Source organism: Schistocerca cancellata, chromosome 4 (genome assembly GCF_023864275.1).
Source record: "Schistocerca cancellata isolate TAMUIC-IGC-003103 chromosome 4, iqSchCanc2.1, whole genome shotgun sequence".
Lineage (NCBI taxonomy): Eukaryota > Metazoa > Arthropoda > Insecta > Orthoptera > Acrididae > Schistocerca > Schistocerca cancellata.
In genome coordinates this window covers 351,571,261-352,147,976 of record NC_064629.1, presented here as the reverse complement: position 1 = coordinate 352,147,976, position 576,716 = coordinate 351,571,261, and the positions used below count along the sequence as shown (strand labels likewise).

The following is a 576,716-nucleotide window of genomic DNA, read 5'->3' as shown; positions in this document are numbered from 1 at the left end:
TCTAGCAACAAAAAACCAGCGTCATATTATGGCCCCCGTTGTCCCATGCAACGTATGTCCCACAAACTTTTCAGCTTCTATCATATTTTCGGTGTCATTCTTGGTGGCAATAGTTAGTGACAATTAATGTGAGGACGGCCCATGTTCTCTTCAATGCGGATGTCTAACAGGCTGGGAGTAATGAGGATAATGGGCAAGGGGGACTATATAAGTAGTGTGGGGATAAATGTATAATTTGGGTCTGACGGGAGGCGTGCAAGGGTAGTCCGTGTAGTGGCGACGACCGCTGTGTGTGAATAGCATAGCGGTCAAATGGTTAAAATGGCTCTGAGCACTATGGGACTTAAATTCTGAGGTCATCAGTCCCCCAGGACTAAGCGGTCGCGCGGTTCCAGACTCTAGCGCCTAGAACCGCTCGGCCACTCCTGCCGGCCATAGTGGTCAGATCTTCTGCCTAACCACTAGTAGACCCGGTTTCGAATTCAGGTCCAGCACAAATTTTCAACTTTGCTCATTGAATTAAAGAAATGCCCTCTACAAGCCAATGCCTGTAATTCCTTTGTGTCTTAATTACCCACCACTCAGCTTAAAGTCAAAGATATGACCAATATATCCGTGAATGTCACATACCTCCTGCTTAATATTAAGGTGAAGTCAACGTTATGCACTATTTATCTGCATGTACACACCTCTGGCGCAACATTCCAATGATTCCAAGATTAAAGATATGCGTTATATATGTACACACGCACATATCTCTGTATTTAATAGATCAACAGTTGTGATCTCTGTGTTAATCATACGCTGTCTGTCTCTCTCGCTTCCTCTGTCTCCCACACATTGCTCTGCATTACATACGCGAAATATACTGCGAACTTTAAATGCACACCTTATCATAAATCCATTCCTGTCAATTTTCCCAGAAATTGCAACTAATTTCCCCCATGGAATGACGATTTGTTCAGTCTAGTTATATAACTCTGACATTAAATCTCATCTCACATAGGTGTTTGTGCACTTCAGTCGCATCATTAAATGCCATCTTATATTTTTCTGTGAAAAAGTATAAACACTACATTTTTCGTCAGTAATTCACCGCACAGTTTTGCTGTGGCCTTTTTTTCGCATGTGTCGACACCTTGCTGTCTGAAGCCTCGCCGATCTCGAGGGTGACGTCGCAGGACGCCACACTTTTCCACCACCACAGAGGAAGGTTGTAGGCATATTTGAGTTAAATTTCAAACTTATGCGTTGCAGTGGAAAACGATAACGGTGTATCAAAAAGTGATCCAGCTGGACTTTTTTTTAAATACATGTAGTTCAAAATGTTTCAAATGGCTCTGAGCACTATGGGACTCAACTGCTGTGGTCATAAGTCCCCTAGAACTTAGAACTACTTAAACCTAACCAACCTAAGGACATCACACACATCCATGCCCGAGGCAGGATTCGAACCTGCGACCGTAGCGGTCGTGCGTTTCCAGACTGTAGCGCCTTTAACCGCTCGGCCACTCCGGCCGGCACATGTAGTTGTTTCATGTTTTACGATAGGTCGCAATCTGTTCTCTGCTGCGTAATACATTTGAAACTGGTAACGGCGGTGTGCGGGTAGGATGTGAGCTATACTCCTAGAAACTTCACAGCTAGGATTTCTGTAAGTTGGTCGTTGCTAGTGCAAGCCTATACTAGGTCCGGCGGTCGCAGTTCCAAATTTCCTGCAGTTTAACTTAGCTTCTGAAGCAGTTTCATACTGCCGTATTACCCGCAATGTGGTCTCAACGTCATTGACACTCTTTACTAAGAAAGCAACATCATCAGCGAACGCTCGACGTAGAAGTTTTGTGTTCATTTATTTCCTAATCTTCCAACTACTTCGTTAGCATCAAGTATGCTACACTCACTGCGAGAATGCTGTCACCTTTCTCACCTTATGTTACTGTTTTTTAATGTTGTCACCTTTTGTCACCTCTTTAAATATTTGTCACCTTTTTCTACGACTACCTCTGATGATGTTGTACTATAAAATGAGATATGTTGGCACTCCTGCGAACTTTCATCACAGGAACATGATAGATCAGGTTAGAGACCTCTGCAAATGAAATAGAAGGACGTTGTAGGATTATGTCAAGTGTTGTCACATGGTTTAAAATTTTGGTCGTTCACATAAAATGTTTCCGAGAATTCTGTAGAATTTAAGGATTAAATGTATTCTGAAATGAAAGCATCTATTAAGATTTTAGAAATAGGCTGCAGAATATAAGTGCCGAACTTTCAGGTAAAAATGCAGTCAGATAAAGAAAGTAATGTGAAAATCATAAATCTGCACGAGGAAAAAAAAATCAATTAAGATATCCGTACCGTCAAGTATAAGGCAAAAGATAATAAACCAGAGGTCTTACGAGGTGTTTGAGACGAAGGTAAAATTCTGGTAGGGGTGTATTTTAAATACAAATAAGACACAATTCTAGTTTTACAGTAAAACTGATAGTTTTGAAGAAAATTGTAATGTAATAACGGATACTGTTCGCTCCAGTAGACGATATTCAGGTTAAAATTAGAGGATCATCTGTCAACGAAACATATCTACAGCTGAACGTCTTACGACATTAAAGGTACAGGTTCATTTGAAAAAAAAGTTAAATTAGTTCCTAGCGGGAAAAAGATGAATTCCTAAAGTACGAAAAGAACTTTTACCATAACAGCAATCTATTGGAAAAATGTAATGTTTGAAACACAGTTGTGCACGAATAATTGTTTAAGGATGTGGAGATTTCAAATTTAGCAACTAGCTGATGTTTGCCCCATCGGTTCTTTGTAAAATATTGGAGACTTTGCCCCAATATTTTACAATGAACTGCTGGGGCAAACTTCAGCTAGTTGCACGTATTACTATAACGTTTGCGACATAAATGAAGGACAAAGAGGATGTGTTCTAATACCTGATTTGGAGGAAACGGAAATACGGTGCAACAACCTACGCGACTCTTCGTCCATTTTTTGAAATCAGCAACAATGCAACAGATCATGTCATATTAACTTGTTTCCTGTGGAGAGTTAGTATATAGTATGAGTCTACAAGCAGATAACTTGTTTACGAATGGCTGTTAGTACTTAGTTCGTAGTATGCTAGAGAAGGAAGATTAGAAGTACCTGACTATTAGCCGACTTTCAGAGCAGTTGTGCCCTCAAGGTAAATGAAATTAAACACTGGTCTGAGGTCACTAAATAGTTGGTTTTGGTTTAGCTAACATTCGGCTATAAGTAAGTGAGCAGAGAACTCCTGGAAGTGTGGGACATTACTCATTAAACAGCGCACAATGGCCGTCCTGCCGTTAATCAATGTCGATCAGCTACAGTGGAAAGGCATTTAAGTGTAGAACGACTATTGTTAACATACTGTTCAATAATAGTTATGAAAAGTAAGAACAACGATACAGGCTTCTTTAAACAATCTATAAAATTATGTTCTAATGCCAGATGTGGAAAACTGACGTTTGAAAACCTTTTAATAGTCTCAGTATCATTACGTCGTGTTAATTCTTTCGTATATATTCCGATTTGTAATTCGTTTATAACGAGCTATTAAGTTACTTTTAGGATGTATCAGTGCAGACGGGAAAAAACGTTGGGCATCGTGTTTGTGGGAACTGGAAGGGAGCGAAGCACAGCTGGTTGAGGTCGTAGATACAAATACAATATCTTACGTCGACCCATCCTCTAATTATGGTTTAACTAGTTGCACTCAGCAGTGAGAAAAATGCCCAAAACGACCTTCGCTCTTCGTAATGTGCAATTACTGTCATTAAATACTTTTATTTATTTGGTTATATAATCACCTAATAAATCTGCTGCAGTGAAGTCACTTATTTAAGAACGAAATGCTTGTAATCTATCCGTGTTTTAACACAGTATCTAACATGTTAATCAATGAAACTGTTGCAGTGCGCCGTGACCTACGTTAACATTAAAAGGCAATCGATATCCGAAGACAGAGTGAGACATTGAACTATGGGCGTTACTCAACATCGCTTCCAACGTTCTTCTTTGCGTCTATCGTCTCGCACCTACATTTACTTACACCTATATGATTACCCAGCAGTTCATAATTTAGTGCCTCGTAGAGGGTTCATCGAACAAAAATTAAGCAACTTGTCTACCGTTCCACTCTCGAATAGCTCGCAGGAAAAACGAACAAATAAACCTTTCAGTGCGAGATCTGACTCCTCTTATTTTATTATGATGATCATTTATTCCTATGTAGGTTGGCGCCAACAAAATATTTTCACACTCTGACGAGAGAGTTAGTGATTAAAATGTCATAAAAAGGTTCTGCTGCAGCGGAAAACGTCTTTGCTTTAATGACTGCCACCTCAAGTCGAGTATCATACCAGTGGCACTCTCCCTTATTTCGCGATAATGCAAGACGAGCTGCTCTTTTTTTTAACTTTTTCGATGTCCTCTTTCAATCCTATCAATGTGGATCCCACACAGCACAGCAATACTCCAGAAGAGGGTGGTCAAGCGTAGATCTGCTACATTTTCTAAGTGTTCTGCCAATAAATAGCTGTCTTTGATTTGCTTTGCTCAAAACATTATCTATGTTATCGTTACAATTCACGTTAGTCTGATTGAAATTTAGTAGATTCGTTTTAGTGTTTATGTTGATGTCTTCATACTTTTCATGCCACTTTTTGCGCTATACAGATTTCTTGCCTGTATCATTTTGTAATTTGTCTTGATCATCTGATGACTTTAAATGACGTTAAATGACAGATTTATCTGCAGACCATCTGAGAGGGTTGCTCAGATGGTCTCCTAATTTATTTATGTAAATCAGGAGCAACAGAGGGCCCATACTCTACCTTGGAGAACGCCAATATTAATTTTGCATTACTCGATGACTTTCCGCCAGTTATTACGAATAGTGATTTTTCTGACAGGAAATCACAAATCCAGTCACACAACTCCACAGGCACATAAATTAATAAGAATTCGCCTGTGAGAAACGGTGTCAAAAGCCTTCTGGAAATCTAAAAGTATGGAATGTATTTGACTTCCCTTGTCGATACACTCTTTACTTGGTGAGAATCAGGAGCTAGTTGTGTTTCACAAGAACGATATTTGCTGAATTCATGTTGGCTATTTCTCATGTTCTTCGAGGTGATTCATAATGTTCGAGGACAATGCATGTTCCAAAATATCCTACTTCAAATAGACGTTAGTGATATGGGTCTGCCACTCAGTGGATTACTCATATTTCCTTTCTTGGTAATTGGTGTGACTTGTGCCACTTTACAGTCTTTGGGTATGGATATTTCTACGAGCGAGCTGTCATATATGATTGCTAAGTATGGAGCTGTTGCATCAGCATACTGTGAAACGAACCTTACGGGTGTATAATCTGGACCGGAAGTCTTGCCTTTCTTAAGTGTGTTAAGCTGCTTCGCAACAACGTCAGTACAGTTTGTGGCAGTGTAGTACAGATAGACTAAGATCGAAACTAGTACTTACCGTTAGACAAGCGGTCTGTAAGTTTACAATTTTAGCAATTATATATAAGCTTTATATTGAAAAGTTAGCTCTGTACAGAATCTTAGTGATGATCAAATAAATTAAGTTTGAAGCATCAGATTTATTCTATTCTCCAACAAGGCTTAAGACATTAACCAAACTGATGTTCTGGAGTCAAAACTTACACACTTCACTTACGTGTATTGCTTAAAATAGGTGTAACTGTGTAACTAAATGAACTTTGTGAGGAAACCTAAAACAGTTCAGTAAATAGCAATGGTAAGGATTGTGTGAACTTCAAAGTGACTATTTGCATTAACTTAGTAAGAAAGCCAAACAGTTTCACTCAATATCAACGTTAATGATCTATGCCCTTTTATATTGTATTTTTTCAGTAAACTTTGACACAGTGAAATTTAGTACACATGCTGCTGTCAGAATTGGTCGTAATTGCATTTGAAGAGATTCTTTCTATTTCAATAAGCTGAACCAAAATTATTAACATAATGATTACCTACAGGCTTCTAACATTTAAATCTGTCCCAAATGCACATTAGAAGGTACCTTCTTTAACTATTCACATTTGCGTTTGTAACTGTTAATCCACACAGGTAATCTATTATTTGTATTAACGAAACAATTACTCAAAGTGCGCCTACGCTACTTCCACATAAACACTTAAATGAAATTATTATTCCGACAGCTACACGTGGTACAAACCAACCATCCAATGTCGATAATTGCAGTTCAGAGCAAGCAGCATCCACATTTTACGTGCTCTAATATTCTTCTCGCCTTCGGCGCAGGATAACCACACGCTCACATGTGCACATGACACTTTTCTTTACCAACACAAACGACTGACTACTAAGCTTTTTCGAGGGATCGCTACGTTACACCATACCTTCACGTCATCGGTGGTTTCCGGTTCTAAAGATGTATAAATAATAATCATAATCAGGGTGATATTTTACATAATTTTGCAACAATAACCTCGCTGATATATTTCCACATAGTTAGACTACGAGATATTTATGTGAAATGAAACACAATAAGATATAACGCTACAAGAATTTAAGGGTGACAATTATTGAATTATCTGAAATAAAACCGTCATAAGTTCTGAACAGTTTGCATTAGGACGTTCCGGCCGGAGTGGCGGAGCGGTTCTAGGCGCTACAGTCTGGAACCGCGTGACCGATACGATCGCAGGTTCGAATCCTGCCTGGGGCATGTATGTGTGTGATGTCCTTAGGTTAGTTAGGTTTAAGTAGTTCTAAGTTCTAGGGGACTGATGACCTCAGATGTTAAGTCCCATGGTGCTCAGAGCCAGAGCCATTAGGACGTTCAAACAGCACGGTTGGTCGCGGGGCGTGGTGAGAATTTGTATGTGCTGTATGCTTTTGTTTAGCCGCGAAGCCCACTTTCATTTGAATGGGTTACTCAATAAGCAAAATTGGCCCATTGGGGGCTGAGAATCCGCATTTCACTATCACGAGGTCTCTTCGCTCTCAACGGGTGACTGTGTGGTGTGCGATGTCCAGTCACCGAATAATCGGTGCGATATTCCTTGATAGCAGGGTGACTACTGATCGGAACGTGAAGGTTTTGGAGGGTGATTTCATCCCCATTACCCAAGGTGACACTGATTTCGGTGAGATGTGGTTCTTACAAGACGGAGCTCGACTCTATCGAAGCAGGAGAGTATTTGATGTCCAGGAATAGCACTTTGGGGACCACATCCTGGCTCTGGGGTACCAAGAGGCCACTGGTATGGGCCTCGATTGGCCGCAAATATGATTCGGACCTGAACACATGCAACTCCTTTTCCTTTTTCAGGGTCTATATTAAAGACAAGTTGTACAGCAATAACCCCAAAACCATTGCTGAGCTAAATACAGCCATTCAGGGGGTTATCCACATCATCAATGTTCCGACACTTCAGCGGTTCATGCAGAATTTCGCTATTCGTCTGCGCCATATCATCGCCAATGATTGCAGGCATATCGATCATGTCATAACCTAAACCCGAATATCTGAAATGACGTTTACATGTTGAAAAAACTTTGTGCACGCCATAGTTTGTAACTAATTTACGTCTTTTTCATATAGTGCCCAACGGCCTTGCGGCCGTGGTAACACCGGTTCCCGTCAGATCACCGAAGTTAAGCGCTGTCGGGCTGGGCTAGCACTTGGATGGGTCACCATTCTGTGTGCCGAGCGCTGTTGGCAAGCGGGATGCATTCAGCCCTTGCGAGACAGACTGAGGAGCTAATTGATTAGAAGTATCGGCTCCGGTCTCGTAAACTGACATACGAACGAGAGAGCGGTATGCTCACCACATGCCTCTCCATATCCACGTCCCGTGACGCCTGTGGGTTGACGATGACACGGCGGCCGTTGGGCCTTCCAAGGCCTGTTAGGACCGAGTTTACTTTTCACATAGTTCAATAACTGTCACCCTGTACATTATTCAACGAATACCTTAAAAAGGTTTAGCACAATTTTATGAAACGACACATGACAAAACAAATACAGAAGCAATAACGGAAAAAGATCGCAACACCATGAAGAAGTTGTGCGACATAAATGAAAGTTGGTAGGAGTATTTCTACAACTGATAGCCGATGTCTACTGAGATTTCTCGTCAGTCGCGTCAGAGTAGAGCTAGTAGCGCCACTACCATGCAAACCCATTTTTCTTTAAATACACGCTGTAACGGTCGTGAGCGCTAGTTCTATTTGACATTGGACTTGGTAAGTTGATGTTGGTCAACAACGCCTTTAAGGCGATAAACGTGCCATTATCAAAACTCTTGAGCCCCTCCTCCTTGGCCGAGCTCGTTAGCCGGCACGGTAGCTCAGCTGTTCAGTCTGTGGGTTAGTTATTATCTGCGATGGAAACAACTCAGTGAACGGATGAAAGAAAAACATGAACAGGTGTAATCGGACGTCCAACCCGAACAAATTTAACTAACTACACTACTGGCCACTAATATTGCTACACCGCGAAGATGACGTGCTACAGACGGGAAATTTAACCTACAGGAATAAGATGCTGTTATATGCAAATGATTTGCTTTTCAGAGCATTCACACATGGTTGGAGCCGGTGGCGACACCTACAACGTACTGACATGAGGAAAGTTTCCAACCGATTTCTCATACACAAACAGCAGTTGACTGGCGTTGCCTGCTGAAACGTTGTTGTGATGCCTCGTGTAAGGAGGAGAAATGCGTAACATTACGTTTCCGACTTTGATAAAGGTCGGATTGTAGCCTATCGCGATTGCGGTTTATCGTATCGCGACATTGCTGCTCGCGTTGGTCGAGATCCAATAACTGTTAGCAGAATATCGAATCGGTGGGTTCAAGAGGGTAATACGGAACGCCGTGCTGGATCCCAACGGCCTCGTATCACTAGCAATCGAGATAACAGGCATCTTATCCGCATGGCTGTAACGGATCGTGCAGCCACGTCTCGATCCCTGAGTCAACAGATAGGGACGTTTGCAAGACAACAACCATCTGCACGAACAATTCGACGACGTTTGCAGCAGCATGGACTATCAGCTGGGAGACCATGGCTGCGGCTCCCCTTGCCGCTGCATCACAGACAGGAGCGCCTGCGATGGTGTACTCAACGACGAACCTGGGTGCACGAATGGCAAAACGTCATTTTTTTGGATGAATCCAGGTTCTGTTTACAGCATCATGATGGTCGCATCCGTGTTTGGCGACATCGCGGTGAACGCACATTGGAAGCGTGTATTCGTCATCGCCATACTGGCGTATCACCCGGCGTGATGGTATGGGGTGCCATTGGTTACACGTCTCGGTCACCTCTTGTTCGCATTGACGGCATTTTGAACAGTGGACGTTACATTTCAGATGTGTTACGACCCGTGGCTCTACCTTTCATTCGATCCCTGCAAAACCCTACATTTCAGCAGGATAATGCACGACCGCATGTTGCAGATCCTGTACGATCCTTTCTGGATACATAAAATGTTCGACTGATACCCTGGCCAGCACATTTTACAGATCTCTCACCAATTGAAAACGTCTGGTCAATGGTGGCCGAGCAACTGGCTCGTCACAATACGCCAGTCACTACTCTTGATGAACTGTAGTATCGTGTTGAAGCTGCATGGGCAGCTGCACCTGTACACGCCATCAAAGCTCTGTTTAACTCAATGCCCAGGCGTATCAAGGCCGTTATTAGGGCCATAGGTGGTTGTTACGGGTACTGATATCTCAGGATCCATGCACCCAAATTACGTGAAAATGTTATCACGTACCAGTTCTAGTATAATATATTTGTCCAATGAATACCCGTTTATCATCTGCATTTCTTCTTGGTGTAGCAATTTTAATGGCCAGTAGAGTATATAGAGCAAACTGAGATCAACAAACAAAATGTCGTTATCGCACGCCCGTGAGATGGCGCTCGACCAAGGTGTAAGTCGCTTCGAATCCTGCTGGGGACAAAAATTTTCAGTGCCTGTATTCGGTCGGCGAGGGGATGAGAGATAGTGGCGTAATGTTCCTGTTCACTATATTTTGGACCAATGGCCTGATTTAAATATCAAACCCCTCCGCAAGTGTTTCAGGAGGGGAGGGTATGAGACACTGTTGATGGTGTTCCGTCCGTCAGATGGGAATGTTAACCTCGGCGGCTGCCTTGGTGCCATTCGCGAAGAGTATTGTATGTGCCGGACCGGATTTCACCCTCTCCCTTCTGTCATCATTATCGTCATAAGGAACACCAAAACACACACACACAAACAAAGAAACAAAAAGCACTCCACTATGTTTGAACGAGGTAGTGTAATATGGTTACGAGAAGCTGCACGTTGCTTCTCGGATATTACAGAAAGGCTTGGAGGGAATGTAGCTACTATACATACCGATGGCAGTGGTGTTCACGGGAACTGCGGTCGAAAGCACACCAGCCTCCTGACGGCCACTTGGGATTACCGAGAGTGAAGGCGTATGACTCTGACTCCTCTGTCACCATGGCTTTCTCCGATTCACAAATGCGGTCGTCGGTAGTGAAATGTGTGGCTGCCGGCTCTGGTAGGCTGAATTTGTATTTTTAGGGAGCTGTGGACCTAGAAACGATGGAAAGGTTACGTCCTCGCTGTAGGACGCTGTGGTACCGAGCCCCACAACAGGCTACAGCAGTCCACTTACCCCACCGCTGCCCCATACCGAACGTAGGGCTGTTGTGTGGTTCGGCCTCCAACGGAACACCCCCTCCCGTCCCCCCTCCACCTGAGAACGTTTCACACCAGACGAATGTAGCTCCAATGTTTGCTTGGTAGAGTAATTATGATGTACGCGTACTTGCAGAAAGTGTTTGCGGAGCAGTCACCGACATAATGCAACTGAATAAGGGTAACCAGCCCGCATTCGCCGAGGCAGATGGAAAACCGCCTTAAAAACAATCCAGAGACTGGAGGGTACACTGAACCTCGACAATAATCCGCAGGGCGGATTCGTGCCGGGGACCAGCACGCGTTCCCGCCCGGAAAGCAGTGCGTTAACCTTGCGGGCTCGGGCAGGTTGGTGACAGCAACGAGGTTCGCGTCAGCGACCGTCCCGGCTCGAGAATGAGGAAGCATAGCTGTTTGGTGGAGCAGTGGCTGGCTCGCATCGCGGGGAAGATGTGCCGTCCTGCGCTTGCTACAGTTTGTCCGCAAATGCTAAGTCGATCGCAAAAAGAGCAGGTGGGGCCTGTCCACTGTACGATATGAATATCCGTATAGCACCAACGGACAGATTTGAAGGTTTATGATTCTTCAAGTCAATTCGAACACTCCTAACACCGCTGTGAACTTGGTAGATTAAAGGAGACGACCACTTTTCATTAGTGACGCTCAGGACGGCAGGCATGTAGCCATCGTGACATATCATCACTCGAAAATTCGAAAGGCAGATTGAATTTGTGTACATTACGGATCCCATAGAGGCATGTACAATTTCTACATCACTAATCGTGGAGAATACTCAGTATTATAGAACACTCAGTATAATGTCGTTTATTGAAACTGAACTACACATATGGTGCTGTATGTCCTGCGATGCGGGGTGACCGGCGTACTGGTTGCGATGGCGGCATGGGTGGGACCAGTGACATCGGTTCGTCTTCATCGGTGGCCATTGGCTGTTGGGAAGGCGCCGAAGAGGGGCCGGGCAGCTGGTCCTTCAGCTGTGGCTACTGTGTTGGTGGTGCTGGTGGAGACGACTGATGCCCTGAAACGTCACCCATGCAACCATGAGACGGCATTAATGAAGGGGTGTGTGTAGTTGGTCCGGAATGGGTTGTGGAGGTGGTGGTGGTCCGTGTCGTAGGGTGCGGTGCAGGTGGCGCAGAGTAGCGAGAACGCAATTGATTTCGATGGCGATGGACTATGTGGCCATCCAAGATGACATCAAAAAGTTGGCGACCACAGGAACGCTGGATGACAGCAGGCAGCCAACCTGCATTAGTGCCAAAACCTCAGACTAAGGAGCCAGGGAAGAACCGAGACTGTCCAGGAGGAATTTGAATTCTCGGAGAGGGCAAGAGAAGATGTAGGAGGGTGCTGGGTTGGTGGCTGTGGAGTGCTTCCGCTGGGCTTTTGTCCCTATCGGAGTGGCTTGATAAGAACTGAGGAATGGCGTCAGAGCATCTTCAAGTGAGTGGTCTTTGGTATATTTGAGCATTTGTGTCTTGAAAGTTCTGACCAGGTGTTCCACTTCGACATTGGATTGGGGATGGAAGAGCGGGGTAAGAAGATGCTGGATGCCATTGTCAGTGCAAAAGGAGAGGAACTACTGGCTTCGAAATTGTTGTCCATTGTCCTTGACTATGGCTTTCGGTAATCCTTCCAAGCAAAATATTTTTGCGAGGTCTGATACGATAACATGCGTGGTGATTGCTGAATACCGAACGACATACAGGAAATGGGAAAATGCATCCGTGACTAGGAGCCATTGGTGGCCCAGAAATTGTCCCGCAAAGTCAAGGTGGATGCGTTCCCAGGGACCGTTCGGCATAGGCCAAGGAAGGAATATTTGGGTGGGACGGGGCAATTGTTGGGCACAGACGGTACAGCGCCGCACCATCTCTGTGATGTCATATTTGAGGACGATCCAAAACACATGCCTCCTTGCGAGGGATTTGGTATGAACGATCCCCCAATGCCCTTGGTGAAGAATGTGGAGTATCGCCGGCTGCAGGGATCTCGGAGTGATTAGCCTCGGTTCTGCTGAATCTAAGCGAAGGAGGACTCCATCCATCACCGAATGCTGGTGTCGGATGGAATAGTACAACCAGAGGTGGCGTTGATCCTAAGGAGGCGGCGAGGATGGCCAACCATGCAGAGCGCGGAGTCGGACGACTCAGAGGAGGGAATCTGCTGCGGTGGCTGCAGCTACTTTGACAGCTGCAATGGGAAATGCCTTCAGGTCCTCTTGGACGTCATCATCAATATGAAAAATGAGGAGGTCCAACTGGTCAAAAGCAGGGTCCAGACCTTGTTGCAGAGGCGACAAGGCGTCCGCATTGGCGTGCTGAGAGGTGATATGGAAATGCATGGTGTAGCGAAATTTGGGTACGAACAACGCGCAACACTGGAGACACTGGGATGCTTTGGTCGGTAATCACGCAGAAGGCGCAAATAAAGAGAGAAGTGGTTTGTGGTCAGTAATAATGTGAAAGGACTTGCCATAGAGAAAGGGAAAGAACTTGGAACAGGCAAAAGCCATGACAAGTGCTTCTTTCTCGATTTGGGAGTATTTGATTTGTGCTCTGGAGAGAGCTTTTGAGATATATGCTATGGGGCGCTCTGTGCCATCCGGCAATTTGTGAGACAGGACAGCGTCCATACCATACTCAGAGGCGTCCGTAGCAAGTGTCAAAGGAAGATTGGGATCATAAGGCATGCAGCGGATTGGAGCTGCTGTTTGAGGGTATGGAAGGCGGTCTCGCAGACTGGGGCCCAACAGAATGGGACATTTTTGCGGTAGAGGTGGTATAGTGGTGCTGCCACTTGAGCTGCAGAAGGAACGAATTTCCTGTAATACGAAATTTTGCCGAAGAAGGATTTCAACTGATGAAGGTCCCAGGGACGGGGCAGGTTGTTAATGGCGTCTATATAAGAGAAAGATGGAGAAATGTCCTTCTGGGAAATGATGTGACCCAGACAGGAAATAGATTGTTGGAAAAAGGAACATTTAGAAATATTACATTACATACCTGCAGTTCAGAGGCGGAGGAAGAGGAGGAGGTGGTTGGCTATGTGCTCTTCGGAGGAGGACCCCGTGACGACTATGTCGTCTAAGCAACTTATACAGCCCGCGATATCAGTGAGAAGTCGTTGAAGGTACCTTTGAAAGGTTGCAGGAGCCCTGGCTAAACCGAACATGAGTCCGTTTAATAGGAAGAGGCCGAAAGGACTATTTATAACAGTGTATTGTTGGGAGGAAAGATAAAGAGGAATTTGGAGATATGCTTCTGCTAGGTCGATTTTGGTAAGGTAGGAGCCCCCTGCCAATTTGCGAAAAAGATCTTGCGGTCGCGGAAGGGGATAGTCGTCAACGAGAAGCGGTGGGTTGACTGTAGACTTAAAGTCACTGCAGAGGCGAAGGCGGAGGCCTGGCTTCTGGACGATGACTAAAAGCGTGGACCACAAGCTGAACCGCAGACTGGAGAACCCCTTCATGTGGAAGACGTTGGAGTTCTTCTTTGAGCGGCTGTTGTAGTGCCACTGGTACCTGGGGTGCCCGGATGTAGCGGGGCCAGGCATCGGGACGGAGTTGGAGCGAGGCCTCAAAGTCCTTGGCGCAGCCTATGCCTCGTGAAAACAGGTCCTGGAATTCATTAGAGAGTGCATCAACTTCAGGAAAAGGAACGTGCTGAGGTACTAGATGGACATCGTCCACAATGGAAAATCCGAGTAAGCGGGAGGCGTCCAGTCTGAATAAGTCTGCTGTGGAGGAACTGTTGACAACCAGAAACGTGACTGGACGGTGAACCGATTTGTATTGTCCTAGGACAGCTATCTCTTGCTTATTGTACGCCAGTAGGCGCTTAGGGGCTGAAGAAAGAGGGGTGGTGAACCAATGTTGGCATATGAAGTGTAATTAATCAAGGATACTGCTGCGCTTGTGTCCACTTGCAGACGCAGAGGCTTGTCATTGATAGTGACGCTTATAAAAAATTTTGATGTCGAGGAGTTGTCTATCTGGTTGACGTCCATTGGGGTGTTGTTCCAGCCGTCTGGATATGGCCTGGACTGGCGGTTGCTGGAGGTGGGTGTTTTTGCGCGACAAATGGACGCTAAATGCCCTTCCCTGCCGCAGTGTGTGCAATGCGCCCAGCGTTCTGGGCAATCTTCTCTATCATGTGTTGAATAGCAGGTGGGGCAGACGTCTTCGGTGTCCGTCGTGGCGTCGTCACGGATTGCTGCTACATCTGCCCAAGACTCCAGTCGACGATCGGCGGCTGTAGAAATCTCGAACTTACAGGCTAGTTCTATGACCTGCTCGAGGAACGGGTCTTCTAACTTGAGGGCGTCATGGTGGAAAGGGGCGTCTAGCACTGCCTGTATCAAGTGGTCACGCACCATGTCATCAGCGTAAGATTCCTTGGAAAGATGTGTGTGGAACTTACTTTTCCTGCTGAGACCTTGCAGCTCGGCGGCCCACCGACGATAGGTCTGCTCGGGTTTCTTCCGGCATTGGCAGAACTCGATGCGGGCTGTGAAGACATGCTATCGGCGTTTGTAGTAGGCATTTGACGTCGCACAGATGACAGTGAAGGTGAGGGAGTCGGAGTCCAGCGGCTGTAGTTTCGTGAGCAAGACATACATCTTCGATTGGCTCCATGACAAGAAAAAGGCGCGCTGCCTGTCTTCTTGGATGACTTAATGAATCGTGAACTGTTTCCGGATACGTCGTTCGTATGTTTCCCATTCTCCAACTTCATCGTTGAGTGCTTGGAACGGCCGTGACGTCGCGGGGCGGTGGAGGTTTCGGATTTCGGCGATCAGTTGCGTCGGAGTTTCCAAAAACTAGTGCAGATATCTTTGAAAGAATTGATGCCAATTCGTAGATGCTGCTGTCGTAACCATGATGGTCGTCGGTTCGTTCCACTATACTCGTCGCCACTGGAGAACACCCAGTACAAAGTCGTTTATTGAAACTGAACTACACTTCTCGAACAATCACTATGTACACCTAAAGAAAGCAAATAACATGTAGACGACTACTCATCAAGAGCATCGGTGAGGTCCGTTGGGAGCTGGTGCTAGCTCGGTGAGGAACTGGCTGTACTGCTGCTGCGCTGGCCTTATAAAACCGACGGAGGTCGGCGGAGTACTCCAACTTTACCTGTGTCTGTGAGGCGACCTCTGCAGAAAAAGGTTCGCATTAGTCTCTAGAAAGTTCTGTTTATTTTGAAGAATTGTTTTCCTCTTGGTTGCGCCTGCAAGTGCTTGTGTATGTTATATGGTACAGAGGGGTGTCTTGAGTGTAGTCTGCCTGGCAGGGGCCGTCTGTGGCAGACGTAACAAATCGAGTCATCAACATGTATAATTATCGATTGCGACCAGTGGATGTTACAACATTTTCACATAATTCAGAAGTTTTCAGTTTTTTAAGGAGGGTCCAAAATGAAATCCAATTGATTAAGTTCCTCGCGTCCCCATTCATGGATGTTTAAAACAGTAGGACGTGCCGAGTTCCGATCGAAGATACACTGGATACAATCTGTTCTATTTACGTTCGACATGTTACTTGCAGAACGTTGTTAGGGCACACACGAAATCACGAACCTCACGCTAGACGCAAACACACAGCGGACGCGCCATTCGTCTGCTAAGCGTCTGCGTCTGCGATAAGCGGGAAATCCGGATTCGAGTCCCAAACGGGCACAAATTTTCATCATTGTCACTCCATTATACAGCTGATGGTCGTCCATATTCACAATTTGCTAATATATTTTATGTACTTCATAAAGGCTGTAGTGGCCGCAGTACCTATTCTTTCAGACACATATGCATATCCGAAGTAACACTGCACTGTAATTCGAAACAACACAGGCACTGCTATATCCCCCTACTATATTTCCTTCATTATTTCCAGTGATGTTTCTGTACAGTAACGTCTATGTGTAACGTCCAGCAGCAGTCAGACAATATGGTGTCAACAATTTTCAATGATCTCGCTTTTTGGTTTGAGGAGCGTTCTGGATTTACCAATTGCCATGTTCGTCACTAAATGAATTCGGTATCCGGAGAAGGAATATCTGATTGTTCAAGACGCCTACATTAAGTACATGTTACATGGCATACATTAGTAGCAACTTCTCAGAAGATAAATGAGGGATATCGCACTCGGTCTCCGCCACATGGTGAGGAAACTATCTCTGCTGACATGTTGGTGTACCGACGTGCCCTTTTTTCAACATCATCAGCGAGTAAGGAAACTTTCACAGCTGTTTGATATGCAAATGTTCTTACCTTTATATCTGTTTCACTACTTATTTGGATTTTCTCTCGCTAGTACATCAATTCATGTGTCGTTTCTTCCATATCTTTCACTGAGTTTCTAGAGAGACCCAATTCAGCGTATAGGTAGACACACAAGAAGAGTATTTATCGTCTCAGTGGTATACTGAACATATCACGATTAGTAGTGCAAACGAAAAATTTTGGAAATTTGTGGTAAGTTCCTATGGGACCAAACTGTTGAGGTCATGAGTCCCTAGGCTTACACACTACTTATCTAACTTAAACTAGCTTACGCTAAGGTCAACAGACACTCCGATGCCCGAGATAGGACTCGAATCTCCAACGGGGGCAGCCGCGCGAATCGGGCAAGTCGCTGGAGACCGCGCGGCTAGCTTAAACGGATACAGTTGTATGTAGACGATACTGGAAGCAGAAAAGTTTGGTAAACATGGGCTCTAAAATGCATAACTGATGTACTACAGGCACCTTCTACAGTGAAACAAAGCTCTTCTGCGGCATGTTCTTTGTTTTCCATATTTTGGGAGTGGTAGTATGAACCAAACAAGTAAAAATAATGTAGTAAACATGAGCTCTAAATACATAACTTTAGACGTACACGCGCATATTCAGTTTTCAAGTAAACATAGTATGAAACTGCACTAGCCCTTTCCTCACATGTCATCCTAAAAGTCTTAGTTTGGTGAAGTCGATTCTTGGAGTTCAGTTTAATTCATACTTTCTAACGTCTCCTAATATAATCAGAAGAGCTATGAAATACTTTCTATCTGAAGTTAATTATATAGTTCAAACGAACGTATTGTCGAACAGATTTAGCACTTATCCCTACGTTTAACGGACGATGTAAAGGGAAGCTAACATTTGAAAAACTGCGCACAAAAGTTTAATCTAGTTACTACGTAAATACAGATTACGAATAATTTTTTTCCTTTTTAATATAACTAATGATGTCCTGAAAAATTATGTTTATCATTTAGAAGATTACTCAAATTCCGATGATCATACAATCAATTATAAGGCCGTTTCTAAAGCACATGAACACTGTAGTTTTACTGCTTACCTATGTAACATTACAGCTGAACGCGTTTCTCCTACAACCTGCAGCGCAAATAATTACAACTCACAATAGTACAACTCACCATGAGAAATTTCACCACTCTATCAGTTATAGTTAAATCGTTTGTTTTCAGTTCAAGCGACCGGTTATCGGAATTTTCTGCATTTCTTCTTTTCTATTTTACTGAATGCCAAGACAGTAAAATAAGCATCCGCTCCCAATCATTATATTTGTGCCAGTCATCTTTCCTGACTTGTAAACTTATTGGATGTTTTATAAGTCACTATAATGACTGAACCATTTTGAAATATTCACACAAATCGTTCTTGAGTATAAACGTGCTAGGGAACTGGTTTTTCTGAAGCATTCATAGGAAAACTACCGTAGCATGTGGCTTTCGTAGTGTAATGGCAACTACACATGACAAGGCAAGGCTTCTTTTAGTGGCCACACAAATTGACGTCAGTCAAAGTATCGTGTTAATACACTGCACGAGATATAGAAATTAGAGCTCGTAAATGAAAATCGTGTTAAATATAGCGCCCTCATTGTGGGAAGGGGAGGATTATATTAATGTTTTAGTTCCTAGTGAATACAAGCACACTTATAAGATTTCACTAAACAAACACGAGAAGCCAAAAGAAATAGAGCCAATCGTTCTTCACAAAACTAAGAGAAGCAGTGAAAAACCTTGCATTATTGCAGTGCAAAATGGTATTCATATCCCATTTGTAAAAATTGCAAAACCTTTGAATGAAGCAGAATACGCCATGCCTTATTCAACACGACTCATCAGTCGTTGACAATTCGTGAAATTCCGTCTGCACTATATATGGTCCGAAATTTTTCTTTCCAAAGTAATTTAACATTAGAGGTTCTGAAAAAGTAGTCGGGCTTACATTGCTTCATACCACAGCCACCATTTAAAGCTTCTACACTTGCATAGTGGCCACCATTTAAACTTCTTCACTGGCATGATGGCCACTAGGAATCTGTCTATCCTTTCTCGCTCATCAACAAGGCTCGACTCGTCTACGGCATTAGCACTTCATTTATCTCGAGGTGGACGATCGCGTTATAAGAAGTAAGGATATTTTTAACTCTGTGTAAGAATAGTTTGTGCAAAATCTTTGTATATATATATATATATATATATATATATATATATATATATATATATATGCAGCCCTAATATATATGCAGCCCTAATACACCCCCTCCATAAGAAAGGAGACCAAACAGATCCTAATAACTATAGAGGAATTTCGTTACTGCCGGTGGCATACAATATTCTATCAAAAGCTCTGTTAAATCGCCTAGAACCTCAGATAGATCCACAGATCGGAGAATACCAAGGAGGGTTCAGGAAGGGAAGATCATGCAGTGAGCAGATCTGGTGTCTGAGAACATTATTAACAACGAGAAAGTCCAGAAACACCACAGTAACATTTGTTGATTTCAAGAAGGCTTACGATTCCATAGATAGAGAAACACTTTTTAATACACTAGAAGAAATGAAGGTAGACAATAAGACTAGAAAACTAATTCAGGAAACATTAACAAATACAAAGTCAAAAGTGAAGTTCATGGGCGAGATCGCAGAATCTTTCGAAATCAAGACAGGAGTGAGACAGGGAGATGGCCTGTCACCCAATTTATTTAACGCTGTTTTAGAGAAAATAATCAGGACGTGAGACAAAGGAGTCAATGGGGTAAAGATGGGGAGAGAGAAAAATAGAACCGTCAACATAAAATGTCTGGCCTTTGCCGACGATATAGCCATCATTACAAATGATAGAAAAGAAGCCAGAGAAGACCTAGAGATATTGCATGAAATCGCAGGCAGAACAGGACTACAAATATCATATGAAAAAACCCAGTACGTGGACACAAAATCTACAGACAGAAGCCCATTGATAACAAAGTACGGAAAGATAACACAAGTAGAAAGTTTCAAATACCTGGGAGAGATTATACAGAAAACAGGACTGAATTCAACAGCCAATGAAGAGAGGGTTACAAAACTACAAAAAGCATACAGACTTACATGGAACCATTACAATAAAAGAAATATTTCTGTCAATGCCAAATTAAGGCATTACAAAACAGTAGTCTTGCCTGAGGCCTTGTATGCCTCAGAAACAACAGTAATCAGAGGAAGAACTAAAATAAAGGAAATGGAAAAGCAAGAGAGGAAAATTCTGAGAAAGATCTATGGGCCAGTTCAGAGACAGGAGATCTGGATAAAGAGACCAACAAAGGAATTGTACAAACAGGCAGAGACAATTACAGACAATATCAGAAAAAGAAGGGCAAAATTCTATGGGCACATTCATAGGATGAATGAAAATAGGCTGACCAAGAAGATTTTTAACATAGTGGTGATGAATAAGATGAAAACTAACTGGGTAAAGGAAACCATGGAAGACCTCAAAAATCTAAACATCTCCACAGAAGAAATATCAAACAGAGGAAAATACAGAGAAAAAATCAACAAACAGTAATTCGAAGAAACACCAAAAGAGAAGAAACCAGGAAAGAAGTGGACAGAAGAGAGGAAGAAGAAACACAGTGATTTTATGAAAGGTTTTTGGGAAGAGAAAAGAAAGAGACAGAAAAAAGTGCCATGAATTTGAAATGTACCAATTTATGTACCATAAATGTGAATGTTGATTGTGTTTTACCGCTCTCCTTAATGGGGAATTAACGATAATAATAATAATATGCAGTAATATGTATATATATTAATATTTCTTAGTAATTTTGAAAATACGTTCTTACAGTATATAAACAATAAATGCTAAAACAACTGATACGAACTGTAACAAAGAAATTCTGCGATGGGAAGTCAGTACGTTTTCATCATGACTTTGATAAATTAATATTATGTAATTAATTTTGTTTTTTTGTTTTGCATGTTCATATTTACAGAGCTGGTAAACATTTAAATCCTAGAACCACAAAAATGTAGCTATCAGGCAGAAGATCCAAAAAAGTAAAGTTTAGTAAGTTGAATGGCTACAGCAAACGTGGCACACAACTCAAGCGTCCGCCGCTGGTCAGTGCCACAATCGCCGAAAATCCTAGGTAAGGGGATAGCTACCATCGGCTGATTCGGCTCCTGCGTCAATACAGCAGAGTCGTCACAAAGCCACCCACACAATGTGCCGAAGGACAGTGTCACTTCGCTATGGGCCGCGGCTTCGATGCCTCTCTGCACCTTTGGAACACGAGTACCTTTGACCAACAGTAGCCCAACTACCTGACGAGAGTGGGAATCTTTAACAGGTGTAGTTTGTCTGAGTAGTAAAGAGTTTACACGCTTGTCACCTCTCTCGCTGCAGCTACGTCCACCTGACGTCGGCCTTCCATAGCCTTCGCCAATGCGTCAAAATCAAAACACCCACGGTGGAAGAGCCACCAAAACCCTGCCCGCTACAATAGTGGCTCCTTTGCTCCTCTGTAGCGTACAACTAATGTTTTAGTTCGAGAAATACAACTGCAACGTTTGTGGTTACCAGATAATTGCTATTATTATCCTCCTTATGCTGCTACTACACATGTGATTGAAGGAAAGGTATATGCTCTTTGATCTTTTTAGAACCATCTGCCCAAATATAGAAATTATGTAGTTCTTTCCGTGTATAGGGAATACTTTTCGATTTAATGTCTGAAGTCTCCAAATCTTCATTAATCACATTAAAATTAAATTAATTGCTGAAACCTTTATTTGAGAACAGAAATCGTGTTGCTTTCCTTTATTTATTTGCGCTTAGCAAGGATGCTTGTAAATGCGAAATCTGTAGGTAAAACACTATTCAAAATGCAGCGATGTTAATGTCTGCTGTTAAATGTCAAGTGTATGCTTTACAGATGACTTGGCCAGACTGTTGTGAATCATATGGGAGTTACATTGCTGCAGATTAATATGTCCCTCATTTTTGTGTGTCGTGTTTAATAAACTACCGAAAAGACCGTTGCAGTGTACAATATAGTAATAAAAACTGATTACAGCTTATCATGATAACGATACAAAAAAGTCTGTCTTCTTAAGGCAAAATACCCCAGATCATTCCGAATTAGCAAGAGAAAGTTAAAAAAAAATCGTTCAGTGCCACACTTAAGTCAATATTATTGACAGAAGCAGAAAAGAAAGGGATTAACATGTGTGCAATTCTGTAAATGTTGTGTCTTTACATCCACGGTCTAGAGAATAGAGGCAGCGATATAATGGCGGAGAGATTTTCATTCGATGTTTTTACTGAGTGTTGATCTGCCTTCGAGATTCTATTATACAGAGGAGGAAAAAGTATTGTCGCCATTAGTATCTGAACCAACAGCAAGCGCAGTTTGCAATTTTATGTTCAAACACTTGACCCCTACGCTAGCAGCCATCTGAAACATAGTTGAACTAAGAGGCACATGCATTAGCTAGGAGGGCTTCTATGGATAAATACATCAGAGGAATCGCAGGGCTTATGAAGCAAATTAAACTCGCGGGCTTTCAATAATGGAGTGAAAGGACGTGGCTCTCAACTATGTACCCTGAGACTCAAAATTAAAATATTAAAAGTTTTAGCTGGTTTCGTTGTCTAGGGGCTGAGATACGTAGTTGCCGCATTGCAGGCCAAATACTGCTGAGTCCACAGAATACGATAAGAATACACACATGACTCGAACCGTCGAAGGTTTGTATCACTCGGCAATTGCGAATTATGAAAGTAACATATAAATTTATAAATGAAAGATTGCGATTAAATAAAATCTGCAGGTACTATCTTAACCACTTTAAATGACGAGTACAATAGTAGAAGTACTTTTGAGAATGCGGTATATTTTTGGAAAACACTTATTGGTGTCGATGGTCCAGCAATTAAATAAATATACGTTGAATAACAGGGAAACAACAGATTACTGCAGCACGTAATTATTTATGAACAACAACACAGCTCATGATATAATCACTTCCAAATGACCACTACGTCTTCACTAATGAAGCCACGGAAATCTCACAAGTGCAAAAGTCGGCACTCCGAAATATTTCTATCACCCGCAACCACGCGTAAACCGCTCCACTTTCCAAGTCTTTCTGTGCGTCCGTCGCGCCGTCGCGGCCAGACCTTCCCGTGTCCTGTCCCGTACTCTCCAGAACTTCCCGTGTCCTGTGAGACTGTCCCTCGCGCCGCACTCTTCTGAACTGCCCCCGTGTCTTCTCTCGAAACAATCCTCCTCCCCCACTTCCATACAGTCTCACCATTAACGAGTGCTGTGATTGGCTAGAGCGCTCCCTCCGTGTCTCCTAGCCAACGCACACTCAAAAACATAATGAAACATATTCAAAATACTGGATTTACATTTAAATACTTGAAATTAAATAAATATTCCTACGGCTGGACCATAAACACTCTCTAACACACATTATTAATTATATAAACAATTAAATAAACATACATTAAAAGAAAAGAAGCCAAAAGTAGGCCAGGAGATTAATGTCTCTGTGATTTCTAAAACACAGTAAATAATTGACCAGTTTCTTCATGAGTAGCATATATCGGATATTAACAAAGACACAGATGAATATATATATATATATATATATATATATATATATATATATATATATATATATATATATAAGCATGCTGCTACCGTTTTTTCGTGGTAGGCGCGATCGATAGTAATCGGCCCTTTTGACCTCCAATAACTTATGTACTATTTAAGTTACATACCTGTAAGTCATACCAATTTAGGCTTACACTTATAGCTTTCTAAAGACAAGGTGATCGGCAAAAGCGGATAAAGCGTTTATGTTTTGGAAATTCGTTGTTTGGTGTTACTTGTGTATCTTACCGTCAAATACTAAACTTTAGACTAATAAAGATATTGAAAATCTGATTACACCATCATAATCGTCGTGGAAATAATAGTAACGTACATGTTTCTTTTTGAGGTATCATGATTCATCTGGCTACTATTAATTTCTATACGAACTGTGAAATGTCTGCCATTAAGGTTTCACAAAGTCCTCCATCTTTGGCACTCCCGGCATCGACACGAAGCACCGTCCACTTCACAGCGGAATTCCCAGCCACGTGGCGGGACCATGCACTCGACCGGATAGCGTTTGGTACCACGTGTTTGCTGCCGGGCCCCGGTTGGCCGAGCGGCCCGTGCGGCCACGCCAACTTAGAATATTTTCAGGGCGCTACAATTCGCCTGTTACCTCACACACTGGACAGCTCTCTTGGGGTGAGAGACAGAGTGGAAAGTTTAAGTTATAGATTTCGTGTTCTTACGTACATTTATCTGCCATTGTAGTGACTCTACCACGTATTACCTACATTTAGGAAGGAGTTGACGTTAATCTCTTCTTTTGATCATCAGTGTGTATGTGTTACAGGTATGTCTGTATTTGAATGCATTTAGGAATGCTGAGATTCAGATCAAAGAAGGTATTGCATTTATACAAGAGGTTTGTATAGTAACATAAACAATACATTTTGCTTTAGATAACTGTGTGATTAGGTAAATGTTAAAGGAACTTTTAGGTAAGATTTCTGTTACTAGAAATGTGTGATGTTGTGACATGTATAATGGACCTTTGCGTGTCTAATTAAGTATGGTGGGGAAGCACTGATGTTACGCATTGCAACATGTTGATCATTTTGCGGAGTGTGATGACTGGATTAGCATAAGTACAGGTTTTCAAGGTTAGGTATAAGACTCAAGGAGGATACCACCTCAGAAAGAATGGGTAAATAGCTTTGTAATGTTGAAAGATGACTTCCAGAATAACAAAACCCTACCTTTACTCTATGGCTTATCACTGCTGTTGAATGCAGAAGTGGATGTTTTCTACTGTCAGTGTTTATGGACCAGCTTTATCAAGAATCTTAGTGGAATAACGTAAAAAATGTCCCGCAACGCGGTGAGTGGACCATCAACACTGAACCGAAGTCTGACTGGCTTGGACAAGAATATATTAGTTATCCTACTATCTGTTCACAGGGTTTGTGCATAGTTTTTATCATCAGTCACTAGAACAACTCAAACTACAGACATTTAAGATTCCTGATAGTGTATGAGTGTGTGTTCGTCGAAGCAGCACGAAGCCAAATTTCCTAGACCCAATTTCTCCGAAGACGTAATGAGTATTTGGGCACTGCTGCACGTCAAAGATATTGTATAACTTAAATTTGGCACTTAAAACATGATTTCTGGCACCCAGATTAAGCAGAATGACATTGCCATGTCTAAGTTGTCTGCAATATCATCAGTATACTTGCAGGTAATGGCAATGAGCCGTGTGTTGCTCGTGTTCCCACCATCATCTATTTTACACCCTGCCGACTGCATCGTGTGGAGATACCCTGCCTGGTCCGCACCAACCGACCGACTCCTCTCAGAATGCCAACAACATCTAAAATAGTCGTCATTGGAAATAACGCCAACTACACACACAACCTTACAAACCCTTGCATGGAGACCTGAACAATACCCAACAGCAGCTAAGCACGCACGAAGACAAACCGGGAGTCGATGCACACACACAACCGAATCATTAACGATCGGCGAGCCAAAATGCGTCGTCCGATAGGACGACCGACCGACGATCCACCAAGACCGTGGCCTGGCTCAGATGATGCGTGGCAGCAATGGTTGGGCGATCCATGTCAATGCAGACCTTCTCAGCTGCTCCATCCCCCACTAGTGCCGCATTGCAACTCCCTGATTGGCAGGTCCGGACTGCGCTCCAGACGCGTTCCAACTCACTGGCAACCCGACTTCGCGACCCGAACTCCGTACAACAGACAACGACTGGGAAGTAATAGCAGTCGAGCAAAGATACTACGAGAGGGGACATATCGATACGCACTGCTAGCGCCAGTCACGGTCAGGCATAGCAGCAACTCAGTAACAGTAGTAACTTAAATTAACGTAGTGGGGTGGAAGTACGTTAAAAACAGGGTGAAAAATAGATGATGGTGGGAACACGAGCCACACACGGCTCATTGCCATTATCTTCAAGTATACTGATAACATTGCAGACAACTTAGACATGGCAATGTCATTCTGGTGCTTAATCTGGGTGTCAGAAATCATGTTTTAAGTGCAAAATTTAAGTTATACAATAACTGATTCTTCCAGTAGCTGACAGTTATCTAAGAGTAATTTAGATTGCTTGTTTCTTTTTTCATCTATCACCATTTCCCTGCTTAGCATAGCACTTTATCCAAGATGTGGATTGTGGAGCTAAAGCCTTGGTCATGTTCGTTATCGTGCTGTAGTTGGCTGGGGGCCAGTGGTCACTATATGGAGGAGTGAAAGAGAGATACTTCTAGTTGTCAGGATGGCGATGATTCACCCACCTGGTCATATTGGATTTGATGGTTTGGCAAGGGCTGTGGGACTCCTTCACATATGTGGGCGGGTGCAGCAAGACAGACAGCGTGGATGTAAATTCTATATTACTCCAAGAAGCTATAGCAGTTACAAGTGCACACTTTCATTAGGTGGCGCAACCCATCGTAGACCCATAGCATCCTTGTTCCAGGGGCATTGTCAGCTGTTGAATTCACTCGCAGTAATGGGGTCGAACTACGTGGGTTGTGATTGTGCTAAAGCTAGTTTTAAAATACAAGAGAAGCTGGTAGATTTATCACAATTTAAACGGAATGGTAGGGATGATAGGTTAGTGCTTGTTTGTTGTACACAAAGTAAACATTCTTGGGCGTTCTGCTCCTTGTGTTGCACCAGTGGCGGTAATATGTTTAATTTGTCATCGTTTTGGACATGCAGCCAGACAGTGCAGACAGTCCTTGCGGTCTATGGTTAGACAGAGGAAGTGGGTGAATTCTAGTTGTGCTAGTGCTGAATTCTTACTGCTTGTGTTGTTATAAATACTGTTATCAAATGAATATCAAGGAGGTAATGACAAAATCAGACACACAGTGTACTACCAGATATCAAGGTATAAAATTCTTAGTAAATCAAGTGGATCATTTGAGGATGGATGAGGTACATATACGTAATAGTCTGCCTGAGAAAAGTGAAGAAGTGTAGTTGTTGAAATCGCAGAGTTTAGGAGTAGATCCAGCTAACGCAACCCTTGTTTCCCCTTATCTGTTGGAATGTCTGACGATGTGTTACCCTTCTCGAAAGATCTCAAATCATCGTCTGATATGGGGGGTTAGTCAGATAGTCATTTTTTGCAGTTTCCTCGATTACATTTGGTGGGTAATGCGAAGTCATTTATGCATTGTACAAATGCACTGGAAAACACGAGTGCATTTGAGAAGCTTAAACAACGACTAGGGTAGAAGTAGGGGGGAAAAATAGGGCACAGTTTTCCCAAGAACAGTTAGGTTGTGATGTTTAGGAAATATAATGAGCTCGTTGAAGATTTCACAAATAGAATCAGAAAGCTGAATGTACAAATGTATAAATTAGCACAAACGAGGAGATGAATAATGTGATTTTGCAATAAGTGAGCACTAGATAAGTCTTTGATGGGTTTGGCACTGGAAACTATTACTTCATGCTGCAGTGAGACTAGCACTGGAATATGAAGAGATTGGTATGTCTATGGGATTAAGTGAAGAAGGATGTGTTCGTTCCAACGTAAAATGATTCATTTGTGGTTGTATGAGGCATGTTAAGAAGCAATGCCACTAACCATGGAGGAATAAGGGGAATAATGTGGACTGTGGGCGAATTAGTGGAGGTATTAGAGGGGTTGATTTAGATAGGTAGAGGATATAGGAATAATGGCAGAAGTGGTCGCAGTCGGGGGCGGAGGGGGGGGGGGTGGAGGTGTAAGTAAATTTAACAGAAACCGCCAGAGCAGCCAACACGGGTTCCCAGTAAATGTGAATTCAGTGGATGGAAATGCAGAGATGGAAGGTGTGACTGACAGTAGCCAGTATAACATTGTTTCAGTGGACTCAAGAGAGTCAGTGGGTTGGAGACGTTGGAACACTCCAAGTTACAAGTTTTATGGATTAGGGGGTAGTGATATACGGCCACTGGTGACAGTGATGGTGAATTTTTGGTTGAGGATACACAAGTTGAAGAGTATGTAGAAATGGTATCTCGTCTAACAGCAAGCAATACGCAAATTAGAATTTTATTGAAAACAATAAGAATATTGCAGACACTGCGATTCATACTGATCCCCTGGACGTTAAAAAAGGAGAGACATTGTTTTCAATAGGGTGTGTGATCACTAGGCACTGCAATGCATGCTGTGAAATGCCTCCTATGCACTCCACAAAGTTAGTAAAGAGGTCTTGGTAGGGCGTTCCATTTCTTCACCAGATACGTTGACTGCTGTTGAATAGTCGTTGGTGCATGTGAACGTGCTGCAATATATCTCCTCAACGCATTACACACGTCCTAGACGGGATTTACGTCAGGGGATCAAGCAGACCAGTCCATTCGCCAAATACCCTTTCGTTCCAGCAGCTCCTTCACCCGCAGTATTCGATGGAGTCACGCAATACAATCAATTAAATTAAGCCACGGTGGTATATACTCTTGAAAAGACGCACGTGGAGCAGGAGTACAGTGTCACAATAAAGCTGACTAGCCAGCATATAGTGTTCGAACATCTGGAGAACATTATGACCATCCAACATTATGCCACTCCGCGCCGCAGCCCCTGTACCATCAAAAATATAATATTCGAAAACACTGGAAGTAGCCTCTCGTGGCGAGAGGTGGGAACATAAAATGCACTAAGGAAACTCGATTTATTGAATCACTGTCTGTTGTTAACTAAATTACATGCCATGTGGCTACGCTTATAAAATCATGCACGTAAGTTAGACACTGTGATTACTTAATTGGTTGGTACAATTGATCAAACCCAAATTAATACAACTTTAAAAATTCGAGATACAAGGGAATTAAAGATATTAGCTGCCAATTGGCATCGATTTATATCAATGGAGCCAGCTGGAACTTTTTGTCCGACCGGGATACCCAACTCTCATGCAAACTAGACAGTGCGCTTACCACTACACCATCCAGACCCAGTGGTCACCACAGAAACTTGGACTATACTAGGATACCTCCCGTCAGACCCAAATTCTCAAATTATACCACACACTATTGATGCAGTGCCTCTGATCATCAGCTTTATTACTCGTGGCATCTCACTGATTCCCGCATGAGGCCGAAACCTGTGTGTATTTGTACTGAAGGGATGATTGGCCATCATCGCTGTAAATATACATGTGGTTTCTTATCTTTTGGACATGTCAGAAAGAACAGGAACCTTCGCCTACCAGATCCCTATGCTTAAATCAAATCGAGGAAGTGTGGGATGTGGTGAGTAGATGTAATTCTGCACGTTCACATGAGTCAACGACCGTCCAATAGTAACTGACCGTTTTGATGGAGAAATAGAACGACCTACAAGAACTCCTTAACAACCTCGGGTCCAGCATGGGAGCACATTGCACAGCATGCATTGCAGGGCGTGGTGATCACATACCCTATTAAAATCCATGTACCCAATTTTGTGGCTTCCAAGGGACTATCACAAATGGCGGTGACAATAGCGCAATTATTGTTTTGAATAAAAGTTTAATTTCTGTTCGTCTGTTCGCGTATTCCTTGCCTTTACCTTTTGAACTGTTCGCGTAATGTGGTAGTTCGGTCTACGTATAGTTCTAGTTTCATTTAGTTTCGTTTCTTGGCAGAGATACAGCATGCGAAATTTACTTTCGCCCTTAAGTTTTATACACCAATGTGTTACTGCCATGTTGGCTCTGTTTCATTGTATTTAAAAGTCAGTTTAACACATTCACAATGCCGTCAGTTTCAACTTTCTCCAGCAAGGTGATAGCAATATCCGCCACCAATAAATATTGTCGCAGTTCCATTAATTTTCAGAAGTTATTCTATTAACATTTACCGAGTTCTGTTCATATTTCTGAATGTTCTATGCTACGTAATTCAGTTTCTGTTTCTGTGCTATCTTCTTGTATTGAATGGTTTCTCCTTTCTGCGTTGTTTTTGACCTCATTCTGTTCATCGGCGTCCAATGTCAGCTCATTTTGCTCCCCTGTGTCCCATTCATATCCGGCTGACAGTTTCTGCTGGTGGTGCTTTTTGTCATAACGAGTTTCCTTTCCAGCTGTTCCAACTCTTCGTCTGTCTTTAACGCTATACAGAGAAACTATTATTTTTCTACCTCACTTAGTGCCTTCCATGCTATTAACGTCCTACTCCGAGCTATCCACTGAATTCCCATCTTGTATGTTTGATTTAATGTTACTGTCCTCAGCCTCTGCCCTCACTTCCGTTTCTAGCCTCCCTACCCTTCCTGTATCGACCGTGCCTGATTCCTTTCCCATTCATTATCTCTATTTCACTTTTATCAACATAATGATTGTGTCGCCGCAATCTGAGTTAACTTCATATTACCTTCATCGGCTTATGTCACGTTGCGTGGTAGAGAGCTTGTTGACTCAGTTTTCTGAGATTGTGGCTATTAACCGCACAGCATATTAAATTTAGGTAGTCAACATAACGCACACGTAATAGGTTGATCGCCGCAGATTGTTAACGGGTGGGAAGACTGGATGTCTACCCAGGGTAGCGTATCGACCGTATTCGGTAAAAACCTACACCACTCTCCGCCTACATCTCAAAGCACCTTACAAATATGGGATTATCGCAATATGAAATAGTGTATGTTCATAAAATACCATCACCGTTCGACATATTGAAAGCGATGGAAGGGAAGAATGGATGATTCTGTTAAGGAATTTGCTAGAGTGATTATGAAAATTTGGAACATAGTACGAAGGACAAATAGACGGGCACTGGAGAAACAGGAAGAAACAGTGGGCCATACGACTAGAATGCCGCAGTAGAAGGTTGGTCAGTGTGTGATATAATCAACTTCATATACGCCGAAGGAAAAGACAAAGAAGTTTTATTTGTAAAGCATCAGGGGCCATACCAAATGCATTTTGCAAGCATCACGGGCTATACCAAGTGGCAGAGACTACATCGCCAGTAAATTTCAAGATTCAGTTACCAACGAGAACGATAATGGTACATATAGGGTGGTTGAAAACTTTACAAGGTACTGCGGAAGTTATTCCAGGCATAGCAATTGTGGACCAGAAAGGGAGAGTGGAGAGAAATGTATCAGAAAATCCGCAAGAATTTGTGAATGAAACTGAAACTAGGAACCCGTATGGATTAAGGTCTAGGAGACAGTCACTTATTATTTAGGTTACATATGGATTTAGTGTAATTAGTATAAGCAGCTGCGGAGCAGCAATGATTTTGAGAAGGAGGAAAGTAACAGGTACTCCTGCCCGTAGGTGGCGTGCAGAAAGGGCGAGATAATGCAGTATGCGAGAGCTGCAGAAGAGGCTGTTAATCAGAATATCAGGAAACTACAAATAAAATTAGAAGTCTTAGACAGGGAAGTAGTAATGACAAAATGGTTGCAGTCCGTAGAGGACAGTGTTTGGGAAGCACGAGAGACATTAACTTAACTACACAAGGCTATGCAACAGGCTGTAAGAGGTCAGCTAGAAGTAAACTTGTTGTCGCCAGAGCATTCTTTAGAGGGTCTAAAGAAAGTACAGAAGGAACTACAGCCAGAGTTGAGGTTGGTTTTAGAGCCCGGGCACAAAATCTTACCCTTTCATTTTAAAGTACCCACAGTCTGGGTGAGAACTTATGGAAGTTTACATTTCCGGTTCTATACCAGTAGCGGGGAGACAAGAACGCTACAAGTAGTTCAACATTACAAGTAGTTCAAGTGTATCCTATTATGTGGGGGATGTTGAAGAATCTTTTAAGAGTAAAAATACAGTGATTGCTATTAATTGCAAAAAGCAAGGGAAGATATGTTGAAATGGAGGAAGCGACATTTCCGCCTTGTGTGGCATCACGACCAGTAAGGAAGTTAGCGCATCATTCCTCAAAGGTGAGTTTTGACAGACAAGTAGCCCCATACACATTCTTCGTTCATGGAAGGATATCTATCGGTATTCGTCCTTCAGCAGCCACGGAACGAATAACCGTACGATGGTCCTGTTTCGACGCATTTGGTAACAACGTCACCATAGTTCACGTTTCCACGTTTACCGCATGTATTTCGGGCAGATACAAATGTCACACTAAGCCCTTCCATGCATTTCACTGCTCATATACCACCATCACAGTCATGTTATGTTGCATAAACATTGCAGCAAGGCCCTCTAACCTAAACTCTTTGATTGCCCCCAGGAATAAAAAAATGCAACACCGAGGAGTTGCGACATAGATGAAATTTGGTAGGTGTGTTTCCGTCTGAAAGATGATGTCTCTTCAAATTTTGCAGCAGTCCCATATGACAAGTACCAGTAACGCCACTATGAGGATATAAATCAGGTTTGCTTTAAATACATCCTGTAACGGTCGTGAGCGTTAGGTATCTTTGAGATTGACGATAGAAATCCACCAAACAGCCGTATCCAGAATGATATTTTCACTCCGCAGCGGAGTGTGCGCTGACATGAAACTTCCTGGCATATTAAAACTGTGCGCCAGACCGAAATTCGAACTCGGGAACTTTGCCTTTCGCAGGTAAGTGTTCTTCCAACTGAGCTACCCAAGCACGACTCACGACCCCTCCTCACAGCTTTAAATGCGTCAGTACCTCGCCTCCTACCTTCCAAACTTCACAGCTGCATACCTTGCAGAACTAGCACTCCTGGAAGAAAGGATATTGAGGAGACATGGATTAGCCACAGCGGAGTGTGCGCTGATATGAAACTTCCTGGCAGATTAAAATTGTGTGCCGGACCGACACTCGAACTCAGGAACTTTGCCTTTCACGGGCAAGTGCTCTACCAACCCCTTTTTTTTAATTGGAAAGGAGGGACGGGAGCGCAGAGTGATCAGGGGTCGTAACCCGAGGCCTGGCCATAGTGTCCCCCTCTCCCGTCTGGGAATCAAGGAATCAGGGATAGTAAGAGGAAATCTTTTGTGGGAATTTTTATTTATTTATTTTTATTTACTGTTTTTAATATACTCTTAATTTGGTTTTGCTTTATACCACAACAAAAATATACATACCTAGCACCGCATCGTGCTCTGAGTAAACAAAACAATATCTCGGCACGTTCCTACACCGAGGTAATGTATGTGGGAAAAGAAAAAGTGCTTCGTACATGATGCAGAAGGGTGTGTCGCTACTGTCCTTACGCTTCATCATCCAGGTACGTCTCCACGTATGTCGTATGTTATTCCACCGAGAATCGAACTTAGTCTTGTCAGCTCACTCAATGGGTGTCTTCTCGTACCTGTTGATGATCCAGCTGCGTGGAGGGTCGCGTAGGGCACTCCCTAAGTAATTAGAAAAAATACTGTCCGTATTTTGGGTTTCGTACGATCTTGCAATGACATTCTTGTAGGTAATTCTAAAAGTCGAATACACTTTTAGGTCCATCGTGAAGTAAGTAGTCTACCGCATGCCCACGGATCCACATGACTGCATTGGTTTTGGTGCGCGGGAAATACTGTTGATCCGGAAATAGCAGAAACTGAAGTGTAATGTGTTCCGGAGTCCCTCGTAGAATATACGACAAAATTTGTTTCACCAAGCGCCATATGTCTTCTGCCGCGCCACTTGTGAGACGGTGTTGGTCCGTGTCTGGCATCACGCATTCTACACATAGAGCCGATTCCGCCATATTTATCTTGTAGAGCCGTGATCGGGTGATCTGTTTACCATTGACTGTGATGTACCATATGGATCGGTCGTCTGCATCCAGTGTAACCGCTTGTATCGTCCGCCACACCACCTTCCAATTAACCTGATCTTTGGTGGGCGCCCCTGCTCTAGGACATGATATATTCGAATGCCGGACATTTGCCACGCTGGACGTTTGCCACGCCGGACATTTGACACACTTGCCCCTTCGCCAGGTAGCTTGAGTAGCGATCCCACAGGTAAGGGACGCCCTTCCTCGTACTCCACTTTCAAACTACGGTCTCCTCATCTTACTCGATACACCCAGTACGTAAGGGACCTTCTTCTTCGACATCTTGGCGAAATACAGACCTTCTTTTCCGAAATCGAAATATCTATAACTTTTGCGAAACGAAAGCAATGCCGACGATTATGTCAGTATGTAATTAGTCCTGCCAAGTATAAATATAGATCCCTCTGTCTGTATGGTAGCTTCCTTTACGCTTACTGATTGCGATAGAAACAGTCCATCGGCAGGAGAGTAACAAGAAAGGAACGATGTAAAGAGAATGCGAATGTACGCTAATCATTTATTTTTCATCACTGCATTTGTGCCTACTTTAATTACTACAACTGCATGCCTCAAAGACAATAAGGAAAGAAGAAATGGAAATGTGAATGTCTGAAAAGAAGAACGACATACTCCATATTAATTTACCTTCAAAAATCCGATATCCCTTGTGGCGAAACATTAGTTAATAAAGTGTAATGGGACAATGTTCAAAACATGACTGAAAATAGGTTCACTAAACAGAGATAAGAACATCTATGACTGACATGTCATCTAAAGGCGACGTACAATTTTAAGATGTTAGAAATAAGGAAATGAAGTAATACAGAATGCTATGCTTGTAACGTACGTTGTTGTTCTACATTGTTTAGCTCTGGTATTTACAGGGTCGCAGAGAAAGCATCCTAGGATTTGGAGGGAAAAGCCGTAATTGTAATGATCTGCACTACAACAGAAACAAGAAGCACAACTTAAGGAAAAATATTGTAATGTGTGTTTCAGCTCACAAGCGACATTGGAGCAGATAGTTCCTGTGACTTAGTATGGGCAGAGGTTATATTCGACAACCGGAATGAATTAATAACTGGCTCCCTTTACCGACCCCCGGTCTCACATCAAACAATTGCTGAATAGTTCAAAGAAAACTTGAGTCTCATCACAAATAGGTACGCTACTCATACGATCATAGTTGGCAGTGACTTCAATCTACCTTCCGTATGTTGTCAAAAATACATTTTCTAACCCTATTGTAGATAGAAAACAACTTGTTCTAAATGCTTTTTTAAAAATTGTTTTGAACAATTAGTTCACGAGGCCATTCAAATTGTAAATGGTTACGAAAACACACTTGACCTCTTAGCCACAAATAATCCTGAGCATCACGACGGATACAGGGATTAGTGAACACACAGTTGAGCGAGGCTCTATTCCGTAACAAAGAAATTCACCAAAACTAAACGCGAAATATATCTACTTATAAAAGCAGCTAAAAATTCGGTTGACGTCTTTCTAAGGGACAGTCTCCAATCCTTCCAATCTATCTAAGTGATGACCATATTTGGCTTAAGTTCAAAGAAACAGTATCAACAACACTACAGAGATTCATACCAAATAAATTAGTAAGAGACGGAACTGATCCCCCATGGTACACAAAACACGACGGAAAGCAGTTTCAGCAGTACCGAAAAAGGCACGTATAATTTAGACGAACACAAAATCTCCAAGATTGGCGAAGTTTTACCGAGGCTCGAAATTTGGTGCGGATTTCAATGCGAGATGCATTTAATACTTCCCACAACGACAGTCTCTCTAGAAATGTGGCGGAAAATTAAAGAGATTCTGGTCCTATGTTAAGTAAACCAGCGGAAAGGCTCAGGAAGTACCTTTACTGCGCGACAGCGATGAGGAGGAGGAGGGGGAGACAAGGGACCCAACCCTTCGGAGCAGGTAAACTCGGGGCAAATGTCCGGCGTGGCAAATGTCCGCACACCGTTTCGACGGTGGTACTGCGGTACGGACATAGCTGTGTTCAACGTTAAAGTTCCCAAAGTAGAAGAAGGGTGGGGGTGTGTCTTGCGTCGTCAGTGGGGGCGTAAGGGAGGGCGGAGCTAAGGACTCCAGTAGCAAATCTGTCAAACTTCCCGGGTGTTGGCGCCACAGCTTGATGTGTGAGCTGACATACAGGGCCACAGCTCTGTCGTGGACTTGGACGAGACCAAGACCTCCCCTTTCTGGGGGAAGGGTCAGCGACTCATAACTGACTTTGAAGACCATGTCTGTTTTGACGTAGGCTCCTAATGCCGCTAAAAGACGTCGAGCCACCAGTAACGGTATTGGAAGGACACGCGCTAGTGTGGAAGGGGCGATGCGAGGTAAACATTGACTAAATGTGTCTTTTGAAGAGTGTCGAGGGTCCGCAGACGAAGGTTGAAAATCTGGACCCGAATTTGATGTAATAAGCGGTGGTAGTTAAGCGCCACAGTGAGCCGTATGTCGTCTGAAACTCTACTCCGAGACATCTGATAGTGCCACGAAGCTGTAGGAATTCGACACACGCTGGGGTCAACCCGTCTCCTATGGCCATGGCGACCGATTTGGTGACGTTGAGACAGCTGCCGGAAGCCACACCGTACGTGGTAATCCATTCTAGTGCGCTGATTACATCGTCACGATTGCGGAACACGAGGACCAGGTCGCCTGCATGTACTGAACAGCGAAATGTGACGTCACGTAAGGTGAGACCGGTGAGGCGTTGACGGAGGCAACAGAGGAACGGTTCCAGTGCCAGAGCATATAGTAATGTCAACGAGGGGCAGCCTTAACGCACAGATCGGAAAATCGGGAGGGACTGCTAGAGACGCTCGTTAACGAGCACTTTGGAAGTCGCCCCTCGGAGGAGTCCCATCACGACGTCTGTCAATTGCTGTGGGTACTGCATGCGCTGGAGAAAGGACGTTAGGTACGCGTGATCCACTAGATCAAAAGCTTGGCTAAAATCTAGTGATGCCAGCGCTCCTGGGATGCGGCGTGCCCTGTCTAGGGCTAGTATGTCACGGTATCGACACAGTGCTGTTTCGATGTTGTTGATACCCCCTCTGGAACTCTGATCTGGTGAGATGACTTAAGGTAGGTTCGGTCGTAGACGGTTTGCTAACAGTCTGGTTAATGTCTTCTTGTCGCAGTTGACGAGTGTTAGCGGTCGGTAATCTTGTATCCGAGCCCCACCTTTAGGTTTGTGAACCGGTATAATTATTCCTTCTACGAAGGTCGCGGGGAGCGGCACCGCAGGGGACATAAGCTCCCGACAGATGTCTGTCAACTTGGGAGCCAGTGAAGTTATATAAAATTCCACAGGGAGCCCTTCGGGGCCAGGAGACTTATTCGCCGCTCATTTACCTATGGCGTCGATAACTTCGTCTTCCGTAATGTCGTTCAATAATTCAGTTTGTAAATCCTATGGGACATTGCCTTAAACCAGTTGTGAGTCTCCTATCACCGTCGTCTGGTCGGAACATTGAGCAGAATAAAGTCATGCGTAATGGTCGAAGAAGGCTGGACCAATATCGCGTTGTGTGGTGTGATGACGGCCGTCGTCAGAGTTGATGGCATGTGTCAGCGCCCGCCTTCGCAGTGTACGTTCTCGAATGACGTGGTACATGGTGGGTCGTTCCGTTGCGAGTCTGTCTTGTGTTCACGATCGGACAATCGTTCCTTCGAGGTGTCGGCGCATATGGGCTACGATCTGCGCCTTCGCAAGCTGTACCGTCATCTGTCGTTCCGGTGTGGGAGGCAAGGAGGCGCATCGCGAAGGACGGTGAAATAGAAATCGAGGGTCTGACGCCTCCAAGCAGTAGTCTCACCACCATACGTAACAAAAGTTCTCCGTAGGGCCGGCTTGGCGCAGTTTAACCACCAACTAATCGATGTAGGGTACGTCGGGATGCGGCGGACGCACAAACTCCACGTGTCTTCGATGGCACGTCGACAATCCGGAGAAGCGAGATGAGCAAGGTTTAATATCCAAGGATGTCGGGTGCCCCACACCCGTTGGCGACGAAGGGTGACGGCACATGTATAGGCCTCGTGATCAGAAAAGGCTACTGGCCACACCTCCGCGTCACTCGCCGTTGCCCCGAGATAACGGGAGACGTAAATCCTATCGATGCGACTAGACGAGTGACTCGTGAAGAACGATCCGTCACGACGGTGATTCGTTCCGCAAGGGGCGTACACATTGATAAACTGGACGCCTAGGACCGTCACGGCCATTCCTCTAGCGTCGGGGAGGTATCGGACGTCTTCCGCCTCGAGGCCCTCTCTGAGGAGAACTGCGACTCCACTGTTAGTTGGCGAGGCGTGGGACACATGAGCATTATAACCATGCATACCCGGGAAATCGGCGACGTAGACTTCTTGGAGAAAGACGGTGTCAATGTCTGCTACATTTAGCATGTCTTGGAGCAGCGACAACTTCGTACGTGTCCGTATGGTGTTAATGTTGATGGTCGTTAAGCGATAGCCCTGTAGATAGTCTCCTGCGGTGGGGGCCGCCGTCAGTGTCGCTGTAAAAGGTGGGGCCTGTAGTCTGCAGACCGAGTGCGCGCCGTCATCTGTTGCTACTCGGAAGGGCCGAGGAGTGGGAGGAGAGGCCCCTCTCCTCACCCACCACAGCGGGCATAGAATCGTCTTCAATGTCATCCGCCCAAGGTCCGTAAGTTAACGGTGGCTGTGGTAGAACACTTGTGGGCTGAGTGACTAAGGGTGATTTCGCAGTGGTTTCTGGATGTGTACCAACGGCGGGCGCTGTGCTTGTGATCTGTTTGCCCTAGAGAGTGGAAGCGGGTTTGTCAAAATCAGACAAAGTGACAGGTGAGGGCGAACCTGTGTCATCAGTTTTCCTCGTCGGCTCGTCGGCCGTCCGGTCGTCAACTGGAGAAGACGTCCAGTGGAGGCAATCGTCTGAACGAGTGCGACGTCGCTTTTTATGTTTTCTTGGTGACCTTTGTTTGCGGACGTGGGTTTCTGTGTCGCAAAGAGTTTGTGATTCTCGCATCGCATTCCCCTCAGGGAGAAAAGCAGAGGTCGGTACAACCATAGCGTCGAATTCCATTCTCTCGTCCGAATCTTCATGTGGAGTCGATGGGCGGCGTTCTTCAATCTCTGCGGACACTGTAATGTTGTTGGTCAATCCAGGACTAGTGACAGGTGTGCATTCTAACGCTTCCTGTCTTCCTAGTGCTTTTTCGTCTGTCATGACGGTCGATCGTGTCACCTCTGCGTAATTGAGGGGGAAGACCATGAGCGTAGGAGTTGGTGCCGTGTCAGGTAATGGAATTTGTGTATCCCGACGTTGGGCACAGCGTAGATGACCCTCCTGGCCACAACTAGAACAAGTACGAGGTTGTCCATCGTACATTACGATTGCTCGACAGCCACCTATGACTAAGTAGGATGGCACATGTTTCTTTAATTCAATTTTGACTTGTCGGAAGCCGTTGAGGACCTGGTGTGTCTCAAAGGTATTCCATTTTTCGGCCACGTGGCTAATTACTGTCCCATAAGGGTGGAAAGCTGATGTAACTACGTCCAGTGACACTTCGAACGGGAGTTCGAAGAATCTTAATGTGCGTAATCCTAGTCCAGCATGGTCAACGGTAACCTCCCGGATGTGACAAATGGAGTGTTTGAACTTGAGAGTGTTCGCGCATCTGTTCAAAACTGCGTGACATAACTCGTCATCGACCATCTTGACGTAAACGACGCTACTTGTGAGGGATAGGTGGATACCGATGATGTGCTGTGTTGGTATTTGAATTTCGTCACGGATGAATCGTTCAATTTCAAAGGCTCGTGGTCGTGTATAGTCGGGCTGGAAGCTGATCTTGATGGTAGCTTTTCTGTACGAATGAGCCATGGCGAGTCAATATCAACGGACGCGAGTACTAGCTGCGGCGAGGAAGTAAGCAAACTACGCGCGCATCGCGACTCTGCGGACGTGACGTAAACAAGATGTCCTCGGCGCTCACCGTTCGAAGTCAGACTGATCAACTGAGCTACCCAAGCACGAATCACGATACGTCCTCACAGCTTTAATTCCGCCAATACCTCGCCTCCTACCTTCCACACTTCACAGAAGCTCTCCTGCATACCTTGCAGAAGTAGCACTCCTGAAAGAAAGGGTAATGAGGAGACGTTGCTTAGCCACAGCCTGGGGAAGTTTCCAGAATGAGATTTTCACTCTGCAGCGGAGTGTGCGCTGATATTACGCTTCCTGTGGCTAAGCCATGTCTCTGCAATATCCTTCTTTCAGGAGTGCTACTTCTGCAAGGTATGCAGGAGAGCTTCTGTGAACTTTCGAAGGTAGGAGGCGAGGTATTGGCGGAATTAAAGCTGTGAGGACGGGTCGTGAGTCGTGCTTGAGTAGCTCAGTTCGTAGAGCACTTGCCCGCGAAAAGCAAAGTTGTGGAGTTCGAGTTTCGGTCCGGCACACAGTTTTAATCTGCCAGGAAGTTTCAAACAGCCGTATGTTTTGAGAAGTGATTTTATTTAGACAACCAGTTTCGGCATCTCATTAATACTTTCTTCAGATCCCTGCATAAATTTAGTGTATATTAACGTGTACCACACCTGACTTTAAAGAAAATGAAGCATAATAATAAAAGTCCTTAAAACCTACAAAGCGCAATTTGTAACGTTATTTATACAGTTTGGCCACTCTTTTGTTGTGCTGATTTACAGCTTCCAGCTAATAGAAAATCCGTGGGCCAGTGGTGTAATAACTGTGCAGCCCAAGCTGCAAAATCCTCTTTTGTCTTGCTGTGGGCCCACGATAGCGGTTCTTGGCCTGACACATCCCGCAATGCATTAGAAGACTTGTTGCTTTAACTTGCATGCCGATACCTTGGTGTCGATCAGTTGTGTACGCTTTCTGCAATGGTGGCAGTACTATGGAAAAATGCTGTTGATAGTGTAAAGTGTGCACAGTCAATTACGTGTGGATCTAATTTTCTTTGGGAATGAAAATAGTAAAGGTAGCGTTCACATACCACGATGGATGCATCTTTATTCTAGTCTTAAGAAGTTTTTTATGCAACAGATATGACATGTGTGAATGACCAACATGCAACATTAGTAAATTTATGTGTTTCTCGTGGCGATGTTTTGTGATATGTAGTGATACAACTCTGAATTCGTTCTCATCTTCCTGCTCTTCCACTGCCATCCATTTATATCAAAATAGATGTTTACAGAGACGTTTCCATAATGCTTTGGGAAAATGTGAGCATGTTTCGGGGCTTCCGGAAACGGTATGTTTGCTACGTATGATTTATTTTATGTCAGAAATATTTAGACTTATGGTGTTTATGGCAAACAATCTATCTAAAATTTAACACTTAAAATATTCGTTCTTATTTCATCGGGTGTTTATTATTGTGTGATTTTATGGTATCACTTAAGGCCGTTCTGCGTATAGTCGTCATAGAAACCTAATTTTAATTGAAATTAACATGCAATTCATTGAGTTCTTTCGACGTTCAGTCAAAATCTCTCTCCTGAAAAGCTTCAGATTTCTTTCACAGGTTCTCAGTTACATTAATCGAATACCAAAAATCACTAATTTCGGATGCCATTAAACTCTTATTGTTTGTATTAAGATGTATTTGTTTTCCATGACGTGGCATGGGAAAGAGACACCTGCAGATTAACGAAGAATTGATTTTAAGAGACTGGTTAATTAGGCGTATTCTGTCCCCGAAAACTTGAAAATAGTCATCCAAGAAATGTCTAGGTTCTATAAATTCACCTTATTATCTATGACAACTATACAAATTAGACTTAATAATTCAGAGTCGACAGCATCACATTAGTGATTATCTAATTTAATGTTTCATGTTTCAGGTTTACCTATTTTTACTAATACGATAATGCGAGGGTTGCCCAGAAACTAATGCACCGCATTTTTTTCTCACCGAAAACAATGCTACGAATGCGAATCCTTACGTATGTATCATTTGAAGTCTCCTGAGTGGGCGCGCCAAGTTCCCATCACTTCAGACAGGTAGCGTAGCTGTAGGCCAGTTTCAAAATGGCGTCTATAGGTGGTGTACCTTACAAGAAGCGTGTCGTCATTGAATTTCTCACGGCAGAGAAAGAAACTGTTGGGAATATTCACAAACGCTTGTGCAAAGTCTATGGAGCATCTGCTGTCGACAGAAGTACAATTAGTCACTGGGCACTGAGGGTGAGGTCATTAGAAGGCGGTACGGCGGAGCTCCACGATTTGCAGCGGTCGGGGAGACCATCCACGACTGTCACACTTGACATGTTGCAACGATCTGATGTTGTCATTTGCGAGGACAGACGCATTACGATTCGCTAGTTGGCGGTGCATCTGTCAATCAGCAAAGGAAGTTCACACAGTGATGCACTGGCTACGCCATCAGGACAAGGTTTGGAACCGACAGGGCATACTTGCCCTTGTTTCGCGCAGGAGGAAGGCCACAGAACAGGATGGACATTACGTGGGAAAATAGGATGTGTAGATAAAATACAATTCCTTTGCGTGTGTAATTCGCAATATGTTCAGTAAAAAATTCTTGAAGAAAAAAGTGCGGTGCATTACTTTCTAGGCAACCCGCATATTATTAGGTTAGGTGGTAAAGTTAAGCCTACTGAGGAACTTGAGATCTGTGTCACACTTCACTGCGAACTCGTAAAGCACTACAGTGGCCAACTGAGAGAGCGCAAACAATAGGCTGACCATAAGGGCGTGACACATGGAGTAGGCTACTTCACCTCCAAAATCATAGACTGTATTTCTCACGGTAAACTGAGTAGAGGGTCCATCATAAATATCTCACTTTGAATTAAAACTTGAAATTCAGGATTCGCATGTGAACCCCGGTTTTGTGTTACAACATTACCCTATGCCTCCTGCAGAAGCCTTTGAACGCCAGTTTTGTGTTACAAGATTACCCTGTGCCTCCTGCAGAACGGAATAAAGGATACCAGCACGTGTAGGAATTCGACAGCGTTAAAATCACGGCATAACGATAAAATGGGTTATCACTTCACCATACTGCTGCTTTCGTTGAGTGGAATTCCACGACTGTCATGCTAAGATGGAACCGACTGGTTCAGGAGAGTCCTACGCAGCGCCATGCAGGAGCTCAGCAGCTTCACTTGACCAGCATACGATGGGACAGACATACTGTCCACTCACATGTGCAGCGTCGTACAGCCACATCACACAACACTGACTCTTAATTGGGTTGTTTGCAGCATGACGCTGACAGTGTGGCGACTTGTGGCGTACCATGAACTGTGAGAATGGCACCCTTTGTTGTGGCTTCCTTCAGGCGGCGAAGAAGAGTCGCGCAGAAAGTGACCACACTGTACACATGAATGGCACCACGCTGTCTTCCAGACGTGTCCCGTTATGCGTACAGCATCACGATGTACATATTAGTGTATGATGACTGAGCGAAGACCGACTGTTGCTAGTGTGAATTCGTCATCATCATAGAGGACCAGAGTGACGATATGTGTACGAAACTTTAATCGCCAACGATTAATAGAACCGGTAATGTCGACCCTAAGAGCTACATTTGTACCTTGTCACGGCCACTGGTTATGCCTCATCTTCGAGGTCCCCGTGACGTTCATTTTCAACACGGTAATGCGCACAACGCATGTTACCTGTGCTGCCTTGAGGTGTCTGGATTAAGAGGGTGTTCCACTTTACAGTGGATAGCTCGTTCTCCACTTGTCTTGTTCATGGAAATAAATGATCATGGGTTGCTAAGAGACAGGTACGGCACCACTCGTCAGCCTCAACTGTTTGCGAACTGTGGTGTAGAGCTGAAGCATCACGTACGAGAGGTGTTCAAAAAGTAATGCTACAATTTGTTCTCTGCCAGTGTCTCTTGAAAAAATGCGGAATTTGTTGCGGGACATCAATAAACATTCCCGCTTCAGCCCCTATAGTTTCATGAAGTCCCGATTTGTGGTGGCGCTACACGTACCATTCAAATTGGCGTCTGTAACAGGGGTGTGTTCCAAACAGAGAGCTTATTTAGTTTCTTTCGGCGGGTAACCAGAGCATCGCAGATATCCATAAGCGCTTGCAGAAAGTGTACTGAGACTTGGTAGTGAAGAAAAGCACGTGAGTCGTTAGACGAGGTTTCTATCATCTCCATAAGGTCGTGCAAACCTGTCCGACATCTTGCGTGCGAGGCGGCCGAACACAGCCTTAGGAGATTGAAGACATGACTTCAGCATGATCGTAGCCACAAAAATGCAAACGAGCTTCCCCTTCTGTATGACAAAACAAGGGCTCACACAAGTTTGCGCACACGAGAGGAGTTCACAAAACTTGATTCGACTGTTCTACATTATTCACCCTACAGCCCGGATCTGGCACCTTCCGACTTCCTTCTGTCTGACCCAATGAAGGATGCATTCCGCGGGAAGCCGCACGTAGATAAAGGTGAGGTAACTGATGCAACGAGACCTTGGCTCCAATGTCAACCAGTAGAGTTGCACCATGGAGGGATATATGGCCTCTCAGTAAGGCGGCGTTAGCCCGATGCAATTAACGGGAGTTATGTTGAAAACAGAGTTTTTAAGCCGAAAGAGTGGGCGATAATATGGTGTATTCGAAACCTGAATAAAACCAACCTGCTTTCAGAAAAAATGTGTTGTATTACCTGTTGAACGCCCATCGTATGCTGCATCCGTATCTGTCACCAAGTACAGATAAAACTGATTCCCATTTGGGTTAGAGCTGTTACTGCTGTCAGATGTGGGAAATCTGCGTGCCACATATAGCAGCTTGATGACCACAAAATCATCTACTACTTTAATCATTCATTCCTTCTTCTATACTGTACGTGCACAATAGGTAAAATTTCGTCATTTGCCATCCTTCCTTGTGTTGCAGTTTTAATTGACAATTGCGAAAGAGTAACCACAGAAATTGTTACTAATCCAGCACGAAAGCACGTGTACTTCGAAAACCACGCATTCTAGTAAGTAATTCCTCCCACAAGAATAAAATTTATGAAGCATTCAGTTCACCCGTATGCCGGTTCCTCGTTTGAAGAAGCGAGTGAGGTTGTGCAGGTGTTGCTTTACTTACCTCGTGTTCTGGAGCAGCGAAGGTAAGATCAGTGACTAGCAGTTTGGTTTTAGGTTATAATGGTTTTCCTTAATGATAACTGACGAGTGCGTTTCAGTGGGTTAAGGAGGGTTAATGTCGGGGTGATGTGCTTATGTACAGCTGCCTAAATTGTAGCCTAACTTTCACGTTCACTGTTATTCTATATATGTATAAATGTGTGGTAGAAATGATCTACGTTAGTGGAAATATATTTTACAGTTTTTCTAGGTTTTATATGAAGTGTTACACATCCAATTCACATTGTTGGAAGAGATCTCTTCCTTTGCGGATCGCCTTACTTGCGTAGTACTTCTCTGTTATCGTACTGAACTCCCTGTTATGCCCTTAATTAAATTTTCCGTCGATACTTGCCAGAACATGATAATATAGAATTAAAAAGAAAATACTTTCTGGTATTCCGCCAAATTATACTTATTTGGTCACAAACCATCTTTTGGTGCGTTAGTTGTTTTCTCAAATGACGTAGAAAGTGAAGATTTACGTTCTGTAAAGTTATCTAAAAAGATAATCCTACTGGAAATACTGGAAATCAACAAACATGTGACAAAGAATGCCAGCTTAGTGTTAAATTATCAGACCCAGTTTCCTTTTTCCATTCTTCCAAATTAAGTTTTAGTTACAAATAAGAATTTGAAGTTGTAAGTTCGAAACTTTTCCGTCAGTTGTTAAATGTACCTCTAAAAAAATTTTCCTTTTTTAGTGAAAGTAATTATTTCTGAGTGACGAAAAAATTATGCTTCCGTATGTAAACCCTGTAAATGTTATCATTTTTGTTTCTTCTGTGAAAATAATATCCATGTTAAGTCACACGTCATTGTATGTGTTCCTGCAACGTGGAGTTGTCACTTGAGAATGGCTTAAGAAGCTGAAATTGGGTTCGTGACCAAATAACTACAATTTTGCAGAAGTTAAGGCGATTTTTCGTATTTAACATTATCATTACGTTTTTCTTTGCATCTCGCTGAACTATGTTACGAATAGTTTAGTATACAGTAAGACACATATATCATCATAATCAGAGTTTCGAACACTGTTCTGCTTCTCATAGTGTATCTCAAATTCCCAGGTCGTTTAGCCCGCATAGGTCGCAACACATGGAGTACGTTGTGATGGACAGCTGTAAATGTCAAATGTTACACCAGTGACGGATAATTTTGCAATGTGTCATCTGAAGTCTTTTCTATACATCAATGTATTGATAGATCTAGTGCAGTGGTTTGCCTACAAATTAAGGTATGAATCGTTTTCGTGGAACACATTTTTATTCCTCAATACTCCTTCATTCTTTTGACGTGTTCAGGCTTTTGCAAATTTTACAATAGATTAATATATGACAACAGTGGAAATGAAGAGTGAATATCCTTACTAAGGTATGCTGCTGTTTCGGATATTGTCGAACGTGATCCCGATCCGAGAGTGATCGGGAGAACCAAAATCGTTATAGTATCTAGCCGTTGAATCTAACTGCTGAATATTGCTATATTTATCTAGTTTAAGCACTTGAGGTTGTCACGTAACTCTTGTGCAGATAATGTTAGCTGTATGAAAATTATTTATGTGCAGAGCAAATAGACTGAAAGGTAAACAAGGAGGCTTTGGTCGCTTAGACCATTTAAAACTCGTCAGGCCACCTATTCCCAGACTCTTCGTGTTATTTGTTCCAGTTGAAATTCCTTACAACGCTAGCAGCTTAGCCGTCAAAAACGTTGTGTTACTTCTTTATTCCTCAACGACGTCTGCGTTCGGAATATAAATGGCGTCTCCACCCCTTTCGCCGTAACGTTTCACCAAAGGACTTGATCCCTTCCTTCCCTGCTTCTGTCTCTTCTCTGTAGTTTCGGGATACGCTCTGCCTTTGTTTTCCGTATGTTGCTTTGTGCATACATTTACGTATGGTCGGATAACAGGCCTGTACTGCTGTCCACATAATCACTGTGTTTAGATCGAGCGTGTGTAGCGTCCACCCATCGTCTCTGATGGAGTCGAGGCGCACTGGCAGTAAGAGGTAAATGAAATACTACGTACGTTTCTGCACTATTCATAGCATACGATGTACTTAAAAATACAAACGCCGAACCTAGTTAGGGAAACTCGTCTGAGTAAAACTCTTACTGAGCACCACTCGTCGAGGCTCGAGGCGCACTGGCAATAACAGGTAAATGAAATACTAAGTACGTTTCTGCACTGTTTATAGCAGACGGCGTACTTAAAAATACAAACGTCGAACCTAGTTAGGAAAACTTGTCTGGGTAAAACTCTTATTGAGCACCTACTCTTCGAGGCATTATTCATTGTAATAGGTGTCTTTTAATTTATCCTACAAAATGAGAACTCAATCTTTGGGTATTTATTCGTCTTTAATGAAGTGATTTCGGATCACAATGCTGTCAACGAGCGTTATTCAATGCAGGTGATAGTACTTGGCACTTGAATTATTAATGTACTTATTTTCTTCATTGATTTATTTCTGTATCTGTTTGACCTGGGAAGAATTGGTCGCAATTTCTTCATCTACAAGATATGACGTATAAAATGAAAAGTGGTTGTACAATGTAATAATAGCAACAGATAAGGCAAACAATAACAATAATAGCCATAATAATTTAAATAATAATAGTAATAGTGGAATAAAAATCTCCGACTGCGTTTGTCACTTGTAATAACAATGGACGTGAGGGCATACGAAGACGACAGGAGAGACAAATTATTATATAGATGATGAGAAAAGAAATAATATATTAATATCGGAAACACGAATTTAAAAGATACAAGTGCGTCCAATTAAGTAAAAAATTAAGAACGAAAGTAACCAGAGGGACTAGGTGGATACAATCAAAGTGCAGATACTTACACAGGTCCAGCGTGTGCGATTATTCTCGTATTGGGGTGAAACTTGGGAAATATTCTAATGTACTAATGCGGAACCGACTTAGGATGAAAAAAATTTAAATCAGATTTTGGTCACCAGGAGCAAATCTGGAGCAGTGAATGCAAGATAGACGTATAGAAACTTTTCCGTATCTAACGGATTAGGAACGAAACCGCGGTAAAAAATGTCAAACAAGTGAGAAAGACAAAATTTTGTCTTCCCAGCGCCAGATTTGCGCCTGGTGACCTTAATTAAAACTTTTTTTCAGCGGTAATCCGATCCACATTAGCGCATTACATATATACCAAGTATCGCTGCCATACGATAATTACAGCTCATACTTGACCTCCATGAGTAGCTGCGCTTTAATTTTAACCGTCCGGTACACATGGGACCTAATTTTACTATTTGACCAGAGGCGAACCACATTTTTATCATAACCACGGAAAAATTGAACAAAAAAGATTTTCCGTATTTTTAATATACAGGTATCAACGCTGGTACTGTGAAAATACAAGAACAAAAGTAACACAAAATGTACATTGTATTAAAACATAGATAATAGGAAAACTAATTCCACTGATGAAATTAGAAGTAAATATTAATTAACATCAAAATATAAAATCAGGTGCAGTAGGCTTTTATGGTGGATGATGAAACCGTGTTTGCAGGGGTCCGTTCAATGCCTTGGGCGTAGTGGCTATGAAGAGGTGAGTGGGTGCATAGTAGTCGTAAAATGTATAGTCATGAAAACATCATTGCTAAAACATCTGATGATCATTGATCAGCTACAATAACCAAGACGATACACAGAGTGGCCAACATCTCCTCGATATAAGCAGTAAGCAGCGTGCAAACACTTGCAGCCAGCGTGTAGTGTCGAACAACCGGTGGAGTGATGATGCCAGCAACTGAGCAAGACCTGTGACAACAGGAACGGGCAACCGCCCCAAGCGCAAACTAGACAATCCCCCGCTGCAAAGGATAGGGCGTACTGAGGTGCGCAGTGGACCTAGTGTGGATAAGATGGCTTACAGCAGCTGTAATGCCTGCCCATAGGAGCACACGAAGGCAGCAAGAAGTTAGACCTCACAAGCAAGCCGAGTGATTGCACCGCCCCGAACTAAAGCTGTGGCCGGCCGGTTGCAGGTCCCTAATTCCACAATACTGGTCAAAGTGCGAGCAGCCGTGACGCAGCTAGCAGTGGGAGAGTCAGAGGTTGGGACTTGTTAATCCATGTAGACCTGTAGACTGCTGTAGGCCCGCCCTTGGGGCTGGTGCCTGGGTGACTGCAATCCCTCTGACAAGAAACTTTCAGTATTTATATGGACTTGGCTCGTTCTACTTATGCTTAAGTAATCCACAACAAAACCATGGCTCCGACATGAAGCTGCCAGGTGACCCATGCAGTAGCAGCTCTTTCTTTTCCCTTTCTTTCTGCTGTGTCAGTATTCCACTACAAGGGAAAAGAAAGAAAGAAAGAAAAGCACCAAGGAGAAATTATCGGAATGGGACGGAAATCGGTAGATGTGATCTACACGTACAGGCAAAATATGAATAATATTTTTAAAGAAATTGAAGATTCAATCATAGAAAAAGCTTCACAAATTGAGCAGCTCATAACACGTTAGTGCACCTCTGGCTCTTATGCAAGCAGTTATTCGACTTGACATTGACTTACAAAATTTTTGGATGTTCTCCTGAGGGATATCGTGTTAAATTATGTCCAATTACCGCGTTACATCGTCAAACTCTAGAGATGGTTGGAAGGCCCTGCCCATGATGTTGCAAACGTTCTCAATTGGGGAGGGATCCGGCGACCTTGCTGACCAAGGTAGGGATCTGGCAAGCGCTAAGACAAGAGCCGTGTGTGGGTGTTCATTACCTTGCTGAAATGTGAGCACAGGATAGGTTGCAATGCAGGACAGTCAAATGGTGCGTAAAGTATCTTCGACGTACCGCTGTGAAGTAATGTTGTCGCGGTAGACAACCACAGTGGTCCTCCTATGATATGAAATGGCACCCAATAGTGTAACTCCTGATTATAACGCCATCACGTGGGTGACAGTGATGTTTGTTTCCCAGTCCTGTCCAGGGCGTCTCCAGACCCTTCTTCGCTGATTATCGGCGTTCACTTCAAAGCGGAACTCATCGCTGAATTCGGTTCCGTTCCAGTTAACGAGATTCCAGGCAGAAGACGTGGCTGGAAACGCCTTGGAGAGAGGTGGGATGCCAGCCAGATTGCCGCCGAGTGCACGGTCTGACAGTGAGGAGCGATGCTCTGTGGAGCCATTTCATAGCAGGACCCCTTTCGTTTACATCTGCGACACACTTACAGTAAAGCAAATGATTGACGATATTCTCTGAACCGTTTCTTCGCACTTTTTTGTGAGCGAATCTGGGCTTACATTTCAACAAGATAATGTTCACCGACAAATGATTGGAGTTTCTAATGCTTGTCTTCGTGCTTGCCAAACCCTGCCTTGGCCAGAAAAGTCGCCACATCTATCCTCAACTGAGAACATTTGGAGCATTATAAGCAGAGTCCTGCAACCAGCTAGGAATTTTGGCCATCTAATGCTGGAATTGGACAGAATTGGGAACGATTTCTATTAGGAGGACATACAACGACTCTTTAAATCAATACTAAGCCGAATAATGCTTGGATAAGGGCCAGATGTTGACCAACATGTAACTGACTTACTAAATTTCTGAATCCCTTTCTCTTGAATATATTGTGTATATGGGTTGGGTTGTTTGGGGGAAGGAGACCAGACAGCGAGGTCATCGCTCTCATTGGATTAGGGAAGGACGGGGATGGAAATAGGCCGTGCCCTTTCAAAGGAACCATCCTGGCATTTGTCCGGAGCGATTTAGGGAAATCACGGAAAACCTAAATCAGGATGGCCGGACGCGGGATTGAACCGTCGTCCTCCAGAATGCGAGTCCAGTGTCTAACCACTGCGCCACCTTCTAACATTCTGCGTGGTGTCTGTTGTTCTATGTCGTGTCTCCCTTCCACTTTCGCGCAACTCAAAAATGCGGCATCGCGTGCGTTCATTACCTTGTCGGTGTTCGTCAGGGGGCGGCGGTCGGCCCAGCTCCATACAGCTCGCCGTCTCCGAAGCAACTCTCTCCCAACTTCTCCTTACTACAATTTACCGAAGTTGGTTTAAAAAAAACTATCTGGCTGTGTTTTCATCTGACCAATCAGGGTCTCAATGTTAACCTTAAGCTCCACCTACAAAAATTCTGTCTATCCAATGAGAAACGTTATACTTTTCGTGGTGGGGCAATGTTTTTAAAATTTGCAACGTAACAGAGACTCGAATAAGTCCCACGCTAAAACTTGCAGCTGGTGTGGCCCTTTTACTGTTATCGTAAGATCTATACTGTTCTTCTGGAGGGCTCTATCTTTTAACATGGGCTGGGGGGTGGCCCTGGCGGTTACTGATCGTGGTTGGGCAATGTTTTAACGTTTGCAACGTAACAGAGACGCGAAAAAGTCTCACGCTAAAACTTGCGGCTGGTGTGGCCCTTTTAGTGCTATCGTAAGATCTATACTGTTATTATGGAGGGCTCTAGCTTTTAACATGGGCTGGGGGTGGTCCTGTCGGTTAGTTGGCGACGTGGGTGTCCGTCCCTTATCGTAGGGCCTTCTAGTTTAACACGGTTCTGCTCTCGGCTTCTGTTCTCGTTTCTCCCCTCGGAACTGCGTCTGTCTCACGGTGGGAAGGTATGACATGCATTTAGGTATTCTTGTGTTAGTCTGTGGTATTCCATTTGCTCACTCGTTACTCGTATTACTTTGGTTAATTTAATGTCACGATTTATTCGGAGCTATGTGACATACTACTGGATTTGCTTATCATGTCAGGGTTTTCATGGAAGGTGTTGGATTTGCCTGACACCTTACAACCTCGCTCGGTATATTGTGTATGACTTCGTACGTAATGGTAAGGAGAGATGGCAACAAAGTGGTGCAGTAACTGTCATCGTAGGAAAGGTGAACAAGAGCAGAAATGATTATCTAGCAAGTTAGCAAACAGAAGACGTACTTAACTAGTATATCTCCAAGCCCACAAAGACTGATTACAAATAATGCAGCAAGAGATAGTGTATGGTTCCCAGTGTCAACAAGGATGAAGCTTTATGAAATAAAGCACGAACGATGGTGTTGCAACTGCGACTAGGCAGCGTGTGTATGGCGTCGCACAGCGAGAAGGCTCCAAGTGCCACTGGGCTGTGTCGTTGCCGCCAGCCATCCTATATTGTAGCGGCAGAGGTAGCTTGTGGTATAGAGCCACCGAATGCGTGGCTCTGCAGGTGGACACTATTGGGTCCAACAAGATCCCACGCAACTGCTATAGGCATCTGACGGAAACTTATAATTCTAATGCCATCTCTGACGTCACTGAGTTGCTATCAATACATGACACCACAGAATTAAACTCCCAATTTTTCTGGAGATGCCTTTGTCTGTACATGTACTGTCACTCTCAAAAGTATGCGAACTACCTGAACTACGTTTCACCTGATTTGCGTGCAGCCCACATAACGTTACTGCCTTTTATGTCCTCTAATACAGTTTTGGTAAAGTCGCTTTACTGTACAAAATGACTACCACACGTGACCACTTCAAAACATTGCTCCGTATGGCTGTTAATTCCAGGTGTAAATTAATACCAGGGTACTACAAATATCCGCGAACACCTCACACAGTCCTTAACACTTATAAACACAAGCATATTACAAGAAGTGACATTTGTAAGATGCTACCACTCTCATTAGTACCTGACGCAAATGATGACCATAAATCTAATACATTAGGCATTCTTGGATTTTCCTTCTCTAATAGGCTTTCCAACCATCTATTAAACATTTTTGACCTGGCCAGTACTTTTTCATAGACTAACGAATGAACTTATCACTTAGAAAAACTATGATTAACAGCGTCAAGCGCTCTATCGAAACCTCACCGTCAACAACGTGTCGCTAGTAATTTCACTATCTTCATGACAGCATGTTGATCTACATACAGTCTGAAAACCACTTATCTCAATTGTCATCTGACACAAAGTGGCATTAAAAATTCTCATGCTATGAGAGTCGACCATAACGCTAATCAATTTCATTTACACGACGAAAATTTCTGTACTTTATCGGGACGATTAACCAGGAACTGTTGTCCCAGTTAACAAACCACAACAGATGTTAAAAATGGTTTCATTCTAAAGTAACAAACTTCAAGTGAGGAAATGTATGTATTGGTTGGTGATTCGAGCCCCACACCTAATCCAATAGTTATGTAAGCACAGACAGAGGCCAGATGTCTGATTTTCTCAACACTAGTGAGATGTTTGGAACTGCAGTGACGACAAAATTAATAATTTCTGTCTTCCCAGGATTCGAGTAGGGAACCGATCTCTGTTGCTTTCTAACCATGAATAGACATTACGTATAGATTTCTTTCACCAGCTGAGAGATGTGTTAATGTTTGAACTTGAAGTGACGTGACGAAAAGATCTGCGTCTCTCTGGAAGTCGGAACATCACATATCGTTGTTCACAACGAATGAAAAGATGTTAAAAATCGAAAGCAACTTCCATGAATAGCTACGTCTGTTCCTGCTAAAGTCTGAAAGGACATTTCAAAAGTTTTTGTGCCGAGCTGGGATTTGAACCCTGACGCGATCGTTACGTGGAGAACTTTAGGAGTTTTGAACTTGGAGGAAACAACGAATTGATGGCAATATGACGTCATGAAGGGGTCAAATCCCTCGAAACCAGATACAATATCTTCAATAACTGAAGCTAAAGTTAAAGATAATATAAGTGCTCTGTGACCTTACATGGCGTTTGGTTCTTTAACTAAAATAAAATCATTATTGTAAGATAGATTACTGGTGATAGAGTTTCTACATGTTGCCACTTACACCTCTGTCATGACCCAACCTAATATTTAGTCGGTACTGGAGTAAGATCACATTTAATGTGCATCTCGAAGCACAGTCGAATCCTATGGTATTCATTTGGTGTATTCAGGGTTCAATAGGATCTACCACTGCTTATTAACGACTTCCTCCTGAAGTGCGAATAAATCCTTGACCCTACGGATACCAAACTAGCATCAAGCCCCAAGACCACTTAACTCCTCATACGGCAGTGTCATGATTTTGTCGTAGCACTTGTGCCCGAGACCTCTGTGAATTCTATGTTCCTGACTCTCTGGATTTGATTGCAGTCTGTTAAGTGCAGTCATTTCATCCTCGGTAGAATCGCCATTAAGCAGCTGCGTCACCTACCCAGGGTGTACATTCAACTTGATTTTGCAATCAATGAAATAAAATCACATGATGGATATCCACACACTGTAGGATGCAAAAGTTTCCAAAGGAAATGTTGCTTTCACTTAAGCTACTCTCCCTGGTAACGTGGCGCAGTACAGAAAGAAAGATGAGTTATTGATCTCGATTCTTCCGTAACTTAGTAAACTACAATTCCTCGGTCTGGTGACGGTATCAGTCTCTTGGGAGCTCAGAAATAATTTACTTCGTTTTATAACCCGGCAGTAACAGCAAAAGCTCTGGAAAACGTTTCCATGAAAAGCTCGCGGCTGCCTGTTCTGAAAAGAACAACATCTGCCCCGCGGTCCTACGGCCGCTGGACGCTACCCGGCGTCAGCCCGGGAAATCGCAACAGATGAACCTATGATCTACAGCGGACGTTTGTACACTCACATTGGCAAAAATAAGGTTATTTAATATGGTACTTTCGTCTTCAGCGTGAAGTATTTTCTACAAACAGCTTGTACACAGTGCAGTAGCAACAACGTAGGAACCAGTATTCTCACAGCACATAACGCGAGGTATACTAAGCATCTATTAAGCATCTAAGGAATACTAAGTACCTGCGTGCAAAAATTACGACGAAAAAAGAGATTGGCGCATAGGTTTGTGGCGATTTTAGATTTAATAGAAGAGGGAAGGCAGGAAGCTCGAAGATCTGTGCCCTGTACGTGCTGAGTGTTATCGAAGAAATGAAGTCGAATAATAGCTCTCTCGTTTCATTTGAGATAATTTTAACGTGAATTATAAATCAGCAGGCTCAGCTGCTGTATTTCTGCCACATAATACTTAAAATGTTAATCCTCTTCGAGATTAGAACATAGAACTAATGTAACTTTCTTTTCGGTGGGCGCCGTCGTTTCCACTGGCCTAGCGGACTACTGTAATGCTTATTGCCCCTTCATAGTGCTAGTGACAGCTATGAAACTTAATTCTCAGTCGACACGAAATTAGTTGTATTTTCTGGGTGGAATGACACTCCTGGACCAAAAACATACGTTAGATCGTTAAATGCCATCGTAAATGAAAACAGTTCAGTATACTTAATTGAAATACGTACATAATAACAAGTGAATTTGGGAGGATAATTCTGTGTCACTTTAGGAAGTATCTCGACTATTACAGCGTTGCCAGACTTAATCTACAATGTTGCCAAGTTCTCATCATCCTCGTAATAGGAAGAAATACGTTTGCACAGCCGATGACTATCTTGATCAGGCTAGCTATACAGAAGTAAATCTTTCGCCTCAATGACGCAGTGGAGGCATCTCGCTAACTGACAAATACCTGAAATACGATATGTGTAAGCGAGTGTGTGTAACTCATTAGAAACAACATATTTTAAGAGCAAGGGAAATGAAATGGATGTCCTCCCTCCTCACAGGTGTTATTAATTTCTTTCTGTTTTACTCTGTAGGTTATCAAAACATTCGTGAGAATTATTGAGGAGTAATTGTTTGAATCGACTTCATTGTCACATTTAGACAGGAAAAAACTAGTGTTATTTCTAATGAAATACTCAATGACAGGAAGCCCTTAAATGAAATGAAATTAAAAATTTGGAGTCTGAAGTGGCGTTTACAGTCAGCGTCCCTTATCAATTTCTGTGAATACAATGCGACGGTACAGAGGTCAGACGGTGTCAGACTGTGTACAGATTATAGAGATTCAGTAGTTGTATTATGTTAAGATACTATCTTTAACAGTGTTCATTGTCAACCAGACTGTTATTCAGACATCCTCAACACTGTGTGAACGCCATTGACTCACCATATTCTCATTTTAGAGTCTGTTTTCACTGCTTTATTAGGTAGGTAATAACAACGGTTTACTTATTGTTAAAAATCTTTTTGTATTCGTGTTTCCGGCGTAACCCGTCATCACATCATTTAAAAGAACTTCATACATAACTTTTGTTCTGATGACGGCAGTAGCCGAAAAGAGGTGATGAATGACAATACATAGGAGGGAGATTCAATAATTAAAGATAAAAACTAATGTAGAAGTGAAAAATTTGCCCGCGCTTTTTACTTTCATACTTTCGATTTTCATCACTAGGATTATCTGAGAATATCTGACGGATAAAAACGGTGTTGTTCATAACTCAGCAACTTAATATTGCATTTAACGATCGTGTGCGTGCTTAAACTCTTTCCGCATTAGTTGAACAACGTTCAGTGATCGACATTGTCCATATCGTTATTACTAACAAGGTCAAGTTCAGCAACACAAGTGCAAGGCGGCCCCCAAAGAGTTAATATAATAACAAAAGGAATCAAGACTCAAAGCGTGGAAGGGTATGTGACCCTTTTCTAAACAAGATTTTAGCGTGTGATGAAACTTCGACTCACCATTTTGAACCAGAGTCCAAAAGACAAAGCATGGAACAATGACTTGTGGGAGAGTGGCACAAACAACAATAAAAATACCTCTTTGCGTCAGGTACACAAAGAACTAGTTCACTGTTGGGAGATGTGTATTAATGTTGGTGAAGATCACGTTGAGAACGGCAAAGTCTAGTTTTGTAAAAATGCACAGTTTCTTCACATCAATATGTATCTTTAATTATTGAATGTCCGTCGTATTAAATAATCTAGACGTTGTAATCGCAATAGGTACGTGTCACGTCATTTTAATCGTAACTAAGCACCAATACGAAGACTGCAATCAAGTGGCCGGGCACTGTGTAATGAGTCCATTTATGTTACGTTCTGATTGTGGACTGGGCCCAATAAGCGTAAACAAATAAATTTTTGACAAGTTGTCAAGTTGTTAGCGACTGAATAAAATAGAGAGCAGGTAATTTTCAGTATTTACATACCAGCTGCTGGGTTCCTGCCCGACTTTATGTCACACCTGATACTCACGCTTGTTGATCACAGCAGTATGCCGTACGCTTACATCTTTCTGCAGGAGATTTATTATCTTCCACAGCAGATTGCCACTTCGTTGTGGAGGTGATAAGAGTAACAAGTTATCACATTACTGTGCACCCCCACTACTCCCTACTGCACTTCGACTGTTGATTTCTCGTAAATTATAATTCTGAACGCAAAATCATGTTCTGTTACGTGAATGTATTCACGCGTTTTAGTTTTTGGTGAAGAGATGTTGTAAAGAAGGCTTGACACTGGTAGATAAAGAAATCTACTTGATCTCAACCCATGAAGTGCTAGATGTGTCTAAAACCAGTAAAAAAGTCGGCAAATGTTATTATTGAACAGAGCTTTTTTAACTGAAAAAATTGGGGTCGCACAAATACAGAAAAACCATAACAGTAAACATATTTGACAACTAATGTCAACAGAGCCCCTTGGTCTCATTTGGAGACTTATTTTGGAAGCTTAAAGTCGCTGTCGCGAGCATTCATGAAGTTGTGGTGTATATGTGGTCCCACTGGGGCACGTCAGATCAAAGTGCTGCCCGATATTGTTGTCACACTTCCAAAACATTTTGAAAGTAGTTGCTGTTCAGTTTGAATTAAGCACGTTCTGTGCAACATAGCCTGCGTAGGAACAACTTTTACCTCACGAGTATTATCTTCCAAATAAATAATGATTTGTTTACGTACTCTATGTCATAAATAATAAATTTGCAAAATGAATTACAAAATTAAATAATGCTCACACTGGATATAAGTCTTTTAACGCTGTTTTCAAAGTACCACAAAAGGTGAATTTCAAAGGACACCTCTTGAAGGTAGCATAAAACTGAATAATCTAACATACCGATCGTAAATCTCAATTCTTATACTGTAATTGCGATTAAAATTACAACAGAATTCATTTTTGTCTAAGTATGTGAAATTTAGTGTTGTTATCTTCTTTGCTGGCCGTGGTGGTCGCGCGGTTCTAGGCGCTCCAGTCCGGAGCCGCGCTGCTGCTACGGTCGCAGGTTCGAATCCTGCCTCGGGCATGGATGTGTGTGATGTCCTTAGGTTAGTTAGGTTTAATTAGTTCTAAGTTCTAGGGGACTGATGACCACAGCAGTTGAGTCCCATAGTGCTCAGAGCCATTTGAACCATTTTTGTTATCTTCTTTAAGACAAAATTTTATTAGTGAAGATCACAAGGAAGGCTACATAGATTTCTAATTTCAATCAATAAAATGGGCATTTCCAGTCACATAATACAGTATGACAGTTATTGAACCATATGAAATAAACGTAAATTAGTTATGGAGTGCACACACTTTTTCAACATGTGAACGTCACTTCAAATATTCTTATTTAGGTTATGGCATGTTCGATATGCATACCATCATTGGCATTGACGTTGCAGACGGTAGCGAAATTTTACATGACCCGCTGAAGTGTCGGAACATCGATGTTGTCGGTGACCTGCTGAACGGCTGTTTTCACCTATGCAATGGTTTTGGGGTTATTGCCCCGCAAAAAGGTGTCGCATGTGTTCAGATGCGGAGAATGTAGCGACCAGTCGAGGCATAAGCCAGTGGCCCCTGAGCACCCCATAGCCAGAATGCGATTCCTAAAGTGCTCCTCCACGACATCAAACGCTCTCCTGTTTAAATTGGAGTCGAGCTCCGTCTTGCATGAACCACATCTAGTCGAAATCAGGGTCACTTTGGACAATGGGGATGAAATCATCTTTCAGAAACTTCACATACCGATCGGTAGTCACCGTACCATCAAGGAATATCTCCCCGATTGAGGTGAGGAGTCGTAGGTTAAGGGTTCGATTCACACTTCAAGTGAATCTTCAGGTGAATGTTTTTAACTGTTACTACACCAAATAAAGAACATACGGTTCGACCGTAGCTCCAGATCCACATTAAATGTGAAATTACTTTGCTACCGACTTCACATCATGTTGGCCATAATAGAGGCGTAAGTGGCAGCATTTAGAAACTCTGTCACCAGTAATCTACCTTAGAATAATGTTTTTTTCTTAGTTAAAGAAACAAACGCCACTTAAGGTCACAGAGCACTTATTCTATGTTTTATTTCAATTTGAGATGTTGAAGATATTGGATTTGGTTTCACGGCATTTGACCCCTTCATGACGTCATAGTGCCATTAGTTTGTTGTTAGCTCAAGGCTCCAAACTCCTCTCCACGTACGGATCCTGGCTCGCCACAAAACCTTTTATAATGTTCTTTCAAGCTTTAACATGAATACACGTAACTGTTAATGGAAGTTGATTTCAGTTTTTAACACCTCTTCATTCATCGTCAGTAACGATACGTGATGGCTTTGCGGTGTTAGATTCTCAGTCATCACTATACTCTTCGCCATGTCACTTTAAGTCCAAACGTACGCACATCTCGCTTCTGGTGAAAGAAACCTATATTTCGCATCCATTCGTGGCTAGAAAGCTACAGCGACAGTTGCCCTGTTCGAATCCCGGGAACACCGAAATTATTAATTTTCTCGTTACTGCAGTTCCACACTTCCCGCTACTGCTGAGAAAATTGGATATCACATTATATGCGGCGTCAGAATCGCAATTAAATACATACATTTCCTCATTTCAAGTTTGTTACTCTGGAATGAAGCCATACGCAACATCTTTCATGGTTCGTCAAATGGGACGGCAGTTTTTGGATAGTTGTCCCGACACAGTACAGAAATTTTCGTCATGTAAATTAAAGTTGAGATTTGCTAACTACTACTGGCTATGAATGTATTATATCACATCCCTTTGTGGTTAGTCAGCATGACGATTACTGTTGTGATCGAGTCTCATAACGTATGAGTATCTTAAATTTTTGATGTCACTTTGTGTTAGATAACAATTACGATTAGCGGTTTTCAAACTGCACATAGTTAAGGTGACATCATGAAGGTAGTGAAATTACTAGTGATACATTGTCGACAGTGAGGGTTCAATAGAGCGCTTGACGCTGTTAATGATGGTTTCTCTAAGTGGTAATTTCATTAATCAGACTCGACAAGTGAACGTCGGTTAATAGATCGTCGGAAAATCTTTTAGAGGAGAAGAATTCAAGAATGACTGTTGTGTTAGATTTACGGGCGTTATTTGTGTCAGGTCCTAATGAGAGTGGTAACACTTTACAAATGCCACTTCTTGTGATAAATTTGTGTTTATAAGCGTTAAGGACGTCTGAGGTATTCCATGATATTTTTGAAACCGTTGTATTAATTTACACCTGGAAATAACTGCCATACAGAGCGGTGTTTTGTACTTGTCACATGTGGCAACCGTTTTGTGTAGTCAAGCGCCTGTACCAAAACGATATTAAAGTAGAGAACCTGCAAGACAGTAGCGTTATGTGGGCTACCTGTACATGCAAATCAGGCGAAATGCAATTCATATATACTTATATGGACATGAACTGACACCATTGATGACCTGCAACCGTCTAGAACGAAATTAGAATTATATATTAATACCCTGAGCTGCTGACGGGCGTTGATAAATATCAACGGGGACAGGTGAAAATGTGTGCGCCGACCGTGACTCGAACCCGGCACCTCCTGCTTGCATGGCAGATGGTCTATTGCCCTGAGCCACCGAGGGCACAGAGGATAGTACCACTGCAGGGACTATCTCGCGCACGCCTCCCGCGAGACCCACATTCTCACATTATATGTCCACACACTACGAATATAGTGTGTGGACATATAAGGTGAGAATGTGAGTCTCGCAGGAGGCGTGCGCGAGATAGTCCCTGCAGTCGTACTATTCTCTGTGCCCTCGGTGGCTCAGATTGTAAGTAGGCTGTTTATGCTTTCTTATTGGCGGCGTTACGTAGCGCTCTGTATGAAAATCACTGGCTGTGCTGTGTGCAGTCTGTGGCTAGTTGGCATTGTTGTCTGCCATTGCAGTGTTGGGCAGCGGCAGCTGGATGTGAACAGCGCGTAGCGTTGCGCAGTTGGAGGTGAGCCGCCAGCAGTGGTGGATGTGGGGAGAGAAATGGCGGAGACTTGAAATTTCTAAGACTGGATGGCATATATATTATGATTATTAAGGTAAATACATTGTTTGTTCTCTATTAAAATCTTTCATTTGTTAACTATGCCTATCAGTAGTTAGTGCCTTCAGTAGTTCGAATCTTTTATTTAGCTGGCCGTAGTGGCGCTCGCTGTATTGCAGTAGTTCGAGTAACGAAGATTTTTGGTGAGGTAAGTGATTTGTGAAAGGTACAGGTTAATGTTAGTCAGGGCCATTCCTTTGTAGGGATTTCTGAAAGTCAGATTGCGTTGCGCTAAAGAATATTGTGTGTCAGTTTAAGCACAGTCTTGTATAAATATTTCTAAGGGGACGTTTCAAGATCAGTCGGCTTTCTGCAGCGCTGCGGCGAGGACGTCTTGTTTACGTCCCGTCTGCGCGGTCGCGTGTGCCCGTAGTTGTTTACTACTTCGTCGTCGCTAGTTTAGAGTCCATCACTACCGACGGATTATGGCACGTTCATACAAGATCAGTTTTCAACCCGATCATGCACGACAGTGAGCTTTTGAAGTGAAACGATTCCTACGTGATGACGTTAAAATGGAACCGCGGAACATAATTGGTATCCATCTCTCTGTCACTAGTAGTTTTGTCCACGTCAAGTTAGTAAGTGAGGAGGTGTGAAACAGAATCGTGCGCGCATATGCGAACGATCTTAAATTCAAACATTCTGATGGCCATATTGGGGCGGTCTCTATTGATCACGCGGGGCTTGGCCTCCGTACGATACGCGTCTTCGAACTCCCTTTCGAAGTACCACCGGACGTAGTCACCTTGGTTTTCGAGCCTTACGGCAGAGCGGTCAGCCACATGGCCGAAAAATGGACCACCTTCACAACGTACCCGGTTCTTAACGGGGTACGACAGATCAAAATTGAACTGACCAAACATGTAGCATCCTATCTTGTCATCGGCGGATGTAGGGCGATCATTATGTATGATGGTCAGCCACGCACTTTCTCAGGTTGTGGACAAGAAGGGCACGTCCGGTCGGATTGTCTCCGACGATGGCTTACTCAAATCCCGACAGGTGAATCTATGCCTCCTTCTACGGTGACGACCCTTCCTCTCAATTATGTCGAGGTTGCACGGGCAGCACCCCTTTCCGATACTGACAACATTCGTCCGATAGCCGCCCCCTATAGTGACACCATGATGGACTGTGCAAAACCGGATCCGGCCTCTATAACGGCGCCCCCACCTGAAGATAATCACCGACCGACCTGGCAAGAAAGTATGGATGCCAGGATGGACATTGACCCACGGGTTATGCCGACAGCAGCTTTTCTTCCAGACACCGGAGCAGCTGAAGAAATCCACCCACATTCGGATACTGAAACACACGTCCGTAATCAGCGTTCCCCACGGAAACACAATAGAAGGCGGCGTGCTCCATCGGACGAGTGTTTGCAGCGATGTCTGACATGGGCTGTGGACACTCCGACGACGGTACTGGCGGTACAGAGGCCGCAGTAACATCGCACCCAGCTGATCGCCGTGGTGACGGCTTCTGTCCGTCGGCCCCACAGAACAGCAGGCTCACAAGCAGACAGCCACTGCCGATTCTTACAAGGGAACCTCCCCATCGCACCCCCATCAGGTTTAGTTATAAGTTGGCACAGTGGATAGGCCTTGAAAAACTGAACACAGATCAATCGAGAAAACATGAAGAAGTTGTGTGGAACTATGAAAAAATAAGTAAAATATACAAACTGAGTAGTCCATGCACTAGATAGGCAACATCAAGGACATTGTGAGCTCAGGAGCGCCGTTTTCCCGTGATTAGCGTGAGCAGCTGCGGAACGAGAGGTCCTTGGTTCAAGTTTTCCCTCGAGTGAAAAGTTTAATTTTTTATTTTCAGAGAATTATGTGACACACATGCCGTCACCAGTGTCGTATAGAATATATCAGACGTGTTTTCCTGTGGAGGAATTGGTTGACCTATGACGTTGCGATCAAATGTTATCGGTCCCCATTGGAGAGGCACGTCCTTTCGTCTACTAATCGCACTGTTTTGCGGTGCGGTCGCAAAACACAGACACTAAACCTATTACAGTGAACAGAGACGTCAATGAGCGAACGGACAGATCATAACTGCGAAAATAAAGAAAGTAAACTTTTCCCTCGAGGGAAGACTTGAACCAAGGACCTCTCGTTCCGCAGCTGCTCACGCTAACCACGGGACCACGGGACCACGGTGCTCCTGCGCTCACCCTCTCCTTGATGTTGCCTATCTTGCACATAGACAACTCTGTTTCAACAAATGGCTCTCAGCACTATGGGACTCAACATCTTAGGTCATAAGTCCCCTATAACTTAGAACTACTTAAACCTAACTAACCTAAGGACATCACACACACCCATGCCCGAGGCAGGATTCGAACCTGCGACCGTAGCAGTCCCGCGGTTCCGGACTGCAGCGCCAGAACCGCTAGACCACCGCGGCCGGCAACTCTGTTTATTTTACTTATTTTTCTCATAGTTCCACACAACTTCTTCCTGTTTTCTCAATTGATCTGTGTTCAGTTTTTCAAGGCCTATCCACTGTGCCAACTTATAACTAAATATGAGAGGGGTACGATGGGGATGTACCCTTGTTAGCCAATAGAGCCGATGGAGCCAGCGCCTAGTGCCGCAGCAGCCACAAACAACCACCAACAGCTGATGGTATTTCATGGCGACTGGGCGGACGACAGTGAGGAAAACTCTGAGAGAATTACCGTCAAACCTCCTGCCTAGGGACGCCAGATGAAAGTTGATGTCGTCAAGCCCTGAATGAAAATTGCGCAACGGATATCTGGGGAGGGGAGCTTGAGAGCGCTACCTAGAGAGCGCGCCCTTTCTGTACGATACTAGGCAAGGGGCTGGAGAGCTCACACGCTGATGTGTGAGTCACTGCATTCTGTATCTTTTATTTTAATGAATACCTTTAACTTGACTTCTTTGTGATTTTTAAGGTATGTTAAAGATTGGTGGCAATTGATTACCTATTTATTTTAACCATTATCACTCAGTTTTACAGCGATTGCAGCAATTGTTCCAGTTTACAGATATTACAATTTTACAACTTATAGCTCGGGTATATCATATACTAATCTGCACGCACATTTCTACGGGCACGACGGAATTGCGTTGGCCAAATGTATACCACCAAAGCCTCCCAATACTTTACATAGGACATCCACTTCGTGAGGAGGATAACAGGCAAACTGTGGACCAGATACATTAACACAAGGGGTCAAATTTCCTAAATTAACGAGATCATTCATTTCCTTACACAATCCGAAGCTGGAAATAAAAGAATTAGTACAAATATTCAAATACCTCTCTTCCATGCGTGAACATTGAGACAGACGCATTGAGGGCACGTCTGCTCACTTACCCGTCTTCTGTAACACTCTAGAATATGGCGGGCACCCGGAGGTATTCATAGGCCCCGGTGGAGGGGGTGGTCGAATCACTTGGCCGTGACCAACCTCTCCACCCCAAATCTTGTGACACTGGAAAGTCTTTGACTTTTACCTGCCTGTGCTGTCTCTCTGATCCCCTACCCAGGAGTACGGTTGGCACTATTATACCACAGAACTACTTCCCAAGAAAGATTTGGCCACGCTTTACGGAAAGGTGTGAGAAGGATTAGGAATGTTCATGTGCAGATTCACATTCACGTACAAGAAATGTATGATACACGTCACATATAAATACGTATTATGAAGCCTGACACATTTCTTTCCACCCGTCCACATGGGTTCTGTTGCAGCCGCGGCCGGCCGCGTCGTGCAATAAAATTGGCGGCAGAGCCGCCTCTGTTTGTATTTCTCGGTGCGAGCGAGCAGCGAAACCTGCTGCTTATAGAGCGGAAACTACTGTACCGTTTCAACTCCTTGCCCATCGTGTCGGACGACACGCGGGGGAATTTACCCCACCAGTGTTGATCCTTTCCCGCCATCAGACAGCCTTACAAGGGTATTGATGGCCAACACGGGTACTATGGATAGACCTCAAACTTAAGGCGTTGCGACTGTAAACATCATCACTATAAGGACCCGCGCTAAGTTATCCTTGCTTCAGGATATGTTGAATTTTGCTTCCATTGACATAGCCGTTCTCCAGGAAGTGTACGTAGACGACTTCCCAGGCATGTACGGTTACGATGCTTGGGTCTCTCCAGTCTCCCCCACAGGCAGCGGTGTCGCTGTACTTCTTCTGGAAGGGACAGTGGCGGACGATATTCTCTTTCTGCCTGGGGCAAGAGGAATGGCACTCACAGTACTGGGTGTCCGCCTTATCAATATCTACGCACCTTCCGGGACAGACAAACGTCGCGAATGTTCACGATTCTTTGCGGAAGACGTCGCCCCGCTCTTCCAAGGCCGCCACGACCATCTGGTGTTTGGAAGTGACTACAATTGCGTACTGGCACCCAGAGACATACTCCCACGACATAATCCGTGCCCGGAACTCGAGACGCTAATTCGTGACCTGCAGATGGTGGATACTGGGGAACATCTTCACGGCCACCGACGGGGATTCACACACTGCACGAGTCACTCTTCCAGTCGCATCGACCGGATTTATGTCTCACGCTCTCTCGCCGCTGGGGCACAGTATGCGGAACTGTGGAGTGCAGCTTTCTCGGTCCACTCAGCTTACATTTGTGCCGTCACCCTGCGGCTGCAACAAGTGTGGAGAAGCCGCAGCCCGTGGAAATTAAATATTGCTCACCTTTCGTACCCGGATTGCCGCCAAGCCGTTGAGGATACGTGGCATACGTGTGAAAATCACCTCCTTGCATATCCCACGACATTCCGCTGGTGGTTGGACTGCGCCAAAACGGCACTGAAGCGAACGTTGATAACCTACGGTCGCGACCACGCTGCTTGGCGTAGACATACACTCGATTTTTACTTCAGGGTACTGCGCGACTGCGATGCTATGGCGCCGTTTCCGGAACGACAAACGGCGTTCCACCGTGCTAAGGCTCAGATCATCGCTAATATGCCGCGTCACCTAGAGGGAGTGGTCATCCTCTCGAGGACGCAGGATCGGATACCGTGAGAACGCCCGTCGATGTTCCTCGTACTTCGTGAACGTAAACGACGCCAACTAGCGCTAATACGCTTCATCGACACAGAGGACGGTTGTCGCCTCACCATGCAACAAGACATAAACACAGCGTTCTACGATCATTATTCCCAGCTCTATTCCACTCAGACCCCTGATCCGACAGCACTGGAGGACGTCTCTCAGACGATTTACGGCACCGTCACCCCGGCAATGGAAGCGGCCTTGATGGAAGAAATTACGGAAGAAGAAGTGATCGACGCCATTAGTAAAGGAGTTAGAACAAGTCTCCGGGTCCTTATGGCCTCCCCATGGAATTTTAGCGGACTTTTCAATATTAGCCACCCGATGGACAGACATATGTTGCGAACTACTATCACCGGAAGTGCCGCTCCCTGCGGCCATTGTGGAAGGGATGACTATTCCTATTCACAAACCGTCCGGTGGCTCACGTCTGCAGGACTACCACCCGTTGACGCTATTGAACTGCGACTTTAAGATCTTTTCTCGAGTGTTGGCAGCGCGGATACATCAGACCTTACGAAACGTCATCTCACCCGATCTAACGTCATTAGGAGGCGACAATAATATTCAAACTTCACTCAGTGAATATCGTGTCTTGATCTCACTGGTGAGGGCATGTCGTCTGAAGGGTGCACTGGCGGCAATCGATTTCAGTCAAGCTTTCGACCGCGTGGACCACGACTATTTGGAAGCGGTCCTTCAACATATGCGGTACCCACAGCCATTCGTCACTGTCGTCCTGCGACTACTTCGTGGCGCGACATCCAAGGTGATCGTCAACGGCCGACTTACGCAGCCCATGACCATTTCTCGATCGATACGCCAAGGCTGCCCTGTGTCCACTTTACTTTACGCTGTGGCCATGGAACCACTCCTATGCGGCCTGCGCCGACGACTAACGGCTATGACGTTCGTTACGAAGCCACACTTCCCGATGTAAAGCGTTCGCTGACGACCGGGTGATTGTCATCCGCAACGGTGACGACACCGCTAGCGCACTGAATTGGATAGCGACACATAGCATGACCACTGGTAGTTGTATCAACGTCGTAAAATCGATGGCTATGAACATCGGGGTCGGATTTTCTGAGTACAGCGTCACCCCCTTACACCTCAGAGATACTTTGAAATGACTTGGCATTGATTTTACAGACGATATACAACAAACCGCTGCTCACAACTTTCGACAAAATGGTTCAAATGGCTCTGAGCACTATGGGACTTAACTACTTAGGTCATCAGTCCCCTAGAACTTAGAACTACTTAAACCTAACTAACCTAAGGACATCACACACATCCATGCCCGAGGCAGGATTCGAACCTGCGATCGTAGCGGTCACGCGGTTCCAAACTGACGCGCTTAGAACCGCACGGCCACACCGGCCGGCTCAACTTTCGACAGCTTTTACGAAATGTTCTGACTGGGATAGCCCACAACCACCTACGAGCCCTGGACATCGTCCAACGGACCCAGTATATCAACACACAATTAGCGTCACGCATTCCGCGCATCGCCCATATATTACCTATACCGGTGATGTTAGCTCGCCGTATACTGACAGCTTTTGGGTCTTTCGTGAGTTCACGAATGCTTTTCAAGATCAAATATGAGACCCTCACCCTTCCCACGGATCGGGGAGGGCTTGGCCTTTTTCACGTTCATGACAGATCGGTTGCCCTGTTTGTGAGTACGTTAGTCAAACTATGGCACCGCCATCCGGACAACTTGGCGAGTTTGTTAATAGAAGAACTAGCACCGCCCTTCATGGTGCCACCTGTGCCGATACACCACATCCGCTCCTCGGTCTTCTACATCGGTGCCTTTTACCTCGAACTCAGTTACGTTCGACTTGCCTTACCTGCGACACAACTGGAGACGGCAAAGACGGGTTATCGGGGCTTGCAACGTGGGCGAACCGATAACGTCGTGGAGAGGAAGCACCCGAACGTCAACTGGCGAGTAGTGTGGACGACAATTCACCACGTAACACTAGACACTGACGCCACGGCGATGTGGTATATCACTGTCAACGGTAAGCAGGTGATCAGATCAAGGCTACATGCGATCCATATGGTATACTCACACACGTGCACGAGCTGTGACGTTGAAGACAACGATGAACACCGTCTTAGGTGTGGCGAGTCCACGGCAATATGGCACTTAGTGAAGCAAATTTCAGCATGCTTCCTTCGAGTGACGCCGAATCATATCGACCCCATGACTATATTATTCACGGATGAGACGTATTCCCCACGCACGACTTCTCTGGCCTGAATGATTCCACTGATTTATGTCGGGATGGCGACAGCAAGCCGCTATATTTTTTCCTTAGACAAGCTGTGTGAATCCTCTTGTAACTTCCTTTATATTCAGGATACAGACACTGAGACGACGTTGATGCCCGAGCTGATTCCACACATGCCCTATGGAAGAAAGTTCTGGCAACATACACTGGGGTTCAAATGGCTCCAAGCACTATGGGACTTAACATCTGAGGTCATCAGGCCCCTAGATTTAGAGCTACTTAAACCTAACTAACCTAAGAACATGACGCACATCGCCGGCCGCAATGGCCGAGCGGTTCTGGGGGCTACAGTCTGGAACCGCGCGACCGCTACGGTTGCAGGTTCGAATTCTGCCTAGGGCATGGATGTGTGTGCTGTCCTTAGTTTAGTTAGGTTTAAGTATTTCTAAATTCTAGGGGACTGATGACCACAGCAGTTAAGTCCCATAGTGCTCAGAGCCATTTGAACCATACCTGGATGATGCAGCAGATGGAGAGTTTCGTCGTGACGCCTCGCACTCTATACCAGTATTTGCCCCATTTCCTCTTTTTGTCCCCGGTGCGAAAAGGTCTTCACTGTTTTTGTTTCCCATTCGGTGCAAGATGTAGCACCGGTTAATGGTGTTATGGATTCCACCCTTAGGTTTTGTTTCATGGCTTCCTTAGCCCTACACTTTGCTCTCTTTCTTTGTGCCCTTTGCTGCAACTGTGAGCATTTTTTTTTATGTGCGTCCGCAAGTCGACGCAACGAGTGTAGTTACTAGTTTGTTACTTATTATTAAAAAAATAAAAATTAAGAAAATTAAAAAAAATTGAAAATAAGTAAATAAATAAAATAAAAAAAGAAACATTCACAATAATACACCCATTGCACCCTTTATACCACATCGTGGACAGGCCTCGGGTTCGACCCCTGCCCACCTTGCCTCAACTACCCCACTACCTGATCAATTTCCCACAAGAAAAAGAAAAAATTCTAAAAAAAAGGATGGGCAGACCGTCTGCCACGTAAGCAGGAGATGCCGGGTTCGAGTCCCGGTCGGGACTCACATTTTCACTTGTCCCCGTTGATATATATCTATGCCCGTCAGCAGCTGAAGAAATTAATATACAATTATAAATGCAATTCAGGTCGCTCGGATACTTCTGTGCATGATAGTACATCACATCTACCAATTTTCGTCCTATTAAGATAATTCCTTCATGACGCGACAGGTTTTTTTTCCTTGAAATGTATTATGTCCCTATTTCCCCTGCTTAGAAGTAGCCAGTGTTAACTGTCTCGACCCTCTGGAGACAGTACCAATCATATCATCCGGTATCCCCTGATGAAACTTCACCTGGTTGACCCCAACTGGGCTGCTGCCACGTCCTATTGCATTAGTCCTGGGTCTCAATTTTCATGTTCCGTATCCAATAAGTGATTTGCAGTGCAACAAAGACAAGTAGTAGAATGCAAAGTCAAAAAATGAGTTTCGCAGTAAGTGCAAAATTGGTAAACAGCAATGACTAGAGAACAAATGAACGCTGTAGTATCAAGTTCAAGTAGAGGAAAGATCGATTCCTCCTACAGGATGATTAAAAAGAGACTATCAGAGACAAGAGAAGAAACCATATGAATGTTATTAGCTCACATACCAACGAAACACTGGTCAAAGAAGGTAAAGCTGAAACGTTGAACTCTCAAATAAAGGGGCTGTACAAGGTAAATGAACTTGTGAGCTTTGTTATAGAAAGGGAAGAGGAAGTAGATGAAGACGGGATGAGAGAGATGATACTACGATGGAAACTGGAAGATCATTGAAAGAGGTAAGTCGAAACAAGGTCGCTGCAGCAGATGACATTCTCTCAGAATTACGGAAACCTTGGGAGAGTCTGCCATCATAAAACAGTTCCACCTGGTGTGCAAGATGTATGAGACAAGTGAAGTAACCTCATATTTGAAGAAGAAACTGGTAATTCCACTTCAAAAGAAAACTTCTGTGGAAGTTACAGAACTATTTCTTTAATTATTCTATGTTGCAAATTAACAACATAGATTAATTTTAAATGGGAGACCCAATGTTATTCAGTCAGTGCATTAGGCAAGCGTTGAGGGAAACCTATCCATAATTTGGAGAAGGAGTTGATGTAGGGGGAAGCGACGTCAGAATTTTTAGGTTTGCCGACATTATAGTTCTGTCAGAGACAACAAAGGATTTGGAAGAGCATTTGCAAGAAGAATATCTATAAAATAAAACAAGGGAGACTGAAGTAGTGGGATTAAATCAGGTACTGCTAAGTGAATTAGATTAGGAAACGAGACTCCAAAACTAGTAGATCAGTTCTTCTATCTTGGCAGAAAAGTAACTCATGAAGATCGAAGTGGTTATAGGGCATACATTCAGACCAGTGACACGAAGAAAAGCATTTCTAAAGAAAGATAAATTTGTCAACATCTAACACAAATTTAGGTCTTAGGAGGTCTTTTCGGAAGATCTGGTCTAAAGCGTTCGTCGTGTACAGAAATGGGAAGTGGACAACAAAAAGTTCACAAAAGAAGAAAACAGGAGCTTTTGAAATATGGTGCACAGAAGACTGTAGAAGATTATGTAATTAGATCTCATAACTAGTCAGGAGGTGCTGAACCAGATTTGAGAGAAGAGAAATTTGTGGCACACATTGATTAAAAGAAGGAATAGGTTTACAAGACACAGTCTGCGGGATGAAGAAATGGTCTGTTTGGAATTAGTGGTAAGTTTGACGTGGATGTATGGGGAGGGAAGATTTTGCAGGGAGACTTAGGGATGAGTACAGTAAGCAGGTTGAAATGGACGTAACTTGCAGCAGTTAATCAGAGGTGAAGATGCAAAGAATAGGTCAGCGTGGAGAGCCGCAGGAAACCAGTCTTTGGATTGAAGACAACAACAACAATGGTTTTGTATGTGATACACATTTAATTAGTGGGTCAATGGACAGTTGTTTCGTCATGCCTATTATATGTTCGTGGAATGAGTACTTCGATTCTGTTATTGTGATCTATTCCACGTGTTGTGTAAATACTTCTGTTCGCTATAGCCCGATCCAATAGATGTCATTTTTAACCTTGTAAACACACGTAAGAGTGTGGAGATATTGATAACACAAGAATCACGGAACACCGACGAGGCGGTAAGCTCACGAAACCAGCGCAGCAAAAAAGCTGAGAGTGGACTGCGAAACACAAAATTTGAGTTAAATTCAGTAACTCACATTATGGAGAAAAATAAGCTGGAGCAAGAATACCTCGACTATGTCGAAACTTCGTTATTACGTACATAAAAGACAACCTATCGTGTGTTTATTTATTTATCAGGATATCAATCGGATGATATGCTTCATCTCAGTACCGATCATTCGTTTGTTAAAGACCAGTGAAAGAACATTGGCGGCAAGGAGAATAACATATTCCTGGCTAACGACACTCTGTGACAGAGAGTGACCTGCAGCATATTGAAGCCAGACGAGAAGCGTTCGCTCTCAGAGACTTGAGAGAGCTCGACACAGGTAAAGTTACCCGGTCCACCTGACGTAGTTTCGTACTATACCGCCTCCGGGAACTCCGAGGCTATTGGTGAACAACAAAAGGATGACGTTCGTTACCTGCAAAATGTTGCGTCCTCTTTGAAACTCTGCGGTATCCCAACGACGGCTTTATCGGCAAATTCACATAGGAGGACCTTCCACCGCTGCGAGATAGAAGGGTGTCGTGTGACCATTGGGAGCACTGCTTTAAGGAAGTTTGCGGGAAAACTAACTATAACGACAAGATGTCTAAAAATGTATCACGCTTCGGGGACAGGTCAGAAGAATGGGCTGTCGGTGTAGGGCTGGGGTGAGTGACCAGCTTGTAGAAGACGAAGAGAGCGGTAATACACTCCTGGAAATGGAAAAAAGAACACATTGACACCGGTGTGTCAGACCCACCATACTTGCTCCGGACACTGCGAGAGGGCTGTACAAGCAATGATCACACGCACGGCACAGCGGACACACCAGGCACCGCGGTGTTGGCCGTCGAATGGCGCTAGCTGCGCAGCATTTGTGCACCGCCGCCGTCAGTGTCAGCCAGTTTGCCGTGGCATACGGAGCTCCATCGCAGTCTTTAACACTAGTAGCATGCCGCGACAGCGTGGACGTGAACCGTATGTGCAGTTGACGGACTTTGAGCGAGGGCGTATAGTGGGCATGCGGGAGGCCGGGTGGACGTACCGCCGAATTGCTCAACACGTGGGGCGTGAGGTCTCCACAGTACATCGATGTTGTCGCCAGTGGTCGGCGGAAGGTGCACGTGCCCGTCGACCTGGGACCGGACCGCAGCGACGCACGGATGCACGCCAAGACCGTAGGATCCTACGCAGTGCCGTAGGGGACCGCACCGCCACTTCCCAGCAAATTAGGGACACTGTTGCTCCTGGGGTATCGGCGAGGACCATTCGCAACCGTCTCCATGAAGCTGGGCTACGGTCCCGCACACCGTTAGGCCGTCTTCCGCTCACGCCCCAACATCGTGCAGCCCGCCTCCAGTGGTGTCGCGACAGGCGTGAATGGAGGGACGAATGGAGACGTGTCGTCTTCAGCGATGAGAGTCGCTTCTGCCTTGGTGCCAATGATGGTCGTATGCGTGTTTGGCGCCGTGCAGGTGAGCGCCACAATCAGGACTGCATACGACCGAGGCACACAGGGCCAACACCCGGCATCATGGTGTGGGGAGCGATCTCCTACACTGGCCGTACACCACTGGTGATCGTCGAGGGGACACTGAATAATGCACGGTACATCCAAACCGTCATCGAACCCATCGTTCTACCATTCCTAGACCGGCAAGGGAACTTGCTGTTCCAACAGGACAATGCACGTCCGCATGTATCCCGTGCCACCCAACGTGGTCTAGAAGGTGTAAGTCAACTACCCTGGCCAGTAAGATCTCCGGATCTGTCCCCCATTGAGCATGTTTGGGACTGGATGAAGCGTCGTCTCACGCGGTCTGCACGTCCAGCACGAACGCTGGTCCAACTGAGGCGCCAGGTGGAAATGGCATGGCAAGCCGTTCCACAGGACTACATCCAGCATCTCTATGATCGTCTCCATGGGAGAATAGCAGCCTGCATTGCTGCGAAAGGTGGATATACACTGTACTAGTGCCGACATTGTGCATGCTCTGTTGCCTGTGTCTATGTGCCTGTGGTTCTGTCAGTGTGATCATGTGATGTATCTGACCCCAGGAATGTGTCAATAAAGTTTCCCCTTCCTGGGACAATGAATTCACGGTGTTCTTATTTCAATTTCCAGGAGTGTAGATTTAGTGCATATGCAGGAAGAAGGAAGAGGTCGACAGCTACACAGCGACTGAATAGAGGAGAGACGCCATGATTGCAGTGCGATGTAGAGTACCGAAAAGAACTGTCCGTATTTAATTTACGGGTGGGAGGGAAGATTACCTTTCGGCAGAAGGTTGGAGCATCCGCAGTTTTCTTTTACGGTGACTTGTTTCAAGTACAGGCTGTGATACTTCAAGGAAGCGGAGGAGGGGAGAATAGGGATGCTCAAACTCACATACTTATTATTAAAGAAATGTAGACACAAGTTAAAAGAGATGAAAAAAAGAATTTCTAATTTAATTTATACAAGTGAGTCCTTCTTAGTACTCAATCTTTTCCTTTTTAAGTGTTTTCAGGTGGTTTGTGTTGTGACTGCATTCATGTGCCGCCATTACATTTTTGTGTGTGGTAGATAAAAGTGAATGGAAGCTACCTGTATAATGCCGGAAAAAACACAGTTTTCTCCCTATCCTATACCAACGGAGGATGGTATACAGCGAAGGAAGACAATGGTTGTCCATTAATCAAAGTTTGATTTTTTTCTAGTGTTGCAGTTAAAAACACAGCATGGGTTGTATGTGCAAAGAAATAAATTTGTTAACTCGTCTTGCAGAATCCACTGGTAGAATTAGGAGAGTGAATTTTTCAAGGACACCTGAGATAATCTGTGTGGGGTCAGTTGGGGCAGTCCTCGCTGTTGTTCAGAAACGAAACTGCAATTACAAGAGTCGAACGGAAAAAGTGATTGAAAAGGTGTGAGACATGGCTGTAGAATAGCCCAGAACCTGTACACAGAACAAGCAGTTACAGAAGACAAATAAATATTTGGACAAGGAATTAAAGCTGACAAAGAAGAGATAAAAAATGAGGTTTTCCGATGACATTGTAATTCTATCAGAGACAGCAAAGGGCTTGGAAGAGCAGTTGAACGGAATGGACAGTGTCTTCACAGGATTATATAAGATGATCATCAACAACAACAGCTGAATGTAGTCGAATTAACGCAGGCGGCCGCGCGGGTTAGCCGAGCGGTCTTGGGCACCTTGCCACGGTCCGTGCGGCTCCTCTCGTTGGAGGTTCGAGTCCTCCCTCGGACATGGATATGTGTTGTCCATGGTGTAAGTTAGTTTAAGTTAGATTAAGTAGTGTGTAGGCTTAGGGACCGATGACTACTGTAGTTCGGTCCCATAAGACCTTACCACAAATTTCCTAATTTTTGAGGCAGACGATGCTGTGGGAATTATATTAGGAAATGTGTTACTTTACGCGGTTGATGAAGTTCTCTATTTGAGGAGCCAGATATCTGATGCTGGCCGAACTAGAGAGAATACAAAATGTAGATTAATAATGGGAAGATAACAGCTTCTGAAGAAGATAATTCTGTTAACTTCGCATATAAATTTAAATATTAGGAGGTCTGTTATGAAGGTATTTTTCTCCAGTATAGCTATCTATGTAAGTGAAACTCGGACCATAAGAAGTTGAGACAGGAAGGAAACAAAATCTTTGCTTCAGAAGATTGCTGAAGATTAGTTGGTTAAATCACGCATCTATCGACGAGGTATTGGACAGAACTGAGGAGCAAAGAAAGTCGTGGAAAAACTTGACTGAGAAAAGGATCTGTTGATAGTTAACATTCCGAGGCATCGAAAAATCATCAGTTTAGTACTAGAAGGAAGTGTATGTGTATGTGTGTGTGGGGGGGCAGGGAGGGGGGGAGGTGGTGGAAGGACAAAAATTTTAGAGGCAGATCAAGAGATGAATACATAAAGCAGGTTCAAACTGAAGAAGGTTGCGGTAGTCACTCTGGGATGAAGAGACTTGTGCAGGATAGAGTAGCTTGGAGAGCTACATTAAAACCATCTTCCAACTAAAGACCACAACATGATAGTTTGCCTTTCCTATAGGTAAACCTCCTATGTTGCTCCACCTAGGATGGCACACAAATCACCACACAGTGTGACGTTCCATGATTCGAGTGGAGGGATGGGACGCTGGAGAATAAAAAAATGTGGGTTGGTGGACTCATGAGTTCTTTGTATACCGAAGGTACGTGTTTGATTCTCCCCTCAGACGATAATGTTTCACACGCACAAAAAGTACATTTTTGTCAATAGCAAGTGAAAAACGCCTAGCTGCCCTACAGTTCGGAATCCACGAAAAACGTGTCTCCTGGCTAAGGATTCGTGCAGATCTGATTTAGGATAGGCCGTGACAGAGGTGGAAGTCACCGCATGTAGCTATTATATCATCAGTAAGGGTTGCTGCACTAGGAATTACGTTTTACTTTTTGGACAAACCATCATATAGTGCTTATTTGAAGTAGAGATTATGAAACTGTTTGCCGTTTTGGGATGTGAATTCAGACTTCCCCATTTACGGTATTTGTCCCTCCTGTGACGATACAGTTCCACGATATAATTGTTTTCCCGTATATTCCAGGCACCTGAAGGTCTCCAGAAGGCGTGTGTCTGGGTTCGACATCTGATCCGGTATGGTAATGGTCATCATGTCTGGTGTCAATTTATATGAAGTGAACTACGAAGATATGTGCCTGATTTGGGTTCTAGTAAGACACAGATATTTTCATCTGTTAATTGCAGCTTTTAAAACGTACACCTTTCGCTATGGCAAAACAAGTTATATCAGGACCATATGGGGTTAGACATCTAGGGAGATAGGTGCCGTCCTCGAAACCTGCTCAGACAAGAAAAAGTCGTATCATCTCTTCATGTTTAGATATCACCTCTTGGTAAAAACAAGTAATAATCTATGACTAATGTGTGATTCTGCTAATTTAAAAATATGATGAGGTGCAGGGCTCAAATCCCTGTTCGGAATAAAATTTTATGTCATGCCATTTCAAGATAAAACTGCATGCATTCCGTTACTTTTGAATAAAACTGTACTTTACATCCCTTAGTGTTTAGTTGACCGGCACAATCGTACTGGATATGTATCGCGGCGGATCACAAAAAACATTGTTACTTAATTTATACTTCAGAGTAGCCAACATTTCTATATAGATGAAAAGTTCGGTACTCCATGTCTGTTTATGTGTAACCATTAATGACAATACTTGCTGTGTTTAAGTCTTGATCGCACACGAAAGCTCCCATCACGTGATATTTTCAACTTTAAACATCTTCAAACATCACTAATGATGAAAACGTTGTGCATTAAACGTCTCTTTGAGAAGGAACATTCATCAGTAAATAGAAAATTGGAGAAGAAGTTCGGGTTGGCGAGGATTTGCTGCTGTGCCCACTGACAGAACTGTACACGATTCTGGAAATCATTCTCATGCAATTCTTGATGTAGGTGTACATGATAAGGATGGAGCCGGTGACGTGTAAGAATACGATGTACACTGCCAATCTCGTGTTCAAGCTGTCGCGTGCTCACATGTGGTTTTTTTTTTTTTTGTGGTTTTAGGGCGCACAACTTCAATGGTCATTAGCGCCCTGACTACTCTAAAAATGCACCGCGAGCCACAAGTTGACAACAACAACTAAAAGGAAAAACACAATAAAAGACAGACTGACAGGCATAGGATTAAAAAACTTCATCAAATGTCCTTAGCGAGGTGTGTCAAATTGATAAAACAAAGAACACGAGCAGCTGCTCGTGGGTCATCCGCTAAAATGTCATCGAAAGTATTAGGCAGGTTAAGATCGAGGCGCAGTTGGTTAAGATCGGGACAGGACATTAAAATGTGTCTAACCGTCAGCAAGTGCCCACATGGGCAGAACGGCGCCGGCGCAGCCGTCAGCAGATGGCGATGGCTGAACCGGCAGTGTCCAATCCTTAACCTTGCTAAAACGACCTCCTCCCGCCGAGAAGGGCGTGAGGAGGACGTCCAAGCCACGGGAAGAGGTTTTAAGGCCCGAAGCTTGTTGTCGGTAAGTGCAGCCCAATCGGCATGCCACAGCGACACAACGCGCCGACAAATGACCCTGCTAAAATCGGACGAAGGGACACAACAAGAAGCTGTCCGAGGCTGGAGGACCGCAGCCTTGGCCGCGGCATCTGCAGCTTCGTTCCCAGGGATACCGACATGGCCAGGAACCCACATAAAGCTAACCGGCGGACCGACGTCCACCAGCCGCTGAAGAGAGCGTTGGATCCGGTGTATGAAAGGGTGAACCGGGTACGGATCACTGAGGCTCTGGATGGCGCTCAGGGAATCTGAGCAGATGACATAAGCAGAATGTCGGTGGCGGCAGATGTAAAGAACAGCCTGGTAGAGGGCAAAGAGCTCAGCTGTGAAGACCGAACAATGGTCATGGAGCCGGTATTGGAAACTTTGTGCCCCGACTATAAAGGAACACCCGACCCCGTCATTGGTCTTAGAGCCATCTGTATAAATGAAAGTCATGGTGATGAACTTCGAACGAAGTTCCAAAAAACGGGAGTGGTAGACCGAACTGGGGGTGACCTCTTTTGGGAGCGAGCTGAGGTCAAGGTGAACGCGGACCTGAGCCTGGAGCCAAGGTGGCGTGTGGCTCTCGCCCACTCGAAAGGTTGCAGGGAGTGAAAAATTAAGGTGTTGAAGGAGGCGACGAAAGCGAACTCCAGGGGGTAGCAGGGCAGAGACATACAACCTATATTGACGGTCAAGAGAGTCGTCAAAAAAGGAACGATAAGACGGATGGTCGGGCATTGACAGTAGCCGACAGGCATACCGACAAAGCAGTATATCGCGCTGGTAAGTGAGTGGCAATTCGCCAGCGTCAGCATGAAGACTCTCTACGGGACTGGTATAAAATGCTCCGATCGCAAGTCGTAAACCCCGATGTTGTATGGAGTTGAGGCGGCGTAAGATGGATGGCCGTGCAGAGGAGTATACGAAGCTCCCATAATCCAGCTTGGAGCGGACGATCGACCGATATAGACGAAGTAGGACGGTTCGATCCGCTCCCCACGACATACCACTGAGAACACGGAGGACATTTAAAGAACGGGTACAACGGGCGGCCAAATATGACACATGTGGAGACCAGCTAAGTTTCCTGTCAAAGGTAAGGCCTAAAAATTTGGTGGTCTCCACGATTGGGAGAGCAACGGGACCAAGTCGTAAGGACGGTGGGAGAAACTCTTTGTAGCGCCAGAAGTTAATACAGACCGTCTTCTCGGCAGAAAAACGGAAGCCATTGGCGACACTCCAGGAGTAAAGACGGTCAAGAGAACGCTGAAGACAGCGCTCCAGGACAAGTGTACGCTGCGCGCTGCAATAGATGGTAAAATCGTCCACAAAGAGGGAGCCTGATACATCAGCTGGGAGGCAATCCATTATTGGATTGATCGCGATGGCGAAGAGAGCGACGCTCAAAACTGAGCCCTGTGGCACCCCATTCTCCTGGCGAAAGGTGTCGGACAGGACAGAACCCACACGTACCCTGAACTGTCGATCCAATAAAAAGGAACAAATAAAAAGAGGGAGGCGACCGCGAAAGCCCCATGTATGCATGGTGCGGAGAATGCCCGCCCTCCAACAGGTGTCGTAAGCCTTCTCCAAATCAAAGAACACAGCCGCGGTCGGGCGCTTCCGCAAGAAGTTATTCATAATGAAGGTCGACAAGGTAACCAGATGGTCAACAGCAGAGCGGCGCCTACGAAATCCACATTGGACATTGGTAAGTAGGCTTCGAGACTCGAGCAGCCAAACCAATCGAGAGTTAACCATTCGCTCCATCACTTTACAGACACAGCTGGTAAGTGAGATAGGTCGATAACTGGAAGGCAAGTGCTTGTCCTTCCCCGGCTTAGGAATCGGGACAACAATAGACTCGCGCCAGCATGCGGGAACATGTCCCTCAATCCAGATGCGATTGTATGTACGAAGAAGAAAACCTTTACCCGCAGGAGAAAGGTTCTTCAGCATCTGAATATGAATAGAATCAGGCCCTGGAGCGGAGGACCGTGATCGGCCAAGTGCGGTTTCGAGTTCCCGCATGGTGAATGGGGCATTATAACTTTCACAATTCGAGGAGCCAAAGTCAGGTGGCCTAGCCTCCTCTGCCTGTTTGCGGGGGAGGAAGGCAGGGTGGTAATGAGCGGAGCTCGAAACCTCGGCGAAAAAGCGGCCGAAGGCATTGGAGACAGCCTCAGGGGCCCCAAGGACTTCATTCGCGACCTTCAAGCCAGAAACTGGGGAGTGGACCTTAGTGCCAGATAGCCGGCGCAGGCTACCCCAGACAACAGAAGAAGGAGTAAAACTGTTGAAGGTGCTTGTGAAAGCAGCCCAGCTGGCTTTCTTGCTTTCGTTAATAATACGACGACACTGAGCACGTAATCGTTTATAATTAATACAATTCGCCACTGTAGGGTGGCGTTTAAAGGTGCGTAAAGCACGTCGACGAGCACGTAAAGCGTCTCTACATGCTGCGGTCCACCAGGGGACCGGTACGCGACGTGGAGAAGAAGTAGGGTGAGGGATGGAATATTCAGCAGCAGCGAGAATGACTTCCGTGAGGTGTGCGACCTGACGATCGCAGCTTGTGAAGGTTTGATCCTGAAAGGTCGCCCTGGAAGAAAAGAGCCCCCAGTCTGCCTTGGAGATGGTCCAACTAGAGGAGCACGGAGAGGGAGTATGCTGCAGGAGATGGATAACACACGGGAAGTGGTCGCTCGAATAAGTATCAGCAAGTGCATACCACTCAAACCGGCGTGCAAGTTGGGGAGTACATATAGAGAGGTCTAAATGGGAATAGGTATGAGATGTGTCCGAAAGAAAAGTAGGGGCGCCAGTATTAAGGCAGACAAGATTGAGCTGGTTGAAAAGGTCTGCTAACAAGGAGCCCCTCGGGCAGGAGGCTGGAGAACCCCAAAGGGGATGGTGGGCATTGAAGTCTCCAGTTAACAAAAACGGTGCAGGTAGCTGAGCAATAAGGTGCATCATGTCTGCCCTGGTAACGGCAGATGACGAGGGAGTGTAAACGGTACAAAAGGAAAACGTAAAAGTGGGGAGAGTAATGCGGATGGCGACTGCCTGCAGGCCGGTGTGCAACGTGATGGGATCGTAGTAAATATCATCCCGGACCAGCAACATAACCCCTCCATGAGCTGGGATTCCTACCATAGGGGGTAGGTCAAAACGCACAGAGGTGTAGTGTGCCAAGGCAATGTGATCGCATGGGCGTAGCTTCGTTTCCTGGAGGGCTACGACGAGCGGACGATGCAAGCGGAGCAGCAACTTCAAGTCCTCTCGGTTGGAGCGAATGCTGCGAATATTCCAGTGAATAAGTGCCATCGTAAGAAAAGGAAGATGAGAGAAGGGGTCACCTCGAAGGCCGCTTAGGGCCTGGCTTCGAGCGAGCACTGCCGCCGCTATCAGTAGGCGGACAGTCATCGTCCATTGGGTCTATAGGGTCATCGGCCATCTCGGGAGGATGGCCGGGAGGGGGAGCTTCCTCCGCCGGTGAACGGCCAGATGTACGGCTACCGGCGATGCGGCCAGGCGAAACGGATGACGGCCTGGGGCGGCAACCGCTGGGTGGCGCAGGAGAAGAGATGCGCCGTGGCGGAGAAGGAGAACTGTGCTTCCTATGCGCCTTTTTGGAAGGACGTTTGGTGGAAGTACCGGTCGAAGGCTGGGAGGTCGAGGGACGTAGGAAGTCTGCACGGGATGGTTCCTTCTTGAAGGACCGTGCATCTGACTTCGGGGTCTTCGACTTAGCAGAAGCTGAGGAAGTGGCTGGTGTCTGTGGTGTGATGGGAGGAAGAGGAGACGTCGACCGCGCGATCTTAGCACTGGCCGAACGGACGACCGTGGTGCTGAAGGTCAGATCGCATGTCTGGGTTGCTACCTCCCTGGTAGTCCGAGGAGAGGCGAGGACAGTACTATATTTCCCCGCTGGGAGCAGCGTGGGCTTCCTACTAGCCGTCCGCCGCTCGTGGTCTCGCGGTAGCGTTCTCGCTTCCCGAGCACGGGGTCCCGGGTTCGATTCCCGGCGGGGTCAGGGATTTTCACCTGCCTCGAGATGACTGGGTGTTTGTGTTGTCCTCATCATTTCATCATCATCCAGGAAAGTGGCGCAATTGGACTGAGCAAAGATTGGGTAATTGTACGGGCGCTGATAACCACGCTGTTGAGCGCCCCACAAACCAAACATCATCATCCCCCCCTACTAGCCAATAGCTTGCGAGCAGCCGAGGTGGACACTTTCTCTTTGACACGAATTTCTTGGATGCAACGTTCGTCCTTATAGACAGGACAGTCGCGGGAGGATGCGGCATGGTCACCCTGACAGTTCACACAATGAGGAGACGGAGGTGGACAGTCACCCTCATGGGCATCCCTGCCACAAGTGACACATTTAGCCGCATTGGAACAAGACTGTCGAGTGTGATTGAAACGCTGACACTGGTAGCAGCGCGTAGGTGTCGGGACATAGGGGCGAACAGAAATAACCTCGTAGCCCGCCTTGATGCGCGATGGCAGCTTAACACTATCGAAGGTCAAGAAGAGTGTCCGGGTCGGTACAAGGTCGTTGTTGACCTTTTTCATGACCCGATGGACAGCCGTCACGCCCTGCTCAGAAAGGAAAGATTGAAGCTCCTCGTCAGTCAATCCGTCGAGGGAGCTAGTATACACTACACCACGAGACGAATTCAAAGTTCGGTGGGCCTCCACCCGGACAGGGAACGTGTACAGGAGGGTGGCCCGAAGCAGTTTTTGTGCCTGAAAGGCACTCTCAGTTTCGAGTAATAAGGTGCCGTTACGCAACCTGGTACAAGATTTGACAGATCCGGCTATGGCATCAACGCCCTTCTGAATAACAAAAGGGTTGACAGAGGAAAAATCCTTTCCGTCCTCAGTGCGAGAAACTACGAGGAACTGTGGGGCAGGCGGTAGTACTTTTGTCACTGTTGGCTGGTCACGTTTCCGTTTTTGGGTCGAAGTCGAAAGCGATGGAGTAGAATCCATTGCGGAGGAATCCCCCATGATTGCCAGCGTCTCCGATGGCGCGCTCCTTCCTTGTGGGGACCCTCTCAGAGGGCACTCCCGCCTTAGGTGAATGTTTACACCTCAGGTCACACCTCCCGAGAAACAGACGGAGGGACCAATCGGCATGGTCAGAATGTATCAGCTCAGGCAATCACCCCTCCCCGGGCCTGGCCTTTACCAGGGGGTACGCGCGTGCCTTACATGTCTACCCAGGGCGGGGACTTACGCGTTACCCCGTCACCGGCTACGCGTGCGAACGCGTGGGTCGGCCTTCAGACACGCACAGGGAGGAAGGAAGAAGAGGAAAAAGAAGAGAGAGAGGGAGAAAGAGGACAGACTGTCTCAAACGCCGAGGCGGAGACCAGAGAAGGCAAGGAGAAGAAGGCAATGAGAAGGCAAGGAGAAAAAGGCAATGAGAAGGCAAGGAGAAAAAGGCAATGAGAAGGCAAGGAGAAAAAGGCAATGAGAAGGCAAGGAGAAAAAGGCAATGAGAAGGCAAGGAGAAAAAGGCAATGAGAAGGCAAGGAGAAGTCAAGGGAAAGAGTAAGGAAGACAGTGAGGTGGAGAAGAGCAAAGAAAGGAACCAACAAATGGAAGGAAGAGACGAGAAGTGAAAACTTCAAAGACCACGATTATAGGTCGTGGAACCGTCCGTCTCCGGACGCAGGCGCTAACTACCCCCGTGAGGGGGATGGACTCCTTTTAGTCGCCTCTTACGACAGGCAGGAATACCTCGGGCCTATTCTAATCCCCGGACCCGCAGGGGGATCTCACATGTGGATTCATAGCAACGGATGCGAGAACAGTAACTTCGGCAACTTCGCCTGTGCAAGTGCTACGATGATTGCGTTGTCGTGGGTTTAAACTTCCCGTTTCCTTAAGCGTGGCGAGACGAGGAAACTTCCGTCGGGAAGGTGGGTTCTTGTCAGTATATTACTCTCTGTACAGTTCCGCTGCCTGTGTAGCATTTCGCCTACCATCATCAACAACAACAGCAACAACAATAAGAGAAACGTTATGTCGATGCAGTTTGTAGAAAGGACAAAAAATGGTTCTCAGCACTATGGGACTTAACTTCTGAGGTCATCAGTCACCTAGAACTTAGAACTACTTAAACCTAACTAACCTAAGAACATCACACACATTTATGCCCGAGGCAGGATTCGAACCTGCGACCGTAGCGGTCGCGAGGTTCCAGACTGTAGCGCCTAGAACCACTCGGCCACCCCGGCCGGCTAGGAAAGACAGCCTTCACTGTATGCCTACTCCACACAACAGTATTTAAAATGACTTAACTGCTCTACTAAATCCACCTGTACACAAGGAAACAGTATTGCATTTACTGTTCTGCTAACTTACATTCCCCACAGATGAGTAGCATGTCTACCTTCTCTTCGTTGGTGTACATTCTATTCACACAACTCTTCAACTGACGATGGTTGGTGGAATGACGGATGTGCGTTCTACTTATGTTTACATTTGTCCTCTATCAACGTCAGTACGTGGATGTGTTCCATTACCCAGAGTACCTGCAGTAAGCGCTGGGAGAGTCAACGTCAACGTTGTGTTGTGTAATTAATAAGGTTGTGTATAAGTGAATGGTACATTGTGATAAATTTTTGAATAGGGTTTTAGGAGAGGAAATTGAATTACCGAATAAAAAAATACAGGATGCCATTTAAAAAATATCATACCACTGTTCATATCTTTGTAAAAAAAAAAAAGCTACAACGAAGGCAGTCATGCTGACTGATGTCCCCCTGACGTTAAATAACATTTGCTTGAAACATTCTCTAATTTGCATCTGGACAAACAGTTACTTGGGTGGTCAGGATAAATGGGACACCCTGTATAGCTACATCAATTTAGCAAATGTTCACTCATAGCTCACGAATAGATTAACGTTCACGCTGCTGTTTTAACTGCTATGCCGGTCAACACTGTCTCTCGAACATATCCCACATCAGCTCATCCTTCCAAAATTTGTAATGCTGAATCAAAGACAATTAGAACAAGAAGTGGACCAGACACACATAAACACCGACCAAATGTAAAAAGAGGATGAAAAGGGTTAGCACCAGATTATACAAAAGTGCACTAGAAACTTAATTCACTTACCGCACTTCACGAACTAAATCAAAATCGTTATCAAAGGTCTCAACTTTCTTCTGAACAATTCATAATTTACCACCCCACGAATCATTTGAGAAAATAAAATTTCACATTTTTCCGCATGTGTGAAGTTCTAACGTCGTCATGACCAAAGTTGTAACTGAAGAACTCATCAGATTCTGAACAAGAAGAATTGTACTTATTTTATTCATTCTTTTAGACCTGATCTGCATTTATATAATACATTGTGATTCAACATTTTTGAAGTATTTACATGTTCTGATTAATTATAAATTTATTGTTGTGGCGTAGCAAGACAGCCACACCACTCGGAGGTAGCCGAAAGGCACGCTAACTAATGCAGACGGGCGTGAAGTCTGAAACAGGATAACTATTGAATGGTAGCAAGAAAAGTACGTAGTTGCTTTATACTTAACTTTTATTCTCTGATGAATACAGCGTTCTTCTTGAGACATTTATACTATAACTCTCAAAGTAGGTAAGGCTAATGGCGCCTTGCTAGGTCGTAGTCATGTGCTTAGCTGAAGGCTATTCTAACTGTCTCTCGGCAAATGAGAGGAAGGCCTCGTACGTCTAGTCGCTAGCAATGTCGTCCGTACAACTGGGGCGAGTGCTAGTCCGTCTTTCTAGACCTGCCATGTGGTGGCGCTAGGTCTGCAAGTACTGATGGCGGCGACACGCGGGTCCGACATGTACTAATGGACCGCGGCCGATTTAAGCTACCACCTAGCAAGTGTGGTGTCTGGCGGTGACACCACATTTATGTCTGAGCACAGTCACAGAGAAAATACTACTACTAATAATAATTATAGTTATAATAATGACTATACCCTGAAGCGCCAAAGAAACTGGTATATGCATGAGTTTTCAAATACAGAGATACGTAAACAGGCTGAATACGGTGCTGCTTTCGGCAACGACTGTATAAGACATCAAGTTTCTGGCGCAGTTGTCTGATCGGTTACTGCTGCTAATATGGTAAGGTTATCAAGATTTAAGTGAGTTTGAACGTAGTGTTATAGTTGGAGCACGAGGGATGGGACACAGCAACTCCGAGGTAGTGATGAAGTGGGGATTTTCCCGTTCGACCAATTCACGAGTATACTGTGAATATCAGGAATCCGGTAAATCATCAAATATCGGACATCGCAGTTGCCAGAAACGGTCCTGCAATAACTGGACCAACGACAACTGAAGTGCACAACGCAAGTGCACCCCTTTCGCAGATTACTGCAGATTTCAATGATGGGCCATCAGCGAGTGTCAGCGTGCGAACCATTGAACGAAACATCAACGATATGGGCTTTCGGCTTTCTGAGGCGAAGGTCGCAGGCCGCTGTGACAAAGCGGTTCTAGGCGCTTCAGTCCGGAACCGCGGTGCTGCTACGGTCGCAAGTTCGAATCCTGCCGCAGGCATGGATGTGTGTGATATCCTTAGGTGAGTTAGGTTTAAGTAGTTCTAAGTCTAAGGGACTGATGACCTCATATGTTAAGTCCCATAGTGCTTAGAGCCATTGGAACCATTTTTGAGCCGAAGGTCCACTCTTCTACCCTTGATGACTGCTCGATACAAAGCTTTACCCCTCGCCTGGGCCCGTCAACACCGACATTGGATTGTTGATGATTGGAAACATGTTGCCATGTCGGACGAGTCTCGTTTCAAATTGTATCGAGCGGATCGACGTGGACGGGTATGGAGACAAACTCATGAATCCATGGACCCTGCATATCAAGCTGGTGGATATACTGTAATGGTGCAGGGTGTTTGCAGTTGGAGTGATATGAAACGCATGATACGTCAAGATAGGACTCTGACATGTGACACGTACCTAAACATCTTCTCTGATAACCTGCATCCATTCATGTCCACTGTGCATTCCGACGGACTTGGGCAATTCCAGCAGGACAATGCGATACCACACGCGTCAAGAACTGCTACAGAGTGGTTCCAGGAACACTCTTCTCAGTTTAAACACTTTCGCCGGCCTTCAAACAAGACATGAAGATTATTGAGCATATCTCGGATGCCTTGCAACATGCTGTTCAGAAGAGATTTCCACCCCTCGTACTCTTACAGATTTGTTGACAGCCTTGCTGGATTCATGGTGTCAATTCGCTCCAGCACTACTTCAGACATTAGTCGAGTCCATAGGACGTTGTGTTGCGGTACTTCCGCGTGCTCGGTGGAACCCTGCATGATATTAGGCAGTTGTAGCAGTTTCTTTCGCTCTTCAGTTTATATACTCATGTTCAGAAAAAACAGAACACCTTGAACGAATGCAGATAGGACGTCCACAGGACAAGTACATTAGTATGTTCTGCAGAAATGATTAGCATCTTAACCATGTCGGCCCGAGAGTTCAAGGTCAACATCAATGTCGCGGCGCAACACCACCTAGCGGTAAATCGTGCCTGCGGCTCTCGTGTCGCAATATATCTACATATACATCTACATTTATACTCCGCAAACCACCCAACGGTGTGTGGCGGAGGGCACTTTACGTGCCACTGTCATTACCTCCCTTTCCTGTTCCACTCGCGTATGGTTCGCGGGAAGAACGACTGTCTGAAAGCCTCTGTGCGCGCTCTAATCTCTCTAATTTTACATTCGTGATCTCCTCGGGAGGTATAAGTAGGGGGAAGCAATATATTCGATACCTCATCCAGAAACGCACCCTCTCAAAACCTGGCGAGCAAGCTACACCGCGATGCAGAGCGCCTCTCTTGCAGAGTCTGCCACTTGAGTTTGTTAAACATCTCCGTAACGCTATCACGGTTACCAAACAACCCTGTGACGAAACGCGCCGCTCTTCTTTGGATCTTCTCTATCTCCTCCGTCAACCCGATCTGGTGCGGATCCCACACTGATGAGCAATACTCAAGTATAGGTGGAACGAGTGTTTTGTAAGCCACCTCCTTTGTTGATGGACTACATTTTCTAAGGACTCTCCCAATGAATCTCAACCTGGTACCCGCCTTACCAACAATTAATTTTATATGATCATTCCACTTCAAATCGTTCCGCACGCATACTCCCAGATATTTTACAGAAGTAACTGCTACCAGTGTTTGTTCCGCTATCATATAATCATACAATAAAGGATCCTTCTTTCTATGTATTCTCAATACATTACATTTGTCTACGTTAAGGGTCAGTTGCCACTCCCTGCACCAAGTGCCTATCCGCTGCAGATCTTCCTGCATTTCGCTACAATTTTCTAATGCTACAACTTCTCTGTATACTACAGCATCATCCGCGAAAAGCCGCATGGAACTTCCGACACTATCTACTAGGTCATTTATATATATTGTGAAAAGCAATGGTCCTATAACACTCCCCTGTGGCACGCCAGAGGCTACTTTAACGTCTGTAGACGTCTCTCCGTTGATAACAACATGCTGTGTTCTGTTTGCTAAAAACTCTTCAATCCAGCCACACAGCTGGTCTGATATTCCGTAGGCTCTTACTTTGTTTATCAGGCGACAGTGTGGAACTGTATCGAACGCCTTCCGGAAGTCAAGGAAAATAGCATCTACCTGGGAGCCTGTATCTAATATTTTCTGGGTCTCATGAACAAATAAAGCGAGTTGGGTCTCACACGATCGCTGTTTCCGGAATCCATGTTGATTCCTACATAGTAGATTCTGAGTTTCCAAAAACGACATGATACTCGAGCAAAAAACATGTTCTAAAATTCTACAACAGATCGACGTCAGAGATATAGGTCTATAGTTTTGCGCATCTGCTCGACGACCCTTCTTGAAGACTGGGACTACCTGTGCTCTTTTCCAATCATTTGGAACCTTCCGTTCCTCTAGAGACTTGCGGTACACGGCTGTTAGAAGGGGGGCAAGTTCCGGAGGTAATGGACCAGTGTGACTTGAGATGACGTGCAGGATGCCTCGCAGGCGTATGATCGAACTGTACCGTCAAAACAGTGAGCTTGAGTGAGGGTGCGTTATTGGCATGAAAGAATGTGATACTGTCATCGTGGTAATTGTTGCTCGTGTGGGACGAAGTATTTCGGCAGTGCATAATGGTTCACGGTAGGCCACAGAACACAACGAGATACGTCAGGTCGCACCTCACAAAATAACCCCCGAGAATGGAATTCCTGGACAGATATCCGTCCTCTTCAGCTCTGGGGCAACAGTGGAACAGTGTAACACATCGTACACTATCAGGGGTGCATTGAAGTGGGCGACTATGACAATGTGATATGTAAAAAATGTGTGAAATCTTATGGGACTTAACTGCTAAAGTCATCAGGCCCTAAGCTTACACACTACTTAACCTAAATTATCCTAAGGACAAACACACACACCCATGCCAGAGGGAGGACTCGAACCTCCGCCGGGACCAGCTTCTCAGTCCATGACTACAGCGCGTCAGACCGCTCGGCTAATCCCGCGTGGCGACTATGACAATGGGTAGATTATTGTTACGCAGGCCATGTGAACAAGTATCTCAATAAATGCGAAGCTGGTCCCATATTCGCGTGCTACTGTCTACCGAAAGAGGTACGACAGTGAAACTAACGACAGGCGCTAAATAGTTGGACGTCCACGACTCTTCACACAGAGGCTTGTCTGCTCTGTAAAACAGGACAGATGTTGATCTATGGCATCTCTTCCAAAAGAGCACAACGCTGGTGTAAGCACAACTGTTTCGGAGAGCACCGTTCATCGTACATTGTTGAACATGAAGCTCCGCTGCAGACCACCCCCACGTGTTCACATGTTGACCCAACAACATCGTCAATTAAAATTGCAATGGGCACGGGACCACCAGGATTCGACCGTCGATCGATGGAAACTTGTTCACTGCTCGGCTGAATGACATTTTTGCTACAATAGATCGATGCTCGTCTCGACGGGCACGACGACTAGAAAAGTGCAGCTCGTCAAGGACACAGGTTGGTGGCTGCAGTATTATACTATGGGGGACATTCTCCTGCGCTTTCATGAGGCCTGTGGTAGCACTCAAAGACACACTGGCAATGGCGAACCACCTGCATCCCTTCATGCTTGATGTCTTCCCCGACGGCGATGTCACCGTTAAGCAGTTGGATTGTCCGTGTCTGGGAGCCAGAGCCATCCTACAGTGGTTTGAGGCGCATTATAGTGAACTCACGTTGATGTCTCTGCGAGCAAATTCACCTGATGTAAATCCTATGGAGCCCATCTGGGTCGCTATAGGCCCCCATCATCGCGTACACAAATCAGCGGCCAGTTTTTTGTGCGAATTACATGATCTGTGCGTAAACATTTTATCCCACATACCTCCACAAACCTACTAAGAATCTGGAGAATCTTTGATTCGCAGAATAAATGACGCATATCACTCCAAAAACGGACAAACAAATTATTAAGCAGGTGGTCATTATTTTTTGTCTCATTAGCGTATGTTCTAGTTCGTGTTTAACACAGGGTGTTTGAAAATTCCTGTTACCAACTTCTAGGACTTGTAGTAGGGAACGATATTTTGACTAGGAATCCTCGTTTGGAAACGTATTATTTCCGTACTACGACGGTTTCAATTGGAGCATGTAACGCGTCTATGTCTGCTGAGGGAAGCAGAAAAAGTTTGGAGTTGCTTGTCTTGGTGTGCAATATGGTAGACAGAATGATCTCCTGCCACGAGTTCTGGTCGCTGCACTAGAAATTGAAGAGACACAAGGTGGGATGCAGAGTGTGTACCAAAATATCCTTCGTATGTACAATGTATGCAACAACGTTAGCGGTCGCCACATCGAGTAGCTGTTGTAACTCATCAGTACTATTCTGTACGGACAGTATTCTGGGCTCTTTTTTGTTTTGCAATAATGTAAACACGTAATGTGTAAGTGCTAATACAAACAGATGTGCGTAAGTGATAAATTGATGTTTCGTTATGTTTCCTTTCGAACTGTTAGCAGGTAACTGTACTCTGTCACACCTAACTCAATGCCTTAAGCAGAAGTGGATGAGTCAGACAACTGAACTGAAGCCAACGTAGAACGGAAACTGTACGTACAAGTCCTAGAAGTTTATAACTTTAATTTCCAAATACCCAGTACACCTTTCAAAATCACTTACACTTTTCTCATTAACGATGTTGTTAATGCCGTCCAAACCACTAACACTGTGATGTAGCCAGGGTGAAACTACATCAAAAGCGATAATTTATGACGCGCGGAACATATATCGTCACAGCATTTTCAGTCAGTCGATGATCATACAAAGCAGTCGCTAGTTAGAATTAGATCAGTATTACTTTTTCCTGTACTGTTCTCGTATGTAAAAAGACGATTCCATTCGTCCATGATCATAAGGTTGCTAGCACTCATATGCTGCTGTGTCTTTCCCCCCTGTCAATAGTTACATTATCGTGCTACATTGTTGCTCAAGCATTATCGTCTACAGCAATTAGCACTCCAGTTCCACTCTTAAACCGTGCTCTAGTTTATTTGTATCTAGTGTTACCTCCATTTATATGCTGGGTGCACGAAATTTGTAAGACCTGTTGCTGAGCTCCAGGACCACGTCTTCATCTGAAAGTTGGTGCTGCATTATTGCATCCTTGCGCGTCTCTGACCAGTTCGACGGAATTGGTGCTCGCGCTAGCGAGTGTGTGTATTTATGTGTGTGTGTGTCACTACAGTGCAGTAAAAGTAACACACCATATCATACCCAAATGTCCACATCCGTTGCTGAGTTGGCGGCGTAGGTGGCTGCCAAGCGGAGGACCTGCGTGCGAGTCCCGGTACAGCTTAGGATTTTTCCTCCGTGGGATGAATGATACGAGACTCGTGGTGTCAATTTAAGAGATATTTGACCAATTAGTAGTGAATCCATGGCCTGTAATGTCTGAAAAATGACCGGGAGAGCTGTAAGTCGACCACATGCCCCTCCATACCCCATCCGCAAAAAACCGCAAGGAAGAGGATGACAGGGCAGCTGGTAGACATCTCTTGGCCTTCACGACCTGGTTAGGAGCTCGTTTTCATATTCACAAGTGCCGCAGATCACTTTCTTGATTTCGTCGATGTGAATACAGTCAACCTGAACAACTTTACGACGTAAAGTGAAGCGTGTGCACGGCAGTCGGGAACGACAAACCAGGGAAAGCTGTGAGAAGAAGTCAGCCAATCGCACGCTGACCGACCTCCCTTCCAGGAGGACAACGTGACGGAAGCGGCCCATAGTTGAAGAGGACATAAGCGTCGCGGCCGATTGGTGGTGGCCCAGTTCAACAGCTACAAGATTAGGCACTTGGATAGCAGCGTTCATCGGTGTAGTGGCCAAAGTTAAGTATTATATATAGAACTCATTAATACTAGCTGTTTGATTGTTTGTCTAGCGAACCGAGTAAGCAAGATCCCTAGAAACAGCAAATAGTCGTCGAAATGGTGGGTTATTCCAATCCATGACCCTGTTCCATACTTAACCTAGGAGTTGTGGTCTTACTTAAAGTGTTGGAAAATCATAATCACCTGTCCATAATCTCTTCGACAATTCTTGCACCGCAACGAAGTTTCACAGGCAGAAGCCGGTTATACTTAATTCTGCATTACGGAATTGTTTGATTGATGTGTGTAGTAATACAGTTATTTTCATCTTCACACGAATGCTGAAATGACACATGTAGATAAATGTAATAACAGAAATAAAAATTCATATAAGTCACTTAACAGATAAAAAGCAAATGGTTCTGACGATATACCTGGTCAATGCTGTATAGGCTACATGAAAGAGAGCACTTTTTGCTAGCAATTGTTCGTCGTATGTTATTGGAGTGACTAATAGTGTTAAGGAAGTGGACTCTTTTTCAAGTGGCACCACCCAGATTGCATACCTATACAACTATGTTGCTGATCTCAACCTGTTGAATAAGAGCGAAATATATTTTGCGGTTGCGGTTGCGTAATATGACCATCTGACGTAGTGAACTACATGGATTCCCAAAGCTGCGAACATGCGAAACTCAAAACATCCGTAATTTTCAAACGTACCAGTTAGTGAAACTCAGGATGATAACGTGTCACTTGCTTTCTCAAAGGCATTCAGGACCAATCCGCACTTTTTAGTATAAAACTAAATATGATCTTACCAAATATCTGGTTGTACTGAAAACTTCTCAACTCAAAGAACTTATTTTATCCATTTTGGCTAGAGAACAGCGCAGCTATTTACGTTCATTGTACTGTAGGAAATAATACAACCAACCATTTGTGGCTGGTTGCATTATTTCCTACATTGTAACAAAGAACTTATTTCATCGTCCTAACTAGGGAGAAATTGTAATAAAGAAACCTACTAGGGTGGTGGACTAAAATACGGCAACACAAAACTCACAACACATTACCATGCGTAATACGGTGTAGGGAGCCTGCTGGCCGATATATCTGGCACGTTTGCAATAAACACTGTGTCGGGGTGGGGCGGGGGATGGGGGGGTGGTTAAAGTAACAGCCAGGTAAGCAGGAGATCCCGGTTTTGAGTCCAACTCCGGCACGCATTTTCAGTAGTCGACACTGATTCCCCAAGAAGTTCCGATACAGCTGATATCATTATTTCCTTCCTTTTCCTTTCCTTTCTCCCCTCCACTTTCATTTTATATAATACTGTGTTTAACTTAGCTCATAGCACGTTTGTCATGTCAAGGAAGCATTCATCGCACCGGCACGTTAACCTCTGCCGCACGCCCGGGTTCCCGGGTTCGATTCCCAGCGGGGTCAGGGATTTTCTCTGTCTCGTGATGACTGGGTTTTGTGTGCTGTCGTTAGGTTAGTTAGGTTTAAGTAGTTCTAAGTTCTAGGGGACTGTGTGTGTGTTGTTCCTAGCATAAGTTACTTTAAGTAGTGTGTAAGTCTAAGGACCGATGACCTCAGCAGTTTGGTCCCTTAGGAATTCGCACCCTCCTTTGTACATTTAATGCATGTCTAACAACTCTTGTGACGAGTAACGTTCCGTCTTCAATTACGCATCATGCACTGTACACACTCGCCATGGACACATGACAATCTGTTTGATGCAATAGACAACTGACACTAGAAATAGTGGTGTGGGTGCGGCGCAAGTTCAAAAATGGCTCTGAGCATGTACAGTGCGACCGGATGTAGCGCCCGTAAAGCAGCATGAATTTACAGACAACGCTTTTCCAACAGCCGTCATGTTAATTGAAAGAAGTTTATATCCGTGGATACCAACTTACGAGAGACGGGGTCGTTCAAGCCACAAAGAGCCGGCCAAGGTTCACGCCAAAGACATGTCTGAACTTTGAGGTGATCGTGTTGGATAGTGCGGCGACCACACAGCAATAAGCACCTCTCAACTGGACCATGAAATGCACAGTTCGAAGGACATAGTGTGGAGAGTATTGGTGGAACAAGTATTACACCTCTATCATGAAGAACATGGGCAAACACTGGGACCGACGGATTCTAAGCTCCGCGTTAACTTCTCTCAATTGGTTATCCACCAAAGTGGTGCAGTGTCTAATTTCGTACAGTTTGTATTGTTCACGGATGAGTCTTCATTCATCCGTGATAGTTTTTTCAACAGCCGCAACAGCCAAATCTGGAGTTAGGACAATCCCTACGGTTCCCACATCGATGGCCACCAGCAACTATTCCCTGTCGACATGTTTCCGAGCATTGTCCAAGATCACATTACAGGACCTTATCTGTTATCCTCCAGTTCGATTGGTGCACGTTACATGGTGAGCCTGCGAGATGTGCTGCCACAGTCCTTTTTGTCAGTGAAACGATGCGGTTTCAAAACGACTGCACACCAGCCCACTTCGACGTTAATGTCTGAATAAAACGTATCCTTATAGTTGGATTTGAAGGGGACGACCTGTTGCATTGCGAGCGCGATCACAGGGTCTCACACCTCTGGGCTTCTCCCTCTGGGGCTATGTCAAGATGTTGGTGTATAAAACCCCGTAGAAACGGATGAAGACCTACTAGCTAGGGTCAAAGCTGCCTGTCTCCTTGTACAAAAGACCCCAGGGGTCATTGAGAGAGTGCGACAGAACTCTATGCGCCGTTGCCATGCACGCACTTAGGCTGCTGGTCGTCACATAAAAAAAATTACTATGAGTTGCGTCGTTACGCGGAGTGCTGAATGTATGTCCGTTACACAATAAGTATGCATTTCCAACCACCGGTTCCAAATGGTTCAAATGGCTCTGAGCACCATGGGACTTAACTGCTACGGTTATCAGTCACCTAGAACTTAGAACTATTTAAACCTAACTAACCTAAGGACAGCACACAACACCCAGCCATCACGAGGCAGAGAAAATCCCTGACCCCGCCGGGAATCGAACCCGGGAAGCCGGGCGTGGGAAGCGAGAACGCCCACCGGTTCCCTATGCCAATATAATCGATCGTAGACTCACTATCACCTATTAAAATTTGACCCAAAAATTATGATACACCCTGTATAGAGAATAGTAATACAAGGGAAAGGAAACTGTAGATAAAACTATAGAGGATAAAGAGGAATATTAAGAAGAAAAGATGAACGGTATGAGGAAAACTGACGGGCACTGACGCAGCGAGGTCGAAACAAGGTTCCAACAGCATACGGCATTCTGTCGGAATTACCGAGATCTGCAAACCTATTCTACTTCGAATGTACGATATACGGCATGGTCATAAACAGTCGGATAAGCCAGTCTAGCGCTAACATTCAAGCAGCCTGTCAGAGGTGGTGTTACTAAACGTGTGCTTCTTTTGATGTGCTGAAACCCAACAAAAAACCACTGTGAATAATTGGACGTTAGCTAGGATCGAACCCGCAGCCAGTCACCCTGCTGGGTCTCGTTTGTGAGTAATATACGAAAAAAAGTTTCAGATACTCTCGTGCTTTATAATAAGAATACTCTACAGAGTGCTGGCGTAGCGTGGTGGTTAAGGCTCGATGTACACGAGCGAGTAACAGCAGCGCGGGCTCGCAGCGAGATTGCAGCGTCAGAAATCGTTTCAGTGCACACAGGCGCCATCACAGTGATAGTCGCACAGCAGTGCTAGATTCGAAGCAAACAAGCACGCACGTAGGCAGAAGAAAGCAGACAGTGCTTGCTTATTTCATTCATGAATACATTAAGATACACAACAGGAGGTTTCGGACTCACCCAGTGGTTAGTTCACGGCTGCCGAAAGGAGCGCATGACACTGTTCATAGGTTCAAGAGAAGATGAAAGTAATTTACTTATTTTCGAATGAATGTACAATCGTTTATTGAATTAACAGTGAAGCAACAGCGATAACCTAAACTGCTCACCTTCTTCAAATGTTTGGTTAGCTGCAGCCCAACTGATAATGCATTATCAATACAGAATAGGCCACACAACACTGTGTAAATTACAAACGAAACCACAATTATTAAAATGTTTCGAGCTGTTCCCCCTGAAAATAGCCTCCGCAAATGGGGACGAAACGTTGGGTTTAAATGTGAAATCCATTTGACCATGGCATAATAGGACGGAAAATTTTATTAATTGTGACATTAAGGCCGTGACCGTGTACATTTTACGCATGGTAACGAAAGATCATAAAGCTGTGTGGGAAGTCTTGCATAAAGAGTGTATACCGTAAATCACACAAGAAGGGTGCCTGAAATATTAAATTAATTTTTAATCAATGGTTTTCGAGACATGCCTATGCAGGCGTCTCAATAGCGGAACATCGATTGAGACGATACGTACGTGCGGGCAACACAACACCCAGTCGACGAGTGAAATCTCCAACCTGGCTGGGAATCTAACCTAGGCTCCTACGGTTAGCAATCCGCCACGCTTACCGCACAGCTAGGCCAGTGGGATTCAAAAGCGACGTATGTGATCTGTACAAGAACTCCCGTCAACCCATGGAGGTACTTCACTTAACATTAGAAGAAATGTTTTCACTGATTAGTTTATAGACAGTACCGGCAAGTACCATGGCAGGACAAATGGATCTAAATCTGGTCGGTAACAACTGTAGTGAACACTGAATCGATTTATTCCCGCAAGTGAGAGACTTCAATTTGTATCACTTATAAAACGTGTTCAGTTATGTATTTTGTGGCTGCAGTACAATTAAGCATCGGTTGCAGTGAACCGGATGAGGTAACAGAATTTGTTTAAACTGTTATTGTTTACTCATTCGGAGCCAGGGAGCCTCTTCACGGCGATCGGCGAGGCGGCTGCGATACAGCATTGGTTGGTGACCAGAGTGCCCTCGCCTGTTCTCGCGGCGAGTACGCAGCTCACTGCCGTAGCTTGCGCGGCTCCCTTGGTTCACATGTACTGCTGAAACGCGAGAGAAAATAATGCGGAGAGCTCGAGATAATAAATCGCTCGTGTGCACGTGTAGATGATTGGGGTTTGAATCTCGTCGGTAATTGGAAACTTTTATTTGTGATTCGTTATCGAAATGACATTGCGCATTATTTTTATGCAATTAATTGCTTTATACGCCCTGTTTTTGTTAGTGCTTCTTTATAAGGTCACGTTAATCGTCATAGTAACGTTTCATTTGTCTTCGTTTTTTCTTCCTATCAGAGTTTTTACTGTTCGAATCTACGTGCAGATAATAAGGAATATTTTTATTCGTCTACCATAGCACTGAAACATTTGCAATTGTCAATCTATCGCTTAAAAACCAAAACGCAAGATAACCAATTTATACTTATTGTACAATGGTTGGTTGACTTGGGGGAGGGGACCAAACACCGAGGTCATCGGGCTCATCGGATTAGGAAAGGATGGGGAGGGAAGTCGGCCGTGCCCTTTCAAAGGAGCTATCCCGGTATTTGCCTCATGCAATTTAGAGAAATCACGGAAAACCTAAGTCTGGACGGACGGACGTGGATCCGAAGCGTCGTCCTCCGACTGCGAGTCCAGTATGCTAATTACTGCGCTACCTCGCTCAGTCTGTACAGTGATGTCAAAAATGTACATTTCGTGACAAGATATGGATGTTGTGAATGATAATCGTCATACAAACTTTTAAAACATAAATGCCTGTTACACCATGGAAAAAATAACGAAGATAAACGTGTAAAGGAAACAAGGGATAATAAGTAAAACTGAATTTCAGGCACAACGAGGAATGGAAATACTGAATGCAGAAACATGGATGAAATCATAAGGATGTCAAAATAGACGAAATGAAATCGACGTTAACCCATAAAAATAATCAAAATCACAAGAACAAAGATTGCAAATGAAAAATGAATGATAGAATGTAACGAATGTAATAACGAGAGCATATGAGAGAGTGCTTACGATGATTACAATGATGTGACAAAGGAATAGAAGTAAAAAATTACATTTAAGCTACATAACGGAACTAACGTGATAAACAAAGTAATTTCGATAATGATATAAAAGTAAATAATCGCAAAATACCAAGCGAGGCTCAATCCCACAACATTTACCACATAAACAATATCGCTTCACCACTACACTGCTCCACTAATATTTGCAGCGCTATTATGTTTAACGCACTTGGTTATTAGGCGGTTTAAAAAAAAAAATCACGCGGCTGGAGACCCTTCTTTATAGTCAAATGGTTCAAATGGCTCTGAGCACTATGGGACTCAACTGCTGAGGTCATTAGTCCCCTAGAACTTAGAACTAGTTAAACCTAACTAACCTAAGGACATCACAAACATCCATGCCCGAGGCAGGATTCGAACCTGCGACCGTAGCGGTCTTGCGGTTCCAGGCTGCAGCGCCTTTAACCGCACGGCCACTTCGGCCGGCTCTTTATAGTCAGCAGGCAGAAATGTAACAAAAACAGGGAAAAAATTAATAATAATGAAGCAATAAATACGTTTTCTCAAGTCGTCCGTTTGAACGAGGAGGAAATAGGAAGGCACCCAACAAACTTTGCCTACAATACCTGCTCAAACGTTCGCACCAAACTGATATGACTTCACAAAGTTCCACGGGTACTTTCGTCGTTCCGGATGTGGCTTTTTTATTTAGATTTAGATAGCGGAAAAAATGTCTTACCTGTACACAACATCCTCCTTTCGAAATTTCGAGTTTAGATGCACTGATTCAAGTATCCCAGGGAATACCATTCCGATAACAATAGTCCCCTTCCATCAAATCTTGCACTTCCTGTAGGAGGCACGGAAATACGTTTTCGTCGTGTAGGATATTTAATAGTATGAAAACTATAGGGACAAGCAAACGGATACATTTTACCATGTTAAGTTTTCAAACTAAGTTGAAGAACGTCGGGTAAACTTTTCTTACGCCTGATGAATTGCCATTGGCCCTCGAAATGGTTGTAGGATTTTCAACGACCATATGAAGAATGTTTTCTTCAAATTGAACGGTCGACACTTAGCGTTGTCGTCCCGTATCAACTTTGTTCACCTCAAAACTTTTGGTCTTCATTCAACGCGTATCAGCCGCTACAATCGTGTTCGCGCGGGGAATAACGCGGCTCAGAAATCTGGCGTTGTAAATTGTGCGGGCGTCCAGTGCATTTAAATCCGCAGTGCCGTATGCTAAATGCATATAGGCGCATTCGTCGATGTGATACCGATAACGCGCCATGGTACCATTACGTTCACGGCTGTGAAAGTGTGTCCACGCCTAACCTGCCTCCCTCGTTGACCCATCGCACTTCTTTACTGGTACTTCCGCAGGTAAGCGAACACTTCCGACAACCATAGACTGCGTCAATACGATTTCCAAAGATGATCGAATAAGTAGCAGATAAAAGTCTGCTACACAAACTGTTCCCCGCAATATCACTTGTTCTCATAGCGTAGATGGTAGCGCACGAGACGTCTGATTCATAGGCTTGGGTTCGATACCATGCTACCGGAATGTGTTTAAGTTTTATATATCTCTCTTGTCCAGTTTGAGGAAACCAAACGAAGAACACGAGAGGCAACTTCAGCTCTGGTAGGCTCTTTGAATCTGCACGTGCGACGACCTGATGGGCTACCTCGGAAACGGCGCAACGTATCGAACTTTTTAAAGAATTATTTCTCAGCACAACCTCCCATGCAACACCTTTAGAAACTTTTCTGTCTGTGTCTGACTAACCTTTATGAGACCTAAATGTATAAGATTAGTGGATTTAGGGACAGCTCCTGACAATGTTTGCTGGAATAGACTGTTTGAAATTCTGACGCTAAGGATATTAAATACACGGAGGGTCAAGATATCGACAGCTTGTGTGGAAACAAGACTGAAGTTATGAGAGCCCTAGGATACGAATGGAAAGCAATAGTTTGAAAGGGTCTGAGGTAGATTTCTAGAAATTCCTGATGCTATTCACTTACTCCGCTGAACAAGTTGTAAAGGGCAACAATTAGAAATTTGGAGCATGTACTAAATGTCAGGATGAAGAAGTTAAAATCTCGAAGTTTACCAACGACATCATAATTATGTCAGATTCGTCATAGGCCTTGGAACATCAGTTGAAGGAACGGATACTATCTCTAAAGTAGGTTAGAAAATAACACCAACAAAAATAAAATTCGGTTGTGGGACGTAGTCGAATTAAAACCAGCCGACGCTGCGGCAATTACAATAGGAAACGGCACACTAAACGTAGTAGATCCGTTCTGCCAAAGAAGAGAGAATGTATCATGCCTAATGACAATTTCGAGCAAAGAAATTCTGGAAATTGTAAGTTTTCTAAGATCTAATATATATTAAAGCGTTAGGAAGACTTTTATTAAGGTACTTGTCTGTCGCGTAGCCATGCATGTAGGTAAAACGTTGACGTTGATCAATTCACACAATAAGAGAAGAGAAGGTTTAGAAATGTGGTGTTACAGAAGAATGCTGAAGATAAGCTTTACAGATCTGATAACTAGTGAGAAGGTACTGAATAGAAAGGGGAAAAGAGTACATGTGTCAGAACTTGATAACAGAAGGGGCCAGATGATGGGGGAAATCCAGAGGCATGAAGGAAATAGTGGGAATTTGAGGGATGGGAGGATACAATGTAGAGGGAGGCAAAGACTAGACTACTGTAAGCAGTTGGTTCAAATGGCTCTGAGCACTATGGGACTTAACATCTATGGTCATCAGTCCCCTAGAACTTAGAACTACTTAAACCTAACTAACCTAAGGAGAACACACAACACCCAGTAAGCAGTTAAAATGTATGTAGATAGCAGGAGCTAAGCAGAGATAGAAAGACTATTTATATATAGCTCTCCAAGCTATTAAAGTTACTGGACTAATGAGCGCAACAATAGAAAAGGCATACACGTTATTAAGGTATACTGGAAGATTTCTGACAATAAGTAATTCATCAGCGAAACCTCAGCTCACCCAATCTTAGTTACACATAGTCTTGGGTATTATTCGTCATTTTCGTTCCACCACTGGACAGGTCAATAGAGGACACGAAGAATAATTGAGAAAGAGCTGGGTGTTTAGTCCGTTACACATCTAGTGAGAATGGCAGCGTTTCGGTGATATTTTTTTGGTGACGTCGGACGAGCGCTCGTTCTAACAAGAAGGCAGCAACTTATTACTCCTTCCCATAATGTTCCCTCCAAGTGACCATTATTTCTAATTTAAGATATTGTAGTTAATACAATATTTTGACGTTCGCATTTAGAGTACTGAACTAGTCGAGGATAGTGGTAGTGGTGCACTATGTACCATTCGTGACAGGTTTCGGTGAGTTTCAGAGTGCAAATTTAGATAAACCCTCCCGCGAGTACAAAGCGATTCAAATTCATTGTGGGTGGATTACGGAGGAGGGTATATTTACCGTGACGAAGCGGCTAAGTACTGTATTTAAGCAGGTGGGTGGCGTGTGCGGCAGCAGCCACGGGCGCAGGTGGCGCTACTGACGGCGTCGCGGCCCGCGGCGTTCTCTTCGGCTGGGCTCGGCAACTCGCCGGCTCTCCGGCTCGGGGAACCGGCGACAGAGGGGCAGCGGCGCCGGCGCGTTGCCCACCGAGGGGGTGAGCGCGCTGCGGGGGCGGCGCGGGGGGTGGGAGAGCGTCTGCGGGGGCGGGGAGGGGCGGGGGCCTGCTGGGAGAGCCGCAGTCGGCGTGGGCGGGAGTGGCGGAGAAGGCCCGGGCCCAACCGGCATGGCACTGCGCGAGCGGCGGCTGAGCGCGCATTCACCACGTGCTGCTCCGGAGATGTCGTCAGTCGCTCAGTGACGCTCCGACAGGACAGTTGGGAACCGACCAGCAATGGAGAAGGGACCAGGTGCTGTGCTCTCTGCCTCACTGGTGCTGATGCTGGTGGGCTCCGGCGATGCCTCCCTGCTCCTGCCGAGTGCAGGCGTGGGCCCGCGTCTTCGCTTGGCGCAGCCTCCGGAAGCGCAGCCGCCGGCGGCGACCGGCGACTCGGCGGCCGCAGCGGTGCCCATCGGCGTCGGCACCGCGGCCGAGCGCTGGCTGCCGCTGCCGTGGTCCAAGCGGCAGGCCGCCGAGCCGCACCGGCACCCCGACATCCCCACCGCGCTCACCGAGCACCTCTTCATGCGGTCGCAGCGCGGGAACCGCCAGTACGACGTCCCGCAGATCGGTGAGTGTCGGCGCGCCACATGGCGCTCAGTCCCGACGACGCCGTTTCCTCGCAACGCACACCTCATCCCCTTCCCGCTGCCGACTGTGGCGTCCTCCCCGCTAGTAGATATTTCTCTCTATTCTCTATCGCTGTTTTATAAATATTTTATATCTTTCCCTTCAATTTTCGAAAGCTTCATTGTATGTGACAGCGTTAGTCACGTCACTCTTACGTAAATAATATTTCATTTGTCGTCACTGAATTTGTGTCGTTATTCTGGTGTCAGTTACCTATGATCCTACAAAAAAAAGGGCTGAAAACAGAAAAGATTTGCCACTGGCTTTCTTATTAACCTTAGTCGCACGCTTAACTGTTAACATTTCTGATGATTTTGTGTTTCAGTGAGTGCAATAAACGCTCTTAGGACTTTTATAACTCACTGTGTCTTTTATACTGGCGACTTGTCGAGCCTCGGTTAATGTTCGTCTTTGCGGTGATTAGGCCCCTATTGCTACATATAAGCTCTCCATTGGCTCGCCGTGTCAAATTTCAATGAACAACACGTGACATATTGCCTCATACGATGAAGCGACCATCTCCAGTTATCTTACTTTCACTAAAACTTATGTATCACTTGCTTTACTGTTTCTCTTAAAACTTATCTACTGCACGTGCATAGTTAGCCTCACCTTTGGAGCACTCTCTTCTTCTGTACAAAATAATTTCTCTCAGTTTTTCTACATCCCGCACTTCCTATATTCATTTCTTCAGCATAAGATTCGTACTTTTAAGTAGCTTAATTTATATATATATATATATATATATATATATATATATATATATATATATATATATACACACAAATTGATACTGTCTTTATTATTAAGCTATGACATACTGATATGTTGTAAGTTTTCATAACGTCCGGACACTTGTTAACAGTGTTCAGATATCAGCACATTCAAATTAAGTAATTGGTAAGAAACGGAGACAGCGTAAAGCACGACATATAAGATAGCATGGGCCGTTGCTAACGTTGTTTCCTGTTTCTGTGTGCACTATTTGTCTACCCTTTGTCGTCAACTACATGATAGTTTCACCAAATAAAATTTGTCTGTGTAATTATGTACATTAATTGCCAGAAAGTGGGCTATACACATCCATAAGTATCCTGCGGCAGCAACAGGCTGTACCAGCCTTTGCCAGGAATATCTCCCTACCATTTTACATCCTTTTCTTGATAAATTTCAGAAAATAAGTCGTTGAGCGTATATTCCGCACAAGAAATGAAGATTGTGGAGTACATAAAAGGTAACTATGACCAGTGTCATAATATATGGAAGTGTTGAGACACCTGTTTTTCACATATATTCACTCCATAATGACAAACTTTACAAATAGTTCTAAGTCATTTTGAAGAAATTCTGAATGATAATCACGTAGAACTAAATTCAGCTCTAATAAACATTGTCGAGAAACAAATGTGAAAAAGAACAAACGAATACAAGTGGAATAGAGGAAAAAACAATATCCACGTCTGAGGAGACACTGCCTTTGGCGCACAGTACCTCAAAAAATGCCACGTATATCGGTCTCCTTACAGATTAAGAAGCAATATTTAAAGTTTAACCTCTTAGAATTCCCAAAATAATATTATGTCTGTGATCAAATTGACGAGTGAACTTGAGTGACTGTTGAAATTCAGCTTTGTTTCATTCCCTCTTTAACTCCCTTGCTGGCATCATTAGAAACTCATTAGATTATCATTAGATTATACTAAAGGTATAGATTGATAAATAACCTTGAACACAAAGTAATTTTTTGGAGGAAGCTGACTTGCAAGATTAGATACCTTGAACACTACACTGTTTTCTTCGAAACATCGAAGCGTAGGTTCCAGGATGTACGCATTAATGGCGAGAATACTATGTCCTGCATCCCTTGAGTTTGTTAGATTCACATATCACAAAATCTCTTCTTTGAGTACTGATGATATCAGCTCTTCTTTCTACACGAAGTGGATTAGGGATACAGCCTGAAAGATGTTCCCAAGTATCGCATAGTAACTGACTTTGCGTGGACCTGAGTACAAGCCTGCACTATTGGTTCGGCTCCAGTCCGCTCACTTATTAACAACCGACGATGTCTGTACAACCTTAGGGCCTATTTTCAGTGTTAAGTCCTTTACATTGTTACAGTTACAAGCAAAAATTATTTGCGGTATTTAAAAGTGGATGAGGAGGTTGTACAAGTCCAATTACACGAGATCCTTTTATAACAGTAAATCTACCGACCCCAAGCACGCAAATAGTTCCGGGACGATACTGAGAAGGATACTTCGGAATTTATAAGCAAATATAATATTAAAAATGGCTCTAAGCACTATGGGACTTAACATCTGAGGTCATCAGTTCCCTAGAATTAGAATTACTTAAACCTAACTAACGCCCGAGGCAGGATTCGAACCTGCGACCGTAGCAGCAGCGCGCTTCCGGACTGAAGCGCCTAGAACCGCTCGGCCGCAACAGTCAGCAAAGATAATGTTACAACCAGAAATACTCTATGCAGTTCAGATTTTCGTGTGACAGTTATTTCTTGGTGACGAGGATTTCCTAGTTCCTCGTAGTCTATAAAATTCTCCGTTGTTATATGGAAGACGTGTAAAGCACGTTGACGGACTGTGTTTCACGTGATCCACGACGAATAGAGAAGATCTTTCATTGTTTAAAGAACTTAAACAGGCTGCTTTCGGGTATCGTTAAAATCGGTTATCGCCGCTGTGAGATAATTCGCGAAACTGTACGATTGGTGTAGTGCTTTATTATAAGTTAAACTTTCGCGATTCAGTAAATAATAAAGACGAGAAAATTTACAGACCTTCAAGTTCAGTTCGCCTATATGTTCGTGGCGTGGCAGCCGATTCGATTTAATTTTTAACTCACGAAGTTCTCCTTGTCCGTTTAGCCGGTTTTACTACAACCACGTAGATTCAAAATAATTTTGTAAAGAAGATCATAGCCGTAGAATTTCAGAGAAATAACTTTAGAAACCCTACATATTTTGTGAAACTATTTTAATATTCATTGGTTAGCGGTTTACTTACGTTCGACAACATTTAATATGTACGTTGACTCTTTGATTCAGAATTCAGATGAAGATGTAAATTGTTTAAATGGGTGGTAAAAATATATGAAATAAAAACATCTCATGTTCATAGTATCAAACTGTGCACAGACTACCCAACAATATGGCCTTCCTATCATTCCCATACCACCTGCGGAAGATCATGGGACTAAGGCATGCTGTAGTAATAGCAGTAAACGATAAATATACCATGTCTTACAGATCGTCGAAACCTTTCTAACTAATTTGTGTAATATTTACCGAGAAAAAGATAGATTGTGTAGGTATGGGGTTAATAGTAGAAGACGTAGAAGCTGGAGAATGAGTTAAAGAAATAAAAAACTGGATGTTCACAGGTAGATAATGAAAGCATGAGATTATCTGACGCAGCGGACTAACGTATGCTGCCATTAATGACTAATAGTTCCAAAACACTTTTGTCACAGTAGTACTACTATGTAAAATGCCCTACATCACAGTTTTAACTTTCACAGACTGAAGGTTTAAAATGGATTCCAAGTTGCTTGTTCCAACGTGTAATAAAAATCGCTAACTCCTACACCAATTAGTTCCCCCATAAAATTGATCAATATTATCCTGTGGGTCCGTAAAAAAGTACAAACCATACGTGCCACGGAAAGAGAATGACGAAAATGTCTTATTGCACAGCATAAGCGTCGTATATACGGATGTGAAGATCTTAAGGACAAAAGTAAATGTGACATGTTGCGTAACTGTCAATGAAATGTGAACCATACATAGAAAGAGCTGATATAGTGTAGTACAGAAGATAACTCAAGCATAGACGCAATGAGACGAACAGAAATTACGCTTTTATTCGAACACAATAATTCATATGATTCGTAATTTTCCCCTGGATAACATACGGCGGGAAAAACCTGCTCTGCAATATGCTCCCTTGATGGTCACAAGGTTGGTAAAGAGTTCTTGTGGTAGGGCCTTCTTTTCCTTCAACTGAGAGGTTGTCAGTTCCTGAATAGTCGTTGGTGCATGTGGACGTACTGCATTACGTCTGCCAAACAGGTCCCACATGTCCTCAAACGGATTAAATCGGCCAACGGGCAAGACACTACATTCGTCTAATACCATTTCGTTCCCAGAGCTCTTCGACCTGCACTGTTCGATGTGGTGCGTGTTGTCATCCCTAAAAATTAGGTCAGGGCCGACTGATCACCTGCGTAGACGCAGGTGGAGAAGAAGTGCAGTGTCGTATCAACGTTGACCGGAGACTGAATCGTGTTCAAACATTAGGGGTCAGTAAGCAATTTGCAACATTTTGCCTTCGTACTCCGTGCCAAATGGACCACAAAATGATCATGTTCGACACTTTTCCTGGGTATATTACGTATTCCCATGTCTCACCATATGAGAGTACATCCTACATTTTCGAACATGATCGTTTTGGTTGTCCAAGGGCTATGGTGTAAAGAGGCGTAATGCTGCATAGGCGTACTGACCTCCAAATATTTGAAGACGGTACAATCACCGATCACCGTTACTGTGGCGCTGTATTATTTTCCAGTGGGCGTCTTTCAGGGGTGCTTTCGGCCCTGACTTATCTTTTATGGAAGACAATGCGCGCCTGCATCAAACAGCGTAGTTGGAGGATCCCTTGGAAAGAGAGAATATTCGGCGCCCGTCTCTCCCCTCCTTCCCCCTGCCAGCATGGGCCCTATTTGCAGAGAATGATGGCCGTCCGTGGTGATCAGATAGCCTGTTAAGAACTATGTCCCCACTTTTGTAACGTCCAGAGGGCATCATCGATCGCGATGACTTCAGTGTGATTATTAGTTTTGACTAAAACTGTCGTTTCATTGGTCTCATTTCGTATTTCTTTCAAATACGTTCTGTACTACACTGTAGCAGTCCTTCCTACGTATAATCCAAGTTTCGTCGAGCTATGGTACTTGGCAGGAACACATCATGCCACAGGTACTCTCATCCTTAAGTTCTATCCTCCAGTGTATTAGCAGAATGTATGTATGAGTGAGATTGTTCTGAGTTATTACAACGCTTCATGTTCATTATAAAAAGAGACAAGGATCTCAGAACGTTTAAAACATGGAAAGACATTTTCTTACGAAGATCGTATGCCATATTCTGCTTCCATTTGTCGGTTGTACGTTGTCGATATTAGTTGGAAAAAGGTTTATAGAGCATGAGATTCTAGAGTTTGACAACAGCAACATATTATATATATATCGAATGGGCTTATATGTGTTCCTACGGGATATGCTATGATTTATCAACTTACTTTACTAGTTTCATATTCGTAGAATTGGTCTTCCGGTTAATTATGCACCAACAAGCCACCGTGTACTAAATGTGACACAAAACCAAATAACAATTGCATCTTAGTGACTGTTTTATTTATCGATAAGGTTTAACGCTCCAAGGATGAAAAATCAGAAATTTTTCTCTCATAATCCACTAGATTAAATAGAATTATGACTGCTCCCTGAGGGTAATTTGATCTTTCTTCTAATCCTGGAAGCAGTGTCCAGCCACCTGAATAGAAAAAAAGTTTGGAAAAAGTTATTAACGACTAATGTCAGTGGACCACCAGGTACAAAGGGACAAGGACTAACTAAGAGCATGTTTAGTATTCTAAGTTTACACCACGTTAAGTGGTCCATTATTATAGGTAGGGTGAAGGCAAAGCCATTGATGAGCTCTGTACGCATTAACATTAATTTATAATAAAATGTTCACGTAGAAGGAAGAGTCCTGTTACTACTGTTAATAATATTTAGAAATAATATGAACTATGTTAACAATTTCGCAAATTAAGATTTCTAAAATATTGACCTAATCGCTCCCAAATAGCGTTCTTCGTTTTTTTTTCTATGTAAAAATTGATATTAAACCATAACTCACGGCTGACGTAATATCATATTGATTTTGATATTCTAGCACTGGACTCTTTATGGAAATAGTGTGAATAAGAGTGAGATTATTTTCTGGTCCGTCTATGTCACATTCACAACATGTTAGGTGAACAAACATTCGTTCAGTAGGAGTCCAACTAATGTCTTCCAATCGTATTTCAAGAAATTAGTTACATCTGCATTTAATTGAGCCCTTTCAGTTATTTACCCTGGAAAATAAGACTTCATTTGTGACGGTGACTGACAAATTTGAAAATTCGGACACTGTCTTCAGAACAATTGAGAAAGAGTGATATGCCTATAAGGGAACAATTGGTTGTCGTTCTTGTGTTAAACTGACTCCCAAAGAGCTAAATCGTTTTGTTCAGAAAAAGCGCATATAGGAAACGTACCAGAGAGCAGCCCTGTGTTATAGTTGATGTGGCTCATTTATTCGTTATTCGTAGAGCACTATTACAAACAAGAAGATGAAATTTACAGCTCACACAACTGCAGATTTCTGCAGTTTGTGATGATTAATAGCTTTAACTAACTGGGGATACCCCGTGTTAAATTAGCCCCTGTGGAGACAGATTTAATATTGTCTCAAAATGTATTTCCTTCATGAAATGAAGTCATGTCTTAAATGAAATGCAGTTCACAAATGATAACTACACAACCATCCTAAAGAGAACATAGCTCACTCTTTTCAGAAAATGGTTCTTTGCTGTCGAGTTTTGTACTCTCTTAAACGGCACACTTGGGGGCCACTCGGTTCCATTAGCGTGTATGTGAGCAGAGTTTAACACTGCATGACCGAAACAACACCAGAAATGAGATTCTCAGTATATTAATGTTAATTATATTTTTCTCCACAAGTTTAAAACTGGTTCAGTAATGAAGGCATTCAATAAAAACTGATAATTAGAAACGAAAACAATTTTCTTGGGACATGGTAGATTCTGAGGTTGGCGGTTCACTATAATCATGACGCCCGTAAGCCTCGTTACGTGGCCGATGAGTTATGAATAATTTGCAAAATATGTTACAGAATGTAAGCCGAATTTACTACGGCAATGGCAATTACTATTTGCGTAGAAGTCGCTGCTGCTATTGAGAAAAGGGAGACACATACGTCAGAAGTCTGTTTACACATATTGTGAAATGACAAAAGAATGGGCTTGGTTTAATTTTTATACTAACAAACAGAAGCCTCTACTAAGTAATTAGAGCAGAAATAATATTCTGAAATTGAACTTACATAGAACTCAATCATAATTTTAGCGATCTGCTGTCAAGTGAATATACAAGCGACACAATCCCTCTCATGATGCTGTGGCTCACCAAGGAAAAGAAAGCCATCACATCTACTGTTAACGGTACATAATGGTCTTTTGAATATTTTAGGAAATTCAACAGTCAACAAATGAATGATTGCATAATTTTGTTAAGGATCATTAAAACTGAAGTATAAACCATTCACTAGAAGGTTTATCCAGTTGGCTTCGAAGAGCGGGAGACAGTATTTATTGCAGTGCTCAAGTAAAATGAACTCTCGAAATATATCAGCTGGTAGCCCACAGGTACTACTCGCTAAACAACCGCTAGAAAACATCGTATTAGCATAAATGTGGGGACTTCATTATATGCCGCCTTCTGGTGTTGCGCCGCATGCTTTTACGTTGCTCCTACATATTTTATACCCACCTTCCATGAGGTCGTCGTCTGAGTCTTTTTCTTCATTATGAATCCAGCAATTACGAGAGAGATTATATTTTCAACCTCCCACTGGTCGCAAAATTAAAATCACAGTGAAAATCCGACGATGTTTTGCGCAAATGTGTTGCGCAGGGTCTCAAGTATGCCTGTCGATTGCGTAAGAAGGCAATTCTCAGTTCTGAACACACCTTGAGCAAAGAAAGATGCCTAGAGAAATCATACGCTGTCTTTCGCTGAGGGTTTCCGTCTTTCATGGCGTTCACATAAAGTAACTGTTATGCGTAACAGCAAAGTGCGGCAGTACTGCATAAACTCACTGCAGTTGCAACAATGACGCTCTTGCAGCATTTTCGATGGGAAGTGTTTGAACACCCCTTAATTTTCATCTCTTTGCTCATATGAACCTCTGGCTATAAGGAAAGCACTTTGACACAGACAGGGAGCGGCAGACCACTGTAAGGAAATGGCGGAAAACACACGCGGCTGCCTTCTATGACGAGTGTATTGGAAAGTTGTCGCAATGCTACGACAGATGTCTGTATCGGAGCGGCGATTATGTAGACAAATAGTTGGAAGGTGTAGCTAAATGTTGCAAATATAACATTTTTAATTTTTACTGTGGCTTTACTCTCGTGACACATGGAAAATTGAAAAGATTATCACCCTCGTAACTGGAATTCAAAATAAAGGAAAAGACAGAACCTCATGTATGGCGGCTAAATACATGTACGAGGAACGTAAATACATGCTTCGAATCATCAGGAGGTGGCATGTAATAAAGGATCCATATTTATGCTAATATGATTTTTTTCTAGCAGTTGCTCAATTATTGTTACCTGCGGGCTACCAGCTAAGAAGTGCAATAAATACTGTTTTCTGCTCGTTGAAGCGAACTGCATAAATTTTTAGTGAATATATTCTACTTCAGTTTTTTGTGGTAGGCTCTTATGGGACCAAACTGCTGAGGTTATCGGCCCCTAGGCTTACACACTACTTAATCTAACTTAAACTAACTTACGTTAAGGACAACAGACACACCCCTGCCCGAGGGAGAACTCGAACCTGGGACGGGGGCAGCTGCACGAACCGTGGCTAGGCGCTCAAGACCCCGCGGCTACTCCACGCGTCTACTTCAGTTTTAATTATCCCTAACGCAGTAATGCATTCATTCATTTGTTGAATGTTAAGTTGTCTAACATACTCAAAAGACTACTAAGTTCTGTTAACGCAGATTTGATTGCTGTATTTTGATTGGTAAGCCAAAGCATCATGAGAGAGATTGTTTCACTTGTAACCTGTATCACTTGGCAGCAAATCTCTAAAATTATGGTTGATTTCTATGTAAGTTCCATTTTGAGAATATTATTTCTGCTCTAATTACTAAGTAGAGAATATTATATGTTAATAGAATAACTAAATCAAGCCCTTTCCCTTGTCATTTGACGATCATTGACCGCCATGGGTATAGCGTAACGTCAATCTCAGGTAGTGCCATTATTCTCAGAAAAACGTTTTTGCTTTCAGCATTAGTTTTATTCAGAGCATTATTCCATTACTGGTTCAGTCCTAAATTGGTAAAGAAGAATGTAAGTAACATTAACACACTGAGAATAACATTTCAGGTGCAGTTTCGGTAATGTTATGTTAAAATCTGCCCACACATACGCCAATGAAGCCGAGTAGGATCCAAATGTGTTGCTTAAGAGAGCACGGAACCCAGCAGCAAGGAAATCGATTCTAAAAACAGTGAGTTATTTCCTAACAATTAAGTCTATATTTGAGAAATTTTAATAATGTGAAGATATTTTTATGTTATTTCTAAACAGTATTAACATCAGTAACAGGAAACTTGCTTGTACGTGAACATTATAAGTTAATGTTAATGCGTACACAGTAGTTCATCAGTGAATTTGGTGTCACGTGAACTATAAAAATGGTCCATTTAACGTGGAGCCAACTTTTCTTACTATATATGCTCTTCGGTAGACCCTTTGGACATCAGGAAAGCCTCGTAGCCCACTGACTTTAGTTGATTAGAATAGTTTACTTTAAGGTGAATAACTTATACTCAACTTTTTTTACTCAGGTAGCTAAACACTGCTTCCAGGGTTAGACGCAAGAACAAATGACCCTCATGAAGCAGTAGCACGACTTTATTTAGTCACAATTCAATTTGATATACTGGGCCGGCCGGAGTGGTCGAGCGGTTCTAGGCGCTACAGTCTAGAACCGCGCTACCGCTGCGGTCGCAGGTTCGAATCCTGCCTCGGGCATGGATATGTGTAATGTCCTTCGGTTAGTTAGGTTTAAGTAGTTCTAAGTTCTAGGGGCCTGATGACCTTAGAAGTTAAGTCCCATAGTGCTCAGAGCCATTTGATCTACTGGAATATGAGAGAATTGTTTTTGATCTCTCATCATCGAGCCTTATTAGTAAATAAAACGGTCACTAAGATACAACTATTATTTGGCTTTGTGTCACATTAACATTACAGAGTGGTTCGTAGGCGAATAATTAACCGAGAGAGCAATTTTACCGAAATGAAACGAATAACGTAAGTTGCTAGATAATGAAATTTTCCGTAAGAACACTTATAGGACCATTCGATATTATATAGTATGACGCTGTTGTCAAACTCCCGAATCTCACGCTCTGTAGACCTTTTCTTAACAAATATCGACAACGTACAACCGACGAAGGAAAGCAAAATATGGCATATCACCTTTGAAAGGTTACGTCTTTTCATTTTTTAAACGTTCTGAGATCCTTGTATCATTTTACAATGTACACGTACGCATTGTAATAACTCTGAACAATCTCACTCAGACAAAAAATTTGCTAATACCTCTGAGTACAAAACTTAAGGAGGAGAGTAACTGTGGCATGATGTGTCCCAGCCAACTAACATAGCTCGACGAAGCTTGGACCATAAGTAGAATGGACTGCTACAGTATAGTACGTTCGGACGCAGAAAAAAAAGAAGAAAGATACGGCCCTCGTAATTTCGATATTGCAGCTGCTATCTATCCGCTTGGTTGGATATTCCACTCTCCGGTATTACATATTCAACCAGTCTGTTCGTTTATCCACATACAAGGTGTCCCACGAGGAATGGTCAGTAACAAGGAATGTAACAGCAATGACCATTCGAAGGTAAATGTTACCTAACGCGCGTAAATAGTTGAAATGATCGTATCACTATGTGGTTGCCCGCCCCCGGTAGCTGAGTGGTCAGCGCGACGAGATGTCATACGTAACGGCCAGCGTTCGATTCCCGGGTGGGTCGGAGATTTTTCTCCGCTCAGGGACCGGGTGTTGTGTTTCCCTTATCATCATCATTTCATCCTTATCGACACGCAAGTTGCCAAAGTGGCATCAACTCGAAAGACTTGCACCAGGCGGACCGTCTACCCGGCAGGAGGCCCTAGACACAAGGCATTTCCATTTTTACTATGTGATTGATGGTCTCTTTCTGGAATCGATCGAAACTATCACATATCTAGGAATATCTGTATGGATCAATTTCCCTTTCCCAGGTACCGAGAAACGTACTTACCACCAACTGTATTTCTTAATAGCGCTCGTAGAAATACGTTGTAGCACCTCTTTACGCTCCTAGCACCTATTGGTACTTTACTACACCATCTGCGGTTCGTGTTTGCTGTGGAATATAGCTTTCAGTTGCCTTCAAATGTGTCTTGTGCCGTACAGTTACGCTCGAAGTACATAGATCACGAAACAATGTTGTATATGGGCCAATGGTTTCTATGCACACCAACAAAGTATTTTTTCGAGGAGGAATTTGAAGTATATTTGCCACAAAATTAATATTGCTTTTTTGGATAGCAGGGAGCCTACTTTCTTCCAAATTAATTATTTTTCTATGCTCATCAAATAATATCGTGCCACCTTTGTATGTGGTAGTACGATGAACTGGGTGTATAAGAACTGCTTGCCTGACACCTTTTAGTAGTACGCTGTATTATGTGTATAAAAACTGCTAAACTTTCAGTTCCTGTTTGCCGAAAGATGGTTACTTTAGCCACTTGTGAAGACTACATCCATATCTACACATACACTCCACAAGCTACCGTATTGTATACGGCGGAGGGTGCCATGTACTTTTACTAGCCATTTTGTTTCCTATTCCTTTCGCAAACGGAGCTAGCTGAAAACGACTATCTGTATGTCTCTGTACGAGCTCTAGTATCTCTTACCTTGTTTTCACGGTATTTACGTGAAATGTTCTTTGGCAGCAGTAGAATCGTTCTGCAGATATCGGCAATGCTTGTTATGTGAACTTCCTCAACTCTCTTTCGCGGAGAGAACGTTTCTTCCACCCGCATTCGGGAGGACGGCGGTTCAATCCCGCGTCCGGCCATCCTGATTTAGGTTTTCCGTGATTTCCCTAAATCGCTCCAGGCAAATGCCGGGATGGTTCCTTTCAAAGGGCACGGCCGACTTCCTTCCCCGTCCTTCCCTAATCCGATAAGACCGATGACCTCGCTGTCTGGTCTCCTTCCCCAACAACCAACCAAACCAACGTTTCTTTCTCACAGGGATTCCCATTTGATTGAATGAAGCATGTCTTAAACACTCGCGTATTACCCGATCCTGCCGGTAACAAATCTAGCAGCACGCCCCTGAATGGCTTCGCTACCTTTTCTTAATCCGACGTGGTAGGGGTGGCAAACACTTGAGTAATACTGAAGAATGGATCACAAGAGTGTTCTATATGTGGGATACTTTACATGGGAATTTAATTTTCCTAAAATTCTCTCAGCAAACCGAAGTAAAAAATTCGCCGCCGGTACTATCGTCGTTACATCTTCATTCCATTTCATACCGCTTTGTAACGTTATGCCTAGATATTTAATCGATATGACTGTGTCCAGCAGTGCACAACTTATACTGCATTTGAACGTTACAGTGTTGTTTTCCCCACTCGCCTGCATTAACTTCCATTTTTATACATTGAGATCAAGTTTCCATTCATCAAATTAACAGAATTTCTGTGTAAATTTTCAGATGGGTTCAAATGGCTCTGAGCGCTATGGGACTTAATTTCTGAGGTCATCAGTCGCCTAGAACTTAGACGTACTTAAACTTAACTAACCTAAGGACATCACACACATCCATGCCCGAGGCAGGATTCGAACTTGTGACCGTAGCGGTCGTGCAGTTCCAGACTGAAGAGCCTAGAACCACTCCGCCACTCCAGCCGGATTTATTTTCTGCACATTTTAATAAAAATAACAAAAATTGGGTTGCACTTCTACCAAAAGGCGTATACGCGTATGGTGTAAGAACTCAACATACTGTTCATTATTTCTGTCTATCTTGTTCTGTGCAGAGACAGCACTATAATACCAGTGAATCTTGGAGGGATACCGCAATGATCAACCATATTAATTGTGCCTCCGATTTCTGTTGGTTTTGAATGTACTGCTTCTAGCCAAGTTTCAGAGAATTTCTAAGAGATTAAAAATGCTACATAGACTGTATTATAAAATAACTTGCATCATGAACCAATATTCTCAGTGACAGAAGTGAAATGTGAAGCAAAATACTGGTAATAACAAAACGTTGTTGAAACTGAGATTGGGTTCAGTCTGACTTTGTGGAGGACAAGTAATATGGGAGACGATATAATCGTTCTTTATCAGTGAAGGATGCCAATAAAGAAATAACAGCTTTCTAACGTGTGTCAGCAGGTGTGTACGTCGTATCTGAAGTTGAGAATGTAGAAACTGCATTGTTTTTATATTTATTATAACGGTGTTCCTTGTCTTCGCCTGACAATAATTATACGTTTGTGTGGTGGCAAATAATTCATAAACATCAAGAAAATTGTACAATGTGACCGACTATAAAAATTTAATGTGATTCGTAAGCCATTACATACAAAATTCCATGTATTCTGACATCATTACTTTTAGACTTTTAAAGGGATGTTCGCTGCAAACGCTCCATTGCCCTTCATACTGAACTCCAAGACTCATGTCATATTTATTACATGATCGGATGTCATTCACATACATAATACAGAATTAACATGATCCTATACTGAGTATTCACATGCGATTCCCGAAGGCCACAAGCTGATAAGTTGACTAACAATCTTAAATTGGCATGCGTTCTATTACCGAACCATTTATGCTGTTACGTAATTAAGTTTCCGTGATGCACTACTGAAGAGAACTTACGAAGTATATTGGTTTTCTTCGAACATCTCAACGTTCGCCGTTTCATCTAGCTGTAAACAGATGCAGCTGCGGTTCATTAAGCGTTCAAACGATAATGTGATAGAAATGGTGCCCATCTCGGTAGACGGATGAATAAATGAAAAATTCATACAGGAAAGTGAAATACGTAGAACGAAAGTATTGAGTTCATTAATCTATTCGCAAAAGTCGTGACTGAGAATCTTGCCTCTGGATTGGATTGGATTGTTTGGGGGAAGAGACCAAACAGCAAGGTCATCGGTCTCATCGGATTAGGGAAGGAAGTCGGCCGTGCCCTTTCAAAGGAACCATCCCAGCACTTGCCTGGAGCGATTTAGGGAAATCACGGAAAACCTAAATCAGGATGGCCGGACGCGGAATTGAACCGTCGTCCTCCCGAAAGCGAGTCCAGTGTGCTACCACTGTGCCACCTCGCTCGGTGCCTCTATGTATAATGATATCACTCGGGGATGCTCCAGGAAACAACTCCCAACCGGTGGCATGAAATAGGACTCAGTGGCACAGGTCTCTGAACTAACTGACTGCTAACTACACAATTATGTAGAATGAGGATAAATTCACAAGGATTGTCACTGTGATGCAAATAGCTTTACCCTAAATCTATACAGATGGCGGATTCTACGGTTTCATTTTCTATTAAATAAATCGCTGCCATTGTGCTTTTTACACATAATTTTTAAGAAGTATTATATTTCATGATTTATGTGGTACCCTCGTCGTCATTTGCTTTCTCTTTCTGGTTTCGTCTCAGTTCCATAAGGACAGCCAGTTATTTCCTTCATATGTCCTTTAAGGGGGTTGGCATTCGCACATCTGTTGAGGGTCCCAAATGTCTTTCTCGGTATACCATGAAACGAAACCTCTACATGAATCGTGCCATTTTGAAGTTCATCACATTGAGACCTCATTCTACCTCGTAAGAGTTGAGACCATTGTCGACCTGTGCATAGCAGTTTTCCTCACACACCATAGTAATTAGAGCTTGACATCATCGGTTCTCGTACGTGTTGGCTTCTAAAATGTCTTTCCAATGATAAACTACCCTTCGTAATGAAACGCAAGGCAAGGCGTTGCTTGATTGCTTAACCTAACATCGAAAAGTTCTTTAATTATCCTCAGACTCATGCAAATTTTAGCGTTTGAATAATTCCATTAAATGTGTGGATCACTACATCACAATTTAAACAGATTTTACACAAAAACTGTGTAATATGATTTTGTGTTTATATTTGCGGTTACTTCATAGTATCTAATTTAAAATAAAACAAATTATCGCCTGCGGGATTAACTGGTTCATTTCTTGGGTTAGTAATTTCTGCTGTTAATAAATAATATCACGGAGAACATAAAATTTAAGGTCATATATCGTTACGTAATATGTAGGTTAATTCTGCAATTTTTACAGAGGTACTCTTATTTCGACGGTATCATCATTAGGGAGAACTTAGTCATTTAAAAAAACCATTTCAGCCTTCAAATCATTCGTATAAGATTCGACTGTGTTCATCGCTAATAATATTCAGTTTTGGAAACACTCATAATATGATGCACGCAGTTACACTATATCAAGTCGTACCTGCGATGTTGGCTAACGGTTACGTTTCAGTAATGCTATGTTCATATCTCATACGGATATTCATCGATCTACTTCACCAGTCACGTGAATTTTTTCCTAATTTCTGGTTATGAGATTTCTCGTTATATCTCTTCTACACAAACCCAGCTCAGTTTCGAATTCGAGGTATTATATAAACATACTGTGGTTGACATTGTATCAGACTATGGAAAGGAGGGTCACATAGAGAAATCATAAACTAAAAAAACGTGAAAGTTATACGCATTATGGATCTCGAAAATATTGTTTCACTCGCAACTGGGTAAAGCAGTTGATGCCTACAGTAATTACGTAGACAGCTCCTACTGCAGTTAAATGAAGAGTCGCGTATCGTAGTTGCACCTAACAAAGATTGTTTGTTCTAGTGAGAATAATGTTTAGCACAAGGCCACATATTTTAGTAAAGAATTTAATCCAATAGTTTTGTACCACATAACTCTATCTTGAACTTAATAAGACTAGGTTTGCACACAAAGTAATTTGTAGCCAAGTGATAAGCGTCATCACACTCCCACCGTAATATTTAAATGTCAAACTGGACAGTCAGGAAAATACTAAGATGATGAAACGAGTGAACTGAACGAATGTAGAAATGTAACAGCTTTTTCTCTTGGCACTACTTTCACGTGTGTGAAGAATATGTGAGATAAGAGAAGTAGAAGATATATTCATCTACGTGCATGTATCGTGTCTACAACTCTAAAATTAAAGGATTCAATAACATCACAAAGTCTTCAAGCACGATATGTTTATACAACTTTTCTGGTATCCAACTCTCTGGAAATAAAGTTCAGTTCTCAGTTACTCCATAGCCTTGCATGTGCTGCAGGGTACCGAATTCTTCCAGTCGCTGAATGTTTGACACCTGCGTTTCTGAAATGTCTTCTCATTTGTTCCCAAATTTTATGACAGTCGATATTTTCGGGGTATGAACGTGATTACAATATTAATGCATTTTTATTTCAGCTCTGGGTAGCTATGAGCTGTCAAGTAGTGACTGGGTAACATGTGAATAATGTTAACCGTGTATATTAAAATAGCAGTGCTTCATCGCACCACTGAAGTTATAAGTTATTATTGAGAAGAACGTTCGACTGGAAGAAGTTTCAGGGCGGTTGACTTTCCGTTGTGTCGCTGGCTGCTCTACTCGACTGGCTACCGATCCACCGCGGCAGGCCTCTAATGAGCAATATGTTCTTTAATTCTTTACACGGTAGCGTTCGGCGTCGTTGCGCTGCGTGCGACTCGCTCGGCACACGTTGGTGTAATCGTAACTACCATGTACATCACACTCCATAGGTTGTTTGTAGCAGTGATTGGATTAATCTGCTTAAGAGGCCAATTAGGATTCTACAGCCGAGTAATTTTCTCTGGCACTACACGTGTGACGAGTTCTGCACTAACGTAAACTACAAGAACAATTTAAAAGCAACATAAATCTGATTATTCAATAACAATGAACTGTTTTGGTTCAAAGCGTTACAGTACAATATAAAACACACAGATACACCTTTTTCTTTTGGCTTAATAACCGGTCTCTGTGAAAGCTTTTCCATTCGTTCAATAAATTTTTTCGACTGTTTCTTAAAAGATTACCTCTCTTCTCGTATTTCTGTGAGGCCATTGATTACAACTATTTAGTTCTTTGTTCAACAGCAGGTACCTCATTTTGTATCATCCGCAATATCTACAAATGGAATAATTTAACTCCGGAGCGTGCGATTTAGTATCGCTACAGCGACTTTCTAGCCAAATACTCGCCTTATGATTACCATGTTTTGTTTATAAACAATGAGAGCCTGCGTGCAGAAAAGCCTTTCGAAAAACAAAAACGTTCAGAGCATTACCCTCCAGCTGATCTCACAGTTGGTAAATTACTTTTCAATCGACATTTCCTTTACACAGCCTAGTACAAATGAAATCCCAAGGATGACAAAGACTGTAAAAACTAAATCATATAATTAGCAGCTACTGCTAAACAAACAGAAAATCGTTCGTATAAAAGTGAAAAGATACAAAACTACGGGATTGCAATGGTATTTATCGACGTCAGATTTTGTTGTACTATGGCACTATCACATAAAATTGAATGATTAATAGGGGAATGGAGGGTAGATGACAAATCATTAATTGAATGGGACTACTTTGACAGAATGACTTGCCTTACTAATGGGTAGCACTCTACGTCTGCTACAATATGAACTACGTCTAACCGCCAGGATTTAGCCCTGAGGCAGCACAATTTGTGTTTACAGGCACGTTCCTTGTAAGTTTTCAGTGCGTCTAAATAGAATTTGGATCATGTGTGGTAAGTTTTAGCAACCTGGTTTCACGCTTTTCGCAAACTACAAGCTATACCGTTTGTTTAGCGCGTGTAGTAATCTCAAAAGAGAATTTAATGAAGTGTCGTTCCTACATTTACATTGCAAATGGCCGCTTCGGCTAAGTTGACTAATTTACTAAGCGGACAAGATGATGAACTCGTCATCTTACCATAACAACTCGTAAATCAATCTTTTCACTTAAATCTGCTGTATTCAACATGGGTAACAAGTATAAAATAAAGACCAACAGGCAGAAATGGCCAAGGGAATCGATGACTGTAGCTGTGTAGGAGGTAAAGTATGGTCCGGCCGTGTATGCAACTTCAAAAAGTACAGTCTTCCAGAAGCTACGTTACGGCGTTGCGCCAAGAAGTACACAGAATAAGTAAGTATGCTTAAATACATCTCAAGCTGTAAGCATCGTATGAACAAAACATCATGACTTATAATTAATGTGTTATGTTTAAACTAATCAAAATTTTATTATTTTTCAGACTTTGTCGGCAAACACTGGACGGTTTCGATGTACATTCACTAACGAGCAGCTGCAAAACCTCAAGAAATGTTTCCAGAACTTGGACATAAGAGCTATCCGTTTAAAAAGGGAACTGTTCCCAAAAATCGCCTTTGACTATGTCGAAGTCCTGTGTATACAACACCGCGTCAACAAAGAAAGAAAGAAAGTTGGTAAAAACACCATACAGAGTCTTATGGACCCACTCAACTTTTCTCTCAGAAAACAAGGAGTGACATCTGCTGACGATGAAGCATTCTTTAATCTGTACTCGCAGATTTTCGCTGAAGAAAAGTATGAGCATCATCAGATTTACAGTGTAGGTGAGATTGGCTGCTCAACTGGACACACTAAAAATTAGGATGTCTTAAGTCCTAAAAGATTTCACAGGTTTATTAAATTATCTTCTTCTGAAAGGGTGTAAATGTCAATGTACCATGCAGCTTCAATGTTGTTGGCCATTACGTTCAACCTTTCTTCAGTTTCCTAGGTTGGAGATTCAGCAGCACTTTATGAACAATGCAACACCCTGTTCCCTACATTTGTGAAATGAAGGTAGCTAGATGAACGCTGAAGCCTTTACCCAGTGGTTAGAACATTTCATAAAAAGTATAAGGCCTAGCAAGGGAAACCCAATTGTTTTGTTGACAGATAACCACACATCATATGTTTCACTCAAATCTGTCTATATATGTCAAGAAATAAACATTAATTTTCTACGTTTTACTTCGCATACCAGCCATCGTATGCAACCGCTGGATGTGACTTTTTTGTGGCCCATTTAAAACTGCCTAGAGATGAGCTTGTGATGATAACTTAATGGAACACACAGGACAACTGATATCTGGGTTATTTAACGTAGCATACAGCAAGACAGCTACAATAAACAACGCCTTAGAAGGCTTTAGAGTAACTCGGTAAGTTCCACTTTATTCAGTGGTTCTGACTTTGAGCCATCGATCACAACAGAGAGACAACATAATGCCTCAGTGGTTATTCTGGATGAAACAAAAATAGCTGGATCATGTGAAGCCTCAGGAGGTAACGCAGATGACACCGAAGTAGGCCTACCTGGATCATCCTGTGCTCCTGACGTTAACGCTGATCAAACTGCAGTACCTTGGCATCTTGTGCTGAATTACCCTACTCTGCCCTACCTCCTTTACCTAATGCTGCTTCAGAGGAAAGGAAACAGAGGAAAAAGTTGCCGTCATTGCAGTTCACAATCACCCCTGTCAAATGAGCTTGAGAAAATAAACATACTGAGATGAAATACAAAGAGAGGAAGGAAGAAGAACACCAAAAGAAAAGAGCTGAAAAGCAGAATGCCAAAGAGCGGGCTAAGAGGAAAAAGAACTTGATAAGGAACACTCTTTAGAAGATTCTTCAGATTCCTCGGATCAGTCAACTACACTGAAGACGCTGAGGATCATGATATCCCTGGACAAGAATTTAGTGAAATCTAGAATGACTGTGATAAATCAGAGACTTGGTATGCTTATTCCCGCTATCATAAATGGGCCCATGCTCCTTGTACCGAGATCAGTGGGGCAGAAGCGCAGTGCAACGCACATTATGCGACTTCTGTGCTTAAAGTAACATGATTTTTTATGTTTATTGAATTTTGTTTTCCTTCACCAACTTCTCCTTCTAATTACGTCATCCTACCTGCAAACTAGCGTAAGATAACGAATTTGACATCATTTGAAAAAAAGTTAAAGAAATCGCCGCAAATGGTACATTTAGAAAAACTACGAAATCAGTAGATGGATGGCAGCTGTTCTAAGGCATCTGTGTGGGCATTAGGTCAAAAACATGAGGATAAAAAAGGTCGAAAGCCTACTGTCGCCATCTTACTCTTCCTTCCTCTAAGTATGGAGGCGAAACAGACGATAGAAACTTAAATGAAGTGGAACTCTAATATAAACAAAGTGAAGAACTCATTGGATTGGAAGGGTTCTGCAAAGTCTTTTTAAGAGTTTAAAAAATTTCACAGTACACATCTTATCTAGCGATTTTTAAAATTTCAGTAGCCACTCGAATATCGGTAGAGTCTAATGCGAATATAATCATTTAGTTTGGTTTGCTTGTTCGGATTACTTATGTCAAGTAGTGTGCGAATGTCTCGGTTGAATGGAATTATGAGCTGATGAAGACGTTTTTGAAGTCTGTGGCTCACTGAATGCCACTTTATTCACGGTTATTCCTGTATCTTTGGACACAATAAGAAATACATTTTATGATGCGTCCATGGATGATGGTACCTCGTGGATTGTGAATTATTAAAGTAGTTAACTAAAGTAAAACGTTTGCAGCACGGTATTATTTGATCTTAAGGAGCTTCCCACATTAAGCTAAAGCTGTTTGTTCACACATGAGTCAATGACAGCTGTTATCGCATGTCATAACCCTGATAATAAATTCGTATTAAAAATATTTACCTGCGGCCAACACAAGGAAGACATGGTGAATAGCTACTATAACGATACTTCTGCGTATCTTTGAAATAACAATAAATTACCTTATTGTACTACTATGACGCGTGGCTTCTTTCCTGCTGAATCTTAAGTAAGGCTGGGACAATCACATGAGTCAAGATGGTATTCCCTCTTCTGGCAGTTCTAAAGCAGCAGTCCTGGAAAGATTATAACCATGAACTAAAGGGAACACAATGACATACATTGTGAAATTATTTATGTGTACATAGTTGCAGCGATGAGTGACTAGATGAAACTAGAGTATTCAACATTCATTGGCCTCTAATGCAAACGATTATTACGGTGTTCAGTGTACAACATATACGATAAACATGTTCTCAGGAATCACGGAATTTGTGAACTGCAGATAAACAATGTTCTTTTTTTAGAAGGCGTCTGAGAGGATGTGTAAACTTCTCGCACGTTTGGAAGAGATCTTCTAACACAAGTAAAAATCAGCAATACAGTTTCAATCAGTTACATAAGAAATCGCAGTAACACCTGCCTTGATTTGCTTCCCTCGCACCCTTCGTACCCTCCCGTGTTTCCCAGCGTCTTAACGGATTAAGACAAATCGTTTAAAACTCTTTGGAGGAGATAATACCATGGACGTAAATACTCGTATATCATAGTAATATCCTGTTTGGTTTTGTTCACTTGAAATAGTCAGTAAGTGAAGTGATTCCTTCTTCCGCAGGTCTGATGAGCATGTCCAGAGGGTTGGCGAAGTACGTGTGGGTTCTCTAGTATACAACAGTAATTACACGACTATGAGCCTGCCACAAGCGTAAACAGACCTACATTGTAAACCAGGTACTTTTTCGTCAACTCCATTGTTATGTAATATGATATCAACGCCTGTGGGTGAGGTCGTGTTACTCTGAATGGAATTGGGATAAATCAGGTTATAGTTGCCCCACTATACACTGCTGATTTGTAATGTCTAGAAAGTAAACTAGTATCTTTACGAAGTGGTGCATATTGAGTGTGTTTCCGAAAAGTATGTAGGTAATCATTTAAAACACATGAAATACTGTAAAAGTATGGATAGATAGAAAATAACAAAGGAGAAGGCACGGATTGCCATGCTAAAGTTGGCAGTCTAAATAAAATATCACCCAGGCCACAGTAAATACTGAAAAAACATGAACTTTGACATCTTTAAAAATCGTATACCCCGCAGGCAGTTGCAGTTCCACTGATTTAACAGATGCGAAGGCTACGCCAGCATTCTGTGTGTGTCCCTTTTAATTCATTACTTCTCCGTTTATTTAACTAAAAATTTCTTTCTATATTTAATAGTATAAAATGAAATCCTGACATCCATTTTCGTACCAAGTACATATCATGACAGATATAATTAAAACGTACCTATACCGGAGAAAATGTTGTGATACATAACGAATTGAAGCAAAGTATTTTTGTTTGCTACAAAATCGCAGTAGGTGAGAAATGAATTGTTAATACGTCACTTCACTGAAGAAAAGTTTGAGAAACATTATCAGATTCTTCTTATATTCTGATTATAATATAGAGCAATGTGTTCCATGAAATGCAATTACGGATGAAAAATCTCCATATTGCTAAGAGAAGAAGACTGTTTCGCGATCAGTGCATCAAGTCTTTATTAATAAACAGTCTTCATCGTCCTGTGATCTGGAAAACTGGGAAGTAATACAAACATAAACTTATCATGGACGATTACAATTTAGTTACAGTTTCTTACCGCAGGCAATAAAGTTAAATTCAAAACAGACACAAAAAGCTTGGCAAAAGTCTTTGTAAATACAGATAAAAAATTACTATATACGAGTAACACAGTAACACGCTACTGGAACGTTAACTCGTCTAATGTTTCGCTGGCAGTGACATAACTGTGAACAAACACTACTTACGATCAACACATTTAAATGAAGAAACCTAAAAATTAGTGAAAGAGGAAGTAATGCATTACCGGAATTATTTAAATTGGTTTTGAAACTTTTCTGACGGCCTAAGATAGGAGCGCAAGTAAGCTACAGAACGCAATCAAGTGATAAACGATTACCTTATTACTTCGTTTCAAGTAAAAAGGATAGATATCAGTTCAATTTCGTCTAGTATATTCGATGTTTTCGGAAAGCCTGCAATTGTGTCATTCACGATTTAAATAGTGAGGAATAGCGGCAGTTACTTATTTTTTAATGCTTAGCACTGCGTGTTTCGAAAAATTTATTCTCATTTTGAATTGAATTTACTTACATTAATTCTTTTGGTGATGTTTGTGTATGTTATTTTCTGCCTCTCTTGCACTGCAGGTATCTTTTTGCGGTTACGAGGCATTTTCGCTCCTCCATTGCACAAAATGACACCAACATGAAAATCATCTCTTACACTCTTTGTGTTAGTAATCAGATCATTCTACAAAGATCTTTGTAGCACGTTTTGATAACTAAAACAAATAGTCTAAGTGATGATTTGCATATGTGACACATTTTGTGTAGTGGAGGAGGCACAATCTCTTATAAATTCAGAAAGACATCAACAATGCAAGTAAGGTAGAAAATGAAACAGGTAAACATCACAGAAGTTATTAATGTGAACAAATGTACTTGAAAATGAGAATACGCGTTGTGCTAAGCATAATAAAATAAGTGAATGGTACAATTTTTTTTAGTTATTTAAATCAGGATACATGTAGTTCAGATACAAAGTTTACAAATTAGTAACCTTTGAGCTTGGTGGATTCCTAGATTTTAGCCATTAGTCGGTAATGTTTATACTCCAACGCCTCGTCAGCAGTGACCGACACCCTTATTCATTAATGCATATAAAGTGGTTTAAATGAGTACAGTAACATCGCGACTGGACTGAGGGACAGTGGAAACGAGAAACATCACCAGTTCAGGCACACTGGCATTACATAACGTTTGCTGTTGTAGAGTTGGTCATTGTATTATAGGGGAACGTCTGACCGGTACATAACACCTTAAGAAAAGAAGAGGGTAGTGATGGGGAAGCAGTAAATATCGAAGGGATTATTAAAGACACATCAGAACCTGTTGTTGTTGTTGTTGTGGTCTTCTGTCCAGAGACTGGTTTGATGCAGCTCTCCATGCTGCTATCCTGTGCAAGCTTCTCCACCTCCCAATACCAACTGCAACCTACATACTTTTGAATCTGCTAAGTGTATTCATCTCTTGGTCTCCATCTACGATTTTTACCCTCCACGCTGCCCTCCAATACTAAATTGGTGATCCCTTGATGCCTCAGTACATGTCCTACCAACCGATCCCTTCTTCTAGTCAAGTTGTGCCACAAATTTGTCTTCTCCCCAATTATATTCAGTACCTCCTCATCAGTTATGTGATCTACCCATCTAATCTGCAGCATTCTTCTGTAGCACCACATTTCGAAAGCTTCTATTCTCTTCTTGTCTAAACTATTTATCGTCCATGTTTCACTTCCTTGGAAAAAACGGTGTTTTCCATCACTGGCTGGCCTTACATCAAAAAGCTTTAACTGTACTAGCTACAAATCCAAACGGTGATTATCTTCTAAAGCAAATATATCATTGTACTTCACTTTTGCCGCACTTCGCAAAATACTTCCAGACTAGGGACGGTGCTGTTGTGTAGTAAAACTGACGTCGAGTAGAGCTGAGTGTGGGAATGAAACACTGTGGATAGTTTCCCATCCATGGCGGAAATTGCAGACCCTTACGGTTCCTCGACAGGTTTGCCCTTTATGATGACACTGAACTATATTTTATCCTTGTCTCAGGAATGAGGAATCACGGTGATAAGACACTGGATTGGCATTCGTATGGACGCTGCTTCGATTCACCTTCCCCCAACCCAGACCCTCCAGGTTACAGGTTTAGGTTTCTCCTAAATCGCTTGAGGCAAGTTCCGGTATTGTTTCTCTGAAAAGGACACATTCATTCCATCTTCATAGTTGATGGCTCCATTTTTAATGACTTTGTCGTCAGTGAAACCTTAAACTCTGATCGGCCTTTCTTTCATACTTATCTGTAACATTCTTCCTATCTTATTCTGCCATAGAGTGCTAAATAGGTGTTGGGAACGGACATTTTTTGCATAGGTATAATAATTCACTTCACCTCTAACGATAGGAAACCGTTAGGTGTGGGACGTCTCTGAGCTTCAGCGGAATCCACTGAACGCAACGTAATTTGCTGCTGGTGCGAATCGCCGTGTCCGACCTGGCTGTGCACTACCGGTCCTAAACTAATCAGCGCTAGTGCTGCCATTGCCCCTCTTCATTAGCCTTTTAACTGATTACTTGCAGCAATATACACAGATTAGGAGAGAACGTAAAATCAGGGAGATCCAAATGGTTTTAATTTTATGCTATTAATTTTTTTGTGAGTCCAAATAATACTTATAAGAACAACTTTACTGAATATTGCATACACTAAACTTTTAACATTTACGACGTATGGTAGACTTGATGAAAACTGGAACACCTAGGGAAAAAGACTAGGATGCGTTCAGACTGAGAATATTTGTATAACAATAACACCAAAAGAACGTCGTGCAAAAGTAATTCCAGCAGTGTACAAAACCGAAAACGTTAACACAGCATAAAAGCGCAGGGCCACTACAGACAGTACAATTTTCTTCACATTGTGTAGACCTGCCTACATCGACTGTTCGACGAGTCTATGGGCTGGAATTGTTGGTCGCTGCGATAACGTTGACTATTATTCTCCTAAGCTACCACAAAGAGCATTGGTGACGTGACCGCTGTGGCTGGTCGTGGTCTGTTCTACAGTGGTGACTGCATGTTCACTAGAAGGTAACTTGAAGAATACTATCTGGCCGCCTGCATTGTGGACCGACATGATGTGAAGACACCATCACTAATAATGTGGTGCAACATCAAATTTTGCTACTTGCTACATTTTTGGTAACGTTTATAAATCTATAGTAGTGCGGTAATTTCCTTTGAAACCAGTCGGGTCATTTACGTCACCTGTCTGTGGTCGTCATTCGAAATGTGATGCAGAAGGGCGTGTCATGCGTCACGGCTGCCTACCCTGCTCGGAACTGCACTGGTGAGTGAGTCAGTTAATTTCATGGTCCACTGATAATGGAACAAGACGTTTTACATCCACATCGCAAGTTAATTTGTAAATATGGCTACATACTGAACATTTATAAGATTTTTAAAATACATATATGCGAGTTACGAATTCCTTCCCACCATCTTATATGCACTACAAAAATAGAAAATATTCTACGAAATAGAAGGAGCTGTCAAAGGGAAATTTTTCAATTTGGTTTCATATTTTTCTTTTTGCATTGTGCACACCTTTTTGTTCTAAATAAAACCTTAATATGAAGTAATGAATGTCATTTTCAGTGCCATTAGGTAGCACTATCGCAAAGCTGAGTTCCTTCCATGTGATTTACGCTATAATAACAGAAACGACGAATATCTGTTATGAAGTTTCAGTTTGCAGCAAAGATAAATCTTAATCACTAGCAAATACGATCAGTACGGCCTATTCAGATACCCCTTAATCTTCTTTATATAACATTAAGAAATTCTGCGTTTAACCCCATCAGAGGTTCGAGTCCTCCCTTGGGCATGGGTGTGTGTGTTGTCCTTGGCGTAAGATGGTTTAAGTCAGATTAAGTAGTGTGTAAGCCTAGGGACCGATGACCTCAGCAATTTGGTCCCATAGAACCTACCACAAATTAGCAGTTTCCATTGGTGCATTTAAGAAACAATTTCGGACGAGTTTCTCTTTTCTTCTTACTTTTTTTCCCTCCTTACTACACGATTTCAAGGAAATTTAAAATTTTCTGTGGACCCACTATATGCAAGATGAGGACCATACTTGTTGGCTACGTTTATTAGACATCCTGTAGTGCAAGTGATTGGCTCTAAGGGTTTAGTTGTCCTTATGGAAGATTTCATTAGCATTGTTCCACTTACAAGGAAATCTATTGCTGTGTGGTAGACCGCTGAGCATAAAATATTTACTGGAGTACTATATATAGATCGCTGCTACATCTACAGCGAAATGTCACAGGCGTTATAGATTACTGAAGGGATCGTTTCCACATGATGTAATCCAGGGCACATACAGAATATGCCCGTTCGTATTAGCCTGTGAACCTGAATAAAGTTTAAATGAACTTGCGCTGATACTACAGTCATAATTGCGACGAGATGTTTCGTGCAACAACTATAGCCAGTTTTATTATGGAGAAATATGAGGGAAAATTATAACACCAAGGACAAAAATGATTGGAATAATCTTTGTATTACAATTTAGGTACTTGATAATACGTACGTTATTAAGAAAACAGGATTGTAAACGATTGTCGCTGACTTAGTGCATTCAGTTTGTTAGAATCACCCTATGAAGGGGAAGTTACTATTCTTAATGACTGGAAGATTGCTGTGTAGTGAATACTAGCTGTCTGCCTAACTGATCAAACACCATTTCCAATGTTTGAGAACTGAAATACATACATTAAGAACTACGAGCACTCTTTCGTCTTCACCAATGTGAAACTCAAGCCGTGCACTTTTCATAAATAAGGTACTACTCACAGACGAGGCCAATTTCACGCGAGATGGGATTGTTTGTTTTCATTACCAACGCGTGTGGGCTGATTCAAATCCACACGCAGCAGAAGAAGGAAGTCATCAGCGTCGATTTTCAGTTAATGTATTGGCAGGAATTATTGACGAAAGAATAAGAGAACCTCACATTCTGGCAAGCATGTTGGCTGGTGCACGGTATTTTCAGGTCCTGTCAAACGAATTGCCTGTCCTTCTAAAGGAGGTAACATTCCAACAACGGCTGAAGACGTTCTCGCTTGATGGAGCACCAGTCCGTTAACTGAAAAATGTCCGGGAACACTTCTCACAGACATTTAGTGACCCACTGGATTGATCAAGGAGGACCAGCAGGCCCTAAATTGGCCAGCTCGTTTCCATTAACTTAATACCTTGGATTTTCGATTGTGGGGACACTTGGATTGTTTGATATGTGCAGGCCCCATTAACGATGTAAGAGCACAATAGGAACGCGTCGCCAATGCCATTTAGCCCATTCGCGGTCAACCTGGAGACTTTCAGAGAGAGTTTGATTCCCTAAGACGTAAATTGAAGCACACCTCACTACGAATAATCGTCATATTGAGCATCTTCTTTAGTGATGGCTCGCTAATACAGATAGTATCTAATCGCAAGCAGATTTTTTTTAAATTTTCTAATTTGTTTACTGCATTCCGTAGGTCGTTCGTAATAGCAAAGAGCCTGAAGTAGAAAAGATGTGTTACACAGTAGTGAAGATGAATAAATACTCGTAGCTCTTAAGATATGCATTTAAGAGTCCAAGTTTACTGTACATTTTTTTTGTTTTTCTCCACTCTACCACTTCCCAATATATGGAATACTTTTATTACACCCTGAATAGACACATGCTAATTCGTCCTGTGTAGAATGCCTTATATTGTACGCCGAATGAAGAATCGTAGGTGCTGATCAACGAAAGAGAAAAACGTGCTCCTCGCTGCATACAGATTTCGCGTACCAGACGTCACTAAAATATTCTTTCACTTTCTTTTCATTTCGCACAAGTAGGCTTGAAAAATTTAGTGATTCATTCTTAATAAAAAAAAAAAAAAACGGGTGTGATGGACTCATGAATACACGTCGTGACAATGAAGAACCAAAGATTCAACAAAACATTGCAACTAAATAAGTTATTAAATAGGTGCTGAAGGCACACGTAGAATATATTTACTCGAAAAGTAACCGTTTGTATCTTATTCAGTACCACGTGGAAATATGATGAACATGGAAAATGTTTTTAACGTGGTACAGTTCGAACCAAATTAGATGGAGGTGAGAGAACCAAATATTCTGAACAATTTTGCACCTTCATGTACATGAATACTCTGCAATTCACACTTAAGTGCCTAGCAGAGGTTTCATCGAATCACTTTCACAATATTTCTCTACCTTTCCACGCTCTAACAGCACGCGAGAAAAACGAACCCAAATGTTTCCGTGGAAGCTCTGATTTCTCTTATTTTTAATTACAATTATCATTTCTCCATATGTAGGTGAGCGTCGAAAAGATATTTCCGCATTCTGGGACCACTTTGGAGATTGAAACTTCGTGAAATAATCCCGTCGCAAAGGAAAACGCCATTGTCTTAATGATTGACAGACAAACTCGTGTATCCTATCCGTGACATTCTCTCCCATAATTCGCTATAATATTAAACGAGCTTCCCTTCTTTTAATTTTTTCGATGCAATCCGTCATTTCTATCTGGCATGGATCCCATACTGTACAGCCGTATACTAGCAGAGGACGGACAAACGTAGTATAGGCAGTCCCTCTATCAGACCTGTTGCATCTTCTAAGTGTTCTGCCAACAAAATGCAGTCATTGGTTCTCCATCCCCACAACATTATCTATGTGATCGTTCCAATTCAAGTTGTTCGTAATTGAAATTCCTAGGTATTTAGTTCTGCCAGCTTTTAGATTTTTGTGATTCATTAAGTAACCGAAATTTGGTGGGTTTCTTTTGGTACTCACACGGACCAACTCACACTTTTCATTAGTCATTTGCGACTTTTCGCACCATACAGATATCTTGCCAAGGTTTTGATTTTATGATTATTTTACTGGAAGGTAAATAACAGCAACAACTGAAAACGATATAAGATGGCAACTCAGATTGAAACAAATATTAATATAATCACTAGCATGGAATTTTAATACACAGATCCAACGCAAATATATAGGCCACGTGCGAGATAGAAATACAGAGCCAGCCACACCTACGAGAGGCGTTCAATAAGTAATGCAACACTTTTTTCTCGGAAGATTTCGGTTGAAAAAATGCGAAATTGGTTGAAGGGCATCTTTAAACATTCCCGCTTCATCCGCTGTAGTTTCATGAAGTTCCGATAGGTGGCGGCGCTATACGTAGCCTTCAAAATGGCGTCTATAATGGAGGTGCGTTCCAAGCAGAGAGCTGGCACTGAGTTTCTTACACCGGAATATCAGGACATATCAGATATTCTTAGGCACATGTAGAATGTCTGCTAAGACCTGTCAGTGAACAAAAAGCACGGTGGATCGTTGGGCGACGCGTCTGTCCTCATGGCAACAAGGTCGCACATACCTGTCCGATTCCCGCGTGCCGTTCCCACGTGCTTCCTGTATGTACAGTATCCTGTTTTTTATGTTGGAATAATGTAAACACGTAATGTTTAAATGGTAGTACAAATAAATGTGCTTCAATGATAAATGGAAGTTTCGTTATGTTTCCTTTCAAATTGTTACCTAATAACTGTGCGGCGTGACAGCTAACGAAATTCCTCAAGCAGAAGTGTATGAGTTAAGCATCAGAATCGAAACAGTAGTAGAACGGAAACGGTACGTTTGTGGACATGGGCTCTTGTTCAAAATATTATGTACTCATTCCTCTCTACGAATCCTAGAAGTTTGTAATGGCGATTTCCGAACACAGTATATATTTTGGACCTGGCTCGTGAAACGTATTCTTATCGGGTATGGAAAGACTACGTATACCGTGATTCTTGAAATTTTCCCGGCGTAAAGTGTATTCGATGACGTTTCGGGATTGCAGCCCGATGACGTCAACTTCTTGCCACGATTTTCCGGCTGACAACTATTCAGCATCCAGCATCCTCAGATGAGTGTTTTGCATTGGATATTGCTACTTCACATCACTAACTTTATACTAAAAGTTGTCGCGAAGACGCATGCGCAAAGGCAGCCGCTACTTGAGCGACTTCTATCGAGTTTCGCGCCCTCACTGAATATTGCTCCATCTATGGCGCGCAGGCGCATGCGTAGTGATGATACTACGTGCGCGCTCTGTGTCGGAATGCGGGCCTGCGGATTTAAAATACGCATGTCAGATTAATAAAGTTATTGTCGCTACACGTGCCGCTAGTCATAAAGCATTTTCTGTCCGTAGATGTTAAAGAAGTCGCCGGGTTCCACGCCTTATCCAGCCCAGCACTAGTAAAGTAAATGCAAAGAAAATAACTGACGCTTATTTTTTATGTGCCAGTAAACATGGCAACAAAAGAGCGTCAGTGGCGTGCTTGAGTATTGACACGGGGTAGGGGCTAATGCAGTCCCATTTGTAGCGTGCCGTGTTTGGCGGCGAGGTAGCTATTTCCAACCACAGTGCCCAGGTTCCCCATTGATCCCTGCGGCGACTCCCTGCTACAAACATTTAATACCCATTCTTCTTGTTGGAGAGCAACAGGCGTTCTGGGAAAAGCAGGCCTGTGCGCCGGCCGCGCGCGCGCGACCGCACCTCTCGACCTCCAGCCACGACACGTTAACGCGTGCCGACACGGACGCTGGAATGAGCAGTGGGAAATGAGCTCTTCGACTTTCTTATCGTCGATGCCGTATCTGTCAACATTTTCCTTCCTGCCATGACGTGTTTGCGCTTTATTTTGCAGACGTTAATTTGCATTATATTACTGAATGTAGATAAGTCCGCATTCCGGCTTTAAAATTTCTTCAGTTTGCCTCTATACGTGATAATAGCATCTAAGAAATCCGGAAAAGCTTCTTGAAAATGTATCACGAAGACAGATTCACGTGACAGAAATGAACTCACATTTATGATGATACAAAAAGGGTCTCCAGCACTGAAAATTCGGTGTCTTGAGAACCCCGCCATTCGTTGAAATTATAGCCTCTTACGGGCGCGACACGATAGAACTTGTTATTTCCACAGAGTATCTCCCTTATCCACTTTGTTTGCGAGTCTACAAAGCGTCATCCGTCGTTTTTAGAGGACTGTGACGAGCTCAAACACGGTCAACCACATTCCAGATGTTTTCAACAGGTAATATTCCAAGAGAACACGTAGCCAGGGAGATGTTAGAAAATAGCGAGTCTGGTCTTGAGTTTTCCACGAATAGCATATCATTAAAAAAATCTTTTAGGTACTGTGATGCCTGAGGCTGTCACGGCGTGATTGATTAGTGGTGCTCTTGCGGACGCTCAGCAGAATTGTTGTTTCCATTTTATGCAGAGTATTTTGACGACCGACTGGATAGGCCTTGGAAGTATTTTGCTTAGAACGGGAACAAAAACTTAGCAGAACACTCGGAAGCACACAACTGAGTTACGTATTGATAAATTTTGGTTTATTGAGGACGCTCTTATACGAAACTAAATACTGATTATGTTAGTTAGCTGCGGGTCTCTTTTTCTTCAACGTTGTTTAATGAGCGTAAGTGGTATACCGTAAGTACTTAAAGGTGTTTTATTCTTTAACTTGCTGACAGGATTTTTAACAGACCTATAATTACAGGATAAAGAAACACGCTATTTCCATAGTGGAGAATTTTCACATCAATTTGATTACAGAGGTTTTTAATCACACATGGTTCTACATTTACATAATGTTCAATAAATATTTTAGAAATCCGCATGAGATTTTCTGTAGCTTTCTTTTCACATTTTTTGCTGGATATATTGTTACTTCCTTTTTTCCTGCTCACAATATTTTAAATTGAGTTCCATATTGTTACTTCTTTGTTTAATAGTTGAAACATTTGATAACATTTCGGATGATGCTAAAGTATTCCTGTGTACCTTTTGCATGTTATTTCATATGAATTCAAAGTTGCACTTACCTTTGCTTCTATAGCAAACTCTATGTGAGTTTCAAACTAATTTCTTATGCTCTGTATTATTTGTCTATCTGACTTTCTCTTAACTTCAAACTTCATTACAAGAAATGCTACACGAAAGCAAAACGCGCTTTCCACATTACCGTGGGACAACGTTTTTTGACTATCATTTTCTGGTATATAAATTCAAAAGCAGGTCTTTGTCTACATATATGACACACCTTCTAGCTTATTTCTCGTTTACCTTACAGTTAATACTTTGAGGTTTTTATGCCCAAATTAAATTCCTTAATCACCTGAAAAACTACTGTATTTGACCACAACTTCATATTTATTTATTTGGTTACATGTAAGTAACTACTCAACAGATGACTCAGTCTCATGTTATTATTTGGTCGTTTCTTCTGGTTCTGGGGTCGGATTAGCAGGTTAATCAGGTGATCCTTCTCATTAACTGCAATTCTCATGTTTCAATTGAAGTTTAAATTGAAGTCCTGTGCGCAACTGTATATTTTGACTAAAGATATATTTCATTTAAAAGGATTTCCACTTTCTTTACATCAATGAATAATTAATTCTTTGTGATATCTACACACACACAAATGGTCCTCCTCAGTTTGTGCCCTCAGACGTATTACTCAAAGTCGCTTCCAATGCATGTGCCACATTTTCGTTCTGTGCCTTTTAATCTACAGACATTTCCAGCAAAATCACATACTCCATCACATCTATACGTTTGCTGGCAGAAGTACCAAATCATTTCCGAATCAGTAATTATTTTAATGCATATCTGTGTTTCCATATTCAGTGCTAATTGATGCGCAGCTCTGACACGTGGTTAATATAATCATCAAAGAACCATTCCATTTGTCCTGCTTTGCTACTTGGATCTTCTAAATTCTGGCACAGCAGTCTTAAAGAATATATGTAGTACATATTTCTTCCATTGTTTAACTCAGTAATTATCTACCCTATTTTGCACCAGAACGTCTTTCGAATTTACGGCAGTGCTGTTTGCTGGTTTGACGGTTGCTTCGGTGCAACCGTTTCTGCTGGTGGTTATCTTTATTCCGTCTGTTATGATGCGGATGTAATGCGGATGTTGTTTATTCAGCTATTGTTAATCTCTATTTTTATCCGTAAAACCTCTGACTCTTATTACATCAATGTCTTTGTGCTGGCTATTGAACATGGACGCAGCGCAACTGAAGCGTGAAAATAAGGAAAGTTTAACTTAAATAAATACGCCTTGAAATTTAGTATGTTGTGGGCTATTAATAGAAAGAGCACAAGCGAAATGTCATTTAAAAGGGTGTACAAATGCTATGCACGAAATCTTAAATTTTATATGACGAATATACAATCTGAGTTAGGATTACATAAACTTTGTAAATTAGGAGTTACTGATGTGGGTAAACTAAAAGTAACGACGAATTATGCAGTATGGAATAGAGAGTAAGCGTAAGCACCATTTGATACTGGGATCATGTTAAAAGTCAAACTTAGTTAAGTAGAAATTAATCATTAATTTAATTAGAATAACAATCAATGATAAAAACCTCAAATTAGAATTTACTTTAGTATACTAAAATTATGCAATTGTTTCATGTAGGTACGTTTTCATTCATGCAAAATTCTGGCGATTTGTAACGAAATAGTAGTCGGTGATTAAAATATTGTATATCCTGTTCTTGTCCACACTGTAGGCCACGACAACACTGCTTTAGTTTCCTGTGTGGAATTCTTACATATAGCACCTAGGTCATTAGTCACATTGCTGAGTCCTGCACTGAACTTGGAGATACAGGGGACGTGAAACACTAGCATGGTACTTAAAATTTCCTGTAAATAAAGCCTACAACTTGCCCTCGGCTTCTAGATAACAATCGTAGCATCATATTGTTAACAGTTCTATATTTTTTTACACCATTCATTGATATTCGCTACCCATAAAGCACATTTTTCACTGTGTCACAAGATACATTCGGGTAACATACATAGTAACCACAATTTAATATCTTCTCAGTTTTCCCCTCTTCTTTCGGTGGATATTGGACAGCACCAAACACAAATACTGTCCAGATGCTGTGACGCGATTGATTAGAAGTCTGTGTTATCAACAGATTTGCTGAAACAGTTCTTGCGTTCGATATGCCTCAGGCCGATATAATAGGTTTTATGTTTCAACGCGAAACCAATATAAAAAGCTGTGTTAAGCTGTTTTTATCATCAGACCTGGCAAAGATTGTGATGCACGTTTGAAAAGGGATTCAAAGCTCTTAACTAAGCCTGGGACGCGGTCATGTTTTCGGTTCGGTCCTCTGGAGTAGAAAGTTGAAGCCCCCCCCCCTTCCCCCCCAACGCTTAGAGCAGCGCGTGGTGATCTCCACCTCAGAGTTTTCCTTATTACACTTCAAATCTGCCTGACACCGAATACAGGCGTAAATATTTAGGCTGATATTGATATCTCTCCAAACGGGCGTTGCAGTATCGAGAGCTATTGCTTCCAAGTAAGCAGTCAAATGTCGTCCGTGTGGCAACGGAACTCACACGAAAAGACACGATATCATAGATTTGATTATCAGTTAGCAAGTAGCAAAGTGAAACACGTTGTACACGAATACCAGTGAAACAATATCAGCCAGCTATGTGACAAGATATAAAAAGACGCTTTCGTTACAGTAACGTACTTGAAATTGCTACTTCCGAAGTCAAGCAAGAATCAAAGCATTCAAAGTCCTATTACGAAATGCTGAACCGCATACATATGGACCTGAAATATCGTCGCTGGATGAAGCATATGGTTCTGCCGTGCGACGACCAAACGTAGACAAATGCATCAAATTTGGTTTTGTTACGAATTCTAATTCGAGCGTTTTTACCGTTTCCTAATGTAAAATAAAATATGTAATTTTGCGCTTTACTTCCCATTTATGAGAATGGGCGTTCTTCTACCACACCACAAAAATATAGATTAACGTGAGCAAAATACCATCTACATGCGCCCCTTGTTATTCTTTAACGTTTAAAAGAAGGGAGACTTACGCATTGCTCAGCCATCGACGATAGTCATTAGGGATGAAGCATAAGTTCGTATTTCATAATGATAAAAAATATCCGTGACCTCTTCAAAGGAACCGTTCTAGCATTAGCCTAAACTATTTACAGAAAAAAACAGAATACCCAAACCAAAATTGTTACTCACTGATCTGAACACTGCTCACCATGAATGAGTGTAGTGATTTACTGCAGCGCCACGACCCTTGAATATAAGGAAATGTTGACTTTATAAATGTAGGTCCTGTAATGTCAGTATTAATGCATCGATTTGGGCATCTCGGGTACCACTATTTTATATTTTCCATGAAACAGAATTACATAGTCCTCGTTCCCGAGCTGTTGTGTATGCACACATGTGTTCCAATAAATAATTTTATCCAGCTGTTGCCACTTGTCACTAAAATTCCTAGTGAAGTATATTATTCCTTAACGATACTCTTATAAGTATGTGTGGTAGGTCATACATCAGAAATGACACGTAACTTAACCTGTGCAAGCCATTGGCGTATGGAATGGCTGAGACTTACTTGAAATCGGTAACTGACTCCTCAGTCTACTGATCTATTCAGGTTAGCGAACGGGCATATGATCAACAGCTTTTACAAATTACCCTCAGAAACTAAGTACTTTGTCTTGCAGCCTAATCACCAGTAACATACTTTCATTCAGTAGTCTCTTCGAACATTCCATCTGTTTTACATTGAGGCCGCGATTGTCACCGGAAACTTCGAATGAATTGTAATTCACTCGCAGTCATCATTGTGTCTAATGAGGAATTAACAGCTCATGTTAAATATTTTGCAGCAGAAAAAAAGGAACTGTGTTACGGTATGCTCGAAAAAATTAATTGTTGGAAATGATCTCCTCACTGATAATCTCCTTTAGCACCTGCAGCAGTATTTGTATATTAATGTGACGTGGTATAAACGGTTGTAAACATTTTCACGGTGAAATAAAAATTGGTGAAGGACATTAAGAAGCTCTGTATCCTAATTATAATCAGAATCGTGTTTTAGCTAAATCGACAAACAATTCAGTTAGTGAACTATAAGCAGCATTAATCACAACAGCATTTGTAAGAAAAAAATTTAATTGCTCGTCTTTCCTTCATATGTTACTCACCTTATGGCTGTAACCCTGTAACCCTTTTTTTGTACACAAAAATACCATTTTATAAGTTATATGCTACAAATTGTGTTAGCAAGGCATAATGTCCCTGATACTTGTTTACATGGTAGTGACAAAAGCGTTAAGCATTTTTTGACTGTTTTGACAAGGTAAAAGCCAAAGTTTTCATACTGTCGACGATGAGGTTATTACAGACGTAGTGAGCAGTCTATATTGTAAATAAATTTATCGTGTGGTTTAACGGTGGTATTGTCTGATTTTAGATGAAAATTCCATGTAACATAAAACAACCTTTAAACCAATTTCGTAAATATTTATTTACAGTAGCGAAAGAAAGAGTAAAGAAGAACAGTTGACTATCCATTCACAACGATAAATGCCAAAGATGGCGGAAAAAGAAACACGGGACGAAATAGTGAAGGTAAACGAGTGAGGCAGGCTTTGCAGTAACACGAGTACACAAGAGACAGTACAGCGTGTCAAGTGTCGAAACAAAACGAAGTAAGCAAAGTGAAATACGACCTGTGCTCGCCTGGAGGCTTCATGGGGCTTTTTCACGCCATGGAGCCGTCGATGTTTCTCCATTAAGTCTCCACTCAGCAGGAGTAATCCGGATTGACTCACTCAAAACGCTACGAAGACATACCGGAATGAAAGCCAAAGCCAGGTTCTGCAGCGACCTTTTGTTACGCCTGGCGGCAGAGGCTTAGCAGGGATAACAGTGAAATCGCAGCTGTCCACAATTCCGACGGATAATAGCGGTAATGCATTAAGAGAACGTAACCAGAATTCTCTCTCGGTGCTAGCACTATTTCCCTTTTCATGTGGCAATATCCTATCTAATTAAACGACTGAATTATCATCCAGCGTTTGACTTACGAATATGACATTCGTAAGATGTTAAAACAACACATGTATGCAAGTGTGACAGAAAACTTCTTACTATTTCTCAATAAGGAAAAGGCATGTTCAATCTTTGTCAAAGCCACCCAAACAAGATGACGAGTACCAGGCACATTAATGTTTTCCCCTACGAAATTAACATTGACTGTAGATTACTTTAGAGGCACCTACATTTTTAAAAACTGATAGTTAAATCTCAGGTGACCACGCAGGATAGGAAATTTTGATAATTTTATAAACTGATTCAGATAAATGTTGGCAACATTAACATGCTGAAATATTTTCGATGTAGATTCATTCTTAATTTTATATTCCATTACTTTAGTCTTAATTACTGCGGTAAATTTCACAATAACTTTTTTAACTGCGAAGGAGCCAGCATTCTTCAGTTTAACGGAGACAGTGTCGTTGAGAAAAGTAATATCGTTCATTATCACATTGCATCTACGTACTGTTGTGTTACTCTACATCTACATCTACATCTACATTTATACTCCGCAAGCCACCCAACGGTGTGTGGCGGAGGGCACTTTACGTACCACTGTCATTACCTCCCTTTCCTGTTCCAGTCGCGTATGGTTCGCGGGAAGAACGACTGTCTGATAGCCTCCGTGCGCGCTCTAATCTCTCTAATTTTACATTCATGATCTCCTCGGGAGGTATAAGTAGGGGGAAGCAATATATTCGATAGCTCATCCAGAAACGCACCCTCTCGAAACCTGGCGAGCAAGCTACACCGCCATGCAGAGCGCCTCTCTTGCAGAGTCTGCCACTTGAGTTTGTTAAACATCTCCGTAACGCTATCACGGTTACCAAATAACCCTGTGACGAAACGCGCCGCTCTTCTTTGGATCTTCTCTATCTCCTCCGTCAATCCGATCTGGTACGGATCCCACACTATGCGCAATACTCAAGTACAGGTCGAACGAGTGTTTTGTAAGCCACCTCCTTTGTTGATGGACTACATTTTCTGAGAACTCTCCCAATGAATCTCAACCTCGTACCCGCCTTACCAACAATTAATTTTATATGATCATTCCACTTCAAATCGTTCCGTATGCATACTCCCAGATATTTTACAGAAGTAACTGCTACCAGTATTTGTTCTGCTATCATATAATCATACAATAAAGGATCCTTCTTTCTATGTATTCGCAATACATAACATTTGTCTATGTTAAGGGTCAGTTGCCACTCCCTGCACCAAGTGCCTATCCGCTGCAAATCTTCCTGCATTTCGCTACAATTTTCTAATGCTGCAACTTCTCTGTATACTACAGCATCATCCGCGAAAAGCCACATGGAACTTCCAACACTATCTACTAGGTCATTTATATATATTGTGAAAAGCAATGGTCCCATAACACTCCCCTGTGGCACGCCAGAGGTTACTTTAACGTCTGTAGACGTCTCTCCATTAATAACAACATGCTGTGTTCTGTTTGCTAAAAACTCTTCAATCCAGCCACACAGCTGGTCTGATATTCCGTAGGCTCTTACTTTGTTTATCAGGCGACAGTGCGGAACTGTATCGAACGCCTTCCGGAAGTCAAGGAAAATAGCATCTACCTGGGAGCCTGTATCTAATATTTTCTGGGTCTCATGAACAAATAAAGCGAGTTGGGTCTCATACGATCGCTGTTTCCGGAATCCATGTTGATTCCTACATAGTAGATTCTGGGTTTCCAAAAACGACATGATACTCGAGCAAAAAACATGTTCTAAAATTCTACAACAGATCGACGTCAGAGATATAGGTCTATAGTTTTGCGCATCTGCTCGACGACCCTTCTTGAAGACTGGGACTACCTGTGCTCTTTTCCAATCATTTGGAATCTTCCGTTCCTCTAGACACTTGCGGTACACGGCTGTTAGAAGGGGGGCAAGTTCTTTCGCGTACTCGTATTTAACCTTCAAAGTACCTTCAGACTTTTCTCGTACGCTCACAGAATGTGCCTCACGGGAATTACAGGAATCTGTGAGAAGGACTACTAGAAATTTAGCTGGGCTGAAATTCACGACGAATGACAAGTTTTAGATATTCTTAAAGATATCTACAAAACGATAATCCAAGACGTGAGTGGTCCCCTGAGATACTGATATTTTGGTATCTTATTCTGCGATCTCTTCCATGCGGCTACAGATTTCATATTATGACGCACCGTCTCTTTATTTTTGTGACTTCGATAGCTTGACAAATTGAGTAACGCTTCCCGCGTGCGTGAAATTCGATAAGCAACACGTGCCTCCCCAGTCTTTGCAGACAACGAGCACATTAGAAAATCAATTATTTTCTGAGAACGGGTTTGAAGAACACAATGCTCTGAGCAGTGAACAGTTCAGCGACGCCAATCCTCTGTAACCGTAGGTTTCATCGTGTATGTTTCAGTAACCAATGGCGTGGCTGTTTGAGGTTGTGTGTCGCAAGGAGTGCGAACCTGCTTTAGCCACCCGGATCATGAATCATCCGGAAGGTACACCTCCCCCCCCCGCCCCCCTCCTCCATCCCGCCACACTATTTTTCTATCTCTCTCCCTCTGTCAATATTTTGTATCGGAAATCTGCCGCATCTCCCTTGTATGCGGGTTGCCTAAGTAAGTGGAGCTATGCTTCTCTCGACGTGAATATCCCTAGCTCCTCGTACAATACTTCCACCAGCGTCGGTGGACCACCAGAAATTATACGCTGAAGAAAGCTCAACAGAGAAACTACGTGATCATACTTCAAAAGTAATAGATGCAGATAGTAGTTAGAAGTCACCCTTGTGTTATAATTCGTATGTAGTCATGAAGAGAGGAGACGGTAAATTTAAATAGATTTCTCCATTCAGTACTCAAAACTGCTTAGAGAGCCGTTAAGTACTCAGAAACTTGTGGAAAGAATGTGTGCTGATGGCCTTCTGATAAACACTTCCACAGCATAGCACACAGCAAAATTAGTGACAGTATTAGGGTTTTAGAACATATGTTGTGTTCGAACATTATGATTTACCTCGAAGGAAACGATCTATTGACACACAGTCAACATGGGTTTAGAAAACATCGTTCCTGTAAAACACAACTAGCTCTTTAGTCACATGAAGTGTTGAGTGCCATTGACAAGGGATTTCAGATCGATTCCGTATTTATGGATTTCCGAAAGGCTTTTGACTCTGTACTGCACAAGCGGCTCGTAGTGAAATTGTATGCTTATGGAATGTCGTCTCAGTTATGTGACTGGATCTGTGATTTACTGTCAGAGAGGTCACAGTTCGTAGTAATTGACGGAAAGTCATCGAGTAAAACAGAAGTGATTTCTGGCGTTCCCCAAGGTAGTGTTATATGCCATTTGCTGTTCCTTATTTATATAAATGATTTGGGAGGTAATCTGAGCAGCCGTCTTCGGTTGTTTGCAAATGACGCTGTCGTGTATTGACCAATAAAGTTATCAGAAGATCAAAACAAGCTGCAAAATGATTTAGAAGAGATATCGGAATGGTGCGAAATGTGGCAGTTGACCCAAAATAACGAAAAGTGTGAGGTCTTCCACATGAGTGCTAAAAGGAACTCGTTAAACTTAGATAAGACGATAAATCTGTCTATTCTAAAAGCCGTAAATTCAACTATTGAATTGGAAGAAACACATAGAAAATGTTGTGGGGAATGCTAACCAAAGACTGCGTTTTATTGGCAAGACATTAGAAACTGAAACAGACGTACTAAGGAGACTGCCTACACTACGCTTGTTCGTTCTCTTTTAGAATACTGCTTCGTGATGTGGGATCCTTACCAGATAGGACTGACGGAGTACATCGAAAGAGTTCAAAGAAATGCAACACGTTTTGTATTATCGCGAAGTATGGGAGAGAGTGTCACAGAAATGATAGAGGATTTGATCTAGAAATCATTAAAAGAAAGGTGTTTTTCGTTGCGACGGAATCTTCTTACTAAATTCCTATCACCAACTTTCTCCTCCAAATACGAAAATACTTTGTTGACACCGACCTACATAGGGAGGAACGATCACCACGATAAAATAAGGAAAATCAGAGCTCGCACCGAAATATATAGGTGTTCATTCTTTCGGCGCCCTTCACGAGATAGGAATAATAGAGAATTATGAATGTGGTTCGATGAACCTTGTGCCAGGCACTTAAATGTGATTTGAAGAGTATCCATGTAGATGTGGATGTAGAAAGAAACTAGATAATAGCTCCATCGCTTGTAAAATACAAAAAACATAAAATTTTTGGAAAGATGTTTCTGCTTGACACAACAACAAGGACATCGAGGCGAAAGAGTAACAGGAAGAGTTTTCATAGTTGAGAGTAACTGAAGAATCAGATAAAATGAAGAAAGTAGGCGACGTGCCTGAAAGAACTTCAACTTCCAATTTTTATTTTATATAGAGGTGTATACATTTTAAAATAAGATCAGTTTTGCCAAATCCAGTCTGGAGTTTCAAATGGCAGACGTTTGGGTGAACCATACCTCATTTAATGGCAAACCTACTTATGGTTCATACGGACAAGCTGCACTGGAGCCAGTATCGTTGTGTACATCATGGTCGATGTGCGCTAATATAGTGAGTGGCCATCTAGTGACTACGACAGAAAGCAATGTCTTCGGCGAAGACTGGTAAGAGAAAGAGCTTAAAGTACTCCGTAAAACCTTATATGGTGATGCATAAAAAGTGTTCAAATCATGAAACCTCAAAGCATTACGACCTCATTTTCACAAGCAGCGGCAACAGCTCAAGGAACTGTAGAGAAATCAGCAGGAAATGTGAAGAAGAAGTAATGGTAGTCTCCGTAAAGCCGTCAGATCGCAGAGCACTCTTGCTCTTAGAAAGCGAAAACAGCTTTCTAGATGTCGATACTTATATAAGCAAACGAAAACCCCTCTACCACTTGCCCTCACGTCAGATGCACTTCAGCATAGTAGAATGAGCGGGAAAAGAAAATCCGCACCGTAAAATGGCCTCATACTTTAGTGGAGTATGAAGCGTCTCATAACTAACCTAAAGAAGCTGAAGATGTTACCACAGGACAGACCAATACAAATATGCCTACAAGACATGCATTTTAAAGCTCCTGTCGCTCCATTGATATGAAGCTATACCTTCTACAGGAAGAACAACCTTTTTGGTGAGAGAGGCTTTGATCGTCAGTGAGACTCACCACTCCAGCCCTATCTCCCTCCCCAACTAGTTATAGTAAGTCTCTGCGGTTATTCATGTGTCCCGTTATATCACCGAAATATCACCAATTCTCGGTGTAGCTACCATCATAAAGCTCACTTGACAAGGACGCTCTTAAACAGTTGCCTAATGTACTTCCCTTTCTTCATCCTCAGCTATTTTAATGTCCAGTAGATACCCGGCTTCCACAAGCACCTGCCGCAGAGGCCTAGAACTCATCTTATCAGAAGAAATATACCCTTTGAATAATTATTGGTTGAAAACAGTCTTGGTTGCAACCAAGACTGTTTTTAACCAATACTGTTAAGCACTGGTTTGCTGTATGCCATATATGGATTGGAAGAATTCGTTTGACTTAAGATAAAACCATCTACCTCACTCACCTCGGCAACAGAATCACTCTCTCCTATTTACGCGTGCATCGAGCGATTACTTTCCAGTCTGGTTACACGTCCCAGAAATAGGAAGACACCAGCGTGGGTGCTCAGTAGGGTAAACTAAGCTCTGTATAGTAAACTTGCGGTATTTGAACACCAAGACACCATTCAGGACTGGATTGAACACATTACAAGCGTGACACGTTGTGCAGCAGATGCATCTATCCCACAGTCCTCAGAAGAATAAAAAATGCAGTCTGTCTCCTGATGAAATGAAAAATGTCGCTCTACGGCAAGGAACAGGTAGGCAGCACTGTTAACGTTCAAGTCGAGACTACTAGGAGAGCTCACAGTAACCTACGGAAAGCATGAACGAAGCCTAAATAGATCATTATACTCTTCAGGAGTATTGCTGCACAGCGGCGCGGGATTAGCCGAGCGGTCTAGGGCGCTGCAGTCATGGACTGTGCGGCTGGTCCCGGTGGAGGTTCGAGTCCTCTCTCGGGCAAGGGTGTCTGTGTTTGTCCTTAGGATAATTTACAATAAGTAGTGTGTAAGCTTAGGGACTGATGACCTTAGCAGTTAAGTCCCATAAGATTTCACACACCTTTGAACGTTTATGGCTGCACAGTATGGGATCCGCATCAGATAGGATTGACGGAGGACATCGAATAGTTTAAAGAAGGACATTTCGTTTTGTATTATCGTGAAATAGGGGAGGGAATGCCACGAAGACGATACGCGAATTGGGGTAGCAATCATTAAAACAAAGACGTTTATAGTTGCGATAGGTTCTTCTAACGAAGTTTTAATGATCAACTTTCTTCTCGGAATGCGAAAATATTTCGTTGGCGACCACCTACATCGGGAAAAATGATCGTCATAATAAAATAAGGAAAAACAGAGATATCACGTAAAGATTTAAGTTTCGTCAAACCCAATGTCGGGAACTTAATTGTGAAATACAAAGTAATCATGTCGATGTAGATTTAGAGTATAAGTCATTATTATCTATTGAGAGACTGAACTTATAAATCCTCTAACTGTAGTCCAAACTGAAATTGAAACATTAGTTAGTCATCATCTACCGTGTTACGTTAAATCAGATTAATACGTTTTACATCAGTGCCACTCCTCTGCCAGAAAACTCTGGGCATTTTATTTATATACTTTGTTTTAATACATAATGTTCTTGTTTCTATGTGTTACCGTAGCCATTCTATTTTGGATGTTTTGTTCTGATACTTATTAGTGGTAAGGGTGCAAGTAAGTCACTTTCCTATTGCCAACGAAGTCTTGAAATGGACCTTCGCTTTCAGTTATCTTTATGTTGGTACTTAAGTTAATGGTGAATACATTCCGAATGATCTGTAGATTACAGTATTTTATAAACATTGCCCAATTACGATTTTAGGTGTGCGTATTGTGTGTGTGTGTGTGTGTGTGTGTGTGTGTGTGTGTGTGTGTAAGGAGGGGGGGGGGGGGGGGGGGCTGAGCGCGCGCCCTTGTTTGCTCGCGCTATCAGACACATACAAATATTGGAATGTATGTTAGTGTTTGGTCCCTTCTGTTTCTTTTTGTAAGTATTAGTCAGTACCCGCCACACATATCTGATGTATAGTTCTATAGTTCTGGGTATTTTATTTTTTTAGTGTTCACTTTTTGAAGTAAATTACGTCAGGACTTCGACTGTCATTACATTGCAATGAAAACCGAAATCTCAAAAGTATTGGGCATTTTAGACTCATTCGCATTCAAAGCGCATTGACGCAGCTAGCCTCGAAGTTAGCGTCGTGATTTCAATCGGCAACACGTGTGAACATGTTTCACACATACAGAAATGGACGTATAAGAATGAGTTAGATCTGTTTTCACTAGCAGTACCTACAACACCAGAAACTCCTACTGCTATTATGAAAATTTGTTTCCGAAATTGACGTTTCTGTGAATGCTTTTCTTTTTGGAAGTGTGTTGCTTAGCAATAAGCAACAGTGTTCCTAAGTCAACTAAACAAGAAGAATTTTTGTGAATTTTGTCATGTAGGTAGGCCGAATAGTAACTATACAACTCATTTCACGACTGAATTGAAATATAAGAACTCTGGGAAAATGATTACTCATAGATTTCTATTTAATCATTTCCATCAAAAATGGTTCAAATGGCTCTGAGCACTATGGGACTTAACATCTGAGGTCATCAGTCCCCTAGAACTTAGAACTACTTAAACCTAACTAACCTAAGGACATCACACACATCCATGCCCGAGGCAGGATTCGAACCTGCGACCGTAGCGGTCACGCAGTTCCAGACTGAAGCGCCTAGAACCGCTCGGCCACTTCGGCCGGCTCATTTCCATCAATGAAAGTCTTTCTTTCATTGATGGGTATCGCTGACTAGATATTCCTTCGTCCCTGTGGAGATACACTACCACTTCAGACACACTGCGTCTAGGATATCTACCACCTACAGAAATTCTTTATATCGCAGTTGTTCTTTTGTACATTTGTAATTTCTACAGGTAATTAGTAATAAGAGTATACGGAGATCACTTTGGCGTCCTTCTTGCCTTATTGGCAGAAATTTTCTGAAATAAAACGTCCTTACACCAAAACAGTGTTCCTAAGAACGAGACTACAGGACTTTAATTTCGAAATTATATGAAACACATGGTATTACGAAGCACAGAAGTAACATTTTTAATTGTCCCTTCCAAGAAGTGGAGCTACATTTCAATCCATGTACACGCAGTCTGTGGCTTTATCTGGTCATTACCAGTGATCGTACTGTGTTCATAATTTACACGACAGAAGTATAAAAAACATTTTTATATCTTAGTGAAAAAATTGTCACTTACCCGTTCTTGTTGAAGCAGCAGATTAAATGACATAATACCCCAAAGAGATAACATTCGTAATGAATTTTATGTGAGGTAAGGTACTGGACATTCTTTATGTAATGTCACAATAACATAATATTGTGGTATTAAAAAGACAGTGGACAAATCTAGTAATCTCCAGTCTGCAGTATCTGGCAATATGTGTGTTGAGTTCACCAGATACTCTTGGTGTCCAGTATAAGTGTGGCAGGAAGGGAATCCTCTACCGCAGACAGCACAGATAAGGCTATCATGAGGAGTGCCCCAGAGAATGGTGATAGCACCACTGTATTTCTCTATATTCATAAATGAGTTGGTGGACAGGTTGGGCACCAGTCCACCAATCTTTAGATGTTTGCTGATATTGCCGTGGTGTACTGTAAGGTGTTGAAGTTGTGCAACTGTAGAAAGATACAAGACGACTTAGACAAAATTTCCAGTTGGTGTTTCGAATCGCAGCTAGCTCTAAATGTGAAAAAGAGTAAGTTAATACGGATGAGTAGGAAGGACAAACCAGTAATGTTCGGATACAGTATTACTAGTGCCCTGCTTGACACAGTCAGTTCGTATAAATACCAGGCATAACATTACAAAGAGGTATCAGATGGAACGAGCATGTGAGAACTGTGGTAGGGAAGGCGAATGGTCGACTTCTATTTATTGGGAGAGTTTTAGCAAAGAGTGGTGTATCTGTGAAGGAGCCCGCATATAGGGCGCTGGTGCGACCTGTTCTTGAGTACTGCTCGAGTGTTATGGATACGTACCAGGTGGGATTGAAGGAAGAAATCGAACCAATTCAGAGGCGCTCCTGTAGATTTCTTACCGGTAGGTTCGAACAACACATAAGTGTTACGCAGATGCTTTAAGAACTCAAATGTGAATCCCTGAAGGGAAGGCGACGTTCTTTTCGAGAAACTATATTGAGAAAATTTAGAGAATTGGCATTTGAAACTGAATGCCGACCGATTCTACCGCCGCCAACATACACTGCGCGTAGGGACCACAAAGATAAGATGCGAGAAATTAGGGCTCATGCTGAGGCACACAGACCTTTGTTTTTCTCTCGCTCTGTTTGTGAGTGAAAAAAGGAAGGAAATGCCTAGTAGTGGCACAGGGCACCCGTCGCTACGCACCATACGATTGCTTTCGAAGTATCTATGTAGATGTAGATTCTGTTATTGGCTCAAATGGCTCTGAGCACTATGGGACTTAACAGTTATGGTCATCAGTCCCCTAGAACTTAGAACTACTTAAACCTAACTAACCTAAGGACAGCACACAACACCCAGCCATCACGAGGCAGAGAAAATCCCTGACCCCGCCGGGAATCGAACCCGGGAACCCGGGCGTGGGAAGCGAGAACGCTACCGCACGACCACGAGATGCGGGCTAATCTGTTATTGAGGTAGCTTGGTTGCGTACAGTAGTTATACAGCCTAGTGACAAGGATAAATACAAATTAGCCACGATACACAATAATGTATTAAGACAAAGTGTAAGTTATGTATTTGGAGTGTGAAGATGATGCGTGGCAGTCTTGTTCATAGTTCACATGCACCGATCCGACTTTGAACAATGGCCTAGTCCTTATATAACTAGAAGAATATCCAGCTGTGCTCTCATGAGCAGAGACTGTGGTATTCCTGATGCCATCTTGCAACACGTCACAGTCACATTAATGTAGTTACCTTTCAAGAGACTGAATAATCATTTTTTGACCACTGGGAGAAGTGCAGAAAGAGGGTCACTGAGGTTCTGGCAGGTACCGACAGGGATATAGAGCAATGTCTACTGCAGTACTATGGCCAGCTGCGCTAGGTTTCTCGATTGTGGATCCATGGAGCGAACAGCCCGCTCGACCTGGTCACATAGATTCTCGATTGGGCTAAAATCTGGGGAGTTTGGTGGTCATAGGAGTACAGCAAACTCATTTTGGTGCTCTTCAAAAAACGCACGTACACAGCGAACTGCGTGACGCGTTGTGCTGCTCGTAAATGCACTATTGCTGAGGAACAACAAACTGCATGTATGGATGGACACGTTCCCAAGGATACACGCATGCTTGTGTTGAGTCATTGTGCCATCCTGAATGACGAGACAACACAGATGCCACGAAAACATTCTCCAGACCATAACGCTCTCTGCTCCGGCCTTGACCTTTTGCTTTCAGACTTTCCACGCCGTACACGCCAACGTCCATGTGTCCGATGAAGGGTAAAATATGATTCATCTAAAAATGCCAGCTGTTATCAGTCAGTGGACGTCCGGTTGTGGTACTGGCGTGAAAATTATAGCCATCGTCGCCGACGGACGGCAGTCAGCATGGATGCATGAACCAGGTGCCTGTTGCGGATGCCCATATTCAGCAACGTTCTCTGAACGAACGTTGAGGAGACACTGTTGGTAGTCCCTTGGTTCAGCTGGGCGGTCAGTTGGCCAGCAGTTCCAGATCTGATCGCCCGTACACACCTCCGCAACCATCATTCACCCCTGTCATCTATGACCCATGGTGTACTACAGTTGCCTTGGCTCCACTTCCAGATAGCGCCTTTCTGCCATACACGGTGTACTTTAACCACGGCGGCAGGCGAAAAGTTTACGAACTTAGCCGTTTCGACAATGCTTCTACTCTTGGCCCGAAAGCCAATCATCAATCCCTTTAGGACGTCAAACAAATCGCTTCGTTTCCGCAGTACGACAACTACTGCATAAATATCCGCGTCACTCCGACACGCTTTATGTGCTCTCCACTGGTAGTGCTGCTACCTCCCGTCTGTGGTTGGTTACTACACGTTGACGTCGAAGGTAAGCTGTGGTGACAGTAATGTTTCTGGACCGTGTCCGCCCCGATAACTTAGTGGTCAGCGTGACGGATTGCCGTCCTACGGGCCCGGATTCGATTCCCGGCTGGGTCAGGGATCTTCTCCACTCAGGTACTAGGCGGCGTGCTTTCTTCATCATCATTTCATCCTCATCTGGCGCGCAGGTCGCCCAATGTGGCGTCGAATGCCATAAGACCTGCACCAAGGCGGCCGGACCTGCCCCGCCAGGGACCTGCCAGCCAATGACGCCAAACGCTTATTTCCGTTTTTTTCTGGACCGTGTATAGTGCTTGCTAAATAATTAACTAGTGCAAGAAGACTTAATCATAAGCGTACTGAAATGGTATCCTGAAGTCTGTTTGAAAGAAGGAAATACGACACTGCTCCTTGTTGGTTCTTCTACAACTCTATGAAGTGAAGTTAATCAGCGTATTAGCAAGAAGTAATTCATTTCAAACAAAGTCTTTCGTTATCCCTGTGTCTAGCAGTACCGTCCCATTTATTTCACTCCTGCCAGTCTCTCTCATTTTCAACCTGCCACCCTTTTTGTCCTATTTGTACTACTCTCTTTGTGACATTATGTACATAGAGAATGTTTTGCTTTTATTTCATCCTGTTCTTATTCTGAATGCGATACTAATGTTGACAACAGAATGTTAATGACCTTTTAGGTCACCTATCGCACAATAAAACCATGAGAACGATCAAATTTAGTACCCATTCGAGAAACTGAATGACTGAAGTATCTTGCGTCGAAGAAACTGGTAAACGAAATGTACTGTCAAGTTTTATACACTGGATGTTTCTCTTACAATAACGTTTCTGTTTCTATCGTCAGTACCTAAGGAAGCTGCTGCTAGGACTTTCCGTTTACTGTATGAAAATGACTTACTGTATGAACGTGCCAAGGGCCTTTTCTTAATACTCGCTCCCACGTATATCCATTTATAAATGTGATTGCTGCCATTTACTAGATTCGGTTATATTTTAAGAAATTAGGACTTCGACTTATGCGACAGTTGAGGTACGAAGATCACTCTATAAATCTCCTCCTATGGATTGGGGATTTAACTGACAGATAAATTTGTTCAAATCTTCAGATATGTCCAGCCGATGTTAAGGCGAATCAGCTTTTCTGATTACTTCCTGTGACCAGTGCAGGTTCGTTTAGTTTCATAAATGAAAACCAGTTCCTTTTCATTGATTACAGCATTAATTAACTCATAGTTAGTCCTAATACATCCGTCGACCAGTGATGCAAGACCTTAAAGGAAACGAATTTCTTTGGAAAAGAAAATGTGATAGAGATTTTTGTGGAGTAAAATCTAGGAAGGTGGCAAGAAAGAGATCTGCACACTTATTTGACGGATCGATGCTCGGCTGGCTGCAGATACGTCCCTGAAAATTGCGCTGACGTCACAGAAACAAGAGTTAAGTCCCTCCCCTGTGTGAATGAGCTTATCTCGTAGCCGAAATAAGAAAGGTAAGTCGGCGAGGTCAGGAGTCTGACACACTGCAGAGGAGGCTGCAGGCTAGCCAAGCAAACGCAACGAGTGCTACATAGAAAAGTGTATAGGAAGTATCATGTTCATCAAAAGTATTAACCTCCATTATCAGTCTAGCACAAACGAAGTACATTGCGAAAAATTGCATATTTTCATATACTGAAAGTGTTTATAATGGCATACCCCTTCTACTTGTTGGGTCTCCTACAACAACGTAGGGTTATTAAAGTACTTGCTACGCGTTTACTTTCCTTCGTGAGACTATGGTACTACCTACCTCAATTTCTAGGATGTAACAAGCTTCTCACGTGTTATTAATGTCAGTGCGATGAAGGTCTAGGGAGCCTGTTCAGTTTCCATTACAAACCGTATTATTCTACTGCACTGCTCCCTCATTCATTTGTTAGTTGTCCTTCATGTCCTAATAATGCTCAAGAAGCAGCTCTCCACAGCTCGCTAAGCAACTTTCAGATTCCAAGGGTTTTCGTCTCGAAGCCAGCGTCTCATTGCCGTGTGGCAGTCCTGTTCTGCACACTGACAGAACACTATATTTAACTTACCAAAAGCGTTCCAGGTAGTATTAATCATTGTAAAAAAATTTTATAGCGTCCATCCATTCGCTGTCTTTAATTGTACTACGAATGAAATGCAAAGACGTTCTCCTCTCCCTTCCAGATCAGCCCTCTGTTTCCTACGCCTGAACAGAAATATTATACACATGTTCAATGACTCCATTGGAAATCTGTACCATTTTCTGTTCCACTTGTTGTATACTTGAGTACTCCCCGAGTGTTTAGGATCCCTACCAGGTAGGATTGCAGGAAGAGATCGAAGCAATTCAGAGATGGTCTGCTAGATTTGTCACCAGTAGTTTCGATCAACACGCGTGTAATGGAGACGTTTCCTGAACTTAAGTGGGAATCCCTGGAGGGATGCCGACATTCTTTTTGCGGAACACTATTGAGAAAATGTAGACAACAGAAATTTTCGGCTGACTGTAGAACGATTCTCCTGCCACCAACCTAATTTCCGTGTAAGGACCACGAAGATAAGATAAGAGAAATTACAGCTCGTACGGAGGCGGATAGGCAGTCATTTTTCCTTCTCTGTTTGTGGGGAGGATAAGAGAGGAAGTGGCTAGTAGCGGTACAATGTTTCCTCCGCCACACACCATACAGTCTCTTGCGGAGAATGTATGTGGCTGTACAAGTAGATAAGTTATTTTAGTCTGACTGTAATTTCTCTCAAGGCCTAACTTCAGACTTGCAATTAGGCGAACAGAAAACATCATAAAAGGAATGTGTGATACTAAGCAGCAGTATTATAACGGGCAGTCAAATGAAAACGGGACAGATGGACAAAAAGTAAGTAAACTGTTTATTATTTCAAAACAAATCGCCATAACTAATAATGCATTTACCCCACTGTGAGATAAGACGGCCAGTGCCTTCATGGAAAAATTTTCGAGGATGCCTACAGAACCATAATTGTATCGAAGTGTGCACCCCTTCGTCCGAAGCCACGGCCACGAATGTCTTTCTTCAGGACCGAGCGAGGTGGCGCAGTGGTTAGCACACTGGACTCGCATTCGGGAGGAAGACGGTTCAATCCCGTCTCCGGCCATCCTGATTTAGGTTTTCCGTGATTTCCCTAAATCGTTTCAGGCAAATGCCGGGATGGTTCCTTTGAAAGGGGACGGCCGATTTCCTTCCCAATCCTTCCCTAACCCGAGTTTGCGCTCCGTCTCTAATGACCTCGTTGTCGACGGGACGTTAAACACTAACCACCACCACCACCACCTCTTTCTTCAGGACTTGAAACATTTTTATATCACATGGGGAGAGATCGGGACTGTATGTAAGATATGTGAGGGCTTCGCAGCGTCGTTGCAACAACCTTGACAACATTTGAGCGGTCATTATCAGGCAACTGAATGAAACCGCCCGTCAATATTCCTAGACGTTTGGAATTGGCGGCACGCTTCAGTTTTGCAGAGTGTCCCCGTGGAAGCGTTACACATCCTTCATACAGTCTCGATCTGTCACCATGCCGTAGCCATACTTTGGATGCTTGAAGTAGGACATCGGTGGACGTCGACTTTCTACGGACGAAGAATTGCACTTCTGGATACAACCATGGTTTCGTGGGCAACAGCAGGCATTTTCCAATGAATATATCGACCGTCTTGTCTCACAGTGGAATAAATGTGTTCAGAAAGATGGGGATTGATTTTCACACAATAAACAGTTTACTTACTTTTTCCCCTCTATCTGGTTTTTATTTGGCTGTCTCGCAGAGTTCCCCATAAACTGGTCTGTAACGATCGTCTGTGGGTAGAAGAGTAGAAAGGAAGGAAAAGATGAACTTTCAAAACTAGAGCAATATCTTTACCGGTAAAAGAAAACAAAACAATAATCGTAATAACGACTGTATGCCCCGAACTGAACATCTTTGCTCTTCAGTGAAACTAAAATATGCTGATGGGTAACAGTCACTAACGTGTTCCTCCAATTTACTGTTACAAGATCGTTTCCACCTTATCTGACCTTCCCACAGTGATTTCGAGAAACGGCTGCTCAGCTGTCATTGTTTGACGGCACCCTCTTCAGTTCACTCACAGTGTGGAAAGGTTCCTACGAAGGCATACAACTTGCAACAGGTCCCACCCATCCTCTGTAGAACGAAATTGTTAAGGATTTCGTGACCACTTGTTGATGTACTGCATTTCGGCTACTGTCTTGGGTTCTACGACCGACGTTTGTTTAACGATATTCCAGACGTTGCGCTATCATCAGTAACTGGCATCATTAAATGGTCAAAATTTCACCCTCCGTTACTGGTGGCGGGCTGGAATCGATCCCGCAGTCGAAGATTATATGCACCTGTCGCCCCGCATCTAAGGCCTTTTTCCTATTCATTACCGTAGAAGTTCTTCTCTCGCTACCTGAAGCAGTCGTCCGCCACTCCGCGAGAATCCAGATTTCGTTTACTTTGATCCTTTTTCATTCTTGTTGCCGTGTCATCCGCTGCCAACGGCGTCACTGGGTACGGCATGGAATGGTGTGGGGTGAGCTCAACGCTCTCCCAGCCATTTTCTTGAGCTGGGACCCGTTAGTCTTTCTCAGGAGCTCCTCAATGAACATCACGAGGCTTACTGTAGCCCGTTCCATTCGACCCACCAGGGAAAAATCCCTGGCAGTGCTGCGAATGAAACCCAAGTCCTCCACTTAGAAGCCATAGTTGTACTACGAGAAATCCGGTGCATCCTTAGTTTCGGTAGTTTCCAAGCCCATTTTCTATTCGATTTCTTCTGAAAGAATTTGTTGAAGACAAATATGTTCTACTCGTCTAATTCTATTAATTCATTACCTCTATCATTTCAAGTGTCCCACTAAACAATAAGTTTCTAATAAGGAAACTTTCTCTTGCTTTTATCCTATTGTTTCATTAAATATCTCACCTCTCCATTACTCTTATGTATCAGTTTCCGTAACTCTTTTAAGGGTCTGCTACTTTTTCACCACCAAATAAGCATGTTGTCACGTTGTCCTGAATGATTTCTGTGGAATAGGTGTCTCTCTCATCATCACTTATATGCTTTTTAATGTTATCTTCATTCGGTTTCTCAGCAGTAAAACACGTAAACGGATTTTCTGTTCATTACGTACTTTCAGCACATTTCTCACTTGGTTTCGAAGCAATCTTTACAGTCAGTGGAATCTTAAAGCTATACTCAGCTCTTTGTTTATGTGTGAAACGTACTAGCTTCCGACAAACATTATCTGTGTATATTTTTTTCACGAACTGGCACTCATGCATTTTTTTATATCTGGCCTTAGAGCAAATTTGATAATGTTACTTTATGGCAATATAATTCCCACTGCGTATGAATGCTGTTAAGATATGGATCGACCATGCTTCCTCTCAGATATTTTCATATTAAACTGTTACTGATAATGTCTATGCTGATTTTTGCTATTTTTAAAATTGATTTAATTTACCTTAGTCTCAATCTTAACACCAAAACTTAATATCATCGCGGTATGACTTAATGACGAAGGAGCATGACGTATCAGAAATTTAAATCCTTAGGTCAAGTCAGTGATTCCAAATGGTATATTTTGTGTTCACATGTACAAAGGCTCATCACACTCAAAACATGAATACGTGTCCCGCTGGTCCGCAAAACTTAATATGGAATGTATACATGGTGTTCGGAAATTCCCGTTACAAACTGCAAGAACTTGAAGAAGGGAGTGAACACGTAATATTCTGGATAGGAGCCCACGCGCTAAAAGGTACAGTTTCCGTTCTACGACGGTTTCAGTTCAAATATTTAACTCATCCATTTCCACTTGAGGAGCTGATTTAGACGTGACGCAGTACAATTATTAGGTAACGGTTGGAAAGGAAGCATAACGAAACATCTATTTATCATTTAAGCACATTTGTTTTTATTACCACTTAAACATTACGTTCTGTACATTCTGCATGCTGGGTTCGCCGGCCGCGGTGGTCTAGCGGTTCTGGCGCTGCAGTCCGGAACCGCGGGACTGCTACGGTCGCAGGTTCGAATCCTGCCTCGGGCATGGGTGTGTGTGACGTCCTTAGGTTAGTTAGGTTTAAGTAGTTCTAAGTTCTAGGGGACTTATGACCTAAGATGTTGAGTCCCATAGTACTCAGAGCCATTTTGAACCATGCTGGGTTCTTTTGTGTTCTGCAATAACGTAAATACGTAATGTTCAAGTGTTAATACAAACATATGTGCTTAAGTGATAAATGGAGGTTTAGTTATGTTTCCTTTCTAATTGTTACTTAACAAATGTATTGCGTCATTTCTAATTCAGTTCTTCAAACAGAAGTGAATCACTTAAACATTTGAATTGAAACCGTCGTAGAACGGAAACAGTACGTTCTCGGATATGGGTTCCTGTTCAAAATGTTATGTACTCGCTCCCCGTTACAAGTCCTAGAAGCTTTCTAATGAGAATTTCCGAACAACCTGTACTCCAATGTATCCGAACTTCCACAATTCATTACGGCGAACTTTTTTTTGTGTCATCTGTTTCTGTTTCGTAAGCTCCCTCATCAGCTCTGAAACTACTGCAGCTCTAAATTGTAATGGGAAAACTTAGAGTTTGTACTAATTGAAGTGCGGAACATTTGTGTAATCATTACAGTTGCGGAGGAGCGCAGTCTTCTGCCGCAGGTGCAGCACCCGGCAGCTCCACAAGTTCCGTCTACTGAGCTAAACTTCTCGAGTCTTTAAGTTGTACAGCCACTAACCAGAACTTAAAATAGGTACCACGATGACTGCTTCGTCTGTTGCACACACACGTCAGTGGTCTATCAACCGCTAGGTGAGTTAAACACGTGTTTCTCATCACTTCAAAGGCGCGGGTTTTCAGCTGGGATCTGTTCCATAGAAATAAATTATAAAGCAGTGGTCGGCCCGTAAGCTTGTTTCAGCACCTCAGTGAGTCACTGGATATGATTCGATTGAAGTTTGCACTTCTTAATTTCACTTTTCCTAAAAATCAGATAATTTACAGTTTAATATGGAAACTCAACTACGTTGGAAACTGACATTTTTCTCATAACTACACATTGTACTACTAGAATTTGATCGTTGTTAAGTACTCGAATAAACACTAGGGATATTTGAGCTCAGTCACATTTTCGAAGTCCTCGCACCCGTTCCCTTTTCCCCTTTTCGTAGCTCGAGATGTTCAGTTGCGTAGCTTGTTAAAATAATAGATATCGGTGGTTCGGAAATTTCAATGAATTATGGCTGAACACAGATGTGAAATTAAAATATAGATAATTTCATCACTGGACAGGAACAGCACTTATTTAGTTACTTTTTTAGGTTCCGAGGCATCTTGTGAGAAAGAGCTTCTAGCCCATCGAACGACTAAATACGTAATTCAAAGATAGTCACTAAAATTGTTAACAACTAAAAAACTAAAAAAGTAAACCGACAAAAATATCTCTCAAGTATTATTTACAAATTAGTTATACATTACTGCGATGAATTCTTATATAGAACAAAACGAGTCTGTCCTCAGGGAGCCTTTCAAAATGTGTCTGAGAACTGGGAGTGGTCTCTCCTTTTTGTCAGTTCTGCTGGGAAAATTAAACTTGCAATATAGGTTCAACTTTGGAAATAACTGTTATAGCAGTGTTAAGCAAGTACAAATCGTGTTACTGTTGAGCGTTCATTGAATGAATGATGCCGCTCATTTACAATGTGTCTTTATTATTAATCACAAACTCCGTAAGAGACTACACGCAGAGAGACGGCAAGGATACAAAACAACGGCTTGCTCCATGAAACGTTCTGATGGTCCTTTACTGGGCTAAGAACTTTCCTTGCAAATTTCTAGACTTATTGCAAAAAATGTTCCCAGAGGAAATGATAGTGTGCGTGTAAACAAATCAAACAAGCTGCCTCATTATTGAGAGCTAGGATAGCACCATTCAGGTTTTGCCTACGTTTCCGACTGTAATGAATATCACATCTCTCTTCAATAATCAGAATTTAAATTCTTAAATTAAGGAAGTTTTAGATTACTATGAGACAGCAATATGTCGCTTCTTAATATTTGGTGTCAATATTACTAATTTTGTATTGTGCACCAGTTAAGCTTTACAAGCTCTGTCTTTCATTTTCCTCGTGCATACGAGATGATGAAAACCTATTCCTCTTAATTGATGTCAACGTCTATATTATATTAAATCCTAAACACAGTATCTGTGTCCAGTTTCATAACTCTTTTAATCACCATGAAATTAATTTATTAAATAAAATAGTAAAGATTTTCTGTTAATACTTTTGAAGGCAAACTGTCTGAGTTAAATTCAAGTAGCATGGTGTAGCGACTTTCCTCGACTATCGTACACCTAATTAATATGTCCGACTTATAAGAGTCTACTGAATCTTAAATTTTAATACTGTGTAAACATTAATCTCTGTTACAGCGTTGTGCAGATGCAGCTGTTCCGTGTCACACACCTGTTGACGTATTAGGGCAAATTTCGTACCATACCATTTATAAAAGTTAACATCCTATATGGTTCAGGTTTATTCTTCATTTTCGTGTTGATGTCTTTCAGTGATGTAGTTATTATTCGTTTAATTTGGGGAATGTAACTGTTATTCTATTCTCAGATATAATCTTGTTACTTAATCTGGACGCAAATTTTACGCACTCATTGTCATCCTCATGAAAACTCTTCCGGATATATAGACGAGTCTTCACATTGTTTCATAGATTAACATACCGGGCACTGTGTCCAGGGACCCCTTAAAAACTGATCGAATTAATAGTTGATAAGAAAGACAGACCTAAGGATTCAAGAAACTTATATCGAGAAATTAAGGGATCTCATATGGCTACTTAACTCACTATGACAAAAACATCAGTAGTTACGTTAGTTACCTTGACTAGTATAGCAAGGACTTTCAGACAGAATAAAGTCTTTCTCCGAGAGCTTTGGCTGCCCATGCACTGTTGGAATTCGTATACCATATGAATTAAGAACAGATTCTGCTGCAAACACTACATGATTATTAACCACATTTCTATTGGTATCAGTAATATTTAAAATACAAAAATAGCAGCTATCAACGAAGTTCTCTGAATTCCTTCACTTCATGGACACATTAAATTTCATCAACAACATATTTATATCGTATTTCATACATGGTGATTTCATTCCTGCAATTGGTGTACAATAGTTTCCATTGTTATATTTTGTGTGCCCATGTTGTACGGCATAGCCCTCATTCTGATGCTTCCAAAGCACTTATGTCAATAGCGCAGTGCTTCTCTCTATGTTTCTTCATTTCAATCGATTTATGTGACAGCTTCTGTACACTCCAAAAATCATCCTCTGAGCATTTAAATGCTTAAAGTATCCAGATACAGCCGAGAGGAGTAATGGGTTACCTTATTATACAGAAGTTTTTATTTTAAACAGAATCTGCTAATATCTAACGACGATTAGACGAACTGAGTACCACGTAAATCGTAGCGCAATCCATGTTCCTTAGTAGGTTGTTATTTTTTCTTCTTAATATTTTTTCCATTATTTCATTTCGATATTCATTTTGCTCGTAAGTGTAGATTCGCGTTTCTCTTTTTTTCTTTCTTGTCTTTTAAAACTTTGAATGTTTAGTTATAGTCCTTATTTCAAGGTGATTTGGATGTCTACACCAGATATTTCAAGAATTTTCGGTTTCCATTTATCCGTTTTCATGCGATTTTATTTGTTGTTTACCAGATGGAAGCTGAATGTATTTCAGCTTGCACAATTCTAAAAACAGCCTTGGTTTCTCTGACTTATGTGTTTCCTATAGTTCAACAGAGCAGAGTGATTGTGGCATTATTACTAAAATTTTGAGTGATGTTTTTATCGATATATTTTTACTCTATCAGTCGACCCACTTAGTTATGGTTTTGTGTCAGGTAGATCCTGAACACCTCTTCGCTGATCGAGTTTCGCCATATGCTCTCTCACACATTTTAATTCACTGACCTCCTTGTTTATACAGCTCTGATTTGTGTTTTGGCCGATGCTATGGTTAATTTCGACTCCCTTATCTGAAGAAGATACCTTTGAGTCTATTACTAACATTATTTAAGAAAAGTAAGTAATTGGTACTACAGAGTAAAAATTATATGTAGCATTAAGTATGTTATTTAGCAACATAGAAACTCAGGAACCAAATCATATATAAAGGTAACAAAGTGGATTCAGTGCTTATAGATTACCTAAAGATTTCAATTGAATATCATTCTGACTATTCTTATATAACTAATTTGTATTGGCTTAATTGTGTTACTCTGATGTTTGTATGGTAAGCATAACTACAAAATTTTTTGTGGGAGAATAATTACTCACATACACAAACGTGTTCCCATTATTTGTTTCAGGGACACAACTTCTTGCGTTATACTTTACACACTAAGAGGAAATGACTGTTAGTAATTTCATTCATTTCAAAAGCTGCCAAAAAAGAATGATGCAAACAACCTGACAGGTCATCACCAAATATAAACTTAGTGCAAATAATATAGAGAAATGTAATGTTTTACTTATCATAAAACGTAAGACTGGCTGTTTTTGACATCTAATACAAAAACCTGAATGAATTAATGCATGAGGGTTTCATTACATACTCTCAGTTTTAGATCATGGAAATAGAAGAATTCGGTTCCTTCACATCATATTTAGGAAAATGCTGTACTTCTCCGACCCAGGTAACATATAAAACACTCATGAGCCCACGACAGAAAAACTGACGCACATAATTAAAGACTAACGGATAATATCGAGAGGATATAAACCTGCCAAGTAGGGCGCTTGGATGTCAGGAGAGTGTTAACATGTTAAAACATGTATATTTAACTTGAAAGAAAGCAGTTGCTTGAGCAAAAACTGTGAAAACTCTTTACCCCTTTTATATAGCTCCTTTTGTGACTGTGATGAAAAATGTAAGACTAGCAACAGACCAAATGGTGACACCCATTCCTCCCAGTTTACATATATAATTATAAAACTAAGGAACCTTAATGTAAGGTACAAGAACAGTGTACCTTATAACTAATTTCATATTGTTTTGCAAGGTATGTCGTAGACGTGGGTATCTATGTATAAACTTAGTAAAAAGCGTAAAGCTTTCAAACTTCTGTTGACCACTGTTTTTTGGATCATTGTAGAACATTTTTTAGATATTTCTGTTTCCCAAAAGACAGTTAACATAACTGTTATCATTTGTGTTGCAAAAATCGCTGTTGGTTGGGAAGTATAGGGATTACTGGCAAGCCACAGCTTTAAGATACCTTTCTCCTGTTCATAAATATTACTTGTAATGGTTTCAAAAATCAGAAAACAACTTACGTGCTGTGTCTAGTGAAGATATTGCTGTTTCTAGGATCAAATAATAGGATCCTGCAAGTTAAGTAATTGTGTCTACAGAAGGGACTATTCCTTGTAGGATTACGTAATAGAATCGTACAAGTTTCAGGATCTAAACTACAGTTAAAAGCTTTTCTAAGTGAACTGCGTCAAGTAAAGTTGAGCTGCACCGCCAAATTGGGAATCAGATCATTGGTGAACGGTGCGGTTCCCATACGTAACGCTATTTACGCGCATATAGTTTCACTTCGGATGCGAGCCACTGCAATAGCGTTAGTCGCAGATATGCCGGTCCCACAAGAGAGGGAGCGATGGAGGGCAATGACGTGTATCAGAGTATTTATAATGATGAATGGTGCTACAACGTTCACAAATAAACGGAGATCGCACTTCGAACCTTGAGGAAGGTAATAGCAGTATTGTTCAACGAAAGTGTCATATCGGTATTAAGGCTGGTACTGAATGAAAGCCCACTCACTGTACGAGTGTTTCAAACGACCTGCAGGAATGGTATCTTGTTTGAAAGCGAGCTGATCAATCGATAAAGGGACACAAATATAACGGGAAGTAACACGGTGATCACAGGCGAAGCTAAAGGCCACGCTCCTATATCTGTGAACAGAAAGGCAGTCGAATGAGCTGCTTGAAACCGCTAAGCACAGGAGGGCTATGTTAATTCTGACTACCGACATTTGCCGGTAACAGGAATATATGACTATTCAAAGCGATCAGGACACATCTCACGGAAGGTCAGCATGACTAAACTGTTTTAGTAGGAGGCTGGTCATGCGTTCATTCATTGCCACTACATTATATTATGATTTAATATACCACTAATTCTGAAGTGCACTGCATTTTGAGCACTAGATCGGTCAATAAGAAAAAGTAAGCGAATTGCAATACCTGTCATGAATTAATTATACAGGCATTGGCACCAAGATATTTAGTGACCATTGTAGATGCGTGAGCGGCATCGGATTGATATGTCCTTCATAATCTCCAGGTTGTATGAATCAGCTGTCATTATCACTCGTCATCAGATTTGGTTGTAATATCATCGGCTATTGTCGATCAGCAGAATGGAAACTAAAGACGAGAACCAAAGGTTGAAGGCTATATTCTGCTTCCAGGATTGTGAAAACATACATGTACAATTTAAGCAAATTACGGTGATGGAGTGAGCGACTTACCCTAAAGAAATGCGTTACAAAAGTAACAGCTAAATTCTCGCTAATTGTTGCTACTTCTATTAAAACTTCCGGCATTATCGTGCTATCTGTACTGCAGATCGTGTCTTCTACCCAACAATTAGGTCAATAACCACTTTATTTTATTAACGCGAACGCCAAAAACGGATGCTTCACAATCGAACTAACACCCCATTCTACACTCATTTCTGTCGCGGAAAGCTCTCCACTGAACTCATATCCGAATATGGTTTAACACATAAAAATGCGTTAAATACATATAAATTTTACAATTCAGTCTTCTATAATAATAGCTTTATCACTGAGGATAACTTTCACTCCGTAAGATAATAAAACAAGAACAGATAATTTTCTAATGATTCCTTGCTTTTAACCTACAGAGTGGAATTGAAGTTTTCATCTCGTTGACATCGGGTCAAAAGAGATAGGAATTATCACAATTCGCCACAGATCCGGGGAAAGGTCAGTAATGTCATACTGAATGAAATCAGTCAAGTTCTCGTTTCCTTTTTTTAGAGAAAGCAAAATCACACAAACATCTAGATGCGATCGTTCACAGTGCAAACAATTATAATAACCCCTTTACCACCTTACTCGGTTTTCAAAAGGGGATTCTTAAAATTACTGAATTAAACCTATATTTTCACCACTTTGCTCGTACAGTAAACCAAAACATTTTGTTTTCGTATTGACTTGTAATGGCAATAAAAACGATAGAGCACTATGAAGCTGAATATGGCGATAATCAGTTCCTCTGTGTTGCCATGGATGTCATCTAACTGTTCCCAGTTGTAATGCGAATGCAGTACATGTGTCGAACCTGTTAGCACCCTGTCGTATCGGAGCGGCAGAATGAGTTTCTATAGCCATCTACCACTATGATGTCTTAGAAAGAAGTCATTGAACCTGTGCAGAAGTAGAACTCAGGTTTCGAATCCATTGTTCTTCATGTGAGGCTGTAAAATTTGCTAGTAACGTAAATGACGGGACGGTTCTTTTGGAAATGGCACGGACGATGCCTGTCCCCATCCTTCATCTACATCTACATCTTCGTGATTATTCTGCCATTCACAATAAAGTGCCAGGCAGGAGAGTTCAATGAACCACCTTCAAGCTGTGTCTCTACCGTTCCCCTCTCGGACGGCGCGCAGGAAAAAAGGAGCATTTACATTTTTTTGTGCGAGACCTGATTTCTCTTATTTTATCGTGATGATCACTTCTCCCTATGTAGGTGGGTGCCAACATAATGTCTTCGCAATCAGAGGAGAAAACTGATGATTGAAATTTCGTGAGAAGATCCCGTCGCAACGAAAAAGGCTTAGTGATCGCCACTCCAATTTACGTATCATGGCTGTGGCACTATCTCCACTTTTTCGCGATAATACAAAAATAGCTGCCCTTCTTTTAGCTTTTTCGATGTCATCCGTTAGCCCCACTTCATGAGTATCCAACACCGCACAGCAATACCCCAGGACAGGGCGCACGAGCGTGGTGTAAGAAGTCTATTGCACCCTCTGAGTGTTCTGCCAATGAATCGCAATCTTTGGTTTTCTGTACCCACAACATTATGTATGTGATTGTTCCAATGTAGGTTATTTGTAATTGTAATCCCTAAGTCTTCAGTTGAATTTATAGCCTTCAGATTTGTGTGACTTATCGTGTAATCGAAATTTAGCTGAATTGTTTTAGTAATCAAGTGAATAAATTCACACTTTTCTTTATTCAGAGTCAGTTCCCACTTTTCGCACCATACAGATATCTTATCTAAATCATTTTGCAATTCGTTTTTGTCATCTGATGACTGTACAAGACGGTAAATGACAGCATCATCTGCAAATAGCATAAGACGGATACTTAGTCTCCTATGTCGTTTTAATAGGTCAGGAACAATAAAGGGCCTATAACACTTCCTTGGGCAACGCCGGATATTACTTCTGTCTTACTCGATGACTTTCCGTCTATTACTACGAACTGTGACCTTTCTGACGGGAGATCATGAATCCAGTGGCGCAACTGAGGCGATATTGCATACGTACGTAGTTTGGTTAGAGGGCGCTTGTGAGGGACGGTGTCGAAAGCCTTCTGGAAATCTAAAAATATGGGATCAATTTGACATCCCCTGTAGATAGCACTCATTAATTCATGAGTATAAAAACATAGTTGTGTTTCACAAGAATGATATTTTCTGAATCCGTGCTATGTCTCAATAAATCGTTTTATTTCAGGTAATTCATAATGTTCGAACATAGTATATGTTCCAAAACCTTACTGCAATTGGACGTTAGTGATATTGGCCAGCCGGCCGGTGTGGCCGTGCGGTCCTAGGCGCTTCAGTCTGGAACCGCGTGACCGCTACGGTCGCAGGTTCGAAACCTGCCTCGGGCATAGATGTGTGTGATGTCCTTAGATTAGTTAGGTTTAAGTAGTTCTAAGTTCTAAGGGACTGATGACCACAGATGTTAAGTCCCATAGTGCTCAGAGCCATTCGAACCATTTGAACCATTCGAACCATTCGATATTGGCCTGTAATTTAGCGGATTGGGTATTGGTGTGACTTCAGAAATTTTCCAGTCTTTATGTACGGACCTTTTTATGAGGGAGCGGTTGTATATTATTGCTAAATATGAGCTATTTTATCAGCATACTGTGATCCTTTCGCAAGCAAAACTTGTGTTCAGTCTTTAATGACCGCACTGCCGACGAGAAGTTAAAATCTAAATCTTCCTTCCTCCCTGCCTTCCTTGATATTTACGCCAGACGAAGACGCGAGCTCGGATTATTTATTGCGTTGTATGTTCTGCACGGGCCCAGATGAAGAATACTGAAGTAGACGGCTAATTCTTAAGTAAACTTCAGCTAAGGTACTTCACGGTGTCGAGTCCAGACGTTTGCGTCGCGCAGAAGTGCCACGGGACAATTATCATGTTTTGCTGTTTGGAGATCAAATATGAATGAACTGCTTGTTAATCAGAACCGCAAACAACGACATCAGTTGCCGGTCACTGTGACCGAGTGGTTCTAGGCGCTTCAGTCCGGAACTGCGAGACTACTACGGTCGCAGGTTCGAATCCTGCCTCGGGCATGGATGTGAGTGATGTCCTTAGGTTAGTTACGTTTAAGTAGTACTAAGATCTAGAGGACTGGTGACCTCGGATGTTAAGTCCCATAGTGCTCAGAGCCATTTGAACCACTTGAACAAAATCTGTCAATGTGTACTACCTACTCTATTAGGGTGACTTAGAGATTTAATGACTGGTGGTTCAGAAGCACTCTAGAATGTGCTGAGACTGCTGTGAACATAATGCCTCCACTTGTCTCATCAAACGATTCGGAACACATCTGGCTAGTGTATATTAGGTACTACCACATGCCAGCTGCAGCGATGTCGGTCTTTCAGCCGGAATTAAGAAATATTGGGAGCAGTTTACTGAAGGAATTCGGGCAATGGGCTTAGGCTTAAACACCACTTTCTGCTTTTGTCTTTTGTCCCGGTGCTTCACACGCGAATTTTTGCTAAATAGTATCTTGTACTTTAGACACTTATGTTCTTCAATTAATTTTTACTTGTGGACAGTAATTTAAGGACATCTGGACCATAAAAAATATAATTGGATGTGATAGGGAAGCTAAGTGAGATCAAGGGGAACATTTTTGGGTTATCATACTGTCGTGAACCAATATACAAATACAATATAAATCGGGTCATTTGGGTTAATACCGATAAGGTGAGCAGGAAGGAAATTCTGGCATAGTATGTGATACAACAAGAACATTAAAATACTGTAACACAATTTGAAGGAATGAAGACACAATATTAAGATTTGTTTTACAGTTAAAGCGATATTTTATGGAAATCATTAGATTCGATGCATTAATTAACTCACATTCTAACTATGGGGTCCGATACACATGAAGAGCTAAGGAAGTTGATAAATGAATGCAAATCCCACTACAGGAAAGTAATTTGATATTTTAATACACAAATAACACCAATATTTATGAACTATTCTTCATTCAGATGCTTCAGATAAGGAAAATATGTTTTTCCTTCACCCAGTGTTGTGAATGTCAGCTGCAATGAACATATATTAATTGTCGCGTCTTTGGCGTTTTCAGTCAGTCCTGAAGCTATGAATGCACGTAGAATTTTGGAACACGTATTGTGTTCGAGTATAATGACTTTTCTGGAGACTAGAAATCTACTCTGTAGGAATCAGCATGGGTTTCGAAAAAGACGGTCATGTGAAACCCAGCTCGCGCTATTCGTCCACGAGACTCAGAGGGCCATAGACACGGGTTCACAGGTAGATGCCGTGTTTCTTGACTTCCGCAAGGCGTTCGATACAGTTCCCCACAGTCGTTTATTGAACAAAGTAAGAGCATATGGACTATCAGACCAATTGTGTGATTGGATTGAGGAGTTCCTAAATAACAGGACGCAGCATGTTATTCTCAATGGAGAGAAGTCTTCCGAAGTAAGAGTAATTTCAGGTGTGCCGCAGGGGAGTGTCATAGGACCGTTGCTGTTCACAATATACATAAATGACCTGGTGGATGACATCGGAAGTTCACTGAGGCTTTTTGCAGATGATGCTGTGGTGTATCGAGAGGTTGTAACAATGGAAAATTGTACTGAAATGCAGGAGGATCTGCAGCGAATTGACGCATGGTGCAGGGAATGGCAACTGAATCTCAATGTAGACAAGTGTAATGTGCTGCGGATACACAGAAAGATAGATCCTTTATCATTTAGCTACAAAATAGCAGGTCAGCAACTGGAAGCAGTTAATACCATAAATTATCTGGGAGTACGCATTAGGAGTGATCTAAAATGGAATGATCATATAATGTTGATTGTCGGTAAAGCAGATGCCAGACTGAGATTCATTGGAAGAATCCTAAGGAAATGCAATCCGAAAACAAAGGAAGTAGGTTACAGTACGCTTGTTCGCCCACTGCTTGAATACTGCTCAGCAGTGTGGGATCCGTACCAGATAGGGTTGATACAAGACATAGAGAAGATCCAACGGAGAGCAGCGCGCTTCGTTACAGGATCATTTAGTAATCGCGAAAGCGTTACGGAGATGATAGATAAACTCCAGTGGAAGACTCTGCAGGAGAGACGCTCAGTAGCTCGGTACGGGCTTTTGTCAAAGTTTCGAGAACATACCTTCACCGAAGAGTCAAGCAGTATATTGCTCCCTCCTACGTATATCTCGCGAAGAGACCATGAGGATAAAACCAGAGAGATTAGAGCCCACACAGAGGCATACCGACAATCCTTCTTTCCACGAACAATACGAGACTGGAATAGAAGGGAGAACCGATAGAGGTACTGAAGGTACCCTCCGCCACACACCGTCAGGTGGCTTGCGGAGTATGGATGTAGATGTAGATGTAGAACATTGGCGTGTGTCCACTGAAGTGGGCTACGTGCATGTGCAGCATCAGGACTGATTGAAAACCTCAAGGAAGCGACATTAACGGCTGTGCACTGCAGTGGAAAAGTCCACCACAAGGCTAATAGTTTTTCATACAGCAAAACTACTTCAAAATGTAGTTAACAAGCATTAACTGATACAAAAGCTGAAACTGACTACCTTTTATAAAATGAAAATAAAGTTTACAAAATTATGGTAGTAAATAATTTTTGGATTCCAAGAGCTATAGATCCTGTAAGATGCAGAGCGCAAAATATAAATACATCTTGAAAGACACACACACTCATCAGACTGGAATTGAGGTATGTATAATGTCAGACTTCATGTAAGAGCAGAGAGGTGCTGCAGATTGAAGTAACAATTTCCGAATATTCTGATGAGATGGTTATGCAGAATAAAGCTAAGGCGCAAGAGATAGTGATTTAAAAAAGGCAGTTAAGCAACCTGCAAAATATATGTAGATGGCGCTATTAAACAAATAGAGAGAGTTTCAACTCAACGATAACTGAGGTGGGACAGAATTTACTAAAATAAAGAAATCTATTCTGGAAAGTCTTAGGGAGAATATAAAGAGGAAGAATGAAAATATCCCAAGTTAAATTACTGAAAACAATGAAACTGTGATGGAAAGACAAGTACATCTTGAACTGGGTATACACAATATTTCATTACTAAAGATGGCGAACAGATACAGAATAGTGGCAAGAGGCTTGCAACATTGCTTTGAAAATACACAGAAGAAGTGAATATCTGAGATGCTTGAGTTCATGCTGCACAACGGCCAGGTGTGAAAACCCGCCACCAGAGGGACGGGCCATTTAAAAACAGCAGCGTTTGACACGCGGCCGCGGCCTGCTGACGTCATCGCTCCTGGCAGCCACTTAATCGTTGTTTTCTTCGAACGCTGGCGAGGAAGCATACAGCCCCTGCCGCCGACGCCTCATATTCGGCTGAAAATGTTGTTCCAACACGAGTAAAAAGTGCTCATGCTTGAATAAGAATTACTACGCTGTTTACATATGGACTAATATGCCAGCGTGCACACAAAATCGGAATATTCAACCGGAATATAGGCAGTATAGTAAGTTTACCACTGACTGTATTAGCGAGTTTCAATACTGGCACAGTTTTATTTAACTTAATGATGATCGGTTGATATAAACTTGTAGTAAATGAAGGTTTATTCCATCAGCAGCTCCTGTTAGTTATCAAATATGACTTATTTCAAATATTTATGAGCTGTGAGACACCACCTGTCCAAAAGAAGCATTTGCGTTAGTCTTTCATAAAACGTGCCGCACCTTAAAAGCACCTCAGTGCTTCCCAACCTTTCTTAGACAATGACCCCTGAGTGCAATCAGATATTTTCTAATAACTGCCCCATCCCCTACACCACTCCCACTTCTCAACCGCTTTCCCCCGCCGTCATCACATCATCACTTTAACGCCTAACTAAAATAAAGAATGAGGGAGAATTTTCACTGAAAACTTTTATTTTTAAAATGATGGAAGGTGAATGATATTTAGTTTGTGTGTGTATGCGTGCTATAATGAATGATGAAGCAAATCCTGGTGTATAGCTAGTGCTACCTATAACACAGTCACGAGACCTAACTACCCACACTCGCTACAAAACGTTCTTTCTCGGCGCTAGTCATCTACCTAACGGTATTTGCTTCACCCACACCCTGCATCCCCACTTGAAATCAACCTAGTTAAAATGTGTGCACTATAGTTACTGTCTGTAAATCACTTGACTGCTGGGCTCCTTACTTCTTAGTGGCAGACATAGCAAGACTTCAGGCTCATAACGCTTTGTGACTGATCGCTCTAATAACACCCATAATGATGATAATTCTGTGTACAGAAATATAATGTTGTCCCGGCAGTTAGTTCATATATCTGTTTCAACGTAAGTAATGAAACAATTTCTAGTGTATTGCAGGAACTATCTACAACTTGCAGAAGGCATTTTCATGAGACATTTAGAGTTTTTACGTAGGTCTTTCTTTTAATTTCACAGATGTACTGTTCTAAGTACAAAGTACGTGTGGAATGGGTGTCTGCGTGAGGTGCCTGTGACCACCACTTCATGGTGTCATGCTGTAATGCTAGTAACTGAGGAAAAAGTAACTATTGACAACTTGCGTGATCAGTATTAAAGACTTACAAAATGGTGAAAACACTAATGATGTTTTAAAAATAATTTAATTTCGTGACTGAAACACAGTAAACCCTATTGGTTATGTACACCTTAGAAAAACTCATATTACTCGTCAGGGGGTAATTACCCCCAGGTTGTGAACCACAGTATAGCTCAAAAAAGAGGAATTCAGTGAAAAAGCATATATCAGTTGAGTCCCATAGTGCTCAGAGCCATTTGAACCATTTGATAAAGCATATATCAACATCAGTAGAGAAATTACACGCGTAAAATCCTAAAAACACGCCGAAGGTCAACTGGAAGCCTGCCGGCACGAGGTAGTTCAAGCTCAAATGCCCTGCATATACACATTGGTGGAATCAAAGCAGTAATGTGCCAACAAACTTCTGCTTTGAATTTAGCACATTTTTTTATATTTACGAATCGTTTCGTTACGACATTAATATGTGACTTAACTTCTCTTAGGAACTGCTGACAGCCAGTAAATACACTGTAGTTACATCCGAGTAGTGCATTAACAGAAGTACTGGTGGTAATGATACTCAGTGCGTTTGATAGTGTAAGGTAACGTCCTACCATCTTACTTACTTAAAATCCCCCATACTCTCTGCTCTCTCCACCCGCCAACACCACCCTGGCAGAAAATAAAATTTTAGTATTTAAAAGACTAATTGTTGCTATCTCAACTCACTCAAATTAAAATGGCAGCTTGTACGCTCACGCGGGGATATCCATCTACAAGGTCATGGTATTAAGATCTAGCAGCGGCGTTTTTGATTTTTCTTACAATTTTCCAGAATTTACACTCTTGCACGGAGGCTTTATTACTTCTACATATCGTGACTGATTCACCAGTCACTCCAATGGTGACAAGGTTTTTCTGTAGTCTCTATTTCCGTAGTTCGCTTTAATTTTACAAGCCTGCCATTGGTTATACCTTGCGCCATAAGGTTCAAGGTCTTGCGTTTTTCTACGCAAGAGAAGAAGAGTTTCAGTCCACAAACTGTTTGTCACATAGTGTAGCATCTTACAGAAGTTCGTCTTAAAGGTGTCACCCTACCGTTCCCTGACACTGTCAGTCGTTCCAATTTTCGTACTTGCCATTCGCGTCGGATTTCATGCTCCCAGAAGTCCAGTTTGATATTTGCGTGATTTAAACAATCAAATAAACGACTGTTCTAGTTTCGTGACGTGCCCTAGGAAAATTGCAGCAATGGAGAGACAGTTCTTGACACTTTATATTTGTCAGTCACTCTCTCTTAAGGTGTGGTAGTATTTCTCTATTCTTTATTACGCATGTCAACTATGAGATGTGTCAGACAACCCTTATTGGGTTTATATCTCAGTAATTTAAGTTCATTGAGAGGACAGTGGATACGTATGAATTCTATCCGGACACCTCATCAAGCAAGTTTTACTCCCTTTTTTTCCATCCTTTTCACGTATTTTCTTATCAGCAACAACTTTCCTAACATCAGTTCGACTCCTAGAAGTCAGGAATATTATACAAGTTCATCACTGCTTTGAGACCGCAAACTCATTAGTTATCTAACATGTATGTCCCTTTTTTCATATCATGTGTGAGTATAACATTAGTCCTGTAGTATCATCTGTGGAAGTTACAACTTAAGGAAATGGAGACCATTTTGTTGATGATTCTTTATAGACGTGAAAGAATGTCTTCTCCAGCGGTGTTTTCGCTCGTGTTGTCATGCTTCTGAGGGACTGTAATGGAGTCTAAAGATGCATGTAACGAACTAGACTTCGACACATAATGGTATCTTATTAACTGTACACGTCTTCATGTCCCTATATTCGTTCTAATGACTGTAAGTGTAGTCACTCTTTACACATTTTTCTAGTCGGATTCTCATGACTTTCTTTCTCTGGGACCCATCGTCTCCTTTAAATCAGAGTTTTAGTTTACAGTGAGATTCGTTTATCCTATTCTTATCTTCCTGATGTCTTTGCCGGCCGCGGTGGCCAAGCGGTTCTAGGCGCTTCAGTCCGGAACCGCGCGAGTGCTGCGGTCTTAGGTTCTAATCCTGCCTCGGGCATGGAAGTGTGTGATAATCTTAGGTTAGTTAGGTTTAAGTAGTTCTAAGTTCTAGGGGACTCATGACCCCAGATGTTAAGTCCCATAGCGCTCAGAGCCATTTGAACCATTTGAACCTGATGTCTTTATCGTAACCCTATCAGTGTCGTAGAATTTCAACACTATTACTTCTTGGCCTTCCGGAATCATATCCTGATTTTCTAGTTCTGTTGTCTTGCTGCTCACATTCTCATGCTGGTCCGCTAGACTCTGCTGATCCACTGAGTATTGGCCACTGCTACTCGCATTGTTCACAGTCTGCTGGCTCTCCAGGATTTTGGGCGCTGCTACTAATAGGGAGGTCTTCTTCTTGCGGTGAGACTTTGTGATACAGCTGCTTTCTTCCTACTCTCCTACCATCAACATCCCCATTACGCACCTCACAACAATTTCCTAACACTCCAACGCTTGGAACCAAATTGCTATGTCTTGCTCCGGAACAGATTTTTTACATCAAAATGGACTCAGTGTGACCTGCGTTACGCAGTCAGGACGTAAACGACAGTGTGGGTTTAGCTTTATTTTTGTCAACCTTTATAGTAGAGAAAAGAGGGAGCTTATCTCCTTGGTTGTAGAAATTAGCTTACAGAACGTTGGCAACTCTCATGGCGTTGGCAGGAATGGTTTCCTGAAATAGCTGGTTGTTACTCTTTCTCTAACAAATTTATTCGTTTAACAAACTTACTTTTTTAGTGAGGTGTAGGACGTGAACCCCTTAACATAATGTGAGATGCTCTCAATAATAACGACAAAGGATGTGTATCAGAGACGAGTGCTTGCACTGTCTCTCGAACTGCTAACTACTGGCCACTCGCCTTTGAAGTAATTCACTTGGCCTACCATCCAAGAGACAAGTACAGAGCTGTAACTTATTCCTACTATTCACTAAAATTCCACTGTTCTAACTCTCTGAGACAGAAACAGGCAGTTTCTGTTCAGCACTATTAGAATGAACAATCTCTAACGCTACTTGGCTTGCAGTTGCTGTGTTTCCATGTCTATCACCGTCTTATCATTGTTGAAGTGCCTGTTACTCCATTAGGTGCTGCTACGGGGAGTCACTGCCTTTTGGATGCTTAGTGCTGAAACTGACTACAGACTACCGGCCAACCTTTTATTTCGTTCTTATTTGACTGTGCGTGCAAAAGATGATCTGAACTATATACGAGAGTTGTCCAGAAAGTAAGTTCCGATCGGTCCCGAAATGGAAACCACAGTGAAAACCAGAAACGTTTCATTTGCATCAGTAAGGTACACCTTCCACCTAGTTCTCTACATAGTCGCCGCTTGAACTTCGTTTTTTGTCATAGTGTTGTATCAAGTTTCCAATATCCCATCACAGAAAGCAGCCACCTGGGCTTTCGGCCAGTTATCTGCACTGGTCTGCAACTCGTTGTCTGGGGAAAATTTTTTTCTCCATAGCCAGCGGTTCTTGTGAGCAGAAATGAGACTCGGGGGGAGCGAATTAGGGACTGCATTGTGGGTGATCAAACACTTCTCAAAGGAAACGCAGCAGGAGCGTTTTCATTGCCCCTGCATTGTGCGGCCGAGAATGTGCATGAAGAAGGAACTGTTCGATAGTTGTGTTATGCAGGCTGCATGACACAGGCGAAATCTCTAATCACGACCTCCTACTTGGCGATACGATCGACGGGCATACTAGAGACACTGCCCAACACATCTGTGCAAAGCTTCAAGTGATTTTCCCAGTGGTTTCCATTTCGTGACCAATTGGAACTTACTATCTAAACAATCCTCTTATCTGGAACGTCCGTTGGACCCTTCTCTGGATATGTGACAGCCTTAATGTTTAATTATCGTTCCATATTCCACTTATTATTCTTCCATTACGCGTGTTCTATTGTTTCCTCTTATTCCATTGACCTCAACCTTTGATGTCTCTGACGATGTCTCAAGTGTAAAGTTTAGTGGTGCATTTGTAGAAAGAAACAGTGTCCAACCACTTCGTTTAGCGTTGTCTTCTCTCGATATCGTGGTTGCGATCCATTTGTCTCGTATATAGGTCGGTTTGTCTGTGGAACCCTGTGCATTACTCTCTTTATGATTTGATATGTAATTACAATTATTGAAATTTTCTGATATGATACCGCCTCTCCCCAAAAGTACATTAATGTGCACTATTCAAAGTGCTGTTGATAGATTCAGAATACACTTACAAAGTTTTTACATAAATTTCCTTTATACTACACCCGAAAGAAAACTTCTTAGCGTCTATTTGTTATTACCACTCTGTTATCCGCGTTTCTCGGATGTATTTTATATACGATCATTTCCTTGTTTCTGTCTGGTGATACTATGTGTGTTCTGTTTGTTTCGGGTGTATGTAGTAATGTAATAGTGTCATTTTTACACTAACAGATCAACAGCAGTTCCCATATCCAGGCTCATCAAACAAACTTTTCTAGAAATACTTACAACGGAGTTTTGTGCAGCATAGAAATACAGTAACAAAAACAACTAATGTATTCGTTACCCTGCTACTTTGAAGTCACCTAAGGTGGAGGTGATACTCTTCAGAGGTAATTCAAATTGTATTTTGGATGTATTGATTTTTGTAATCATTTCATCACAGCAATATAAGTTCATATCTGCATTTGTTATTATGTCTCTCGCTTTGTCTGATTGAGTATCTATGTTTGCTCACATCCCTTGTAGTTTTTCTGCAATTTAATTGTTCATATTCCATTCCTTTTAATATCCGTAAATGGATACTCGTTACATAAAACGATCATGTCTTTCTCCTTAGGTATTACTACTCATTAGTGCTTAAACTCACCAATACACTTCTTTCTAACGAAGCATTTTCTTGACACAGTTACTAGGTATGTGACAGTCTTATAAAAATTTCACTTCATAGTCCTTTTCGCTGTACATTGTAATTCACCCAAATATTTGTTTACATATACTTCGTTGTTTGGCCATTCCTTTATAATGTAACTGATAAGGTGATAGCATAGCACATAGTTTCTTGTAGCTTTCTCTCAACAAATATTCTTTCTCTGATATTGTGTAAGCATTAAAATTCTTATTCTCCACTAGTGCAATACTAATTACAGAACTTAAAACATTGCTAGTTACAAATACATCAAGGTCCATAAAATTTAAAACTGTATTCATGTATTCATCCGTATGAATTAATGGAAACTTTACTTCTCATAATTAATTTTGAATCAGCGTCAACTATGCGTCATTTTGAATGGGATTTTCATTGTGATGGGTAGGACAGTCTTACATGTTAATCGTTACATTTACTGAGTGTTCATATTCCACACTTAATTTACTAAGTAAAATTTGTTTTGGAAGACTTGCTCTTTGGTTGTCATGAATGTGGCAGTCCTCCTTAGTTCATGATTTGTAGTCCTAAGAGAGTATGCATAGGACTGTTCCAGTTTATTCATTCAATTTTTGTGCCATTACTCACTTGTGGTGATGGAATCTACGGTTCTTTTCAAATCTGACAGCGTGGTTCAGGCTACAGCCTCTTGACCTTTGGGTAATTTCAGCAATTATTCTGATCTAGACACCTTACATTTTAGACATCATCTTAGTAATAAGGCTTCAGTCTACGGATATTCACTTAGAGTTACTGCCTCCTAGTCATCTATATTACTACATCAAGCAGTTCAATTCTTACTACCTCTTATGGGTCCCTGAACTGGGAATCCAACCTGTTTGCTCTCCTGTGTCCTACTGTCTCATTGTGCAGTAACACATTGTGCCTTACCTTAAATGTTCTGTAATGCTTTGTTTAGTCGTAATGTACCTTGCTAGCTTTTTTGGCCTTTTTGTTATGTCTCTTCCTGCTTGATGCGCTTCTTGCATCCTAGCTTTGAAATGATAATCGTGATAATTTTGTTCTATTCTGGGTGCCTCCTTTTGTGACACTAATAGTAATGTTACTGTTCTTCGGAACAGTAATTCAGTAGGTGAATATCCTATGCTGCTGTGTGGTGTGGTACCGAATCAAAAATGCTGTAGGGAACCCACTTATCCCAGCTGCAGTTATCCACATTTATTAAATTCTTGAAAAAATTCACTGGGATCCGATGTATCCCTCCTAATGCTCCATTTAACTGAGGGTGAACAGCAGTTGTCTGTATCTTCTTTCTTCTTGATAACTTGCATACTCTCTTAAACACTCGAATTAAAAACTTTGAACATTCGTCTGCAAGTAATATCGAATGAACACTATACCTTAATATAACTTCTTCAATGAACCTTCCCGCTACAGTGGCCAAATCTTGTCTGTCTAATATGACTGCTGCTGTACACTTGTCCAAATCGTCCTCAAACCCTGATATATATCTGTTGCTAATGGAGCGACTTCTGTCCATATAACATTGATAAAAAATGGTCTGAGCCGTGTTCATAATAGCTAATGGCATTTTGGTCTTATGCTCAGTTAATTTACATTATTGACATTTTTCACACATTTTGAAACTATTCCTCAGTATCTCTTTTCATTCCTTTCAATAGGCATTATCTCTGTAAGCGATTAAGAGTTCAACGAATCGTTTGGTGTTCACCCAACGGATTGCCATGCACTTCCTTCATAATTTTGTTCTTCTGCTCACCACTTAGCTATTCTGTGTCTTCACATAACGCATTAGCTTCTGTTATCCGGCTTATGGGCTCTTTACTGTCCCTCATTTGTGCCTCCTAATCATTTTGTCGTATTCTACTTAATGCAACTGCAATGGCGTTGAGTTCTCTTGTGGATGTTTTCTAGTTTGAGTCTCCAATTCAAGAACCGTGAAAGTGGGTCTTTTACACTAAACATCCATGATACTAGCTTCTATTTGGTTATTATTGGGAAACTCTGTGCACTTACGGTAGAAATAGTTTCTTTGCCAGTACTAACGCTGGAGTGTTTAAACTCCAGCTTGGTGGCTGAATGGTTCATTATGTCTGCTTTATTCAGTGACCTAGACAGGTATGCTATTCATTCGTTGCTCTCGATCTTTGCTTGTGATAAGACTGAAGCGAGTGCCTCACTATATTAATCTATCGCACTGATGAAAGAACTTCCAAAGTCAGGGTACTGTGGTGTTGGCGAACTGATTAACTTCTTTTCTAATTCTTCGAATACCTGTTGCTCTAGGCTTCCCTATTCGTAACTGTTGTTGGCCTTGTGCAACTTATGCAAAGGGGCTCCAGTTTTACTGAAATCTTTTAGAAATTTTCTATAGTACCCTCTTAAACATAAGCATCCTTTTAAATGTGTCTTTGCCTTTGAAGTTGGGGATATCTTCAACTTCTGAACATTCCGCTCATCAGACCATTCTTATTTATCATTTTGTGTCCCAAAAATATTACTTCCTTCCGTAAAAATTTACTCTTGTCTAGCTGCAACTTCAGCCGGTATGCCCTACGTCAGTGGAAAATCTCTCATAGTTTATTATTATTTTCTCTTAAAGAAAATTTGCTAGCAGATAATTTCATCAGTATATACTAAGCACTTTGTTCCTCGTAATCCTGACTGTGCATCGTTCAGTAGTCTTTGAAACTTATTAGACTCACCTTTCAATCGCATTGGTATCCTCTTGTACTCACACTCCTGTTAATTGGCACTAAATTCTGTTTTCTTCCTGTCTTGGGGGTCCAATTAATATTTGGTGGCACCCACTGGCCAAATGCAATGTTCAAAAATACTTACCTTCTTCCAACTGGTCCAGAATTTCTGATATGTTCAGGATTGCAAAGGTCTCCCCTACCGAAATCTAATTTACTTTACGATATTCAGTCACCATTCTATATTTTAGTTGCACACTGGCATCTATTTCCTTCGGAATTAGTAATACTGGCTCATTCCCTACAATAATTTTGTCATCCATCACTTTTTCTATGTGTTCGCGTAGTACATCCCCCTGGGATTCCGACATCTGATATGGGCTGACATTTATAATCTCGCCTGAATGTTCAAGCAATAGCAGAATTTTTGTTTTACTGTCTCTTTAAATGAAAATCTGTCCTATTCTAGATGAAACACCTCATAATAATATCTACCGATATTTGTACTTGAAGTTTGTCTTGCTTCCTTTCTCGTGACCCTGTCTGTACCAGAGAGTGTCAACAACTGAATGTCATAGTAGGTCACAGTTATTCGTGTTTATAGACAACGATGGATCTCTAATTTTGTAGGGAATCCCTACTGTACTGCAGATTATACGGTACATCTGCTCCCTTTCTTAAAACATGGATTATATGTTTGCCTAGCATGTTCCTGTCTATTCTGAAGTTCAGTGCCACTGTGCCCAGTGTGTTCATAATAACATGCGTTACCCCTTTTAACCTCTATACCTCTAGCTTACTTTCTGGTGATCTGTGGTTATCGCATCTTCCTTGAGTAAAGTGATATGGGTTCCTATATCTATGAAAATATTTGATTCCTTACCGAAATCTCTGCAATAAGTCGTCGTTACATAATTTTTAGCCTCACAACCTACTGCCCTCACCTTGGGCCATTTAACACTGGCTACACGAGAATTCCACCAATACCACCTGTTTCGTATCCATCCTTTCCCCCAGAATTTTTCGAGCTTTTCTCTGCATAGGATCCCAGTGTGCCCATATTTAGTATCTCTATAACACTTCGGAGCTCGAAAGGCTCTGTCAACACACTTCTGGCATTGATCACATATAATAACCTTGTCACATTTCACATCTGTATGTCATGGGTCACCACAATGGTACTACTAATAATGAAACTTCCTTACTTTCTCTGGCCTGTGGGCTATCTGTTCCCATCTTATTTTGGCACTGTTGTGGCAGTGTTTGGCTACATATCCCATTTTGTGAAAGGTGTAACATTTCACATGATTGTATTGCTCCGTACTATTATTCTGCCAAATTATTCCTCTTCAAGCTTGATTATCCTCTCTCACTGAGATGATTACACTCTCTTCTAGTTGGGTTATTATCGCGGCCTAGCTTAAGTTAATGCTTTTGCCTCTGTGCAATAATCTGTATTCGCTCAGTGACTAAATCTTCAATAAAATATGTATGGCTAGGGCATAATTTATTCTACTGCACCGTTTAACCGTTCCGTTTCTGTTACTCACGTCTCAGAGATCAAGAATAATCTAGATATCTCATCTACCATATTTCTACAGGAGGTAGTTGTTTTCCCCGGATATTTTCTTCTTGACATAACTACACATGGAAATCTATGGTTCTTTAGTCGGAATGGTGCTCCTCTACAATATTTCTCATTTCTGGCCAATTATTTGTATTATCTCTTACAAATTATTTTTCCCTAGCATTCCTATTAATTTTAGATTTCACACACTTCAATAATAATTTTTCATCCCCTTGGTTCATTATTTCAAAAGTAGCATTTAAGTTCTAAATCAATTTTTGCAGTTTCCTTTTGTTAACAACAAATGCCCTCGGAACTGCAGGTAATGCATCCATTGCATTTATACCAAATCTATAATTGCTGTAGGACGTCACTGTGTTACAGTCGAACAGAAATGCTTCTTAATTTGTCGCCCTGATTTCCCTATTCTGTTCTCTTGCTGCTCACATTTATCCCCAAGCCTGCTGATCCACTGAGTCTTGGCTCATATAAATGGAAATGTTCTCGGCCTGCTGGGCCCTCAGCAATCTTAGGCGCTGCCACTCGTAAGGAAGTCTTCTTTGTGCGGCAAGATTCAGTAATATAAATACTAACATTTGTTCTCCTCTTTCCTATGCTTCTATAATTATTATCTTCATTACCCACTTTGCAATAATTTGCTAACACCGCACACAGTGGCACCAGATTATTATGTCGTGCTCTGGACCAGATTCATCTCATCAAATTGGAGTCAGTGTGACCTTCGTTACGCAATCAGGGCGTTAACGACAATGAGTGTTTAATTTTAGTTTTTGTCAGCCTTATAGTAGAGACGAGAGGGAGTAGATCTCCTTGGTTTCAGGGGACCAGGTTACAAGAGATTGGTAACTCTCATGTAGCAAGCAGGAATCGTCTTCTGAAGTAGCAAGTTATTACTCTTTCTTTAATAAATTCGTTTTTCTATCAAACACACTTGTTTAGTGAGGTGTCGAACCAGAGCCGCCTATCAGAATGTTATATGTACTCGATAATAATGAGAAAGGTCTCTGTCAGCGACAGTTGCTTTTATTTTCACTCGTTCGGTTAAATGCTAGCCATTCATCCTTACTAATCAATCATCAACACTTTGAAATAACTCATTAGTACCCATGGGCCACTTGGCCTACCGTATAAGAGACAAGGGACTTGTTTCAGCTATTCACCAAAATTCCTCTCCTTTGACTCTCTGAGAAGGAGATAGGTAGTCTCTGTTCAGGATTATTCCAGTGATCACTGTCGATTAGTAGTTTGCTTGCTGTTGTTGTGTGTCCACCAGAGTCTATGACCATATTGCTGTAGTTGAAGTGTCAATTGCTCCATTAATTACTGATGCGGAGTGTCAGTGCCTTCTGGATGCTAAGTGCTGAAACTGTCTACTGACTACCGGCTAACCTTTATTTCGTTCTTAATTGATTGTGGATGAACACGGTAATCTGCACTATCTGTCTGGATCATGCCCTTGAATATTCCCTCGACATGTGATCGTCTTGATGTTTGATTATCATTCTAAATTCCACGCGCAATTCTTCCATCTGGCGTTTTGTAACATTTCCCCCTTTTTCACTGACCTCAACCCTTGGAGCTTTTGGGCGATATGTCACTTGTAGTGCTTACTAAAGAAGATTACCAGTCTCTTAGAAAGAAATAGTGTCCAGTTGCTTTGGGTTTCTTTATCTGCCCCAGATACAGTTTCTTTCTTCCATTTGTCATGTATGTGGTTTGGGTTGATTATGAAAGGGCTGTACTCTCTTCTCTTTATGGTCTGACATGGAATTTAAATTATTAAAACTTTCTGAGGTTGCAGCAAAAAATGGTGCAAATGGCTCTGAGCACTATGAGACTCAACTGCTGTGGTCATAAGTCCCCTAGAACTTAGAACTACTTAGACCTAACTAACCTAAGGACATCACACACATCCATGCCCGAGGCAGGATTCGAACCTGCGACCGTAGCGGTCGTGCGGTTCCAGAATGTAGCGAATTTAACCGGTCGGCCACTCCGGCCGGCTAAGGTTGCAGCACCTCTCCCCAAAGTTACATTAATGTGTACTATTCAAACAGTAGTTAGTACGTTTAAAATATACTGACAGAATTTTTCTTGTCAGCACCTGAAAGAAAAATCTTGACGTGTATTTGCTATTACCAATCTTCCATCCGTCTTCCTTTGATATATTTCGGATAAAACCATTTCCTTGCCTCTGTATACTGAGCGTAAGTGTATGTTATTTATTACAGGTGTTTGCAGTACTGTCATCTGTATTCAAATATACCGACAGCAGTTCCCATCTCCACAGTCATCAAACAACTATTGTACAAATACTTACAACAATTACATTTTATGCAGCATGGTAATAAAATAAAAATTTAACTTCTGCTTACATATGTAGCAACTCAACAGGATGGGACTTCTTTTCTCGTTGTAATTAACACTGTTCTTACTGTGTGAATTTATCAGTGTCTTCCAATCGTTTACCCATTACTCTTAACTAATCTAAATTGGAAGTGATATGCTTTAGAGAAAATTCAATTTGTGTATCTGAGGTAATGACTGTTGTTTCCATTTCGTCACAACAATGTTGTGACATTTCGTAGTACGTCTTTCTGGTATGCTTCGACTGGATCACTTTGTCTGATTGAATATATAAGTGAGATCCTTGTCATTTATAACTTTTCTGAAATTTGATTATTCATATTCTATTCTATTTAATATCCTTAGATGTATACACATAACGGCCACATCTTCTTCCATAGATGTTATATATTCCCACTCATTAGTACTTGAACTCATCAATAATCTCCTTTCTAGGAGGAGCATTTTCTTGACCCAGTTATTAGGTATGTAATTGTCTTCTGTAATTTCACTCCACATTCCTCTCTGTTGTACACTGAAACCCACCCAAATGTTTGTTTACACATACTTCGTTGTTTGTCCGTTTCTGTTTAAACTAACCTGTTAGATGATAGCTTAGCATACTGTTTCTTAGAGGTATCTGTCAACAAGTATTCTCTCTCTGGTTGTAAGTAAGTAAATTGATCTGTACCAGAAGGCAATTTAACTGGTAACGGTAACATTTTATACAAATTAAAATCCTTATTCTTCATTAGTGGAATACGAATTATACAACCTAATACATAATGTTTTACCAATACATCAAGATCCTTAACTTTGGACCATGTCTAAACATATTCTTCTTTGTGAGGCATTGGAAACTTTTCTTATCTTAGTTGTCGTTGAATAAGTCTTAGATATTTGACAATCTGAACTGGATTTAAAATGTGAGAGCAAGAATGTAAATTTGACTGTGGATTATTGTATTTACTACTTGTTTATATTCCATACTTAATTCATTATTTGAAATCTCTAATCCCAAGGGCTGTTCATCGACTGTCATGAATGAGATAATTTTTTTAGACCATGATCTGTAGTCCTCAAAAAGTATGTAATGGACTGTTCTATTTTAGGCCATTCCGTTTTTGAGCAAATGCTCATTTGTAGCGATTGAATTTACGGTTCTGTTCAAACCAGGCAATAAGACTATGACTACAGCCACTTGTCCATTGGATTATGTCAACAACTGTTCTGATCTCGACTGCCTCAAATTATTAGGTTCATCTTAGTAATAAGACTTCAATTTGTGGGCATGCTCGTCCTATTTCTGCCCCCTTATCGTCTTTATTACTTCATTAGGCCACTCTATTTTTATTACCTCATATGGGCCTCTGAACTGAGAATACTGATATTTTGATCTACCACATCTTACTACCACATCAAGCGGTTACGCTATGTCCCCTACCTGAAATGTTCTGTATTGTCCCGTTTAGTCATAATGGACTTTGCTCTTTCCTTTGTCCACTTTAATTTTATCTCTCCCTATTCGGTGCTCTTCTTGCATCCTAGTTTTGAACTAATAGATATAATCATCATAATTATTTCGTATTCTGGCTGCCTCCTTTCGTAACACACTTGTTAATTTAACTGTTCTTCCAAACATTATTTGAAAAAGGTTTTACCTTGTGCTGCTATGTGGCACGGTATTGAAAACCGAAGTACTCTCGGAAATCTACTTATCCCATTTGCTGTGATTTAGATTTATAAAATGACTCAAATAATCCACTAGCAACCTGCGTCCTTTCTAATGTTCCATTCAGCTGGTGATGAAAAGCAACTGCCTGTATCTTGCTTATTCTAAATAATCTGAATACTCCCTTAAAAACTTGTCATAAGAAATTTGAACCTTTGTCTGATAACAATATCGAAACAATACCACACCTCAAGACAACATCTTCTATGAACTCTACTGCCACTGTGTCTACGTCTTGACTCTCTAACGGCACTGCTACGGTAAACTTACTCATATCGTATTGAAAACTTAAAAATTATGTGTTGTTTTTTGCTGCTATATCTACTGGACCGAGTGTATCCATACAAGATTGGGTAAATACGGTGTCTGCCGTTATTTCGTTGGAATTCATCACACATTCTGGATGTATATCTCGACATGTCTTTTCAATCCCTTACATCAACCATACCTCTTTATACGATCCAGTGCTCAGTGAATCTTTTGATGTCCACCTAATGGATTGTAGAGCACTTCTGTCATAATTTGGGCCTTCTGTTTCTCACTTAGCTCTACCACGTCTTCACATAACTCATTGTGGGCTCTTTGGTTTCCCCTACATGTGCCTCTTCATAACTTTGTCACATTCTACTTAATGCATCTAAATTGGCATTCAAACCGATCGGCTTCTATAGAATCTCAAAAGAATACTCTACCAGTTTCAGTCTCCATTTTCGTAAAAGCTATAATGGGTCTTTTACACTAAAGATCCATGTTAATGTCTTCTGATCGATTATTATTATGTATCTCCTTACACTTATAGTAAACATTGTTTCGGTACCCTTACTAATTCTAAACACTCCAACTTAGTGGCTAAGTAGTTTCCGCCTGCTGTATTCAGTGACGTAGACACGTTGACTATTCGTAGGTCGCTTTCAACATCGTCTTGATATCACAATTAACCAACGGCCTCACCAGCTGCATCTGTCGTAATAATAAAAGTCTTCTCAGAGTCAGGATACAGCAGTATGGCGCGATAGATTAACTTCTCTTTCAATTTTTCGAACGCTTCTAGCTGTTGACTTATCCACTTATTTTTTTGTTGACCTTTAGCAACTTATGACAGGGGGCTGCCACTTTTCTGAGTTTTTTTAGGAATTTTCTATAGTTTCCTACTAAAAGTAAGTATATTTTTAATTGTTTTTCTGTGTTTGGTAATGGGAATATCTTCATCATCTCTAAATTCCGCTTGTCTGATCGTACTCGGGTAGCGGTTATTTTATGTCCCAAAAACCTTGTCACAGTCCACATCTGTATATCCTGGCTCTTCACAATGGTACGAATAATTCCTTAACTTCCTTGCTTCCTCTGCCCCTATGGGAGTCTACAATCATCTTACTTCAGTACTGTTGCGACAGTGTTTGGCCACATGACCAGTATCACAACAGTTACGACATTTCACATGTCTGGGTTTTTGCTTACTACTAATGAGGCAAATTATTCCCCTTGAAACTTGATTCTTCTCTTTCATTGATATGATCAGGCTATTTCCACGGATTAGCTCCAGCTGATGATTTTTCCTTAACTGTCTACCATCGTCTGTACTCCCTCAATGAATAAAACGTGTACAGCCTAGAGCATAACCTGTTTTCACTTTTTACTATTTCCTATACGTTACTCGTATCACAGCAAACCCGAACGATTTGGATAGCTCAGCTGTCTTATTTCCCCAGGAGGCAATTGATTATCTCAAACGTTTGCTGTCTCGAAATATCCTACATGCATAAGTATCAATGGCTTTTCCTCAGAATAGTTTATCCTCCAACATGTTTCTTACTTCCGGCCAAGTATTCCTATTCTACCACAGAAGAGATTTTAATCTAGCATTCTGGTTATTTTACAGTTTACATGCTGAATTAATAGTTTTGCAGTTTCAGTGTTCACTAACTCTAAATTAGCATTCTCGTTTTCAATAAATGCTAGGAATACCGTATTCTTCTGTAAGCAACAAATGTCCTCGGAACTACAGCTAACGCATCCATAGCACTTCTACTACAGCTATAGCTGCTGTACGACGTCACTGTGTTTCAGTCACAGAGATCTTCTTCTTAATTCGTCGCCCTGATTTGGCTATTCTGTTATCTTGCTGCTCACATTCTTTCGCTGGTCCGTTGGGCCACTGAGTCTTGGACACTGCGAATCACACCGTTCGCAGTCTGTTAGGCTCTCCGGAATAATTGGTGCTACCACTCGTAAGGAAGTCTTCTTCGTGCGCCGAGATCCAGTAATACAAATATTAACATTTGTTCTCCTCTTTCCTATTCTTCTATCACTATTATCCTCATTACCCACCTTACCAAAAAATGGCTCTGAACACTATGGGATTTAACTTCTGAGGTCATCAGTCCCCTAAAACTTAGAACTACTTAAACCTAACTAACCTAAGGACATCACACACATCCATGCCCGAGGCAGGATTCGATCGTAGTGGTCGCGTGGTTCCAGACTGTAGCGCCTAGAACCGCTCGGACACTTACCCACCTTACAACAATTTGCTAACGCCGCACACACACTAGCATTAAATTATTATGTCACACTACGGAACAGGTCAAGCACATGAAACTGGACTCATTTTAACAGTTTCCTATACGTTACTCGTGTCACAGCAAACCCGAACGATTTGATTAACTCAGTTGTCTTATGTCCTCAGCAGGCAATTGATTGTCCCAGACATTTTCTGTCCCGAAATATCCTACATGCATAAGTATCAATGGCCTTTCCTCAGAACAGTTTATCCTCCAATATGTCTCTCACTTCCGGCCAATTATTCGTATTCTACCATACAAGAGATTTTGGTCTACCATTCTGGTTATTTTAGAGTTCACATGCTGAATTAATAGTTTTGCAGTTTCGGCGTTCACTAACTCAAAATTGGCATTCACGTTTTCAATAAATGCTAGCAATATTCTTCTGTTAGCAATAAATGTCCTCGGAACTACAGCTAACGCAGCTAACAACAATTTGCTAACACCGCACACACACTAGCACTAAATTATTATGTCACGCTACGGAACAGGTTCAACAAATCAAACTGGACTCAGTTTGATGTGCGTTACGCATTCGAACGTTAACGACAATGCATGTTTAGTTTTACTTTTGTCAGCCTTTATAGTAGAGATGAGAGGGTATAAATCTCCTTGCTTTTAGAAAAAAATGCTTCAAATGGCTCTGAGCACTATGGGACTTAACATATGAGGTCATCATCCCCCTAGAACTTAGAACTACCCAAACATAACTAACATAAGGACAACACACACAACCATACCCGAGGCAGGATTCGAACCTGCGACCGTAGCGGTCGCGCGGTTCCAGACTGAAGCTCCTAGAACCGCTCTGCCACATCGGCCGGCTTGCTTTTAGAAGACCAGGTTACACAACATTGGTATTTCTTACGTAGTAGACAGGAATAGTTTGCTGAAGTAGCAAGTTATTACTCTATCTTTAATAAATTCATTGTTCTAACAAACACACTTGTTTTGCGAGGTGTCGGACCTGAGCCCCTTATCAGAAAGGATCTCGATCAGAGGCAGTTGCTTGTACTGCTAAATACTAGCCGTTCATCCTAACTGATCAATCATCAGCAGTTTGAAATAAGTCATTAGTACTCAAGGGCCACTTGGCCTACCGTATAACAGACAAGGGTCTTGTTCCCGCTACTTACCAAAATTCCTCTCCTCTAACTCTCTGAGAAGGAGGCAGACAGACACTTTTCAGTACCATTCCAGTAAGTACTATCAAATTCTACGTAACTTGCAGTTGTTGTGTGTCCACCAGAGTCTACCACCGTTTTGTTGTAGGTGAAGCGTCAGTGGCTAGTTGGTGCTGCCGAGCGTCACTGCCTTCTGGAATCTTGGTTCTGAAACTGACTGGTGGCTATTGACTAAGGGCCAACCTTTTATTCAGTTCTTAATTGGTTCTGGGTACATACGGCCTTCTGCACTGTCTGTCTGTAATATCCCCTGGATCTTTCGCTCGATATGTGACCGTCTTAATGTTTGATTATCGTTTTAATGCTACTGACGATTCTTCCATGAAGCGCTTTGGGATGTTTCATCTTATTCCATTGATCTCCGACCTCGGCTCCTTTAGCGAGGAGTCTGGTATAATGCTTACTGGCGTATTTGACCAGCACCTTAGGAAAAAAAAAAATAGCGTCCAGCTGCTTCGTTAGACGTTATCTTCTCCCGATAACCAGTTTCTCCCCACCTGTAACGTACATCGATCATCTTGATCATGGAACCTTTTGTGCTCTTTTCGATATAATCAGACAGGTAACTAAAATTATTAAAATTTTCCAAGGTCCAAACACTTTCAAAAATTCGAGCAAATATTTAATTTATACTGAGGTGACAAAAGTCATGGGATAGCGATATGCACATATGCAGATGGCGGCAGTATCGCTTACATAAGGTATAAAAGGGCTCTGCTTTCGGAGAGCTGATATTTGCACTCAGGAGATTCGTGTGGAAAGGCTTCCGACGTCATTATGGCCGCACTCGTGGAACTGATAATTTGAATACGGAATGGTAGTTGGAGCTATACACATGGGACATCACATTTCTTAAATCGTTAAGGAATTCAACATTCCGAGATCCACAATGTAAAGAATTTTCCGAGAGTACCAAATTTCGTGCCTTATCTCTAACGACGGAGAACGCGTCGGCCGACGGCTTTCACATAACGACCGAGAGCAGCGGCGTTTGCGTAGAATTATCTGTGCTCACAAGCAAGCATCACTGCACGATATAACCCCAGAAATCAATGTGGGACGTAGCGACGAACGTAGCTGTTAGGACAGTGCGACGAAGTTTTGTGATAGTGGGCTATGGCAGCAGACGATCGACTTGAGTGCCTTTGCTAACATCACGCCAGCCGCTGCAGCACCCGTCTTGTGCTCGTGACCATATCCGTTGGATCCTAGTCGACTGGAAAATGATGGCCTGGTCAGATGAGATCCGATTTGGTAAGAGATGATGGTGGGTAGGGCTTGAGTGTGATGCAGACCCCAGGAATCCATAGAATCAGGATGTTGACAAGGCTCTACAATGTTGTAGGCTGTATTTACACATTCCTCGTACATGGAATGGACTGGGAATACTGGTCGAACTTAACCTATTAGTGACAGGAAATGGTTATGTTCAGCTACTTGGAGGCAAGTTGCAGCCGTCCATGGACTTCATTTTCCCAAACAAAAAAAAATGGCTCTGAGCACTATGGGACTCAACTGCTGTGGTCATAAGTCCCCTAGAACTTAGAACTACTTAAACCTAACTAACCTAAGGACAGCACACAACACCCAGCCATCACGAGGCAGAGAAAATCCCTGACCCCGCCGGGAATCGAACCCGGGAACCCGGGCGTGGGAAGCGAGAACGCTACCGCACGACCACGAGATGCGGGCTTTCCCAAACAACAATGGAATATTGTGGATAACAAAGTGGCATGTCACTAGGCCACAACTGGCTCTGAGCACTATGGGACTCAACATCTTAGGTCATAAGTCCCCTAGAACTTAGAACTACTTAAACCTAACTAACCTAAGGACATCACACACACCCATGCCCGAGGCAGGATTCGAACCTGCGACCGTAGCAGGCCACAACTGTTCGCAATTGGTTTGAAGAATACTCTGGGTAATTTGAGCGAAGCACTTGGTCACCCAGATCGTCCGACGTGAATCTCATCAGTCACTTATGGGACATAACCGATCGGCCAATTCATACAAAAAATCATGCACTGACTTTCGCAGTTATGGATGGTTATAGAGGCAGCATGGCTCAATATTTCAGCTGAGGACTTCCAGCGACTTCTTTATATGGGCTCGCTGGTATGGCCGAGCGGTTCTACGCGCTACAGTCTGGAACCGCGCGACCGCTATGGTCGCAGGTTCGAATCCTGCCTCGGGCATGGATGTGTGTGATGTCCTTAGGTTAGTTAAGTTTAAGTAGTTCTAAGTTTTATGGGACTGATGACCTCAGATGTTAAGTCCCATAGTGCTCAGAGCCATTTTAACCATTTGTTGTTTGAACGCCGGTATATGTATGTGGGTTTACTGCTGTAAAGAACACAATAATATATTATGAGATTTTTACAAAATAAGAATTTGAAACAATTTGAGTAAAAATATGTGATATAGCTGGATGCAATATGGTAATCGGGTGCTTTTGTAGAGCCCGTGCCTGAGGACCGGTCCTGGCGGAACATTTCAGGGATAATATGGAGAAGGTCACGCGTGAGTTTCCTGGTCACGTTACAGTAAACAGTAGGGAGAGGTTTCATTTTACCATTCACGTTCTGGATGTCTCCAGTTATTGGGGGCGTGCAGTGAGGACATGGAGTCATGTTAAAATGTTTAAAATACCTTATCCAAAAATTGTTTTGAACAATGAATTAGAGAACCGACTCGTGAAGGTAGGAGCTTAAGTCTCCTGGTTACAGACAGGCCTGAACTTGTTTACTCAGTCACCGTAGAACAGGGAATGAGTATTCATAAGGGTGTTGGATCTCAATGATTATGGTCGTATAGAAGGGAATGGTAGGAAGCTACTTCAGCTGAGCATGTGCGACAAGAAACAGTTTTCAGATTACTTGAGTCAACAAGCCAAAGCCTCATAGGCAAATCAAAGCTGAACGACGTCAAATTTAGCGTAAGGACAATCATTCGTAAGGAGTTTAAAGAATTCGATGGTAAACTTCTAGCTAACGATATGACAGAAAATCCTAACAAGGGAACCTCCCCATCGCACCCCCCTCAGATTTAGTTATAAGCTGGCACAGTGGATAGGCCCTGAAAAACTGAACACAGATCAATCGAGAAAACAGGAAGAAGTTGTGTGGAACTATGAAAAAAATAAGTAAAATATGCAAACTGAGTAGTCCATGCCAAATATATGCAACATCTAGGGTAATGTGAGATCACGAGCGCCGTGGTCTCGTGGTTAGCGTGAGCAGTTGTGGAATGAGAGGTCCTTGGTTCAAGTCTTACCTCGAGTGAAAAGTTTACTTTCATTATTTTCGCAAAGTTATGATCTGTCCGTTCGTTCATTGACGTCTCTGTTCACTGTAATAAGTTTAGTGTCTATGTTTTGCGACCGCACCGCAAAACCGTGCGATTAGTAGACGAAAGGACGTGCCTCTCCAATGGGAACCGAAAACATTTGATCGCAAGGTCATAGGTCAACCGATTCCTCCACAGGAAAACACGTCTGATATATTCTATACGACACATGACAGGAATATGTTGTCGACCCACCTAACTTGTAAACTTGGCGAATGGGTAAAGAGATTCTTCTACCTTGCCCGATTTAGGTTTTCTTGTGGATGTGATTATCACTCCCAAAAATGTGATGAAATCACAAGAGTTTGTCTCATAAACTGCAACAAATGAATGCAACAGTTTCACAGTCGCACATTTTTCCCTGTGCTCTGGCAAAACATAAGTTTTTAACTTTTCAAATTTTTCCGTGTGTACACCGTCAAATCCTTCATATGTCCAAGCAAATCTGAACATGTCCTGGAACTTTGGAGAGCGAAGTTGTTTGTGTGTGTGTGCCTGAACTTTGATAATTGTCTGAAAAAAAAATTAAAATTTTCAGTCGTGGAAGACTTCAACCAAGGACCTCTTGTTAAACAGCCGCTCACGCTAACCACAGGACCACAGCGCTACTGAACTAGCGGTCTCCTTAATGTTGCTTATCTTGAGCATGGACTACACAGTTTGTATATTTTGCTTATTTTTTCATAGTTCCACACAACTTCTTCCTGTTTTCTCGATTGATCTGTGTTCAGTTTCTCAAGGCCTATCCACTGTGCCAACTTATAACTAAATCTGAGAGGGGTGCGATGGGGAGGTTCCCTTGTAAGGAGTTTTAGTTTCATGTTAAATCAGTAAAAAGATCAAAGCCATCTATGACAAAAATAGCGTCTAAATTGAGGATGATCGGGGACATGCTGATGAACGAGATTTCTTTTTCCTAAATGGTTTCACTGGGAAAGATTGTACCGCGACTCCTCTATCGTCGCACGAACTTTAAAATGACAGATATGGGAATCAGTGGCCGCGGAATATAAAAGCAACTGTAATCGCTGAGAAGACTAAAGATGACTGGAGCTAGTGGGTTCCTAAGCGATTCTAGATAGAATATACGAAAGAACTTGGTCCTCTTCCTATTGCTGTGTGTCGCAGGCCGCTGGAGAAGCAAAGCGTTTCCAGGTGATAGCCTGATTGCCTTGAGGAAATGAATACAGCGTCTATACACCGTCGTATAATCGTGGACAAGTTATTGCTTCCTCATTATACGAGGATTTATGCAGATGTTTGGAATTTATCCCGTTGTAGTGAAGTACAGTCTAGCGACGAATATATTATCTAACATCACCGGCCACTCGTTGGTCAAGTGCTGCCGCCTTATCGCGATGTAGCGACCTCGCCGTCAGAAGCGGGCATAGCCTGAATGAGCGACATACGAAAGGGCTCAAATCGATTCTAAAAATCCTCACTCCGGTTCTGTTAGGCATGCAGTAACTAATGTAAACATACGAAATAATATGTATCACTTGCATTGTATGAAGTGAGTGGAATAAAGAGCATAAAGTTATTGCATCACAATACATAAATGTAACTCAAAACGTAGATGTACATGAGAGTCTTCAGAGCTCCATTAGAATCATTAACTATTATTAAAATTGAGTAAATGCTTGTAACTAGCTAGATTCAAATGGCTCTGAGCACTATGGGACTCAACTGCTGTGGTCATTAGTCCCCTAGAGCTTAGAACTACTTAAACCTAACTAACCTAAGGACATCACACACACCCATGCCCGAGGCAGGATTCGAACCTGCGACCGTAGCAGCAGCGCGGCTCCGGACTGGAGCGCCTAGAACCGCACGGCCATCGCGGCTGGCAGACTAGCTAGATAATAGGATAATGTATACTTTCACATGACGATAGACGTCATAATAGTTTCCAGTAAATGTTGTGTTTACCTGTCCTCCTGCTTTCTGCAGCTGATTTTGATTTGCTGGCTAGGAATCAGTTAGTTCCTAGTATACTACTGAAGTGGAAGCCCATTTCTGTGGTGACTTGCGTAAGATATGAGTGCCATTTCAGGAACCTTAATGTAGTATACGGAACAGTAACACGATCTCATTAATACGTCCCATACCAGCATACACAAAAGAACTTCAATGTTAATCTCAGCATAAAATTTTCTCACTAACAGGCAACTTTATTTTATAATCACCTCATTTTTCCTCCATTTGCACTAATCAGCTACTTATTTTATCATCAGCACCTATTTAAGTCACTGAATTTCAACTCAAGTGGTAGTGTTATCTACCCTTCTAAGATACATCTATACACATTATAAAAGTTTATGTACTTATGTGTCTATACAGAGTGTCTCAAACCTTTTGGGACAAACTGAAACAGATGATAATAGGTTCACAACTGATAATATTAAGACATAGAACCAATGGTCAGACACGCTTATTTATTGCGTTATGGAAATACACAGCGTCCACCGCATAACAGCAACGTAGCTCGTAGTAACTCTTCAAAGTGACTGTCAGTCTCAATGCATGGAGTCCTGAATATGTATGTATTTACGTTCCACATCTTCACCTAAAGCACTGACCCATATCAACCAATAGCAATACACACTTCACTTAGTGTTTATAAACTATCGCTGTGGGAAAAATAACCCCCTACTTATCAATGGCCTGGCGGTGGAGGAAAAAACTCAGTCCCACCCACGACGTGCTAATATCCATACTTTATTCATCCATTGTTTGAGAATCGGAGCATTCAGTGACTTGGAACAAACATTTTATATAATTTCAAACTCTTACGAAACATTTTCTCACTGACAACCGCCACAAAGCGGTGACAGGAAAAAAGTATATCTCTTACTATATTTTCACTGTTCATGCAGTGAAACTGCCGCTGAAGTGTGACGTTTTAATCTGTTACTTTTTTACTACCTACTCTATTCGCAACACATTACGCATATAGTATCCACATATGCCGCTGGATGTGCATATAAAATTATAGTACGATGCATAGTTCAGGAAACACAACATTAAAATTTTCATCTGTGTGATAATGAAACTGCAGGGAGAAATTCGCTAGTGATACAGGTGAAATATGTATGCTAATACGTGTGAAATATATTAAATATATCTGAAATATATTTGACATGCGCGTATGTGAGCAAAGCCACAAGTAAAACGATCATCATGAACCCCCAGAACGATTTAAATCAAATCAATTTTATACACATATTAGTCACGATCTGAAAAGAAATACTGTTGAGTACCACCAGTGACAATTTGGATAGAGAAGGGCGAAGGAGGACATGGACGTGATGAGAGCGGGAAGGAGGAGATAGACAAGTAGAAAAATGTAAATGTCGTGTGAGTAGGGCCTCCCGTCCGATAGACCGTCCGCCAGGTGCAAGTCTTTCTATTTGAAGCCACTTCGGCGACTTGCGCATCGATGGGAATGAAACGATGATGATGATGTTCAGGACAACAACACACCCAGTTCCTGAGAGGAGAAAATCTCCAGCCGGAAATCGAACCCGGGCCCTTAGGATTGATATCATGTCGTGCTGACCACTCAACTACCGGGGACGGACGACAAGTAGATGGTTAGAATAAATACATACCTGAACAACGCCAGGTACTCAGGTGGTTGTCTCAGTATAGTGACGTTGAGGTGACTTCCGTGATTTACAGCACTGCTTAAGGTTTCAAGTTATTTCACTATTTTCATCACACGCCCTACGGATGATCATGCACGGGGATCTATCTCAAAAACTCTCTTTGGTAGTCTCTCTATGAAATAAATGGAAGTATGATTCCATGCTTCCTACTCAGAGGCTCATAACACAGCTTCCATTATTGAGAATTGCCTCTTTCTTTCACGATCGCAAAAAAGTAGGAAGTAGTTAAGTATTGAGATAAGGTTGAGATATTTCTCTGCAAGGAAGTGCCAGAGTAGATATCACGATAGTGAGATGTGGTGTTGTTATCGTAACTTCATCTAAGAAACCTGAAGCAAACTGGAACTGGATACTTGAAGATCACGATAAATTAGCGAAGATAGTCCATTCCACTCGTTAGCATTATCACAACGACTCCGTGAGAACTCACATCAGTTTGGTCCAAGTTTGCTGCCTGTAACCAATTCAAATTCTCTAATTTGTAAGCTGAAATATTTCACCTGCTGTGGTTGTCTTTCCTGAAAGACTGTAAGCTACACTTGAGGGAAAATAGTGCTGAACAACAAGAACCCTGAGAAAACATCATCTACATCTACATCTACATCCATACTTCGCAAGCCACCTGACGGTGTGTGGCGGACGGTACCTTTAGTACCTCTATCGGTTCTCCCTTCTATTCCAGTCTCGTATTGTTCGTGGAAAGAAGGATTGTCGGTATGCCTTTGTGTGGGCTCTAATCTCTCTGATTTTATCCTCATGGTCTCTTCGCGAGATATACTTAGGAGGGAGCAATATACTGCTTGACTCTTCGGTGAAGGTATGTTCTCGAAACTTTGACAAAAGCCCGTACCGAGCTACTGAGCGTCTCTCCTGCAGAGTCTTCCACTGGAGTTTATCTATCATCTCCGTAACACTTTCGCGATTACTAAATGATCCTGTAACGAAGCGCGCTGCTCTCCGTTGGATCTTCTCTATGTCTTGTATCAACCCTATCTGGTACGGATCCCACACTGCTGAGCAGTATTCAAGCAGTTGGCGAACAAGCGTACTGTACCCTACTTCCTTTGTTTCCGGATTGCATTTCCTTAGGATTCTTCCAATGAATCTCAGTGTGGCAGCTGCTTTACCGACGATCAACTTTATATGATCATTCCATTTTAAATCACTCCTAATGCGTACTCCCAGATAATTTATGGGATTAACTGCTTCCAGTTGCTGACCTGCTATTTTGTAGCTAAATGATAAAGGATCTATCTTTCTGTGTATTCGCAGCACATTACACTTGTCCACTGCCGTACTGACATTTATTGTTAATTTCAAGATTTTGAAATTCGCGTTTACTCTTGCCTGTTTCAGAAAATGGAAAATAACCTGAAGGCATTCCAACCCGAAATAATGAAGAAATATTTCTCTACAGGCATGATCATTCGTTACGTTTACGTACAAAGCTGAAAAATCTGAATTATTCGTGTCTCTTATTTGTGTCCTCCAAGTATATTGTTCGAATTATAGATACAGTCACATATAATTACTTGAATGGATGTTTCTTCATAAGTAGCTTCTCCACAGATTTGTTGCAGATACGTTAACACACCCATCCGACTGTCGATGGAAATATGAATACCATAATAAAACAATTTTTTATGTTCCCAAAATGCATACAAAATTGAAGCATGTATATGGTACAGAATATAACAACAACTAATATCGTTCGAACCAGATCTTAGAAGGTGCAATGAGTGGACATGTTGCCCAAAGCCATCTACAGACGCATAGATCAGCAAATGCCCTTCTTCTCCCATAATAGCACTGTCAGTGCTTATGCCTTTCAACTGTTTCAGAATAACGTACTGCGAGAGTATCTCTATAGATATCTTACACATTTTCATGCCGAAGAACAGGAACTGCTACCAAAACTAAGGAATCATTGAAGAGCGTATAGCTAATGACGGAAATGGAAATGCCGTGTGGCTACGGCTTCCGGCGGGTCGGCCGTTCACCTGGTGCAAGACTTTCGAGTTGACGCCACTTCGGCGACTTGCATGTCGATGGGGATTAAATGATGATGATAAGGACAACACAACACCCTGAGCGGAGAAAAATGTCAGTCCCAGCCGGGAAGCAACCTCGGGCCGTTAGGTATGATTTTCCGTCACGCTGACCACTCAGCTATCAGTGGCGGACATGGCTAATGATACTGTACTTAAGTTACCAATGCTAATCCTATACAGATATGTCCAGTAACCAACTACGACCATTTCAATGCCATCTTCAGCTGAATGGGGTTTTATTGAAAGTCAGATATCGGTTTAGAGATGTGTGCTTTGTAGTTCTGAGTTAGAGATTGTAAATTTTCTTGACAGTAAAATCAGATTTCATTGGTGCTTACTACCGATGGACCAAGTAGGCCAACAACTGGAATTCACTCGTTGAAATTCAGTGCCAGTAATGTACTAAAGAAAAGAAATACATCTAATTGCGTTGTACAAGGAGTGTACTACAATTACTTTTTTATTTTTTTATTTTTTTATATCTAGATTCGCATTGAACGAATTTTTACACTTGGTGACGCTATCAATACTTTCTGCTTCGAATAGGCACCTCATTCTACTATATTGTAAATTCAGTGCATTATATTAGTAATAACTGATATAGGCTACTCAATCATTTTGGGTCTCACGTTTTGTTTTTGTGCTTGCAGAAAATAGTTAATAACAGTTCTGAAGTTCCTGCAACAACATACTTTATGTTTATAAATGATGACGAAATAAAACTATTAGTGAAGAACACGAACTAATTTATGTTTGTTTAACAAAAAATAATTTTAGTTGCGCTATCATCAGTGAGCATTTGTTACCAATACCGAAAAAGGAAGTGTATAAAATTAGTTGAGAGCTGTTTGCTAAAAAGTATCAGTAGTTTTTTTAACACACTTTTGTTTACCCTTCTGTTAGATTATGCATTGTGTGTAGTACGACAGCCTATTCATTACTGCCGGGGCTGTTGTCAAAATGAAGTACTCATTCTGAAATGTACGAGTAGGGATGCCCAGGCGACAGATGCGCCAGAGAAATGAGGCCGGAACTGTGTCATTAAAATATATATATTTCGGGTTTTGTTGAGGCGTTCTATGAGAGAACATATTTCCTTCTTCCTGACACCTACACACACACACACACACACACACAAAAACACACACACACACACACACACACAAACACACACACACACAAATATATACATACATATATATAAATGCACACACATACAGCCATACATACTACATTACTGGAAGGCTTGTATGTCTGCATGGTACCACGCAACAGGTCGACCGCGGAGCCAACGTCTTACTGCCTCAATAACCTCCACATCATCCAAGTACTGCTCCCCGCGGTGTACATCCTTCATTGAGCCAAACTTATGGAAGGCAGAAAAGCGCGATCCAAGCTGTCGGGTGGATGAAGAACAGTTTAATGTAATTTTGTGGGCTCCTCTCGGGTGCGCAGACTTTTTTGAGGCCTTACGTTGTCATGGAGAAGGACAAGTTCCTTTTCATTTTTGTGGCGACGACCACGCTGAAGTGGTTCCCTCAGTTTCCTGAGGGTATCACAATACATTTCAGAATTGAGGACATAAAACAGAATAACCCGTTCAGAGTCCCAAAAACGCAGTCACCATGAGTTTACCGGCTGAGGGTGCGGCTTTGAAATTTTTCTTCGGAGAAATGTTGGTGTAGTGCCATCCATGGACTGTCGATTTTTTCCGGTTCGAAGTTATGAACCCAATTTTCATCGCCTGTCAGAATTTTCGACAAGAAATCGCCACGGTGAGCCTCGTAACGCGCAAGCAGTTCCAGACACATGGTCTATTATTGCTCTTTACGGTCTTCTGTTAGGTGGCGAGGAAGCCAGGTGGCTCGTACGGGTGGACGAGAGTGTTAGCACTATCAACAGGGACGTCCAGTTAAGCAGCGAGGAGTGACCCATCGATCACCTAGAATGAGAGTGTCCGCACAGCCGTGTGCTGCCGGTTGGCACGCTAGAGATATGACAGGGTCGCAAAATCTTGTCGCAACGAGACAGACCCAACGCCCAACGACTCAACGTGCTTCTGTTTACTTTCAGGTCTCCTCATATATTCTGCAAGAGTCTATGAATATGTTCCATGCTCTTGTTTTCCGCCAGAAGGAACTGCTTCGAACGAAGCTCCATTACAGACGCCATTTTGAAGACCACGTAGGGCGCAGCCACCTATCGGAACTTATTGAAACTTTAAGGGTTGAAGTGGGAATATCCTACGATGTCTCACACGAAATTTCGCATTCTTCCAACCGAAAAGAAAAAAAGTCTTGCGTTACTTATTGAATACCCCTCGTATAATATTATGTGTTGTATAATAGCAGCACTCTCTGTCCAGGAGTTCAGTTCTGTTCTGGCTGTACGTTGGTGTTAGAAATAAACGAGCTTTCCGTTCTAGCTGTTGTACTTCACTGTCGGCCCATCCTTCGGTTTCGACTTGATTTCAGATTCGACGTGACATTGTTTAGTGGATACGCCGGACATTTCAAAACATCTAAATGACCGTGGCTCCAATTAGGCTACATAAAAAACTTCTCCTACACGGACAGCCATCCTAAGGAACGTATATTCAGCATACAAGTAGCTCGTAAAACAGCAGTACTTCAGCTGCACATCAGGCATCAATCACTGTTTCTCGGAGACGCAGGGAAGAACACGACGAAATGGTTAAGAAGATTCACGTAGTAACCTCATGCAACAAGTGGGATGACACAATGTGTTTGGCAAAGCTGTACTTTTACTTGGACGGCAAACCCAGCAATGGCTCGGAAACAATAAACAGAAACTGAATAGCTGGGATTAATTCCAGGTCGACCTGAAGAAAACGTCCTGTGAAAATCAGCAGGAAGTCCACTTACCGGAAGAACAATCGAAGAACAGGTCTCCACGTCATGACCAAACGACACAGTTGTAGATACAGATTATTTGGGCTCTATGCACATCGTAAATCCGAATAAGACAGAATCTGACAAAATTTGACACTTTCAGAGACTTGGAGAAATGATATACCACTCTCTTATGGTGAAGTATGTCACAGCAAGAGAGCAGTTCATTGAGTGGTGCCAGCGAACGGAGGAAATGGCTTCGAAAAGAGTCGGACGAAAGAGGTATGACAGACTTCTGAATGTGGTCTCTATGTGAATTGTGGAAGACCACCATGAGGTCTCTTTTCTCATACGCCAGATAGTATTGGAAGAACTACAGCAGAGTATGGCAGACTGAAATGTCTGACCGAGCACACAAGAGATAGCAGCCATGATTGTCGACTCAATACGTCAGGAGGTAATGGAGAATGTAGAAGGAAGGGTGTATCGATTTCTGGCACCAATCTCCACTATTAATTAAGCCCTTAATTGAGCCCTCCATGAAGAAAGGTTTCTGGCAGCTAGGGTTTATACTGCATATGCCAAACCATGACCCAGAATCGGACCAGCGCAGTTTGAACCATCTGCTCCGCCAGGTATAACGCACTGTAGGAGAGTGGATTTTTGGAGAACGGAGAACAACACGCTGCTATGGTTTCAGTGTGAGCGCTCTCGTTACGTACGCTACTGCTGACAGGGAAAACGACTCTTCGACGCCTATTACGCCGCAGAACAACAATCTTATTCACACTAGTCTACTACAGATGTTTAGATTGGACCTTTGGGATGTGGCCCATCGCCGTACACTGGCCGAGGTAGCTCCCAAACACTCCGCAGCCGTTCCCCGTCGCCGTATTGTCACCATCCGCTCGTCTAGCCGCCGAATGCAGGAAAGCGAGGTGATCATCTATGGAGGTGACGCCGTCACAGATGAAAATCGTCCACGGACGACAGTCACCAAATTGACTAGAACGTCACTGACTTCTTCATTGAGAACCAAACGTTCCGGGTCATAGTCGATTCGGTGGTTCCTTTTTCTGTAATACCGTGTGCTTATCGTCGTCAGCTAAAAAGGAATATGTTCCATGATACAAAAGCGACTGCGCTGAAGGTGGCATATGGAAAAAAATTCCTTCGGACAGGATCACGTATTGCAAGAATATCTATCAACGACAGAACGCATATTTTCGAATTTGTCGTTTAATAATAATGCAGACATAATTCTATTCTCGGATGGGACTTATTGCAGTAATCACAAGTACTCATAGACTGTGGGACATTAGAGCTTCAGATTGACGAAGCAATTCCAAAAAGCACACGTTACAAAGAATGTTTGGGGTCGTTCTTTGCCGTTGGAGAATTTGTCATCTCACTGTCTTCCTGTTGTCAATAAAGATACTCCGTAAAACTGTGAAGCTTTGTCGACTGAAGGAAGCTGCTCTGCTTAACAGAAGAAATCTAAGTACCAGCGACGGACGACAAAAAGCATTGTAGATGGTCTAGGAGAACTCTGATCAGTAACTCAGCCACAACACATTCCTAAAGGTACGAGTATGTTTGTACTGAGAGCCGAACAAGTTCAGGAAGTACAGGTTAGTGTCGTGGACGAATAATTGTGCTACGATACCACAACACACAACGCTAGGAAAGAAGCTACTGTCGAACTGCTAATGGGATGTGGCCTGATCGAAGAACAACTACGGCGAGTGATAGCCGTTCTGTTTCAGTTTTTGGATACTGTCAAATCATGAGTGGAGAAAAGAAAGGCCTATTGGCCTGCTTTAAAAACACTACAGTAACACTGGGGATCATCCACCATTTAGCTCCTGCTGGTGTTGGATTCGCTGTCTGAAAGACGCATAATCCGGGAGAGAATGGAGAAGATGCTGCAAGATGATATCTTCGGATCTTCAAAAAGTCCTTGGTCCTCTTCAGTGGTTCTTGTGAAGAAGAAGTACGGCAAACGGTGTCTCTGCGTTGGTTACTGACGAATGAACCAAATCACCAAGAAAGATATCTATCTATTGCCGTGCATTTATTACACTCTAGGCAACTTGCAAGGAGCAAAATGTTTCTCAGCTATGGACATTCAGAGGAGCTACTGGCAACTCGAGTTGACGAAGCTGACTGGCAAGAGATTACCTTCATAACTCCTGACGGCCTCTACGAGTTTAAAATTATGCCATTAGGTCTATGTAACGCTCCAGGCACCTTCGAACGTATGATGGACAACCTGCTTCGACACCTTCAGTGTCGGACGTGTCTTTGCTCACCGAATGATAATGTCGTTTTTTCTAAGGCATTTGAAGAACATTTAAGCCGACTGACAACCATATGGAAGTTTATTCGGACTGTAGGTCTCTGATTGAATCAGAAAAAGTGCCTCCTCATCACCTAAGAAATAAAAATGTTAGGGCACATAGTCAATCGTGATGGCGTCTGTTGCAATCCAGAGAAAATAAGAGCAGTTTCTTGCCGGTCAGCCTTGTTAACCTCGAGTTACCAGTAGCCTCTATTCATCTCCATAGCTAAGAAGTAGTTTACTCCTTGCAAGCAGTCTAGAGTGTAATAAATGCATAGCAAGGGATGGATTTATTTCTCGGTAATTTTGTTCAGTTGTTGTAAGGCAACGCAATAACACCATTTGCCGTACTTCTTCGACTTCTTGGCACATTCGTGATGTGAAACGTTTTCTAGGATTGTAATCGTACTACTGGAGATTTATAAAAGACTGCCGTATCAAGGCATGTCACTTACAAGAACTAGGGAGGAAGACGCAAAATTTTCTTGGAACAATGTGAACAAAAGATCTTTTCTTTGGAAAACCATTAATAATTGTGATGGATTACCATTTTTTCCTGGCTAACTAGACTTAAAGATCCGTCTGGTCGACCTGTGAGGATCATGTTGTGACAGTGGTATACAGAAGCAGATGCAAACAAAATGGTGTGGACTGTCTTCAGAGGAACCGTGCAGCACAGTAACGAGGATGGAATCACAGTTGCCGATTCATGAAATAACATTTCTGCTGAAAAGAGGGAAGATACAGCACTGTTTAAAACCACACAAGCCTCGATGAAAGAGGAACCGACCAAAGCCGAAATGCAGTTAATTGACGGAACACTGTATAAGGGAAACCATGTTACAATTGGTCAGAAATTGTTGCTAGTCATCACAGCTCACCTACGGTCAACTGTCCTGAAATTTTTCCACGATGCTCCAACATCTGAGGTCACTACCAATTCGTCAAGACTCTAGGCAGAATCAGACGCAGTTATCACTGGGCAGGTTTCTACAGATCCATTAGACACTAAGTGAGCCACTCCAAGGAAAGCCAACAACGGAAGCATGTGTAGCGTTTACCTCTGGTGCCTCTGGTACCAATCCTACCTGCAGGAGTATCATCCCACCGAAATGAAATTGACCTCTTTATAAGATTTCCAAAGGCTAAAAACTGGAATCAATTGATAATAGTGTGCACAGAATACCTCATCTGCTACGCTGTCATTGAATGTGTGCCAACTCCCGCAGATTCGTGTACTGCGAGGTTCCTTGCAGAAGATATCATTTCGAAACACTGTGTGATGATCTCTCTTTATGGAAAAGTTTTCCAATCGCCACTAGTATCAAAGGTAATTTCACATTGTGGCCACATCTACAGGATGTCAACTGTCTACCATCCATACACTAATGGCTATACAGAACGCTTTAATAATACATTGACAGATATTCTCTCGATGTACGTCGATGTCCAACAGAGAAACTGCTATTTAATACTGCCCATCCTGACATTCACGTACGATACAGAGAAGCGAGATATTTCAGGTTTCACACCTTTCTTTCTGCTACACGGTCGCGAGGCTGAAACAACAATGGGTACACTCTTCCCGTTTCAGCATGACCATACTCAAGATGACTACGTGAAGCATCTCATCACCAGGACCGAAGAAATAAGACAGCTGGCTCGTATTTAGATACTGGGCGCCCAAGAGGTGACCAGAGGGTGTTACAGTGCCAGATACCGACCAGTGAGATACAGCCCCCAGGACTTGGGTTGAATATTTATGCCTGTGTCGAAAGTAGTACTATCGGAAAAATTACTAAAGTGTTAGTTTGCGACCTATCTGATCATTCATCGCTACACTCCAAGAGGCGCCGACCGACGATGGATGTTCAAGGAAACTGAAGACCCGCTCGACGATCGAGAAGCTACCTCTGATGGTTTTCATAGTCAAGAGGAATTAACCACACGATCAGAATGCGATGATCAGCCATGCAGAAAACCATTGAAAATATCTAGGTCAAGGGCCCCAGTAAGAATTCCTGAAACAGCGGGTCGCTGTTCCTCCTGTAGAGCAAGCAGTGCTGCGGGTCCCGGTTCACACAATTTGCCGTAGCGGTTAGCATGGCCGCCTGGCGTGCTGCTGGCCGGTAGTTTAAACCTGACCACCAGTAGTTACTTGTTACTTACTACTTATCGTTGCTGGAATGTTCTTGAATTATCTTTTTGTTTTAATGATGGTGTATTTTCGAATTTCCGATGTTCCACAATGCTGGTATTTATACAAACTGCTGTACTCTCCGTCGAAGAGTTCAGTTCTGTTCTAGCTGTACGTTGGTGTCAGTAATAAACGTACTATCAGTTCGAAGAGCTATACTTCAATGAAGACTCTGCCACCGTATTTCGACTTGGTCGTGGTTTCGACGTGACAGTATAATTGATAATGTTACATTATTTTCAGTATGTTGGCTGTAAGATATTATACTGTACTGACACTTTCAAAGATTTGAGGTCAGTACACTGTCATTAGAAAAACGAAGAAAGTTAAGATGTATGCGACTAATACTTTTTCCGTCTTGTTTCCCACTTCATCGATATGAAAGCTTACCCTAGGAAAGCAGCATATAGGTTTAGAGATTGCCAGTTTTGAATTTCTTGCTATCCTGATGTAGCCAGTTGCGTATTGTAGGATTTAGTTAATTACTGATTCAAATGGCTCTGAGCACTACGCGAATTGACTTCTGAGGTCATCAGTCGCTTAGAACTTAGGACTACTTAAACCTAACTAACCTAAGGACATCACACACATCCATGCCCGAGGCAGGATTCGAACCTGCGACCGTAGCGGTCTCGCTGTTCCAGACTGTAGCGCCTAGAACCGCACGGCCACTCCGGCCGACGGTAAATACTATTTAGTACGCTTGATTATGTTAACTAATGCCCTGCTCCTCGATGGCTGTTATAAACTGTGGTAAAATCGAGTCAAGAATTCGGCAAAATGTATGAATCTGTGACAGGATAACAATTCATACTAAAACTCCATTCTGTGAATTTATATACCGTAATATATGCTTCTAAATTCAGCTTATGTCTAGGCCTGGGTAAATATATAATTTTACTGACGGTAATTTTAGCAAATTTTGGTTAATAGCTGGCACGACACCGACCGATAGGAGGCTCATTGTTCTACAGTTTCTTCATGTCTTATCATTCTCCTTTCTTGTGTAGTAGAATGGTCGCAGCATTGGTAAAGTTATGGTAAAATGTCTTCTTTCACGTACATTATGTAAGGTATGATACAAGTTCCTTAGTATAGCTTACCCTCCGGCTCGAATCATTTCTATTAAAACACCGCCTTCTGCTGCCTTCCGTATCTTCATATGTACGTCAGATGGTTTGATGCACTTTAGGTGGCATTACTTTCAGAATATCTAATTTCTTTATTTTCATTATTAACTAACTATGTTTCTGTTTAATCTTTGGAACCAATTTGAAATTTAAGGAAGTTTGGAATGTTTGTACAATTTTCTCACCCAGTCTGAAGCGTCTTGTCATGGTATGCGCCCCCCCCCCCCCCCCCCTTCACTTCCCGGCGGTGGTTCGAGTCCTCCCTCGGGCATGGGTGTATGTGTTGTCCTTCGCGTAAGTTAGCTTCATTGTTGTGTATGCCAAGGGACAGATGACCTCAGCAGTTTGGTCCCTTAGTCCTTACCACAAATTTCCAAAATATTTCCCTCACTTCTAGTATCTACGGTGTCGTCGTCTTTGAGGTTCTATACCTGGCTCCGATCAGTTACTATGTCAGTGGATGTGTTGCTTCATAATATGACATTTCATCACGTTTCTGCACAATTAATTGTTGTTTGCATTGTGTTCATCACTTAACGGCATAGGGCTCGTAAGGGACTCATTATCCATAGGTCGGACAAGTGCCAGGCTACTCTTGACGCACAACAGACGCTCGATAGGTTGAATGTTTACATATGATGATATTCTCTTCGTAGCTCAATTTTAACTACACGTGCCCCTTTTATTAACACTGATAAAGTGGTTATTCCGTCATTTGACATTAGTGATTTGGAGAACTTTAACGAGTCGTGACAGGGGCTCTGTAAATGCAACAGTATGTATTGGGAAAGGTAGATTTGTTCGCAATCGAGGCTCTGCTTGCGAGAACGAAACTCTGGTAATTTACCGGTGCAGCTAATGAATTTTGTGAATCCGTTGCATCCGTAAAATTCTTGCCTGACATATACCGCATTCGCGAGGAAGTAACCTTGTATGCGAAACAGTTCATTTTGTTTTAATCGTACGACATGTACTAACCAGCTGTCAGTTTCCGCTGTTTTCAATTTCTTATACCCTGTGGAGAAAGCGAATTTCAGGGTGTTTCCGCGAACGACTGTAAATGCTGCGTTGCGCTGTACTGACAGTTTATGTAGACCCTCCTGCATCCCTCGCGGCTGCTCGCAGCCTGCAGGTAAACAAACAGAGCGCTGCTCCAGCCGTCCGTGCTAGAAAAGCGACGGGAATGGAGTAGCTATCGAGGAACAGCTTACGACTTACCTTAAGCTTTACTTCTACCAATCTCTCTTCCATGTTCTCCATACTTGTTATGCTCTACCTCGAAGCTTCACATCAGAACACGCTTCTCTGCTACGTCGCAATAAATTCTAGGTCTTCCCTTCTGATAACTTTTCCTTCGTAACTTGGTTATCTATAGCTTCTGAAAACTTCGTACGTCGAAGATGCCACTAGTTAGTACTGATAAACAGCATTTGGGTCCACATAACACTGTACCGTTGGAGAGGAAAACTGCACAATGAATTGTGTCTGACAAATACATTTTACGAGTCGTGCAGTAACTAAGAACATTGTAATACACGGAGTAAGCATGATCTGAACAGGAATACGGGCACTTACAGCTGTGAACAAGTGATCACATCCATGCCCGAAGCAGGATTCGAGCCTGCGACCGAAGCGGTCGCGCGATTCCAGACTGTAGCGCCTAGAACCGCTCGGCCACTTCGGCGGGCGATAACAGGATTATATTGCCTATTTAGATTTCTGCTGTTACTCTTCAGTTCTGCAATGGTGCCTACTGATGGTCATAGAGGTTTGGATGTCATCTTGAGGGATGATATTTCATACTATTTCTGCTTTTTGACAAAATTATTCGAGGAATTTACCAGGAATGCAGACTGGAGCAGAAGTTGTAAGATCAACTGATATACATCGCATTAGGAGAGAAGGGTGCATAACTGATCATCGTCATGTGTAGTTGCACCATCGAACAATATGGACATATCGTTGCACAAAAGTTGGAGAAGTATATGCAGTGGCACTGTCTTTCTACAGAACACATACTTCTGATATTGTAGGAAAGATAAGAAAATAGGCTAGATTAACTTCTTTGTTAAGCTGCCTGCCAACGGGACCAGCGGTATGCACGGGCGCTATGGTGCACCGTCTTACGAGTTGCAGTGAGAGTCCTCAGCGGGGAACAAGTTACTATTTCAGACAAATTTAATGCTTCGTAGCCGCACTATTAAACAGACGTACGCCCTCGATAACATATCAGAAAGTTGAGGACGGTAGTGGGCACCTTTCCAATGACGTACTGATTTCCCGCCTTAGCACCTTACGTAGCCGAGCGCTCGCGATGTATGTCAAACAAGGCATTTGGTATGACATCGCAAGTTCGTAGCAGGGCCCGTAATTTCCATAGGCCCCAATTTTCCTACAATGACATCATTATGTTACAGTATCCCTGATTGCTGATGTTCTCCTGCTTCATCCCGTAGTTACGAACAACCGTCAGTGACAACCAAGAAAGAGTCTAGACAGATTTTAGCACCCTTTACTTCTGCTGTTAGTTCTTTCACTATTTACACAGAGGCGGCATACGCGCTGAGGAAGTGAGAGAGGACGCCTAGCAGGTGCCACCCTGTCTTCTATCTCAGATCCTACTAGCTCCCATATAATAAATCATGCTTATATATTTTCGAATACAGTTGTTATGGACTAAGGGTTTTCATGCAGAGAGCGATATTTCTAGTTTGTTCATTACTGAAGCACTGAACGATGCCCTTTATTGTCTTCCAACAGTATCCCATGCAAATGTAACCCTTTCGCATCGCGTCTTAAGAGGTTCCCACATTCAATATTTAGTGATGTATTTTTCAGTGTCAGATCTACAAGCCGATATTTTTTAGTTGTTTGAAAATCTTGTGAGAAGATACTCAGCTAGTACTAGAAGAAAATGTAATATCGTCCACACAGATGAAACATCCCGATACACTATTAAAAAAGCTACGTCATCCTCGGAAACGCCAGAAGTAGCTATAATCATAGTCATAATGATTTTACTGCGTTTTGAAGCTCACAGAAATACAACTGCGGTCTTAGGAAACCATTTGATGTTTTCAAATTAGAATAACAGACAATTTTACATTTTAGAAAACCACTTCGCCTGCCAGCAGCCTATCGCCTATAAAGAAACATACTGATATGCTATTTATTTGACAAGTTAAAACTGTTTGTGACACTTGGACTGACCGAAAGAGATTCGAGTTCCTGTTCAACCAGATAGTATTAAATATTTGTAAAGTGTGGCCAACTTTCTAAACGTGCTTATGACGAAAACGTCGAGTAAAATTGTCAGTACACAGTACAATCGTGCGTTTGTAGTGTTGATAAATGAGATGCTACTTGTTCATGACATTCTTCTCCTTGTAGGGACTTGAAGCGTGGCGTTCGAAGTACACGTAATTCCCTGAAGAACCGAAGAAACTGTTACAACTGCCTAATATCGTGTATGGACCCCGCGAGCAGGCAGAAATGCAGTAACACGACGTGTCATGGACTCGACTGATGTCTGAAGTAGTGCTGGAGGGAATTCAAACCATCAATCCTGCAGGGCTGTCCATAAATCCGTAAGAATACAAGGGGGTGAAGATCTCTTCTCAACAGCACTTTGCAAAGCATCCCAGATACACTCAATAATGTTCATGTCTGCGGAGTTTGGTGGCCAGCGGAAGTGTGTAAACTACGAAGAGTGCTCCTGGAGCCACTCTGTAGCAATTCTGGACGTCTGGGGTGACGCATTGTCCTGCTGGAATTGCCCACGTCAGTTTGAATGCACAATGGACATGAATGGTTGCAGGTGGTCAGACAGGATGCTTACGTACTTGTCACTTGTCAGAGTCGTATCTAGACGTATCAGGAGCCTCATATCACTCCAACTGCACACGCCCCAAACCATTACAGAGCCTTTAAATGGCTCTGAGCACTATGACACTTACCATCTGAAGTCGTCAGTAGTCTTGAACTTAGAACTACTTAAACCTAACTAACCTAAGGACATCACACACATCCATACCCGAGGCAGGATTTGAACCTGCGCCTAGAAGCGCTCGGCCACAGCGGCCGGCTACAGAGCCTTCACCAGCTTTAACAGTACCCATATGATATGCAGGGTCCATGGCTTCATGAGGCTGTCTCCATACACGTACATGTCCATCCGCTCGACACAATTTGAAACGGGACACGTCCGACCAGACAACATGTTTCCAGTCATCGACAGTCCGATGTCGGCTCTGACGGGCCCAGGCAAGACGTAAAGGTTTATGTCGTACAGTCATCAAGGGTACACGAGTGGGGCTTCAGCTCCGAAAGCCCATATCGATGATGTTTCTTTGAATGGTTCGCACGCTGTTACTTGTTGGTGGTCCACAACTGAGGTCTGCAGTAATTTGTGAGATGGCTGCACTTCTGTCACGTTAAAGGATTCTCTTCAGTCGCCGCTGGCCCCATTCTTGCAGGATCTTTTTCCGGCAGCTGCGATGTCGGGGATTTCTTGTTTTACCGTATTCCTCATATTCACGGTACAGTCGTGAACTGGTCGTACGGGAAAATTCCCACTTCATCGCTGTCTCGGAAATGCTGTGTCGCATTGCTTGTGCGCCGATTATAATACTATGTTCAAACTCCCTTGTATCTTGATAACCTGCAATTGAAGCAACGGTAACCGATCTAACAACTGCGCCAGACACCTGTTGTCTTATACAGGCGTTGTCGACCGCAGCGTCATATTCTGCTTGTTTTCTGTCTTCAGTATTTGAATACGCATGCCTATACCAGTTTCTTTGGCGCTTTAGTGTATATAAAGTTGGCAGTGGAGGGCAAGCGTTTAGCTCCGAAGAACTCCAGGCAGACGGCTGTAAAGCGAAGGGACGAAATAACAATATTTTCTATTGGTCCTTTGTTTACTTTGACTTTTCAAATCATTTGCTGAGAAAATGTTTTTCACATAATTTACCATTCTATGATTATTAATCAATGATTGTACAGATCGAGGTCGTTGCATTAGAACAATATTCTAGATTTGTTGAATGAGAGTGACCTCTGTCGTCGGTGTCACACTTCCTTACGTATCTTCCAACGAATTCCAGTGTACGATCTTACTTGCCTTGGTTAAATTCATGAATGCAGTTCTGCACTTTGGCATGGTTTTAAAATAACAAAATCTTCCTCACACAACTGATTTACTAAAATCAGCTTCAGAGTATCACAGCCTATGACTATCAGACGATGAAACTTGAACAGCAAAGATCCTATGACGCATTGTTGACTCACGCAGAATGCAAGAGTCTGTTCTGTCGGTATACTATTTAACATGACTTGGCTAGAGAGTCTCCAGTGCAGTCGAGCATCCAGATATTTTGTAAGTACATATTTCGCATACTAGCCGACGGTGCGTAACTATATCGAAAACATTTTGGAACTTAAGAACCACATAAATGTAGAAATCTTTAACGAGAGTGTTCTGAATGTTGTGAACGAACAGAGCCCGAACTGCGGTTAAGGTATCCGTTTACATTGATTTGTGTTGAGAATACACACAAACCGACTGAGTTAGTCTACAGGTTGAGATTCTGGGCTGAAATTTATAAAAAGTAGGATCTTGGTTGACACTAGGCTTACGTCATATAAGTCCGAAAATACGATGTGCACAGATAACCTCATTACGTTTACTAACCTTCAGATACGTCCTACTTTGGCGACAAAAATTGTATTGTTGATAACAGTCAACAAAAAAATGTGATACCGACCTCAAAAATTCCTTCTTCTACCGCAAACAAATGACGCCATTTCTTACGCCAGATAATATACTTTTCTTCTAATTCCACCCCAATATTTCAGCAATCTACTGCAACGTACATTAATTTTTGCTTCATGTTTCAGGACCTGGAAGTCCTGTGGCTTACGACTAGTTTAAAATACGTATTTATATTCTCGCGAGTTCTAACGTAATTTTGGCTTCCTGTCTCGTCCCTTCTTCACGTGATGTCTTTGTACTGCAGTTGTATGTTAAGATACTCATGGATTCGTGTATTCTCTTACTTTAACTGTTATGAAATGAAATTTATGCACAAAAAAACATTTCACATGCTTTCCTCTTCGATGTCTACGACGTCAGTTGCATGCAAGTTTCGGAAGGAGATGCAGTTAAATCGTCCTGTTACCACCATACGAAGACTTCAGTTAAATTTTCCACACAATACACGACTGTAAAAAGAGAACTCACTCACATCTGTTAAATGAGAAAACGTCATTTATTTTTTGAGTTCATGAATACGAAAAATTACACATGTATTGTCCACATTGTTGGTATGCGGATCACACCCAAAATTTCCCCCCGGTTCGCCTACCAGTGTTTATCTTGTGTGCAAGAGAAAGTATTCCGTTGTGTATCCCGTGAATCGTGTGCGGTGTAGGCTACACGCACGAAGGCACGCAAGATACCGACAAGCCGGGCATACACGCGAGACCAGCTCCGGCACGCGAGAAACGGATATACGTATAGCCGGCCGGCCGCAGTTCTCAGCAGTACATAAATAGAAGCCGAGACGCAATGAGAACAGCCGCTGATACACATTTACAAGTACGACACATGGACTAAAGAGATATCTATGTGGAGATTATAATAAAGTGCGGCAGAAATACGGAGAATCGCTGAATTAGAATTGAGTGCCTAATTCAGCAACGCTCTCGCGCCGTTTACTCTGTCCCATATTTAATAAACTCTTACGTTAAATTTTACAGCAGCTTTGGCTTGAAGTATGTGTTAATAGAACTACGTACGAAAGCGAAAACAAACTATGGAAACTGTGTGTAGAGCAATCACCGCTCTACGGACATTTAAGTAAGTTGACATAATTATCAGAACGCAGAACGGACACAGTTGCACAAGCGGCCACTGAGCAATAGTGTGAATTTCGTCCATCGAAATCCAAGTTATTTTATTTTCATATCGATTAATACAAAAAAGCCAGTTGGACTGTGCCAAGTGTAATGGCGATATTTAACTTTTGGTGCACATCGCAAAGGATCCATTACAAAGTCAGTGTCTACACCTCTAGATCATGCATGAAAAGACGTTGATGTTTAGGTCAACAGTACAGTTACTTTCTGACATAATCGCTTTTCGCTCAACGTGTTTAAGCCAACTCATTTTTTAGCTGATACGTACCACACTTAAAGTGCGGACTGCGACAGCCTACCATCCTCTGCAATGCTCGATGGTCCCTTTCTCCCAATACATTAGGTGTGCTGTTCTTGGTTTTGGTGTGGTTTTTCCTTCACGTTTACTAAAATCAAATGATAGAGAAACACATAAATTAGCCTTGGAAAGGTGGCGTAATACTGTAGCAATAAATGAAAGTTATATCAAAATTGTTTTTATCACAGTTAGCTGTTACTAACCAAATGTGTCACAAGTCACGGGCGAAGACAGTCTTTTGATTGATACAATTAAAAAAAATTAGAGAATGAAAGATAACAGCACAAGAGTAATGTATTATATAAGCAACAACATCAAAGGATCTCAAGCTTTTGTTCTTACGTATTATCAAACTCATGACAGCCAGTCTCATTGGACCATCTGCTGATAAATACTGACATTATCCGCTATGAATCTAAGTTGTTTATTTATTAGAACGAGCAAAGGCTTACGATTCTAGTAAAGGTCATAGAAAGGTTCTGCTCTGTTGATGCTTATGCAATTTACTGCGATTGTAAAATTTCTTTCAGTTTCAAATTTTTAGTTACTGTATAACTTCTGAAGAAGAACTTCGCTCAACACTTGAAACCTGTTTGCCACTGTGAAGCAACTGTGACTAAAAAAGTAAATATTACATATATAATCCTCTAAAATGGAGTCCACACAACCCTGTACTAATTACGTTACCTCCATAGCATAGGACTTAACAAATCAGCCTCTAAATAAATAACTCTGAAACTAGGAATTATGCAAAGTGCATTAAATGCTCACATAGTGTGGCTCTCAACGTTGAGCTCTATATGTTAATAATTTGCCTATATCGTTTCGCTTCGAAACGTAAGTCACGAATTATGAAAGTTCAGTTTGAATCTAAGGGCGGCCGTATCAGGGTATCCAGCAGTATATCTGCCCTTATTAGACACTTGCAAAATGTCGAATTTAGATTCCTGAGACGATATAAACTCACATCTTCCCATATAATTACAACATATATTAATTTCCACAAAGTTAAAGAATGAAATTTACGAAAGCGTTGGATCGTTGAACGACACAAAATGGGAAAAGCATTACAAGGCGCCGGCCGATGTGGCCGAGCGGTTCTAGCCGCTTTACTCCGGAACCGCGCTGCTGCTACGGTCGCAGGTTCGAATCCTGCCTTGGGCTTGGATGTGTGTGACGTCCTTATGTAGATTAGGTTTAAGTATTTCTGAGTTCAGGGGACTGATGACCTCAGATTTTAAGTCCCATAGTGCTTAGAGCCATTTGAACCATTTGAACCATTATAAGGCACGTAACCACCGCTCAGATAGAATGAAACAAATACAAAGGATAGACTCATAATAACAGTGTTCGTCTTAGTATTACTATTAACAAGAAACATATTTGTACGTACAGGTGGAATTCGACACAAAATATAAAGCCCTGCACAGACCGAGCTGACAATAGAACGAACGAAGAAGGGCAGGGTGTTGGTGTGTCTGGTGGAACATTAAATAACTGATGTAAACAAAATTTTCAATAGATAACGCATCAAATTGAAATGTTGAATTTTTTTAGAAGAGATATTGAGAAATGACGCAAATGTCAGATAAATATCGATAATACACATATAACTGAAGTCAACAAATAGATACAGAACACAAATATACACATGCAGCTGGAGGTCACTGACAGGGTTATTGTTGTATCTCTTTTTGGCGCTAGGATAATGTAGGTTTGTGCGAATAGTAACAGCATTGTATCAGAAAGGAAATACGAGATAGTTAGTAGAGGTAATAACATCTTGAATGATATTTCCAGAGCGAGTATAACAATTAAAAGAAACTTACTAGTGCAGGTATATGTGCTGCGAAGAGCAGGGATTTACGAAAGTGATCCATCGAGATCACGGGAAGGAAAATGCGAGGAGGAATTGTAATAGTGATGAATTATTGGAAATATTGATTCCAAATTGGCAAAGGACCTTGTTTAATAGAGGTAAATGAAGCATCAGAAGAAAATAATATAGATGAACCTAGTTTGTAACAGAGCGTTGTGGAGAGGCACTGGCAACCTTTGGTAATATCAAGTGATAACTATTGGTCATTGAATGCACATAACTCAGGACTGAGGTATTTGGAAGATAAACCTCGGTAAGAGGAAGGGGTAATCCAACGTCAAAAATCTTTGTAAAGTGAGAACATTCACAGTAAATTAATTTCAATAATGCCAGGAAAACATAATCACTTCAGCTGTACTACTGAAAAGGGACACTTTCTCAAATTCCTTTTGTCAGATATTTGAATTTATGCCTGTGATGAGACCACATTTGGCTTGTGAAGGCTGATGCAAGAATTCCGCAGGATTTTGTTTTACTTCAGTAGATGAGATGTGGCAAATAAGTCACTTCAAGGTAGCCACTGTTAAAAAACAGTTGAATGTGGTATACATTAAAGTAATTACCTACATTATATTACGGCTGCTGTCACACCTCATCTCTTAGTATTTATTAATTAAAAATTTCTCACTCAGCTATATTACCTAATATAGCACGATTTCATGGAAATTGCTTTACTAATCAGCATTATTTACAAAAAATGCAATCACAGGAAAAATATATATAAAAGTAACAGTTATGGAATGAGTTGATACCCGAACAGCGAACAAATACGAGCTTTCCAAACAGTGCAGTACACAGTTTACGTGTAGCAACACAGCCATAACCTCCTGAAATCAAGGATATAAAGCCAAAATTAAATTTTTACACCCTTCAGCGAAGTGTGCGTTGATATGAATCTTCTTGGTACATTAAAACTCTGTGCCGGCCTTGGATTCGAGCTCGAGACCTTCGTGTTTCATGGACATGTGCTCTAATAAGAATTCTTTTCTTTTTTTGTGATGGGCCTCCTTCGTCCTATACAGCCCCGCCTTTCACTCAATGATTTCATCTTCTTTGACGTCGGATTACCCTACCATGACACTGCATTGCTTCTTCTTACTAACTAAGATCCTTCTCATTCTTAAAGTCGTCTGTTTCTCTCTTCACGTAACCTTACAGTTTAAAAATTTAGTTATATGTAAATACAGGGTTATTACAAATGATTGAAGCGATTTCACAGCTCTGCAATAACTTTATTATTTGAGATATTTTCACAATGCTTTGCACACACATACAAAAACTCAAAAAGTTTTTTTAGGCATTCACAAATGTTCGATATGTGCCCCTTTAGTGATTGGGCAGACATCAAGCCGATAATCAAGTTCCTCCCACACTCGGCGCAGCATGTCCCCATCAATGAGTTCGAAAGCATTGTTGATGCGAGCTCGCAGTTCTGGCACGTTTCTTGGTAGAGGAGGTTTAAACACTGAATCTTTCACATCACTATGCGTGAAACTTGCCCGCACGCGTTCAACCGTTTCTTCGCTCACTGCAGGCCGACCCGTTGATTTCCCCTTACAGAGGCATCCAGAAGCTTTAAACTGCGCATACCATCGCCGAATGGAGTTAGCAGTTGGTGGATCTTTGTTGAACTTCATCCTGAAGTGTCGTTGCACTGTTATGACTGACTTACGTGAGTGCATTTCAAGCACGACATACGCTTTCTCGGCTCCTGTCGCCATTTTGTCTCACTGTGCCCTCGAGCGCTCTGGCGGCAGAAACCTGAAGTGCGGCTTCAGCCGAACAAAACTTTATGAGTTTTTCTACGTATCTGTAGTGTGTCGTGACCATATGTCAATGAATAGAGCTACAGTGAATTTATGAAATCGCTTCAATCATTTGTAATAGCCCTGTACTTCTTCTTGATTAAAGGATAAAAATTAATATTTGGATAAATAAAGGAATATGTACGTAGAAAAAGGAAAGATCTCTTCAACCTTCAAATGGTTAATATTCTGTAAGGAAGTTTCTGAAAAATAACTTCCAAATACCTAATTCTTAAATCCTCTCATTCTCTGGTTCCATATTGTTAGATAATGAAGGAAACGCTTCAATTCTTTGTCACTATCACTTTCACTTATGATGTAGTGAACAAAGTTTCGTATCAGCCATAGTACAGCATTTTTATTTTGTTTTGTTGTTGGCAGACAATGTCTCTTCTCAGGTTCAAAAACTTCAGTTACCTGTATATTATCTTTGATCTGTTCTACTGATTAAGGCAAGTTTAATTTTTGTCCAAAGGCTTATCTGCTTATATCTGACGCTCAGAAATCTGTGGTTTAGAATGTCTTTTTCATCACAATACGAACATCTGGCATTTTCACAAAGTTTAACTGCGTTAAGCTTTTCATTTGTGGCTGTGTTTCACTCACCACACGATACCACTTTGACTGAATTGAGCAGTGAAATAGTTTGTTCGATATGTTTTCCAACACTACAGTCCAGTTTCTACAGCTTATTTTCCTTCTATCCAATTCACGTCGAGTTTATGGAGTGTGTCTTTATACGCGTCTACAGATTTTATGGAAGTCTTGTGTCTTGTCTGGTACAGAATTTTATTTTATTTTACAGCTCTAGTTCCGTAGAACTAAATTGAGGAGCAAATCTCCGTGTCATGGAACGTGTCAGTACATCATATTACATTAGGAAAGTAATAATAGATCAAATAAAACGTATATGAATCCTAAAAAGAGGATAAGCAATAACTTTATATAAACGTAATTAACAGTGCAACATAGGAATGAGCTTAATTTTTCAAGGAACTCCTCTACTGAATAGAAGGAGTGACCCATGATGAAACTCTTCTGGTTGGTTTTGAAACAGCGTGGATTACAGCTAACATTTTTTAATTCTCCTTGTAGCTTATTGAAAATGGATGCTGCAGAATACTGCTGAGTGTAAGCTGTGGCAAATGCCAGATTACTGAGACTAATTAACAGGGGATGACAAGAGTATCTCGAACTTACAGCATTCACTGCCCGAACCGCTCGTTTCTGAACAAAAAATCTTTTGAGAACGGGAATAGTTACCCCAAAATAAAATACCATTCGTCATAAGCGAATGAACATAAGCAACGTAGACTACTTTTCGTGACGAACTATTACTTATTTCAGATTTTGTTCCAATAGCAAAAATGGCAGCATTAAGTGTTTGAACAGTATCCTGAAGATGGGCTTTCTACGACAGTTTACCATCTATCTAGACACCTAAAAATCTGAAATATTTCGTCTCACTAATAATATGCCCAATATGAGTAATTACAATGTCAGGTTTCGTTGAATTGTGTGTTAGAAACCGCAGAAACTGAGTTTTACTGTGATTTAGAATTAGTTTATTTTCTACCATCCATGATATTATAGCTTGAACCGCACTATTTGAAACAGTGCCAAATTTGCATAGAACGTCCTTTACTACCAAGCTAGTGCCACCAGCAAAGAGAAATATTTTAGAATCACCTGTAATATTAGACGGTATATAATTTCTATAAATAAGGAACAGGAGCGGCCCCAGTACTGATCCGTGGACAGCCCCCATTTACCCGTGCCCAACTCGGACACCCATATAATAGCCGTTGTCACTACTGTGGAGAATGACATTTTGTTGTCTGCTCACAAAGTGAGAGGAGAACCAATTGTGAGTTACTCCCAGTATTCCACAATTATCCAACTTCTGGAGATATATTTTGTGATCGACACAATCAAACGCATATGCCTACCGCTCGAAACCACACTGTATTCTATGTAGTATGCCCTAATTCAGTCCAAGTTGTGACCGACATGAGATATACTCACCCGTAGCGTTCAGGCTTTGTGGTCTTTGTGGTCGCATAGCCTTTTAAGATCCCACAGTCCCAACCCTCCTTCACTCTACGGTTTAGCTAAAGTTGGCGTTTTAACCTTGAAGATATTATACCGCCAAATAAACGAAGTGGACATCCTTGTTTTACGGATCGATTTATGTGTATTAAATCTATCAGATATCCATTTATCAAAATTCTCGAGCAGGACGAACTGAATGGTCTTTTAATGACGTTTACAACTTCTTGAATTCATACTGTAACGGTTCTTGTGGCTTATTCTATCAAATATTATCAAGAAGGCAACTGAGAGTATGACTGCACTCACTTTTGTTGTTGGCGTTGAAACATCTGGTTTTTATAATCAGTTACTGCATTCATTATAGATTTGCCTGGAACTGCCTTTGTCTGATTGTCTGACATGGTTTTTTTCATCACCTGTGTCAACCTAATCTTCAATGCTCTATTTAATATCTTATAATCATAGTTAAAAGGGTAGATGGTCTAGAAGGTAGATAAACGTTTCACCTGCATCTTTTTTGGAATGAGCACTAGTCCTTCTTTAAAATCTCGTGGAATACAGTAGTGTGTCCAATTACAAAGATTGGCTCTGAGCACTATGGGACTTCACGTCTGAGCTCATCAGTCCCCAAGAACTTAGAACTACTTAAACCTAACTAACCTAAGGACATCACACATACCAATTCACGAGGCAGGATTCGAACCTGCGACCGTAGCGGTCGCGCAGTTCCAGACTATAGCGCCTAGAACCTCTCGGGCACCCCAGCCGGCTCCAATTACAGTTCATGACGTCAGTGATATGCTGTTTGAGCATCTCCCACAATTTCGTATTAAACTCAACTGGTGTTCCATCCGTGCCTGCTGGTTTTCCTGCTGCTACTTGTCTTATTGATTCAAAAGTTTCTTCCTCCGTGATGACACTTCATAGTGACCGACTGTCTTCTACATCTAGCTCGTCTGTTACTTATTTCAAAATATCACGAGCTGCTTCATAATCTGTAACATCCTCTCCATGGAGGTTTCGAAAATATTTATTTATTTAATGTATAATTCCTTTCTTATCTCTCACCACACTGCCTTCTTTTGTTTGTACGAGTGTTCCGTTTACAATCTGTTGATTCTTCCTTTTGTTGCGTCTTAGAAGACGGTACCAGAACTTTGCTCTTCCTCGAGTTTATTGATGACTTCGACTCTTACTTCCATATCATGAAGGTGATGCAATTTTATCCGTAACATTTTTGGTTAATTTTTAATACTTTTTATCTCACACACTAGGTCCGCAGATCTGCTACATAAGTGTATGAGTGGTAGAAGTTTAAGAGTTCTCCTTGTTCGCTCCTTTTGCAGGTTAAAAAGTGTTTTGAAATGTTCCTAATCCCTGGCTTTTTCGGATTTGCCCACTAGTCCCGTGCATTGGGATATTTCTGCACTTGCTTTGTAGAGGTTTGGCATACGTCTTAACTTTCATGTTCTAATTCGCCGTCGAAGAAGATACTGACATCAGCCTTCGATATCCTTGTTGTACTTGTACATTTGATTTGCCGCGGTTCTGTCTTGATATATGTCATATGACGGCAATGGCCAGAGAATGCAAGAGGTGTTGTTTCAGAATTAAGTACATTTGTTTTTATTAGCCCTGTTACACATATTCTATCCCTTCTGCTCGCCGATATATTCGTTACGTAGGTGTATGTCGGCACTGCTGTATAGTTGGTTTCCACGGATAGTCTTTATTTCTGCCGAAGTATTGAAGTTTGGATGTTGATCAGTAACATTTAATACTCAACTGAAATCACAGCCTAAGATAATATACTATGGATTCGTAAGCAACTGGTAGTGTACTTGGATTTGAAAAAGTTTTGCTCTCTTTGTTTGGATATCTGATCCAGAAGGAGCATATATATTCGCCATTAGTGTGTCTAAAAGAAGTCCAGATATTCCACATCCTGATTCCAATTGTTCTGTTTCTGAAAAATGATTTCTTTCTCTCACTAGTATACCTGTCACGCCACAACCAGTTCTGGCTGGATTTCATCTGTACAGACTTTATGTAACAATGCTAGGTCCACAGCATAGCAATAACGAAAATTAGCAAATAATGGAACTTTTAAGTTACCCGTTAGCTTATTTACATTTATTGTGGCAATATATAGTTCTGCTCAATTAATTCCTAGCGTGTTTGGGATGCATAGAAAAGAAGAATTAAAAATCTCTCGGTGAGTCGGGAGGTTCATCCGCCCAGGATCCATACCTCTGAAAGCCACTTACTAGTCCCACGTCCTCATGCTCTTGTGTGTACACAGCTTTGGCTGATACGCCTATTCGATCGATGTTTTCAACTTTATGTTTCTTTTTACTAACTCCTGGAGTGTCAGTGCCGTTTCTCATAGTCTTTTCTCGTCTCTTCATGGCTTGTTCGCCTGTTAATCATTTGTTACGCAGTAATAGTTTCTATAATTTCCTTCCCCTTTCCGGTATTCATTGATGATGCACTAATTTCTTGTTCAAGGGTACCTGTCACGTAAACTTCCAGGATTCGTTGCTGAGATTCTTCAGTTTGCTCCACGCTACTCGCTTTTGGTTTTGTTCAAGTTCATTCTAATTTCCTGGACTGTGTTGACCATATTAAATTCGCCAGTTTGTTCAATATCCGGCTCTAGTATGGTCGCTATTTCGATTTCATTTGTGTTCGTAGCATTATTCGCTTCTTCAACGCGCTCCACTTGACTCTCTTGAGTGATTGCAAAGAAATGATTTCATTTCACCTACGTATGTACCAGGAGCCCGCGTCACTAGGAAAGTGTACAGGCCTTCTGTGGTCACAAGAATCTCTGAAAGGCTTAGTTTGTATTGTATTGTATGTTAACCGGGGGCCTAGAAACGACGGAGAGGCTCCGTCCCCGCCGCAGCTGCAGTGGTCCACAACCCCACGACGACTACCGCAGTCCACTTCACTCCTCCGCCGCCCCACACCGAACCACTCTTTCAGGAACGCTCAGTTTAGTTGCACGCTGAACAAGTACGCCAGGTCACTGTCTGCCAATCTCTTCACACTTTTCAAAAATGGTTTAAATGGCTCTGAACACTATGGGACTTAAGATCTGAGGTCATCAGTCCCCTAGACTTAGAACTACTTGAACCTAACTAACCTAAGGACATCACACACACCCATACCCGAGGCAGGATTCGAACCTGTGACCGGAGCAGCAGCGCAGTTCCCGACTGAAGCGCCTAGAACCGCTCGGCCACAGCTCTTCACACTTTGATCATACATGTATGTTTTCTAATGTACACTTTGACAATAGGTGACATCAGCATTTCTGGAATTAATGTTGTTCATAAAACATGTTCGTAAAACATCCAAAAACATGCCAGAACGAAAATTTTCACTCTGCATCGCAGTGTGCGCTGATATGAAACTTCCTGTTACATTAAAACTGTGTGCCAGAACGGAACTCGAACCAGGGACCTTTGCTTTGGCAGAAGTGCTCTACCGAGTGAACTGCCCAAGCTTGGAAGGAAGGAGATGAGGTACTCGCGGGAGGAAAGCTGTGAGGACGGGTCGTCAGTCGTGCTTGTGGGCTCAGTTATTCGCGGTCCGCTGTCGGCGGTGGTGGTATGCGGCTGCATTGCCAAAGGTAGCTTCGCACGTTGATGCTGGTGATAGCTGACAGGTGCAATTTGTGAGTACTGACTTTACAGTCACTCTATGGATACGAAGTACAGGATGTTTTACTAAAAGTATTCCTTTCCTTGTGGGAAGCGTTGCAAATTGTCAATTGCTCTTACAATAACGATGGTTTCAAAGATTAATTCAGTGTGTGCAAAGCTAATAAATGGCAAGCATACAAACACTTTAATGTTGACATTGGAGTCGGTAATGTTAAGATCAATGTAATGGAACTTGCGCCTTTCTCTCTCACGATTCGAGGCTTCATGGCTCCCGTGGTGTACAATGGGCAACCGCGGACTTGCGTCACTTGCGGCTCCATAGGACATCTAAAAGGCGGACACTCATTAACGGATACTCGCGTATCAAACCGCAACATAACTGCCAATTCAGTAGAGCTGGAAGAATAAGGCAAATGCTTGTAGATCCACCGTTGCCAGGAACAGTGATACCAGGTTCGAGTACAATGGGGCCATCCGCACTCGGCGAGCTGGTAAACAGCACAGCACAAACGTTCGAGCTGGCTGTCTCTAGGGAAAATCCTAGTAGACATACGGAGCACTCCGACAAACAGCAACTTCACAATGAAGACCCAGGAGACAGGCTTGCAATAGATTGGAGGAGGAACGTTTATCGTAGTCTGATCAATAGTGCCTTTGAGACATTGAGTATTCATGCGAAAACGGAGGCAGCAATCTCATCAGGTGTAGTCGTCGGCTCCTAAGAAGATGGCAAAGCGACTGAAAACGATTATATGTCAATAGGACTGCCGACAAATGATAAAAACCGTCATAGCAAGCAGCCTGCGAATGCCAAACGGAACCGGAAACAGAGAATCGATAAAACAGGAATTAGAGAAGAAACTGGAGCGCACTAAGAAAATACTTAAGAAAGACAGCACAGAAATTTTCGACGTGTAAAATGTCGGGAAAAGACAACACCACATCAGTATCGACAATGTAAGTATAACCGTGAAAGATAAGACAGAGGAACCCATTGACAGAAGACACCAAAGGTCCCCAGCCGTGCGGGGTAGCCGCGTGGTCTGGGGCGTCTCGTCACGGATCGCGCGGGTCCCCCCGTCGGAGGTTCGAGTCCTCCCTCGGGCATGGGTGTGTGTATTGTCGTTAGCGTAAGTTAATTTAGTTAGATTAAGTAGTGCATAAGCCTATGGACCGACGACCTCAGCAGTTTGGTCCCATAGTCCTTACCACAAATTTCCAAAAGAAGTTCCAGAAAGCATGACTGCGTGGACCGACCACACCGGTCAAGAATAAACGCCGCACATTCGAGCAAGCATATAAGACAGCTACTATTAATATTAACGAAACTGAATCCGACAAAAGGGTGAAATGCCCTCGTGATCATTTATATGCAGCTGACGCAGACGCAGCTATGCTTCAAGAGGTGGTCACAAATAGAATCGCCAACGTCTCTGGATACGATGTTGTCATGAATATGGGACAGGAATAATGTATAAGGTGGGTGTTCCAAGCCAACCCCAATCTATACTTGATACTGGCAGAGAGATTACGGTAAATATACACGGCTTGTTCTTAGTACATATTTATGCCCCGACAGCTCCGCAGGCAAAAGTGTCAGAAGCTCTTTGATTCGTGACGAAATAGTGAATCTAGTAAAGCAAATTTCAATTAATGTAATTTTATGAGGGGATGTGTTTGCGTCTGGACGATCAATGCTCTAATTTTAATATCTGTGAAGAGTTCAGTGTCTTAACGACAGGATTATACTTAAAGACACGTGCATCGACCTCCACCCGCGGCTCTATAGGTTATACGTATGTCAATAGCACCTCCACAAGTATACTAGACAAGATCTACGACACTAAAGATTTTCTACAGACTATATTTGACCGCGAGATACATCCAATACAATTTTTCGGGCCATTGTGTTTACCAAATCACGGTTCACTACACCAAACCGCAATGCGATATTGCGGTGGTGGTAAGTTCTTATGGTACCAAACTGCTGAGGTCAGCGGCCCCTAGGCTTGCACACTACTTAATATAACTTAAACTAACTTATGCTAAGGACAACACACACACCCATGCCCGGGGGAGGACTCGAACCTCCAACGGAGGAAGCCGCGCGACCCGTGACAGGGCGCCCTAGACTGCGCGGCTATCCAGCGCGCCGATGTGATATTGCACTGCCTTCCGTATTAAGAAGAACGAGGCATTGTTCTTCTTAACATCACAGGCACTGCAATTTTGTATTTATCCGTCGGTAACAGGCACCAACTTTCCATTACAATGTCTGTACGCAAATTACGGGAATTAGATAATGGATGTTGGAGTACAGGTTGCAACGCAAGAACGAAGGCATGAGGAACTTTTGGTCGCGCTGTGGGTCGTGCACGGTTAGCCATACCGTTTATGGTGAGCGCTCGCGTAAAGCGGGAGATCCGGCTCTGAGTCCCGGTCCAGCAGAAAATTTCATTGCCGTTTCTTCTACAAACAGTAAAGCTTCCTGGGGCGAGGAGTCTGACAACTAAACCTTTCGCTCCTTGATGACTAGGAATTGCACCAACCAACCACAGAGACATGGACACGACCACCCCGGAGCCAGTCAAGATATTCTAGGATTATTACCTGTATGATTCAGACTGTAAAGCCACAAATAAGAAAATGTATTATCCGGTTTGCCCGAATAGAAGCCTACTACCTACGAGACGTCTACATTGAACTAACGAATATGGCAGCAAACCATCTTCGGATAAAATGCACAACAGCGAAAATTACTGCTTTGGTACGGCAGTCTTTGGAGGACAGAAAAGTCCGAGCGCATCTTACACCTGATATAAGCCAAGAAAATATTTCGGTATGCCGTATGACAAGGGAAGCCAAAAGAGCAACCAGAAAATCCTTCAACACCTTCACAGTGAACAAGGAAATAGCTACGATGAACGAAGGGCAACTAAGCAGCATATTGTAAGTTACTACAGGGATATTAATTTTGAATCAGTGTTCCCCGCCTATGAAGGAAGGCAAATGTCAGATTATAGCGATGATTTTAACAAAGCTTTATGGAGAATTAACCACAAACTCTTATTAAGTGTGATACGTAGAGTGGTTTTGAGTTTCAGTACTCACAGTTGGTACGAAAGTGCCTAGTGAGAACACAGTTCAAAATAAAGATAAATCGTCAGTTAACAAACATCATGCCGGTCAGTTAGTCTGTTCAACAAGGCTGCCCTTTATCTACTAATCTGAACGGCATAGCCCGTACCACGACATTTATATCTGCTCTTAAATCTAATGGAATAAGAAGTTTTCAACATCAATGCGGACTGCCATTCACGCGCAGCTGACATCAACGTTCTTGTCAACACAAACAAAGTTTAGAAACAATTCTAGGGATAAATAAAGTTTATGCCAACGCCTGTGACATAAACTAGGGAGAGGCAACATATACAGAGTCCCACTACTTTCAATGAGTTCCGCTCGCACTGACGGTGGTTTAGGTCGAGTATATCCGTTCACAGTGTGCTGCGATGTTTGTAAAACAAACTTCTAAAACGTTCCGGAGAAACCAGAAAGGCTTGACCAAATACGTGTTCACTAGCTTATCATCGAAGGAATACATGGCGCCAGTAAACGTGGGACACATTAATGGACAACTGGCGATTGTTCGTAAATATTATACGAAATTGAGTGAACTTAAGAAGCCCGTTATCGGTATGTCACTTCCAAGTCATACATCTCACTGACTACGGTACGCATACAAAACCCTACAGTGATGAAATATCCAACAAATAAATGTAAAAAATCTCTGGAAGAACATAAACAACAATATCCTCATGTCGGATGTGAAGTCTTTATGATATGATATTGTCAATGAGAAAATTGTAACTGGCGAAAAACTGTACAAGATTAATCTAAAGCCTGACCCATATTCTGATCGCTGCCATCTGGTAGACACGCTAGCCCATACCTTTGTTTGCAGAGATCACTCTGAGATCTGGAACAGCACACGAAAGAAACTGGCAGTTATAAAGAGGACGGTCCGCAGGTAGCGTTCTCACTCCCTGAGCACGAGGTCCCTGGTTCGATTTCCGGCGGGGTCAGGTATTCTCACCTGCATTGTGATGACTGCGTGTTGTTGTGTCGTCTTCATCATCATCATCATCATCATCATCATCATCATCATCATTCATCCCCAGTATGGTCGGAGGAAGGCAATGGCAAACCACCTCCACCAGAACCTTGCCTAGAACGGCATCGTTCCCCTACGCTCTGTCAAGGAGTATGGGACTTCATCATCATCATAAACAGGACAGCGGGATCCGGAATTTTACACAGGAGGTGCTCTATCCGGACTGGAGTTTATACCTCAGCACGAAACACTACAGTTACTCTCAGCTGCTTGGAAATTTTGCGAACTACTGAAGGAGGAGGAGATTAGTGTTTAAAGTCCCGTCGACAACGAGATCACTAGAGAAGGAGCTCAAGCTCGGATTAGGGAAGGATGGGGAAGGAAATCGGCTGTGCCCTTCTAGAGGAACCATCCCGGCATTTGCGAACTATGTCATTAGAAACAAAATTGCAGCGTTAGAAGATTTTGTGATCTTTGTGGCAGAGGACCACTTTCCTATCTTCGTCTGAACAAACCTCGGAAGGCTCATTGGTACTTATCCAGCCTCGTGCCGTCCTCAGCCGATGGCTACGGGTAAGGAGCGGCATATGGTCAGCACATCGCTCTCCCAGCCGTTCTCAGCTTTCGTGACAGGAGCCGCTAGTTCTCAGTCGTGTAGTTCCTCGGCAGACCCGGACGGTCACCCATTCAAACTGCTAGCCAAACAGGACAGCGATCAGACGGGTAAATACAAACAGTGTTTTCAAAATTTCCTTCTTTATACTTTGACATAAGGATGTGAATAAGTTGCAATGACTTGGGACAGCAGAAACGTGTTAAGCTTGTATTCAGAAGTTTTATTTTAGTAATGCCGTCACTTGGTCTCTCCAGGAACATAGGAAGAAACTTCCGACGAAAATGCACAATATTTCACTTCATTAATTTTCTGAATATGAAATTAATTACGTGCAAATCGATTATTTCAGTGCATCCCAAGCAGTTTACCACTTCTTTCCACGTGTGTATCACGCAACAGCATAAGCTCTTCAGGTCACTCAAAATTTTAAAAAAGTAATAAAAAATAGAAACAGAAAATAAAAAAAAATCACAGAGATGAGTTCACTCATAAATTACACTTCAGAAGGGATATAAGTTTTAGTTCATAGTTCATTTCCACAAAAAGAAATTTAGTAAATTCGATAAATTAAGTATGCTTGTGAAGGAAGCTAGCCGAAGGAGGCCTAATAAGGCGAGCGTGAGGACGGACTGTAGAGGTAGGCAGAGGCCCAGTTAAAAGATGAGAAAAGAAAAAGAATCCTGTTAGGGCACTTTGCCGCGAAACCCAATGTTCCACTCCAGGTCCAGCGGCACACAGTTTTAATCTGCCAGGAAGTTTCAAGAATAACAGGGATTTCTGACAGCGTTCTCACTTTTGTGACAGAATCAGTTTCATTGAGGAAGTGCTAATTATTATATAGTACAAGCAAATTCATAACGTATACCAATTCTATGCGGATGCACAAATGAGACGACGTATGAGATGGTAATAACAACGTGTTTATATTTAACGAACACACACACGTATGTGTGTGTGTTTGTTTGTGTGTGTGTGTTTTTGTGTGTATGTGTGTGTGTGTGTGTGTGTGTGTATATATACCATGCCATCATGCTTTATTCTATTGACTTTTCCGAGAAGTTAATCTCATAAACCTACGGACATCTTAGTGAATCAAAAAATGGCTCTGAGCACTATGGGACTTAACTTCTGAGGTCATCAGTCCCCTAGAACTTAGACCTAACTAACCTAAGGACATCACACACGTCCATGCCCGAGGCAGGATTCGAACCTGCGACCGTAGCGGTCGCGCGGTTCCAGACTGTAGCGCCTAGAACCGCTCGGCCACTCTGGCCGCCTCTTAGTGAATCATATTTTTATAGTTGATTTTACTGAGTTATCTGAAAATACAGAACATAACACCAGTTTACATGGTTATGTGTGAACAGCGTACTACTCTTTCACGTGCTATTATTTTTATAATTTATCAAAAGGGACGGATGTGTCATTAATTTATGATCCATTTTACTGAATTATGGGTCAAGTATAGCACGATATTGGTATTAAGACTTTTATCACTGTACAAGTGATTAATTTCAAGAGATTTCCACCAGCAACATACCTAGTTAAAAACCGAAATGGACTCCAACATAAATTTATTTGTTAATATTCACATTAATGCTAAGTTATTAGTTTTCCCCTATTCGGAGGGTGCTGATTTCGCAGGTCTATGTTCACTTAATGAAACGGCACTCCCGATGCTAATAAGAACTTCATTAAGTCCACGTCCAGGTTCGGCCTTTACATAAGGCTCATTTCACGTTGATTCTCTACAGCACAGTTTTCAGAACCGCTTGGAAATGGCCTAATGTAATGGCCGATACCAGTTGTGAACTTAATAAACGTCTTAATAGGAACTGGACCGGCTTTTGACTAATTAATGCGAAGTTCCAAAATATCTTTTAACACTCACAGGAATCTCTTTTTGTCCCTATTTTTGTCACGTCTGCCTGTACCGTTATTTACATATCATTCGCTGATGTTGTCAGACAAAGAACTATTAGCATCTCTTAAATCCAAATATATTTCCGTAATTTTACGAGACGTGGCAATAATATTCTACACACAAGTGAAATAGCTGATACAACTCACATAATGAGTTTTCGAAGACATGCATCGCATAATGGCTTTAGCTTGTTAAACTCTAGATTATTAACTATTTAATCCACGCATATTCGACTCGTAAATGGAAAATCGACACAAACGCATTAAAGGCTACTTCTCCTATCTGCGTAATGAATTAATTTAATGGAGTTCCATTACAGTTCAGCCATTACTAACAGATGAATCTTAAAACCGAATGCTGAATTTTATTAAAGTATGTTAACAGAGCAATAAATCACTGGCAGACTGTAACACTACTCTGATAACATATTTTCACTCTAAACTGACGATGTTCATACCACTAATCTGGTCACAATAACTTACGTTGGCTTTTGACTTGCATAAGGATTTATACCTCTCGTTCATACTGAGCACTGAAACGTATTGATAGCATTTCATTCGAGTACCAGACTGAGTTAATAACGTGCAGTATTCAGATGACAACTTTGAGATTTTGGAAGTTGGAACGTGTTATTCTTCAGATTAACCGTCAGCATCATACTGTAATAATTGATTTTCAGCTTTTATATGAATTACACAATACAAAACATCTGTTCTCTTAGTATTATACTCGTAAGTAATCTTATACTTTTTGGGAAGTAATAGCACTAGCAGTAGTAGTTGTTGTAGTAACAGTAATACCTTAACAAGCATCGTAAGTACAAGAATGTCAGTAATATTTACGCACTTGTTATCTTGGATTCGAATAACTAAGTAGTCAGGAATATCCTGCATTTATAGTGGATACTATTTTAGCTTATCAGTTCTCACTACTCGTGAGTTCCGAGACGCAATTCCTGTACTGGTCAGAACCTGTTACAGGCGAGTGTCTGCTAACAGGTTCGTTGACACATGTGCATTTTGCTGAATCAGAGCACAGATAAAAGAGTGGTGTGTAGAGTCCTTACTAAGTTCTATCCAGAGCTGAGTCTGTAATAGGTTGTTATTTTCTGTCACACAACAACAGAGGTTCCCAAACTCTTTTTTCTCGTAGACCACATGCCATTTTATTCTCTTTTGGGTAGACCACCTGCCTCTCACACTTTGAACTTTTACAAATTCTTCAACTTAAAATGTGTTTTTGGTAGCTGATACAGAGCTGATAACTTTGATCGGTATAACTATAGAGCGTAAGCGAAAAACTGAAAAAAAAACATGTTAAGTTTTAAATATTTATTTTTTGAAACAATAAAAATGCTAATCTAATATAATTAATACATAGACGCTTTTAATGAGAGGGATAATCCTGATGCCTTATCAGCCAATTTTCAATATTTAGCTTCAATTTAGTTCGGTTTAACCTTAACTTCTAGGACGATGGATCAGCACCACACCACGGAGCAACGGTTGTTCGCCGAAATATCGTGGACCTTCGACAGCTGGAAAAGACAGTTCGCCAGAGAACCTTGTAAGCTGCATATGCGCCAGGAATGTCTCAGATCACATCTTCAAAACTATTTTCAAAGTTTGTGCGAAGGACATTCAAATGTTGAACATAGAACGAGACGATATCATACTTGCAGTTTATCTTTGACAAATTGGGAAACTGTTAAAATTCGCCCCGTCTATTGTTTTGCTTCAGTGATCCAATTTTCACAAGAACGGATCATAAAATTTAATAAATAAATCTGTTAAATAAGGAAAATATGGTTTCCTCTCGATTAAATTTTGTTTAAAAATCGCATTTTTAGCGTACAAAAGCTCTGCAACAGTCTCTAAAAGTAAGAAGGACCTCATCAAACATACCAATTTTAACAGCAGCGTATTTCCGTGTGAAGGAATAACCGATCATGTTTCTCGTCATTTTCTTCACATAGCCATGCAAATAACATTGAATTTAGCGCCCTGCTTCTAGTTTTGTTTACTGCGTTAATGACATATTGCATAGATTGAAGCAATCTACCACTCAGAATAGTATCAGCAAAATCTTGTGGATAGACGAGGCTGTGTACTGCAAACACCTCGGCTACATTTTGTTTGAAATGGCTTACATATCCACTATAGCACCCAAACATGGTAGGTGCACCATCTGCTGCCACTGGTTTTATATTTGATAAAGATATTGCATTTTCCATGAAAAAATCTTTTAGTAGCTCTGTAATATACTGTTTTACGTTCAGCGTTTGTTGTCAAAGTTCTAGCGAGGAGAAGTTGTTCATACACTCCTGGAAATGGAAAAAAGAACACATTGACACCGGTGTGTCAGACCCACCATACTTGCTCCGGACACTGCGAGAGGGCTGTACAAGCAATGATCACACGCACGGCACAGCGGACACACCAGGAACCGCGGTGTTGGCCGTCGAATGGCGCTAGCTGCGCAGCATTTGTGCACCGCCGCCGTCAGTGTCAGCCAGTTTGCCGTGGCATACGGAGCTCCATCGCAGTCTTTAACACTGGTAGCATGCCGCGACAGCGTGGACGTGAACCGTATGTGCAGTTGACGGACTTTGAGCGAGGGCGTATAGTGGGCATGCGGGAGGCCGGGTGGACGTACCGCCGAATTGCTCAACACGTGGGGCGTGAGGTCTCCACAGTACATCGATGTTGTCGCCAGTGGTCGGCGGAAGGTGCACGTGCCCGTCGACCTGGGACCGGACCGCAGCGACGCACGGATGCACGCCAAGACCGTAGGATCCTACGCAGTGCCGTAGGGGACCGCACCGCCACTTCCCAGCAAATTAGGGACACTGTTGCTCCTGGGGTATCGGCGAGGACCATTCGCAACCGTCTCCATGAAGCTGGGCTACGGTCCCGCACACCGTTAGGCCGTCTTCCGCTCACGCCCCAACATCGTGCAGCCCGCCTCCAGTGGTGTCGCGACAGGCGTGAATGGAGGGACGAATGGAGACGTGTCGTCTTCAGCGATGAGAGTCGCTTCTGCCTTGGTGCCAATGATGGTCGTATGCGTGTTTGGCGCCGTGCAGGTGAGCGCCACAATCAGGACTGCATACGACCGAGGCACACAGGGCCAACACCCGGCATCATGGTGTGGGGAGCGATCTCCTACACTGGCCGTACACCACTGGTGATCGTCGAGGGGACACTGAATAGTGCACGGTACATCCAAACCGTCATCGAACCCATCGTTCTACCATTCCTAGACCGGCAAGGGAACTTGCTGTTCCAACAGGACAATGCACGTCCGCATGTATCCCGTGCCACCCAACGTGCTCTAGAAGGTGTAAGTCAACTACCCTGGCCAGCAAGATCTCCGGATCTGTCGCCCATTGAGCATGTTTGGGACTGGATGAAGCGTCGTCTCACGCGGTCTGCACGTCCAGCACGAACGCTGGTCCAACTGAGGCGCCAGGTGGAAATGGCATGGCAAGCCGTTCCACAGGACTACATCCAGCATCTCTACGATCGACTCCATGGGAGAATAGCAGCCTGCATTGCTGCGAATGGTGGATATACACTGTACTAGTGCCGACATTGTGCATGCTCTGTTGCCTGTGTCTATGTGCCTGTGGTTCTGTCAGTGTGATCATGTGATGTATCTGACCCCAGGAATGTGTCAACAAAGTTTCACCTTCCTGGGACAATGAATTCACGGTGTTCTTATTTCAATTTCCAGGAGTGTAGATTTCTTCGTCCAAAACAAAACTCTTATGTGATAGTGATAGTTAGTCAAGTAAAGTTGACTCATTTGGTTTTATGGGGGAAGTCGTCGTTTGCAGATGATAATAGAAGATGGTTTCATTGTCATAACTCAATTCATAATCACGTCTTTCAACTGTGTTGTTGGTCAGAGGGATTCTTTCGAGTGTATCATAAGCAGGTTTCTGCATAACAGTTTTCAAAACCTATTCAATTGCAGACAAAATAAGTATTCCCTGATAGTATATGTTTTTCCAGAATTTGTTACAAGTAGTCACGTATTGGAAGTCGCCCGCGAACCATTATCATCTCTTTGTGACGTCAAAGTGAACATAGTGGTCCGTCACACAGGTATTTCTACCCGCGCGATTTGGGGCAAGCCACACAGATCTGTGCGCAAGAATATTCGTTTTAACGCAGTGTCGTTGATGAGGCAGATGTGCAGTTAGGCTGCCGGTCAGATGCGTCCGTACCTGTCCGCCAGCGAATTTAGACTTACCGGTACAGGAGTCAGCCACTTCCTACGTGGAAAGTATTCCGAAATTAATTGTGTTTTGATATGTTTTTGTGGGTACAAAATAAGTAAATAATTACGTTCAATGGGGCATACCACAATGAATTATTACAAAGCAGAGCAGTCGTCAAATATCAGTTAGGAACGGTGAAAATTTAACAAATGACAAATACTAAGAACAAATACAGTACTAACCTCGTTTGGTCAGACTCCAGTCCCAAACAAATGGTAATCTGTGTAGGCGCTCTTCGCTCCCTACCCATGTCCGTACTAGCAAGTATGTCCTGAAGGAGTGGTACATGGCGGCATCACTTGTGGGTGGCAGTTGAAATATCAGTTTTACGACAACGTTGGATGAGAATACTCGGTATCGTGGCTCCTCCAAACTATTTGCATCGATGGTTCCACTCTACAGCTTCACCAGAAAGTTCTCTCCTGCCTCAGGAATTTCACATGTTGTTGCTTCAAGGTCTTTGAAAACACAAACTATTTCTGAGAGGCAAGTGTTTTTCTCATAAACTTGTCCTACTGTCTTCTTCCCAATTGCGAAAAGTGTTGAAGTGGGGCCACTCGCACAGATTGCGTGACGGAAGAGCACACCTTGAATGTTGCTACATACGATACTCCCTCTGTTGGGTGAAGCAGAGGTGATTATGTTTTCTTTATACTTCTCTTCCCGATTCCTTTTCTCTGTTTCAAAACGTGGAGGAGAATTATCAGGTACCTCATCAATCAACTGTCCAAGGGAAAACGGCTACTTGTAACTGTTTCCTGTTCATCTACGTTGAGAGTAGTTTGCCCCGGCTTTTTTGTGAACACGTGCAGATACTTTTTACAAATTATGAACATACTTTTAATGATATTCCGCGTTAATCGCGGTTAAATCTATGTTCATATCAGCCATCGTACTCATACAGTCTTCAGTTTTTTTGTTCCTATTCATCACATCGCAGTCTTGCATGTCACAAAATCGTGCTTACTAGCTCAGGGAACAATATATTGATCACGGGATTGCGCTTTCCCTTAGGTAAATTGGTCTGTATTCGTCTGTACTCTTCAGTAACCTCTTTCCCACATAAGAGGTACTCTTTCTTCAAACCAAACGATAATGACGTCTTACCTCAGCAGGTTGGGTTGGGGGCCGTTGTAGCCATGTCATTTTCCCGACGTAATGAGGCCAAAATCAGTTTCTCGTTGTCGCAATTTTTTTTTTACAAACCATGTAAACTGTAATTTCTTCCACTGTTGCCAGGAACTGTTGATCTTCAGGCTTTTTGCGTTTGACACTAGAAGTTAGACGCATAGCAACTCTTCCTTTTTTATCTACAGCAACTTCACGAACTTCCAGACGTTCATCTCATATGAAACACCATTCTAACATTACTGAAGATATCATATTAGCTTAGCACCACAACTAAAATAATTAGATTTGGAGCAAGATCAAGAAAATCGCGTTGTAATGTCAAGAAATGGGAGTTGTAATGACACTCAACAAAGTAGTCACCAACAACCATTTACATCAAGCAGGTACAACGAAACTTACCTGAATTGAAAAGAATCTCTGCTTTGAGAACGTACTTTGCGCCTAACACAGTTGACATTGAAATGCTGACAAATCAAAGTTATAAGGCAAAGAACATGGGTTTTGTTGCTATTTTTGTAAATCTGAGAAATTTATTTTATTTTTGAACCACTGTATCTCTGTAACTATTGGCTCAAAAAATACTTTTAGACAGTGTGATATACAGGAAATTTAATGCCCTTCAACTTGCGCATTTTCCGCGCTAAGATATATGATTTAGGACTTATAATGCGAAATAATGAAAAAGGCTGAAAATTCCGAGGTCTTTTGCCCCTCCCCTACCCCGCCACCACTAAATTAGCGTAATTTAAAACTGAAGCTTATGATAAACCGTTTGGTTTTAGCGTACCAGTTTTCCTCGATGTTGAATCATGATAATGTTTCAAAAATATACAGAGCTTATGGGGCTCATTTAAAAAGGAACTGAAGATATTTTGACAGTAACCACAGCGGCAGATCTCTCGTTTACAGTTATGTTCCAACTTAGTATTACTACGACTTGCCTTTATTTATTGTTGAGCAATAGTTGCCAACGTTTGCTGTAAGCTCTAGCTACAGACACTGATTTGTCAGGCACTAATAAAGTGGTGTTACCAACACCAAGCCATTGTTCAACACCTTTTTCTTCTTCGTCTCATTTTACATCTGCAGGCTGCCACACTATTGTTCCAGATCAAGTCACTACTTCCCTTAACGCATTTTACGACCGCCAAGGTAATTATACGAACACAGAGTACTAACAGTGGCAAGTCGTCTCGTACGAAAGCAGTGATGACGCAAAAAAATGTACTTGGGTGTCTGTTTGAACTTTCTTCCATGTAATTTTCAACAATTTCGTAGACAAAAGATATTAACACAATAACTACTATAAGGGGCAGTGAAATGAAAACGATACATACGTAAAAAAGTAAGTAAACTGTATATTATTTCAAAAGTAATATCCTAACTGTCCACATGGACACTACGCAGAAATCGATGGTCGCCAACAAGGCCAAACGCACATGAATGTTGAAGGACGGCATCAGCTAGTTGCAGGATAATGACAGCCCACATGTTTCCAAGGTTTTTTTTCCGACAACGCTGCAGAAGTTACGCTGGGAAGGCTTTACCCACCCTCCACAGTCTCGATCTCTCCCAATGCGATTTACCAAATTTTTTGAACCCTGAAGAAGACAGTCGTGGCAATCGATTTATTTCTGACAAACAGGCGCATCCCTGGGTACAATCATTTTTCCGTAGTAAACCGCTAGAATTTTTTCATGGAAGCATAGACTGTCTTGTCTCACAGTGGGATAAACGTTTTAACAGTTATGGCAATTACTTTTGAAATAATAAACAGCCGACTCACTTTTCTTACATCTGTCGCGTTTCCATCGACCGCCCCGTGTACTTCTAATTGTTAGCCTTCATGACCTCTGGCCGTACTGCATCATAAAGCGCTTAGCTCGTCTTTCGAATTATGTTAGGTAGCGAGAAGTGGATATTCCTGTGGCAAATTTGGAATCTTCAAGGCAGTGACCGGTTGCTGGAAATCTAATCGTAGCTGTATGTCATACTTCTGCAGAAATACTCTTCTTCATTATTGAGACATTCCACCCAATTTTTTCCCTGAAAATGTATCAATTGTTTCACAAACAGGCGCATGCCTGGGTACAATCATTTTTCCGTAGTAAACCGCTAGAATTTTTTCATGAAAGCATTGACTGTCTTGTCTCACAGTGGGATAAAAGTTTTAACAGTTATGGCAATTACTTTTGAAATAATACACAGCCGACTCACTTCTCGCGTTTCCATTCGACCGCCCCGTGTACTTCTAATTGTTAGCTTTCATAACCTCTGGCCGTACTGCATCATAAAGCGCTTAGCTCGTCTTTCGAATTATGTTAGGTAGCGAGAAGTAGATATTCCTGTGGCAAATTTGAAATCTTCAAGGGAGTGACCTGTTGCTGGAAATCTAATCGTAGCTGTATGTCATACTTCTGCAGAAATACTCTTCTTCATTATTGAGACATTCCACCCAATTTTTTCCCTGAAAATGTATCAATTGTTTCACAAACAGGCGCATGCCTGGGTACAATCATTTTTCCGTAGTAAACCACTAGAATTTTTTCATGAAAGCGTTGACTGTCTTGTCTCACAGTGGGATAAAAGTTTTAACAGTTATGGCAATTACTTTTGAAATAATACACAGCCGACTCACTTCTCGCGCTTCTATTCGACCGCCCCGTGTACTTCTACTTGTTAGCCTTCATAACCTCTGGCCATACTGCATCATAAAGCGCTTAGCTCGTCTTTCGAATTATGTTTGGTATCTGGAATTTTTTCATGAAAGCATTGACTGTCTTGTCTCACAGTGGGATAAACGTTTTAACAGTTATGGCAATTACTTTTGAAATAATAAACAGCCGACTCACTTTTCTTACATCTGTCGCGTTTCCATTCGACCGCCCTGTGTACTTCTAATTGTTAGCCTTCATGACCTCTGGCCGTACTGCTTCATAAAGCGCTTAGCTCGTCTTTCGAATTATGTTAGGTAGCGAGAAGTGGATATTCCTGTGGCAAATTTGAAATCTTCAAGGGAGTGACCTGTTGCTGGAAATCTAATCGTAGCTGTATGTCATACTTCTGCAGAAATACTCTTCTTCATTATTGAGACATTACTCCCAATTTTATCCCTGATAATGTGTCAATTGTTTCACAAACAGGCGCATGCCTGGGTACAATCATTTTTCCGTAGTAAACCGCTAGAATTTTTTCATGAAAGCATTGACTGTCTTGTCTCACAGTGGGATAAAAGTTTTAACAGTTATGGCAATTACTTTTGAAATAATACACAGTCGACTCACTTCTCGCGTTTCCATTCGACCGCCCCGTGTACTTCTAATTGTTAGCCTTCATGACCTCAGGCCGTACTGCATCATAAAGCGCTTAGCTCGTCTTTCGAATTATGTTAGGTAGCTAGAATTTTTTCATCGAAGCATTGACTGTCCTGTCTCACAGTGGGATAAACGTTTTAACAGTTATGGCAATTACTTTTGAAATAATAAACAGCCGACTCACTTTTCTTACATCTGTCGCGTTTCCATTCGACCGCCCCGTGTACTTCTAATTGTTAGCTTTCATGACCTCTGGCCGTACTGCATCATAAAGCGCTTAGCTCGTCTTTCGAATTACGTTAGGTGGCGAGAAGTGGATATTCCTGTGGCAAATTTGAAATCTTCAAGGCAGTGACCTGTTGCTGGAAATCTAATCGTAGCTGTATGTCATACTTCTGCAGAAATACTCTTCTTCATTATTGAGACATTCCACCCATATTTTTCCCTGAAAATGTATCAATTGTTTCACAAACTGGCGCATGCCTGGGTACAATCATTTTTCCGTAGTAAACCGCTAGAATTTTTTCATGAAAGCAGTGACTGTCTTGTCTCACAGTGGGATAAAAGTTTTAACAGTTATGGCAATTACTTTTGAAATAATACACAGCCGACTCACTTCTCGCGTTTCCATTCGACCGCCCCGTGTACTTCTAATTGTTAGCCTTCATGACCTCTGGCCGTACTGCATCATAAAGCGCTTAGCTCGTCTTTCGAATTACGTTAGGTGGCGAGAAGTGGATATTCCTGTGGCAAATTTGAAATCTTCAAGGCAGTGACCTGTTGCTGGAAATCTAATCGTAGCTGTATGTCATACTTCTGCAGAAATACTATTCTTCATTATTGAGACATTCCACCCAATTTTTTCCCTGAAAATTTATCAATTGTTTCCCTGTCTATTCTTAAATAGTTCCGATAGACATCTGGGTAATTGTCTCGCATTGTTTTTGATCAGGGAATTAAGGCTGTTACGTAATTGGTCTCCTCTACACAAGTACCGCGTTTGTTTTATTTACGTCCATGTTTGGGTTCGTAGTTGCAACACCTAATGCTATAGTAGCGAAAATAGCGCATTTTCGGTCCTTTTTCACACGGGACATGGCTGCAAATAACGTACTCGCCCCGTACGCGCTACGAAGGGCTTAGAACTGACGAAACTTCACACGATACGGTTTCTTGCGCACCTGCGCGCGGGCTTCACCAATTAAACGCAAACGCTTGCGCGTGGCACTCCTAAACGCCGACTTGCACGCGGATAGGAACGTGCCCCTAAAATTTACTCCACGCACCTGCACGCCACCGTTCTGAGAGCGTTCAGGCGTGCCCACAGATGCGCCCCCCTCAGATGCGCGGTTAAAATCGTACGTGTGAGGGCCCCTATAATGTCCAATGTTCGTCTATTTTGAAGTTTTTCTTCGGGTATTTGAAAATATTTCAAGGCAGACTGTGGCTTGAAGGCCATCCAACGATTTACAGAGTGTCAAGCCTATACTATCTAGTCTTTGCGGAAACTATTAGTGCTATATCAGATATTCACTACTGAATGATCGGCCAACGTGAATGATCAACCATGATAATGACAACGTTAACGGCATATTCTTTCGTCAGATTTATAAGGATGCAATCTGTTGCAATGATAAAGTTCAAACAATTCTCTTGTGTTGAATGACGTATACTGTCAAGGAAACAACCGTGTATGTTTGTAGCAACAGAAATGTACATGGGGATATAATATGCTCTCACACGTAGGTGTGGCTGACATATAAGTAGGTATCGTCATTTCTATGTCCGTCGGAATTGTTCTTTTCCTCAATGATGCTACTTGAGGATTTTGAGGGCAAATGTCACGGCTTGTATTTCATTCATTATTATGATGATGAATGATTCAGAAACCTGTAACTCAGTGAATGTTGAAACACTGTCTGTTATCTCTTGTAGGTAAACATACGCCAAACAGTCCTTTCTAGCAGTATAATATCTGACTTTCTGTAGGTGTTTGACCTATGTGCGTGACTTATCGCGCATGTTATACTATATTGATGATCGTAGACACATTATAACTGAGTACAAAGTCAAGAAAGGAATTTTAATCACACATGATAGCAAAAAGATATTGTTAATGTGAGTCTAAGGATTAAACTCCGCTCTTGCGTGGAGCGACGATATGTTAATCTTAAATTACTTAGTTCTCGTTCCCTGGTGTCCATTATAGCCTAATAATCAGCTGAGTATTTACGCTGAACGATACCTCTGAGATTCATAAATGTAAAGTGTTTCAATCTATCTTTGACGGCTGACATTATATATGACTCTCGTTTGTAACATTTTTTTAGATTAGCTCATTTTACTGGAGCGCTTTTCTATTATTGTGAATCATGGATTGGCCGGCTGCTGTGGCCGAGCGGTTCTAGGTTCTTCACTCTGAAACTGCGCGACCGCTACGGTCGCAAGTTAGAGTCCTGCCTCGGGCTTGGATGTGTGTGATGTCCTTAGGTTAGTAAGGTTTAAGTAGTTCTAGGGGTCTGATGACCTCAGATGTTAAGTCCCATAGTGCTCAGAGCCATTTCAACCATTTGAATCATGGATTATACGATACCACACAAACTACTCAGAGTATATTTACCATATAATGACTTCTAGCTCCGCTTTGGCAGGACACTAAAACTTACACAGTCTGAAAAAAATGAAGTTCCCACAATATTTGGTCGGATGTAACTGTAACTTTGTACATGTACATATAATCGGCGAGTATGAAAGTAATTAGATTTGCAATTCTCTGTTCCTGGTAGAACGGCCAAAAGAGTTCATGAGTGTAGTTCGTGTTTAGCATTTTTACCAGGCCTGGTAGAGTACAATAGGCGTATGAACAGCGTCAGATGTTGAGTGATCACTGTGTAGAACATGGAGATACCGCATACTTGTATAAAAGAACGTTATCAGTACCCTACAGATTTTGAAAAAGGTCTCATTGTACGTCTGCATTTGGATGGTTGGTCAATTCGCGCAATCTTCAGCTGTGTGGGTTATTTTGATGTGACAGTGGCACGACGTAGGGCAGCATGGGAACTTGAAGCCAGGTGCTTTCGTCTTCAAGGTTCCAGTCAATCACGTGTGACCAACACAAGCGAGGATCGCAGCATTTCCCCCACATGTACGCACATCCTGCTGCGTTATGTGCCAGCCTGCAGGGCTAGTCGGAGACTAGCAGTAACCGGACTAAGGAACTGGCTGCCATTAACATAACGACTCAAACGACTGCGTTTTGAGTGGTGCTGCGAACAAAAGGTTTGGACTGCTGATGAGTGATGTCGCATTATGCTCAGCAATGAGCCTGTTCTGTACTACACTCGATGATCATCAACGGCACCTAAGGGAGACGTCACTATCTTCCAATAATAATTTGAATAGGCACAGAGCTGTCCAGGATTTATGGTGTGGGGAGACATAAGGAATGACTGCATGTCACGGCGGGTAGTGAACGTGGAAACTCTGAGCCACAACAGTATCTCACGGACATCCGTCGTCGTCATGTGTTACCTATTATGTATCCTGAATCCATTTCTCAACCGGAAAATGCTTGCTCACACACGGCACGTGTATCTGTGTATTCGTAATGTTGATGTAGTCCCTTACCGAGGTACACTATGTGATCGAAAGTATCCAGAAACCTGGCTGAAAATGACATAAAAGTTCGTGGCACCCTTCATAGGTAATGTTGGAATTCAGTATGGTGTTGGCCCACCCTTAGCCTTGATGACAGCTTCCACTCGCAGGTATACGTTCAGTCAGGGGCTGGAAGGATTCATGGGGAATGGCAGCCCATTATTCACGGATTGCTGTACTGAGAAGAGGTATCAATATCGGTCGGTGAGGCCTGGCACGAAGTCGGTGTTCAAAAACATCCCAAAGGTGATCTATAGGATTCAGGTCAGGACTCTGTGCAGGACAGTCTATTACAGGGATGTTATTGACGTGGAACCACTCCATCACAGGCCGTGCTTCATGAACAGATGCTGGAACGTGCTGAATTTTGCAATAGCCATCCCCAAATTGCTCTTCAGTAGTGGGAAGCAAGAAGGTGCTTAAAACATCAGTGTAGGCCTCTGCTGTGATAGTGCGTCGCAAAACAACAAGGAGTGCAAGCCCCTTCCATGAAAAACACGACCACACAATAACACCACCGCTTCCGAATGTTACTGTAGTCACTACACACGCTGGCAGATGACATTCACTAAGCATTCGCCATACCCACACCCTGCTATCGGATTGCCACATTGTGTACCGTGATTCGTCACTCCACATAACGTTTTTCACTGTTCAATCGTCCAATGCTTACACTCCTTACACCAAGCGAGACGTCGTTTGGCATTTACTGGCCTGACGTGTGGCTTATGAGCAGCTGCTCGACCATCAAATCCAAGTTTTCTCACCTCACGCTTCACTGTCATAGTGCTTGCAGTGGATCCTGATGCAGTTTGGAATTCCTGTGTGATGGTCTGGATAGATGTCTCGTTATTACAAAATACGACCCTCTTCAACTGTCGGCGGTCTCTGTCAGTCAACAAACGAGGTCGGCCTGTACACTTTTGTGCTGTACGTTTCCACTTCACTATCACATCGGAAACAGTGGACCTAGGGATATTTGGGAGTGTGGAAATCTCGCGTAAAGACGTATGACACAAGCGACACATAATCACCTGACCCCGTTCGAAGTCCGTGGCTTCCGCGGAGCGCCCCATCCTGCTCTCTCACGATGTATAATGACTGTTGAGGTCGCTGAGTACCTGGCAGTAGGTGGCAGCACAATGCACCTAATATGAAAAACGTATGTTTTGGGGTGTGCCCGGATAATTTTGATCACAGTGTATATTGGTGGCCTCTGTGGCCGAGTGGTTCTAGTCGCTTCAGCCCGGAACCGCGCTGCTGCTACGGGCGCAGGATCGAATATTGCCTCGGGCATGGATGTGTGTCAAATAGTTCAAATGGCTCTGAGCACTATGGGACTTAACTTCTGAGGTCATCTGTCCCCTAGAACTTAGAACTACTTAAACCTAACTAACCTGAGGAAAGCACACACATCCATGCCCGAGGCAGGATTCGACCCTGCGACCGTAGCGGTCGCGCAGTTCCAGACGGTAGCCCCTAGAACCGCTCGGTCACTCCGGCCGGCGATGTGTGTCATGTTCTTAGGTTAGTTAGGTTTAAGTAGTTCTAAATCTAGGGGCCTGATGACCTCAGATGTTAATTCCATAGTGCTTGGAGCCATTTGAACCACAGTGTATATTGCGAGAACTTTCTTCTATAGGGCATGTGTGGGATCAGCTCGGGCATCAACGCCGTCTCAGTGCCAGTATCCTGAATATAAAGGAAATTACAAGAGGATTCGCACAGCTTGTCTAAGGAAAGAATATAGCGGAATGCTGTCACCATCCCGACATAAATCAGTGGAATCATTCAGGGCAGAGAAGTTGTAGCGTCATACTGATTAGTGGGCGAATATTGTCTAGTTCTATGTAAACTTGAATCGAATTCTGATCAGTACAATAACATTATATATACTCCCAACCCATGAAATTCCATTACGGTTCCTCATTCCCATATGGATTATTCACTTTTATTATCAAGCCCTGCATTTTGGAAAGCACTCGTCCTTTTTAGACACCATAAAATCGTCAAAGGTGTCAATTTTTGATATGATATCGTTCTCAGTACATGACACAAGGTTTACCATATAAATTGCGCATCCACAGAATTAGATGAACATTTAAACAGTTGCCTTCATTTCTACGTAAACAGAGTATAAATGGGCCGAATGTGCTCATTTCCAGTAGGCTTCAACCACGTATCTGACACGTTATCGGATATGTGCTATGCCTGGATACGTTTAATAGCAGTCAGTAACAAACATTGTAACACCGTACACCTTCTTTAAAGAACTTCCGAATTTCCTTACCAAACGTACACACAGGTAATTTCGATGTGTAGGATATGTTGCAACAATATGCGCATTGCAAAATTACAGTCCCTCGATTTACTATGACATGCCAATAACTTTTTTCTGAAGTTCTCTGTGTTTTATGAAATCATAGGAGTTGCCATCTTATGTGAGATGCTCAGTGTAATCGTGTAAATAGTGTGAGATAGAATTATTGAACGAGCAGATTGAATTATAATTAGGTGTAACCAGGAACCTTGAAGTTAAATGGTAACAGCCGCTGCTGATAATATGCAGCGGCTGAAACATTCTTGCATGAACGGTTTGTGCGTAGGCTGTAGAATATATCGACGTTTACCCTTGGGATTTTCGGAGTAGGTAATATTACGTATATCTCATTTTGCAAAAGCCGCTTATGAGTCGCGACGCGAAAGCAGTGCACGCTTCTGCGATAGAAGGTGAGGGTTGGTGGGAAGGGGCAGGGGTTGGGGGGAGTGGAGGGGAGACCGCGTTGAGGTGATGCTGTCACACTGTATTGTTAATGGGTGTGGCCTCATGGCGCAGGCCACACGCTCCCTTTACACACCACCCTCCCTCAAGCACCAATTTTGGATGCGCTGTTCACCGATACATTAACAAAACAGTGCTTTTCTTGTATTAGTTCTCTCTTCGGAATTACCTACAATCATATAAGATCATAGCTCTTATATTAATTTTTGTACTGTAACAGCTTAAGTTGCCATATTTCGTCCTATGTGTGGAAGACGAACGATGATACCAAACAGCTAGCCCAAAGTAGGATGATGGACTTAGTCGTACAGCGATAGGTCATTTAATGTTTTTCCTAAGAGATGTCAGCTTAAATGAAACACGTATTAGCAGCATATACAAATTGGTAACGATATGAAAACTGTGTGAAACGAAGAAGCCAGAAAATATTACAGGGTGACAGTTATTGAACTATATGAAATAAAATTGTCATAATCCTTGAAGCGGAATGATGGGAATTAGTATGCGCATTGTTGTCTAGTTTAGCGACGAAGCTCACTTTCATTTTAGTGAATCGTCAATAAGCAAAATTGGGGCATTTGGGGGACTCAGAACCCGCATTTCGCGATCGAGAAGGCTCTTCACAATAAACGGGTGACTTTGTGGTATGCAATGTCCAGTCAGGGAATAATCGGTGCGATATTCCTTAATGGCACGGTGACTACCGAACCTTACGTGGAGGTTTTGGAAGGTGGTTTCACCCCCATTATCCGTAGGGCTGCTGCTTTCGAGAAGATGTGGTTCAAGCAAGACGAAGCTCGACCCCGTTGAAGCAGGAGAATGTTTGATGTCCTGGACGAGCACTTTGGGGACCGCATTCTGGGTCTGGGGCACTCAGAGGCCGCTGGCATGGGCCTCGATTGGCCGCAATATTCTCCGGATCCGAACTCATACGACTCCTTTTTGTGGGGCTGTATTAAAAACAAGGTGTACAGCAATAATCCTAAAACCATCGCTGAGCTGAAGAGAGTCATTCAGGAAGTCATCGACAGCATCGATGTTCCAACACTTTTGCGGGTCATGCAGAATTTCGCTATTCGCCTGCGCCACATTATCGCCAATGATGGCAGGCATATCGAACATGTCATAACCTAAATCCGAACATCTGTAATCATATTTACATGCTCAATAAAGTGTGTACACTCCGTAGTTTGTAGCTAATTTACGGTTTTTTTTTCGTACAGTTCAATAATTGTCACCCTCTATGAACTTGCGACATTCTGTATGATATTTGTTACAGTAAACCACTAGAATTTTTCAAGCAACAAAATCTCGTGAAGTACTGAAGTAAACAAAGATCATTTTTAATCATTCCCATTATCTAAAACAGCAAGAAGAAAAAACACTAAACTGTAGAATATTAATTCCCAAAACAATGTAGTTCTTCATTAACAGCGATCATGGAACCCATTGTTCTGGCATCCATACAATAATATCACTATTCGTATTACCCATTACATAGAAAAATTATGATATCAATGCCTACTCCTTGCTTAGTGGTTTTCTAGCTACAAAAGAGAAACGGTGCAGTTGACACTAAATAATAACCTTTAAATGTTGTTACACGTCTATTTCTCATTACAAAATATTTTCTAAAGTAATGATTTGACCGACATTTTGTAACTGTCGTACCTAGATATTGGATTACTCATCGGATCTGACCATATATTTCATTAAAAAGCAGCTGTACATTTCGTACGTGGGAAAGCAAATTCCGCCCCATCTCTTTGCCTCTAGTTAACTGGATTACTAGTTACAGATGACTCCAGTAACGAAAAGCAAAAAGTATACTGTTTTCAAGAATCTAGTCGAGACTTCGGGATTGTAAATATTCAGCACACTGTCCGTTTCAAAATCCCGCAACAGGAATAAGTGTTAGAGTAAAGATATAGTGCTTTCTCTACAGAATGACGCATAATATCAAATGTTACTTTCTTGCACGAGGTCAACAAATACGCTTTGAGTTGCCGTAGTACACGAGTTCCAGGCAATATGAGATCACGCAAATACACCGCCGATATACTCGTACTTCACATTAACTGGTAGTTCTGCAGCATTTCTCCACTTATGGCTTTGGTGTAAGATAAATGTCTCTCTGAACCATGAGACTAAGTAAAGTAGGTACAACTCCTAATCTGCTGCCATGAGCGGTATGACGACCTGACTGCTTTTCAGAAAACCCCACAGATCCGGCCACTGGAAGGGAAACCCTTCCACAAAAAGACCGTGGAACTTTTGGCAAGTATGGTCAGCAGCGTCGTATATCAGATAATCACAGTGTAAGCAGTTAGTAATTTTAATCCCCAGTACTTAGTCAAATCTACAGTCTTTATATTGGTTTGGTTCACCATGTAACTGAAATTTTACGAGATCTTTTCAGTGGTCATGTGAACAATCTACCAGTTTTCATTATTTACAGAGATTTGCTAATTTCCGCACAATGCAAATATCTTGCAAAAAGAAGACGGCGTACAGCAGTACGATAATCTTTAATGCGATATAACCCGGTTTTGTGGACGATACCCACATCTTCAGGTATACACCTAAACAGAAAAACAGTGAATTAATATCCATGTGGTCCAGTGGATTGATTGGGTTATCCATCGGCGCTCAAACCACCCTCTTGCATGTTACGTGGAGGCTTTCTGTTCAGTGCTGCGTAGCTGCGTAGACTCCACAATGTTCCCCCGCCCAAGGAAGCCCTTGATAGAAAGTATCAAGTTATCTTCCATGTCCTAGATGTCCTCAAAGTAGTGAAGCAACTTAAATCACTTAAAAAAAACAAGTCTTCCGGTCCATACTTCATGCCAATTGGGTTATTTTCAGAGTATGATGACGCAAATAGCTCCATACATAACAATCATATACCACCGCCAGCTCGATGAAAGGTCTGTACCAAAATACTAGAAAGTGGCACGGGTCACACAAATGTTCCATAAAGGCTGTAGGAATAATTAACAAAGGACGGACTAGCGTAGTGTAGACAGTCTCATTACTAGACCTGTTGCATCTTCTAAGTGTTTTGTCAATAAAATGCAGCCTTTGGTTTGCCTGCCTCACAACTTTCTCTGTGTGGTCGTTCGAACTCAAGTTGTTCGTAACTGTAATCCCTAGGTATTTAGTTGAATTGACAGCTATTAGATTTGTCTGATTTATCGGATAACTGTAATTTAGGGGATTCCTTTTGTTACTCATGTGCATTACCACACATTTCTCATTATTTAGGGTCATTTGCCGCTTTTTGCAACCGTGGCTATATAATTTTTAGTATTTTACCTTCTGATGGCTTTTATACATGGTAAATGACAGCATCATCTGCAAACAGTTTAACAGGGCTTCCCAGATTATCTCCTAAAACGTTTATACAGATTAGGACCCGCAAAGGACCAATAACACTTCCTTGATGAACGCCATCTATCACTTTTATTTTACTCGATCACTTACCGACAACAGCTGCGAACTGTGACCTTTCTGACAGGAAATTACGAATCCAGTCTTGGAACTGAAGTGAAACGCCATAGTCACGCAACTCTATTAAAAACCGCTTGTGAGGAACTGTATCAAAGTATGTCTCGAAATCTGTATCTATGGAATCAATTTGAGATCCCCTGCCCGTAGCACTCATTACTTCTTGAGAGTAAAGAGCTAGATGTGTTTCACAAGAACGATATATCCTGAATTAGTGCTGCCTCTTTGTCAACATATCGTTTTCCTCGAGGTAATTCATAACATTCGAACACAGTATATACCCGAAAATCATACTGTAAATCGATTTCTGTGTTACAGATCTATAATTAGTCGGCCTACTCCTACGTCCTTTTTTCAGTAATGGTGTGACCTGTGCAAATTCTCAGTCTTGAGGTAAGGATCTTTCGTCGAGAGAGAGGCAGTATATGATTTTTAAGTATGGAGCTGTTATATGAGCATACGCTGAATCCAATCGGTATACGGTCTGGAATGGAGGACTTGTTATATTAAGTGATTGAAGCTACGTTGCTGCACCGAGGATATCTACTTCTGAATTACCCATGTTGCCGAAGGTCTTGATTCGAATTCTGGAATATATACTTCGTGTTCCTTGGAGAAGGAATTTCGGAAAACCGTATTTAGTAACTCCGATTTAGTGATAACATTACCGCCTCTATAGCGCAGTAACGGTATTGTATCTTGCCGCTAGTGTACTTCTCACACGACCAGAATGTCTATAGATTTTCTACCAGATTTAGAGACATTTTCGATATGGAAACCATTAAAAGTATCTCATATTGAAGTTCGCACTAAATTTCAAGTTTGTTAAATTTTCACCAATCCTGAGGAGTTTGCATTTTTTAAATTTGGCATACTTTTTTCATTGCTTCTGCAACAATGTCCTGACCTGTTTTGTATAACATGGATAAGATCAGTCTATTATTAATTTTTCTGGTATAAACCTCTCCTCTGCTGCCGATATTAATTCTTTGAACTTAAGCCCCATGTCATGTACACTTTCAAAGTTATTTCGGAAGGAATGAAGGCTGTGTCCTAGGAAAGAGTCAAAAGAATATTCATCTGCTTTATTAACTAGATATAATTTGCGTTTATTTTTGGTGTGTTTTTATGTCACGGTTTTCAGCTTCGGCACAGCGACCTTGCGGTCACTAATCCGTGTATCCATCATGATGCTCCCAATCTGCTCACGATTATTTGTTGCCTAAGGGTCTAGTACATTTTCGCAGCCATATATATTTCGAGTGACCACCTAGAGTAATAGCTCAAAATTATTTTCAGAGAAAACATTTAGTACGATTTCGGACGACGTTTTGTGCCTACCACCGACCTGACACACGTATTTTCGCTAACATATAAAGGGGAGAGTGAAGTAACATCCAACTATAGTTCTGTGAGTTGGGTACCTATTTAAAAATGACTCAAGTCTTCAGCAACTGTTCAATTTCGGTCGGGAGGTCGCTAAAAGTAAACAAATATTACTTTATTCTGGTTGTCAAGTACAAACTGTACCCACACTAACTAACAGGAACTATCTAACCAGTTTGATTACAAGGTAAACTACTGCTAACAGAAACAAACACGCTACCACCAACTATATTTAATATCCCTTTGGAAACACCCTTCGGTCCTTTGTAAAACTTTCGCCTGAAATGATCTCCATCTTCAGCCAGGTCTGTAGCGATTTGCGTTGCAATGCATTCTACTAGCGCCTGGAGCTCCGGTTCTTACCGGCACAGCTACGACAGTTTACTACGATAATACCTGTGATTTATAGGTCGTCGATTGTCTTGTTTATCAGCTGCACATTTAGAGGTTAAAACCTTTCCTGTTCTTGCTCAAGAGTCTCTGAACCAAAAAATCGGCCATTCTACTCCACATAACCACCGCTACTCGTGTAGCCGTCACCAGCGAGGGGTGGACACATGTCCCTAAGGGGCCCCATTACGAGCCTAACGTTGGAGCTCCCGGCCACCAGTAATCCCACCCTTGGGACAAATTCCCACTCGACAAAATGTGAGGGGTCAGCCTCAGAGCGGACAGTAACTGGGGCATCAACAGCAGTGGCCCGATTGGGAGCATGTGAGATGTGCTGGACCTCCCTTGGATCCACACGTCCCGTTCCCACAACGATACCCATTGGCAACAGCACCAGCCAGGGTGTGTGACTGAATCTAGAAACTGTCTAAGAGGGCTGCTCTGGTTGTCTACTAAATCGTTTAGAAGCAACAGATGGCCTACATAATTTCTTTGGGGAACCCCAGATGTCGCTTTTGCTTCATTCGACAACTATCTGTCGGTTACTATGAACTGTGATACTTCTGGCAGGAAATCACGAATTCACTCTCACAAGTGAGACGATACTCTGTTCACACGCAATCTGATTAGACGACTTCTGCGACTGGAGTGTTCGCAAAATGTTTGAAATGAGATATCGTATTATAATCTTCTGCAGTGATGCAACTCAGAATTCAGTTTTTCGGCATCCTTTCTGTCGTCTCCCGTTCTTGTGCCAGTATGGTGACTGAGCAAATGAATATATGATTCCGATCCGCTTATTAACTTAACGTAAGACCAAAAATACTTTAGGTGAGATCGCTTAGCCAAATTTTGCCTCCTAATTCCTTGAACGATTCTTGTATTATTCTCCTCAGACTCATCAGGACTTCTTTCAACTTTTAACGTCTCAAGATGACGTTGGTATCTGTTACTATTTCGCAGAAAATTCTTTACACGGCTATTGAACCACTTTGGGTCTTTCACACCCCTATCTTTCTTGTCGCGCACATAATGACGCAAGGCAGTTGTGCAACTCTGTCGAATTTAGGTAAGCATGCTCGACGTCTACGTCCCCAGAGCTGACTGATGTTGACTGCCCTAGTAATTTACAATTTGTCATGTCTCTCTTGTCAAGCAAAATTATGTCCCTACATTCCTTTGTGACACTTGTAGTTATTTTTGTCATAACAGCTTTTGGTCGCTAATTCCTCCTCTGGTTTGGAGAACGTTCACTGCTGTGTGATAGTAGGACATATATGACATTTCCCTGACTTGTCGGTTTTGTAACAAACTAGACTTTTCAGAAGAAAACGTTCAAAATAGTCTCACATGAAACCAGTCTCAGCCATCAGTATTCGTCATCACTCTTCGAGTCTGCTGCTGGCAAATTGAAGTCTTCTCCTATTACAATAGCATGATAAGGAAACGAACCCGCAATATTTTCCAACCTTCCTCTGAAACGTTCTGCCACTACAAATCGTGAGAAAGGTGGTCTCTAAAATCAGACTGTTACCATGTTTCACAGACATTTTCACATTTATAATCCGTAATAATCTCACTATAGATGAATATTTCGTCCATAAAGGACGGCATCATGAGGACTGCTACTGTTGATAAAAATAGATAAAATAGTTTTCTGTGTCAGTCATTTACTTATTTTACCACTACGCTTTTCGATAGTTCCATAAAATTGAAAAACAAAAACATTTATATATACAAGCATTTAGTATAAATACTGAATTGTGGTATACAGTAATGAAAGAGAAGTTCGACGAGTTACACATTTCAATTATCTTCATACTGAATGTAAGCAAGAATATCTCTTACATTTTTGATGTTAAATTGTAAACAAATGAACAATTGAGAGCACATGACACAATTAGGAGTATGCAGCCTTTTCTCGACTTAAATTAGCTTGTAAGTCTAATATACTCTCACAAATTCTACATATTTTAAAACATAAACGGTGTCTTTTCTCAAAAGACAATTTTATCACCAGCAAAAGACGCAACGAAACATGTGTTACACTGCGACTGCTGCTGCGGGAAGGCGTCTGTGCTGTACACTAACAGCAGCTGTGGTACTGAACAGTTCTCCCCCTGAAGATGATTGTGTGAACAATTAAAATGCGTAGTAGGAAAATAAATGACTGAAGTAGAATTCCGTTTTGCTGGTGCTCGCTAGAGTTCCTTACGGCCATAAATACGTCTCGACAATTGGCTCCTAGTCAGTTCGACCAATACAGATTCCAATCTGCAATTATGTTTCGCTGCTACTCCCAGTTACAGATATATTTTGGTTCCAAATAGTACGTGGGCATTATTCCATTTAGTAAGCAAAACAACTTCTGAAAACTTACCGTGTATAAGCCTGCAGTTTGGTAATACCACATTTTTTTCAGATTTATGATAGGCTGAATATCCTCTTCCGACTCCCCTCTGAAAGTTTACGAGGCTGGTCTTTCGTAGATTTCCGCACGTAACTCATCAGTAATCCAACGGAAGATTCCCTCTATCCTCATATGGACACCGCATGTACACTGCCACCCGAGTGTCCAGTTTCTATGTGTAGTGCATACCTAACCTATTTAGGATGCAAAGGGATACAGTTCTCCATCCTGTAGGGAAAAGTCGAAAAGTTCGCATCTGATATCATCTGAGTCTCTGATTTAAAGCCTTCCATTCGACCCCCCCCCCCTTGATCGCGTAATAGAGCTCACTGAATAGGACTCATACGGTACACAAGATATGTATAAACATATGTCAGAATCTTCAGGGATTTATTCTTGACATCAAAGGAACACAAAAGTTTCATATGAACATGACTTCGAAAATTTTTCATAAGGAAGGTGTGGAAAAAATTTATTATTCATGGCACAGAAAAGATACATTTACCAAAACCATTTACATGTATGAAACGATTTATTATTCTAGGCACAAAAATGGTACATTAAACAAACACATTTACATTTACAAAAGGTGTTTTAAGTGAATACTTCCAACATCCGAGCATCCTCTGAGCTTTTTCCACACATTGCGATGATCTGTGGAAAACTTATGGTGTTTGTGGTTTCAAATGTCTTGTGGCTAGGGCCTCTCGTCGAGTCGACCGGTCACCAGGTGCAAGTCTTTTTAATTGACGCCACTTCGGTGACTTGCGTGTCGATGAGAATGAGATAATGATGATGAAGACAACACAACACCCAGTCCTCTAGCGGAGAAAATCTACCACCCAGTGGGGAATCGGACCCGGACTTCTTGCATGGTTTTCTGCCCTACTGACCCATCAGCTATGGAGGCGGACTTCAGAGTAATAGTGTTCAACGACGCTCACGTAATAGAAATCAATTCAAAATATTATCATTAATTAAAATTTAGTGACACATTTGCATCACAAGTGCCTCCGAAAACATTAGGAACTGAAACGGACTGTTTTCAGTTTAATTTGCTCAAGTTCGTCAAGTCGTGTGAAGCAAAGTATCCGAGCACAGTAATTAACAACTTCGGATGAGTGGTTCTGCTTATTAATTCTCGTTGGTAAGAGATTGCTTACCAAAAAAAAATATTTTTACAACGTTCTGGTATGTTGGTGCGTATCAATTGAGGCAACTGCGAAATAGGTACTTTTTCCCAAAGCCTTTTCTGCTACGTAAGGCCTACATGTTTTGCGCATTAGTGAGAAAGAAACCAAGTGAAGACAATTACTCACAAGTCACATAAAGTCACCAAGTTTACATGACAGACTCCATGATTCGACTAGCGAAAATTTGATTATGCAAAGGCTTTCCTTTGTGTAGCATTTTATGGTGCTTTCCGCAAAATTTTTTAGTTCCGAAAATGTAGCATTCGTAACACACGAGATATAAACGCTTGTTTTCGTCTGTTACGGGAGTGTTTTCGTAGTAAATATGAATTAGTCAGTTTCCATGAATTTCATGTTTACAGAGGTAGAACAAACAAGAGGGTGGTAGCACAGACACGTATACACGTGCTATTTTCTTTTCTCATTCAAAATTCACGCGTCAAATTAATTAATTTTGCTCATCCTTGTCCAGTTAAGAGAATCTATCAAATGCTTCACAGTTCTTATGTCCAGTGTTCCAAACAGAATGAATATTCAATACACATAACGTAAAACGTCGCCAGTCAGTCGGCGTAAACGTGAACATCGAGCATGTTTACGACTGATGACCTCAGATGTTAAGTCCCATAGTGCTTACAGCCATTTGAACCATTTTTATTGAGTGTCCTATTCCGATTTTCTAGACGTCAGCGTATTAGCGGATCTGGGAGTGGTGTTATGCAGGACAGTGCTAGTGCTTCAACTGTAATGAACGTACTAGAGAGTATATGTTAAACAGTAACCATCGTTTAATCCTCTTTATTGATTCGAACTTATTTATCTGCGTCGTAGGATTCAAAACAGTAGATCAGTCCAGTTGTGGTGCACGAGTAGTTCACTACAGAGGTGTACAAGAACTGATACAAAAGTAAACGAGCCTGGCGTCGCCGATTTGAGTAAATGCCATTTATGTTAAATCAACTCTATTGTATTTCAAAGTAGAACCCGTTTGAGACCTTTTCATAGTTCTGTTAGTTCTTTCCACTGTTCAGAATATTTCAGCATATAGTTTTCCGCCAAGTTGTGCCAGAACACCGCCGCTTTTTTCTACCGATTGAGTCTAATAAGAAGCTTATTGTAAACTGCCAGTCCATAGCACAGATTAAAGCACTTTTAGTCAAATTTCTGACAGTGTAGGGCCACAGTTCATGACGAAAAATCAGTTTCCTAATCATGGAAGCAATCTCTTTTCTGTTTGAAGATTGTATTTTTAGACATATACGATCCACTGTACTTGTAGTGTAATCAAGACCCTCACAACACGCCTACAACATTGTATTAAATTATAGAAATGATCGATGTTTCCTAACGTAAGCTTTGATCATATTAGATTATTCTGAACCGCTTCTTGGTTAATTTACACTGATTTGCAGCGTTTCTACGTAGCGTGGATTCGACTTGTACTTCGTAGGTTTCAGAAAGTGCGTGGCACCGGATGTCTACGTACATTCACACAGTTCCCGAAAATTACTGGCTGGTCGTTTACGGACGCAGAGTTGACGACCAGTGGCGTCCCACATGTATTGCATCGCGTTCAGATAAGGCAATTTTGGACGCCAAGAAACGAACTTAATGATCCTCGAACCATTGTAGCACAGTTCTGTCCTTGTATTAAGAACAGTTATCTTCTAGGACGATGCAATCGTCGTCAGGGAAGTCATCAAACATGAAGGGATGCAGATTGTCCACTGTTACGTTCAAGTAGTCGACAGCTGTCACGGTGCCTTCGATTGCTACCAGAGGTGCCATGGAATCCTATGTGAACATCCCCCATTGCGTAACACCGCACCATGACGACCAGTCCAATCATGACAGTCCCCCTGGTGTGACATGAAATGTGTGTCACCCATCAGATGTCACATTTCCACTGATCCATCATCCAACCCTGATGATTCCATATCCACAGCACCCGTAATTTACGATGTTGTCTGGTCAACGTGGTAACAGTTCACAGCAGATGTTCGGATAACCCACATGGAGAGAGATCGGAACTGTATGGAGGATGTGTAAGGCGTTCGTAGCATTACATCTGCAGCGTACTCGAAAAAATGTTGGCAAAATGTGAGCGGGTCTGCGAAGGTGAAATAATTAAGGCACTTAACACAAGATTAATGTGACAAACTCGTATCATTGCTGTGAATGTCTTACGTCTTAGAGGAAGAGAGAATGGAAATCGTGATGTCCGATTAACTGTAGTACCACTACGATTAGGTTAAGTACTGCTGAACCCAAAAACAAATGTATAATTGGCAGTCAAATGAAAACGAGACAGATTAAGTAAAAATAAGTAACCAGTTCATTATTTCTAAAGTAAACACATAACTCGTACCACATTTATCCCATTGTGACTCAAGGCGTTCAATACCTTCACAGACAAATGTTTGCGGTTGCCCACGGAACCATGATGGCACCCAGGCGTACACCTCTATGTCCGATGCAAATCGGACACCACGAATGTCATTCTTCAGGTTTTTAAAATAAAGAAATGAGATGGAGAGAGATCGGGACTATATGGAGGATGTGTAAGGGCTTCCCAGTGTAACTTCTGCAATGTACTCGAAAGAACGTTGACAACATGTGGGCGGCCCAGTGAAGGTGCAATAATGAAGACACTTAAGACAAGGTTAATGTGACAGAAACGTATCATTTTCGTGAATGTCGTACGAGTTAGAGAAAGAGAGAACTGAAATAAAATACTATAACATATTTCGATAACAGTCCAAGAAAGGTATTCGTTTAAAATTCGGCTCAGGAAAAGTTGCTATCTTTTGGTATTCTCACTTACTTTGGGTTAAATAAATGAATGTGCTTACAAGAAGTATCATTGTCTGAAAAATGCATGAACTTTTGCAGTTGGAGCGGTGGTGGCGTCTCAACAACAGATTGCGGGTCATTGAACACCATCTTCTTTTTTGGTTCGTCTATCTTTAGCAACGTAACAAGTGGCTGCTTCATCGATTGCGGGAACTCCTGGCTGCCGCAGGTTAAGAATGTGTTCATTGTGAAAGCGGCCGGTAGAGGCAGCAGCGTGCCACAGCTCGCACGCTCCGTGTCGCAATTTTGAGTCACCGACAACGATCTGCATATGTTGCCTGGCAACATTACGTAGCGGCGATATTTATAGAGGCTAAACGAGTGGAATACACCTCTGGTTGTCATTACAGTGTCGACTACACGAGCCTGTTGACGACTAAGGCCAGCTCCATGGGGCTGTCCAGCACAACAGAGAGAACATAAATAAATTTTCGAGTGTCTACTTCAGAGGAAAGTGTCCACACCTTTCGCACTGAAGATAGTATTGACACATGCTGACACTTCTTCATGAGACACCATATGACTAATTAACCACCTCTCATACCTCATGGTGTTTGATTGATACTGTCCCCAAAGCATGCACATCTCACCATATTGCATCATGACTGACAATCAAGAGCGCTTCTCAAACAAAGATGACAGTTCAGGAACCATGAGGTGGTTCACTATCTTGCTTAAGATATAGATCGATTAAGGATAACTAGAGGCGAAAGTGGATTTATATGTCTTCCGCTGGGCAGTGGCGATGGCAGATGTGTCAGATGTCCGGTTTCGGTCCATGTAAACAAAACCAACAAGATTGTATCTCCACTAACTGCCTCGATGGTGTCATGTGGATAAACAGGATGAATCGCCTCACGTGTTCAGCAATATTCCCATATCATTCCATCGGTATATGCCAACGTGTATAGTGTCTCATCGGTCAGGGCTTCGAGCTTCCCTGGTAACCTCAGTGTCCTGTGACGTACAGTGACCAGTGGTATAATTGTACGACGCTGGTTTCTGTATCCCATGGCGAGGAAGGTGTTGCTCATTTGTCTACTCTTAAAATCTGTGATAGTCGTCAGGGATCCTTATCACGAATACTCCCTTGAATCAATGTTTTGTAAAAGGCTCAATTTTGGCATCACTGAAGGTTATCGAGCATCAATGAGCTGTCCGAGATAACCTGAGCTAATGTCTAGCATCTTAGTCATCCTGCACTCCACTGTCGGTGGCCTGCACTGAGTTGCAAACACCTTCGCCGAACAGTTCCATTGAGCCTAATGATTGGAACGTTCCGTCTCCATATCAGCAACTCAGTCTAATTCAACTGCTCTTTACTGTACATGATATCTTTGGTTATCATCCGCTCAATGAAACACATTATCGTGTACAACACTATGTGCATAGATGTGAGACACAAATTCGTTATTAAACGTCCGATACAACTTCTTCAGTCCTGCACGCTGAGGTTTTGTAGTGTTAGTGATTAATTTGTCCCGGTCGCCGACGATCCGATGGCGCTCGAAAGGCCTGTCTCTGCACCATCCTTTTCGACTGTGCTGGCAGTAACTGCGCTGAATGTAGAAGTGACCTGTGTTTGTAACAGTCATTCTAGGGTACGACCATGCGCCATCGACGAATACTTACTCCTCTTGAACAGCCTCATCGTTTGAACGGGGTCGTCGCATTGTGAGCCTGTGGGAAGCTGGGATGGGCGTGTCGAAGGATTGCTGCATAAATCCGGAACAATGTATCGGTGATATGTCGCTGCTTTCAACGGTGGTCTGTTGAATATTCCCACACCTGTAGACACCTCTTTGTAGTGTACATGCGCAAGTAAGAAGGACGCATTGTGGGAGGAGCGGCGGACGACCGAACAAAATCCAGGGAAGAACTCAGAGAACATGTTGCACCTACTGTGTCACCAGGGGCCATTCGGAACCATTCTCTTGAAGCAAAATTAAGATCAGCTGTGCGTCTGACCAGGCTACCACTGGCAACCAGACACTGCCAAGCATGGCTACTCTGGTGTCGTGAAAGAGTTGATTGGAGAGTGTAATGGTGCTGCATCGTCTTCCGTCTTCCGTCTTCCGTAATGAGACTACGTTTTGTACGTATGGAGGTAATGGACGTACAAGTGTATGACATATACCTGGTGATCTGCCTGTTCCAGAGTGAATTCGCTCACGAAATGTAGCACCCATCTCAGGTTTCATGTTGTGGGGTGGCATCAGGTAGAAATAGCAGTGACATCTGTTGTTTTTGCAGAGTAAAGTAATCAGTGGACGGTACATTGCACAGGCTGATTTCCTCATGCTGGAGCCCTTTTTTCCGTCAGGAAGCTGTGTCTTTTCAGCAGGACAGTGAATGTCCACATACGGCTGCTGCGATGCAACGACTTCTTCTTTGTGTATAAAAACTGCCCTGGGCAGCAGAATCACCAGATTTATTGCCTACTGAACGTGTATGGGACATGATGAAGCAGGAATTTAGTCGTTCTCCAGGGCCTGTAAGAACAATGGCAAAACTGCAACAAAAGGCGCCAGATACTTGGGAAAATTATCGTAGGATACCATTCATTACCATATTGAAAGTTTGCATGCGAGAATACAAGCCAGTGTGGCCGACATAGAGAGGCAAACAGTGTATGGATGCAACTGTTTGACCACCCTTCACTGCGACAAGTGTGTTTCATTTGATCTGGATTTATCATGTACTCCTGCAATGATGAAGTACGTGCCACCTCACCTGCAGTAAAATGACGAGGTCCTGGGTGTTGAATTTTGTATCCCAGCAGTGAGTAAGCCTACGGTGTCAGTTCCACTTCTTGATTCCTGTGAGCGTTCTTTGATAATAGTAAGTGGAACGCAACGATGAGAAACTCATCTGTCAGACAAGTTTTAATTAATGTCAACGATACTGGTGTCAGAACTCTTCAGAACCCATACCTTCACTTGAACGTCCCATCCTTGCTGGACGTCACTGATTATGGCAGACTCAGCATTAAATGAAGCACACGGCAGTTTCCTAATTTTCCCTCCGGCCATAAGGTTATCACAGACATCTTTAATATCGAAGCCTTTGCACAACACCACCCAATATAGTCCGGGTTATCGACATCTTTGGCAACAATCAGTATGCACATTTCTTCTTAGGAGTAACGCAGCCTACATTCTGTATAACCACAAAGATTACAAAGCGGGTTTCTCATTTATGTATCGCATTTGAATGTTAGTTTTTGTCACAAGATGGAGTTATAGCTCCTGTTGGACGAAGAGGTGTCAATCAACTCATTTCGGTAATTGACAGCACCATTATGGTGTTACATCGCACCGGTGGTTCTTCGTTCCACAGATACTGCTGCCGGCTGTATCGTAAATATGGAATCGATCAGTTCAGGAGTACCATACCCAAAGTCATGCAGGATCTTAGTGGCCTCAAGTGACTCACACCTGAGGGGGCAGACACATCGTTCGCTCCTCCATGTAGGATACCACAGGCTCGTGATGTAGCTTCAGTCAGGAAGTTGGCTTGTTTGCAGCAATACAAGCACGTACACGAACACACGTTTAGTGCACCATGGCCTGTCAGCATGAAGACCATTGTTGCAGCATTTCCTGACACGCTTTGAAGTTCTGAAGTTCTCCGAGTAACTTTAGTTCCTTAAAGTAACGCTGATTTCTCGATCGGCAGTGAGGCATGGTGGAATGTTTGTCTGCAATGTTGGTGAACTGTGTTCGATTCCCCTCCGACACAAAGTTTTGAACAATGTTTCATGTTCAACGAGCATTTCTGTGATGCGTAAAATGCATAAATATGAATAAAATCGGTCGATCACGAAACTCTTCAAGACTCGTTTTGATTATTATTTATTTGGTCTTTTCCCGTTCAGTTCAGTTTAAATATCTCAACACCAACAAAAAATATTGTTCAAATGGCTCTGAGCGCTATGGGACTTAACACCTGAGGTCATCAGTCAACTATAACTTAGAACTACTTAAACCCAACTAACCTAAGGACATCACACACATCCATGCCCGAGGCAGGATTCGAACCTGCGACCGTAGCGGTCGCGCGGTTCCAGACTGAAGCGCCTAGAACCGCTCTGCCACACCCGCCGGCTTAATTATCTCATTCATGAAATATACTTTAATTAACACATTTCTTATTGTCATTTTTATAAAAATTGCGTGTCTTCTTTTTTGTAATTACATATGACACACAAAATATAGTTTTCATTACCAATATAAATTCTTAAATACTGATCATTTATCAAAGCTAGTTAATAACGTTTCTCTCCGTTAAAATTATTACAAATTAAATTTTTTACTTTTATTTATTTTATCCTTTGCGATAAATTAATCGGTGCTGGAGCGTGCTGCCAATGATCTCTCAATCGTGCTCAGTGAGCTGGACGTGAGGTCACCGCGACTATAGCGCTGAATGGGGCTGGTCCCGCAATAAGAGGCAGTTCAAGGAACTAGAAAAGACAGTATTTCAATCAGCGAGCGGTTAAGGTGCGCTGTGGTGGTTTTATTAATTGTAAAATGGTCCGGAGACAACATTTGGATTACTTGAGACGGGGAAGAATCATCGGAAAATTGGAAGAAGGATGAAGCCCTCCGACTGTAGTGCAGGAGTTGGTATTGCTCATAGCCTTCCGAACCACAGGTACTGCTGCCTGAAGGAGAGAAGGTTGTCAAACTAAAGCAGCAGACAACCACTACATTGTGCAACAGCCAATGAGAGACCCACGTCTAACAGCTGGTGCAGCTGCAGTCACATTTGACGGGTCTGCAAGGCACGAAGTCTCACGCTCTGTAGACGCACGACGACTATACTGGGACATCTCTCTGCCCGACGACCAGTAAGTAGTGTTCCATTGACACTCACACATCGGGGCGGCACCATTTCCAATGGTGCCAAGAACGTAGGAACTGGACCGACGAAGAGCGTGGTCGCGTACTGTTCTCAGATGATAGGAGAAAGTCTGAGCAGTGATTCTGGGTGTACCCTGACGTGAGTTGGGAACACGTAGTATACCTCGGAACGATGTTGAAAACGATCGTTTTGTTGGTTTACGTAGAGTGTGGAGGCATAATGTGGCCATGACCTCTGAGTTTCTGAACACTATATTCTCACCAGTCAACGTTATTCTCACGATTGTACTCCTTCCCCATATTCGTCTTTTCAGGGGTGCATTCGGGTCTGACTTCATTTTTAAGGATGATAATGCGCCGTCGCTTCGAACAGCGCTGGTAGAGGAGCACTTGGAACTAGAGGATATTTGGCAAATGGACTGGCCTGCCCGTTTTGCCGACTTGAATCCCATCGAGGAGGTGTGGGATGCGTTGAGGAGACGTACTGCAGCCATCCAGCCAATGGAAACCGAACTGGTGGAAGAATATAATGCCCTATTGCAAGAACTCCTTACAAACCTTGTAGCTAGTAGGGTTGGTGGGGGGGGGGGGTTAAGGGTGAGGAGCTCCTTGCAGAGTATACATTGGCCGACTGTGGTGACCACACACCATATTAAGAATCATGTCCCGCCTTTTTTAATGTCCAAGTGGACCATTATAAATCGTGGTGACTTCGGTGTAATTCCTGTCTTTGAACAAGAGTGTCATTTGTTTTCGTGCCATTGAGTATATCTTTCAGTTACACTCTGTACTATACTATACTATGGCCTGCCCCGGTGGATTTGTGTCGAGGTCCGGTGAACCGGCCAGTCTGTGGTTGGTTTTTAGGTGGTTTTCCATCTGCCTCGGCGAATGCGGACTGGTTCCCCTTATTCCGCCTCAGTTACACTATGTCGTCGATTGCTGCGCAAAAAATTTTTCTACGTACGCGTACACCACCATTACTCTGTCACGCAAACATAGAGGTTACACTCGTCTGGTGTGAGACGTTCCCTGGGGTGTCCATCGGGGGCCGAACCGCACAATAACCCTGGGTTCGGTGTGGGGCGACGGAGGGGTGAAGTGGACTGCGGTAGTCGTCGTGGGGTTGTGGACCACTGCGGCTGCGGCGTGGACGGAGCCTCTCCGTCATTTCTAGGTCCCCGGTTAACATACAATACAATAAAAACTATACTATGGCAGGTTTTTCTACGTGTGGTCCCAGTATCATCAAGTTACTTGCCACTGACACATCACGCTAAAGTTTCTTTCGATCTTAAGTTTTGCACACAACACTCAGTGTTCAGCCATGTGACAGCTACTGTTGCTGCCAGATGTGGAAGTTCTGCGTAATAAATTTCACATCCTATACATTTAATCACGGATACAGGTAAAGTAACAGTTTTCAGCCTCAGACGTTTATTTTTTATTTATATTTTATTTATTATCACAACCTGTTTCGGCAGCATGCTGAACTCCTCAGGTGCCTAACTGCTACTTGTTCATCAATTATTGTTTGCGAATTCCTGTAAAGAGCGAGAAGACTTTTGGCTGTCCTCTCCCCACTCCCCCCATCAACCCTCCGGCTCCAGCCGGTGCCACCGAGGGCGGAGCTGGTGAGGTGGTGGGGGAAGCACTGCATCGGGCGCCGCGGCCGGCGATGGACGAGGATCTCTGCTGGCGTGTCGAGAATGCTTCATCGTCCTCTTCAGTTGTCGTGAAGGGAGCGTACATCCACGTAGACTGACGATGTGCCCTGGTCATGGTCATGGCTGGGTCCCCGGCCTTGCTTAATTCACATCAGCTGTCCTTATTTATTAGTCTGTTATGCAGTCGGATCTCTACAGCTTGTTTGAGAATATAGCCCCAGAAGGTGACGGACGTTGCAACGTTGGTGTCGTCGTATTCATGTTACGTCTATAGGTGCTCTGCCAAAGCGGACTTTGTCCGCTGAACGTTGTCTGTGTGGCGTTTATGCTCAGCGCATCTCTCCTACGATGTCCGGATGTCAGACCTACCTACATTTTCTCACAGTGGCAATGGGTGCATAAGACTCTCGGTTTCAATGGTCCTAAGTCATCGATGACTGATCCTAATAAGGTTTTCGTCTTGGTTGATAGGTGGAACACGCAATTGACGTTGTGTTTCGGGATTATTCTTCTGATCTTTGCTGATGTGTTCCCGGTATATGGAATAATCGCCGTCGCTATCGCCTTATCTTCGTCTTCAGCAGGCTGTGGTCTCGGCTTCGGTTTTCAGGTACGTTGTATCTGGCGGTTGCTGTAATCGCTCGTAAGGAACACGACCTGAAAGTGCTGCAATTCATCTGCCAAATTGTCACGTTAACACACTGTCTGTGGTCACAGAGGGCTGCCTATCGCTACTCCGTCTGTTTGTAAGTAATAATTCCAGTCAGACAGAAAGTTGGTTGACGTAAGCAAGAATTCAAACAGCTTTTATGTAAACTGAAGGTTGAGCGAGGGGAAAGGAAATGAAAGGGAGGGAACTACTGACGTCAGCTGCATCGGAACGTTATGCGGAATCAGGAGTGACGAGCGAAAACGTGTGCCGGTTCCGGATTCGAACCCAGAATCTTCTGCTTATTACGCATTTTCTTTAACTTTTGAGCCACCCATACACAGTGTTTACTGCAATTGCACGGAATGCCTCGGTACGCCCCTGGCCGACCCACATTTCCACCTTGCGCCACCTATCTGCAGTTCCCGTCCATGTACTCCATGCTCGCTCTTTATAGATTCCCTCAAGACGTCTAACGTGATTGTGCATCAACACTGAATGTGGTGTATTCATTACCCATCGAGTCGAATCAGTTATATGAATGCTTGGTGTCTGTCCTTTTGGACATGTCCGAAAGAACGGACACCACGCATTCGTATAATCAAACAGCTTTGTTAGCGCTGGCAGAAACATTTCTCTTATGAGGGTTAGGGATTCTCTTAGAGGCAATCCTGTGAAGAGAGATACCATATCGAAACTCAGCACACGAGGCCTTCTTGGCTCATTCGAAAGTTGTGGAGTTGCTGAATTAAATGCGCCGAATTTGGTGTGTGGTGCTGGCATTTGCTCACAAAGAGCTTTGGAACGCTGTCGGGTATTTCACTAATTCATACTTTGATGCGCCAATGGTTCTAACAATTGGATAAAATGACACTTCTTGCTTGTGGACATCAGACAGTCCGTGAAGTCTAGACGGAGCAGCTGCTTGTGGATTAAGTTTTTTCACTGTCTCCTTGTTTGGGAATATGTGTTGGTGAAGCATGATGGTCTTCGTCTTCACTCGGTCGGTAGACTAGTCTTCAGTTCTGCTGTATGTGTCGTCTTCTAATAAGTCAGCAGCGCGGAGTGGCCGCGCTGTTTGAGGCGCCACATCACGGACTGCGCAGCTGCTCCCACCGGAGGTTCGAGTCCTCTCTTGGGCCTGGGTGTGTATGTTGTTCTTAGCCTAAGTTAGTTGAAGTTAGTTTAAGTAGTGTGTAAGTGTAGGGACCGATGACAGCAGTTTGATCCCTTAGGGATTCACACACACACATCTAATAATTCATATAGTTTTTGTTTCTGAACATCGCTTGGTAGCAGGACCTTTGTCTGCTGAGGGGATGACTGTTGCAGAAGATTCTCGCAGCCGCCTAACTGATTTTCTCTATTCCTTCGAGATGTTCGGCTTCGGTGTAGCCGCCCTGGTAGGTGTACGGCATGTTTGAGGTCGAACTTCCTCTGCAACGTCCCGTGGAAGCGCAGTCGCAATCTGTTCTATTCTCTGATAAATTGTGGTGTTTGTAGAGCCGTTGTTGTTGGTGGGAAATTTAGCCAGTTTCCTAGTAATGAAAAGATCGTCAGTTACTTTCTCGGTACAGTTAACGATTATTTTCTGCGGTTTTTCCTGCGATGGTTTAGCCGCAAGTCGTTCGTATTTAGCAGTTTGTTCGCAGATGGTTGAGTGCCATACTTTGTTGGCTGGAGACCAGCTAACATCGTTTGTCCACTTCCACGAGTCAGGGTAGAGCATCAACAACAATTGCAGGTGGATCGATAAGAGTTCTCTTGAGGTCTCGTCGAGTCTGCGTTGAGTGTCCCGCATCCTCTCCCTGACTAGCGCCAGGTTGGCTCTTCTGATGATCCAGTTGGCAGCGGGAATTCTGATGTCATGAAACACCTTCGCAAAAGATTCTATGACCGGTATTTTCCGCATCTCAGGAGAAACACAAGGGCGGCCGAAAGGCGCTCAATCCTGTTGTTGTAGTGCTGACAAAGTTAGCGAATGCGGCATTCAGTTCTGATGTGTCTTTTGCAGCTGTTGCCATCTTAGTTTTTGCCCCAGTCCTTCTTAAGTGAGCACCTATGACGCTTACTGGACACTATCTTTCGTCTGCGTTATTACTTAGCACATGATGTTCTGCAACTTTGTCTGTATCCGGCACAATTCTTGGAGACGGTGCCTCTTGAAGCACCAAACACTGCGGCTCCTTTGGTTATGGAGGTTCCCACTATACGAACATCAGCAACTTGCTCAAATCCGAATTCGCTTAGCCCCGACATAATATACAGTCAACAACACAGAACACTGTTCCAGCCACCGCTAATCCCTTAAACGTATTGAGGACATTTCATAGGTGCCGTTGGTGGTCAAATACAACAGCGCAACCTGCAGATTTGACTACCACCAGCATATTTGTTCTCACGGTGATTCCATTGTTTTGTCCGACCACTGTAAGTAGCCCAACTAAGAAGGCAGGTTATAAACTGCATGCCTAAAGACAGCTTCCAAACGCGCCGATTGCACGCAATGGCCTGTGCTTCCCAAAATATCCGCTATCCGGAACTGAATGATCGGCGCGTAAACACGAGTCAGCGCTGGCGCAACAGCCCATTATCACCGGCGCGGGCTGCCGCCGTCGCCGCCAATCGATTTCTTGCGGCGCCTCGCGCCACGCGGAATTTAGTTTCTGCCTTCTTGTTAAAGGCTCCGGTTCAGATTATACGCTTGATGGGGAGCATGCATTCCCCTCCCAAATCCCTCCGGTAATCTCTATGAAGGTTATTCTCGCTCAGGAGTCATCACAGGAAGAGTGAAGCTCGAACTGGGGCTCTGAAATGCACAATGGCTATTTCCTAAATTTGCGTTAAGTATACACTGCCACGGCCTCACAGAAATGTGAGAGAAAGCTGTATAACTCGAAGTTCAGTTTAAATCATTGAGTGACAAAGCAAACAGGTATAGTCGCTGGGCTGATGCACCGAGTGAGTGCCAAAATGGCAGACGTAGCGTACATACAGGGTGTTTCAAAAATGACCGGTATATTTGAAACGGCAATAAAAACTAAACGAGCAGCGATAGAAATACACCGTTTGTTGCAATATGCTTGGGGCAACAGTACATTTTCAGGCAGACAAACTTTCGAAATTACAGTAGTTACAATTTTCAACAACAGATGGCGCTGCGGCCTGGGAAACTCCTTAGTACGATATTTTCCACATATCCACCATGCGCAGCAATAATATGGCGTAGTCTCTGAATGAAATTACCCGAATCCTTTGACAACGTGTCTGGCGGAATGGCTTCACATGCAGATGAGATGTACTGCTTCAGCTGTTCAATTGTTTCTGGATTCTGGCGGTACACCTGGTCTTTCAAGTGTCCCCACAGAAAGAAGTCACAGGGGTTCAAGTCTGGCGAATAGGGAGGCCAATCCACGCCGCCTCCTGTATGTTTCGGATGCCCAAAGCAATCACACGATCATCGAAATATTCATTCAGGAAATTAAAGACGTCGGCCGTGCGATGTGGCCGGGCACCATCCTGCATAAACCACGAGGTGTTCGCAGTGTCGTCTAAGGTAGTTTGTACCGCCACAAATTCACGAAGAATGTCCAGATAGCGTGATGCAGTAATCGTTTCGGATCTTAAAAATGGGCCAATGATTCCTTTGGAAGAAATGGCGGCCCAGACCAGTACTTTTTGAGGATGCAGGGACGATGGGACTGCAACATGGGGCTTTTCGGTTCCCCATATGCGCCAGTTCTGTTTATTGACGAAGCCGTCCAGGTAAAAATAAGCTTCGTTAGTAAACCAAATGCTGCCCACATGCATATCGCCGTCATCAATCCTGTGCACTATATCGGTAGCGAATGTCTCTCGTGCAGCAATGGTAGCGGCGCTGAGGGGTTGCTGCGTTTGAATTTTGTATGGATAGAGGTGTAAACTCTGGCGCATGAGACGATACGTGGATGTTGGTGTCATTTGGACCGCAGCTGCAACACGGCGAACGGAAACCCGAGGCCGCTGTTGGATCACCTGCTGCACTAGCTGCACGTTGCCCTCTGTGGTTGCCGTACGCGGTCGCCCTACCTTTCCAGCACGTTCATCCGTCACGTTCCCAGTCCGTTGAAATTTTTCAAACAGATCCTTTATTGTATCGCTTTTCGGTCGTTTGGTTACATTGAACCTCCGTTGAAAACTTCGTCTTGTTGCAACAACACTGTGTTCTAGGCGGTGGAATTCCAACACCAGAAAAATCCTCTGTTCTAAGGAATAAACCATGTTGTCTACAGCACACTTGCACGTTGTAAACAGCACACGCTTACAACAGAAAGACGACGTACAGAATGGCGCACCCACAGACTGCGTTGTCTTCTATATCTTTCACATCACTTGCAGCGCCATCTGTTGTTGAAAATTGTAACTACTGTAATTTCGAAAGTTTGTCCGCCTGAAAATGTACTGTTGTCCCAAGCATATTGCAACAAACGGTGTATTTCTATCGCTGCTCGTTTAGTTTTTATTGCCGTTTCAAATATACCGGTCATTTTTGAAACACCCTGTAGCTTGACCGTTCATCTTCCATCAGGAAAGTTGTTAGAGGAACAGTGATGTTAACTGATCCATATGGCGCTATGTTCGTGTAAGGGTATTTACGCATTTGTATTTAACAGCAGTTGAGTTGAGTCCCTTGCCTAGAGATCCAATTTAACGGTTCTCATTATTGCTCTACGCCACTTAAGGTCAATAACATTATGATTCCGTCACGAACAGCAGGGTCTGTTTCTTCGTCTGTTCTACTTCAACTGAAGTAAAGCTTCACTTCAAATGACAGTAGTGCTCTCAACAGGACTCAAGCTTAGTAATCCAACAAAAAAGAGATTCGAGTCTGCTACGCTTATCAAGCCGACATCCGTAAGAGTGGCAGCAGTGGTGGCATTTCAGTGGGTTCAACCTAAAATGACAAATGTTATGTTAAAACAACCCTTTGAATTTTTTATGGGACGTGTACAATGGTCCAAGTTTTACTATCATACCCACACATAAACTAGTAAATTAATTGTACACATGATTTCCTAATGCATGTAAAAGCAGAGCAAAAACAAGAGTCTCGTTTATTGTGTCCTGTCTGTTCCTATCCATTTTTCCTGCGAAACCGTGCTCATTCATGCCGGATTAGATCGGAATTACTAACAGAACGCGTGACTGCAGTGGGGTTTTGGTTGATCTCTGGTTGTATTTTTTTTTAATGGCTCTGAACACTATGCGACTTAACTTCTGAGGTCATCAGTCGCCTAGAACTTAGAACTAATTAAACCTGACTAACCTAAGGACATCACACACATCCATGCCCGAGGCAGGATTCAAACCTGCAACCGTAGCGGTCGCCCGGTTCCAGACTGCAGCGCCTAGAACCGCACGGCCACGCCGGTCGGCTCGGTTGTATTCCATTCCCATTTTTGGGGGAAGGAATGACAGAAGAAATCGTACGTTGACGAACAGATATTTCTTGAACATTCGTTCACTCCATTTGGTACTGTGTTATGATTTTACAGTTCAAACAAAGTAACGATCATATCACTTTCAATTATAGAGGTTCTTAAGTTGTAGATCTGAACAGCCGTTTAGCAACAGTAGTAGTAATCGTAGTGGCAGTAGTAATTCATCCTGGTATTAGTTTTAAACCGGTAATGGTTGTGTCATGGTATTACAGTTTAACAATAAATATATAATTCATACATGCAGTCATTTATATAAAATGAAGAGCCAAAGTAACTGGTAAACCTGCCTAAAATCGTCTAGGACCCCCGCGAGCAAGCAAAAGTGCCGCAACACGACGTGACATGGACTCGGAAAATGTCTGAAGTAGTGCTGGAGGGAACTGACACCATAAATCCTGCAGTGCGTAATAGTACGAGGGGAGGGACATCTCTTTTAAACAGCTCGTTGCAAGGCATCGCAGATAGGCCCAATAATTTCCGCAATTTGCGGAATAGTTGCACTTCATTTCATTATGCAAGCAATTCCGAAGCCAAATCTAGGAGAATCTTTATTTGGCTTCTCTGTAAGAAATAAAAAATACACATTACACAGTTCTTAGAAACTCAACCCCTAACGGGATGAAAGAGGATGTGAGATGTTTTATGAAATGTTTTTTATTCTGACTACATTTTTAAAGTTAATTTTTTTTTTGAAACTGGTATTTGGTTTCGCGGTTAGATATTTTAAAAAATCCCCTTTTCACTGTTTGTGCCAATTCAGCCTCCAAGGGGGTGAAATAGGGGATGAAAAGTTTTATGAAATTACTCATTATGAAAGCCTTTTCAAAGCTAAAACTATGAAAAGTTTGTATTTCTTAATTGTGTTAGAAATAAAAAGAAAATGCATTTTTAACTGTTTCTGGAAATGCAACAACCAAGTGGGTGAAATAGGGCATAGAAATTTTTAAGAAAATATTTCTTTCTATTAAAAAAAGTAAAATCCATGAAAACTGTTCCACTTCTCGATTACATATAAAGAAACATGTGTTAGACTCAGGGGATGAAAGTTTCTACAGAAATCTCAAAAGGCTGCAAAATGAATGATTAAAAAGAACTTTGGACTCCAGCTACCAGACTCGCGTTTTTGTCTGAAGTACATTCGGAAAAGACCATGCTTTAGAAGCCTTAATTTGCGTGAAAAGTTTAGAAGGTGTTACAGTTTGTGAATTACGTCAAAGAAAGCTATTTAACTGACATCACGACAAACTAACTGTTAGAAGCGCATAAACTGCTCAATAATACATTAATTTTTCAGTAGGCGAAATGTATGGTTAATTTTTAATGTAATTAATACGCAAATGCGAGCGAATTAGCGGTCGTTAAGCTAGTAATTAATAGATTCAGGGGATTTAGAGGTTGTATCAGTACGTAATATTGGATACTTTCCCTTATTTTACACCACAGCAAAGGAGTATAAATACTGCACCGATTCTTTCTGTTGGCTAATATGGCTACGGAAGGCGATCGTTAGTCGTATTATCACAGAATACAAATAGACTCGTGGAAACAAACGTCGAGACAATAATTTCAAGAAAGTACAACATTTTCACAAAGAAGCTACGTATCGTTACAGAATGATAGGCACTCCCAGCAATTGTCACTGCGCGCGGGCGGCGAGTAATTAAATAAATGTGCAGTGACGTAGTTGGCAGCTGGCGTGGTTATCATCATATTAGCGGTGTATCAGAATAAGTGTGATCGATGCTGGGCGTGAGAGGATAGGCCGGCGTTAATTGCGGCACTGCCTAATGAAGCGGCAGCGGCCAGCGGCCACTTCCTGGCGCGCCGCTCCATTCAATTAACACTGCTACTCGCTACTCGCTACTCGCTATTCGCCGCTGTCAGTTCCCCATTCGCCCTCAGCTCCCTTTCTGAGACCGGGCAGTCAATTGACGTTGGTCGTGCTTTACACTCTGTACGGGAGCTGTTGATATTCCAGGACAGCTGCATGTTCTCCGTTATCGCGAATGTACAATGTAGACAAATACAGCGAGCACTCTCGCATGAATTCTTCATTTTAGGAAACTTTTCTGTGACACTTCTGTCGCGAACGGAAGTATTTATTTTTCTCTTTGCACAACGACATCTGACGAAATCTTTAGAAACGTCAGTAGTTCTGTGAACGTTGTGATGTGATGCTACGTCATTCTCGAACTCACAGACGGCCAAGGAAGACAACATATCAGCACCTGCTAATGGTGCACTACTGGCCACAGTAAATACTTTTTAGGGTAGTCTACAACCACTATATCGGCTTCAATGTCAAGTGAGTATAATCGAGAAAATGTAAGGCGCGAAAACAAAGACAATGAATCCCTGTATTCTACCATCAAGAATTTCCAATAATTAATATTCACAGCAGCAAATATTTTTATAATTTAAAGATAAAATAAAGCATTCGTCGATCCAACGCAGACGCGTACCGACCCTAGTTCGATTACGCGCAGCGCATTAATAATACGGGCCGGTGTGCCGACCAGGCGGCATGTGGTTGTCCGCCTTCGTACCTTAGAAGTCAGTGTCTTTGGCTACTATGGGATGCACCCTATTTCGATTCCTGATCTTGCTTAGGTATTTTCCTTCTTTGGAGGACTGCAGCTAAGTGCACTCAGCCTCGTGTGGCCTAATGAAGGGCTACCTCATTAAGAGTTAGTGCCTCAAGGTCAAGAAAGCACACAACGACTGGTAGGGCGGGTGGCTGACCCCATGTCCCTTCATGCCTCATCCAAATGACGCCATTGGCAGATGACAACATGACAGTCGATCAGTCCAGACTGATCCTCCTAGGACAGAAAGCGGAACGTTGTATGCTTGCTCGATAAATTTAGAGTGTCTCTGCCTTCAGATACATTTCCGAAAGTATCGGAAACGCTAAACTGACGTTAACACACTGACGACGACTATGGTTAATCCAAAGTAGTAATCATATGTATTAGCGAAAGTTTTTCGTGGCTGCCAGTTGCTACAATCTAGTCCCACACTAGGTTTAATTTGTTTTATCTCGAACTGCGCAATACCATCAACCGCCAAGTTGTAGCTATGTCTTTACACCAGAAATTTTTCTTGAAATGAAAACAAAAGTTTTGAATTTTTGTTTGTTGTCACTTTGTCTGACATTTCAGTCTTTTTATGTCAGAGTAATTTTCGGAAGAAAACATTACTTACCTTTCATGTTTCATTTTTAGTGTGTTTTAAGGGATGGGAACTGTTTTCACCCCTTTCATAGTCACTTGCGATTTGGATAACTCTCGAGGTGTATTTCGTCTCTTATGTTCGTCAACTACGAATGGTTATGTCAGTTTTAGAACAGGTATTTGAGTTTATTCACGATTACCAACACACTGGCCATAATATATTTAGTGAACAGCCATATTTACTCATAAACAATTACATTGTTTACGTTCGTTGTTCTTCTGATATTGAGAACAATATCTTTCAGACTATGGAGAAATACTTTTCGACATTACTAGTCAGAAACATACTCTCATTATTCGTTATCCACAGCATTAATAAGCGTTGTAACTCCCATTTCTCACTTCGCGGAAAATCAAGTTACATTCCATTTCTTGAGGTATATATGATCAGTGTCCTGAAACATAAAAGTAGTGACGGTTGATACGGCCTTGCACGCAACAAAAGAACACTTAAATTACTTGCCCTAAGGATACGTTACTAATAATGTGTAGTAACTGCTTTTAGTTTAATACTATCATGGAGACATATACAGGGTTATTACAAATGATTGAAGCGATTTCACAGCTCTACAATAACTTTATTATTTGAGATATTTTCACAATGCTTTGCACACACATACAAAAACTCAAAAAGTTTTTTTAGCCATTCACAAATGTTCGATATGTGCCCCTTTAGCGATTCGGCAGACATCAAGCCGATTGTCAAGTTCCTCCCACACTCGGCGCAGCGTGTCCCCATCAATGAGTTCGAAAGCATCGTTGATGCGAGCTCGCAGTTCTGGCACGTTTCTTGGTAGAGGAGGTTTAAACACTGAATCTTTTACATAACCCCACAGAAAGAAATCGCATGGGGTTAAGTCGGGAGAGCGTGGAGGCCATGACATGAATTGCTGATCATGATCTCCACCACGACCGATCAATCGGTTTTCCAATCTCCTGTTTAAGAAATGCCGAACATCATGATGGAAGTGCGGTGTAGCACCATCCTGTTGAAAGATGAAGTCGGCGCTGTCGGTCTCCAGTTGTGGCATGAGCCAATTTTCCAGCATGTCCAGATACACGTGTCCTGTAACGTTTTTTCGCAGAAGAAAAAGGGGCCGTAAACTTTAAACCGTGAGATTGCACAAAACACGTTAACTTTTGGTGAATTGCGAATTTGCTGCACGAATGCGTGAGGATTCTCTACCGCCCAGATTCGCACATTGTGTCTGTTCACTTCACCATTAAGAAAAAATGTTGCTTCACCATTGAAAACAAGTTTCGCAGTGAACGCATCCTCTTCCATGAGCTGTTGCAACCGCGCCGAAAATTCAAAGCGTTTGACTTTGTCATCGGGTGTCAGGGCTTGTAGCAATTGTAAACGGTAAGGCTTCTGCTTTAGCCTTTTCCGTAAGATTTTCCAAACCGTCGGCTGTGGTACGTTTAGCTCCCTGCTTGCTTTATTCGTCGACTTCCGAGGGGTTCGCGTGAAACTTGCCCGCACGCGTTCAACCGTTTCTTCGCTCACTGCAGGCCGACCCGTTGATTTCCCCTTACAGAGGCACCCAGAAGCTTTAAACTGCGCATACCATCGCCGAATGGAGTTATCAGTTGATGGATCTTTGTTGAACTTCGTCCTGAAGTGTCGCTGCACTGTTGTGACTGACTGATGTGAGTGCATTTCAAGCACGACATACGCTTCCTCGGATCCTGTCGCCATTTTGTCTCACTACGCCCTCGAGCGCTCTGGCGATAGAAACCTGAAGTGCGGCTTCAGCCGAACAAAACTTTATGAGTTTTTCTATGTATCTGTAGTGTGTCGTGACCATATGTCAATGAATGGAGCTACATTGAATTTATGAAATCGCTTCAATCATTTGTAATAGCCCTGTACAAGTACAACGTATTCATTATCATTATTACCATTCGACTTTCACTGCTGGTTTCATGCTTCCATGTTGCTTCTGTACGTCTTACAATGTCATCTAATAACCTTTTATCACGTCCGCAGCTCGTGGTCGTGCGGTAGCGTTCCCGCACCCGAGTTCCCGGGTTCGATTCCCGACGGGGTCAGGGATTTTCTCTGCCTCGTGATGACTGGGTGTTGTGTGATGTCCTTAGGTTAGTTAGGTTTAAGTAGTTCTAAGTTCTAGGGGACTGATGACCACAGATGTGAAGTCCCATAGTTCTCAGAGCCATTTGAACCATTTTTATCATCTCGTTATCTTGGTCTTTCCGTATGTCTGTGAATCCAGCTTGAGCCTTGCTCCATTCGCCTGGCCCCATGTCCCCTCACCGCTATTTAGTGTTCCAGTTGTTTATACTCTTCCCTGATGCATTTCTTTGTTTTCCTGCCTTTCCTAGTTCTTCTCAACATGTATCCCTCCATTGCTCTCTAAGACGACCACCCTATTTAAATGATGGTCTCTTTGAAAGTATGCATCACGATGCTGTATGTTGATGGTAGTTATACGTAATAATTGTAAGCTTTCCGATTCACTCACATCGGCAAATTAATTGCGAAAATTCTGTTATGTTCAGAAAAGGTCTTCCAAGCCACACCCACTGACTTACAAAAATTAATCAACTGGATTTATGACTTATTTTTAATTTATGCTAATATCTTTTTGATATTTGGGCTATACATTACTTTAATCTTTCTAGAACTGATTTTGAGGCTGCTTACGAAAGTGTTCTGTTAAGGTCTTATGTGTTAGCGCTTACAATTCTAAGCAAATACCGCTGCTCTCGGTCGTTAAGTGAAGGTTGTCGGCCACTGCGTTTTCGGTGGTTGAGAGGTAATCCCTGAAATTTGGTATTCTCGGCACACTTTTGACATTGTGGATTTAGGAATACTGAATTCTCAAACGTTTTCCGAAATGGAATGTTCCATGCGTCTAGCACCACTAACAGTCAGCGTTCAGTGTCTGCCAATTCCCGTCGTGCGGACATAATCACGTTGGAAACCTTTTTACATGAATCACCAGAGAATTAGTGACAGCTGTGTTAGAAAACTTTGCTATATATGATTTTGGTGCGTAATCGAATAGTTACAGAAATCTAAATTGACTATGGCGCCCTCATTTGTTGCTTGTACAGTGATCCACAGCAATTATGGGTATATCGAGTAGCCCCTTAATTTAGAACGAAAATTAAATATTGACGATCCAATCACTTCAACGCGGCACTATGATCGTGAAAAACAAGCTACTCCCGTATTACATGTACTTCATTATTGGATATTTTGTAAATCCTAATTACGCAGCTATGAAAGAGAGATGAATGTCATTTCAATACAGATACTGTAGTAAAGAAATTAGTCAAACTGAAAAAGTTTTACTAAGTTTTAAGCTGAAATTTTGACTTGTCCCTATGCATAATCAGGATGGAATTGGTATGAAGTAGTTTCACTTACTCCCATGATCCAGAAATACTCTGCATCGTATAAGAGACAACTAGTAATATTTCAAAGAAATATAAAGTAAATGCTTCAGTAAAATGTTTCTCTTACTCTGACATTCTGTTGACAGAAATTTAGTATATTTACCGCGATTTATTTCGTTGGGGGAAATAAACAGGTGTAGTATTTTCTAATGTAAATCATAACAAATTTTCATTTGAACTTCGGTGGAAGTTTGAAATGGAGCAAGCGAAGCAGGAATTAAGACTTTTTATACGTTAATTGTCGTCACGGGTCTAGGAAATGTACTAAAACCATAACGGAATAACGTCAAAGCACTACTCTCTCTCACAAAACTGGTTACTAAATTATTGGTATTGTAGATATAGCTAGCTCATTGCTCTAACATGTCCTGTCGTTCCACATAATTTCGTAACAGCCACTTCAAAACCAAAGGTGCCTTATTGAAAATTTGAGACCATGGAAACTTCTTCTACCCTATTTGCTAAAAACTGTGAGTGAAACCTCCTGTAGCCTTGAGAGATAGAAATGATATACAGGTATAAGACTACTATTTATTAACAGAGTCTAACTAAATGGTTTGTTCACGTTTAACTGTTTGGTTGTACAGCGTAGGAAGGTTATACTACCTCAGTTTAACGCTTGTCGAAGGTCGATCCACACGATTATTATATTGAAATATTAGGCCATATATTAAAGTTTTAAGAATTTAATTGTAGTTACTTATTCAGCAACAGTGATCTGATAATCGTCGCTAGCCAGCCATCCTGCCTTATAGTTAATGGTTTCCTAAAACCCTTTCACTTCGTTACAGGCATTATTTACACTGATCCAAAAAGAGCATTCACTGAACAGTCGGATAGTGACACTGATGCAGTTTAATAAGCCGTATATGTACATTGGGAACACTAGAGTTTATATTACACTTAATTGGCACAATCCTATAACACTTTCGTTTCTGACTACAATTAGTCACCCTGTATAGTGTACTGTGTTCAGCTAGTCAGGTATTACCCGACTTAATCTCACATTTGCGAAGGTAGTTGGTGCTATTGTGACCGAACAAGGTGGTGCAGTGGTTAGCACACGGGCTCAAATCCGGATCCGATCATCCTGCTCTTCGCTTTCCACGATATCCCTAAAACGCTCCAGGCACGTGTCGGGATGGTTCCTCTGAAAGGTCACTACTGATTTCCTTTCCCATCTTTGAAACAGTGCGAGCTTTTGCTCCGTCTGATAGCCTCGCTATCGATGGGACGTTAAACGTTAAACGTTAACCTTCCCTCCTTCCTTACTTCCTTCCACATTATCTTATCTTAAACAATAGTAGACCATATGGTACAGCGTCAGATACCTTTCGGAAATCTAGCAAGACGGAATCTACGTGCTTAGTTGATCTTTTATAGCGACATTTTAGTAGTATCTATTTTCGTAATATTCTCCGAACGATACCACCTATGCCAAGTGGGACGTCGCTGCCTCTTACTACTTTGACTAATATGTTTTTGTCTACAGCGCTGTTTATGAAGTGTGTTAACTTTTATCCACAATTATTCTTCATCTGCTGGATTCGAATGAAGTCCTCAGTTCGTCTCTTAAGGGTGTTCTTATTTACTGTCTTTCGGTTCTACCAAGTACAATAACTATTGTCGTTTTTTCGGTCACCGTTTTACGTATGATAACCACCTTCACTGTACCTGCTTAGTGGTCGGTAATTGCCCCCCTCACTGGCTACCCTCTGGACTAAATCGGATCTGTATGTATCTAAGGGGTCTAAATATATCATCGACATGCGCGTTGCTCGATTACTTGCTCGAGTTTACAGACAATTTAGTCAGTATTATTTTGTAAGCGTTTCGTCCTTGTTGCCGATGGCATAAGGTAATTTTCTCAGTCAATACCTGCCAGGTTAATGTCACTACCAACTGCTATCGGATGCTCGGTGTATTTCCGTGCTATTGAGTTTAAGCTATCCTTGAATGGCTCTAAGATCGATGTCTCTGAATTTGATGGTCGGTAGAAACATGTGATTACTAATCTAAGTCTACTTATCCGGCTAGCTCTTGCCCATATTATTTAGGACGTTATTTATTTAGGACGTTACCACAACTAATGTTCTGCTTATTCCTGAAAACCGTCTTTCCCGTGGGTACTCCAATCTGTCTTCTGATATACGTATACCGTGTTGCTGAAAATTTCCTTATTGCCGCATTACTAGCTGCGGTTACCCTGTGAGTTAGAAACTGTTATAAGAATTTCACTTTCAGCATTTAGTAGCAAGTCTGTTATAATACTTACTTTCTCTAATGCTGATTTTTCTGTTGGAATCTAATGGCCACAGCCTAAAAAAGAGGTGCTCTTTCCCACGTACTGTGCCACCAGTGTGGCCGTTTGGACTGAATAGTGAATTCCTGACCATTCTAAGGCGCTTTTTCACTTTTTCACTGAGTAACGTACGTCGAAGAATCTGCAGCCTACATCATTACAAAACGAACGAACCATCTGATTTAGAAACTGCAATTGGCTCCGAGCCAGACAGCCATTACCAGTCCTAGGAAAGATGCTGCAAATCGACAGCTGTTGACAGACCTCACGAGTGAAGTCATTTGCCTTTACCAATTCCGCTAGTCTCTGGAAAGCTTAATAGCTGCCATCAAGTGACTAATATTGGAATAGCCTATAACTAACAGTTCCTTCTTCCCCTCCGTGGTTGACTGGATGGTTCAAATGGCTGTAAGCACTATGGGACTTAACATCTGAGGTCGGCAGTCCCCTAGAACTTAGAACTAATTAAACACAACTAACCTAAGGACATCACACACATCCATGCCCGAGGCAGGATTGGAACCTGCGACCGTAGCGGTCGCGCGGTTCCATACTGAAGCGCCTAGAACCGCTCGGCTACACCGGCCGGCTGGGTGACTGGATCTTGACAGAGGAGTTACTACAGCTAGAGCAATAGAGGCTACACCGATTGCTTCTGTGTAAATATTAGTGGGAGACATACTCTTATATCTGGTCGTTAGAAGAGGAGACACTACAGCTAGAGCTATCGAGGCTACAATCGTTGCTACAGAGTAAATATTATCGGGATGCATACTCCGGTATCTACTCGTTTGAACAGTCACATACTAATATACGCGGCGAAACAACTCTAGATCAGAACATGATACCCTCGTCACAATTGGGGAAATGTTTGTGCCTGAAATGGGTTCTCTGAAGATGACGTCGACACCAGTAGTACCTGGGAAGCTCTATGGTGATTTCGCAAGAAGATACGTGGTCACCAGAGCAAGTCACAGCCGCAATGTGAACCTGGCGCGTAATTGCAAATATAGCTTCCAGCCGTTCGCGAACAACAACTAAACACCCCGATCCCACAACGGCTACAATCCCTAGCCCTACGTACACTGGAACCGCGCTCTTTAATAACAGAAATAGTTAGAAAATTTAAGTCAAAACTAAACTAAACATAATGCACGAACTGTAACTCCGGTTTGCAGCAAGGCCCGCTGTATTTTGTGCTGAATCATTGTTGAGAATTATGCAAGCAAAGAATTTCGTGGTAAGTCAGTGCAATAATATTAACATTTCTCGTTGAATCAGTTCCCAGTGTATCCGCGACAGATCAAGCGGCATATTCTCTCCTTTCGTCTTCTGTAGGAGTGACAGTGTCTCAGACTTCATTTCCTTACTGTGGATGAACCTGAACTCAAGTGACAAAATTTTTATCTTGTTACCGAACATTTTCAAAGCACTGTGGAATAAGGACTCTTAGTATTAGGTCGCCCGGTACAGAGTAATTGTATTTCGTTTGATTTTTTACCCCCACCTCCCATCTGCGGTTTTATCTGTACTGCAATAATAATACCTGCACGCTAATGCAAATGTCCACAGTATGCTATGTGTGTCTTGTTTGGAAAAAAAAATCTTGTTCCATACCCACACGCTAGTCGCTGTCGACAACAGTAATTCCCACTTTATTCTTCGCCCACAAGCTTGCACTTCGTGTGTTGATTCACTGAATGCAATCAGAGCGTGACACAACGACGCTATGCTGAGTTATTCCCGCGGCCGCGGCAACCACATCACAGCACGTTTTTCATACGACGGTTATTGCATTTCTGCTTTTTTTGTATTTTAGTTTTTTCTGATTACATGTTACAGGCTATCGCTATACACAGTGCAACGCCACTCTTCACTAGCCCATACTTCACGATTAGGCTACCACTCCAAAAGCAGCAGTTTGTGATCATGGTGGCCTAAGTGCGGTTCACGCTCTGTAAGATGCTGATATCGCTCTCTCATAAGTGTAGTCTGTATCTCTCTCTCTCCTTCACAGCGATCACTCAACAACTGACGCTGTTCACGCCTCTTCTATAGCCTTCCAGATTTGGTAACAAAATTAACACGAGCGACACAGGAGCACACAGGTCGCCGTTCTACCTGTCTCGAAGAACTGCAACTCTGTTCTTTTACAGCCACTCCGATAGTGTGTTTGATCAGGAAGTTACCTCGACATCCAACCATGTAGTGTGGGTGTTTATATTTTTCAGAACGTGTTTTTTTGGCTTATACTGGCAGAGTACTACCAAAAGATTTTGTCTTTTCTGAAGAAACTGCTTGAACAGTTCTATAGGTGATGGTAAAATTACAGGTTGTTGGTTAAATTAAATATTTTTAAATAACTTACAGCAATTTTATATAAATTACGAGTGCAATATGCAGTTTTACATCTTGGTAAAATTGTGTAAAACTTTCATTGTCATCCAACTATTGTTGGAGGTCTACTAAATGTTCCCCTAAACAATTATTTTGCGTACTCCTATCCCTGAGGTAAGAGTATGTAGTGCGTATTTTTACCCCAAGAACAACTGTAAATTCGAGTAACTTTGACGTAGGTGCAGCTTAATTCACTTAATAAAGGCTAGGCCTCCAGTCACGACTGTATAACAGAAAAGTTCCTTTCAGAGTGTTCTGATATAATAGGTCCATATCTAGCAATCATACACAACCGCTCGGTCACCGAAAGATCTGTGCCGAAAGAATGGAAAGTTGCACTGGTCACAGCGATACTCTAGAAAGGAAATCCGAGTAATCCGCTTAATTACACACCCATATCACTAACGTCGATTTTCAGCAGGATTCTGAAACAGATACTGTGCTGCCTCATCCTCCGTACTCTCCAGACCTGGCTCTTGCGGACTTTTTATTATTTCTAAAGTTGAAAACCATGTTGAACGGACGAAAATTTGCGTTCATAGACGAAATAAAAGAAAATTTGAAGACGGCGCTTCGCGCGATCCAGCAAGAGACGTATCAAGTCTGCTTCCGGTAGTGGAAACGTTGTGTATCAGTCGTGGAGGAGCGTATTTCGAGACCATGCAGAATAAATAGAAGATAGGCGTAGAAAATTTCTGTGGACACAGCCTGGTGCTGTGTCGAACATAATGAATGACCTCGAAAGAAACGATTTACAGAAACACACTCATTACAGATGCAGAAAATGACGTTCTTGTGAAACATAATTAGCTCTTTATTCTCACGAAGTAATGAGTTCTATCGACAGAGGACCTCAAACTGATTCGATATTTTTAGACTCCCAGAAGGCTTTTGATACTGTTCCGCACAAAAGACTTCTAATCAAATTGCGTGGCTACGGGGTATCGTCTAATGTGCGACTATATTCATGATATCCGGTCAGGAAGGCCACAAGTCGTAGGAACTGAAGGAAAGTCATCGAATAAAACAGAAATTATATCTGCCGTTCTCCACGGAAGTGTTACAGGCCCTCTGATTTCACTGATCCATATAAGAGATTTAGGAGACAATCTAATAAGCCCCTATAGTTTGCTTGCAGATGATGCTGTCGATTACAGTCTCGTAAAATCATTAGACGATAAAAAACCAGCTGCAAAATAATTTAGACGAGAAATCTATATGGTGCGAAAACTGGCAATTGACTCTCAATAATAAAACATTTAGTGACAACTATGTGAATTCTACAAGGAGCCCAGTTACAGAGTAAATCGCACAAATGCAAATGTTGTGAATTCAGCTAAGTAATTACGGATTACAATTACGAATATCTTAATCTATACGAACAAACAGAAAAAAGTTAGGGGAAACGAACCATATGTTTATTGAGTGTTTATTGCGAAAACACGCAGAGAATGCAACAGGTCTACTAAAAAGACTGTCTGCACTACGCTTGTCCGTCGTCTTCTGGAGTACTGCTCATCGATGTGGGATCCGCAGCAGATAGGATTGACGGAGGACATCGAAAAAGTTTAAAGAACTTTAGACTACTCTTCAAGCTAGAAACCTATGCACTCATAAACTATACCCGCTTAATACCATCCTTTCTCCACAAGAGTCCTACAAATCTTACAGTCAACTACACCTGCGCTAGCATCTTTCGCGCGACTACCAATGTGCCCCAGGGTTCTGCCCTGTCGACACTCCTTTACAGTTTGTATACTGCGGACTTACCCTTCCAGGCTTAGTCAACAAAGCTTTACCTCAACCCATTATTCAATTTCCTCCGTCCTCCGTTCTCGTCTTCAAAAATTGCTGGCTGCTTTCTGCAGCCTCATGGGGCCTTATTGTAGGGATTACGTATCCACTTCCACTATAAAGTATTCATACACTACCAGTACAATCAACATCTGTGATTCTATTTCAACTTTGATGTAAATTCCTCGTTTTTAAAAAAATAATAAAACTTTCCACCCATATGTGTACATTTTTAGAAAATGAATTAATCTCATATATTTTAAATAATTAAACTTTTAGCTTGAACATATGAAGCCTTTGACTGACTGGCCGTTATATCCTCTGACAGCCCACCCATTGCGAGGAACACAAAGTTAAGAAAAGTGGATTCGAATTTTGCAACAAGATGAAGGAAACGCCATGGACATATTGATAATTTACACAGCAGGAAACCTGAGAAAATATCAGTCATATTAAGTGTTATTTAACAGTCACTGGTTCATACTGTATCAGGCAACAGTGACGTATGTGGTGACGTACAAATACAAAGTCATACACACGTGAGCCTAGCTCTATTAAACACAGTAACAAGTATTGAAATTAAAAGACACTATTAAGACAAAAACTATTCACTGCTTTCTTTCTAGTAGAAAAACTTAGGAAAACAAAACAAAGCGAACAATGCGCAAGGCACAAACATTATCTGCGACAGTTGCAAGGATCGCTGTATCTTGTGCCTATTTTTACGAAATTTAAATACTGAGCAGTGGGATATATTACCTTTAATAACCATCTCCTTAATTAAAAATTTACATGATCGATACATAATCGGACCTATGTGTCTTTCGATAGAAAGTTAAACCTTCATCGATATACCATTGTTGTCGATAATATCATTAGTGGCTCAGAATTATTCAGTATTTAGTATAGCGCGTTTTCTAATAATGTCTTACTATAATAACTCGTATCACAACTTATATTATATAGATTTTCATACAGTACGTAAGACAGAGTACTCAATGAATACTGTTCATCATTTTCAGAAAAATTTAAACTCGACAGTAGAGCTCGTTATGCATAAGCTTACAATTTTATTATCGCAACGTTAGTAGTCCTCTCATATAAAGGAAATCTAGGCTTGTATAAATTTCCACCCTCAAAACCAACAAAAAGAAAGCATTAGCTGTTAATTGGAGAAGTTCGTTGGTAACTATTACGTAGAGGGCGTCTTTATTCTGATTTTACTATTTCCTCACAAAAATTGAAATGAATGTATAAGAACTTTGAAATTCAACTCGTTCACTCTGCGTCATCGTTGGGGAAATTGATGGTAGAAGATATGGAGTAGACTGCTCATATAAAATTGCTGGAGAGTTCACAGTTAAGGAACGTTCGTCATTTTCCCAACACATGGTTCAATTCGGGCTTCCAGTTCCTCTTCCTTCGCAACTTCTCTTATTAATTAAGAGGAAAGGGCATCTCAATTAATAAAATTTTGGGGGTCTGTTATGCCGTAGTCTACTGTATTTCACTTTAAAACACAACGATTCGTCCTCATCTGCGGAGGACATTTTTCAGGGAGATCGTAGCTTGTTTGAATGTTCGATTCACTTCCTGGCGCGCTGCTGACTACAGCGAATTCCGCTTCCGCGTGATTACGCGAAGTGGCGTGACGTCAAGTGTTTTGAATGCGCGGGCGCAGTTGGTTCAAAATGGTTCAAATGGCTCTGGCCACTATAGGACTTAACATCTGAGGTCATCAGTCCCCTAGAACGTAGAACTACGTAAACCTAACTAACCTAATGACATCACACACATCCATGCCCGAGGCAGGATTCGAACCTGCGACCGTAGCAGTCGCGCGGTTCCGGACTGAAGCGCCTAGAACCGCTCGGCCACCGCGGCCGGTGGCGCAGTTGGCGGTAGTCACCTGCCATCGTCCGCTGCTGCTATTACGCCGTGGAGGAAGACTGGTACATATCTTTTTCACAACCGGAATCCAGATGTCATTCAGTTTCACGCGCTCCTCTTTCTTATTGAAATTCCTGGGGTGTTTCACAATCTCTATGGCCTCTCTGTGTAACTATTCATGGTATACGATTATGACAGCGAGTACCTGAGTCCTCTCAAAATGAATCTGATGGTCTCCTGCTTGCCAATCAACAGCTGATATGTCAATCTCCCGTCTTCTGCAATTGCCTTTGTGCTCTTATAGACGTTTTTTAACCGTTATTTTTCTAGTACCCACGTACACCTCCCAACAACTACATGGAATCCTATAAGTTACTGCTTTTTCAGTGGTTGGCAAGCATCCTTGTTCGATTTTAAGTGATCTTGTATCTTTCGGGTGGGCTTGTAGATTATCGCGATCTTCCGCTTTTGTAAGATTTTTTTTTCTATGCAGTCAGTAACGTCTTTAATGAAGGTCAGGAAAATGTTCGATTTCACCGGTACTTGAGCATCACTATGCTCTCTACGAGTAAATGTTAACACTCTCTTCACCTCAGCGAACGAATAACCATTCTCGAGCAGTGCGCTGGTGAGAAGTTTTAATTCTGCGTCAAGCAGCTCCGGTTCGCTGATTTTCGTTGCTTTATCCGCCAACGTTTTTATGATGCCTCGCTTTTGTTGTGGGTGTTGGTTCTAATTCCGGCTTAGGTAACGGCCTTTGGTAATGGGTTTTCAGTAAACTGTGTGGCCCAACTTACCATCTTCTTTCTCGAAAACTAGCACATCGGGGGAATTCAATCTTCTGCCTCCCTCCTCCTCCATGGTAAACTGAATCTTCGGACTCATTCCGTTGAGATGCTAGAAATGCAGAGAATGGTGTGCTGCAGTCCATATCAAACGTAAGATATGATGAGAGGTCGATGGACATATAATATCCCCATGTGAAGATGTGTCGCTGTGAGTAATAACGCCAAGGGGAAATAGAGGGCGAGTGCTATGTACCTCACTATAAGTGTTGAGCTTAAACTTCTGATACATTTAATATGGCTGCCAAACAATCAGTAAATGTTTGAGAAAGTTTGAGCTAAATATTTCCTTAATAACAGCATTAATGGTAATGAATTATTCGTTGAAAAGGCGTTCCATAAACAAATATCAATATATCTGGAGGTGAAAAAATGGACATATAAGACTGAAGACATATTTTGCGTGGACTTCGAGATAAATGCTGCAAGATATTTGGTATGATTACGAAACTTTCTTTTTTGTTTCTTCTGTTCTATAGTAGATATTGTAATTTACTTTGTATGTTACAAATTTATCAGAGCTCCTAATACATTTACAATAGTTCACTGATTCCCGTAGACAACAATTAATTTTCAACAATTCACATCTTTTGAGCTGCCCACAGGAAAGCCTCAGAAAGATCGTCTTAAGATTTGATCTGTCGTACTGCAAGAAGAATAGACTGCATTCATTGCTCAGCGTATCCTAAAATTGCTGTATGTGGGCAGCAACTTCCACCGAGGGACCTCGCAAGTCACCTTCCTTGTGTATTCATTAACCCCATAACTGAAATTTTATAATTGTGCAGGGAAACGTACAGTTTTTTTTGCCCCAGCTTGCGCAGTGAAGCAATGAGATAGTACAACGTGGTACATTCGACACCGATCGAATCCATACTATAGCAAAAAACAATATAAAACTCCAATTTCAGCTGCACGACTCACACAGCAGCAAGGATATTCAGCGTACAAACTTTGAGGTCGAAGATGGTAGGCAGCGGAGATGGAAAGAGCGCCAGTATAGAAAACAGTAACTAACATGAAATGTGTTCCCTCTCAGAAACCATTTAGATTTGTTTCATATAAGTAACAAGTTTGTTTCAAATGCCCATTTCTCTCAAGCCCAGAAAAACTGTCTACTCATCCTCTGTATATTCGCCATTCACAGTAGAAACCTGCAGCCTTCTGATATGAACTTCCTACAGGAAATTCGTTCTCATATCTTAGCGTATGTATGCGTAAAATTTCACTTTCATGCACAACATGAGTCTGACCCACTATAGCATTCTTTACCTTGCGCGAATAGCAGTGCAATTTATTTCAAGTGAATACAAAAGTACTAAGGTAAAGAGGAATAGCGATGCATACCTGCATTTACTGTAAACCAACACATAAGCGTAAAACATCATTCATCATGCTAAGTACTAGGGTCCAGACATGAGCACATCATCATTCGTGTTAGCGTAATAGAGAGTTTTTCCTTCATCTATATGTTATGTTCAGCATTTTATAAAGTCATACATTTTATCAGCTGATACACAATACACTGTTTTCGTCCTAGATTCTAGGGCAAAATGAAACACGGCCATAAAAGGATGTTTGAGATCGCGCTGAAAAGGTATTTCATTTAGATTTAATTAGCATTTCGGAATGACCCCTTTCTTATTTAGTTCATACGATATCAACTGGGAGATCCTGTTATGTGGAAAACTTTATCAAATCAAAATAGAAATAAAATTTCTCATAAATTTCGCTCATATTAATCATGATTTTACCTTGTTTCTGCAGCATTAAAACTTTTTGCTGAATGTTTCAAACTTTGACAACCGTCCTTTTCATATGTTATATATTTGTGTAACTGTCATATTTCATTTAGGAACACATTCAATGTTCACTGAAACTTACTGACTGTGTGATTATAAATATATTGCAGAAACTGGAAGAAGAATGGCTGTATCCACTCTGCAATAAATACCGAGAATATGAATGTAAACTTAGTCAATCGCTAAATGCACGTACATATCACGTTTGCATACGCATATGAAGAAACCTGAAGGAGACTCATACTAAAGCTAAGACTACGTCAACTACCTAATAGACTTGACATTCAGTGTAAATCACACTCAACCTATTTAATATGTTAATGTCAAGATTCGTTTGTAAACATCTCAGCTAATACAATTTTATACAAATCCTGTAACGCATCCATGGTGTTTTAGACAGAACAGTGAGGTACAGGGAAGCAGAACATGTCATTCATTTGGAAGTTGGCAGAAGCCGAACTGTCGAGTAAGAAAGATACGGGATGAGTCTACAGTAATGATTACAAATAATACTCGTATGCTTTTAAGATAGTAAACTGGACGATAAACTTGAACGTTTACGAGACAGATTTTCATTTACAATATAAAACAGAACCCAGTAGCACAAATCTCTTACAGGATACTCCGTTCAAATGATAGCGAAATCTGTAAATTTTATCTTCGTAGCTTAGAAAATTCTTGTTTTACCTGCTCACAAAGCCAACCGCTTTCGTATTACATGATCAGTGGCACTCGAGGTTAATTAGTCAGGAAGCTCAGGTTCTACGGTGCTTTAGTAATTTCAGTAGGCAAAAGTCTAGCACGTAAATCTTTAACACAGTTATATGTCTTGCAGTCTCATTTTACAACGTGGTATTAACATTCTACAGTGCCGCTTTCCTTTAAAACTTTGCGTAATATTTCAGAAACGAGATTCTGTCATTAGGCCGATCTGGATAGACTGAGTAGTATTATTAGATATGAGTGTAATCTTAAAACACTTTCTTTCCTTGGGTCAGCCAAATACCAGGAACCAACAAGGCGCAGCTTCGTTTTTAAGGATTTTTAGAATAATTTTCTTCTCATAAGCTTATTATACTATTCTGGATTTGTTAAATATACGCCGCGTTACAGTCGTTAAAATATCAAAAGATACAACACTGTTGTTCACTTCTTCCCTAAAATTGCGCTTTAAGAAAGTATCTCTCTGTAAAAATTTGACTGAAAGTGTAAAGATTGAAGTTCCACAAATGTAGGCTAAATACCAACTTTGTTTCCGTTTCTGGCCACTAAATTTTATGCGGAATTTAATACTGCACAATAAGCATTGTGAAAGGTCTGTAGATAGCTCCTTGCGTTTCACGTAGTCTAACTTGAAATAGGTACCATCCATTACCAGTAGCCCCGCCTACTTTCTAATTCGGTGTTTCTCGTTCCAAAGCAATTTCCGGCCAACCGAGGAGATTTTGTAGCACTGGCTGTACGTTACATTCGTTATCAAGTTACATACCACGATTTTAACGTAGTATGTTAATGTGAACGTACAATATTTTTACGTGATACTCTTCATAGGTGGAAAGCTGGTTCAAATACCCGTTACACATTCCCGATTTAATCTGACTCTGATTTTCCTCAATCATGGATGTCTAATGCTGGATATTTCCTTCTACACTAAACTTTATTGTTCAAGAATGTGTGAGAATAAGAGTGCACTATGTTCTGTGATTAATGACATCGATCACTATAAAAATTAAAAATAAAAAGAAAAAATAACCTTTTTGCGTATTCCGTCGATTTTCAAGTCGAATATTTTATTATGGTTTGAACTAGTATGAAGTAAATGGTCAATGAGTAAAGATTTTCTGATGCGATAAATATCCCTCAACATAAATAACACACCTTTCATCTTGCTATCGAATATCAAATAGGAAAATTTCGCATTAATTTAAGGATAGTTCTGGTTTCCTTTTACTGATATCACCACGGAAAAGCCATTAGAATAAGAATCCGAGACACAGCAAATTTAGTCCATTATCACTTGCATATTCGTCGTTTCCATCAGAATGTACTGCATAATGACACTTTAGCCATAGTGTTAAATATTCACATTTGATTTAATTAAATTATTTCAGTCCGTAGATCAAAACATGCATAAAAAATTTGAAAGAGTTTGGCCACAAATACGCTTAACGCCGGGTTGCAAATAGACAGAGTGAAGGAACGCAGGGCGAATGGTAATAAGAGACCACTGCAGTATCGCCTACAGGCCATTCATTTCGCATAAAATCTAGATTTATCACTATTAGGCTATAACCTGGAAGAAGGAGATTTGTTACAAGCGAGAAACAGTCAAGAACATGGTCCGCATAATAAAGAGGCAATGGACGCCAGGCGCGCTTCTCGGTGTAAGACTTCTGTACCCACTGCCTAAGAGAGGTAACAATAAAGTTCTCCTAAAAACAGTCTTGTGAACTGCCGAATAGAGCATATTAATAGCATAAATGAGGATACTTCAGGTACAAATTCGATTAAGGACAACAGAAAGTATTTGATCTTTTCTATGGTCCAAAGATTACGTCAGTTAACTGTATGGCTATCAGGAAGCGTTGCTAAAATTGTCAGGAAACTGATGTATATGTTTACCTTTTTATAACACTACCAATATTCTGAATATCCACCAACATTTACGTACAATGAATTCGCCTCCCTGTTTTGCCCTCTGCTTCTACATGGAATGTATATTTCTTCTGATGACATCTGGCTGTATACGTTGTACACGATAAATTTTCTCTGCAATAACTTGAGAGAATGGCTGACACTTGTTTGTCGAGTACACGTTAACAATTAATCACATACACATAGCACAGCTATAATTGTATTCACTGCTCTGAGGCTTCTATTTCTTTCTTCTTTCGTTTCACCCTCTTTGGGGTACGCTGGATCAATCATTTCTTTGTGCGTTGTTCTTTTCTTAGGGCCCAGTATTTCTTCATTCTTTCTGATCTTCTTCTCCTCTCCTCTTCCGAGATGAAGGATTTGGACTTTTGTGTGGATTTGTCTTGGAACCGTATGTTTTCATCTTTAGTAATTAATTTAGCAGTTCGATCAGTAAGTGAATTTTCTGAAATATTTAATTCCACTAGGTCTTTCTCAATTTCTTTAAACCAGTTGGGCTTCGTTTTTAGGTTACGGAAGAAGTCAAGGATTTGTTAAGTTAATCTGTTGGAATTCATTCTGAGAAGATGACCATAAAAATTTATTCTCCTTTTTCGCATTGAATCTGAAAGTTTTTCAATTTTCTTGTAGAGAGTTTCATTTTTGATGTACATAATCTTATTGTCTTGAAATTTTGGCCCAATGATTTTTCTTAAAATTTTTCTTTCCTTTACCTCAAGTTTCTACATTTGGCCTTTGAAATTCATGTTAAGTGTTTCTGCTGCATACAGTGCTTCTGGCTTAACCACTGTCTTGTAATGTGTAATTTTGGACCCCCATGAAAGGGATTTTTTGTTATATGTATTTTTTGTTAGTTGGAAGGCCAATTCAAGTTTATTTTTTCTGGATTCCATTGCTTTGCTTTCCCCAGCGTTCCAACTAATCCATTCTCCGAGATATTTGAATTCTTTTACTATTTCAATCTTCTGTTATTGAACTATAAGGTATGTACATGACTGCTTGATGTTTGTCAATATCTTAGTTTTTTCAGAGGAGATGTGAAGACCAATTTTAGCTGCTTGTTTCTTTAGTTCAAGGATTTGCTCCCGTGCTTCTTCCATTGTTTCAGCAAACAGGGCCATATCATCTGCAAAAGCAATGCAATTTACTTTAAGGATCTTCTATTTCATTATAACTTCATTAACAATTAACTTGAAAAGATGTAAGGTTTTGAAGCATCTCTAAGAACAAGACAAAACCTGTGGGCACACGTAATTACAACCCTTTATATTTCACTTTTCTATTAATCTCCTCTGTTACAGCATTTATGAAAGAATATTTAAAACGTATCTCTGTACATACAATAATACAGTCTTACGTCAGCAGCCAAAATCACGAAGAGCGCGTTAAGTAGGCTGTCAGTGGATTAACGGCCATGCGATGTATGTACTGCCTCTTACCTTACAAAATAACAGTCTATCTTCCGTTGTGAATTTACTGTTGTAATTGTAAATTTGTCTAACAGAACGGCATCTAACAACATCCTTCACTTGTTTTACATTTCTCGTCTGCACTACTTCGGAATTAATAGCTACTTTCATACGGTATGACGGAATCGACGGCAAACATTTACTCTGATGTAAATTTCAACTGACTGTATTTAATTTTACACCCAGTCTACTTCGAGGTCAGTAGAAAAAGTCTTTTAGTCAGGATGGACAACCATAGGCTAACCATTGGTCTATGATCTCATTGAAGAAATCTTCCCTATATTCATCAAACAGAGAAATATCGAAAATCCAGGACTCTATAGCTTAACAAGAAGCTAAACCGTCGTCTGCGTGGACAAGTGTCCGGCGCCTTTTCCATTTTGCCACCGCAGCTGTAGGCAAAAGGAATGACTTTACCGAAGCGTCCGTGTCTATACTAACTTCCACTGACTTTCAGAAACCGCGATAATCTGAAATCTGATTACTGAACAGACTCTCCTCACAGATTCTTGTTTTAGAAAGTAAAGAACTATGGTTAGCATTTTAGGACTGTACACCTTCGGCTGCGGAGTTGATTACTGTAAAGCGTATGCAGTCTTCATTGTAAGACAGAGTCCGGAATCGAGGTCTCTAACCCACCGACTTGGGGCTGTCGCTTGTCCTGGAGGCTGCTGGATCTGGTAGGAAGGTTCTAAAGTGCATTTAGTCTTCACTTGGTTTATTTTCTAAATCTCACCATATCTAATACGGTGAAAGGAAGTGCCACTGGCGGTTTATATCCGTATGTCGGATGAGTATATTATATCTCGGCTGTCCATCAGGTGCAATTCAAAATGTGCCATCAGTGGGTATTCAGCCTTTCGTTTCCCTCGGTGGAAAAGATTATGTCGTGGTGACATTTTATCGATGGGTGTTCAATTTTCATTCAAATTTATCATCTTAAATCACATTCAACCATATTTCATCGTTTTATGACTGTGCAGCTCAAGATTTCCGTCCATTCAGAATGCTTGTTTATACATGGATAGAAATATCAACATGGCGGAAAAAGTATGAGCAATTCGCAGTAACATCCTGCATTCTAAATACCATAAATTCTCTTTTCTTCAAGCCAACTGAGTATCTGTAGCACTATCTCACTCTTCGCTGTCGTTCAGTGAATTCGTCATCAAACCCTTTTCAAGACCGGTGGCAAGCGCTGCTGACAGCGTGGCTCAAAATGCCAGTAAAGATCTATCAGTGCCTGAGTCACAGGTGGACCTTACTTGTGTGTGTGACATACTAAAAATTCTCCTTCGTGATGACCGGTGGTTGTAATTTTGTTGCCCGATATCTTAAATGTCTTACACGAAACTATACCATTAAATACACTGATGTATACAGTGTGATGAGCAGTTTACAGCAACACAATCACAGTCTGTCTTATCAAATACACTCTGGTTTACTGTCAGCTACATCAGAAGTTACAAAACTCCGTATGATCTGTAAGGTTACATTTATACGTTTCTAATCAGTTACAGAGTGAACCCCACTCTTAAGGGTCACAGGTTCCAGTCAACCGGCGACTTACTCCAGAGCTTCAGTCCCAACGATCGCAAACTTGTACCACAATGTAACTGGCATGTAGAGAAGTTGGACAAACATGTGGAAACACCGCGACAAATTTATGCCTGAAAATAAGTGCAGTCTCTAACCAAGCCTGCAGGTTGCGTTGTTGTAACTGACCACGAATTTCACCTGTGCAGTGTCCTCGATACGTTACAAGCGTCAGCCGTTCTGTGGAGTGATGAGTGTATTATGCCGGAGCTAAGTGAATACGAATGTGTGAAAACTGTTGGTGGTCGTATGGTGGGTGCTTCTGTAGCCAAAGGATCGGAATTATTTGTTGTTCCAAGAGGCACCGTCTCCACGAATTGTGCCACATGGAGAGAAAGCGGCAAAACATCATGTAACAGCGCGGGCGAGAGCGAGTGTGAGTGATAGTGACAGACTGTCGCTGAAGAGGATTGCAACGAAAAGTAAGAGGGCTGCAGAGCTGAATTTCACACTCGCGAACCAAGTCAGCACGAAAACAAAACAAAACGAGCTCAATGGATAGAGAACTGCAAGGTGAGCTGGAATTTCAAACTCACGCATCAGAGATGGAATGCGTAATGCCGAAGCCATAAATCATGGACTATATACCAACAGAAGAAAGCCATTTGGTCGGTCAAGTCGTTTCTCACACTGTTTCCAACTTCGACCGAGTTCACGTCCCAACAGTGAAACATGGCGGGTCGTTGGTTATGTTATGAGCAGCCACGTGTTACAATTCCGTGGGTCCCAGAGATACTCCGCAAGTTCGTGTTACTGGCAAGGTTTATGTAACCAGTTTTGGCAGATTAGGTCCAGCCTATGGTATAATGTTTGTTGCTAGGCCACAGAGATCATGGTCACACAGACCCCAACATCCAGAACTGGTTTAGTGAGCACGGCGATGAACTGTCGCAGCTCCGCTGGCCACCACACCCACCAGATCTCTATGTTACTCAGCATTTTTGGCTTACTTTGGAGAGAATGGCGCAAGAAGAATGATATAATATGTCCTTCAAAACTATACAGCACCTGCATGTACCCAGTCTGAGACGACTGGAAGCTGTTATGAATGGCAACACGTTTCCTACATAGTATTAAGCTTCTTAATGTGTTGTGTTTTTGGTGTTTCCATATTTTTATCGGACTTTGTCTTTAGTTACGAAATTTACTCTTACAAAAGTACTTTAATAGTGTGTGTTTCGTTTTTTTTATATTTTAATTTTGTGTATTTTCGTTGAATAGGATACTTTAATACCGTGTGTTTTCGTTAATAAGTATACTTCAGTTTTGTGTTTGCGTTATTTACTGTTTTTGACATCATCTATTTCGTAAATTTGAATTAACACTGTAATTGAACATGCATGTGCATACTACGAGAGATGAGTGCTCGGCTTGACATTTCTCATGCAGTATAAGGCTCAAGATTCTGAGTGGTTTGATGGTACCTTTGTTTACCATTTCAGGTTTCGAAACCACAAGCGTCTCTTGTGGACGGTATTCAGTTGCTTCTTGACAATGGCTAAATAAGCCAACAACCGGTTCGAAAGAAAGAAATATTCGTGAAACAAAAACTCGCTTTGATTTATAATCTTACTTATGAAATTATTCTGCCTTATTGTGACAGAGAAACCTGTAGATATGAATACAATAGATTGCAGTAGAGTACTTTCGCTGTTCCCTAAGGAGCACTGTAATTGGTTGATTCTGACATAAATATTTTCATAGTTGCACGTAGGGGAGTGGATTACAGCGTTTCTTCTAGAATTACGCAAGTATAACACTTAGTGTCAAAACCATTCTAACACGTTTTAAGAATTTCAATAAGAGTATCCATTGATATTATATAGGTTGTTTCACAATTCCCATTACCGTCTTTTTGGGAACTTAGAGGGGACACGGTAGATAAAGTTCAAAGTACATATAGTTTTAATAAGGAGCCCATGCCCGGAAATGTACCGTTTGTACATAAAATAAATTTACTGTCTAAGCCTCTAAAATATCCGGCTTCACGGCAGCCATACAAACCAAGAAGATGCTACCGTCGGCAGTTCCTGTAGGGCTTTTGCCATCACGTAGCGTTTTCGTCCAGTAACGGCTGCGATTAAATGGTACGTTCGCAACTAGGAGGGTGACCATTGTGCTTCATGGACGCGCCGTGCTCTCGACTTTTAATAGGACGTTCTTCGTCCCATAGAAGAAAACCAGAGCAGAAATACTTGAAATATGACCCATGCAATGGGCACCAATTGAGCACACAGGTCACGGATCATTGTCTTAGCTCTATGCGTAACTTGAAACGGGAAATTCGAAAGTGTTTCGGCCTTCAGTATTATTTTGCATTCAAACGGTAGATTAATGGACATGGTTTCCTTACCGAAGATATATCTACTACGTCCCCTCTACAACCCCTAGAAGCCTGTAACAGAACTTGCGAAACACCATGTATGTTAAATATTACTTACCCAAGTGTTTATAGAATTATTCACAAACAGTTCAAGTGGCTCTGAGCACTATGAGACTTAAGTGCTGAGATCATCAGTCCCCTAGAATTTAGATTTACTTAAACCTACCTAATCTAAAGACGTCACACACATCCATGCTCGAGGTAGGAGTCGAACCTGCGACCGTAGCGGTCGCGCGGTTCCAGACTGTAGCGCCTAGAACCGCTCGGCCACCCCGGCCGGCAGAATTATTCACATTTTTATGTTATTAATACAGTGTTAACCAGTGTTAAAAAAGAGAAACATGGAATTAAGTGTTAATATCACTAGCGATAGGCTGTGATCTAAGTTTTTGGTGAGAGTAATGAGTTAGTATTATATTCTTAATAGCTAGGAAAAAATTATTTCGAAACATCATCGTATTTGAGTCGCTTTCTGATATGTTAGTGTAAATACAACACCCTTTCTCAATTACTTAAAGGAGATATCCAAATACCTAACATGGGTGAATAATACTATGCCAACGTTTCTTTCGCTTTCATTTCTTCTCGGCGATTTATACTATTCTGGAGTTGTGGAACAAGCAACAGCCAGCTGCACCACGTAAATTCAAAAATGACACAGCACAGCACCACTCTCAGAAACTATTAAGATATTAATAGTAATATTCCATGACTCTTTCTCATATACCTATACTCTTCTTGAAGAGCCGTTTACGCGAAATATACGAAGCTGTATTCCCTACGGGTCCCTATCCTGAAAAGCACTGGCTGATTTCTTTTCAGATATCAGAATTTGTGTGCAATGGGTCGTTTTGCTGGCCGCAACCATTTGCTACGCTGTACTAAGCGTATACACTTCTTTAATGTAGTCTGGAAATAAAAATAATGCCATATTGCGTCGGTTATCAGAACATCTGGCATAATTAAGTCTAACACAATGAGTCTCATGTGTGAGAAATTACCCTCGGCCATCTTTGTGATGATACAACATTTGTGCGTTTTGTGTGTCAAATCGATATTCGGGGGTGTTGCCACAAACAGTATAAGGCCACGCCCGCGAGGCGCGTCGCCGGGCAAAAAAACACCAGGCTCATCTACGCTCAGTCTGGCCGGTACTACGTAGTTATCTGACTGTTTCTGCAGTACCTTGTTTTTTTTGTGCGTGAAATACAGTTCGTTCCGGAATTTACGGAACTGATCAAAGTTACATTCCGGAAAGAAATCTACAAGTCGCGTTAAATGTATTTTACTCTACGCAAGGTCAAGCGCGTTGGTTTGTAACTGTGTGCTGCACCGAGGCTCTATCGTGTAACCTTATCAAATGTGCAAGTACCGGGTTAGATTCCAGTTCGGTACACAGTTTCAGTCTGCCAGCAAGGTTGTAAGAAGCGCACAGCAGACAGCTATTTTCGGAATGAGAGATGGATTCTGCGTACGTAGGTAAAGTTTTCTTTATAAGCTAAAGCGGAATACCTCAATAATTTTTAAATATAACCATGTCTCAGTGCAAGCGAAGAAAAGTGTAGCAAAACATAGAACCATAAGAAATACGTAAAACGATAAATGTCTTGTGACGAAGGAGGTGGCTGATTCTGCAACGAGTATCCTGAACAATTCTCGAAACCCAGGCCACCAAAACGATGTACAAAATGACCTCGTGAATTCTGTGCAAATTTCAGCAGCTATCATATTAGCAAAAAGTGCGTTGCTGATAGTGATATTCTAAATAATTTACCAGAAGAAGGATTTCTAATAAACTGTGTTTACATTTTAAGCACAAAACAGATTTTTCTACGGTATTAATAACAAATTACATCTTGGAAACAGGAACATAGAATAACTCAAAAGTATTACCATTGTGATCAGTGTTTTTCAAGATACACTTTGTATAGCAGTTGAACCCAGCTAGAGTAACAGTTCTCCCCACCGTTGGGTAAATTGTTACACTTTGCAAACAGATATGATTTATAGTAACTGTTATTCTTGGTAGCGGAAAATAATCAGTATAACACACAGTATTTGTGCTAAGTTATACCACCGAGTCACGTGCAGATTCTCTATAAATTCCTTTTTAAAAAGAATTGTAACAACCAGCTCTTCTCTACTATACATCATCCCGACCACATCTGCATATGACATCAGTATCACAGGTACGCTGCTGTACCCTTTTGATTTACAAGTGGCTTAAGATGGAATTAGAGAATTGCGAATTTCGCGGTAACTACCTGTTAAAGTTGTATTAACGCAGCTAAAAACAAAATATTTTCCTACGTAAATGGGCCGTCCACATTACATATGACACTGAATATATTGGGTACACTTGATTTGATGACTTTAATAAATCCATGGAGAATTTATTTGCAATGTGCTATGATCATTACCAACTGGGCTGGGGGGATGATTTCCAGTAATTCATGAAGTTGACCGCAAATAACTTCAGGATATTTATGTAATGTCCAATAAAATTTTTTACTGTACCAGAGTTTCGACTTACTTATTCCTGAATCTTAATTGTTCTACACGAAGTTTACTTTTCATCTGATACTACTGTCCCTAGAACAGAATGTCTGATAAAACTTTGCCGCAAACTGGCAGACAATTTATTGTTAGCCCTCGTTGTCAGTGAAATAGCGTTTGTTTGGTATTATGACGAACTCCCTTCGTCTCTTGTTCACTACTGTGCACTTAAATTTCTAATATGCGTTCAGCATGGAATTAAACTAATACAGTTATCCGTCTTTATTGTGCATCAGCAACTCACCAGAAACGTTATTTAGGAATTTTAAATTTGTTATTGGGCTTCAATGAACTAGTGAGTGTAATTTTCTTCAGGATTTCAATATTTGGTTAGCTGCGATGTGATCGGAGAGGAAGTGCTGAATCGATTTTACAGGTACCATATTATCAATCAGTAGCGAAACTGTTCAAGAAACCTTTCAGACGTGACGCTCATATTTTGAGTAATCGCGAAAGATATCAATAGTCTCCTACCGTCTTTGTTTGAAAACATTAAAATATTTTTCAACATGGCCGTCTCTAATCAGAGAATATCGGCTCAAAGGTCGGTTATGTTAGTATTCTAACATTTTAAGTATTTCTTTGATGACATGGCAGTATAAGTAGAAGAAATTTAATATCACCGTCATCTGACACTGGAAGCCTAAATATTTCTATAGCAACACCGTTCTCAATATAGACAGTTGCCATATGGATACTTGCCGCCATTTCTGGAAGATCTGTTAATTCATAAATAAGGTTTTGAATAAATGAGGGCCGCGCGAAGTGGCCGCACGGTCTCGGGGGGCCGTGTCACGGATTGCGCGGCCCTCCCACCGGAGGTTCGAGTCCCCCCTCGGGCATGGGTGTGTGTGTTGTTATTAGCATAAGTTAGATTAAGTACTGTGTAAGTCTAGGGACCGATGACCTCAGCAGTTTGGTCCTTTAGGACTTCACACACATTTGAACATTTGAATAAATGACATATCAAAGTGAGTCGGCATCCTAGTTTTAGTGGGACCTGTGTCACCGTGGTACTTATCGGAACACGCTGAAAATTTTCATTTACTCGCTAAATCTCTTTTATCATAGAACTAGATGATTCAATTGCTAAGCTGTTCAAGAGAGATCGGATCCTAACTTATTGACGGAATATAGATTCCTTTTGTAAATTTCTCGAACTGCATCCCGGAAAGTTTCTCATTTTAAGGTCCCGAATTGTGCGTTCCCTCATTTAAAGTCTAACTTTCGTTCCTTGCCTTGAGCCCCAAGTAACCTGTTACAAATTTTCCTTTCCACAATCGCAAGTCAACGAATTAAAAAAAAAAAAGATCAGTCAGGATCTATGTTCAGATTTTAAGGCAACAGTTTCCAGTTTTCGAATTTCTGTTGGTAATGCTGTCTTACAACAATGTACGGAAACTGTGATAGCAGCCTGCAGCTTTGAGTTGGTTTGCCGGTAATACTTGGGTAGCTTATCGGTAGTTCATTGCCCGGTAAGGACAAAGATGTGATTCGTGTCCCAGTCAACTGTACAGTTTTAATTTGCGGCGACGTTTTAATCAACACGGTTGATAAACTCGCCTCAGCTGTGACGCGAAACTGGCGAGCATTCTCAGGCGGCAGTATTGTGGGATGCCGGCGCTGTGGCTCTATTAGCTGGCACTAAATTGGCCGGCGCTGTCGCTTTCCGCGCTGCCGCACAATGAACTCTGCCGCCTCCAGTGTCGTCTTTCATCGCCAGGCGCCGCTACATCGCTCTTTAAACTAACATCGTTGGAACTCGCGACTCCCTTATTACAGAATTCCACTATCTGCCCTATACGAGTAACCGATTGCCATAGTGTTCAATTTATTTTTAAATATTAGAAATGGTTAACGCAAAACTGACCTTAGTCTTTTTCTTTCGTTGTCTCAGCAGTTGTGTACTTTTTTTAGTGGAGAGTTGTCCTATAATAGTATCTGTTTTGATTATAGGCTTCCACAGATTAAAAATAACACATAACTTAAATATCTGCTATGAATTGCACTTCCTTTGCATTGTTACTCAGTTTCACCGAAGAGAAGCATTTGGAAGCATAAGTTTCATTGTCTTGTATTTATTAGCATTGGCATTAACGAATCACAATTTGAATTTCCTGGTACTCGCGTTAAAGTAATTTTAGTATGCTAATATATTTATGATGATAAGTTTAAGCCATCGAAAAATATTCGGATTGCATGGAAATGGGTAACACATACAGCTTTTGTAAATGGTAGTGAATATTAAAATGTATATTAGTCAAAAAAAGAGCTACTTGATATCTGGAAGAACTTCATTGATGAAATCCTCCGGAGTTACAAGCTCATAACATAACGTCGCTATCCGACTGATAAATCTGTAACATTATATCAATAATACACTTGGCTTCTGAAAACATATACATTTAGTTGCACATGAGACAAATGGCACCTACTTACGTGTCGCTTTGATACTGAACATCGAAATAGCACCAATAAATTAAATATCAAAAACAAAATTATTTAAAAATGCAATGTCATGTAATAGTGTTTATCTTAAACATTGTAATTAGGGAACGAATCATCAGTATTTTGCTGTGCCAAATTCAATCAAATTTTGTTTATGAAAGCAGTAAATTGAGACACCAACAAACAATAAATTCTCTAATTACAGACGTGTGATGAGCGATTAGAATTCTTTGTGCCGCCTTGATGAAATATTGTCTCTCTGAGTAAACAAATATTTCATCTACAAACACAAGAAAGTGATTAGTATGGTACTTTATGTTTACATGAACATATTATATTAAGAAAACGTTTATCTCATATCTGGACAAGACTCCTTCAGCATTCATCACTGATACATCAGTTTATGATAAATTTAAAGCATGATATTAAAACGTGGTATATACAGCATGGACGTTGAAGACTTGATAAAGAAATCGGATTACCTCTCTAAATTCACAATATATGGATCTATTTCGAAAATGACATAAATTGTTTTGGCTGATTTTTGTAACCACACCAAACAGAGTAAACACTTTCAAACAGATAGAATGAATGGAAGAACGCATTGTTCCTGTGCGTGGCAAGCTGATGCAGAAACCACTTCTAGCACAGATAGCATCGGATCGCATTATCCAAACATGTTATCGTATTGGTGATTTATACGGTCATGCTCACATCGTAAACTTCAAGAACCATCTCTTCGGCTCATTAAAAAGATACTACTTCTAATCTGTGCTTTAAAACATCGTCCTTTGTGTGCGATCATAGTCCAGGGACGTAGGTGGCCTATAAAAGCACTCTCTCAAATTCTCACTCTTCACAACAATTGGATACAGTCTAGGTCAGACAAAATTTTATAATTCTTGCAGCATCTGCTTCAGTGACCACTTTGCTATAATCTAAACCATCAGAGATTGTTCATGAAAATGTAGTTAAATGTAAGAGAAGAGCGTGCTTATCACTCCAGAAAGCCTTTATAGGGTGTTGTGCAAATATGAATGACACATAGAAATCCTGGTCTCCGCTGCTACATGTCATTTGTGGTACATGTTGATGTTGCAGAAATATATGAAAAAAGTTAACCTCAAACTGTGTACGTACGGGTATAATCATCCTAATCGCAGGGTTCAGATAAATAGAACACAATGTATACAGTGTGGAATTCCATTAAAAGACGTATGAAGTTTACTGCCACATAATAAAGGAAACGGTACAGCTCGTGCTCTTGGTACCATCTATTGCAGCATAAACTACTTTTGGGTTGCACGCACTTCCTGGTTTGAAAATAAAGTTCAGGATTTAGTCAACATCCTACAGAAGATATTTCGTTTCACTGTTTAGCGGGTTTGAGGTAGGAAAAATATTTAAATATTCACGTGTACAACGACTACTCTGCATATGAAATGTCAAAATCTCAAGCAATCCATGACTTTTAAACCCGACCTATACCATTCACCCCCTACGACAAGCTGAATGCCTTAGTGGCTCGAATCGAAACTCAGGAATACATTTTGCCAGTTACTTTTATTCATTATCTTATGGAGATTCCGGCAGTCTTGTAAAATTTTCTAAGATATACATTCATATAACTCCTATTGGAACAACCATTATTCGTAGTTAATAATGGTTTGCGAAAGAGATCATTCAGAAAACCAGTGGGATTAGAGCTGAGGATCGTGAAATGAATTCCTTGACGTTCAGTCACCCAAACATCAAGACACGATCCAGTAACTCTGAAAGCTAAAATAAATAATCTAAATAATAACGTTCTAGAGGAACGTAGGTGGTTACGAATCTACTGAAGTTTATGCGCTTGTTAGCATACTCCACAGTATTACGCTTATCAGTGAATGTGTACTGAACTTTCCTTCTGCTTCATAGTTTTTATGTAGCTACTCCGTAAAACGTTTAAACGTGAACCAAGTAACCCTATTTCCGTGAACAGCAACACACGAGAATACGGACGGCATATGACGCACTTTGTTTATGAAACGCAACGTGATACATCCACTGAGTGAGTACGAGCCCTGTTACAGAGAAAGTTACGCTAATACTTGTAAGTCGTAAGGTTTTCCATGAAGTGATGAGCCGAGAAAGTTGATCTGAGGCATATGCTGAACCTGCCGCCGCAATCTGCTCACACGGGTGTAGCTGGAGCCCTTCCAAACTCACAATGCCGTTGTTTCTGTATACTGTAATACATATAGCCCTACATCTTGTTAATTCCAGCACTTATCGGCCGCTGACACTGCCTTCTCAGAAGGCTGGAGGTAGGCTGCTCGCTCTAAATGAGAAATGTCCTTCCGCCGGAACTTCACCTCACGCAACATAAAATTAAGGATTCCAGAAGGACTATGAAACCATTTAAGTTAAACACCAGGTGTACGACCGCTGAAAAAGTAAGACAGCAATTGCTTCTCGGGTAGGGCGATAGAACCTGAAGCGGAAACTGTGCGTCATTAACTTTTTGCGTTTGATATTTCTTTATAAATAAATTTATTCACGGGAAATTGCATTATACCGTTAAACACTGTGTAATTGTGTAGTACACCTATAAGTGTTTATTCATGAAATAATTTCTGCTGCCACATTACTGAAATGCACAGTACACTGATTATTTAACTTGCTGCATTACGTATACAGATCCCTTGGCTATTTTTTCTATATTTATTCCAATTCCATTGATATTTCCTGTTATGAAGATCCAGTAAACATCGAGATGCCTTCATTTAGCTCGAATTAAGACGGTTCTGGATCGTTCGCCGGTTGTCATGGATATGGACCAGCTTTTTATCTCGAAATCTGTTGGTAGGTTCTCCGGTAAAAATGGCAGAACATCGGACTCTCAGAGCAGATAATTCTTTCCTGCTCGGATTTTTTGAATATTTCTTTAATTTCATTAAATCATCAAAACTGTCCTACTTGCACTGACAAGTGGATAAGGAAAGAAACTGAATTATATTTATACGTAGTTAACTGATGCAATCTAATCGGCTTAATATACAGGGTGGTTAAAATTAAACCGTCGCTACTTGAGTCTGCGAACGCGGAAAACTCTTTACCGCATGTCTGCATCTACATCTACATCATAATCCGCAGCCCCAAACGGTGTGTGATGGGGGTACTTCTAATACCACTAACTGATCTCCTCTACCCTGTTACACACGCGAATGGTGCCTGGGAAGAATGATTATCTGTTGGCCTCTGTATTAGATATAATTTCTCGAATTTTCTCGTCGTGGTCATGTCACAAGATGTCCGATTCTTCCTGGAAAGTGCTGTCTCGAAGTTTCAGTAGTGAACCTCACCGTGGTGTGCAACGCCTCCATTGCAGCGTCTGCTGTTAGAGTTTGTTGAGCATCCCTGTAACACTCTCGCACCGACTAAACGATCCCATGACAAAACACGCCACTCTTCGTTTGATCTTATCTTTTAATTCTATTAATCCTACCTGATAATGATCCAATATTTACGGATAATACTCAATAACCAGTCGAACAAGCGCCTTGTAAGTCAGTTCCTACGTGGATGAGTTACGTTTCCTTAATATTCTTCCAATGAATCTCAGTCTAGGGTCTGCTTTTTCTACTGTTTGTTTTATGTGGTCATTCCACTTAAGGTCGCTCTGGATATTATACGGCAGATACTGGTTCCAGCAATTTTTCATCAATAGTGTAGTTGTAAAGCAGTGGCTTCCTTTTCCTTTGTTCACGAATTTGTTGCGTTCAGAGTCTAGTGCGAGAGCCTGCACCTTTGAGCAGTCCTTTGCAGGTCGTTCTGCAAACCGATACAGTCTCCTGGTGTTGATACTTTGTTACAGACAACTGTACCACATGTGAAAAGTCTTAAAGAGCTTCCGACGCTTTCAACTACACCATTTAAATGCATTGTAAATACTAACGGCATTGGAGTACTCCGGAAATTACCTTTACACCTGCCCAATCTGTTCCATTAACGGCAACGTGTTGAGTTCTATCTGCAAGAACATCTTGAATCCAGTCACAAATCTGGTCCGATACTCGATAAGCTCGTGTTTTGTTCATTAAGTGGCAGTGCAGGACGGTGTCAAATTCCGTCCTTAAGTCAAGGAACACGGCATCAATCTGAGCGCCATTGTTTATAGCACTATGGGTCTCATGGAGCAACAGAGCGAGCAAAGTTTCTAAAGATATCTGTTTGCAGAAACCACGTTGAGTTTCTTTGAGGAGACTTTCGTTCTCCGTAAACGTAATTCCAGCTTTACAGGACTGATGTTCAGACTATGGGCTGCGTCATTTGCATACTGTAATGACTTGCTGTTAGGCGTCCGTTCTGGTACGGCGATGTAGGGTTGAAACACAAGCATCAGTGTGCATTACAGTCTCAGATAGTGAACATGGGTCCAGAAAAGTCGAGCAGGGCTTTACTCGCAAAGTTGTTTTGTCAAAACAACAGCAACAGTGCTGCAGCTCTTCGTGAAAAACTGACGCATCAAAGGAATACAGAAAGTTGATTTTTCCGCGCCGGGGGTGAAGAACGTGATTCAGAAGTTGGAATAAGCTGGCGATTTTGGAACTGCTTCTGGGAGAGACAGATTGTTGAAGAATTCAAGGCTGAGAATGCTGGAGGCAATGTGAGATCTTCAAGAAGTGCACTAGCTGTGTCTCGGCAGCTGAAAATTCCATTATCCACCGTTCAAAATATGATGCGAGCAATTGTGAAATGATATCCCTAGTGCGTTTCCACGCTGCCTTGGGTGCAGATCGTCGTCTCATTAAGCAACGTTTGTAACCTGGATCGTAAACATGGTACGCAATTAACAAATGGTTCCCTCTTATGGCGAAATTAAAATGTGTTTCTTTCTATGGTTTCTTCGTTATTTCTGTTTCAGGTGCAGTTACAAATGTTTCCACATAGTTTAATTATTCTATTATCACTCGTTTTTCATGGCTGCCCTGTTAAGAAGCGAAAGTGGATTACAACCACCCTGTACTAAGAAACCTTCCGGGCCGAAAAACACGAGATATGCGACAAGGAGACTATGATTTAATAGTACTTCTTTTTTACCATGTTCTCTGCTGACATTCTCAAGTTATCTTCTTTTCTTCAAGTTTCCAGATTTAGTTCTTACGTATTGTAAAATCTATTTTCTTCTTTCGGTCATTCGCCATAGGTTGGTTTCATTAAGTTCTCCATTCGTCTCTTTCCAAGTATCCATCTATATCGGCCTACCTGATGCATCCTACGTAATCGATGATATGCTTTGTAATGCCTATATTTAGGCCTTTCCCTGCAACTCTTCCTTCCGTTCATCTCCTCATCAACCGTTTCCAGGAATGAGTCACATCGTAATGTGTACGCAGACATTCTGTTTCTTCTTATCACGATGTTTTCTATCAGATACTTCTTTCCCGTTGTCTCGATGTAGGATTTTTTCATTGTTTCCTTGACCAGTCCATATGGCGTTCAACATACTTTTGTTACATCAAGTTCTAAATTCTTGCGATCGTTCTAGTTCTGTCTTCCTAATTGATGAAGTTTCACATCTTGTATTCCAAATTTACCTTTTGTAAACCTTTTTCTCCAATGAAGGCTAATATTTTTATTTAACTATTGTTTCTCTTCACAAGCTGCTCGTTTGCCTCGTGAAATCCCTGCTACTATGTCTGCATTTAATCTTCCTTCTTTACTTATTATGCTTCCTAGACATAAAATTTGTCTTTATCTTCCATGACCTCCTGTACATGTTTAAAACTGAACCATCCAGCACACCCGCGTGGAATGTGTTCCCTGGCCTCTGTCTTCGATTTCTTTATACGCCTGTTATGGCTATCACCTAACACTCGTTCAATTTCATAAGGCACCCTACCTAGGTCCACTTAACTTTCAGCGATTAATGATATGTCATTACCCTATCACGTTACTCTTCTACGTAAGACCTGAATGGCCAAGACCAAACCTACACTCGTTAGTGAAAAGAACCCGACATCACGTATCCACATTGTAAGTCAGGTGATCACTTGCACACCTTCACCGCACACCAACTTACTTTGTTGCTTAGAATTCACAATAAAGACCTAAATGAATGTGTGGAGTAGGTTGTGTAGTGTGTGGGTCGACAAAAACCCTTCCATTTGGCTGCCAGGCTCATTCCCGTTGCAGTTTTCTCGGTTTCCTTAAGAGCCAATCAGCTTGTGATGTTAGCCCCTATGAGACAGTTCTGAAATGTTTTGTGACTCAGGATCGCAGTTAAATGTACGGCTGACTTCACTGAGGTTTTCGCTGATTCAGCTGTTAGCTTTTCGTTCTCACTATCGTTTTTGCAGTAGAGAGACAATGCGCGCAGTGCCTAAGGTAGAAACGAACCTTCGACGCATTTTGAGAGACTGGACAATGTAAGGAAGCCGCGTTAAGGTTTGAGGGCAATTTTTCTAGGGTCAATAAAGTATCGATAAATAGCCTTGAGATAGTTAGATACACCATATACAAATCATAGGATGTTGCAAAACATTTTTGAGTAGTTCGTAAATTTCAGAGACAATAGTGTATACGTTCTTCTTCATATTTGGATATTATCAATGATGTGCTAAGTACGAAGAAAAACAGAATAGACTCACAAACTTCAGTTCTAAGGGATAAATTTGAGTGGCAAATTTACAAAAAACTTTTTGCCCATACTCAGTAAGAAATAGGAGCATTTAATTTAACTCCACAGAATGGTTCGATTTTTTTCATTTAGATCGTAGTTTGCTCTTTTCGGAGCATGTAAAATTTTAGCCACGTGAAAGGATTGAAGTAATTCCTCTACAGGTGCTGCTACTGCATTCGACGTTTTTCCTATTATTTTATGTCTTTTTTTCATGAGATTGGCTGGGTATAGATTGCATCACAGCTACGTTGCTGTCTGTAGGTGAACGCTTTGCGTGCCAGCTGCATGCGCGCGTTTTCGGAGGCATCAACGATGGTGAGCTAAAAGTGGATTAGAACGCCGAATTTAGCCGCACAAGAGCCCGAAATGGTGGCGACTCGGCAAAATTACAGTTGCTCATGGTAGCTGACAATCATAGGGTATTATCCGAGGTAACATTATGACAATCCAACTGTTCAGCGAGTGCATTACGTCTCCCTGTGAGGACTGGGATTTAACATGTCTGCAGGGTGAAATAGAACTCCACCGACAAACCTCGAGAGGTGGTAGTATGGATTAAACCGAGAAAAAATGTTTACTAAATGCGGACTCTAAAACGCATTCCTTAAGAGCTATGAGCACTTGTTCAGTAGAAGAGATGTTTTTTACTGTAACGAATACGAACAAGCACTCATAGCTGTTAAGGTACGCACTTTAAAGGACGTGTTTACGGGAAATTTTTTTTTGTTTTGTTTCGGTCCATACTACCACCTCGAAAAATATGGAAAGCAAAGAGCTTCCAGTAGAAGTAATGTGTTTCTCAGTAGCGAAGACGAGTAAGTGCTCCTAGTCTTTGAAGTATGCACTTTAGAGCCCGTATTTACTAGACATGTTTATTAGTTTTAGTCCATACTAACACCTCTCAAAATATAGAAAGCAAAGAGCTTACACCAGAATAGATGTGTCTGACAGTAGTGAGGATGAAAAGTACTCATAGCTCACAAGACATGCATCTTGAAGCCTATGTTTACTAGTAATTTTTTTTCTTTTTTCTTGCATACTACAACATCTGAAAGTTTGTCAGTGGAGTTCAGGTTCATCCTGTACAGACGACATGTAAGCAGTATTATTTAAAATTAATTACCAGTAATGAGGAACGAAAGATACATAGCCAAAAATGCAAGCTGTTTTAGGACATTGTGGCCCGAAAATCAATCGTGTCTGACCGTCATATTGTTAAACACATTACACCGAACCACATCAGCTGTACACGTCAACTGACTTATGTATACCAACAGTTTAAGTTAGAAACTCTAGTATAGGAAGTGTTAGATAATGTGTTAGATAATTTGGCTAGATAACTGTAGTACGCTAGTTGAGAATGAGAAGAGGACTCACTGACCCATTGTCCTATATTTGTTATGACCTGAGGCTTATAGGCACAAGGGCAGATTGGTTTGATCACTATTTCACTAGCTCGTATCACTGCCGTATCTATAACGCAATCTTCTAATCATGCGCAGTGATACTCATAGAAGCCAGCTGCATAGCGAAGAAGCACTGAACGTAGTCTTGGGCGCTCCAACTATCTGTTAGTCCGTACTTACCAAACAATTCGTGACGAACGAAGCTGACAGTCCATACATAACGATCAGCCTATTTTGTTCTGCAGTCGCCAGTCGATCTTCTGTGGTTGTCTTCTGATGAGTCCTCAGTCATGAAATTATTTGCCACTGCTATCCGATACTTGGATGACGAGCATGTTTTCCTTTTTCAACCATGGACACTGTAAGTTATAAGCATGTAGCGTCTAGCAGGTCGTTTATATGTTCTGCAAGTACAGAGCTCGTCGACGCCGGGCTGGCTTGTCTACAACGCCTAATAATCCACTAATTTGCATGAATAAACACTTTCAGTAAGATTAAGTTTGTGGTTATACGTTCAGCATTTCCACTTCGGAAACAATACTACACATTTTGCTACCATCTATCAACATAATTACAATGAAACGAATACCGCTGGTTGCATACAGGCGTTGATGTAAGTCAACGGGGACAGTTGGAAATGTGTGCCCCGACCGGGACTCAAACCCGGGATCTCCGGCTTACATGGCAGACGCTCTATCTATCTGAGCCACCGAGGACACAGAGGATAGTTCAACTGCAGGGACTTATCTCTGGCACGCCTCCCGTGAGACCCAAATTCGCAACTTATTGTCCCGCACTATATTCATAGTGCCCCTGCCCATTATACTCATTACTCGCGGCATTACTGCCGATTCACGTGCGAGTTCGGGCACTGTTTGTGCATCTGCACAGAAGAAGATGGTCAAATGGCCGGTGAGCCTTAACTATGTACAGGGTGGTCCATTGATAGTGACCGGGCCAAATATATCACGAAATAGGCGTCAAACGAAAAAACTACAAAGAACGAAATTCGTCTAGCTTGAAGGGGGAAACCAGATGGCGCTATGGTTGGCCCGCTAGATGGCGCTGCCATAGGCTAAATGGATATCAACTGCGTTATTTTAAATAGGAACCCCCATTTTATTACATATTCGTGTAGTACATACGGATATATGAATGTTTTCGTTGAACCACTTTTTTCGCTTTGTGATAGATGGCTCCGTAATAGTCACAAACACTTAAGTGCGTGGTACCACGTCACATTCCGCCAGTGCGGACGGTATTTGCTTCGTGATACATTACCCGTGTTAAAATGGACCGTTTACCAATTGCGGAAAAGGTCGATATCGTGTTGGTGTATGGCTGTTGTGATCAAAATGTCCAACGGGCGTGTGCTATGCATGCTGCTCAGTATCCTGGACGACATAATCCAAGTGTCCGGACCGTTCGCCGGATAGTTACGTAATTTAAGGAAACAGGAAGTGTTCAGATACATGTGAAACGTTAACCACGACTTGCAACAAATGATGATGCTGCTGTTACGGCTAATCCGCACGTCAGTAGCAGACAAACTGCGCGAGAATCGGGAATCTCAAAAACGTCGATGTTGAGATTGCTACATCAATTTCGATAGCACCCGTACCATATTTCTATGCACCAGGAACTGCATGGTGACGACTTTGAACGTCGTGCACAGTTCTGCCACTGGGCACAAGAGAAATTACCGGACGATGACAGATTTTTTGCACTCGTTCTATTTATCGACGAAGCGTCATTCACCAACATCGCTAACGTAAACTGGCGTAATATGCACTATTGGGCAACGGATAATCCACGATGGCTGCGACAAGTGGAACATCAGCGACCTTGGCGGGTTAATGTATGGTGCGGTATTATGGGATGAAGGATAATGGGCCCCCGTTTTATCGATGGCAATCTAAATGGTGCAATGTATGCTGATTTCCTACGTAATGTTCTACCGACGTTACTACAAGATGTTTCACTGCATGACAGAATGACAATGTACTTCCAACATGATGGATGTCTGGCACATAGATCACTTGCGGTTGAAGCGGTATTGAATAGCATAATTCATGACAGTCGGATTGGTCGTCGAAGCACTACGCCATGGCCCGCACGTTCACCGGATCTGACGTCCCCGGATTTCTTTCTTGGGGAAAGTTGAAGGATATTTGCTATCGTGATCCACCGACAACGCCTGACACATGCGTCACGGCATTGTCAATGCATGTGCGAACTGCTCGCTGTTGAGAGGAATGTCGTTACACGTATTGATAAATGCACTGAGGTTGACGGACATCAATTTGAGCATTTATTGCATTAATGTGGTATTTACCGATAATCACGCTGTAACAGCATGCGTTCTCAGAAATGATAAGTTCACAAAGGTACATGTATCTCATTGGAACAACCGAAATAAAATGTTCAAACGTACCTACGTTCTGTATTTTAATTTAAAAAACCTACCTGTTACCAACTGTTCGTCTAAAATTGTGAGTCATATGTTTGTGGCTATTACAGCGCAATCTATCACAAAGCGAAAAAAGTGGTCCATCTAAAACATTCATATTTCTTTACGCACTACAGGAATATGTAATAAAAATGGGAGTTACTATTTAAAAAAAGCGCAGTTGATATCCGTTTGACCTATGGCAGCGCCATCTAGTGGGCCAACCAAAGCGCCATCTGGTTCCCCCCTTCAAGCTAGACAAGTTTCGTTCTTTGTAATTTTTTCGTTTGACGCTTATTTCGTGAGATATTTGGCCCGGTTACGATCAATGGACCACCCTGTATATATGAAGATTGTATCTGTTCTTTCGGACCTTTCCTAAAGAACAGATACTATTTTCATATATATCTATCAATGTGCCATGGAAAAATGGTGTTTCTGAATACACTACTTAATTTGTTCCTGACCAAATGGTATAGTTCAAGTGGCTCCCGATGCCACATAATGGTTGGTGTAAATGAGGTACTGTTCACATTATATATACAGGCAAACGAACTCGAAACCCGACAATTAAATCTAGTTCTACATAAAAAAAAATCTAACATTTGGGCCTGCCACTGCAATTCATACTCGAAAATATATGTACGGAAATTAGTTCACATTGTTACAGTTAATTCTCTTTTCATAAGTTTCTCGGGTCGACATCTTCCTAGCAACTATAAATTTATCCAGCGTAACATTATTTGAGGTAACATGTCTGTGCAGTTAATAGAACTCGTCCGCAGCGATAGGACCTGAACGTTTGGTCGTAACGGAATCAAAAACGATCCCTAGGATTTCAGTTATATGTGAAAACTTAGATGACAACTTAGACATGATTTCTCTAGCTCTTTGTTATTTCATTATCTGTGCCAATAGGAATTTTTCCATTTTAAAAGCTTCAAACATTTGGTATTAGAAGGACGATAGTGGTGGAAACTGATCATCTGTCGACGACGAGGTCACTGAAATTGCAGTAAATGCTTTGTTTCGATTAAAGTGAGACAAGAAATCAGTCGTTGTATGTTCGAAGGTACCTTCCAAACATTAGCTTGAGAGATAAAGAAAGGGCGGGGGGAGGTGGTAAGGGGGAAGAGAGCAAAAAAGCTAAGGTGCAGAACACGAATCCATAGCTGTAATCACTTTTTCTCCTCATTCGATGAGGCCTTCGATTTATTATCTCTCGTAATGGTGCAAAATCAGTACACAACCATCGATTTATTTCCTGAATTGCGGTAGCACAAATTCAGTTGCATTTCTGAAAGTTATTGTTTATTCTATAGCAGGCAAAATCATTGGTACCTTGTTAGCCACCCGGTCGTTGCACTACCACCAGTGCGTTCATTTCAAGCACACCTATGATGTTCAGCGGATACACAGTTGCGTAAACCACACTTTGTGTTAAACACATGCTATGCCTGCGCATAAATAAGGATGAAAACTAACCTTATAATTTATACATATCAAGCTGAAGCACATTTCTGCTATCCTTTATTGACCGTAGTGAAAGTGCAGTCTCACATCACGGCATAATACAAAAAGCCCTGAAGATAGGTTTTTGTTACATACGGCAAAAGATCTGGAGAAACGAATAGAATAAAAACTGAGAATAAAGCGTCACTGCGCCAGATTCAGAGGTTCTCGGAACAAAAATGTGGGTCATGGTAATATGTCTATAGATGTGGGCTCTCTACGGGCACTACAAGGAAATAAACCCGATGCTGTAAGAATTCAGTCATTGCAATGAATTCGACAGGATACAGAATTGTTTGAAAGAGTCGCCACCAGAAAATTATATTCATTATTGTTGATCTCACTTATAGACAGCAACTGCATGACCCAACGTGAGTTTGCACGTGAATACAGTTGTCATTCCTGATGAGACCAATTTGGCCAGACTACTGGAAAACGGAATGGGTTTCAGTGAAACCGTGTCACATACCACGCCTCCTAATTCCACCACCCGCACATTGAGATTCTTTTACCTCCTCATTTAAGCGTAAAACAATTATTCTCTAATATCCGTCACACTGTTTGGTTCTTGTACCTGCAAAGATCCTTTTGATTCATCACCTCAAGCGACTCTTGGAAGACATACATTCTGCAGACATACCAGATATTCGAAGGGAAGTGACATCTTCCCTTCGATCAGTTGCAAAAGTGGTATTCGCTTATAGTTTCCCGCAGGTTCAATAATTTTTACAGAAATAGATGACGACCAATGGAGAATGCGTTTTTTATTTTGTCTCACAATCGGATAAACATTTTTTTAACTCCACTTTGAATTTACAAATGTATATCGACAGTTCTTTAAGAGAAATCTAGTTCCACAGAATGGCACAGAGTGTGAGAGAAAATAATATTACTGATCATATTTAATTATTGTAAGAACTGTGTCTTGTAAATCTCTCCACTTGATTTTGCTAAATTACTTTCTGAAAACTTTTTTGTAATTCTAAGGACAGAGTTATACCGAAACACTTAACTCAGAATGTGGCTATTACGTATGAAGCTTCATTAGTGATTCTTTGTTGTTCCATAAAAATAATGATTGACTGGGTAGATTTTTGCCGCACTACCTATTTCAAATAACGACTATGAATACTGCGCAAAAACGACAAAACCCTAATTCCTAATTTGGCAATCCCTACAGCAATTAAGTAAGCAAACTAATCAGCGAAATTAAGAACAACTTGGTAGACAGACATAATATGTGTTGAACGACGGTGTGTTGCGTCAGCGCTTTCGATTAGAGCTGAGTAAGTACATTAATCGATTCCAGCTCGCCCTTACAAAAACCTTATTACACACCTATGCATTAGCGTCAGTGGAAGATCTTATCAATTATCAGTGTATATACTGATCGAAATCATTACTCTTCACTGATCAACGAGGAAGATTTACTAAGCCTACAGTGGTCACACTGTAAAGCGTCAAATGAAAGAAAAAACTTTAGACATTAACAGAAAGTTGCGACCCTGTTACCCGTTAAGGTGAACTCATTTGAAATGAGTGCTGGGCTATATTCCTACACAATTTCCAGCAGTATGGTTACTCAGTTAATCCCGGAAAATATAGAATTAACTCTAATTTTTGACAATGTTCTATACCTTTAAACGCTGCAAAAATGAAGTGCTATTAGCGGTTAATACCCTTTCTAAGACGAGATTATTTGAGACAGAGCAATCTCCTTTGAATAGGCAAGAAAGGGGAAGAACATCACCCGAGTCTGTTTTTAAAGGAACTATCCACGCATTAGCTTTAAGAAATTTTGGGAAGCATTGCATGCTTATGTCTGGATTTCCGGAGGACTAGACTCCTCCAAATGCGAAACGTGTGTGTTAAAACTATCGTCGGCTCTGCCAGTCCCAAATATTATAATTTTATGTGTGGTATTGTCCAGAGATCGCGATGCCACTTCAAAGCCGGCAACGTATATCGATACCACAGGCGTTAACGTTGTCTCGCAGCAATCCGCAACAACGAATGGGAGAGGCAGAAGAAATCACGTCCCCTCTCTCAGCCTAGAAGCGCCTTTGCACAGAGGCCAATATAAAACTGAGGTTGGAAGCACCCTGCCCATGCGTAACCTAAGCTGAAGCAGTTTCTTTCACTGAGTACGGTTAAAGAATTATTCAAGTCTCAGGTGGAAATGTACTTTTGTAAATGTTAAAAACTGAACGTCAGGAGAAGTGTTTGTTAATTAGTCCATCAAGTGATGCTTTAATAGTCAATGACTGTTGTAAATTATCCAGCGCTCTTGTAACAAAAGACTGTATGAAGTTAAGTAAATCTTTTATATTATACATGTAATAATGTGAACTAATATTACATATGTTGTAGTTCAGATGAGTCTTCTCCCAGAACAATCAAACAACGCACAATTACAGCTTGGCGATTGTAGTTACGCTTGCCATAATATTGACAGTTGTTAACCTGTGACGTGATAAACGTCTTTTTAAGTTCCAACTTCAATACTGTGTCCTGAAAGGTAATTCTTATTAATTTCGGTCACCACTTTCGTTTGTTAAACTTGAACTTTTGTCCTGAGGTGTAGAATATTCAGCCAACAGAAGGGAATAGTCGGTGAACGTGTTGATACCTGCCGATATTTCGACAGGTGAACACACCGTAATTTTCAGGACGCAAATGAAACGAGAAATCGCTGTGCATGGCAACTTAAACCCTCAGCTGACAGCGCTACACCAACCGGGAACCAAAATATGGCGTATATGGCAAGACATCAGACACCATAAATAATAGCCCCACCTCACAAGCAAATGAAAACCAACGTCAGACGTTGTAGAAAGTAAAATTTTAGTTAAGATTGGATGGATAAGTAGTTCTAATTGTTCCCTCTGTGCCATGACCAAGGTGAGAACAGAGTACCAGGAACAACTGTGTTGGTTGATAAGGACACACCTCACACCATGTTTCCTCTGAATAGTACCAGTCCTGTTGGAAATACTTTCTGCATTAGGGATCGAGGATTTAAGCTGTAATGCACAGCAATCTCTCGTTTCATTTTCGGATTGAAAGTGACTGGATGTTCACTTCTCCAAATACTGGTGCTTGTCGAGGACATTAGCTGGCTCCATTCCCCGTAAGTTGTTTAATCTTTTATTTGTTACCTTTCCGGATATTATATCATTAGGGTACTACACTAAACATAAACTGCGACAGACTGTCTCTTATACGGTCGCCTATTTTCGTATCTCCACAATCTACTCAAAATATTTTAGCCCGTCGCACCGGAAAAATCTCATCGCTTTCTGTAGTCTGTTACGCTTGCTTCATGTTCTGAATCGAAGACTGCCTTACGTGGTGCTTGTTATTCTTCACAAAAATATGTACTGTCGTACTATTTATAACGCTAGATTCTCACATATATGTTGACAACATCCAGCTACTTTTAATACTAGCCCTAGTAATATCGCATCGGCCACATGATTAATAAACAATGACTTTTGTATAGTTCAGGGTCTCTTTGGACTCAAGACAATGTTTTTAAATTAATCTCAAAAACGTCATAGGTGATACATTGCGCTGGAAGTGCATAAGTGAACATTCTGGAATGGCTTTCCTTTCAGTACTCCCGGATGGTACCAAACTACCATATAAAAATATTAAAAGTTGGTGTCATAGTCCTGGATGAGCACATAAATTAGGCACACTAAACTATTGCTGCATGGGTATTCCTTAGTATTGTTATGGATAGTCTCTTCAAATATCCAATACCCGTCACCATTCATTAACATAAGTAAAATATTTAGTAAGTCCATCCATTGGCTATGTGTATGTATTACTATAAGTGTTTCCCCAATCTCTTTCTCCCATTCATCCATACATATGTGGAAAAAATACAAAATAAGGTGCATCCGATCCAAAAATCTCCCTACGTTTTAGATAAGACTAGAGGTATTTCTGTTGGAATAGATGAAGCTTCCCCATCGGAAAATCCCAGATGAAGTGTTCTCCAATTAGAAAAGAGTATCTCATTCACATTAACAAAACTTCGGCAAATTTTCTCATTCTTGTTTATTTCTGTTTCTTACATTCTTCTCCCGAATGGTTTCTCTTTCATTAGCCCAACTTCTAACTTTTACTATACTTTGTTGGATTCTCGTGCACTGTTTCTATGCCGTTTCATTTGTACATCATTACTCTCACCGCGCAGGAACGTCATATTATTAGAAATTTACTACAGACAATGCTGGAAGGGTTGTCGTTAGCGTTACTATTATGTTCATTACAATATTATTATTATTATTATTAGTGCTATATGGAATGCTTCAACTATGCGCAGTGCAAAGTTAGTTATCAGGAAATGCAAATGAGCGTATGGCGTCAGTGGCCGGGAGTTCCCAGGCGGGAAGTTCTGCCGCCAAGGGCAGGTCTTACTGAGTGTGACGCCACATAGGGGATGAAAAGATGATGAGTGGAGGAAATCTCCTTCCCCAGCCGGGAATCAAACCTTGGCCCCCGTGCGTGGCGATCCAGCGCATTGACCGTTCGTCTAATGGGGCGGACAAGTATCAGGAGAATGTCCCAGAATGTACAGTTAGGCATGAGAGGGTGCCTGAGGACTCTAATGTGGTCACTTAAAATAAACGCACAAATAGAGTAAAGAAGTAGATAATGTTGCACCTAAATTTTAAATTAATTGCTTCAGTTATGCTATGTTATTAAATTATAATGTTTCCTGTTACTTCTAGTGCTAACACAGGCTAACGGTTTTGCAATATTCTGTGCAGCGAACGCACATTTCACCTTGTTAAGTTCTAGAGCAATGGTGGGCAAATAGCGAACCACTGAAGATTTTTGTGCGCCCTCAGAAGACAGAAATAACCTTCTTGAATAGAATTTCCTCCCCCCGCGCGACCGAAGATTCCTATTAGGACCGCTGCCTCGTATACATGCGCATTGTAAATTCCATTCGCCCAAACTAAGTTGACATTCGGTGCGGTGGCAGACGGAAACGACCGTAACAGCATTTCCCTTTTGCAGTTGCTCCCATCAGCCATCACGTCGAGTGTCACCTTCGTTTTCGCGAATAGTGCGATGCACAGTGCTTTTCTGATTGATCTGGTTTACTTCTATTTGGTCTATGCAACAGTAAATCTGTAAATTCCCAACTTTAGTGAAACCTTGAACCTACCGAAAAAGTGTAAAATCATTGACGAATGTCATGTGTGTAATGAACAGTGGAGAAACACTTATTTCTTTATTAATACAGGAAATGACTCTCTGCATTCATTTTGTGATGAAACGAAAACCATATTCAGGATGTACCATCTAAAAAGACATTACGAAATAAAACACTGCTAATACGGCTGTAAACTTGCCAAGGAAGAACGCAAAATAAAAGCTGCTGAGTTTGTGAAAAAAGCTGTGAAGAAGTAACAAGCAGTATTTACAAAGCAATCAACATTTCAAAATAGCGCTGCTGAAGCAGGTTGCATGGTAACCTATGACCTTGTTAAACACATCAAACCTTTTTCGGGTGACGAATTTATTAATCATTGTATGCTAGAGTGTAATGGCACATTGTTTCATGATTTTAGAAGCAAATTTGAAAGCATTCCAGTGTTAAGAACGACTAAAGTGCTGCGCATTGCCTCAGTGACGAAGTGACGAACTCATACAACAGCTGAAGACTGCATGAAAGATTTTCTTTTGTATCCTTTGGCAACAGTCGTCAACACAGATCACGAATAAACTGCACAATTACACATCTTTATCCGTCGAATTAATGAAAAATTCGTCACCACAGAGGAAGTACTTGGCCTAGAATCAATGAAAGAGAGAACCGCTGGTCAGGATATGATTAGTGTGCTGCGATTTATGTGGATAAAAGTAGCCTGTCCTGAAACAAAATGACAGGCATTACAACAGATTGGACAAGAGATGTTAGTGGGATAAATGTAACCTTTAAACAACAAGTTACAAACACAAAACACAGACAGTTAAATACTCTCTTTTCGTTGCATTTTATGTCAGAGGAGCCTTTGTAAAGATACACTGGTCTTAAAGCATGTGGTAGACCCTGCTGTTGCTATGGTGAACACAAGAAGAGCAACGGCACTCCGCCATAGACTGTCCAAATCGTTTCTTGTCGAAGCAGAGTGTAAAGACGCCACAACAGCGAGATGCGGTAGAGCTCTCGCAAGGTTTTCGAATGCTTTTCGGCACTGTAGAATGAAAGCCTCTTATTTATGGACACGAGGGAGATATCTCATGATTTCATTACAAAAATAGTGTGTGAGGAGTGGAGATACGAGATCATGTTTGCAGCTAATATATTTAGGAAACTAATTTAACTGAATTTGTCATTGCAGGTAAAGGACTTGTTTATACATGAAATTGTGAAGCATGTAAAACTACTCAAAGCAAAACTAAATCTGTTTCCAAGGATATTAAGTGAAGATAATTTCTGTCATTTCCATATGTTAGGAAAATAGAACGTGCCTCAAAGTGCTTCTGTTAAGCGTATGGATCGTCTGCAGTGTCTGGAGGACGAGGTCACAGGAAACCAGGACTTTAAGAAAACTGAGTCTCAGCTCAATATGCTCTCTCATCCTGTCATTGATTGTGTTGACTCAGCACCTAAGGATCTGGAGCTTGAACTTATGGAAATGCAGTGAGACTACACTGTAAAAGAAGTGTTTGTCTTTTACAAATCTTTGTATGCTGAAAAATTTCCGTGTATGAAACAATTTTCTGGAAGAATGATCTCTATATTTGGGTTTACATACATTTGTAAGCTATGTTTTTCTTGCTTGTACCTCAATACTTTTGGATATAGATGCTCTATGACATAAATTAAGTTGCAGGTTACGATTAAGTTCTAAACAAGCAGTATGATCCTAGACTTTTTAAAAAAAAGTATCATTGGTAAGGGAGATAGGAAACGATTGTCTCATTAAACTGATTGAAAATTAAATGTTCTTGCAGCTATAGACGATTAGAAGTTAGCTCAATAAATGAACTAAGTAAAGGTGTTATAATTTTATTTTATTTATGTTCGTCAATTTTTATGACACAATTTATATCTTTTCAGAAATGCAGAGTTACCAAATGAATGTAATCATTTTAAAAGGTGTGGCCCTCCACTAAACTCAGTGTCCACAAAGTGGCTTCTGAGCCAAGAAATTGCCCACTCCTGTTCTAGATAATATTCGTTTCAGTTCAATAGAATACATTTGTGCTCTTTGGTGCTTCTTCACTCTGAAACTAATTTCTTCTTTGTATAGTTTCCAATACGTGTATGGCCTCAGCCCACTGGGGATTATAGAGAGCTGGTGATTAAAATTGCAACACCATGAAGATGGCATTCAACCAACGTCAGAACGGCAGGAAATTTACTAGATTCTTGTTTATACAGATGGTTAGCATTTCAGTACAATCGTAATATGTAGACAGGATTGATTCTACCTGTATTCGGGTAAATGTTGGTTGTTAGTGAAAAGATCGTTCTACACCTAGTTTAAGAAGGAGAAACATTTAACATCTCCTGTCGGAGTTCAACAGCCGCCAAATCTTAGCTTATTGAGATTACGGTATAGCATTTCGCCATGTTGCTTCTCGCTTTCGCAAGACTGTTAATTAAATATGAAATCGATGGGTTCAGGGGAAAGATAATCAATGTCGTGTACGAGACTAGCACCCAAGAGTATGCAGAAACTGTTTCCTCAGCCATACAGTATAACACAGCCTCGCCGCGTTACTTGAATCAGGAAGTGGGTTTGTTTGCAGCAAGACAGTACAACGAAGCCTGGAGCACTGCTGACTCGTGACTGCTACGGTCACAGGTTCGAATTCTGCCTCGGGCATGGATGTGTGTGATGTCCTTAGGTTGGTTAGGTTTAAGTAGTTCTAAGTTCTAGGGGACTGATGACATCAGATGTTAAGTCCCATAGTGCTCAGAGCCATTTGAAGCACTGCTGACTGTCAGCACGATAACCGTTGTTGTAGATCCTCTTGACACGGCCGCTAAGAGAGACGCGTCGACGGTCGTGCACCCAACCACAACACTGGACGCTGAACACGTCGGCTTTTCAGATGGGTCTCTATCACGTGAATAAGATCACTACAGACATATCCGTGTAGTTAGTTCAATACAGACATGGATCAAATCAGTACTAATCTGCAATGTTTTAATGTGATACGTATGATTCATCTGTTTCAACCTGATGGCAGTAGTATAAATGATAACTGGTAGGCCATATACATTGCAGAAGTTGTAGATGGGTCGTGATGGGTGACTGATAATATTGCTCAGAAAACCTATGCACATTTTCGTAACACATACATTGGTCAAGTTGTGTTTAAAATCATCTACTTAGTTCGTAACCTAGTCCGCTGGATGATTAAGGTAGCAAAATTCATCATTGCATGGGTGAAAGAAATAGATACACTATTGCAGGGAAAAAGTGTTCTCCTCACATTATTTAATTTCTGTTACTCATTTACAATGAGTAACGAGAGACATCGTGAAGTCCTACTAATTCTGTGATTGCAGTAGTGAGGTAAGGTGTCTGCCATTCAAAATTCAGAAGCTGTAAATGTAACTACTTTAGTATGTTATCTGACACACACATGCTTGGGATTCCCTGCCACAGTTGAGGAACTGTTATAAATGGTATCGTCACAGATGCCGCAAAATCGGCTTTGAGCTTAGGTAGTGATTGTAAACGTCGTTCCGTATACTACCGTATACTACCGCTTTTCTTTTTTCTTCTTTTTGTTGTCTTCTTAGTGGACTGATGACCTCAGATATTAAGTCCCATACTGCTCAGAGCCATTTGAACCATTTGTTGTCTTCTTGTGCCTTTCTCCCGCATCGGCACAGGATCGGCATGGTTATTAAAGAATTTGGCATCGTTAACTTGAACGGTGGTCTGATGCTCTTCCCCTGTCGCAATTCCCCCTCCCCCCGCCCACCATGCCCCCCTCCACCCCTCCCCCTCCACCCACCTACCGCCGCCGGGGACGAATATGTGTACATTAACTATATGTGAGTAGTGATATTCACGTGGAAGTGAGCGAAAATTTTATATATGTTATCGAATCGGAATCTGAGACTGAGAGGGTACCAGCATGGTAATTCCCTAATGGGGTGTTGGAAACCGCCTGAAAACCACATCCGGGCTGGCTGGCACACCGACCCTCGTTGTTAATCCGCCAAAAGGTACATCGTTCTAAGAGTCGCAGGGAATTACTGACTGTTGTTGTCCATTTTTGAACCAGTGGTTACTATAAGAACGACGATTTCATAACGTGAACATACAGCTTGAGGCAGCTAAGACAGGCAGCCCCAAATATAGCCAGAATGAATAATTAAATGGAGATGCATTTTCGCCAAGGTACACTAGGCAATATGGCAAATTTTCGTAGGTTGACAAGTAATTTTTATCATCTATAGTTGTCAAATTATCGTACGGAGCATTTTTACTTGTGAAAATATATAACTTTTTCCATTGAATTAGAAAGAAGCTTCTAAGAGAACTTCAGTGACGTAACATGTGTGGGACTTGATCAAAAAGTATCAAGATAACAGCTCCACAAATCAGTGTTCCGTCGTCAGAAGAGGAGATTTCTTAAACGTCGGCCCTATTACACCAAATGTAAGCAAACAAGAAACTCAGGTACGGTTGGTGCGTTTATTACCACGGCTGTCACACCAAATGCTCAAAATTTTGATCTTGAACATATCTACACGCTACGAAGTGATTGTGAAGAAATAATACTGCACGTCGAATTTCATCTAGTGCTAACGGCAGCACAGGCCCGTATTATAAACCATTTTATGCCTTTGGGAGTTTTCGGTATTTCCTACTAGTTTTAATTTTCGCCGCAGATTTTGGTAGGTGTGCAGACGATTTGCGTTACCAGAACGACCGTTCCAATGCTCTACAAATGCGCTCTTAATGTGATCTGCCATTCGTTAAGCGGGATGGGAGGGCCATCCGTCATGTTGGCAGTAAGTCGAGATATTTGCGAGCATTTAGATTTCCATCTATAAAACAAGACCAGCGATTGAGATCTTCAAAACGCACATCAAACGTTGATAGACGAACGTTGTTTTTATTCACTTCTATAAGTCAGTATGGATTTTTAACTGACAATAGTGAATACTCCGAAGACTGACTTGCCAATGATCCTTCCTCAAACAAAATTTTACATGTGTGTGCCATATCACTTCCTATTTTTCACAGATAACATTCGAAGAACTGAAACAAACTTCGGAAGTCATTGCTATGATGCTGTAGTTGCAGCTAAATGTAATGGAATGTAGTGTTCGCCAATCGCACGTTTGGTTGATTTCTCTGATGCTTCCGAAATCCTTCTTAGGGACATTTCATTGTGTGTCACTGCCGCTAAAATGTTAGTTTTATTTCTTTCAACAACTGCTCTTGGTTTTCTTTGGCATATTTTATTATCTCCACTTCTAGTTCCTAGAACCTTTTGTAATGTTTGTAAAGAGAGATCGTGAGTGCTTGGCACAAACTATATATTCTTCAGCATAAAACTGTACCGCTGCTCTAATAGTTTGGCGACATTCGCTATAACTGATATTCACTTTTTCGACTGTAGTATACATTGTGAATATCTGAACAGCTTTCCGAGCAAGTTGACTGACTGCTAAAAGAGCAGGACACAGACAGACGGTTCTTAAGAGCACGGTAAACTCGGGAACCATACCTGAGTTCATGTTTTCCTTGAATTTGGTATGATATGGAATACGTATGTGTAACCTCTTCTCCTGACGGCGGGACAGTTGTTTGTCACACTCTTATCTTGACACTATTTGATCGAGTCCCATACATTTAATGTTGTTGAAGTTCTCGTAGAAGCTGCTTTCAAATTACGTAAAATAGAGGTAGAGGGGGTAGAAAGGAAAGAAACTATTGATGTGAGCTGCATCGAGACTTTAGGTGGAATCAGCGGTGTCGAGTGAAAATGAATGTCGAATCAGGATTCGAACCTGGGATCTCCTGCTCATTATATAGTTCCGTTAACCACTGCGCCACAGTTACGGCTGGGCTACTGTAATTCCGGCTGGTCGCAATGTCCTTAAATATGGCATTTAAGAGTGATATATCTTGCTAGAATGGATGTGCCGAAGAAATGAAGATGCTTTTGGTGTGGTCAAACACTCCAGTTCGTTAAGGATGAGATCCTGAACTAAAGACTACAGATAAATCAGCTCCCGAGGTACGTTGTGCCGGAAAGGCAATCAGAGCGGCTGCCTGCCAGCAACGATACCAACAGGTGGCCCTGGCTGCAACCTGTGAAGCCTCTGGCGGTTGACGTGTGCGAGAAACGGCGGACGGCTGTCGTGTCACACCTCAGTTGTGGAGGAGTCACAGGAAGCAGCACTCGACCTCAGCAGAGCACAGGCTGCGTCAGTGGGGGCCAACGAAGGAGCTCTCTCTTCAGCTGAGACAGGTGATACCTCAGTTACCACACAATTGCAGTCGACAAAAGGGAAGCATCTACATCTACATCTACATCTATACTCCGCGAGCCACCTTACGGTGTGTGGCGGAGGGTACTTATTGTACCACTGTCTGATCCCCCCTTCCCTGTTCCATTCACGAATTGTGCGTGGGAAGAACGACTGCTTGTAAGTCTCCGTATTTGCTCTAATTTCTCGGATCTTTTCGTTGTGATCATTACGCGAGATATATGTGGGCGGTAGTAATATGTTGCCCATCTCTTCCCGGAATGTGCTCTCTCGTAATTTCGATAATAAACCTCTCCGTATTGCGTAACGCCTTTCTTGAAGTGTCCGCCACTGGAGCTTGTTCAGCATCTCCGTAACGCTCTCGCGCTGACTAAATGTCCCCATGACGAATCGCGCTGCTTTTCGCTGGATCATGTCTATCTCTTCTATTAATCCAACCTGGTAAGGGTCCCATACTGATGAGCAATACTCAAGAATCGGACGAACAAGCGTTTTTTAAGCTACTTCTTTCGTCGATGAGTCACATTTTCTTAGAATTCTTCCTATTAATCTCAACCTGGCGCCTGCTTTTCCCACTATTTGTTTTATGTGATCATTCCACTTCAGATCGCTCCGGATAGTAACTCCTAAGTATTTTACGGTCGTTACCGCTTCCAATGATTTACCACCTATGGCATAATCGTACTGGAATGGATTTCTGCCCCTATGTATGCGCATTATATTACATTTATCTACGTTTAGGGAAAGCTGCCAGCTGTCGCACCATGCATTAATCCTCTGCAGGTCTTCCTGGAGTACGTACGAGTCTTCTGATGTTGCTACTTTCTTGTAGACAACCGTGTCATCTGCAAATAGCCTCACGGAGCTACCGATGTTGTCAACTAAGTCATTTATGTATATTGTAAACAATAAAGGTCCTATCACGCTTCCTTGCGGTACTCCCGAAATTACCTCCACATCTGCAGATTTTGAACCGTTAAGAATGACATGTTGTGTTCTTTCTTCTAGGAAATCCTGAATCCAATCACAAACCTGGTCCGATATTCCGTAAGCTCGTATTTTTTTCACTAAACGTAAGTGCGGAACCGTATCAAATGCCTTCCTGAAGTACAGGAATACGGCATCAATCTGCTCGCCAGTGTCTACGGCACTGTGAATTTCTTGGGCAAATAGGGCGAGCTGAGTTTCACATGATCTCTGTTTGCGGAATCCATGTTGGTTATGATGAAGGAGATTTGTATTATCTAAGAACACTAGCATCATTGAAGACCGTGAGATCTTCGAGAAGAGAGAAGCTCCTAAAGGGAATTCAGATTAATTTCTAGAACAGTGCATAAAAAATTACAGTCAAATGGAATTGAAAATTTTGTTCGTTATCGCAACTCAGTTTCACCAACTATACTTATACACCACTGTTTGACTCAGAAGCAGCTACCAGTCAGTACCCATAGATATGTCGGACGCTATGTAAGCACCTATAAGGAATGACAGTGACGAAAACCTAGGCCTCAATTTCACCTTCTCCTCCCCCCCCCCTCCCCCTGCCTTCCCACCAGGAGAAGTTGTACCGATTACACCAGCAGTTGCCTAATTTCACCGGATTGTTATCTACCTCTTGGTGTGGTTATCCACATCGCAAAGTGGAACTAAATGGTTCGTAATGTGACCTAGTGCGGCTCGGTGGCACAGTGGTCAGCTGCCGGACTTCAAAACCAAAGGTCTCCCTTGCCTGTTCTTTATCTGTCAATTATCAATTATTTCACCTCTGGCAATATTTGTTGACGTGAAAAACGCCGAGCTGCACCGTTGTTCGGAATTCACGTTGAACTGTAGTGTCACGCCGGCTACGCTGTCACTGTGGCTGTACGGACTGTAAGAGCTCTGTATATTGCCAGGTTGCTTGTAGATGAAGTACTTTTGAAGCAATAAGTATCACATGAATCGAACTCTGATCTTATAAAATGATTTCAGATAAAATTGTCTAGGAAGTAATTTCTCGATGCTACATATCCATAGGATGACAACTGCGAATCACCTGCAGACGACGGACCACGCAGAAAATTTTGGTGAGACATTGGAAGATATGCTGTAGATATAGGTTGACATGCAGTATAGTGATTTGGATACTATACTGTCTGTCATGACATTTTGCACAACACAGAATTTCGAACATTACCTGTTTAAAGCTCTTTCATTGATCTATAATAGCGAGAACGAAATAACAATCGATATATTGTTCGCTTTTCATGTTGGCGATGCCAAGGAAGATTACAAGAAACGAATCTTCGCGTCCATTGAAGAAACCAGACTAATCCTACGCATACAGACGCTCAAGATAAAGATCCTGAGGGTTATGACTCAAAACATCGATCTCTAATCTACAACCAAGGTGGCCTAGCATGGATTTTTACACCTGTTCTGATAGTCGGGCTATCAGAAAAAAGGATTAGCTACTTTGGTCCGCATCGCTCGCTGGTCATTGTCTACGAAATTGACGATGATGACCTACATCGAGGTGACGAAAGCGTAGACACGTCGTCAATATTTTTAGAATAAACCCCCAACAGAATCCTGAGGCGCTGACTGCCGATAGTAGCTTTCGATATAAGGAACATGAAGACCTGAACGATAACTGCGATAACTACCCGGAAGTAACATTTGGATGCCAAAGTGACCATGAGGACATGAACCCGTGGATCCTCAAGGACTATCGATTCGATCGAGATCCAAGAATCTTTAATCCACATTGAAACAGCAGGTCACTGCTCTGCGAAGGAGGAGAACAGTGCGAAGTGGTGTGATTCGTCTGTCGTGGTGTAGCTTCGACAGAGGTTGGCTGGGTTCCCCTGTTTGATTCCCGCTTCCTGCAGTTATTTATTATAAAACATTCGTGAGATGTTTCTGGGAGATACATATTAGTGAAATATTCAAATTTTCTGGAAATTCTATGTATTTTTATGTGTAAACACTCTCTGCTGGGCTGGCAGATCACTTCCGTTTATACTTTAGAATTCACTCAATAAACGTACTTTCTGTGGGAGCTATGAGTTCATTTTCAAAATCCGGCGATCGTAGGTTGCTCGATTTTGGAATCTACGTTAAAATACTTACTTTAAACAATGAATTAATAAAACGTCTACGACACAGAGATATTATGGACTATACTTTTGCGTGGTTTATAGGAAGGAGGAGAATGGTACATTCACTGGTTTCATTAGTACGTTTCAGGGTTCATATTGACACTCCTGTGGTACATACATCCATAACTGAAACCAGTATTCATCTAATTTTATTTTATTAAAAGCTGATAAAACTGGAATACTGCTGACAACACAGGAAACATATCACAGGCATAATTTTGTGATGAAATGTAATCACAAATAGCAGAATTTCAGGCTACAAATTTGTATGTAAAAATGTGTGTATTAGTTAAGAAGTCTAAATTTAGATTAAGTGTAATGTAAATATAAATTCGTTTATTCCTTCATGATCACAGGTAGTAATGAACTTTGAATGAGAATGAATTATCTCTGTAAAACGAATGTAATTTTCACTTGATTGTAGTTTTTGATCCATAAACATAAAATTGAAATTTTCCCATAAATATGAACAACGCATCCGCTGCAGACGTCTTCACACGTTCGTGAGTTAGTATAAACATATGAATTTTTTCGTTATAGTTAGGAACCTGTTAAGATAGATAACGGTCACTGTCATTGAATATACCTCACGTAACCTTGGCAAATATCATAAATCACGTTTGAAATTTTCTACGATCTACGACACATTTTTGTGATTTTATTGAAGACTCTACAACTAACAGAACTACGAACATCATCAGTTAACTCAGTATTTATAAGTAAGATCAACCTGGTTCTGTAGGCGATAGTTACATTTAAATATGTAAGAACAATAGGAACAAATCGTTAATTATGACTGCATTAGCTAATTCGCCTGGGTTACTGACAATAGTGGTAACATGTATACCTGGCTCATATGCCATAGGAGCTACGATTAATTTCTCTGCAAATTGGAAAAATTGTTCTGCGATGAAGAGTTTAGTATCATATACATTGCTGTAAAATTTCGTACAGAAGTGTTAACTTTACGACCGAATTGAAAATATATCTTCTTGAAAAAACCATCTGCTCCAAGAATCAGTTTCATTTAGAAAATCGCAGAAAACATACTGGAAAATGTTACATACATCTTTGTGTTACTAGCTATGTTTGAAAGATGTAATTTGTTTGTAATCCTGTAACATATTTACAGTAATAAGATAAGATACTAAAACCGGTTTCAAGCTGAATCATGTACTTAAACGTGAATGAGCAATGTATATTTTTACATACACGATTATATTACTAATGTATAAAAGTGGCTATTTAACATTAATATATATCCGAGGAACCTGGATATCATCTAACTGTAGATTTGCAACATGGAACCAAGATTACAAACAGATCTCTGCTTCTCATCAAAAAGTTCTCAAAACCAACCTATCCAATGTCCGGAATAGTTATAGTTGACTTTCGAAACAGGCAACACTGACGATTTATTTACAAAATGGGTAGACAGATTCCGGTTACTCGATCTATTGCTAGACGAGGATGGAACTTTCAATGGGAAAACTGGCAAACATTCCCGAAAGAACTTGATAAAGCTATCATAAGGATTCCTGCTTCACTTGAAAATTATGACAGATTTATTGGTGCCGTAATCTCTACTGCAAAAAAATGTATGCCAAAGGGTTAAGTAAGGAATATATTACAGGGTGGAGCCATGAATGCGAAGAGCTTTGTGAGTCATATATGGTGAATGGTTATCCTGATCTAGCTCATGAACTGATTCAAAAACTGAACGCATCAAAAAGAGAGAAGTGGATCGAAATTGTAACCAAGTTGGATTTTGAGTAATCAAGTCGCCAATCCTGGAGCTTGCTGAAGACGTTCGGTGGAAGAAACCTGCCAATTCTGGTACATCACTCAGTGACGCCAGACCAAATAGCAAACAGAATTATTTGATTTTCGAAAGCCTCACGAAACCAAACCATAATAAAAAAAAAATGGAGCTTGGAAACATTCGTCAAATAACACCTGTTGGTACACAATTCCCTCAGGACTGCACATTGAAGGAACTAAAAACTGTTCTCCAGGCTGTAAGGACAAGCAAGTAATCTGCTTTTGACGGGATACCGCCTGGATTTCTAACTTTCTGTGGGAAGAGACTAGGCGTCGGCTGACAAGACTCTTTGTACCAGTTCCAAAATCAGGATGTCTGCCTAACTGTTTCAAAAGTATCACTGCCCGGAAACCGAATAAACATTTAGTAGAAAGTTATCGCCCAATAGTACTTCTCGGTTGTTATTACAAACATTTGGAGAGACTTCTATTAAGGCGTAAAAATAGCGGGAAACATGCCTGTAGAACAAGCAGGTTTCAGACCAATCACGAGGTTCACAGATCGCCTTCTAAACTTAACAACACACATCGAAACGGGATTTCAGAAGCAAATGAAGACATCTACAGTTTTCGTCGACTTAACTTCCGCTGACGATACAGTGTGGAAAGAAGGGCTCTGATATAAGCTGATCAGAGTATTTCTCTGCCAAACCGTATTGACAAAAATCAATAAAATGCTTCAGACAGGCCCTTACGTGTAGTTCAGGGTAATCTCATACGCAAAAAAAGACAATTAAATAATGGACAACCACATGGGTTAGTAATATCCCATATATTTTCAACCTTTATATTCGTGACTTCCCTGAAACCAGCGCAAAGGAGTTTGGATATGCTGACGATCTAGCACTTGCGGTTCAGCACAACGAGACCAAAAGTGCCGAAATTACTCTTTGACTGATGATCTCAACAAAATAAGTAAATATTTCCTCATGTGGAGACTCAAATTCAGTCATCCTAAAACCGAAGCAGTTTCAACATAAACAACAAAGCGGCAGATTATGAAATGCAAGTCCGTATGAACTACACACACCAAAACAATTTTGCATCACCTCGGTTCCGAGAGTTCCGGAACCTGTACAGAAAATTGGAATAGATCAACATAAACATCATTTTCGCCCCTTTTTTGGCTCATGAAAACCACGCATTGCATGTTGTACCACCATACGGCGAGACCTTCAGAGGTGGTGGTCCACAGTGCTGTACACACCGGTACCTCTAATACCCAGTAGCACGTTTTCTTGCATTTATGCATGCCTGTATTCGTCGTAGCATACTGTCCACAAGTTCAAGACACTGTTGCCCAGATTGTCCCACTCCTCAGCGGCGATTAGGCGTAGATCCCTCAGAGTGGTTGGTGGGTCACGTCGTCCATAAGCAGCCCTTTTCAATCCATCCCAGTAATGTGTGGAGAACATACTGGCCACCCTAGTCGAGCGATGTCGTTATCCTGAAGGAAGTCATTCACAAGATGTGCGCGATGGAGGCGCGAATTGTCGTCCATGAAGACGAATGCCTCGCCAATATGCTGCCGATATGGCTGCACTATCGGTGTATGGCATTCACGTATCGTATAGCCGTTACGGCGCCCTCCATGACCACCAGCGGCTTACGTCGGCCCCACGTAATGCCAGCCCAAAACAACAGGAAACACCCACCTTGCTGCACTCGCTGGGCAGTGTGTCTAAGGCGTTCAGACTCCAAACACGTCTCCGACGATTGTCTGGTTTGAAGGCATATGCGACACTCATCACGAAGAGAACGTGATGCCAATCCTGAGCAGTCCATTCGGCATCTTATTGGACCAATCTGTATTGCGCTGAGTGGTGTCGAGGTTTCAAAGGTGCATGGTTATTTACATCTGTAAGCGGGTTTAGTGACATCATGGAACAGTCAAAGGTACTGTGTCTGTGATACAATATCCACAGCCAACGTCTATCTTCAAGAGTTCTGGGAACTGGGGTGATGCAAAACTTTTTTGATATGTGTACACAGTGCTTCCCTACCAGAGTCACCTATATTTTCTTGGAATTATTCGTTATAGGACGCTGTCTTCCATGAAGCATCTAGAGCAAACTTCTTGGAAATTAAGAAACGAAACAACCTTAACTGGAAACGCTGCAGTATTAGCTGGGGAGCATGAACAGATACACTTCGAAATTGGGCGTTCAATTTAGTGTTTTCTACAGTTGAATATTGTGCTAGAGTGTGGATGAACAGTCCTCACGTAAATAAGATAGACACTCAACTCAATACAACCATGACAATTATAAAAACTACTATCTTATGCTGGTTTCCAACACTCAGTCACACAGCTCATCAACTGTTAAGAACACAAGATAACCCGTAGAAAGAATATTCCAAAAGAATAAATAATCTTCAACTTCTCGTCAATAAATGTATTCCCAGCTTGAGAACAAACCCATTTCGTTTCAGAAATCGACCCTGCGAGCGGTCAAGCAGCTTGTTTATAGAAACCTTACCACTGAAAACAAATGGCATGAAATCTGGATTAGAAATGATCCACCTGAAATGCGATATCGTATTGATCCTGTACAGAGACCCAAAGCTTCGAACTCCCACGGCATGAGTGGAAGAGAACAGGACACGGATTGCATGCATACAACCTGCAAAAACTCTGCAAGCTGCCCAGCCCAAACTGTGACTGTGGAGCACCGAAAACCGACCATCTGACACATTGTCGACGAGTGTAAACTGGGAGCTTAACTAGGTGACCCAAACGACTTGGCCACAGCATCAAGCCTTGAATTAATTATGTGACTGCACATTAGAATATAATACCAGTTTTTAATGTATTACATGTATTTTTTTCTCTTTAATGTTATGTATTCTCGAGTGTATTTCATGTGTACGATAAGTAAATAAATAACAACCAAGTAACTTATGATCTGTTATAGGGTCTGTATTACACATAAATCGCTGCGAATTATCACGTTGCTCTCTATAGTTTGTTCTCATTCTAGACAAGACACTGGTTTAATCAGATAGCTGAACGCATTTAGTAGTCACTGTTGCAGTAATAGTTTCTGAAAACATAAGAGTCCTCTGTAGCGTAACGAAGGCTACCTCTACACTCTTTTATCCCAGAACGGAGCATCAGAAATTATTTTGTATTTCGTGATCATACAGATGAGATTCCTGAACGGTTACCATTGGTGCACATCATATGTTGAGTTAGACAAATCAATTGTTACGTCAGCTGTCTACAAGGTTCTAGGTTAAAAACGGTAACAGTGGCGAAAAATAACTTTTCGGGGAAACATCGCAAAGAGAAGACGGTAGTCACCGTCATTTTCCGGTGAGTAAGAAGACCTTACAGTACGCTTCGTCATCATACAGCAGTCGACCAGTTACATTTGACCCCCTTTGAAATGAAAAGAGGATAGTTTTAGCTCAACGTTCCAAGCAGTTGGGTGCATTAGAGATAGTTAACATACTCAGATGGATCGATGGTAAAAATTTTCTGCTGCTTTGTCCTAGAAATTATTCCGGGATTTTCATTACGAGATTTATGGAAACCTAAGTGATACGAGTCGTTAAGGATAGTTTTCAATAATTAGATGCATTTATTGATAAAACTACGTTCACTTCGCAGTTATACTTAGCTATTTGCTCTAAGTCATGCAATATTGTGACTATCACATGGTTTATTTCATTATAGAATCGTTCATGAGCACAATATTTCATAAAGTACGACCGATTATAGAGAGAATATAGCAACAGGCCCACATGGTGTACATACTAAATTTCGGTGAAAGTTGTGAGACGATAGGTGATTTTTTTTTTATTTCCAGTTTTCATTGATGACCAAATAAACGCTGGTATTAACTTAACAACTCACGTTAGTGTTTCAGAAACAGTTGAAACTCAGTTGAAATGCATTATTCAACATTCATCTTAAAATGCTCTTTCCGAAAACGTTACCGTTTCAGCATAGTGGTTAGTGAAAACTTTATTGGCTTTACTAGGCTTCCCTGCTCACATAATCCCAGTCATTTATCCACCAAACTGGAGCATTGTTTTCAAGACTCACAAATTCGGCAAAAAATCTGGCTGAATGACGAAGAGAGAAATCGCCCTATCTGAATCAGTAAGTAGTCCAAATACTTTACAGCATGTAAAGTCCTGTAGTAACTGCAAAAGTCAGCCCCAAATATTACTTTCCAGATTGACGACATCTTTATGACGAGGAGCATAGAGTGCTCGCAGGCTTTTGGCCAAACAGAGTATCGATGCAACTGAAACCATCACTCTACCGGAGTGGCCAGCAGTTGTCATTCTTTTAGAATTCTTTTAAGAACTGCTCGATCTCAACAGGGATTAACTTCAGATACATTAAGAGAATAAAAAGAAGAAACAAAAATTCTGATGTGATAAAATTACCATGGCAGTACTGTAGCAAATGGCTGCATTATTCAAGTGCACATATCGTCAAAAGTAACCTGAGGGTACTTGTTTACGGTGAGTAGATTCCACGGAGAGTTAACTTAGGAAGAGGGAGCCTTACCTGCGATAATCAAGTTCTTGGTCAAACCAATAAACATTGACATAAATTAATGTGAATAGTAGAAGGGCATTTTTATACGGAAAATAAAGTGCAGCTGCAATTAACAGGAGGTTTGAAATTCAGTATAACTTGCAAACACAAATTGGCAGATACCCTCTAACTCAATTAGAGTGGACAGATCATCTGAACTTCTAAGTGCAAACATGAAGCAGTCAGTTGCAGCATCAGTCACTCATCATGAGGCTCAAGTTGTATGACGAAATGCATTTTAGTGAATGTTAGCATTAAACTAATCACAAGAAATTTTTGAAATTACCTTTATTTTGCTGTGCAGTAATCCACGTGTTATGTATTTTCAACAAAACCCACTAATGGTGGTGATTTATCTTTGACACTAGTTTAGAGATCACAAACAATGCGCGTCATGTCAGACCCACATATTCCATACTGTCAACTATGTAATTTAACTACGTCCTATATCAGGTCTTTGTTAACACATCTGTAAGCAGATGGGACTGTTGCTATTTTGACGACACCGAACAGTTGCCTCTGATACTAAATATTATAGCCTGATGTGACACAAGCCCACTCGGCTTAGTTCTGATGTCGCATACACTTGAACATGCAAGAATATTGCCTCATCAGTAACACGGTAAGGATGAAGCGTAGTTATAATTTATATCTCTTAATGAGTACTGTATTTACTGCCAGTGCGTATCCATTGTACATCAGAACTAATACTGTAATTTTTCTTGTCTTCGTAGATTTATCTCTACTGAATTTTAACGCTGTAACGTTGTTTGTGCATGTGAAGCTAGGCTTTTGCCACAAATCTCTTATTACGATCAAAGCTTTGATTCTAAATTGCTTTCAACAATGAAAAACTCACTCATATATACGTTTCCAACTAGTAAGTCCACTCTGTCGTCTTCTTCCTTATAGGTAGAGGCCCTTTACGGAATATCCTTCGGCACACGTGATCGAGTCCTACAATTCTGCACAGACTCCTCAACATTACAGAACCACTTCTTTCCTCATGTAGAATATTTACGTAGCTCAAATTAATGAAAATTTTTACCATAATGTTGTCTTAGTAGAAATGCATAATATACTATGTAGATTCAAATTATGCATTTTAAGCTTTAGTGAGAAATTTATTTATTTTTTCTCTAAGATTAGATTAGAGCTTCTGTACGAAACGCATAATGCTAATGTGATAGTAGCTAACCACATACTATTAGTGCCTCTAAGTTTGTGATAAAACATACACCGTAGACAAAGAACGTTTCAGATTTTGATCCTGCTGTAACTTTTACTGCATTCAAAATTATAAATGCTACAGCTATGACAATGTAAGAAAGGCATTTTATTACTCCACGTTAACAGCGAAATTGTATTCTCTCTCTAAATTTTCATTTGTCTGGAGTGATGTATGTGATAGAGAAACACTTCCCACATAAGTAGTTAACTATTCGTATTGTTATTAATATTATTAATAATATAAATCTGAGCCCACACTTATCTAGACTGTAATAATAATAATAATAATAATAATAATAATAGCTATGATAAAGGTGCACCTCACATTCTAGTTTAAAAAGCATAATATCTTAAGAAAATGTAGATAGTTGTAGATTGTATTCTTTTCCAGACATTAATGGTTCAGGTTTGTATAGTTTCTTAATCATTAAGTAGTTTTTACATATTTTTGGAATGAAGAAATATGTATTATAGTTATATCTATCAAAATTTTGTAGAAATAGTTTTAGAAATATTTTACTAAATGTAGCGATAATGTTTTGAGCTTGATTTTTTCACTTTTTCGTTTGGTTTTTTCTTTGGTTGCGCCCTGCTCCTGTAGGCGCACGTGAGCTAATGAGCCGGCGACAGACTCGAATTCAGCTTACCCCGTCCGAGCCCGCAAAGTCGTCCCGGAGGGGACGGCTTCCCGCTCGACTACAAATACGTTAGTATTCCGCATGCATCCTCTCTGAGCACTCTATTTAGATTTACTGTATTGTGTAGTAGCTGAATGTTCAGAATGTCCTGTGGAATATGTTAGTTTTCATTTACTCTGAACGAGAAATTAATAACAATAACGCCGGCCGGAGTGGCCGTGCGGTTCTACGCGCTACAGTCTGGAGCCGAGCGACCGCTACGGTCGCAGGTTCGAATCCTGCCTCGGGCATGGATGTGTGTGATGTCCTTAGGTTAGTTAGGTTTAATTAGTTCTAAGTTCTAGGCGACTGATGACCTCAGAAGTTAAGTCGCATAGTGCTCAGAGCCATTTTTGAATCACAATAACGGACCAGTTTTCGCTTTCCCTTTAACGGGAATAAATTACATTAAAATAAACTTGAGAAAGCATATGTTTGTTACCAGCTGTGGCTGTACTGATTTTTTTAAATACTTCTTTATAAACAGCTTCAGTGTAACTACAGTCAACAATATTCCCAGTTTTGAAAGCAAGTTAGAGTTCTCTGTGATGAAGGGATATTACGTAATAGAATTGGTACTCCACTAATATTCGAAACCAACACGAGGACGTCTGCCGTAATATCATATTTCCTGCACAGTCTTAGAGAATACGTGCTCCAGTCTATGTATACAATGCCGGCCGCTGTGACCGAGCGGTTCTAGGCGCTTCAGCCTGGAACGACGCTGCTGTTACTGTCGCAGGTTCAAATCCTGCCTCGGGCATGGCTGTGTGTGATGTCCTTAGGTTAGTTAGGTTTAAGAAGTTTTAAGTCTGTGGGACTAATGACCTCAGATGTTAAGTCCCATAGTGCTTAGAGCCATTTAAACCATTTTATGTATACAATGTATCGTGGCAACATAATGGACAAGGAACTTATTGAACGGTCAGAGAAATAAGAGCAAACTAAAAACAATTTAAGATGAGGGTTAGAGTTCAATGTCTCGTTTCCTTCGAGTCACCAGAGATAGAGAACAAGGTTGTCTGGGAGAGGGAGACGGCCGTTTCCTAGCATTTACTGAAACGGTTTACCTAAGATTGCCTACACTGTGTTCTAATCATTATTTTCCATATTACTACTCCAGGACCTAAAATTTTACACGTTTAATCCAGTTTTAGCTGCGATTTCGTGATACGTTTGATCTCGAAACTTCCTCTTCCTTGTTCTAGATGTATTCTTTCGAATTTTATCTCTCTAGCTCCTTATCCCACTTTCTCATGATCTTGTCTAAAACCAGTTTGAAGAGACTCGGCGAGAGACGATCGCCTTGCCTAACTTCAGTGTTAATTTTGAAGGGTTCGGAAACTTATAGTAGGAATTCAACTTTTGAAGTTGTGAGTAATTGCCTGATGGTTTTGTCGATACCTGCTTCTTCCAATGTTAGGAATACTGTCTGTCTGCTTACCGAATCGTAGCCTTTTTTGAGATCAACGAATGTAACAACTGCTTTAAGGTTCCGCATTGTTCTTATCCTGAGGATTATTTTCTATTTAAATATTTGCTGTGGGCACGATAAACTTTTTCTGAACTCTGCTTGGCAGTCGTCAGTTGTGTGTTCTGCTTGGTCCTCTGTATTATTCGGTAGAGCTTTGGATACAGTTTTGTCGGTGAGTGGAAGAAGAGATATACCTCGGTAATGTTTGTCCTGTCGCCTCTTATGTCGCGGATAGATAACGGTTTGTTCCCAGTCTTCCTTTCTCCCAAAAATCTTAATAACATCATAAAAGATGGTTTCAGGTGCCCGCTCCGCTCCCAGTTTATACGTTTCAGCTATTATCCCATCTCCACTTCGAAACTTTGAAAACTTTGTAGCAGTCCCTGGCATTGTTATGTTGAAATTTGTAACTATTGTCTTTATTCGTTTTTGTTATATTCCCGTTTGTTTATTCGAATTATTTTTGTGGCAGTTTTCTGATCTCCTTGAATGTCTTCCAGTCTCCTTCCTTTTTTCAGATCAGTTTTTTCCAAAGCTGTTTGTCGACGATCTATCCCTTGGTCAAGTATCCTACTCCACCATCTATGTTTCTTTTTGTTGGTGATAGTTCTGATTCATTCACCGTTTCTATCAATGCTTCTCTGACCTCGTCCCAGTTTCCCATCTTCTTTGTGTGAAGGTTTTTAACGAATTTGCTGCTGTTATCTGACAGCAATTTTGTTTTAATTCTATCGACTTTCTGAAGTTTCGGATTTAGTATTTTGGGTTGAAATTTGGCTTTGATTTCTGTTAAAAAATAGTCAGAATCTATGACTAGTCTCCTTCATGATTTATCTACGGTTTTGTTTTGTTAGTTATTGTCACATGATATAGCTGATATGGTGCTGTGGGTGTATTGAGGGAAGCTCCGGTCTTCTTCCTCTTTGGTAATTTTCTGAAAAAGGTTGATATTAGGTTTAGCTCGAATTGTCTGCAGAAGTTGATGAGGCTTCCTCCATTCGTACTGGTGCGTCTGTGTCCAAAAAATTTCCTAATTTTGCCTTGTATTTTTCTTATATGCCGATCTGTACGTTGAAGTCTCCTATAAGTAACTTTATATTGTGAATTCGTAGTTTTGAAGTTTCATTTTCAATTTTTTCCCAAAACTGTTCGAATTTTTCTGCCGGTGCTGTCGCTCCTGGAATTCTGGTTATTCTTCGTGTTTTACTGTCGATAAAAAAATCGCACTAGGCTAACCTTGAACCACTATATCAAACGGGCATGTAAAATTCCGCTTTATAAACAATTTTTTTCTTAACGGGAGACAAACCGACAATTTCCATCGACACTCAAGAGTCCGCATGAGAGATATGATGAGCAATATTTGTTTGGGATGACTCCAGATATACATAGCAAAAACGAAGTTGCAAATATCTATAGAAACACCAGAGAAAAAACACCTGATGGCTCTTAGGAGAGACCCTAAGTGTAAGATTTTTTGATTCTTCGATAATCTGATTGTTCAAATATTCAGTTAGTAATCAACAGGTAGATATTAATAACAGTAAAATATGAGAACTGGGATTCGGTTATTAAGGAGGCTGTTGAAATCAGAATGAGCCAAAAGAACTTTAACCGCGATAGCGGATACCATCTGAGCTGTGCGTGGAAACGAGCGCTTGATGCAGAGAAGCAGCAGAGACGTTCCTTCCAAGGTTTACGTTTAAACGGAAGCGGTGGCGCCACCGGCGCACACAGTGACACCGTCTGAGACAGCAGCACGTAATCGCCAACCAATCAGAAGCCGACCAATCAGAAGCCGTCTTCGGGCTATATAGCGGCTACCATAGCAGCAGTGGAGACAGTCAGCTCCTGACGATGACGATGGAGGTAATCGTCGAAAGCTCGAGATTTTATCTAGAATTGACGCGGCAAGAATACCGAGAATATTTTATACAACAGTAAAATATGTTTGGGTACGCATCTGGAGCTCTTTATAGCGAAGGGACTGCAGAAGCTAGTAGCCTGAAAGCTATATGTACGGTAAGATTCAATGGAAGAATTTGAAGGAACAGTAATTCAGTGGTGAAAGAGACATCCCACAAAATGCTAGGCTACTATCACGAATGATTTAAAAATAATGATCACCATTTTGGTTCAAAAAATTGCTCTGAGCACTATGGGACTCAACATCTTAGGTCATAAGTCCCCTAGAACTTAGAACTACTTAAACCTAACTAACCTAAGGACATCACACACACCCATGCCCGAGGCAGGATTCGAACCTGCGACCGTAGCAGTCCCGCGGTTCCGGACTGCAGCGCCAGAACCGCTAGACCACCGCGGCCGGCTCACCATTTTGGAAACCTTCCCGGGTCCTACTAACATAGGGGATGTAAAGAAGAGTGATTCCTTTCTCACAGAGACTCATTTAGCAAGCCCTCAGATGCTCATCCATTGCCAGTGGCAGAAGATGCGAGAACCTCTATCTGCGTTGTGGAGCAAATTAGCACTAAAATTCCGAGAATGTACGTTCCAAGAAACAATATTTTACTTCCTCCCATCACTTCACGCGGGATGACTTTAAAAGTAAATTCAGTGGAATTAAAACTCTTCCGGAAAATTTTCGACAATCTTTCTTCCCGTAGCCCGTTCTTGAACGCAGCTTCAGATGGGAGAAATGATACCAGCAACCGACTTTCAAATGTTGAAATGTGTGTGAGTTCCTAAGAGACCAAACTGCTGAGGTCATCGGTCCCTAGACTTGCACACTACTTAAACTAACTTGTACTAAGAACAACACACACCCATGCCCGAGGGAGGGCTCGAACTTCCAGCGGGAGGGGCCGTGCAATCCGTGACATGGCACCTCAAAGCGCGCGGCCACTCCGCGCGGCCCGACTTATCACCCCACTCTCCTTTGCCTCCCCCGCGTATTCCGGGGCAGTATATATGAAGACATATAGATCATACATGTTTGAGACCTATTTCATTAGAGGTAAAATTATATTTACTCAAGGCATACATAGGCAGAAGAAATAAATTTACAGAAGCCAACCAAAAAGCAGATTTTGTTAGAAAGTGAATTTTAACTGACTGTGCCACTAGATAGTGTCTAGTTAACAGTGCTTGAACATGCTAGTAACTGTGAGTTTTTATTCTCGTGCGCACATCGTGATGCTCTGATTATTTAGGCTATAACTCGTATCGCTGGGACCTAAATCAGGCGACCTACCGATATTTTTGTCTTCATGAACCTGATATTGGGCCTCAACCACAGTATCCTATATTTCGAATGATTGATTTTTATCAATATTTGTTGATGTTCCCGTGTTCTGATAGTATATTCCGTTAAAACATGTTTTACGAAAAATATTTCTGTATGATAGAGACCGCCCGTGGCCTTCACCTGCCAAATATGCAGCTCCCTTGCATTCAGTAACTGTTTTCAAAATATTGGTGCTTTCTGCCAGAGCGTACCTCCAATACTTCCTTTATCGTAAAAATAGATTTTTCACAACCATGCTGTATCATTAACATGTAGGACTGGTTTTCGCTATATCATCCATACTATATAGCAGGTCTCCGTGTCCTGGGTAACATATGTCATTTTTATTTTAAGTGTTACGTGGGCTAATTTAATGCAGTTTTACAAGACACGTGTGGTATTTGGTAGTTATAAGAAAAAGGACGTTAAATTGGAACGATACCGTTGCACATACAATTTCAAATCTCAAACATCTATGACGTATATAGACCGTGTAGTCATTTAATGTCACTGTGTCAGTGTGGCTTAGTGGATAGCTTGTCTACATAGTGAACAGAAGGCCTGGGTTCGAATCCCGGGCTTGGTACAAAGTTTCATTCATAGTTTCAGTCTGCATACGTACAAAAAGAAGTTGATTAGGCATTTACATCCTGCTGATGACAGAGTTATTTCAGACAAACTACCAGCTCAGCTTGGCTATAGATAGACCGGGAAACTGGCGATGCTATCAATTCAGTAACGCTCCTATCAGATTTAGGAATATCTGATTCTGTAAGGTCATACTTAGACCATGCGTTTTCAGAAATGTTCCTATTAAGTTTGAGAAAACAAAGATGCTGCTCGGATGTGAAAATTAGAGAGTAATAAGTTTCAAGAAATATTCCTTGTTCCGTTCATCGGGTTAAGCTAGTTTATTACGGATTAATTCCACAACATTCAAAAAATTGTATCTTTCAACTTAAAAGTCAGGAAAATAACTACAAATTTTACACTATTCAACTTGAAAAACACTGTACAACATGTAAGGCTATGAGCAATCATTATAAAAATTTCTTTAATACACTCATATCTACCTGACTCTCAAATTAAGCTATTATTAAGAAAAAATTGTACAATAAATATCTCTAGAAATGAACTGACATAAATATAAACGTGTAAATAAGTACAGTGCATAAACCGGGAATGGCAACGCTCCAACGTGCTATTCGTATATGTATTGCTATGAACCACTACGAGAGACAGGAAATTAAATACTTCAAGGAACAGACTCACGTGAAAGACGTGATTCTCGTTGTAGTGAGATAAAGCTATAAGGGGTGTCTGATTTGGTGACATTTCTACGGTTTACATTCAACTACCAAGCAACATTTCTTCATAAATCTCATAATACAACATACAGGGCAGCCCGAAATTCAACGTAGGGAGTTTATTGCTTGCATCTAATAAAATATTTTTGACATATTATTAAGTTATTAGACAACTCCTTAATCTTTTAAGGCTTTGTCCTTCTTTCTAGCACTGTTTCCATCCGAGATGTATGTTGCATCTACTGACACCGATAAACTATTAATTCTTAGCCTGTCACTTACAACGTGTCTGTAGAAATATCTCTGAGAATGGAAGTTTTTATTTTGTATAGTAACAAGAGATAATGTTGAATTCAAGAGGCTACTATCGTAATTTACGTGTGTGACTGGAAATAATGTCGACCGAAGTTATTTAATATTGACTCGGTGTTGCGATAATATTTAATGCATATTGCTTACTAAATATAACCTGCTGTATTAAAACTTTTCGACAAGTTACATTTAACACCAGAAAATAACTATTAACAGCCGCAGTGGTGATACTTGTAACGAGCAAGTACGTTGTACCCGCTGAGAGAGTAGCTGGAGGTGATAAGTAATTCTTGTTCTATTGATTGTATTAACACCCCACTTACGTAACACAGACAACCAAAGCTTTCTTGGTATTTGACACGCACCGATGAAAGTCGGTAACAAATTTGTGCCTGAATACTCATTCATACGAATTCAGTAAATTCGTTTCGAATATTTGATATTTGCTGTTGTAGAAACTTGCTTGTAAACATTACTGAACTTGGTATTTCGACGTCTCCTTTACGACAAGGAAACCAGATTAAACTCGGAACATAATTTGGGGGCTTGCGCAACTGGTCCAATGGTTCACAAAGTAGGAGAAAGGTTTAAAACTTCAAACAGAAACCTAACCTGAGAAGTTCCATAGCTTTTTTTTTTCAGGTGCCGCGTTTTTTTCATAGGTATAAAAAGAAGTTAAACATACCACTTTAATGACTAGGCATACATTTCGTGGGACTCGTATAGTAAATAACTTGGATATTAATGCTTTTACTCGATTCTTTTTAGTACACATTGAATTTAGAACATAGCCAAGTATAGCGTTTAAAATGGTCTCATAAACAAGAAGCAGAGAGTGAAACGCATTATTTTGTACTACTAGGTTCCTCCTAATATGCAATTTGTACTGATATACACGTATGTCGGTTTTCTCATATACAGAATACATAAATATTTCATACATAAGATTAATATATAGTACCTTAGGCACTTTTTCCTTTTTTATCGAGGAACATTATATTTGCAGTGTGTATATTAGTACATCTGCGTGTTACAGAATGAATGTTAGCGTTGATCAGCTTTGAATGTCATTTTGAGAAAATCAGTATGTCACTTTTGGAGTATTATACATGACTGCTCTGGGTAGTACAATGTTATAGGTCAAGTCAATTTTATTCTGATTGAAGAACATCATGTGACTAACAAAACTGTTATTTATCGTTACTCTTGACACTTAATTACCTACGTCACTCAGGCGCTTACCGACGTAAGAGATTTCATTTATAATAAAAGTTGACAAAACAATATGGCATAGGAATGTTATTTTTCATTAACACTTATCTATTTTAAGACTCTGACAATTACTGTTGTCTAAAGTAACTAACTGTAAATCCGACAACTGTTCGAAAAAAAGAGAGAAATAATATGAAACGCTCGGTTTTTCTCGAGTGCTCACTTACATTAGTCAAAAAACGCTAGAATTTATCCCAATATTTCAGAAGAGCTGCAGTACACTATAAAATATACGACATTTGATCGTTTACATGACCGAATTCGCGTGCCGGATTAACGACCATTTGGCGCCATCTCCATAACAAGTGACGGTCCTCGCTGATATTGCAGAAATCCCATGCTTGGGTGGAATGCGATTAGGAGAGAGGCAGCGTACACTATTGCTGTTCATGTGGTGTGAGCTGATATGTCCTCCTGCTACAGCAATAGGCAAAGAAAAATTCAGAGTCTATCCAAGATTTTAATCTGGGCTGACTACATCTGAGGCTACCAACTATTCGCCTTCCACCTGAAAAATTAACTCTTCTTTAACTATTAGGATTTGCATTTACAACAAGAGACCTTTTTGTAGCTCTCTGCATGTTGCACATTAGTGTAAACTTGCACGTAGTATAAATTTGCTGCATGTCGAAGGTAACGACGGTCTATGCAAGTTCTGGGCATGAACTGCTATTTCATGCATGCACTGGTATAGAATAAATTAATTTGTGTCTAGTGGTAAAGTGTCTTGTGGACATTTGCCTTTATACCAATTTTTATATCATGGCAGCCAGCTATTTCCTGTTTATTGCAGAATAACATATTTCAGGTCAGCGCTTTAAGGGGTGCCCAGCTCGCCCCCAAATCACCATATACCGAAACTAGTAAATATGCATTCCTGTCTATTTGTTATTACTGTGTATTAGGATACAATAATGCTTCAGCTATTATAGCTGCAGATATGGTTTCTCGTTGTGGCAAGAAGTTTAAGAAGCGTTTTGTCTCCTGATCGTCTGAATACGCCCATGTTGGCTACTCATTACGTGGTATCTCAAACATTCTAGCCAGCGCAACATCTCGCAAATCTCCAGCATGTTCTTTTCCGGCTTCCTTGACATATATAATTTCGAGGCAAAGATGCCACCTACCCACACGGGATTTTCGATGAAGTGCTTTCATGTTACGAGGCCGATACTTTTGAATATTATCATTTTTCTCTTCTTAATAAATAACTGAATTCGCTGTGAAATTTACTTGTACTTCTGCCTTTTGAAGTGATACACGTTTCTTAGTAAGTGGCGACTTGTTTTAACATTTCGCTTTCGAGAAACTCCTCCTCTTCTTTCCATTTCTCATTTCTGTGCGTGTCACGATATTTGTTTCTTCTCAGTTATCCGCATATCACATCTTAAGTACATACTTTTGACAGTTCAGTGAATAGCATTTTCAGTTGTCCCTCATCTTTACTAAACAGGTCAATGAGTTGAATTACGCAGCTGTAATGTTCGTCACCTGTAGCTCAACTTCCTATCGCTCGTACCTTACATGTATGTTGAAAGTAGTGGTGATATTTCAGAACCCTGTCTGATATTTCACAAAGTCTGCTCTGAAGAATGTGTATGATCCACGTGTTAGTAAACTGTTCTTATTCAAAACAAACAATTTCCTGCCCATTGACTTTGGTCGCATTGCCATAAAAAATAATACACAGCAATCTGAAATATGGCCACCCTGAAGTTTATCACTGTTGACTGGTTGGCGCAGATGTAGTATTACTCGTTACAGGAACTTGTAAACACGCATTTAATGTGTGATACAACGTGATACAATGGCCCAAAAGCTGTGGATAGAAGTATGTTAAACTTCGTCTTTCAAGCAACATAGAGCTGGTCAAGAATCTTGTCAAACAACTGCACAAAAATAGCAGAATATGAGGAAATTATTTAGGATAATTTGGGAGAAAATCTGTCAGATTTCCGATGAAATGCACACCTCCGAGGATACAGTAAGAAGAGCAGTGATGGAGCAACAATAATGCTCCTGTTACTTAGTATGCAATCAATGAGGTGAAACGGTTTTCAACCTAGAATTCGATTCTGTCAGTAAATTATCAAGTTAATTTCTACAGGGACAAACATTCTACGCTTTTTATTGTGTAGAGGTGAAGTAGCTGTCAACCATGATAGTATTTGTAATTGTCGTAGTGCCATGCCTGGAGGAACGGAAATTCATACCACACCCTCCAGTCATGCCACCGGCAAAGATACTCTGTAAACTTGAGATCTGGAACAGTACAAGATCGACTAATATGTTTTGATTTCACGTCACCCATTTGAATGATGTACTTCATCGAGTGTTCATTCGAGATATTATTCTTTTTGTCGGAAAGAGGACATAGATTCACCATCACGACGCTCCCTTCCACTTCGATGTTAGTGATCCTGAGCAGCTGTACGAAGGGTAGTTTTGAATAGCTGAAGAGCTGATGTCCCTTGGCCAGGGGAATTGGCGGAAAGCACTCTTACAGATTTAATTCCTGTGAGGATAAATGAAGCCTGAAACCTCAGCACAATCTGAAAAGACTCTGGTTGGTGAGGTCCTAGTTGTCTGACGTACAGCATTATGTGCTACAGCGATATTTTGAGTGAATTTTATGCGTCGTGATACTGCATGCAGAGAGACTGGCGGTTGGGACTGCGAGTATCTTCTGTCGAACTGAATCTGTTGCTATAAAATGGAAATTGTCAACAAACAACTAAGCATTCACGTCTGACCACTAGTCTTGTATCAGTTTAGAGCCGCCTGCAACTTTTTTTATTTGACCTTATAGGTTAAAGTCACCATATGTATACTGAGACATGGAAGTTCTATATCATAAAGGAACCACATACACTGATCAGCCAGGACGTTATGATGACCACATACCTAATAGCCGGAATGACCACCCCTGCCACGAATAACAGCGGCGAAGCGTCGTCGTATGAGTCCTTGGTAGGTCGCCGCAGTGACTTGGCACTTTATCTGCGCACACAAGCCACCTAATTCCCTTAATGTCCGGGTAGGGGCGATGAGCTCTGACGCCACGTTCAGTCACATCCCAGATATCTTCGATCGGGTACAGATGTGGCGATTTGGGGGCCCAGCATATCAACTGGAGCTCGCCACTGTGTTCCTTCAACCACTCTATTACACTTCTGGCCTTGTGATGTGGCTCATTATCTTGCTGAAAAGTGCCACTGCCGTCGGGAAGCATGGTCGTCGTGATGGAGTGTACGTGGTCTACCACCAGTGTACGATTCTCTTTGACCGTCATGGTGCTTCGCACGAGTTTCACTGGACCCGTGGATGTCCACGTCAGTGTTCCCCGGAGCATAACGGCAGCCGCTGTTTTTTTTCCATTCCGGCGTATAGGTGTCAAGAAGCTGTTCCCCTGGAAGACGACGGATTCACTTCCTCCTATCGGCATGATGAAGAAGGTATCGGGATTCATCGGACCATGCAACGCTGTGTCACTACGCCAGCGTTCTGTACAGATGGTCACGTGCCGATTTCAGTCATATGTGCCGATGTCGCAGTGTGAACATTGCCACGTACATAGGTCTTCGACTGCGGAGGCCCATCATTAAGTTTGTTCAGTGCACTGTTTGTTCAGTCACAATTGTATTCTTCCCTGAATTGAATTCTGATGTTAGTTCTACCACAGTTCGCCGCCTGTCCTCTTTTACTAGACTGCCCGCCCTTCGACGTCGGACATTTGTAATGAGAAGTGGTAGCCCAAGACCATGATGTCTGGTCGTGGTTTCACGTTGGTTTCTGCATGTGTTGATAAACTCACTACAGCACTACTCTAACACCTGACAAGTCATGCAGTTTTCGACATGGTTGTACCAAGGAGAGGTGGGAAGTAACAACAGGTTACAGAAGAAATGGGAATATGACGTTCTCAGACAGTGTGGTTGGGAATGTGGAAAACAGATTTGACCTGGTGTCACAGTTGGAAACTGATGGGCCACAGGTAGATGAAGGCGTTTACAGGATACAAAAACCTTTCAAAAAGAGTTTGAAAGGTAAGAAGTCAGAAAAAGTTGTGAAGAAGATGAAAGTTCGTTGTTAGGTAGTTCACATGACAGAAGTGTTGGCCAACTGTTGCAGGATGAACTAAGGTCACAAGGTCACAAGATTTTTTTAAACCTAGTGCTAGTTTGGGTCAGGTGACAGAGGATGTAGGTTCGCTTTGCAGTGACTTCACAAAGGAAGACACCGTGCTAATAGTGGGTGGGGTGGGCAACAGCAAAGACAGAAACTGAGAGTGACCTAGTAAAGATAGCTTTAGCAACGAGACTTACTGGTCATGGGCTTGTGTCTGTTCTGAGGCACCATGATCGGCCTCATTTAAACTCTTCTGTTAGGAGAGTTAATTTAGAGGTGAATTGCCTGCTTGGATCAGTTACGGGGTCTCATATCAGTGTGGTTCCTGTTGAGTCCATCAGCAGGTGGGACTATACTAGACATGCCCTTCACCTCAACAGAAAAGGGAATGGAAAACTGTCTTGTCAAATAGCAAATAACTTAAGGGGGAGGGGGGCACTGTCACAAGTGGTAAAGTACCAGTGATTATATGCGAGAGATCAGCAGTTTTTTTAAGGTAGGGAGGGCAGAAGCAAAAGATGTCCAGAGACAGGCTGAAAATGACATTCACATTGATAAAACAGGCAGCCAGAAATCAAATTATAATGTACACATTTCATGCAGACCGCCTGTGATTGAAACTGGAGATACTCAAAAATTGACAGAAAAATTAGTTTCATCCAGTTGTAACTCAGCCAGTGCACAAAATCAGTTATCCTTATTGCATCAGAATATCCGAGGACTAAGGGGTAAGCTTAATGAGTTGCTAACCTATGTTCAAGAATTAGAGCTGAGCAAACACGTTGATATAATCTACCTCTCTGAACGTCTTGTGAGCACTGGTATAGATATGTTAAACATTACAGGATTCAAGTTAGCTTCTTACTTCTGTAGAGAAAATATGGAGAAAGGAAGAGTTGCCACATTTGTAAGAACTGTTTTCATTTTAAGTATACTGATATTAATAAATTTTGCTGAGAACAGCACTTAGAAGCCTGTGCAACAGAAGAAGATTTTCATAATAAGTCCTTTATAATCTGGAGGCTCTTTTGTCCTGTCTCATGGTAAAAAACAAGGAATTAGTGGATGCTGGTGATTTTAATGTGGATTTATTGAATAGCTCTGTCAGTGAACAATTACTGCAGTCAATAACACTATCTTTCAATTTAGTTCCTACTGTGAACTTTGCAACTAGGATACGTAAATGCTCTGAGACTGCTATTGGTAATATCTGTGTAGACAAATCTAGGGAATCAGTACTTTTGACTCAAACGGAAATACAAGGCATCCATTAATAAAGTTGCTTCCACTTTTGAAAACTGTTTTCCCCTATAGGTAACTCAAATCACACAGAAGTAAAAAAAATAAACCATGGATAACATAAGGAATAAAGATATCATATGGGACAAAAAGGAGACTATATCTAGTATCTAGGAACAGCTATGATGTTAGATTTGTAATGCACTACAAAGAATACTGTAAAATATCGTAGCAAGTAATCCAAAAATCGAAGCAGCTTAATTATGTCAAAAAGTTAATTACATCAGGCAACAAAATAAAAACTGAAGGGGATATAGTGAAGACAGAGAAAGGTGGGGCCAAAATGGAAGAGGAACAGATAGCTCTAAAATAAATTGAGACTTTGGTAACAAATGCATGTAGTGTTGAAACCTCTTAACCAAGTACTTCGTTTCTAATACTGACAGCTTGGGGTTATCAGGTTCAGTGATCAGTGCAATGGAGTATCTGAGACCAGTCTTTAAAAATAGCTTCAGTAAGACGGAAATGACATTTACGTCTCTCAAAGAAGCAGCATCCATCATGAAATCCTTAAAATCTAAGTATTCCAGTGGGTATTATAACATATCAACAAAGTTAATCAAAGAATGCCTATGTGAGTTGAGTTTTGTCTTAAGTTATTCATGCAATTAATCTCTTATCAGCGGAATATTTCCAGACTGGCTAAAATATGCTGAAGTTAAGCCTATTTACAAGAAGGTGGATACAGAGATACCATCAAACTATAGACCAATTTCACTTTTGCCGTCTTTCTCAAAACTATTTGGAAAGGTGGTGTTGAAGTGTCTCTTTAAGCATCTGACTGCAAATAATATATTGTCCAAGTCACAGTCTGGTCTTTTTAAGGCTGCTGATATAGAGAAACCTATTTACACTTACAGTGAGAATGTTTTTAATTCATTAGATCATAAATTAGAAGCTACTAACCTTTACTGTGACCTGTCAAAAGCCTTTACCATGGAACCACAGCATTCTCTTAAGTAAATTAGGATATTATGGTGTCACCGGCAATGTTGCGAAATGGTTTGAGTCTTATCTATATAACAGGAAACAAAGGGTGTCGTTGCAAAATACCTGTGCAGTAAGCAGTCTGTCCTCATCTGATTGGGAATTAATTACTTGTAGTGTTCCTCAAGGTCCCATCTTGGGTCATTGGTTTTTTGTTGTGTACATTAATGCCCTCTCGTCTGTTACATTGCCAGATGCTAAGTTTGTTTTCTTTGCAGGTGATACAAATATTGCGTTAAGCAGCAAGTCAAGTGACATTAATAAATGGTTTAAAGCTAGTTCACTGTCATTAAACTTTGAGAAGACCCCCTATATGCAGTTCAGATCCTGTAAGCGATTTCCTTCCAGCGTTTGTATAACATATGAAGACATGCAGATCGAAGAGGTTGAAAGTGTTAAATTTCTAGGATTACAACTCGATAATAAATTCGGTTGGGAAGGACATACCACAGAATTGCTTCAGTGCCTAAACAAGTCTGTATTTTCAGTAAGAATGATACCAGATGTAAGAGATATAAATATAAAAACTTTCATACTTCGCTTGCTTTCATTATATTATGTCATACGGGATCACATTCTGGGGTAACTCATCAAATCGAGCAAAAGTTTCTAGGGTGCATAAGCGTGTGATAAGAATCATTTGTGGTGTAAATTCAAGAACATAATGTAGAAACCTGACAAGGAACGGTGTATTCTAACTGCTGCTTTTCAGTATATTTATTCCTTAATGAAATTTGTTGCAAGTAATATACCTCTATTTGTAACCAACAGCTCAATACATACAATCAATACTAGGAATATGAACAATTTACATAAAGACCTAAAATCACTTACCTTGGTCCCAAAAGGGGTCCAATAATCAGCAACACACATTTTCAATAAATTGCCAGCAACTGCTAAAAATTTGGTTTCAGATAAAGCACGATTTAAACAGAGTTTGAAAGACTTTTTGACAGGCAACTCCTTCTACTCCATAGATGAATATCTTAACAGAGACTTAAGCAAGCTTAAGTAAAAATGTTTGTTGGCTTTCAGTTTTGACAGCACTTAGTCGCAAAAGTCAAGATTAGGTATTTTTATATGATAAATTTAGTAATAGTCCATAACCATGTTTCATTCTAATAGTGTGTTAATTCTGTAAATATTAGCTGTTTCAGTTCACCGCTTTGTATTCACCTGTTTCGACAATGTCCTGAAAAATGATCAAGGTAGTATGTATTACATTCAAATGTTTTATGGCTTTATGTTATTCTTCCTGACATGTTCCACACCCTCGGGAATCATCACATTTTCGGGTCTATGGAACGGAAACTGAATCTAATCTAATTTAATCTAGCCTCTCGCACAGGTTCCATAAATGTGAATGGGATTCATGTCGGGCAATCTGGGTGACCAAATCATGTACTCTAGTTGTCCAGAAATTTCTTCAAACCAATTGCGAACAATTGTGGCTCGGTGACGTAGTGCATTGTCATTAAAAAAAATGTCATCGTTGTTAGGGAACATGAAGTCCATGAATGGCTGCAATTGATCTTCAAGTAGCCGAACATAACCATTCCCAGTCAATGACCGGCTCTCTTGGACCAGAGGACCCAGTCCGTTTCCTGTATACACAGCCCACACTATTATGGAGCCACCACCAACTTGTACAGTGCCTTGTTTACAAACTGTGTCCTTGGGATCGTGAGTTCAGCACCACACTCGAACCCTACCATCAGCTCTTATGAACTGAAATCTGGACTCAACAAACCAGGCTACGGTTTTCCAGGCGTCTAGCGTCCAGCCGATGTGGTCACGAGGCAACAGAGGTGCTACAGGCGACGTCGTGCTGTTAGCAAACACTCGCCCGTTGTTCGTCTGCTGCCATAGCCCATTTACGCCAAATTTCGCCGCACTGCCCTAACGGATATGTTCGTCGTACGTTCCACACTGATTTCTGCCGTTCCTTCACACAGTTTTGCTTCTCTGTTAGGAGTGACGTCTCTACGCTAACACCACTACTCTCGGTCGTTAAGTGAAGGTCGTCGGTAACTGCATTGTCCTTTATGAGAGGTAAACCTGATATTTGGTACTGCTGGCACGATCTTTACTCTGTAGATCTCGGAATATTGAATTAATTAACGACATCCGAAGTGGAATGTCGCTTGCTTCTAGCTCCAACTGTCAATCCTCGTCGGAAACCTTTTCACATGAATCACCTGAGTGATTCCTGTCTGACAATTTACTGCCCTTTTATAGCTTCTGTACGCGATATTACCGCTATCCGTGTCCGCCATCTTCACGCGAGGGCCTCAAGATAGCCGTGACTTGGGCGCCTGAAATATTCTGTGAGCCGGTTCAGACACGAAAAAAATAAAATAAATTAATACGCCAGAACATTTTACATAGTCACATAAAGTGTCATTCTCCTTGCATTAAGGATTCCTACTGATTGGGATCATTCCCAGTTCTATCCTCTGCAACCCTAATCTTATTTCCGAAATTACTCTAACTTTTTAATGGATAGAGTGAAATTTTTCTGAGTTGTATATTTCATATTTGTCATAAATATCTATTGCTGCTATTATCCTTGGACACCATAGGTTTATTACTGTAGTACGTAGATGGTATTTTATAGCTAAAACAACCGTATTAACTATGAAGAAATGAGTTCATAGTAGTGTACGGTAAATTAGGTTGCTGGATAGTACAACTGGTCTTTGGTGGCCAGTTCTCAACATTGTTACACAGCTCATGCCTTATGACATGTCCTTCCTAAAACGGAAGTCCACTGAATCTCTTTATAGAATTCTACTCAGGACAAACCAACCATGCGTAAAATCCCAAATTCAGAAAATCTTCTGCACCGCCGATAAATAATCAAATGCAATTGCTTTAACACCATAACAATATCATGATTTCTACAACTCAATAAAAGTATCTGTTGACGGAAGACTGAAGCCAAATTTGGTTCTCGCTACACAGTCTCCTTTCAGGAATTCCCCAACTACGGTTCGGTCAAGCTTAATTGTGTGGTATTTACCTTAATGTAAAAGGGAGCCGGACGGTAAAAAATAAATTTAGAACAGTGCTCCCACAGAACCAGGTGTTCAGTATGCAGTGTATTAAAATGGAGCTATTCAAACTTGTAGTCGTGCAACTGTAAGTATTACGAATTACCTAGGTGATAGAAATACCCGATAGTTCAAAGGCTGTTGCTTTCATTCGAACTGAACGCGGGGACGTTTACATTGTTTCAGATAAAATAAAACAACTAAAACAAAAGGAGCTGAAAGTGGCTGGGAGTAGAAACACATTTTACACTTTACCTAGAATTAATGTTCCTCATATGTGAAACGTGAATGAAATCTCTCTGATGAGTCATGCTGCTTTAGATTTTTCTAAACAAAAATACAGCTGTTAACCCAAGAAATCGAAGATCGAGTTTCAGACGAGTGTTTTACTTTGAACTGCTATAAAAGAAAAAATTCAAGAACGTAATAAGGCCCTCGTGCAAGTGCGTCTGCTAGAACCCGTTTCGTCGATCCGTGGATCATTAGACTGAATGTGGATCCAAGTAAGTGGAATACAGATAAAAACGATAATGGTGGAAAATAGCTACTGCTGGCTAAAATAAATTCCATATTGGCCTTGGAATTGGTGAATTGTTTCTCAGAGACGTTTGTAAAGGGAAATTGCAGAATACTGTTCCACAAAAATTGTTCGGAAATCAAAAACAATTAACCTTACAATTGACAACTAAGAAGTTTGAACATCTCTTAAATTATGCCAACTTCTGATCCTTTTTTGATCGGAAAACGTAGGACGACTTCAAGGTGGACATAAGATATTCATGTACACCAGATGTATTAGTAGGGAGGAACACGCGAACATTCTACGCAGAGCAGCATATCAAACGCCACAGTCCTGAATTTGTTCCCAGTCTTTGTTGTTCTGAGTAGGGCTGTCTTCCTCTCCGAGATCAATAATTTATTGGAGCAGCTACCAATACATCGCATTAAAACTGGTGCTTGACGGTAAAATATCTGGTAAAAGGTGTAACTTCCACACCTATAAAAAATGATTAAGGAGACAGGAAGTGAACCATGTTACATCTTACGTTCACTGACAATAAACGAACATAATCCAGCTATTAGCAAGAGTGTTGCCTTATAACTCTACCATTTAATATGCGGTTTAAAAATTCTGTAATCATCAAATGGACAGTGGTGCTCATAATGTATCGGTTTGAGTCCCAACTCTTCACACATATTTCGTCATGAAACGCCAACACAAAAAAATGACTGTAATGTCACTAATCATTTTAACAATCTGCTTTACTCTCACTATTAACAAAGCTGGTTTTCAAAGTATTCTAGCTTTTTCATTACTTGACCATACACGATATCATTGTCTTCTAAGCGGCACTGTGTACCCAAACGAGCATTATTGTGGTTGGAATTTTCTACAACTCAGATTTATGCGCGTGTTGAATTAATGCCTTTCGTCCATTTAAATGAATACAGGTCTTATTTTAAAAATCAGTAGCAAACTCAATTCACTGGAGAATAACTACAGGAGAGAAAGTAGCCAGCCATTCTAGGACACCACATTGTCACTAGTAGTTCGCTTTTCTGAGAAATCGGATAGAGTTCCACTGAATTAAGAGACTTATAGATTTTTTGGTGAGGAATATGGTAATTATTGATCTCCCTCCTAGTATTGAGAAACAGTAGATTAATGTAGTTAGAGAAGGTAAGAAAAGCATGTGAAACTTAATTTATTTTGTCAAAGTCATCACCAATCCCAGAAAATTTTCTGGTAGTACCAGAACTCAATATGCAGAAAATATTTGCAACCGACCCATGAGGTCCAACTCACATAGCGACTATTCACTTTCCAATTTTTCTATTTTACTAAATTTTGAAGGGCTTGAATTATTTAGTTTTTAACGCTAAAAATCTTACAATACACAATTCAATAATTGACTTGCAAACTGCTGGAAGGCAATTTGTTTAATTGCCATAATTGTAGGAGGATACAAGATTAGTTGGCTACATTTATAGCTGGAATGATGAATGGCTGCTAGCTGTAAATGTAGAAAAAAGTAAGTTAATGTAGATGAGTAGGAAAAGTAAAACCGTAATTTCGAATAAAGCATTAGTAGTGTAGTGAAGGCAGTGAAGTAGAAGTAGAAGTAGTGAAGTAGAAGTAGTGAAGGCAGCAGAGGATCAAGTAGGTAAAAAGACGAGGGCTAGTAGAAATCCTTGGGTAACAGAAGAAATATTGAATTTAATTGATGAAAGGAGAAAATATAAAAATGCTGTAAATGAAGCAGGCAAAAAGGAATACAAACGTCTCAAAACTGAGATCGACAGGAAGTGCAAAATGGCTAAGCAGGGATGGCTAGAGGACAAATGTAAGGATGTAGAGGCTTATCTCACTAGGGGTAAGATAGATACTGCCTACAGGAAAATTAAAGAGACCTTTGGAGATAAGAGAACCACTTGTATGAATATCAAGAGCTCAGACGGAAAGCCAGTTCTAAGCAAAGAAGGGAAAGCAGAAAGGTGGAAGGAGTATATAGAGGGTCTATACAAGGGCAATGTACTTGAGCACAATATTATGGAAATGGAAGAGGATGTAGATGAAGATGAAATGGGAGATACGATACTGCGTGAAGAGTTTGACAGGGCACTGAAAGACCTGAGCCGAAACAAGGCCCCCGGAGTAGACAACATTCCATTGGAACTACTGACGGCCTTGGGAGAGACAGTCCTGACAAAACTCTACCATCTGGTGAGCAAGATGTATGAAACAGGCGAAATACCCTCCGACTTCAAGAAGAATATAATAATTCCAATCCCAAAGAAAGCAGGAGTTGACAGATGTGAAAATTACCGAACCATCAGTTTAATAAGCCACAGCTGCAAAATACTAACATATATTCCTTACAGACGAATGGAAAAACTAGTAGAAGCCAACCTCTTGGAAGATCAGTTTGGATTCCGTAGAAATACTGGAACACGTGAGGCAATACTGACCTTACGACTTATCTTAGAAGAAAGATTAAGGAAAGGCAAAACTACGTTTCTAGCATTTGTAGACTTAGAGAAAGCTTTTGACAATGTTGACTGCAATACTCTCTTTCAAATTCTAAAGGTGGCAGGGGTAAAATACAGGGAGCGAAAGGCTATTTACAATTTGTACAGAAACCAGATGGTAGTTATAAGAGTCGAGGGACATGAAAGGCAAGCAGTTGTTGGGAAGGGAGTAAGACAGGGTTGTAGCCTCTCCCCGATGTTATTCAATCTGTATATTGAGCAAGCAGTGAAGGAAAGAAAAGAAAAATTCGGAGTAGTTATTAAAATCCATGGAGAAGAAATAAAAACTTCGAGGTTCGCCGATGACATTGTAATTTTGTCAGAGACAGCAAAGGACTTGGAAGAGCAGTTGAACGGAATGGATAGTGTCTTGGAAGTAGGATATAAGATGAACATCAACAAAAGCAAAACGAGGATAATGGAATGTAGTCGAATTAAGTCGGGTGATGCTGAGGGAATTAGATTAGGAAATGAGACACTTAAAGTAGTAAAGGAGTTTTGCTATTTGGGGAGCAAAATAACTGATGATGGTCGAAGTAGAGAGGATATAAAATGTAGACTGGCAATGGCAAGGAAAGCGTTTCTGAAGAAGAGAAATTTGTTAACGTCGAGTATAGATTTAAGTGTCAGGAAGTCATTTCCGAAAGTATTTGTATGGAGTGTAGCCATGTATGGAAGTGAAACATGGACGGTAAACAGTTTGGACCAGAAGAGAATAGAAGCTTTCGAAATGTGGCGCTACAGAAGAATGCTGAAGATTAGATGGGTAGATCACATAACTAATGAGGAAGTATTGAATAGGATTGGGGAGAAGAGAAGTTTGTGGCACAACTTGACCAGAAGAAGGGATCGGCTGGTAGGACATGTTCTGAGGCATCAAGGGATCACCAATTTAGTATTGGAGGGCAGTGTGGAGCGTAAAAATCGTAGGGGGAGACCAAGAGATGAATACACTAAGCAGATTCAGAAGGATGTAGGTTGCAGTAGGTACTAGGAGATGAAGAAGCTTGCACAGGATAGAGTAGCATGGAGAGCTGCATCAAACCAGTCTCAGTACTGAAGACCACAACAACAACAACAACAACAGTGTGCTGCTTCACAGTCAGGACGATTCAGAATCTAGACGTAACGTTGCAAAGCGATATGAAACGGAAGGAGTATCTAAGCATTGTAGATAAACGCTAGTGCGACCCATTCTTGAGTACTGCAGTACTGCTCTAGTGTTTTGGACCCACACCAGATCGGTTCCAAGGAAAACATCACAGCAATTCAGGGTCAGGCTGCCAGATTTGTTACTGATAGGCTCGATCAGCACGCAGATATTACGGGGGCACTTCCAGAACTCAAATGGGAATCCCTGGAAGGAAGGCGATACTATTTTCAAGGAACACTATTATGAAAAATTGAAAGTAACTGCATAACAATCCTACTGCCGCCAACGTAGATTTGGCATAAGAACCACAAAGATAAGGGACATTAGGGGTAGTACACAAGCATGTAGACAGTCATTTTTCCCTTGCTCTATTTGTGAATTGAATAGGAAACGAAATGATTGGTAGCGGTGCAAGTTATCTTCCGCCATGCATCATACTGTCAGATTTCTTTCGGAATAATAGCTAGAAACTTGTAAATGACGCTTGATCACATACTTGTAGAACCACTGATATAAAGTTATTAACAGACGTATCTGAAAGGAAAAAACAAATCTTTCATTGTAAAATGACGAAACGTTGAGTTTCGTAAGGTATCCTTACCGATGACAGCTAAATTCGAATTACTGATTTTACCTTCAGCAGTATATGCTCTTCTGATGCTCACTGTCTGAAATACAGTACAGTCGCTATCAAGTTGTAAGAGAAAGATGGGAACAGCTTCGTGTTAAGTAAGGTACAAGACGCCATAAATGGAGGAGGAATTAACAGAAGCGACGAGCTATGCAGAGCAATGACAGCACTTCAGTTTAACGGGAAATATCTTTTAAAAGGCATTAGCGGCAGTGATTTATTACGTTATGTTTGATTTTGCTGGTGTTTTCGTGTAGTCGGCTTTAACCTCAGAAGCTTTTTGGAGAAACCTAACTTCAGCAAGAGAGAACTGAATGGTCAATTATCCATCAGCAGGCACCATACTGTAAGACTATCTATCAGTACATCACTGACAATATATGTTATTAAGCTATGTTGCTAAGACTACGGTTTACGTCTCTCGAGTGAACGAGGTTATCTTGAAGACTAAGCAGTCGCGGTCAAATAACGGACCTCTTGTCTTCATCGGACATCTGACCCCAAGAAGATAAGAAAATAACATTCCTGAAACGGTAATCGTCCTTACTTAGAAAAGCACTCCGTCTTCAGGCCACAAGTGGCCCATAAGGACTATCTGACCGCCGTGTCATCCTCAGCTGAGGATGCTGATAGGAGGGGTGTGTGGTCAGCACACCGTTCTCCCGGTCGTTGTGATGGTTTTCTCTCACCGGCGCCGCTACTATTCAGTCGAGTATCTCCTCAATAGGCATCACGATTCTGAGTGCACCCCGAAAAATGGCAACAATGCATGGTGGACCGGATGGTCACCCATCCAAGGGCCGGCCACGCACTACAGCGCTTAACATTAGTGATCCGACGGGAACCGGTGTATCCAATGCAGCAAGGCCGTTGCCTCCTTGCTTAGAAGGTGTACCTTATTTGTTTATGGAACGGTGTCGGAAAATCATTTAAACAGAATATCGAAAAATAGTATGTCTATCAAGATCGATAACTAGCCCCCACTCGCTGCAGTTTACGTTTGGAAACATGTATGGACGCTGCCAACGGGAACTTCATCTGTAATCATCAGAATTATTGATGTTACAAATCTTCAGATGTCTGTAAATATGCGATGCATATTAATGTGCAGCATGCCATACTCCGGATCTAAGTTGCAGCAGCAGGCCTCAGTATTCAAAAACTCGTCTGCAGAAAATAGGTATGTCAGACAAACTTATAAAACGTTTCTGCTTATGTTTATCTACATTTAGGCTTTCGTTCAAATGGTTCAAATGGCTCTGAGCACTATGTGACTTAACTGCTGTGGTCATCAGTCCCCTAGAACTTAGAACTACTTAAACCTAACTAACCTAAGGACAGCATACACATCCATGCCCGAGGCAGGATTCGAACCTGCGACCGTAGTGGTCACACGGTTCCAGACTGTAGCGCCTAGAACCGCGCGGCCACTCCGGCCGACTTGGGCTTTCGTACGTGAGGCAGTTTATGCAGCACAGGTCGGGAACAAGTCTTCCACTGAGCCAAATTTTCACAAGCCGTGGCATTAACGTAGTCATACGTGATGTTTATACAACATATAACACACAATAAAGCAAAAATACCATCGCTTTGTTGTGTATTCTATTCTAAACAAGTACAACGTTTGAGTTCAAGACCACTATCTCGAGTCAGTAGACAGATAATAATAACATTGAAATCCGTTAGCACGGCGTTTTCTTATCCTAAATCCCTAGCACTTGCTGTAAGTGGTCTATCATTACGTTTGATTACAGTCGTTAGTAACGTGGTGCGTCTCATGTAGCTATTTTTCTGTCGTAAATATATCATCTACTCACATGTTTCGTTAGGTACACTTGAACCAACATCACAAGCACCGCAATGGCTTATTCTCTCAGAATTTGTAATAACACAAGACGTTCGCTCCGTTGCTCCCACTCACGTCATTCACTGTCTCCTGCTCTCAGATTTGCCTCAGCTTAGTGCACACGCTTGAAGTAATTGTTACACTGGCATTATTCTGTGTGTGTTTGTAACAAAAGACACAGAAATCTGAAGTCGGGCTAGTATGCATCTGTAGCGTCCTGCTTAATCTCGAAACGAATGATCAACACAAGTTTCCCGCGACAGTATCCGAATACAGTGTAGATATTAATCAATAAGAAAGCTCTTGTTGCTTGAGATGGCGGAATTACCCGTGTAAGCAAAGAAACATTATCGTCAAAAGAAACGTGGAACCGCGAATAAGAGCAGCAGTTCCAGGGAAGATCTAATTGCTCTTCTCAGCTGAGGATGAGATGTGACGTTATATAATGTTGCTGCCGTCCATGTCTGTTGTGTGTATTAAATTCAAGTGGTTTACTTGGAAATAAATACTCTGCGCGCATCTTTCACCTATAAAAATTTTACTGCTGATTGCCTATTATTAACAACTTTACCTGGCTGGCAAATAATATTTTACGGCGTTGTCTACCGGAAATTACCAAGCACGCTTACTTCACGGATTAGTTCTTCATGTTTACTTTCATTTCTTATCAATACTGTAAATAATACTAGTGCATAAAATATACGCTTTTCATGTGGCCGTCTACAGATCAGATCTCGTACGAAGAGTTTTAGGTTATAATACACTCCTGGAAATGGAAAAAAGAACACATTGACACCGGTGTGTCAGACCCACCATACTTGCTCCGGACACTGCGAGAGGGCTGTACAAGCAATGATCACACGCACGGTACAGCGGACACACCAGGAACCGCGGTGTTGGCCGTCGAATGGCGCTAGCTGCGCAGCATTTGTGCACCGCCGCCGTCAGTGTCAGCCAGTTTGCCGTGGCATACGGAGCTCCATCGCAGTCTTTAACACTGGTAGCATGCCGCGACAGCGTGGACGTGAACCGTATGTGCAGTTGACGGACTTTGAGCGAGGGCGTATAGTGGGCATGCGGGAGGCCGGGTGGACGTACCGCCGAATTGCTCAACACGTGGGGCGTGAGGTCTCCACAGTACATCGATGTTGTCGCCAGTGGTCGGCGGAAGGTGCACGTGCCCGTCGACCTGGGACCGGACCGCAGCGACGCACGGATGCACGCCAAGACCGTAGGATCCTACACAGTGCCGTAGGGGACCGCACCGCCACTTCCCAGCAAATTAGGGACACTGTTGCTCCTGGGGTATCGGCGAGGACCATTCGCAACCGTCTCCATGAAGCTGGGCTACGGTCCCGCACACCGTTAGGCCGTCTTCCGCTCACGCCCCAACATCGTGCAGCCCGCCTCCAGTGGTGTCGCGACAGGCGTGAATGGAGGGACGAATGGAGACGTGTCGTCTTCAGCGATGAGAGTCGCTTCTGCCTTGGTGCCAATGATGGTCGTATGCGTGTTTGGCGCCGTGCAGGTGAGCGCCACAATCAGGACTGCATACGACCGAGACACACAGGGCCAACACCCGGCATCATGGTGTGGGGAGCGATCTCCTACACTGGCCGTACACCACTGGTGATCGTCGAGGGGACACTGAATAGTGCACGGTACATCCAAACCGTCATCGAACCCATCGTTCTACCATTCCTAGACCGGCAAGGAAACTTGCTGTTCCAACAGGACAATGCACGTCCGCATGTATCCCGTGCCACCCAACGTGCTCTAGAAGGTGTAAGTCAACTACCCTGGCCAGCAAGATCTCCGGATCTGTCCCCCATTGAGCATGTTTGGGACTGGATGAAGCGTCGTCTCACGCGGTCTGCACGTCCAGCACGAACGCTGGTCCAACTGAGGCGCCAGGTGGAAATGGCATGGCAAGCCGTTCCACAGGACTACATCCAGCATGTCTACGATCGTCTCCATGGGAGAATAGCAGCCTGCATTGCTGCGAAAGGTGAATATACACTGTACTAGTGCCGACATTGTGCATGCTCTGTTGTCTGTGTCTATGTGCCTGTGGTTCTGTCAGTGTGATCATGTGATGTATCTGACCCCAGGAATGTGTCAATAAAGTTTCCCCTTCCTGGGACAATGAATTCAGGGTGTTCTTATTTCAATTTCCAGGAGTGTAGATTAAATGTACACTCTAAGACAAAAAAAAAAAAAAAAAAACATGCGCTACTGTGGATTTATCCGAATGGTTTTGAAATCAGTACATGTGAAGTACATATAATAAATTATTACAATTTCAGAAAAATTGGATTATTTATTCAAGAGGAAGTGCTTCACAAACTAAGCAAGTCAGTAGCGCGCTCGTTCGTCATCCCCCCTTGTGCAAGCAAGTCACTGATGGTGAGAGTTGTTAGATGTTCTCCTGAGGGACATCGTGCCAAAATCTGTCCAACTGGCGCGTTATATCGCCAAAATACTGAGATATTTGGAAGGCCCTGCCCATAGTTTTCCAAACGTTCTCAATAGGGAGATATCTGGTTACCCTGCTGGCCTAGGTAGCTAAACTCTCGCCGTATGCGGGCGGACATTATCTTGCTGAAATGTAAGCCCAGGATGGCTTGTCATGAAGTGGCGTAAAACGGGTTGTAGGATAAAGTTGAAGTGTCGCTGTGACATAAGTGTGCCGCGGATGACAACCAAAGGTGATGATGATGTTTGGTTTCTGGGGCGCTCAACTGCGTGATTACAAGCGCCCGTACAAATACCCAATCTTTACTCAGTCCCGTCTCACCACTTTCATGAATGGTGATGGAATGATGAGAAAAACACAAACACCCAGTCCCCGGGTGGAGAAAAATCCCAAACCCGGCCGGGAATTGAACCCAGGACCCCGAGATCCAGAGGCAGCAAGGGTAGCCACTGGATCACGAGCTGCTGACGATAACCAAAGAGGTGTCTTTATGAAATGAAATGGTACTCCAGATCATTACTCCTGGTTCTGCGGCCTTATGGTGGATAACACTCAAGTTGGTATCCCACCGCTGCCTGGGGTGTCTCCAGACAAGTCTTTACTGGTCATCGGTGCCTGGAGGTTCACTGACTGGAGTACATTTCTCTCCAGCGAAGAGTCACGCTTCGAATTGTGCCCCGACGACCAGCCAAGATATGTCCGAAGATGTCATTCTTTCGATTGAATGTATGTGACTTTCTTACAACCACTCTCGTCCATACTCGACTACCCTGGCCGCCAGTACATGAGGTCTGCCTGGATTTAGTTTAGCTGTGGTTGGTCCTTCACGTATTCAGTTCAGAATAGCATCACAAACTGTCGACTTGGGCAGCTTTAGAAGTGTTGAAATATCCTGGTTGATCTGTAACTTAGGTGACAACAGGTGGTTAGTCCACGTATGAAGTCACTGAGTTCCTCTGACAGAGCTATTCTGCTGTTGCTGCTTTTCTTACTACACAGTACAGCCCAGCTACTTTCACAGAAGCGGGTTCGCCTCCCTTGACATCTGGATTTCAGTTCCGCATTACATAAGGGTGTCCGAATACTTTTGATCGTATAGTGTATCTACAGCCTTCTGGGACTTGTTCATGAAGATAGCAATCTATTTTCCACACTATTAGTGCTTGTAAAATCAGTTAGTACTCTTACAGAAGAGCCGGCAGCTGTGGCCGAGTGGTTCTAGGCGCTTCTGTCCGGAACCACGCTGCTGCTACGATCGCAGGTTCAAATGCTGCCTCGGGCATGGATGTGTGTTATGTCCTTAGGTTAGTTAGGTTTAAGTAGTTGTAAGTGTATTGGACTGATGACCTCAGATGTTAAGTCCCATAGTGCTTAGAGCCATTTGAACCATCTTACAGAAGGGGAGCTGGATGTCCTAAAAGGACATACGTGCACACGAACTATGTTATAGAATTTCACGAAGTCGTATCTGTGACATTATTCGAGAAATATCCTCATAAATTTTAAGAATTTTGGAAATGCACTCCTATGTCAATATCTTTAACAACATATAGCATTAATACAGGGTGACCTCCACGGGAAATAGTACGTGTTCCATTGGACATCCTGCTAAGATGTAGTGCTCTCGCAATCTACCGCGTCCCATCTGATCCATATAGTATGTCATTCAGTTCAGTATGGAACGCTGGCCACTGCAGATGCGTACTGGGGCAGTGGAGAAGTTCTGTCTTGTGCAGAGCATTGTAGGTCCAACGAAAATCGCACAATTGAAGACACTGTCATTTCCATGTTCCAGACAGAAGGGCAATATTCAGGAGGTTAGAACAATGGCGTGCGAAGGTGTCTGTAACCAATGTGAAGCTTAATGGACTGGAAATGTATGTTCGAACTCCGGAAAATATCCGATCAGTTCGTGCGGCTCAGCAGCGAAGCTGGCGGCGATCAGTTCGACGTCATTCCGTAACGTTACAGATCCCTCGCACGTCTTTGCAGATGATCGTGAAACAGGACTTAAGGTTTCATCATTGTTACGGCCAGGAGATAAAGCGAGGAGGCTCAGCATTACTGGAAAGACTTGACCGGGATTATGCATCTTGTGATGCATGATAAGGCAAATTTCGTCTGAATGAGTTCATAAATAAACAAAAGTTCTGATATTACTCGGACACAAACCCTCGTCTCACATCTCACTCATGGAAGGGCCAACCGTAGACCAAAGATCATCGTATGGTGTGCTGTTGGATGGTACATCGGACTCATTAGGTTTCTTTTTTTTTCTTTTTTTTTTTTTAGGCAACAACGGCAGCCCATTGAGTGTCGATTCTTGAGCGATGTGCAGCCATAACACCTTCTTCATTCCACAGTTTTAGGAACAGTGTCATCTAGACGCAATACTGTTTTAGCATGATTCGGCTAGAGCCCATGCGGCCTGCAGTTCAGTGTCGACATTGGGTAGATATTTACCACACCGGTTACTCTCACTATTCGATGATGTCCCACGTCCGCTGAGACGACCTAATCTTTCTGCCTCTGATTTAATTCTGTGGAGTCATCTAAAGAATACAGTTTTTTTCACTGTGACTCCGCAATACTGACGAGCCGAAAGCCGTAAACAAGGATGACATTGATGCCTTCTCTCGAGAAATTATCGAGAAAGTAGTGAAGACCTTCCACGAAGGATTTCAGCAATACGAAAAGTTGTCTATAAGTTATATTGGTATAATTATAAGCTGAAAATATTGATATACAAATGAAAACCTACTACTTCCCGTGGGCCACCATGTTTTTAAATAACACGTTACCACATAAAATGAATAAACTGCGCAACACAATTAAAGGGTCACTTCCTCGAAATCCCGTACATCTCTGTCACTGAGACACAAAAGTTTTAAATTTGACTCAAAGATGCCTACAATCTTCCTCTGTAATGGAGCAAACTTGTAGGCCCTACGGCGTCGCCCTCGGGTGCTGAAAGGTTTCAAACAGCGAGGTGTTGACACACGCAAAGAAAAGGCCAGAGCTCATAAGTCCATGTTCGATGTAAGGTGGGTTAATGATATCACACTGGCACCAAATCTCACCACAATCCTGCCCAACGCCACCACGGACGTGTCAAGCGACTGAAAGCCCGTCACCCCCCCCCCCCCCCGCCCCCCTTATCCACATATAAACTAGCCGTGTGTTTGCTATCGTGAGAGCCTTAAGTGCAAGATAGGGAGTAGAATCACGATGACATGCAAATGACGCAAAGTGAGTTTATTTTGAATTTGCACAAATTCAATCTTATAATGACCCAGATATAAATCCTACGTAGTGGGGATAGCCACTTACATAATTTGTTCGTTAAACAAATTGATCGAAGTTCCCCTCCAGAAAAGGCGAAGGGAAAGGATTGTGGTGAGAGTGGCTCTTTAACAGATAAATGCCATCCTAAAAATTTACAGTTACATTTATTCTCTTTAAATGGAACACGAAATTTACCAAGAATTTGTGCAAAGAACAATCATGGAAATTTTTGGAAATTTATGATAAGTTCCTATGGGACCAAACTGCTCAGGTCATCGGTCGCTAGGCTTACACACTACTGAATGTAGCTCCAACTAACTTACACTAAAGTGAACACACACACCCATGCCCGAGAGAGAATTCGAACCTCCGACGGAGGGAGCCACGCGAACCGTGGCAAGCTGGTGGTTATTCGAATCATAATATTAAGTTTTCCAGCGTGAGTGGCTGACACTGTCAAGAAATTATACCTGCTAATCATGGTCCACCTGTTCATATTCATGACACCAAAGTAGTTACCGCTTAATTCGCGAATGCAGTTTTCTTTATTGGTTGTCATACACTGAGGTAAAAAAAAAAGGTCATTCGATAGCGGTATTTACATATACATATGGCGGTAGCATCGCGAACACAAGGAATAAAAAAGGCAACACATTAGCGTAGCTGTCACTTGTATTCAGGTGTTCCATGTGAAGGTGTTTACGACGTGATTATGGCCACACAACGTGAACTGACAGACTTTAAACGCAAAATAGTAGATGGAGGTAACGCACGAAACATTCCAGCTCGGAAATCGATACGAAATTCAATATTTCTAGATCCACAGTGTAAAGATCGTGCTAAGAATACCAAATTTCGGGCATTATCTCCCACCACGGACAACGCAGTGGTCAACGGCCGTTACTTAACGACCGAGAGATGCGGCGTTTGCGTAGAGTTATCAGTGCTAACAGAAAAGTAACGCTGTGTGAAATAACCGCAGGCATCAACGTGTGACTTACGACGAATGTATCCGTTAGGACAGTGCGGCGAAGTTTGGTGTTAACGGGCTATGGCAGCAGACGACAGACATTAGTGCCTTTGCTAACAGCACGACATCGCCGGCAGTGCCTCTCCTGGGCTCGTGACGATTTCAGTTGGAGGCTAAACGACTGGAAAATCGTAGCCTGGTTAGATGAGTCCCGATTTCAGTTTGTAAGAGCTGAAGGTAGGGGCGCAGACCCCACGAAGCCATGGATCCGAGTTATCAACAACGTAATGTGTAAGCTGGTGGTGGATTCATTATGGTCTGGGCTGTGCTCACATGGAATGCACTTGGTCCACTCGTCCAGCTGAACCAATCATCGACTGGAATTGGTTGTGTTCGGATACTTGGAGACCATTTGCAGCCATTCATGGACTTCATGTTCACAAACAACGATGGAATTTTTATGGATGAAAATGCGACTTGTCAGCGGGCCATTGTTGTTCGCAAATGGTTTGAAGAACGTCCTGGACAATTTGAACGAAAGATTTGGCAACACAAATCACCTGACATGAATTTTATCGTATATTTATGGGACATAATCGAGAAGTCAGTTCGTGCACGAACTCCTCCACTGGCAACTGTTTGTTGGGTCCACGCCAAGTCGAGCTGTTGCACTACGCCGGAGAAAAGAAGGTGCGATACAATATTAGGAGGTATCCCATGACCTTTGTCACCCCAGTATATACGGGCTTCAACATGAGCCAAAAGTGCTCGCCCTCAGTATTGTCTTATTAGCCAAGTAAATAAATGCTGAAATATGAGTGAGTGGTAAGTATGTATTTCGTCCTTAAACTGAACAATCACTGTTTGTTACAAATCGGTCTCGGATGAAATATTCGACACATACAGAGTACCTCTCTTTTCCTCTGTAACTTTATTCTAGTTACTGATAGTTCATTTACGTTTTCTGGTAATATATATCAATGTTTATATATTTCAACGTGTCTCCCTAGTCTTCCTAGTCAGTGTTACGAGAAGTGTGGAAGTTGTTGATAGGAACTGTTTATATGGGAACGTTGCACTAGAACAGGAGAGGTTTGTTTAGAGCAGAAGGGCAAGCCAAATACTGCTGGAATAGGTACGCCTCCTGACCCGTTGACCCTCGCTAGTGATCTTGAGGAGCGACCCACGTGGAAGTCACCTGTGCGTGTCGTCTCCAGTAGGTCAGCGACCTCTGGTGGCGCGCGCATCCTCCCCACCAGCGCAGCGCGGCGATCAGCTGGAGGCTCGCGCCCTTCGATCGGCCGCAGTGGGAACTGCGCCCAGCGCCCAGAGCTAACCGCCGCTCCGCCGCGACCTCCCCTGCTCCCTGCCGGGCTTTGTAGCCCTTCTCCCCTCCGTGAAAGGTAGCGTCCTCTGATGGGGCCTACGTGTCTCGCATCGCTACTTCATAACCGCGGCGAGCGTCAGCTAGCATGGAAACTCGTCCCATTCACCTTCGCAAACCCTCAGCTTACATGAAGGCTTCGATATTACGTGTGACACCAGACATGGAACAACTCTGCAGTGAAAGATGTTCAGTCTGACAGCGAAGGGCAACATAAGTAAATTTAGCAAGTGGAGGTGGTTGCAAAAGTCAAAGGAGAAGTAATGTTGCACTAGAAATTTTGTACACCAGCGAATTGTTTAAGAATTCACAGATCCGTCCAAGATATATGTTTACTTCCTGTGATGGTAGTTTACTTACTTATACTGGGAAGAGTAAGATCATCATATCCTCTCTTACTTCTGACAAAGCATTCTACAAATTTTACATTACAATCGTTTTGACAGACATGGTAGTACAAGTCTTACACCTAGTAAAAATCTCAACATTTATAAATAATTATGACATTGGGGAAGGGAACAGTAGCAGCTGCTGTTAAATAAGGAAAACTTTTTGGAAGGGGATGGTCAGATGTTTTGCGAAAGGGTTTGTCGAAAAGTAAGAAATGAAAGAGATTAGGGAAACATTTGACGAGTCTTTGAATGTAGCTCGCCATCACGTACAGCAGTTGTAGCGCTCATGCATTTTGATATTTATGACGTGAGGAAACCATATCCTCTAGTACTTCTTAATATTCTAAGATTCTAAGTTCAACATCGAACTTTAAATTATCAGTCGGTGCCTGATATGCTGTATATCATTCCGAGCATCGTTCAAAGCGTGCCACATTACATTTAGAGAAATCAGTTCACAAAACATTTGACATTTTTTTTAACTTTTCTATTTCAAAGTCTAAATGCAACATATTCAAATGTTGGGCAGTATACTGTTATTATCAAGAGTTTATAGACCGAGAGAAAGCAGAGAAGTTTCCAATTATACTGTGAGTTCATATTTTTGACATTTCATTTACATAGCTAACAGGAGCTGTTCGAGTAATATTTTAAATTTCTCTCATTGGCATCTACATGGCAACACTACAGATCAGACTTTAGTGTCTGGGAGTGACTCAAATTTCTGCCTCAGTTTTTCTTAATCATCCCTATTACTTCAAGCAATTACATCGTTTTTTACAAAACTGGACCCCACGCTGGGAAAACTGATACCCTGTTTCTCCGTTTCTCACTCTTCGTTTGGCTATGAAATTACGGACAAAAATCCATTGTGTAATATCTAGGGAGTTTCTTTTTCGCTCCAGTCAAACATTTCACAAAATGGAAAGTAATAGGTGGAAGACGGAAAAAAAGGAACGTGGCAGACAGTAAGTTATGAAGAGAATTGGGGGGAAAATGGCATGTCTGACAACTAAACGAAAAGAGAAATAATTCCAACTAGGATAAAAAGGGCATATGTTCTATACTGTTTGGTTTAGAGAACTGAGTACATATGTTAATATTTTTAGAGGAAAGTTATTAGGTTGACAAAACGAACTGCTTCATGTTTTCTTGAAATGCAACAGGGTTATGTTGCTCCAGAGCCACCTAGGAGCAATAGAGAACAAAATTATGAATGTTTTTGTATCATATATGGGCACTGCTAGGATCCCATTTCAATGAGATATATTTCTGTGGATGTAATGAGATGACAGGTACTGGATCTCATTTACAACTAGTGGTAACTTCTGGCTATTCTGTAGGGTAAGGTAATCAGTGCGGGCTACATTGACAGGCTGCTGTCCCCGTGCTACTGCCATTTCATCGACAGTAAAGTGATGTGCTTTTTCAGCAGGACAGTACAGGTGCGCATTCGACGTCACGCGCACTTTGTGGTGTAAAATAACTGACTGGCCAGCTAGGTCACTAGATCTCTCGCCAATGGAATACGTATGATGAAATGGGAGCTTACTGATTCACCAGAACAACAAACATTTCCGAATTGCTACAAACGGTGCAAAATGCTTGGCACAATCTATAACAAGATGCCATTTGGCGCATGTGCGAATAAATTCCTGCGCTCCGGCCAGAAAGGAGGATAGGGGGAGAGGGGGGGAGGGGACGATACTATGTATTGATGGACGATTTGGACACCCTTCACTGTCACACGTGTGTGTAATTTGGTCTGAATTTGTTAGCATGTACTCCTACGGTGATGACGTATGTGTCACATCATGTCAATAAAATAACCTTGGCCTTGAAGGTGCTGCATTTCCTTCAGTCCGGAACCACGCGGCTGCTACGGTCGCAAGTTCGAATCCTGCCTCGGGATTGGATGAGTGTGATGTGGTTAGGTTAGTTAGGTTTAAGTAGTTGCAAGTTCAGGGGAGTGATGACCTCAGCTGTTAAGTCCCATAGTGCTAAGAGCCATTTGAAACATTTTTGGTGTTGCATTTCCCTTTCTGCCAGTGTACATACTGTATGAACCAGAACTCCACTGACCAAATTTCAGAGTTGGTAGTATGAACCAGAAAAGAAAAAAACTCGTATCGACATGAACTCTGAAATGCATAACTTAAGAGCTATGAGCATTTGTTCATCTTTGCTACAGTGAGACGGAGCGCTTCTTCTTAAATTTCTTCTTATCCATGTTCTGAGAGGTAGTATAATTATGGACCAAACAAAGTAAAAAACGTGCAGTTTACATGGCTTCCTAAGTGCATACTGTAACATCAACTAGTTAAAGTTCACTACTCAAATGGTTCAAATGGCTCTAAGCACTATGGGACTTAACATCTGAGGTCATTAGTCTATGCTTAGAACTACTTAAACCAGTCTAACCTAAGGACATCACACACAGCCATGCCCGAGGCAGGATTCGAACCTGCAACCATAGCAGCAGCGCGGTTCTGGACTGAAGCGCCTAGAACCGCTCGGCCACAGCGGCCTGCAAAGTTTGCTACTGTGAAACACATCTCTGCTCCGAAAAACTGCTTTCATTTCTTGAGGTATATATTTTATATCCCATGTTTACTGGAGATTTTTTCCTGGTTGGTTGGTTTTTTGGAGTTAAAGGGGCGAAACTGCGAGGTCATCAGTCAATTCTGCCTACACGTATTGAACCGGTAATAATTCTCAGAGGAAGCATAAAAAAGGCAAATCACGGGAAGTCCAATTTCAAACACGAAACAATAATACACAGAGAAAAGCAAGGGGAAATAGGAGAGCAGTGAGAGGGCGTAAGGTGGATGAGCCGCTCTCTCTAGACTGCAGCTGGAGGTCCCTAGGGCATGGCATACTGTGGGAAATGCACCCTCTGCATACGACCAATACTACTTCACCCTTTGTTACTCGAAAGAAATGTGCAGCAAAGAGAAGATGATAAAATTTTTGAAAGACACAACATTAAAAGTGACAAATATAAAATCATAAAGAGAATAACAAGGTGGTAAGCGTAGGAGCCAGGCTGTATCACCGAATAAGGGCCGTCGAGGTCCCCAGGGCCAGAGCAGCCAGAGGGTGCCCTTCCAACGCCTCAGGCGGTCAATGAGGCTAAAGTTTCACTCTTCATAGAGAAGAGTAGGAACCACCTTTGCTGGTGAAACGTAAAACCAGGTCAGCCACTTTAGCGTCGTCTGCTAGCACCAGACATAGCGAGTTAAGCCGCAAACCATACATATTTGGACAGTATATGTGGGCCACTATCAGGCATGCACCACATTGGCAGTAATGTGAGTGCTCACGAATGAGGATGTGGCCCTGGGTTAGCCAAGTGTAGCTAATTTCGTAGTCAACAAAGGACAGTGGATTCCCTGTGAGAAGTGCGAAAGGAGGTCTACCACATTTTCATGGTCTCCTTTATTGCCCCAAGTTTGTTTGGGGAGGGGTATCGTGTGGTTCATTCTGAATTCCAAATATCCACCAATTGATGGGGCAGATTCGACAGAAGGTCTAGTTCTGGGACCCCCATTTCTCAAATCGGCATCGTAGTAACCAGCTTTGCCAAAAGGTTGGCATGTTCATTCTCTAAGATCCCAACATATCCAGCAGTCCAGAATAAGACGACCAGCGATCCATCTTCATGGAGGTCAGAAAAATGATCCTGGATAGTCGTGACTAATGGGTGACTATAGGTTCTATAGCCTGAAGGATGCTCAGGGAGTAGCTACAAATTATAAGATCTTACCGACGCAAGAATTAGCACGGCAAAGGCCTCGTTCGGTGGCCACCAATTCAGCAGTGGAGACACTGCAACCACATGGCAGGGAGTGTAATTCACTGCAGTTTGCATGTATATATGCAAAACCAGTTCGCCCATCGACCAGTGAGCTCTCAGTATATACCACTTGCGATCCCGAAAATGCATTGAGGACAGCTAGGAACGGGCTGTGTAAAGCCATTGGGTCAACTGAAAAAGATAAACACAGAGAGATTCGAGTTCAGGGTACACGCCCTGGGGACACACACGATTGTTCCCTATCAAATGGCGAGAGTCGAACTATAATTGTGACCCTCCCTGTTCTGGGAGGTGTATCTCACTTCTAGGAAAAAGGATATGGTAGTTGAGATGCTTAGGGGAGATGCGAACATGTATAGCATAATTGAATAGCAGTTGTTGGTACCTGATATGTAGCAGAGGGACCTCGGCCTCCATGAGTAGGCAGTTCACAGAGGTAGATCAAAAGGCTCCTGTTGCAACTTGGCACCACAGTGGTGTAAGGGGTCCAGTGATCGCAATGCTGAGGTTGATGCCGAAGCATATGCCAGCCTCCCGTAATCAAGACAGGACAGGATTACAACCTTGTAAAGCAGCAGAATAATTTAGCAGAGTGCTACTGAGCTGGTACTACAGAGGTAATGATGCGTTTTAAGGTGTAGCCAGCACTTTTGCTTAAGTTAGCAAAGATGGGGAAACCATTTCAATTCGGCATCGAAGATCAGTCCCAAAAAGCGATACGTATCCACCATATTCAACAATTGTTTTTCTAGCTCAACTTCTGGTTTTGCAGAAGTGCATGATTTCAGTCTTGGCGGCTGAAAACAGAAAATCATGAATGAGGACCCATGACTGCATTTTTCAAATGGCGCCCTGCAGTTGACATTCAGCAGTATCCACACTAGACGAGCAATAGCAAAATCAAAAACTGTTGGCATGCAATTAGGGTGATAGTGAATACCGCACAGCTGCTGCTAGACCATTGATGGCCACTCGAAAGAGAGAGACATGCAGTACAGAGCCCTGCAGGACCCCATTATCTTGGATATGGGAGCTATTGTGGGAAGCACCAACTTCAACACAGAAAGTGCTGAGCCACAATAAGTTTTTTCCCGGACATTGCCGTGATATCTACAATTTCTTCAGAACCACTCTATTCACATAATATAGAGGGATAATAATCTTTGCAGTTTTTATTTTCTCTTTTGTTTGGTTGCGGACTAAAATATAAATATGTTTAAGGAACAAAAGTAACATTAGTGTTAATTAAGTATAAAATTTAATTTCACTGTTGGTTTTATCAAGTTCAGATTCAGTCAGACATTCACCTACACGAATCGATCGTAAATTCTTTGTAGCCTGCTCTTCTATCACAGTAACTAGGGTGCCATTATGCTAAGTGCGTTAAAGGTGCTTACTGTTTCTTCTAAACCTTCTTTTCTACCTGCAACACATATAACACCCATCGACAACTGTTTACAAAAAGTTAATGAATTTGTTTTTCTGCGACAGTTAGCTAACTTCTAAGGAGACTTAAAACCTAAAATTTAGCACCTAGTCAAATTAGATTCGAGGGCGAAAGAAACGCAAACCGAGTTTAGTGTGTCAAGAAACTTAGAAAAGTTTCCAGAATGAAAACTGTGTTGGACCGAGACTCGAACTTGGGACCTTTGCCTTTTGCGGGCAAGTGCTCTGCCAACTGAGCTACCCAAGCACGACTCACGAGCCGTCCTCACAATTATACTTCCGCCAGTACCGCCGCCAAGTTTCGCAGGAGAACTTCTGTGAAGTTTGGAAGGTAGGAGACGAGGTAATAGCGGAAGTAAAATTGTGAGGACGGGTTGTGAGTTGTGCTTGGGTAACTGAGTTGATAGTGCACTCGCCCGCGAAAGGCAAAGGTTCCGAGTTCGAGTCTCGGTCCAGTACACAGCTTTAATCTGCGATGAAGTCTTAGAAAAGTTTGTTTTCGAGCAGCGAGTTCTTCCCGTAGTAACACATGGCAGCGAAACTTGGATTTTCAGCGAGTTTTTTAAAGAAAACAAGAAAAAGTTTTCCCCATGGGATTCAACTCTTTTCTGAGTGTATGCTTGGCTGCCACGTGGCCTTAGCCTTTGCAGGCTACTGTCCTCTCTGTGGTGCAAGATTATACTTCCACTATCCCCTTATATCGGACGGTCTTCCTGATGCAGATCCCACTTGGACCTGGTACATGATTTAAGATCCTAGTTTTTCATTTCATTATCGGCGCTCTCTACACATTTCCATTAATAAATACATGTTCAATATTTCTGGGTTCCACATGCCACTACTTTTCCAGTTTTTTCAGAAATGTGGAACATGCCTTTCCACTTTAGCGCCCTTCCTTTCAGATAAGGTAATATGCCCAAAACCCAGTGCAGTAGCGATCCAATTGTAGGGTTGTTGTAAGTACCGACATGGTGGCAGACCCCTGGCCAAGCAAGCATCGACCTGTAGGTGCCTTTGCTGGAAATTTACATGTATGCCAAGGAGTATGTGTCTGTCATGACTGGGCCAGGTAGCCACTGATGAGGCAGGGCGGCGCCCGTTGGAAGCGCTCCCATTCGGAGTAGGTGGAACCATGAGAGATGATATGCATGTGAAGCGGATAAAGCTTTCTCCTGCTGGTGGTCACACGGCCCCATGACTCTCTTCAGAAGGAAATAACACGTTCAACACAGAGAGACATAACTCCAAAATGTTTCCATCCCTGGGCATGCTATGGTGGAACGTAGTGGGGCTAAGCAACAAGCACAGCAATTGTCTCCCATGTACCTGGTTTGTACAAGAACAGATAAGGATTTATTTTGTTAACAAGGCCTTTATTCTTTGTAGGGAATATACAGCACAATTTTGGAGAAGCTGCAGCCATCTCAGAGAGTGAAGAATGGACACCAATGGTCTACGAAGGGTGATGGCAGCCACTGGCATGAAGATATGTGTTGGTTTCTGATGTGCGGCATGTCCTAATGTGCCATCAACTTTACAGAGAACGCCAACATCCAAAATGGGGAGGCAGCCGTCTTTTCTATTTCCACAGTTAATTTGATGCTAGCATGGATGGAATTCAAATGCTCAAGAAATCGATGTAATTCATCGACGCCGTACGGCCATACCAGAAATGTGTCGTCCACGTTGAAAGGGCTTCCCATAGCAACGCCATCAATCTGCTCATAAAATCCAATATTAAACTGAAAATAAGACGATAAAATCACATGTTCAAATAAGGCCGTAATATTCTTATCAAAGTGTTGGCCGATAGAAGATAAAGAGTCCTTACAGGTACCTTGGTGTATAATGATACCACGTCAAAACTAACAAGCACATCCATACTATTTAGCCTGAGAGTGCTAAGTTTCTGAATAAAATCCATAGAATTACGAATGTGGTGACTACATTTTCCTACCAATTATTTTAATAAGGAAGCTAAATACACTACTGACCATTAAAATTGCTACACCAAGAGGAAATGCAGATGATAAACTGGTATTCATTGGACAAATATATTATACTAGAACTGACATGTGATTACATTTTCACGCAATTTGGGTACATAGATCCTGAGAAATCAGTACCCAGAACAACCACCTCTGGCCGTAATAACGGCCTTGATACGCCAGGGCATTGAGTCAAACAGAGCTTGGATGGCGTGTACAGGTACAGCTCCCCACGCAGCTTCAACACGATACCACAGTTCATCAAGAGTAGTGACTGGCGTATTGTGACGAGCCAGTTGCTCCGCCACCATTGACCAGACGTTTTCAATTGGTGAGAGATCTGGAGAATGTGCTGGCCAGGGCAGCAGTCGAACATTTTCTGTATCCAGAGAGGCCCGTACAGGACCTGCAGCATGCGGTCGTGTATTATCCTGCTGAAGTGTACGGTTTCGCAGGGATCGAATGAAGGGTAGAGCCACGGGTCGAAACACATCTGAAATGTAGCGTCCACTGTTCAAAGTGCCATCAATACGAACAAGAGGTGACTCCATTCCATCATGCCGAGTGATATGCCAGTATGGCGATGACGAATACGCGCTTCCAATGTGCGGTCACCACGGTGTCGCCAAACACGGATGCGACCTTCATGATGCTGTAAGCAGAACCTGAATTCATCCGAAAAAATGACGTTTTGCCATTCGTGCGCCCAGGTTCGTTGTTGAGTACACCGTTGCAGGCGCTCCTGTCTGTGATGCAGCGTCAAGGGTAACCGCAGCCATGGTCTCCCAGCTGATAGTCCATGCTGCTGCAAACGTCGTCGAACTGTTCGTGCAGATGGTTGTTGTCTTGCAAAAGTCCCCATCTGTTGACTCAGGGATCGAGACGTGGCTGCACGATCCTTTACAGCCAAGCAGATACGATGCCTGTCATCTTGACTGCTCGTGATACGAGGCCGTTGGGATCCAGCACGGCGTTCCGTATTACCCTCCTGAACCCACCGATTCCAAATTCTACTAACAGTCATTGGGTCTCGACCAACGCGAGCAGAAATGTCGCTATACGGTAAAACACAATCGCGATAGGCTACAATCCGACCTTTATCAAAGTCGGAAACTTGATGGTACGCATTTCTCTTCCTTACACGAGGCATCACAACAGCGTTTACCAGGCAACGGTGGTCAACTGCTGTTTGTGTATGAGAAACTTTCCTCATGTCAGCACGTTGGAGGTGTCGCCACCGGCGCCATCCTTGTGTGAATGCTCTGAAAAGCTAATTATTTGCATATCACAACATCGTCCTGTCGGTTGAGTTTCGCGTCTGTAGCACGTCATCTTCGTGGTGTAGCAATTTTAATGGGCAGTAGTGATTTAGTAGAAAAATAGGTTGGTGAATAATAGTGCTCGTTATAGGTCTCATAGGCAAGTCCTCTAGACGCTCATCCTTATCCATCTTGTGAACTTCAGGAAGACCATATAATCTCGGTGATACTGCGCCTCGTACTTTTAAACTGCTTATGACCTCCTTCGGCAGTGATAAAGCGTTCAGCAGTGCAGGAGTCCTTATTGTCACCTTGTTAGTAGGATCTTTGTTAATCTTCTGGTATGCACCAGAACTAAGTAGACCACATATCTTTTCCTTCTAGACTTGCTGAGGTAAAAGGACGGTAGCATTGCATTTATCATAACGCAGGACGACCTCACGCAGCTTTCGTATCGCATATCTTCCTTCCTTGGAAACCTTGCTTCTTTGTGGACGACGCTACGTAATTTCTCGACAGGTTTCTCATCTCATTTCTTCAGCATAATTCTCTGATAGTGGTCGGACAGCTTCTTCAATGGCACTGATGAAAGATGATATCGGCAAAGTCTTTGGAGTAGGGGCAAAATTTAGCCCTTTATTTAAGACAGACAACGTTGCTTCGTCCAGATCCTTACCCGTCAAATTCATGACAGGACGTCTAATAGCAGAGTCCACCTGAGAAGGCTGGTCCAGTTGGTTGTACTTGGTAATCTGTCTTTTTGTGGTCACTTCGCGAATCCAGTCAGACTTAGCCCATGTCGTGCCACCAATCCAGTCAGGAGATAAAACAGCTGCTACCTTCAAATGCAGATGATACAGGTGTTCAGAAACAATGTCCAACTTCCGACGAGAAAAACTAATTCATTCTCCGAAAACAACAGAACCAGCCCTACGTAAAATTATATTTTCTGCAGCGTTCTTAACTAAGTGAACCAACCTTGCAAATTCTGGGACAACTCCATGGTCCCGGCACTTCAGTAAGATACTCAAGGAGCTCAGTAGTTTTTCTTTCTGGTGTCATAGTTTGTCCAAACTGCCGACCCATGAAACCGTCTCCTCCCCTAAGAGGTACCTGATGTGCATTATCAACTTATCGCGGCGTAATGAATAGCCCATTAAATTTCGGACGTACAGCCGCGCAAATAACATTTCCTTCACTGATATTTCGGCCGCGTATCGTCCGGCCATCCTCAGAGTGAGTCACAATACTGACGACAACATGCCAAGCGCGGCCTTACGTGCTCCACCGCGGCGGTACTGCGCATGCGCGTCACAGATGCTGGTCGGCTGCAAATTATGTTGATTTTATTCAGAGACTTATCAATGTCAGGCTAAATAGTACGGATGTGCTTGTTAGTTTTGAAGTGGTATCATTATACACCAAGGTACCTTTAAAGGACTCTTTATCTCATATCAGCCAAAATTTTTATAGAAACATTACGACCTTATTTGAACATGTGCTTTTATCGTCTTATTTTCAGTTTAATGGCGTATTTTACGAGCAGATTGATGGCGTTGCTATGGGAAGCCGCCTCTTCCCTCTAGTAGCTTATTTATTCATGGAAGACTTCGAGAACAAAGCACTGGGCTCAGCAAGTTGTAAACCAACGGTCTTCTGGAGGTACGTGGAGGACACATTCGTCGCATGGCCGCACGGGATGGAAGAATTGCACTGATTTCTTGAGCATTTGTATTCTATCCATGCCAGCATCATAATTACTATGGAAGTAGAATAGACGGCTGCCTCCCCATTTTGGATGTTGTCGTTCGCCGCAAAGTTGATGGCACATTAGGACATGCTGTATATCGGAAACTAACAGACGCAACTCTATATCTTCGTGCCAGTAGCTGTCATCACCCTTCACAGACCTTAGGTGTCCTTAAGACCTGAGTGCATAGCGCGCATTGTATATCCGATAAAACCAATTTGAAAGAAGAGCTCGCATACCTCGAGAGCATTTTTAAATGGAATGGATTTTCTGCACAACAAATTCTTACAGCATTCAATGCAAAACCTAGAATGCACGTATGTGATGGGAATGAAGATAGTAATTCTTTCAGATGTAGTGTCTTTTTGCCCTATGTGGGTGCTCTTTCCTCGAAGATAGGCCGCATTCTTGAGAAACACTGAGTTAAGGTGATCTTCCGGCTCCTCACCAAGACTGCAGCTGTACTCGGCTCTGTGAAGGACGATTTACAGCTTCGTAAAGCGGGTGTGTATTAGATTTCTTGCGGAAATTGTGAGATGTCGTACATAGGTCAAACAACATGGATCGTGCATGAGAGAGGTGTGGGGCATCGAAGATACACACGCTTCTGACAGCCAGACAAGTCAGTTGCGGCCGAACATTGTATTGATACAGAGAATTCTATGAATTACAGTGATGTGAAGATTTTAACATCCACATCTTCCTTTTATGAATCCGTCCTCAAGGAAGCTATAGAGATTGGATTAGCTAATAATTTAATAAATAGAGATAATGGTTTCAATTCGGCCAAGGCATGAAATCCGGCTCTTGCGGTAATTAAACTGCAGAGAAGTCGTCATGGTGCAACCGCCGCCGATCATACATCGATAAGCGAATCGAATGTCTGTACGCCTTCGCTAGAGACGGCACATGTGAAAGCGTATTTCTTTGCCGCCGACCAGCATCTGTGACCGCCACAGTGGAGCATATAATGCAGCGCTTGGCATCTTGTCGTCGGCTCCCCCTCACCCAATGTGGCTTCCGACCCTTCTTTAATGCTGATGATCTTCTCCTTCATCTCACTCACCTCCTCTCCGGCTAACTCAATTGCCGTCGCTCCGCCATCTTCCTCTCTTTAGACATCGAACGTGCTTACGACTGTGTATGGCATTCCGGTCTCCTCTTCAAGCTCCAAACCTTCACCCTTCCTGTCAATTACGTCCGTCTGATCGCCTCCTTCCTCTCTCATCGGGACGAATCTGATCAGTCCATGGTTTTCCACTCCGCTGGGTTTTAACTGATATGGTCAAGAGCCCAGGAGCGTCACTGCAGGCGATTTCATGCTGTTAGAAAAGGCACTCACGTCGCACGTCTGCTGTCACAGCCAATTCAGGCCAAATTTCGTCACACTGTCCTAACGGATAGGTTTGCCGTTCTTATTCCATTAATTTCTGCGTTTTTCTCAGTCATTTCTGCTTGTTTGTTACCTCTGACGAGTCTATGCAAACGCCACTACTCTCGGTCATCAAATGAAGGTCATCGCCACTGTGTTGTCCGCAGTGAGAGGCGAGAACTGGAGTTTGGTATTCTCGGCACACTCTTGCGAATGAGTACGTCGGAAGATCGAATTTCCTAATATTTTCTGAAATGGAATATCCCATGCCTCTAGCTGCAACTAGTATTATGCGTTCAAAGTCTGCCAGTTCACGTTGTGTGGCCATATTATTTTTGTTGTTGTTGTTGTTGAGATCTTCTGTCCTGAGACTGGTTTGATGCAGCTCTCCATGCTACTCTATCTTGTGCAAGCTTCTTCATCTCTCAGTACCTACTGCGGCCATAATCACCTTGGAAATCTTTTCACATGAATCACCTGAGTACAAACGGCAGCTGCGCCAATGCACTGCCCTTTTACACCTTTTTTACGTGATTCTACAGTCATCTGTATATATACATATCGCTATCCCGTGACTTTTGTCACACTGTGTGTAAGGGGCAGTCAAATGAAATCGAGACAGATGAAAAAAAAGTCAATCGTTTACTATTTGAAATATAGTAGTCATATATGTCAATAAATTTATACCTGTGTGAGACAAACCAGTCAATGCCTTCACGGAAAAATGTTGATAGTTGTCTACGAAATCATGATTGTACCCAAGGGTGCATATCTTCGCTGAAGAAAATGACGGCCACGAATGTCTTTCTTCAGGGCTCCAAAAGCGTGGAAATCGCACAGGGAGAGAATGGGACTGTATGGAGGATGCGTAAATGAAACTTCTGCAGCGCAGTCGAAACAATTCGCTGAAAAATGCCGGCCGACTTGTTGTCCATGCAGTTTCCACTTCGATGCGGAAGTGTCGCTGGGAAGTTCTTATGCATCCTCCATACAGTCCCGTTCTCTTCTGATACGATTTCCATATTTTTCTAGATCTGAAGAAAGACATTAGCGGCGTTCGATTAACTCCGGACAAAGAGTTTAATGAAAGAGTGCTAACACAAACATTTTCCCATGAAAGTTTGACCGTCTTTCTCACGTTGAGATAAATTTATGAACAACTGTGCGAATCACTTTTGAAATAAATAACTAACTTACTGTTTTCCATATCTCTCGTTTCATTTGACTGCCCCTTATAGAATACAGGAAAAATCTCGACATGGTGAACAAAGCTGTTTCATACACTGACTTCTTGTGGATCTCTTCACGACTTGCATACTGAGTTCAAGTCGTCATCGATGTTTACAAGTGAATTGGGTTAAGGAAGATAGTTATTAAATATAACACGATTTTAATAACTATTAACAGTACAAAGCTTTTGGTAAGAAGCCCCATTCCTTGCCGCTTATTTGCAGGCAAATTTTCAGTGCGCTGGCCAGTTTTCAGCTGTCCTCTCGATCACAAAATACGGGCTCTCACAATTAAGAGGATTTAAAAATAGTAAGAAACTATAGTTTTTTAATTATCTATGAACAAATTTGTACATGTTTCTTTATTAGATCAGACCGTGAGTTTGCCCTTCCGGAAATTAGGTAGAAGGAACAACACTACAGAATTTAAAATACCTTCGATATAGATACCACACCTGTCGTAATTGGAAGCACACTCTCGCAAAGCACTCGACAGGTTTTTTCCTCAGGGATTGTTAATAAACGCACTCAATAATTTACTTTTTCTGTGCCGAAGCTGACATGTGTACTATGCACTGCGTCAGCAGTTGGAAGAGTAGTTGTATGAACAAACAAATTTGGAGGAAGTTTACGTTTTCCAGTTATTCTTCACAGAGCGAAAAGTACGAACTGAGACCAAGAAACAACGTTGTCTGTGGAAAAGTACTTGATTGTGTGAGACCTGAGATTCTCCCGATATACACCATGTTCAGTTGACTGACAGGGCCGGCCAGAGTGGCCGAGCGGTTCTAGGGGCTACAGTCTGGAACCGCGCGACCACTATTGACGCAGGTTCGAATCCTGTCTCGGGCATGGGTGTGTGTGATGTCCTTAGGTTAATTAGGTTTAAGTAGTTGTAAGTTCTAGGGGACTGATGACGACAGCAGCTAAGTTCCATAGTGCTCAGATCCATTTGAACCTTTTTTTTTTTTTTTTTGACCGACGGGAATGCAACTGGGTAACGTGGAGACAACTACCGATATTTTGATTATGTTACCACTGTGTCACTATCAAGACAAAACCGCAACAAATAAGCACTGTGCAAGTGAATTTAAAACCTGAGTTTTCAGAGCAATTCCGGAAAGATAACACATGCACACACGCACATACACACACTCACACACACACACACACACACACACACACACACACACACACACACACACAAACACACTGTAGTCACAAGCACCTCCACACAACCACATATGACTGACGCCTGAAGTTACCGATAGTGAGAATTACTAAACAATGGGTGAGGTAGCATTATCTCTGTCCGTCTGTTTTTTTTAAGAGGGAGAAGGCAGGAAGAATCTGACCAATGTATGACATGTAAAAACTGCAAGGAATATGAAACAGCAGTCTTACGCAAAACAAGATCATCCTTAACGCAACCTAAAAGGACCGGAACCCTAGATGGAGGTCGGAAAACCCATTTCGCATTATATTTCTGCCAACTACGACAAAGGAGAAAGGCCAAGAGTCTGGAATAAAATGTTAGTTCATTGCAAAAATGTGTATTAAAAGATCTTGTGAAAGATTCACCATATATGGTTCATAATGGGGGTAGAGTTATTACGACTTTCCGCCAGCAAATTCTTGAAGAACGATATGCTATTGCTGGAGAAGTATCTAACTCAGTAACCTATTATCTATCGAATATTTGCTAAACGTCAATATAGAAGTACAAAAAGAGAGAAAGCAAATCTACGTTCAAGTCAATTTCCTCTGAATTGTCATTAATATTATCGCCTTTTTATTTGCCATTTATATTGTCAAAGAAAATATAAAACCAATACTAGCCACTTTTCTGACAGTTCGGACACTGTAAACCGTTGAATGTGCAAGGAGAAAATTAAATATTTCGGAATTTATTCCATTTCCATTTTCCTTAAATCACGGTGTACAAGGGGCAATTTTCAGTGAAAGCCGAATATTTCATCCATAACGGAAAATACCGCCTGCGAATAGCCCGAAGTGTTACGAACAAAAAAGGAAACTTATAATGGTTTCAATATCGCCGGAATTATTGCCATCTCAATGTTTGACATACGGCAGTAGGCATCTCGAACCACAATTGGTCCCCCCTCTCTCTTTATTTACAAATGTTGAGCGGAAAAGTCGATATCCCGCTCTCTCTAAACACACATTAATTCCTGTAATTTCAACATAGTAGTCGTTGGACCACATTCCTGCAGGCATAGACTAATTTGTTCTCTTCCCTTTAAAGTACTTGTAATCATTACTTCCAGTACGTATGTTTGTTAGACTGTATTCGTCTGAATGTACATTCGTACACATATAGTCGACAGTATATTGCACCGACAATGACGGTATGTAGGAAATATGTAACTTATTGTTATGTTTTTTATAAAACTTCCTGGCAGATTAAAACTGTGTGCCGGACCGAGACCTCGGGACCTTTGCCTTTCGCGGGCAAGTGCTCTACCAACTGAGCTATCCAGGCACGACTCACGCCCCGTCCTCACAGCTTCACTTCTGCCAGTAACTCGTCTCCTACCTTCCAAACTTTACAGAAGCTCTCCTGCGAACCTTGCAGAACTAGCACTCCTGAAAGAAAGGATATTGCGGAGTCATGGATTAGCAGCCTTGGCTGTGCCTAAGCCATGTCTCCCCATATCCGCTGAAGTGTACTCAAATGTTAAAGTCTCATACCGACCGTTCGTCTCCCAGAAACTATCACCCACGATCAAATATAAGCCGATACGACAGGGTGGATACCCTGATGACTAGAATTGCAACATTGAACTCTTCATACAAAAAGTCCATGAATCCACTTACTCCAACAGTATTCCAATACAGTCCACTTTTCCACTGCCCGAAACCCACCCCACCAATAATATATCGTTCTTAAGTTCTACAGACATGATCTGACTTAACTTGACCACATTCCACCCTAAACTAATATTTTATAAAAATGTTGGAATAGAGAAATATTATAAGCATTCAGTCACACTCAGATCAATTATAATTATTAAAAATAAAGATTTATTCATAAATAAATAAGGTAGTGCTCTTGTGGAAGTGCACTCACATTAGAAGGCAACGAATTGTCGTTAAAATTTATTTAAACAATTCTTTATGCCTCGTTGGCGTGAGTGTTTTTCGGTCCTCTTTTCAATGGTGTTGTCCAATATCATAAGTGAATGGACACTTTTAAATTGGCACAGTTTCTTAAGGCCACTTGCAATCAACATTTAAATAAATTTACTCACAAAATAATAAACTATCCATTAAATAACTACATAGGCATGTTAGGATATGAGGTATTCATGCTGCATTCATATAATGTGTAATTGTGAAGAATATGATGTTCTGACAAACATTTGCATACTGAAAAGTTATAAAAGGCACCATAAGTCAATAAATAAAATAGATACAGATGAATAGCTCTCTGGTATGATAGCTATCATGTAATGCTATCATATGAGATATCGTTTGTTGAAATCACATAACATGGTTAAAAGTTGTTAATTCTGAGATTCGTTGTGAAAATGCTTCGTCACTGTGAAATATCAACTTCTGTAGTTTTAAAGATATTGAAAATATTGTTATGTCATTGGATATGCCTCATTTCTTTGATATTGCAAATATATTCAGATATCCTTTAATGCTTCAAAAAAATGGTTCAAATGGCTCTGAGCACTATGGGACTTAACTTCTGTGGCCATCAGCCCCCTAGAACTTAGAACTACTTAAACCTAACTAACATAAGGACATCACACACATCCATGCCCGAGGCAGGATTCGAACCTGCGACCGTAGCGGTCGCGCGGTTCCAGAGTGTAGCGCCTAGAGCCGCTCGGCCACACTGGCCGGCCTTTAATGCTTCACTATAAATTATTACAGATTCTTAAACAACCGTAAGAATCTAGCTTTCCGTTTCTCTGACACTCCGCCATTTTGGGTACATCTACTGCACACAGACCAAGCGACCAACAGCCGTCCAGATTCCAATCTCTGAGATTTACCATATCCGGCGACGCTGCTCGTCTTTGTATCTTGACTCACTCGTACCCGTCACCTAGTCGGACCTGCCGCGTTGCGCTCTGAGCCTTCGGCCCGCTAGTGCTCAGCCGTACAACAATTTCACCTCCACTCATACCACCTCCACACGGTCAAATCGCTCGCCTACATACACGTAACTTTACATCTCCAGAACAGCCAAGTGATCTGCTGAGGTTACGAGTTATATTTCACACCAGACTGTGGAATCACCATTAACATTGTTGCACTCTGCTGCATACTACAGCGATACTACCTAGCAGAATCTGTTCATCTCCTTGCCGCGAAATTATGGCGATGGCCTCCAGAATGCATAAACCATGTTTTGTTTTAGAGGTGGCTTGTTTATTTCTCTGCTTCATATACTTATATTTGCAAGTCTACAATGATATTATATTACATTTAGTTAGAACATTTTATGATGGAAAACCGAGAAGTGCAAACTCTATGCTTCAAAATATTCTGTCTATTCTCAAACATTTCTGACACCAAAATCAATCCTGTTTAGGGCGATTGGTGAGTTTAAATGTTAAACGTTGTTTTGATCATACTACAGATGAAAAATTATCCCAAAAGGAAAAGGAATTCGGTAAATCCAAGATAAACATGTGGATCATGTACAAATCTGTATCAGACTATTTTATTTAAGGAAAATAGGATCAGCAGATTCAATGGACAGGCTACAATATCGAGAAAGAGGAAATTCTCTTTTGAAAATGCTTCGGTGTTAACTTCTGGATTTGTTCGAATCCTCTGCCTTAATATAACATGGCTTACCTGAAAAAGAGTCGGGTAAGACGCTTGCCTTTTCACTGTGTCTTTGGGCTTAGCATTGCAGTTCCAGGTGTTTTAGGAGCACGTCTTTCTCTGCTTTAAAGAGTGGACGTTTAACTGTGGTGCTGAAGGTAATTATTAATAGCACGAATGATAAGTTACGCATGACATATGGTAAGGGGTTGCAACAAAATATATCAATATTGAAATATTGTTCTCATTTGTTCTGAATTATGGCACTAAGCAACTTTTATAGCCAAAAGATATTGAATCAGTAGCTTTAAGTAGACAAATATTCACGCTTAGCAATGTTCGAGCATAAATTTATGTTTCCTTCATGTAGTGGTTAACCAGCTTTATACACTATACTCTGTAAATGACGGGGAATATACAGTTCTGTGGTTATTACATACATACTTATCTCTAAAAGAATGTTAACGAATAATTAACAAAATCACAATTTATTCCTATCACGGCGCTGTTAACTGAATAAATGTACAGGATATTGTAAAACTCTAGCGTAACTGCATTATTTGTGCTTGATCTCACACAAGTGAATGTACAGAACCACAAAACGTTTGTGACTTGTACGAGTTTATAGTAGTACGTAAAGGGCTATTTGGATCATGAAACACAGATCTTTGGTGTTGGCCGACAAATGCCATGTTTGGTAACGTTACAAGTGTTCACAATAATTGCTCCCGTGAAATTAACTAGCTAATTACATTGGTAACTGTTGCGTTGGCTATGATCCTTGAAAATTTTATGAGGTTTGTGATGTGACAGCCTTTTTGTAATACTGAGTTACAACGAACTGTCAAATGAAAGTTATTTCACTTAGCTTGCATGAAGCTGTAATTAAGAACTGAAAATCACAGTAAGAGAGCTCTCTCTGTCAGCCCCTAGTTATCACTCATTTAGTGTCTCAACATGGGGACTTCTAAAGGAAAGATGTTGGATTAGTGGCGGCTCTGTTTTGGTGGTCATTTGCACAAAACCTAACAGCTTCCAGTTAGGAATAAGTTCCTTGTTCGCGGATGATATCCGTTCTTGATTAGCAAACTTCTGCGAGTATCTTTTTGCCTTGAGTTTCATTGCACCGAGATAAAGAAAATATTGTGGTTTAGTATCATTGGTGATCTCATTTGAAGTAATACCTGATCTGTTCCTCAAGAGAAACCCGAAGTTCAGTTTTTCCAACATTAATTCTCCTACGCACTACATCAGATGTTACCTCAGATGTTTCCACTAGTACATATATGGCGTCCAAAGCATTTAGGATCCAAACTAAACAAAAGGGACATTACACTCAGAGGTTGAAGTAAGAAACCAAAGATAGGAAATGAGATATCTGGGTATACGAAATCTCTGTTTAACAGTGAATGAATGTGAGTCACTCATTGTAAGTTTTTATGCTTCATAAGAAACAACTACAGAGTGGAGCTGTCAAACATTTTTAAGTGTCTAAACTCACATTTGTTACAAGAGTCACTAAACAAACTAGCTCATTTTATACATAACATATTTGTGTCCAAAAGTATTGAGAACGTATTCTGATAGCACAGAATTATGCTGTTCACCTCATCACTGCCAATAATAATGAGACAAATTGTAAAGTAAATAATTATAAAGCATGTTTTATGTACCATACCAAGGAGCCAACTGGTTCGATGTACCAATAAGAAAGTTTTTGTTTCAAGTGCCGTTAGTGCTGTGACACTACGTTTTATCTGTGATAATGCAAGTACAGAAAGATTGTAGTAATGTTTTAAATGGTAGAACTGTAGTCAACAAACGCCATTACTCTTATCTTCGCAATTTTTATTCCGGAAGAACAAAATTAAATTGAAGGAAAAAATCTCTCAATACTGACTTCTGTTTCTTACACCACTGCATCCTTGCGAACAGGTTCTGCACAGTCTGCGGTAGAAGTCACTGTGCTCTTGAGGAAGAAATGGCAACATCGTCAATAGGATTTTCTGTTTTGCAACTGACAGACATGACTGGTGTTTCAGACACGAAGTATGGCATGACATACATCAGCCATGGTCTTTCCTGTTCAGATTGCATTGACTATTGTCCATTATTCTGTTTCAGACTAAGAATTACTAGTGGTTATTCGAGATGCATGCCTATGAGACGCTGACCATATTGCATTCCTACATTTTACAAGCCAACATTGAGAACAAGGTTACAGTAGCATCTTTAAAATCAAAGAAATCTGTCTGTATGCATTCTAATTACATGGTACGGGTAAAACAGTGTCGAACTACCATCCGGTTGCATCTTTCACGGAAGGAGAATACCACAGTCGTGATACAAGTGTCGCAGTAGCGATGCCTAGAGTGGTGAAAATCCTCACATCACTCTGTTTTGTGATCACCAGCAGAGATTCTCTGTTAACTTGGTGGCTGGAACTGTGTAAGTAAATTACATTGAAGACCCAAAGAAACTAGTACACCTATCTAATATCGTGTAAGGCTCCAGAAAGCACGTAGAAGTGCCGCAACACGACGTGGCTTGGACTCGACTAATGTCTGAAGTAGTGCTGGAGGCAACTGACGCCATGAACCCTGCAGGGCTGTCATAAATCTGGAAGAGAACGGAGGGGGTGGAGATCTCTTCTGAACACCACGTTGCAAGGCATCCCAGATATGCCCAAGAAAGTTAATGTCCGGGGAATTTGGTTGCCAGTGGAAGTGTTTCAAGTCAGAAGAGTCTGCCTGGAGCCACTCTGTAGCAATCGTGAAGGTTTGGGGTGTCGCACTATATTGCTGGAATTGCCCACGTCCGTCGGAATGCGCGAGAGACATGAATGGATGCATATGGCTATACAGCCTCCACCAGCTTTAACAGTTCCCTGCTGACATGCAGGTTCCAAAGATTCATGATGTTGTCTCCATACCCGTACATGCCCATCCTCTCGATACAATCTGAAACGAGAATCGTCCGACCAGGCAACATGCTTCCAGTCATCAACAGTCCAATGTCGGTGTTGACGAGCCCAGTAGAGGGGTAAGGCTTCGTGTCGTGCACTCATGAAGGGTACACGAGTCGGTCTTCGGCTCCGAAAGCCCATATTGATGATATTTCGTTGAATGGTTTGCACGCTGACACATGTTGATGGCCCAGCACTGAAATCTGCCGCAATTTGCGGAATAGTTGCTCTTCTGTCACGGTGATAGATCCTCTTCAGTCTACGTTGGTCCCGTTCTTGCAGGACCTTTCTCCGGCCACAGCGATGTCAGAGATTTGATGTCTTCCCTGATTTCTGATATCCACGGTTCACTCGTGAAATGGTCGAACGAGAAAATCCCCACTTCATCGCTGTGCCGGAGATGCAGTGTTCCATCGCTTGTGCGCCGATTATAACACCACGTTTAAAGACACTTAAATCTTGATAACCTTTCACTGTAGCAGCATTAACCGATCCAACAACTGCGCCACACACTTGTTGTCTTCTATAGGCGTTGCCGGCCGCAGCGCAGTATTCTGTCAGTTTACATATCTCTGTATTTGAATATTATACCAGTTTCTTCGGCGCTTCAGTGCAATAAGGCTTTACTTGCTGCCACCACATGTGAGTCAAAGATGTTAGCGGTCACATTTGTTTCCTGCCTAAGAATATATCTCCAGCATGACGGAGCGTCTTGCCAATTCGATATTACTGCCCGGGAGAGCATTAAAAACCAATGTCTTCATCGTTGGATTTGCAAAGTGGGAAGTGGGAGGTGCCCCACGACCTGCGTGATAGCAGTATGTATTTGGGATGGATTTATGTCAACAAAGAAGCTAATTTTAGATAGTGAGTATCATATTTAAAAATAAACTAATTTTTAGTTTTCGACAGTGACCACCCTTATTTCAAATAACTAATTTTATGAATATCTATGATCTGTTACAGTTATTCAGCTGAAGGCTTTCGGACTAGTTGATCAGTAGTGTCATACAGGAGTCAACTTCAATTCAGAATTTCAGTATTAGTTGTGATATCACAACATGTGATAGCAAGTTTACTAACACTAGTATTTTGTTCGTAGGTTGTTCATATTACATGCTATGACCATCACTACGAAATTCACCTAGTCCTTAAACAGTGCTATTCTACATCGGACATAATAAGCATGTTTAATACCAAGGAGATGAGGAATACATAAACATCAGATTCCAAAAGAAATTTACCAGCACCTAAGTTACAAATGAAATGAGAAAATAATGTATTAGTTTTCTAAATCAGCATTTCTTTCAGTATTCATAAACGTTACATGGCGATGTAAATGCATAAGGATCCTAAACAACAAGCCAAATATTACATTATAAAGAAATACGAGAACAGCATAGTAGCCAAAAATCCGAAAAAAGGATCGGTTTTTCCTCGATGAAAGTAAGCATCTGACACTTCATCCATTCAACGTTCCTTAAAGGTCCTTATCATATGTTAGTTAACAGGAATTAAAATTTCCATTGAGTGACTGTCGATGAAACAGTCATAGAAATATTTTAAAATATCTTTCTTATATTTCACCTTCGGGTTGTTCCAGATTGCTTCCAGCACAGTTTATATATATTACACTGTTCCCTGAACAGCAACATTTCATGCCCCGTAGTAGCGTACACGTCTATGAGCCTCTCCCACCTCAGTAGTCAACATCAGGTCCTTCTTCTTTGGCTCACAGCAGAAAGCCGTTCTCGGCTACGTCTGTGGGTAGCGACAATGGCATGCCCCCATACCGTTCTTGGCGCTACATCATAGTCTAAAGCCACGCATCGTAGGTCGCCGTAGATGCTCCCTGCACTTCTGTAATGCGCTGAGAATCGTCGTACAGAGCTGCGGCATGAATCTATGCGTTGCGTATTCCAACTATCATTTGTGCTCTGGCTTGCTTCTGCTGGAGCCTGCTTATCACGCCTAGTGCAATGCAGCTTGGATCGGATTCACAGCACCCACGGTGGCGTGAAACAGCTGCGCACCAAGCCCCTCCGCAGTTCTCAGCCGTCCGTTCGTCAGCTCACATTGCTGATCGCATACAGCCTCTGGCTGCCAGCGTTATGTCTTCTTATCTTGCTCCAACGCCAGCCGCGCCCCTACCTGTTCTATTGTATTCCCCTCAGCCTGCCATTGGCGCTTCTCTCCGCGGTCCGGTCGACGGTTTTGTTGTGCGATGGTGCACTGCTGAATACAAGATGACGGACAACTGGCCTTCGGCTACAGTGGCTTCAGTGTACCCGTTAAGCCGCCGGCGCTACCACATGCTCCGTCGTCCGTTTTCCATTCCCGTTCTGGTGACTTGCAGTTATTCACAACCTATAAAATTCTACTCTAAACTCTCTACTGATCAGTGTGTAACCTGTGTTATTAAGAAGGACGATGCAATGTTCCCTCGAACATGCGTGCATATCCGAAGTAACCGGCACTGCGGCGACTACAGCCGCTATGAAATATATGCAATATATTCGCCATTGCGAATACGTACAACCAGCAATTATATAAGGGAATGACGACAACTAAGAATTTGTGTCGTATAAGGAATCGAACCCATATTTCCTGCTCTACGCAAGCGATCGCCTTAACGGCTTCGGCTATCCGTGCACAACTCACGTCCAGATCCAAACTTCCATATGTCGTTCTTCATACGTCACAACGTGCATTCGTACACTTACTGTAATCCCAGCATAGTGGAGGACATTTTAATTGACAGTCGCTGCCTCGTATTGACATATAGATACGATATTGCAGTGGATGTGTTATTAAGGCATTTCCGAAGGATCGTTGCATCGCTCTTCTTAATAATACAGACACTGCAATATCGTACTCATCCGTCGGTACCAGGCAGCGACTTTCTGATATATATTGTCCTTCCTGGAAGTGTATTAAAAGAAGTGTTCGGGTGCAGATTGTGACGCAGAAACGACGACACATGGAAGTCTGGATCTGGCCGTGAGTCTTGGACGGATAGCCGAAGTGGGTAATGTGACCACTCGCGCAATGAGGATAATTCAATGCACATATAGGCAAAGACAAGAAGTACAAACAAATCAAAGGCCCATACACGACACACAAACGCACGAACATTGCGTACATCACTGACAAAATTGTTAACTTAAAAATTATGTCAACGCAATTTCATATCCCAAGAGGAAAATTAAAATCGTGGAAAACGCTCAAACATATCGAGAGAATGCGAAATAGATCACGTAACCATAACAGACAAAATTCTCAACGTGATAACACGTAAAGAATTCTTCGAGTCCGGCCATCACTTGTTACAGCTAGAGATTAAGCCAACCCCAAGAAACAGAAAGACAACACATACAAAAGTATAAGACCGTATCCAGATTATCTGAAAATAAAGAAAAACAAAATTATTCAAGAACTTAATCTAAATCAACAGAAAACTGGGCAAACTTTGCGCAGACAGTTCAGAAGGGAATGCATCGGTGACAGTCTCCTAGGAAACGGAAACACAGATGGTGGAACGCAGCTCGAAATTATGCGGACACGGAAGAACTGTATCAGAAACCCAACAACAGAAACGTGGCAGGATTTCCACAAAGACCAGAAACAATCCCTGACAGATATTGGAAGAGTGAAAAGGACATACGAAAAATGTAGGTTAAATGACATAGAGATAGATTTCAAGAGAAATAACATGAGAAATTTCTATAGAATATTCAAGGAAAATATAATTGGTTATCAGCTTCCAAATATTTGCATCAGAAGAAAAGACGGATCTGTGCCAACAAATTCCAAAGAAAACTGCCAAATTTTAAAAATAAAACCACTTTGGTAATTTCCTCGACTGCGAAATGCTTAAGGAAAAAATCACACTACACGAAAATAATACTACATCCAGAATCGAAACCGCCTAAAGTCCCAGAGATAGAGAACATAATTAAAAAAACTGAAAAGCATTAGAACACCAGATGCATATCACATTTTCTCCGAGATCTGAAAACTCAAAGACATATGTATCACAAAAAAATTCATAAAATTCTCACAGCAATATGTTTTACAGAGGTTACTCCAGAGGAATGGAAATGTGTATTGATTCACCTACTCTACAAAAGGGGCAAAAAGACAGAACCCAATAACTGCAGAGGAATCTCTTTATTTCTGATCACTTATAAAATTATTTCCAAGGTATTACTCAACAGGCTAGAGCCGCAAAGGTGATACAAAGATAGGTGAGTACCAAGCATCCTTAAGAAAAGGAAGATCCTATATTAAACACATTTGGAACCTGCGAATGCTATTGAAGATCAGACAGACGAACAACACTATAGTCACAATTCGTGGACTTGAAGAAGGCCTAAGACTCCACAAACAAGCAGACACTCTTTGACAGAACGGAAAAGTATAGATCAGACAGAAAAGCTAGGAAACTCATACAACAGGCACTCACAGACACCACATCCAAAACAACTATTATGGGACAATCGCAGTACCATTCGAGATGTAGGGGATCATACAAGGGGACGTTCTCATGCCTCTTTTATTGAAAGTGGTCTTGGACGAAATTGTCAAACAATGGGAAGGAAAAGTAAAAGGGACTCAGAAAGGAATAACATGTGCAAACGAAACAGTCACAAAGAGCTTGACATTTGCAGATGACTTGGCAATACTTAGTAACAATGAACAAGGCGAACAAAAAGCAATGCAACACTTACATGAAGTCGCTGCTATAACGGGTATGCAGTTAACAAATGATAAAACGCAGTATATGGAAAGAAAGAATAACATATAAGCCATGCACACGAAGTGTAGAAAGCTTAACAGAGTAGAAAAATAAATATGTTGGAGACTAAATGTACAAATAGGAGGATCACACATGGCATCCAACATACAAAGAACAAAACAGCTTTAGAAAGCGTACAAACTAATATGAAAGCACTGCAATAAAAGAAACATTTCAAGACAGTCCAAAATCAGGAAGTACACTACAGCTCTACTACCAGAAGCACTTTACACATCAGAAACGACTAACATTATATGGACACATACATAGAATGAACAACAACATACTCACTAACAGGATTTGTGATGTCGTAAGCAGCTCAATCAAGAAACCAACTGGTTTCAAGAAATACAAAAAAAAAAAAAAAAAAAAAACAGAAAACAAGTAGGAACCAGTAGTGAAATGATAAATGGAGGGAGCAGATTCAGAAACAAAATTATGAACATGAAATATGCCGCCAAAGGAAGGAAGAAAATAGGAAAAATATGGTCACAGCAATGGCAAGAGAAACACAGTCAATGAATGAAGAGGTTTTGGGGATGTCAAATGAAGAACGAAACAAGAAAAAATCGAATAAATGTGAAGCATTTAAGTTATGCACTGTCTAAAGGGCATACACGTGTAATAATAATAATAATAATAATAATAATAATAATAGTAATAGTAATAATAATAAAGCTGGTCGGAAGCTAACGGTACATACTAAGCTTGAATAATATTGAACATACCGGTTAAACCGAAAACACGTTGAAAATTGAAACTGAACTGCGAACAGCCACTCTGTTTACATATCTCATCTCGTTGCGGAGCACATTTAACGATCCTGTCCGAGTACTGCGTCACTAAATCCACTGTCTTCTCCACAGTCGCCTTCTTTTTTTCATCTTCTCCCATCATCGATAACCGCTAGTAAAGCAAGAGCAGCCATTTTTAGTCTGTTAATTTCGGGAACACGTGTTTACTATGTGGGTCACGCGCTTCACCTGTAGTCGTGAATTTCCGCTGGAGGGTGCTGCGGTCGCGTAAGACTACGTTCAGATATGCGTACCATACGTATGCCCAAGTCGCATCGTTTCTTGAGTTAAGCAGCACGGTGAACTCGGCAGCCTCAACGCTCAACATTCGAATGCACGGTGTGTGTGCCGACAGTTTCACAACACCACTTGTTACTCGTCGTTACAGCATTTACGTAAGACACATCGTGTCTAAAATATCGTCGACTCATGTTCCTTCACGTGTAGTGAAAAATACCATTAGTATCTACACTATCCAGTCTTATTAATGTGACCACCTGATAAAAGTCTGAATAACCACCTTCTGCAGGGCACCCCACTGCGAGACGTGCACGAAGATAATCAGTGAGGTTCTGGAACGTAGCGTCGGATATGTGGAGCCATGCCGACTCCAGTGCCGTGGTCAGCTCCGCTAGGTTTCTCGGTTGAGGATCCACGGCGCGAACACCGAGAACGAGGTGGTCCCACAGCTTCTCTATTGGGTTGAAAGCCAGGGTGTTTCGTGACCACGTGGGTACAGCAAATTTAAGCCCGCCCGGCTAGACACGCGGTCTAACGCGCTGCTTCCCAAGCGGAAAGGCGTGCCGGTCCCCAGTAGTAATCCTCCCGGCGGGTTAGTGTCGAGGTCCGGTGTGCCGGCCAGCCTGCTGATGATTTTTTGGCGGTTTTCCTTCTGCCTCGGCGAATGCGGACTGGTTCCGCTTATTCTGCCTCAGCTACACTATGTTAGCGATTGCAGCGCAAACACTGTCTCCATGTGCGTGCACACCATAATTATTCTACACGCAAACCTTTGGGGTTACACTCATCTGGTATTAGACCCTCCCGGAAGGGGGGGGGGGGTTTGTTCGGTGTGGGGCGGCAGTGAGGTGGGTGGACTGCTGTGGCCTGTTGTGGGGTTGTGAACCACGGAGGGCTACGACGTGACGAACCCTCTCCGTCGTTTCTAGGTGCCTGGTTCAACACACAGTACGGCAAACTTGGGTTCTTCAAACAAGCACAGACATTGTGAGTTGTGTGACACATTGCGTTGTACAGCTGGTAGATGCCATCGTTCCGAGGAAAATCAAACTGCATGCAGGCGCGGACATGGTTCCCATTGACACACGTATACTTACGCTGGTCCACTCTGCCTTCCAGAATGTCGAAATCACCCAGGGAATGCCACTAAAACATTCACCAGACCATAACGCTTCCTCCTCTGGTCTGGACCCTTCTGACGATTGTTACAGGGTGTTTGCTTTCAGACTTTTCACGCCGTACACGCCAACGGTGGGATTCATCTGGAAAGGCCACCAATCGTCACTCACTGGACGTCCAGTTGCGGTACTGGCGATGAACGCAATCAGCATGGATGTTTGAACCAGACGTCTGTTGCGGACTGCCATACGCAGCAACTTTGGCCGGACGGTCGCTGATGAGACACTGTTCGTAGCCCCTTGGTTCATCTGGACTGCCAGTTGTTCAACAGCTGTACACATATCCGCAGTCGTTCACCCCTGTCATGTATGGCCCGTGGTGCACCACCGGTTTTGCCGTGGTGCCGGTTTTGGATAGCGCCGTTTCACCAAGCATTGTACAATTTAACCACTGCGGTACTCGAACATTTTACATATTTAGATGTTTCAGAAATGCTTCCACCCTTGGCCCGAAAGCCAATGATGATACCTTTTTGGACGTCAGATAAATCGCTCCGTTTCCTCGTTACGCTAAAGTCTTCACTCTTTTCCGTATCCCCCCCCCCCCCCCAAGACACGTTAGTGCTGCCAACTGCCGCCTGTGAATGGTAATTGCACGTCAACGCCGAAGATAGGCGATGGTCACATTAATGTGACTGCATCGTGTATTTAAAAAAAAAAACGTTTCCACTTCTACATTCAAAAATTGGTTCAAATGGCTCTGAGCACTATGGGACTTAACAGCTATGGTCATCAGTCCCCTAGAACTTAGAACTACTTAAACCTAACTAACCTAAGGACAGCACACAACACCCAGTCATCACGAGGCAGAGAAAATCCCTGACCCAGCCGGGAATCGAACTTCTAAATTCCTTTAAGTTTTAATATGAGAATATTACAGAGTGCCGTCCTGAAGTGTTACTCAATCATGCCCAATTTGGAAATTACTGCTAGAAACTAATGTTGGTGTCCCTTGGTAAAAACAAGAACCCACACTGGGCCTTTAAGTAAACAACGGTGGTGGTTAGACCGCTGAGTAGGGAAATGCCAACTGTATGTTTAAGGGTAGAAAGTTGTGACCACCGAGATCGGCGATGATGTATCTCAGCAGGAGACGACTTGTCCTGTGGGGCTGACCTTTAGGAGGCCAGAAAAAGAGTGAGAGCCTGGTGCAGAGCATGGTGACAGTGAAATGTATTCGTTTGTGTTTTAAAAGAGCTAACGAAACATTCTGTTAGTCCATTATAGGCAGAAGGCAAGCCTGCTGTGTGAACTAGGGTGAAGAAAGCGGAGAATTTCATAGATATAATTTGGGGACCACTGCTGTGACAATGGTGTCAGGAGGTTCTTGTTTGGAAAAAAATGAGAGAAAAGGAATCAGTAGACTGACTACTTAATGTCGTAGGTATGTGGGAAACATATGGGAACCTGCTGCGTCTGTGTATTTCAATGAGCCAAGGGTGGCCTGAGAAAGGTTATGGAAAATGCAAATGGAGCTTGGACCAAGGACTGGAAGAGTCTGGCCAAGGGGAAGAAATGGCGTTGAGAAGCTGCCTGCCTGCTGTGGCAAGTAACGCAAGAGGGTAACATTTGAGTAATAGAAAAGTCCATATCGTGCCAACAGACACGCTGGTGGGCCAGACGTTTATTGAGCACATTGTCCTGCGTAAAAAATGAAGTTATCGAGCGCCATTTTTGGCCAGTAGGCTCCGTCCGGGTAAGTTCGGCCGCAGGATGCAAGTCTTGTTTCCGGTGACGCCACATTGGGCGATTTGTGAGTTGGACATGATGAGGATAACACATGATTAAGATTACACAACATCCGTTCCACGGGTGGAGAAGATCTCTAACCCAGCTGGAAATCGAACCTTAGTCTGCTGCATGGGAGGCGAGCACGTTACGGTGCATCTAAGCAGGCGGACATTGCCCAAGTGCTCAATGTGGAGAAGCGAAAAAATGCGCGACTGGATAGGTGCAGAAATAGCCACTCAGCTGCAGCCATATTCACCTTGGAGCAGCAGCATTTCGGCCAGTGTGGAGAGTTCATTCCAATAGTACCAGTAAGCATGGACGTGTGGCTGCAGTATCTGTTAGTGATCTGGTGACCTATCGCAGCGTATCAGGTAGATCCTCGTACCTCTGAGGTGTAGCAAAAAAATGGTTCAAATGGCTCTGAGCACTATGGGACTCAACTGCTGAGGTCATTAGTCCCCTAGAACTTAGAACTAGTTACACCTAACTAACCTAAGGACATCACAAACATCCATGCCCGAGGCAGGATGCGAACCTGCGACCATAGCGGTCTTGCGGTTCCAGACTGCAGCTCCTTTAACCGCACGGCCACTTCGGCCGGCCTGAGGTGTAGCGTTCGATCAGTTTTGTGCCCAGTGTAAGATTGAACATGGCTTCTTCTGCAGGGGATTCAGGTGGAAACACACCTATGGATCCTTTTCAAACACTAGGTCCTGAACCAGCGATAGGCATGAAAAGAGATCAGCTTGTTGTTGGTAGGTCGATATTGAATATCATCATTATAATCGATAGGAACATGTCCTACTGCTGCAGGCAGCATGCAGGTTTGTCGGGATTGTTGGCTGAAGCCTTGAAAAGGAGTAAGCACGATTTTCAACAGTGACGACAGATATGACCCATTAGCTGTTTGGGACATTAACGAGGATGCCCTCATCTTGTAGGCGCTATAATTCCCCCCGAAGCTTATCCCTGGGAACTAAAGGAACATTTCTATCCTTACAAAATTTTAGCATTGCCAATTTAAGGAGAGCCACGTAAGGTTCAGAGTCGCTAACATCCAAAGAAGGTTGTGAATATATACAGCTTAATTTCGTAAAAAAATATTTGATGTACATGTTTGTACCCAGGGGGTTGCCTGTGGGGACAGAGTCGTGAATATCTAACACCAGTGCATTAAACTTGTCCATGAAAAGAGACTGACTGCTCCTGGAGCGTCCACCACCAAATCCTGGCTGTGACGTTGTGCGACCGATACTGTAATTGTGACTTGAATTGCCGATTCAGTTTTGTAACGTCATTGGTATAACTTCGCATTTGGGTAGAAAAGTGTTGGAGTGGAGGCGCCCCAGCGCTGTAGCATGATTTACAATCTACAATGGTCTCGGTGGACCCTGTATCTATCTACAACGTGGTGGGTACATTACTGATTTTGACAATTGCAGAGAGATTTTCCGTGCAATATGGAAGAATTGGCTGAATATATGCTATGTCTACCCCTATGTCTGATGGTTCACGTGGGTGCAGTCCACTGACATGTTCAAAGGTGATTAATACACTTTGGACTCATGTTCAGATATCCAGAACAGGTGCACTTTGCTGGTCAGTAATGGCACTGGTGTAGTTGACAACTGATGAAACACTGACTGCAGGAAGGAAACAGTTGGAAAGGGTGCTGAGTCTTTGCCTGAAATTTGTAGTTCCGAATCGGCAGGTATCCGTTACTGAATTTGAGGCTGACATGTTGTCTGAGTTGCAAACACAATACCGTAGCCGAGGACTGAAGAGACAGTTAGACTGCCTTATGATAGGAAAACAAATTTCTGGAGATGGGTCCTTGACATTCAAGACATCACTTCTAAGGCTGTCATCCGGTGCATACACTAAAATCGCATCTCCAACCAAGCCAGCAGCATATTATTGCTTGCACTCCGGGTTAGTGCACTGAACATAGCAGTCACGGGATAAATCCCAAAGGCAGGCTGTCTACTCTCTCTATGACTGTCCTTGGAATTTGTGGCAGCTAAAACACTTGTAGTAGGCTGCCACCACATGTTCTTGAGGGTAAAAATATCAAAGTAAACTGATGTACAGCTTGTCATACGAAAAGACATTTGGCCCCAATTCCGGATTTAGTTGTTGCAATAGGTAATAAATGTCCGTGCCTACAGATACCAAAATGAAAGCGGTACGCTGTTCGTCACCTGAGATGCCAGGAGCAAGAAAATGCTGCTCTATGAGTGCTACATAGTTTGTTCAAGGCTCGACCACCCTGCCAAACAGCTGGAAAGCTGATGTGCCGATCTGAAATCCCTGACCATGTAGCCGACGTCGGAGGGATGGCAGCCGATTTCCGGAAACTTGTTGACTTGGAAAAGTATTACTTATAAACTTTAAACTGGCTACGTGCTGGACTTAGATAATTTTGCTCGCTGCGAGACTTATATTTCATTAATTCAGTTTCTACTTTAACAGTGAGCATGCTGCTGTCGGCGGATATTATTTTGCACAAGTATTTTTCTGTTATTGAACGTTAATGCAGACAATTTAGAAGTGGAAGTAACATTGTGATGCCTCATTTGTGAGTCCACGGTCGTGTTTTAGGCGTCAAGTATGCCTTAATTTCTAAGCTACATCAGTAGTGTCGATGAAGTTAGCCATACATGTTAAATATTCTTACAGAGCCACAATACAGACAATATAGAAATGGAAATAACATTTTGTAATTTAATTGGAGGGTCCATTGTGCCTTGGACCAAGTGGAGGACGAAAAAATGATGATTGGCTCTACATGGCAACTGGTGGATACTATTTAGCCCTTTCGTTTTTAAAAGCTGTCAAAGTACTGGGTTGCGATTGCGAAGGCAAAATGTGTGTGTGTGTCTGTGTGTGTGTGTGTGTGTGTGTGTGTGTGTGAGAGAGAGAGAGAGAGAGAGAGAGAGAGAGAGAGAGAGAGAGAGAGCGAGAGAGAGAGAGAGAGAGAGAGAAAGACAATTGAGTAGACCCTCTGATTCTCGTGTTTCTCATAAAAAGATGTTTGGTTTCGAAAGGAGTTGCAAAATCTTATTGGGATAGGTGTGACTTAAAAAGATGCATGTGCCATCAGCTGTCACTCACCTCACCCCTCGCCAGACCCTGCATACAGGTAAAGTACACAAGTTCATATATAGTGGGCCAGAAACACCATACTTGAACTGCTACTTTTGTCTTTTTTCTTTTATTGTATCAACATTTTTGAAAGGTTTCAGAATAATAATCACTTTTTAGAGTTTGCATCTCAGTATAGAGGTAAGTTAAATAGGCATATTAAGCGCAGTTTTAGCTGAGAAGGTAATTTACGCTTTTGCAGCTGATTAAGTAACATTATAAATAATATCGCCATCAATCACAATTACTTCACATAAACACACCCACATAGACTCACAACTAACACACACACACACACACATATATATATATATATATATATATATATATATATATATATATATATAGAGAGAGAGAGAGAGAGAGAGAGAGAGAGAGAGAGAGAGAGAGAGAGATGAAGGATTGTAGGGAGAAAAGGAAGAAGAGTGGGACATAGAGGGCAGAAGGCGAAGTAGGAGAGAGGAAAGGAGTAAGAAAAAGGAAGAGGAGTGTGAGAAAGAGAGAGAGAAATATCATTTTCTAGCCAACCAAATTTAATGTATTCAAAATATTCCTAATCTTTGCAGACAAAAAAAAAAATTTGTGTGACATCTTATGGGATTTAACTGCTAAGGTCATCAGTCCCTAAGTTTACACACTACTTAACCTAAATTATCCTAAGGACAAACACACACACCCATGCTCGAGGGAGGACTCGAACCTCCGCCGGGACCAGCCGCACAGTCCATGACTGCAGTGCCCTAGACCGCTCGGCTAATCCCGCGCGGCCATTGCAGACAAAGGCGATGTTTGTTACATTCTGACAGTCACCAGTATTGGTATTGTTACGATTTTTAATTGTTAGTCACAGTACGTAGTGTCATGTTCCATTACCATGTGAGAGCCCAGGTTTGACCTATGGAGTAAATATATGATAACGTACATAACTGAGCACGTCGAGTACATACAATCTGGGAGAATGCCATAAGTGAATTCTCTGCCCGGCTATCAATACGGTGTAAATGAAATTCGATAATATCTTAAGTTGTTGGTGAAAGACGTGTAATATCTCACGAAAGGCTAGTTCGTAATATCGAGAACTGCATTTTACAGTAATATCTTCTATTATTCTTAGTACTCTAGCATACATTCTCGTTGTACTATAGCGATAAAAGCAGGCTATGGACAGGGTGGTTAAATGAACGAACAGTGTCATATTTAAGACTTAATTGACGACTCACAGGAAGATGCTTGGCGTGCGTAAAAAAGGGACCGAAGATCACAAAAATGGTTCAAATGGCTGTAAGCACTATGGGACTTACATCTGAGGTCATCAGCCACTAGACTTAGAACTACTTAAAACTAACTAACCGAAGGACATCACACACATCAATGCCCGAGGCAGGATTCTAACTTACGATCGTAGCAGCTGCGTGGTTCCGGACTGAAGCGCCTAGAACCGCTCGGCCACACCGAAGATCACAAATGTGGATAAAAGGAAATACAGTAGTTGGCGTGACAGTTACTGCTACGAAACTGAAGTGTAGACGGTTTGGGCGCCGGCCGGGCTGGCCGTACGGTTTTAGGCGCCACAGTCAAGAACCGAGCGACTGCTACGGTCGCAGGTTCGAGTCCTGCCTCGGGCATGGATGTGTGTGATGTCCTTAGGTTAGTTAGGTTTAATTAGTTCTAAGTTCTAGGCGACTGATTACCTCAGAAGTTAAGTCGCATAGTGCTCAGAGCCATGATTTGGGCACATGGTTACACGACACAACGGAAACTGGACGAAGGGTGGGATACCTCGTGAGGGAGAATGACCGAGGGAACGACCTAATGAAAAATGATTTGGCGAATTAAAGAAACAAGAAAGAAAATTACTTTGAGCACTATGCGACTTAACTCCTGATGTCATCAGCCGCCCAGAACTTAGAACTAATTAAACCTAACTAACCTAAGGACATCAGACACATCCATGCCCGAGGCAGGATTCGAACCTGCGACCGTAGCGGTCGCTCGGTTCCAGACTGTAGCGCCTAGAACCGCACAGCCACTAGGGCCGGCAAGAAAGATAAACTCGTATGTGATAACTTGAATGTCCTAATGTACGGGGAAGTCGGGAAAAAACCTACATGCATCCGTGGATTATAAATGATTGGTAACAATGAAAATCTTCATATAAAGCCTCAAAAAATTTATTCTCTGCACGAACGTTACAAGTCACTTGCCGAGTAGAGTATTCGATGTATATGTATTCCATTTTAGCATCTGTATTACTTTCCTCAATAGAAAATAAAAAGAAACCATCTAAACCCAGCTCCTCCTATCTGTATTTCGGAATAATACTACCGCTGAAGAAGGCACACAACAGTCCGTCATAAGACATGTGATCTGCAGGTCGTAGCGTCGGGCAAGCGTGAGTGAGCGGGACTGCTCGCAGTCGAGCCGTGTACACACATGGTGCGTGCGTCCTAGCGCGCGCGTGCACGCACGCGCTCCCCCTCGCACCTAGGCACGCATCGCGATGGAACACAAGAGTGGGTCGAATGTAGAGTACACAAAAGAAGCCTGCGGCTGAATTGCAAAATCGATCAGACCTCAATTCAGTTGTGTACCAGCGTCAGGCCGTGCTCGTCGCAGGATTCGAACATTCTATCATGGGGCCCGCAGCGTGTATTATTTGTTAAGTCTTGATTGATTGCACCGTTACTGTCCCCTGGAGCTCTCATTATTTTCTTACCACAGTTGCCTCGATCAATGAAGTTTTTACCCGTGATAGATTAATCTTGGTAAGCGTTTTCAATTACTTCCTGTGTGTACATGTTGTTAGACAGATATAAAGAATGAGGACGCCTTCTAGGGTTATTTACATTTTCCCCTGATTCATTATCAGTCCTCCTAAATTTACCTTTTTAAAATGGATATGTTTCCGACACCATGAGCGATTGATTCTAGCTGTAGACCTGCTGGATACGATATCCAAGAACATCGCGGTGTGATATTATTTTCACGAGAACGCCCAAGCCGATCGGTATCTCTGTATAATGTAATCACAGCACGCTTATCGTCTCTAATGACGTCGCCGATGTTTGTAACACAGATCGTAATTAATATAAAAAGGAGATATATTCTCTGTACCTTCCAAAGACTAAATTTTATTTGCTATATGGCACCAAAAGATGAAAAACTTGCAGATCCTTGACTAGAATGCGATTCCTTCTTAAGAAATGATGTTCCGTGGTGTTGCCAGCTCCAGCATTCAGTTATTGATTGATATTACATCTACCTCAGAGATTTGAATGTCCCAAGATATTTCCTGAGAAATTAGCAATAACTGTGTTAAGCGATGCTAAATACTCTCTTTCGAGACTGCGGCGATTCACGTCACAATATTACGAATCATGAGACATGTCCTTCGTCGGCTACACGTTATAAACTATATTCGGTTTATTTGTGTTTTTTTCTGGAGTCTAAAAAGAAAAGTGTGGAGAATCTGGTGAATTAACTTTTCATTCTGCAGCAGTGTCTGCCCTTATCTGGGCCTGTCTCGTTAAAACTGTGTCTCTGATGCAAAAATAAAACTGAATATGTCCATGAAAGGGAACAACCGGATATGAGTCCCTGAGTGGCACATAGTTCCGTGAAGAACGGACAGCTCAAGCTTTGCCAAAAATGGGTTTACAGAACTTCTGCTTACAGCATGGAAACGCTAAGGTGCATAACTATATGTCACTATTCCCGTTCACCTGATTGATCTGAGAGTACTCCAGCACACTATCTGAAAGACACAGTCAGAATGTGTGAACGTATTACTGACTCTTTGAATACAGTCACACGAAAGTCTTCACACTCACTCAGAAGAGAGCCCGTCCCATAGTGGAATGTAGATTCCCGCTCTGTGATCATAAACAGATGGGTGGTGCTGCGAAATTTAAGTACAGGCTAACAGACGAAGCCTTTCTGGAATTTGGTTTGCGTGAACGAAAGCAAATGCAAATTATTTATCAAAGTAAGAAAGATGACTGCTGGAGTTCCTGAACTCAACTAAGTGAACTGCGGGTACAACTGAAAGATGAGAGACTATCAGGAGGAATTGAAATACGTCATTCAAATCGCTGTACTGACCAATGGGAGCATACACACAACCAGTGCAGGTATTACTTGGCCAGTAGTAGAATATTATGCTAGTTTGAATGGCGTGCATACTTAACAGCTAGACATCATGCTCTGCAAAAAGTTCGTAGGGGCGGGTAGTTGAAATTGCATATCCAACATTGAACAAGTGTGTAATTAGCCCTTATCCACATAGATGATGGAGTATAATTAGTCGAAAGCTCTGGAAATTGCTCCTAGTTGGAAATGAACTCTGTAAAAAATGTTGTGACAATTTAATAGGTCAAGGGATGTCCTCTTAATGCTCGGCGTACCTGAAGGATAGTACATTTTTCACATTCTTTCTGAAATGAGTGTAGAACCTTACTTTCCGAATCAGGTAGCTCAGTATCCCATTTGATGGTTTGCGTGATCAACACTGGAGTGCTTGGCGAATTGGTGACTAACATGTATTTATACATGTAGTTCTTAATATACATTAAGAACTACATGTATATCATTGGACAACTGATAACACAATCCTACTGTAGTCGTTTGTACAGTAGGGCTTCCTAAGCAATTATAACTTGTGGGTGCCTTCTTCAGTGTTATAGAAGCATACAATATTAGTTGGAAGCTTAATCTCTGACGTGCACTCCATAAGTGTGGATTCCATATACGATTACTCATATTCAAAAAGCCGTCCTTGCCTAAATGGAATTTCGGCCACCACACTGATCACCTCTTGTCTGATCTGAGCAGGAGAATGGTCTCCTCTTGCATTCTTTTAAGCATCACGTTCTACCGATTGACGGAAAAACGAACACATGAAGAAGACCCTCACACTTCTCTCTGTTCTTGAATGATTATGAACGATACGCTCAACATCTTGCCACACAAACACCTAACTCAGCTGCCCGTCACTATTGAGAGGCTGGAGAACTAAGCATGTTTTCTTACGAGAAAACAATTCGTGTTCGTTATAAATATTTTATCTGTCTAGCTTCTAGATTTTAAAAATTCGATGTGGTGTGTGGGACCATATTATATTATGGGTTACTATGGTTTCTACACAAGAAGTACCTTAAAGAAAGGGCCTAAGGGCACTGAATTATCTAAGCATTCTAGTTACAGGTCATAGAAAATAAACATGTTCACTCTCCTTGAGTTCTATAATGCACCTGTGTAGGTAGAGTTCCGTTATTGGTGTACCGCTGAAGGATACGAAAGATATGCGTACTATAAAATCACTTACCTTGTGCACAGTTAGGAGTTTAGGTTGAAGGAAGCCTTCGCGCTGATATAGGTAAGCTGCGAGTCACTATATGGAGCATCCTCTGTATCAAGTACATCTCTGTGTCATTTTTTGAGTAATTCAGAGGAGAAAACGTGTTTAATGACCAGTTGAATGAAACACAAAATGGTGCACATGATGAAACAGAGCATGCTCGTTGTCGGGTGCTATTCATGGAAAACATGTGAAAGACTGTTTACGGAAGAGTTTAAGAGCGTAATCGCTATGGTAAAATCTAGAGCAACGTCTGCAAAGCAGAACATAGTGGTGAAATGGCACGAAACGGTCTCTGTAGCAGGTAGAATCAGTAACTATCCGTAGAGGGTTTGAACACCAGAAAACGATACTCGAACCTTATATATTTACGGGTTTGCATATTTTAATGTACCCATACGAAATTTCACCTGCTGCGTTGTGTCGGTAGTTTCTGAGTGGAGTGGAATCATGACTTTTGGATCCCCACTTTCTGTTCCTTTCGATGAGGCCTGTTTCAGTGTGGAAAGATTCGTGAACGCACAGAATATGAGCCAGAGCCCACTCAGTACACCGAAGAGCCGTTGCATAATCTCAAGATTTGTGCCAGGATGCGAAATGTCTGATGCGATTCCCCTTAAGCTTTTAATGATAACCGGAACGTCCACAAAAAACTCACAGAAGATGTACGACTGTAAGGATAATTTCATCAAGACGAGGAACAACATACACCGCCTCGACGAGCACGTTACGAGTGCATGAGGTGTCCTGGTGGGGAAACGACAGTTAGTAGACAATGAAATCTCCTGACCAGCTCTATCTCCTGATGTCTTCCACTGTAATTTTTACCTGTGGGGTGAATCCAGGGGTCAGCTGTACTCAATTAATTATCACAAACTGGAACAGCTATTGCATAACGCTGAAAACGCTATGGTTGGTATTCCTCAGGCAGAACAGCTATGCGTGCCTCACACATTGATAAATCGACCGTAGAGCTGCATCGTCTTCTGCAGAGGCCACTTCCAGCATCTTTTGTGATGTTTATTGACAAAGACAATCCCGTGACTCAACATTTCAGACATACGAGGAACATCTACTACACTTTCTTCTTCATCATCATCCTGACCTTCAACCGATTTACTACTCTCTGTACCAATAATGTCTTTCTCATCTATGACCTCTAAAATCGGGTCGTCGCAGACGACTGTCAGGCGGTTTAAGCATTCAAGATCAATATTACACTGCAGAACATCGCGTGCAGACTGTATGTAACTGCTGTTGAAACCTGTGTCACTATATTATTCATCTATTACGTTTTCTTCAATGGCACACTAGTTCCAGCAAATCGTAATAGTGATCAGATAGTAGCATTGTCACGCAAGGCCTACTGAACGCTGACAATCAGCAGATTTACATATCTAAAGAACATTTTCGCTTCGGCATGTGAATTTATTGTTGAAGCCAGCAGTCTACAACAACAGTGAACGTTAAATGCCTGGATGATGGCATGATCCAGCGGCTGAATTGATGCTTTTGTGATATCAGGCAAAAAAATATTTCAACTTTTCTATCTTCTAACTGCAACACATCAGAAGGAGAATGAACTGGACAATGGTCAAGAATTAGTCGAGCTTCTTCTTTCAGCTGAAGTGATCGCAGCTGCTTTCTCACTGGCGGGAACATTTCTTCGTGAAACTACTTTATCAAGATGTCGCATGTCATCTAAGAATTCTGTGAATGCATATAGTTAACTGTGAATATGACATGTTTATATGCTTGAAACATCTCGGGCTTTTTTTCTTGTCCATACAAAGGGAGTTCAGAGAACTGCCTCCCGATTTGTTTGCTCCAAAGAGGATGGTAATTAAGTCTTTCTTCCTTTTGAAACGCGCTATTATTCCAGAATTCCTTATATTGAGATTTCTTGTAAGAAGTAGTCGATAACAAAGTTCCATTTAATCACAGTTATATACTAGACAATTATTAAAATTTTCATATTGACTAAAATTAGTTTGCGCAGTATTTCAGCAAACGGTGAAGCAGAATCACCACCAGAGGACGTTTTCTTTCTTTCAACGTTCGTTGTAATAATTCGTCACGACAATTACAACTTGCAAACCAATCGTCAGAAGCAATATAGCGTTAGTTCCATAGAAGTCAAAGTAACATTTGGCAGTTTGATCTTTAATAATTATCCCGCAAAGCGGGAAATGTCCACTTCACTTTATTAACAACTGGCATATTTATTCAGTTCATTCTTTTTGTAGTTTCGTCCTTTATCTGTCCTTTTCCATATTACTTTCAACTACGTTGACAAATTTTCTAAGTTTAGACTTTTCTTTCTTCCATACCTTGATTGTTCCTTCAGATAAAAAAAAATGGTTTAAATGGCTCTTTCATTCACGTTTCACATATGAGGAACATTAATTCTAGGTAAAGTGTAAAATGTGTTTCTACTCAAAAATGGCTCTGAGCACTATGGGACTTAACATCTGTGGTCATCAGTCCCCTAGAACTTAGAACTACTTAAACCTAACTAACCTAAGGACATCACGCACATCCATGCCCAAGGCAGGATTCGAACCTATGACCGTAGCGGTCGCGCGGTTCCAGACTGAAGCGCCTAGAACCGCTCGGCCACATCGGTCGGCTGTTCCTTCAGATAGATCTACACCATACTCACGTTATAAACTTGCTTTTGTAACCCCATACTTCACGCGATCAATAATATTTAGTTTACCATTCACAGAAGAGGATTTTCGTGTTTATCTGCGACTTCATAACAAACTGACACCGAGGCTCTGAAAGGACAGTGCGATGAGCACATTGTGGTCGTGTTTGCTTATTTTATTGTCAAATACTAATACGCCACTACAGTGCATACTGCGTCACAATGTATTCAGGTTTTTGTCCCCCGTCGTTGCTGACATAAGACTCGCCGAAGTTTGAGTTTAGTTATCCATACCCGTTTCTATTACGTTCAGGCTTTATTTTCAGTCTTCCGGGTTGCAGGGATAAATTATAATTCTGAAAGCTACGTGCAGATTGTGTAAGATTTTTAAACCGTGTCATATCTTATTCCATCCATCTCCGTAGCAGAGTGAAAAGCGCGTCTGACTATTATGCGCAGGGTGCAATTCCATTTCCAGGCATTACATACTGCCAGGTAATTCCCTTTTGTGGGAGGACTGGAACAGGCTCGCGATGCCAATTGAGAGGCAACATGAATGAGAAGATGGTCTGCAAAGCCGACACCGGCCGGCAGTACGCTGTGCTGACCTCATGCCTCTCCATAGTGGCGCCAGTGGCACAGCATGACTCAGCTCCCGGTCGCCAGCGTACGGACCTCTAGAACTGATCGTGGAGTGTTGCGTCTCCCTTTTGTACTGTTCCCTGAATACGCGAAAATAGGGCTTTACTGTATATTAATCATGCGAAACACATATTAATGCCATGTACGGGAATATGACAGAATAATCTTTCTTAGAAAAAAATATTCAAAATGTCCTTAGTTAGCATTGAAACATGGATCAATAGCATTTGTTCTCAAGTGCGCTTATGCAGACATGAGGAATTGCATACGGTTTCTAAGCCGTCTGCATCTTGTATTGGACTTCAGTGTGCTTGCAAATGCGCCCACAAATAACACTGTGGAACGGATAAAATGGAAGTTTTGGAATTAGTTCAGCTCTTGATTCCTATCTATGGGGTAGGAACACAAAACACTAGTGGTGAGTCTAAGAACTACAACGCATACAGACCAATCCAAGACGGTACGTCGAACATTTCATGCAAGAATACGTTTCATGTGTTAACGTGGTATGAAACGTTGTAGAACTAGAGTCATATAATGGAAGCGATTTTGGATGCATATCCATAAAACGTATTCATTAAAGTGTGAGAAAGAACACCTGAAACTCTGTATATTATACAGTACTAAAGGTAGCCCTGTAGAGAGACTTAAGGTTAATGGCAGGTAATGTTCTTCAAGGCAACTGAAAATCTGCAAGATTACTGGCCAGTCGAAAAATGGTGTTCCCGTAATTGAGCAAGTGAAAGAGGAACCGCACAACAACCGCCGGTAGAAGGGAGACAGTCGCGAGTAAATACCTCTCCCGCTAGTAAGCACTAGAGAAAAACGAGAGGAAACTGTTGCTGGTGATGCCCAATACAGCGCAGCAATTGAGAGCACACTTGATTAAGAGATATCAACATAATAAATAGGGATAAGAATTACGAACAACTTAAATTGTAATAACAACGTAGATAATGTTGTGGATAACGTGAACCAGAGACTGCGTTTTATTGACAGAACACTTAGAAGATGCAACAAATCCACCAAAGAGGCTACCCACACGACGCTTGTGCGTCCTCTTCTAAAGTATAGCTGCGCTGTATGGCTTCGTTACCAGACAGGATTGACAGAGGTCATCGAAAAAGTTCAAAGTTCCATTGGCTTCAGCATTAGTGGTTAATTTAACTAACGACATTATGCAAGTTGAAATTTCATATTCTGTTTAAACTCCAAACAATTAAATGAAATATGTACTTGGTATCAGTTTAACCTTTTCATAATTATATCTCTGATATGTAGACATGCCTCTCAGTTTTTATGTCGTGTTAATTATTAAAAAAGTATATCACAGGGTGCAAATGTAAATCCAGAAGTAGTTGCATATTTTATGTGTACCTGGCGTCTCAGAAAAGAGTTATTTATAAATATTTTTTTAGAGTTATTTATAAATTGGTTTGGAAAATTTGTAGGTGACGTGAGCCTTAAGAGCCATTACCCATCACGTGTTTCACGAGATGTCAAAAAATGGTTCAAATGGCTCTGAGCACTATGGGACTTAACATCTGAGGTCATCAGTCCCCTAGAACTTAGAACTACTTAAACCTAACTAACCTAAGGACATCACACACATTCATGCCCGAGGCAGGATTCGAACCTGCGAGTGTAGCGGTCACGTGGTTCCAGACTGAAGTGCCTAGAACCGCACGGCCACAGCGGCCAGCTATGGGATGTCAAGAGCCAAAGGAATAAGTAAGTGATATTGTCTTTCTAAACGATGGGATTTTTAAAACTGAATTTTATGTGCCCATTCAATGTAACAGCCCAAAAGTCAGTGCTATTGGGTATTAAGTTAACGATATATAGAGACAAAAAACACGAAGAATAACCGAGTTAAGGAATGATTGTGTCGCCGTGCTACATGGCCGTAGCAAACAAACAGCGTGGTGCCGACTGGTACGTGATTTGAGGAAAAGTCAGGTGAGAATTACGTGGTGAGCAAATGTTTACCAATATTTCGTTCTCTAAGTTTTTTTTAAATTTTTTTAATTCTTATTGGCTTTCGGAAGTTGCCTATACAGACACCTCAACAGTAGAGAGTCAATTATGACAATACGAATTTAAAGTCAGCACGACACTAGGACCCAGCGTGGAGAACATCCAGCCGGGAATCAAACCTGGGCTCTTTCGCTTAGCAACCGGTCGTGTTGACCGCGCAGTTACCCAGGCGGACAATTTGTGGATTTTATCGACTGCATTAGATTGTAGTCGAAAATAAGCCACGTAAGCACAGTACACAAGAGACAGTACAGTATCTATTTCAAGATCAGAAATTTAGCAGAAGTGTTCGATAAACGTAGGTGAAACAGCAGAGTCAATAAAATATTGAGTCATGCTTTGAAGCAAACGCAAATAACCTTATGTATTAAGTAACTGTTTGAAATAAGCAGGATATCTAGGTGCGATTCCCTCTTTGGCGCAAGATTTCAGTTGACTCTCCATAAATATTACGTTGCGGGTTCTCCATTCTAGGCACTTACGTCTTCCATACAATTATGTCTGTATTATTTTCATCATTTCATTACGTTGAAGGATTTCACACTTTCCGGAGTACACTCTACAGTACAAAATGCATGTCACACCTGAATTCCAATGTATAGCCCTCACCTGACTCTTTGGAACCGACATAGCAGATCTGCGTTCCAGGTCCTCTAAACACTCTACAGTACAATCGACTGACTATATCCAAGCCGGCCGGTGTGGCCGTGCGGTTCTAGGCGCTTCAGTCTGGAACCGCGTGACCGCTACGGTCGCAGGTTCGAATCCTGCCTCGGGCATGGATGTGTGTGATGTCCTTAGGTTAGTTAGGTTTCAGTAGTTCTAAGTTCTAGGGGACTGATGACCACAGATGTTAAGTCCCATAGTGCTCAGAGCCATTTTTTTGACTATATCCAACCGGTACCACAAGAGACTACTACAGAACGCTGTTCCTTATGGCAGTCAGTCCCAATGAAAGCCTTACCGTCATACAACAAATTAGAAAACACGTTAACGAAGAAGAGACACTCCTTAACAGTTGTAAATTAAACTTCGTTACAAAAAATGACGCAGCAGAAGTCTTATCACACTCATTAAATGACATGACGAGTTCTTGTTCGTGATCTGAATTTGAACCCACTGTTAACCAAACAAAGCTTGTGTGTCTGACCGAGACTCGTCTAGGCATAAAGAGACATAAAATATCGAAGTTTTCACCAGTATCAGTTTACAAGGCCGAATGTCTGACCCTCGAAACAAATGACGATACGCTTAGCACTGCTCTGGATACAATATGAAGCTTGTATTGCCCCTGACACGTAATAAAGTGCAGCGCATAGGTGCGATACTCCATGAGATAAAGCTGCGCTGATTAACACGGAATAGAACCCAGTCCCCACACGAATTATTAACTAAGCACAGTCAGATGTAATATATTAATTATGTTCACCAACGGCATGATAATGGAACATGGAAAAACGATTCAAATGAGTTTTGCCTGGCAGGGACTCGAATTCGACACCTTTCGCTATTGTCTTATAGCTACGAACAGATATGAAATATTAATTACTTCTTTACCAGAAGCGAAATGTGCAGATGTTCGGCAAGAGGTTACGCAACAAATAGATCTGTGCTGCCTGGGACTCCAACCCCCCTCATATGCTGAACCCACACGAAGGGATCTCAACTATCAAATCTTCTTTCAGTAGCAGTTAGGTTCGCGCCGTTCTTGGAGAGCTGGAGGAGTTTGGCATAATGAGGAAACAACGAAACAATGGGACAGTATCATCTCAGAAGGTTCAAACCCATAGAAAATCTGGAGGTTGAATACCAGTCCAGTACTATCAAAATCTCGAAGTCACTTGAAACAAGAAATTAATGTTCTATGACGTTACGTGACGATTGGTTTGTGAGCTAAAATAGCGTTACTAGTGCAAGAAGGCTTACTAGAGACAGAGCAGCTGCAAGCAGGGACTTGCACCTCTAACTAATCCAACCCCGTTAAAGTCAGTAGGCAATGGACATGTTTTATGTTGATTTGGAACTACGACACAGTCATACGTTCTGTATTTGGCGTTACAGGAAGGGAATAGGGTATGTTTGTGGCTGTTTGAACTTGTATAACCAGCGGTAATCGAACCCACACCTAAGCCTCAACAAGCTAGCCTCAGTTAAACCAACGACAGAATTTAACAAGAGTTAACATAATGTTTTTGTCAGAATGGGGTACACAGCACATGGTACAAGGAGTGTTGCCTTCCACTTAAGCTATTGTTGTGAATAACCTATTCGTGGTCTTGTAGTCAGTGACATGATATGTGAACGCGAAAACCTTCATATCAAATCCATCCTTTTCTGTACCATTTAAGCCATATTCGGACTGTCTGCTGAGAGTGTCAGTCTGGTAGAAGGTCAGAGATTCACTAATACAACTGGTCCGTCATCTTAATACCATACAACAAATGTTTATTTTAATTAAACGTGAAGTCTCTTCCCATACTCAAGTAGCTTTGAAGAACTACAACGTAAATACGACAAGGTGGTTGTGTGATCAGTTGCTGAATGAAACACTGTTAACAGTGTATCCAGTGATACGATTTCATTACCAGACTTGTGTATTTCCAACAGCAAATCCGGAGTATTTTATGTTTCATAGCTCTAGATCTGCTGGTTACTGAATACAGCAAGACGTCTCATGATGACAGAATTTCTAGACACGTCGTTCTGAATGCGATAAGGCTGTTTGTAGATCTGTCATGGAGGAGGTAAAATGTTACTCCCGCGCCAGTTTGGAACTGAGAGATACTACCTCTTTCTCTTTAGAGAACATCGGCGTTTCCACGGAGCAAGCGAGCAACTGCAGCGTCCATCGCCTCCTCATCGCCCTTGTGTTGTCTGCCACAGGTAGTTCGCTATGCGGACAAGAAGATTGATAGTAGCTGATATCTGATAAGTCGAAGGCCCACCAAAGTGTAATTCATTCAGGATCTTTGATTGGTATACCCTGAGTGATAGCAAGTGAATATTGAAATATAGCTCTCTGTCATTCCAGGAATTGACGAAACCATCACAGCGTCGCCGTGCATGTTCTGCCATGTTGTCATGAACCTATTATATTCATAGCAGGACGATTATGTTTCTACTGGCAATGTATTTCGTGAGTGGGCTAACAAAGTAGAAGTGCATGTTGTGCATCAATCATACAGCGGCTGAATTACTTTTCCATATCATGAGAGGTGTTCTAGTATTTATGGTGAGGAAGAAGAGTGGAAAGTTTCCATCGCAATACATACGAATGAAAATAAACGTAATCTACTATGCTACAGATCAATTTCATTGACATCCACATGCAGCAGTATGTGTGAACAAACACGTTGCTTCAACTTAGTGAAATACCTCGAAATATATTGCCAATTGACATCAAACCCTCATGGATTCAGAAAGAATAATTCTTTTGAGACACAGCCGGCACTTTTTTCACATGATGTACCGCATACAGTGACTATCAAATTGATTCCGCATTTATAGAGCGCCAAAAAGGCATTTGGTATCATTTCCCATAAGCGTCTTCCAACAATATTGTTTTCTTATGGACTGTCGTCTCAGCTGTGCGACTGGATTCTTGATTTACTGTCTTAAAGGCCACAGTTTGAAGTAACTGATGAAATGCCACCAAGGCAAACGGAAGTGATAAGTGTTATTCCACGAGTAAAGTGACGTAGGCCTTCTGCTGTTTCTAATATACATAACCTTTTTGCAGACAATCAGAAAATTTCTCTTAGATTTATGGCAGGTAATGCCGCCATGAAACTCCTCAGAAGAGCAAAGCGAATTGAAAAATAATGTTGAAAATATATCTTCACTGTGCAGAACGTGACAATTGATCTTAAACGATAAAATGTGCGAGGTTCTCTCCACATGAATACCAAATGAATTCTGTTAATGTTCGCTTACACGATAAATCAGTCATATTTAAATGTTGTCGATTCAAATAAATATCTAGGATCTATTATCACAAACAACTTAAATCGTAATCGTCATATGGAAAGTATTGTGGGGAAGGGAACCCAAGGACCGCGTTGTCCGCAGCTCGTGGTCGTGCGGTAGCGTTCCCGCTTCCCGCGCCCGGGTTCCCGGGTTCGATTCCCGGTGGGGTCAGGGATTTTCTCTGCCTCGTGATGACTGGGTGTTCTGTGATGTCCTTAGGTTAGTTAGGTTTAAGTAGTTCTAAGTTCTAGGTGACTGATGACCATCGATGTTAAGTCCCATAGTGCTCAGAGCCATTTGAACCATTTGAAGGACAGCGTATTATTAGCAGAATTCACAGAAGATGCAACAAATTAAAGTGACCGTCTACAACATACTTGTCCATCCTCTTCGTGAGTATTCCGGCTCGGTATGGGGTCGCTACGAGGTAGGACTGGCGTAAGACATCGAAAAAATCAAAGAACGGCAGCTCGTTTTGTATTATCACGAAACAGGTGAGCTTGTGTCACGGATATAATTATTTTTGTTAACGATTTAGGATGGAAATCATCGAAAAGTAGGCGTTTTATATTGTAAAAGATGTTTTCACTGAATTCCAATCACCAAACTGCGACGATGAATGCCACGATAATTTGTTTACCCTAACATGTGGAGTGTGGAACGGTAGAGAAATAATGTGACAGTGGTTGAAAGAACCCCCTGCCAAGCATTTAACTCTGAATTGTAGAGTATTCATGTCAGAGAGAATATATAACAAACTGTATATTCAAAACAAACTCACTTCAGTTACATGGGCCACTCAAAGGAAAACTAACTCAATTTTGCCAAGCGATCTTCCACTGGTTCTTAAAGAGGAAACGCGAAGGAACAGACGACATAACAAAACGTTTTAAGGACTCTATTACTTTATCTACAATCACACATTATTTTGTACTTGCGTCATGCGTCTTGGCATACAATCTGTAAATGGTCGGATGTAACAACCTGGCGAAGCAACTTTCTCCCCGGCCTCAAGAACGCAGTCCTATAGAACGTCAGCTGTAGTTGGCTGGTTTTGTGACCAGTTGTCTATTAACATTCTAGGGACCTCAGAACACAGGTTTTCCATAGGGTTCTTGTTAGAAGCCCATTGACCCCAAACGTCGAAGCTGCTGCTGAACGAAAGCAGACTTGTGAACGGGAGAATGGTCCTCTTGCCTTGTGAGGTTCCCTTCTCCATACAGCATTCGCACTTACGGATGCATCACATTTTCCAGTGCCTGGCTATGTTGCTCACTGTCGAGATTTCCTTCTATCCTTATACCCAATTGCAGCAGGAAACAGATAACCACCCACTTCTTCTCGTCGTGGTTACATTTTCATGCCAATGGCGAGTCCCTTGCGGCCTGTATACGACTCTTGGACCGTCGTTACCGGTGGAAAACACCTTCTCGTCAGTGAAAATTACGTTTTCCCACGACCCACTCAGATAGAGCTCTGCAAATGCCAGCCGGTACAAAACACTGGCTTCGCTGAGACGGCAGACCATCATGCCTGCAGTCCAGCGTCCCTCAGCCTTCGACGGTCTCACTGGAGCCGGGGAATTTGGTCTTTCGTCCCAACTGCTTCGGTTCAGAAAGGATTTTTCTCTGTTCTTAGACATTAGCTACCTCTCCTCCTGCTGTGAGCCCACTCTCTACCTGCCTGAGCAACCAGCTCTTTTGTTGGGGGGGTGGTAGTTCCTCCACCATCTCGTTGCAGTAGAACGTCGCACGCCTTACCTTCTGCCAGCTTCGCTGATGGGGCATCCACCTTCATCAATAAGAGCGATGAGTATCTTAAGTTGACCTCTCCCAATGAGTCATTCCAACAGACGGCCTGATGTGTATTTCTGCTTGGCGCTCTTACACTTACACCAGGAGGGGAAGTAAACATATTTACCTCAAAAGGAGGGGCAGAGGCAGAGTCATCCGCTGCGCCCGTGCTGGCCCGCCCCTGGCGAGGGGGCTGTTATCCTACCACCGAAGGCTCGCTCGCTTTGGTCTCGCCTCAGCACCAGGCTGTAGCTTGCCGGCCAGCCTGTCAGCTGGAAGGATCAAATGTTTCATACACCCTACCCAAGCCTGTCGTGTAAACTAACACAGAGAGAGCTATTTTGCTATAACATGGGCAGGCACTCTACTTTTGATGTTTAATTCAAATATTTAACGAAAATTAAGTTAAAGAATACACTCATGATAAACGTAGCTACCACAAAATTTTTCAACTAGCTAGCCATCGCATGACGCAGAAAACAATTCTTTCTATTGGGCGCTCTGCATTAGATCTCGCCTTAAGAAATTACGTATTCTACCAACATAACTAAGCGGATTTTAAAAGTAAACACTTCTGGTGGCAAACTTGCCAAATAACAGTGTATGCATAGTTCATCATTCACATTTTGAGCGCTTATAAAGTGTAGTCACTGTCTCTGAAACAATATGTGGATCATGACGATAATTAGGTTTTGCTGATGCATTTCGTTTAGATGGCAATGATACACTATTATTCTGTAATTCACAGTTACGTGTTTCGTAAAGGGTTCACAGAGTCGTTCAGCCTCTCGATCGTTTCATTCGTGTACGAAGCTCGAGGAAAACGAACAACAAAATCTGGATGCGCGAATTCTAATTTCTCTTGTGTTAATACAGTTGCAATATCATCCTTTGTACGGTAGTGGTAACAAGAACTGTTTGCATTCGGAGGAGAAATGTGACGGTTGAAATGTCGTGGAAATAACGTGACGCAGTGAAATATCGTTTGTTTTAATATTGCGTCCCCAACTCGTCTCCCTAACGCCTTACCCCTCCAATCTCAAGGAAAAATAAAGAAAAGTATTTCCGACACTCTCTCGCCTACTTCCCAAAACTAGAAAATCAGCAGTCTTCTTTCAACGTTTTCGATATCCTCCATCAATCCTGTCAGGTACTCAGCAGTACTCCAGAAGGGGTCGAACAACCGTAATACTGGCAGGCTCCTTAGTATACCTCTTGGCTCTTCAAAGGGTTGTGTCAATAACCCAACATCTGTTTCACCTTTGCCACGACATGTGATGTTTCCCAGTTACGTTGGTTATATTTATAACCACCAGGAATGTCGCTAGATCTATAACCCTCAAAATTGCTTTACATATCAAGTTCTCGAAGCTTGAAGAAACCTTCCTCGCAAATATTTGGATAAACTCACACAACGTTATTTAGGGAAGGAATGACATAAAAAGCTCTTTTGGAACTCAGTAAATACTGAGGAAATTTGAGAGCTACTGTATCTAGCACATCATGCGAATAGAGTTCAGCTGTGTCGCACAACACTTATTCTTTCCAAATACACATTGGTTTGATGTCAATAGGTAATATATTTTGAGGTATTTCATAACGTTTGAACAAAGTGCGAGGGGTATTCGAAAAGTAAGTTCTGATCAGTCGCAAAATGGAAACCACAGTGAAAACCAAATACGTTTTATTGGCAACAGCCAGCTGCACGTGTCAGCTACTTGTCTGCATAGTCAGCGTTACTACTTAAAAATAGACATTAAAGGCAGCCACCTGTGCTTTCCTCCAACACTCTACATTGGCCTGCAGCTCGTTGACTGTGCCAAAATGTTACCTTCAAGCTAGCGGTTCATGTGAGCAGAGATGAAACTCAGGAGCAGCTAGTTACCGGCTGCACTGTGCGTGGTCTTACACTTCCCACTGAAAACACCGCAGGAGCATCTTCATCGCCCCTGTAGAGTGCGGCTGAGAACTGTCTTGAAGAAAGAACCTATTGGCAGTTACGTTATGGGGCCTGCATGACGTCAGGCGAAATCTCTTACTAGCCCCTCATAGTTGGTCGGAGACATGGTTTTCTAGGCATCTTTACGTAGTCACTGTCCGCTCAGAAATACCTGGAAAATTATGAAAAATCTTGAAAGGTAATGAAACTATTTTAGATGTTTGTAAAGTAAATTTCTTTCTTTATCTGTACATTATTCCATTTTTATTACCAAACGGAACTTAGATTCCGAACTACTCTCGTATATGTACAAATGCAGTGCTACACGTCTATGTCAAGGAAATGGATCTGCAATTCAATGGATAACATTGATTATTTTTCGCATGTATTGCTATGGCAATTTTCCATTCTTATCCCTTACCATAGATACTAGAACACTCCTCATGATGTCATATAAAAAGTAAATAAGCAGCTCCATCGTTGACCCATAAGATGCCCTCCTAAATTCTCAGCCCATTGAAGAAAGACATTGCCTGTAGAAACATTATTGTCCGGCTACGAATATGATAGGCTCATGATAACCTGGCAGAACATGTCTGGTGATGCTGTGATAGTTTTCTTACTCCCTGGAATGACAGAGAATTATCTTGCAAGATTCACATGCTATATTCAGGGTATGCCACTCAAAGCTACGGAATGAATTCCACTTTGGTGTGCCATCGACTCATCAAATATATGTTGACGTATAGGGGGGGGGGGGGTTATTTTCACGCTGCAACTACAATTAATCGTCTTGCCCACATTGCGAATTATCTGCGTCAGCCGCCACAAGGGCGATGAGGAGGCGATGAACGCTGCAGTTGTCGAAGCTCTATAGGAAGTAAGTGGCAGTAGCTTGCAGTTCCAAACTGGCGCGAGAGTAATGTTTTACCTCCAATGTGACAGACCCACAAACAGCCTTATCACATTCAGGTCGACGTCTTTAGACATTCTGTCATCATGAGACGTCTTGCTACATTCAGTAACCAGCAGATCTAGAGCTAAAAAACATAAAATACTACGCAATTACTGCTGAAAATACACAATTCTGATAATGAAATCTTATCACTGGATACTCTGTTAAATAGTTTCATTCATCAACTGCTCTCACAGCAACATTGCCGTACTTACGTTGTAGTTACATAAAGCTACATGAGTATGGCAAGCGACTTCACGTTTAATTAAAATAACCATTCGTTGTATGGTATTATGATGACTCACCAATTGTATTAGTGTAGGGCATATCAATGGCGTTTCCCGATAGGTCATTGAACAAAATAGACACAAATATCAGTGAAACTGTCAACGATATACTCCACCTCGTTATCAAAAACCGTCTGGTGATGCGTAAATGGGTTTTTGTTCCCATATATGTAGCGACTTGCTGAATCTGATTTATGTTTAAATCACAGCATCCAATGAAAACAAACAAAGAAAACCAAAATTAACTTTCTTGGTGGTTCAGCGATAATGGGCGAGAAAGGTGAACACATGGGTGCGTAACATTAGAAGACGTGCAGTAGGCGTGTTTGCCAGCCAAGCTGGCAGGAGGTCGTTCTGCGACTGTAGTTCATAATATTTGTTGGTAACAAATGTCAGCTGCAAAGGACACATTTCTGTGAAGCAGTTTGTAGCACAAAACACTTTTTTGTGCCACAAGATGTATATCAATAGCAATACACTTTGTGGACGTACACAGACCACCGTTTGAGATAGTTTTTGTCATGGCTTACCCACTATTCTCTCCTTATGAAATTACCGTACGGTACTCCAAACCGCCATCAGGTCGCACTGATTTAGGTTTATGGTGATCACCTGAAAACTTTTGTGGAAATCGCCAGGATCAACCCTTTGAAAGTGCATAGACGACTTAGTTCCCCTTCCTTCTCACTTAGAGTTTCTACTTTAAGTGTACTCTCGTTTTTCGTTCAGACGTATTAACACAATCCACTTCCTTTCTTTTAACCCCAATGTGACTACTGATGGCAAGTGTCACATGAACGTTAACTGGTCATCACTCTTGCCAGTTATAGGATACACCGTCATTGACCACAGTAGTATATAGCAGAAACGTCCTTCATCAACGCCTGTTTGTCTTCCTGTATGTGGTGATTAATTTATCTCGAAACGATCGTACGTCAAACGATATAACCTGACTTTCTCGATAGCACACACTCTATGCAGGCACAGGAGTTTCAAATTGCTTCCACTGTTTCAACCCATTTATTAAACACAAAAACACGCAATTCACTAATGTTAGACTTTACCTCGTTGTAGATTCCATTTTATAATACATAAACGAAGTTCCCTATATTGTAAAAGATGATAAATATTCAAGTTTTCATGGCAAGGGCTATACTACCAACTTAAATAAAGTAAGACTACAGCAAATACGTATATAGCAACATGACATAGAAAATCGCCACCAAGGCTGCTCATGCATGGTGTTTATCATCCGCGACGTTAGATAATGTTATACTTGCTAAGTCGAGGGCAGAAAAGTCCACTGGAGATCACAGCTATACGCCCAATGGGTCCACACCGGTCTGCGTAAAGGGGCCACTGGTTGATGGTGCCAAATTAGTCTTACCATGACAGACACACACGAGCCCCTTCGCAAATATGTTTCTGAAAGATTTTTCTATTAACGGATGGTTGGAAAGTGAACGAAAGTGTCTCTGAATTTCTGTCAGACTGGCACCCTCAGCAGACAGTCGGAATATGGCTTAAAAAGGATGGAAAATGATGGGTCTGATATCACAGTTTTTGCTTTCACACTGCATGACGTCAACACTCCTTGTACCATGTGCTGCGTACCCCATTATGACAAAAACATGATCCTAACACATGTTAAATTCTATGGTTGATTGGACTGAGGCTAGCTTGTAAAGGCTAAGCTGAGGGTTCGATGCCCGGTGTTGGTACAAGTTTAAACAGCCACAAACATACCCTCGTCATCTCAAGTAACGCCAAGTACGGAAAGCAGGATTGTGCTGAGCTTCCAAATCAATATTAAACAAGTCCATTCGGTACTGTCGGTACTGACTGGAACAGAGTTGGATTAGTTTTGGCTGTTAAGGCGGAAGTCGCTCATTGCAAAATCTCTCTCTCTAGTATATGTCCTTACACTAGTAATGTTATTTTGTATCACAAACCAATCGCTACGTAAGGTCATCGATCCTTAATTTCTTTTTTCAAGTGACCTTGAGATTTTGAATGTAACTATGGTTCGAGTTCCGATTCCAAATTTTCTCTGCGCTTAAACCGTCTGAGATGATGCTGTCCCATTACCTTATTGTTTCATCACGTTGCTAAGTCCCTCCAGGTCTCTACGAAAGGCGCGATCCTAACTTCTAGTGAAAGGTAATTTGATAGTTGGCACCTCTTCCTGTGGTTTCAACAACGATCATATGAGGGGGTTGGTGTCCCAGGCAGCAGAGAACTATTCGTTGCGTTCCCTCTTGGCGAAAATGTGCACATTTAGCTACTGGTGAAGAAGTAATTAATATTTCATAACTGATCGAAGCTATAAGACAATAGCAAAAGCTGCCAAGTTCGAATCCCTGCCAGACAAAAGTCATTTGGTTCGTCGTTCGGTTTTCAATATCATGCTATTGGCGAACATATTTAATATCTTACATATGATTGTGCTTAGTTAACAATTCGTATGGGTACTGCGTTCTATTTCGTGTCGATCACCACAGCTTTACCTCACGGAGTTTCGCACTTGTGCGCTGCACTTAATAAGATAAATTCGTGGTTATTTGTCAGGGGCAACATAAGTTTCATGGGGTTTCTAGTGCAGTGCTACACGTAGCGATATTTATTTCCAGGTTTGGACATTCGGCTTTGCAAACTTATACTGGTGAAAACTTCGATATATAACGTCCCTTTATGCCTAGGCGAGTCTCGATTAGAGACGCAAGCTTTGTCTGGTTAACAATGGGTTCAAATTCAAATCACGAACCAGAACTCGTCATGTCACTTAATGAGAGTGAGAATACTTCTTAATCGTCTGTTAGTGTAATGAAGTTTAATTTACAAGCGTTAAGGACTGTTTTATCTCTAATAACGTGTTTTCTAGTATTTGTTTTATCATGCGGCGTTTAGAGGACCTGCGGCAAAGCTACGTAATGTCGGTAGCATTAAGCAGTGGCAGGCCGGCCGGTGTGGCCGTGCGGTTCTAGGCGCTTCAGTCTGGAACCGCGTGACCGCTACGGTCGCGGGTTCGAATCCTGCCTCGGGCATGGATGTGTGTGATGTCTTTAGGTTAATTAGGTTTAAGTATTTATAAGTTCTAGGGTACTGATGACCACAGATGTTAAGTCCCATAGTGCTCAGAGCCAAGCAGTGGCCCACTTTTCTTGCTTTCAAGTGTAGGTAAATAATTTTCTGCGTTTATGGGTGACGAATTATTTTATCATATTGTTTTAATTAATGTAAGAATACCCTTTTTCTTTGAAGTTGGATAAAGTCTTCGAAGGGAACTGGAACGGTATATTTGCGGAACTTGATCAAATAGCGACACTGTAACAGTACATTAAGCCACAACCCCCCGTCATGAGATGGGGTCTCAAAATCGTCTGTTCTATTGTATCAAATGTGAGAATGCACGTAACTCTGGAAAGGTTGGTGCTTTATTACTAGGACTATCGTTTCAAATGGTCATATTTGTGACCTTGAGCAATGATGTAGTATGTAAAGTGATTCCACACAAACCATGCTGTGCGTTTACTTCAACTTACACCGACGCAGAGCCCTGTTGTACGATATCTCATGTGTTTAGGAGTCTTCAATGTTTCGATTTAAGATTTTGGCAGATAAAAGTATGGTGGTTCCAATTTGGTTAAGCAAGCACGTCATGTTGTGCTTAACGCACGAGCGATCAGAATGTTTTATTAAGAAGGTCTGTGATTATAGTGGTCAACAAAAATTGATTTTCGGGTGCAGAGATAAAACATGGTGAACCTAATTAATTTTGACCTTCTGCCTCTGAAAATATAGTTAGTTTCCACCATCAGCCCCCAATTTCAAGTTATGGAGATTTTAAGGTACCTATGTCTAAAAGCAGGCACTACAGTGGTCTATATAATATCTCCACTAAATCTGTATAATTATAACATACTTCATGTCATTACACTAAGTTTCAGTGGTGTCGTCGGTCTAATGACTATTTTTACAAACAAATATGCAACATTCCTTTCCTGGATGATATGCTGGATAATTGCGTCCTTCAGATGGCAATTTTCTTCTGTGTGTTGTAGATCCTTCAAGCAGTCACTTATGATTCTATAGTTCTGTCTACGTATGTAGCGGACTTCCATCCGAACTATGTCCTGATGGAGTCCTTCTTTTCTCTCGTCACTGACCAATCCCCGATTGGCAGGGAAGAAATCTAAATGCAAATGAAGGAAGTGCATTTTAGAGACATTCCGTAGTCAGGGACTATTTAATGTTCTATAAGATGTTCCACTAATACATGACAGTTTTCTGCTCAACCACATTGTTAAAAGAACACAAAGGTATAACCTCTAGCTGATTTCATTTTTCTTCAAGCTTTGAATCGCTCAGTAACATCGTAACCTATAGCCCAATAAAATCATTTAATTCAGGGAAGGCTTCACGTATACGTATGAAACCGTTACCATTCTTGCCCACCCCCTTAACAAAGTTTTTGATAAGTCAGAGTTTCATATACAGCAGGGGAAGACATTTTGAGAGCCCATCAAACATATAAATTTCGCATTTTCTTTCCCTGGGCCCTGTATAATGTTTGTCTGTTGCACGGTTGTCCTAAAGAGAAAGGAATAATCAATATATGGTGAAACCACTCTGGAGACCAGTAAACAAACCAATCAACACACAAAATTTATAGTTGTCTTCTTTATACGTAGCAGATCCAACTACGTCTAATAAATATTTACGTAATTTCCTTTTATTGTCCTAGAGTACCCTACAGGTATAGATGGAAATGTATTGCCATTATGTAGTAGTACAGCCTTCAGGTTGGTGTTGGAACCGTCTACAAACAAGTGCCACGCTACAGACAGACGTGGTATGTTTAATTATTTCATTAAACCTATCACATCTTTACAGTGGTATATGTTATATTTAAACAATAGTTCACATTAGAGATAAGAACAAAAATGTCACTGCACTTATTTTTCCACACGAAGAACTTAAAAATTGTACAGTTAATCACACAGCTGTTGTTCGCTTCCAGCTTATAGCTTTTAATTCTGAAATCATGGACACATTCTGGTTTCACCTTTGATGTTGCATTACGATAATGAATTAGGTTTAACATACACTTTGTATCAAAACCACTGTTGACCATTGTAGCCTCTGAGGAATAGGTGCGACATCTATGATGTAGCTTCAAACATGGATATCCGTTTGTCCAATGGGATACTTTACAATAACACTGGCAGCGTATCTTTTAAGAACTATCGGTGCTAGTGACTGTTTTGAGACCCCTCAAGAAAAGAAGGATGAGAAAAAACGATTTTTTAAAATCCAGCCCCACACATTATCAGACTAAGGTTGTTGTTTATCTAGCTCTCTTAGTGAGCGTGGTTTATCAACTGACCAGAAAATGTTGATTTTTCCATGGTTTGTAAACGATGCTTCACAAGTAAACAAAATCTTGCACAAATGCGGAGCATTTCCTTGCAGTTTTCGTTGATAACATTCAGAGAATTATGAACTATTCTAAAAGTCATCGTCATTAAGCTATTGATGGTACTAAATATCGAAAGTATGAAAAGCTTTGGCGGGTAGTACCCGAAAACACTTCTTTGGCAGATCCCATTCGCCCATAAAATCTTCCTCATAGTTGGTGGTAGATTGTGTGTTATCGCTGGTACAAGGTTATTTGCAATTGTCTCATCTGCATCTGTTCTTTTTCTTAGGAGTATTTCATTCTTCACATTTACAAGGTCCATGAATTTTTTGTGTTTGCTAACACAGACCGTAAGAGCTCGGCACTTTGTCTAATTGTAAGAACATAAAACTAAGCAGATCGTGCAGAAAATTATCACATTAGAAACATTTAATGGCGTTGCTTTAAATAATTATGGAAGTCGGTCGCAATTTACACATAACGTTTCAGCAATGAACCTGGCGAAAGAGAGTCGTCACTTTTGAAACGCGAATCTTCCTGCGGGGTCCGCTGTTAGTACGTGGGCGCCAGTTCAACCTCAGGCTGTGTTGGAAGCACGTTACTAGAAACAAAAGCTTTCACTCTAATTAGTGACTGAACTAACGGACAAACAAAATACATTATATGCATATTCTGTTCTTTCAGTTGTCCCCGTTTCTGTTTAAAACTCGCGGAATAAAATTAATGTTCACTCCTAGACGCTAAATCACTGAGGCCTCCAGCCTTCGTAATGGTCTGAATTCGATTAAGATGAGAGCCCAGCGGTCCAGCTGAAAATATATCCCAACTCAGTCATCGATTATAACATCCCGTAGAACTATCATATTGCGGAGTGTTGGCTGTTCCGTTTTGCAAACTGTGCCCAAAAGTGCAAAATATTGTCCATGGGATACGGAACAGTAAATTTAACTGTCGATTCGAGGAGCATTAGCGTGGTTGAGTATTCGTTCGAAAAGGAAGGTAAACAATAATAATTTATTTGCAAACGTATTGGCGGATATATATGTTATAAATGGGAAGCAGGTAGTATTATGTTGAAACAGATTACGGGAAAGCAGCCAGATGCCGTCTTAGATAAGGGCCGACATTTCTACAGTTTCACATACTGTCATTTTCAAGGCATAAATGTAACGAGAGATCGCTGTGCAAAGAAATTTAAAACCTCGTGTTGCAGGGTATATACCGTAAGACAAAGTAGAAGTAAATATCCTCAGAGTAGTAAAGCAACTTAAATCACTTAATAAAAGAAAGTCTTCTGGTCCGCAATGTATACCAACCAGCTTAGATTCAGATCATGCTGATGCAAAAACTGCATACTTAACAATCAAATACAACCGTTCGCTCGACGAAAGAGCCTTACCCAAAGACAGGAAAGTTGCACAGGACACACCAATATTCCAGAAAGGTAGTAGGAGTAATCCACTAAATTACTGGCCCATATCATTAACGTCGATATGCAGCAAGATTTTGGAACATATATTGTGTTCGAACATTATGGCATGACAGAAATGTAAAGGGTACGGCAGACAACCGCCTTATAAAAACCATGATCTTATCTGAAACTATATACATGCTCCGCAAGCCACCGTATGATGTGCGACGAAGGGTACGTTGTGCTACTACTAATAATTTTCTTCCTATTCCACTCTCAAACAGAGCGAGGGAAAATCTCTAAGTATCCTTACGAGACCTAATTTCTTTTATCTTAAGTTCGTGGTATTTACGCGAAATGTATGTTGGTGGCAGTAGGATCGTTCTGCAGTCAGCTTCAAATGCCCGTTCTCTAAATTTTCTCAATAGCGTTCTTCGAAAAGAACGTCACCTTTCTTCCAGGGATCCGCAATTTGAGTTCCCAAAGCATCTCCTTAATACCTCCGTGTTGGTCGAACCTCCCAGAAACAAATGTTGCAGCCCGCCGCTGAATTGCTTCTATATCCTGCCTGACTTCTACTTGGTGCGGCTTCCACGCATTCGGGCAGTGCTCAAGAATGGGTCGTACTAGTATTCTGTTTGCGGCCACCTTCACAGATAAACCAGACTTCCCTAAGACTTTCCCATACATCGAAGTCGTCCATTCGTCTTCCCTACTACAATCCTTACGCTCTCGTTATATCTGTTATCGCATTGCAGCTTTAGGTCTCGACATTAAATCGATCTGACTGTTTCAAATATCACACTACTAAAGCTGTATTCGAACAATATACGGGATTGGTTCTCCTATTCATCTGCATTAATTTACAGTTTTCTACATTTAGAGCAAGCTGCCAGTCATCACATCAACAAGACTTTTTCTCTAATTCATCTTGTAGCTCTCTACAGTCACTGAACGACGACACATTCCCGTACACCACACCATCATCGGAACACAGTCGCAGATTGCTACTCACCCTACCAATCAGATCACTGATGTATACAGAGAACTGTAGCGGTCCTATCACAATTCCCTCTGTCACAACTGACGATACTCTTATCTCTGATGAACACTCGCTATCGAGCACAACTCGGTCCTGTTACTTAAGAAGTTTTCTAGCCACTCACATATCTAGGAGCATATTCCGTCTGCTCGTACCTTCATTAACATTCTGCAGTTGACCATCGTGCCAAACTATTTTCGGAAGTCAAGGGATATGGAATACGCTTGCTGCCTTTCATCCCATAGTTCCCAGGATATCATGTGAGTATCGGGCAAGCCGAGTATCACACTAGCGATGCTTCCTCAAACAGTGTTCATTTGTGGACAGAAGCTTTTCCGTCTCAAGGAACTTCATAATATTGAATCTGAGAATATGTTAAAGAGTTCTGCAGCAAGCCAGTGTTAAAGATATTGCTCTGTAATCTTGTGGGTCAGTTACTTTTCCCTCATTATATACATGGGTCATATGGGCTTTATTCCAGTCGCTTAGGGCTTTGCGCTGACGAGAGATTCGCGGTAAATGGGAGCTAAGTAAAAGGCCAGTACCTGTGTCTTCCGAAAACAAAAAGCACGGCAGAAGTGTGAGGGCCACAATTTACGGCCCCTCGGATCTTATGAAAGAACAGAGCGCGCTGAGTTTCACAATTTCTAGTTGGCAGAAGAATCCAGGATGATACTTACACCATAAACACGTCAGCATAAAACAGCTACATAATTTTGCCATAGACTGAAGTCAAGGGTATATGCCTATAATTATGTGAATCTGTCCAAAAATAATTCTTAGACACAGGATTAACTACAATATTTCTCCAGTCGCTTGGAACCTCAATTTGTTGCAGCGACCTACGACAAATTTCTGCTAGAAATTCTTCCCTTCATTATCTAAAGTGCTGTACTTGTTGATTAGCCTAATGACATATAACTCTCTACTTTTAAATATATTTTTATAATCTATGTGTCTAACTTTGACCTCTTTCTAGTGTTGTACCTAATTTCACTCTAAATCTTACGGCACTATTATCATTTGAAATTCTGAAGTGATTTAGTACCACCGTATGCTCTACAATTCCTTTATTGTTGAAAAATGTGTAATTAAATAGTTTTTTGCTCAATTTTGTCCTAGTCTAGCCTACTTTCTATTTGCGTGCCCTATCGAATTTTGTGTGGAGGACGAACATGTTATTTTTCCCGGTTAATGCTAATAAACTATGACATCTGTCATTTCTGTTATTATTAGCTTTGGAATCCCTCTCTATTATTTTGTAGAGCTAGTTGCTATCATTTAACATCTTCTGTGACTCTTTGTGGAAGTCTGCTACTGTTTCACCAGCAAGTGTGCGTAGACTTGAATTATTTCCATTGAAAATCTTTTCTTTAGTTTTGAAGATAGTTTTCCAATTGTGAGTGACATTTCTTTAGTATCCCCGACAATGTTAGTAAACTTACGGTTTACAATAAAGCTTCTGCTCGATTTCCTCCCCGCTCTGATCGGCTATAGTCAAATTAATGACTAGAATTCAATTCAGATGTGTCTTACTTGTTTAGCTATACTTGTGTTAGCACTGATCCATCTAATTCGATTTCATATATCTCCTCTCACGAATGCAGGAATCTTTCTTTGTATCCCAGGTAGTCCACAATAATGTCCCTGAAAAAAAGTAAAAGCAATCACTTTTCTAAATGGCATACTAATGTCCGTTCAACCGCAGTTGAGTACAATGAGATGTCAGGAATTCAGTAGGGCTTCTGACAATCTTACCCATGGTCCGCTAGCCTGGCAGGATCTGAAAAGTTGGGCAAGACCCGTAAATAGTGCAGAACGTCGGAAGTAACACGCACACAGCAGTCTCCGATCATAACCCAGCGCTTCTGAAACTCAAAACTTGTGAGCAATAAGACCAGTTCGCATATCACTCACGTGCCACGAAAGCCCTCAGGTCTCTAGCTATTTTTATCAGTTATCGCTAATTTCATCTGTACATTTTAACTATGTTTCATAAAGAACTTAATCTCTCGGGTTTCTCCCAGCGATACGTAGGCAGAGCACTTTCTACTCCAAATTGAGGGCACTCATAGAATTTTACAATGAAGACTTTCACGGCCGGTTACTTTAGTTGCTGGTGAATTTTCAAGGTTCTATGGCCGTACTCCATGAGACATTTTGTTCCTAAGGTTCCGTCCAGAGCTACTTTCAACATTTTTGGAGGGTTCCTGGTGCCGTTGAGTCCTGCCGGCTGAATTTACCGAAGATGAAATGGACAATTTTGTTTAACGAGCACCTTGTCCAAGCTTATCACACAATGCACAGTCACTACCCATTTGTAGGTTATGACTGAAATTCTGATGTGGAAAACATCTCTTCGTGTTAGGTATGCAGATCGCAAATATAAGGTGGTAACATATGTTGAAACTATCGGTGCGTGGAATATACACAAAGACGCTGTTGCCTTCTGAAATTCGTTCTTCACTTTTGGTTTTTAAACGCCATTGATACCAGATGAGTCCCTTACATCTACATTTGGTCTTTAGGAACATCTGAGATGGGCTTCTGGAGATAGCTTGCTTTGTACCAGAGAGGACACATGAGTTTTTTGCGCTCGTAAAGATGACTGCAAATGTTTGTTAGTCTCCGTTACTAGCCTGCTATTAATGGTTTCTTATTCTTATTTTTCTCTTCTTTCTTGAACCTTATCCCGCAACGGCGCAGACTCGGCATGTTTACGAGGATTGTAACTTAAATAGTGGCAACTATTTATTCACAACCGATACAAAAGAGTTACATGTTTGCAGCTGTTACTGTCCTTCAGAGTAGCCACCAGCGTTGTGTAGAACCCGTTGCCAGCAATGTGAAAGGCTTAGTATACCGTTGGCGGAGCCTATTCTGTTGATGGTGCGAATGCAGCGGTCTAAAGTTAAGGTGATTCTCGTGTACGCTATACGTTTCTCCACGGCAGACCGTCAATGCACAGTAGTACTGTTCACTTTTGGAGCATCACCTGCGACCAGCTTTGTGAAAGAAGCGGTGACACTTTCTGCGCAACCCACCCATCATTTTGCACGACAATGCGCGAGCGTATACAGCGCAAGCTGTGGCTGCTCTGTTCGGTCGATGGGACTGGGAAGTACTGTACCATCCACCATACTCCCCGGCCTTAAGTCCTTGTGACTTTGATTTTGATCCCGAAGATGAAGGAACCACTTCGTGGTATTCGCTTCAGAACTGTACCAGAGATTCGACAGGCAGTAGACCGCTCCATACGCACCATCAATAGAACAGGCTCTGCTAGCGCTATACTACGTCTTCGATATCGCTGGCAACGGTTTCTACACAACGCTGGTGACTACTCTGAAGGACAGTAACAGGTGCAAACAAGTAACACTTTTGTATCAGTTGTGAATAAATAGTTGCCACTTTTTAAGTTCCAACCCTCGTATTTACGGATTTGACATGGTTAATTTTAGGGGAGGCCGGATGCTCTTCCTGTCGACACCGTGTAACCTCCAATTAATGTTTCGCTTTCCTTTATCTATTACTACCTTAGTACCCGGCGTTTCCAGATATATATTTACTCCATTCTTCCCCCTGTTTCTTCGTCCATCAGCTCCACCCGGCTCCCCTTCTACATTTTCTCCTCCATCTCTCTCTGTCCATCTGATTCACTTTCCTTTCTCTGCTACCTCTTCTTTCCCCCTCCCCCTCTTCCTGTCCATCTCCTCCTCTTCCCCTACTCTGTCCTTTTCCTCCTTCCCCTCTCTGTCTGTTTCCTCCAACACCTATATCTGTCTCTGTGTATCACCTCCAACCCGCTCTGTCCATCTCCTCGTTACTCCTTTCTCTGTCCATCTCATCCTCCACCCTCTCTCCGTCCACCTCCTCCTCGTAGCTTCCTCTGCCGTTTCTCCCTCCCCCTCTCTGTCCAACACATCTGTACCCATTTCCTCCTTCCCCATATCGCTCAGTCCATTGCTCCTAACCCCATCTCTCTCCACGTTATAACCCCAAACCAAATATGATACTGCTGGTTCTTAATTCTGCGATATTTCTTTCCTTCCAAACAGTAAGTAATATGTGTTCCAACTTATACCTAGGGGTTTAGGTATAAAACCTGCGGCTTTGCCCACGTACGCTCTAGTCACATACGTTTCAAACATATTTAACATACTACTCTCATATCAGTACACGTATTTCACCTGTATCTCTATGAAATTTCACCTGCGGGTTCTTTTTCACGCTGTTCGTTGTTATGGACTTCATATATCCTTGGATATGTGTCATACAAAGATATAATTCTGCAGGTACATTCATAGGTAAATTTGAATACTGTTTGCAAAATGTGTTGCGAATAGAATTAGTGGTAAAGATGTAATAAAAATTCCTAGTAGATTAAAATTGTGTGCTGGACAGAGGCTGGAGCTCGGGACCTTTCCCTTTTATTCGCAAGTGCTCTGCCACACAGTCCGCTATAGAGTGAAAATCTCATTCTGCAAAAAAAGTAGTAAAATTAATTAAAATGTCATGCCTGATGCTGTATTTTTACTGTAAGAAAAGTGAAAATGTGGTAAACGATAAAAAAAATTTCCTGTCGGCAAATTTGTGATGAGTGTCAGCAAGAATATGTCTCGTGAAGGTATGAAATTATGTATAAAGTTTGTCGCCAGTCACTAAATGCTCTTGTTCTCAAATACTTGAGGAATATAGTCTGTCTGCTTGCGCGTCGTGAGCTACTACACTTTTCCTCCCCCACAACCAGCCTTTTGAATGCCTTGTGGTTCTTACCCTCATAGTGGTTCTTTCCAGACAGTAAGTGATATGCATAGGAAGCTTAGCTGACATCGATTCAGTGGCTTAGGAGGAGATGTGGAACACATCTGTTCTTCTGTTTTCTTCATTCTTTTTCCTTCCTTCTTTTTGACGGTCCTTTAGTCAACATGTTCAAAAGTGGCTATTATTCCTTTATCTCTTTGACGTAATAAACACACCCCAGTTTCAGTTTTACAGGTTTTTAGACCATTTACACGTGCAATCTGAAATATATTGTCCAGACGTTTCTTGCACTTCTCTCCATGCCATCTAAAATCATTGTTAGTTTCTTCTTTCTTCTGCAGTTGCTTCCACTAAGAAAGTAAGATAGTTAAATTAGTTGTAAACTTAGGAAGAAGGAATAATGTTGCAATTCTTTCTTCCACAATGCTACATACCTCGCAACAAGACTCGCACTTTCATTACCGTTAGCTGCACTACTCGTGATTTATAAATAAAAACAGGAAGAATCTGTGAGAATGAAGGCAATTTGTGTAGTGCTTGATGTTGCCCCATCCCTGTAGAAATAAATTGCCTTAGCAATATGTAACTCATGCGGCATGATGTGGGGCTCACTAACGTAGAATGTGGACTAGTCATTGGCTACCACCTAAGTAACGAATCACTCAGGATTATTTAAAGTCTTCTAAAGCTGCCCAAGTCGGCTGTTGATTATGTCATTGTGAACCGTAACTGCGAAGGAACAACAACAGCTAAACCAAAGTCAGACATCATGTACTACAGACACGGACCGTCAAGAATTGTAGGAGATAGTCGTAGCAATAGCATGAAATCAGAAAAAAAACACTCGTGAGGGCCTCAGTGCTATCAGCAGTCCATCCTGAACAATGGCAGTGAGTACGAAGTTAAAAGAAATAGGTTACAATGGTCGAGCTGATCTTCGTGAGCTGCACATTTCACTAGGCAGTGCTAAATGATACTTGAGGTGGTGTAAAGAGAGACGAGACTGGACGGTGGATGACTCCAAACTAGTAATCTGGGGGAATGTATAGCTCTGTATTCGGTTACAATCCAGTGGAAGCGTCTGTGAGTTTGGAGAATGCCTGGAGAAAGTAACTTCCTTTAATATGTAGTTTCAATAGTAAATCAAGGAGGGCGTGGTGTTACGGTACCGGACTGTATTTCGTGGATCGGGTGTGGTTCCCTTATTGCGCTTACGAAAATCCTAAATACAGAAGAACAGGAACACATTTTACGGCACTGTGTATTGAGTACAGTAAGGCAAACTTTCGCTGACAATCATTGTACGTATCAGCATGACAATGCATGCTGTCAGAAAGTAGTATGTGTGAGGCAATGGGCTGAGGGCGATAACATTTGTGAAATGGACTGACCTGCCCAGAGTTCCAACCTGAACCCAATGGAACACCTTTGGGTTGAGTTAGAACGTCGACCTCGTTGTAGACGCAAGCAACCGACATTATTACCATCTCTGGCTTCGGATCCTGAGGAAAAATGATCTACCATTCGTCCATAGATATTCAGATACTTCATAGACAGAAACAACAGCTGCAGAATTCAAGCAGGCATACAGGCAAGTCCGCTATATGTGCCTTGATACTTTTCATCGCGTGTATAGTCATGTCGTAACCACACTCAACTCAAAATCCAATTGCAGGAACCTCAGTGGAACGCAGAACGTAGTACTGAAAGCAAGTTTATTACGAAATACAACGTACAGCCACAAGAGAACTGAATCCTCGACGGAGTGTGCAGCTACTTACGTAAACATCGAATATTTCAGAACTTACGCACATATCGAATATTCGAGAATATACAAACATCTCAACCATAAGTTATTTGAAGATCTTTCCAGAAATTATAAACACTTAGTAATTACTGGTGGCCCAAATTTCAGCTGGCGTCCCGCAGCACGTCATCCAGCGTCGCTAACCACTACAGCACACTACATGCAGTAAAGCTCATGGGGTTATACAGGCTGGTGAGAAACATTCTGAAAGGCTTCTAAGAGTGCTGCAGGGTAGATTGTGCTGCGAAGTAATTGTTAAGAAAAAATTCAATACGTTGAGGAGTTTCCTAGTTAATTAGCATTGAAGTTAGCCAGTCAGGCCACTGCGCGCGCATATTCAAGCAACCTGCCAGAGACGTTGTCGCCAAAGGTGTTCTTCGTTTGTTTTCCCAAAACCGAGCAGGAGAGAAATACAAGAATTGGGCATTGTATGGTAGTAAGAATAGAACTCAAGCCAAAGAATGAGAAATTTCATGAGCTATCATTTATGCTATGAGAGTAACTGACTAACTGTCTCTGGTATACCGCTGGAATTTGGGCGCGAAATGGGCTGATTGGCTAACTTCATGCCAATTAAATCGGAAACAGAGCTAGGTATACAATTTTTTCCTTAGCAATTATTTCCCAGCACAATCAAACCTGCAAGGCGCTTACAAGCTTTTCAGACTGTTTCTGACCACCATATATATATAATTTTGTGTGTTGTGATATTAATACCCAGTATACAGACGATTTGAGCTAACAAATAGGTCTTACGTCGGAGCACCAGTCTCCTGAATGTAAGATTGGAAACATGACTCGACGTCACATGGGAGTCATTTCTGGCATGGTGATTTACTGTAGCAAATTTTTGTCAAATATCGTACAGTTAGCGCAAAATTTAATTACAGTTTATCGTATAGAAATACTGCGATACCATTGTACACATGACAAGCTCATGATGTGTTGAGACGTGTGTTAATTTGAAAAATAAAACCCATCGCTTAATAAATGGCTCTGAGCACTATGGGACTCAACTGCTGTGGTCATAAGTCCCCTAGAACTTAGAACTACTTAAACCTAACTAACCTAAGGACATCACAAACATCCATGCCCGAGGCAGGATTCGAACCTGCGACCGTAGCGGCCGTGCGATTCCAGACTGTAGCGCCTTTAACCGCGCGGCATCGCTTAACATAGTGGACGTAATATTTTACGTATACAGTTCCGGCGTGATTGTGTACTCAACGGTCGCATCTGAAGATGGCGACCAGATGAATCGCCGAAATACCGTACAGTGAAGACGATCATATCCGGCAGCATACCCGTGAAGAGCATAAACATATAAGACGCGGAAAAAATCTACGGAATCACAATATTTTACGTAGCTTCCGCCGGTGAACATGGCTAGCAAATACTTCAAACCATAGTTTGAGAAATAAACAATGTGCCACGCAGGAATATTGTATGTTGTGATTATCTCTGGCTATGGAGCGACTGCTAACGCAAACTCTGGAAGGAAATGCGTTATATCCTATGAGCTATCGACCCCGTCTAGACTGAGGTCAGAGTAGTTCCGACGCCATGACGACAAAACCGGCTGTAACCAGATCTGGAGCACTTACTTGTATCACTTCGCCACTCTGTCAACAAGTCGACAGCCGTTTGCAGACATCTATATCGTTGGAAATACGATGAACGCGATCAGATCTGCGTGGATGTAGCGAAGTGGCTACGGCGTAGGAGAAGTAGCAAGGAGGCACCGTTGTGCTGCTAAAATAAGAATATCTGAAAAAAAAACTTCAGTAAGTACATGCTGGTCACAAGATGAACTATATTAATCACAAAGTTCATCACTTTCTGCCGCCTCCTTGCAGATGGGGGAGGGGGGAGGGAGGAATTGTGGCTGGCTTACATGGCATTCACTGCCACGCAAGCTAGTCATAATCAGCCATGGGCACATACATTTGGTCACGGCTTTGTCTATTAATACCCTTTAATATACACAGACAACAGGTAACTGAAACTAATGCATGTATCTGTTACCAACAGAAAACGGTTTTCTGCTGATGAACTTTTTATTATGCATTTCCAGTGCAGTGTATATATTTTCTAAAGTTACAGCCATAGACTCATGGCTACTTTTTCCGTAAGAACGAGTTCTGTTTCGAACAAAGCGTAGACCAACATATTGATGCCATTTATGCTACAGCGTTGACCTATTATATTTTGAGCAACTGCTAAAATTAAATAATTTATTTATCTGTTTGTTTATTCTTTCATTCACCGTGAAACATGGAGCGTGGGTGCAGCTGGAATTTGGCGGAACATATTTTGTACACTCTAGTTTCGAAAATTATGTTTGTTACCAACTGGCAGGGGATTTGAGCAGCTCATTTCAACTAAATTCTCTTTCTAACGCCGTAATAATCGTGCCCATATGACTTCTCTAAGGAATAATCACAGAATCTGAAGCGACACACTGACAGATACGAGCGAAAACCAAGAAGAAGACACGCATAACTTGTAACTATCTCTACGTAATATAATAGGCTACAGAATGTACAGAAGTAGAAAGAATCTTCAGGTTCTACTGACATCTGTTTCTGCGAAATAAATAGCGTGGACATTTCGAAGGTAACTGTATCATGAATTTAGATGTACTAGAAATCAATTACGTTTGCTGATAGTAAGAACAGAATTTATGCTCGAGTGAGTACAGAGTTACTACCACAAAATCAGTTGTCAAACGCAGAGGTAGGCTGAAGAAGAAATAAGACAACAGAGATATCTGTGAACTACTATCAACAACACAGAGAGCAAATTATTGCACCCGAGATAGATATTAATACTAAACCCTGCACATTATTATATGTGTATATGACGATTAGATCTGCAGATGAAGTTTCTGAAAGATTGTGTGAAGAAGTAATACGCCATCTGAGTCACAACATTTTATGTGACTGTTTGAGTCCAACGCATTTCGGAGCTACAACTCCATTTCGAAAGACTACAATGAGGTTTCTGTGGACATTACGTCTCCTTCAACATTTCTGCATCTGATACCAGAACAATATCATCTGCGTATCTGCGTAATGCGGCATGTGTGTCCTCTATCCATTAATTTTGATCCCCATCTCACCTGTTTCTCGATCTTGGTCTATAGCTTCCGGGATGGAATCATTGCATGCAAGAGGGGAGAGAGCACATCCCTGTCCCAAACGTTTTCTAAATTTTGCTTCTTCTTCATTATGAAAATTCCTAATCACAGCCAGTTCTTTCTTATAGAATCTGAGCATAACCAGCATTTCCTTGTATTTTGCACCTGCTTTCTTCAGGTCTCAGAATATATCTTGGCAGATAACATTGTCAGGTCTATAAAGACCACATAGACTTACATTTTTGTAATGGCTTTTAAATAAGAAGCCTCAGTGAAGTAATCGCCTCTCTTGTTCCTAATCCTCTCCCGATTCAAACAGGTTTTCGCTCAGAATATTCTCCATCTTCTCTTCAACTCTCCTCAGAATTACATTTAGGGGAATTTTTTATGCTTGTGATATTAGGCTTACGGATCTGTACCTTCACATTTTTTTTAGCTGCCCCCTTCTTCGTTAAGGGAACCATGCTACATTTCTGAAAGTCAGTTGGTATCTCTCGTGTGATATAATTGGACCTAATTGGTTTCAGCGCCATCATTTCCATGCTGGCGCCAGCATTCTTGATTATTTCTGCAGAAATATCATCAATTTCCATGGCTTTGCTCTCTCGGAGGTCTTTAGAGCTTCCTCAAATTCTTATTGCAGAAAATCGTCTCCTTCCTTTGTCATCTTCGTCTGTCTCTTCTTCTTTTCCTTTTACACCCTGCGATAAAGGTTCTCCGCCACACAGTTCCTCAATGTGCTCTTTTCCTCTCTTTACAATGCCTTCCAGAAAGAACTTTCCCTCATTGTTTTCCACAGTACCTGAGGTTCTTGGTTTGAGTTGGTTAAAAAACATGTTTGCTGTTCTGTAGGCCATATCAAGACTTTTATGTGGGATATTTCCTTCCACCTCGCTGGCATAAGAAAACTTTCTTTTTACTCCTAGGTTTCCGTTGACTACGTTATTCTGTCTTCTGTATTCCGTTTTTTCTTGCTTTTCATTGCGTTCCTGTACGGTCCTCTTTTTTCAATAACCTCCTTCTCCTCTTGATGAAATCTCTTCGGGGCCCTATGTGGGTGGCTTCGTCATCAGTATACGCATGGAAAACACTCCATATTCTCTTGCTTTTCGATTTAGTTTCACCAACTATGCTTTGGTTGGTTGGCTGATTTGGGGATTGTGACCAAACACATGTTTTCCTGCTTCTTTGTATATACCGGATTTTATTTTTTCCTGGTCGTCTCTTGTTCTAACATGCTGGACATTTTTAGCCAGGTGGTCTGTTCCCTGCGCCTAATGCCTTGCCAGCCCAATGGTTTTCCGGTTTTTATTTCCCGTTTCTGTTTTACAGTCTTTTTTCCCGACATTTGAATATGAATAAGCTTTTCATCATATCAGGTTGTAGGCATTACCTGCTTCTGCCGATAGGTTCTCCAGTTTTCTTAAAAGTGGATTCTAAAACTGGTGAAACTGAATCGACCCGTTGCCTGCTTAAGAAAAATGTGTTGGTAACTAATAATTGTTTTGGGATTAGATTAGAGTAGATGTACTTCTCAATTCAATACACCCATTGCGAGAAGGTCCTCCAGAATATAGAATATATCAGATAAAACAAGAATATATAATACATATTATAAACAAGAACAAATGTGCTACTGTACTTTCCACAGATCGCAAGTGAAATGGTCCTCATGGATGTGTAAAATGTACCTCGATCGGAACTCAGTATGTGGGGCTCCTATTTCATTACCTGCTTCTGCCGATAGGTTCTCCAGTTTTCTTAAAACTGGATTCTAAAACTGGTGAAACTGAATCGACCCGTTGCCTGCTTAAGAAAAATGTGTTGGTAACTAATAATTGGTTTGGGATTAGATTAGAGTAGATGTACTTCTCAATTCAATACACCCATTGCGAGGAGGTCCTCCAGAATATAGAATATATCAGATAAAACAAGAATATATAATACATATTATAAACAAGAACAAATGTGCTACTGTACTTTCCACAGATCGCAAGTGAAATGGTCCTCATGGATGTGTAAAATGTACCTCGATCGGAACTCAGTATGTGGGGCTCCTATTTCATTTCTTCTTTCAATTCAATATTTGTCCACAATCCCCCCTTCTGGTTACTGACCAACACACGCATTCCAGTTCCCGTGACAATCTAGTTTTCATCTCCCTTATATATCTTATTACATTACCTATTTCTTCGTATATTTCCCCGAATAATGCATCTTCTTTAGAACTATATTGCACGTATGCCTTGAAACGTCGACCAGTATTTTTACTCAAAACTACTCCACCTCACATCCTTCCCAGTCTGTCTTGATCAAGAGGCTCCTGAATGCGGCCATCTCATCTCTGACATGCCGAGGATATCGATTTCCAGGCGTTCTGTATCAAGTCAGATTATCTAGTTTCCTACTGGCGCGCAAGTCGCCCAATGTGGCGTCGACTGAAATAAAGACTTGCACTTGGCGGCCGAGCTTATCCGAATGGGGCCCCCGGCCAGCGATGCCACACGCTCATTTCATTTTATCTAGTTTCCTGCACTACAGCCGTGTTCCCACATTCCAAGTAGCTATTTTAAAATTGAGTTGTTTATTTTCACTTTGCCTGTATCTTTTGCAATCCCACCCAGAGATGCTATTGGTGGACTAGTCTGTCTCCAGAAAATTTTTCAGAAGGTACTGGCATTGTTTACTGGTGATGCCTGAGCAATCCATGGATCTATAGTGTGGTTACATTTCTTCTCTCCTTATGCCGTTCATCATCTATTGGTTCTTCCATTTTAGCAAATGGTTTCTAATTTCCACGTCAATACGTTGCCCTGCCCAACAATTTCTAGCATGATGACTTGTCCCGGTTATCCTTCGGCCCCTGTCTGCGTTACTCCTCAGACAAAGTGACTTTGCCACTCCCTACCACGGGGAAGTGTAAATCTGGAGTTTCAATTCATCGCGTCTAGGACTTCATAGGTAATTCTTAAATCCCTCCATTGTTTTAGAGAGAGTTTATCACCTACCAGTAATTAAATGACATACGTCTAAATCTATATTCCGCAAGCCGCCTTACGCTGTGTTGGGGAGGGAATTTTGACTACCAGTGTCATTTCTCCTTTCTCCTGTTCCTTCTCCTGTTCCACTGGCGTATGGTTTGACGAATACGGTTGATGATAAGCCTCTGTGTGGGATCGAGGCTTTCTGATTTTGACTTGATGGTCTTTTCGTGAGATATACGCAGGAGGCAGGAATGTATTGTTTGATTCTTCTAGGAACACTTGCTGTCGGAAAGTTAATAGTAGGCCATACTGCGATGCAGAACGCCTCTCTTGCAGCGTCTGACACTGGAGTTGACTGAGCAACTCCATGATGCTTTCACGCTTGCTATATGAACCTGTGACGAAAGGTGCCGCTCTTCTTTGAATCTTCTCCATTTACTCCATCAGACCCATATTGAAGAGCAGTATTCAAGCATCGGTCGAACGAGTGTTCTGGAAGTATCTTTTTTTGTTGATGAGCTACATTTCTTGAGGATTCAACAACTGAATCTCTGTCTAGCACCTGAATTACTTGCCATTATTTTTATATGGTCCTTCTATTTCAAAACGCTCCGTATGCATACTCCCAGATATTTTAGGTAAGTAATTGCTACCAGTGATCATTCTGCAATTTTGTGATCATACAATAAAGTATTTGTAATGCGTTACACTGGGTTATGTTGAGGGTCAATTCCCGCCCCCTGCACTAAGTGTCGTTTGTCTGCACGTCTTCCTAGATTTCGCTGCAATTTTCTAGGGTCACGATTTCTTTGTATACAACAGCATCATCTGCTAAATATCTCATGGAATGTCAAATGTTACCCATTAGGTCGTTCGTACGTACTGTGAAAAGTAATAGTCCTCTAACATTTGCATGGCACACACCCGAAGCTATTTTTACCTCTGAAAACCTTTATCCGTTCAGATAAAGGTTATGTGTTATGTTCTGTTTGCTAGAAATCTTTAGTCCAATCACGCAATTACTCTGATATTCCATACCCTCGTATTTTGTTCAGTAGGCGGCAATGCGGAACAGCATCGAATGCCGTCCGAAAGTCAAGAAACATGGCATCTACCTGGGCATCTATACCTACACCTTTCTGGGTTTCACACGATCTTCTTTTTCAGAACCCGTATTTATCCTCACAGAGGAGTTTTTCAGTCTCCAGAAATGTCGTAATACGCCAGCAAATATATGTTCCAAAATACTGCAACAGACCGACGTCAGAGGTATAGGTTCTGTAAATCTATTGGAAGACCCTTCTAAAGAACGGGAATAACCTGTCGTTTTTCCACGCATTAGGAACGCTTCGCTCCTCTAGAGGCGTGTAGTGCACTACTGCTAGAGGAGGGGCAAATTGATTCCCTTACTCTGTGTAGCATCGAATTGCTATTGCGTCAGGTCAAGCGGTCTTTACAGTGTTGAGCTACTTCTGCTGTTTTTTTTTCCCTTGGTCACTTATTTCGATGTCTGCGATTTCCTCGCTGGTGCTCCGATTTAAAGGAGGCACTACAGTACGATCTTCCTCTATGAAAAAGTTTTGAGAAACTACGTTTAGTATTTCGGCCTTTGTCGTTTCTATCTCATTCCCAAAATGGTCACGGACAGATGACTTCAATTCGATTACTGATTTAACACGAGACCAAGGCCTTCCTAGGATTTTGTGTCAAGTTGATGGATGGAGTTTTACTTTCGTATTCGTAAAACGCTTCACGCATGCCCCCCCCCCCCTAACGCTAATTTTGGCTTTGTTAGGTTTCTGTTTGGGCGGCTTTCGCTACGTTTTCATTTGCAGCGAATCTCTTTGCCTCCGTATCAGCTTCACAACACAGTGGCAAATCACGGTGGCTCTTTTCCATCCCTCACAACTCTACTCGGTACCGTCTAACGTGTGTTATATGGTGGACGTGAACTTTGTCAATTGATGCTCAAAGATGTCAGCAGGAGCTGAAATTTTCGTGATGGCCTGTTAGGTAATCTGAAATCCGTTTATTGTTGTATTTGCTATAACGAAAGATCCTCCTGCTTTACTGTGTATTGCTATTTACAGCCGAACTCAGTGATGCTGCAACGGCCTTTATGATCACCGATGCCATGTTATGCGCTGCGTCGGAAAGGAAATTTGCGAGAAATATTCACCACGTTCCCCTCAACTGTTACGTCACAACTGTTTCTGAGGCAGGTACCTATAATAGCATTCGATGACCATGTTTGACTCATCTTCAGCACATACCTTTAGTCAAATTATTCGCATTCTGAGCACCGTTCTCACTAGATATTATTGTACTTTTTATTACTATGAACACACATCCACCACCGGCGTTCTACCTAGACATTGATCAGCTAGAACATTATGACCGGCGACCTACTATCGATGTAAACCAGTCCAGGTGAGGAATGACTGCTAATCAGACACACAGGCGGTGTATGTTGTATCGGTGAGCGTGAAGTCCGTTTTGAGGATGGAGAATAGCGCGATCTATCTGAGTTTCAGCGAGGTCTGATTTTGATGGCACGGAGGCACGAGCATTTCGGAAACTGCATGATATGTCGGAAATTCAAGGAGTGCCGTGGTGAGTGTTTCCAAAAGGTGGGGAAACCAAGGTGAAACAACTTCCGGAGTTGGGCGATCACCTCTCATTCCAAATGTCGGAGGTCGTAGGCTGGGCAGACTGCTAAAAGAGTACAGACGGCGAACTGTGACGGAACTGATATAAGACTTCAATGCCGGGCAGATTAAAGGTGAACCCACAATGCACCAGAAACTCCTAACGATGGGCCTCCAGAGCCGACGACCCGTACATGTGCCAATGTTAACACCACGGAATCAGCAACTACGACTGAAATGGACAAGTGTCCATTGGTACTGGATGTTGGCGCAGTGCCAGAGCGTTTCATGGTCTGACGAATCTCGACACCTTCTTCAGAAAACCGGTGGGAGGGCGCGCATCATTTGCCTTCCAGGGGAACAGTTCCTTAACACCTGTACTACGGGACGCAGACAAGCTGGCGGTCGCTCTGTTATGCTCTAGGGAACATTCGCGTAGGCATCCATGGGTCCAGTGGAGGTCGTAAAAGGCACCATGACAGCTAATGCTTTTAGTACACTGGTTGCAGACCACGTACACCCCTTCACGGTGACAATGTTTCCCGACGGCTGTGACTCTTTTCATCAAGATAATGCGCCATGTCAAAAGGCCAGCAGTGTGATAGAGTGGTTCGACAAACACAGTGGCGAGCTCCAATTGATGCACTGGTCCCCCAGTTCGGCAGATCTGAACCCGGTCGAACATCTCTGGGATGTGGTTCAACAGAACGTCAGAGCCCATCGCCCCCCTCCCCGTAATTTACGGGAATTACGTGACTTCTGCGTGAAGAAGTGCTGTCAGCACCCTCCAGTGACCTGACAAGGTCTCACTGCTTCCATACCGTGAAGTGTCACGGATTTTATCCGTGACAAAGTTGGAAAAACCGGATTTTAAGTAGGTGGTCACAGTGGTTTGGCTGATCAGTGTATTTGGTATAAAAATTTCAGACGGAGTTTAGAATTTCATTGCTGATAACTTCTGGTTTCAGCTAGTTTTCTGTCCCTAGGACAATGTGGGCATTGCTGCTTACTATAAGTGAGATAAATACCCGGGCTTTTCCATGGACACTCCTGCAGTTAACTTACGCTACATTAACATTGTCATTCTCCGATCTGTTGTGACGTAGAAGTTAATTTAGCACGACAACATAAACGAAATAATAATGTGTTATTAGCAGTAACATTCATTTTGACACGAAATATTCGTCTTCTGCATCCGTGAATAGGCAGCAGAATTGCCTGCTGAATTGGATAAAGATTTTAACGAATCTTGTGCGCTACCAACGGCTCTCATTGACAAGGAACGTTTAAAATAAGTATTAAGAACATTTGTACGAAATCACAGACTAATTTACCTAATGTAAATTAAGTGTACCACCTTGAATATTACAAAAATACGTTCTTCCGTGTAATAAATAATCTTATCGGCACAGATCTACAGGGTCGACATTAATAAAACCGAAAAACTGTAGTGACTGATTTCTGGCTTGAAATGGAGGAAAGAAGGTCCTATGAACATGTGTCCGGGAATGGACGGTGTGCGTGCAAGATAACAAATCGTCGCAGAATGCAATACAGAGATGCATCGCATTCACGTCACAACAGATATCCAAAGAGTCCTCCATTGGTAGCAATGCACGCGCTCACACGTTGCGGTTGTCATGCAGGATACTAATAAGCGTACTTTGGCTTACACCATGACGATGGGCCACTTGCCTGGAGCTTGCACTAGGGTTCGTCTCAGTATCCTGTAGAACTCGCTACCTCCAAATCTGGTGAATTCACAGGCTGCCGCCTCTCTGCAAGTTAGTCTGTCTGAAAGGACCCACGGTCGCCAAAACGTCCAAATAGGCCTTGAAATGTTGCGTGAAGTGGTTGGTGTGTACGAGGGTACCTGTTTCGGTACAGTCGTGCTGCCTTGGTAATATTTCCATTTGCTTGTCCGACAACAAACGCTATCTCTGCTTGTTCCTAACATGAATCCCGTACCATTCTGCTCCTTACAGCACGCTGCGTAAATCACACAGCCTGCAAAACGCGAGGGACACATGGAACGTGGTCAGAGGAACTTTCATTCGTCAGTGCCATTTACCGTAGCAACTATGCATTTCCGAATACATGTTCATTGGATCATTTTTCCTCCACTGCAATCAGGAAACCGTCCCTGAAGTTTGTAGGCTTTGTTAATGTTCACCCTGTATTTCACTTGTGCGAAACATCTTTCACTGCCTTCATACACGTTATTTTGCAAGCAGCTGACGCGACTGAGAACCTACATTTTCTTGTTCTTCACTTTAGTGTGCGCGGTATATTGTACGCTACTGTTGACTGACGACAGACATAGACTCACGTGATTCACCTTACGCACTATGCAAATGGCATGAAAATGTACAGATTGAAAGAAGTCAACATATAACCTACAATCAATGTTCATAATAAGCAAACATAGCAATAATAGCGTAAGCTGCTCTGTATCCAACGTTCTTCCCTTATATGAACTTAGTACTTCAACAAGTAAGCAGCACACACTAGCTGTTAACAGAAGATACTAATCTCTGTTGAAAACAATTATAACTGAGTAGTTATCATAAAACTGAAAATGTCCGACACAAATTTTTAAATGCTGTAATGAATTAAACTACAACTTCAATGCTATTAAATAAAGAGAAAAATGTCATTCGTATGTCTCAACGTTATTAACATCAGACAGCGACGGAATACAGGTGTAGCACCTAATAACGGTGTAATGTACAGCAATATTCCTTATAATCAGGCACTATAAACCAGATATAGTGGTGGAGACTTGTTGATATACACACTGTGAATTGAGGAACGGTTCAATAATGGATGTGTTCGACGAGCCATTCAGCCATCAGAAGAGATTACCATCACATGCAACTATTCTGAAGCGCCAAATAAACTGGTATAGGCATGCGTATTCAAATACAGAGAATAATAAGGCGCTGAGGTCAGTAACGCCTATATAAGACAACAAGTGAAACTTCCTAGCATGTTAAAACTGTGTGCCGGGCCGAGACTCACACTCAGGACTTTTGCCAAGATTCGCAGGAGAATTTCTGTGAAATTTGGAAGGTAGGAGACGAGGTACTGGCGGAAGTAAGATTGTAAAGATGGGTCGTGAGTCGCGCTTGTGTAGCTCAGTTGGTAAAGCACTTGTCCACGAAAATCAAAGGTCACGAGTTCGAGTCCCGGTCCGGCACACAGTTTTAATCTGCCAGGAAATTTCAAATCAGCGCACACGCCGCTGCAGAGTGAACATTTCATTCTGAAGACAAGTGGCTGGCGCAGTTGCTAGATCGGTTACAGCTTGTACAATGGTTGGTTATCAAGATTTAAGTGAGTTTGAACGTGGTACTACCGTCGGCGCACAAGCGATGGGACACAGCATCTCCGATGTAGCGATGAAGTGGAGATTTTCCTGTACGACCATTTCACAAGTGTACCGTGAATATCAGCAATCTGGTAAAACATCAAATCTCCGACATCGCTGTGGCCGGAAAAAGATCCGGCAAGAACGGGACCAACGACGACTGAAGAGAATCATTCAACTTGATAAAAGTGAAACTCTTCCGCAGATTGCTGCAGATTTCAATGATCGGTGATCAACACGTGTCAGCGTGTGAACCATTTAATGAAACATCATCGATATGGGCTTTCGGAGCCCAAAGCCCACTCGTGCACCTTTCATGACTGCACGACCCAAAGCTTTACGCCTCGCCTGGGCCCGTCAATACCGGCATCGGACTATCGATGACTGTAAATATGTTGGCTGGTCGGACGAGTCTCGTTTGAAACTGTATAGGTCGGATGGGCGTCTACCGGTATGGAGACAACCTCATGAATCCTTGGACCCTGCATGTCAGCAGGGAACTGTTAAAACTGCTGGAGGCTCTGTAATGGTGTGGGGCGTGTGCAGTTGGAGTGATATGGGACCCTTGATATGTCTAGATACGACTCTGACAGGTGACATATACGTCAGTATCCTGTCCGATCGCCTTATCCGTTCATGTCCATTGTGAATTCCAAAGGAATTGGCCAATTCGAGCAGAACAATGGGACACTCCACATGTCCAAAATTGCTACAGAGTTGCTCCAGGAACACTCTTCTGTGTTTAACACTTCCGCTGGCCACGAAACTCCTTAGACATGAACATTATTGAGAATATATCTTGCATGCCTTTGATGTGCATAACGTAGTAGGAGCCTATCATACAAACCCTGTAAAATGTGTCGAGCTTCCCTGAAACGCTCAAACACCAGTTTTTGTAACAAGTGCTCCTTGTACTCACTTTAATATATTTGCTTTTCCTTAAGCGCTACACAATCATATTGCCGTGGACTTATTCTAAATCTGTTGGTAATTGGTTTTCTATTATATTGTGGTTCTTTTGCCACGTACGTAATTACGTTTAGTACTTGCTCCTTGGATATCGATTGTCCTTTACTACGTTTAACTGAAGACGGGAAATGTGCCTCCCTGTCTGACAAGGATGATGATCTACATGACTCGACACTTGATTCAAAGTAACTTTCACTTATTAAGCACGTATCATCATAATTTTACTCCCTCCCCCCATGAACCATGGACCTTGCCGTTGGTGGGGAGGCTTGGGTGCCTCAACGATACAGATAGCCGTACCGTAGGTGCAACCACAGCGGAGGGGTATCTGTTGAGAGGCCAGACAAACGTGTGGTTCCTGGAGAGGGGCAGCAGCCTTTTCAGTAGTTGCAGGGGCAACAGTCTGGATAATTGACTGATCTGGCCTTGTGACACTAACCAAAACGGCCTTGTTGTTGTGATACTGCGAACGGCTGAAAGCAAGGGGAAACTACAGCCGTAATTTTTCCCGAGAGCATGCAGCTTTACTGTATGATTAGAATGATGATGGCGTCCTCTTGGGTAAAATATTCCGGAGGTAAAATAGTCCCCCATTCGGATCTCCGGGTGGTGACTACTCAAGAGGACATCGTTAACAGGAGAAAGAAAACTGGCGTTCTACGGATCGGAGCGTGGAATGTCAGATCCCTTAATCGGGCAGGTAGGTTAGAAAATTTGAAAAGGGAAATGGATAGGTTAAAGTTAGATATAGTAGGAATTAGTGAAGTTCGGTGGCAGGAGGAACAACAATTTTGGTCAGGTGAATACAGGGTTACAAATACAAAAGTAAATAGGGGTAATGCAGGTGTAGGTTTAATAATGAAAAAAATAGGAGTACGGGTAAGCTACTACAAACAGCATTGTGAACGCATTATTGTGGTCAAGATAGGCACAAAGCCCACGCCTACTACAGTAGTACGAGATTATATGCCAACTTGCTCTGCAGGTGACGAAGAAATTGAAGAAATGTATTATGAGATAAAAGAAATTATTCAGGTAGTGAAGGGAGACGAAAATTTAATAGTCATGGGTGACTGGAATTCATCAGTAGGAAAAGGGAGAGAAGGAAACATAGTAGGTGACTGTGGACTGGGGCTAAGAAAAGAAAGAGGAAGCCGTCTGGTAGAATTTTGCGCAGAGCATAACTTAATCATAGCTAACACTTGGTTCAAGAATCATGAAAGAAGGTTGTAAACATGGAAGAACCCTCCGAGATACTAAAAGGTATCAGATAGATTATATAATGGTAAGACAGAGATTTAGGAACCAGGTTTTAAATTGTAAGACATTTCCAGGGGCAGATGTGGACACTGACCACAATCTGTTGGTTATGAACTGTAGATTAAAACTGAAGAAACTGCAAAAAGGTGGGAATTTAGGGAGATGGGATCTGGATAAACTGAAAAAACCAGAGGTTGTACAGAGTTTCAGGGAGAGCATAAGGGAACAATTGACAGGAATGGGGGAAAGAAATACAATAGAACAAGAATGGGTAGCTTTCAGGGATGAAATAGTGAAGGCAGCAGAGGATCAAATAGGTAAAAAGACGAGGGCTAATAGAAACCCTTGGGTAACAGAAAAAATATTGAATTTAATTGATGAAAGGAGGAAATATAAAAATTCAGTAAATGAAACAGGCAAAAAGGAATACAAACGTCTCAAAAATGAGATCGACAGGAAGTGCAAAATCGCTAAGCAGGGATGGCTAGAGGACAAATGTAAGGATGTAGAGGCTTATGTCACTAGGGGTAAAATAGATACTGCTTACACGAAAATTAAAGAGACCTTTGGAGAGAGGAGAACCATTTGCATGAATATCAAGAGCTTAGATGGAAACCCGGTTCTAAGCACAGAAGGGAAAGCGGAAAGGTGGAAGGAGTATACAGAGGGTCTATACAAGGGCGACGTACTTGAGGACAATATTATGGAAATGAAAGAGAATGTAGATGAAGATGAAATGGGAGATATGATACTGCGTAAAGAGTTTGACAGAGCACTGAAAGACCTGAGTCGAAACCAGGCCCCCGTAGTAGACAACATTCCATTAGAACTACTGCCATCCTTGGGAGAGCTAGTCCTGACAAAACTCTACCATCTGGTGAGCAAGATGTATGAGACAGGCGAAATACCCTCAGACTTCAAGAAGAATATAATAATTGCAATCCCAAAGAAAGCAGGTGCTGACAGATGTGAAAATTACCGAACTATCAGTTTAATAAGTCACAGCTGCAAAATACTAACGCTAATTCTTTACAGACGAATGGAAAAACTGAAAGAAGCCGACCTCGGGGAAGATCAGTTTGGATTCCGTAGAAATGTTGGAACACGTGAGGCAATACTAACCCTACGGCTTATCTTAGAAGCTAGATTAAGGAAAGACAAACCTACGTTTCTAGCATTTGTAGACTTAGAGAAAGCCTTTGACAATGTTGATTGGAATACTCTCTTTCAAATTCCGAAGGTGGCAGGGGTAAAATACAGGGAGCGAAAGGCTATTTACAATTTGTACAGAAAGCAGATGGCAGTTATAAGAGTCGAGGGCTATGAAAGGGAAGCAGTGGTTGGGAAGGGAGTGAGACAGGGTTGTAGCCTGTCCCCGATGTTGTTCAATCTGTATATTGAGCAAGCAATAAAGGGAACAAAGAAAAGTTCGGAGTTGGTATTAAAATTCATGGAGAAGAAATAAAAACTTTGAGGTTCGCCGATGACATCGTAATTTTGTCAGAGACAGCAAAGGACTTGGAAGAGCAGTTGAACGGAATGGACAGTGTCTTAAAAGGAGGATATAACATGAACATCAACAGAAGCAAAACGAGGATAGTGGAATGTAGTCGAATTAAGTCGGGTGATGCTGAAGGAATTAGATTAGGAAGTGAGACACTTAAAGAAGTAAAGGAGTTTTGCTATTTAGGGAGTAAAATAACTAACGATGATCGAAGTAGAGAGGATATAAAATGTACACTGGCAATGGCAAGGAATGCGTTTCTGAAGAAGAGAAATTTGTTAACATCGAATATAGATTTTAATTTCAGGAAGTCGTTTCTGAAAGTATTTGTATGGAGTGTAGCCATGTATGGAAGTGAAACATGGACGATAAATAGTTTAGAAAAGAAGAGAATAGAAGCTTTCGAAATGTGGTGCTACAGAAGAATGCTGAAGATTAGATGGGTAGATCACATAACTAATGAGGAGGTATTGAATAGAATTGGGGAGAAGAGGAGCTTGTGGCACAACTTGACTAGAAGAAGGGATCGGTTGGTAGGACATGTTCTGAGACATCGAGGGATCGCCAATTTAGTATTGGAGGGCAGCGTGAAGGGTAAAAATCGTAGAGGGAGACCAAGAGATGAATACACTAAGCAGATTGAGAAGGATGTGGGCAGCAGTAGGTACTGGGAGATGAAGAAGCTTGCACAGGATCCTTCAGAGGATGGAGAGCTGCATCAAACCAGCTTAGGACTGAGCTGCATCAAACCAGCTTCGGACTGAAGACCACAACAACAACATGTACATTGCCCGCACAATCGAGCGCATTCCACTGATTCATCTTCCAGAAACGTTAATATTTCGTCTGCCACCTCTCTATCATTCTGCGAATTTCGTTAGGTTCCTATCTGACGAAATGTAAACTTCAGTAACTGTTGTTGTGGATATAATTCAATGTCTGCTTTGTTTATCGTTGCCATTGCCCTGGTTTTTTCAGCATCACTAACAGTGTAGCACTGTTGTGAATTACTCGTCGACTAAGCAGTTCAATTATGCTCCTTAGCCTCAGGATGCGCTCACCACTCTATACCTCCAGTCCCACCCCTTGTTGCCATTAGCGGCCACTATAGTGGCTGCATGACAATGTTTGGTGCGTCAAATGCCGTAATCATCATTGTTTTTTGCGATGTCGCAGTCAAGGAGTTCCTTGCTAGGCTACAGTGATATCTCTGCAGAAAAGATTTTAGTGTTTGTTTGTTCTCCTTGTTTGTCTGTTGTGTACATTCCCACATCAGGAGCGCCACAGTCGAGTAATTATCTGTTTTGTGGGGATCTGCTTGTATTTCCAGTTACTCCTGATTGCTTTGTTGGTATTTCTTTGAGATCTTATTTTTTGTTATTGTTATTATTTTTTACACTATATGATATGGTTAGGGACTGGGCTTATTGTGAGAAGACAAAAGGAAAATTGGATGCTGCCCATAAACAGCTGGAAGCTGCATTGGCCGTAGTCTACAGGCTGTTGGCTCCTGCTAAAAGCTGCGGCGACACAAAGGTGTCACAGCTCTTCTCACTGGCTCCCCTGTGACACCTTCAGTGCTGCTGGAATCCCCTACTGCCCTCGTTGCTGCTGCGTCTTCCGGTATGCAACATCTGACCCGTTCGTCTTTACTCGGTAGTAAGTGGCGGACATTGGTTTGTTCGTGTGTCATTGGGCAGAAGGCGAAAGAAGGAACGAGCCGCACGTCTGGTTGTTGACGCCTTAGCTGTAGGGATGAGCTGCTGATAATACTTCTGAACCAGCACAGGATGCCACTCGTGCTGGGCCAGCGGCCGATTTTCCTTCCCATTGCCGTCACGCGTTGAGTGTGGGTGTGCTAATCGTTGGGCGCTACAAATGTAAATAAGTAATGGAGCCTCTCAGGCAAATAGCTTGCTTTCTGGGAAAGAATTCCAGTGTCCACTCGGTATCTTTGCCGTGCGGGTCTCGTTCGAGGCGTGGAGGAGGCTTCACCAGCACACTGTGTTCAACCGGCTACAAATGGTGGCACATGCCGGCATAAGAAACTCTTGCCGCTTAGATTCTGAGGCCAACCTCGGTTCCTTTCCGCGGACTGCTGATTCGCTGAATGCAGTTGCCGACACAAATAGGGTGCAAGCTACAGTATGTTCACTATTTGTGGAATCGTTCCCAGGGTCGATCACAGTCCTGTGGTTTCGAGCAGAGTGGAAGGTCTCAAGCAGACGCTCAGACAAATCAATAACCGCAATGGATGCGAATTTCTCGACCTCCGCTATCGGCTGGAGAACTGTAGGGCTCCCCTTGTTGGTTTCGGCGTGCATTAGATGCAGGAAGCGACTACAAGGGAAGCGGTGTACATGGGGCATGCAGATGGGTTTATTAAGTTTGAGGAACCCTTAGCCTCCAGAGGCCAATAGCATGCTGAAATCGAAGATACAGCAGGCATATTATTCTCAGAGGATGCTCGTCCTCGTAGATCGGTTACAGAAAAGATTAATTTATTAGTAAACCGCAGAAGCATTCAGACATATGTCACAGAACTTGTATCAGTTACTGGATAATATTAGGAACAGAAAGTTGGTTGAAATCGGAAATGAATAGCATCGAAATCCTACGTTAAGACTGGAATATTTATCGTAAGGATAGGTTAGTCGCCAGTGCTGGCGATGTATTTATTGCAGTAAAGAATTCGATAATATATAGCAAAGGTATAATGGATTTCGAATGTGAATTAATCGTAATGTAGTCAAGCATAAAAGTTTGGTAAAAATGGTAATCGGAGACTCCCACATGTCGGGCTAGAGGTTGTGATAGAGGGCTTCAGAGTAAACTTGCAGAATATCGTTAGTAACCCTCCTGATGATGACTGTGTAATAGGGGGTGGCTTCAGCTGGCCAGGCATAGATTAGGAGACTCAGCTGATGAAAACTGGTGCCAGAGACAGGGATTCGTGTGGCATTTTTCTGAATGTCCTGTCCGAAAATCACATCGTGTACCTAATTACAGGGTACCATCTTAGACCTCCTAGCAACAAATAGATCGGAACTTAGCGGATCAGTTAACGTAGAGGAAGATACCAGAAACCAATGTGAACATAAAACTGTGATAGCAGCTATGCCTGACAATATTAAAAGACACGTAATGAATCGTACGAAACTATTTTCTCTTATCAAGGGTGACAGGATACAAGCTGCAGAGTATCTGAGTAGTCAACACTAGTGATTCAGTGCTAAGGGAGAATATGTGGAGAATAAATGGGAAAAATTCAAAAGCGTCGTTCAATACGTCTTAGACAAGTATGTTCGGAGCAAGGTCTTAAGGGATGAGAAAAATCGACCGTAGTTACGAAATTGCTACGTAAACAAAGAGAGAGCTTGGTCACAGATGTAAGAGGAGTCAAAACGCAGCTGCCAAACAAAAGCTGAATTAAGTGAAAATGAGCGTAAGGAGATTAATGAGAGAAGCGTTCAATGACTTTGAAAATAAAATTTTGTGAACAGACGACTAAAAACCCTAGAAGAATTTAGTCTTACGTAAAATCAGTAAGGGTTTCGAGAGCACCCAATCAGTCATGAGTGACAAGACTGGTACGGAAATTAAAGATATCCGAGAGAAGACGGAAACACTCAATTCGATCTTCTGGAAAATCGTAAAATGGTCCCTCGTTTCAATCATCGTATGAACATCTAAACGGCTGATACTAAGATAACCGACCGCGGGAGGGAAAAGCAACTACAATCGCTTAGTAGTGGAAAGGCTTCACCATCAGAGGAGATTCCTGTAAGATCCTACGAAGGTTATGCGGAAGAACTTTTGCTTCTCTTCTGGCAGCAGTTTATCGTAGATCGCTGGAACACCGAAGAGTAACTTGTAACTGGAAAAAAGCGCAGGTCATTATCGTTTTCAAGAAGATTCGTAGGAGAGATACACACAATTCTAGACCTGTATCATTGGCGTCAATCTGTTGTAGAATTAAGGAACATGTTTTAGGCTCAAGAATTATCACGCTTCTGGAGAAAGAAAAATTCCCGCATAAAAGTCACAATGGATTCCTGAAATAGAGATCTTGTGCAACCCAGCATGCTCTGCTCCTCCACGAGATACATAGCGCTGTAGGTAACGGCGCTTAGGATGATGCCATTTTCCTTGACTTCAGGAAGGCTTTTGACACCGTCCTGCACTGCCTTCTAGTGGAAAATATACGAGCTTACTGAGTATTGGATCGGATAGGTTATAGATTCAAGACTTCTTTGCAGATAGAACTCAACACGTTGCTCTTAACGAAATAAAATCGAGAGACGTAAATGTAGTTTCCAGAGTACTGCAAGAAAGCGCGAAACAGCCGTTAGTGTTTAAAATGTACCTAAATGGAGTAGAAAGCGTGAGAATCTCCTTAAGACTGTTTGGAGATGATGAGATTCCTATAAGAAAGCTGCAACGGCAGGAAACAGTAACAGTATGCAGAAGACCTACCGATACCTAATGTATTGTTCAGTCTCTGGCAGTTGACCTTGAACGTAAATAAATGTAACATATTGCGCAGTATTGGAAAAAGAAATCCACTACTGTACAACTACACTAATGACGACAAACTGCTGGAAACTGTATTTACCGTAAAATATCTAGGAGTATCTAACCAGACCACCCTTAAGTTGAATGATCACATAAAACAAGAAGTGGAAAAATTATGTGCCAGGCAGAAATTCATAGAATGAGTCATAAGAAAATGCAAGTCATTCAAGAAGGAAGTGACTTATTAGGTGCTTGTTTCACCGATTCTTGAGTTTTGTTCATCAATATCGGATCCTTACGAGGTAGGATTGATAGAAGAAGTAGAAAATGTCCAAAGAAGAGCGGCACGTTACGTCAAGGGATTGTGTGTCGACGCGAGAGTTACAGATACGCTTAACAAACTTCAGCGGCAGATGGTGCAAAAGAGGCGTTGTGCATCACGGAGAAGTTAACTATTAAAGTTTCAAGATTTTACTTTCCGGGAAGAATCGCACAACGTATTATTTCCTACCACATACATCTCACGAAATGACCACGACTGGAAAAATCGAGAAATAAGGGCCAATACAGAAGCTTACCAAAAATCATTCCTTCCACGAAGCTTTCGCGAATGGAAAGCGAAACGGGGATTGAGTTAGTGCCCTCCACCAGACACTGTCAGGTGGCTTGCAGGATACTGACGTAGATTTCGTACATTACAATTACAAGCATATTTGAAAACATTTCGTAATTGGGTTATAAACGTCCCGGCACCAGTGAGGATTACAGCCTGAACATGCTGAAAAGTAAAGCCTCCGATTTTTATGTGAAAACTTTTCCGGATATTTTAGTGAAACAAACGGTATTAACATCTTAAGTCTTTATTCTTCATGCCTACATATTTGCAACTCTCTGCCGCTAGAGGATTCCGAATCGTAGCATGCAACATGGTGATGTGTAGCGTAACTATGCCGGTGCGTGAGAAATAGCGTACTGTAATGGATTTTAGAGTTCTAACAGTTCGCCCACAAATGGAGCATCCTCTCCTTCGACATGGCGGTGCCAGACCATACACAACAACTGCGACGCCTGCAACATTCCGCCACCTTGGTTTAAGTGTCATCGATCATTCCCAATACATCCCGACTTGGCCCATCCGTTTCCTAAACTTAAAAAGCAACTTAGAGGATTTCACTTCGGTACTTATGAAGGGGTGTAGGCAGAGGTCTGACTGTATCTCCGTCAATAAAATCATCCGTTCGTCTCCCTGGTGGCTATCTTGAGAAATAAATATGTAGACATGAAAAATAAATATGTAGAATGTTCTCAACACTTCCTTACTTTGAAAAGCTTTAAGAGCTTTCAGGTAAGAAATACAAAAAATAAATTCGGAGACATTACTTTTCAGCACGCTCTCGTATTATCTGAAGTGATCTTATAGGTATCTTTTTCATTATGCAGTTGCACTCATCAGACTTGCTGCGATACTTGGGACTGAACTGCTTTCGTTGAAAGATGAAAATTGTTATTTTTTAACAAACCCCGGAATCCGAGAGAAGGGTTTCGTACATTTATATTTCACCTCACTCACGCCAGAGAAAGCTACTTATGTCGTAAACAGTGAAAAATAGCAGCCATCGACCGCCGGGACAGCGCCAGACCTCCTAAGAGTGTAGCGCCAGCGGTACTGTTGCCGTAAGTAGACACAAAACTCCTAGTTCCTAGCAGTAAGTATTTGCGTTGGCCAAACTCTGAAAAAGACATACAACACTCTGAAAGTGTTCTTGTAACATTGCTGTATGTCAATCTGCCAACTAATTATTAATTTCTAAATGTACCACTATACAAGTTACGGACACAGAATACTTGATTAGTATACAGGGATTCGATAAGCAGTCTTTCACGAGATTTAGTGCCTTTCAAGTGAGAGAACGAGAGTCTGTTTCACTGACTAAAAATTTTTTTAAAAGTTGTTTGAAATTTGATAAGTGACTTTTATGTGCTTTCAAAAATGCAATCAATTTTTTTCTACCACTTCAGCTTTTCTCACAAAAAGGGAGTATTTTTGGGTATAATGACAAAATGTAAGCAATTTATCACATTTTTTCCAACGTTATAAAATTTTCTTTTATTTATAAATCATGTTCTGGGCTTCATTTCTGCTAGGTCGTTGAGTTAATAGAGGTGGAAGGTAATTTATGCAGTTGCTAATAAAGAAGTAAAAGTGTGAAAACGCTGCAAATTCCAACAACGTAAATTCATAAGTTCTTATAATAACGCTTTCGCATTCTTTCTAGGCTCCTTTTATTGCTTTTCCGGCTGTGGGACCGTTGAGGATCATCTCTTTTTATCATCCAGCAGTAGTCCGCTATCATGTTCACGTTCCATCTTCCTTTATATCTTCTTTCCATTTCTTTGATGTCTTGGTGGATCATTCGCCCTGCTCTTCGCTTACATCACCAAGGTTTGCAGGGAGGTAGTCAAGATTTGAATGGAGAAAATTAACTTTAATGCTCATGTTACAGCCTAGTTTCTTAAAGTTATCGATCATGTCTTTGACGATTGTCTTGTAGTTTGCATCTCTTTTGTTTCCTAGGAAACTGGTAACAACTAATTTAAAAGATTTCCATGCTACCTTTTCTTTTGTTTCCATTTTGTCCACAAAGTTCTGATCTGTCATTAGTTATCTAATGTCTGGTCCGACAAAGATTCCTTCCTTTAGCTTTGCCTCGGATAAACCAGGAAACTGTCCACAAAGATATCTGAAACACTCACCTTCTTTTGGCAATGCCTTAACAAATTGTTTCATCAGCCCCAACTTAATGTGAAGTGGTTTTGTAATTCAGAAGACTTTTCCTCTCAACATTTTTAACCCCTAACTGTAACGTTTTTCTCAAGGGCCAACTTTTTTTTTAATGTAGTATTGCTTTCTGTCTCTACTGTCCAATTCACAGAGAAAGCAAGAGAACTTTGTCTAGCCACTTTGTTGACCAAGCAGCATTGAAATCACTTATAAATCACCACATAGTGTTTATTTGTGGTCTGAATAGCAGAGTTTGCTTAAAACAAGTTCAAAGTTTTCGTAACATTCTTCTAAGTGAACCGGGTGTCCAACTGGTATAGAAGCATACTTATTGCCATTGTGTAGAAGTACTGCTTTAAAGCTACTTTTTGAAAAATCAATATAAAGTCTCCACTCATCAGGAGCATATTCTGTTTTGAAACGTCTCATAAATCCAAGAACATCACTGCAAAACACCAGGTCGCCTTCTTGAGAGAAGGAAGATACAAGCCGGCCGCGGTAGCCGAGCAGTTCTAGGCGCTTCAGTCCGGAACCGCGCGACTGCTATGGTCGCAGGTTCGAATCCTGCCTCGGGCATGGATGTGCGTGATGTCCTTAGGTTAGTTAGGTTTAAGTCGTTATAAGTTCTAGGGTACTGATGACCTTAGATGTTAAGTCCCATAGTGCTCGGAGTCATTTGAACCGCCGGACGCGGTGGTCATGCGGTTCTAGGCTCTCAGTCCGGAACCGCGCGACTGCTACGGTCGCAGGTTCGAATCCTGCCTCGGGCATGGATGTGTGTGATGTCCTTAGGTTAGTTAGGTTTAAGTCGTTATAAGTTCTAGGGTACTGATGACCTCAGATGTTAAATCCCATAGTGCTCAGAGTCATTTGAACCGCCGGACGCGGTGGTCATGCGGTTCTAGGCTCTCAGTCCGGAACCGCGCGACTGCTACGGTCGCAGGTTCGAATCCTGCCTCGGGCATGCATGTGTGTGATGTCCTTAGGTTAGTTAGGTTTAAGTAGTTCTAAGTTCTAGGGGGCTGATGACCACAGATTTTGGGTCCCATAGTGCTCAGAGCCATTCAGTTGAACCATTTGAAAGATTCAAACTCCTTTTCCCTCGATCGATACCAAGAAAAGGATGCACTTGGAGCCAACAAATGGTTCAAATGGCTCTGAGCACTATAGGACTTATCTTCTGAGGTCATCATTCCCCTAGAACTTAGAACTACTTAAATCTAACTGACCTAAGGACATCACACACATCCAAGCCCGAGGAAGGATTACAACCTACAACCGTAGCGGTCGCTCAGTTCCAGACTGTAGCGCCTAGAACCACTTGGCCACTCCGGCCGGCCTGGAGCCAACGTATCTTTATCTTTCAACATAGAGCCTAAAACCTCTGCCGATTCTTTAGAAAGACCTTAGTCTCTATCTAAATAATTCAGTTCAGATTGTGAGAAAGTGAATTGGATCTGTTGTGCCAGAATTATAGCAATCTCTGTCTTCTTCATTATCACCTTGCTGAGCCAATGAGTCGTGATCATCTATATCATCCAAAGAATCTGGAGGAGAGGTTATTGGTACTTCAGGTCCATGAGGAACACTGCAAATGGCTGATTGAATGTTAGGGTAAGATATATCCTTTTTGTTTGTCAAATTGAAACCGATTACGTTGCAAGAACAAAAATAGCGGTCATCACTATGATTTTTGGGCTCCCTCCAAACCGTTGGTATTCCAAATCATAACGACTGCTTTTTACGTTGAAACCATTGCCTCATTTCTTGAAAACACACTGAACATTCTTTGGGTGGGGCCCAAGGCTTATCATGATCGCCTAACTTTATACCAAAATAGGAGAAATATACTTTTTTAACCAAATCGGAAATCTTTCTTTACTGCTTTTTAACGCTGTAGTTACCACAAATGTAGCAGAAGGAACATGGCGAGTTTATACATCCTCTGGTTGTCATTGTCCATTGTCCATAAAACAACTTCAGAACAAAAGAAAACTAACGACTTTAAAGCACTAGTAACAACAACACGTGAACAGCACAGGGTGAAGAGATGTTGTGAAATGAAGGACAATAGCAGAAGCTCACTGCTTGGTGACGGCAGTGGAAGGGGCAGCGCGACGGACAGGCACTGACATCAAAATACTGCTGCTTTATCCTAATTATTCTTTAGTTTACGTATATCTAGTATAAAAACGGCTAAATAACAGTTTATGGGGATCCTAAAAACCAAAATTCAAACTCACTGGAGTGCTGAAATATCGTAGAAAGCTAAAACTAGACAAGCAGTTTGTGAAATAACTGTATGTCATGGAATTTTTTCACTATTTTTCTTCAAATCAGCGTCGAAAGCACAATAAAAATCACTTAATAAATCTGAAACAATTTTTATGTCGCAGACCTGTGTTATGAGTCTCATTTAAAGAATGTGGTACCAGAACTACTTGTACACAACTGAATTGCAACATATCGATACTGCATCGTTAGATCAAATTAGGTGCTACATTCTGAAGCACATTTACCGATTTAGAACGTTTTTGGAAGACACAGTTAACAGCCGGGAACAGGTCGTTGAGTTAATAGAGTTGGAAGGTAATTTACGCAGTTGCTAATAAAGAATTAAAAGTGTGAAAACGATATCGTCTTCCGTTACGCCTCAAATTCCTACAACATAAGAAAGGTAAATATTTAACAAGGCAAACATAAGGAGCTATCAAAAATTTTCCATCTGAGGGCGTTGCTACACCATGTATGCAACGTATTTCAACTCTGATGCGGGTGTATAAGCATGTAGACAGAGTATTAGTGTGGCATTTGTGTCTTTCTGAGGTGCGTGCGATAAATGCGGAAACGTGACCTATGGCAACATGATTTCCAAATGCAGCCAAACAGGACCTACGTCCTGTTATTCTTTTCTTGGCTGCCGTAGGACAAACACCGGTAGACATCTATCGGAGAATGATGAATGTGTGAGAGGCAACAAATCCGTCGAAAATCGCCGTTGTGACATGGTGCGTCAAGGGATGCTGTTGTTTCATAATAGCGCATGTCCCCAAATCGCATATGTTGTAACGCAAGAATGGGCACACACGAGCACGCCCCCTATAGTCCTGACCTCTCCCCAAGTGGTTATCACTTTTTGGTCACATCAAAAAAGCCTTGAAGAGTCCAAGATTGCTGCTGGAAGAGGATTTGCAGCAGGCAGTTACAGAGTTATTCACGCTGCAGCACACGGTGTATCACCAAACGGATATATTCATCATGATACGTCGTTGGGATTATTGCCTCAATGGCCATGGCAATTTTTCCTGTCATACCAAATCTGGACTGTACGGTCTTCGAACGTGCACTTTTCTTATAGCTCTACATAGTCGAGCTGAAAAGCTAACTGCAATTTCTTAAACTCAGATTACTATTGTTTGTGATTATGAATGACAATTTCAATTTCTCTGAAACAATTCTACAGTTCCAACAGTGGGCAGTGAAGTATGTTGCGTGACAGCATTTACTTAGTTGCCTACCGTTGCATAAGCTGCTTCTTCGGTCCCAGACCAAGCTATTCCAATCAGAAGCACTTTTCTCGTGTACAAACAATTTCCAGCGCTTGTAAAAAGATGGGTTACTCTGAGTAGGAATAGAAATAGCTTTAATATCATAAAGATGGGACAGAAAATTCGAAGCAAAGTTTTTTTCTGTTTACAAATAGTGGAGAGTGTTATACTTGAAGAATTGTGTACCTAGAAATACCTGATGTTCCTTTGTCGGTGTTTCAGTCTAGTGGCGATTTTAAGATCGCATGACGGTAAGCACACTAGAGACAGCCATAAGCAGTTTACGGCATTTTCTGCTGTTTGATGTGGGATTTGAGGATGTCTTTCGTGCGGAATTTGTAAATACACACATCAAAAAAAGTTTTCGATTACCTCGGTCCAGAGAGTTCCCGGACCTGTACAAAAAATTGGAACAGAGATAAACGTAAACACAATTTCCGCCCTTCTTATTGCTCATGAATACCACACATTGCATGTTGTGCCACCATACAGTGAGACCTTCAGAGGTGGTGGTCCAGATTGCTCTACACTGTAATATCTAGTACCACATCCTTTGGCACTGATGCATGCCTGTATTCGTCGTGGCATATTGTCCGTAAGTTCACCAAGGCGCTGTTGGTCCAGATTGTTCCACTCCTCAACGGTGATTTGGCGTAGATTACTCAGAGTACTTAGTGGGCCACGTCATCAATAAACAGCCCTTTTAAACCTATCCCAGGCTTGTTCGATAGGGTTCATGTCTAGAGAACATGCTGGCCACTCTAGTCGAGCGATCTCGTTATCCTGAGCGAAGTCACTCGCGAGATGTGTATGATGGGGGCGCAAATTGTCGTCCATGAAGACGAATGCCTCGCCAATATGCTGCCGATATGGTTGCACTATCTGTTGGAGGATGGTATTCACGTATCGTACAGCCGTTACGGCGCCTTCCATGACCACCAATGGCGTACGTCGGCCCTACATAATGCCACCCCAAAACAGCAGGGAAACTCCATCTTGCTGCACTCGCTGAACAGTGTGTCTAGGGCGTTCAGCCTGACCGGGTTGCCACCAAACACATCTCCGACGAATGTAAGGTTCAATATGGTTCAAATGGCTCTGAGCACTATGTGACTTAACTTCTGTGGTCATCAGTCGCCTAGAACTTAGAACTAATTAAACCTAACTAACCTAAGGACATCACACACATCCATGCCCGAGGCAGGACTCGAACCTGCGACCGGAGCGGTCACGCGGTTCCAGACTGAAGCGCCTTTAACCGCACGGCCACACCGGCCGGCGACGAATGTAAGGTTGAAGGCATTTGCGACACTCGTCGGTGAAGAGAACGTGATGCCAATCCTGAGCAGTCCATTCGGCATGTTGTTGGGCCCATCTGTATCGCACTGCATGGTGTCGTGGTTGCAAAAATGGAACTCGCCATGGACGTGTGGAGTGAAGTTTCGCATCATGCAGCCTATTGCGCACAGTTAGAGCCGTAACACGACTCGTGTCGCTGCACGAAAAGCATTATTCAACGTGATGGCGTTGCTGTCAGGGTTCCTCCGAGCCATAATCCGCAGATAGAGGTCATCCACTGCAGTAGTAGCCCTTGGGCTACTATACGCTTCTGTGCTGTGAGTAACCCTTCAAGTTTCCACTTCACTATCACACCGGAAACCCTGTACTCAGGGGTGTTTAGGAGTGTAGAAATCTCGCGTACGTATGACACAAGTGACACCCAATCACCCAATCGCCCAATCACCCAATCACCTGACCACGTATGAAGTCCGTGAATTCCGCGGAACGCCCCATTCTGCTCTCTCATGAGGTCTCTAATATGGAGCACTGGGCAGTAGGTGGCAGCACAATGTACCTAATATGACAAACGTATGTTTTTGGGAGTGTCCGTATACTTTTGATCACGTACTGTACCTTTTTGTAACACATCTACGTAATTTTGTTACACTTACTAATTGTTGGGATGCTGCAGAGTAATAGTATGACATATAAATCACTAAATGTATTATCGACAATATCTACTCGACTGCAACACCTTTAAATTGATACAGATTGTTTCTTGTTTGGTGAATGACCATGTCGATAGGGTTCATGTCTGGAGAACATGCTGGCCACTCTAGTCGAGCGATTTCGTTATCCTGAACGAAGTCACTCACGAGATGTGCATGATGGGGGCGCAAATTGTCGTCCATGAAGACGAATGCCTCGCCAATATGCTGCCGATATGGTTGCACTATCTGTTGGAGGATGGTATTCACGTATCGTACAGCCGTTACGGCGCCTTCCATGACCACCAATGGCGTACGTCGGCCCTACATAATGCCACCCCAAAACAGCAGGGAAACTCCACCTTGCTGCACTCGCTGAACAGTGTGTCTAGGGCGTTCAGACTGACCGTGTTGCCTCCAGACACTCCTCTGGAGTAATTTTTGCAATTTCAGAACAAGACTGCGGAAAACCAAACGTGAATGCTGTTATTGAAAAGTAAAAAAAGAAAATATATTGAAGTTGTACTGGAAATCTCGCTAGAGGTGAGAGTCTGACATATGTGCCAAGATATAACACTCTCCCTTACTAATAAGGATGAGCCCCGTCCGGCACAAATTTTCATTCCGAAGGAACATTGTATCGTTCTTCTTAACAGTATAGGCATTGTAATATCGTAGATAGCAGTCGAGTCGGTAACACCGTTGTTCCTTGACCGTTCAGCAGCATTTCAGAAGATAAAGAGATTATTGAGGACGCCGTTGAAAAAGGAAGGCAGTCCTCTTAACAACATCGAGACTAAATTCTGTAAGACAGAGTTCAACTTCGCTACTAAGAGAAGAACCTGAGGTACCCGATGATGCGCTGTACACGTACAAACATTGATATATATATGGGTTTCTGAATGGCATACCAGTGACGGACCATAGAAAGGATACTTTCGGTTATATTTGACTTCCCTAAAATACATGTCATTTGACATTTATTGCACTCCACAACCTTTAGACTATATTCTTCATATTCGTCATTACGGAGATCATTTGGATTGACATTCATTGTAACATCACACTCCCTGCAGAAACCGCAGGTATCACTTCTTGGTTTTGGAAACGAATACGGACTATTTCCCCTCAGGAGCTTATGGTAAGTTGTATACATTATTTGGAGTACCGTATTCCTTTCTTGGAGAAAATGATGAAAGGTCTCAGTTGGATTCCTTTCATGTTGATTTCTGAAATATGTTGCCATTTACGGCATAAATTCCTCTTCTAAATTTACTGTGGCGTTTCTGACTATCTGGGAGGAGACTGAGTAGTGGAACGTGTTACTTTTATTTTGTGGTGTAAGTGGTGCTGATAGACAATAAAAGCGGTTTAAGAGCTGTGAGCTATCTGAGGAAGTTAACGTTGCATTACTGCGTAACTGTTTCACCAGGTATCCTGTCTAGCTTACCAAATTCCCAACCAGACTAACATTAATTATAATCTTTTAATAGTCATACGACAACCAGTGATATATATATATATATATATATATATATATATATATATATATATATATATATATATATATATATATATATGTTGTTGTTGTTGTGGTCTTCAGTCCTGAGACTGGTTTGATGCAGCTCTCCATGCTACTCTATCCTGTGCAAGCTTCTTCATCTCCCAGTATCTACTGCAACCTACATCCTTCTGAATCTGCTTAGTGTATTCATCTCTTGGTCTCCCTCTACGATTTTTACCCTCCACACTGCCCTCCAATGCTAAATTTGTGATCCCTTGATGCCTCAAAACATGTCCTACCAACCGATCCCTTCTTCTAGTCAAGTTGTGCCACAAACTTCTCTTCTCCCCAATCGTATTCAATACCTCCTCATTAGTTACGTGATCTACCCACCTTATCTTCAGCATTCTTCTGTAGCACCACATTTCGAAAGCTTCTATTCTCTTCTTGTCCAAACTAGTTATCGTCCATGTTTCACTTCCATACATGGCTACACTCCATACAAATACTTTCAGAAACGACTTCCTGACACTTAAATGTATACTCGATGTTAACAAATTCCTCTTCTTGAGAAACGCTTTCCTTGCCATTGCCAGTCTACATTTTATATCCTCTCTACTTCGACCATCATCGGTTATTTTACTCCCTAAATAGCAAAACTCCTTTACTACTTTAAGTTTCTCATTTCCTAATCTAATTCCCTCAGCATCACCCGACTTAATTTGACTACATTCCATTATCCTCGTTTTGCTTTTGTTGATGTTCATCTTATATCCTCCTTTCAAGACACTGTCCATTCCGTTCAACTGCTCTTCCAAGTCCTTTGCTGTCTCTGACAGAATTACAATGTCATCGGCGAACCTCAAAGTTTTTACTTCTTCTCCATGAATTTTAATACCTACTCCGAATTTTTCTTTTGTTTCCTTTACTGCTTGCTCAATATACAGATTGAATAACATCGGGGAGAGGCTACAACCCTGTCTTACTCCTTTCCCAACCACTGCTTCCCTTTCATGCCCCTCGACTCTTATAACTGCCATCTGGTTTCTGTACAAACTGTAAATAGCCTTTCGCTCCCTGTATTTTACCCCTGCCACCTTCATATATATATATATATAAAGAGAATTTCAATGAAAAGAAATAAATCAGTTTATATTTGGAAATTTATTTTAACATTGATCATTGAAATTTCAGCATATTAAACGTGAGTCATAACTAAGCTGGTGCCTTATTTAGGACTGTGAAAATGTGAGTTTGTAATCTTACGGAACACATCAAATATGGAGCCAAGATTGGGAGACTGCATACAACACTGCATTCATAAAATAACACATGAAGAGCGTTGAAGCATATGCAAGAAGAAATTAACCACAACCAACCGATTCAATTTTCACCCAAAGAAGTTACGTTCGTAGCACAATCCTGTCCGTCATGTAATTACCAGACACTGGTATACTAAATCCATACTAACTCTCTGTGAAATCTTCCCGAAAAGAATAGCTGAGGGCTACTTTGATGATTACACCACATGCTTCACGTGGTCAACTTGGTTTACACAAAGAGTGTAACTCCACAATAATTTTGATAATTAAAATAAATTAGATCGAAAAGCAATTTACAAAAGAAAAACCTCGAACTGGTTACTAACGTCTTACTATTAACCTGATGGGTCAAACAATTTTATAAGCACGTGGTACTGGTCTCACAAAGTACACCCCACGTGGGTTGAACATAAAGAAAAGTTGCTATATTGCAAAATATTGTCAAGACGAGACGTTATAATCTCACGCACATTCGCATTTAAGATTGATGATCTTAGTCAGAGTTACTGATCAATACGTGGTTCCACTTTACTCACAAAGTAGTGACAAAGCAACTACCGGAAAATAATCTGAACTTCACACACGAATTACACTGCGTTGCAATTTAAGATAACATTAGATATTTTAGAGCTAAACCTGAAATAAAGGTGATTGAATTTTCAGTTAGGCTGAACTTAAGAAATCCATTGTCCTACAGACTTAGCAGACACGCGCGTAGCCAGAGATCTTACCACTTCAGACGCTCGCCACGGACAGACTGCCCTGGTCCCTTCCTGAGGGGGGCTCACAAATACAAACGGAAGTGGCCAGAGGGGCAGCTTCCTATACCAACATGACAAGCGACGGACAGGACCATACTAAGGATACAAACCTCTTTGCTTTTAGAAAGCGTAGCTACCTGTTCCGACTTTGGTCCTACTGTTCTCTAGCAGACAGGCTTGTCTGCTACCCTCAAGCATGCAATTAGAAATACATTTGCTCATTCATCCTCTCACATAGAAGGGAAGGGGGATGACAGTATCTTATCATATACAGTATATAAAAGAAAGCTGATGTAGGTTCCGTATGAGACTGTGTGACATGAATTACATATAAACTGTGTTCTAAAGTGTAGTAGTGTGACAGATCGTTCTTGTTTATGTGTAAAAGTAACACGTTCCACTACTCAGTCTCCTCCCAGATAGTCAGAAACGCCACAGTAAATTTAGAAGAGGAATTTATGCCGTAAATGGCAACATATTTCAGAAATCAACATGAAATGAATCCAACAGAGACGTTTCAATGATCTCTGAATGATGTCAATAATTTTGCAAACTAAGGTCAGGTTTATCAAAATATTTCCTTTCAGACTTGCCTTGACAATAATGCGATGGTTTGAAAGGAAACTGGTTCCAGTGAGAGTGGAATATGTCCCAAATTTCCGTTGCAGTTTTATAGATTCTGTTGCTGTGTTGTCTTCTTTGGTCTTCTGCTGTAACGTCTTTCGAACTGTTTTCAAACGACTCTCGGTAACTTGCAAGATGCTTTGTAATAGGAATTTACAGACTACTGTCTTACTATTGTAGCATTTTAGGTGGTATATATAGATGGAAGTGCGATTCCGACGGGACCTAGGTGCATTAGATGTTCTAGACGGCGCTTTCTTTTCACTTAAGCCTAGCATCAATGTATTTAGTGTGTTCTCCTCACCTAGAGCCCAAAATCGTTCATGGATCTGTTCTTGATCCGTTGGGCATATTTTTAGACAGAATTCCTTTGCGCAACATTACTTAGTGACTGAAAATTTCCTAGAAAAGACTTCTTACTAGTTTTCGGCAAAATATAACACTGTACAAAAATTCTTTTCTTCTTCGCGACCTCTTTGTTCCACCTTTCTTTCTGAATTTTATGTTTCCTTTCAATTAGGTGCTTCTCATAATCACACTCCGTACTGGATATCCTATCGCAGTCACTTTCCATTTAGAGTCACTGTTTACGGCCTATGGGATTTTGGCAAACGTAAATTCCAAGGTACAAAAATCCCGTCTGTGACTAATACGTCGCAGCACAGCGTACACGCACCACTGGTACGAGTGGCAAGGAATTTGTCTACTAACTGTTGCGCTCGAAGGAACGACGACTTGGAGCAGCACGGCCGTCATATGTTTCTAGAGGGCTTTGCGTCTGTCGGAGAGAACTAATAATTTGTGAGCACAAAGACTGGCTTCTACAGATGCAATTACCGCAGGAAACGGAAGAAAAGTCTTAAGGGACATTAAGTTGTTTTTTTCAGGGAACGCCTCATTACCTGCAGTGAACCCCGGACTCACGTTTCGGGCACCAAGTTTGCTTGATATGAACTCGATGGTATACATCTCTGACAGTACTGGGTACCAGCTACGAGCCTACAAACGACCGCCCAGTAATTTACAGGTTACGTGACCTATGCGTAGAAATCAAGTGTCATATCCCATCGAAGGCCCAGCAAGGACTTAGCGAATCCATGACACGCAGAATCGCGGCTGTATTGCGTTTCAACACGTCATAATGTTTTGGCTCATCAGTGCGTATCATTTTTAAGTACTTTATAGTTGACCACATGACAAAAAACAACACCATAACATGGTGAAAAATTTATGTAATATTTGTATGTCGTGCTGACAACATGCTGACAAGATTTATTAGAGATGTATTTGTATGAACAGCGTCACCAGAAGGACAGCAAGCATATACACGAAAGACTTCGTATTGAGCAACAGGGACCTAGTACAAGAAATACTGGGTACTTACAAGTGCACCGATATAATATGTGAATTATAACTATCACCTTTATGTGTCCGCCCCTGGTAGCTGAGTGGTCAACGCGACGCAATGTCAATCCTAAGGACCCGGGTTCGATTCCCGGCTGGGTCGGAGATTTCTCCGCTCAGGGACTGAGTGTTGTGTTGCCCTCATCATCATCATTTCATCCTCAAGTACGCGCGAGTAGCCGAAGTGGCGTCAAATAGAAAGACTTCCACCCGGGAACGGTCTACCCGACGAGAGGCCCTAGTCACACGACACGACCTTTAAGAGACTATATATTTACCTTACGCCACTGAAGACGTCTCAATTAATTAAGACGGGACGCTTTTGGCAAAACTATATGTCCACTTGCTCATTTGTACGTAGACGGACATAATCTAAACATTGTTCACATAACAATTAGGATACTGTGTTGATGACACGACTCAATAGACACGCTGAAGTGTACATGAAGTACTACGAAATGTATGAGACAATGTTTTTTAACTTGTCTTGCTAAATGATACTGCCTAACAGTATTAGATAAAAGCTGCAATCCTGCTTGAACAATAACACGTACTAGTTGAGGAAAGCGCTTTAAAAGCTGAAAAAAGGCTACAATCATACTTAGTATAGGAGGAACTAACCGAATCCTTCATTACAGTAATGCGTTATGTTTGTGGGACCGTGGAATTTAACACTTTGGCGAAATGTAGGTTGCGACGCGCATTTGTAACAAAATAAAACGGTCTACTGGATCGGGACCGGAAGGAGGAATCCGGTGTTTCGAAGGACTGCATAGCCAGGTGCACCGTCCTGTCACGCCTCAGGGATCAATACAATTCTTTAACTTTCTCTTAAATGTTTAAAGGCATAGAATAAAACTGCCTGAAACCCCTAAGAAAATTTCCTAGATTAGTGCAGGAAACTAGATATGCAGGCGAGTAGTTATCACAGCAGATAAATAAAGCGTGTGGAGGAACTAGTGATAAGTTGTAGCTTTGAGACAATATAAGAATAATTGCTGAAGAAAACAAGTAATCGCCTAAAATATTTAAACTGTAATATTTTTCAGGCAATACGTAAAAATAAAATACCTACTGGTTCATAATGACATACTAGTTCGCTTCTTTATGCCGTTTAAAACTGGAGCTCAGCGTTGCAGCGTAGCTGCAGTACAGCTGTCTAAGACTGTGCCACACTAACAGCTCGTAGGCTGCAGAACCCACAGTAAATGAGCGAAGTTGCTCTCGAGGAAGCTGGTGACATCGCAGTGCAGGTGACGCAGCCCTGCGCTGCAGGCCCTCGCACTGCGTGCGAATTTGCGTATACGCAGCGCATGAGCCGGCGGCGAGGCGAGAGGACCGAGCACTCCCCTTCCGCCGCTTCCCGACTTGAAGTGGGCGGCCCACCCCGCCCGCGCTCCGCCCTCATTCGGTGCCTACGACCTCTCCGCGTCTTCTCGCGCCCACATCACTCTAACGTTTTGCATTACTGGGTCTCTTGGGGCCTGCGAACTCCTACACTGTGTGAAAGAGTAGCTCGCTGACGGTGAAATGTAATTTTCCAGAGCAATTTTTGATGTTGCCGACCACCGGCCATTCGTTCACACCTGAGTTTGGACAAAATCGATGTGCTTAGCTGAGATCAATTAATACGAACATCTTCTCCATATACAGAGTGTTACATAAAGGTACGGCCAAACATTCAGGAAACATTCCTCACACACAAATAAGATGTTATGTGGACATGTGTCCGGAAACGCTTAATTTCCATGTTAGAGCTCATTTTAGTTTCGTCAGTATGTACTGTACTTCCTCGATTCACCGCCAGTTGGCCAAATTGAAGGAAGGTAATGACTTCAGTGCTTGTGTTGACATGCGACTCATTGCTCTACAGTACTAGCATCAAGCACGTCAGTACGTAGCATCAACTGGTTAGAGTTCATCACGAACGTGGTTTTGCAGTCAGTTCAGTGACGGGGCAATAGCCGTAGCGCGGTACGTTTGTATTGAGACAGATTTCCAGAACGAAGGTGTCCCGACAGGAAGACGTTCGAAGCAATTGATCGGCGTCTTAGGGAGCACGGAACATTCCAGCCTATGACTCGCGACTGGGGAAGACCTAGAACGACGAGGACACCTGCTATGGACGAGGCAATTCTTCGTGCAGTTGACGATAACCCTAATGTCTGCGTCGGAGAAGTTGCTGCTGTACAAGGTAACGTTGACCACGTCACTGTATGGAGAGTTCTACGGGAGAGCCAGTTGTTTCCGTACCATGTACAGCGTGTGCAGGCACTATCAGCAGCTGATTGGCCTCCACGGGTGCACTTCTGCGAATGGTTCATCCAACAATATGTCAATCCTCATTTCAGTGCAAATGTTCTCTTTACGGATGAGGCTTCATTCCAACGTGATCAAATTGTAAATTTTCACAATCAACATGTGTGGGCTGACGAGAATCCGCACGCAATTGTGCAATCACGTCATCAACACAGATTTTCTGTGAACGTTTGGGCAGGCATTGTTGGTAATGTGTTGATTGGGCCCCATGTTCTTCCACCTACGCTCAATGGAGCACGTTATCATGATTTCATACGGGATACTCTACCTGTGCTGCTAGAACATGTGCCTTTACAAGTACGACACAACATGTGGTTCATGGACGATGGAGCTCCTGCACATTTCAGTCGAAGTGTTCGTACGCTTCTCAACAACAGATTCGGTGACCGATGGATTGGTAGAGGCGGACCAATTCCATGGCCTGCACGCTCTCCTGACCTCAACCCTCTTGACTTTCATTTATGGGGGCATTTGAAAGCTCTCGTCAACGCAACCCCGGTACCAAATATAGAGACTCTTCGTGCTCGGATTGTGGACGGCTGTGATACAATACGCCATTCTCCAGGGCTGCATCAGCGCATCAGGGATTCCATGCGACGGAGGGTGGATGCATGTATCCTCGCTAACGGAGGACATTTTGAACATTTCCTGTAAGAAAGTGTTTGAAGTCACGCTGGTACGTTCTGTTGCTGTGTGTTTCCATTCCATGATTAATGTGATTTGAAGAGAAGTAATAAAATGAGCTCTAACATGGAACGTAAGCGTTTCCCGACACATGTCCACATAACATATTTTCTTTCTTTGTGTGTGAGGAATGTTTCCTGAAAGTTTGGCCGTACCTTTTTGTAACACCTTGTATGAGGTTAATCGTGAGGTTTTAGACGGCACATCGAAAAATCGAGCTGCGACTGTGTACTTTGGCAATAGTGTTAGTACATACGTGTATTCACCATTCAGATTGTGGCATTTTTCTCCACGATGGATAATTTCTATATCTACATAAGTACTCTACCATACAAACTCATTTCATTGATATAGAGATCGTACAAGATTTTGATTACAGAGATCTGAAATTTTGGAGTTCAGACGACGTGGTAAACCGAAAATCAGCTCTTAATCTATCGGTATAAGCCAGCCACACAATGGATTCTTCATCTGAGGAAAGACAAACACGTCACGGAGCACCAGAACAGCAGAATAAGGGGAGTGAAGCAAAATTTGATAGGGCAAAGAGCAGCATGTGTTACGTCCTGTGCTCTTGTGGCGAGGCTTGTTAGTGGAGCCGGAAAGTTGGAAAGTTTTGGTAAGGACTAGGGGACGAAACTGCTGAGGTCATCGTTCCCTAGGCTCACGCACTGCTTAATCTAAGTTAAACTAACGTTAAGGACAATACAAACACCCATGCCCAAGGGAGGACTCGAACCTCTGACGGGGGGAACTGCGTGAACCGTGCAGATGCCTGAGAACACACGGCTAGCCCGCGCGGCCCGTGGAGACGGAAACACCCAACTGAACAGCTTCCAACGACGCTCCGCCTTGACAACCTCCTGCAACCCTGGCACGAGATTTCAGTTGTATGATCCTGTGACAATTTGCTCCTTACGAGTACAGTATGTTAGCACCAAGTCACTGGAGTCCTTCACTCACAAGGAACACCATGTTTTAGTATGCCTCATCAGGAAGTGATCCGTTAACAATTATGACAAAATACAGATTAGTTGCAAATGACTCAACATGTCTATCAGGAGGCCGTCAGAAAAATGAGAGTCCAGGAGATGCAGAGATCAACCTTGTATGGGATGTAGGTTTTACACTTCTCAAAATGGACATCATCGACATTCAAGAAATGTTGAAAACTAACCATTAACTCGCACTGTGAGCATCGAATGAAAAATGGCACATCACTGTGATCGCAATGGTTCACACCATCAAAATCGAAGGCTAACTCCTTCGCAGCTACAAACCGTGCAGGACATTGAGTTAGGTATTCACTCTTAACAAATGCATATAGAATCATTTAGACGTAAAGGCATGTTGAGAACTGATGGAATGTGATGGCCTGCAACCTAATGCGAAACTGTCTGTCGTGGAACTTATTGTGAAACGGGCTGTCCTTTAAGGCGTAGCTGCAGACAGGGAATAATATAATTTTTCGTATGCATTACAGTGTCATATTGCTTTCCATATGTTTTTTTTATTACTATGCTGCGGATGATCTCCCATGAATGTAATTATATTTAGTACCCGTTCCTTAGACATTATCTGTGGTCCCTGTCGGCCAAGGATTATGACCTATATGGCTCGACACCTTTATCAGCATCACTTTCACTTGTTAAGCACGTACCGTCATCATTGTACTCCTCATGTACATTGTGTCCACAGTGGAGCGTATACGACACCACACATTCCACTGACTCATCTTGCAGAAATGCTAATATTTCATCTGCCACTTCTCTCTCAATCTGCGAAATTCCTTGAGTTCCTTTCTGACAAAATGTCAACTTCAGCAACTGTTCTTGGAGATATAAAGCAATGTTTGCTTTGTTTACCGTTGCCAGTACTCTGTTTTGTATCAACACCACTAGTACTGTAGCATGGGCGTGAGTTACTCGTCGACTAAGAATTTCAGCTACTCTCAGTAGCCTCATGTTGTTCTCACCATTTGATACCTTCGTTCCACTTCCTATTGCTATTAGCAGCCAGTATTATGGTTGCATGGTAGGCAACATGCGGGGCGTAGAATTCCGTAAACATTATTGGTCTTTTGTGAACTCTCACTCAAGGGCTTTATTTTCAGTATCACATTGCCAGATAACGGTTGGACCTTCACTTTTCTCGGCGGTGGTGACCCCTCGTGTTTCACGGCTTGTTTTGTTCGTTTGTCTCGATGTCGTAGTAATGTAACGAGCATTCATTCGTTGTGAGCAGGCGGCTAATGATGTTATCTGGATAGCTCTGACACAACTGCAGAATTTTCGATGCTAATTCAGCTTTTGCAATGGGTGTGAGAAGTCGTGGAATCCAGTGGGAGGTGACTTGTGCGGTTCAAAATGTCTGCGTTTTTCCCCTTCAAATGCTGGAAACAAATTAACATGCGATATTCCAAATGAATTATGCTATTTTGTTTTGGCTCCGCCTGCGATTTCAATGTCTAAGAAGACTACGGACATTCACCAGCAAACAAACAAAAAATTAGTGATGGATCTTTATTTTTTCGTGGTTATAATTAAAGGTACATGACTCAACCTAATTGCTCCGGGCCACACATAGCGAAAAATGCCGACGCAGAGGCATACGACAGTTGTAAAAGTGTATATAACTGATGCCATGGTCACAAAAATTCACTATGATTTGCAGGCGCAAGTATTTGTCCATATTGCGCCACAGCACTGTTTCCGTCAGCCGGAGTAACGACAAAAAGTTCTATAAAAACCACCCTGCAGCAGACACAGAGCAGGGTCATAACCTTCAATTGATAAGATTTCTTCTGAGACTGAGGAAACGAATAGTGAAACAGCACTCAGGCAAACGAGGTAAAAACAAATCTAAAGAAGGCACTGGATGTAGCACAAACTTCGGAAAAAAACTGGCAACAAGATCGAGCGAAGCATTAATCTACATGACGAATTACAAAACAATGGATTATATTTAAGGTGTAAGTTATCAATGTCGCAAACAGCACTTTTGAGTTAAAACGATAAACGTATATACACTCCTGGAAATGGAAAAAAGAACACATTGACACCGGTGTGTCAGACCCACCATACTTGCTCCGGACACTGCGAGAGGGCTGTACAAGCAATGATCACACGCACGGCACAGCGGACACACCAGGAACCGCGGTGTTGGCCGTCGAATGGCGCTGGCTGCGCAGCATTTGTGCACCGCCGCCGTCAGTGTCAGCCAGTTTGCCGTGGCATACGGAGCTCCATCGCAGTCTTTAACACTGGTAGCATGCCGCGACAGCGTGGACGTGAACCGTATGTGCAGTTGACGGACTTTGAGCGAGGGCGTATAGTGGGCATGCGGGAGGCCGGGTGGACGTACCGCCGAATTGCTCAACACGTGGGGCGTGAGGTCTCCACAGTACATCGATGTTGTCGCCAGTGGTCGGCGGAAGGTGCACGTGCCCGTCGACCTGGGACCGGACCGCAGAGACGCACGGATGCACGCCAAGACCGTAGGATCCTACGCAGTGCCGTAGGGGACCGCACCGCCACTTCCCAGCAAATTAGGGACACTGTTGCTCCTGGGGTATCGGCGAGGACCATTGGCAACCGTCTCCATGAAGCTGGGCTACGGTCCCGCACACCGTTAGGCCGTCTTCCGCTCACGCCCCAACATCGTGCAGCCCGCCTCCAGTGGTGTCGCGACAGGCGTGAATGGAGGGACGAATGGAGACGTGTCGTCTTCAGCGATGAGAGTCGTTTCTGCCTTGGTGCCAATGATGGTCGTATGCGTGTTTGGCGCCGTGCAGGTGAGCGCCACAATCAGGACTGCATACGACCGAGGCACACAGGGCCAACACCCGGCATCATGGTGTGGGGAGCGATCTCCTACACTGGCCGTACACCACTGGTGATCGTCGAGGGGACACTGAATAGTGCACGGTACATCCAAACCGTCATCGAACCCATCGTTCTACCATTCCTAGACCGGCAAGGGAACTTGCTGTTCCAACAGGACAATGCACGTCCGCATGTATCCCGTGCCACCCAACGTGCTCTAGAAGGTGTAAGTCAACTACCCTGGCCAGCAAGATCTCCGGATCTGTCCCCCATTGAGCATGTTTGGGACTGGATGAAGCGTCGTCTCACGCGGTCTGCACGTCCAGCACGAACGCTGGTCCAACTGAGGCGCCAGGTAGAAATGGCATGGCAAGCCGTTCCACAGGACTACATCCAGCATCTCTACGATCGTCTCCATGGGAGAATAGCAGCCTGCATTGCTGCGAAAGGTGGATATACACTGTACTAGTGCCGACATTGTGCATGCTCTGTTGCCTGTGTCTATGTGCCTGTGGTTCTGTCAGTGTGATCATGTGATGTATCTGACCCCAGGAATGTGTCAATAAAGTTTCCCCTTCCTGGGACAATGAATTCACGGTGTTCTTATTTCAATTTCCAGGAGTGTATAAACCTGCATTGAAAGTGAAGTGAGAAATCCCATGAACGAAATAAAGTTGTGCAACACAAAAGGAGAGCTGAAGATTAAAATGAAATAAAATATCAAAATAAACAGTTACAGGAAAATATTCGCAAAGGAATGTATTCAAAAGGTGGAGAAGGAAGTATGAAAATAAGAAACGCAAGGAAGACTACACGTAAGTTCTTTAATACTTGAATAACAAGACAGAACAATATAAGCGAGTACGGAAATCGACATGACATGAATGATAACGAGGGATATAGTCTAAGGTGAAAAATTAATTTACAAGAACTGTAATCTAAGCAGTTTTTAAGGAAGGCGAGGTACAGAAGGATGATCTTGTACAACCGACAATGGTAGCCGAATTTGAACAAGCAGTCAATGAGTTGACGCCACAAGAAGTTCCTTGCTGCACACGTTATTATAATCAGTGGCAGAAAAAATAAGAACCTAGGAACACTGATGCTAGCTCAAAATCGTTGGTTGTCTAAGACACTAGAAGAACTGGAGAACCGCTAACGTGAAGTTGACGTCCTCATTTACTAACGTCAGAGAGGGCAGTAGATTTGTTCTGAATGTGGGCTATACTAACTGACTGAAAAGACGAAGACAAAACGGGCGAAAAATAGAAATGATGATGAAATTTAGGTTATAATTTTTTGCCATATATTGTCACAGATAACGAAGCCTGCTACTATCAGTTTTATGTTTGCTGCAGTAGGCCACCATTACCGTGACAATACTCATCTGTCTGCGTTACATTTTGACGTGCATCGAAGAGATACCGTCATCAACGCTTTGTTTAGAAAAAGAACGAAGATTAGAATTTAGTGTTCCGTCAAATCGAGGAAATAACAGACGGTGCATTGTTTGCGTAACAAAATTTTAGTCGACGGTTTTCAGCTACATTATAAAGCGTTCCAAAACCGTTATGTAGTCATTGGAGATCCCTTTCAAGGTAAATAACGTAACTGCTTTACGTAATACTTTCTCTGCTGTTTTACGACACTCTTCAACGTACTTATTACATCCATGCTTTATTCATACTTGGCAATTGTGGAGGCCGACGTTCATGCAATACCTCTTCGATCTACTCACCCGTCAGACTAGGAGAGTTATTGGGAACAATAGTGACGGCACAGAGTTAACTGGGCATAACAGAATGGTTACATTCAACTAACCAATTGTCTTAACTTTCAATATTCGCATCCACTATAGCTTGTTAAATTTTGGTATGATTTCACTGAATCATCCTATATATGGACGCTCGATTAATTAATGAACATGTGTTGTGCACCACTTCCATTCGCGACAGCACTTACATTGTCGATCGCTTCAAAGACGTCAGCCAAATATGTAGTTACGTGAAAAAGCTTTCTAAAACTAACACATCGTGTCTTTCCCGTTCGTGGCTTTCCACCAACTCTCCAAGGACTGAATTCCATTTCCTGTTACATGTATTTTGACGTCACTCTAGTAGCAGTCGTAATTATATTGAGCAAATAGATCTGGAACGCAATAAACGCCCTAGTCCATACCCATATTGTACAATACGGTTGAAATCTGGGGTTTGAGCTTCCTGTTCAGGTCCTCTGCTTAATATTCTTCGGACAACGATGGAATGGTCATTGTTTATTGAATCGAAAGGTTAGCTTTATGACACATGAAAGGTACCTTATACTACATCTACATCTACATCTACATTTATACTCCGCAAGCCACCCAACGGTGTGTGGCGGAGGGCACTTTACGTGCCATTACCTCCCTTTCCTGTTCCAGTCGCGTATGGTTCGCGGGAAGAACGACTGTCTGAAAGCCTCCGTGCGCGCTCTAATCTCTCTAATTTTACATTCGTGATCTCCTCGAGAGGTATAAGTAGCAGGAAGCAATATATTCGATACCTCATCCAGAAACGCACCCTCTCGAAACCTGGCGAGCAAGCTACACCGCGATGCAGAGCGCCTCTCTTGCAGAGTCTGCCACTTGAGTTTGTTAAACATCTCCGTAACGCTATCACGGTTACCAAATAACCCTGTGACGAAACGCGCCGCTCTTCTTTGGATCTTCTCTATCTCCTCCGTCAACCCGATCTGGTACGGATCCCACACTGATGCGCAATACTCAAGTATAGGTCGAACGAGTGTTTTGTAAGCCACCTCTTTTGTTGATGGACTACATTTTCTAAGGACTCTCCCAATGAATCTCAACCTGGTACCCGCCTTACCAACAATTAATTTTATATGATCATTCCACTTCAAATCGTTCCGCACGCATACTCCCAGATATTTTACAGAAGTAACTGCTACCAGTGTTTGTTCTGCTATCATATAATCATACAATAAAGGATCCTTCTTTCTATGTATTTTCAATACATTACATTTGTCTATGTTAAGGCTCAGTTGCCACTCCCTGCACCAAGTGCCTATCCGCTGCAGATCTTCCTGCATTTCGCTACAATTTTCTAATGCTGCAACTTCTCTGTATATTACAGCATCATCCGCGAAAAGCCGCATGGAACTTCCGACACTATCTACTAGGTCATTTATATATATTGTGAAAAGCAATGGTCCCATAACACTCCCCTGTGGCACGCCAGAAGTTACTTTAACGTCTGTAGACGTCTCTCCATTGATAACAACATGCTGTGTTCTGTTTGCTAAAAACTCTTCAATCCAGCCACACAGCTGATCTGATATTCCGTAGGCTCTTACTTTGTTTATCAGGCGACAGTGCGGAACTGTATCGAACGCCTTCCGGAAGTCAAGGAAAATAGCATCTACCTGGGAGCCTGTATCTAATATTTTCTGGGTCTCATGAACAAATAAAGCGAGTTGGGTCTCACAGGATCGCTGTTTCCGGAATCCATGTTGATTCCTACATAGTAGATTCTGGGTTTCCAAAAACGACATGATACTCGAGCAAAAAACATGTTCTAAAATTCTACAACAGATCGACGTCAGAGGTATAGGCCTATAGATTTGCGCATCTGCTCGACGACCCTTTTTGAAGACTGGGACTACCTGTGCTCTTTTCCAATCATTTGGAACCTTCCGTTCCTCTAGAGACTTGCGGTACACGGCTGTTAGAAGGGGGGCAAGCTCTTTCGCGTACTCTGTGTAGAATCGAACTGGTATCCCGTCAGGCCCAGTGGACTTTCCTCTGTTAAGTGATTCCAGTTGCTTTTCTATTCCTTGGACACTTATTTCGATGTCAGCCATTTTTTCGTTTGTGCGAGGATTTAGAGAAACAACTGCAGTGCGGTCTTCCTCTGTGAAACAGCTTTGGAGAAAGGTGTTTAGTATTTCAGCTTTACGCTTGTCATCCTCTGTTTCAATACCTTCATCATCCCGAAATGTCTGGATATGCTGTTTCGATCCACTTACTGATTTAACGTAAGACCAGAACTTCCTAGGATTTTCTGTCAAGTCGGTACATAGAATTTTACTTTCTAATTCACTGACCGCTTCACGCATAGCCCTCCTTACGCTAACTTTGACATCGTTTAGCTTCTGTTTGTCTGAGAGGTTTTGGCCGCGTTTAAACTTGCAGTAAAGCTTTCGCAGTAGTTTCCTAACTTTGTTGTTGTACCACGGTGGGTTTTTCCCGTCCCTCACAGTTTTACTCGGCACGTACCTGTCTAAAACGCATTTTACGATTGCCTTGAACTTTTTCCATAAACACTCAACATTGTCAGTGTCGGAACAGAAATGTTCGTTTTGATCTGTTAGGTAGTCTGAATTCTGCCTTCTATTACTCTTGCTAAACAGATAAACCATCCTCCCTTTTTTTATATTCCTATTTACTTCCATATTCAGGGATGCTGCAACGGCCTTATAATCACTGATTCCCTGTTCTGCACTTACAGAGTCGAAAAGTTCGGGTCTGTTTGTTATCAGTAGGTCCAAGATGTTATCTCCACGAGTCGGTTCTCTGTTTAATTGCTCGAGGTAATTTTCGGATAGTGCACTCAGTATAATGTCACTCGATGCTCTGTCCCTACCACCCGTCCTAAACATCTGAGTGTCCCAGTCTATATCTGGTAAATTGAAATCTCCACCTAAGACTATAACATGCTGAGAAAATTTATGTGAAATGTATTCCAAATTTTCTCTCAGTTGTTCTGCCACTAATGCTGCTGAGTCGGGAGGTCGGTAAAAGGAGCCAATTATTAACCTAGCTCGGTTGTTGAGTGTAACCTCCACCCATAATAATTCACAGGAACATCCACTTCTACTTCACTACAGGATAAACTACTACTAACAGCGACGAACACTGCACCACCGGTTGCATGCAATCTATCCTTTCTAAACACCGTCTGTACCTTTGTAAAAATTTCGGCAGAATTTATCTCTGGCTTCAGCCAGCTTTCTGTACCTATAACGATTTCAGCTTCGGTGCTTTCTATCAGCGCTTGAAGTTCCGGTACTTTACCAACGCAGCTTCGACAGTTTACAATTACAATACCGATTGCTGCTTGGTCCCTGCATGTAGCATGTATTAAATTTAGATAGCTGAATGATATTTCTGTGCACCATTGGGCATACAGCGTATCCTCCTCAGTTCACGCACGGCGAATAACTATACGATCTATACCACCTACTTCGTAGATACCATCAGTATCAGTAATACTACCGAGCCAGGTAGCGCAGTGGTTAGCACACTGGACTCGCATTCGGGAGGACGACAGTTCAAACCAGCGTCCTGCCATCCTGTTTTAGGATGTCCGTGATTTCCCTACGTCACTTTAGGAAAATTCAGGGATGGTTCCTTTGCAAGGGTACGGCCGACTTCCTGTCCGTCCACCCCTAACCCGATGGGATCGATAACCTCGCTGTTTGGTACCCTCTCCCAAACCAACCAACCAACTCTTGATACTACTATAACTCCAGCGCTGAAAAATCGTCACCCAAACGCGTTGTCATTGAAAATGTGGAGATCAGTGTCACCGCAGATGTCAACTGTTTATCATGTAGACCCTACCACAGCAAGGAGGAAAAAGATTAGTTGCACATATTAATATATAGTCCGCACCAGGCGGTAATGTGTCCTATAACTGTGACCAATTTCAGTTATTGTCGACGTTCCTATAGATTCCAGAAAAGACTAGACTATTAACTCACCACTGTTAAGCTGGAGTGAAATAGATGGACGGCCGCAGTGGCTGAGCGCTTCTAGGCGCTTCAGTCCGGAACCGCGCGACCGCTACGGTCGCTGGTTCGAATCCTGCCTAGGGCATGGATGTGTGTGATGTCCTTAGATTAATTAGGTTTAAGTAGTTCAAAGTTCTAGGGTACTGATGACCTCAGATGTTAAGTCACGTAGTGCTCAGAGCAATTTGAACCATTTGAAAGAGATGTCCCTCAATAGTTCCAATTGGCGACATTCTCTCTCAAGGAATTCACTGCTACTTAATAGTGCTTTTCTGCACATCCTTCACCGTCACGTTGTTTAGTAATATGTGTAATCCATTTTCATAATAATTATATTTTCAGTAAGAACTTCTTTACTTCAGCATAAGAGCGTAACAGTTTCTTTGAATCAATAAAACTACTCGTCAAACTACTTTTCCTTCCATATGCCCCCATTTTACATGTCAGGACACTGCTGTACCATCTTCAGTGTCCTAATAAATGACCTATTAGTGAACTATATCCTTTCTCTAACATCTCACTTAACTTATTATTTCTCTTTTCCGCTTCTCAACACATCTTTATTGATTGGTTTTACAGTACCAGATTTTCTTAGAGTGCGAGATTGGATTCATATTTTGTGATTCTTATATTATTTTTACCATCTTCTATAAGTTTCCAACTCTGCGATCGATGTGATGCTGCTTTTCGAATTTAGGTTCTGATGTAGTGCTTTTTAATGTCAACAGGAATACTTATGGATATATCTTCATCTTGATTTGGCATGTATTATTGTTGCTTTAGCAACCTAGCTTTTTTCATGAACTGTGGTAACAGAACACTTTCATGTCAGCTAAATTTACATCTCTTACTCAAACATTTCAATCTTCTTCTCCGTCTATAGAATCTCTTACAACTTTAGACTAAAAATGCCGGAAAAAATATGCAACACTCTCAAATATTAAGCTCGGATTGGCATCATGTTATGTACACTGAAGCGGCAAAGAAACTGGTATAGGCACACTTATTAAAATACAAAGAGATGTAAACAGGCAGAATACGGCACTGCGGTCGGCAACGCCTATATAAGGCAACAAGTGTCTGATGCAGTTGTTCGATCGGTTACTCCTGCTACAATGGCAGGTTATCAGGATTTAAGTGACTTTGAACGTGGTGTTATAGTCAGCGCACGAGCGATGGGACACAGCATCTCCGAGCTAGCGATGAAATAGGCATTTTCCTATACGACCTTTTCACAAGTGTACCGTGAATATCAGGAATCGGGTAAAACATAAAATTTCCGCTATGTCTACGACCAGAAAAAGGTCCTGCAAGAACGAGACTAACGGTAACTAATGAGAATCGTTCAACATGACAGTAGTGCAACCCATCCGCAAATTGCCGCATATTTCAATGCTGGGCCATCAACAAGTGTCACTGTAGGAGCCATGCAACGAAAACATTATCGATATGGGATTTCGGAGCCGAAGGTCCACTCTTGTACCCTTGATGACTGGACGACAAAAACCTTTACTCCTCACCTGGGCCCGTCAACAGGGAGATTGGATTGTTGGTGACTGGAAACATGTTGCCTGGTCGGACGAGTCTCGTTTCAAATTGTATCGAGAGGATGGATGTGTACGGATATGGAGACAATCTCATAAATCCATAGACCCTGCATTTCAGCAGGGGACTTCTCAAGCTGGTGGAGGCTCTGTAATAGTGTGGGACCTGTGCAGCTGGAGTGATATGGGACCCCTGATACGTCTAGATACAACACTGACAGATGACACGTACGTAAGCAACTTGTCTGATCACCTACATGCCTATTGTGCATTCCGACGGCTTGGGCAATTCCAGCAGGACAATTAGACACCCCACTCCTCCAGAATTGCTACAGAGTGGCTCCAGGAACACTGCTTTGACTTTAAACGCTTCCGCGGGCCACGAAACTCCCTAGTCATGAACATTATTGAGCATATCTGGGATGCCTTGCAACGTGCTGTTCAGAAGTGATTTCCACCCTCTCGTGCTCTTACGGATTTATGGAGAGCCCTGGAGGATTCAACGTGTCCGTTCCCTCCAGCACTACTTCAGACATTAATCTAGTCAATGCCACGCCGTGTTGTGGCACTATTGCGTGCTCGCGGGGTCCCTGCATGACATTAGACAGGTGTACCAGTTTCTTTGGTTCTTCGCTGTACTATGTGGATACTAGGGGCTGTAGTATGGTCCTTTTGTCCTGGCCATTGGGAATCTGTGGGCGCCCAGGAGCCCTGCCTTTGCACGCTGTACTTTGACACTCCAGGAAATAAATGTGCTGAGTTTAGAGGTGAGGTGTTTTTGTAATATTCATTCTAGGATAAAACCACGTCCCACCAGCGAGGACGTACTCGTTTTGAAGAGCTTCAGCCATTTGAAAGTGATCGCAATGTGGGCTTTCGGGAACCTGGATAGACATATCGACGAATTGCTGCACATATTGGACACTTTGTGTCGGTGGTGCGTCGCTGCTTTCAGCAGCGTTCTGTAAGTCCGTCCACAGACACATTCCAAGATCGACGCATTGTGCGAGCAGCACTCGCCGACCGTACATCATGCAGTCAAGAAAATCGATAACATGTTGCACCGGCTGTGTCACTGAGGACCGTAAGGAACAGTGTGCTTGCAGCAGCAAGCAGATATCGTTTGCGTCTGGCCAGTTCACTTTTGACACCGCGACACCACCAAGCACGGTCACTCTAGTGTCGTGAAAGAGTCGGCTGGAGAATGAGATGACGCTCTGTTGTCTTCAGTGATGCGACTAGAGTCTGTCTGCACGCGAGTGATGTATGTACACTTTTACGGCGTAGACATGTTGAGAGGCCTATTCTGGGGAGCATCCGCCCATAAAACATAGGTTCCCCCTCAGGCTTCATGGTGTGGCTACTTACCAATGCTCTTTGCATTGCGTACGTTGTTATCCCAATGCTACCGTCGTTTCTTTGACAGGAAGGTGACGTGCTTTTTCAGGAAGACAATACACGTGCAGATATGGCTGCTGCAAAGCTCCGGCCGGGGTGGCCGAGCGGTTCTAGGCACTTCAGTCTGAACCGCCCGACAGCTACGGTCGCAGGTTCGACTCCTGCCTCGGGCATGGATGTGTGTGATGTCCTTAGGTTGGTTAGGTTTAAGTAGTTCTAAGTTCTAGGGGACTGATGACCTCAGAAGTTAAGACCCATAGTGCTCAGAGCTATTTGAACCAACTCTCTGAGGTGGAGGGCAATAGGAATCGTTCTGTCGTTTCTCGGATGTGGTGACAATTTATAGAGACCGGAACTGTATCACAGAGACCAGGCTGGGCCGACCACATATGACATCAGAATGAGAGGACCGTTATCTGTCTGCAAGGGCATGACAGTACCGCCTTATTACTGAGCAGCAACTCGCATCTGACCTCACAGCATCCTGTGTACGTGTTGTATCGAGGCAATGGGGTAGAGAAGGCTACCGCACGACCACGAGCTGCGGACTCGCTTATTTCACTCAGGATCATGATTGGTTTCTGTTCTTTCCAACATGTCTGAATAAACAGACATCACACATGTACAAAACTATAAAGTATTGTAGAGTATGACGTTAATTTTAGTGCTGTTGCTATTCTTTGCCTTCAGTTCTTTGATACACTACTGAAAGTTAATGTTTAGAAACGTCATTATGTTGCACACTTTAACTCCTTTTTATTTTTAGTGTTTGTTCTTTTGGTGTTGGTTTTTATAGTCATGAAACTGTTTAGTGGTCTCGACAGACTGTTCTCAGACTTTAGAGAGTTTAGCTGCAGCATCCCAAGTACTAGATCGAAAGCTTTCTCGATGTCTGTAAATGAGACGACAAATGATTACAGCGCTGTCAAACCTTTTTTCTGTTGATAATCTAAAGCATAATACGGCTTCCAGTCTGTGGCAGTCTCTAAGAAATCGAAACTAGTATTATTGGTGATTTTACCCACTTTTTGTAATCTTAAGATGGAAAACTATTAGGGTTAGTATTTTGGAGGCGTCAGATGTGCGTGTTAATGTTATATGATAGTGGCACGTCCGTCATACGTTCTTCTTTGAAACTGATATTGAGATTCTAAGATTTTTGGTTCAACATCAGTCATGAATAGTTTGTTAATTACATTAAAATAGCTTTTCTTATTTTTTCTACCATTGATTATAATAGTCTGCCTAACAAGACGCTTCCTCTGACGTCAATTCCTTGACTGCTTGTCCAAATCCGGCTTTCATTGTGGGTTGTACAGGGTCACCCCTTCTGTACCTCGCCTTCTTCAGAAACTCCTTGGATTATATTCATGGGCATTCATTTTTCACTTTCAACTAATTCCCTCTTTAATCACACAAGTCATGTCGATTTCCGTACTCTCTTATATTGGTCTATCTTGATTTTCAAATGTTAAAAAATTTACGAGCAGTCTTTCTCTGCATTTCCCGTATTCATACTTTCTTATCCACCTTTTGAACACATTCTTTTGCGAATATTTTTCTGTCACTGTTAATTTTAATATTTTATTTCATTTCATTCTTGTAGCTCTCCTTTTGCGTTGCACAACTTTATTTCGTTCGTGAGATTCATCACTTCACTTTCAATGCAGGTTTGTATATATACGTTTTCGTTTTAACTCAAAAATGCTGTTTGCGACTTGATAACTTACATCTTAATTATAATGCATTATTTTGTAATTCTTCATGTAGATTAATGCTTCGATCTGTCTTGTTGCCAGTTTCTTCTCGAAGTTTGTTATACTGTCAGTGCCTTCTTTAGATCTGTTTTTACCTCGTTTGCCTGAGTAATATTTTACTATTTGTATTCACAGTCTCTGAAGAAATCTCATCAGTTGAAGATTATGGCCATATTTTATATTTGTTCCACGGCAGCTTTCATAGAATTTCACTTGACTTCGAAACTGTTCTCTCACTATCATGGAATCCATCTGGTCTCATGTACCATGTCCAGGCATCATCCACTATATCTTCTGGCCTTTGATTGGGTGTTTAAGTTATTTAAGAACACCAGTATTTAGTCTTTGAAAAATACAACATGTTCTCTCCTCTTTACGTTACGTAAGTTACGACCATTCGTCAAAGGTATATTCATGAGGCTTACTGTCAGCCACCGTAGAAACACGCACAGCCGTTAATGAACCAACGTTTTGAAAGACATTTCATGAGCCGGGTAACGACGATGTCTGCTTTAATTGGAAAGTTAAGCACTTTGATGGCATGTTACCCAAACGATCGCTGATTTGGCATTAAATGTTGTAGTCCGGATTTAGTGCAAGACCCAATGTCATATGCAGCACAATGGTCACACAGGCGTAGATAATGAATGTCTTTGCCACTTCTACAGTTTTGTCGTTCTGACATCACCGGAAGAACAATATTGCAGTACCAATCGTGCGATATTTCAATAATTTCTTGTACATTTGCAAAAAGTAACCTTCATTACCATGTGCACGAGGACGCAATATAATTTAAAACTCCCGATTGCATTAATACACTGAGTTGACAAAAGTCACGTGACAGCGATATGCAAAAGTACAGACGACGGTAGTATCGCGTACACAGTGTATAAGAGGGTAGTGCATTGGCGGACCTGTCATTTGTACTCAGGTGGTTCATGTCAAACGATTTCTGACATGATTATGGCAGCAAGACGGGAATTAACAGACTTTGAATGAGGAATGGTACTTGGAGCTAGACACATGGGACATTCCATTTCGGTAATCTTTAGGTAATTCAATATTCCAAAATTGAAAATGTCAAGAGTGTGCCGAGAATACTCAATTTCAGGCATTACCTCTGACAACGGACAACGCAGTGGCCGACAGCCTTCAAGTAACGACTGAGAGCAGCGGCGTTTGCTTATCGTTGTCAGTGTTAACAGAAAAACAACATTCCGTGAAATAACTGCAGACATCAGTGTGGGTTGTACGATGAACATATATGTTAGTACAGCACGGCGAAATTTGGTGTTAATGGGCTATGGCATCGGAATAGCACGACATCGCCTGTAGCGCCTGTGCTGAGCTCTTGACAATATCGGTTGCATCCTAAACGACTGGAAAATCGTGGCCTGACCAGATGGGTCCAAATTTCAGTTGGTAAGAACTGACGGTATTATCTTAGTGTGTCGCAGACCTCACGAGTCGATGGACACAAGTTGCTGACAAGGCACTGCGCGTGCTGGTGGTGATTCCATAATGCTGTGGGCTGCGTTTACATGGAATGGATAGTTTCCTCTGGTTCAACTGAACAGATAATTGACTGGAAATGGTTACATTTTGTTACTTGGAGACCATTAGCAGCCATTCATGGACTTCATGTTCCCAAAACTATTTTCTATCACTTCGTGCCATGTCACAGGGCCAAAATAGTTCGCGACTGGTTTGAGGAACATTCTGAACAATTCGGGCAAATTATTTGGCCACCCAAATGCACTACCTGAATCCCATCGAATATTTAAGGGATATAATCGAGAGGTCTTTTTGTTCACGAACTCCTGCGCCGCAACACTTTCGCAATTATGCTCGGCTGTGGAGCAATATGGCTCAGTATTTCTGTAGTGAACTTCCAGCGACTTGTTGAATCCATGTCACGTCAAGCTACAGCACTACGCGGGCAAAAGGAGGTCCGACACGATATTATGAAATATAGTATTACTTTTGTCACGTTAGTGTATAACTCTAAGAAAAACTGAGTTTACTTTCGAAGTTTCGTCTAAACTTTTTCCGAATTAATTTGCAAATACATATCTCAAATTGTTTAAAAAAATTAAATTTCATTTCATCGTACACTTAATCAAACAATGAAGTTCGTAATAGTGCCAGGTGGCAACTGACGAAGGTCTATGAAGCCGAATGCTGGTTAGTACTCAAGTAAATAGTATGTGAAAATCATCAGGAAAGCGTTTTCTTTTTATAATTACTCTTTTACTATGGACTAAAAAAAGTTTGTCACACACAATTTCTAAAACCTTCCGCCTCCGTCGCCGGGCGGTCATTGTAAACAGCTACCATACAGAGGACCCGAGTTCGTTTTCTGGCATTGTCAGGTATTTTTCCTTGGACAAAGGAATAGAAAGAGGTCCACTCAGTCACGTGATGCCGGTTTTGAGGCTCCTTGACGGAGGCTCCAGATCTGCTAACGCGACAACGGTCGGGAGAGCGGTGTACTGATCATATGCCCCTCCATACATTGTCAAATGATGCCATTGGCTCATGAATAACACGGCGATCGTAGGACCGTTTCGCCGGTGCGTGGCCGGAACGGCGGAGAGTTATTTCTAAAACCCATTATCTCTGCCGCACATTACCCTCTAAGATGACATTAAATGACATCCTAAAGTAAAATTTTACTTCCACTCTAGATGACTACTGACTCATTTCGATTATTTCACGAGAGTCATGAAAACATTGTGACAACGTCTGGCTCGAAGCGAGTTTTATTATGGTTTGTACGTTGCAACAAAACTGAGACATTCGGACATTTAAGCGATGATGGATCAATAGTTTCAGCTCAAATTAATCGTCCGATGTTGCCGTTGAGGGAGATATGGCCCAGATTAATTTGTTATCTGACATTAATGGCTAATTTGGAACTAATATCTTAATTTCCTTACTTTTGTTACAGAATGTCCCCCTGCGGAAGACGGGATGGAGAGATTCGCGTGCCCAACACCGGATCGCATGGGCCGCTACCGGTGCATTGATGACCACGTCCTCTGCGACGGATTCATCGACTGTCCCAGCGGGGAGGACGAAGACCGCCAGGCGTGCATGTTCTACAAGACGGTTAGTAAAACTGAGTGCTTCTTTTTCTCCGCAGAGTACAGCAGATTTAATTTAGCGTAAAGTTTAACTCCTTCATATTTCATTTATATACCTTCGTTTCTTCAAAACTACCGACGCCACGTCGCGTTTAGTTTGAATTTAGAGAATGAGCATAGAATACGACGGTGACAGCTACTCATCATCTTTTATTCATTACGGGGGCCTGGAGAAAAGAGTTGTATTTGTCCATTCCATGTTCGCTGCAACATTAATACCCGCACGAGTTTGACTAAGAATTGTTTGCCAGAGCCGAATTAAAATTACCGCGAAAGTAGCATAACACGTCGGATGTTCAACTGTGCTAGCATTGTTGTAGAAAGGACATTTGACGCCTGGATTGTTATTAAAGGTATTTATTTACCATGATGGCAATTTCAGCCTATTATGCCATATTCAAGTGACTGTTCACTATGAAATTCGTCAGCGCATCTTTAATTTTAAATGTAGACTGTTCTCTCGTCAACTGTGTTTATCTACTCCATGTGTATAATAATACTAGCGTCATCGTAATTGTACAAGGCGTTCTAAAATGCCCCTTACAAACTTACAGGACATATCGAGGGGACTGAGTATGTAACATTCTGAATTGGAACTCATGTTGAGAAAAGTGCCGTTTTCGTGCTATAACCATTCAAAAACATGTTGCCTGGAGCGATTTAGGGAAATCACTGAAAACCTAAATCAGGATGGCCGGACGCTGGATTGAACCGTCGTCCTCCCTAATGCGAGCCCCGTGTACTAACCACTGCGCCACCTCGCTCGGTAACTAGGTGTTGCAATACTTACACGGAAAAGAAGATAGAGTAATTTCAGAGTACAACACTGACTATACATCGATATCGATTCGTGGAAGTATAAGAAGAATATGATCATCGTGTAAAACGACGTTTAAGTCGTGTAAGAAAAACCAGTCTTATAGGAAACATCACTTTCGTTTTTTCAGCGAGGTCGTCCGCACGTCGATTATGGTGTCCCTTCGTGTGATTGTTCCAGAATGCGCCGCTCTCTGAGAATTCATAGCCTTCCACAATTCCTACACGCAACGCAGCTAGCCTGCTCTGAATACCGACTGTATTAATATGCATTATCCTAGTGATAATATTAGCCTTCTTGTAGAATTTCGCTGACTGAAAGTGACTAAAATTTTTAACATTGATACATTACACGCTGTAATATTGTTTGATACTGAAAGTCCTTTAACAACATTAATAGATTAACTTCATTAAGGATGTACTTTAAATATTTTAACAGCTGCGAAATGCCATTTTCACATAATTACAAAAATGCTGTAACGTTCTGAGGTGCATAAAGATAAATTTTCCTTGACGTCGCGCGTCCTCAGTTGACAAGTAACAACCAACGAGCACATATGAGATGTAATAACGCTGTGTCACAATTCACAAACCATTTCCTTGTAATGTTTATGAACCTCGAATAATACCCGCCACCATCACAGAATTCCAGTTTTGATCGATTAAATTTCGGGAGCACAGCTGCTTAAATTACGATTCTTCTTCGAATATTTCGGCTACACACCGTTCAGCTTCCTTCTGAATTAGGCGAATGACTGATGCTACACCACACGCTGTGTCCTTTGTAACCCACGGACCGCGCCAGTGCGCGTGCGGTCAAAGATACACAGGCGCCAGAGTCGTTGCTCGGTGGCAACCATGCAGATACAATAAGGAGAGGAGCGGCTACAGACTTACTGCACTTTATTTTGAAGCCGGCGCTACCCTGTTAGATGCCCCTAAACATTAGCAGACGATTGCTTCTTGTTCGTTATTTCTGTCTTGTGCGCGCAACGGTTTCGTGTACAGCGTTAGGAAGGCGTTTTCAGATACTTCGGGCTTATGTGCATACTTAATTTAGTAATAAGACCCATGTCGCGTCGGTTTTGTTATACGTTTCGAATACCCACAATGAGAAGTATGTAACACTACACGAGAGGCCTTAAAAATGAAGTGGAATTCCTTTACACACTACAGTCACAATGATTAGTGCACTCGTGAACGACGCAATCTGTTTTTTTTTTGTTTTTAATCAAAACCCTTCCACCAGAACCGAATGAATGTTTGTGGCAATTAGCATGGCGTATGTCGGCTTAAACTTTGTGACGCAATGTCTGCTCCCTGTCATATATCTCCATGGCGGCAAGGAAGTACACATAGGCACGGGATAGATCTGCAACTAGGCGATCGATCGAATCTGGAAAGTCGATGTGTCACGGTGAGCTGCAACGTGGCGATGTCTTTTCGGGTTTGTTAAAGAAAGCACCGGATGCCATGACTTACCCAAAGTGAAACCATATTCTCAAGTAATTAAATTGGTCGTCAAACTAATATCAACATCTTCTTTCACCAACTAGTCCCCAAAAGATGAAGTCAACCCCAGACTTCCAACATTTTCGTGAAACATAGAGAGACCAGTATTAATACAGCGCTCTTCCACAGACGATTTGTTGAGCTGTAAGAGCCGGGAGTACCTACGGCGTTCGTGCGTCTTTCATGGTCTGTCCTAGTCATCTGTCCGATGTATGAGAGGCCAAACTTGCAGGAGATCTTAGAAACCTCAGATTTCCTTAGCATCAAATGATCTTTAAAGCAGTGATGCTGTCTTCGGGAGAGGCAAATAATCGCTTTTATTTTGTGGTTGCAGAGAATGCGCCCTTTTTTTAACGATAAGCTTCCCATGTCTGGCAGAAAAGTTTGAATTCAGATCTTTCTGTGTCTTCTTCTGTGTTCGTTATGCCCACCTTCGGATTCATTCATAGCGCCCTACTTATCAGCTGTGGAGAATATCCGTTAGCATTAAAAGATCGCTTTAACTGCAGAAGCTCGTCCTGCAGACTGCTGTCGTCAGCTCTGTGAACCAAAGTTCTGAGAACACACATCGTCTTGGAATGATTGTGGCAGCGATTTACACGTAAATATAAACTGGTATGCGTCGGTTTTCAATGTAATGAGTATTCCAAAGTGCCATCACATCTTTCCCGAAGTAAAACATCCTAGAATTAAAGGTATTCCTACTTTTAGATATCCATTGTAAACTGGATTTATCTGTGAATATAATAAGATGGTTTAAAAATTCTTGTACTGAATCTTCACCATGGGGCCACACTAAAAACCTGTCGTCAACATATCTCAAACTACTGTGGGCTTCAAGCTAACAGAAGCCCTCTCTGAAGATTCCTAAACGGTAAATACCCGAAAAAAATATCCGGCAATACCCCCGAAATAAGAGGGGCATTCAATAAGTAATGCAACACGTTTTTCCATTGGCCAGTTTCGGTTGAAAAAATGTGGAATTTGTTGTGGGACAAAGTGGAATATTCTCGCTTCAGCTCCCACAGTTGCATGAAGTTCCGATTGTTGGTGAAGCTATACGTAGCAGACGTGTGTTCCAAGCAGGCCGCTGGGACTGAGTTTCTTTTGGCGGAAAACCAAAGCATCGCAGATATTCACAGGCGTTTGCAGAATGTCTATGGAGACCTGGCAGTGAACAAAGCCACGGTGAGTCCTAGGCGAGGCGTCTGTCATCATCGCAACAAGACCACGTAAATCTCCAGCGTGCTGGCCGGCTACACACCGCTGTGCCTCCTGCAATGTTGGAACGTGCGGACACTCAAAAAAAAAAAAAAAAAAAAAGTTCAAATGGCTCTGAGCACTATGGGACTTAACATCTATGGTCATCAGTCCCCTAGAACTTAGAACTACTTAAACCTAACTAATCTAAGGACAGCACACAACACCCAGTCATCACGAGGCAGAGAAAATCCCTGACCCCGCCGGGAATCTAACCCGGGAACCCGCGCGCGGGAAGTGAGAACGCTACCGCACGACCACGAGCTGCGGACGCGGACACTCACATTCGAGGTGACGACGGAGCACAATCAAACACCGCTCTTGAATTGGATGTCTCTGTTGGTAATGCTGACTTACTAGTCCATCATCTCGGCTACTCAAAGGTGTGTGCTCGCTGCGATCCTCACCACCTTTGTATGCAAACACGGACCAGTGGAATACAAAAATGGCTCTAGGCACTATGGGAATTAACATCTGTCATCAGTCACGTAGACTTAACTACTTAAACCTAACTAACCTAAGGACATCACACTCATCCATGCCCTAGGCAGGATTTGAACCAGCAGCGCGGTTCCGGACTGAAGCGCCTAGAACCGCTCGGCCACAACGGTCGGCCCCAGTGGAAGAGTTTCTAGCTAAAAAAATTATGGGTTCATCACTTGGAATCGGAAAAAAACAGCAATCCATGGAGTGGCGCCACACCACTTGTCCTAAGCCGCACCCTCAGCCGGTAAAGTAATGGCGACGACCTTCTGGGCTATAAGGTGTTATTCTGTGCAGTGTATTGTGCTGCGCTACCCTCAGGAATCTGAAGAACCAACGTGAACGTGTTCGTCGGCACAAAAATGCAAACGAACTTCTCCTTGACAAAGTAAGACCTTATACAAGTCTGCACATCCGAGAGGAACCACAGAACTTCATTGGATTGTTCTTCCTCATCCACCCTGCAGTCTGGATGTCACACCTTCCGACTTTCATCTGTCTGGTCCACCGAAGGTTGTACTCTGCGGGAAGCAGTCTGTGGTTGATGGGGAAGTTATTGATGTAGTAAGATATTGGCTCCGACTTGTACCATTTGAGTGATACCAAGAGAGCATACAGGCCCTCCCTGGAAGGTCGCGTAAGGCCGTCACATTGAACGTTGAAAAACAGCATTTTGTAACGGAAAGTGTGTGGAATAATACGGTGTATTGGAATCCTGAATAAAACCAACCTGTTACAGAAAAAAAGTGTTGCCTTACATTTTGAACGCCTCTCGTATAATGGAGCAGTCATTGCGCTTCGAAAACATGAAGATGATTCGAGTTTTCTTAGGTAACACACATGGCGTTTTATGTGCGGTATAGGTGGTATATTATTTTCATAGCATTTCCAATGATAAAAATTACAAGTGTGTTCGCCATGTTTCACAATGAAGTACCGACACAATGAGACTACTGTTTTACCGAGATAACCTTCCAAGACTCGCATATTTAAAGTCTGCTGCACTCATCCATTCGCACCAATTAGCACATGGAAATACAGTCAAATATTTCTAGACCGTTTCTTAAGGTTTGCAGTGTCAGTGGAAGTACTGTATGAAATCAAGAGGAATGAATTAACGGATAATTAGCAACGCATACGGATTTCTATTTCCTTGCATATATCGCTTAATTTCACGGGTACCTACATGTTAGGAAAGGACACACTTACGTACTGCAGCAAATTTATGGGAATCAATGTGGAAGTACAATATGAAATTAAAAGAAACGAATTAACGGGTGATTAGCAACAAGTATAGATTTCTGTTTGCTTGCATACATCAACAAACTTCATGAGTACTTACCTATTAGAAAAATCCACACCTACATGTTGCAGTTAAATTTATGTTAAGCAAGACCAGTTTTACTATAAAACGTACCCAAACATATTTGGCAAAAGTGGTAATAAATGTTTTTTTCGACAAGTCGACATAAGAAGTAGAGAGGGTTGCGAGAATCTGAAGCATAAAATATGATCCATCAAGCACAACTTCTTAGCAAACTGAATTATGACAGTGGAGCACAGCTGCATTCGGTTTTTAAGCGAATAAACAATGTAGAAGATAAAGAATTCAAGAAGTCATCTTCCTACTATAGCATCTCTATACAAATGTGTTTCACATGTTAGCTCTAACAATTCTTTCTAACCATTAAATGGAAAGTGCTCCTTTTACGATTTAATACTGGGAACGCATTACAATGTTCAGTGGAAGTATACCTATACCACTTAAGGTGACTTTGTTTGCACACACCTCCACAGATGGTTTCGTTTTAATAATAAAAACTTAAAACAAGAATATACTACAGAACTGTTACTTAAAGCATTCACTCCCAGGTCAGTTCTGAACTCTGGAACAATGTTAGTAACAGTGTGAGCTACAGTAACTAATCTCTTGAGCTCTGCAAGCAAGCCATTGGCTATAACGTTATGGGAGCTATTCCTTTTAGAAGATATAATTCTTCTGTCGAAATACATATTGGAGAACTCTGATTAGCTACTTCTCACCATCATAACATCTTGAGTAAACGTCATTCCAATCAGGCCAAACGTTACTTCGGCTGGTTCCCAAATACTCATATCGTAATTCAGTAACTGTCCTACTTAAACATGAATATGAAGATATCAGCGGTAAATTTTAGTAGTATTTTTAAAAATTTGTCATAGATTAAAGTACAACTGACAGAATGTAGAGCTTACATTTTATTTGCCTCCGATAGTTGGATAAAACCAGTAGCTCACAAAATAAAGACCTTCGTGACAAATCTAAGGGTTCCCGGAAAAAAGGGCCCATGGAATGAGAGGTGCTGTACTTTCGGCAAGAGATAAGAATTTTAAATAATCTAAAGTATAAACTGAATCCGTATGGGGAATGGTTTCAGCACGAATGACAATCGTGAGTTGAAAATTATTATTGGATCATTCTATCGATCACCAGATTCAGCAGCGTATTTCAGGGAAAACCTCCATACTCCATTTAGAAGCCTTGCTACAATACAAAATTATTATAGGATCATTCTATCGATCACCAGATTCAGCAGCGTATTTCAGGGAAAACCTCCATACTCCATTTAGAAGCCTTGCTACAACACACTGACGAAAAGAAAATCACAATACCGAAAAGGTTTGATTGAGAAAACTTTACCAACAGCCGTATGTTTTATTTTATTTTATATTCAAATGCTACCAGTTTCGGAAACTCAGTATTGCCATCTGCAGGCCCCTGCATAATAAAGGAGTGAACATGTGGTGATATAAGGGTATACAGTTCAAGTTTACAATTGACAGGTATTCATAATGGCGCTTAAACTTAAAAACAATGTAAATATTTACATTAGATCAAATCTATGTGTACGTCCAGCACAAATATGCTAAAACATATGTATATATTTGCTAATAGCATTAAAGCAAACCTCTCTCTATATCTAGCACAACAGATTAAAACTTGTGTAAACATTTATTATTCATAAAACTATTTTACATGACAGATTTACTACGGAGCATGTAAAATCATTAAAAAAATCAGTACTAGACAGCGTACAGTCAAGAGTTTCGTACAAACAAAGTGCATCATTTTTTAATAATGAAATTCTATAAAATTCTTTTAGATGATGGATCGCCTAGTGTATATGAGTCACAATCGTTCATTTAATGTAGAATGTCACGTAATAAGGTATGAATTAAGATAGTTTGCATATTTAGAGCCTACGCAATATCCCGGATGGTAAGACAAGTAGTTGTCACAGTATCAAGAATAACTTGACACAAAATCCAATGGAAATCGACATATTAAGAGAAAATAGCATGCATATCGAACACTGCGAATATTGACAACTAACTGGTAGCTAAGAATGAAAGATATGATTGGTTTCATTTATATCCTTGAACTGGTTTGCATTACCACAGTGAACTAAAAAACAACAAACTCAAATCCTACTAAACCAGGTCGAGTTCATAAAGTGCACGGCTGAATACTTCATACAATATCATTTCGAGTATAAAGCATTCCCAACACGACCTATCTATAGATGCCAAACCATCTAAATACTAAGACTAACAAGTTGTGTAGTGATATGGTAAGTGGATACAGAAACGAATAAAAGGTAAATGAGTATGCGAAGATCACTATATTTTCGAACTTGAAGCCCATAGAAGCAGTACCATCTATGTTAAAAAGTATATCGGCTCAACCACTTGTTTATAGTGTAAAACACGAAGTCCTTTCATCCAGTATGGATAAAATCCAGACATTCACAACCATCACCTCTCATCCAGTATGGATACAATCAGAGTACCATCTATCTCTATGAATACCAAAAGCCATCAATAGTAAAAACATCACTGGAACGTCTCTAAACTGTATGGAGAACACGCTGATAAACTAATCGGGTCCTTATCCAACTCGTCAGGTGTGGTCGAGACATACCGAATTCTCACAAGTTAATTGGGAACTGTGTCAATTTGGATCTAAAAGGCCAAGGAAACACTAAATATTTCATTGTCCTAAGTGTGAAACGAGCGTAAAAGATACTAATGACCTAAAAACATGATCACTATTCAATGCTGTCTACCAGGGTAGTAGACTGCTATAAAACAGATACAAGGAGTTGCAAAAAGCAAGATCTACGAGTTCATAGGAGAGTTAGATAGTAAGCTTCAGGTAAACAATTAGAGCGTTATAGTAAGGCTAAAAAATTAACTTCATGCTAAAAAAACTTGGATAACAAAACATGTAGGAAAGGAACTGTATAATGTCGGAAACAATGGTGCAACATATAAGGGCTTACATAATGTAGAGGTACATAAATATTGCTGAGTGGAAGTTTCACCTATCATCAAAAGAAAAGTCCCCAAAACAACAATATGAATTTACTACAATAAACCCCAATAATTACGCACGACTGTACCATGACGTGCCAGTATCAGTTGTGGTTATTCTAGCCGAAACGGTACTAAAGTTATGACAGAGAGCGTCTCACTTGAATATAGTAAGTCGCTACCAAACTACAGCCGGCCGGAGTGGCCGAGCGGTTAAAGGCGCTACAGTCTGGAACCGCACGACCGCTACGGTCGCAGGTTCTAATCCTGCCTCGGGCATGGATGTGTGTGATGTCCTTAGGTTAGTTAGGTTTAAGTAGATCTAAGTTCTAGGGGACTTATGACCACAGCAGTTGAGTCCCATAGTGCTCAGAGCCATTTGACCCATTTGAACCAAACTACATGTCTCACTCAACGGTCCGAATATATCACGGTGAACATCTTTGAAAACCCCGTATCGGTCAACATGTTTCGTCAAAGAAATGATGGCAGAAATAACAATGACCAATATCAAGGTATACGCAACCAAAATTACGACCTCACTGTGCCCTGTTATCAGTCACATCGATCTCTCATATGACAAGCAGTTACGTAATACAGTCCCACTGGACTACTGATAGGAATATTAATTATAGAGAAACTGTATTAAAAGTAACGTCATATGCTAACCAATGGGTGTAAAATGCTTAACAAAGACCTATTATACCTCAAGCTAAGATTACTTCACTGTAAGAATACGTTAGTTCTATTTAGGCCACTTATGTACTGGTCCATTATAAACAGTAAAACACTAAATTGATTCACTATTAGTAAAGTGGATCCAGGAAAATTATATAAACCTCGAAATACGGTAAAACTGCTGCTGGTACCGAAAACAGAATGGAAGATTTGTAAATACTAACGATAACACTTCAACTGTCAACTATCCCATTGGCCGGGAGTTCAAATACTGGCAACACATGCTACATGTAGATAACTTGATCTCTATGAAAAGAAAATGAACGATCATATGTAAATACACTACTGGGCATTAAAATTGCTACACCAAGAAGGAATGCAGATGATAAACGGGTATTCACTGGACAAATATATTATACTAGAACTGACATGTTACTACATTTTCACGCAATTTGGGTGCATAGATACTGAGAAATCAGCACCCAGAACAACCAACTCTGGCCGTAATAACGGCCTCGATACGCCTGGGCATTGAGTCAAACAGAGCTTGGATGGCGTGTACGGGTACAGCTGCCCAAGCAGCTTAAACACGACACCACAGTTCTTCAAGAGTAGTGACTGGCGTATTGTGACGAGCCAGTTGTTCGGCCACCATTGACTAGACGTTTTCAGTTGGTGAGAGATCTGGAGAATGTGCTGCGCAGGTCAGCATCGAACATTATCTGTACCCAGAAACGCCCGCACAGGACCTGCAACATGCGGTCGTGCATTATCCTGCTGAAATGTAGGGTTTCGCAGGGATCGAATGAAGGGTAGAGCCACGGGTCGTAACACATCTGAAATGTAACGTACACTGTTCAAAGTGCCATAAATGCGAACAAGAGGTGACCGAGACGTGTAACCAATCGCACCCCATACCATCACGCCGGGTGATACGCCAGTATGGCGATGACGAATACGCGCTTCCAATGTGCGTTCACCGCGATGTCGCCAAACACGCATGCGACCATCATGATGCTGTAAACAGAACCTGGATTCATCCGAAAAAATAACGTTTTGCCATTCGTGCACCCAGGTTCGTCGTTGAATATACCATCGCTGGCACTCCTGTCTGTGATACAGCGTCAAGGGTAACCGCAGCCATGGGCTCCGAGCTGATAGTCCATGCTGCTGCAAACGTCGTCGAACTGTTCGTGCAGATGGTTGTTGTGTTGCAAACGTCTCCATCTGTTGACTCAGGGATCGAGACGTGGCTGCACGATCCGTTACAGCCATGCGGATAAGATGCCTGTCTTATCGACTATTAGTTATACGAGGCCATTGGGATCCAGCACGGCGTTCCATATTACCCTCCTGAACCCACCAATTCCATATTCTACTAACAGTCATTGGATCTCGACCAACGCGAGCAGCAATATCGCGATACAATAAACCGTAGTAGCGATAGGCTACAATCCGACCTTTATCAAAGTCGGAAACGTGATGGTACACATTTCTCCTCCTTACACGAGGCATCACAACATTGTTTCACCAGGCAACGCCGATCAACTGCTGTTTGTGTATGAGAAACCGGTAGGAAACTTTCCTCATGTCAGCACGTTGTAAGTGTCATCACCGGCGCCAACCTTGTGTGAATGCTCTGATAAGCTAATCATTTGCATATCACAGTATCTACTTCCTGTCGGTTAAATTTCGCGTCTGTAGCACGTCATCTTAGTGGTGTACCAATTTTAATGGCCAGTAGTGTATTACCTCACACATCTACCTAATATAAGCAGTAGGGACATGAAGCAGTAAAAATACAGTAAACATTCTACAAAAAGCTGTATCAAGTAACGTATCATAAAATAATTTTATCTGTATCTAGACGTGTACACTAATGATATCAGTGCAAGGCCTGAACCTAACCATAACCCTCAAATGAGGCCACATTGGTGCAACGCTACTAAAATCCCATTATCTAATTCATCATATCAATGGGTACTACAGAGTAAAAATTACTGACCACACGGTATTATAGTACTAACAATATTACCGAATGGTGCCATAAAACTGGAATCCAAAATCCTATCTAATGACACAAATCATTAAAGATAATCGCGAAGGTTCAAGAAGACAGACACAAATCATTAAAGATAATCGTGAAGGTTCAAGAAGACATGGGTTAAGTACTTATTGCATGCCAACTTAACGTTATGCAAGAGATTCCTGTGAACGGTTGACAGTGACTGAACCTGCACACAGGTCACAGATAGTGCTACTAAGTCAAAGGTTAAAAGAAGAAAGTAAACGATAATGGTCGATACAACGTAAAATCGTTGGCATGTAGAACGCTTGCAATACAGAATCTCAACGCGTAACAAACTATGGGAAGACCTAACACGCGCAGATGCTATCCATACAACATTATTTCCAGACATCAGGCTTCAATTCGCTATAGTTCGTGAAAAATCTCGAAAAATAATTTATTCTTTGATTCAGTTTGATCATTCAAAAGATTTCCATGTTCGTTCCCCGCATGGATGTAGATTTCCATATCTTCAAGAACATCTAATGTCTCACCTTTATCAATGATGTGCTCTATCTCTAGATTGTCATTAATACTCATAAACTTATGTTTTGTTATAAACCAAAACTTACGGCTGTTGGTAAAATTGACCATCAGAGATAAACAAAAGGCGGTAGGCGTGTTTCTACATCTGAAAGACTATGTCTGTTCAGATTTCGTGCCAGTCGCTAGCAGCGCCACTATGAGGATGTAACAGATGTGCCTTAAATTCACGCTATAATGATCATGAGCGTTAGTTACCTTTGTGATTCTACGTGGCGAGTTGATGTTAGTCAGAAGTGCCTTTAAAGTGACAAAGACGGCGTTGTCACTGAGTCTGAAAGAGGACGCGACAGATGGTTGTATGTCCAGTCACAATTCTGAGCTGCAGGCAAAAGGCAATGAAAATTATCGGGTTACAGCAGTGAGAGATTTATAAGGACACTGGTAGGTTATGACAGTTAAACGATATGTTTGGTTTTGGTGGAACTAAAATTCTATTCGAAGCATGATAGCCAAAGTAATTCTCGATAATACTACCTTCAACATCGTATATCTCTTATACAGACTAGGGGATTAAGATCTGGGCGTGTCCGTACAAATAGTATTGTGCTGTCACACCTACGTATTAAAGGAGGAGGAGGAGGATATTAGTGTTTAACGTCCCGTCGACAACGAGGTCATTAGAGACGGAGCGCAAGCTCGGGTGAGGGAAGGATGGGGAAGGAAATCGGCCGTGCCCTTTCAAAGGAACCATCCCGGCATTTGCCTGAAGCGATTTAGGGAAATCACGGAAAACCTAAATCAGGATGGCCGGAGACGGGATTGAACCGTCGTCCTCCCGAATGCGAGTCCAGTGTGCTAGCCACTGCGCCACCTCGCTCGGTCCTACGTATTAAAGAAAACATACTAGAGCGCCAGCGACACGCAACTTAAGTTACGGAGCACACTACATTACAGTTAGCTAGGCAACAGATGTGCAAAACATAACATTCAAGAAGACCTATAGCACTTGATGCACAGAATTATGACAACCAACTAATAGGTGTGTTTTTATTTTTGGTATATCTGAAATGGAAGAAGGTACCTATGAAAATCTTTCACCCAAGCTGCTGTACAGTCCATGGTGATGGGTCCATACTACCAGTATTATCGCCAAAGGTCTTCCTGCAATTTGTTACTGCTTTCTTATAGACAACTGAGGACCTATGAGCCCAGTGCCGTGGGTATATACGGTACACAAACACACTCATGGAGCACTTTATTCATGTCATGAGCGCACACACACACAAACACACGCGCACACACATAGGAGCGAACGCGCGCGCGCACCCGCACACACACACACACACACACACACACACACACACATACACAGAATTGCACCTGGACAAACAGTTATTTAGGGTGAACTAGATACACTCCTGGAAATTGAAATAAGAACACCGTGAATTCATTGTCCCAGGAAGGGGAAACTTTATTGACACATTCCTGGGGTCAGATACATCACATGATCACACTGACAGAACCACAGGCACATAGACACAGGCAACAGAGCATGCACAATGTCGGCACTAGTACAGTGTATATCCAACTTTCGCAGCAATGCAGGCTGCTATTCTCCCATGGAGACGATCGTAGAGATGCTGGATGTAGTCCTGTGGAACGGCTTGCCATGCCATTTCTACCTGGCGCCTCAGTTGGACCAGCGTTCGTGCTGGACGTGCAGACCGCGTGAGACGACGCTTCATCCAGTCCCAAACATGCTCAATGGGGGACAGATCCGGAGATCTTGCTGGCCAGGGTAGTTGACTTACACCTTCTAGAGCACGTTGGGTGGCACGGGATACATGCGGACGTGCATTGTCCTGTTGGAACAGCAAGTTCCCTTGCCGGTCTAGGAATGGTAGAACGATGGGTTCGATGACGGTTTGGATGTACCGTGCACTATTCAGTGTCCCGTCGACGATCACCAGTGGTGTACGGCCAGTGTAGGAGATCGCTCCCCACACTATGATGCCGGGTGTTGGCCCTGTGTGCCTCGGTCGTATGCAGTCCTGATTGTGGCGCTCACATGCACGGCGCCAAACACGCATACGACCATCATTGGCACCAAGGCAGAAGCGACTCTCATCGCTGAAGACGACACGTCTCCATTCGTCCCTCCATTCACGCCTGTCGCGACACCACTGGAGGCGGGCTGCACGATGTTGGGGCGTGAGCGGAAGACGGCCTAACGGTGTGCGGGACCGTAGCCCAGCTTCATGGAGACGGTTGCGAATGGTCCTCGCCGATACCCCAGGAGCAACAGTGTCCCTAATTTGCTGGGAAGTGGCGGTGCGGTCCCCTACGGCACTGCGTAGGATCCTACGGTCTTGGCGTGCATCCGTGCGTCGCTGCGGTCCGGTCCCAGGTCGACGGGCACGTGCACCTTCCGCCGACCACTGGCGACAACATCGATGTACTGTGGAGACCTCACGCCCCACGTGTTGAGCAATTCGGCGGTACGTCCACCCGGCCTCCCGCATGCCCACTATACGCCCTCGCTCAAAGTCCGTCAACTGCACATACGGTTCACGTCCACGCTGTCGCGGCATGCTACCAGTGTTAAAGACTGCGATGGAGCTCCGTATGCCACGGCAAACTGACTGACACTGACGGCGGCGGTGCACAAATGCTGCGCAGCTAGCGCCATTCGACGGCCAACACCGCGGTTCCTGGTGTGTCCGCTGTGCCGTGCGTGTGATCATTGCTTGTACAGCCCTCTCGCAGTGTCCGGAGCAAGTATGGTGGGTCTGACACACCGGTGTCAATGTGTTCTTTTTTCCATTTCCAGGAGTGTAAATGCGACACCCTGTATATACGAAGCTTCAAGAGCCGTGGTTGAGTGAACGGCTTGAATTTCACAATATGTAGATAGGAAGAGTACTTCCTAGCATTTCACTAAGTAAAACGTGCACACTCTGTATTTTTACATACGCAAGTTAACCTACACTGCAAATTTAAAGACAAAATAAAAATACCCCATGAGCTTTTGGTCGAGAACTTCGGTGGTATAATCGTCGTATTATTCTAAGCCACCGTCCTAAATAATGGCTGTAAGGCGCTGCCATTTATCTTCGAGTGACATGTCTGAACAGAGAAATTAAATTCATATTATAAGGAAAAAGAAAGAAGCATCTGGTAGCTACACAGCGCTTATACCTGTGTTTCCAACATACTTAAGTACGACTGATTTCACTTTTTAAAAAATCATCATCTCATTCACGTTTTGAGTTCAGACGTTTTGAGTACAACTGTGAACTATATGAATTTAAATACGGAAATTTCACACTAGATTTGTGATTGGCTTGGAGAGTTCCTAGCACATAGCGCATTGGTCTTAACATATAGGTATGAAAACCACACACTGATTCAGAGGAACATATTTTTTTTTTCTGTGGTAAATCAACGTTAAGATTATGGAAAGTCATAGTCTCCATGACAGTAAATCTTAGAATACTAGAGAATATGTGGGAGTGATGCAGTACACAGACGGATGCCTGAAACGTTTGTATTGTAAGTTGATCTCTTGATCATTAACTTGAAATTCCTTAGACGGATCTGCTCACTCGCACATAACTTTGTGTGCATACTTTCCGTTTTGTACACCTTGCATCTATGCCTGCATTTCGCCACGTTTTTGATTATAACGTATCATACCGGCACATCAGGGTGAGGTGTGGTATTTTGTTTGCCTTAGTTATCACCATTAACGGAGCACCACCGTTCCAAGGCTTTCAGAATTATCCAAACGGGTGGACAATCTGCTATATTCTTCCACGATATCGACTTAGCATTTTTTCAAGAAGAATCAAACCGAGATTTTGAGTATGCATTGAGACGTACCAGGCACTAAATGTTTTAATATAACATTTGTGATCAGCTACATAGCTTCTCTGACGCCATACCACATCGTGAAGTAAGAAGAGCTTGGTTTAGTGTATATAGAATGCCAGTCCACTCCGATGGAGACCGGTGGAATACTTCTATTGCTTAACGAGAACAACTTGCAATTGATTCACATACTCTACTGGCCATTAAAACTGCTATACCACGAAGATAACGTGCTACAGACACCTACAACGTGCTGACATGTGGAAAGTTTCCTACCGATTTCTCATACACAAACAGCAGTTGAACGGCGTTGCCTGGTGAAACGTTGTTATGATGCCTCGTTTAAGGAGGAGCAATGCGTACCATCGCGTTTCCGACCTTGATAAAGGTCGGATTGTAGCCTATCGCGATTCCGGTTTATTGTATCGCGATATTGCTGCTCGCGTTGGTCGAGATCCAATTACTGTTAGCAGAATATGGAATCGATGGCTTCAGGAAGGTAATACGGAACGCCGTGCTGGATCCCAACGGCCTCGTATCACTAGCAGTCGAGATGACAGGCATCGTATCCGCGTGGCTGTAACGTATGGTGCAGCCACGTCTCGATCCCTGAGTCAACTGATGGAGACGTTTGCGAGACAACAACCATCTGCACGAACAGTTCGACGACGTTTGCAGCAGCATGGACTATCAGCTCTTCTTACTTCACGATGTGGTATGGCGTCAGAGAAGCTATGTAGCTGATCACATTGAACAGTTGACGTTACGTTTCAGATGTGTAACGACCCGTGGCTCTACCCTTCATTCGATCCCTGCGAAACCTGGGTGCACGAATATTTTCGGATGAATCCAGGTTCTGTTTACAGCATCATGATGGTCGCATCCGTCTTTGGTGACATCGCGGTGAACGCACATTGGAAGCGTTTATTCGTTATCGCCATACTGGCGTATCACTCGGCGTGATGGTATTGGGTGCCATTGGTTACACGTCTCGGTCACCTCTTGTTCGCATTGACGGCACATTGAACAGTTGACGTTACGTTTCAGATGTGTTACGACCCGTGGCTCTATCCTTCATTCGATCCCTGCGAAACCCTACATTTCAGCAGGATAATGCACGACCACATGTTGCAGGTCCTGTACGGGCCTTTCTGGATAGAGAAAATGTTCGACTGCTGTCCTGGCCAGCACATTCTCCAGATCTCTCACCAACTGAAAACGTCTGCTCAATGGTGGCCGAGCAACTGGCTCGTCACAATAGGCCAGTCACTACTCGTGATAAACTGTGGTATCGTGGCCGGCCGTGGCGGCCAAGCGGTTCTAGGCGCTTCAGTCCGGAACCGCGCGACTGCTACGGTCGCAGGTTCGAATCCTGCCTCGGGCATGGATGTGTTTGATGTCCTTAGGTTAGTTAGGTTTAAGTAGTTCTAAGTTCTAGGGGACTGATGACCTCAGGTGCTAAGTCCCATAGTGCTCAGAGCCATTTTTTTGTGGTATCGTGTTGAAGCTGCATGGGCAGCTGGACCTCTACACGCCATCCAATGCCCAGGCGTATCAAGGCCGTTAGTACGCCCATAGGTGGTTGTTCTGTGTACTGATTTCTCAGGATCTATGCACCCAAATTGCGTGAAAATATAATCACATATCAGTTCTAGTATAATATATTTGTCCAGTGAATAGGCGTTTATCATCTGCATTTCTTCTTGGTGTAGCAGTTTTAATGGCCAGTAGTGTAGACTACTGGGAAAGTATATAGTACACGTGGAGAGACGATGTCGATTTTGATCCAATGACGGCATATGTCACCTGGAGGACGGTAGAGGTTCTGATAATGGGGTTAAAGACGTTCGCCAACAGATAGCGTAGCGGCACAGTTACCAGAGCGCCACCTGCGTCTCCCCTATAATACGGAATGCTCACAGTCAGTACGCACAGTGTGGTGCAGTTGTGTGAAGCAAGCAGGAAACCTTGCCACGTAGACGCACACGTGATTCCTACAGCCAAATGAGCGAGTTTGAAATGGGTCAAATTGTAGCCTTTCCAGTGGCGGGATGGTCCTTTCGGAGCATTGCCACACAAGTTGGACGTGCTGCGCCAGTCGTTTAACGATGCTGGTATCACCGGTCATGTGGACATTGTCATACCCGTAGACGAGGTTCTGGACGTTCACGCAGTACAAACGCCCTCCATGATCGTCTTTCCGTTAAGGCAGCTGTGGCAGCTCGTACTGCTACAATAGCACAGATAAGAGGGCTTGTGGGTCCACACGTGTCAACACGAGCTTTTGCGAACCGGTTATTGATAATGTGACTACGGGAATGCACATCTCTAGCCCGTCTTCCACTCACATCACAGCATCGATTTGCACGGGTCGATTGGTGCAATCAGATGATCAATTGGAATGTGGAAGGATACACCATAGTCTTGGGCGATGAAAGCAGATTCGGCCTGTACGGAAGTGATGGTCGTTTGCGACGTAGACATGGAGAGCGCTGTGTCGTAGTGAGCGTTCGTCCGAGACACACTGGTCACACCACAGGGCTTATGGTCTGGGGTGTGATAAGCTACAACTTTCGTTCACCTCTGGTTTTTCTGGAGTGGATGCTAACCAGCGCTCGATGCGTGCAGAATGCTGTTATGCTGTGTCCTTTGCCTTTCCTGCAACAGGAGGCGATGTGTTCCTCCTACAGGATAATCCTCGGTCACACACTGTCTGTAAAACTCAATGTCCACTGCAAGGCACAGCTGTTCCTGGCCAGCACGATTTCCGGACTTGTCGCCAATTGAGCACGTGTGGGATATGACGAGCACTCCGTCTGCAGGCCACGGGTGGCCTACCAGGACCATCCGACCGCCGTGTCATCCTCAGATAAAGATGCAGATAGGAGGGGCGTGTGGTCGGCACACCGCTACTATTCGGTCGAGTAGCTCCTCGACTGGCATCACGAGGCTGAGTGCACCCCGAAAAATGGCAACAGCGCATGGCGGCCCGGATGGTCACCCATCCAAGCGCCGACCATGCCCGACAGCGCTTAACTTCGGTGATCTCACGGGAACCGGTGTATCCACTGAGGCAAGGCCGTTGCCCGGGATATGACGAGGCGAGATGTGAACCGTGTGGCTCGTCAACCAAAAACTCTTACGGAACTACGCGAACAGGTCGTGCAGGCGTGGCGTAACGTATCTCTGGACAGTTTTCGCCATCTGTATGGTTGACAGGATACCATAGTCAGCGCCTGCACTGGCGCCAGTGAAGGCTTCCCCACACACTAATATAGGCGTTACAGCACGCGTCGATACTTCGTACCTCAGAACCGTTTGTGCTTTTCATCTGTAATCATTTCATGTACTCCACAAACTCTGTTGCAACAATAAATCTTGAATAAACTGGCTGTGCTAACTTGTTTTTCCGGCAGTGCATATCATACTGAAGTCAGTAGCAGCTCGTAAACACACACTGATAATTATATCGCGAACTGCTCGCTTGTGTACGCATGTTTGCTGTACTGTTTTTCTATTGTTATCATATACTTTTTTGTCTCATTAGTTTTTGGTTTTAATTGTGATTTACGCTATATAGACACTGTAACTGAGAAATTTCGCCCTGCTTGTACCATGAAGTTGCTTGCTTTGACAAATATGCTTTTAACTGTAATATGATGGTCGAAATGATGAACTGCTCTGAACAAAAACAAAAGAAAATTTAGACCCTTTATTTGATTTAAGTGCCGTCCACACATTCGTACAAACCTTTTTAGGGAAACCATGAGTAACCTGTCATAAGAACTGACGAGGGTTTTACGCTGTTCGTCTTAAAACAGAGCAAAGCCTGCGGTTATTGCAGCGTCATATCGCTCGATTATTGTAACTTCAGTTTTTGCCGAAGTTAGTGCGGTGTCGAAAGCAGAGCATAGCATATTGACTGGGCCCAACAGATGATTCTTAGGGATAAACATTGCTTAGTCTTGTCGAATCACGGTGTACAACAGATTGGTGGAGAAAGTTCAACGGAACCTTTTTTACAGCAATTATACTTACCAAATGCTGACTTTCATGTTCTTTTCTTCAGCTGATACCGTGTCTTGTAAAGCCATATGTGCACTGATGGATGTCTCCATCCACAATTCCAGTCGAAGCCGGTGTAATGAGAGAGCTGTTGATCTTCGTTCCAGGCAGGAGTGGCACTATTTCCTGAGGAGCATCTAGGTATATATAGAAGAAATTATAAAAGGAGCCAACCGTTAAACAATGAATAGAGACATAAACTTTCCCCTAAGATTCACACGGTACCTCTTGAAATTAAAACCCGCGAATGTTGCTAGTCGAGAAAATTTTGCGCTGGTACTATCGCCAGACATTAACTGTGTTGTGACCTTGTAGTGAATTAAGCCTAAGCCAGTGGTTATTCTTCAATTAGAGAGTTAAATATTAAAATTTCACCTTTGCTAGGTGCAAAAGCTCTTCATGCAGTACAAGAAGATTTCGTCCGTTGAACATATCTGATAACTTACTGCGTTTAACGACAGTACTGATGTGTTACAGAAATGAATGAGAAATCCTTCTTTATTGACGATCGACATTTACCATAATTGGTTTACTTATAATTTGTGTACAGTGAACGCAACTCTTCTTATATCTTAGTAATTTTTATTTTTCTTTGTTTCAGACTAAGGCTCATCTAGACGTCTTGGCGGACGCGCTGTTACGGTGGGCACGAGGTCGTTAAACAGCGACGTTCTGTCCAGAAACCAATCAAATTCAATTATTTCGTCTGTTACAATACCTCACGTGGTTCCAAGAGCGAGATCCCAATCCTAAACGCATTGCACTGTGCTGTTTCAATGTTTTGGGCGCTTCATAGCTTTCATCCTAATGTCCCGACCCTTGTAGACGAGATGAAATATTAATATCTGAATGTATAAAAAGTTTACGTGTCTGTTATATACTTTTTGTTGAAAGGTTGTAGAGGCGTTCATAGTCTGAGGCATGTCGACTTAAAAATATATATGTTTCTAGCTGAACTAATTTAAATATTCAATAAAGACCTTTAGGATAGTGCTGTCCCTTTTTGTTACATTATTATAATTTTATGAGACTGGTATCAGACGTCACGGAAAAACCGATGAACACGGTTTTTTTAAGTTCACAGAAGACCAATATATAGCCTAGCAATCTCTTGCTGTTGAGTTTGTTCAATTTTGAGATGGCTCACTAGAAGTGGAAAACGGTATTTTTATTCTCCTCGAGCAGAAATGTTCTTGTCCGTCTGGGCTGTACCTACTTACCCTTCAGAAATACGAGATGTAATAACTGTCTTGTATTTTCTCCCTTTATGAAATAAATTATCAAGTATTTTATCAGAGCAAAGAGTGCCATCTGATTCTGTATTCTATTAAAACCGCGTTATCCATATGGTTTTTTTGTCAGCCGCCTGTCCAGAGCCTCAGCAGGGTGTCATACAATCAGTATCTCCTTTATGTAGTAATTACTTCATGTAATAACCATACTGTAGTTACTGATATAATAAGTGATGAATAAATTACGTGATTTCTCATCGAGAGGGAGATAACTAGTAGAAGTTGCTTATGTATATGAATTGCTGTAATGTATGTAGGCGCTATTGTGATGTCAACGGGCTACTGAATATTTATTTGTTACCTGGCAATATATTGTGTCAATATGTATTGTAATAGTAATCAATGTAAGCTGTAGTGTAGTAGATAATCCACATTCACATGTATTCTCTGTTAGTGCACGCAGTGAAATTAAATTTTGCTTTTGTAGAGCAAATCGATGGCAGCAGTCTCGCTTTCTTAAGAATGCGTTGTCCAGTAACGCTTCAGAGCAGTGCCAAAAATTTCAAGATATGTTTTCTACGTTGTAAAATAAATACAAGAACCTGGTGAATAAACATCAACAACAACTGGTTTTGTAAAATCAGTTACTTGCACTTGTTCTTACTGGGTTATTAGAATATGTGTCTGTAAATAACGGTAGTGTCTCTTTACTTTCAATGACTTATGATTTATGAAATGATCATGTAAAGGCTGAGGACAGCTATACTGGTCTCACTTTGTTAATGCGACGATGTAAGTGAAAGGCCACTTATTTTGCACACATCACTGGAGCCATCTTAAGAATGAACAGTGCACTATGAAACAAAAATGAATCTCAAGTAGTGTGAAACAAGAAAAAATTATCAAAAAGAAACACTTTTGATTTAAATACTGTCAGCTCTGGAAGACATAAATTACTACGTGAAAGAAGGGCAAAACTGCGTCGTTAATCATTACTGTATATGACACAGTATGACTTCAGACGCGGTTTGGTGCCAAATAGAAGCCGTAAATATTCCTCATGGGAATCTACGTGAGCAAAATGGTGCAACGGATGCTGCTTTGAGATGAGTGGTAAAGTACAGAAAACGTTTATATAATACTAAATAATCAACTTTCAGATTACTTATGCTCCTGAAATTAATTTCTAATATACCTTCTATCGATTCTCGAAGTCGAAGAATACATTCCTGTGTTTAACTTATATGCACTTAAGCGGAATTGTGCCTCATTCCTCTCATATAATCTAAATGCCTTACAGAAATCAAGGATATATGGTGCTGGATTTACTATCATTGTGATACCTCACTTCAAATGTTCAAACATTTTTACCCTTAGTTTTTTTTTAAAAAGAGTACATCATATTTTGACTGAAAGTACGTCTGAAAGTTGGAAGTTTCAGTCGGTACTCAGAGTCACATCTTTACTCAAACCAAAAGTGAGTACTATGCTACATACATGTATTTACTAGCATAAATATAATATTTTAATCTATAGCTGCTACAGAAAAGAGAACAGTTGTTTCAACACAATACACTCGGTAAATCATTATCTTAACAGGGACTTAACAGATCTTCACAAGGACTAGTTACGAATACTACTGAAACAAAAGTAACTTCTACATTCCAAACCTGTGTATCAATAAACCAGAAGTAATTTAGAACAGCAGGTATGGCTTTGAACATAAATGTCGTCAGAAACGTCCAATATACTTTAAGTTTCGCATCTATGTAACATGTATCAGGTTGATCAAACGAGCTTTTGTATGTTCTAGATGAAGATGTCATCTCCTGAAGCTATCTGAACATGATTAGAAAACTATTGTGAAATAACGGTCCTAATAAAAAGAGAATAGCAAGAATAGATCTCTATTTTGGTCATAATTCCACCCCACCCTACCCCACAAATACAGATATGTGAAACTCACTCTAAATTCTCGCTAAGCTATAGAAACTAGGGAAAAACATGACTGAAAAAATACCGTGTAGCTTTTTCGAGGATATTTTTCTTAAATTCTCCAACATTCATAGTCTACAAATAATTACGTAATATATGCAGATGTTGCAAAGAGGAAATTAGTTTATAAAGTCAGCAAATATAGTGACATTTGGATTAGGTGTATTTGCACAATAATGAAGCAATATGTCCTCAAAACTACTCGTAGTCCTGCACGTACTAAATATATGTGACCTATCGCACTTTTACAAAAAAATTAAATCTATTCTTATGGAAACTCAGTTGTGAATATTTCGTATAACAAAGACATATTTGAACTCAAAGTTGTATATCAGTAAAATATTCCTTTTAAATAAATGTGTTTCTAGAAATTTTTGATTGCAAACAAATGTATAACTATTTTACATTGATTAATGTTATTCAATACCTTGTGTACTTTATTTTAATCTACAAGTTAGCATTTCAATTAATAATTTATTTCACTTTTTAACAGCACATTTTAGCTACTTATTCAAACACGTCGAATTTCTAAAGCACTGCAACATTGTGATACGAGATTGATCCTGCCACATTTGTTGTTACTCGTATTTTATAATAGTTATGAAGCACGTTGCATTAGATTAATTGTTTTAACTGAAAAGTTGATGCAACCAGTAAGGCATGGAATATATATGTGTTCGTGACGAATAATGTCGCAGATAGTTAATAAATGTTCGATTAAATGTTAAATGAGGACGAAAATTTTAAGTATTTATGTTTATGAGATGTTCCATAGGTTATGGAAGATTACTATCTATCGTAATAATCTTAATAATAACTGCTCATGCGAATGTGCAGTATGAAGTTCCAACCATAATAAGGTTTCAGCTTTATGTGTACTTTTTGCGTGCAAAAATCCTTTTTGTAAATACTCACTTCATTGATGTATCTACAAAGCTTTGAAATCATATGAGCAGAGAATGATTATTATATTAATTATTTCACAAACTGAAACATTTATGAAGAGTTATTTACAGAGGAATATTTATATGAGCAACTGTGTTGATTAGTGGAGAATTAACTGAAGAAAGTTTAAATTTACCTACATGTCACAATATTTATTCTTAAATGTACTACATCTAAATTATACCCCCACTGCAAAATATTCAAGGTGACAGCAACACACTTGAGGCACGACACAGAAAATGTCTTTGCAACATTCGTTCTGAAATCTTTTATTGAACATATTGATAGGACCCACACATATTATGAAATATGTACAACCATAAAAATATTTCTTCTGCTACAGATAATGAACTTACTTTATCAGTCTCTTGTGATATAATGAATATGTGATTCACAACATTAACTAACGACGCAAGGTACTGGATTACAAGGAAGGAACAATTACCAAACATTCCACACTAAGGTACTTTAAATTGAAGGGGAGCAGTTCCTTATTGTAGAGTATCAGTTGTTACGAAATTATGTGTTAATAATACAGATGCACTGGTTTGATGTATAAAAATAAAATATAATGAATAAAAACAATGAGATTGTCTCAGTGGTTATTAACTGAAGCATCAATGTACCTCACGCCAATGAGCGACATTGTGTTTCCTGCAGACTGCATTGTAGAGTGTGGCGATAGTTTGCAGTTCATTAAATAATATTCTTATCATAAAACTTTTGTGGAATTGTTTATTACCCAGTATACCTCAGAATTTAAATAACCAGTTCTTCCTTCATTATTGTTATTGTTTAAATGTACTTTATCGTTGTTGTAATTCAATAGTATTTGTTTTAATATGTGTGCAAATTGATGTTTGTGTGTGTGTGTGTGTGCGCGCGCTCGCGCGCGCCCATGTGCATAAATTTCATGTGGCTGTATCTGTACATGTCTGTGTCTAGTTGTGACTGTGTGTGTGTCCAACTTAGCAGTTAAGGAAAACGCTTCTTACTTCTTTTCTGAAAGTACTGCCAAAAATATTTTTGAAGTTTGTATGAATACATTTTAGTATTCATCAAGTAGGGAGTACGATAGCTAGGACCTGACATCTTATTTACAGATATCTCTTTTACTGTTCAAAAAAGTATTTTTATCAGTTTTTTCGATGTATCAGATTTCTATTATGTTATCTGCTATTACATTTAGTAAGTGGCCTTAGCTGTACCTGCTGAAATATTTTTGCTGCGAATTGTGAAAGTATTAAATGATGATGATGATGTCTTGTGGAATTTGTAATTTTTATGTTGTTATCCCATTTCAGACTGCAATAAATGTTGATATAATACACTTCAAGGGAAAATGTATAGCTATTTTTGTTTAAGTTGTTCTTTGAAGTATTTGAAAAGCAAGCTGTTTTTAATATTTAATATTATAATATTTCCTTTTTCATATTTTAAATAGACTTCCTTTATTACTGGATGAATACAGTGACTTAAAGAACACTTTTAATGAAAACTAAACATTGATTTGAAATATCTGAAAATTTCGCTCCTAACTCCTTCAGCAACACGTCATGTAGACAAGTTAAACAGAACTCTTCTAAAAGATGTTACGTCGTAAGGTGAAAAGAGTACCAGAAAAATCACTAATTAAAGTATTCTGAGGTGTATATTATGGTGAGAAAAGGGGAAAGAGGTTCTGAAATTACTTAGAAAACGGTGCTGATGAATTTGCTTTATCTGGTTTAAAGACACCTACATTAACTTCCATTGTCCGATTTACAGGGTTCTCTTACACTGGATTACACACATCATTTCAATTTTGTTGAAAATAAGTTATGGCGCTCTGAGCTCAATAGCTTGTAATATACTGAGATACTCGACTCGATACCTATAGAAACCAACGGAGCATATCTCGTTAGCAACCATAAAGGAAATTCAGTCAAAATTGCAACGGCTTCCGCATATGGATAGATTTTCAAATTTAATTCGAGTTTGTCTTTAACAAATTAATTAAGGATATCCATAACACTCATTACCTTCTTCCACTTTTCCTCTTTCTCCATACCTTCTTCTTCCAAACGCTGAATAACATACACTACAAATAGTTTCAAATCCAGGCCTTTGTTGTTGATTGATTGTTGGGCCTAGTTGATGACTGCTGTGCCCATTGAGTTTAGCGCACATATGAGGTGTTTCATTTTATCAGAGTATTCTGAGAAGAGAACTTCACATTTTGTCCAAGTACCCCACCTCATGATGACAGGATCTGTGGAAGGTGGATACTCGTCATTTCTTGATACAAAACTTGATGAGTGGGAACCTTTACCAGAATCTTCTTCGGAGCAGCAATGAAGCCATTTACTCTACAGTAATTCTTGCTAAAACTTCCGAAAACATGGTACAGACCGTGTGCAATACATGTCACATGGTTGAGGTTGGGGTACATGCCCTTCAGTTGTTGAAAAGCCGAGTACACGTAGCGTGTTTGATCAGTGACCACAAGCCTCAAGATTTCGTGTTGTATGCCCCTTGCCAATCGTTCAACGACTGTGTTATAATGCAGACATTTGTCTTCTTGAGTTCGTACCCTTTAAAAAGCAAAGGGTTTTACCCACTCAACAGTTAATGGAAAAAGCAACACATTCAGAAGATATCTTTGCGGCTCACCTACAGTTTCATATGGATCTAATCCCGCTTCATGTTTGCCAACCACCTCTTTAGTATCTGTAAAATGTTCTCATAATTTGGCTGTATGTAACTTTTCTCAGAGTGCTCTTATCGGGTATTGACCTTTGTGTGTATCTCTCAATAAATGATTTGAACGCAGGATTGTTTACCTTGTTGATTGGAATTCCTGACTTGATTACTACTATGGAAAAACTCGCGATAAACTCACTCAGTAAGGGTGCTTTTCAGATCCTGAGGTGAAAGTGTGTACCAGGTTTCGACTTTCGGAGTTCTATGTCCTTTAAATATATGGTGTTCTAGATGTCCTGGTTTATTCTCCTTGTATGATGCTTGTCATCAATTGTAATATTACTTCGCAGAAGCCATATCGCAGAATGATTTCATCAGTTTCGATAAATTGAGTCTTGAAGTCTTCTGAAGTACAACTTCTCCTTCTTAACCTTCGGCGTGATTTTGTTGTAAAATTCCGTTCTGGTAAAACACTAACGTGGCCAACAAGACAGTACACAGTCGATAGCTAGGAACAGTTAAGTTCATGCCAGCAGTGACTGACTTTACGTTTCAGCTGTTGGAGCAACATTGTTTAAATTTTGTTTTCACAGTTGCAGGAAGACCTTTGTTACTGAGGTTCAATATTGTTGTTGAGGTGGGCTATTATTGCTGATGGTATGGTGATTTACTGGTGTTTTCCGTAAAGTCCGTTTTAATATTTTTCTGCTCTTATTGACTTTTAAACAAAATCTACATAGCTTGTTTAAGAAGAAAAAAATCTCTCTAACCTATTAAAATCACACATAGAAATGAGTGGAAAGCTGTTGAAGCATGTAATAAAATAGGAAAAGAGTGAAATGTATCAATGTTACAACAAGGCACAGAAAGGTGCAAGAAGCTCGTTGAAATTCTCTTCGTCTGTTAAGACAACAACACTTTTTATCGTTGGAATTTGTAAGTCAGTAGTTTTTGTGCTGTAAACCATATTGTGGAGCCTCATAATTTACAGTAAATGTAGTTATCATGATTTGGAACATAAATGCCAGAGGTTACAGCAAATCCTCGTGTTGAGGAGAACGACACAGTATTACGTGTAAATGGTATCTGCAGTGTTGTCGGTAGTTTGTGGGGGTATTGTTTTGTTAGCATTTTATTAAGCATACCGAAAGAATATCATTTACAAACAGAAATGAAGCAATACGTAAAACATAATATTGTGCATGGTGTAATACTCCATTTCAATACAAATACAGGCAACTGCAACCAGTCATTTTTTGAAAAATTTGTTTTTTCCATTAACTTGTTTTTAACCTTTGAAGGCTCATGTTCAGATGGTTCACATGGAGGTTACCTGTTTATTTCCAGAGTACGGTGTTGGGTACTGGCTACGTGACAAGAAAACCGATAAAAAGACTCATCTGTGTCACCATTAGTAATGTTTATTGAAAAGTGGGTTCTGGTAATTACCGCGACAGTAATGGCGGTTCTGTATAATTTGCCTTCCGAAAGAAACCAACTGGAGGGTAATAAATTAAAACCGCCGAAGTAATCTTAATGCCATTGCCTACGGAAGAAGGTGAGGCCCCAACAGAAACAGTGAGCTCCAATATCACTGCCAGAGAGATATGGCTGCAGAGCCACGTGACGACAGAGTGATCACGTGTAGCGTAGACTGTCCGCTGCACCCAGTTGTGCTGAAAACGGTGAAATGTAGACTTCAAAAGAAGAGCAAAGGGGCGCATTGTGTATCAAGACAGAGAAGGAGTGCTGGGAGTATAAAATGACCAGAGAATGGCACTGGCGTACTAAGAAGACTATATGCCCGATGTAGGGTCCAGGCGAGGCACAAGCATTTCAGGAAGTAGGTCGTTGGTCGATGATGCACGATTTGATTGCCATCGGTAAACTTGATCGTCATGAATTTGTGTACGTGGTTTTGCAAACAGAGTACGTTATACCTTAACCGTCATGGGGCATTCCACGAGCTGGACCCATCGATGCCCGCGTGGATGTTCCTCAGAGCATAATGGAGCCGCCGCCAGCTTTACTCCATCCCGAAGTATAGGTGTCAAGGAGCTCTTACCCTGGAAGAAGATGGATTCGCGCCCTCCAATTGTCATGATGAAGAAGGTATCGGGATTCATCAGACCATGCAACGCTCTGACACTGCGCCAACGTCCAGTTCCGAATGTCACGTGCTTTTTCAGTCGTAATTGCCGATGTCGCGGTGTTAACATTGGCACATGCATGGGTCATCGGCTGCGGAGGCCGATAGGTAAGAGTGTTCGGTGCACAGTATTTTCAACTACACTTGTACTCTGCCCAGCCTTAAGGTCTGATGTCAGTTCCTCTACAGTTCGACGCCTGTCCTGTTTTACCACGCTGCCCAGCCTACGACGTACGACATCTGTAATGAGGGGTGGTAGCCCAATCCGACGACGTCTGGACGTGGTTTCACTTCGGATGCTCGTGCCGAGCCAACGGGCCATCACCATCTGCCCTCGGTCAAACATAGATATATCGTGCGCCTTTCCCTTTCTAGACACGGACAGCTCGCTCGCTGATACTACATGCACCTTGCATGAGTGTAACTAGCAGTCATTCCTCGTCAGGTGACGCTGCTGTCACATGGACGGGTTTATATTGATAGTAGGTCAGTGGTCAAAATGTTCTGGCTGATCAGTGTATGCAAATCCCTGAGCTCAACGAGAAATACCAAGAGTGAATACACATCGGGTGGGTGAAAGTCAGCCAGGCATCGTAGCCTCCCAGAAACACGGTAATTGTTTAAAAAAAATTAAAACAGCGGAATGGGGAATGGAGTGCTTGCTTACTTATGAAAGAAGTCGGCGCGGATTCCCGACGTGTTTCAAATAGAAATAAGACATAGGATAAATATAACAAATTATTTTAAGTGTAAATTGCCGCTTGGCTCTCCATGGCCAATAGTATCAATTACAGAGCGATCTCTTCACTTCTGAAAGATCGTCATGAAATGGAAAAGCTGAAAACAGGATTATAAATTTATTTCATAGACGGAAGAGTAAAACAGAAGTTCTACATTATTTGAACTGTCAGATTCGTTAAATGCATGTCAAGTATTTCACGAAAATCTTAGAATAAGAACAGAAAATACTGTTTCCAAGAAAAAAAAACAAAAAAAAAACGTTTCCTCGATCCGTTGCTTCATAGTGGCCTACAGCTTCGTATACCTGGTTGTAAGTCCTTTATATGGCGACGCTGCTGGATCTTTGTGTGCTGATAAAGTTGTTACGTCCTCGTAGTCACTGCTACGTTCCAACGAAGTCCGACGTGGCATCAAGAAATGCTAGGCTCGCTTAAGGAAACAAAGACAAGGCAGTGTATTTTCTGCTGCGGCAGCCACTCGGACACTCGATCAGACAGACGCCACAAACTCAAAGATTGAAAGCATGCAGGCCAAGCTTAGTAGCACGCTTATCTAAGGACAAGAAATACCCAAAGCAAATACAGATTCGTCTCATGGAGCTACTGATCTGGGAAAAAAAACAGATCAGAATCGAGAAAATGTAGACAGGAAACAATGTATTAATAACTGAAAATGGAACGGTATAGGAGAGCAGGAAGTTGACAAAAATTTCGGTTCAAATGGTTCAAATGGCTCTGAGCACTATGGGACTCAACTGTTGTGGTCGTAAGTCCCTAGAACTTAGAACTACTTAAACCTAACTAACCTAAGGACATCACACACATCCATTCCCGCGGCGGTCGTGCGGTTCCAGACTGTAGCGCCTTTAACCGCTCGCCCACTCCGGCCGGCTAAAAATTTCGGAGCTAAATGAAAAAAATGATGTACGAGCAACCAAGGAAACGGAGACCGAAGACGATATTCTATGACCCCCTAGTGACCTCGCCAAAAAGTGAATTAATTGAGTCAACATATGAAGAGAACCCCCCCCCCCCCCCCCGATTAAACATGGACCTTTCCGTTGGGGTGGTGGCTTGCTTGCCTCCATGATACAGATAGCAGGACCGTAGGTGCAGCCATAACAGAGGGATATCAATCGACAGGTCAGACAAGAGTTTGGTTCCTGCAGAGGGGCAGCAGCCTTTTCACTACCTGCAGGGCAACAGTATGGATGTTTGACTTATATTTCCTTGTAACATCATCCAAAACGGCCTTGCTAAGCTGATACTGTGAACCGCTGAAAGCGGGTAGGGATTAGCAAAGTTCGATGACAGCAGGAACAGGACGACTGATCTGGTGAATAAAGGGTTATAAGTACAGTATCATATAGGAATAATGGAGGAGTAGCTTTGATAATCAATAGGAAAACAGGAATGCGGGTAAGTTACTATGAACAGCATAGCGAACGCATTATCGTAGCCAAGATATACACAATGTTACTAAACTTGGAAGGCCCAACGGTACCGACCGGCCGCCGTGTCATGCTCAGCCCACAGGTGTCAGTGGATGCGGATATGGAGGGGCATGTGGTCAGAACATCGCTCTGCCGGCTGTATGTCAGTTTACGAGACCGGAGGTACCACTTCTCAATGAAGTAGCTCCTCAGTTTGCCTCACAAGGGCCGTGTGCACCCCGTTTGCCAACAGCGCTCGGCAGACCGGATGGTCACCCATCTAGGTGTTAGTCCAACCCGACAGCGCTCAACTTCAGTGACTTGCCGGGAAGCGGTGTTAACATTGCGGCAAGGCCTTTGGCTACACAGTGTCACACCTACCACAATATTACAAGTTTACACGTCAACTAGCTCCACAAATGATGAATAGTTTCATGTCTCATGAGATAAAAGGAATTATTCAGATAGTTAAGGAAGATGATAGTTTAATTATGATGGAGGACTGTAATTCGATAGTAGGAAAGGGAAGAGAAAGAAAAGTAGAAGGTGAATATGGACTGCGGGAAAGGAGTGAAACAGGAAGCTGCCTGGTAGAATTTCGTACAGATCACAATTTAATCACAGCTAACACTTCATTTAAGAATCACGAAAGAAGGTTGTACAAGGTTGTAAACGTAGAAGGGACCTGGAGATACCGGGAGGTGTCAGACTGATTATACTATGGTAAGCCAGAGATTCGGAACTAGATTTTAAATTGTAAGTCATTTCCAGAGCATATGTGGATCCTGACCACAATTTACACGTCATGAATTGTAGATTAAAACTGAAGGAATTCCAAAATGATGGAAGATATTACCTGGGTAAATTGAGAGAACAAGAGGCCGTTGAGAGTTTCTTAGGGAGCTTTCGGCATCAATTGACTAGAACAGGAGGAAAGCGTACTGAGGGAGACGAATGGGTAGCTTAGAGAGACGAGATAGTGGAGCCTATGGAGTAAAGAGCAGCAGGCGTGTGAATATCAAGAGCTCAGATCCTAAGCAAAGAAGGGAAATCTGTAAGGTGGAATGAGTATATAGAGAGTCTATACAAGAGAGATGAACTTGAAGGCAATATTATAGAAATGGAAGAGGAATTATGTGAACATGAGATGGGATATATTACATTGCAAGAAGAATTTGACAGAGCACTGAAAGACTAAAGTCGAAACGAGACCACGGCAGTAGACGAAATTCCGTCAGAGTTACTGATAGCCTTAGGAAGCCAGTCATCATATAATCCTTTCATCAAGTGAGAAACACATACGAGATAGCTGAGACTTCAAGAACAATATAATAATTAGAATTGAAAAGGTAGCAGAAACTCTCAAGCGTGAGTATTACCGAATTAGCGGTTTAATAAGTCGTGGTTACCAAATACTAAGACTAATTCCTTACAGAAGAATGGAGAAACTGGTAGAAGCCGACCTCAAGGGAGATCAGTTTAATTTCCAGAACAATTTAGGAATACACCAAGAACTACCGACCCTACAGATTATCTTAGAAGTTAGGTTAAGGAAATGGAAACGTACGTTTGTAGTATTCGTAGAGAGGTTAGCTTTTGACAGTGTTGACTGCAGTACTCTCTCTGAAATTAGTGAGGTCTGAAAGGGAAGTAGTGATTGAGAAGCGAGTGAGACAAGGTTGTAGTATGTCGCCGATGTTACTTAGTGTGTACACTGAGCAATCACTAAAGGAAACCAATGAAAAATTTAGAGTAGAAATTAAAGTTCAAGGAGAAGAAATAAAGAATTTTGAGGTTTGTCGATGACACTGTAATTCTAACAGAGACAGCAAAGAACTTCGTTAGTCAGTTGATTGGAATGGACTGTGTTTCGAAAGGAGAATCAAACCAGTCTTCAGACGGAAGATCACAACCACACCAACACATGAACTGAACTTGGAGGTAACTACAGTTAGGAAGCAGTTCTTATACTAACTAAAGGTCAGATTTTGAATACGTCGATGAGGGAAACTGACAGTAAATTATGTGAAACTGAGAGTACGTTATGTTACTCAGAACAAAACATACACTGGATTTCCAGCAACCATTGTATAGGACCACGTTGAATCGTCCAGATGCTGTAGCGACATGACTATGGACACGTTGCGAAGTATCGTAAGGAGGAAAAGCAGACACGGTCTCACTGTGAAGAATCTGCCCTTCTGAAAGAGGACTGTACAAATAGCAAGTGAGCTTCAGTGTGCATCCCATGTGTGAAAAGAAAGAAACAATACAGCCAATGAGGCCGAAACTGTGTGATGTACCGAATGTTCTTAGAGCGCGAAATTCAAAGAACGGAATATGGATTTTGAACCGTTCAGTAACCTGCTAAGGCGCATTAGACAAAACCGCAGAGTAACAACGAGCGTAACACAAATATGAAGTCTACAGTTGAAGAAGATCAAATACTGTACAGGAAGAAAACTATTAAACCAAATCCCTTTGACTAAATGGACTACAAAATTATCTATCATTCTTATAGCAAACGGAAACCTCAGTCGAAAAGATAGCAGGATGCAGAAATCGGCAAAAGTTTCTGGTCCAATGTGAAAGGTAGAAAGAGAAGAGACATGGCCACAAATACGAAAAACATGACTGACCATACATACAAGAGACGCAATGACATGAATAACAAAAAAAGGATAATTATATTAGAGAGGAGGAGTGAAGTTTCTGGAAGAGGCAAAGAAGAACGGAAAGTAAGGAATTTACATTATGCATAGCTGCAGAAAAAGGAAGATTTAAAGACCAATACACTCTTAAATCCGGAACAAGTTGAAAGTGTAAAGAATGCAGAGTGTTACAGTACGCTAGAAATTATAGTAGCGCAATGTGACAGCGTGCAACACTATTCAGAAAAAGATTATGAATAGAAACGGATCACTGGAGAATCTACAGATGGCAATAGGGATTTAGAAAAGAAAATTAACGGTGATGGACCTGGCATGAGAATTTGAAGATGTTTCTATTCTGTTCCGCGGCCTGTGTACGAAATGTGTGAACAGCAATGAGATTAAATTGGAGGATACACACGTGTTAACCATAGCAGAAAGTCGTGGCCACCTTGCCAACTGGAAGGTCTGTGGTGGATCATAATCTTATTTATTTCATAATTACAGATGCAGGTAATGGGTTGGATTCTAATAGCCAGCACGAGCAAATAGACTGCCTATGCAAAGTGAATTGCAAACTTGTAAAATAGAATTCAACATATAACCACAGTAAGGAAGCGGATTTGATGTTGATACAAAAGCTAACGAAGTGGTGCGAGCGGTGCAGACGACGAAAGACCAGGCTATCCCAACACTTGTTCGGAAGTGAAAATGGTTGATTTCCAGAAGCCCCGCCTATTCCCTTCAAGACGCAGAGCCAGGTAGGAGAGAAGATAATCTCAGAGATCCCTAAAGGGAACATAATGACAGAGAATGGTGAGTTTCTGTCGATCAGTCAAACAGAAATACAAAAACCTGTCACACCAAACAAGAGTAGAAAAATGATAGGCATTCGACAAGGATTAAATGGTAACGGATACTTCAGGTTTCCCACAGTTTCAATCATCCACGCTATTATCAACATTGAGATGATGCGATGGCACGATGACAACAGACTGGGAGATATGAGTGCAGAACCTACAGCAGTTATTATTGCTGTATCTTCGCTCTAAATTACTAGAGTATCATGGGAATAACAGAAGTGTGATTCCATTTTTCCAGTAAGATGGATGGTTTTCGATAATGAAGATACAGAAGAAGAAAGCACCTGGGCCACGTATAATTATGCCACAACTGTTCCATATCTAACAATGCTACCAAACGAATGTCTTTTGTAGAGATGGATGCCCGGAATCCAGAAAATCTTAAATCATTATACTAAAAAAGAGCGAAGTAAATGGGCCAGGAGAACGGAAATCTTACAGGCTGATTTGTTTGGAAAAATGTCGAAGAAAAAGCGCACGATAAGCTTTTCTGTCTCCACCTGAGGGATCAGAGACATGTAATTGGCGTGAGGCGCCTTCAGTACGCTTTCAGGAAAGGGAACTTCACCAGTGATGCTGTAAATCACGCAATGCCGATTGTGAACACCTCAGATGATTAGTAAATTACAGGCATAATGACCGATGTAGTTGTTGCGTATCGCAACTTACGGTAGCATGTCCTGTTCTAAAGACTAAAGTAGATGGTCTCTCCAAGATGTCCACATAAAAGCTTGAGAGTTTCCTACACAGACAGGAAGGTGAAACCGGAAGCTCCAGAAACAAAATTCTTAAAAACATCATCAAAGGCAGCCTGCTGGTCTTTTATGTGGCCCAGAGTCCAGGAATGTTGGCCTACAAAATATGACTAGCACTAGACGTCTCATACCCTACGCAGATCTGCTTGTTATAGTATCTACCAACACAAGTGGTAAATTAGAAGAAATTCATAGGGAAGGTCTTTATAAAACTCTGAAATTTGGACGCAGAAACGAAATTAACGATAGCAGCACGCAAGACAGTTTATATGGTACTAAAAGAAACATTACCCAAGTTTACAAACACAACATACAGATAAATAACCAAACTATGAAGAGAAAACAAGTTTACAGGTACCTGGGTAAACACATCGACGAGAATGAAAATTTCCATTCAGATGTACAAATAGTTTGCGAAAGAGGCACTAAAATCGTGACCAAAATAGCAACAAATTGCCAAAGAAGCTTCCAGCTGCAACAGGTGAGCGTACGGGCTCATAAAGGCATAAAGATGAAGGCAGCACAAGCTCTTCGTCAAACAGAGACCTGTACTCTTGCGCGTGACAGGTACTCGTAGCGACACCGAATGAGGTGATGTGGCGATATTAGTCTTACTACCACTGGCTAGCGGTAACGAAAAGAGCTGCCAAATATTTGCTGAAGAAAGGCGAATATGATAAGCGAATGGAGAGACTGGTGACAAGAGAGACTTCATATAATGAAATAAAAGCGTGCACTGATACAGAATGAAGAAATGTACGAGAGGGCAGTCACGTGGAGAGGAACCTACCAGATATTTCCTTGAATTTAAGGAGGAGAACGTCATACATCCTTCAGGTCAAGTACTCCATGTACTAATTGTCGGGGCATAGCCCTTATTCCAGCTACTTACTGAAAATACGACAGTGTATCACAGAGACTTGTGAACGTCAACAATCAGCAACCTGGAGCCCAAAGTCCGGGCGTGTACCATTAAAAAAAACGTGTTACAGACCAGGACAGGAACGTCTTTGGCAATACTCTTACAGGGAATGAAGTGCTATGGCTCAAGCTGAACTTGCTGAAAGTCAAAATATCAGCTTACGAGCTGCAAGCGTACATGTCTAGGAGACAACCTAGAAGATACCGTACATCATGATAACGAGATGCACCGCGGGATAACATCCCTAGAGTAACATTCTGGACGCCGTGAAGGGTCTCTTCAGACACTTGACAGCCATCTACCAATCTCTTCAATCATAGGTAGCACGGCAGCATAGCGCCTGTGAATTCAGAGTAGTGCTTCAGATAGTTGGAGGCTAACTATCCAAACAAACAGTGAAACCTGAGACTCACAAACGACCTCGCACCTTTCCCCTGTCAGGCAGAGACAGTGACTCACCTGCCGATGTACTGCCGTTGGCCATGTAGGCTGTCGAATTCGTCTCCTGCTGGCATCAGGTACTGTTGTCCACAATCCGATTAGAACTGCTTTGTTTCTGATAGATTGCAGTAGCGGCTGACGGTATTATCGGCGTGCATCTTCACAAGGCGCTTCACATACGAACGGAACTGCCAAAACAGCGATCACGTGGAGCTCGAGAAAGATCTACGATTGGATGGTGTGTGGCCCTACTACTCGGCTCTCTGAAAAGTCAGTCACAAAATAATTTCAGTCAGAGTGGAAGCGTTGAATGGAGTTATAGAAAGCGCCATAGGAAAGCTACCAAAAGTGAGAGGCCATTTCGAAAGTAAATTCGAAAATATTTTGATACCAAATAAAAACACAATTTGAGGTAGCCTGTTAAAGAAGCTTTGACGGTATTCATTATAAACATTAACGTAATCTGCTAGCTTCCATCTTGCTGTACACCAGGAAATGTACAAGAGGAACACACGTGAATTTCGAGGAAGCACTAACAGTGAGAACTAATTCATAGAGAGAGAGAGAGAGCGCGATAATGACTGAGAGGGTTCTGCCTCCACCATAGTAATAGGAAACCACGGGAATTCAGGTGCGAAAGCAGAAACAGACGAGGCGCGATGTGACTTAGGACTTCATTGCTGGGGTATTCGTTGTTTTAGAAGGGAGCGTCACACTTCATGTAATTGCGCTTGACCAACAGTTGGATTTTCTGCACGATCCAGATTAGAATTCGTGATATCAGATGACAATTAGATGCTGCACAAGGCTGCTTCCCAAGTGATGAAAAGATATTTTTGACTAAGTGGTGGCCACTTTCCTTTGCTGCTACCTATGAAGACAACTGGGTGGGAGATAGCCTCTCAGGCCCTTTGAAACCACGAGCACTTCCCCACAGTGCACTTCCATGATACACATAAAGGTGTCAGATGCCAGCATAACTGGAGGGTGTGGAGCCAACGTTTCCTGTGTTCCGGTCTGGAGGCATGGCTTGGCGTTCGAAGATCCGGTTGCTGGACCTGTTTGGGCACCAGACCTCTGAGGCCTACAACGAATTGGTGTCTCTGCGTGGTCAATTGCCATCTGGACGTATTCGAAGGTAAGTGATACAAATTTCAAGACTACTGACCGTACTGATAGATTTTAACATTATTTAACTTCTAACCAGGGATAACAGTAAGCCCCTCCACCCGAGAGTCCCTTTGAACGTCTGCTATCGGTGTGGTTTGAAGGTTGGAGTAATGAAACCCTGGAGACTTTCATGCTCTCGAGTCTGACTATGCTACGTCAGGTGCGTTCACTTCTTCTCTGGATTGGGAGGGCCTTAACTTTCCTTTTCCTTTCTAACGGGGACCACTGCCTACCCACAACACACAGGTAGGTCGTATGCATGGCCGTCATGTATCAGTCACCAGTGTTGTTTCCGCAGAGGCCGGGAAGTGATCCAACAGGTTTTTGCTGCGGCCCAGCCACTGGACTGGGGCAGGTCACCAATCTTCAAGTACAGATGGGGCCCACATGTGTTACTCAATGGCTGCTACTGATTTGCAAGTATGGCCACTGTATGTGGTTAAACAGGGGCTCACTCTCAGTGCTGTGTCCAATGAAACACATCCCTCACATCCCTTTTGTTCCTCAGCATACTATCTGCTCTTCATCTGTGGCCTAGGAGGCATCCAACAATTGCCATCAGCGGTTTTCGTCTTAAGTAACATGAGGTAGTCACTGCCTCTGTCAGGCAAATAACTTTGACTGATTCAGGGAATCTCAGAATGGGACCCTTTTGATATACAGCTATGATGGCTGAGCTGCAAACCAGCCTTGCTCAGAACCCAAGTTTATTTACGTGTTCATTCACTTTATTTTTAGGAATATGTTTTCTCCTTCTTTACTTGCAATCGACTTCTCACTCACAGACGCTCTGTCTCAGTTAGAAATTGGTTGTCGCGTTCATCCCCTTTCTCAACACAATGAGCTGTGGATACATGAGAGAATAAATTTCCTTCCTCTTTGACTTATCTACTAATGCTTAATTATCTGATGTATAGTTCCATCAATTCTGCACACTGGTAACTGTTATTTCGAAGACAGTACGATGTTCCTTCGTCAGGGTGATATATCATTTGAAATAATGTAAAGTCCTGAATGAGAGTACGATGGACAAAGTGTCTATGAAGCAAAAGGCTGCTTTCCATTATCGTGTAACTCGTTTGTTTTTCCTTCTGAACTGTGCCATTAGTTGCTGTCCTAATAGGTAACTGCAGCTGATACCTCTGGTCTGTGCTGACGGTGTGTCCACTTGTGTTTATTGCAGTAATGTCGCATTTTCAAACTAGGCTTAGGACATAGCAATGTCTCATACTCTTATTTGATTAATCGCTACTTCTGCTTACTTCTGTCTCTTTCTGTAAGATCCTGCCCGCTCGTAGCTTATAGGGTGACAGGAGGGGCACTTATATTCTCTTCTTGTAGAGGCAGTTCCTGTCGTGGTGCTGTCCTAATCAGCGCACCATTGGCCGACGTCGTCTCGCCGCCTTCCCTTCTCTTGCATTCTTCATCGTCGTACCGGCGCTTGTGGTTACGCCAGAGCACTTTAGTTGAAACTTTTACTGTCGAGCTGACATAGATTCCATCGGTCCGATTGCTTACAGTTTTGTTCTTTCAGTTTACTTCGTCTTCCTTGTCCTCATTGTCGTACATTATCGATATATTCACAACAACAACAACATAATAATAAAGACTCAATTCAAATACATTACTGGTTGTACGTGATGAATATCCGTATCTGAGAGTGTGATTTAGCGGGTGGGCTACTAGCTACTGGCGCTATGTGTAATGAAACTGCTTACCAAGTTGTGAGGGTATGAGGATTGAAAAAAAAAAAGCTGACAGAATCGACCTGTCTATGAAAAGCATGAGTGGAGGAGGTGATCTGTGCACCGGTCGTATACCAGACACAGATGGAAGGCCTTTCTCAAGGCGCTTCATCCTTAACGGGAACAGAGTCACACTGTTAGCACCTCTGTAACCTCTGTACCCACTGCGGTACATATGACCATACGGATGTACTCCCACTCTCCCTGAAATGAGCCACTCTATTCCTACTTCTGAGAACGCCTGCGCTGTACTTTTCTCTCGATATGCAGTGCCGGATAGTTCCTTTCCGATTTACATTACTCTCTTGAGTTAATAAGAAGAAAATTACACTCTGCATTCCGTAGACACATTATTAAAAGTACGAGCACTCGAAGTTATACTCACTCTTTCTCCTTCAGTTCCTTTACCATATCAATATGAAGATATTTGTTCGGTTTGCAGGTGTAAAGACTACAGTGTTCTACGTTCGTTGAGAACATGACTTAACTTATAAGAGCGAAGCCTATAGACGGCAAACAATTTAATACTGCTAATCGCCTCTTTATTTTCCTGTATCTTGGTCAACGACTAAGTGTGAGTGATCACCCAATGTATTTTTAACTCTGTAGTGACCATCATACAATACATAAGACTTGACAATCCTTTTGTCAATCTCCTTCCCGTTAGTGGGTTTCATGGCAGGTCCATCACGTTTTGCCTTCCTTTCTTCTAATTTTTCTCAAAGCCACTACTAGTTTAGTTAGGAGATCCTCTTCTGGATAATGGGGTCGTTCCACAATGGCTCCAATGAGTCTAAGTACTGGCCTATATGGCATCGGGTCGGCCGAGGTATTGCCGGTAGATTGGGGAATCAAGTTATGCTTTGTCTTCCAGAATTTAGGTATGTGTTAGACCCAACGCCATATTTTGGACGAACAGTATAATCGGACCAGCTTTCAAACTACTTTGAAGCAACGTTCCGTGGAGTTTTCTACCGCATGTTACACACTCGTCCAGTGTCTGGCTACTCCTCGTTCCCGCATCTCTGTGACCCAAGCGTAAGAGTAACGGATATGTGACAGCTGGTTTTCATTTGCGATCTCAGTGATGACAGTACCAATTACTGGTGGCACAACTGCGCCATTGTTCTGTGGAAGCCCATATGTCCACTTATTTTCTTTGCACTTCCTTCGTCTACTATTCGTGGACTGTACCGACATGTCATTCTTCTTTTTCTGTTTTGTCAGCTGGTTGTTCCCACCTTGATGTTGTCCTGGCTAATCACTTGCTCTGCTTGACCTGTTCTGGCTATGAACGTTGCTCATTTGTGGCAGATTATTTTATTCTGTTTACCCTTCATGGCCACGCAATCGACGATACCGTTCTTCCTGAAATCCATCCAAAGCCGACAACACCTCGAGTGACTACTCGATATTAAAAACAGGAACAATCAATAGGTGTTTCCGTGCCTGCTCCACCATTTGACGATACATTAATGATACCATTTCCTCAGTGTCTGTGGAAGGCTGCAGGTGGTGCACTTGACACAAGAAAAAGCTCATGAAGTGTCCCACCACAAGGTCTGTAGGGTGGACATTCAAAGAGAAAAAAAAAAAGCTTTCGTTGACATGTCAGTTTCAGTACTTGGCCAAAAATTCCCTGTTGTATAGCGCGATGTCAGCATAGTAGCATCCCAGTATTAGCCACCACAGACTGGCCTCGGAGGCAAGATGCTGACCAAACACTCGCATAAACTGACGGTGGCTGATATTTACTGATTCATACCAGTACTGAAAGTTCAGTAGAAAACTTACCGGATGAATTTTCGAACTTAAACGTCTTACGGTAAACTGTCCCCAATGTGGGGTGAAAATTGTATACGAAGAGGACAAGACTGTAAACTATTTGTTGATGCAATATTTATTAGCTCTCCCTTGACTAAGGTTTGTGAAAAAGTTCTCAATGGAACCGTTGCTGCCCTTTCTGGTGAGGAGAATGAATTTATTCGAGTTCCTCCCTATTGATGTCGGTAGTGAGGACACAATTAACTGGCCACACAAGATCAGATCTCTGCGACAGATCAGAATCGTGAGGTAGTACTGCGGGCATCTGTGACAGATCTGATCGACAGATCTGAGGCCCCTCGTTTCCCACTAACTTGCTGACCACGGCTATTCTCCGATGTGCCCCAGAGCTTTCTCCTTTCGTGTGTGGGGGCAAATCGGCGGATGTGTACATGTACATCAATACATGTATACATAGACCCAGGCCTGCGGTGCGTGCTCGACGGGCCAGAGACCATGGGGGACGGATTTCAGGAATTGCGATTCAACCTCACCACACGTACGTTTTTCAGTACGACGTTTTATAGGTATTTCATTTATTGTACTATATTTTCACTGTTTGACACTAATTTATATCTTTCAGAGCAAGTATGAAAAATGCTAGGACGAAAACTGTGGCAGTCGCCGGTTGTTTTTACGTTACTTGCTCATATAATTTCTCGAAAGAAAAATCGCATAAAATAAGTCAAAAAATGGAGTGTCGAAAGGCAACTTTCCAGATATATAGATCTAATCAGAATCATGGTCATTCCTCTGAGAATCATTAAGATAGAGTATATTAGGTAGAGGGCTTTCTCGAGTCTCTATAAAGTATGGTAATTCGTGACACCTGCAAAACAATGAGCATAATACAGGTATGGCTAATAGCGTAGAATAATGAACATAATATAAACAACATTTTTTATTCGTGCTCACTATGGTGTTGGTTGTTACAGTTGACCGCCCCCCACCCCTCCCCCTTTCACGCTTCTTTCAAGAGGCCAACGCCTTTCTGCTATTAGCCCCGAAATAACTGAAGTTATTGTATATTTGTCTTTTCAACTGCAATAAAATGCGTATTTTTGTCAGTAAATCCGTTCCGTTTTATTGAAATTAAGCATCATGAGTGGACTATAATCTGGCTTGCTTTCCACATCTAAAAACAGTTCGTTACAAAATACGTTAATCTTGTAATTCTTCATGCTTTCCCGGCAATCTGTTGACATCTTGGATATTCGGGAATCCAGCCGGATGGTCGCGTCGTTCTCGCACGATATTTCCGCAGCGCGCTTCGGTGTCTTCTTCAGGTGCTACCTGAGACTGGTCCTTGGGTCGGTCGAGTTCAGTATTTATGCCTGGAAGGAGCTGGGCGCTCCATAATCGGTCCGCGCCGCGTCGTGTGTACCGTCTGCGGTCCGCGCCCGCCAGACGCGTCTACATTGGCCCTCTCTGGTCGCCGGTGTTCCGACCGCCGTCCGCGCCCGGCCTGGCCGTCTTCTGAAGTCGAGTTCATGATCCGGGGAGTGTCAAATCTGGTCTCTAATGTCCGACACCTTGTCTCACGGCTGTTCTCTCGGCCTTCACTTCTATTTCTTGTAGAATCCCGGAGTGTCCAGCGTCGAGTTTTCACAAGCTCAAGTGCTGGATTCCAGACAGTCCTGATTTGGTATCCCGAGTCACGGTTGATTAGATTATCTGTGACCTTAATCTCAATGGCTTCTTTAATGACACTGTCCCAAAATCTTGAGGTCTGTGTCACAATCTTGGTGTCAGTGTAATCCATTGAATGACCAAGTTCCAGACAATGCTGTGCTATGGCTGATTTAGTTGCCTGTCTGAATCTGGTACGTCTCTGGTGTTCTTTACACCTGATGTCCACAGTTCTGGTGGTCTGGCCAATGTATGACATCCCACACTGGCATGGTATGCTGTAAATACCTGACTTGCGTAGCCCCAGGTCGTCGTTTACATGCCCCAGCATAAGCCAAATTTTGGTGGGTGGGCAAAATATGCTCTTGATGTCATGTTTCTGGAGAATCCTGTTGGTTTTGGCTGAGATAGGTCCGGCGTATGGCAAGTATGCCATCTTCTTTGCCTCTTCTGGTTCTTCTTCTGGATCGTTTGGCTGATTGGCAGGTTGAAGTGCCTTCTGGATATCTCTAGAGGAGTACCCATTTCTGCCGAACACTTATCGTAAGTGTTCTATTTCTGTGGCCAAACTATCAGGATCTGACAGAGTTTGTGCTCTATGGACCAGTGTTGTGAGCACTCCGTTCTTCTGTGCCGGATGGTGGCAACTGCTGGCTTGTAGGTATAAGTCAGTGTGCGTAGGTTTGCGGTACACACTGTGTCCAAATGTGCCATCTGCCTTTCTCTTCACTAAAACATCCAAGAATGGAAGTAGTCCATCCTTCTCCATTTCCATTGTGAACTGTTAATCTTACTTACGATGTATGATGTCCGATTATCGATCATATCAGGAAATGACGTCGGCCTGCATGTTTTGTAGTTATATCCTCGTTTGGCACTGTTGTTAGTTTTTATAATGATTTGGCTCACATTTGGAATAACGTATAGAAATCTTTCAGCCACCTCTTTGTACATCCTATTTTTTACTTCCTTGTTTGTGTAATATTCTTGTCATTTTTCACAAGCAAGGTATTTCACGACATCACAATAAACGTGTAATTTCTGCACTTATCTTGTGGCAACCCCACATTAAAACTCATTTCACCAGCTACCGATGAATCTTAGAAAGAATACATCGTTCGATTGCAAAAGTCTGCAGTAACTCGTATATCACTGTAGATAAGAAAGGTCTGCCTGTTAACCATATGCTCCTTATTGAGTGCTATATTTTGCCAAAATCTCGTTTCTATATCTCGTACCATTTTTTAGATTTGAGGTAAGTGGTGAATATTTCACTCTCGAGCGCACGCGAGCGGAAGCGAACGCACTATAGGCTATCCTTTTCCTTGAGATTGGCGTTGTATGCTGATCTCCTCTCAAGTACACCTATAAGACAAATTCAGTATACACCTAAATTCAATACAAAACAATGTATGGTACAATACGCACCAAACGCAAATTCACACTGGTCCATATTTTCCATTGCCATGCATTCGAATTTCACGCAGTGTGTTTCTTATATGCAAAATATCATAAAAACTATGACCATCAACGAAATAATAAGTACTTTAACATGAAACTGATGTATGAAGCCATAATTAAAGATAAAATGATTTTTTTAATCAATAGTTCCTTTTAAATCGTGTGAAAATGATTGCAGGGTATCCAGCATGAGCGCACCATGCTCCCAATGTAGCACATCAGCCACCGGCTTCCCGAAAACTCATGGGCTTTCTGAAGGAGGCCCATCTCAGAGATCCGCATGCCTCTGTATCAGGCGAGAGGCCAGATTTCCAGTATCGAGAACTGCAGATGAGGTCTGAAGGCTATGTCTCCGCTGACGCACAGGTGGGCATAGCAGGTTCTTCAGAATCCGTCGGAAACATCCGTGGCCTGCCGCTAAAATCCGCTGGTGCGTAGCCAGCAGTCCAAAGACGTCGACGCAAGTGCGAGAGAAAGGTAACTTGGACATGCACTAATATCCGACAATGAGGCCGCCTGTGATGACGCCGTTTTCTGCACAACGCCGGCCTGAGTAATTTCGCTGTCTGAAGTGGCCACCAGAGGTGCAGAGACCACCTCAGCTGAGAATCCTCAACATGAGATGCGGAGTATTATCAGCTAAGGTGGTCTCTGCACCTCATGCGGCCACTTCAGGTTGACCTGAAAGGATGACTTCAGTTTCCTCTAATTTCTCCCTCAACGACTCCATTTATGTACTCTGATCCTCTCTTTGAATGCATTTATCAAATCTTTCTCTATGGTCACAGCTTTTCCATTCAGCTTCGTTTTTAAATTTTCCCACTCTTCTCTATTATATGTAAACACTATGCCTAGAACATCTCTCTGATCCTGAAGGTCCAGAGCCTGAGCATTCAAATGGTGATTAAATTCAAGTTATTTACAGCTTCTGGAGCTCGGGTCTGCTGAATGAGCTTGGTATTATGTGAATTCATTACTTTGCTCATCTAATTTCACATCGAATACTTTATCTATAGATGCTTTTAACTCAGCATTCTGAGAAACAAATTAGACGTCTATGGCAGCCAATAACTGATCCAAAACAGTTTTCAAGTCAGAAAGGACAACAGCCAACTGTGATGTGGTACTTGACTTGTCTGTCGTTGTTTCTGCAAGTGACAGCGACAACGAAAGCGTGTCAGTTCCCTCGACGTCTGCAGGCTATGATGTATTTGTGGTGGTGGCAGTATCTCGTCACTGACAGCGCCGGAGGCAGCGGAGATGGCGGTGTCATCGTCTACAGCAGCGACAGATGTGTCATCCATGTTCGACTGTGGTTGGTGCAACGAGCAGCCGCCAGCCGTGTGTTGTGCAGTAACAGCGCCCTGACCTGCTGGGACGTTGGAGTGGTCTGCTGGCTCCCTGCGCAGGCCGTTGTCCTCGCCACGATCAAGGATCCAGTCTCAACAATAGAGTCGTCTGCTGCAAAGACCGAGGCTTGGTACGGCTCGCCGCAAGGGGCGTCGTCACCCATGCCGCCTGCTCTGCTTCGCCACCTCCCCCTCATATTTGCTGTTTGCGAATAAATATGGAAGAAAGGAGAAACTCTCTCCAGTTGCCTTCAGTTAATTGGAAAGGTAAGGCTATCGGATACAATATGGTTAGTGGGTTAGTGGGAAGTGGACTGGTCTTCCAGCAATGCTATTGGTTCAGTAAGTTATGGAAAAAAACTGAATTTTCTTTAAGAGTGACAGATCTCACATGAATCATACTGCCCGGTACTGTTAACACAAAAGAATGCTAGACATCTTTAGCGTTTACTGCCATGCTTGCCGTGTGATGTAGTGGTTGGAGATTTTAGGTTTTTCCACTCGCTCGTATCAGGGTGTCGGAATGATCAAAGCTGTCAACTCTACTGCAACGACTGAGATTTCACATTCATAAATGATGTAGCACGTTCTTCCTATAAGGCAGACAGTCCCGCACCAGCTGATGTACTACCCGTTGTATGCTGCCAGATTCTTCTCCAACTGGTGGGGATATTTCTCTCTACACTCCAGTTTATAGTTGTTTGTGACTGACAGACTCCAGTTGCAGATGAGGTGTCGCCAGAACGCAGCATCACAAGGAGCTGCTTGTAGTAACAACACTGGCCACATTGCTGGTCCATGGCACACTAGAATGTACTACGACCGGATGGCAGCTGGAATCAACTAGTTGAGTTACTGAAGCGACGGTAATATTATCTGGCACTGAATGAAATTAATACAAAGCTAATGAAAATAAGAGGCCTTTTTAGACGCTTATTGGAAAAATTTTGTTACTAAAGAAAATTACAATTCGAGATAACACTGGTACTATAGTTTTGACATTGTTAACCATGAATATTGACGTAAGTATCAATCTTACCATCTGTTGAGATGTGGCAGTGTACTTTTCTAAAGCTAATGCTGAGGCTGGTAAGAATCAAATTATAGATTTAAGAATTAAAGTTCAGAAACGTAATTAGTTGCAAATCCTGTTTAATGATGTAGGATTTTATGACAAAAAAATACATTTTGATGAATCCATCAGCGAACCCAGTTGGAAGTTATACATTTTACTGTGGCTCACAGTAGAGAATACTTCGTATTCATAAAGGAAAATTGTTTAGAGTTTGAAATCCATGATCGTAAATTATAGAGTATGATGTAATTATAGGCAGAGTGAATATTTATTAAACATTGGCTTTTGACGTCACTGTTACAAAGAATCGTGAGCAGGCACAAGCCAATATTAGAGGATAAGCGACTTATTGGTTGATTGGAACGAGCGTGCGACGTGTGATACTCCGTTTCGATGGCGCAATAAGCGTTGTTTGCGCACATACCATTCTAGTAAGCGACGTCGCGCAAGCGGTGAACAATCTGCTGGTGATAAACTACGAAGACGTAGAAATGAATAGCTCATCTATAAAGTTTATGGCATCTGCGATTCAGTACTCCTGTGTGTGAAGGGTGGTGAACTGGCGAGATCTTCTCGACTCAAGTGTTGTCCTATTGTGAGCGACGATGATTCTCTGGTCACGACTCGGACTTTCTGCTGTTTGTTTGCTAGGGTAATGTCGGATTATTTATTCACAGCCTTTCTAACTATCTTTGCAAGGTGTGGTAAATCTCACATGGTAAAAATAATTAGTTACCTCTTTCCAACATAAATTACCTGGATTTTGGTGTTTATAAAACATAAAATCTTGCCGCTGTAAAGTGCTACCTACTGTAACTGTACCTTGTGAAGAAGAGTTCGTCATTCCATGTTCTCTGAGAATCACCCGATGTAATTTTGTTTTACTCAGCAGCAGGACACGTGTTAAGAAATTAAACTGGCTGCGACAGAATATTGGAAATTTTACAAAATTTTGCATGAGCGTCTAGGAAACGGTTTGGAATAAGGCTGAGCGAACTGTAAAAGTCCGTTTTAAAATGGTGTATACAGATGCATAAAATCAGCAAGAGAGCTTACGCAATAATTAATAACACGGTATGTTTGTTTAAAGGTATTCTCCAATAGGAGGAAGCAATTCTTTAATAAAACAATTGTGTTAGAGACACGCCTTGCTTTCGGCACACTAATAGAGTTTTAGCGCGAGCAGCAATTTACCAGCGCAGATAATATATAAGATTGGTCGAAAAATCTCGGCCGCAGACAGCGACACTGCAACCAGGCGTCAGATGGCAAGACTACAGGTGGCGAGGGTGCAGGTGTCCAGGCAGCCGGGCAGCAGAGTCAGCACACCACTGCGGAACAACTGGCTGAGCACCAGCATCAGCAGGCGATGCACCAACAACGGCGACAACAGCTAAGCTCCCATATTCAATACTGAGTGTTGGAACGTTATTAATTTTTGAATACAAAAGTAATATGAAATTAAAGACCCAGTAGATACCGAATTACAAGTTATGAAATAGCTACTATGATACTAGTAAGAGAGAATTAAGCAATGCAGACGATTTTAGTACAAATGTGTATGCCACAAGGGAATTGTTTTACAAGATGATGAAAGCAAATCCTCCATGTATTCTAGAGGCAACCCAAGTGAATGTGGAACCATTCGACATAAATTCGAGAGATTCAGTGCTGCTAGGGATAGATGATACTCAAGTAATGATGGACTATGTGCCGAAGGAATTGGCCCCAGAAATAAAGCTTGCTGAGCAGAACATAGTTTTCTTCTCACTAATTGCTACATTTGGTAATTTACAGACGGAATTAACTACAGCAATTATCAAAGTAAATGACAATGTACAAGCAGTAAATTCGCATTTGTCTTCAGAAAAGACGAGATTTAAAGCATAAGTAAAGTGGAAGATTGGAACACAGTTTACAAAGTATTATTTGGTATAAGAGCACCACCTAGAAACCCAACTGGAAAAGAGCTTTACTAGGATAGATTCTGATGTGGTGGCAGTATGCAGTAATTGTGACCAACGCTACAGACTACAGTAACAAAAATATTTAAAATGTTGGAAGGATGAGACTCGATGTCACACCTTTCAGGAGGAGATGTGGTTAGGGCAGAGTTTGAAACTAATATTTATGATGTGTGGACTAGCGCAAGTAATAGCGTAAGTTTGGATCAGGATAATTATTTTAAAGGGCGTTTGACAGAGATGAATGAAGCTCTAGCTGCAGAGCAAACTGAACGTGAATCGTTTCAAAGCGAACATGTTATGTACAATTCAGCAGTGGGTGCACAACTGATTAAAGATGAAAAAGCAATATCTAAGTTGTCATCAATGGCTGGCTTGGTTTCGTCTTTTACTTCAGCCAAGACAGCTTTTATTCGTTGTAAAAAATTAATTATTTCGTTCGGTATAGAAACATGCACCCAAAATTGTGTATACAGAATTCTTAGATGTGTTGCTTGTATCCTAGGATTTTGTTTTGTGATTTGGTGTTCATGAGGGGACGGTATTAAATGTGCCAATGATGTGTCTACGACTTGTATCAATGTATCAGAATTTAAGGTCAAGTTTTTAAGGGTTTATTGGCCTGCTCAAATGCAAATGTAGTTTCTAGTGGATTTCTGGAGTAGTAGCAAATATCAAGCAGATAGTAGGACTATTAAAGAATTTTGCATATTTTGGTGGAAGGGAATAAAATGGCTTGACTCTGGTATGGCTGTTTAATTCCTTGCTGCAGACATAGAACGAAAATTTTTGCTTTATCTTCGTCAGGAATTGGTAGCGGTAACTACGGACAATTTGGTGAGGTATGTGAGGTTCATAGAATGGGTTGAACATATGTTTGTTAGCTATCGCGCACAGCAGGAAGTGCCGCTTCGGTGAGGAGACGTTCTGCTTCTATGGATTATGCACAGCTGCAGGCAGTTGCGTAACACACGTACTGGTCAACTGAAGATGGTACTGTGGGAGGAACATTCAGAGTATGGTAACCAATCTGTCACTGATGACCTATTCACCTAAGCTGTGCCTCAGTATGTGACTGGCCAGAGGCATGGAGTACGGGAGTTAATTGGTTAACGGAAGTTTGGAATCGGTATGAAAGCTGAGAATTCACAGGTTAGCCAGCAGTAGCTGCAAGTGCAACTGGCATCAAGGATAGTTGTAGTGTCAGTTGAGAGCATGCTACCATGGTTATATGGCTGCGTGAGCGAACTTGATAAAGAAATGGGGAGAGGCAGCCTTGACATGTGTTGTCAACAAACAAAAGAAAAGAGGGTGCAAAGTGATAGAAGAAATGGCCAATACAGGAGTTGCACATAACTATAATCTGAAATTCAGGAGGAGGGGATATATTCAGAATCACGAGGCTGTTTGAAGAGCAAACACCAATGGCAATGGAAGCAGGAATCGATGAAGTTTCACTGAGTAAGCAGGTATGGGGCTTGTGCCATTCAAAATCAGATATTGAAACTGGCAGAAACGAAATAACTCACAATTGACAAATGAGATAATTCACATGTTGCAGCACAGTGTGTCGACGACTGCACTAAAGGTAAGATCAGGTGAGTTTCAAAGGTTGGAGCAGTGCAGCTGGAAGGGATGAACGTGGTACTGGCAGGTAGGTCAGTACTAACACAATTCCACACACACCTGTAAAATTCCACTTATGGTAACAGTGAGTTATATGTCACCGAACTTTGTCAAATGGTTTGTCATTCTATGTTCTTTCAGCGCTGCCTGATGAAATGTCGTTGTATTCGACAGCAAAACAGCTGTCACATTCACAGTGAAAACTGATCTGACCATGAGAGGGTACAGGAAATGTTTCAAAATGGTAACTGGGTGTCTGTGAAACGGTTGGGAAGAAGGTTGTATAAAAAGTACAATGGTGTATAAAGATACAACAAATATGAAGAAACATTTATGGAATAAGTAACAACAAGAATATACGTTTTGTAAGCTATTCTCCACGTGTAAGATAGGAAGAAGCAATAATTTAGTAAAAGAGCTTTGTTGGAGAGACGCCCTGCTTTCAGTACACAGAAGGAGTGTTGTGGCGCCTGAAGCACATTTCGGGAATAGATACGATATACAACTGGTCATAAGATCTCGACAGTGGCCGGCGACACTACAGCTGGTGGCCAGCAGTGCAGACTTCGGGCGGTAAGTATGGCAGGTGCCAGGCAGCTGCGAACCACGTTCAACACACCACGGCGAAACAGCCAGCAGAGCAGAAGCAGCTGCAGGAGACCAAAGTGAACTCTCATATTATTTACCGACTGTTTGGGATATTAGTAACTCTTGAATGCAAAATATCAGGTGAAATTAAAGACCTGTTAGGAATCCAGTTACAAGATAATGAGCTGGTTGCTTATAGATACTATTAAGAGAGAATTAAGTATACGTTGTTTTGACAGTAAATTGTTAGTAGACAGCAGTTCTCAGTTATCGGCCATTGCAAGACAGTATTTTTCTGGTTTTCCAAAAAAACATGACAGGGCTGTTTGACCCGTACCCAACTTGAAAATTTTCGAGACTACTGGAAAGATACACAAGGCTAAAAGTGACATTACCTATTAAAGCTACGAATGATGTACGGCATTACATATTCATAATAATTACCGAGCTGAATGTAAACCTGATGGTTATCATCAATGTTCTCAATGTGTATTGCTGCGAGGTAAATTTTACACTGTCTTCTATGAAAATTTATAGCGAGGATTAGTCGGTAGTGGTAACGTTATTAGAGCAAAAGGAGCTAAATGAAAAAGCCTTTGAAGGGTTACAGCAGGGCCGAAAGTAATATTGAAAAGCAAATGTGAGATATAAAGTTGTACGGCTTGAGAATTCAAAGAGCAGCAGGAAAGGTATGTAATAGACGTTATCGCACAGAAAGCGGATTGGAGAAAGATGAAGGTGAAGCAGATGCATGGAGAACAGGGATCATATGATATCCTTACAGTAAAAAGCACGAAGCCTCTCACTCTTTGCAAGATTTCTCAGCATTTCAACTGTGTGCACCTCATCTGGCTAGAGCCATTCTTCCTTTTTGGTTCTGGTATGTTCTGTTGTCTATCTCCTGCCTTTTAAACTTCGAAGTGTGAGTAGATTCTCACTTTGTAGTATACACTGACGGAAAAAACAGCAATGCCAAAAAATAATAAATGGAGAGTAATGAAATTTCGGGAATACATTTAACTAAGTAATATTTAAGTGATTAAAACTGCACTATCATAGATTAATGTAAGCAAGAGGTAAGTCATTTCAAATGTGAAATTATGGTACATTAAAAGGCTTTGTAACCACCAGAACGTTGAATGCAAGCATGTAAACATAAATTAATTATGTTGCACAAGTGCTGGATGTCAGTTTTGGGGATGGAGGTCCATGCCTATTGCACTTGGTCGCTCAATTAAAGAACAGTTAATGCTCTTTGTGAATGAAGGTGGACTTGTCATCCGATGATGTCCCATATGTGTTCGATTGAAGACAGATCTAGTGATCGAGCAGGTCAAGGCAATTTGTCAACACTTTGTAGAGCATGTTGGTTGTTGGAGAACAGCCTCTGGAATGCTGCTCATGAATGGCAGCACAAAAGGTCGAATCATCAGATGCACGTACAAATTTGCAGTAGGGTGCACAGGAAAACCACGAGAATGCCCCTGCCATCGTACAAAATCGTATCCCACACCATAACTCCAGGTGTTATTCTAGTGTGTCCAGCATACAGACAGGTTGGTTATAGTCCCTCTACTGCCCTCCTTGTAACGAACACACGGTCATCGGTGGCACCAGCTTTCATCAGGAAACACAACAGATTTCCACCCCGCATTTCAATGAGTCTCGCTTGACTGCACTGAAATCGTGGTTCGCAGTTGAACTTGAAGTAACTGATTTGTAACAGTTCAGTGATAATGGCGTTCTGTCATCTTAAAGCCATTCGTGACTAACATCAACTCACCACATCCAATTTCAACGGTAACTAATGTTCACTACCACCACACTGTGTATTTAAATAAAAAAATTGTATTCTCCTAGTGGCACTATTAGCGCCGCTCTTATGTGAATGGCGCGAAATTTGCATAGACGTTATCTTTACTATGTAGAAACACGCCTACCAACTTTTTTCTATATCGCACAACCCTTTTTTTGGGGTTGGGTTAGTTTTTCTGACAGCGTATTCTGACTTGAGACATAAATGTGAGAAAAGGGTAATGTGAGCCAAGTTGATCATCCAAAGGCAGATGTTTAAATATGACAAGTACATTTAACGAGAAAGGTAAAAGGAACGGTTGACTGAGTCTAAATGTTACAGCACTGGAGAATAAATGCAGATAAACCAGTATATGAGTGACACAGGCAGAAGAGGTGAAAGTGTAAATAAGTTCAGGAGTATGTTTTACAATTAGATGGTTGATAATTTTGCTACGAGATGAGAAATGTCTGAAAGCTGAAGTATGGGATGAAGTGCTGCGAAAGTGCACGCCACATTTGTTTCGAATATAGTGGTAAAATGTGATAAAGCTGTATGATGTAGAATTGGTGCTTAGCCTGAAGCAAAGTGGGTAGCAATGGCTGGGCTTGACAATGGGGAAGCCGATATTAGAATATGTATCTGAATAAAAACCTATGCGATTTGGAATGAGGCGTCTTGAGCTCCAGAGTAGTGATAATTTGCGAATTCAGAGGAGCAGACCTCTACGCATATGATATGTGCTAATAACGACTGAGCAGCCATGAGCGCCAGTGTAAGATTAATGTATACTAATATAGAAAATGTAGATACTTGTATTCAGAGATAGTGGCGAGAAAAGCTATATGGTTCAAGCAGACGTGGTATACAGGAATTAAGTGTACTATCATAACAAACTTAAAGTAATAATTTCCCAGGAAGGAAAGATGTAAAATTTTCTGTGGAGGTAACAAGAACGACATACAGAAAACATTCAAACGATTTCAAGATTTAAAACGGGTGAGCATTAAGCCTCAGGTTACAAACTAAATTTAGGGTCAGTTACAGCGTGAATGTTACTGAACATATCAAATGGTTAAGGTGATAGGTGGTGATCCGAAAAAAATAGCAAATTTTATTTCGACATTGTAATGACCACAGTTGGGATATAAGGCTAAGTGTACAGCATGCAGAACTGCTGCAAAGTGGAATGAGTCTACAGCCCCACACTGATGTGGCGATCATCGTCGTACTCTCAAATTACCTGATTCTGGTAGGCACCAAAGATGACAAATAGACTGCCTTTCCTAATATGTCCACAGTGTAAAGTGATGAAGCGTGTGAGAAAATGATTCGAGGTGGAGAATAGGAAATGAAGATTGCAAAATGTTGCTCAGCAAAACACACAAGTTACAGAATGAAACAACACATTCCGAAAGTCATGTACTATCAGTAGATTTAGATGAAAGTTGGACGATAACAGTCAGAGAATTGGTCGTAATACGTGAGTGTTTTTAACTCGATGTTGAGCAATATTGTCCACACGTAATAGTGAAATGGAAGCAGAATTACTATAAATGGTGAAAAAGCAGAAATTCATGACGAAAAGGTTGTGAATTATAATGTTTAGGACAGAAAGAGTGGTGAAATTATTACCACCTTTTATCCTAAGGATCAGAAATATAGTTTGTAGCACTATTCTGTTAAACTCATGGTAAATTTGAAAACAATGGATATGGGATGCAACGTGGTAGTGTCCCGTCCTTTAACTGTCATGCTCAAGCTGATAAGTGAAATATTGTACAATTATGAATAAGATTTAGAAACGTAATGATGGAGGATATTATTACAGTGAAAACAGTAAAACCAGCACAAGGTTTGGGGCATGTACAGTGGAACTATTTAACTTTTAATCAAGAGAGCCAACCAAAATTTATGCATTGATGGCTGGGGTGCAGGTACTCCAGGCAGCGCCTTTGGAGACAGACAACAGCCCATTGTGCATTTTATTGTGGCAGACAGTAGAGAATTCTCCATGTTAATAAATACATTAGAGTTTGTCTCCATGTAGTACGTCATATGGCGATATATAATTACAGGCAGAGTGAATACTTGTTAACCCTTGGGGTCTGACATCGCAGCCCCAAGAATCCTGAGCAGCTTAGGACACAGCATTGTTAGAAGAAAAACTGCAAGGCATTTGAATGCTACAGGCGTGATGTGTGTGACGCTTCTTCCTAGGGTTACAATAAGCTTTGATTGTGCACATAAACTGCTAGTAACATAATCTACTTGAAGCCACACAGCAGTGCAACGCAGTGCTCCCATGTGTGAAGGTAGGTGAGTGCGTTGTACTGCTAGCTCTTCCCTTCTGAAGCGTTGTCGTATTGTCTTTGACGATGATTCTTCGGTCGCGACTTATAATTTGTGAGACTTTTTTACTTATAGAATGTGAGACTATTTATTTACTGCCTTTTTAACATTCTGTGGAAGATGTGAGAAGTCCCACATGTCAGTGAGCATTATTACGTCGTTCCAACGTAGATTAAGTACGTTGTGGTATTTACGAAACATAAATTCTTACACGAGTGAACATTATGGTGTGGCATTTGTAACGTTGGTAACAGTACACTCGCAGTTCAGTAGACTCTGTGAATTATGAAAGGCGTAATTTCTGAATTTGTTTCGATAGACTGATGAATTTACAACCACTTAATATGATGACACTGGGCCACTACAGTACAATTCAAGTCTACATGAATTCGATTCCCTTTATTGGAAGCTGTATTTAAAATCCTCAGGTGTGCACAAGTTCAAGCACAATGTGCGGGTAACTGAACTATAGATAAGTTTCACAGATTGCAGCAATACAATTGGGTGACATGGACACAACTGTGGCATGTAGATAAGTATTAACATTGTACCACGCACCCATGCAAAACGCCGCCTACTCTAACAGTGACTTACATCTAACCGTACATTGTCATACAGGGTTTTTCATTCGATGTTCTCTCAGAGACGGCTGATGTAATTATTTTTAGTTCATCACCAACACAGATGTCAGATTCACAGTGAAACCTAAACTGACGGCATGAGGATATTGTAAATGTTGCAGAATGGTGGATGAGCGTCCAGGAATCGGTTTGTAATAAGACCGAACAAACAGTAAAAGTTTTTTTTTCAGAATACTATACACAAGTGCAGATAATCCGTAGGAACACAAAGTGTTGGTTTCGTAAAGCATCCACAACGTGCGAGATAGGAGAAAGCAATGCTTAAATAAAACAGCTGTGTTGGAAGCAGATCATGCTTTTGGCACATGGGTGGAGTGTTGTGGCATCCGAAGTACTGAACAGGTGCAGATCAGATATACGGTTGGTCGTAAAATCTTGACGGTGATCTGCGACTCCACAACCGGGCATCAGGTGGCCAGACTTACGGTGGTGAGCGTGTCAGGTGTCCAGACAGCCGGGCAACAGATTCAACACACTGCGACGGAACAGTTGACTGAACAGCAGCAGTAAAGGATGCACCAACAACGGCGACAACAGCTAAGCTCTCATATTTCTTACTGACTGTTGGAACGTTAGTTACTCTTGATTACAAAATTCAGATGAAAATAAAGACTCAGTAGATACCCAGGTAAAAGTGATGAGCTAGTTACAGTGGAGAGTATTAAGAGTGCAGTCGATTTTAGTCCAAATATGTATTCAACAAGAGATTGCTTTGCTAGGCGATGAAAGTAGAACCTCCAAACATTGCAGAGGTAACAGAAGTGAAAGTGGAAACACTGGGAATAAATTCGAGGTATTCAGTGCTGGCAGGCATAAATAAATATTGACCAATGAAGCGGCGAAGCATTTGGCCCCAGAGAGAAAGCTTAGTGGCGAAAATGTTGTGTTGTCACTAACTGCAACATTAGGTAATCTCCAGACAGAATTAATGACAGCAATAAACAAAGTAAATGACAGTGTACACCTGTTAAATTCGCATGTGTCCCTGAAAATTAAGAAATAAAAAATAGATGTAATACATGACATTAGTGAATATTTTAGAAAATTTAATTTGTGAACAGTTACAAAATTTTGTTTCCAATTGGAACACGATGCAGAGACCCCTTCATGGTGGAATGGAGTTAAGGTACAGTCTGAGACTGACATTAATGATGAGCTGACTAGCGTATGTAGTAGCATAAGTTTCGAAGCTAGTAATTAGGTTATAGGACATTTCACAGGGACGAATCACGCTCGGGCTGCAGAGCGAATTCAGTGTGAATCGCTTCAAAGAAAACAAGTTCTGCATAATCGGGCAGTGGATGCACAAATGATTCAAAGTAAAAAAGCATTCTCAAAGTGGTCAAGAATAAGTGTGCTGGTTTCGTCTGATACTTCAGCAGACTCAGCACTCATTCACTGCAGAAAATTAAATTACTTCGATCCGCACGGAAATGTGCATCCAAAATTGTTAATGGAGGAATTCCTGGATGTGTTACCGGGATCTTGGTCAGAGCAAGAACAGATTTATTATGTGGCAGGACATTCATAAGGGGTGATGGTCTGGTTCAAATGGCTCTGAGCACTATGGGACTCAACTGCTGAGGTCATTAGTCCCCTAGAACTTAGAACTCGTTAAACCTAACTAACCTAAGACATTACACACATCCATATCCGAGGCAGGATTCGAACCTGCGACCGTAGCGGTCTCGCGGTTCCAGACTGCAGCGCCAGAACCGCGCGGCCACTTCGGCCGGCATAAGAAGTGATGTTAGATTAGCTAAAGAGATGTCTAGATCTCGTATCATTCTATCAGAATTTAAGGTCAAGCTTAGAAAAGAGTATTGTTACAATGAAATTCAAAGGGAGTCTCTAATAGATTTCTGGAGCGGTAACAAATATCAAGCAGATGCGACGCCTAGGGACAATTACGAGGTCATGTTGAAAAAGACCACTTCAGCTGTACGACAAATGTGTGTTTATGATCCAGTTTGTTTCGTGACATTAGAGCCACATATTCAGGGATATATATTTATTTCATAATTTTTTTCAAACAATAACCAGTAGATGATCCAACATTCATTGTTGGAAGACGGCAGGGTATATTTACGTATTTCTGTTCTGAATTCGGTTTTGAAGGCCACAGCGCACGAGTTCACAAAGTTATTCTGTTTGTGGACACAGAATTTTGGATCATCTACTGGTTATAGTTTGAAATAAATTACGTAATAAATATGTGTCCCTGATGATATGGCTCTAACACTGTAAAATTGGTTGGATCATATATATAACGATATATAATACAGCTAAAGCAGTCTTTAATACCATATCCTGTAAGGCTGAGCTAAAATCAACCATTCGCAATTCGTATTTACCTTTGCAAACTCTTTAAAATTTCGTGCAGTGTTTTACTTAATTTGATGCAGCGCAGAATGTATAGCAGATAATGAAACTAAATTCAGTTCCTTATCGAGTGATGATATCAGACCGGAAGATATACAAAAATCTAATTGTTTCGCCCAATAGTTTCCGAAAACTCGGATGATAAGTATCGTCACAACACCGTCTCTCAGCACAGGGATGAGCGTTTGGCGAACAGTACAGCCATAACAAATGCCGCCCACAGCACGGAATGCAGAGAGCACGTTTGTAGCAGCGAGAGGGTTAGTGAGGAAGTACTGAATCAAACTGGGGGAAAAAATTGTGGCACAACTTAACTAAAAGAAGCAATCACTCAAAGGGATACATCCTAAGGCATCCAGACATCGTAATTCGGCAATGGAAGGAAGAAGTGTGTCAGGTTAAAAGTGTATAGCGTGACCAGGGCTTGAGTGCAATATAAGCAGATTCATACGGTTATGGGGGCTGTAGGTAACAGGAAAACAAAACTAAAAACCACAGTATCCTGTGACTATAATATCAATGAGTCACTGTTGGAATCGGCCAACTGATACAAATTTCTGGGTGTAACACTTTGTATGGATGTGAAATGGAATCATCACAAAGGTTCATTCGTGAGTAAAGCAGGTGGCAGACTTCAGTTTATTAGTAGAATACTGGGAAAGAGCAGTCAGTCTACAAAGGAGATTGCTTACAAGACACCGCGCGGCCCGTGCCAGATAGGACTGACGGGGGACGTTAAACGTTTACAGAGAAGGGCAGCACGAATTGTCACAGGTTTGTTTAATCCGTGGGAGAGTGTAACAGAGATACTGAAGGATCTCAACTACCAGACTCCTGAAGATGGGCGTAAACTATCCCGAGAAAGTCTATGAACAAAGTTTCAAGAACAGTCTTTAAATGGTGATTCTTGGAATATACTGCAATCCCCTACGTATCTCTCACAAAGGGATCGTGAGGCTGAGATGATAATGATTACTGCACGCACAGAAGCTTTCAATCAATCTCTCTTCCCGCACTCCATACGTGACTGGAACGGGAAGAGATCCTAAAAACTGGTACGGTGGGACGTACCCACAGCCATGCACCTCAAGGTGGTTTGCAGAGTATAGATATAGATGTAGATCGTGCTATTTTACAGCTGTGGAAGCCCACAATACAAAATTTGCTACAGTTAAGAGACGTACGTGAGGTTCCGGGAACGGGTGGGACATCTGCATGTCAGAGACGGTGAGCAGTAAAACACCTCACCACGACGAGGAGAGTGCTGCCAGTACGGACTCTGCACAGCAGAAATCACTTGCATAACATACTCATCGCTTAATAGAAGTTGGTGCCATGGAAGGAAGGGTGGCAATACGGCAATTGCAACGTGGGATCGGCCAGAGGCAGATTATTAGATGGTCCATTGCGTAGTGGAAATTTGGCAAGGTGAGTGTTCACAGTTTAGCCAGCACCACCCACAAGTGACCTTGGCATTGAAGGGCAGATGTTGTTGGGGGTAGGAATGACTGCTGACAACATGCAGTTAGAAGGCTGTGCACGTCACCTTGATAAAGAAGATAAAGAAATTACTCTAGGTAGCCTTGGCATGTTATGCCACGAAGCTAAAGAAAGAAAGTGCAAAGTGGTAGAAGGTGTCGCCAACGAAGGACGTCTGCAGAAACACAGTCTAGAGTTCTGGAGGCATTGATATATTCAGAACCATGAGTCTGTTTGAAGAGCAAACAGCAGTGTCAGTGGAAAAAGGAATCGATAAAGTTTCACTGAGTAAGCAAGGAACAAACGAGTGAATTTCTACGAGCAGCAAACGTAGATAGCATAGCAGAAGGCGCCAAACGTAAAGTTAAGGCGAAAATCTTGTGGAGTGATTAACCCCTCACATCAGTCCCTGTGGATGAGTCCAACGGTGAACACAGAGGAAAGGACAAATAGTCCACCGTGCGTTTTATTGTGGCCGATAGTAGACAGTTCACTGTATTTATAAAAGCACTGATTAGCGTTTTTCTCCATGTACATAATAATGAAGGATAATTATTTGTTAGTTGGTGAGTTCCGACATCACTGTCACGAAGAATCGTGAGCAGTGAAGGACCCGTCATTGTTAAAGGAGAAGCGGCTCGATGACTGAATGGAAAGGACCTGTGGCTAGTAATGCTCCATCTTGGTGGCAGAATGAGTTTTGTTTGGGTACATACGGTGCTAGTAACGGCATCCAAGTGAAGTCACGCGGGCAGTGAATTCTAATAAATAGTTTTAAGTTCGTTTCTGCTGGCTACCAACTACTGAGGCCTAGACGTGAAGAGTTCATGAACAAAGTTCATGGCGTTTGCGACGCAGTACTTCATGGGTGAAGGTAGGTAAGCGTGGTGTACTGGCGAGCTACTCTTTACTCAAATGTTGTCTTACCCCCGCACTAAGTGATACCGCATGACTTTAACAGGTTGGAGAATTGTGGCCGGCAGGCATGGACGCAGTACCGGCAGATAGGTCAAACATAAAGTAGTGGCATGCACCTCTCTAAAACTCCGCTTACAGTAACAGTGTGTTATGTCAATCGCATGGTGTCAAGAAAGGGTTTGTCATTCCATTCAAAATGGTGCATGGTTGTCCGAGAAACAGTTTTCAATAAGGCTGAATAAACAGGAAAAGTCTGTTTCAGAATAGTGTATACAGGTGCTGAAAATCAACAGAAAAACTTACGGAATTACTAACAACAGGGCAAGTAGGTTTTGAAAGAGATTCTCCTCGTGTAACATAGACGAAGCCATGCTTGAGTAAAACAGCTATATTGGAAGCACGCTCTGCTTTCGGCACACGCATGGATTATTGTGGAGCGCGAAGCACTTTACGGGCACACATAAGTCAGATGGTTGGTCGTAAAATCTCGACGGCGGTCGCCGACACTGCAGGCGGGGACCAGAATTCCAGACATCGGCGGCAAGCGTGGCAGGTGTCCAGACAAGAGATCAGCAGCTTCAACACACCACGGCAAGACAGCTGGCTCAGAAGCAGCAGCAGACAACGGCAACGAAATCTAAGCTCTCATACTCTTTACTTAAGTTTTGAGACATTAGTAACTCTTGAACACAAAGATCTAATGAAATTCGAGACGCACTATATACCCAGTTATAGGTGGAGAAATAGTTCCCATGGATACTATTAAGAGAGAATTAAGCAATGCAGACGATTCTAGTCCAAATATATATTCGAAAAGGGTATTGTTTTACAGGGTGAGGAAAGTAAAATTTCCACATATTTTGGAGGTAACGCAATAGTAAGTGGAACCACTGGACAAAAATCGACCGATCCAGTGCTGGTAGGCATTGATTACACTCAACTAACGCCTGATGAAGTGGCGAAGCGTTTGGCCCCAGAAATAAAACTTGATGAGCAAAATGTAGTGGCGTTTTCACTAATTTGAACATCAGATAATCTACAGGTACAACTGACGACAGTAATCAACAAAATAAAAGACAGTGTGCAAGTGGTAAACCACATGTGCTCTCGGGGACGACAAGATTATAAACAGAAGTAACGCTTGACACTGGCGAATAACTCACAAAATAAAATATGCAATAAGAACATTACGTGGAGATTCAATTAGAAAAGGTTTTTACCAAGATATATAGTGATATGGTGGTATGCAGTAATTGTGACAAAAGCCACAGACAATCAGTATCAAAAAATCTTTAAAATGTTGGAAGACTGGGACTGGTAATCGCATGTTGATATGAAGAGCTAACTAGCGTAAGTAATAGCATAATTTCGTAATAGGTAATTATTTTAAAGGGAATCTGACAGGGAAGAATGAAGCTGTGGCCACAGAGCGAACTGAGCGTGAATCGTTTCAAAGAGAACAGGTTGTTCAGAATTCGTCAGTGGTTCCATTACTGATTAAAACTGGAAAAACAATCTCTAAGTTGTCTAGAACTGGTTTGGTACGTCAGCAGACAGAGTATTCATTCGTTGCAGAAAACTTAATTCCTTAATTTGTTCATACAAGAATTCCTGGATGTGTTGCCAATATCCTGCTCATATCAAGAATAGATTTCTTTTGTCGTAGGACACCTACGAGGGATGGTGTTAGATGAGCTAACGAGATGTCTGGGACTAGTACAGTATTTAAGATCAAGCTTTTAAAAGCTTATTATTCCATTGAAATTCGAAGTTGATTTTAGGTGAATTTCTGGGACGGTAAAAAATTCAAGTAGATCACGAGATTATGAAGGAGTTATGCGAATTTGATGGAAGAGAACAAAACATCTTGACTCTGTTACGTCTACTGAATTGTTCGCCATGGGCATAGAACAAATGTTGCTTTTCTGTATTCGTCAAGAATTATCAGCGCACAGGGAGAATAGCAAGAGGTATGTGAGTTTGCTGGAACGTGTGGAACATCTGAACATCAGAGATGGTGTGCAGTAAAAAAAAAAGCCACCCTTACAAGAAAACATACAAACTATATGGATTATGAATTGCAGCAAGCGATCGCGTAACACACGTATCTGTCCACATAAGTAGGTATCGCTGGAGGAAGGGTCGGGATATGGTAACCAGCCTGTTCTTGATGACACGTTAAGCTAAGCCTATGTCTCAGTGTGGAATAAGCCAGAGGTGGAAAAGTTCGGAAATCCAACTGTGTAACGGATATTTAGCAAGTGGTCAAATGGTTCTAAGCACTATGCGACTTAACATCTGAGGTTATCAATCCTCTAGACTTAGAACTACTTAAACCTAACTAACCTAAGGACATCACAAACAACCATGCCCGAGGCAGGAGTCGAGCCCGCGACGGTAGCAGCAGCGCGGTTCCGGACTGAAGTGCTTATAACCGCTCGGCCAAACAAGTGGTCAGTACGAACGGCGAGCTTTCACAGGTTAGCCAGCAGCAGCTGCACATGACCTTGGCGACGAGACACAGACGTTGAAGCAGTTACCAGTCATAGGAGTGAATTTCAAAAAGAAATGGGCGTGCACAGACGATATACTGTGATAGTTCTAGTAATTCAAAGAAAGTCTATGGCCGATATCCTGTAAGAACCCAAATAATGCCACACTAGTTGGAGGCGACTTTAACCTACGAGTATAGACTGGGACGTCCATCGATTGCCGGCAGGAGCGGCCGAGCGGTTCTAGGCGCTACAGTCTGGAATCGCGTGACCGTTACGGTCGCAGGTTCGAATCCTGCCTCGGGCATGGATGGGTGTGCTGACCTTAGGTTAGTTAAGTTTAAGTAGTTGTAAGTTCTAGGGGACTGACGACCTCAGAAATTAAGTCATATAGTGCTCAGAGCCATTAGAACCATTTTTTTGTCCATGGATTCACTGCGGGCGATACAGACAGCCCGTCATGCGAGATACTTTTGAACGCGTTTATGAGAACTTTCTTGAGCAGATGGCTCGGCAACTCACACGCAGTGAAAATATCTTACACCATGTATCTATAAATAGGCCGGACTTTATCGACAATGTCAGAGCAGAAACGGGGATTAGCGATCATGATGTCATTATAGAAACTGTGATAACGAAAGTTAATGATCAGTCAACTAGGCTAGGAGAGTGTTTCTGCTATGCAGAGAAGATAGGCAGTTATCAGCGTCTCACTTAGACAGTGAATTGACATCACTTACTTCCAGTAAGAGGGATATAGAGGAATTATGGGCGAAGTTTAGGCAGATTGTAAATCATGATCTGGATGTACCTAGTTATGTACCTAGTAAATGGATAATGGATGAAATAGACATACCATGGTTTAACAATGAAATTAGGAGGATGCTGAGGAAGCAGAGGATGTTGCACTCTGTGTTCAAAAGGGATCGCACAATTGACGGCAAGTGAAGGTTAATAGAGATCAGGGCGTCTGTGAAAAACCTGTGTGCGAAACATACAACTCCACCGTCACACGTTAGCAAAGGAACTGGTAGCGAACGCGTGGAAAATCTGGCCTGCGAAATATAGATGAAGTGCTACATGAACTTAATAGATTTCCGGAAAGCATTTGACATGGTGCACCATTACGGCCTGTTAACGGAGGTACTAGCAAATGGAATCTAATGGAATAAGTTCACAGTTATGTGAGTAGCTCGAAGACTTCTTACATAATAGAACCCATGTTGTCCTCGACGGAGAGTGTTCTTCAGACACAAGGGAACCGTTAGGAGTGCCAGAGGGAAGTGTGATAGAACCGCTGTTGTTCTCTATAAACAATGAAGAGCCAAAGAAACTGGTACACCTGGTTAATATCATGTAGGGCTCCGCGAGCACGCAGCAGTGCCGCTACAAGACGTGGCATAGACTCGACTAAAATCTGAAGTAGTACGGGAGAGAACTGACATCATGAAGCCTGCCGGGCTGTCCATAAATCCGTAAGAATACGAAGGTTGGAAACCTCTTCTGAACAGGACATTGCAAGACATCCCAGATTTGCTCAATAATGTTCATGTTTGGGGAGTTTGGCGGCCAAAGGAAGTGTTTAAACTCAGAAGAGTGTTCCTGGAGCCACTCTGTAGCAATTATGGACGTGTGTGGTGCCGCATTGTCCTGCTGGAATTGCCCAGGTCCGTCGGAAAGCTCAATGGACGTGAATGGATGCAGGTGATCAGACAGGATGCTAACGTACGTGTCACTTATCAGAGTCGTATCAAGACGTATTAGGGGTCCATATCACTCCAACTCATCAGGCCCCACACCATTACAGAGCCTCCACCAGCTTGAACAGTCTCCTTCAGACATGCAGGGTCCATGCATTCATGAAGTTGTCTCCATACCCATACACGCCCATTGGCTTCATAAAATCTGAAACGAGATTCGTCCGACCAGGCAACATGTTTCTAGTCATCAACAGTCCAATGTCGGTGTTGACGGGAGCAGGTGAGGCGTAAAGCTATGTGTCGTGCAGTCATCAACGGTACACGAGTGGCCCTTAGGCTTCGAAAGCCCGTGTAGATGATGTTACGATGAATGGTTCGCGAGATGACACCTGTTAATGGCCCAGCACTGCAGCAGTTTGCGGAAGGGTTGCACCTCTGTTACGTTGAACGATTCTCTTCAGCCGTCGTTGGTCCCGTTCTTGCAGGATCTTTTTCCGGCCGCAGCTATGTCGGAGATTTGATGTTTTACCGGATTCCTGATATTCACGGTACACTCGTGAAATGGTCGTACGAGATAATCCAAACTTCAACACTACCTCGGAGATAATGTGTCCCATCACTCGTGCGCCGATTGTAACACCACGTTCAATGTCACTGCTCCAGACACTTGTCTTATATAGGCGATGCCGACCACAGCGCCATATTCTGCCTGTTTACATATCTATGTATTTGAATACGCACTCCTATACCTTTTCTTTGGCGCTTCAGTCTGTATAAATAATTTGGCGGACAGTGTGGACAGCAATCTGCTGTTGTTTGCTGGTGATGGTGTGTTGTGTGGTACGGTGTAGAAGTTGAGTGACTGTAGAAAGGTACAAGACAAGATTTTCAGTCGGTGTGATGAATGGCAGCTAGCCCTAAATGTGGGAAAGTGTAAGTTCATGAGGATGAGTGGTAATATCAAACCTGTAATGTTCGGGTACAGTTTTACTAGTATCCAACTTGACACAGTCAGGTCGTTTAAATATCTGTGTGTATCATTCCAAAGTCATATGAGATGGAACGTGAGAACTGTGGTAGGGAAGGCGAATCGTCGACTTTGGTTAATTGGGAGAATTTTAGGAAAGAGTGGTTGACCTGTAAAGCATACCGCATATAAGACGCTGGTGCGACCTATTCTTGAGTACTGCTCGGTTGTTTGTGATCCGTATCAGGTCGGATTGAGGGAAGACAGTGAAACAGTTCAGAGGCGGGCTGCTAGTTTTGTTACCGGTAGGTTCGAACAACACGTAAGTGTTACGGAGATGCTCCATGAATTCAAATATAAATCCCTGGAGGGAAAGCGACGTTCTTTTCGAGAAACAGTTTTGAGAAAATATGGAGAACCGGCATTTGAAGGTGACTGCCGCATGATTCTACTGCCGCTAATATACATTGCGCGTAAGGACCACTAAGTTAAGATAACAGTAATCAGTGCTCATATGGAAGCATATAGATAATCGTTTTCCCTCGCTCTATTTGCTAGTAGAACAGGAAAGGTAATGACTAGCAGTGCTAGAGGGTACCCCCCGCCACGCACCGTACAGTGGCTTGCTGACTGTCTACGTACACGTCGATGGAGATGTATGCAAAACGTGAATCCAAAGCTTTGGAAGACATGACTTGTTCGGAATCGCGAGACTGTTTGAAGAGCAAATAACAATATCTGTGGAAACATGAAACAATATAGGTTCACTAAGTCAGCAAGTCTTGGATTTATGGCTCTCAGTACCAGATATTTAGACTGGCAGGAACGAAATTTCTTACAAGAAATGTAAAAGTGAGTTAGTACCAGCACCATTAATGAAAAACGCTAAAGTGCCAATTTGAGAGAGCGGCATTATCTCCAGGTTAGTGTTCGAGACAAATTCTCAATATGAACGGTCCTTAATGTTAAATAACGAGGAAATTGTGCTTTTGCAAACGCAGAGAGAGTAGGAGGAGATCCTATTGTTGCCGTAACTATAGGTGCTTTTGATAGTAAATTATTACTAGATAGCTTTTTTGAGTTTTTGGCCATTACTCCTGTTACCTACTTTGTTTTACAGTACTTTTTCTTCATCAGATAGGTCTAGCACAGGGCTGGCCACGGCGTGCCAAACCTCACGCGTGCAGCGGGTGTTGGCTACGTGCAGGCCAAGCTCCTGCCTGTCACCCGTCTTTGCTCGGCTTTTCTCGAAAGTACCCAGAACAACGTAACACTGCATTTAGCATTGCGGTGAGGCATTTTGCGATCGGCTCAGCTCTCTGAGTTCGTCAGAATAGTGATGTCAGTGCTGTTTACGATTCGCTATTTCTTCGTGGTATGAAGGACGTTCACAGGTCCAATGGCTGTTTCCACAAAAAGACGCAGTCTAGTTGTCTGTCGTCACAATCCTTTAGAATGAATGGGAATGACAGTAGAGAGGGATGAGAATTCTCAATTTGCACTATCGGAGAGTACTGCTTCTTTCCTCCGAAACGAAAGTATAGTACCATGCAGAAAGATTTTCAACTCTTAGATGGCAATGAAATAGCAAAAAATTACAATGATTGACAGACTGGATTCAGTATTCTCTACATCAACAAGAACTTTGTGTCAAATTTGCAGGCATGAAGCACTTGAAGAAATTGCTGGTATGAATAGCAGAATGGTTCAAATGGCTCTGAGCACTATGGGACTTAACATCTGAAGTCATCAGTCCCCTAGAACCTAGAACTACTTAAACCTAACTAACCTAAGCACATCACACACGTACATGTCACAGGCAGGATTCGAACCTGCGACCGTAGTAGTCGCGCGGTTCCGGACTGAAGCACCTAGAACCGCTCGGTCACCACGGCCGGCCTATGAATAGCAAAATTTCTGAAGTCGTATCCAATATTTCATTTTCCGTGGCAACAGTTTTCAGTGGAAAAGTACGAAGAGCGTGCAGACTTCATATATTACGGCAAAGTTCTTTGGTTAAGTCAAAGGGCAGGCCTGGAAAAATTTTTCGATTTAAATCTCGCTCTCGTTGAATTTCCAAAGGAGAAAGGGATGCGGGAGCGACAGTCAGAACATCCAGAATAGAATGCTGACTTCGCATTTGAAGTGGACTTGACTTCACACTGGCCACGGTGAGATACTGCAAGAAAACTTCTTCCTGGTATGATGCGGCAGCATTTAGAGAGAAAATCGCTTTGTGATAGGGACACATTCTGACAATGATAATGCAGTTCCCAAAGCTTACTGACGTTAAATGAAGAGTGAGGTCTGAAGAATTCATTGTGGCCTTGCAAGAAATACAACGTTAGTCTTATAGAGGTTTTTAGGAAACTGTCAATCTTAGAACTGGTTACTAGTTATTTTCAAGAACGTTTGCTTTCAATCTAAAGAACTCCTGTGCATGTACAGATGTAACTGATTGACATGCAAGATGAAAAAGCTTTAATTAGAAAGATTTGTACGTTAAAACTGTTCGGGACATCTATATTGCTTTTCTCAGGTAGATTTTTCCGAGTCTCTATAATGAGGTTCCAAAAGTGTTACAATATTTCGTTCGACATATTTGTGTGAAAGATATTTTTTCTATTATGAAACTAAATAAGTTAGAACTACGTGGAAACTTGGACACGAGACTCTGTGAAACTGTCTGCGTCTGTCCGTATACCGACAGTTTGTACCAGATGAAAACTAAAGTATGTCTTCAGTCGACAAAAATAATTGATTTAAAACTGAAGATTTGTTTTGTTTGTGATCTGTGTTGCAGAGAAATGGGAAACATAAAACCAAGTCATATGAAGTACGATTGTAATGCCATCTAATTGCAGCGCTTTCACTGTTTTCCGCTCTTCCCCCTCCCTCGCTCTCAGACAGTATGGCGCGGCGAAGGGGAAAATGTGAAACGAGGCAGTGGACTTTGGCACTCGGACCCAAGCTAGATCCGCGAGCCACAGTCTTGGCTACTCCAGGTTCAACACTTTTTACCCTAAATTCAAAACAATTACGGTGCGTACCTGAAGCGACACTTCATATCAAACTTCAGATAACGTACATTTCTCACCACATTACAACACCGTTTAGCATGTGACTTTAAAACTTACCCCCAAACTTATTTACCCTATATTCCCTTCTGTAGGTGCTGATCATATAATTGTTTATCAAGATTTATTCTCCCGTTCTTTAACATTTTTAAGCAAACGTTCACTCCTTATACTGTTCCTGTTAAATTTATCTGTCCAATTAGCACATCAGTCTTTGGACCACAAGCTTCACTTGCATCGCACTTTTCTCATACATTGCCCTAAGGCAAAAACCGATTACAACGTGAGTATCTCTCACTTCACCTGACTTTGGGAGACCTCAGAGTGGAGAAATACACTCCCTTCCCAATTATGTTCACTGTATAAAGTGATGGATCGTGTGACAAAATAAATAGAGATGAAGTTAGCAAATTAAGGGTTCAAATTGCAGCGGCTGAACAAGGCACATACAAGGCAGAGTGAAAAGAAACTATCCAAAAGTCATGTATTAAATATAGATGTAGATTAGACGATAACAGCCAGAGAATTGTTCAAAGTAAATACACTCCCTATAAATAATTAGTACAGCCCGTTGCAACAGTGAATGTTGAGTACATGAGATGATTACATTTACAGATAAATACCCCAAGCGGTTCTGAGGTACCCGGCATCGACATACGCTGAAACAGCCATATCATTACGTGGTGTAGCCTCCACTGGTAGCAACACAGACGGTGACTCTAGCATCCAGTCGATCGTAGAGATGGAGATTACTCTCCTGGGATACAATATTCCACTCCTGCTCGACCTGTTCACGTAGTTTCGTATGTGTTGTTGGCTGCCGAGTCGCACGAGTCACTTCTCGGCCCATCATATCCCGCACGTGATCGACTGAAGACAAGTCCGAAGATCTTGCTGGCCAGGGAAGTTGCTGCACGTCTTGTGGAGCACATTCAGTTTTACGGGCAGCGTGCGGGTCAGCATTATCCTGTTGGAATAACACATCACCGTCGTGTTGCAAGAACGGCAAAGAACGGGTCTAACAACATTCTGCAGGGAACAAGCACTGGTTAGCACCTCCTCCAGAAACACCAAAGGCAAATGGGAGCTGTAGTAAATGGCACACCAGACCTTAAGATCAGTGTGTCTTGGACGAATGCACTCTACGAGACAGCGCTCACCAGATGTACGTTGTATGCGCATTTGCGGTCAGGCAGAATCTGCTTTCATAGCTGAAACCATGGCGCACCATTCCATCTTCCTGGTGAACCTCTGACGCTACCCTTCAAACTGTGCACGTCTATGATGTGGTGTGAGTGGAACATGGTTAAGAGATATGCGTGCCCATAGTGCCATGCTGACTGTATAGTGAAGGCCGGGGTGGCCGAGCGGTTCTAGGCGCTACAGTCTGGAACCGCGCTACCGCTATAGTCGCAGGTTCGAATCCTGCCTCGGGCACGGATGTATATGATATCCTTAGGTTAGTTAGGTTTGAGTAGTTCTAAGTTCTAGGGAACTGATGACCTCAGAAGTTAAGTCCCATAGTGCTCAGAGCCATTTGAACCATTTGAACCAGTGCCATACTGATAACAGGTTCGAAACAGTTCGTGGTGACACATCTAGGGCTCACTGTCCCTCTTATCTGTGCTGGAGTAGCTGTACGACCAGCCACTGCTGCCCTCACAATACGAGGATCCTGGCGGGCGTCTGTGCTGCGTGGTCGTCCAGAAACTCGATGTGGAAACAATTATCTGTATATCTAGTATCCCTAAGGACATATGCTCTCATTGGATCAAAACTGACGACGTCTTTCCAGGTGTACTATTTTTTTCTGGCAGTGTTAGTATTTTGATAAGATATTTAGTAATAATGTATGTACTTTTACTGGAAAAATGAAAGGAGAATTGATAAAGCAGGAATCCACAGATAACATTTTGTGAAATATAATTCTAAGTAAAGAACAAGGCGAGGAATGATTACTACCTTCTAGACTAAGGATCAGAAATATACCTTGTAGCATTCTTCTGTGAAACGTACGATAGGTTTAGAAACAATGGAGGTGGGATGAGAAGAGGCCGCGTCCTTTCCTGAAACTGCCCACGTTCGAGATGATAAGTGAAATACCGTGCAATTAAGAATAAAAGTTCAGAAACGTAATTAATAGGAATACCTGTTAAATCATGCAGAATTTTATTACGATAAGAACATTAAAACCAGCATAACGACCACAGTATGTGTAATGGAGAAATTTAAGTTCTAACTAAGAGAACCAATCGAAATTGACACGGGGGGGGGGGGGGGGGCTGGAGTGCCGGTATTCCGGATAGCGTCTTCGGAGGCAGACGAGGCTGGTGGCCCTGAACATCGCCAGTCATGACAGGCCCATCCAGCAGGGCCAGGATAGCGTAGGAGCTGGAGCAGGGATACAGAGAAGGGACCAAGCGTAGAACATGAAACGAAGTTCCCGTTTGGACAACCTTCCACGTCGGTCAGTGTGGATGAGTCAGTCCGTGAACACAGGCGGAAGGAAAAATAGTCCACCGTACATTGCACAGTTTGTTACATTTAAAAGGGTATTGTTTATAGTCTCTCTACATGCATGTAAATCATAGAGCGTGATGAATTACAAGCAGAGAGAATATTTGTTAGACGGTGTTGGTTGATCTTACGGCCACCAAGAATCGTGAGCAGTGAGAGACATAACATTCTTACAGGAGATGCGACTCGTTGGTTGTTTGGGCACAGACAGTGCTACTCACTCGTGTGACTAAAGTCAACTGAAGTCGCATGGGCATTGAATTTTAATAATGTGTCTGAAGTCTAGTTCTGCTGGTGACAAGTTGCTGAGGCTTAGGTATGTGTAGTTCATGAACAAAGTTTATGGTGTCTGCGACGCAGTCCTCCCGTGTGTGAAGGTCAATGGACGTGGTGTAGTGGCGGTCTGCTCTCTATACAAGTGCTGTCGTATTGTCGCCGACTACGACCGTTTGGTATTGATTCGGAACTTTTCAAATATTTTTACTTGGAGAATACCAAATTATTTATTTACAGTCTTCCTAACTATCCTGGTGAGGTAAGATTAGTCCGACGTGGCAAAGAAAGTTAAGTACATCTTCCTAACGCACATAGCTGTGTTTTGGTATTTATAAAATACACACTCTTACATGAGTGAAGTTTCTTGTGTGGCTTTTGTACAAACGGTAGCGGCACACTCGCGTCTCAGCAGAGCCTATGAATGATGATAGGCAACATTTTTGAATTGGTTTCGATGCTCTGAAAATGTACAGCCACTTAATTTGAGAACACTGGGCTACCACTGTGTAGGTCAATTCCAGCAGCATTACTTTCCCTTTATTGATAGATATATTCAAAATTCCCAAGTGTGGTTGTGTTGATAGATTCATTAGGCAGAATTCATATGTTTTCCAGCACAACGTGTGGAAAACTGCACTAAAGGTAAGAGCAGTTGAGTTTCACAGGTTGGAACGAGCGACTGGCTGGCATGAACGCAATATTGGTATGTAGGTCAGTACTAACATGGTACCACCCACCCCCGTATAGGGCCGCCTACGGTAACAGTAAATTACCTCCAACCGTTCATTGTCAAGTAGAATTTTTCATCCATGTTCTCTCACATTCGGCCAATGCAGTTTTGTTGTGTTCCGCACCAACACAGCTGGGAGATTCACAGAGAAAATCGGTTTGACTTTGATGGGATACTGGAAATGCTACACGCTGTAGGTCAAGCAGTATACAAGATAAATCTATGTCAAGTTCAAGGAAGCACTAAAATTGAGAATTAATCCATAGACAGAGTGTGAGTGTGATTGCGAGAGTTCTAATAATAGCAGTGCACGGTAGTTGAGTTCCAGAAGCTGAATCAGAGGCGGCGTGATGTGACTTACGACATTATTGTTGGGGAAGTCGCGGTACCAGAAGCGAGAGTTGTAGCCTACTCCATTCAACGGAGCGTGACCGACCACTGGAGTTGCTGCAGGATCCCGATCGGTATTCATGATATCCAATAGCAGTTGGATGTTGTGCGAGGCTACTTCCCAAGTGATGAAAAGACAGGTTTTACCAAGCTGACGGCCACTTCCACATTACTGCTACCTACGAAGTGGAGTGTCTTGTTACTCCAAACAACTGGTGCGAGAGATTGTGTTTTAGGACTTTTGTTACCACGTGCACGTCAACGATACGGTGTAGGTGTTAGATGGCAACATAAATGGAGAGTGTGGAGCTAACAGTTCTTGCGTTCCGGGTTTGTTGCGTGGCTCGGCATTTGAAGACCAGGTTATCCGGCCTGTTTGGGCGCCAAATTGGCTATCTTGCGTGACCTCTTGCCCTCTAGTCACATGTGAATGTAACGGCTACTAATGTCAAGAGCATAGGCCGTTTCCAATGACTTGAATATTAATTAATCGATGACCAGGAAAACTAGATAAATCCCTCAAACCGACAGTCAGTTTCCAACGCCTGATATCGGTGTGGTTTGAAAATCCTAGACAGTTAGCCTTAGTGATCATATCGAATGATTTATTTAAGGATCTTTCAAATTGATCAACTGATAGGCCTGGCTTTTTTTTATTTTCTTGAAAGAATATAACGCTATTTGAGTGTATATTTCTGTACATTTTGTGTGTACAATCTATATTTCAGATTTCACACTATTATCGAGTACATTGCTCTTAGATCATTAACATCATTTTGGTGTGTACTGCGCAGGATAACAAACACACAGTTCAAAGCATTTACATAATAAAATATAAAGGGTGTAAAATTAACGTCTAGTAGGAACGCAGCACATTATCGTACAATCACATTATATCCGGGAAAGTCCGTCAAAAGCAGGAAACACAGGGGTCTAGTTTGCGGTGTACTTTGCAGGATGCAAAATACATAGTTCAACACATTTGCTTAACATAGTATAAATGGTGCAAAATTCTCATCTTGTAGGAATGCAGCACTACACTTTACATTCAAACATCATTCCTCGTGTGACTTAACATGTTACACCTAGGAAAATATTTAACAAAACATATTCCAAATATAGAACATAGCTAAACTTCTTTCCTTAATAAAATCTCCAGATTACTGTCTCCTCTTAGTAAACGAGCCTTCTTGATTGACCTGCCTTGCTTCTGAAATAACCGTGTTTATCTAGAGGTTTCTTCGCTTGCTGTTCATCTACCGTATATTCAATGACGTCTTTTCCTTCTAGGGAACCTGCGCTTCCGCTGCTCGTTCTCCCGTTTCGTTCCGTTCAGTCAACAAAGGAATTCTTGTGGTTTCTACTAACACTGAATCCTTGACAACACGGGAGTTGAGTTCATCATGTACGACTAACTCTTAGTACTATGCTTTTATGCTAGCTTGCCTCTTTGTACACAAATACTCGTTGATGGATCCTCTTATAGGCGTTGAGATTTTCTATAAAGTATCTCTTGTCCCTTCTGCTCTCCCATCGAATTGTGTGTAATCTTTTTTCTTCTGGAATGTAGGCTCGATCACTGAATTCTCTATTAATACTGCTTTCTCCACTGCAACATCCTTTGCGTCTTCTCCCTTTCTCTCTTCACTTTCACCTTTATCTTCAGCCTTTTCTCCCTCTTCTCCCTCTTTATTGACATCCTTCTTCTCTTAATCTTCCTCTACCCTTACAACTACTATTACCTTCTTTTCAATCCTTGTACTGACATTCACCGTTCCATGACAACAGATAATGAAATCAGTGTACCACCTACTCCATTTCCATCTTTAGTATTTGTAGTATTATCTCCCGTCTATTCGACAACTCCCTCGTCTCATGTTCTCTCCCATCTCATATCAGCTGTTCTTCTCTTTCGATCAGTCCACATACGTCACGGTTTCGGATACTGTACACATAGATCCGTTTCTGTTTCTCGTTCAACCTGTTCTCCATCCATTGCTTCTACTGGTTTATTGTAGTTCAACGTCTCTTCAATAGTCAGCCTACTATGATTTTCCTTTGTTTCCACAACAGGCTGATACCTATCTGTTTCTGATTTATAGCGAACTGGCGATCCAGATTGTTTCATCACATCAATTGTAATCTATCCTGCAGAAAATTATACTAAATGCCTCATCATTTTGTTGACCGTTCATCTCTTAGTTGATGGAGTCTCCTTCATATTACGAATCCTTTGTTTTATTTGTTTATACTCTTCATCCTCTTCAACTTTACATTCTTGCTGACGGCTGTTTTCATCTGCTCTTCTGGGCTCAACAACTTCGGTTTGTAACGATACCGCCTCCAATCAGACGTGGCGTCCATCATCGCTTCTATCTGACTCTTTCAGTGCTTTATTGTGGTTCAAGTTGACTTGAGCAACTGAACAACGTCACTTCGGCTTACACCAGCTGTCGCTTCCCCGCTGCTGCATCTGCTGAGCGCTTGCGCGTCACGCCAGTTATGCTGGAAGGGGCGGCCCCTCTGATCTATATTTCCCTCCCCCTTCCCTTTGTAAGGCCCTGACTTCGCTAGCTGGTAATCCTGGTGACCCCTTCTGAATAAATTACTCAAAGTTCTGACACTGGTATTGTATATTGTAGGCCAGGTATTGCGAGTTAACATCGTAAAGATGTTCTGGCTTACATGCGGTCCCTCTTCATCGAAATGCCTTAATTCAAACTCGTCTAGGGGTTGAACCGCACATGTCGCATTACCCGCCCTAAATTAGACACTTGTGACCCTTTGGTTAAATTGTATGGCTGATGGTAAGTCTGCATAATACGAAGTTAATGTAACATTTAATAATCGTAATAATAATATCGGGAACTAAATTAAGGACCCATAAATGCTGTAGACCACACAGTTTCGATTTGATTACAGGAATGTTTATTCAGAAAGCAAACTAATAGCGAATGTGGTCATATTTAGAGTTACTATTACACTCGAGCGCATATCCATTTGACACCGTTCGATCATTCACAATCTCATCGCGAAATACAAGTAATCTACGCGAAAAGTTAGAGTTCACACCGCTGCTCAACGCTCAGAGACTAAGTCTCGCGATACCACACAACGCGAAATTTTCTAAGTTGTTTCACTTCTTAGCTGCCTAAGGACCAACTTTCCGCTTTCGCGTCTCAATCCGAACTGTTCCCTTTGGTGTCCCGACCAGAACTGCTCTCTGCCCGTCTCCGACAGCGTTTCCCGCTCAACTGACTAGCGCAGTTACCTTTCCTGAAGCCATCCACCTGATTGGCTACTGCTTATTCTACATTACTTTACATTTTAACATATTTAAATAATCAAAGCTTGACCACTTTCACGTTATAAATAAAGTAACAATTATATCCATTAAGTAATATACGTTAAATTCTTTTACATAAAACCAATACAATTTCCTTCTTAATTTTGAATGTCACGGCTAGTAGACTTGAACAAATGTGATTTGTGATAAATAAATAAAGAACAAAAGTAACTATTATGCACAAAACTTTGCAGCAAATATTGTATTATCTATTGATTCAGTAAGGTGTCATGCTGTCATCATTCAATGTGTTTTGTGTGGAGGAAATAATAATCTGATGCTTAACTGAAAATACTGATAATTTAAATTTACTATATCTTTTACCCCCCCCCCCCATGAACCATAGACCTTGCCGTTGGTGGGGAGGCTTGCGTGCCTCAGCGATACAGACAGCCGTACCGTAGGTGCAACCACAACGGAGGGGTATCTGTTGAGAGGCCAGACAAACGTGTGGTTCCTGAAGAGAGGCAGCAGCCTTTTCAGTAGTTGCAAGGGCAACAGTCTGGATGATTGACTGATCTGGCCTTGTAACAATAACCAAAACGGCCTCGCTGTGCTGGTACTGCGAACGGCTGAAAGCAAGGGGAAACTACGGCCGTAATTTTTCCCGAGGGCATGCAGCTTTACTGTATGATTAAATGATGATGGCGTCCTCTTGGGTAAAATATTCCGGAGGTAAAATAGTCCCCCATTCAAGAGGATGTCGTTATCAGGAGAAAGAAAACTGGCGCTTTACGGATCGGAGCGTGGAATGTCAGATCCCTTAACCGGGCAGGTAGGTTAGAAAATTTGAAAAGGGAAATGGATAGGTTAAAGTTAGATATAGTGGGAATTAGTGAAGTTCGGTGGCAGGAGGAACAAGACTTCTGGTCGGGTGACTACAGGGTTATAAACACAAAGTCAAATAGGGGTAATGCAGGAGTAGGTTTAATAATGAATAAGAAAATAGGAACGCGGGTAAGCTACTACAAACAGCATAGTGAACGCATTATTGTGGCCAAGATAGATACGAAGCCCACACCTACTACAATAGTACAAGTTTATATGCCAACTAGCTCTGCAGATGACGAAGAAATTGAAGAAATGTATGATGAAATAAAAGAAATTATTCAGATAGTGAAGGGAGACGAAAATTTGATAGTCATGGGTGATTGGAATTCGAGTGTAGGAAAAGGGAGAGAAGGAAACGTAGTTGGTGAATATGGATTGGGGCTAAAAAATGAAAGAGGAAGCCGCCTGGTAGAATTTTGCACAGAGCTAACACTTGGTTTAAGAATCATGATAGAAGGTTGTATACTTGGAAGAACCCTGGAGATACTAAAAGGTATCAGATAGATTATATAATGGTAAGACAGAGATTTAGGAACCAGGTTTTAAATTGTAAGACATTTCCTGGGGCAGATGTGGACTCTGACCACAATCTATTGGTTATGACCTGTAGATTAAAACTGAAGAAACTGCAAAAAGGTGGTAATTTAAGGAGATGGGACCTGGATAAACTGAAAGAACCAGAGGTTGTACAGAGTTTCAGGGAGAGTATAAGGGAACAATTGACAGGAATGGGGCAAAGAAATACAGTAGAAGAAGAGTGAGTAGCTTTGTGGGATGAAGTAGTGATGGCAGCAGAGGATCAAGTAGGTAAAAAGACGAGGGCTAGTAGAAATCCTTGGGTAACTGAAGAAATATTGAATTTAATTGATGAAAGAAGAAAATATAAAAATGCAGTAAATGAAGCAGGCAAAAAGGAATACAAACGTCTCAAAAATGAGATCGACAGGAAGTGCAAAATGGCTAAGCAGGGATGGCTAGAGGACAAATGTAAGGATGTAGAGGCTTATCTCACTAGGGGTTACTGCCACCAGGAAAATTAAAGAGACCTTTGGAGATAAGGGAACGACTCGTATGAACATCAAGAACTCAGATGGAAACCCAGTTCTAAGCAAAGAAGGGAAAGCAGAAAGGTGGAAGGAATATATAGAGGGTCTATACAAGGACAATATTATTGAAATGGAAGAGGATGTAGATGAAGATGAAATGGGAGATATCATACTGCGTAAAGAGTTTGACAGAGCACTGAAAGACCTGAGTCGAAACAAGGCCCCCGTAGTAGACAACATTCCATTAGAACTACTGACAGCCTTGGGAGAGCCAGTCCTGACAAAACCCTACCATCTGGTGAGCAAGATGTATGAAACAGGCGAAATACCCTCAGACTTCAAGAAGAATATAATAATTCCAATCCCAAAGAAAGCAGGTGTTGACAGATGTGAGAATTACCGAACAATCAGCTTAATAAGCCACAGCTGCAAAATACTAACACGAATTCTTTACAGACGAATGGAAAACCTAGTAGAAGCCGACCTCGGGGAAGATCAGTTTGGATTCCGTAGAAATACTGGAACACGTGAGGCAATACTGACCTTACGACTTATCTTAGAAGAAAGATTAAGGAAAGGCAAACCTACGTTCCTAGCATTTGTAGACTTAGAGAAAGCTTTTGACAATGTTGACTGGAATACTCTCTTTCAAATTCTGAAGGTGGCAGGGGTATAATACAGGGAGCGAAAGGCTATTTACAGTTTGTACAGAAACCAGATGGCAGTTATAAGAATCGAGGGGCATGAAAGGGAAGCAGTGGTTGGGAAGGGAGTAAGACAGGGTTGTAGCCTCTGCCCGATGTTATTCAATCTGTATATTGAGCAAGCAGTAAAGGAAACAAAAGAAAAATTCGGTGTAGGTATTAAAATCCATGGAGAAGAAGTAAAAACTTTGAGGTTCGCCGATGACATTGTAATTCTGTCAGAGGCAGCAAAGGACTTGGAAGAGCAGTTGAACGGAATGGATGATGTCTTGAATGGAGGATATAAGATGAACATCAACAAAAGCAAAACGAGGATCATGGAATGCAGTCGAATTAAGTCGAGTGATGTTGAGGGTATTAGATTAGGAAATGAGACACTTAAAGTAGTAAAGGTGTTTTGCTATTTGGGGAGCAAAATAACTGATGATGGTCGAAGTAGAGAGGATATAAAATGTAGACTGGCAATGGCAAGGAAAGCGTTTCTGAAGAAGAGAGATTTGTTAACATCGAGTATAGATTTAAGTGTCAGGAAGTCATTTCTGAAAGTATTTGTATGGAGTGTAGCCATGTATGGAAGCGAAACATGGACGATAAATAGTTTGGACAAGAAGAGAATAGAATCTTTCGAAATGTGGTGCTACAGAAGAATGCTGAAGATTAGATGGGTAGATCACATAACTAATGAGGAGGTACTGAATAGGATTGGGGAGAAGAGGAGTTTGTGGCACAACTTGACCAGAAGAAGGGATCGTTTGGTAGGACATGTTCTGAGGCATCAAGGGATCACCAATTTAGTATTGGAGGGCAGCGTGGAGGGTAAAAATCGTAGGGGGAGACCAAGAGATGAATACACTAAGCAGATTCAGAAGGATGTAGGTTGCAGTAGGTACTGGGAGATGAAGAAGCTTGCACAGGATAGAGTAGCATGGAGAGCTGCATCAAACCAGTCTCAGGACTGAAGACCACAACAACAACAACATATCTTTTAAACAAATAAAGTTACGGAGTTGATATTAACAACGTCTGTTATTTTAATGATGCTCTTTTATATGAAATGTCGATCGTTAAGATGAACCAAAGCGTTCAGATTTTAGCATTCAGGGCTTTGTTACAACACTTGTTAATTTCACTTTAACAGTAAATCCTAAACTAACATAGATATCATCAGTATTCAAGTTTTATTGGGATCACCATGAAACTTTATGCAAGATGGCACATTAAAATTACTGTGGCCTCATTCGCTGCACTACCACAGAATTAAATAGTTTCCATAAAGATTTCCCTTTATGGCCGATCTTAGGTCCGCCATATTTAACACTGGCCAAAAACGCCTTCTACTGGGTTTCCCTATGACGTAGGTTCTCGCCAGTCTCGCTCGCACACTACAGCGCTTAGGCCTCAATAGACAATAGACGCCTGTGTGTTTTCCCATCTCATGGTGAATCTGGGCTCTTTGTGGCACATGATCTTGGACAACCAGGTTCAAAAATGGTTCAAATGGTTCTGAGCACTACGGGACTTAACATCGGTGGTCATCAGTCCCCTAGAATTTAGAACTACACTCCTGGAAATGGAAAAAAGAACACATTGACACCGGTGTGTCAGACCCACCATACTTGCTCCGGACACTGCGAGAGGGCTGTACAAGCAATGATCACACGCACGGCACAGCGGACACACCAGGAACCGCGGTGTTGGCCGTCGAATGGCGCTAGCTGCGCAGCATTTGTGCACCGCCGCCGTCAGTGTCAGCCAGTTTGCCGTGGCATACGGAGCTCCATCGCAGTCTTTAACACTGGTAGCATGCCGCGACAGCGTGGACGTGAACCGTATGTGCAGTTGACGGACTTTGAGCGAGGGCGTATAGTGGGCATGCGGGAGGCCGGGTCGACGTACCGCCGAATTGCTCAACACGTGGGGCGTGAGGTCTCCACAGTACATCGATGTTGTCGCCAGTGGTCGGCGGAAGGTGCACGTGCCCGTCGACCTGGGACAGGACCGCAGCGACGCACGGATGCACGCCAAGACCGTAGGATCCTACGCAGTGCCGTAGGGGAACGCACCGCCACTTCCCAGCAAATTAGGGACACTGTCGCTCCTGGGGTATCGGCGAGGACCATTCGCAACCGTCACCATGAAGCTGGGCTACACCGTTAGGCCGTCTTCCGCTCACGCCCCAACATCGTGCAGCCCGCCTCCAGTGGTGTCGCGACAGGCGTGAATGGAGGGACGAATGGAGACGTGTCGTCTTCAGCGATGAGAGTCGCTTCTGCCTTGGTGAAAATGATGGTCGTATGCGTGTTTGGCGCCGTGCAGGTGAGCGCCACAATCAGGACTGCATACGACCGAGGCACACAGGGCCAACACCCGGCATCATGGTGTGGGGAGCGATCTCCTACACTGGCCGTACACCACTGGTGATCGTCGAGGGGACACTGAATAGTGCACGGTATATCCAAACCGTCATCGAACCCATCGTTCTACCATTCCTAGACCGGCAAGGGAACTTGCTGTTCCAACAGGACAATGCACGTCCGCATGTATCCCGTGCCACCCAACGTGCTCTAGAAGGTGTAAGTCAACTAACCTGGCCAGCAAGAGCTCCGGATCTGTCCCCCATTGAGCATGTTTGGGACTGGATGAAGCGTCGTCTCACGCGGTCTGCACGTCCAGCACGAACGCTGTTCCAACTGAGGCGCCAGGTGGAAATGGCATGGCAAGCCGTTCCACAGGACTACATCCAGCATCTCTACGATCGTCTCCATGGGAGAATAGCGGCCTGCATTGCTGCGAAAGGTGGATATACACTGTACTAGTGCCGACATTGTGCATGCTCTGTTGCCTGTGTCTATGTGCCTGTGGTTCTGTCAGTGTGATCATGTGATGTATCTGACCCCAGGAATGTGTCAATAAAGTTTCCCCTTCCTGGGACAATGAATTCACGGTGTTCTTATTTCAATTTCCAGGAGTGTATTTAAACCTAACTAACCTAAGGACATCACACACATCCATGCCCGAGGCAGGAATCGGACCTGCGACCGTAGCGGTCACGCGGTTCCAGACTGAAGGGACAACCAGGTTCTTTTCACAATTCCTGTAGGCTGACTTTTTCCGCCGTATATTTAAATGAGAGCGCAATGTTCGTCAACTCACAGTATAGAGCATTATCTTTCATTACACTACATGCCGTTTTTATTTTCTTATCGACAGAAGTTCCTAATATTGAATAAATGGAAAGAGCGATCTATATTTAACTTGAAAAACTTTTTATAGCCAGGATAGCATTAATTAATATTTATTACTGACGCCCGGTTTCGACAGTTGAAATTTTCATCTTCTGATCTTCAAAAAAATTTGTTTATAATGGTGCACGATTTATAACCGAAAAAATTGAAGATCAGAATATGGCAGTTTCAACTGACGAAACTGGTCGACAATAATAAATATTAATGATTGCAATCCTGGCTATAAAAAGTGTTTTCAGAATTTTCCTATCCTCAACGGTTTTCACTTGTTGAGGAATCCCTGTTTCGACCTGTCCGGTGATCTGCACAATTCTCCTTTCAATTATCCTCTTCGTCAGTTTGTTTATGCCGTCGAATACTTCTTGTTCATCTACATCCACATTTATACTCCGCAAGCCACTCAACGGTGTGCGGCGGAGGGCACTTTACGTGCCACAGTCATTACCTCCCTTTCCTGTTCCAGTCGCGTATGGTTCGCGGGAAGAACGACTGCCGGAAAGCCTCCGTGCGCCCTCGAATCTCTCTAATTTTACATTCGTGATCTCTTCGGGAGGTATAAGTAGGGGGAAGCAACACATTCCATACCTCATCAAGAAACGCACTCTCTCGAAACCTAGATAGCAAGCTACACCGCGATGCAGAGCGCCTCTCTTGCAGAGTCTGCCACTTGAGTTTGCTAAACATCTCTGTAACGCTACCACGCTTACCAAGTAACCCTGTGACGAAGCGCGCCGCTCTTCTTTGGATCTTCTTTATTTCCTCTGTCAACCCGACCTGGTACGGATCCCAGACTGATGAGGAATACTCAAGTATAGGTCGAACGAGTGTTTTGTAAGCCATTTCCTTTGTTGGTGGACTACATTTTCTAAGGACTCTCCCAACGATTCTCAACCTGGCACCCGACTTACAAACAATTAATTTTATATGATCATTCCACTTCAAATCGTTCCGTACGCATAATTCCAGATATTTTACAGAAGTAAACAGTGTTTGTTCTGCTATCATATGATCATACAAAAAAGGATCCTTCTTTCTATGTATTCGCAATACATTACATTTGTCTATGTTAACGGTCAGTTGCCACTCCCTGCATCAAATGCCTATCCGCTGCAGATCTCCCTGCGTTTCGCTGCAATTTTCTAATGCTGCTACTTCTCTGTATACTGCAGCATCATCCGCGAAAAGCCGCATGGAACTTCCGACATTATCTACTAGGTCATTTATTTATATTGTGAAAAGCAGTGGTCCCATAACACTCCCCTGTGGCACGCCACAAGTTTCTTTAACGTCTGTAGACGTCTCTCCATTGAGAACAACATGCTGTATTCTGTTTGCTAAGAACTCTTCAATCCAGCCACACAGCTGGTCTGATATTCCGTAGGCTCTTACTTTGTTTATCAGGTGACAGTGCAGAACTATATCGAACGCCTTCCGGAAGTCAAGGTAAATGGCATCTACCTGGGAGCCTGTATCTACTATTTTCTGGGTCTCATGAACAAATAAAGCGTGTTGGGTCTCACACGATCGCTGTTTCGAGAAACCATGTTGATTACTACAGAGCATATTATGGGTTTTCAGAAATGACATGATACGCGATCAAAAAACATGTTCTAAAATTCTACAACAACAAAAAAATGGTTCAAATGGCTCTGAGCACTATGGGACTAAACATCTATGGTCATCAGTCCCCTAGAACTTAGAACAATTTAAACCTAACTAACCTAAGGACAGCACACAACACCCAGCCATCACGAGGCAGAGAAAATTCCTGACCCCGCCGGGAATCGAACCCGGGAACCCGGGCGTGGGAAGCGAGAACGCTACAGCACGACCACGAGATGCTGGCAAAATTCTACAACAGATCGATGTCAGAGATATAGGCGTATTGTTTTGAGCATCTGCTCGACGACCTTTCTTGAAAACTGGAACTACCTGTGTTCTTTTCCAATCATTTGGAACCTTTCGTTCCTCTAGAGACTGTGGTACACGGCTGTTAGAAGGGGGGTAAGTTATATCGCGTACTATGTGTAGAATCGAATTGGTATTCCGTCAGATCCAGTGGACTTCCTTCTGTTGAGTGATTTCAGTTGCTTTTCTATTCCTTGGACACTTATTTCGATGTCAGCCATTTTTTCGTTCGTGCGAGGATTTAGAGAAGGAACTGCAGTGCGGTCTGCCTCCGTGAAACAGCTTTGGAAAAAGGTGTTAAGTATTTCAGCTTTATGCGTGTCATCCTCTGTTTCAATGCCATTATCATCCCGGAGTGTCTGGATATGCTGTTTCGATCCACTTACTGGTTTAACGTAAGACCAGAATTTCCTAGGATTTTCTGTCAAGTCGGTACATAGAATTTTACTTTCGAATTCACAGAACGCTCCACGCATAGCCCTCCTTACGCTAACTTTGACATCGTATAGCTTCTGTTTGTCTGAGAGGTTTTGGCTGCGTTTAAATTTGCAATGAAGATCTCTTTCATTTCGCAGTAGTTTCCTAACTTTGTTGTTGAACCACGGTGGGTTTTTCCCGTACCTCACAGTTTTACTCGGCACGTTGTTATACGGTTTTGAGTCCATTCTTCAATTTTGATTCCACTTCGGTAATGGCTCCTTCAAACTTAGTTGGCCACGTTCTTAGGTCGGTCTGGTCCACTCTTATTTTCGTTTGTGTTTTATTTTGACTTGTCTCCGTTTTCGCTGTCATTTCTTTCGTCGCGCTAAATAATTTTTAGAACACTATTTTAGTACTTTTGGCTCCTTCTGAGTTTGCTTCTACTGTATTGTTAGTAACTACTGGTTGAACTCCAGGTCCTCTTGTTCTGCTGCCCTCTCCTCATCTTGTACAGTGATACTTCGTACAACGTGTTCAATGGTTTGGTCAATGTATGTCATCGCCATGGCTTTCAATCACGCTTGCGTTCAAGTAAGTACAGACAATCACATAACCAATCCGAAGATTGTTGTACTGATCCAAACGACTGCTGTCAAATATGATAATAACGGTAGTCCACCATATAAAACAGCCCTAACTACTTCACCTGTTGTCTGTAATTACCACTACTGTATCTGTATAGGGTAAGGCAGTCCTTCGAAAGTTTTGCAGAGCCTGTAAATAGCTGATGTGCTCTACAGTAGGTCCGATTGTTACTCACAAGTAAAGGAAAAACAGTATCCTCCTAACTCTGTACCTACACCTTTCACTGCCAGAACGCACTACACTGTCTTGGCTACGTTGTATCTCAGTCAACAAACATGTCACCACAGCCACCATCTGAGTGAATAAACTTGATGCGACATGTCCCTTTGTCATATCAGTTTCCATAATTGACAAATGCGCCTGTGGAATCTTCCGATGGTCAGTGGTCAATGCAGTACACCGACACATCCAATTTTTTTCTAAAAATGGTTCAAATGGCTCTGAGCACTATGCGACTTAACTTCTGAGGTCATCAGTCGCCTAGAACTTAGAACTAATTAAACCTAACTAACCTAAGGACATCACCCACATCCGTGCCCGAGGCAGGATTCGAACCTGCGACCGTAGCGGTCGCTCGGTTCCAGACTGTAGCGCCTAGAACCGTACGGCCACTTCGGCCGGCAAATTTTTTCTAAGGAAATAGTATACACAATGAAGCACACATATAGATAAAAGGCACAAATAATATAGGCACTTCAGTATCAATGATGGCTTTCAGTAAACTGTTTGCTGCAGAACGTACATGCGTCGGCGGGTACTCAAAACCTTTATGTAAATTTGATGCCCTAAGTAAATGAACATGATAGTTGTAATGATGTGTGTTGACAGTTCAGTGTACTGCAAGCTTAGATCGATCGTTATAACATGTGTTAAATGAAGTATGTACCACAAGCACGTTACTCTTTGAACTATAGCTTGAGTAAAGTACTTCGTGATCTTCAGTAGTCCTTGAATGCAAATGTTTTTATAATAACACTTCGGTATAAGGTCTCAATTTAAAGTATCTGTCAGCTGAATACAGTGTACTATTATTCTTTCTTTAATACCATTTACTAATTATCTGCCGTCGATTTTTTTTTTCCTGTGTGACACAGCTATGAGATGGCGGCTCAGAGCTGTTAAATGAGTCATAGGTTCTTATACCTCCAGATGAACTGCGCTGTGGTGGATTCTCTCTGCCGTCGACGAGATGATACTGTCTCCGGAAGTCTGCAGGACCTCAGCAAGATAAAAGTGTCTGTTTTGATAGTTAAATGAAGAACACCAAGCCGAAATAATAAAATGTAAAATAAAATTTTCCCATACACTGCTTTGTCCCTTCATGAGCTGCTACGCCAGCTGTTTGTCTGGTAGAATGTGCGTGCACATTTTTACGTATACGATATTTTTCTTAATGGGTCGAAGCTGTCAGAACAGAGCCAATATGCACTCCGAGTGCATACCGGGTGGAGTCATTAAAGACGTGGAACGGGTCCTTTCGAATACCATGAAAAGCACAGGGTGCAGCCAACTGCAGGTTGGGGCGCACGTCTGTACCAATTATTTCTGTCACTTTGGTCGAAAGAGATATTCTCTGGTTTCGAACGGCTAACAGAAGTGGTAAAGGCTGCCAGTCTTGCTTGCGAGATGAAAGCAGAGCTCACCATTTGTAGCATAGTCGAAAGGACCGATTGTGGACCTCTGGTACAGAGCCGAGTGGATGGTCTGAATCAGAGACTGAGGCGTTTTTGCGACCGTGCAGGCTGCAGATTCATCGACTTGAGCTGTAGGATGGTTAGGTTTCGGGTGATGCTGAATAGGTTAGGAGTCCATTACAGGCAGGAGGCGGCTACTTGGGTCCCAGGGGCTCTGTGCAGTGCTCTGGGCGTTTTTTTTAGGTTAAGGGGAAACACAAAAAGGATTTCAGTCTCAATGGGTGCAGACCGAACACAGGAAGAACGTAGATACAGGAACCATCAGTATAACAGATGTAAATTGTAGTAGCTGTGTTGGGTAAGTACCAGAGCTCCAAGCGCTAATAGAAAGCACTGATGCTCAAACCGTTATAGGCACTGAAAGCTGGGTAAAGCCGGAGATACGTTCAGGAGAAATTTTTGCTAAGAACCTAACGGTGTTCCGATAGGATAGGGTAAACACGGTTAGCGGTGGCGTGTTTGTTGCAGTTAGAAATAGTTTTTCTTGTAACGAAACTGAAGTGAGTAGTTTCTGGGAGTTAGTATGGGCAGAGGTCTTTCATAGCAACCGGAATAAAAAATAATTTGATCGTTTTACCTGCCTCCCAACTCAGATAATACAATTGCTGAAAGGTTCAAAGAAAACTTGAGTCTAATTTTAAATACGAACCCCATTCATACAATTGTAGTTAGTGGTGACTTTAATTTATCTTTGATATGGTGGCTAAAATACATTTTTAAATGCAGAGGCACCCATAAAACGTCATCCGAAACTGTACTAAGCGCATTCTCTGAAAATTATTTCTTGCTGTTAGTTCATGAGCCCAAGCGAATAGTAAATAGTTGTGGAAACCCACGACCTCTTAGTAGTAAATAATTCTGAGCTAATGACGAGCATCAAAACGGATACGAGGATTAGTGAATACAGGACTGTCGAAGCGAAATTGAATATTGTAACTCCCAAATCATTCAAAAATAAAAGAAAACTATAGCTATTCAGAAAAGCATATAAAAATTCACTTGACGCGTTCCTGAGAGACAATCTTCAGTCCGTCCAAATTAACAATGTGAATGTAGACAAAATGTGGCTTGAATTCAGAGAAATAGTATCAAAAGCAATAGAGAGATTTATACAAAAAAAAATGACAAACAACGTAGATGGTCCCCCATGGTACACAAAACGGGTCAGAAAAAAATTTAAGCGAACGCAAAATCCTCAATAACTACCCTCTTTTACTTTAGCTCGAAATTTAGCGAGGACTTCAATGCGAGATGCTTGTAATAGATTCCACAACGAAACTTTGTCTCGAAACCTGGCGGAAAATCCAAAGAGATTCTGGTAGTATGTAAAGTACGCCAGCGGCAAGCCACAATCAGTACCTTCTCTGCGCGATAGCAATGGAAATACTAGCGACGACTGTGTTTCCAAAGCAGTTACTAAACACAGCCTTCCGAGATTCCTTCACCAAAGATTCCTTCACGAATAGATGCCAACGTGAGTAACTTCGAAGCAGTTATCCTCGGAGTAGTGAAGAAACTTAAATCACTTGAGAAACGAAAGTCTTCCCGTCCACACTATATGCCAATTAGGTTCCTTTCAGAGTATGCTGATGCAACAGCTCTATACTTAACCTTCATACGCAACCGCATACGAAAGATCCATACCCAAAGATTGGAAATTTGCACAAGTCACTGCACTATTCAAGAAAAGTGGTACGAATAATCCACTAAATTACAGTCCCATATCATTAATGTCCACATTTAGCAGTATTTTGGAGCATATGTTGTGTTCGATAGTTATGAATTACCTCGAAGAGTCCGGTCTATTGACATACAGGGAACACGGATTTAGAAAACGTCGTTCTTGTGAAACACAATTAG

General features: G+C 42.1%; 1 protein-coding gene and 1 pseudogene across 1 annotated transcript; one reads left to right on the top strand and one right to left on the bottom strand.

Annotated features, from left to right (window-relative positions):
- Positions 1-102,153: 102,153 nt before the first annotated feature.
- On the top strand, positions 102,154-513,558 carry LOC126184195 (uncharacterized). Its single transcript, XM_049926563.1, has 3 exons — positions 102,154-102,490; positions 488,276-488,436; positions 508,664-513,558. The coding sequence occupies exons 1-3, from the start codon at positions 102,154-102,156 to the stop codon at positions 508,721-508,723; spliced, it is 558 nt and encodes a 185-aa protein (XP_049782520.1). The 3' UTR covers positions 508,724-513,558.
- Positions 506,967-507,084, bottom strand: LOC126185666 (5S ribosomal RNA; annotated as a pseudogene).
- Positions 513,559-576,716: the final 63,158 nt, after the last annotated feature.

Bases quoted from the DNA above. Each gene is read 5' to 3' on its own strand.
- LOC126184195 (XM_049926563.1), top strand. From the start codon at position 102,154: ATGGAGAAGGGACCAGGTGCTGTGCTCTCTGCCTCACTGGTGCTGATG. The intron at 102,491-488,275 runs GTGAGTGTCGGC...CTTTTGTTACAG, and splicing joins GTACGACGTCCCGCAGATCG to AATGTCCCCCTGCGGAAGAC. The intron at 488,437-508,663 runs GTTAGTAAAACT...TCTTTGTTTCAG, and splicing joins CGTGCATGTTCTACAAGACG to ACTAAGGCTCATCTAGACGT.